The sequence below is a fragment of the Rutidosis leptorrhynchoides genome, chromosome 11 (assembly GCF_046630445.1).
Source record: "Rutidosis leptorrhynchoides isolate AG116_Rl617_1_P2 chromosome 11, CSIRO_AGI_Rlap_v1, whole genome shotgun sequence".
Classification (NCBI taxonomy): domain Eukaryota; kingdom Viridiplantae; phylum Streptophyta; class Magnoliopsida; order Asterales; family Asteraceae; genus Rutidosis; species Rutidosis leptorrhynchoides.
The window spans coordinates 323706216-324282931 of record NC_092343.1 but is presented as its reverse complement, the minus strand read 5'-3'; the positions used below and the strand labels follow the sequence as shown (position 1 = coordinate 324282931).

The 576716-nt window shown below is 33.5% G+C and overlaps 1 protein-coding gene across 1 annotated transcript; it reads right to left on the bottom strand.

The window, feature by feature from the left end:
- Positions 1-509099: 509099 nt before the first annotated feature.
- LOC139875718 (putative disease resistance RPP13-like protein 1) lies at positions 509100-511757 on the bottom strand. The gene has a single exon (XM_071863027.1). The coding sequence runs from the start codon at positions 511755-511757 to the stop codon at positions 509100-509102; it is 2658 nt and encodes an 885-aa protein (XP_071719128.1).
- Between the last annotated feature and the right edge of the window lie 64959 nt (positions 511758-576716).

Here is a 576716-nt window from a genome sequence, read left to right as displayed (position 1 = left end):
CGCTCTGATACCAACTGAAAGGACCCGTTCATATACATTATAAATGATTCACAATAGTTGATTACATTGCGAGATATTTGACCTCTATATGATACATTTTACAAACATTGCATTCGTTTATAAAAGACAAACTTTCTTTACATCGAAAATTGACAGGCATGCATACCATTTCATAATATCCACTATCCAACTATAAATTGTTTTAATAATAATCTTTGATGAACTCAATGACTCGAATGCAACGTTCTTCGAAATATGCTATGAAAGACTTCAAGTAATATCTTTAAAATGAGCAAATGCACAGCAGAAGATTTCTTTAACACCTGAGAATAAACATGCTTTAAAGTGTCAACCAAAAGGTTGGTGAGTTCATTAGTTTATCATAATCATTTATTTCCATCATTTTAATAGACCACAAGAATTTCATTTCCAGTTCTCATAAATATACGTCCCATGCATAGAGACAAAAATAATCATTCATATGGTGAACACCTGGTAACCGACATTAACTAGATACATATAAGAATATCCCCTATCATTCCGGGATCCTACTTCGGACATGATATAAATTTCGAAGTACTAAAGCATCCGGTACTTTGGATGGGGTTTGTTAGGCCCAATAGATCTATCTTTAGGATTCGCGTCAATTAGGGTGTCTGTTCCCTAATTCTTAGATTACCAGACTTTAATAAAAAGGGGCATATTCGATTTCGATAATTCAACCATAGAATGTAGTTTCAATTACTTGTGTCTATTTCGTCAAACATTTATAAAAGCGCATGTATTCTCAGTCCCAAAAATATAAAGGGTAAAAAGGCAAATGAAACTCACCATACTGTATTTCGTAGTAAAAATACTTATAACGTCATTGAACAAGTGCAAGGTTGGCCTCGGATTCACGAACCTAAATTAATTATATATATTTATGTGTTGGTCAATATTTGTCTAACAAATTAGGTCAAGTCATAGTGTACCACAATCCTAATGCTCGAGACTAATATGCAAAAGTCAACAAAAGTAAATTTGACTCAAAATAATTTCCAAAAATCTATACATGATTAATATATAGTTTAAATATCGTCATTTTATATTTTTAAATATTTTTTAAAAGATTTATTAGAGTAAATAATATAATTTATTTATTAATAAATAAAATTTTATATTAAATTTATATAATAAAATATACTTTTATATATATTAAGTAATAAAATTTATAGGGTTCATTTAATATCATAAAGATAATATGATAGGTATTATTAAAGTAAGTTATTACACGTAGTAAAATATGTTTGTATCACATATTTATTTGATAAAATAATATCTATAATGATAGTAAGTAAAAGTTGTATTATTTTGTAATAATAATTATTATTATAAAAATATCAATATTTATAATTACTAAGATGATATTATGATAAAACGATAATTCTAATTATGATAACTTTAATATTTACGATAATTTTTAATATTATCTTTAAAATAATAATTCTATTTAAAATAATAATAATAATGATATATTATAGTAACAATGACATTTCTATTAAAATGATAATTTTTGTTAAAATGATAGTTTTAATACTAATGATACTTTTAATAATAATAGTAATGATAAAAACAATAAGAACGATAATTTTATCTAAATCAATATCTTATAATATTTTAATTTCATCATGATACTCTTACTCATTATTTCCTAATCGTTTCGTTTAATAGCTTTTAATCGTCTTTTATATCGTGTTCATAATAATGATAATAATAGTAATCAAAATAATTAGGTGTTACAAATATTTGTTTTAATTACACTAATATTAATAATGATAGTTACTATAATATTATTAACGATAATACTAATAATTATCTTAATGATAATATAGTAATAATAATAATAACAATAACAATAACCATTTTTAAATAATGATATATATATTAATAATGATAATAATATTAATACTAATAATAATAATAATAATAATAATAATAATAATAATAATAATAATAATAATTGGATAATAATAATAATACTAATTATAACTTTAACGATAATAACGATAGTAATAATAAAAAAAATAACAATTTTTAATGATAAATCAATTTTATTGATAAAGATAATAATAATCATAATAATAAGATAAAACTAGAACGACGATAATAATAATCATTTTTAATAAAAATATCGAAAATTTAATTGATTATAACTTCTAATCCGTTCATCGAAACCATTCGATATCTAAAGGAAAAGTTCTTAATTTTTCGCTAGCTTACCAAGGACATGCATATCTTATACCTTATCTCAACTGCAAGTGTAACTAATTCAAGATTCAACCTAACCTGTCTAAGGGCAATATCAAAAGTACAAGCATGCATAATCCTAAATACTCGAGCACTAGTCAGGGATACACTATTAGTATGTAAAAGTTATATTATGAGTACTCACGTATCAATATTGAGATTCAATATTGCAGGAAAGGTACGTAGACGCAACGGAAATGATAAACACTATATTGACCTCACGAGCATACCCATGAAACATACTCAATCACCTCCATAGCTATAACCTATAATTTCCTTAATCCTATCCTACTCGAAAAACAATTTCGAAACCACTCGGACAGCACTCCGTCGTAATATTTTATGTATACTAATAATATCTTGAAATAATACGGAGTAAATATATATATGTAAATCGATTGAGAGAGTTTAGAGAAAAATATTTTCAAGTTTCTATGAAATAATGAAACCTATTGAATTCTATTTATAATAGATTTTTGAATTATTAAAGTGAATTATTAAAGTATGAATTATTAAAGTGAATTATTAAAATATAAATTATTGAAGTGAATTATTAAAGTATGAATTATTAAAGCGAATTATTAAAGTATGAATTATTAAAGTGAATTATTAAAGTATGAATTATTAAAGTGAATTATTAAAGTTAAAGTAAAGTAAAAATAAAGTAAAGGTAAAGTTTAAGTTTAGTAAAAGTATAAAACTATGTACGTATAATATGCGTATAAATATATATAATATTAATTTAAATCCTTATATATATTTAATAAAATAAAATATAAATATCGTTATCTTTATCATACTAGTTAAGTAATGAGTTGTCAAAAGTGGTTCTAGATATTTATAAAAGTTATATACGTTTTAATAATAAAGTTCTTTTTAAACTGAAAACGTTTTTGTACGTTTGAAACTAAATAGATCAATCGAGTCTTTATGAGATTCAATCTTCCATTATCCTTTGTCTAGTTCTCAATGATTGACAATTTGTTCTTATTTATAAATCACTTTACCATTTTCCGAATATTGTTAAAATGGAAAGATTTCTTAAATCAACGTGGGCCTTTCAACAGAGACTTGTAATCATAATTCAATATATCTGATAATTCAATCATTTGATCTTATCTTCTAATTCCAATGATAAACATTTTAAAGCAGATACAATCATATAAAGTATTTAATCTAATATTTTGTTTACGTTTCAAGTTATAATATATATACACATATACATATATAATCATATTCGTTTAATGGTTCGTGAATCGTTGGAACTTGGTCGAGGTTGAATGAATGTATGAACATAGTTTAAAATTCTTGAAATTTAACTTATAAATATTGCTTATCGTGTCGAAAACATATAAAGATTAAAGTTTAAATTTGGTTGGAAATTTCCGGGTTGTCACATTACGCACTACCGTGGTCGGCAGTCAAGCAATTGATGAACGAGCAGTACCGTCCTAGAAACGAAGTCAATTAGCTCAAGGCAGAACTTAGAGAGTTACGTACACAAGTGTTCGACATTACCACATATGAACGACGATTCACAGAGTTGTGCCTATTGTGTCCGGGAGCATTCGAAGATGAAGAAGAGAAGATCGACGCGTTTGTAAAAGGGTTACCAGTAAGGATTCAAGAAGATGTGAGTTCACACGAGACCGCTTCTATACAGAAGGCAAGTCGAATGGCTCATAAACTCATAAATTAGATTGAGGGAAGAATTAAAGAGCAGGCGGCCGAAGAAGCCAACACGAAACAACTCAAGAGGAAGTGGGAGGAAAACAGTGACAAGAGTCACCAGAACAACAACAACAACAATTACAACCACAATCGCAACAACTATCTCAACAACCGCAACAACAATCGCAACAATAACCGTAATCCTAATAATAACTACAACAAACATCCCAACAACAACAACAACTACAACAACCGTTCCAACAACAATAACAATCTCAATAACAACCTCAATAACAACAACGCAACAAAAACCAAAAATGCCAAAGGTGTGAAGAGTACCACCAGAATGGGTTCTGCACGACATTTTGTACCAAATGTAAAAGAACTGGCCATGGTGCGAAAAAGTGTGAGGTCTACGGACCAAAGTTTAACAGAACTAAAGGAACAAATAGTGGCGAAACAAGTAATGCCGCCTTTGTTTGTTATGGATGTGGAAAAACGGGCCACATTAGAAGTAATTTCCCGAATCAGGAGAATACTAATGGGCAGGGCTGCGGAAGAGTTTTCAATATTAATACGGCAGAAGCGCAAGAAGACCCAGAGCTTGTTACGGGTACGTTTCTTATTGATAATAAATCTGCTTATGTTTTATTTGATTCGGGTGCGAATAGAAGCTTTATGAGTAGAGATTTTTGTGCTAAGTTAAGTTGCCCATTGACGCCTTTGGATAGTAAATTTTTACTCGAATTAGCAAACGGTAAATTAATTTCAGCAGATAATATATGTCGGGATCGAGAAATTAAATCGGGGGATGAAACGTTTAAAATTGATTTAATTCCAGTCGAGTTAGGGAGTTTTGATGTAATAATTGGCATGGACTGGTTGAACAAGGTGAGAGCAGAGGTCGTTTGTCCAAAAATGCGATTTGCATTATGCGTGAAAAGGAAAAACCTTTAATGGTGTACGGAGAAAAGAACAACGCGAAATTAAACCTTATTAGTAGTTTGAAGGCACAAAAACTAATAAGAAAAGGTTGTTACATCATTCTAGCACACATCGAGGAAGTTAAACCTGAAGAAAAGAACATCAGTGATGTTCCCGTCGCAAAAGAATTTCCCGATGTATTTCCGAAAGAATTACCGGGATTACCTCCACATCAATCCGTTGAATTTCAAATAGACCTTGTACCAGGAGCTGCACCAATAGCTCGTGCTCCATACAGACTCGCACCCAGCGAAATGAAAGAATTACAAAGTCAATTACAGGAAATTTTAGAGCGTGGTTTCATTCGACCAAGTACATCACCATGGGGAGCTCCTGTTCTGTTTGTCAAGAAGAAAGATGGTACATTCAGGTTGTGTATTGACTACCGAGAGTTGAACAAACTTACCATCAAGAACCGCTACCCACTACCGAGAATAGACGACTTATTTGATCAACTACAAGGCTCGTCGGTTTATTCGAAGATTGATTTACGTTCTGGGTATCATCAAATGCGGGTGAAGGAGGATGATATTCCAAAGACTGCTTTTAGGACGCGTTACGGTCAATACGAGTTTATGGTTATGCCATTTGGGTTGACTAACGCACCAGCTGTGTTCATAGACCTCATGAACTGAGTATGTGGACCATATCTTGACAAGTTTGTCATTGTTTTCATTGATGACATACTTATTTACTCAAAGAATGACCAAGAGCACGAAGAACATTTAAGAAAAATGCTAGAGTTGTTAAGGAAAGAAAAACTGTACGCTAAATTTTCAAAGTGTGCATTTTGGTTGGGAGAAGTTCAATTCCTCGGTCATATAGTGAACAAAGAAGGTATTTAGGTGGATCCAGTAAAGATTGAAACCGTTGAAAAGTGGGAAACCCCGAAAACTCCGAAACACATACGCCAATTTTTAGGGCTAGCTGGTTATTACAGGAGATTCATTCAAGATTTTTCCAAAATAGCAAAACCCTTGTCTGCATTAACGCATAAAGGGAAAAAATTTGAATGGAAGGATGAACAAGAGAAAGCGTTTCAATTGTTGAAGAAAAAGTTAACTACGGCACCTATATTGTCATTACCTGAAGGGAATGATGATTTTGTGATATATTGTGATGCCTCAAAGCAAGGTCTCAGTTGTGTATTAATGCAACGAACGAAGGTAATTGCTTATGCGTCTAGACAGTTGAAGATTCACGAGCAGAATTATATGACGCATGATTTGGAATTAGGTACGGTTGTTTTTGCATTAAAGACTTAGAGGCACTACTTATATGGGGTCAAAAGTATTATATATACCGACCACAAAAGTCTTCAACACATATTTAATCAGAAACAACTGAACATGAGGCAACGCAGATGGATTGAATGGTTGAATGATTACGACTTTGAGATTCGTTACCACCCGGGGAAGGCAAATGTGGTAGCCGACACTTTGAGTAGAAAGGACAGGGAACCTATTCGAGTAAAAGCTATGAATATAATGATTCACACTAACCTTACTACTCAAATAAAGGAGGCACAACAAGAAGTTTTAAAAGAGGGAAACTTAAGGGATGAAATACCCAAAGGATTGGAGAAGCATCTTAATATTCAGGAAAACGAAACCCGGTATAGGGCTGAAAGAATTTGGGTACCAAAATTTGGAGATATGAGAGAAATGGTACTTAGAGAAGCTCATAAAACCAGATACTCAATACATCCTGGAACGGGAAAGATGTACAAGGATCTTAAGAAACATTTTTGGTGGCCAGGTATGAAAGCCTATGTTGCTAAATATGTAGAGGAATGTTTGACGTGTTCTAAGGTCAAAGCAGAGCATCAGAAACCATCAGGTCTACTTCAACAACCCGAAATCCCGGAATGAAAATGGGAAAACATTACCATGGATTTCATTACTAAATTTTCAAGGACTGCAAGTGGTTTTGATACTATTTGGGTAATAGTTGATCCTCTCACCAAATCAGCACACTTCCTACCAATAAGAGAAGATGACAAGATGGAGAAGTTAGCACGACTGTATTTGAAGGAAGTCGTCTCCAGACATGGAATACCAATCTCTATTTTCTCTGATAGGGATGTCAGATTTATTTCAAGATTCTGGCAGACATTACAACAAGCATTAGGAACTCGTCTAGACATGAGTACTGCCTATCATCCACAAACTGATGGGTAGAGTGAAAGGATGATACAAATGCTTGAAGACATGCTACGAGCATGTGTTATTGATTTCGAAAACAGTTGGGATCGACATCTACCGTTAGCAGAATTTTCCTACAACAACAGCTACCATTCAAGCATTGAGATGGCGCCATTTGAAGCACTTTATGGTAGAAAGTGCAGGTTTCCGATTTGTTGGAGTGAAGTGGGGGATAGACAGATTACGAGTCCGGAGATAATACAAGAAACTACCGAGAAGATCATCCAAATTCAACAACGGTTGAAAACCGCCCAAAGTCGACAAAAGAGCTACGCCGACATTAAAAGAAAAGATGTAGAATTTGAAATTGAAATTGGAGAGATGGTCATGCTTAAGGTTACACCTTGGAAAGGCGTTGTTCGATTTGGTAACCGAGGGAAATTAAATCCAAGGTATATAGGACCATTCAAGATTATTGATCGTGTCGGACCAGTAGCTTACCGACTTGAATTACCACAACAACTCGCGGCTGTACATAACACTTTCCACGTCTCAAATTTGAAGAAATGTTTTGCTAAAGAAGATATCACTATTCCTTTAGACGAAATCCAAATCAACGAAAAACTTCAATTCGTCGAAGAACCCGTCGAAATAATGGATCGTGAGGTTAAAAGAGTTAAGCAAAACAAGATACCAATTGTTAAAGTTTGATGGAATGCTCGTAGAGGACCCGAGTTAACCTGGGAACAAGAAGATCAGATGAAGAAGAAATACCCGCACTTATATCCAGAAGATACGTCAACACCTCCAACTGCTTAAAATTTCGGGACGAAATTTATTTAACAGCTAGGTACTGTAGTGACCCGAACTTTTCCATGTTTATATATATTAAATCAAATTGTTATTTACATGATTAAGTGTTTCTAACATGTTAAGCAATCAAACTTGTTAAGACTTGATTAATTGAAATAGGTTTCATATAGACAATTGACCACTCAAGTTGACCGGTGATTCACGAACGTTAAAACTTGTAAAAACTATATGATGTCATATATATGGATATATATATAGTTAATATGATATTATGATAAGTAAAAATATTATTAAGTATATTACCAATGAACTACATATGTAAAAAAACAAGACTACTAACTTAATGATTTCGAAACGAGACATATATGTAACGATTATCGTTGTAACAACATTTAACTGTATATATATCATACTAAGATATATTAATATATCATAATATAATGATAATGTAATAATTTAACATCTCTTTAGATATAATAAACAATGGGTTAACAACATTTAACAAGATCGTTAACCTAAAGGTTTCAAAACAACACTTACATGTAACGACTAACGATGACTTAACGACTCAGTTAAAATGCATATACATGTAGTGTTTTAATATGTATTCATACACTTTTGAAAGACTTTAAGATAATTATCAAAATACTTCTACTTAACAAAAATGCTTACAATTATATCCTCGTTCAGTTTCATCAACAATTCTACTCGTATGCACCCGTATTCTTACTCGTACAATACACAGCTTTTAGATGTATGTACTATTGGTATATACACTCCAATTATTAGCTCTTAGCAGCCCATGTGAGTCACCTAACACATGTGGGAACCATCATTTGGCAACTAGCATGAAATATCTCATAAAATTACAAAAATATTAGTAATCATTCATGACTTATTTACATGTAAATAAAATTACACATCATTTATATCTAATCCATATACCAACGACCAAAAACACCTACAAACACTTTCATTCTTCAATTTTCTTCATCTAATTGATCTCTCTCAAGTTCTATCTTCAAGTTCTAAGTGTTCTTCATAAATTCTATAAGTTCTAGTTTCATAAAATCAAGAATACTTCCAAGTTTGCTACCTTACTTCCAATCTTGTAAAGTGATCATCCAACCTCAAGAAATATTTCTTATTTACAGTAAGATATCTTTCTAATATAAGGTAATACTCATATTCAAACTTTGTTTCAATTTCTATAACTTTAACAATCTTATTTCGAGTGGAAATCTTACTTGAACTAGTTTTCGTGTCATGATTTTGCTTCAAGAACTTTCAAGCCATCCAAGGATCCTTTGAAGCTAGATCTACTTTTCTTATTTCCAGTTGGTTTATTCACAAAACCTGAGGTAGTAATGATGTTCATAACATCATTCGATTCATATATATAAAACTACCTTATTCGAAGGTTTAAACTTGAAATCACTAGAACATAGTTTAGTTAATTCTAAACTTGATCGCAAACAAAAGTTAATCCTTCTAACTTGACTTTTAAAATCAACTAAACACATGTTCTATATCTATATGATATGCTAACTTAATGATTTAAAACCGGAAAACACAAAAACACCGTAAAACCGGATATACGCCGTCGTAGTAACACCGCGGGCTGTTTTGGGTTAGTTAATTAAAAACTATGATAAAATTTAATTTAAATGTTGTTCGTTTGTGAAATTATTTTTCTTATGAACATGAAACTATATCCAAAAATCATGGTTAAACTCAAAGTGGAAGTATGTTTTTCAAAATGGTCATCAAGACGTCGTTCTTTCGACTGAAATGACTACCTCTTACAAAAATGACTTTTAACTTATATTTCCAACTATAAACGTATACTTTTTCTGTTTAGATTCATAAAATAGAGTTCAATATGAAACCATAGCAATTTTATTCACTCAAAACGGATTTAAAACGAAGAAGTTATGGGTAAAACAAGATTGGATATTTTTTGATTGTTGTAGCGACGAGAAATATTGTAACAATTCTATACAAATCATATCCTAGCTAACTTGTATTGTATAATACATATATTCTAATATATTATGTAATCTTGGGATACAATAGACACGTATGCAAATGTTTTGACATATCATATCGACCCATATATATATATATATATATATATATATATATATATATATATATATATATATATATATATATATATATATATATATATATTATTTGGAACAACCATAGACACTCTATATGCAGTAATGTTGGAGTTAGCTATACAGGGTTGAGGTTGATTCCAAAAATATATATACTTTGAGTTGTGATCTAGCCTGAGACGTGTACAAACTGGGTCGAGGATTGGGTCAAGATAATATATATCAATTTATTTTCTGTACATCTAACTATGGACAACTAGTTGTAGGTTACTAACGAGGACAGCTGACTTAATAAACTTAAAACATTAAAACGTATTAAAAATATTGTAAATATATTTTGAACATACTTTGATATATATGTACATATTTGTTATAGGTTCGTGAATCGACCAGTGGCCAAGTCTTACTTCCTGACGATGTAAAAATCTGTGAAAGTGAGTTATAGTCCCACTTTTAAAATCTAATATTTTGGGATGAGAATACATGCAAATTTATAAATGTTTTACGAAATAGACACAAGTAAATGAAACTACTTTATATGGGTGAATGATCGAAGCCGAATATGCCCCTTTTTAGCTTGGTAGCCTAAGAATTTGGGAACAGACCCCCAAATTGACGCGAATCCTAAAGATAGATCTATCAGGCCCAACAAGCCCCCTTATGGAATTTGGAATGCTTTAGTACTTCGAAATTATCATGTCCGATGGGTGTCCCGGAATGATGGGGATATTCTATATGCATCTTGTTAATGTCGGTTACCAGGTGTTCACCGTATGAATGATTTTTATCTCTATGTATGGGATGTATTGAAATATGAAATCTTGTGGTCTATTATTTCGATTGATAAATATATAGGTTAAACCTATAACTCACCAACATTTTTGTTGACGTTTAAAGCATGTTTATTCTTAGGTGATTATTAAGAGCTTCCGCTATTGCATACTAAAATAAGGACAAGATTGGAGTCCATGCTTGTATGATATTATGTAAAAACTGCATTCAAGAAACTTATTTTTGATGTAATATATTCTTATTGTAAACCATTATGTAATGGTCGTGTGTAAACGGTATATTTTAGATTATCATTATTTGATAATCTACGTAATGCTTTTTAAACTTTTATAGATAAAATAAAGGTTATGGTTATTTTAAAAATGAATGCAGTCTTTGAAAAACGTCTCATATAGAGGTCAAAATCTCGCAACAAAATCAATTAATATGGAACGTTTATAATCAATATGAACGGGACATTTTAGTTTATGTGTATATAGATATGTGTATATAATATATACTTATTAAGTGAAAACCTTAACAAAGTATTAGATGCATAATACTTTACATAAACGTGTTTGTTTCGATATTTGTTCAATATAGTTATTGACGGAATTAAAAGATAATATCATATGATTGAATTATCAGATACATTGAATTATGATTACGAGTCTCTGTTATGAGGTCCACTTTGAATTAGGAAACCCTTACTTTTTAACGGTACTCGGAATAATTGGTAAAGTGATTTACAAGTGAGAACAAAGTGTCACTTATTGAAAGTTAGACAAAAGTTAGTGGAGAATTGAATTCCATAATATTTGATTGATCTATTTTCAAACGTGCAAAAACGTTTTCCGATATAATAAAACTTGTTTATTAAAATGTCTTTTTTTAGATAACGTAAGTTGGTATATTGATTATTAGATATATATAACTTGCAACGTGTATTTAAAATATGTTTATGTATATTAAATATATATGATTTCAAATTAGTTAAGTAAACGATAGTAACACTTGTTTATTTGATTCGATCGATATTAAAATAGATTATTTAGAAAGTTTAAGGAAATTAAAATAAACGTTAGTACATAGATGAATGGTATCTATTTAGGTTTTATAATGAAAACGTTATGTGTTATAATATTTTTTTTTTCCAAATGATTTTAAAACAAACTTTAAATTATAATTAGTTTTGAAAAACTAAATATTATATTATTAAATAAATATTTCAAATACATACAATACGTACAAAATTTATATTTTTAATGAAAATATAAATATATAAATATATATATATTTTTATATAAAGTGATTGATATAATAGTCATAAAACACTTGATTTAAAACATACATTTTGACAAACAACGAAACATTGATTTATAGAAGTAAATGACCACAACATTCAAATGTATAGATTATACTTCAAGTTATATAGTTTATCGATAGTTAAGTCTATATTCTTGTTAATGGTACGCATCACAAAATGTAAAACGATAGTTTTCTAAGTATACGAAAAGCCATTCAAGAAACCGAAACTGAGACATTAGTTGAGTGACAACGTACGAGTCATTGGAACAAAAATTACATTTTTACCATGCTCGTAAATATAATATATTATATAAATAATTCCCTAGATTAAATATATATATATATATATATATATATATATATATATATATATATATATATATATATATATATATATATATATATATATATATATATATATATATATATATATATATATATATATATATAGCCTTGATTTCTCGAATATGAGCTGGAAAAGATTGCCATGCGATCGCATGGCAATACAAGCTCAACTCCATGCTATTGCATGGAAGGGTAGGTGAGCTCAACATGCTTTAAAACGCGATTTTGGTTCGAGCTGAATTCATTTATCTATTTCCTTTCTCTCATTCCAATCTCTCTTTATATAAATATATATAATAATTATTATTATTAAGATTAATATTATTAATAATCTTATTATTATTAATCTTATGGTTAGGAGCATTATTATTATTTATACATAAAATACTACGACGAGGTTCTGCTCGCGTGTTTTCAAAACAGGTTTTATGAGCGGGATAGAGCGAAGGAAATTATGGGTTATAGCTATGAAGGTTATGGGTATGGTTCGGAGGTTTTGCTCGTGAGCCAACCTAGTGTTTATCGTCTCCGTTGCGTCTACGTTCTTTCCTGCAATATTGAATCTCAATATTGATACGTGAGCACTCATAACTTAACTTTTATATATTATTAGTGTATCCCTGACTAGTGCTCGAGTATTTAGGATTATACATGTTTGTATGCATATTATTTACGTTAAATACTTTATGATAGATCATGAATTAATTACATATGCGATTGAGATAAGGCATATGATATGCATGTCGTTGGAAAGCTGGCGAAAAACTATAAAATTTTCATTTAGATATCGTATGGTTTTGATGAACGGATTAAAAGATATCATCAATTGAATTATCTATAATTCTAAAGTATTATTGTTAAAATGATTATCGTTATCGTTATCGTTATCGTTATCGTTATCGTTAATCGTTATCGTTATCGTTATTATCGTTATCGTTATCATCGTTATTATCATTGTTATTATTATTATTTAATAATCAATATTATTATTATTATTATTATTATTATTATTATTATTATTATTATTATTATTATTATTATTATTATTATTATTATTATTATTAAAATAATTAACATTTTTATGAAAACTATCAAATTGTATTTTTATCAATATTATTATTATTATTAAAAGCATCATTTATATTAAAACTATCATTAAAATTATCATTTTGATAAAATATCATTACTGTTATAAAATATCATTATTATTATCATTTTAATATTATTATTATTAAAAATTATCATTTCGAATAGAATTATCAGTCTCATATAAAACATTGTTAATTATTGTTATTATCGTTAACATGAATATAATATTTTTTATTAGAAATTTTATTATCATTATAACATTTGTATTATTACAAAAGATTATTATTATTATTATCATTAGGAAATATAAATATTGTTATTATTGTTATTGTATAATTAATATTATTATTATAAATACAACTTTACTTATTATTATTATCAATATTATTTTATCAAATGAATGTGAGATACAAAGATATTTTTATCATACGTAATATAATTACATTAATAATACATGCCACTATATTTTATAATATTAAGTGAACTTTATAAATTTTATTACTTAAGATATATAAAAATATATTTCTATCATATTTGAAATTTTAATATGAACTCTCATTATTAATAAAGGACTTGTATTATTTACTCTAATAAAATCTGATAAATATATTTAAATATATAAAATGACTATATTTAAGTTATATATTATACATGTATAGATTCTAAAAATCATCTTTGGATTATATGACTTTTGCTAACGTTTGCATGATAATCTCAAGCATTAGGATTGTGATACACTATGACCTGACCTAAATTGTTAGACAGATAATAACCAACATATAAATATATATATACTTAATATAGGTTCGTGAATCCGAGGCCAACCTTACACTTGTTCAATGATGTTATATGTATTTTTACTACGAAATACAGTATGGTGAGTTTCATTACTCCCTTTTTAAATGCTTTTGCTATATATATTTTTGGGACTGAGAATACATGCGCTGTTTTATAAATGTTTTACGAAATAGACACAAGTAATTGAAACTACATTATATGGTTGAATGGATCGAAGCCAAATATGCCCCTTTAAACTTGGTAGCCTAAGAATTAGGGAACAGACACCCTAATTGACGCGAATCCTAAAGATAGATCTATTGGGCCTAACAAACCCCATCCATGGTTGCGGATGCTTTAGTACTTCGAAATTTTATCATGTCCGATGGATGTCCCGGAATGATGGGGATATTCTATATGCATCTTGTTAATGTCGGTTACCAGGTGTTCAATCCATATGAATGAATTTTTATAGCAGTGAATAGACCTGCAACTTGAAACAAAAATGAAATCTTGTGGTCTATTAAAATTATGGAAATAATCGATTATGATAAACTAATGAACTCACCAACCTTTTGGTTGACACTTGAAAGCATGTTTATTCTCAGGTTTGAAAGAAATCTTCCGCTGTGCATTTGCTCATTTTAAAGATATTACTTGGAGTCATTCATGACATATTTCAAAAGACGTTGCATTCGAGTCGTTGAAGTTCAATAGAGATTATTATTAAGTAAATGACAGATTAGGTCATTTATAGTTTGGATATTAGGAATTGGTATGCATACCTGTCAACTTTCGATGAAATGAAAGTTTGTCTTTTAAAAACGAATACAATGTTTGTAAAAATGTATCATATAGAGGTCAGTACCTCGCGATGTAATCGTATGTTATCGTATTCATCCTTATGGATTTAGACGGGTTGCTTCACCCTGTCCCTTTGCTCGCCGTCCAGCCAAAATCGATGGTGAGGTCACCGTCGCCGATACCGTGTCGCCAACACCGGGTCGAATCCTGATGTTGATTATCAGCTTCAGACCATGGACGTTGCAAGAATTGGACCATTTGACATTGGGAATCGATATATCCGGTTGAAATATGAACGTTTCATTTTTTTCCCTATAAAAACCTCACATTATTCTTTACTTTTTTCACACTATACCTTTAAACAATTCATTAATCTTCTCCAACTTCACATTCTCAAACTACAATAATCATGTCTTCCACTAAAGTTTCTCTCGATGTACATTATGGGTGCCGAGCAGAGTACGGCTGGAAGTCGTACGTTGACAGTGAAAAAAATCGTTTGAAGATGTCGAACTTTCCGAGGTTGAAGATTGCACAAAGTTGACCAAGTTTCTTCAAAAAGAAACACCGTATGTGTTTACGCAAATTGTGGTTTTTTTCCGAAGAAGCACAAGAGTTGAAGTTTATGTTTACGGATGAGCAATGGGATGCGCAAAAAGAGAGAGCCCGGACACGATCGTGTCAAATTGAGTTGTATCTTGTAAACATGGGCGTTTCTCCGGTTAATCCGGAGTACTCTGATTCGAGTAGCCTTGAATCAGGTTACATAAGTCAGGATTCGATTTATTAGGACTTTTTTATTTAATTGTAATCGTATCGTATCCGTTTTATCTATGTGTAATCGTACTATTTTAATAATAATCTTAGTGTGTTTTATTTTTTTAATTTTATTTTGTTTGATTTTAATTTTTTAATTTAAAAAAAATTGGACACTGAAAATGGACACTGTGGATACTCTCACCCAACATACAGTCAGTCAATCTCAGTGTTCAAAATGAACACTGAAAACGAACACTGAAGAGGACCACATGCACCTCGTGCTTTAATAAATTGACTATTACTTTTTTATTGTATTTTAATCATAATTAGTACTCTATATTAGCTTTTGTAAGAAGCAAATAAAAAAGTACTATTATAATTAATTAACCATTATTATTATTATTTTTATTATAGTATAATCATAATAAGTATTCCATATTAGCTGTTGTAAATTGTAATAAGCAAATAAAAAGAGTAGAATGGTCTTGAACCTCTACCAATTTAATTCAAAATGCCTTAAACTTTCTTTCGTATCCATCCAACCAAAATGATAACAATGTTACCTATAACTGATATTATTATTATAACCAAGATTTTTGGGGGACCAGGGCCCACCCCTACCCCCTCTTATAATCCGTCAATGGTAGCGAGTGGTACGGTGATTCGTATCGAGTATCCCTCATTCCATGTGACTTTACATGTCCAGTATGTCCCGTATGTCGCGTTTAATTTGCTAATTCGTAAAGAGCGCAAATATTATGTTACGTGACTCGTGACAAAAGTTAGACCAAATGGTTGGGTCGACATGTGAATTTAAAATAAAACGACATATTATTTTATATAACATTTTAAGTATTGTGTAAGCGTAAAATTTAAGTTCATTTTATTAATTCTTTAAAGTCCGTTAATCATTTGTAAAAATATTTTGAATTGTAATCCTATGTCGGTTAAAACGGTTTCTTAAAATATGATTAAGAGTAACCTATTTATGGAGGTCCCATAAGCGCATTATTGTGACACCGATAATGTGGCATCGACCGTAGCGGTGTATTTTATAATATATACGGCGTCTCCTTTTGAATACCCGGTGGTTGTACGAGCTCTTTGTTATTTGATTTTGATATGAGGCGTATGAATCGATCCTAGCATTTTGTTTGTTTTGACGGTGGACTTTTATCGTAGTGTCATACGAAACGTCACCGATATGAATGAGTAGCGGAGTAGCTACCCTATGATTTCATTTCGAGACTTTGTTACATATTTGTTTTGACTCTTAGTGCATTATTTTATGAAATTTGTGTTTGTACTATACTTTGATATATTGTCATCTTTGGTAATAGAGATTTATACTTATTCGTACTTTGCTTTGATAAATATTTTCTTTTTGTTCAAATTAATATAAATCAAACTTATTTTGAAACTTCATTTATTTATCATTACTAATTCGTGGTGTTTTCTAGAATAATTGGAGGGTTTATAGCTCTTGTTGATTGATTCTGGAAGAGTAGTAGCATCAAGTGTTTGGTTGATCTTTTGTTGATTCAAGATTGAGAGCTTAGAAGTCAATAATGCTGCTACATTGCTAACTTGTTTAATTTATGATCATAAATGGATTGCATTTATAATTTGTAAGGAGTATTGGGTTTATTAATCAGATAAAGAAGCCCAAATGATGAATAGCTTGTTTGTCTTAAAGCCTGGTGCAAGTTCTACTATAAAAGCCATTTAATTCCTTGTTAGGTGGTAGATGAGATATTTTGAGTGTGTATTTCTTCTCCTGGTGTAACGACCCAACTCTTTCGACTTATATTTATACTTTTTAGTTTCACGAAACTGCGTATTTGTGCGTACTGAGCTATATTATATTCTGGGATTATTATTCATGTTAATTACTTTCGTTAATACCTTACAACGGGTTATTAAGTGCTTAATCACTTAACTTGATCTTCGAATGCTTTTATGACCGTTAGCGTCACTTGTCGTTTAAAACGAGCTATGTACATTGTACACGTTAAACTTCTGTCATAATTGGAGCATTATGACTACTTAAAACTTGTTGTTATTTTCTAATGACAATTACTTGGCTTATTGGTTGCTTAATTACGCTTAGTGTTTTACTAATGTACACTAGTTAGTCTTAATGGACTTTTTACCTTAATGGACTTAGGCCCACCATACTCTAGCTAATGGACTATTAAGTTAGCCCATTTTAATGGACTTATGACCCATTAATATGTAGGACAAAACCCATTAAGATTTAAGCCAACATACTAGCATATTTTTGTACCAATTCCTACACCATGTTGCATGGGAGCCCAACATACGAGCACCACTTTTGTACCACCACCCATGCAAAAGCAAAATGGTCCCCCACCCACACCCACCATGATCGTCGGTTTTGGGGACACCCACCACCACCACTATAAATTCAAACCTCATCCTCATTTCACACTTCATTTCATTCTCAAAACACACACACACTTTCTCTCCAATTTTCTCTCTAGTCTTTCTCACACTAAAAGCTTAAGAACTTGTAAGTTTTTCATGAATTTCTTTCTTCCTTTTTCTTTTCTTAGTCACGAAATCATCATCATCAAGAGGTCAAGCTTTTTAGCTTTTTGATCTTGTTATATCTTGAAGATTCAAACCTTGTTGGAAAATCTTCAAGAACATAAAAGATTCAAGCTTTCTAGCTTTGAATCTTCATTTCTTTGTTGGATCTAAGTTTTGTAGCTTAAGATCTCTTTATTTTTGTTAGAAGATCAAAACTTGTGTTTATGATCTTCATGAAACTTGAAGATCGAACTTTTTGCTTTAAAGATCTTCAAGAACATTAGAGATCCAAGCTTTCTAGCTTGAGGTTTCTATAAAAGTTAGATAAAAGATCAAGTATTAACTTATGATCTTCTTTGATTTGTTTGTTCCAATTTTGTAACTTGTGCTTTTCATGAAACAAAGATACAAGCTTTCTAGCTTGAAGTCTCATAAGTATTGTTAAGGGATCCAAACTTTCTAGCTTAGGGTTTCATTATTTTGTTTGATCTAAGTTATGTAACTTAAGGTCTTGCTTTTTTGATTTGAATCAATGTTTGTAGCTTTAAATTTTTGAATAGAACTTGTATTTGTGTTGAAACTAAGAACATGATGTAACCTTGGTTCATCATCCTTCTAAAACTCTTAAGTGAGTTGTATTTCTTCTTAGTCTTGACATTGTGTGTTGATGGTTGAAACTTGGTCAAGGTGATGCTAAAACATCAAAGAGTTGTACACTTGAGGCTTATACGCATCAAGGATGAGAACCGTGATGAGCATCAAACACCAAGAGACCCACTGGAGTACTTGTTTCTGTTTTTCAGGGTCTGATCTGACTCCTGGAGCTTCTGACCTACTCGCGCTATGACCATCGCCACGGTCAAATGACATCGAGTTAGGATATGAATTTTGGACAGCGGTAAGAGGAGTCACAAATGGAGCCTTGGCCACTGACCGCGCGTCATTTCAGTTTGTATAGAGGTCGTAAGGGCTGTACGAATTTAGCTATTCGTTTCGATCTCTATTCTTTTTAAAACTTGCTTTACCTTTTACGTATGATGATAATGATGATACTTAAAACTTAACCTATTTACTTTTAAACTTTTTGGGACGAGTTACTGACTTAGTAACCTTTGACTTAGGTTGAGGACCTTTGGACCAACTTACTACTTGCTTACATTTTTCACATCGACTTTACCACATATTCACTGTGAGTTATAGCTCCCTTTTTACGTTAACTATTTTTGGGACTGAGAATACATGCGCTTTTTCTGTTTACATACTAGACACGAGTACTTTAACTTTATATATGTGTGGGTGATATAACGGCAAAAATTTTCCCCTTAGCTCGGTAACATTTAACTATTGATTTATGAATCGGTAGACACGAATCTTAGATATGGATCCATAGGGTTTGACATCCCCACTCAGGCTAGTCGCGCTAGCATTGAACAGGTGTTTAATACTTCGTCCATTTTTAACGCACTCGCCAAGTGTACTTTTAGGGGGTGATATATTGTTTACCGTTAAGTTAGTTACCAAGTGCCCACGGTTAAGCATATACTTTTCATACTGTTTTGAATACGAAATCTCGTGGTCTACCTTACGTTATTGATTACAATTAAACTATAGCTCACCAACATTCGTGTTGACTTTTTAGCATGTTTTATTCTTAGGTAACTAAGAGGCTTATTGCTTCCGCTGTTATAGACTTACTGTGTTAGACTTCCGCTGTATTAGACATGCTGTGTTAGACTTCCGCTGCATTGTTTATAGACGTCTCAATCATGGAACTTTTTACTTTGCATTCATTACTTATGTTACATTTGAACTATGGTTTTGTAATGACCTTAGTGTCACGTAGTATTTTTAAATGCTTTCTATTCGTAGAAGGATGTTACTCTTATTAAACATTTGTCATTGGGAAAACGCTATCTTTTTATGAATGTGAACTTTGTTTTAAAACAACATATAGTATTACCGTGTAATGGACCTGTTGTTGATGATCCGTACATAGATTTTTGGACGGGGCATCACATTTGGTATCAGAGCATTAGTTGTAGGGAATTAGGTTGCATTAGTGTGTCTTGACCGAGTCGAATATGATTCACTAATAGGACTAATCTACAACTTTCTTGTTTACTTGTTTCTGCGGAAATTGCTGCATGCTACTGCTTACTTTTACTGCTATATGATTTTACCATATGCTACTATTTATTCTCACTACTGCATGCTACTATCTGCTTTTGATTGCATGATACTTCTGTATGATACTGTTATTATTGCCATGCTATGTACTGCTGTAGATGATCTAGGCTGTTGTAGTTACTATGCCTGATTACGTGCTTGCTATATGTCTTACTGACATGGAAAAAGTTATTTTTCCTTGTTCAGATGTCGGACATACCGCCTTTGATCAGTGACTTGGAGAGTGATTCGGACTCGTCTGTACTTCGCTGACTGTTGTTGCTGACTCACCTATTCCATCACCACTACCCTCCGACGACCCTGACGACTCGTCTTCTGGGGATAGTAGTCACTAGCCTGACCTGATGGTCATCTCTGACAGTGACGAGGTTCCCGAGGAGATCCAAGCTCCACCCAGCCCTAGTCTCCCAGGGCCATAATATCATTCTGATGGTACCGTGAACCCTGGATAAACGGGGGCCGTCCATTTCTTAACGATCGTGGACATTGGGTCAGATGCACCGCCGATGGGAGGGTTGTGCCAGTTCCACCTGGCAGACATCGGATCATGACCACCGGCCAGACACATTCTCCCTCACATGATGCACCTGCACCACCCTCAAACGATTCAGACAGTTCATCACCGGACGAGACCAGCGAGGAGGATCCCGAGGAGGATCCCAAGGAGGATTCTGAGGAGGACTCCGAGGAGGAGCCTGTACCTCCACCTTCTACCCCGCCGAATAAGCGGTACCACTACGGTGGTACCGTTATTCTAGGGGTTAATGGCGGCAAGCCGTTCGTGAATGCACAGGGACAGTTGGTTAGAATTATCGCTCATAAGCGTGTCGTGCCGATACCTGCTGATCCATTTGTGCGTAAGGTCGTCCGTACTGTGCCATCTACTTCTAGTGCTACATCTGCACCACCTGGACCATCTACACCACTTGCACCATCTGCAGCACCTGTACCACCTCTCCCACCGGCACCTCCCACCATCGAGGAGCTGATGAGGGAAGTTCGTGCCCTACGTGCCCGGGTGACTGAGCTCGAGGACCAGGTGTCCCACATGATGGACGCCATCTATCCACCATCACCATAGGATTCATGTATTAGGTTCCATTATGTATTTTCATTAGTAGTTTCATGTTTCCATTCTCGTACTGTATGGAAACTTAAGAAGTTGTATGCAACTCTTTCTTATTATGAATGGAACTTATTGTTGTTTGATTATTGTGCGACATTTTCTTTATGTTATTGCATGTTGGTTTTATGATATCTGTACTAGTTTGTCATGCTTAGTTAACATGTATTGTGATGGTTGAATAATTGATTACTATATTACTATAGTATTATTAATTATTGGGTAACAGATTTTGACTTGAGTCAAAATTTATGGTTGGAAGATCAATGGCAAACGGAAGAGGTCGAAGAGAAATACCCAATGCAGCACAAATCGAGGAAATGGTGGTTGCTCGAGTAGCCGCAGCTTTGGCGAATGCCAACCCCGCGCAAGCTCCAATGGCTAACCGAATTGTTCAGAACGGGTGCACTTACAAAGAGTTCATGAGTTGCAAGCCGCAGACCTTCAGTGGAACGGAAGGTCCAGTTGGGCTAACAAGATGGTTTGAAAAGCTAGAATCAGTGTTTCGAGTTAGCAACTGTTCTGACATGAACAGGACTAAGTACGCCTCCTGCACTTTTACGGATAGTGCTTTGACATGGTGGAACATGTTTGCCCAGGCTCGGGGAATTGATGAAGCGTATGCAACACCCTGGGAGGATTTTAAGACCCCCGAACTGAAATTATGAAGATGGAAACGAAGTTTTGGGGATTGAAGGTCTCAGGAACTGACCTTGATGGCTATGATCAGAGATTCTTGGAGTTAGCTTTAATGTGCCCCACAATGGTTACTTCTGAGTATAAATGGTTAGAGCAGTATCTGTGGAGACTCCCCAAGGACATTCAGGGGAATGTCACTTCTTCCAAACCAGGGACTGTCCAGGAAGCTATGCGCTTGGCGCACACCTTGATGGATCAAGTTATCCGCCAAGAGCCAGAGAAGGTGAAATCAGAGTCTAGAGCAAGTGATGGGAAGCGCAAATGGGATGGAAACAAGGGTAAAGGTTTTGATCAGAATCCAGCCAAGAGGCATGAGCACTTTAGGGGAAACAGTGAGGGGAGAAGCCCTAATCCTAACTACAAAGGTAGCCAACCTCATTGCAAGAGATGCTATAAGCATCATACTGGGTACTGCAATGTGGTGTGTGAGAAGTGTAAGAGGATGGGACACATCGGCAAGGATTGTAAGATCAACACTTTAGCTGTGAAGGCGAACCCCAATGCGCCAAGGAAGTACTTTGAATGCGGCCAGTAGGGTCATTTAAAGTTTGAGTGTCCTAACAAGAAAAAGGATGGCGGGCCTGCACGTGGAAGAGTTTTCAACTTGAACTCCAGAGATGCCCGCGAGGATCCTGACTTGGTTACATGTACATTTACTGTTTTTGATACTGGTGCCGATAGGAGTTATATGTGTAGACATTTTTGCTCTAAGTTAGATTGGTCATTAGTTCCGTTGAACGAGAATTATCATGTTGAGGTAGCTAATGGAAAATTTGAGAAAGCTGATCAAATTTGTCGCGGAGGTATAATAAACTTAGCTGTGTGGATTTTAAGATTGATTTGAGAGAAACTTACCCATTAAGTTGGGAAGCTTTGACGTGATAGTCGGTATGGACTGGCTATCAAGAGTGAGAGAAGAAGTTGTATGTGGAGAGAAGATTATTCATATACCTTGCGAGAATGGTGAGCCATTAATAGTTTAGTGAGAGAGAAGTAGCCCAAAGCTGAACCTTATTAGTTGCATGAAGGCACAAAAGGTCATGAGAAAAGGGCGTTTTGCTATTTTGGCACATGTGAAGAAATTGGAAGCTGAGGAGAAAAGCGAAGAAGAACACGAACTTCACCTTCGACTCGTGCTTAAACTCTTGAGACAAGAGCAACTCTATGCCAAATTCTCTAAGTGTGAATTTTGGCTAAAGGAAGTTCAATTTCTTGGTCATGTTGTGAGCAATCAAGGTATCAAAGTCGATCCTGCAAAAATCGAAGCCATTAGCAAGTGGGAAACCCCCACTACTCCTACCCATATCCGTTAATTTTTATCCCTCGCCGGTTATTATCATAGGTTCATCGAAGGTTTCTCTTTGATTGTGCGTCCTTCGACTGCATTAACTCACAAAGGGAAGAAATTCGTTTGGGCGGCCGAACAAGAGTCAGCATTCCAAACTCTAAAGCAGAAGTTAACCACTGCACCTATCTTATCCCTTCCCAAAGGCAGTGATGACTTCGTTGTATATTGCGATGCCTTAAAACATGGTTTTGGGTGTGTATTGATACAACGGAAGAAAGTTATTGCTTACGCCTCCCGAAAATTGAAGATTCATGAAAGAAACTACACGACTCACGATCTCGAACTTGGAGCCGTTGTCTTTGCACTCAAACTGTGGAGACACTATCTTTACGGAACTAAAAGTACCATCTTCAACGACCACAAAATCCTCCAATACATTTTCGATCAAAAACAACTGAATATGAGACAACGACAGTGGATCGAAATATTGAACGATTACGATTGTGAACTTCGTTACCATCCTGGCAAGGCAAATGTAGTAGCTGATGCCTTGATCCGAAAGGAGAGAATGGTACCTCTTCGTATCCATGCCTTGAACATCACCATCCACACAAATCTCAATAGCCAAATCTGTGTAGCCCAAGATCAGGCTCTTAAAGAGGAGAATATCTCTCAATAACGCTTGATTATTCTCGTCTATCGATTCGAGGTTAAGGAAACTGGACTCCGATATTTCGCCGGAAGAATTTGGGTGCCTATTTATGGGGATTTACGAAGCCTTATTCTAGACGAAGCCCATAAGTCAAGGTATTTGATTCATTCAGGAGCCGGTAAGATGTACCACGATCTCAAGGAACAATACTGGTGGCCAAACCTTAAAAAGGATGTTGCTATTTACTTTGGAAAGTATTTAACTTGTTACAAGGTCAAAGCCGAACATCAGAAGCCATCTGGGTTACTTCAACAACCCGAGATCCCGCAATGGAAGTGGGAAAGGATAACGATGGACTTCATCACGAAACTACCGAAAACGATAGGCGGTTACGATACCATCTGGGTTATTATTGACCGTCTCACCAAATCTGCCCACTTTCTAGCTATGAAGAAACCAATACAATGGACAAACTTGCACAACTGTACATAAAGGAAATTGTATCTCGTCACGGTGTAACCTTATCGATTATTTCCGACCGAGATGCCCATATCGCTTCTAAATTTTGGCGTTCCTTGCAAGAAGCTTTGGGAACACGTTTAGACATGAGTACCGCATATCACCCACAAACCGACGGACAAAGCGAGCGGATGATCCAAACCTTGGAGGACATGTTACGTGCTTGTGTTATTGACTTCGAAAAAGCTTAGGAGAAGCATTTTCCTCTAGCCTAATTCTCTTACAACAATAGCTATCACGCGAGTATTAAAGCCGCACCTTTCGAAGCTTTATATGGCCGTAAATGTCGTTCTTCTATTTTTTGGGCCGAGGTAGGTGATAAGAAAATCACTGGACCCGAACTCATTCATGAAATAAACAAGAAGATCGTTCAAATCCAGGAAAGGCTCAAGATGGCCCGTAATTTCCAAAAGAGCTATTTTTGGGACTGAGAATACATGCGCTTTTTACGTTTTACATACTAGACACGAGTACTTTAACTTTATATATGTGTGGGTGATATAACGGCACAAATTTTCCCCTTAGCTCGGTAACATTTAACTATTGGTTTATGAACCGGTAGACGAGAATCTTAGATATGGATCCATAGGGTTTGACATCCCCACTTGGGCTAGTCGCGCTAGCATTTAACGGATGTTTAATACGTTGTATGTTTTTAACGCACTCGCCAAGTGTACTTTTAGGGGGTGATATATTGTTTTACGTTAAGTTAGTTACCAAGTGCCCACGGTTAAGCATATACCTTTCCTACTGTTTTGAATACGAAATCTCGTGGTCTACCTTACGTTATTGATTTCAATCAAACTATAGCTCACCAACATTCGTGTTGACTTTTTAGCATGTTTTATTCTCAGGTAACTAAGACGCTTATTACTTCCGCTGTTATAGACTTGCCGTGTTAGACTTCCGCTGTATTAGACATGCTGTGTTAGACTTCCGTTGCATTGTTTAGAGACGTCTCAATCTTGGAACTTTTTACTTTGCATTCATTACTTATGTTACATTTGAACTATGGTTTTGTAATGACCTTAGTGTCACGTACTATTTATAAATGCTTTCTATTCGTAGAAGCATGTTACTCTTGTTAAACATTTATCGTTGCGAAAATGCTATCTTTTTATGAATGAAAACTTTGTTTTAAAACATCATATAGTATTACCGTGTAATGGACCTATTGTTGATGATCCGTACATAGATTTTTGGACGGGGCATCACACCTGGTTTTTTCATTTTCTCTCTAGGGTTTCACAATCCAGATCTGGTGTTCTTCCTCTTCATTAAGTGATTTTAGTGTCAATCCACATCTTGTGGTTTTGATTGTGAGGTTTTGTTCCTGTTTTCAATCTTTGTGAATACAGTTGATTATTTGTGTTGTATTTTGGATTGTGAATCATTTCTGGATTGATATTTGTTGTTGTAATTATGAGATATTGGTTAATTAGCGAATGAGTATGATCTATTTTACATTAGTTTACATGGTATCAGAGCGGGTACGCTCTTGTTTGTAGATCGATTGAAGTTTTAGGGTTTCTTCATTTTTGGTGTTCGTAGCAGTTATTTGGGGCTTCTTGAAGGTTAAGAGTGGTTTGCTTAGGTTCAATTGACGGCCTGTGTGTTGTGGGTGGTGATAGTGATTGAAACCCCAATTTTCTCAAAATTAGGGTTAGGGTTTTCTGCTTGACAATTGAAGTCTTCCGCTGATTGATTCTTCTTATCTCTGATATCTCTTGATCTTCAAAGGGGAGTCTCGCATTTATTCAGAATATTTGGCTTTCTTAACTGCTTAATTGTCTTTTATCTATGTGTAGTTGATTATCCAGGTTTACAATTGATTGATTGATTAATCATTGTGCCCAACTCTTGATCCAAGTTCCTTGAAACTTGTGAAAACCGGATCAAGCACAGATCATATTAATTAGTCAATTGGTTATATTTGTTGCTTTTCTTGTTGTTAATTTTTATTTGTCTGATTTTTTGTGTTAAAAATGGGTGATAGTACTTCTGCTACACAGATTAACAAGTTGGATTTAAATGATCCACTTTATCTTCATTCTAATGATACAACTGGAACACCAATAATGTGACGCCCCGTATAAAATTAACGTGTACGGATCATCAACAACAGGATCATTACAAGGTCAAACACTATATGCTGTTTTAAAATAAGTTTGCATTCATAAGAAAAGGTGACGTCATAACCAACATCAAATGTTTAACATACGATAATGTGCCTATACGAACAGAAGGCGATAATAATAGTACGTGACCCATAGGTCGTTACAAATTCATTGTTCAAAAGTAATAAAGTTTGAATGCAAATTAAATGTTTCATGCGAAGACATCTCTAATGAGCGCAGCGGGAGTCTACAAAGCAAGGCAACTACAGCGGAAGCAATCAAACCTTAAGCACCTGAGAAAAACATGCTTAAAAACGTCAACACAAAGGTTGGTGAGCTATAGTTTAAGTATAACAGTAATGTAAGGTAGGCCACGAGATTTCAGTATTTCAAAACCGTATGAAAAGTATATGTATAACCGTGGGCACATGGTAACTAAGTTAACATAAATAACACCCCCTAAAAGTACACTTGGCGAGTGCGTAAGTTTACGAAGTATTAAACACCCATTAAATGCTAGCACTACTAGCCCGAGTGGGGATGTCAAACCCTATGGATCCATATCTAAGATTCGCGTTCACCGGTTCAAAGACCAATGACTAAACGTTACCGAGCTAAGGGGAAAGTTTATGCCGTTGTATAACCCACACATATATAAAGTTTAAGTACTCATGCCTAGTATGTAAAACGTAAAATGCGCATGTATTCTCAGTTTCCAAAATAGTTAAAGTAAAAAGTGATGCTATAACTCACAGTGGAAAGTAGTAAAAGTCGATACGCGGGAATAGTAAGCAAGTGGTTGGTCCGAAAGGTCCTCAACCTAAGTCAAAAGTTACTAAGTCAGTAAATCGTTCCCAAAGGTTTAAAAGTATAAAAATTAGGTCTTAAGTATCATCATCATTCATCATTAATCAAAAAGTGTAAAGTAAGTTTCAATCAAGAATAGAGTTTGAAATAAAGGCTGAATTCATTCAGTCGCCACGACCTCTATACAAACTGAAATGAGGTGAGACCAGTGGCCATGGATCCGTATATGAGTACCCTAGAGGCTGACCAATTTCCAGAACCAAACTCGTCTTTGTTTGACCGTGGCGATAGTTTAAGTGCGAGTAGGTCAGAAATTTCAGCACAACGTTAAAAGGGTGTAGTGACTTTCGGAGGGCCATAGATCCTAAAACATAACTCGGATTAAGACGAGGTCTAAATGGAAAATCATATACTCGAACCGAAATAGCTGGAAATAAACTTTTCCAGTAGCCCAGGTTATTGATCAGTTCCAGAAATGGTAAGTAAAGGTGTTCCGGTGGGTTCTTGGTGCTTGATGCTCATCACGGTTCTCATCCTTGATGCGTATAGCTTCAAGTGTACAACTCGTTGATGTGTTTGCATCATCTTAACCAAGTTTTGACCATAATAACACTAGTGTAAGTCAAAGATATGTAGCAAAACTCAATTAAGGGTTGTAAGTAGTTTGATGAACCAAAGTTACATCAAGATCTTAGATCCGACACATACATGAGTTCTAATAGTAATATTAAGCTAAAAACTTGAAAGTAAACTAAATAATCAAGATCTTAAGTTGTAGAACTTAGATCTTAGCTAGATCTTAAAGATCCTAGACTAGAAAGTCTAGATCTAGTGTTCTTAAGTTAGATCCTAAGTTATAGAACTTGGATCTTCACTTTAATGAAACCATAAGTTATGAAACTTAGATTTTCAACTTGTAAAATGTATGTAAGCTTTTAAGCTCTTATTTACAACAAAATTAGAAGACCATAAGCTATAAAAACTTCGATCCAACATAAGTGTGTGAAGTTATAACTAGAAAGTTATACTTCCATGTTCTTGAACTTATAAAGTTAACTTTAGTTTCAAGAAATATGAGATCAAGCATAACTAGTAATACTTGACCAAATTTAACAACATCACAACTTTAAAGTAATTACAAAAGAAAGAAATAAACTTAAGTTACAAGTGTTATGTTCATGTTTGTTTTATACTTAAGAAGATTCAAGTCAAGCTTGGATCTTAAGAATTTAAGTCTACAAAACATGAACACAAGTATGATTATAAATTTTATGAACTTTAAATCTTATAACATTTAAGTGTAGAACCATAAACTAATAAGTTTAAATTCTTGTTCTTGGTTCTTCATCAAACAAAGATGGAAGTAACCAAGATTACATGAAGATACAAGCTAGATAACTTGATCTTTAATAACAACAAACAACAAGTAAGTAAATAACAAACAAAGAACAAGTAAATGATGATGATGTATAATCGGTTTTATGGAAGAAAAGAAAAGAGAAATAAAGTTGCTACTTACAAAGTTTGAGAGGAAAAAATATGAGAGAAAAGATTAGTATAAGTGTGTGTGTAAAATGAGATGAATGCTAGTGTATATGTAACAAAAATTGAAAAAAAAAGAACTCCCTCCAAGTTCATCAAAACCTACGGTTTTTAAGGCAAAAGGGGAAAGGTCAAAAGCAATATTTCAAGTGTTGAAGAATGGTGTAAGCTCAAAATGGTATTAAAGTTAAATGGCATGGGAAAGAGGTGTAAGTATACAAGTAACAAGTCTCCTAAATTAACTTAATTAATCTAAGTTTATCATTAATGAAATACTTACATAAAAATGGGCAAATTAGTCCATTAAGAAAGTAGGGTGGGCTTCCAAGTCCATGTACATTAATAAAAGCCCAAGTCCAAGTAAGTATGCAACAATTAAATAAATAAAGCCCAAGTAATTAACTAGTAACATTTGTTAATTAAAAATGATTAATAATAATTAATCATGAGTGTAAATAATATTCGAAAATATTATTCGTGAAAAGCGGGTGTTACAAAGACAAGTCGGGACATGTAAAGTCAATTACGATAACAAGTAAATGTATAAAAATACATTCATTAAAGCGCAAGTATTAATAATAAATATTAATAAATAAAGTCAGAAAATCCAGATTCGTTACTGATGTGTTCTAGAGAGTGTGTATGAAACGGCCATCGGTCATAAATATAAAGTACGAGTGTCCTCATCAAATTACCCTTGTACCCGAAGTCAAATATTCCCCCTAATTAAGGATTTAAACTGTGACGCAGTTATCACTTCTGTCAACAATTACATCAGTTATCACTGTATGTAATCCACCCCTGTTTTAATTAGATATGAATATTAATTTACCCACTTGATCAGTTTGAATAATCAATTACCCAACCCGAATAATTAATTAAATGATTATAATAGATTCCATATGAACGTCACTAAATAGGACAACCATAATCATTATTAATTTTTAGGTTAATTAATTTAAAGATAGGTTCGGCAGACTCCAATGAGTTGTCACTCAATTAGACAATACCCCCCATCTATTAATAGTCAATAGTCCAATTTCCACAAGTGTCGGTCTTTTGCCCAAACCTTAATTATGGTCCAAAGTTCAATAACCCCGTCTTAATATTTAGTCAAACATCATGATTACTTCGACTTAAATAAGCATAATAATAACTTAGTTACGAGACATTAATTTAAAAAGGAAGAACATAGCTTACAGTGGTGAATAATCGCGTAGCGTTACACGGACAGAGTTCCGACTTTAAAACCCATAAAACATTTCTTACAATAACTCAATTATTATTAAAGTTAAATTATAATTAAAATTATATATATAAATTACATATATAGAGAAAGAAGATTGGAAAAAGGTGTATCTTTCTTCATTCTCCGTAGTCTCGTTTTATAGGCAAATGTTGATTTGAAATTTTCACTTATGACCCCTTAACTATGCTCAATTAACAACTTTTTATTATTTAGTATTATTCTTATTATGAATTATTTAAATATTATATTATATTCTTGTGCATAGTTTACTTGTACTTTCAGCTCCGTTGCGTCGAGTGTTGAAAGTTGGTTCATGTCTCGGTTCCGGATTTTTGAACGCCTTTTCGTATAATTTAATATCTTGTACTTTGCGTTTTGCGGCTTGTACGTTTGTAATTTTGAGACATTTCTCATCAATAAATTGAACCACTTGAATTGTACTTTGTACTTTTTAGCTTTTTGGTCGTTTACGTCTTCAAATCATCGAATCTGTCTTTTGTCTTCACCTTTTATTATTTAAACGAATATCACTTGTAAATAGAACAATTGCAACTAAAATCTTGTCTTTTTTGAGGGATAATGCTATGAAATATGTGTTCGTTTTTAGCATTATCAATATTTCCACACTTGAGCGTTGCTTGTCCTCAAGCAATATAGTCTTGAAATAAAAACATACTTGAATCACTTCTTTATTCTTCACACTTTGTACATCAGTGATTTTAATACGGCGGTTATGAACCATGATAGTAACGATGTGGTTTACAGTCTCACATGACTATAAAAATTTAGATCTGTTAGGAAATTGGATCTTTATGAAAATATTTGATCTTTTGAAAATTCAATCTAGTTTTTATCCTAGATAAGTTTTCCGGAATAACCCTTCACCGGTGTTGCAAAATGTAATTGTGGGTTTTGTGGGTTTTGAATTTTAAAATTTTAGCTCAAAACTTTACGGTTTTGTGTAACCCACTTGCTAACCTTGTATTAGGAAAGCAACACGTCCAGTTTACTTGTCCCATATATTACCTTTCGGTAAACTACCGTCCGGTTGTAAAGGAAAGCGATGAACAAGAAACTGTTAAGGTAATGTCTAATGACATGCATTTGTTCATGGTCTAAAACGTGTCAGATGCTATTACTATCCTTTGTAGGAGCAATAGTAAAGATCATCCTATAATTTTTCTGGTCTGGTACAAGGTCCTGTCTCCGACCATGCTATGCAACCACCGTTCTTACGGTTGACACCCGATTTGATTCAGGTGACCTAATGAATTCCAGGTGAATTCCTAGGATTTTACGTTCAATGGTAATGAACGCATTAAAAATGGGTTTTTAGAAAACAAATCAATTTTAATTTTGATCAAAATATTTTCTCGTTCAAGCTCGAGTTTAGATATCATCGAATTCCATGAGTTTGAATTCTCAATCTTTAAGGTCAATCTCAAGGATTGAGTAATATCAGGCTTAAAAGCTGATTTTTAATCTTTAAGGAGATTATCCTTTCTGGGGGTCTGATTCATTAGTCTTATCAAGCTAATCTGCACGGCACCCTCCCCATTTTACGAGACAGATCCTCTCATGGTTAGGATAAGTCTGACCACATGGCGACCCTTTTTGATGCTGAGGTCCGTGGATTTCCTGCTGATTTTAGATATGACTTTTCTAGATTTTTCTTCAACCTACAGCTGGTCTGGACGACAACTTCCTGACCTAAATCAAGAAGAGCGTGTCTTTTTCGGAAGACTTTACTTCCTTTTAATGATGGAATTGATTCATCGTGTGAATCCATCTTTTTTTCGAATATATTACAGTAAATCGGGTAAAACTGATTAGTTTAGTCCAAAACAAAAGTATCTGCAATAAGCTTGTACAGATATGTTATATATGTTTTAAAGAACTTGGTGAATTCTTTTCACACTCAACTTTTATTTATTTCTTTCTTTGCCTTTTTATTCCCCTCTATTCCATTTTAAATGAATTCAAGCGTTTTGGGCTGTTTCACAATTTATGTCCTTTCCAAGATAACAATAATTTCGGTAGTATCACCTAGTTTTATCGTTCATAAATATGTATAAACATGATTTTGAATTTATTTAGTTGAAAATTTTTCAAATTTTCACAAAATTTGGCAATTAAACCAAGTGTAAACCCGAGAGAATTTATAACCCTTCCCCACACTTGAGATCTTGCAATGCCCTCATTTGCAAGAAATCAGTAAAAATTTAAATTCATGAGGGTGTTGGTGTAGAAAAATGATTAAAATTACCGAGTTTGCAAACATATTATTGTTATTTCACATTTGATATTTTGCGTCTTGTCGTCAAAATTAGTAGCTTTTGCGGAACTTAATGACAGTCTTTGAAAGTGCGTTGTTTTACCCTGTTTTGTACATAAGATAAACTACAAACATATATACATATTTTTGAAGTTTGGTATATTACCCCACTTTCAAAAATTTATAAAATCTAATATTTTTTTTTAGCATACTTTAAATCAATAAAATTAAAAATAATGATAACAAAATTTGTCGTCCCGCCCTCGGGTAAAGCAATTTCGGTTCAATGACCTAGTGTTTAACTCACGACGAATTTTAGAAATCATTTTTTTAAACTTAATTAAATAAAGTAAATTTTTGTTTTTAAAATTGATGTTTAAAGCTAAGGGGTATATAATACTATTAAATTTTAGCAGGAAATACTATTAAATACGATACAATTTTACACAAGATATTTATTTATTTATTGAATGGATATACTTAAACCTTGCTACAATACTTATAGGCAGTGTACCTAATCGTACAGTAGTGTAGTTTTTAGTAAGTCCGGTTCGTTCCACAGGGAAAATCTTTAAACAAAGCTTAACGCTATATTAGTTTACTTTTATAAAAATACAAATATATATATAAGTAATATTATTATTATAAAGGGGGATTTTTACCGTTTAATGACCGGTTTGTCGATTTTAAAACTTTAGTCGCAGTTAAAACCAATAATAAATAAATACAAGACTTAATTTAAAGCGTAAAGTAAATAACGATAATGAAATTGGGATAAATGAAAGTGTGATAAAATAAACTTGCGATAATTAAAAAGTACGATAATTAAAAGTGCAATTAAATACAATAACAATAAAAATGCGATAATTAGAAGTGCAATTAAATATAAAATAAAGGAAATTAAATATGAAATAAAAGAATTATACTTATTTAAACTTCCGTAACCATGATGTTTGACGTGTTGATTTTATTTTTATGCCCATGGGTTAATTATTCTTTGTCCTGGATTATTTAATATGTCCATACGGATTTGTCCATAATAGTTCATCAGTCATAAATATAAAGAGCGAAAGCCTTCGTCAAATTATTCTTATTCCCGAAGTCAAATATTCCAACTAATTGGGGATTCGAATTGTAACAAGGTTTTAATACTTTGTTTAATGAATACACTAGGTTATCGACTGCGTGTAAACCAAGGTTTTACTACTTTGTTAACAATTACACCAATTACCCTTGAATGTAATTCACCCCTGTTTCAACAAGTCTATTAACTATTAATCCAGTTCAGTGTCCGGTAAAATGAATAATTATTGGTATTTATAGATATCCCGCCCACTGTACCCAGTCAAGCGTATGTGGTTATATATAAATACGTCGAATTATAAGTTTGTATATTAAATTAACAAGGTATTGTTTAGTTAATTTAAAACCCATTAATAGCCCATAGTCTAATTTCCACAAGTGTCGTTCTTTTATCCAAACTCCAATTATGGTACAAAGCCCAATTACCCAATTTTAGTAATTAGCCCAACATCATGATTACTTCGGATTAAATAAGCATAATAATAACTTAGCTACGAGACATTAAATTAAAAAGGTTGAACATCACTTACAATGATTAAAAATAGCGTAGCATTACACGGACAGAATTTCGACTTACACCCTTACAACATTCGCTAACATACCCTTATTATTAGGATTAAAATTAAAATTAAAATTAAAATATTAATATAAATATAGTTACGTATACATATATAGAGAGAGATTGAATTATGGATGATAAAAATGATCAGAATTCGTTTGGCTTTATAGGGAATTGAGTTCAGGGGTACTCCGCGACTCGCGGCAATTTTTTCCTTCAAACTCGGAGTTTGAAAATACAGCTCACCCTCCTTTGGCTTCTTTCTTGCCGAAGATTTATAAATATATTATAATATATATATTAATTTTAAGAATTAATTATATATTATATTATATTTATGTGCATAGTTGACTCGTAATTTTTAGTCCATTGCGTCGAGCGTTGAGAGTTGACTCATGTCCCGGTTCCGGATTTTCGAACGTCCTTGCGTACAATTTTATATTTTGTACTTTGCGTTTTTGAATCTTGTACTCTTGTAATTTCGAGACGTTTCTCATCAATATTTGGAACCTCTTTGATTGTACTTTGTACTTTTGAGCTTTTTGGACCTTTGCGTCTTCAATTCATCGAATCTGTCTTTTGTCTTCACCTTTTATTATTTAAACGAATATCACTTGTAAATAGAACAATTGCAACTAAAAGCTTATCTTTCTTGAGGAATAATGCTATGAAATATATGTTCGTTTTTAGCATTATCAAATATTCCCACACTTGAGCGTTGCTTGTCCTCAAGCAATATAGTCTTGAAATACTAGAATCACTTCTTTATTCTTCACACTTTGTACATCAGTAATTTCTTTACGGCGGTATAAACAATGGTAGTAACGTTGTGGTTTACAGTCCCACATGACTATATAAAAATTTAGATCCATTAAGGAAATTGGATATTTATGAAAACATTTGATCTTTGAAAATTCAATCTAGCTTTTACCCTAGATAAGTTTTCCGGAATAACCCTTCACCGGTGTTTGCAAAATATTTTTGTGGGTTTGGTGGGTTTCAGATTTGAAAATTTTAGCTCAAAACTTGCGGTTTTGTGTCACCCACTTGCTAACCTTGTATTCGGAAAGCAACACGTCCAGTGTACTTCCTCCGTATATTACCTTTCGATAAACTACCGTCCGGTTGTAAAGGAAAGCGTTGAACAAGCAACTGTTAAGGAAATGTCCCCTGACATGCTTTTAATTTTGGTCTATAACGTGTCGGACGCAATTACTATCCTTGGTAGGAGCAATAGTAAAGCTCACCCTTATAATTTGTTGGTTTGGCACAAGGTCCTGTCTTTGACCACTATGCAACCACTGTTCTTACGGTTGACACCCGATTTAGTTCAGGTGACCTAATGAATTCCAGGTGATTTCCTAGGATTTTACGTTCAATGGTAATGAACGCATTGAAAATGGGTTTTTAGAAAACAAATCGGTTTATAATTTTGATCAAAATATTTTCTCGTTCAAGCTCGAGTTTAGATATCATTGAATTCCATGAGTTAGTAATTCTCAATCTTTAAGGTCAATCTCAAGGATTGAGTAATATCAGTCTTAAAAGCTGATTTTTAATCTTTAAGGAGATTATCCTTTCTGGGGATCTGATTCATTAGTCTTATCAATCTAATTTGCACAGTGCCTTCCCATTGTACGAGATAAATCCTTCTCATGGTTAGGATAAATCTGACCACTTGGCGACCCTGTTTAATGCTGAGGTCCGTGGATTTCCTGCTGATTTTAGTGATGACTTTTCTAGATTTTTCGTCAACCTACAGCTGGTCTGGACGACAACTTCATGACCTAAATCAAGAAGCGCGTGTCTTTTTCGGAAGACTTTACTTCCTTTTAGTGATGTAATTGATTCATCGTGTAGATCCATCTTTCTTACAGTAAATCAGGTAAAACTTTTTAGTTTAGTCCAAAGCAAAAGTATTTTCAATTATTTGTACAAAAATATGTGACATATGTTTTGAATAAATTGGAGAATTTTCCCACACTTGGCTTTTATTTTTCCTTTTTTTGTTCTCCTCCATTCCATTCTTAAATGAATTTTAACATTTTGGTTTGTTTCTCAATTTATGTCCTTTCCGAGGTAACAATAATTTCGGTGTTAAAACCTAGTTTTATCATTCATAAATATGTATAAACATGATTTTGAGTTCATTTAATTGAAAATTTTGAAAAATTTTACTAGAATTGGGTAGTCAGTATATAAGACTAGGGCTGTTCTTTATTATCAGAGAGCACTAGATTCTAATACAACTACTACTTTACTAGTATTTCTAATGGTAACCAAGTGTTTAAGATCAAAAAATTTTAAAATCCGAAAGAATTTAACCCCTTCCCACACTTAAGATCTTGCAATGCCCTCATTTGCAAGAAATCAGTAACAATTTAAATTATTGAGGGTGATTTGTGTGAAAATGATTAAATTTTACCAAAGTTTCCAAACATATTTGTGTTTGCTTGCTGAATGATAAATGGTGCATATCATTTGTTCATTCCGTCTTGTTGTTATTTCACATATATTTTGCATCTTGTCGTCAAAATTAGTTGCTTTTGCTGAACTTAATGCCAGTCTTTGAAAATACGTTGTTTTACCCTGTTGTGTACATAAGATAAAATGCAAACATATATACATATTTTTGAAGTTTGGTATATTACCCCACATTCAAACATTATTAAAATCTGAAAATAAAAATTAGTAAAAAAAAAAAAAAACTATTACAATATTAACATAAGTATTAAACGTATCAACATTACAAATTACAAAATAAATAAATCTATGTAGACTAGGGATGATATTGATACCAGTAGGGGTTCCATGCATAACCATAGGTGCTATAGAATGCTTCGGCTGGATTATACGTAGGATACGGTGGTTGAATCTCTATAGACCAGGGAGGGAATATGGGTGATGGAGTAGGAATATAGTTTCTACCTATATGTTGGCAATAAGCTATAATTTGATTTTGATGAACTTGCCAATCTTCAAATGCTCTATGTCTAGCATTTTCATACTCTTGTGAAGCTATAAACCTTTGCATTTCTGCCATTTCATTTCCCCCTCCTACATTACCTTGCTGTTGGTGTAGAAATTTACCGTTTTTCTTGAGTAATTCCTTGATAGCATCCTTCTCAACATGATTTTAGTAAAAGATTTGATGATTAACGGTGAAAAAATTCGATTTTTGTGTGATATTTTTGGGTTTTTCGCAGTATGTTTTGTGGGTGTTGTGTGGACTGAGCTGTTCCAGCTCCTTTATTTTTTTTTCTGTAATTCGGTCCCTTCGCTAGTCGCGGGGTTTTTACCCTTCAAACTCCACGAGTCACGGGGTTTGTATTTTTTATTTTTTTTTATATAATCTTAACTTATGAAACAATTAAGTAATTAATTTTAAAATTTTGTTTCCCTTTGTTTTAGGACGAGGTCGTTTCGGATCGATGTCCTAGTCCGTCCTTCGACAAAATTTTAAAATTTGTCTTTTTCAAGCGATTGTTTTAAAAGCTTAGATTTTTGGGGTTTTTTTTTTAATGTTTTTGGCATACTTTAATTCAATAAGATTAAAAATAATGATAATAAAAGTTCTCGTCCCTCCCTCGGGTAAAGCAGTTTCGGTTCAAAGACCTAGTCTTCAACTTACGACGAATTTTAAAAATCATATTTTTAACTTAGCGAAATAAAGTAAATTTTTGTTTTTAAATTCACACCAAACTTAAATTAAAAATTCATAAAAATAAAGTTCATATTTTAAAAATTAAAAATTCACACCAAACTTAATTTAAAAATTCAAATATTTACAATTTTTAATATATTGATTTTACAAAGTTTACAATATTAATTTAAAATTTATATATTAATTTTAAAAACATGGTAAAAATAAAATAAAAAATCTTTTTGGCTTTTATCCCACTTTAATCAATCAAATATTATCAAAAATATACGCCCCTCTTTTCGGTAAAGTAATTTCGGTTCCATGACCTAATTTAACTCATGACGAATTTTTGAAATATTTTGGGTTGATTTGATTAAAGATATTTATACCTTAAGAATAAACGTTAAATTTCGCAGTGATGTAATAAATTTTTGAATGATATCAATAATTTCGGTCGCCAAACCTAATTTTATTCAATACCAATTTAATACTTTTTAGCGAACAAATTAGCGTTTATTATCAAAAGGTTAAAAATAAAAATAAAAATAAAAATAAAAATAAAAACTGTACAGACATACCTGTGAAATAGATTTCTTAGTTATATGATCTATCCCATTCATAAGATAGTCGGTTTAATTGGTTTTCCATAGCTACAAAGGCGTAACCTCGAGCATTCAATGATTTTTCTTCTAAACATATGTACGGTCCGTCTCTGGATAAAGTAACAAATTCGGTGTTTGAATAGGTTTGATTATTTGAACATTTACCTCCAAGTGACCATTTTCCGCATTTGTGACATTTTTCACGGTGTCGTGCTCTCCTATTCGCTGCGAATTTTGATTTTCCTTTACCAAATTGTAACTTATTATCTTCGCATCTGGATTCTTTTCTTACTCCGTCCAATCTTTCTCTGATTACTGATACTAGATCACTCGGAAGTGTGTCATTATTACGTTTAGTGTTCAAAGCGTGTAGCATTAGACCATGGTTTAGTTCACAGGCAGTCTTCATTTTGTAAAAACCTAAAAAAAATAAAAATTCAGAATGGGGGGAGAAGACTAGTTCTTTAGGGTCTGCTAGGGAAAGACCATTCGGGTTCCATTTTCGAGAACTACACGAAAACAGACAATCTAACTCTAACAGAAATACATATTATCCTTAAAAGACTTGATTCTCCCCACACTTAGTTAGCTGTGGTATCGAAATTGTGATTAACTTCGTTATCGACTTCCATCGGACTGTCTATGTAGTGTTTAACTCTGTGACCATTAACTTTAAATTCAATTCCATTTGAATTTATCAATTCTACTGTTCCGTATGGAAAAACTCTTTTAACTATGAATGGTCCAGACCATCTTGATTTCAATTTTCCAGGAAATAGCTTGAATCGTGAATTGAAAAGAAGAACTCTGTCTCCTTCCTTAAATTCTTTTGAAGTTCTGATTCTTTTATCATGCCATTTCTTCGTTCTTTCCTTATAGATCAACGAATTTTCGTATGCTTCATGTCTTAATTCTTCTAATTCATTTAGTTGACTTAATCGTAGACGTCCAGCTTCATGTAAATCAAGATTACATGTCTTCAAAGCCCAAAAAGCTTTGTGTTCAATTTCTACTGGAAGATGACATGCTTTTCCGTAAACGAGTCTAAAAGGTGTGGTTCCAATTGGAGTTTTGTAGGCTGTTCTAAAAGCCCAGAGTGCATCCTCCAATTTAATGGACCATTCCTTCGGATTTGATCCTACGGTTTTCTCTAGAATACGTTTTAAAGCTCGGTTGGTATTTTCAACTTGTCCACTTGTTTGTGGATGATATGCGGTGGAGATTTTATGAGTTACTCCATATCTTTTAAGAACTTTCTCAAGTTGATTATTACAGAAATGAGTACCCCGATCACTTATTAAAGCTTTCGGTGTTTCAAACCTTGTAAAAAGACGTTTTAAAAAGTTGACTACAACTCGTGCATCGTTAGTTGGGAGAGCTTGTGCTTCCGCCCATTTAGATACATAATCAATGGCAACGAGAATGTAGAGATTATTATGAGATTTTGGAAATGGACCCATAAAGTCAATACCCCAAATGTCAAATACTTCACATACTTGTATGACATTTTGTGGCATTTCAACACGTTGACTTATTTTTCCGGCCCTTTGACATGCATCACAGGATTTGCAAAGAAGGTATGCGTCTTTGTAAATTGTAGGCCAATAGAATCTAGCATCATAAACTTTTCTTGCTGTTAGTTGAGGCCCATAATGCCCTCCTGTTGGTCATGTGTGACAATGGTTTAAAATTTTACTAGCTTCATCTCCGAATACACATCGGCGTATTATTCCATCTGGACAACTTTTAAACAGATGTGGATCTTCCCAAAAATAGTGTTTTATATCACTGAAGAATTTCTTTCGTTTTTGGTACGATAATCCTTTTTCAAGGAATCCACATACTAAGTAGTTTGCATAGTCTGCAAACCATGGAATTTCTTTATAATCTATCTTCAATAGATATTCATCAGGAAAGTTGTCTTGTATGGCCGATTCATTTAGAACTTCTAATTCGGGATTTTCAAGTCGAGAAAGATGATCAGCGGCGAGATTTTCTGCTCCTCTTTTATCTCGGATTTCAATATCAAACTCTTGTAAGAGTAAGATCCAACGGATTAATCGTGGTTTAGCATCTTGTATCGAAAATAGGTATCTAAGAGCAGAATGGTCGGTATAGACCACCGTTTTTGCTAGAACGAGATATGATCGAAATTTGTCAAAAGCAAAGACAATAGCAAGGAGTTCTTTTTCAGTAGTTGTATAATTTGTTTGTGCTCCTTGTAACGTTTTAATAGCATAATATATAGGTTGAAATCGTTTTTCAATCCTTTGTCCTAAAACGGATCCCATTGCAAAATCACTTGCATCGCACATTAGTTCAAATGGTAGATTCCAATTCGGTGTTATCATGATCGGCGCATTAGTGAGTTTCTCTTTAAGAATATTAAAAGATTTGATACATTCATCTGAAAAGATGAATGGAGCATCCTTTTCTAGGAGTTTATTCATAGGAGTGGCAATTTTAGAAAAATCTTTTATGAAATGTCGGTAAAAACCGGCATGCCCTAGAAAACTCCTAACTCCTCTAACATTGGTGGGATGTGAAAGTTTAGCAATTACATCTACTTTAGCTCTATCCACTTCAATTCCTTCTTTTGAAATTTTATGTCCAAGAACGATGCCTTCTTTAACCATGAAATGACATTTCTCCCAATTAAGTACTAGATTTGATTGTTCGCATCTAATAAGCATTCGTTCCAGATTAACTAGACATGATTCAAATGTATCACTGAAGACTGAAAAGTCATCCATGAAAACTTCCATGCATTCTTCTATCATGTCGTGAAAAATCGCCATCATGCACCTTTAAAAGGTTGCAGGGGCGTTGCAAAGTCCAAATGGCATGCGTTTGTAAGCAAAAGTACGATAAGGGCACGTGAATGTGGTTTTCTCTTGATCTTCGGGTGCTATTGGAATTTGAAAATATCCGGAAAATCCATCAAGAAAACAATAGTAACTATTTCCGGCTAATCTTTCCAACATTTGATCAATGAAAGGTAAGGGAAAGTGATCTTTTCTGGTGGCGTCATTTAATTTTCTATAATCAATACATACACGCCATCCTGTTACAGTCCTAGTAGGAATAAGCTCATTTTTCTCATTTGTAATGACAGTCATGCCACCCTTCTTAGGTACGCATTGAACTGGGCTTACCCATGGACTATCAGAAATTGGATAAATTAGACCTGCGTCTAGCAGTTTAATAATTTCTTTCTTAACAACATCTTGCATATTAGGATTTAGTCTTCGTTGGCGTTGCACATACGTTTTATGACCTTCTTCCATAAGGATTTTATGTGTGCAATACGAAGGACTTATTCCTTTAATATCATGAATCTTCCATGCAATAGCTGGTTTATGAGCTTTCAACACAGAAATGAGTTGTGATTTCTCATTTTCAGTAAGAGAAGACGATATTATTACAGGTAATTCAGATTCACCATGTAAATAAGCGTATTCCAAATGGTTTGGAAGTGGCTTTAGATCTAATTTCGGATGTTCTTCTATCGATGATTTATATCGATATCTGTCTTCTTCTTTTAGCATTTGAATTTCTTCTGTTTTTGGTTCATATCCATTAGCTATTAGTGTAGCTAACATTTCAGCTTCATCAATTTGTTCTGTTCCTTCTCCTAAAGAACATTCTCCTGTTCCTTGTAATTCTGGAAATTCTTCTAACAATTCTGCATGTGCATCTATAGTTTGAATATAATAACATGTATCATCTGTAGATTGCAGTTGTTGCATTGCTCTATCAACTGAAAAGGTAACACTCTCGTCCTCTATACTTAGGGTCAGTTTCTTACCGAACACGTCTATCATTGCTTTAGCCGTGTTTAAGAATGGTCTTCCTAATATGAGAGGAACTTGAGAATCTTCTTCCATGTCCAGAACAAAAAAATCTACTGGAAATACTAAAGTACCAACTTTAACTAGCATGTTCTCCATTTTTCCTCTAGGATATTTTATTGATCTATCGGCTAGTTGTATGCTTATTCTTGTTGGTTTCAATTCTCCAAGGTCTAGTTTAGCGTATAGTGAATACGGCATTAAATTTATACTAGCACCTAAGTCTGCCAATGCTTCTATTGAACTAAGACTACCCAGAAAACATGGAATTGTGAAACTTCCTGGATCAGATAATTTTTCTGGTATCTTATTCAACAGCACTGCTGAACAATTAGCATTCATAGTAACAGCCGAAAGTTCTTCCATTTTCTTTCTATTTGAGATTAGATCTTTCAATAATTTAGCATATCTAGGCATTCCTGAAATCACATCAATGAAAGGAAGATTTACATTTATCTGTTTAAACATATCCAAGAATTTGGATTGCTCGGCTTCAAGTTTCTCTTTCTTCATTTTACTCGGGTAAGGAAGTGGTGGTTGGTATGGTTTAACATAAGGTTTAGCCTTAACTGTGTTATCTTCATTAACCTTTTCAACTACCGGTTCTGTTTCCTTCTCTTGTTCAGGTTGTGGTTCTTGTGGAGTAGGAATAGTTTCATCAGAAGTTACAGGTATTTCAGGTGGTTTAAGTGTTGTACCACTTCTTGTGGTAATGGCTTTAGCTGTTTCATTCCGGGGGTTAGCATTTGTATCACTAGGTAAACTTCCCGGTTTTCTTTCACCTATTAACCTTGATAGGTTACTTACTTCTTGTTCCAGATTTTGAATAGAAGCTTGTTGATTTCTAAATGCTTGAGCATTTTGTTCATTAGTTTGTTTTTGAGATGTGAAAAACTGCGTTTGAGTTTCAACTAGCTTCATCATCATATCTTCTAAATTCGGCTTTTTATCATCGGGTTGTGGTGGTTTGTTTTGAAAATTAGGTCTTTGCTGGTTGTAAGTATTGTTAGATACTTATTGATTGCTAGGACCTTGTTGGTTGTTGTATGGAATATTTCGGTTATAATTCTGGTTTTGATTGTAAATCGGTCTTGGCGGTTGATAATTATTCTGATAATTATTTCCAGGCCTTTGGTTTATGTATGAAATATTCTCTCTTTGTTCCATTGTTAATTCAATACTGAGACAATCTTTTGTCAAATGTGGTCCTCCACACTGCTCACAACTAATTCGTATTGAGTGAATATCCTTAGTCATCTTTTCCATTCGTCTCTCGACAGCATCTATCTTTGCGGAAATGGAATCTAAGTCATGGCTAGAATCGGCTCTAGCTGCTTTAGATGATCTAACGATATCTTTTTCTTGGTGCCACTCATGTGAGTGGGCAGCAGTGTTATCAATAATTTTGTAAGCATCAGTTTCGGTTTTCTTCATAATGGAACCACTAGCTGCTATATCTATGTCTTTTCTTGTAGTGATGTCGCATCCTTGGTAGAATATTTGTACTATTTGACAGGTGTCTAAACCATGTTGCGGACATCCTCTTAATAACTTTCCAAATCTTGTCCAAGCCTCATATAGAGTTTCATTTGGCTTCTGTGTGAATGTAACAATTTCTCCTTGAAGTCTTACGGCTTTAGATGCCGGAAAGAATTGTTTAAGAAATTTTTCAACTAAAACGTCCCATGTATCAATCGCCCCTTCAGGTAACGATTCAAACCAATCTTTGGCTTCTCCCTTTAAAGTCTAGGGAAATAACATGAGATATATCTGTTCATCCTCCACTTCTCTTATTTTAAATAGTGTGCATATCCTATTAAAGGTACGAAGATGTTCATTTGGATCTTCCTTCGGCGCACCACTAAATTGGCATTGATTAGTCACCATGTGTAGAATTTGTACTTTGATTTCATAATCTGGCGCATTAATGTCTGGATGAGTAATTGCGTGACCTTGGCCAGTGCGTTTAGCTCTCATTCGGTCTTCCATACTTAATGGTTCTGTTACTTCCATAATTGAATTTGTTGAATCGGAATCACTAGAGGATTCTGATTTAATGGTTCATTCCTCAACAATCTCTGTTTGAATGATTGGTGGTTCCGGAGGAAAGTTTAGTGGTTCAGGATCTACGAATCGTCCCTGAATATTCTCCGGATTCTCAATTGTGAGGTCGGGTTCAAAAAATGGATTATCAACGGTGACAATATTAGTTAGATGTCTTGATCTAGTTACAGGTGGTGAACGTACAAAAGGTGATGAACGTCTTGCTCGGTGCATTCACTGAATATTCTATTAGTTTTTAAAAGGAAAGAAAAATTATAATAAGTTATCCAATTAATAGACTTTTCTGATTTTGCCCACGTTTCGAATAGCCAAAAGATGCAGCAGAGGGGCAGGATTCGTTTGGTCTCAATATAATTGAGGACTGTTTGGCTCCAATAACCCGGTCCACATACAAATCCAACTATTACTACGAACCAGAAAATTTTGATGTCTATCAATTTAACCACTTAAAATAAATTTTCGTAATTTTAAGAAATTTAGATAAGAAGTAGAATAAAAACTCTATATCCTAAAAACTAGAATGACGAGAAATAAGAAAGAAAAAGAGTTCGTCGAAAAAGGTCGAAAAAGAAAAATGGTTGAAAAATAAAAGGTGACGGAAAAATAAAAGAAACTTATAAAACTTAAAAACATTTGACTAACCTAACCTTATTACTACAACTAACTTAAAATTATAATCGCAAATTGAGATTACTAATTGGAATGATAATTGATACATAGGTAAAAGTCGTCTAAAAATATTAAAGCTTACAGGAAAAACTAAATCCCAAATGGAAATAACTTAAAAAGAAACTAAAACTTAAAAATGCGTCGCAAAATTCTAAAGCACTTAAATCTTAGTCTAAAGAAAAAGCACTTAAGGAATTCTACGGCAAAGCCTAAAAATCTAGAAGTAAAAATAACTATGGCAAAAACTAAGTTTAAAACTAAATATGAGCTAAAAATACAAATATTACGCTAAAACGATTAAAAAGGGATAAAATATAAAAATATACAAAAAGTTGTAAAAAGTACAAATTTTATAAAAATATTATTTTTATACTAATTATTTATTAAAACTATTAATTTTACAATTTAATTAAACTAATTTAACTAAAATATAAATTAAATAAAAAGTAAAACTAATTATAATAATAATAAGTAATTAGGGTTAATAATAATAATAATTAATAATTACTCCGTATTTAATGCGAATTAGGGTTTCAGTCACGGGTGTCAGGGCTGCTCCGCGAGTCGCGGTATTCGAGGCTGCAAACTCCGCGAGTCGCGGGGTTCCAATTTTCAACTCAGGTACAGTTTAAAATTAGACGCGTTTTTTTATTTTTTATTTTATTTTATATTTTTTTCTGTTTTCTGTTTTAAAATCTAAAATATTTATATAATAAAAACTTATATTTTAAAACTAAAATAAAAATAGAAAAAATATCTTAAAAATAGATTTATATATGTTTTTTTTTCGGTTTTTGTTTTTATGTTTTAAATAAAAACAAAATACTTAAATAAAACTTATATTTTTATAAAATAAAAATAAAGAAACTTTATAAAACTTAAATATTTAACAAAATCTTAAAAATATATAAATTTTTGTTTTTCTTTTTATATTTTCGAATATTTAAAACGTATTTTTACAAAAGTGAATTTTAATAAAAGTAAACTAAAAATAAAAATCTGTTTTTTTATGTAGCGTTGCGCTTCCGGCTTTTAAGCTAGATTGTCCCCGGCAGCGGCGCCAAAAATAACTTGATGTTTAAAGCTAAGGGGTATATAATACTATTAAATTTTAGCAGGAAATACTATTAAATATGATACAATTTTACACAAGATATTTATTTATTTATTGAATGGATATACTTAAACCTTGCTACAACACTTATAGGCAGTGTACCTAATCGTACAGTAGTGTAGTTTTTAGTAAGTCCGGTTCGTTCCACAGGGAAAATCTTTAAACAAAGCTTAACGCTATATTAGTTTACTTTTATAAAAATACAAATATATATATAAGTAATATTATTATTATAAAGGGGGATTTTTACCGTTTAATGACCGGTTTGTCGATTTTAAAACTTTAGTCGCAGTTAAAACCAATAATAAATAAATACAAGACTTAATTTAAAGCGTAAAGTAAATAACGATAATGAAATTGCGATAAATGAAAGTGCGATAAAATAAACTTGCGATAATTAATAAGTACGATAATTAAAAGTGCAATTAAATACAATAACAATAAAAATGCGATAATTAGAAGTGCAATTAAATATAAAATAAAGGAAATTAAATATGAAATAAAAGAATTATGCTTATTTAAACTTCCATAACCATGATGTTTGACGTGTTGATTTTATTTTTATGCCCATGGGTTAATTGTTCTTTGTCCTGGATTATTTAATATGTCCATACGGATTTGTCCATAATAGTCCATCAGTCATAAATATAAAGAGCGAAAGCCTTCGTCAAATTATTCTTATTCCCGAAGTCAAATATTCCAACTAATTGGGGATTCGAATTGTAACAAGGTTTTAATACTTTGTTTAATGAATACACCAGGTTATCGACTGCGTGTAAACCAAGGTTTTACTACTTTGTTAACAATTACACCAATTACCCTTGAATGTAATTCACCCCTGTTTCAACAAGTCTATTAACTATTAATCCAGTTCCGTGTCCGGTAAAATGAATAATTATTGGTATTTATAGATATCCCACCTACCGTACCCAGTCAAGCGTATGTGGTTATATATAAATACGTCGAATTATAAGTTTGTATATTAAATTAACAAGGTATTGTTTAGTTAATATAAAACCCATTAATATCCTATAGTCTAATTTCCACAAGTGTCGTTCTTTTATCCAAACCCCAATTATGGTACAAAGCCCAATTACCCAATTTTAGTAATTAGCCCAACATCATGATTACTTCGGATTAAATAAGCATAATAATAACTTATCTACGAGACATTAAATTAAAAGGGTTGAACATCACTTACAATGATTAAAAATAGCGTAGCGTTACACGGACAGAATTTCGACTTACACCCTTACAACATTCGCTAACATACCCTTATTATTAGGATTAAAATTAAAATTAAAATTAAAATATTAATATAAATATAGTTACGTATACATATATAGAGAGAGATTGAATTATGGATGATAAAAATGATCAGAATTCGTTTGGCTTTATAGGGAATTGAGTTCAGGGGTACTCCGCGACTCGCGGCAATTTTTGCCTTCAAACTCCGCGAGTCGCGGAGTTTGAAAATACAGCTCACCCTCCTTTGGCTTCTTTCTTGCCGACGATTTATAAATATATTATAATATATATATTAATTTTAAGAATTAATTATATATTATATTATATTTATGTGCATAGTTGACTCGTAATTTTTAGTCCATTGCGTCGAGCGTTGAGAGTTGACTCATGTCCCGGTTCCGGATTTTCGAACGTCCTTGCGTACAATTTTATATTTTGTACTTTGCGTTTTTGAATCTTGTACTCTTGTAATTTCGAGACATTTCTCATCAATATTTGGAACCTCTTTGATTGTACTTTGTACTTTTGAGCTTTTTGGACCTTTGCGTCTTCAATTCATCGAATCTGTCTTTTGTCTTCACCTTTTATTATTTAAACGAATATCACTTGTAAATAGAACAATTGCAACTAAAAGCTTGTCTTTCTTGAGGAATAATGCTATGAAATATATGTTCGTTTTTAGCATTATCAAAAATCACACAAAACTTAAATTTAAAAAGCATATTAATTTCATATAAAACCTACAAAACAAAAAAAAAATTCAGAATGGGGGGAGAAAACTAGTTCTTTAGTGTCTGCTAGTGGAAAAGACCAATCGGATTCCATTCTTGGAACTACACGAGAACAGAACAACTAACTCTAGACAACGTTTTCTTTTTAGAACATTTGAATCTCCCCATACTTAGGTAGCTATGGTGTCAAAATTGTAATTAACTTCATCGTCAATTTTTCTTGGACCATAATCAACTTGCATATCTGTGACTTTTGCTTTAAGCCATTGGTCGGATTCTTGTGTAATATCGACAAATTCAACTAGTTTGCCTTTTCTTTAGGCGATAGATTGGATACTAACCGGTTACATAACTTAAAGTTGCCCTTGGTTCTAGCATCGCGAATCCGTTTAATAAGTTTCTTCATTGAACTATTAATAACGGAGTCATTTAATTTCTTATCAACAACGGGGTTCTTTGTTATCAAGTCATCATTAGGTGTTACTTCATCTTCCCCACACTTAGGCGTTTTATTATTGTTAAGCACTACCGTTGGAGTTGGTAAAACAATATGGTTCTTACTAATCATTTTTGTTGGTTCAACGGTTTTGGATGGTGGAGATTTAGACTTTCGACTCACAAAGGTGATCGATTTTTCATCATTACTAAGTGTCATTCTACCCTCTCTTACATCAAATAACGCCCCGGTGGATGCTAAGAATGGTCGACCTAAAATTAGAGGAATGTGTGAGTCCTCTTCTATGTCAATGACAACAAATTCGACTAGAAAGGTTAAATTACCCACTTGAACGGGTAGGTTGTCAGCAATTCTAACTGGGTGCCTAATGGTTTGATCAAAGAGTCGAACACTCATCTCTGTTGGACTTAATTCACCTACTCCTAATCTTTTATATAATGAAAGAGGCATAACACTCACACTCGCACCTAAATCTGCTAGTGCATCATACATGACACAATCACTAAGTAGACAAGGAACAATAAATTCACCCGAATCACCCCACCTGGGTGGAACTTTTGGTGGAACTGTCTTCACCGGGTTTATCTTTACGGTTTTTGTTTATTGTACTTTCTTATTCTTCTTCTTTCCAGAGGTATCACAAACTTTATTACCTATTACTTGCTCATACTCAACTCCTTTTCTTAGAAACGTGATGGGTGGTCTGTATGGTGCCACCACTGGCTTTACATACCCGGGTGGTGGTGGTGGTGTTGTAACTTCTTCATTGTTACTCACATCGATAACCTTCCCATCTTCTGATGATGGTTTTTCAGAATTCGTTGAAACCATATTAACATTCTCATTCCGAGGATTTATTTCAGTATTACTCGGTAGCTTTCCTTGTTCCCTCTCACTCATCATGCTAGCAAGAGTTCCTACGTGTTTTTCTAGATTCAAAATGGAAGCTTGTTGAGTTCTTAATGACTGATCAAACCTCTCATTTGTTTGGGTTTGAGATGTAATAAATTGTGTTTGAGATTCCATTAGCTTTGCCATCATTTCTTCTAGATTTGGCTTTTTCTCTTCGGTTTGTTGTGGTGGTTTATATAAGCTAGGTTTTTGTTGATTGAAAGTGTTGTTTTGGGTTGGTTGATTATTCGGACCTTGTTGATTGTACGAGTTATTGTTAGGTCCATTTGGATTGTAAAGAATGTTTTGATTTCGATTGAAGTTTGGCCTTGGCGGTTGATAATTATTCTGATAATTATTTCCCGGCCTTTGGTTAATGTAGGAAATATTTTCACTTGTTCCATCGTTTGCTCAATGTGACAATCTTTCATTAAGTGTAGTCCATTGCATTGCTCACAACTGATTCGTATTGTGTGAATATCTTTATTCATCTTTTCCATTCGTCTCTCGAAAGCATCTGTTTTTGCGGAAACGGAATCAAAGTCATGGCTAGAATCGGCTCTAGCCGCTTTAGATGAACGAAAGATATCTTTTTCCTGGTGGCACTCATGCGAGTGGGATGCTGTATTATAAATTATCTTTTGAGCTTCAGTTGCAGTTTTCTTCATAATGGAACCACCAGCTGCTATGTCGATGTCTTTTCGTGTAGTAATATCGACACCTTGGTCGAATATATGTACTATTTGATAAGTATCTAAACCGTGTTGAGGACATTCTCTCAACAACTTTCCAAATCTTGTCCACGCCTCATATAATGTTTCATTTGGCTTTTGCGTGAATGTAACAATTTCTCCTGAAGTCTCACGGCTTTAGATGCCGGAAAGAATTGTTTAAGAAATTTTTCAACTAAAACGTCCCATGTATCAATCACCCCTTCAGGTAACGATTCTAACCAATCTTTGGCTTCTCCCTTTAAAGTCCAGGGAAATAACATGAGATAGATTTGTTCATCCTCCACTTCTCTGATTTTAAATAGAGTACAAATCCTATTAAAGGTTCGAAGATGTTCGTTTAGATCTTCTTTTGGCGTACCACTATATTGGCATTGATTAGTTACCATATGTAGGATTTGTCCTTTGATTTCATAATCTAGGGCATTAATGTCTGGCTTAATAATGGCGTGACCTTGGCCAGTGCGTGTGGCTCTCATTCGATCTTCCATACTTAGAGGTTTCGTTACTTCCATAATTGAAATAGTTGAATACGAATCACTAGAGGATTCTTATTTAACGGTTTGTGGTTCAGGAGGAATGATTAGTGGTTCAGGATCTTGGAATTGTCCTTGAATATCCTCCGGGTTCTCGATAGTGAAGTCGGGTTCAAAAAATGGATTGTCGGAAATTTGAATTGGAGTATTTGTTCGACTGGATGATGATTCTAAAGAAAAATCAACAGCGGCAATATTGGCTAGATGTCTTGATCGAGTTACATGTGGTGAACGTATGAAAGGTGGTGAACGTTTTGCTCGGTGCATTCACTGAATATCCTATTAGTTATAAAAATAAAAAAGTATATAAGTTATCAAATTAATAGACTTTTCTGATTTTGCCCACGTTTCGAATAGCCAATAGATGCAGCAGGTAGCCAGGACCCTTTAAATCGGAAGCCTACAACTCGCCACTAACGAATCCAACTATTACTACGAACCAGAAAATTTGGGTGTCTATCAATTTAATCGCTTAAAATAATTTTTCGTTTGAAATTTTAGAGAAGAAATAGAAAATTCTATATCCTAAAAACTAGAGCGTCGAGAAATAAGAAAGAAAAAGATTGCGTCGAAAAACGTCGAAAAAATAAAAGGTCCAAAAATAAAAATAAGAAAGTAGCGCGTCGAAACTTAAAAGAGATTCTAAACGAAAAATGGCAATTACTTAAAATGATACTAAAATTTTAACACGGCGTCGCAAAATTTTAAGCCACCTAAATCTTAGTCTAAAGAAAAAGCACTTAAGGGATTTTACGGCAAAGCTTAAAAATCTAAAAGTATAAAAATAATTATGGCAAAACTAAACTTAATACTAAATGTTGTAACTAGAGTCTAAAAATCTAAAGGTAATAAAACTTAAAATAAATATATATATATATATTTTTAATTTTATAGACAAAATCTTAAATATATATATATATATATATATATATATATATATATATATATATATATATATATATATATATATATATATATATATAATTTTTTTTTTAAAAATTTTTTTTTTATATTTTTTTTAGTTTTTTTAAAAAATTTTATTTTTAACGATTTTAATATTTTTTTTAATTTCTTATTTTTTTAAAATTTTTTTTCTTCACGAAATTAATAATTTTTTTATTATTTTTTTTAAAAAACTTTTTTTTAACTCATTTACTATTCATGAATAATAAATGAAACCAAATTAATTAATTTACTATTCACATAAAAGCGACATGATAGAAATTATTAATTATAAGTTACATAATATACCCCTGAAGTATTTAATAAATACGACTTTTTAAAACTTTACTATTCAAAATTATTATTATAATATTATATTTTATTTCAATATTATTATATTATTATATTTTTTTCAATATTATTATATTTAAATTAATATATCTTTAATCAGTCAAAAACTAAAAAAATTTAAATACCCCGTGAAGACACAAAAAGTGTCCCCGGCAGCGGCGCCAAAAACTTGATGTGTTCTAGAGAGAGTGTATGAAACGGCTATCAGTTTTATATTTATTTACTATAGGAAATTACCTAAATTAAACTAAAACACAAAAGACAAGTATACCTATCGTGTAATAATATAGCTAAGGTAAAGTCCGGGAGGTCGATCCGTGGACACTATTATTGGGTGTCTTACTAGGTCAAATTAGTTAATTAAGTAGTTAAACTAGATATAGTAATTATAGGTAACTTTGGGGGGATTTACCGTTTAATGACCGGTTTATCGATTTTATATTTTTAAGCGTAAAGATAAATGACAATAATTAAAGTGCGTAAAATAAATAAATGACGATAAATAAAATAACAATAAATAAAATTGCCATAGAATATGAAATAAAAGGATAATGCTTATTTAAACTTCCGTAATCATGATGTTTTACGTTTGATTTTAATTAATTGTTACCCGGGTTAATTGTCCTTTGTCCTGGTTTATTTGATACCTATCTGGTTTTTGTCCATAATAGTCCATCGGTCATAAATATAAAGTGTGAGTGTCCTCATCAAATTACCCTTGTACCCGAAGTCAAATATTCCCACTAATTAAGGATTTAAACTGTGACGCAGTTATCACTTCTGTCAACAATTACACCAATTATCACTGTATGTAATCCACCCTGTTTTGATTAGATATGAATATTAATTTACCCACTTGATCAGTTTGAATAATCAATTACCCAACCCGAATAATTAATTAAATGATTATAATAGATTCCATATGAACGTCACTAAATAGGACAACCATAATCATTATTAATTATTAGGTTAATTAATTTGAAGATAGGTTCGACAGACTCCAATGAGTTGTCACTCAATTAGACAATACCCCCCATCTATTAATAGTCAATAGTCCAATTTCCACAAAGTGTCGGTCTTTTGCCCAAACCTTAATTATGGTCCAAAGTTCAATAACCCCGTCTTAATATTTTGTCAAATATCACGATTACTTCGACTTAAATAAGCATAATAATAACTTAGTTACGAGAAATTAATTTAAAAAGGAAGAACATAGCTTACAGTGGTGAATAATCGCGTAGCGTTACACGGACAAAGTTTCGACTTTAAAACCCGTAAAACATTTCTTACAATAACTCAATTATTATTAAACTTAAATTAAAATTAAAATTATATATATAAATTACATATATAGAGAAAGAAGATTGGAAAAAGGTGTGTCTTTCTTCATTCTCCTTAGTCTCGTTTTATAGGCAAATGTTGATTTGAAATTTTCACTTATGACCCCTTAACTATGCTCAATTAACAACTTTTTATTATTTATTATTATTCTTATTATGAATTATTTAAATATTATATTATATTCTTGTGCATAGTTGACTTGTACTTTCAGCTCCGTTGCATCGAGTGTTGAAAGTTGGTTCATGTCTCGGTTCCGGATTTTCGAACGCATTTTCGTATAATTTAATATCTTGTACTTTGCATTTTGCGGCTTGTACATTTGTAATTTTGAGACGTTTCTCATCAATAAATTGAACCACTTGAATTGTACTTTGTACTTTTTAACTTTTTGGTCGTTTGCGTCTTCAAATCATCGAATCTGTCTTTTGTCTTCACCTTTTATTATTTAAACGAATATCACTTGTAAATAGAACAATTGCAACTAAAATCTTGTCTTTCTTGAGGGATAATGCTATGAAATATGTGTTCATTTTTAGCATTATCAGTTACATTACCCATCTGTTAAAGAAAATTTCGTCCCGAAATTTTAAGCTGAGGTAGATGGAGGAGTTGGGAAAATGTGAGGATACTTCTGCATCATTTGATCCTCTCATTCCCAGGTAAACTCAGGTCCTCATTTGGTATTCCATAGTACTCGGACGATTGGAATCTTGTTGCGTTTCAAAGTTTTGACCTCACGGTCCATAATTTCAACAGGTTCTTCCACGAAGTGGAGTTTGTCATCAATCGTAAGTTTTTCCAGTGGTATGACAAGTTCCGGTTCAGCAAGACACTTCTTCAAGTTCGATACGTGAAAAGCAGGATGAACTAAGCTCAATTGAGTCGAAAGATCCAGACGGTAAGCAACGGGTCCAACACACTCCAAGATTTCAGAAGGACCAATGTAGCGTGGGTTGAGCTTCCCACGCTTTCCAAAACGGATCACACCTTTTCAAGGCGCGACCTTCAACATTACACGGTCACCCATGTTGAATTCAAAGTCTTTACGTTTAAGTTCGGCATAACTCTTTTGGCGATCACGGGCCGTCTTAAGTCTCGCTTGAATTTGGACAATCTTCTCAGTTGTTTCATGGACTATCTCGGGTCCGGTGATTTGCTTTTCGCCTACTTCGGCCCAACAAATAGGAGATCGGCATTTGCGGCCATACAACGCTTCAAAAGGTGCGGCATTAATACTCGAATGAAAACTGTTGTTGTAAGAGAACTCGGCTAGCAGCAAATTCCTTTCCCAATCCTTTCCGAAATCAATGACACATGCACACAACTTGTCCTCCAATGTAACATCCCAGGTAACATGTTCTCCGTAGCATGATATTGTTCGCTTTTCCCGTAGGCGCACGGATTTTTTTGGCGACCAAAGACGACAAGCACTTTCTCAGGAGGTCACCCATCCTGGTAGTGCTCTCGCCTGAGCACGCTTAACTGCAGAGTTCTCATGGCATCTGCTGCGCTTGTGGTCCCAAAACGCGTCATGCTAGGAAAGGTATCCACACCCTTATAAGGCATGCTTCGTTCTCCTCTCCAACCGATGTGGGACGGATGTAACACGGATGTTACAATCCTCCCCCTAATAGGACACAGCGTCCCCGCTCTGCGCGTTTGGTCCGGGACCTGACTCTGATACCATCTGTAACATCCCAGGTAACATGTTCCCCCTAATGGGACACAGCGTCCCCGCTGTGCACGTTTGGTCCGGGACCTGGCTCTGATACCATCTGTAACATCCCAGGTAACATGTTCCCCGTTGCATGATATTGTCCGCTTTGCCCGTAGGCGCACGGATTTTTCTTGCGACCAAAGACGACAAGCACTTTCCCAGGAGGTCACCCATCCTGGTAGTGCTCTCGCCTGAGCACGCTTAACTGCAGAGTTCTCATGGCATCTTCTGCGCTTGTGGTCCCAAAACGCGTCATGCTAGGAAAGGTCTCCACACCCTTATAAGGCATGCTTCGTTCTCCTCTCCAACCGATGTGGGACGGATGTAACACGGATGTTACATCCAAAGTCTGAATCGTGCGTTCGCTTTGTCCGTCGGTCTGTGGGTGATACGCAGTACTCATGTCGAGACAATTCCCCAAGGCTTCTTGCAAAGAACACTAAAATCTAGAAGCAAAATGGGGATCGCGATCTGAGATGATCGATAAGGGCACACCATGACGAGATACAATCTCTTTTATGTATAGTTGAGCGAGTCTCTCCATCGTATCAGTTTCCTTCATGGCTAAAAAGTGTGAAGATTTAGTAAGACGGTCAACGATAACCCAGATGGTATCGTATCCGCCCACCGTCTTTGGAAACTTCGTAATGAAATCCATTGTTATCCTTTCCCACTTCCATTGCGGGATTTCCGGCTATTGAAGTAACCCAGAAGGCTTCTGATGTTCGGCCTTAACTTTCGAGCAAGCCAAACACTTCCCAACATAAGTTGCAACGTCCTTCTTAAGATTAGGCCACCAGTACTGTTCCTTAAGATCGTGGTACATTTTACCGGCTCCTGGATGAATCGAATATCTCGACTTGTGGGCTTCATCTAATATAAGGCTCTAGAGGTCTCCATAACGGGGTACCCAAATCCTTCCGGCATAGCATTGGCGTCCAGTTTCCTTAACTTCAAATCGAGAAACGAGAATGTTCAAGTATTCATGAGATATATTCTCCTCCTTGAGAGCCTCATCTTGGGCTGCTCGGATCTGACTATTGAGGTTCGAATGAATGGTGATGTTCAAGGCTCGGACACGAAGAGGTGCCATCCTCTCCTTTCGGCTCAAAGCGTCAGCTACAACATTGGCCTTGCCAGGGTGATAACGAAGTTCACAATCATAGTCGTTCAGCATCTCGATCCATCGACACTATCTCATATTCAGTTGCTTCTGATCGAAGATGTGTTGGAGGCTTTTATGATCGTTGAAAATAGTGCTCTTAGTTCCATAAAGATAGTGTCTCCACAGCTTTAATGCAAAGACAACGGCTCTAAGTTCAAGATCGTGAGTTATGTAATTTCGCTCGTGAATCTTCAGTTGACGAGAGGCATAAGTCATAACCTTTGTTCATTGCATCAGTACACAACCAAAACCACTTTTCGAAGCATCGCAATAAATGACGAAATCGTCACTGCCTTCAGGAAGTAATAAGATATGTGCGGTGGTTAACTTCTTTTTTAAGGTTTGAAATGCTGATTCATGTTCGGGTTCCCAAATGAACTTCTTCCCTTTGTGAGTCAGCGTGGTCAAAGGACGCGCAATCAGAGAGAAACCTTCAATAAATCTTCGGTAGTAACCTGCGAGGCCTAAAAATTGGCGAATGTGAGTCAGAGTAGTAGGGGTTTCCCACTTGCTGATAGCTTCGATCTTTGCGGGATCAACATTGATACCTTGATCACTCACAACGTGACCCAGAAATTAGACTTCCTTCAACCAAAACTCACACTTGGAGAATTTGGCATAAATTTGGTCTTGTCTCAAGAGTTCCAACACTAGACGAAGATGTTGTACATGTTCTTCTTCGCTTTTTGAGTAGATGAGGATATCATCTATGAAGATGATAACGAACTTATCTAGGTATGCCTTGCATACACGATTCATGAGATCCATAAATACGGCAGGTGCGTTGGTTAAACCGAATGGCATCACGAGAAACTTATAATGATCATAACGAGTTCTGAATGCAGTCTTCATCACATCGCTCTCTTTCACCCTCAACTGGTGATAACCGGATCGTAAATCGATCTTAGAGTAAATGCTCGATCCTTGTAGTTGATCAAAAAGATCGTCAATTCAGGGAAGAGGATACCGATTCTTGATTGTCAATTTATTGAGTTCACGGTAGTCGATACACATGCGGAATGATCCGTCCTTCTTCTTCACAAACAAAACAGGTGCACCCCAAGGCGAGAAACTTGGTTGGATAAATCCACGGTCTAGCAGTTCTTGTAGTTGACTCTGCAACTCTTACATTTCGGAGGGTGTGACTCGATAAGGTGCGCGAGCTACAGGTGCAGCTCCTGACACTAAATCGATCTGAAACTCCACTGCTCTCGGTGGCGGTAATCCAGGCAATTCTTCCGGAAAGACATCGGAAAATTCGTTCACAATTCGTACAGCATCCACGCTCTTCACCTCGGTTTCTAATGTTTTCACATGTGCTAAAACAGCAAGACGTCCTTTCTTCATGATCTTTTGCACTTTCATGCAACTAATGACATTCAGTTTCGAGCTACATCTCTCTCTGTAAATAATCATTGGCTCATCGTCTCCGTGTGGTATACGAAGAGCTTTATCTCCACAGATAATGTTAGCCCTTATCTTGGTCAACCAGTCCATACCGACAATAACATCAAAGCTTCCCAACTTAATGGGTATCAATTCAATCTCAAAATCCACACCAGCTATATTGATAATAGCTCCTCGGCTAATTTGGTCTACTTTCTCAAGTTTTCCATTGGCTACCTCAATAAGCATACTCTCCTTTAAAGGAAGTAATAATCAATTTATCTTAGAGCAAAAGTGTCTACATTCATAACTTCTATCTGCACCAGTATCAAATAGGACAGAAGCTAATAGATTGTTGATAGTGAATATACCTGTGACCAAGTCGGGGTTCTCACGGGCATCCCTTGCATTTACGTTGAAAGCTCTGCCACGCGGTGGTCCGCCGTCTTTTCGCTTGTTGGGACACTCATTTTTGAAGTGGCCCGGTTGTCCACACTCATAACACTTTCTCGGTCCAGTAGGGTTTGTCTTCACATTCAGGGTGGTGATCTTGCAGTTTTTGCCAATATGCCCAGTCCTTTTACATTTTTTGCAGACCACGTTGTAGTACCCGGTGCGATGCTTGTAGCATCTCTTGCACTGCAGCAGACTACCCTTGTAGTTAGAGTTCGAGCTAGTGTTCGGGTTGGGGTTGTTTCCCTTGAAACCTTCATGTCTCTTTGTCGAGTTTTGATCATAGACTCTCCCCTTGTTGTTGTCCTACTTGCGCTTCTCACTACTACCCGATTCGGATTTAGCCTTTTCTGTTTCTTGGCTGGTGATTTGGTTCATCAGGGTATGCGCCATGCGCATAGCTTTCGGGATATCAGCTGGTTTTGAAGAGGTGACATTTCCCTGAATGGACTTGGGGAGTCCCCAAAAATACCGTTCCGTTCGCTTAAATTCGAGGGTGACCATCGTAGGACACATCAGAGCTAATTCCAGATACCTTCGGTTATAACTATCAAGATCGTTTCATACCACTTTCAGTTCCCAAAACTCAGTTTCCATCTTCTGTATCTCTGTTCTGGGGCAGTACTCTTCGATCATAGCCCTCTTAAATTCCTCCCACGGGGTAGCATACGCCTCATCAATACCCTTAGCTTGAGCAAGTGTGTTCCACCAGGATAGGGTGCCGTCCAACAACGTACATGAGGCATACTTGGTTTTGTTCATCTCTGAGCAGTTGCTTACATGGAACACATCTTCTAATTTCTCAAACCACCTAGTAAGTCCAACCGGCCCCTCAGTACCACTAAAATTGTGGGGCGTACAGCTTTGGAATTCATTGTATGTGCACCCGTTATGATTGTGCTGGATAACCGGTGGAGCTTGGGGGTTCATTTCTGCTATAGCTGCAGCTACCCGTTCGGCTATCATTTCTTCGATCTGTGCTGCCGTGGGCATTGATCTTCCGTTGGCCATTGATCTTCTAAACAAAATTTTTGACTCAAGTCAAAATCCAGTATTCAAATAATAATAATACAGTATATGGTAACCAACATGGAATTAACACGACACATGTTACTTAAGTAACGCAAATAGATTCAGATACCATAAAATCATCATACAGTAACGTAAAAAGAACACCGTACAAAGATTAAACAACACTAAGTTCCATTCATTAATAAAAAGTTGCATACATTCGCATAAGATTCGCACAATACATGAGTGAAACATAAAACTACAAACGAGATTACATAAAGAAACCTAATACAAAAGCCCTATGGTGACGGTGGGTAAAGGATGTCCATTATGTGGGACATCTGGTCCTCGAGCTCAGTTACCCGAGCACGGAGGGTATCCACCTTCCTCGTCAGTTCCTCGACAGAGGGAGAGGCTGGTGGAGCAGGCGGTACCGGTGGTGCAGACGATGCTGGTGGAGCTGGTGGTGCAGACGGTCCAGCACCAGAAGTAGATGCTGCGTAATGGGGAGCCTTATGTATGAATGGATCAGCAGGATACGGCACAAGCCGCTTACGGGCGGTAACTCTAACCTTCAGTCCATGTGCATTAACGAATGACCTACCTCCATTAATCCCTGGAATAACAGTACCGTCGAAACGATACCGCTTCTTCGGCGGGGTAGAGGGTGGCTGTACGGGTGCCTCCTCAGGGTCCTCGTCGGAATCCTCATCGCTGGAATCGTCAGATGATGAGTCATCGGAATCATCGGAAGGTGGATGAGCTCGGCCGGTAGTCATCAGTCGGTATCGGCCGGGTGGAATTGGCACAACACGTCCATCAACAAGGCGTCTAGCCCAATGATTATGCTCATTACGGAACGGAACGTCCCTATTTTTCCCAGGAATCACAGCACCACCGGAATGGTGCTGTGGCTCCGAGGGTCCTGGGATGAGTGGAACTTTAATCTCCGGTGGATCCTCGTGTCCGTCTGAGATGATCACTGGGTCGGGTGTGTGGCTACTGGCTCCAGGGGATGAAGCGTCAGAGTCACTGGAGGGTAAAGAGGACGGGATCTGTGTATCGGCAACAATGGCAGGCGAGGTGGCGGATGAGTCTGAGTCGCTCTCCAAAATGATAACGGGTGGGATATCCGACATCTGAACAAGGAAAAATAACTTTTTCCATGTCAGTAAGTCATAAAGCAAGCACGTATTAGGCAAAGTAACTACGATAGTCTAGATCATCTATAGCAGTAAGTAGCATGGCAATAATGACAAGTATCATGCAATCGAAAGCAGATAATAGCATGCAGTAGTGAAAACAAGTAGCAGTATACGACATATAGCAGTAAAAGTAAACAACAGTATGCAGCAAGTTCCGCAGAAACAAGTAAATTAGCAAGTTGTAGATTAGTCCTATTAGTGAATCCTACTCGGTCCGGTCTAGACTCACTAATGCAACCTAATTCCCTACAACCAATGCTCTGATACCAAATGTGACGCCCCATACAAAATTAACGTGTACGGATCATCAATAACAAGATCAGTACAATGTCAAACACTATATGATGTTTTAAAATAAGTTTGCATTCATAAAAAAAGATGACATCATAACCAACATCAAATGTTTAACATACGATAATGTGCCTCTACGAATAGAAGGCGATAATAATAGTACGTGACCCATAGGTCATTACAAATTCATTGTTCAAAAGTAATAAAGTTTGAATGCAAATTAAATGTTTCATGCGAAGACATCTCTAATGAGCGCAGCGGGAGTCTACAAAGCATGGCAACTACAGCGGAAGCAATCAAACCTTAAGCACCTAAGAAAAACATGCTTAAAAATGTCAACACAAAGTTTGGTGAGCTATAGTTTAAGTATAACAGTAATGTAAGGTAGGCCACGAGATTTCAGTATTTCAAAACCGTATGAAAAGTATATGTATAACCGTGGGCACTTGGTAACGAACTTAACGTAAATAACACCCCCTAAAAGTACACTTGGCGAGTGCGTAAGTTTACAAAGTATTAAACACCCGTTAAATGCTAGTGCTACTAGCCCGAGTGGGGATGTCAAACCCTATGGATCCATATCTAAGATTCGCGTTCACCGGTTCAAAGACCAATGACTAAACGTTACCGAGCTAAGGGGAAAGTTTATGCCGTTGTATAACCCACAAATATATAAAGTTTAAGTACTCGTGCCTAGTATGTAAAATGTAAAATGCGCATGTATTCTCAGTTCCCAAAATAGTTAAAGTAAAAAGGGATGCTATAACTCACAGTGGAAACTAGTAAAAGTCGATACGCGGGAATAGTAAGCAAGTGGTTGGTCCGAAAGGTCCTCAACCTAAGTCAAAAGTGACTAAGTTAGTAAATCGTTCCCAAAGGTTTAAAAGTATAAAAATTTGGTCTTAAGTATCATCAACATTCATCATTAATCAAAAAGTGTAAAGTAAGTTTCAATCAAGAATAGAGTTTGAAATAAAGGCTGATTTAGTTCAGTCGCCACGACCTCTATACAAACTGAAATGAGGTGAGACCAGTGGCCATGGCTCCGTACATGAGTCCCATAGAGGCTGAATAATTTCCAGAACCAAACTCGTCTTTGTTTGACCGTGGCGACGGTTTAAGTGCGAGTAGGTCAGAAATTTCAGCACAACGTTAAAAGAGTGTAGTGACTTTCGGAGGGCCATAGATCCTAAACCGTAACTCGGATTAAGACGAGGTCTAAACAGAAAATCATCTATTCGAACCAAACTAGCTGGAAATAAACTTTTCCAATAGCCCAGGTTACTGATCAGTTCCATAAACAGTAAGTAAAGGTGTCCCGGTGGGTTCTTGGTGCTTGATGCTCATCACGGTTCTCATCCTTGATGCGTATAGCTTCAAGTGTACAACTCGTTGATGTGTTTGTATCATCTTAACCAAGTTTTAACCATCATAACACTAGTGTAAGTCTAAGATATGCAGCACAACTCAATTAAGGGTTGTAAGTAGTTTGATGAACCTAAGTTACATCAAGATCTTAGATCCGACACATACATGAGTTCTAATAGTAATATTAAGCTACAAACTTGAAAGTAAACTAAATAATCAAGATCTTAAGTTGTAGAACTTAGATTTTAGCTAGATCTTAAAGATCCCAGACTAGAAAGTCTAGATCTAGTGTTCTTAAGTTAGATCCTAAGTTATAGATCTTGGATTTCCACTTTAATGAAACCATAAGTTATGAAACTTAGATTTTCAACTTGTAAAATGTATGTAAGCTTTTAAGCTCTTATTTACAACAAAATTAGAAGACCATAAGCTATAAAAACTTAGATCCAACATAAGTGTGTGAAGTTATAACTAGAAAGTTATACTTCCATGTTCTTGAACTTATAAAGTTAACTTTAGTTTCATGAAATATGAGATCATGCAAAACTAGTAATACTTGACCAAATTTAACAACATCACAACTTTAAAGTACTTACAAAAGAAAGAAATAAACTAAAGTTACAAGTATTATGTTCATGTTTGTTTCATACTTAAGAAGATTCAAGTCAAGCTTGGATCTTAAGAATTTAAGTCTACAAAACATGAACACAAGTATGATTATAAAGTTTATGAACTTTAAATCTTATAACATTTAAGTGTAGAACCATAAACTAACAAGTTTAGATTCTTGTTCTTGGTTCTTCATCAAACAAAGATGGAAGTAACCAAGATTACATGAAGATACAAGCTAGATAACTTGATCTTTAACAACAACAAACAACATGTAAGTAAACAACAAACAAAGAACAAGTAAATGATGATGATGTATAATCGGTTTTATGAAAGAAAAGAAAGGAGAAATAAAGTTGCTACTTACAAAGTTTGAGAGGAAAAAAGATGAGAGAAAAGAGTAGTATAAGTATATGTGTAAAATGAGATGAATGCTAGTGTATATGTAACAAAAATTGAAAAAAAAGAACTCCCTCCAAGCTCATCAAAACCTACGGTTTTTAAGGCAAAAGGGGAAAGGTCAAAAGCAATCTTTCAAGTGTTGGAGAATGGTGTAAGCTCAAAATGGTATTAAAGTTAAATGGCATGGGAAAGAGGTGTAAATATACAAGTAACAAGTCTCCTAAATTAACTTAATTAATCTAAGTTTATCATTAATGAAATACTTGCATAAAAATGGGCTAATTAGTCCATTAAGAAAGTAGGGTGGGCTTCCAAGTCCATGTACATTAATAAAAGCCCAAGTCCAAGTAAGTATGAAACAATTAAATAAATAAAGCCCAAGTAATTAACTAGTAACATTTGTTAATTAAAAATGATTAATAATAATTAATCATGAATGTAAATAATATTCGAAAATATTATTCGTGAAAAGCTTGTGTCACAAAGACAAGTCGGGACATGTAAAGTCAATTACGATAACAAGTAAATGTATAAAAATACATTCATTAAAGCGCAAGTATTAATAATAAATATTAATAAATAAAGTTGGAAAATCCAGGGTCGTTACAAATAACTTCAATCAAATTAAAAGGAACAGAAAACAATAATATTTGGAGTAGATCAATGAATTGGCTCTTTCCACAAAGAATAAAATAGGATTTATTAATGGCACTGTAATAAGAAGTAAAACTGATGAGGTTCTTGCTTCTCAATGGGATATATGCAACTCTGTTGTACTATCCTGGATTCTTGGATCTGTTACTGAAGATTCGTATTGTGGTCAAATATTTTCTACTAATGCTACTGGTTTGGAATGAACTTAAAGAAACCTATGATAAAATTGATACTTCTATAAGTTTTAACTTGCATCAACAAATTAATACACTTAAACAAACGATAATACTCTTTCCGAGTATTATCATAAACTTAATACATTGTGGAAACAGTATGATGCAATGGTATCCTCACCAGATTGTACTTGTGGTGAAAATGCTTGCACTTGTGAAGCAGCTACATCACGTAAAGAACATAAAAAGATGATGAAATTGATGCAGTTTTTAATGGGTTTAAGTGATGAACATACTACTGTTACAAGTAACATTTTGTTAAGAGATTCTGTTCTAGATGTAAAAGAAGCTTATGCTATAATTTCAAGAGAAGAATCACATAATGGAATCTCTAATGATAAAATTGGTAAAACTCAGGCTAGTTCATTTGTTACTAAAGCTAATAACACTTTTAACAAGAATGGTAACAATTCTGAAAACTTCTATGGAAACAATAATAACAATTACAATAATAGAAGTTCTAATCAGACATTAAAATGCAAAAAGTGCAATAAACTTGGTCACGCAATTGATAGATGTTTTGAAATTATTGGATATCCACTATATTTTAGAAGAAGAAATAATGGGAATCAATCTAATAATAATAATAACTATGTGAACAAGTCTTATGCTAATAACAGTGTTACTAATAAAGACAAGTCCACTAGTTCTGCTCCTGCAAGTCTTACTAATGAACAGTTAATGAAGCTTCTTAGCTTAATCAATGATAATACTGCACATGTGGAGGTAAATTCAAACATGGCAGGTAATTTTGTAAATCATAATGTGTTCTTTAATTCAAACTTCAAGAAATTCTTCAATAGTCATATAAATGACAAATTTAAGAATAAAAGTCAAGGATGGATAATAGATTCAGGTGCTAATCAACACATGACTGTTTCTGATATTGGTTTAAACAATGTTGTTAATATATCTCAATTGAACTTAACTATTGGTCATCCTAATGGAACTCAAGCTAAAGGTGTAAAAGTTGGAAATTTAAAACTTTCAAATAATGTAGTTTTATTTGATGTGTTGGTTGTACCTGAAAATTGTGTTAGTCTCTTGTATGTTCACAATTTGTCTAAAGATAGTAAGTTAACTATCAGTTTTGATGAAAATTAATGTTTTATTCAGGACTTGAAAGCAATGACAACTCTAGGGACTGCTAATTAATCTGGAGGTTTATATTTGTTTGATGAATATGATGTGAATGTTTTAGGTATGACTTGTAATGTGTGTGTTCATTTTGTTTCTGCTCAGTTGTGGCATGCAAGACTTGGTCATCCATATGATCAAGTTTTGAAAGTTTTAAAAAACAAACTTGATATAAAAGACTTTAAGGAAAACTGTCCCTGTGATATTTGCCATAAGGCAAAACAAACCAGGGAACCCTTTCCTCTTAGTGATCATAAGTCACAAGGGTTAGGTGATTTAATTCATTTGGATCTTTGGGGTCCATTTAAAATTCAAAGTAGAGAACGATATAAATATTTTCTAACCATTGTAGATGATTTCTCAAGAGCCTTTTGGATTTTTTTTTTTTTAAAAACAAAAGAAGAGACTTTTGATAATATACAGGCATTTGTTAATTTAATTAAGAATCAATTTAATAAGACTGTTAAAAGTAATCAGAAATGACAATGAAGCTGAATTTGTAAACGATAAAATGAATAATTTCATAAAAACTAATGGAATTGTGCATCAAACATCTTATGCATATACTCCACAACAAAATGGCATAGCTGAGAGGAAACATAGGCACTTGCTCAATGTAGCAAGGGCTCTTATGTTTCAAGGGGGGTTACCTTTGAATATGTGGAGTGATTGTATCTTAACTGCTTGCTACTTGATTAACAGGACTCCTTCAAGTGTGCTCTCTGGAAAAACTCCTAATGAATATGTTTTTAAAAAGGACCCTAGTCTCTCTCACTTAAGATGTTTTGGTTGTTTATGTTATGCAATTGTTTTAAATCCAGAAAATAAGTTTTCAAGCAGGTCTTTTAAATGTGTTTTTATTGGTTTTGGTAATGTTCAAAAGGGTTATAAACTTTTAAATTTAGAAAACAGACGTGTTCTTTTTTCAAGGGATGTGAAGTTTTATGAAAATATTTTTCCTCTGAAGTCAAAACTTGTGGACAAAAGTTTGAGTGATTCTTCTTCTGATAAAGAAAACTGTATGTTTTTTGACAAAAACTTTTCAAATGATCAAGACATCAAAAGACCCAATGATGAAGGGAGAGCTGTATATGATGGTGAAGGTAGTAGTACAAGTGTCTACATTAATGAGCATAGCCCTACTAGAAAAAATCCTTCTAGTAGTGATAATGTGATTAATGAAGGTCAGAGTATTTCTGCAACTCCCATGGATAACATATCATCTCCTGATGGCAACACATTACAGAATACACAATTTAGAAGTCCTAGTCACATTTAGTCTGTAAGAAGATCTTCCAGAGATTCTGTTTTACCTAAAAGATTTGATGATTTTGTTATTGAAGGCAAAGTCAAATATGGAATTGAAAAAGTGGTTAATTATTCATTTTTAAATCAGGAAAATAAATGCTTTACTTTTAATCTCAACAAATCTTATGAACCAAAAACTTATTTTGGAGCATCAAAAGATAGCAATTGGGTTGAGGCAATGAATCAAGAAATTGAAGCACTTAACATGAACAATACATGGATTATAACAGATTTACCTTCTAATAGAAAACCTATAGGATGTAAATGCGTTTATAGGATTAAATACAAGTCAAATAGAGAAGTGGATATGTATAAAGCTAGGCTTGTAGCCAAAGGTTACATTCAAAAAGAAGGTATAGATTATGAAGACACATTTTCTCCTGTTGTGAAACATGTTACTGTTAGATGCATAATTACTTAGGTTGTGCAAAATGATTGGCCACTTTATCAATTGGATATAAATAATGCATTCCTTTATGGAGATTTACATGAGGAAATTTATATGAAGTTACCTGAAAGATATTTTTCTAAAAATGAAACTAAAGTTTGTAAGTTGATTAAATCACTCTATGGTTTAAAACAAGCCCCAAGACAGTGGAATTCTAGGTTGAATTCTACTTTGATTGAGCATGGTTTTAAACAGAGTGTCTGTGTTTATTCTTTGTATGTTAAAGCAGATAATGATGTCTTTATAGCTTTACTTTTTTATGTGGATGATATTGTTGTTACTGGAAATAACTTAAAGGAAATTGAAAACTTTAAAAGTTTTCTGAAAACAAAGTTTATGATTAAAGATCTTGGATCTTTAAAATACTTACTTGGTATTGACATTTTATCAAATGACAAGGGTATTTGAATGAATCAAATAAAATATTATTTTGAATTGTTAAATGATTATGGTCGATTGGGTGCAAACCTATTGGCACTCTTATTGAACCTAATATGAATGTTGAAAGTGAACCAAGTATCAAAGATCCTTTGCTAAAAAATGTTACTGGATACTAAAAACTTGTTGGAAGATTAATCTATCTAACTCTTACAAGGCCTAATATAGCTTTTTCTGTGCAAGTTTTAAGTCAGTACATGCATGCTCCATTGAAATCTCATTTTAATCTTGCTTTTAGAGTTTTGAGATATTTGAAGGGTGCTCCTGAAAAAGGGGTACAGTTTGTTAAAAGTGATTCTTTTAAGTTGTATGCATATAGTGATTCTGACTATGCTAAGTGCAAGTTAAATATAAAATCTATGACTGGTTATTTGGTATATTTATGTAATTCTTTGATTTCTTAGAAAAGTAAAAAACAAGCAACAGTTTCTAGGTCCTTAGCAGAGGCTGAATATAGGGCCATGGCATCAACAGCTTGTAAAATTGTTTGGATTATTAATCTGTCAGCTGAATTGAGTGTTACGATTGAGCTTCATGTGAATTTATTTTGTGATAACAATTTAGCTTTACAACTTGCAGCCAATCTTGTTTTTCATGAAAGAAAAAAACATTTTGAAGTGGATGTACATTATATAAGACATAAAGTAGCTGTAGGCGTTATTAATACTTTAAAGATTGGTTCAGATTGTCAGCTTGCTAACATCTTAACTATAGGGTTAACTGTAACTCAGCATGAACAATTGGTTAAACAATTGGGATTGCTTGACTTGTTTCAAAATTAGTTTGAGGGGGAGTGTTCAAATTAATATAAATCAAACTTATTTTGAAACTTCATTTATTTATCATTACTAATTTGTGGTGTTTTCTAGAATAATTTCAGGGTTTATATCTCTTGTTGATTGATTATGGAAGAGTAGTAGCAGCAGGTGTTTGGTTGATCTTTTGTTGATTCAAGATTGAGAGCTTAGAAGTCAAGAAAGCTGCTACAATGCTAACTTATTTAATTTATGATCATAAATGGGCTGCAGTTTTAATTTGTAAGGAGTATTGGGCTTATTAATTAGATAAAGAAGCCCAAGTGATGAATAGCCTGTTTGTCTTGAAGCCTGGTGCAAGTTCTACTATAAAACCAATTTAATTCCTAGTTAGGTAGTAGATGAGATATTTTGAGTATGTATTTCTTCTCCTGGTTTATTCGTTTTCTCTCTAGGGTTTCACAATCCAGATCTGGTGTTCTTCCTCTTCATTGAGTGATTTTAGTGTCAATCCACATCTTGTGATTTTGATTGTGAGGTTTTGTTCCTGTATTCAATCTTTGTGATACAGTTGATTGTTTGTGTTGTATTTTGGATCATGATTCATTTCTAGATTGATTTCTTGTTGTAATTCTGAGATATTTGGTTAATTAGTGAATGATTGTGATCTGTTTTACATTAGTTTACAGTTTTGAAAATAAATTATGATGAAAGAAGTGTACTTTGAATATAAACTTGTGTTAAAATAAAATTTTGCATGTTATACTATATTTTGGCGTATATTATATCCGTTCACTGGGTTTTGGCTCAGTCGTATTCCATTTTTTCTTTCTTATACGGCAAGTGATCAGAGGGCTTTGTGATCGAGGGAAGAGTGTAGAGTTGAAGAGGACTTAGAACCTTTACCTTAGAGATCTTTTTTCCAAGATTTAGTAATTTATATATAGGTTATTAACACTTTATGAAAATATTGGTTAATTTAGACCTTAACTATGGTTTAACTTTGATGTGCAAAAGTGTGCAGGGCTTAATTTGTCTTTTCAAACTTTTAAATTTATATAACCTTTTAATTCACTTTTAACACCCTAACGAGCAACAAGACCTGATCAGATGTAGATTTTGGGTTATCGTCCTAAGAGAGCGTAGATGCAGTTTTAAGTTGGTTTATTATGCATTCTAGTTCTTATTAAAGAACCAGAAATAGAGTTTTATGTTTTCGGTTTTTGTTTAAATTTGAAATATTATCTCTTAGGAAAGAGATAATTGAACGTGAGTTCTTGGTAAATTAAATAACAAAATATGTAGAAATAAATAATAAAGATTTAAGATAAACAATATAAAATAAAAGCAGTTACATGAACGAACAACTTATGCGGGAAACATATTAGATAAATTTCATAACTTATATTAACACAAAGAAAGATAATAATCATAGACCACTTATTATCCCTAAAAGGCTAAGCTAAATGTTGCATATCATTCATAAAATAGTACTTAAAGCATATATTAGCTAAGTGATTTTCAAAACTAACATCTTAATTCTTATTGTTCAATTTAATCACATGACACGTATCAAATTAATCTTATGATAAGGATTAATTAACATGCAAATAGATTGACAAATAAATATACTATTAAACTCAATTAGATCAACTCAAGTTACTAGCTGAAAGCCAATCTTTACCAAGTTCTCATGCAATCATTAACTAAACACATCCAAACAAAGGATACTTGATTAAGCCTAACAATATTAAATTCTATTATATAAACGTGTTTCATATTCAACAAGTTCATTACTACTAATGTTGTTTAACCTAGTTGCATGCAATCAAATTACAAAGTTTGATTGACCAGATCTAAACAAGTAAGTGAATTGAATAATAGATCATTGGATTAAGTGTTAATTAATCCGAGAATCATGTTATTTAATCATTAAGCATGACAAACAAGTTTATTAAAACGTAGAAGATTCAAAACAGTTTAAATAATCATCACAGAAAGCCAATTATACAGATCTAGATAAACCACCCCAAGGGGTGGCTTGGCGGTAAGATACTTGGAAAGTTCTAAAGGGATCCAGGTTCAATCCCCACCTGCTACACTTTGGGGGACTTGCCTTTCAAAAAAAAAAAAAAAAAAAAAAAAAAAAAACAAGATCTGGATAAACCAAAAACTGCACAATTCGAAGCATAACATGTTGGATATTATTTCGAGTCAGTCAAAAACATGTTGGATATTTGAATGCATGACTAATAGCTAAGCTCAAATTGATGTGACTCACCAATTGTCCAATACACGATTTTAAAATAATATCTTTTATGTATTATTTTGAATATGGTGGTATTGAACATTTGTTAGTTTAAAGCACGAGCTCATACACTAGATACATAATTGAAGAAGCATATAGGATGCATATTCAATTTCGAATTATGGGTATGACATTTCGAACATTTTTGGAAATAACATATCCATAATTTGAAATGAAGTATATCTTTGGGTCACATATAAATTTATCTCTTTTATTTTTAAAAACTCATATTTGTTCTTATAATGATTATTTACTTATTTTTTACGTTTCCGTCCAACGGACGGGCTCATAAAGCTAGTAATCTAATAGAGCAATAACTGCCCTGAATAAATTTTATTCTCTACTTACCCTTGCAAAGCACGGGCATCACATAAATAAAGCCTTTCATTTTCAAAATGATCTGTTGGTTGAGAATCCAATTATAATATTTAAAAGTTCATAAGCCTACACTATCTCAAGCAAAAGACCAATACATAAATAATTAACTTGGTAAGATTGCTATGCGGCTGCACCACGGTCGACCGTGAGTCTGACCGTGGATGCCTTGTACCAACGATTGCACCTTTTTCTAAAACTGTCAATCTACGGCTAACCACACGGCCGATCGCAGTTCGACCGTAGTTTTCTCTGTTACCAAATTCATCCACTTTGAGTAAGACCACTTTGAGGCATCTATAATTTACAAAACCTTTTTAAACATACTTATAATAGTTGCCTTCTTTGATTTTAAAAGAGTTTTGTGTAGTGACCCGAACTTTTTCATGATTATATATTATATGAGATCTTTATTTACATGATAAAATGTTTCCAACATGTTAAGCAATCAAACTTGTTAAGACTTGATTAATTGAAATGGAATTTATGTAAACGTTTGACAACCCAGTTTGACCGATGATTCACGAACGTTATAACTGGTATATGACATGATTAAATATATATGGATATATACATATATATATATATATATATATATATATATATATATATATATATATATATATATATATATATATATATATATATATATATATATATATATATATATATATATATATATATATATATGTTTAATATGATATAATGATAATCAAGTATCTCATTATGTATATTAATAATAAACTATATACATAAAATGAGACTACTAACTTAAGGATTTCGAAACGATATATATATGTAACGATTATCGTTGTAATAACTTCTTAATATTTATATATCGTATTAAGATATATTCATACACTATATTATCATGTTAATACAACAATTTAACATCTCATTAGATATAATATAATAATGGGTTAATTATATTAAACGAGATCGTTAACTTATAGGTTTTAAAACAACTCGTACATTTAACGACTAATGATGAGTTAACGACTTAATTAAAATGTATATATATGTAGTGTATTAAGATGTATTAATACACATTTGAAAGGCTTAAGTACATATATCAAAATACTTGTACTTAACAAAGATAATCACAATTACAATTCCCATTTATTTTCATCAACAATTCTACTCGTATCCATTCAGTATTCGTACTCGTATTATACCCAGCTTCTAGATGTATATACTATTGGTATATACATTTCAATGATCAGATATTAGCAGCCTTAATGAGTCACCTAAACATATGGGAACTATCATTTGGCAACTAGCATGAAATATCTAGGAAAAATACAAACTAATGGAGCTTATATAAATGCACCATAATAACATTTTTGTAACTCATCACCAACACTTTCATTTTCAATTATTTTTGCATCAAACTACTCTCTCTCAAGTTCTCTCTCATTGTTCTAAGTGTTCTTCATCATCTTCATCATAATCTACATCAATCTAGCTCATAAATTCAACCTTTAATCATCATACAAAACAATCACTCAAGAACACTTCAAAAACACTTCCAAGTTTACAAGATTACTTCCAAGATTTCAAAACCATTCCAAGTAATCATCTACAAGAAACCTCTGTTATTTACAGTAGGTTATCATTCTAATTCAAGGTAATATTCATATTCAAACTTTGATTCAATTTCTATAACTATAACTATCTTAATTCAAGTAGTAATCTTACTTGAACTTGTTTTCATGTCATGATTCTACTTCAAGAACTTTCAAGCCATCCAAGATCCTTTGAAGCTCTAGATCATATCTTGTCATTTCCAGTAGGTTTACCTACTATACTTGAGGTAGTGATGATGTTCATAACATCGTTCGATTCATACTTAAATAATCATCTTATTCGACACAAACAAATTGTAATCATTAGAACACAGTTTAGTTAATTCTAAACTTGTTCGCAAACAAAGTTAATCCTTCTAACTTGACTTTTAAAAACAACTTAACACATGTTTTATATCTTTATGATATGCTAACTTAATGATTTAAAACTTGGAAACACGAAGAACATTGTAAAACCGGACATACACCGTCGTAGTAAAACCGGGGGCTGTTTTGGGTTAGAAAAATAAAAAATATCTTAATCTTTGAATTGAAAGTTTGTTTTCTGGAAAAATGATATTTCATATGAACATGATATTATATCCAAAAATCATGATTAAACACAAGGTAGAAGTATGTTTTTCAAAATTGTCATGAAGATGTCCTTCTTTCAAAGGAAATGACTACCTCTTTCAAAAACGATGTGTAATCTGTAACTACGACTATAAACCTATACTTTTGCTGTTTAGATTATTAAATTTTGGTTCATTACAAAACCATAGCCATTTGATTCACTCAAAACGGATTTGTAATGAAGAAATTATGGGTAAAACTAAATTGGATAGATTTGCTTGTTTTAGCTACGTGAATTTTTCTAACAAATCTATACTAACCTTATCCTTGCTAACATTACCTATATCCTACATGTATTTATCCCTTCCTAGTATAAATACAATTTATAGTAGTTGTGGTTAATTCTACAACAATATATTTTAGTCTTAATAAAAATCGTAAGACACCATGTATATATATGACTTGATATCCATAGACACGTATACAATGTTTTGACATATCATATTGACATCATCTATATATATTATTTTGAATAACCCATAAAACACTATATGTGGTAATGCTCGAGTTAGCATATAACATGGGTTGTGATCGAGTCTGAGACATGTATACAATGGGTCGTGGGTGATTCAGATAATATACATACTATGTGTCTTATTTATATTAAGACAATATATAATAGTGTTAGTTAATTCTAACACGATATATATATATATATATATATATATATATATATATATATATATATATATATATATATATATATATATATATATATATATATATATATATATATATATATATATATATATATATATATATTGGAGCACGATCTATGGATAAGCTTAAAAGGAGTACAAACGGGATAAGCAAAATAAAATTTTTTTTTTGAATTTTTTTTTTACATTCATAAATCTGCATTAAAATGCACCTCTAATCAATTTTTTTAATAAAAAAAGTTCAAAATCTTTCAAAAATCGATGATGAATGGTAAAATTAACCATTCATCGGGTTAATTTATCATTCATCTTGTTTACGATGAATGATAAAATTAATCAATGCTAAAAAAACCAGATGAATGGTTAAATTAACCATTCATCTGTTTTTTTATCATTCATCATAAACAGATGAATGGTTAAAATTAAACATTCATCTGCAATTCAATCATCAACACGTAATAAAATTATGATGTGAATATATTTCTATCATACTTTGATATATATGTATATATTTTTTATAGGTTCATGAATCGACCCGTGGCCAAGTCTTATTTCCGACAAATTGAAAATCTGTGAAAGTGAGTTATAGTCCCACTTTTATTATCTAATATCTTTTTGGGATGAGAATACATGTAGTTTTATAATTGTTTTACAAAATAGGCACAAGTAATTGAAACTACATTCTATGTTGAATTGCTATACCAGATATCGCCCTTGTTGAACTTGGTAACCTAAGAATTAGTGTTTATTATAATTGCCACTAATTGACGTGAATCCTAAAGGTAGATCTACGGGCTTTGACATGGCCCAGTCAGAGAATTTGAACTGCTTTAGTACTTTGATTTTTCTCTACTGACGAGTGGTTCTGTTTTGGGGATATTCTAGATGCATTTTGTTATGTCGGTTACCAGGTGTTCAAATATATGAATGATTTTTATACAGATGGCTATTTATGAAAAATGAAATCTTGTGGCCTATTATTACAAACTGATAAATATATAGGTTAAACCTATAACTCACCAACATTTTTGTTGACGTTTAAGCATGTTTATTCTCAGGTGATTATTAAGAGCTTCTGCTGTTGCATACTAAATTAAGGACAAGATTTGGAGTCCATGTTGAATGATATTGTTTAAAAACTACATTCGGAAACTTATATTGTTATACCATATTATTGTAACCATTATGTAATGGTCATGTATAATCGTTGTATTTAGATTATCATTACTTGATAATCTACGTTATATTTTTGAAAACTTTGTCGATAAAATAAAGGTTATGGATTGTTTTTAAAAACGAATACAGTCTTTGAAAAACGTCTCATATAGAGGTCAAAACCTCGCAATGAATCCAATTAATATGAAACGTTTATAATCGATATGAACGGGGCAATTTAGTTGGCATCAGAGCGTTGGTGTTAGAGAACCAAAAAATTGCATTAATGTGTCTAACCGAGTTCGTTAGGATGCATAAGTGAGTCTGGACTTTGACCATGTCTGTTTTAAAAACGATTGCTTACCAATTTTTGTTGGAAACTATATATTTTTAGCATGTAAATATTATGGGATATATTAATCTTTTAACATTCTTGCTATTGTGTGATAGATGTCTATTTCTAGTATCAATCCCACTAACTCACCTAATAACAATAATGAGTTGATTGTATATTGGGAAGATTCACAAATTCCGGAAGAAGAAGAAGAACCGGAAGAAGAAGAAGAACCGGAAGAAGAGGAAGCGGAAGAAGAAGATCCGGAGGAGGAAATGTTAAAAACCACAAAAAATCGTTAAATAAAAAGAAATCCTCAACCAATAGACCAAAGTTAAAAATGGTTGATGGTGTCTTCGTTGAGGAGGAAAAATATTGGGAAGATTACCAATTTTCTGATGAATCGGATCCTGATGAGGATTCCGATAAAGTGATAGAAATTACTTAGGCCCAATTTAATAAAGAAAAAGAAAATAATAAGGGAAAATCTATTGAAATACAGAAACCCAATCCCAAACCCGATGAACTATATGTTAACATAAAATACCCTGATGGAATATACTGTAAACACCTGTATTTCTTAAACTTTAACTATAGCCCGGGAACATCTAAGCCACCAGGTTTTTCTAGATCATTTGTAGAAAGAACTCCTCGTATGAGCACTGGCCCGTTTATCCCTAGGAAATTAGCAAAACGAACCGAGTCCGAGAAAGAAGAAACAAGCGAGTCTGAATAAAGAATTGTAATTATTTACTTCTACCATGCCATGTAAAATATGTATTGTAGCGTGCTTGTACTTGTATGCTATATGTAAGAATTGCTTGTAATGTTTTGTTATTCTAGTATCTTTTACGGATCTAATCTTCGTCTTTTTTACAGTATAAAAATACAAAATGGACGTTAAGGCTAGACAATCGAATATTTTAGAAGATCTACCACGGGATATGATTGATGAAATCTTGTCTAGAGTCAGTCAGGATTCATCGGCTCAATTTTTTATGGCAAAATTAGTTTGTAGGACATTTGAAAGACGTTCTAGGCATCCCTTGATTTATAGAATGCTTTCCTTCAATAGGTGGTGTATCTCGCATTGGGGACACCCTAAGTTGGCTCGTGTTTTCTTTGAAGCTATGTGCGCGGGAAACCCTAATGCACTTTTCAGCTTTGGGTTGAGGGCCTATTTTGACTCACTATATCCCAATATAGGACTTCGTTCTTTAGAAAAGACTTCAAACATGCAACTCAAAGAAGCATGTTACGTTTACGGGTTAGTGATGTTCGCCTCTCATCAAATTGAGAAAAGAACATCGGGTTGCAACTACTTAATAAAACATTCCCACGGGTGATGGATTCAGTAGTTAAGGTAAGAAATAAGGTTTTAAAGTTGTTACGGGGTTGTTGACTATTTCGTAACCCCCGTCCTTTTGACGATGTTACAACGTGCTGCCTTGCCAACGGCTACAACAGTTTTTCCCCACTTGACCAAGTATGGGAAATAGTATTAGTGAAACCTGAATGCATGACTTGTTTTTAGTCTTATGAATTATGTGTCTTTATTTCCTTCACTGAACAATTTGAGCTTTACTAGAATTGTTTTAACAGCTACCTTGTATCATAGTTATCGTGTACTATTTTTCATGCTATATGTAGAATAACGGTATTGTATAATTGTAAAATATTGTATCAAAGTTCGAACATGTAATATTATCGAAATTAGTTTTTCATATTAGAATTGTAGTAGTTGAATTGTATGTTAGCTATTAAGTATGAACTTTAACGGGTAGGTACTACCCGAATTAAAATTATAAAACGCTAATATGAAGAAAAGGTTTTTATAAATAAGTTCAAATTATGCTACGAAATACTATTGACTACTCCTAATATTCTATATGATTGACTAAATTCTTTTGGCTATTTTTGAAGGAAATGGCACCGACTACTCGTCAGAACTTGAATTTGAGCGAGGAAGAATTTCGTGTTTTCCTTGTTGTGAACATAGCCGCAGTACAAGCTGCGATGCAAAACAACAACAATAATTCAGAGTCCAGCATTGGAACAAATTCCGCAAGAAATCATGTAGGATGCTCCTACAAAGAATTTACTGCCTGTAAATCCCTTGAGTTCGATGGAAACGAAGGACCAATCGGATTAAAATGGTGGACCGAGAAGGTCGAATCGGTGTTTGCCATAAGTAAATGTACTGAAGAAGACAGAGTAAAGTACGCTACGCATACCTTCACGGGTACTGCATTAACATTGTCATACCCCATCCTAATCCATCTCGATGAAGTCACCAACATCTGGTCCCATTGCGATGATCGACTCCAAATAATGTCTTTAAAATGAGCAAATGCACAGCGGAAGGTTTCTTTAATACCTGAGAATAAACATGCTTTCAAGTGTCAACCAAAAGGTTGGTGGGTTCATAGGTTCATCTTAAAACAATAAAATTCATCATTTTGATAGACCACAAGATTCAAATACAGTACACATATCTCGTGTACGAAACCATTTTCATAAATCTTAGTAACCGTACACATATCTCGTGTACAAAAATACCATACACATAACCTGTGTATAAAACCATTCTCTCGATACATAACATTCACTTTTCATTCATTGCTTGATTTTGTAACTGACCTTAACATATAATGCGCATAAATAATATCCCCAAAAACAGAACATCTCGTCTGTATAATATATAAACTTCGAAGTACTAAACACCACGCCCACTAGCTCTTCCGTCTAGTGAAAATTCTGGGTGGAGGTGTTAAACACGGTAGCTACCTTTAGGATTCGCGTGAATTAGGGCCATACCCGATTCTAATTCTTAGGTTACCAAGCAATAATAATCAGGAAAAAATATTCACATCAATTGGTGGCAATTATCATGTCCACATAATTCAATAATAATTCACAGAAATTCTGTCTGTATAATAATTCATCCGAGGAATGTTTTTCTTGTTTCTATCTCGTCAAATATTTATAAAAGCATTTCATGTATTCGCAGTTCAAAATATATTTCAAAAGCATTTAATAAAGCAGTTGTAAAAATAGCGCATGTATTCTCAGTCCTAAAAATGTAAAGAGTAAAAGGGAGCAAATGAACTCACGCAAAAATCAGTTTTAGTATTTGTATCCATTTAGTAAAACAATTATAAAAGCATTGCATGTATTCTCAGCCCAAAAATGTAAAGAGTAAAAGGGATCAAATGAAACTCACAATACGATATTTTGTAGTAAAAATATGCATATGACGATACTGAACAATGCAAGGTTGGTCTCGGATTCACGAACCTATATCAGGTATATATAGATTAATATATATATTTGTAATCGAACAAATTTATATATTGTTAGTGCTATAATTTGTTATTTTAATTATGTGTTTCATTAATAACCTAATTAATCACATTTATTTTGTATACATTAAATAAATAATTATAATATAGTTTTATTAAGTATGTTTTTACATGATTAATTTTTATTGTAAATACGATAATGATAATAATAATATATTAAAAATAATGATACTTATAATAATGATAATAAAAATAATAATATTAAATATATAATAATAAAATCATGTTTAATGATAATAATAATATTAATGATAAAAATAATAATAATAATAATAATAATAATAATAATAATAATAATAATAATAATAATAATAATAATAATAATAATAATAATAATAATAATAATAATAATAATAATGATAATAATAATAATAATAATAATAATAATAATAATAATAATAATAATAATAATAATAATAATAATAATAATAATAATAATAATAATAATAATAATAATAATAATAATAATAATGAGGTTTATGTTAATACCATCATGTTATCATCAACATCATGCATCACTCTACGTCCGTATCCATCATCATCATCATACGGTTACATGTCATCATCATCATCATCATGATATCCTTTACATGAAATCACGATATCTTTATCTTCCTCATAATCATCATTCGCTATCATCTTAACTCACTTATATCATTAACAAAATTTCAACATTAATATACCAAAGGTTTGTTGTTGGGTCTCGATAGCCAAACGAAAACAGCAGCCTCACAACCCAAAGTAGAGAATTTTGGCCCAACAAAAGAACAAAAGGATTCGGCCTAAATAACCATCTCAGTCTAACTACTAGTCTGTTATAGGACCCAATTCCAGAAGTCCGTTCCATAATCTATGTCTAATACGCGTTTTATTTCTAGAGGTCTTCTATAATAATTCAAGTGGGTAATTAGCTTTAATAATTTTGTCAGCCAATCTAAATGATAGATAAATAAAAAAGGCCACAGCCCTTTCGATTCATCATCATTCCAATCTCCTCCTTTTCCTTACGTTTAATTACCCAGAGAAAGAAAAAAAAAGTTTCAGTATTAAAGAGCATACTTGTAGCAGAAAGAAAGAAAACGAGTAGATGATTATGGCTTGGCATTTAATTGGTGGTGATATGCGATAGTGGTGGTGATAATGAGAAGGTGAAATTCTTGTTGATGATTCTTGGATCGAAAAGAAACAAGTGGTGGAGTGTGGTGATCGTTTTTATAGTTTTGTTTGATAGCGTCAAGCAGATGGTTTTGCAGGTGGGTGTTGGAGTGATTGTGATGGAAGGTGATGTGTATCGACGGTGGTGGTTTGTTTGCTACTTCAATAGGGTGGTGTTGGTTATGATTGAAAACATAAAAAGATCACGTACAAGCATCCTCCTTTTTCTCTCCATCATTATCCTCTTACTTGTACCCCTATAGCCTCATCACTTTCCTGTATGTATACTTTGAACTTTAAGCGGTTAATAACATAATCAATATCATTGTTCATAGGCGAGAATTCAACAGGAATTAGGAGTTGTAGCAGGTTCGATTGGTTTATGTTTGGGCACGACAGAAATAAAAAGAAAAACAGCCACGGTTGCTGTAGCAAACAAGAAGCAAGCAATTAAGTTATATGTTCACTGTAGCAGTGGTTATGGGTGTCGGTTATGATGTTGGTTCGAATAGAAATAAGAAACAGAAGTAATTGTAGCTGCAATTGTAGTAGTATTCATAAAAAATATAAAAGATTCATTAACAGCAGGAACCATAGTAGCAGTTGCAAGTGATTTCAAATGGTGTTCGGGTTATGTGAGTTCTTGTAAGAGAAGATAAAGATAGATAGATTAAGGTTATGAGTAAGATAATGAAGGTATTGGAGTTTAGATCGAGCAGAAAATAAGAACTGGTGATGATCATTGTTTGAGGTTCGTGGGTTTTGATGTCTGTTAAAACAATTTGAGTCACACTCTTTATAAGCATGTAAGGACCCCTAGTTCATAAATATAATAAATGATTCAATCATTAAAGTCTTAAACAGTCTTGTTGAAATCTTAATCCATATGCATTGTATGTGGCTTTAGTTTTTCACAAAAAGAGAAAAAGAATAGTAGCAAACAACGATATTTCAATGGTATGGTAGCAATAAAACAAGGGACTAGTAATTGAAAGAAACTAGCAGTAATATCTATAAGTTTTTGTGGGGTGAAGGTCAATAGAAGCAAGGGTGGTTTGATTGGTTGAACTAGAAACAAAATAACCGAATGATGGTGATAATAATGATAGGTTACAGTGACTTTAAATAAATAAAGTAGCAAGGAAAGTGGAAAACATTATGAGTGGAGTTTTATGGTGTAAAGTGTTAAGATATTGTCATTTACGTTGCATGTTTAACATGCATTCACTGGTTATCACTTTTTTTTTACTATACGACATTATCTGTATATATTTAAGTTTAGATGTTAATATCAAATAAGGTACAGAGGAAGATTCGTATAAAAACTAATATCTTTGACAATAATAGGTACATTGATTTAAAGTAAGCACTATGGTGTATTAATTAATTAAGGATGATACCTTGTTATATAAAAAAAAACTAAATGACAAACTAGAGCTACTATCGTTTAATAATTAAATTCGAAATACCTTATATATATATATATATATATATATATATATATATATATATATATATATATATATATATATATATATATGGTTAACGTTTTAATAACAAGTTTCATTATAGTGTAAATTATTTTACATATTTAGTTCTAACAATTAAATCGTATTTCAAATTATTATATATATATATATATATATATATATATATATATATATATATATATATATATATATATATATATATATATATATATATATATATATTACTGTTGTTCGTGAATCGTTGAGAACAGTCGTAGGGTAATTGAGTAAATGAAACAGTTCAAAGTTTTTGAGATTCAACCTAATAGACTTTGCTTATCATGTCGGAAACATTAAATCATTTGAAGATTAAGTTTAAATTTGATTGAAAATTTCCAGGTCGTCACAGTACCTACCCGTTAAAGAAATTTTGTCCCGAAATTTGATTGGAATGGTCATGGCTGACAATAAGTATGTTTTTATGACGCATACGAGCTGAAAATTAGAGTTTTATCATCATCGATTAATATAGACAAAACAGTTTGACTTTGTCAAGAGTACGAGTGAAGCTATCACAAAAGAGTGAAGTAGGTAAATGTAGGTTCGTCTTAACCGGTGACGTAGTCACGGTTGATTTCCGGTATTCAAGGAATTTAGAGAAAATCTTCGTAATAAGATTTGGTTCTCCAGTAATTAAGGAAATTAGAATCTTCTTTGATTAAATGCAATAATCTGTTTCAATTGCTCCGTCGGATATTTCCCTATAAATGAACTTCTTTCGTCCCATTATTTCCACAACTCTTATCTTTTATACTTCAATTCATATTTTTGAAACATTTACCAAATTATCAGAAGTCACCGGAAAAGATAGAATTGTCAAGAAAATATGTTCTTGACTTTCGTTTAGAGATTTAGTAGAATGTAAGAGTCGTGTAACATGTCACATGATGACGTTATGGTCTGTAAATCATCGCGTTCCATTAGAAACTCAGCATGACTTACTGTAATATAATCACGTTGATCAAGTGTCATTATATTATACTAACTCATGCTTCAGTTCCCAACACTACTTCAATACATTCATATTTTAAATTCAAAATTTCAGAATTTAGAAACTAAATAGTTTCCTTTCTGATGTATCACTGACACCGCGAAGAGATAAATTATTTCGGATAAGAATAGTTATGAAAATATCTTCAAAAATATCGAGGATATTTACAATGAAAGATACGATAATATCTTAGAATTTTAGAATCAAATTGTGATGAAGAAATTCATTCATGATGATTTAGAGCGATTAAGGAGCAAGATATTCGCTAAAGATTTCATCAGAATCAGAATCATCAGGATTCTTTATGTACAAGTTTAGTCCTTGAGATTTGTCCACAGCCTCCTTCATAATTTCACATAATCCGCTTTTTAGAATTTCGGAGTGAAAGATCATATTTCTGATAAGTAAATGTTATATGTTTACATATAACTGTTGATGAAGAAACGTTACGAAATTCAAAATATTGATTGCTGATTTCTGATAAGTGGTATGGCAATTCTCGTTACAAGTTGCGGATGAGTTCATGAATAGACTTCAATAGATAAATATAGTAATTTGTCGGAGAGATTTAAGACAAGGAACAACGAGGTTGCTGATGTGTCTGCTGGTAATCTGATGGAATATAAAAAGTTCCTTGGTAACAATAAAATAGCACACATATATATCAAGGTTATAATAAGGTTGTTTCGAACGAAAAAATCGAAGTTGACTTATTGGAGCAGTGACAAAATCGGCTAATTTGGAAAGAGATTGCAAAGTTATTTTCGGTAATAATAACGCTAAAGGAATTAGCACAGCTACACGGTAAACGTTTACTCAGTTTTCAAGAGTTTTCAGGTGCATAACTATATGCATCGATCTTTTCTTCTGTAGATGAAGTGCGGTTGGTTCATCCTCTCGATTGAGGTGTTTTCAAGAATTATGAAAGGTTTGAATGTAGATTGTAACCGTCAAAATACCAATGAGGTTTAAGATGAAATCAAGTGGCAAACTTGAAGAATTGTTTAGTTTCATATGTTATAATCAATATTTTAATTCATTTTAATTGTCCAATGTTATTAGTCCACAGTCGATAGTCTACAGTTAACAGTCCAATAATCCATATATAGTTTAATTTATAATATTCGAATTAATTAATACGTATCGTGACCCGTGTACATGTCTCAGACTCGATCACAACTCAAAGTATATATATTATTATAGAATCAACCTCAACCCTGTATAACTAATTATCGCATTACTGCATATAGAGTGTCTATGGTTATTCCAAATAATATATATAGATGCGTCGATATGATATGTCAAAACCTTGTATACGTGTCCCATTATTTAAAGTGCGTAAAATAAATAACAGAAATTAAATGACGATAAATAAAATTACGAGAATATAAATTGCGAAAATTAAATTGTGATAAATAAAATGTGATAAGGAATTAACAGTTAGCTAGGAACAGTTAGCTAGGATTTTATTAGCGTGGATTCTTAAAAAAATTTCCCATAGTTAATTTGGTCTGTTTCTAACAAATTTTAATTAGTCCAATGTTTTCTTCATTATGCTACTTGTTGGATTCTGATTGGTAAAAATCCGAATATGAAATTGAATGAAAATGGTTATCCTGAGGTGAATGGATTCGTATATCTGTGGATGTAAATAGGATAGTAAATAACTGTTGAATCAGATTCGAAGAATGTACAATGTAACTTATTAATGTGAAATCTAAATATTCCTCGGGTATTACCTACCCGTTAAAATATTTTCGCCATTAACAGTTTGTACAAAAGAATTTTTAATTACAATCTTTATGAAAACATATATACATATATATTTTCTTCAGATGTAATCATGGATTTAATGAGTTAATATGATATTAAACTCATTTGATTTACCGTTAAAACAAGAATATATTATCTCTAAAACATTAGGGATTACACAATCGCCATGTCGAACGAAGATAATTGATGTCGAACGATACGTAGAACGATGATTATACTTGAGGTACAAAATGAGATGTTGAGGCATGGATTGTTGATGGTACTGGTGCTGTTTATTGATGGTACTGTTGGTGCCGATGATGTTGCTGAAGCTGGTAAATTTTGCTCCATACTCTACAAATTGATTACTCGAGCATGAAGTTCGTTGACTTCTTCTATTATTCCGGGATGATTGTCGGTCGGATCAAGTGGATGAATAACGTTTAGAATTTTAGATAGAATATAATCGTGGTGAGATATTCGGGAAAATGAAGGTGAAAATGGTGTTTCGAATTAGTTCGTCGGTGAGTGCTTCAGGTTCTTCACCAAGAGGTGAATTCGGTTGGTGGAAGGGATCGCCTTCTTCTCGTCTCCAATGATTGAGGAGGCTACGAACCCATCAAATGAATTGGGGATGGATGATTGGTTGATTCATTCTGGTGACACTGCTTTTGGAGCTTAGGTGAAACTCCATATCGGAATAGCTATCGGAATCCGAGGAATTCAAACTGGTTGAGGGATTCATCTCGTACGATCAGCTGAAGGATTTTCGATAAGAAATAGATTATAGGATGTAGATTAGTACCCTGCAATACATAATTTACATATGCATATATAATACTAAAATCCCATAAGTTACGGAGGAATCTACGGAAGCTGTCAGGCAAAGGTATCAATAACAGATACGCTAAGATATGAATTTATCTATACACTGTCTATGCAATAGAGGCAGTAAGACGTGTCTAGACTTTAAGGATGATAAGAAAATAATTTTCGACACTAAATGATAAGCAAAACTTTTGACATGCAGACACGGTCGAAGTCCAGACTCACTAATGCATCTAAACAACTACTAGTCAGACACACTAATGCAAGACCTGGTTCGCTAAGACCACCGCTCTGATACCACATGTCATACCCCGTCCTAATCCATCTGGACGAAGTCACCAACATCTGGTCCCATTGCGATGATCGACTCCAAATCATGTCTTTAAAATGAGCAAATGCACAACGGAAGGTTTCTTTCATACTTGAGAATAAACATGCTTTCAAGTGTCAACCAAAAGGTTGGTGAGTTCATAGGTTTATCTTAAAACAATAAAATTCATCATTTTGATAGACCACAAGATTCAAATACAGTACACCTAACTCATGTACGAAACCATTTTCATAAATCTTAGTAACCGTACACATATCTCGTGTACAAAAATATCATACACATAACCTGTGTATAAAATCATTCTCTCGATATATAACATTCATTTTTCATTCATTGCTTGGCTTGGTAACCGACCTTAATATATAATGCGCATAAATAATATCCCCAAAAACAGAACATCTCATCTGTATAATATATAAACTTCGAAGTACTAAACACCACGCCCACTAGCTCTTCCGTCTAGTGAACATTCTGGGTGGGGGTGTTAAACCCGGTAGCTACCTTTAGGATTCGTGTGAATTAGGGCCATACCCGATTCTAATTCTTAGGTTACCAAGCAATAATAATCAGGGGAAAATATTCACATCAATTGGTGGCAATTATCATGTCCACATAATTCAATAATAATCCACAGAACTTCTGTCTGTATAATAATTCATTCGAGGAATGTTTTGCTTGTGTCTATCTCGTCAAACATTTATAAAAGCATTTCATGTATTCGCAGTTCAAAATATATTTCAAAAGCATTTAATAAAGCAGTTGTAAAAACATCGCATGTATTCTCAGTCCCAAAAATGTAAAGAGTAAAAGGGAGCAAATGAACTCACGCAAAAATCAGTTTTAGTATTTGTATCCATTTAGTAAAATAGTTATAAAAGCATTGCATGTATTCTCAGCCCAAAAATGTAAAGAGTAAAAGGGATCAAATGAAACTCACAATACGATATTTTTTAGTAAAACTATGCATACGACGATACTGAACAATGCAAGGTTGGTCTCGAATTTACGAACCTATATCAGGTATATATAGATTAATACATATATTTGTAATCGAACAAATTTATATATTGTTAGTGCTATAATTTGTTATTTTAATTATGTGTTTCATTAATAACCTAATTAATCACATTTATTTTGTATACATTAAATAAATAATTATAATATAGTTTTATTAAGTATGTTTTTACATGATTAATTTTTATTGTAAATACGATAATGATAATAATAATATTTTAAAAATAATGACACTTATAATAATGATAATAAAAATAATAATATTAAATATAATAATAAAATCATGTTTAATGATAATAATAATATTAATGATAAAAATAATAATAATAATAATAATAATAATAATAATAATAATAATAATAATAATAATAATAATATTAATAATAATAATAATAATAATAATAATAATAATAATAATAATAATAATAATAATAATAATAATAATAATAATAATAATAATAATAATAATAATAATAATAATAATAATAATAATGATGATGATAATAATAATAATAATAATGAGGTTTATGTTTATACCATCATGTTATCATCAACATCATGCATCACTCTGCGTCCGTATCCATCATCATCATTATAAGGTTACATGTCATCATCATCATCATCATGATATCCTTTACATGAAATCACAATATCTTTATCTTCCTCATAATCATCATTCGCTATCATCTTAACTCACTTGTATCATTAACAAAATTTCAGCATTAATATACCAAAGGTTTGTTGTTGGGTCTCGATAGCCAAACGAAAACAGCAGCCTCACAACCCAAAGTAGAGAATTTTGGCCCAACAAAAGAACAAAAGGATTCGGCCTAAATAACCATCTCAGTCCAACTACTAGTCTGTTGTAGGACCCAATTCCAACAGTTCGTTCCATATCTATGTCTAATACGCGTTTTATTTCTAGAGGTCTTCTATAATAATTCAAGTGGGTAATTAGCTTTAATAATTTTGTTGGCCAATCTAAAGGATAGATAAATAAAAACGGCCACAGCCTTTTCGATTCATCATCATTCCAATCTCTTCCTTTTCCTTACATTTAATTACCCAGAAAAAGAAAAAAAAAAGTTTCAGTATTAAAGAACATACTTGTAGCAGAAAGAAAGAAAACGAGTAGATGATTATGGCTTGGCGTTTAATTGGTGGTGATATGCGATAGTGGTGGTGATAATGAGAAGGTGAAATTCTTGTTGGTGATTCTTGGATCGAAAAGAAACAAATGGTGGAGTGTGGTGATCGTTTTTATAGTTTTGTTTGATAGTGTCGAGTAGATGGTTTTGCAGGTGGGTGTTGGAGTGATTGTGATGGAAGGTGATGTGTATCGACGGTGGTGGTTTGTTTGCTACTTCAATAGGGTGGTGTTGGTTATGATTGAAAACATAAAAAGATCACGTACAAGCATCCTCCTTTTTCTCTCCATCATTATCCTCTTACTTGTACCCCTATAGCCTCATCACTTTCCTGTATGTATACTTTGAACTTTAAGCGGTTAATAACATAATCAATATCATTGTTCATAGGCGAGAATTCAACAGGAATTAGGAGTTGTAGCAGGTTCGATTGGTTTATGTTTGGGCACGACAGAAATAAAAAGAAAAACAGCCACGGTTGCTGTAGCAAACAAGAAGCAAGCAATTAAGTTATATGTTCACTGTAGCAGTGGTTATGGGTGTTAGTTATGATGTTGGTTCGAATAGAAATAAGAAACAGAAGTAATTGTAGCTGCAATTGCAGTAGTATTCATAAAAAATATAAAAGATTCATTAACAGCAGGAACCATAGTAGCAGTTGCAAGTGATTTCAAATGGTGTTCGGGTTATGTGAGTTCTTGTAAGAGAAGATAAAGATAGATAGATTAAGGTTATGAGTAAGATAATGAAGGTATTGGAGTTTAGATCGAGCAGAAAATAAGAACTGGTGATGATCATTGTTTGAGGTTCGTGGGTTTTGATGTCTGTTAAGACAATTTGAGTCACACTCTTTATAAGCATGTAAGGACCCCTAGTTCATAAATATAATAAATGATTCAATCATTAAAGTCTTAAACAGTCTTGTTGAAATCTTAATCCATATGCATTGTATGTGGCTTTAGTTTTTCACAAAAAGAGAAAAAGAATAGTAGCAAATAACGATATTTCAATGGTATGGTAGCAATAAAACAAGGGACTAATAATTGAAAGAAACTAGCAGTAATATCTACAAGTTTTTGTGGGGTGAAGGTCAATAGAAGCAAGGGTGGTTTCATTAGTTGAACTAGAAATAAAATAACCGAATGATGGTGATAATAATGATAAGTTACAGTGACTTTAAATAAATAAAGTGCAAGGAAAGTGGAAAACATTATGAGTGGAGTTTTGTGGTGTAAAGTTGTAACGACCCAACTTTTTCGACTTGTTTCTGTGCCTTGTGATTTTAGCAAAACTGCGTATTTATGCGTACTGTGCTACTTTATACTCTGGAACCTTTATATACATGGTTTACTTTCATTTATATGTTAAAACGTGCCTTAGAGTACATAGGATACTTAACTTGATCGCCGGAAGCCTTATTGATCGTTAGTGTCACTTGACGTTACGAACAAACTGCGAACTGCGCACACGTTTAACTTTTGTCGTAATCGGAATATTATGACTACGAAATATTAATTATTATTTTATAATAATAATTACTTGGGTTTTTGGATGCTTAATTACGCGTAGTAATTTAATTATGCTTACCAGTAGTCTTGTTGGACTTTTTACCTTGTTGGACTTAAGCCCACCCTACTCTAGCTAGTAGCCCATTTATTTAGCCCACTTATTAATTACTAGTGACCTATTAATAAGTAAGACAAATGCCCATTTATTAGAGGGAACATGCTAGCATTTATGTCAAGTATTATCCTTAATGTTGCATGGGATCCCAACATAAGCACAAACTTTAGACAACCATTAACCAAAAAGAAAACTTTTGTCGCCCTTGTCCCCCCCCTTCCAAATTTTAGCCAACTCACCCCACCCTCACCCTCATTTCCTATAAATACCACCCTTATTCCATCCATTTAACACTTGCTCTCATTTGTATTTCACACACACTTACTCTCTTATTTCCTTTCTAGTCTTTCTCACTCTAAAACTTTTAAGTTTTTGATTTTTCTTCTTCTTCTTCTTCTTCTTCTTCTTCTTCTTCTTCTTCTTCTCCTTTCCTTTTCGTGATCATCATCATTCTTTAAAGGATCAAGCTTTTTAGCTTTGATCTTGATTACATCTTGTAGATTCAAGCATGAATCCTTCAAGAACATGGAAGATTCGAGCTTTCTAGCTTTGAATCTTCACCTACTTTATAGATCTACATCTTTTTAGCTTTAATCTTGTTATTTTGTTGTAAAGATTCAAACTTTTGTTTGTAATCTTCATGTAACTTAAAGATCCAAGCTTTATGCTTCAAGACCTTCAAGAACAACCAAGATGCAAGCTTTCTAGCTTGGATCTTCATATCTTTTATTGGATCTAAGTTTTCTAACTTATGATCTCATTATTTTGTTATAAATATTAAAACTTGTGTTTATGGTCTTCATATAACTTAAAGATCTAAGCTTTATGCTTCAAGTTCTTCAAGAACACTAAAGGCTTAAGCTTTCTAGCTTTGTGACCTTATAACTTGTGTGAAAGGGATCCAAGCTCTCTAGCTTAGAGTTCCATCACTCCATTTGATTTAGATTGTGTTAATACTTGTTTGATTGAAGTAAAGTTTGTAACTTTGTTTGTAAATAGGACTTGTATTTGTGTTAAGACTAAGGATATGATGTAACCTTGGTTCATCATCCATCTAAGACTCTTAAATGAGTTGTGTTCTTACTTGGTCTTAACATATTGTGTGTTGATGTTAGAATCTTGGTCAAGGTGATGCTAACCCATCAATGAGTTGTACACTTGAAGCTACAAGCATCAAGGATGAGAACCGTGATGAGCTTCAAGCACCAAGAACCCCACTGGAGCACTTGTTTACTGATTTTAGGGATCTGATCAGTAACCTGGACTACTGTAAAGTTGATTTTCAGTTATTTCGATTCGAGTATATGAATTTCCATTTAGGCCTCGTCTTAATCCGAGTTACGGTTTAGGATTTATGGCCCTCCGAAAGTCACTACGCCCTTGTAACGTTGTGCTGAAATTTCTGACCTACTCACACTTAAACCGTCGTCACGGTCAAATGAAGACGAGTTTGGTTCTGAAAATTGGTCAGCGGTTAGAGGATTCACATACGGAGCCATATCCACTGACTACATGTCTTTTCGATTTACGTAGAGGTCGTAGCAACTGATCCAAGTCATCCTATTGTTTTGATCTCTATACTTGTTAAACTTACTTAGCTCTTACAATGATGAATGATGATGATGATGACACTTAAACTTATTTTATGCACTATTAGAACTTATAAGGACAACATACTAACCTAGTAACCTTTGATTTAGGTTGACGAACTTTCGGACCAACTTACTACATGCAAACTTTCATTACCGACTTTTAACGCTTTTATCACTGTGAGTTATAGCTTCCCTTTTTACTTTACTATTTTTGGGACTGAGAATACATGCGCTTTTTATGTTTTACTTATTTAACATGAATACTTAAACTTTACATATGTGTGGGTTATATAACGGCATAAACTTTCCCCTTAGCACGGTAACGTTTAACTATTGGTTTTTGAACTGGTAGACGCGAATCTTAGATATGGATCCATAGGGTTTGACATCCCCACTCAGGCTAGTCGCGCTAGCATTTAACGGGTGTTTAATACTTCGAGGACATACGCACTCGCCAGGTGTACTTTTAGGGGGTGATATTTATATTTACGTTAAGTCTAGTTACCATGTGCCCATGGTTATACATATACTTTTCATACTATTTTGAAACATTGAAATCTCGTGGTCAATCTTATATTACTGTTACAATTTAAACTATAGCTCACCAACATTATTGTTGACGTTTTTAAGCATGTTTTCTCAGGTGCTTAGAGGTTTGTTGCTTCTGCTGTTAGACTTGCTGTCATGTTGTTTAGACTTGCTATTAAGGACCTGATGTGTTAGATATCCGCTGCATTACTTAGAGATGTCTCAATCATGAAACTTTTATTTTGCATTCGCAACTTATGTTATTTGAATAATGGCTTTGTAATGACCTCTGTGTCACGTTATCTTTTATAAAATGCTATCTTTTTATGAATGCAAACTGGTTTTCAAACAGCATATAGTATTTGATCGTGTAAAGATCTTGTTATTGACGAATCGTACACGATGGTTTTTGTACGGGGCGTTACATTTGGTATCAGAGCATTGGTTGTAGGGAATTAGGTTGCATTAGTGAGTCTAGACCAGACCAAGTAGGATTCACTAATAGTACTAATCTACAACTTGCTAGTTTACTTGTTTCTGCGAAACTTACTGCACGCTACTGATTACTTTTACTGCTATGTGATATTACTGCATGCTATTGCTTATCTTTACTATCATGCGAACTTGCTGTATGCTTATTTCCACTATTGCATGATTACTATCTGCTTTCACATGTTATTTCTATTTAGCGTTGTTATTATTGCTATGCTGTATACTATTTTAAACAACGTAGATTGTTGTAGTGCCTAATACGTGCTTGCTTTATGACTTACTGACACGGAAAAAGTTATTTTTCCATGTTCAGATGTCGGATATCCCGCCCATTGTCATTTTAGAGAGCGACTCAGACACAGCCACTACCTCGCCTGCCATTGTTGCTGATTCTCAGATCCCGTCGTTGACACCCTCCAGTGACCCTGGCACTTTGACCTCCGGAGCCAGCAACCATGTACCTGACCCAGTGGTTATCTCAGACGGACATAAGGATCCACCGGAGATTCCAGCTCCACTCATCCCAGTACCTCCGGAGCCACAGCCCCATCCCGGTGGTGCTGTGATTCCCTGGGAATACGGGGACGTTCCGTTCTGTAATGAGCATAACCATTGGTGCTGACGCCTTCCTGATGGACGTGTCATACTGATCTCACCTTTTAGATATCAGATTATGACTACCGGCCGAGCAGAGCCACCTCCAGCTGTTTTCGATGACTCATCACCCGATGACTCATCCTCTGATGACTCCAGTGACGAGGATTCCAACGAGGACCCTGAGGAGATGCCCGTGCAGCCACCCTCCACCCCGCCGAAGAAGCGGTATCGTTTCGATGGTACCGTTATTCCAGGGATTAATGGAGGTCGACCATTCATTAATGCACGTGGACTGAGGACTAGGGTCACTGCCCGTAAGCGGGTTGTGCCTTACCCTGCGGATCCATTTGTGTGTAAGCCTTACCGCTATGCAGCATCTACTTATGGTGCTGGACCATCTGCACCACTGGCACCACCTGTACCATCTGCACCGCTTGCCCTATCATCTCCCTCCATCGAGGAACTGGTGAGGGAAGTGGAGATCCTTCGTGCTCGGGTAACTGAGATAGAGGACCAGATGTCCCACGTAATGGACATCCTTCACCCACCATCATCATAGGGCATTATAGTAGATTTCATTATGTAATCTCATTGTAGTTTCATGTTTTACTCATGTACTGTACGAACTTATGCGGATGTATGCAACTTATTATTAATGAATGAAACTTAGTGTTGTTTACTTTTTGTACGGTGTTCTACTTACGTTACTGTATGATGTTACTGTGGTATCTGTATCTGGTTACATTACTTAGTTAACATGTGTTGCGCTGATTCCATGTTGGTTTCCATATACTATATTACTATTTATTAAATGCTGGATTTTGACTTAAGTCAAAAATTTTTGTTTAGAAGAGCAATGGCAAATGGACGAGCAACACCCACAGCAGCCCAAATCAAGGAAACGATTACTGAAAGAGTAGCCGCAGCTATTGCGAAAATCAACCCCCCCTCCCCCCAGCTCCACCAGTTAACCAGCCCATTCGTAACGGGTGTACATACAAAGAGTTTCAAAGCTGCAAGCCCCACAACTTTAGCGGTACTGAGGGGCCAGTTGGTCTGACTAGATGGTTTGAGAAATTAGAAGTTGTGTTCCGTGTAAGCAACTGCTCAGAGGCGAACAAAACCAAGTATGCTTCATGTACGCTATCAGACGGCGCCCTAACCTGGTGGAACACACTGGCTCAAGCTAAGGGTATTGACGAGGCTTATTTTAACGACCCGTCAAAGTACACTTGATGACCATCGTTATCTTGGTCCCACAGCTTGATCATAACTCTATTTGAATTTGATAAATAACCTTGCATTCTTTATTTAAAAATGATTTCCTATAAAAGGAAACCTACCAAAACATGTAAGTTTGGAAAAACCATACATTATTACTTAACCAAAAGTTGACCAAAACCAAGTCAACAACATCCACTATTAAATGTATCAAAATAGAATGCAAGTTAATGTTTAACAAAAGCTGCCATCATAAATATGCAGACTCTCTAAGCACAGCGGAAGCAATCAATCATGAACCTGAGAATAAAACATGCGAGTAACTGTCAACAAAAATGTTGAGTGAATTATAGGTTTACTATTGCAAACAATATTTAATTTAAACCATAAAAATTTATGTTTGAAAACATAAAATCTCCTTTTTGGACCACAAAATTATATGCTAAAAAACATATAAAAACATTATTCCATTTTCCGTGAGGCACCTGGTAACCACTTAACCATTTATTTACCCTTTCCAAACACAATAAATAATATACACCGAACAAGTGTATCTACAACAAAATACGAAGTACTAAACATTCCGATTATAAATTGCTAGCGCGACTAGCTCGAAATGGGGTTGTCAAACCCGATAGATCTATCCGTAGGATTTGCGTTCACCGGTAGAAACCAATGATTACAGTTACCAGACTAGGGAATATTTTTTTCCAACTCACAATGAATAATTTAAATTTAATTGTCACTTGTGTCTAAACGTGAAATAAAATGCATGTAATCACATCCCAAAAATATACTTTGAAAAGTATGTAAAAACGGGACTATAACTCACCTTAATAGCAACGAAGTAACCACACAAATATGCGAACAGCAAATGAAGTAAAGTGATCAGGAATGATCACAACGCCGACCTATAAATAAAGCAGGTCGATATAAATAACTAACTTAGGTTAAGTCTTAGTATGATAGCTATTGTACATGTTGCAAGTAGTCATAGAACAATACTCAATATGCATCGGTTTGATCGGAACAGCTTACGGACACACACTTTCTATTTTTAGAAAGTTTCTATTTTTAGCAGGTTTCCATTTTTGAAAAGTTTCTATTTTTGGAAAGTTTCTATTTTTGGAAAGTTTCTATTTTTGGAAAGTTTCTATTTTTAGAAAGTTTCCAAATTTAGAAAGTTGCTATTTTAGGAAGGTTTATAAGTTAGGAAAGTTTCCTTAATTAGAAAGTCAACAAAAGTCAACTGAAAGTCAAAGTCAACTGAAAGTCAACTCAAAAGTCCACCTTGGTCAAACCTAGTCAACGTAAATTTTAAAAGTGTAAGTTATAAAAATAATATAAGTTATAACGTATATTAAAGTTAAATATGTCATAACATAAGTTTAATTAAATTAAAATCATTTATTAAAGTTAATATAAGTTTAAATGATATAATTAATATAACATAAATATTTAATTAATTAATTAAATATTAGTCATAATATAAGTATCATTAATTAATAATAAATTATTAATCATATCATAAGTTTCTAATTATAATTATTAAATCATAAGTATTTAATAATTAAATTATAATTAAATAATAACTAAGCCTTATAATAATTAAATAATTAATTAATCCTTATTATAAGTCTTTTTATAATAATCTCATAATATAAGTTTAATACTTATCATAAGTATTTTCCATTAATAATGAAGTATTATTAATCATGTGTTTAATTAAAATATTAATTAAATCATAAGTATAAATTAAATGATATAATAAATATATCATAAGTTGTAAATAATAATAATTACTTTTTTTACCATAAGTAATTAACTGATAATGAAATCCATTATTTATATCATAAGTTTAATAATTAGCCACAAGTTTTAAATCAAAAGTTCATCGGGTCGTATTCTGAGCCCCGAGTGTCGGTTTTCGGCGAGCCTTACATATATCTCCGCCTAATCAAACCACCCGACACTTTGGTACACTCAAGAACACACCAAGAACAGTCCACAAGTCATGATGTACAGCCATTACACTACTTGGAACTTCAATTCAATCAAAAACGTGTTTTAGACGTAACGGGTGATTCGTGGCTCGGATTTAGATGACCCGAACATGAAAGTTCGCCCCACCATCAGTCCTAACACACTAACACACCCTAAATTCACCAAATATGGTCACAAAGTCGGACCAAACCTGGTTCATACCAAAATCACAATTCAATCTTAATAAAATACCATTTTGATCATATCTAGGGTTTCGGGAATCGAAACGACATGAATCCGGAGTCTAAAATTAATGTCTTGATGAGAGGAACTCATCTAGATACTTTATTTTAACTTTTATATCAGTCACAAAGTCAGAAACACACGAAAAAGCTGCTGTCCCAATAATATCAAACCGAAAACAAGTGATTATGAGTAATTCTATGCATACAAACATCATTAGAACAATCAACAATCATCATACTACTAATAAATCATCAAAATACAGAAAAGTAATGAAAAATTAAAAGTTCTAGGGATAGGGTTTATAGCCTAATCAAGAAACAATTGGTATGATCGCGTAGAGGACGGAACGAGGAATGCGTTGGTGTTAAACAATTGATGATCCAAGCTATAAAATTGTTGAAGATTGATGGTGTTGGGGAGGTGGATGGCGACAGCCAAATGGGGAGGGAGAGAGGATAGCACCACAAAAATAGAATTAGGTTTTGATGACTTAATCTTGAAAATGAGAAAAATGAAAATAAAATGCAAAGTGTAAAGGGGTATCCCCTCCCCCTTGGCTTCGGCCGAAATTGGGATGGGGTGGACCCCATGGTGGGCCATCTCACTTATATGTAAATTCCTTGTGGCCCGAAAGCCCGAACGAGTCCTGAAAATCAAAAACGCACTTACGCGATTAAAAATCCTGAGAGATAACAAATACGCGACGAAAAATATATATAAATACTATATATAATCATATGACATAAAAATATCATATTTAAAATAATTAGGATTTAAAAATCCCAAAAGCTTGACCGTTGGTTTGAAAACCGAAAAGATTCGCCGGATAGAAATCCGCGACACGTAGAAACGTACAATTTAAAATATGAATACAAATATTCATTTAACACATAATAATTGATATATTATTACTAAAATAATAATATAGATCATAGAAATGACGTGGCACGAATAACAATTAACGGACGTTAAATAATTAACGGTAAAAGATAACGAAAAACGTAGGGTCGTTACAGTACTTTCCCGTTACGGAAATTTCGTCCCGAAATTTAAGCAGGTGCAGGGGTTGACTCAGCATCTGGGAACAAATGCGGGTACTTCTGCTTCATCTGATCTTCACACTCCCAAGTGATTTCGGGACCGCGTCTGGCGTTCCATCTAACCCGAACAATAGGAATTCGGTTCTGCTTAAGAGTCTTAATCTCTCGGCCCATAATTTCAACAGGCTCCTTAATAAAATGTAGTTGCTTATCAACATGAAGTTCTTACAGAGGAATAGTCTTATTGGCTTCGGCCAAACACTTCTTTAAATTCGATATATGAAAAACATCGTGAACAGCACTGAGTTCTTGTGGCAACTTCAAACGATAAGCCGCCGGTCCAACTCTCTCAATGATCTCAAATGGTCCAACAAAACGAGGACTCAACTTTCTCCTCTTACCAAAATGGATCACACCCTTCCAAGGTGAAACCTTTAACACAACATGATCACCAACTTGAAATTCCACATCTTTCCTTCCCCTATCGGCATAACTCTTTTACCGACTTCTAGTGGTCCTCAACCTTTCCTTAATCTGTACAATCTTCTCGGTAGTCTCGTGAATAATTTCTGGGCCTGTGAGTTGAGCATCCCCAACCTCATTCCAACAGACAGGAGACCTACACTTCCTACCGTACAGAGCTTCATACGGTGCGGCTTGAATACTTGCGTGATAACTGTTGTTATAAGAAAACTCAGCTAGCGGCAAATATTTATCCCACCCATTACCAAAATCAATAACACACGCTCGTAACATATCTTCTAACGTCTGAATGGTCCTTTCACTCTGACCATCCATTTGAAGATGATAAGCGGTGCTCATATCTAACTTAGTTCCCAAAGCTTCCTGTAAGGATCGCCAAAACCTCGATACAAATCGACTGTCTCGGTCCTAAATAATGGATACAGGAACACCATGCCTAGAAACAATCTCCTTCAAATACAAACGTGTAAGCTTCTCCATTGACTCTGTTTCCCTAATAGGCAAAAAGTGAGCCGACTTAGTGAGTCGATCTACAATCACCCAAATGGTATCATAGCCACCCGCAAATCTTGGTAACTTTGTAATAAAATCCATCGTAATCCCTTCCCACTTCCACTCGGGAATCTCAGGTTACACCAAAAGTCCAGACAGTTTCTGATATTCAGCTTTAACCTTAGCGCAGATCAAACACTTAGCCACATACGTAGCCACATCAGCTTTCAAATTAGGCCACCAATATAGCTCCTTAAGATCATGATACATCTTTCCTGAACCAGGATGAATAGAGTACCTAGACTTATGAGCCTCATCTAAAACAAGTTGTCGTAGATCACCAAACTCCAGAACCCAAAGATGTCCCGCAAAATATCGAGTACCATTGGTTCGTACATCTAACTGTTTACTCAAGCCTCGGACCTTCCCGTTACAAAATTTTCCTCCTTCAAGGCTTCTTGTTGTGCCTCAAGAATCTTCCTAGCGAGGTTAGTTCGAATTGTCATATTCAAGGCTCTAAACCTACGAGGTTCAACTCTCTCTTTTCGACTCAAAGCATCAGCCATGACATTGGCTATTTCTCGGAATGGCTAAAGAAGTTCACAATCATAATCGTTCAACGTCTCAATCCATCTCCGTTGCCTCATATTCAACTGTTTATGATCGAGGATATGTTGAAGACTTTTGTGATTTGTGTACACAGTACTTTTGACCCCATAAAGATAATGTCTCCAAATCTTAAGTGCAAACACAACAGCCCCCAACTCTAAATCATGGGTTGTATAATTCTGCTCGTGAATCTTCAACTGTCGTGACGCGTACGCAATAACTTTCTTTCGTTGCATCAAAACACAACCAAAGCCCTGACGCGAAGCATCACAATAAACAATAAAATCATCATTACCCTCAGGTAGTGACAATATCAGAGCGGTAGTCAACTTCTTCTTCAAAATTTGAAAAGCAGTCTCTTGTTCATCCTTCCACTCATACTTTTTCCCCTTGTGCGTTAAAGCAGTCAGAGGTTTCGCGATACGAGAGAAATCTTGAATGAACCTTCTATAGTAACCTGCCAACCCTAGAAACTGACGAATCTAAGTAGGAGTTTTCGGAATTTCCCACTTTTCAATTGCCTCAATCTTAACAGGATCAACTTGTATTCCCTGTTTACTAACAATATGACCAAGGAATTGAACTTCTCTTAAATAGAAAGCACACTTAGAGAACTTAGCGTACAACTCTTCTTTCCTAAACAGATCAAGCACTAACTTCAAATGTTCTTCGTGCTCTTCATCATTTTTAGAATAAATAAGGACGTCGTCGATGAAAACAATAACGAATTTGTCCAGATAGGGTCTACACACACGGTTCATGAGGTCCATGAACACAGCAGGTGCATTTGTCAATCCGAACGGCATAACAAGAAATTCAAAGTGACCGTAACGGGTGCGAAAAGCAGTTTTCGGAACATCAGTATCTTTAACCTGCAGTTGAAGATATCCGGAACGAAGGTCGATCTTAGAATAAACGGACGAACCTTGAAGCTGATCGAACAGATCATCAAATCTCGAAAAGGGTAACGGTTTTTAACTGTAAGCTTGTTCAAATCACGATAATCATTGCACAATCGGAGCCAACCATCTTTCTTCTTAATAAACAAAACATGAGCTCCCCAAGAGGACGAACTGGGACGAATGAAATATAGTTGCAACCAATGAAAGAAGAAATATATGGAGTAGTCACATCGTTGGCATAGATATTTAAGGCAATTCTCTCGAAGGAGATAATGAGGATCATGGACTTCAAAGAAAATTTTCATTACATTTCCGATCAGAAGATGTACGAAAGGTATGAATTTTCAACGAGAGTGAACTTCCTTGTACAATGAGCGATGAAATCTAGGATTCATCCATAATCTTAAATTTATGTGCGGATGAAAAGAACGCGAATCATGGGTTATACAGAATGGTCGACTCCAGGTGAGATGAATCTCCAAACTAATTTCGTACACCTCAAAGTATTGAATCCTAGGATTGGTGTTTACGAGGGTGTTGCGGTCGACAGCGAATATTGAGAGTAGAAACTTCTCAAGCGGTCTAGTGTAATATATATCCATGATACCTACTATAACAACAGTTGGGGTAGAAACCCACCTAGCGCGTTTCTACAATAGGGTGACCACCGAGTGTACCCCAGAAAATTGATTTATCGGTCCGCATTTCGGTCATGTCCAACTATAAGAGGGAAAATTCTATGAGCGCAAAGACTTTCCAACAAATTTAATAAAACCGGCATCCAAAGTGGTGTAAGAGTTTCTATCAATGAACTTAATGGTAGGTTTCATCCTTAAACGGAGGATGAGAAGAACTGTGATCCAAACACTCTGTAGAGTAATGCGAAAATTTGATAAAATCAATCAAAGGAGTTTTGAAAAAGCTTTAAACGTTTGATGTGACAACATAAACAGAACGAAGTTCTTAGTAAATTTAGAAGTAGGTACAACGTGTACCATTTTATATAAAACAAATTGACTTAGTCAAACAGCTCAATAAATGTGTGGTTTTAAAATAATTTTGAAGGTATGATTTAGTATATACTAGCCAAAATAGGTAAGGGTAAATTTATTCATTTAAATCTATACGTACATATATGATTTTATAAATTGTATACATGACAAAATATTTCATTACTTCTATTCACCCATAAATCTCGTGAGAACCGCCCAATTAAACAAATGTGTAAAACTCCCGATGATAAATAGAGTATCTGTATTAAAGAGGTTACAAGTTGAAGTAAGATTGTGGAAGATCGAGTAAAGGACTTGAATCGTCGTGCGACATTTGACCAACAAATGTTACGAGGTCATGAAAACCAATGAGTTAAATGTTGTTTTGACTATTATCAGGACATAAGTCCTTGGGCCAAAACTGTTCCCGAGCGAAGCTGTTGCTAACAAGCGAGTTATGAAGGGTAGAGCATGAGATAGATAATCTGGTTAAAACAAGCTTCTCGTATATCAACAAATAAGATAATGAATATTTTCCCTACCCATGTAATACATCAGAATTTCTGAATGAGTAGTGTAAAAATTTTCTTTGACTCGCTTTCTATTCCTCATGTCACAATATTGGGACTTCTTTATGAATTAACGTAATATAATCACGTTGGCCTGACACCATTATATTTCACTAATTCATAGTTCCATTCCAATAGCACTACATGAGGTCAGTACACGCGATCAACCTCGAATTTCCACACAATTTCTCTAAAATGATTTCTTAAACAATGTGCTAATTATAGCACAAGAGACAAAATATCAAAAGTAATGAATAAGAATAACGATGACATAAAAATGTCTTCGAAGTACCAAGAATCTCTAAAAGTCAAGAATGACATTTTTCGGTTCAAAAACCAAAGCACAACGGCACAAGGCACGTAATATAACAAATACTTAAACATAATAGCTGACATTGAAATGTCGAGCATTTAGAAGTCAAGAATGACATTTCGTGTAATATAACTCAAACGTTATATACATAACCATAATAGATGACATAGAAATGCCGAGAATTCCAGAACACGTAATATAACTTAAACGTTATATCAATAAGCACAATTGATGACATAGAAATGTCGAGAATTTCAGAAGTCATGAATGACACCCCCTCGGTTTCACTAACCGAGGTGTTCTTATAAAAGATGAACTCGCATGAGTCAGAGAATACGTTTAAATCGGAATGGGAGTTCCTCCCGGATTCAGAACATAATAGAGATGTATGTATGATAACAATATACATAACAATACGATACAAATAATCACATATAATAATATATTATAGGTCGAGCTGTAGACTAGACTCACTAATGCACCCTATTGACTCGGGTAACGACATCAATGCAGCCTAATTCCCTACAACCAACGCTCTGATACCAACTTTAATGACCCGTCAAAGTACACTTGACGACCATCGTTATCTTGGTCCCACAACTTGATCATAACTCTATATGAATTTGATAAATAACCTTGCATTCCTTATTTAAAAATGATTTCCTATAAAAAGAAACCTACCAAAACATGTAAGTTTAGAAAAACCATACATTATTACTTAACCAAAAGTTGACCAAAACCAAGTCAACAACATCCACTATTAAATGTATCAAAATAGAATGCAAGTTAATGTTTAACAAAAGCTACCATCATAAATATGCAGACTCTCTAAGCACAGCGGAAGCAATCAATCATGAACCTGAGAATAAAACATGCGAGTAACTGTCAACAAAAATGTTGTGTGAATTATAGGTTTACTATTGCAAACAATATTTAATTTAAACCATAAAAATTTATGTTTGAAAACATAAAATCTCCTTTTTGGACCACAAAATCATATGCTAGAAAACATATAAAAACATTATTCCATTTTCCGTGAGTCACCTGATAAGCACTTAACCATTTATTTACCCTTGCCAAACACAATAAATAATATACACCAAACAAGTGTATCTACAACAAAATACGAAGTACTAAACATTCCGATTATAAATTGCTAGCGCGACTAGCTCGAAATGGGGTTGTCAAACCCGATAGATCTATCCGTAGGATTCGCGTGTGATGACCCAGAAATTTCCGATCAAATTTAAACTTTAATCTTTATATATTTCCGATACGATAAGCAAAAGTTTTTAAGTTAAATCTCAAGAATTTTAAACTGTGTTCATACATTATCTTAGCCTTGACTAAATTCCAACGATTCACGAACCTTTAATCGCAAACAGAAATGTAAATATAAATAATTACATATGTAGATAATTATATTAAATAGATCAATGAACCATTATGTAAATTTGTTATTATGAAAGATAATAATTTTAAATAATTAAAACTTGTTATTTTAAATAGATAGAACATATTAGATATAAAGGGTCTCAAACATAATTCGTCAACGTTATCAAAGTATTAAAGGTGTAATGTTATATTTTGAGTTAAATTGTTTAATGTATATAATTAGTTAGCTAAATAATAGTTAAAACATAAATTGTATACATAGTAATATATATATATATATATATATATATATATATATATATATATATATATATATATATATATATATATATATATATATATATATATATATATATATATATATGAATTCTATTCATAATTATTATTAAATTGTAATATATACATTTTAAATGTTCAACAAATGTTGACAGAAAATATATGATATGATAATATTACATAAGTAATAAAATGAATTATATTAAATGTAAATACAAATTAAACAGATGATTGTTATACTAATATTATATTTACTTCCATTACTATTAATAATATCAATATGAATACTAAAACCAGTATTAATCATATTATTATTTTCAATAAAGGATATCATATTATATAAGATTATTATATATTAAATGTTACATAATTAATAATATAAATACAAGTTAAGAATAGTATTTGTCATAATAACTTTCATTATTGATTATTAATATAAAAATAATATCAATATCAATATTAGTTTTATGTATATATTATAATTGTAATATAATGATTATCAGTTAATATAATTATTATTATTATGTAGTAGTATTATAATTATCATTAGTATAAATATTGTTAAGAATTATAAATATTATGAATATTATTATAGCTATCATTGTTAATATCATTATTATTATAACCTTATAATTTCAGTTTTAATGATTAATATTAGTATTACTATTAGATATTATTATTACTATTATCATTAATAATCATAATAATTATTATATAAATTATTATTATCATTTTTAGTATTATTTGATAATAATAATAATATTAATCTTATTATTAATTCTATTACTAATATTAATAGAATTTTATTTATTATTACTAATTAATTTTATATCCTAGCATACGTACCAATTTTGGAATTCAGAATCTGTTTCATGTATCCATCGTGCTACAGTTAATTTGTTTCTTGTCTGCTAGATTGATTGAACAATTCCACATACAAACAAATTCAGTTAGGGATCAAATCAAACTTTTTATTTCTTTTTATTTTATTTCCTTTCTTGCCTGTACGATTAAATAACTCTGTGATTTCCTTTCTACTACAAGACAACCATTAATCGAATCTTGATACATAATCAAATTCTTTACTTACATTCTATAGAGACTATGATGCAATTCAACAAGAAAGGAAAAATAAAAACATACACCATCGGTAGCTACACGCCACCTCACTCTCTTCAACTGAAACACCACTTCACCTTCACCGGAGAACCACCATGTCACCTTTGAACAACCATTTATAATCGCCATTTCTTTTTCCATCCAACATCCACTTGTTGATCCCACAAACCATCAATAACTCGATACATATGCTACTACGATTCTAGAACTTCTATTTCGGTTTCCATTATGAACGTCCCAAACAACCACTAATAAATTGTCTTTAAGACATCCAAACTGCTACTCGATTCTTGTTCTATTCTGTCCAAAACAACCCAACACCATTATATATTTTTTTGATGTTGTTTCGGTCACTATGCAACACCACCAAGAACACCACAAAATCACCACCATTTCAAACCGATGATGTTTCCTCCTGTCTTCTATTCGGTTTCACAGCTCAATTAAACAACAACCAAACACCTTCATTAATCACGACAACCTTCTGTTTCATCATGCAACCAACCATAAAACCAAAACACCACCTTGATAACCATTTAAACACCCACTCTTTTAACAACCCTCCATGTATATGAAAGTGGGAAAAACAATTGGTATTATTTTATCTATCTGTTTCGTTCTCACATATAACCTTGTTCATTTCAGCGTATTTTCCTTTTGCCTCTGTTAGAAGTTTAATGCGAAACAGATAGGAAATGCTTGGTTATTGTAGTCGGTATTAAAAAGAAAAAGGGAAACAAATACTTGATAAATGATATGATCTTTCATAAAGCTTAGGACCCACTCATTGAGTTAGTGGATTTTGCTACAGGTATTAAGATAATTGCATTTACATTGAACATAAATTAGGGAGTTTTGCCCAACAAAGTTGGGGTAGATATCAAGTGGAGGATGAGCTGTGATTTAAGGAGAATGAATTTTTTTTAAAAACTAGTCCCACGAGCTTAGGAATGGATCGTAATATATATATATTTTTTTCTTTAATTACTATTTGGCCGTGAATTTGGGTTTTAGTAATTAGGATTGGGAGGGTTATATTAAATAGATGAAGATATATATTTTTCCCAGCATATTTCGTTCCTAACCGATGGTTTATACGGGTTCTTTTATTTACTCAGTGGGTTGTTACGTGAATTGGGCTCATGGCTCTCTTTTTCTTCCTTGGGCCGAAGATCATCAAAACAGGCCGAAGCCTTTTAGTTTGGTTGGGCCGTGAAACAAATGTTTTGGTTGGGCTATCTTCGTTGGGCCAAGAAATGGGTTATATGGATTTACGTGGGAAATAGAACAGAAAAATGTAATAGAGTAGCTGGTAGAGATTGTTGTTGAGGAGCGGGAGGTTGTGGGTTCGAGCTCGGGCTTGTGCATTTATTTATTTTTGGCTTGGTACTTGAGGTAGCCTTTCTTATTTTCATTATTATTATTATTATTATTATTATTATTATTATTATTATTATTATTATTATTATTATTATTATTATTATTATTATTATTATTATTATTATTATTATTATTATTATTATTATTATTATTATTATTATTAACGATATTGTTATTATAAATTATTTTTATTATAATTAATGTTAGTATTACAAGTATTATAAATGTTATTATCATTATTATCAAAACTACCATTTTTTTTACAAATAAATATTTTGTACATAAAATACACTTATTATATACACACTAATTATAATAATATTTCATATAACCATACATCGAATATATTATATTTTTATATAAATACTTTCATACAATAAACTATTGAATTTAACATTTAATACTAATCATAAATATATATAGATATAGTAATATAACTAAGTGTATAAATATTGGTTATTTTAAATACATACAAAATAAACAAATACAACATAAGATATAATATATAAGTAAAGTATATATATTTTTAATGGAATTTAGTATAAATTCTATATAATTACATACATATAAAATTTATATAAATAATAAATGAAATTATGAGATTCTAGTATATGTTTTAATAAATATACAAATGATATAGGTTCGTGAATCCAAGGCAAACCCTGTATTGTTCAGTTGTTCAATATCGTTATATGTATTTTTACAACAAAATACAGTATGGTGAGTTTCATTTGCTCCCCTTTTACTCTTTACATTTTTGGGCTGAGAATACATGCGCATCTTTTATAACTGTTTTACGAAATAGACACAAGTAATCGAACTGCATTCTATGATAGAATTATCTGGGGTTGGGATTGTGATGACCCGGAAATTTCCGATCAAATTTAAACTTTAATCTTTATATGTTTCCGAGACGATAAGCAAAATCTGTAATATTGAGTCTCGAAAGTTTTGAAATATATATTCATGTGATCAATTACCCTTTGACTATGCTCAACGATTCACGAACATATATGTGTATACTGATATGTATATATAATATATACTTATTAATTGAAAACATTAACAAAGTATTAGATATAAAATACTTTACATAAAAGTATTTGTTTCAATATGTTTATCGATGGAATTAAAAGATAATATCATATGATTAAATTATCAGATACATTGAATTATGATTACGAGTCTCTGTTATGAGGTCCACGTTGATTTGAGAAATCATTTCTTTTTAGCGGTATTCGGAATATTTGGTAATGTGATTTACAAGTAAGAACAAAAGTTTCATTAACGAGAATTAGACAAAAGTTAGTAGAGATTCCTGCTTAACTTTCAATGCATGCTTTACAATGATTGTCTCGTGTCTTTTGGTAAGATAATGATTAGTTTTCATAATATTGAAAATATTTTACGATATAGATAAAACCTTTTTAAAGGATGATTTGGAATATAATTAATTTTGGAAAACCAAATTTATAAGTACTCGATTTAGTTTCAAGCATACAAAAACGTTTTCAGTTTAAAAAGAACTTTATTATTAAAATGTATATAACTTTGATAAATATCTAGAACCACTTTTGACAACTCATTACTTAACCAGTATGATAAAGATAACGATATTTATATTTTATTTTATTAAATATATATATAACGATTTAAATTAATACGCGTATTATACGTACATAGTTTTATACTTTTACTATACTATAACTTTACCTTTACTTTACTTTTACTTTACTTTAACTTTAATAATTCACTTTAATAATTCACTTTAATAATTCATACTTTAATAATTCATACTTTAATAATTCAATTTAATAATTCATACTTTAATAATTCACTTTAATAATTCATACTTTAATAATTCACTTTAATAATTCAAAAATCTATTATAAATAGAATTCAATAGGTTTTATTATTTCATAGAAACTTGAAAATATATTATTCTAAACTCTCTCAATCGAATTACATATATATATTTACTTAGTATTATTTCAAGATATTATTAGTATACATAAAATACTACGACGGAGTTATATTCAGACGATTTCAAAATAAGTTTTCAAACGGGATAGAGCTAAGGAAATTATGGGTTATAGCTATGGAGGTTATGGGTATTGTTCGAGGGTATTGCTCGTCAGGTTAACCTAACGTTTATCATTTTCGTTGCGTCTACGTACTTTCCTGCAATATTGAATCACAATATTGATACGTTCGTGAATCCGAGACAAACCCTGCACTTGTTCAGTGTCGTCATATACATAATTGCTACAAAATACAGTATTGTGAGTTTCATTTGCTCCCTTTTTAATTGCTTTTGCAATATATATTTTTGGGCTGAAAATACATGCGCTGTTTTATAAATGTTTTACGAAGTAGGCACAAGTACTAAAACTAATTCTATGTGGGTTTAAACCAGAAATATACCCTTAGCTTGGTAACATTAAACTACTTGTCTATGTACGGTAGGAACGAATCCTAAAGATAGATCTATTGGGCCTGACAAACCCCATCCTGACTATGGGATGCTTTAGTACTTCGAGGTTATTTTAAACACACCTGATCTGGTGTACTTCAGAGGGTAAAACATGAATGTTAAGGCTTGTTACCGGGTGCCTACAACTTATAGAATACTTTTATACACTTGCGAGTGTACGAATATTTATGGAAACTGAAATCTTGTGGTCTATTACTATTACAGAAATGATTGATTATGATAAACTAATGAACTCACCAACCTTTTGGTTGACACTTTAAAGCATGTTTATTCTCAGGTATTAAAGAAATCTTCCGCTGTGCATTAGCTCATTTTAAGGATATTACTTGGAGTCATTCATGGCATATTTTGAAAGACGTTGCATTCGAGTCATTGAGTTCATCAAGATTATTATTATGTCAATTATAGTTGGATGTATTATCAAATGGTGTGCATGCCGTCAACTTTCGTTGTAAAGAAAGTTTGTCTTTTAAAAACGAATGCAATATTTGTAAAATGTATCATATAGAGGTCAAATACCTCGCGATGTAATCAACTATTGTGAATCGTTTATAATATATATGAACGGGTCCTTTCAGTTGGTATCAGAGCGGTGGTCTTAGCGAACCAGGTCTTACATTAGTGTGTCTAACAGATAGTCGTTAAGATGCATTAGTGAGTCTGGACTTCGACCGTGTCTGCATGTCAAAAGTTTTGCTTATCATTTTTAGTCGAAAATCATCTACTTATCATCCTTAGGAAATTACCTGCTAATCATTCTTAAGTCTAGACGCATTTTCCTGCATTTATTGCAAAATAGTGTATAGACAAATTCACACATTAGCATATCTGCTAATTAATATCTTATCGTATCTGTTAATGTGAACTTTAACTGACATCTTTCAAAGATTCCTCCGTAATTTATGGGATTTTGGTATTATATACACATATGTAAATTATGTATTGAAGAATACCAAATCTAAATTCTACAATCTATTTCATACCAAAAATTCTTTCCCTGATCATACGAGATGGATCTCTCAACCAGTTCGAACTCCTCAGATTCCGACTGCTATTCCTATATGAATATCTACCTGAGCTCCGAAAGCAGCGTCACCGGAATGGATCAACCAATCTCCCATCATCTATTCTGGATGAATTGGGGATGGGTTCGTAGTCTACTCAATCATTAGAGACAAGAAGAGGGCGATCCTTTCCATCCACCACATTGCCCTCTTGGCGATGAACCTGAAGCACTTACCGGCGAACCTATTCGAGACACCATTTTCTCACTCATTGCTAGAGTATCTCATCACGATTATATACTATCTCATATTATGAATCTTATTATTCCGCTCGCTCCAACCGCCAATCATCCCGGTGTACTAGCAGAAGTTAACGAACTTCGCGCTCGAGTAGTGGCTCTGGAACATATGGTGCAAAGATTACAAACACCATCAGCAGCACCAGCAGCATAACCAGTACCGCCAGTAACATCAACATCGCAAGCCTCAATACCCTAAGCACCAGCAGCATCACCGGTATCAACGGTATCACCATCATCAACACCAACAGTATCATTACCACCATCAACAATCAAGTCCGCATCACACACCTCAACATCACAACCTGTACCTCAGATATCAATATCACATGCACCATAAATACCAAGGAGTACCAACAACAACAAACGATGAAGTATTGATCGGAGAAACATTCTGTGGTGATTATGTAATCTCTAAAGTATTAGAGATTATCTATTTCAGCCTTAACCATAAATCAGATAAGTGGACAGATATGATAGAGAGAAGAATCGAAACCCTGACAAGAATGGTGTGCGATTTACAAACTAGACTTGTTATACCAGCATCATCAGCACTAGCAGCACTTATAACATATAAGCTCCGCCAGTTCAAGAAATTACTGTGGATATCATCACAAATCAACAACACGTATATTGTATCAACGAGTTATGAGGTATTAACTCATTCTTTCTGAAGAATTTATAGATATTTATGTTGGGATTTAACAAGTTTCATAATACTTATAATCATTCAAGAAATAAGATTTGCAGTTAAATCCCAAATAGGATCAAGTTGTGAAACATACTTACAAACTAAGAGTCGGTTTAGAGATTATACCTCCTCAAGCTAGTTGAGGGTTGTTTTCAAAGTTGCAAGATGATGATGAAGATGATGATGAATGCAAGCCTCAAAGTGATGAAACCTCAAGAGATTATACCCCAAACTTGACACCAACACCTTGTGCAATGGTTAGGATTTATTGACACTTGAAAATAAGCTTCCAAATAAGCTCAAGAACTCCCTCTTGGACAGCAGAAAAATTAGCCAGAATTCACCAAAAGGAGCTGAATTTTACTTGCTATTTTTTGTGTATTTTATGTATCACTTGAGTCAAGCCTTGGTAAACTAGTTAGGCATGTTCCTTAGGAGTTGTGTCAACTTTAAAGTAACCAAAATAAGCATGGGGTGTCTCCTTGGAGTCCCAAAATCTGCACACTTATAATGTTTAATAATAACACTTGTAAGTTTATAACAGTTTATAAACTTGTTATAAACTTATGTATTATTTTGTTACTTATATATTTTATAAAACCTTTTATAAAATATAACACAATATAATCATTTAAACCCATAAACAATTATATATAAATTATCCAAATAATTTATCTCAAGTGATAATATTTTAGAAACCCGATTTTCTAAAATCCAAGTGTCGCGTATTTGTTTAATGATCCAATCGTTAAGATCAAATACGTATAAGGTGTCGGTAAGCTTGTTATTGGGTATGACCCGACTTGGATCAAAACATATTAGCCACGTTAATTTGATATGTCTCTCGGGCATACGAAAAACCTTTAATCTCCCACTTGCACGAGAAACATAAGAAATTAATGCAAGTGACGGATACCACCTAACGACCGTCCATCACCCCCAATATGTTATGACTTAGTGCCATTCAATAACATCATCCCTTTCGAGTTCCCATCTCGAATATGAATAGGTGAATCTTTTCATTATATCCTTTCATTCTAGATGTCATGTTAAATCCAAGAGACATAGAGTGATCACTCTCTTCTAGATTTAACTTTATCAGGCCTTAGACATCTGACTCTCAACGAATAAGAGGGACAAATTCCATCTTGACTACATATGTCCTAGATATACACTATGCATTATACCTGAGCTCTTCCTTATGAACTACCATATTTCAGAATAGCGAAGGAAAGAATCAAGGCACAATACTTAGTGAATATCCGAACGCAATATGTATCTCAGGTCAGAGGATACGATGATATTCGCCTTTACTCAAGATTACATGTGATCAACCATAAAGGCTCCTTTTAGTGAATCTTGAGGGCGGGTCTTCCAATATTTGTATCCCACAAATATCTATGAACCTTGGTTTGCAACCTTGCCCCACATTCATCCCGTGAATGTATACCAATCCAAGTTCACAATAGTCTAAACCTCACACTTATTCCCACAAATGTGATCGACTACGGAATTTAGAATAATTACTTATTCATGGATAAAATATGCAAAATAGGAACATAACTCAAAATAAATTAATACCATAATTATATTAATGAGTTTGAACAATTTCGTTCCGTTACAATACTTAAAACAGATCATGACCAATCACTAGAATATCGAAGCCCTAATACACTAACATGCCCTTGATGTTTTGCACCATGTAAGAGTTTCGTAAGTGGATCCGCTATATTAAGATCTGTGTGAGCTTTGCGAATACATATCTTTCCCTTTTCAACTTCATCCCTTATGTAGTTGAATCTCCGCTCAATGTGACGGGTCTTTTGGTGAGCACGAGGTTCCTTGATTTGAGCAATCGCACCCTCGTTGTCACAAAAGATCTCAAGAGGGTCCTGAATGGAAGGGACTACTCCTAAGTCGTCGATGAATTTCTTCATCCATGCAGCTTCCTGCGCTGCCAATGAGGCGGCAATGTACTCCGACTCTGTAGTGGATAATGCAACAACATCCTGTTTTGAACTCTTCCAAGAGACCGCACCTCCATTTAACGTGAAGACATAACCGGATTGTGATCGAGAATCATCTCGATCAGTTTAGAAACTCGCGTCCACGTAACCTTTTACAGCGAGTTCCTCCTCACCAGACCCATCTATTAGAAACATATCCTTAGTCCTCCTAAGGTATTTCAATATACTTTTAACAGCAATCCAATGACTGTTTCCTGGGTTATTCTGGTATCTACTTGTCAAGCTTAGAGCGCATGACACATCCAGTCTAGTGCATATCATTGCATACATGATTGACCCAATAGCAGAAGCATATGGGACATTCTTCATTCTTTCCTGTTCATCTTTCGTGGTGGGGCACTGAGATGAACTAAGGAGCGTTCCTCTTTGAATAGGTACCAAACCTTTCTTAGAGTTCTCCATCTTGAACCTTTTCAAGACCTTTTCAATGTATGCACTTTGATTCAAACCTATCAGTTTCTTGGATCTATCCCTGTAGATCCCAATCCCCAAAATGTATTGTGCTTCTCCAAGATCCTTAATGGAGAAGCATTTACTTAGCCAAGTTTTAACACCTTGCATTGCCGGAATATCACTTCCAAATAACAATATATCATCCACATATAGTACAAGGAACATGATAGTGCTCCCACTAGCTTTCTTGTATACACAAGCTTCATCACCATTTTTAATGAAGCCAAATTTCTTGGCCTCCTCATTAAATCGATGATTCCACATTCTAGATGCTTGTTTCAATCCATAGATTGACTTCTTTAACTTGCATACCTTTTTAGGATATTTCGGATCAACAAAACCTTCAGGCTGAACCATATAGACATCTTCCTCAAGATGTCCATTTAGGAAAGCGGTCTTGACATCCATTTGCCATATTTCATAATCATAATGAGCAGCAATGGCAAGTAATATCCTAATAGACTTTAGCATTGTCACGGGCGAAAAAGTTTCATCATAGTCAACCCCTTGAGTTTGAGTGAAACCTTTTGCTACAAGTCTAGCTTTATATGTATCCAAGTTTCCATGTATGTTGGTTTTCATTTTGAAAAGCCATTTACAATCAACTAGCCTTGAGCCAGCAGGTTGTGTAACAAGTTCCTAAACTTGGTTGTCATACATGGATTGCATCTCAGCGTTCATGGCTTCCTGCCATTTATCTTTATCAATCCTTGATAAAGCATCTTGGTAGTTTATTGGTTCATCCAAATAAACCACATAGCAACCATCCATGAGAAACCCATATCTCTCAGGAGGATTACTAATCCTACCAGATCTGCGAACGTCTTGTGTATTTTAATCATCCATTTGATCACTCTCAACATTTTCATGTTGAGTGCTAGTGTCAACCAATTGTGTATCATCTACTTGATCTTGAACCTCTTCAAGATCTATCTTCCTTTCACTATTTCCTTCCATTAGGAACTTAGTTTCAAGGAATTCAGCCTTTCGAGCAACAAATACATTCTGCTCGGATGGATCATAGAAATAATATCCCATATCATCCTTGGGATATCCTATGAAGATACACTTCATGGATCGAGCATTCAACTTATTAGGGACGTAACGCTTAGGGTAAGCTTCACATCCCCATACCTTTAAGTATGATAGAGATGGAGGTTTTCCAAACCACATCTCATGAGGAGTTCGTTCCACTTTCTTGGTTGGGGCCATATTTAAAATACGAGCCGCGGAGCATAGACAATAACCCCAAAATGATAGAGGCAACGAGCTTCTAGCCATCATAGATCGAACCATATCCATTAGGGTTCGGTTCCTCCTTTCGAAAACTCCATTAAGTTGGGGTGTTCCAGGAGGAGTGAGTTGTGATATAATCCCACAACTTTTAAGATGATCTTGGAAAGCATCGCTTAGGTATTCACCTCCTCTATCGATACTAAGTACCTTGATTGTCTTATTGAGTTGATTTTGTACTTCGTTTTGATATTCCTTGAATGCTTCAAAAGTTTCGTCCTTGTGTCTTAATAAGTAGACATATCCGAAATGACTAAAGTCATCAATGAAAGTAACGAAGTATCTTTCACCATTCCTAGTTATGGGCTTAAAGGGTCCACATACATCCGAGGGTATTAATCCCAATAAGTCCTTAACCCTTTCATAGGTCCCTTTGAAAGGTGCTTTAGTCATTTTGCCTTGTAAACAAGATTCATATACATCAAACGAGTCTAGTTCATTTGATTTCAAAAGGCCATTCTTTTGAAGTGTATGCATTCGATTCTTGTTTATGTGACCAAGGCGACAATGCCATAAGTAGGAATCACTCAAATCCCTTTTGAGTTTCTTGGTGTTTGCATGGTATATTGAGCTATTGTATGATGTGTCATCATGAACCAATTCATAAATACCATTCGAAGGTGAAGCCTTAAAATAGAACACATTATCTAAAGAAACATGGATATCATCATTAATAAAATTAAGATTAAAACCATATTGTTTCAAACGGGATACAGAAATAATGTTTCGAGATAAATCGGGTGCATACAAAACATTTTTCAAAATAAGCTCCAAACCACTTGGAAGCTTTAAAACAAAGTCTCCATGAGCTTTCACTTGCACCCTTGCTCCATTTCCCATGAAGAGACTTGTTGTTCCCGCATCTTGATTACTTCTTTTGAACCCCCTGCAAAGAATTGCAAATATGAGTTCCACATCCTGTGTCTAATACCCATGTATTAGAAGAAGTAATACTAAGCTCAATGTATATCATATATACATTACCTGAGGTTTGCCCTGCATCCCTCTTTTCCTTCAACTCCTTTAGGTAGACCGGGCAGTTGCATTTCCAGTAACCCATCTCACCGCAACCAAAGCACGGATCATCCTTGGGGTTAGCTTTACCAGCAACCTTTTGCTTCTTGTTGTTGTTGGTTGAGGTAACCATCTTCCCTTTTCCCTTGCCTTTGCCTTGGTAGGCGGGTCCCTTCCTCTTAGCTACCTTTGGCTTAGAAGTGTTATTGTTTTTGGACCCGAATTCATTGATCGTAAACACGGGTGAAGCCCTTTTACCCATGCTTTCTTCTGCCGTCTAAAGCATGGCATGTAATTCGCCAATGCATTTATCCCAACCATTCATTTTGTAATTCATTACAAATGTGTCAAACCTTTTTGACAATAAGTTGAGAATGAGGTCCGTGGCTAATTCATTAGACACGTTGCAATTTAGACGGTTTGCTCGATCAATAAGGCTTTTCATCTTAAGGACATAAGATGAAACGGATTGGGAGTCGTCCATCCGACATGCATGAAGCGATCGAACCATTTCGAAGCCATCGACACGAGCTTGTTGAAGGAACATCTCCTTCAACTGTGTGATCATGTCATATGCACTATGATGCTCAAAATACTTTTGGAGTTCGGGTATCATAGTCCCAAGCATGAGGCAAGAAACTTGCAACGAATCGGTGCAATATTTCTCCCAATAAGCCATGCCTTCCGTATCATCCTCGTCCGGTTGATCGGGAATGGGGTCTTCCAACACATACGCCCTGTCCTCTAGTTTGAGGACAATTCTTAGATTGCGGAACCAATCCATGAAGTTCGTATGGTTGAGTTTTTCCTTTTTGAGGATTGACCTCAACGATAGGTTGTTAAAGTTTATTGGTGCGTTCGGAATGTTGTTGTTATTGGCGGCCATCTACAAAATTTAACAAAGTTGTTTAAGTATCAATTTTAATTTAACGATCAATACCCTTTAAATCCAATTGATATTTATTAAATTTTAGAATCCAACGGTAAACCAAATTTCGGTTAGGTGACCTTTTTTGCTTCATTTGATTTAGCTAGGTAGTCATTATATGACAATTGCAATCCTTTTGCAACTTCTAAGTTATGGGATCATGCAATCCTTTTGCATGGCATATTTATCTCATCAACGCCTATTTGTTCCTCATGCTTCGGTGACCATAAGTTCATGATTTCCAAATCAAGTCGTCCTACTTGTGTAAATGTGTAAACTTAACATACAAGTGGTTAGGTGACCTTTATCCCACAAGCATGCGAAATTCACCTTAATCATATTAGTTTGCTCATAACGGTTAGGTGACCTTTATCCCATTGTGAGTTCCCTAATATTTTTAAGTGTTGCACAAAAGGATGGCGTTTAACTTGTTTGCCTTGTTAATAAGGGATTTTAAGTTTTCATTAATTCTGGTTTGAGAAAACTTTTATGCCATACACCAACATGCATTTAGTGTATGGTTCATTTGAAATCCATTTTCATGTCTATAAACCATTTTATATATATGATCCTAATCATGTTCTTAATAACCATTTATTAATGTCCTTTTAGCCATTTTTAATTTAACCAATTAAATTGTCGTTTTGCATGTCGTTAATTAATGTATAATTTAACCAATAAATTGCCATTTTGCTTGTTGTTAACTTGTGTGATTAACTTGTAGCATACAAACATACAATCCACAATCATACAATAAACAACCATGCATGCAAAACAAATATGTTCACAATCAAGCCATTTTGGTAGACATTTGTTTAGCCGAAAACAAATGCCACCGGATAAGGGGTTATAACACAAAGTAGGAGATTTTAAATCTCCCACTTAATCTTGCATCCAAATGCTTCTTCTTGTGTTCTTCAAGTCTTCATCATCTTCATCTTTTTACAAAATATATCCTAATACATTTTGTCTAAAAAAGTGAAATTACAACCTAATCTATTTTACATACCAAATATAAAATAAATTACATAACCAAAATAATATTATTACATACCAAATGAATATATATTAAATCAACCAAACATGCAACCAAACACAAGGTCAAGGCTTAGATTGTGAACATCATCAACATAAGTGATAGGCAATACAGAATCATAAGTGATTGGAAACACAGAATCACAAGTGATCTGCAACACAGAATCACAAGTGATTGGCAATACAGAATCACAAGTGATCGGCAACATAGAATCACAAGTGATTTGCAACACAGAATCACAAGTGATTTGCAACACAGAATCACAAGTGATCGGCAACACAGAATGCAGAATCACAAGTGATTTTGGCCAAAATGACAAACCACTCAAAACCGAAAATTTTACATTCTACTTCATGCATGTTCATAGAATGCAAAATTATAGTGGGTTTAATAACCATCTCGAAGCATATTTCAACAACTTTGGCTCTAGATACCATTGTTGGGATTTAACAAGTTTCATAATACTTATAATCATTCAAGAAATAAGATTTGCGGAAGCGTATAAATTACCATTTTAAAACTTATAAATCTTTAACCATTTAAAGTTAAATCCCAAATAGGATCAAGTTGTGAAACATACTTACAAACTAAGAGTGGGTTTAGAGATTATACCTCCTCAAGCTAGTTGAGGGTTGTTTTCAAAGTTGCAAGATGATGATGAAGATGATGATGAATGCAAGCCTCAAAGTGATGAAACCTCAAGAGATTATACCCCAAACTTGACACCAACACCTTGTGCAATGGTTAGGATTTATTGACACTTGAAAATAAGCTTCCAAATAAGCTCAAGAACTCCCTCTTGGACAGCAGAAAAGTCAGCCAAAATTCACCAAAAGGAGCTGAATTTTACTTGCTATTTTTTTTGTATTTTATGTATCACTTGAGTCAAGCCTTGGTAAACTAGTTAGGCATGTTCCTTAGGAGTTGTGTCAACTTTAAAGTAACCAAAATAAGCATGGGGTGTCTCCTTGGAGTCCCAAAATCTGCACACTTATAATGTTTAATAATAACACTTGTAAGTTTATAACAGTTTAAAAACTTGTTATAAACTTATGTATTATTTTGTTACTTATATATTTTATAAAACCTTTTATAAAATATAACACAATATAATCATTTAAACCCATAAACAATTATATATAAATTATCCAAATAATTTATCTCAAGTGATAATATTTTAGAAACCCGATTTTCTAAAATCCAAGTGTCGCGTATTTGTTTAATGATCCAATCGTTAAGATCAAATACGTATAAGGTGTCGGTAAGCTTGTTATTGGGTATGACCCGACTTGGATCAAAACATATTAGCCACGTTAATTTGATATGTCTCTCGGGCATACGAAAAACCTTCAATTTATATATATGAATTCTGAAACTATAATAAATCTTTCGTACTAAGCTATTGAGTATGAATTGAAAAAGGGTAGATACTACTCGGTTAAATTCATATTACTAATATGCTATGATGTACATCCTTCGTTTACAACCTAACCATCGTTAACTACAATATCTGCTTCAATTAAATGAATTCGGTTTCATAATAAACCAAGTGTATCATTCAACAACATGTTTGATTTTACACTTTCATCTTCGATGCACTCGAAACTTTCTAGAAAACAACATTCGTATCTTGCGAAGTTAGTAAGAGTTCTATGAGCATCAGCATAGTTCACTAAGGAAATATCTATAAGAATAAATAATGAAGTATTAATCACAGTAGTGAAATACTTTGTGAAGATTATGTAATCTCTAATGTTTTAGAGATTATTCATTTCTAATTCAAGCCAAAAATCAAATGAGCTTAATATGATATTAACTCATTAAATCTGTATTACATCGAAAGAAAATATACATATATTTTCATAAAGATTGTAATAAAATTCTCTGGTACAAAACATTACTCGTGAATTTTTTTTTTAACGGGTAGGTAATACCCGAGAGATATTTAAATTCACAATTAATATGTTACATTCTTCGATTCTGATTCAACAATCATCAACTATACTCCCTACTTTTACAACAATACACATTCTTTTATAGAAATCAAAACAACCATACTCATTCGAATCTAATTACATATTCTGATTTTGAAATTTCAGAATTTAATTCGAGAAATAACCAAAATCATCACTCTTAGATTCATGCACCTATCAAAACTATAATTTCACTTCAAAACTGTACTAGAACATCATTTCTATTCATGGAACCCAGAAGAATAATTGTAAAATTCAAAATCCTAGAACATCATATGTGTTCAAACCCTTCGAAATTCCTGAAGACACGCGAGATGATGATCCAACCACACATTACCCACCGTCATGCACCTGAAAAGCTCTCGAAACCAAAGTTATAGTTTAACACATATCCGTGTCAGACCCTTTGACATTTATTACCAAATATAAATTTTCCACATCTTTCCAAAGTAGACAGTTTTGTCACGGCTCCAGCAAATCACCTTCAATTGTTTATACAATTACCCCTTCATCATTGTTACCGGGGAACCTTTTATATCTCGCCACATTAGCAGTAAACTTATCAACAACTTTAATAAACTTCAACTTAAACCTCTCTGAAAAGTCATTATACTTATTCATTGAAACCCCATCATGTACTCACCTACATCCTGTAACAATAATTGTCATACCAACTACTGGGAATCAGTAATCAGTATTTTGAAATTCGCAGCGATTCTACGCTAACAGTTATATGTATACATATAACGCCTAACGCCAATACTTACATACTTTGAATGTGAAGTTTCTGAAAAATACCCTGAATTACGAATTAGTTCTCAAAATGCTGATGTAGCAGCAAAAACTGTAAACGACTTTAACAGTCAAAAGTTTGATGATAAAGAATGGTATGGTGGTAAAGCTGAGAAAAAGAGAAGGTTTGGAACTGAAAAACGGATTGAGTAGACCATGAAGGAGACCAAGGACAAATACAAGGACCAAACACTGTATTTAAAGAATCATGATGATTCTGTTTCTGAAGAAGTCATTAACGAATACCTTGCTCCTTACTCTAAAACCTTTGTGGACAATATTCTTCATCATCATCTTATCTTAAATATTCTAAGATATCATCATATCTTCCATTATAAATATCCTCCATATTTCTGAAGATATTTCCATAACTATTCTTACCTGAAACCATTACCTCTTCATGCTATCTGTGTTATATCATAAAAGAAACTATTTTAGTTCTAAATGCCGAAATCTTCGAGTTTAAAATATGAATGTTTTGAAGTAGTGTTGGGAACTGAAGCATGAGTTAGTATAATATAATGATACTTGATCAACGTAATTATATTACAGTAAGTCATGTTGAGTTTTTAATGGAACGTGATGATTCACAGAACATACCGTCATCATGTGCTATTTACACGACTCTTACATTCTACCCAATTTCCAAAAATATTAAGAACATATCATCTTGATAGTTCTATCTTTTCGGATATTCTGGTAATTTACCAAATCAAGATCGTGCAATTACAATTTCCTTCTTAAGAACATTAACTATGTTCATTTCAAAATCCATACCTACGAATTCTGGACCATTATTCGCTTGACTTGAAGTCGGGAAGAGGAGACAAAAGTATGGAACTCTTGAATATAAAATAAAATATAAAGCTCGACAACAACACATAAATTACAAACCGTACATATCAATACGTATTGCCACGTAAAGGCACGGGAAAATTAAAAACACTATAACCCCAAGGTAATAGTAGAAGTGAATAAAATCCTCCGATAGTAGATGAAAGAGAAGAATGACAGATATGAAAGTTAGGAGTATATCAAGAATCAGTACTGGATAGAGCATATTAACGAATGTTTAAAGAATGAATTTAGGAGAAAGAATAGAAGATGTTAGATATGGAAAATAAGGAAAAGAAGGGGCTGGATTTATAGTAAAATATCCGACAGGTCAATCAAAACAGATTATTGCATTTAATCAAAGAAGATCCTGATTTCCTAAATCGCCGAAGAACCAAATCTTATTATGAAGATTTTCTTTAAATCGCATGAATTCCGGAAATCAATCATAACTACGTCATCAGTTAAAACGATTCTACATTTACTCATTTCACTCTCTTGCGATAGCTTCACTTATACTCTTTGTATAATCAAATTGCTTTATCTATATTACTCAATGATGATGAAACTCTATTTTCAACTCATATTCGCCATGAAAACATTTTTATAGTTAGCCATGACGACCTCGATCAAATTTCGGGACGAAATTTCTTTAACGGGTAGGTACTGTGATGACCCAGAAATTTCCGATCAAATTTAAACTTTAATCTTTATATGTTTCCGACACGATAAGCAAAATCTGTAATATTGAGTCTCGAAAGTTTTGAAATATATATTCATGTAATCAATTACCCTTTGACTATGCTCAACGATTCACGAACATTTATGTGTATACTGATATGTATATATAATATATACTTATTAATTGAAAATATTAACAAAGTATTAGATATAAAATACTTTACATAAAAGTATTTGTTTCAATATGTTTATCGATGGAATTAAAAGATAATATCATATGATTAAATTATCAGATACATTGAATTATGATTACGAGTCTCTGTTATGAGGTCCACGTTGATTTGAGAAATCATTTCTTTTTAGCGGTATTCAGAATATTTGGTAATGTGATTTACAAGTAAGAACAAAAGTTTCATTAACGAGAATTAGACAAAAGTTAGTGGAGATTCATGCTTAACTTTCAATGCATGCTTTACAATGATTGTCTCGTGTCTTTTGGTAAGATAATGATTAGTTTTCATAATATTGAAAGTGTTTTACGATATAGATAAAACCTTTTTAAAGGATGATTTGGAATATAATTAATTTTGGAAAACCAAATTTATAAGTACTCGATTTAGTTTCAAGCGTACAAAAACGTTTTCAGTTTAAAAAGAACTTTATTATTAAAATGTATATAACTTTGATAAATATCTAGAACCACTTTTGACAACTCATTACTTAACCAGTATGATAAAGATAACGATATTTATATTTTATTTTATTAAATATATATATAACGATTTAAATTAATACGCGTATTATACGTACATAGTTTTATACTTTTACTATACTATAACTTTACCTTTACTTTACTTTTACTTTACTTTAACTTTAATAATTCACTTTAATAATTCACTTTAATAATTCATACTTTAATAATTCGTACTTTAATAATTCAATTTAATAATTCATATTTTAATAATTCACTTTAATAATTCATACTTTAATAATTCACTTTGATAATTCAAAAATCTATTATAAATAGAATTCAATAGGTTTCATTATTTCATAGAAACTTGAAAATATATTTCTCTAAACTCTCTCAATCGAATTACATATATATATTTACTTAGTATTATTTCAAGATATTATTAGTATACATAAAATACTACGACGGAGTTATATTCAGACGATTTCAAAATAAGTTTTCAAATGGGATAGAGCTAAGGAAATTATGGGTTATAGCTATGGAGGTTATGGGTATTGTTCGAGGGTATTGCTCGTCAGGTCAACCTAACGTTTATCATTTTCGTTGCGTCTACGTACTTTCCTGCAATATTGAATCACAATATTGATACGTTCATGAATCCGAGACAAACCCTGCACTTGTTCAGTGCCGTCATATACATAATTGCTACGAAATACAGTATTGTGAGTTTCATTTGCTCCCTTTTTAATTGCTTTTGCAATATATATTTTTGGGCTGAGAATACATGCGCTGTTTTATAAATGTTTTACGAAGTAGGCACAAGTACTAAAACTAATTCTATGTGGGTTAAAACCAGAAATATACCCTTAGCTTGGTAACATTAAACTACTTGTCTATGTACGATAGGCGCGAATCCTAAAGATAGATCTATTGGTCCTGACAAACCCCATCCTGACTATGGGATGCTTTAGTACTTCGAGGTTATTTTAAACACACATGATCTGGTGTACTTCAGAGGGTAAAACATGAATGTTAAGGCTTGTTACCGGGTGCCTACAACTTATAGAATACTTTTATACACTTGCGAGTGTACGAATATTTATGGAAACTGAAATCTTGTGGTCTATTACTATTACGGAAATGATTGATTATGATAAACTAATGAACTCACCAACCTTTTGGTTGACACTTTAAAGCATGTTTATTCTTAGGTATTAAAGAAATCTTCCGCTGTGCATTAGCTTATTTTAAGGATATTACTTGGAGTCATTCATGGCATATTTTGAAAGACGTTGCATTCGAGTCATTGAGTTCATCAAGATTATTATTATGTCAATTATAGTTGGATGTATTATCAAATGGTGTGCATGCCGTCAACTTTCGTTGTAAAGAAAGTTTGTCTTTTAAAAACGAATGCAATGTTTGTAAAATGTATCATATAGAGGTCAAATGCCTCGCGATGTAATCAACTATTATGAATCGTTTATAATATATATGAACGGGTCCTTTCAGGGATTGATTATTATGGCACGTATTATCAATGGTTTATTTTAGTTAGAGTGAATGAGCTCCCGAGTTGAATGAATGGTTTTGTATTTTGGCACCGGTTGTCCTATATTTTATAAACATGTGTTCAGCCGTAGGGTGTAAAGACCAGCACAGAGGTTCTATATTTTGAAGGCATATGTATTCAGCCGTGGGGTGAAAGACCGGCACAGATGGTTACTATTATATTTTGAATCCTCACCAGGTGTTCTTCATATGAAAGATATTTTTTTTTGTGCAGTTGGAATGGGACTTCTGCACGATTTATAATATTAAAAATATTGTGGTCTATTAAAATGATGGAAATGAAATGATTACTATAAACTAATGAACTCACCAACCTTTTGGTTGACATTTGAAAGCATGTTTATTCTCAGGTTTGAAAGAAATCTTCTGCTGTGCATTACCTCATTTTAAGGACATTACTTGAAGTCATTCATGACATATTTCAAAAGACGTTGCATTCGAGTCATTGAAGTTCATTAGAGATTATTATTATGTAAATGACGGATAGGGTCATTTATAGTTGGATATTATGAAATGGTATGCATACCTGTCAACTTTCGATGAAATGAAAGGTTGTCTTTTAAAAACGAATGCAATGTTGGTAAAATGTATCATATAGAGGTCAAATACCTCGCGATGTAATCATATGTAATGTTCTCGTTCATATGGATTTGGTCGGGGCACTACAGGTGGTATCAGAGCGGTGGTCTTAGCGAACCAGGACTGCATTAGTGTGTATAACTGATAAGTCGTTAGGATACATTAGTGAGTCTGGACTTCGACCGTGTCTGCATGTCAAAAGTTTTACTTATCATTAGTGTCGAAAATTATTTGTTTATCATCCTTAAAGTCTAGACATGTCTTACTGCCTCTATTGAGTAGACAGTGTATAGATAAATTCATATCTTAGCATATCTGTTATTGTTACCTTTGCCTGACAGCTTTCGTAGATTCCTCCATAACTTATGGGATTTTAGTATTATATATGCATATGTAAATTATGTATTGCAGAGTACTAATCTACATCCTATACTATTGCTTATTGAAAATCTTTTATCTGATCGTACGAGATGAGTCCCTCAACCAGCTCGAGTCCCTTAGATTCCGATAACTATTCCGATAGTTATTCCGACAGCTATTCCGACATAGAGTTTTACTCGAGCTCCGAAAGCAGTGTCACCGGAATGAATTAACCAATCAGCCATCCCCAATTCATCTGATGGTTTCGTAGTTGACTAAATCATTGGAGACGAGAAGAAGGCGATCCTTTCCACTCACCAACCTGCACTCTTGGTGATGAACCTGAAGCACTTACCGGTGAACCTGTTCGTAACACCATTTTCTCTCTCATTTCCAAAGTATCTCGCCACGACTATATCACAAGTCAGATTCAAAACCTTATTCATTCGCTCGTTCCGACCGACAATCATCCCGGAGTAATAAGTCAACGAGTTTCGCACCCGAGTTGTAGCCTTGAAAAATATGGTGCAAAACGTACCAGCTTCAGCAACATTAACAGTACCACCATCACCAACAGCAACATCCGCATCCCACACCTCAACATCACAATCTGTTCCACTAACATCAATATCATACGCACCATAGATACCAAGGAGTACCAACAGCAATTAACAATGAAGTATTGGACCATAACTTCATTAATATTCTGCGAAGAATATGTGGATCCTAATAGTTTTAGAGATTACTTATTCTAGCTCAAACCGAAAAGCAAATGAGTTTAATATCATATTAACTCATTAAATAAATGATTGCATCCGAAGAAAATATATATGTATATATGTTTTCATAAAGATTGTGATTAAAAATTCTTTCGTACAAACTGTTAATGGTGAAAATATTTTAACGGGTAGGTAACACCCGAGGAATATTTAAGATTTCACATTAATAAGTTACTTTGTACATTCTTCAAATCTGATTCAACAGTCATTTCCTATCCTATTTACATCCACAGATATATGAATCCGTTCACCACAGAATAACCATTTCCATTCAAATTTCATATTTGGATTTTGATCTATCAGAATCCAACAAGTGGCATAATGAAGAAAAACATTTGACGGAATAAAATTTGTTAGAAACAAATAAATTAACTATGAGAAATTTTATTAAGAATTCACGCTAACTGTTCCCAGCTAAATGTGGACTAATCAACTGAGGACTACCAACAGTGGACAATTAAAATGAATTAAAATATTGATTATAACATATGAAACTAAACAATTCTTCAAGTTTGCCACTTGATTTCATCTTAAACTTCATTTGTATCTTGACGATTACAAATCTGCGTTCAAAATCTTTCATGATTCTTGAAAATACCTCAATCGAAAGGATGAACCAACTGCACATTACCTATGGAAGAAAAGATCGATGCATATAGTTATGCACCTGAAAACTCTCAAAAATTGAGTAAACGTTTTACGCGTAGCGGTGCTAATTCCTTTAGTGTTATTATTACCCAAAATAACTTGGTAATTCCTTTCAAAGTAGCAAATTTTGTCACAGCTCCAGCAAATCAATTTCGACTTTCCGTTCGAAACAACTTATTATCACCTTGATTTATATGTATGCTCTTTTATTGTTACCGGGGAACCTTTTATATTCCACCATATTACTGTCAGCATTTAATCATCTAAAAACACAATTCTCTTAAGATCACCTCAGATCGATAACCAATGATTCAGATATGGTAGCAGTAAATGTAGAGGAATCGGCAATCAGTACTTTGAAAACTCACAGCATATCTACATCAACAGTTATATGTATAACATTTATCTCTTAGAATAATGATCTTCCATTCTGAAATTCTGACAAGCACCCAGTCTGCAAACAAATACTCTGAATTTTGAAAAGTTGAATGAAGCAACAAAAACTGTAAACGACCTTAATCATCGGAAGTTTGATGATAAAGAATAGAATGTTGAAAAGCTCAGAAAAGTTGGAACTGGAAAACGAATTGAGCTAACCACGAAGGAGACCAAGGACAAATACAAGGACCATACCATATATTCAAAGAACCCAGGTAATTCTGGATCCGATGAAACATTCAACGAATATCTTGCTCCATACTCATGTTAAAATCTTGCAGAAAACCTTTCTTCATCAACCATCGAACTTAGAAATTCCAAAATATCATCATCAATATCTTCGATATTTCTGAGGATATTTTCATAAATATTCTCGTCCGAAATTGTATACCTCTTCGTGCTTCCTGTGTATCATTATATTGGAAACATTCAAGAGAAAAATTAGTAACGAAAAGCAGATTATGCGAAACTATGAAGAAATCCGTGGACAAATCACAAAGAATAAGTTTGACTTCAAAGAATCCAAATGATTCAATGTCTGCTAAAGTCTTTAGTGAATATCTTACTCCTTACTTTAAACCCTTGCAGATAATAATTCCTATCATCCTCTGATCTTAGATATCCCGAGATATTATGGAATCTTTCATTATAAATATCCTCCATATTTCTGGAGATATTTTTATAACTATTCTTATCTGAAATCATTAATCTCTTCGTGCTATCAGTATTACATCATATAGAAACTGTTAGTTTCTATATTCTGTAAACTTTTGAGCTTAAAATATGAATGTTATTGAAGTAATGTTGAGAACTGAAGCATGAGTTAGTATAATATAATGACACTTGATCAACGTGATTATATTATCATAATTCATGCTGAGTTTCTAATGAAGCATGATGATTCACAGTACTGTTATCATGTGCCATGTTACATGACTCTTACATTCTATCTAATCACTAAACATATCAAGAACATATCTTCTTGATACTTATATCTTTCCTATTGAATTCTGGTAATTTGACAAATCAAGATCGTGCCATTACGATTCCCTTCTTGCAATATTAACTATGTTCATATCAAAATCCATACTTACAAATTCTGGACCATTATTCGCTTGACTTAAAGTCGGGGAGAGAAAATCAAGGAATGGAACTCCAAAATATTAAGGAAACGAAGGGGGTGGATTTATAGTAAAATATCCTACAGAGCAATCAAAACAGATGATCGCATCTAAAGCGGATCCTAATTTCCTTAATTACCGAAGAATCAAATCTTATTACGAAGATTTTCTCCAATCCCCTGAACTCCAGAAATCAACCATATCTACGTTAAAGGATATGATGAAATAATATTTTCTCATCTTACTCTTTTGTGATAGCTTCACTTATACTCTTCGTGTAATCGAATTGTTTCATCCATATTACTCAATGATGATAGAACTCTAATTTCTAGCTCGTATGAGTCATGAAAACATACTTATTGTCAGCCATGACCATCTCAATCAAATTTCGGGACAAAATTTCTTTTAACGGGTAGGTACTGTGATGACCCAGAAATTTTCGATCAAATTTAAACTTTAATCTTTATATGTTTCCGATACGATAAGCAAAAGTTGTTAAGTTAAATCTCAAGAATTTTAAACTGTGTTCATACATTCTCTTAGCCTTGAATAAATTCCAACGATTCACGAACCTTTAATCGCAAACAGAAATGTAAATATAAATAATTACATATGTAGATAATTATATTAAATAGATCAATGAACCATTATGTAAATTAGTTATTATGAAAGATAATAATTTTAAATAATTAAAACTTGTTATTTTAAATAGATAGAACATATTAGATATAAAGGGTCTCAAACATAATTCGTCAACGTTATCAAAGTATTAAAGGTGTAATGTTATATTTTGAGTTAAATTGTTTAATGTATATAATTAGTTAGCTAAATAATAGTTAAAACATAAATTGTATACATAGTAATATATATATATATATATATATATATATATATATATATATATATAAGTCTGTATATGAATTCTATTCATAATTATTATTAAATTGTAATATATACATTTTAAATGTTCAACAAATATTGACGGAAAATATATGATATGATAATATTACATAAGTAATAAAATGAATTATATTAAATGTAAATACAAATTAAACAGATGATTGTTATACTAATATTATATTTACTTCCATTACTATTAATAATATCAATATGAATACTAAAACCAGTATTAATCATATTATTATTTTCAATAAAGGATATCATATTATATAAGATTATTATACATTAAATGTTACATAATTAATAATATAAATACAAGTTAAGAATAGTATTTGTCATAATAACTTTCATTATTGATTATTAATATAAAAATAATATCAATATCAATATTAGTTTTATGTATATATTATAATTGTAATATAATGATTATCAGTTAATATAATTGTTATTATTATGTAGTAGTATTATAATTATCATTAGTATAAATATTGTTTAGAATTATAAATATTATGAATATTGTTATAGCTATCATTGTTAATATCATTATTATTATTACCTTATAATTTCAGTTATAATGATTAATATTAGTATTACTATTAGATATTATTATTACTATTATCATTAATAATAATAATTATTATTATATAAATTATTATTATTATCATTTTTAGTATTATTTGATAATATTAATCGAATTTTATTTATTATTACTAATTAATTTTATATCCTAGCGTACGTACCAATTTTGGAATTCAGAATCTGTTTCATGTATCCATCGTGCTACAGTTAATTTGGTTCTTGTCTGCTAGATTGATTGAACAATTCCACATACAAACAAATTCAGTTAGGGATCAAATCAAACTTTTTATTTCTTTTTATTTTATTTCCTTTCTTGCCTGTACGATTAAATAACTCTGTGATTTCCTTTCTACTACAAGACAACCATTAATCGAATCTTGATACATAATCAAATTATTTACTTACATTCTATAGAGACTATGATGCAATTCAACAAGAAAGGAAACATAAAAACACACACCATCGGTAGCTACACGCCACCTCACTCTCTTCAACTTGAACACCACTTCACCTTCACCGGAGAACCACCATGTCACCTTTGAACAACCATTTATAATCGCCATTTCTTTTTCCATCCAACATCCACTTGTTGATCCCACAAACCATCAATAACTCGATACATATGCTACTACGATTCTAGAACTTCTATTTCGGTTTCCATTATGAACGTTGTAGAGACCCGTCCTAATCCACCTGGACGAAGTCATCAACATTTGGTCCCATTGCGAGGTGTTGACTTAAATATGCCATGTACGACTCCATATAATATCTTTAACATGAGCAAATGCACAGCGGAAGATTTCTTTCACACCTGAGAATAAACATGCTTAAAAGTGTCAACCAAAAGGTTTGTGAGTTCATAGGTTTATCATAACAATCATTTCAATATGCTAATAGACAACAAGATTTCATATACACAAACGTTTTAATAAAAATATTCTAAGTGGTTGAGCACTTGGTAACCATACTTAATATTTAATCAACGTCGCATATTCCCTTTATTATGAAATCTCACTACACTGTACCAAGCGTAGTCATCGAAACGAAGTACTGTGCAACCGTTAAATACTGGTCGTCCAGTCCGGTTGGGGTTGTCAGGCCCGATAGATCTATCAACAGGATTCGCGTTTACAATACCCATGTAAATAGTAGTTACCAAGCTACAGGGAAGTATGCCAGTGGTACAACTCAACGTAGAATATATTTTTAAGTACTTGTGTCTATTTTGTAAACATTTATAAAAGCACCGCATGTATTCTCAGCCCAAAAATATATATCGCAAAAGCAATTAAAAAGGGAGCAAATAAAACTCACCATACTGTATTTTGTAGTAAAAATACATATAACGCCATTTTTAACAAGTATATGGTTGGCCTTGGATTCACGAACCTAAATCAGTTATTTATATTAAAACATGTACTAATGTTTAAAACAATTAATTCATATGTTTAATTATATTTATTTTATATATTTTAAATAAATACATAATGTTTATAAATTAGATTTATATTAAAGTGTTTAATATAATGTATGTCATTTACGATAGTTATTATATATAAATGTTCAAAACTCTTCATATAATGTATTAAGATTTATATTTATATACATATAATTACATGAAAACATATATTATATATAACTTAATCAATATTATATAATAGTAACCTTTTATTTTAAAAAAAAATAGTATTTAATATTATTATAAATATGATATAAATATAAATATAATTGAAATATATATATATATATATATTTTTGTTATTATAATGATATTATAGTAATGATGATAATAATATTAGTAATTCATTCAATTATAATTTTAATCATTAATCATAATAATAATAATAATAATAATAATAATAATAATAATAATAATAATAATAATAATAATAATAATAATAATAATAATAATAATAATAATAATAATAATAATAATAATAATAATATTAATAATAATATTAATAAAAATAAATTTAAAATAAAAGATTATACCCTTATAAAAAGCTTTTGTAAAAAGAATGTTCCAAACGAGACTCGAACACATGACCTCCCGCTCAATCGCTTAACACCTTGAACCGTTGGGCTGTTTGCCCGTTTTCTGTTTTAAATCCCCCATAAATATTTGTAACCCGTATTTATTTATGTGTTTATACTCCTCCTTCTTCTTCAAAATTCACAAATTCGACCAAGGGTTCTCAGGATTAATTACGGATTTGGATTAGGATTTAAAAGCATGACTATAAACGATCTATAGTGAAATAGATTTTGTTCAGTTGAATAAATAAAATAAAAAAATAGATACCTGCTGTATCACGAAGAACTTTTAAAATCCCAAATTGTGTTTTCGAATTCTAGCAAGTTTTGAATTATACTTCCAACATAATATACCTTTTAAATTGTACAAAGAAACTTTATGAACCAATAATTTCAACAGAGATGCCCCCTAAATCTCTAATTTGTTTGAAGAACACGAGTTTGACTTTTAGAATTTTTACTTTGACCCGTAAATTAGGAATGATGCAGAAAAATTGGAACCTAATATTTTACATGTAGTTTAAACAAAGGATTTTTAACAAAACTACACTTATAGATTTTGAATAACAATAAGAAATCGAAATTTTGATTAATTGAACCCATAACAGAGGTTATTCGAACTGTTGGAGTTTTCTGTTTAATTTGATAGACATGAGTCGATATCTGTTGTTGATAACTGTTATTTGATAATAATGCTAGATTAATTGAATTATGCATCGGTGGATTTATAACAAGAAAAATGTCGACAGATTCCTAAATGGAACAATAAAACAGAAAGAAATAAACAAAAAAAAAAATACTGTGTGATATTGATTGGAAATTAAATTGTCGCGTGGTTGATCAATCAGAGAGACAAATTAAATAGCACTGATAAGGATATCAAACAGAATTTGTATTTATCTAAGTTTAATTTTATAGCTAATAGTTATTAATACCAAATCTATTAATATTAATAATACTACTAATAATATTTATATTTGTAATATTTATAAGATTAATAAATAATAATAGTGATGTTAACTATAAAAATGATAACAATAATACTAATTTGTGTTATTTATAATAATAGTGGTATTTATATTAACTATTTTTAGTGATAATGGTAATAATACTCATAATATTAATTATAATTTTACTTTTAATTATAATGATATTAATAATGATAATAATAATATTAATTACCATACAATAGATTAAATGCATCAAATTTTTATAATATTAATAATACTGAAATTAATACTGATGTTAATATTTGAAAGTAATAAAAATATTAATCTAATAACTATTTTGTAACTTGTAGTTACATATATTAATGTTACAACTGATTAGTTATGTATTATCATATAATATAAAATATTATACATTTAATATTTAATATATATATATATATATATATATATATATATATATATATATATATATATATATATATATATTAAATATTAAATGTATAATATATATATATATATATATATATATATATATATATATATATATATATATATATATATATATATATATATATATATATATATATATATATATATATATATATATATATATATATATATATATATATATATATATATATATAGCCAATAATTATGTACTCCATATATATCCAGATACTTCAACTACTTCAGGTTTAATTATGTTAAAAAAAATAATCTCAGAGTATAACATTATACATTAAATACTTTGTTAATGTTTTCAATTAACAAATAAATATTATATATGCATATCTATGTATACGTAAATGTTCGTGAATCGTCTGGCATGGTCAAAGGGTAATTGATATAGTTCAAAGTTTTAGAGACTCAATATTACCAACTTTGTTTATCGTGTCAGAAGCATATAAGGATTAAAGTTTAAATTTGGTCGGAATTTTCCGGGTCATTACAGTACCTACCCGTTAAAGAAATTTCGTCCCCGAAATTTGATAGAGGTCATCATGGATAACAATAAGAATGTTTTCATGACAAACATGAGGTGATAATGGAGTTTTATCATTATTGAGTAATATAGATAAAACGATTCAATAATGTGAAGTATACGAGTGAAGCTATCACAAAAGAGTGAAAAGTTTCGTCTTAACTTTTGACGTAGTCATGGTGGATTTCCGGAATTTAAGGAATTTAGGGAAAATCTTCGAAATCTAGAAGATTTGATTTTTCGGCGAATAAGGAAATTGAGATCTCTGTAATTAAATGCGGAAATCTGTCTTGATTTCTTTGTCTAGTATTTTCACTATAAATGGACTTCTTTCGTTACATTATTTTCACCACTTCAATTCTTTCTTCTCGATCCATACTTTCAAACGATTGTGAAAATGCTTAATCCAGTTCTGATCGTTGTCCTCATCCTTACTATCGCAACATTCATTCTCCTTTTTCAACTTCCACCAGAGGAGTCTGGTTTCTTCTACTTCGCCCTTGGGGTTATAGTGTTTTTAATTCTCCCGCGTCTTTATGTTGCGATAAACATTGACATACACGGTTTGTAATTTATGCGCTGTTATCGTGCTTTATATTCTCCCTTATAATTCGAGACTCTATACTTTTGTTTTCTCTTCCCGACTTCAAGTCAAGCAAATAATGGTCCAGAATTCGTAGATATAGAATTTCGAAAGATTATAATGTTCTAAGTAGGAAGGAATGTATTAGTACGATTTGATTTGTCAATTTACCAGAATTCCTGAGGATGGAACTATCAAGAATATATTTTCTTGATATTTTCAGAGGTTATGAAGAATGAAAGAGTTATGTAACATGGTTCATGATAAAGGTATGGTATGTGATCCTTTATCATGTTTCATTAGAAACTCAGCATGACTTACTGTAATATAATCACGTTGGCCGGGCGTCATTATATTATACTAACTCATGCTTCAATTCCCAACACTTCTCCACAATTCATTCATAATTTATACTTAGATTTTACAGAGTTTCCCATATAATGAAATACAGAAAACACGAAGAGGTAGATAATTTCGGAGAAGAATATTTATGAAAATATCCTCTGAAATATCGAAGATATTTTTGATGATAATTTAGAGTTTCTAAGTTCGAAGCTTGATGAAGAAAAATTTTCCGCAAGATTTTAACGTGGGCACAGAGCAAAATATTCTCTAAAGATTTCATCGGATCCAGATTTTCCTGGATTTTATAGAGTTTGGTCCTTGTATTTGTTCTTTGTTTCCTTCATGGTTAGCTAAATCCATTTTTCAGTAGCAAATTTTCTATCGAGCGTTCCCAACACTCCATTCTTTATCATCAAACTCTTGACCGTTAAGGCCATCTATAATTTTACTGTTTCCTCTGCATTTAATGCAGCCGTATCTGAATCATCGGTTATCAATCCGAGGTGATTTCAAGAGAATTGTGTTTTTAGATGATTAAACGCTGATGGTAATATGGTGGAATATGAAAGGTTCCCCGGTAACAATAAAAGAGCACGCATATATATCAAAGGTATAATAAGGTTGTTTCGAATGAAAAGTCGAAATTGTCTTGCTGAAGCTGTTACAAAATTTGCTACTTTGAAAGGAATTATTATGTTATTTTGGGTAATAATAACACTAAGGAATTAGTACGGCTACGTGTTAAACGTTTACTCAGGTTCTGAGTGTTTTCAGGTGCATAACTATATGCATAAATCTTTTCTTCCGTAGATGAAGTGCGGTTGGTTCATCTTCTCGATCGAGGTGTTTTCAAGAATCATGAAAGGTTTGAACGCAAGTTGTAATTGTTGAGATACAAATGAGGTTTAAGATGAATTCAAGTGGCAAACTTGAAGAATTGTTTAGTTTCATATGTTATAATCAATATTTTAATTCATTTTAATTGTCCAGTGTTATTAGTCCACAGTCGATAGTCCACAGTTAACAGTCCAGTAATTCATATATAGTTTATTATATTATATTCGAATTAATTAATACGTGTCATGACCCGTATACGTCTCAGACTCGATCACAACTCAAAGTATTAATATTATTATAGAATCAACCTCAACCCTGTATAGAGAACTCGATCATTACTGCATATAGAGTGTCTATGGTGATTCCAAATAATATATATAGATGCGTCGATATGATATGTCAAAACCTTGTATACGTGTCCCGATATTTAAAGTGCGTAAAATAAATACAGAAATTAAATGACGATAAATAAAATGCGTAAAGTAAATAACAGAAATTAAATGACAATAAATAAAATTGCGAGAATGTAAATTGCGATAATTAAATTGCGATAAATAATGTGTAATCAGTTAGCTGGGAACAATTATCTAGGAACAGTTAGCGTGGATTCTTAACAAAATTTCTCATAGTTAATTTGTTTGTTTCTAACAAATTTTATTTTGTCAAATGTTTCCTTCATTAAGCCACTTGATTTTTGATAAATCAAAATCTAAATATGAAATTGGATGAATATGATTATTCTGCGGTGAATGGATACGTATATCTGTAGATGTAAACATGATAGTAAATGACTGTTGAATCAGATTTGAAAGAATGTACAGTGTAACTTATTAATGTGAAATCTAAATATTCCTCGGGTATTACCTACCCGTTAAAATATTTTCACCATTAACAATTTGTACAAAAGAATTATTAATTACATTCTTTATGAAAACATATATACATATATATTTTCTTCAGATGTAATCATGGATTTAATGAGTCAATAAGATATTAAACTCATTTGATTTATCGTTAATACTAGATTACATAATCTCTAAAACTTTAGAAATTACGTAATCACCATGTCGAGCGAAGATAATCGATGTAGAATGATATGTAGAACGATGATTATACTCGAGGTACAGAATGAGATGTCGAAGCTGGTGATGCGGATGTTGTTGTTGGTGGTACTGTTAGTGCCGGTGATGCTGCTGGTGCTTGTAAGTTTTGAACCATATTCTCCAAGGTTAGCACTCGAGCTCGAAGTTCTTTAACTTCTTCTACTAACCCTGGTTGGTTATCAGTGTGAGGTAGAGATCGGATATCTTCTCTAGTTTCGTTAATGGTAGTCTCAAGACGAAAAATTCTCGCAAAAAGGGTATAAACGGTGTTGCGAACAGGTTCGCCGGTGAGCGGGTCGAGTACTCCAAGGTTAGGTGGTAGATTCGGTTCATGATATGGAGTACCTTCTTCCCTTCTCCATAGGGTGAGTATGTCGTGAACCCACCCCCATCTTCTCCAGTAATCATGGTAGTTGATTGGTTGGTGTGCTCCCGTCACACTGTCTTCGGAGTCAGAGGAACTTGGACGATTCGTAGAGGCCATCTTTCGCGATCACAGAAAAATATTTTTGGTATGAAACGTTTAGTGACAACAACTGATAGTTGGATGCTATTCTCAATGCATAATATGCATAGATATATATAGTACCCGGATTCCTTAAATTACGGAGAAATTTACGGGAGATATCAGGCAAAGTTTATCGTAATAGATACGCTAAGATATGAATTAGCAGATACGCTAAGATATGAATTTTTCGGTACACTATCTATGCAATAAAGGCAGTAGGACGTGTCTAGACTTAGAATGATAAACAGGTAATTTTCGACACGAAATGATAAGCAAAACTTTTGACATGCAGACACGGTCGAAGTCCAGACCCGCTAATGCATCTAAACAACTATCAGCTAGACACACTAATGCAAGACCTGGTTCTCTAAGACCACCGCTCTGATACCACCTGTAGAGACCCGTCCTAATCCACCTGGACGAAGTCATCAACATTCGGTCCCATTGCGAGGCGTTGACTTAAATATGCCATGTACGACTCCATATAATATCTTTAACATGAGCAAATGCACAGCGGAAGATTTCTTTCACACCTGAGAATAAACATGCTTAAAAGTGTCAACCAAAAGGTTGGTGAGTTCATAGGTTTATCATAACAATCATTTCAATATGCTAATAGACAACAAGATTTCATATACACAAACGTTTTAATAAAAATATTCTAAGTGGTTGAGCACTTGGTAACCATACTTAACATTTAATCAACGTCGCATATTCCCTTTATTATGAAATCTCACTACACTGTACCAAGTGTAGTCATCGAAACGAAGTACTGTGCAACCGTTAAATACTGGTCGTCCAGTCCGGTTGGGGTTGTCTGGCCCGATAGATCTATCAACAGGATTCGCGTTTACAATACCCATGTAAATAGTAGTTACCAAGCTACAGGGTAGTATGCCAGTGGTACAACTCAACGTAGAATATATTTTTAAGTACTTGTGTCTATTTTGTAAACATTTATAAAAGCACCGCATGTATTCTCAGCCCAAAAATATATATCGCAAAAGCAATTAAAAAGGGAGCAAAAAAAACTCACCATACTGTATTTTGTAGTAAAAATACATATAACGCCATTTTTAACAAGTATATGGTTGGCCTTGGATTCACGAACCTATATCAATTATTTATATTAAAACATGTACTAATGTTTAAAACAATTAATTCATATGTTTAATTATATTTATTTTATATATTTTAAATAAATACATAATGTTTATAAATTAGATTTATATTAAAGTGTTTAATATAATGTATGTCATTTACGATAGTTATTATATATAAATGTTCAAAACTCTTCATATAATGTATTAAGATTTATATTTATATACATATAATTATATGAAAACATATATTATATATAACTTAATCAATATTATATAATAGTAACCTTTTATTTAAAAAAAATAGTATTTAATATTATTATAGATATGATATAAATATAAATATAATTGAAATATATATATATATATATATATATATATATATATATATATATATATATATATATATATATATATATATATATATGTTATTATAATGATATTATAGTAATGATGATAATAATATTAGTAATTCATTCAATTATAATTTTAATCATTAATCATAATAATAATAATAATAATAATAATAATAATAATAATAATAATAATAATAATAATAATAATAATAATAATAATAATAATAATATTAATAATAATATTAATAAAAATAAATTTAAAATAAAAGAGTATACCCTTATAAAAAGCTTTTGTAAAAAGAATGTTCCAAACGAGACTCGAACACATGACCTCCCGCTCAATCACTTAACACCTTGAACCGTTGGGCTGTTTGCCCGTTTTCTGTTTTAAATCCCCCATAAATATTTGTAACCCGTATTTATTTATGTGTTTATACTCCTCCTTCTTCTTCAAAATTCACAAATTCGACCAAGGGTTCTCAGGATTAATTACGGATTTGGATTAGGATTTAAAAGCATGACTATAAACGATCTGTAGTGAAATAGATTTTGTTCAGTTGAATAAATAAAATAAATAAATAGATACCTGCTGTATCACGAAGAACTTTTAAAATCCCAAATCGTGTTTTCGAATTCTAGCAAGTTTTGAATTATACTTCCAACATAATATACCTTTTAAATTGTATAAAGAAACTTTAGGAACCAATAATTTCAACAGAGATGCCCCCTAAATCTCTAATTTGTTTGAAGAACACGAGTTTGACTTTTAGAATTTTTACTTTGACCCGTAAATTAGGAATGATGCAGAAAAATTGGAACTTAATATTTTACATGTAGTTTAAACAAAGGATTTTTAACAAAACTACACTTATAGATTTTGAATAACAATAAGAAATCGAAATTTTGATTAATTGAACCCATAACAGAGGTTATTCGAACTGTTGGAGTTTTCTGTTTAATTTGATAGACATGAGTCGATATCTGTTGTTGATAACTGTTATTTGATAATAATGCTAGATTAATTGAATTATGCATCTGTGGATTTATAACAAGAAAAATGTCGACAGATTCCTAAATGGAACAATAAAACAGAAAGAAATAAACAAAAAAAAAATACTGTGTGATATTGATTGGAAATTAAATTGTCGCGTGGTTGATCAATCAGAGAGACAAATTAAATAGCACTGATAAGGATATCAAACAGAATTTGTATTTATCTAAGTTTAATTTTATAGCTAATAGTTATTAATACCAAATCTATTAATATTAATAATACTACTAATAATATTTATATTTGTAATATTTATAAGATTAATAAATAATAATAGTGATGTTAACTATAAAAATGATAACAACAATACTAATTTGTGTTATTTATAATAATAATGGTATTTATATTAACTATTTTTAGTGATAATGGTAATAATACTCATAATATTAATTATAATTTTACTTTTAATTATAATGATATTAATAATGATAATAATAATATTAATTACCATACAATAGATTAAATGCATCAAATTTTTATAATATTAATAATACTGAAATTAATACTGATGTTAATATTTGAAAGTAATAAAAATATTAATCTAATAACTATTTTGTAACTTGTAGTTACATATATTAATGTTACAACTGATTAGTTATGTATTATCATATAATATAAAATATTATACATTTAATATTTAATATTTATATATATATATATATATATATATATATATATATATATATATATATATATATATAGCGAATAATTATGTACTCCATATATATCCAGATACTTCAACTACTTCAGGTTTAATTATGTTAAAAAAATAATAATCTCAGAGTATAACATTATACATTAAATACTTTGTTAATGTTTTCAATTAACAAATAAATATTATATATGCATATCTATGTATACGTAAATGTTCGTGAATCGTCTGGCATGGTCAAAGGGTAATTGATATAGTTCAAAGTTTTAGAGACTCAACATTACCAACTTTGTTTATCGTGTCGGAAGCATATAAGGATTAAAGTTTAAATTTGGTCGGAATTTTCCGGGTCATTACAAACGTCCCAAACAACCACTAATAAATTGTCTTTAAGACATCCAAACTGCTACTCGATTCTTGTTCTATTCTGTCCAAAACAACCCAACACCATTATATATATATTTTTTGTTGTTTCGGTCACTATGAAACACCACCAAGAACACCACAAAATCACCACCATTTCAAACCGATGATGTTTCCTCCTGTCTTCTGTTCGGTTTCACAGCTCAATTAAACAACAACCAAACATCTTCATTAATCACGACAACCTTCTGTTTCATCATGCAACCAACCATCAAACCAAAACACCACCTTGATAACCATTTAAACACCCACTCTTTTAACAACCCTCCATGTATATGAAAGTGGGAAAAACAATTGGTATTATTTTATCTATATGTTTCGTTCTCACATATAACCTTGTTCATTTCAGCGTATTTTCCTTTTGCCTCTGTTAGAAGTTTAATGCGAAACAGATAGGAAATGCTTGGTTATTGTAGTCGGTATTAAAAAGAAAAAGGGAAACAAATACTTGATAAATGATATGATCTTTCATAAAGCTTAGGACCCACTCATTGAGTTAGTGGATTTTGCTATAGGTATTAAGATAATTGCATTTACATTGAACGTAAATTAGGGAGTTTTGGCCAACAAAAGTGGGGTAGATATCAAGTGGAGGATGAGCTATGATTTAAGGAGAATGATTTTTTTTTTTAAAACTAATCCCACGAGCTTAGGAATGGATCGTAATATATATATATTTTTTCTTTAATTACTATTTGGCCGTGAATTTGGGTTTTAGTAATTAGGATTGGGAGGGTTATATTAAATAGATGAAGATATATATTTTTCCCAGCATATTTCGTTCCTAACCGATGGTTTATACGGGTTCTTTTATTTACTCAGTGAGTTGTTACGTGAATTGGGCTCATGGCTCTCTTTTTCTTCCTTGGGCCGAAGATCATCAAAACAGGCCGAAGCCTTTTAGTTTGGTTGGGCCGTGAAACAAATGTTTTGGTTGGGCTATTTTCGTTGGGCCAAGAAACGGGTTATATGGATTTACGTGGGAAATAGAACAGAAAAATGTAATAGAGTAGCTGGTAGAGATTGTTGTTGAGGAGCAGGAGGTTGTGGGTTCGAGCCCGGGCTTGTGCATTTATTTTTTTTTTGGCTTGGTACTTGAGGTAGCCTTTCTTATTTTCATTATTATTATTATTATTATTATATTATTATTATTATTATTATTATTATTATTATTATTATTATTATTATTATTATTATTATTATTATCATTATTATTATTATTATTATTATTATTATTATTATTATTATTATTATTATTATTATTATTATTAACGATATTGTTATTATAAATTATTGTTATTATAATTAATGTTAGTATTACAAGTATTATAAATGTTATTATCATTATTATCAAAACTACCATTTTTTTTTACAAATAAATATTTTGTACATAAAATACACTTATTAAATACACACTAATTATAATAATATTTCATATAACCATACATCGAATATATTATATTTTTATATAAATACTTTCATACAATAAACTATTGAATTTAACATTTAATACTAATCATAAATATATATAGATATAGTAATATAACTAAGTGTATAAATATTGGTTATCTTAAATACATACAAAATAAACAAATACAACATAAGATATAATATATAAGTAAAGTATATATATTTTTAATAGAATTTAGTATAAATTCTATATAACTACATACATACAAAATTTATATAAATAATAAATGAAATTATGAGATTCTAGTATATGTTTTAATAAATATACAAATGATATAGGTTTGTGTATCCAAGGCGAACCCTGCATTGTTCAGTTGTTCAATATCATTATATGTATTTTTACTACAAAATACAGTATGGTGAGTTTCATTTGCTCCCCTTTTACTCTTTACATTTTTGGGCTGAGAATACATGCGCATCTTTTATAACTGTTTTATGAAATTGACACAAATAATCGAACTGCATTCTATGATAGAATTATCTGGGGTTGGGATTGATTATTATGGCACGTACTATCAATGGTTTATTTCGGTTAGAGCGAATGAGCTCCCGAGTTGAATGAATGGTTTTGTATTTTGGCACCGGTTGTCCTATATTTTATAAACATGTGTTTAGCCGTGGGGTGTAAAGACCGGCACAGAGGTTCTATATTTTGAACGCACATGTATTCAGCCATGGGGTGAAAGACCGGCACAGATGGTTACTATTATATTTTGAATCCTCACCAGGTGTTCTTCATATGAAAGATATTTTTTTTGTGCAGTTGGAATGGGACTTCTGCACGATTTATAATATTAAAAAACTTGTGTTCTATTAAAATGATGGAAATGAAATGATTACTATAAACTAATGAACTCACCAACCTTTTGGTTGACACTTGAAAGCATGTTTATTCTCAGGTTTGAAAGAAATCTTCTGCTGTGCATTAGCTCATTTTAAGGACATTACTTGAAGTCATTCATGACATATTTTAAAAGACGTTGCATTCGAGTCGTTGAAGTTCATTAGAGATTATTATTAAGTAAATGATGGATAGGGTCATTTATAGTTGGATATTATGAAATGGTATGCATACCTGTCAACTTTCGATGAAATGAAAGGTTGTCTTTTAAAAACGAATGCAATGTTGGTAAAATGTATCATATAGAGGTCAAATACCTCGCGATGTAATCATATGTAATGTTCTCGTTCATATGGATTTGGTCGGGGCACTACATCGCGTTCACCGGTAGAAACCAATGATTACAGTTACCAGACTAGGGAATATTTTTGTCCAACTCACAATGAATAATTTAAATTTAATTATCACTTGTGTCTAAACGTGAAATAAAATGCATGTAATCACATCCCAAAAATATACTTTGAAAAGTATGTAAAAACGGGACTATAACTCACCTTAATAGCAACGAAGTAACCACACAAATATGCGAATAGCAAATGAAGTAAAGTGATCAGGAATGATCACAACGCCGACCTATAAATAAAGCATGTCGATATAAATAACTAACGTAGTTCAAGTCTTAGTATGATAGCTATTGTACATGTTGCAAGTAGTCATAGAACAATACTCAATATGCATCGGTTTGATCGGAACAGCTTACGGACACACACTTTCTATTTTTAGAAAGTTTCTATTTTTAGCAGGTTTCCATTTTTGGAAAGTTTCTATTTTTGGAAAGTTTCTATTTTTGGAAAGTTTCTATTTTTGGAAAGTTTCCAAATTTAAAAAGTTGCTATTTTAGGAAGGTTTATAAGTTAGGAAAGTTTCCTTAATTAGAAAGTCAACAAAAGTCAACTAAAAGTCAAAGTCAACCAAAAGTCAACCTTGGTCAAACCTAGTCAACGTAAACTTTAAAAGTGTAAGTTATAATAATAATATAAGTTATAACGTATATTAAAGTTAAATATGTCTAATTGTGTCATAACATAAGTTTAATTAAATTAAAATGATTTATTAAAGTTAATATAAGTTTAAATGACATAATTAATATAACATAAGTATTTAATTAATTAATTAAATATTAGTCATAATATAAGTATTATTAATTAATAATGAATTATTAATCATATCATAAATTTCTAATTATAATTATTAAATCATAAGTATTTAATAATTAAATTATAATTAAATAATAACTAAGCCTTATAATAATTAAATAATTAACTAATCCTTATTATAAGTCTTGTTATAATAATCTCATAATATAAGTTTAATACTTATCATAAGTATTTTCCATTAATAATGAAGTATTATTAATCATGTGTTTAATTAAAATGTTAATTAAATCATAAGTATAAATTAAATGATATAATAAATATATCATAAGTTGTAAATAATAATAATTACTTTTTTTTACCATAAGTAATTAAATGATAATGAAATCCATTATTTATATCATAAGTTTAATAATTAGCCACAAGTTTTAAATCAAAAGTTCATCGGGTCGTATTCTGAGCCCCGGGTGTCGGTTTTCGGCGAGCCTTACATATATCTCCGCCTAATCAAACCACCCGACACTTTGGTACACTTAAGAACACCCCTAGAACAGTCCACAAGTCGTGATGTACAGCCATTACACTACTTGGAACTTCAATTCAATCAAAAATGTGTTTTAGACGTAACGGGTGATTCGTGGCTCGGATTGAGATGACCCGAACATGAAAGTTGCCCCACCATCAGTCCTAACACACTAACACACCCTAAAGTCACCAAATATGGTCACAAAGTCGAACCAAACCTGGTTCATACCAAAATCACAATTCAATCTTAATAAAATACCATTTTGATCATATCTAGGGTTCCGGGAATCTAAACGACATGAATCCGGAGTCTAAAATTAATGCCTTGATGAGAGGAACTCATATAGATACTTTATTTTAACTTTTATATCAGTCACAAAGTCAGAAACACACGAAAAAGCTGCTGTCCCAATAATATCAAACCGAAAACAAGTGATTATGAGTAATTCTATGCATACAAACATCATTACAACAATCAACAATCATCATACTACTAATAAAACATCAAAATACAGAAAAGTAATGAAAAATTAAAAGTTCTAGGGTTAGGGTTTATACCCTAATCAAGAAACAATTGGTATGATCGCGTAGAGAACGGAACGAGGAATGCGTTGGTGTTAAACAATTGATGATCCAAGCTATAAAATTGTTGAAGATTGATGGTGTGGGGAGGTGGATGGCGACGGCCAAATCGGGAGGGAGAGAGGAGAGCACCACAAAAATAGAATTAGGTTTTGATGACTTAATCTTGAAAATGAGAAAAATGAAAATAAAATGCAAAGTGTAAAGGGGTATCCCCTCCCCCTTGGCTTCGGCTGAAATTGGGATGGGGTGGGCCCCATGGTGGGCCATCTCACTTAAATGTAAATTCCTTGTGGCCCGAAAGCCCGAACGAGTCCCGAAACGCGAAAACGCACTTACGCGATTGAAAATCCGGAGAGATAACAAATACGCGACGAAAAATATATATAAATACTATATATAATCATATGACATAGAAATATCATATTTAAAATAATTAGGATTTAAAAATCCCAAAAGCTTGACCGTTGGTTTGAAAACCGAAAAGATTCGCCGGATAGAAATCCGCGACACGTAGAAACGTACAATTTAAAATATGAATACAAATATTCATTTAACACATAATAATTAATATATTATTACTAAAATAATAATATAGATCATAGAAATGACGTGGCACGAATAACAATTAACGGACGTTAAATAATTAACGGTAAAAGATAACGGAAAACGTAGGGTCGTTACACTTATGCCACTTCGTGGGAAGAATTTAAGGGAGCCCTGATCGAAGAGTACTGCCCCAAAGCAGAGATACAGAAAATGAAGGCTGAGTTCTGGGAGTTGAAGGTTGTGGGAAACGATCTTGATGGTTACAACCGTAGGTATATGGAATTAGCGCTGATGTGTCCCACGATTGTTACCCCGGAATTTAAGAGAATGGAGCGATACTTGTGGGGACTTCCCAAGTCCATTCAAGGAAATGTCACCTCTTCTAATCCACCCAACATCCCGGCAGCTATGCGCATGGCGCAAACCCTTATGAACCAAATTATCAGCAAGGAATCGGAAAAGGAAAAATCCGAATCGGGAGCCAGTGGTGAGAAGCGTATGTGGGACAACAACAAGGGGAGAGTCTATGATCAAAACCCCGCTAAGAGGCATAACGATGGAAGGAAACCCAACCTGAACACCAGCTCGAACCCCAACTACAAGGGTAGTTGATGTGCGCAGAGGTGTATTCGAAATAGTTATATTTTTATTGCGAAATACTATTAAATACGATACAATTTTATACAAGTTATTTATTTATTTATAGAGTGGAAATACCTAAACCTTGCTATAACACTTATAGGCAGTGCACCTAATCATACAGTAGTGTAGTTTTTAGTAAGTCCGGTTCGTCCACAGGGAACTAGCCAAGTTTAACGCTATATTTTTAAAAACTATATTTGTATAAATATATATATATATATATAAATATAAGTAGTATTATTATTATTATAAAAGGGGGTTTTTACCGTTTAATGACCGGTTTGTCGATTTTATGTCTTAAGTCGCAGTTAAAACCTAATGTAAAATATTAAAAATAAAAATAACTTAATTTAAAGCGTAAAGTAAATGACAATAATTAAAGTGCGATAAATTAAAATGCGATAAATAAAATGACTATAAATAAAATTGTGATAATTAAAAAGTATGATAATTAAATGTGCAATTAAATAAAATAACAGTAAATAAAAGTGCGATGAAATATGAAATAAAGGAATTATGCTTATTTAAATTTCGTAATTATGATGTTTGACATGTTGATTTTAATTTATTACCATGGGTTAATTGTCCTTTGTCCTGGATTATTCGATATGTCCATACAGTTTTGTCCATAATAGTCCATCAGTCATAAATATAAAGTGCAAGAGTCTTCGTCAAATTATCCTTATACTCGAAGTTAAATATTCCAACTAATTGGGGATTCGAACTGTAACAAGGTCTTAATACTTTGTTTAATGAATACACCAGGTTATCGACTGCGTGTAGTCCAAGATTTTACTACTTTGTTAACAATTACACCAATTACACTTAAATGTAATCCACCCCTGTTTCAACAAGTCTATTGATTATTAATCCATCCCCGTGTCCGGTCAAATGAATAATTATTGGTATTTATTGATATCCCGCCCACCGTACCCAGTCAAGCGTATGTGGTTATATATAAATACGTCAAATTATAAGTCTATATATTAAATTAATGAGGTATCATTTAGTTAATATAAAGCCCATTAATAGCCCATAGTCTAATTTCCACAAGTGTCGTTCTTTTATCCAAACCCCAATTATGGTCCAAACCCCAATTACCCCGTTTTTAATATTTAGCCCAACATCACGATTACTTTGGCTTAAATAAGCATAATAATAACTTAGCTACGAGACATTAATTTAAAAAGGTTGAACATAACTTACAATGATTAATAATAGCGTAGCGTTACACGGACAGAATTTCGACTTACACACTTACAACATTCGCTAACATACCCTTATTATTATTAATCTTAAATTAAAATTAAAATTAAAATTTATATATATATATATATATATATATATATATATATATATATATATATATATATATATATATATATATATATATATATATATATCGTAAGAGATAGAGAGGATAGAAAAAGATGTGTTATTTTCGGCCAAAACACACGAACTTTATAGGACCTGAGCTGATAATGTGCACCATGTGATCGCATGGTTTTTGGTCTTCCTGGCCATGCGATCGCATGGCCTTCTTTTACATCTCACATACTTTTGTTTTTTATTTGCCGACGGTTTTAATAAATAAATATAATATATATATAATTTTAAGAAGTATTTATATATTATATTATATTTATGTGCATAGTTGACTTGTAATTTTTAGTCCGTTGCGTCGCGCGTTGAGAGTTGACTCTGGTCCCTGTTCTGGATTTTCGAACGTCCTTTCGTACTATTTAATATCTTGTACTTTGCGTTTTGCGGCTCGTACTCTTGTAACTTTTGGACGTTTCTCATCAATAATTTGAACCACTTTGATTGTACTTTGTACTTTTGAGCTTTTTGGTCGTTTGCGTCTTCAATTCGTCGAATCTGTCTTTTGTCTTCATCTTTTCTTATTTAAACGAATATCACTTGTAAATAGAACAATTGCAACTAAAAGCTTGTCTTTCTTGAAGGATAATGCTATGAAATATATGTTCGTTTTTAGCATTATCAAATATTCCCACACTTGAGCATTGCTTGTCATCAAGCAATATAGTCTTGAAATAAAAATACTAGAATCACTTCTTTATTCTTCACACTTTGTACATCAGTGATTTCTATACGGCGGTATGAACAATGGTAGTAACATTGTGGTTTACAGTCCCACATGACTATGAAAATTTAGATCCTTTAAGAAATTAGATCTTTATGAAAACATTTGATCTTTTAAAATTTCAATCTAGCTTTTACCCTAGATAAGTTTTCTGGAATAACCCTTTACCGGTGTTTGCGAAATTGTTTTTGTGGGTTTTGTGGGTTTCAGATTTGAAAATTTTAACTCAAAAACTTGCGGTTTTGTGTCACCCACTTGCTAACCTAGTATTAGGAAAGCAACACATCGAGTATACTTGCTCCGTATATTACCTTTCGGTAAACTACCGTCCGGTTGTAAAGGAAAGCGTTGAACAAGCAACTGTTAAGGCAATGTCCCGTGACATGCTTTTGATTATGGTCTATAACGTGTCGGATGCATTTACTATCCTTTGTAGGAGCAATAGTAAAGATCACCCTATAGTTTTTCGGTCTGGCACAAGGTCCTGTCTTTGACCATGCTATACAACCACCGTTCTTACGGTTGACACCCGATTTGGTTCAGGTGACCTAATGAATTCCAGGTAAATTTTTAGGATTTTACGTTCAATGGTAATGAATGCATTGAAAATAGGGTTTCAGAAAACAAATCGGTTTGTAATTTGTATCAAAATATTTTCTCGTTCAAGCTTGAGTTTAGATATCATTGAATTCCATGAGTTTGAATTCTCAATCTTTAAGGTCAATCTCAAGGATTGAGTAATATCAGTCTTAAAAACTGATTTTTGATCTTTAAGGAGATTATCTTTTCTAGGGATCTGATTCATTAGTCTTATAAGCTAATTTGCACGGTGACCCCCATTGTAAAAGACTGATCCTCTTATGGTTAGGATAAGTCTGACCACTTAGCGACCCTGTTTGATGCTGAGGTCCGTGGATTTCCAGCTAATTTTCGAGAAAACTTTTCAAGGTTTTTCGTAGACTCTACAACTGGTCTGGACGACAATTTCCTGACCTAAATCAAGAAGCGCGTTTCTTTTTCTCTCGGAAGACTTTACTTCCTTTTATATTACAATAAACTGGGTAAAACTGATAAATATTGTCCAAAACAAAATTATCTTCAATTAGTTGTACAAAAATATGTGTCATATGTTCTAAATAACTTGGTAAATTTTTCCCACACTTGGCTTTTATTTTCCTTTCTTTACCTTTTTATTTTCCTCTATTCCATTTTAAATGAATTCTAACATTTTGGGTTGTTTCTCAATTTATGTCTTTTCCGAGGTAACAATAATTTCGGTGTTAACACCTAGTTTTATCGTTCATAAATATGTATAAACATGATTTTGAGTTCATTTATTTGAAAATTTTGAAAAATTTTACTAGAATTGGGTAGTCAGTATATAAGACTAGGGCTGTTCTTTATTATCAGAGAGCACTAGATTCTAATACAACTACTGCGTTACTAGTATTTTTAATGGTAACCAAGTGTTTAAATTTAAATTTTTAAAAATCCGAAAGAATTTAATCCCTTTCCCACACTTAAGATCTTGCAATGCCCTCATTTGCAAGAAATCAGTAACAATTTAAATTATTGAGGGTGATTAGCGTTGAAAAATGATTAAATTTTACCAAAGTTTCCAAACATATTGGAATTTTTTTTTTGTATACTTTAAATCAATAAGATTAAAAATAATGATAACAAAACTTCTCGTCCCGTCCTTGGGTAAAGCAATTTCGGTTCAACGACCTAGTCTTCAACTCACGACGAATTTTAAATATCAAATTTTTAACTTAATGAAATAAAGTAAATTTTTGTTTTTAAATTCACACCAAACTTAAATTTAAAATGCATTAAATTTCATATTAATATTATTAATATTTTTGTACATTAATTTTACAAACTTATATTAAAATATTAATTTTTAAAATATTTAAAAACTTAAATATAATGATTTAAAAAGTTTACAATATTAATTTAATATTTATATATTAATTTAAAAAAACAAGATAAAAATTAAAATTAAAAATCTTTTTGGTCTTTTATCCCACTTTAATCAATCAAATATTAACAAAAATATAAGCCCCTCTTTTCGGTAAAGTAATTTCGGCTATATTACCTAGTTTTACTCCTGACGAATTTTTGAAATATTTTGGATTGATTGATTAAAGATATTTATACCTTAAGAATAAACGATAAATTTCGCAGTGATGTAATAAATTTTTGTATGATATCAATAATTTCGGTTACGAACACCTAATTTTATTGAATACCAATTTAATACTTTATAGCGAACGATTCAGCGTTTATTATCAAAAGGTTAAAAGCAATAAAAAACAAAAATAAAAACTGTACATACTTACCTGTGAGATAGAATTCTCAGAGACCTGCTTTAGCCGACTCATAGGAGAGTCGTGTGATTTGGTTTTCCATAGCTACATAAGCGTAACCTCGATTCTTCAATATCTTTTCTTCTAAACATATGAACGGTCCTTCTCTGCATAGAGTAACAAATTCGGTATTTGAATATGTTTGATTATTTGAACATTTACCTTCGTGTGACCATTTTTCGCATTTATGACATCTTTCAAGGTGTCGTGCTCTTCTTTTTGTTGCGGATTTTGATTTTCCTTTTCCAAAATGTATCTTATGATGATTTTTCCTGAGTTCTTTCCTTACTTCATCACATCTGCCTCTTATTACTGACACCAGGTCACTCGGGAGTGTGTCATTATTACGTTTAGTAATCAAAGCATGTAGCATTAGACCATGGTTCAGATCAAAGGAATTCTTCATCTCGTAAAACCTAAAAAAATAAAAATTCAGAATGGAGGGAGAAGACTAGTTCTTTAGGATCTGCTAGGGAAAGACCATTCGGATTCCATTCTCGGAAACTATACGAAAACAGAATATCTATCTCTAACAGATATATATATTTTCCTTAAAAAGACTTGATTCTCCCCACACTTAGTTAGCTGTAGTGTTAAAATTGTGATTAACTTCGTTGTCAACTTCCATTGGATCATGTATGTAATGTTTAACTCTGTGACCATTAACTTTAAATTCAATCTCATTTGAATTTATTAACTCTATTGTCCCATATGGGAAAACACTTTTAACTATGAATGGTCCAGACCATCTAGATTTCAATTTTCCAGGAAGTAGCTTGAATCGTGAATTGAAAAGAACTCTATCTCCTTCTTTAAATTCTTTTGAACTTCTGATTCTTTTATCATGCCATTTCTTCATTCTTTCCTTATAGATTAACGAATTTTAATATGCTTCATGTCTTAATTCTTCTAATTCATTTAATTGACTTAACCGTAGACGCTTCATGTAAATCAAGATTACATGTCTTCAAAGCCCAAAATGCTTTGTGCTCAATTTCTACTGGAAGGTGACATGCTTTTCCGTAAACGAGTCTAAAAGTTGTGGTTCCAATTGGAGTTTTGTAGGCTGTTCTAAAAGCCCAGAGTGCATCCTCCATTTTCATGGACCATTACTTCGGATTTGATCCTACGGTTTTCTCTAGAATACGTTTTAATGCTCGGTTGGTATTTCCAACTTGTCCACTTTTTTGTGGATGATAAGCGGTTGAGATTTTATGAGTTACTCCATATCTTTTGAGAACTTTTTCAAGTTGATTATTGCAAAAATGAGTACCCCGATCACTTATTAAAGATTTATGTGTTCCAAACCTTGCAAAAAGACGTTTTAAGAAGTTAACTACAACTCGTGCATCATTAGTTGGGAGAGTTTGTGCTTCCACCCATTTAGATACATAATCAATGGCAACGAGAATGTAGAGATTATTATGAGATTTTGGAAATGGACCCATAAAGTCAATACCTCAAACGTCAAATACTTCACATACTTGAATGACATTTTGTGGCATTTTATCACGCTGACTTATTTTTCCGGCCCTTTAACAAGCATCACAGGATTTACAAAGAAGGTGTGCGTTTTTGAAAATTGTAGGCCAATAGAATCCAGCGTCGTAAACTTTTCTTGCTGTAAGTTGAGGCCCATAATGCCCTCCTGTTGGTCCTGTGTGACAATGGTTTAAAATTTGACTAGCTTCATCCCCGAATACACATCGGCGTATTATTCCATCGGGATAACTTTTAAACAAATGTGGATCTTCCCAGAAATAATGTTTTGTATCACTAAAGAATTTCTTTCGTTTTTGGTACGATAACCCTTTTTCAAGGAATTCACATACTAAGTAGTTTGCAAAGTCTGCAAATCATGGAATTTCATTATAATTGATTCTCAATAGATATTCATCAGGAAAGTTATCTTGTATGGCTGATTCATTTAGAACTTCTAATTCAGGATTTTCAAGACGAGAAAGATGATCAGCTGCGAGATTTTCTGCTCCCTTTTTATCTCGAATTTCAATATCGAACTCTTGTAAGAGTAAGATCCAACGGATTAATCGTGGTTTGACATCTTGTTTTGAAAATAGGTATAGACCACCGTTTTAGCTAGAACGAGATATGAACGAAATTTGTCAAAAGCAAAGACAATAGCAAGGAGTTCTTTTTCAGTAGTTGTGTAATTCGTTTGTGCTCCTTGTAACGTCTTAATAGCGTAATAAATAGGTTGAAATCGTTTTTCAATCCTTTGTCCTAAAACAGCTCTCATTGCAAAATCACTTGCATCGCACATGAGTTCAAATGGTAGATTTCAATTTGGAGTTATCATGATCGGTGCATTCGTGAGTTTCTCTTTAAGAATATTAAAAGATTTGATGCATTCATCCGAAAAGATGAATGGAGCATCCTTTTCAAGGAGTTTATTCATAGGAGTGGAAATTTTAGAAAAATCTTTTATGAAACGTCGGTAAAAACCGGCATGCCCTAGAAAAATCTTAATTCCTCTAACATTGGTGGGATGTGAAAGTTTAGCAATTACATCTACTTTAGCTCTATCCACTTCAATTCCTTCCTTTGAAATTTTATGTCCAAGAATGATGCCTTCTTTAACCATGAAATGGCATTTCTCCCAATTAAGAAATAGATTTGATTGCTCACATATAATAAGCATTCGTTCAAGATTAACTAGACATGTTTCAAAAGTATCACTGAAGACTGAAAAGTTATCCATGAAAACTTTCATGCATTCTTCTATCATGTCGTGAAAAATTGCCATCATGCACCTTTGAAAGGTTGAAGGGGCATTGCAAAGTCCAAATGGCATGCGTTTGTAAGCAAAGGTACCATAAGGGCACGTGAATGTAGTTTTCTCTTGGTCCTCGGGTGCTATTGGAATTTGAAAATATCCGAAGAAACCATCAAGAAAACAATAGTAACTATTTCTGGCTAATCTTTCCAATATTTGATTAATGAAAGATAAGGGAAAGTGATCTTTTTTGGTGGCGTCATTTAATTTTCTATAATCTATACAAACACGCCATCCTGTTACAGTCCTAGTAGGAATAAGCTCATTTTTTTCATTTGTGATGACAGTCATGCCACCCTTCTTAGGTACACATTGAACTGGGCTTATCCATGGACTATCAGAGATTGGATAAATTAAACCTGCATCGAGCAGTTTAATAATTTCTTTCTTAACAACATCTTGCATATTAGGATTTAGTCTTCGTTGGCGTTGCACATACGTTTTATGACCTTCTTCCGTAAAGATTTTATGTGTGCAATACGAAGGACTTATGCCTTTAATGTCATGAATTTTCCCTGCAATAGCTGGTTTATGAGCTTTTAGCACACAAATGAGGCGCGATTTTTCATTTTGCGTAAGAGAAGATGATATTATTACAGGTAATTCAGATTCACCATGTAAATAAGCGTATTCCAAATGGTTTGGAAGTGGCTTTAACTCTAATGTCGGTGGTTCTTCTATCGATGATTTGTATCGATATCTGTCTTCTTCTTTTAACATTTGAAGTTCTTCTGTTATTGGTTCATATCCATTAGCCATGAGTGTAGCTAACATTTCAGCTTCATCAATTGGTTCAGTTCCTTCACCTAAAGAACATTCTCCTATTCCTTGTAATTCTGGAAATTCTTCTAACAATTCTGCATGTGAATCTATAGTTTGAATATAATAACATGTATCATCTGCAGATTGCGTTTGTTCCATGGCTCTATCAACAGAAAAGGTAACACTCTCGTCCTCTATACTTAGGGTCAGTTTCTTACCAAACACGTCTATTATTGCTTTAGCCGTGTTTAAGAATGGTCTTCCTAATATGAGAGGAACTTGAGAATCTTCTTCCATGTCCAAAATAACAAAATCTACTGGAAATACTAAAGTACCAACTTTAACTAGCATGTTTTCCATTATCCCTCTAGGATATTTTACTGATCGATAGGCTAGTTGTATGCTTATTCGTGTTGGTTTCAATTCTCCAAGGTCTAGTTTAGCGTATAGTGAATACGGCATTAGATTTATACTAGCACCTAAATCTGCCAATGCTTCTATTGAACTAAGACTACCCAGAAAACATGGAATTGTAAAACTTCCTGGATCTGATAATTTTTCTGGTATCTTATTCAACAGCACTGCAGAATAATTTGCATTCATAGTAACAGCCGAGAGTTCTTCCACTTTCTTTCTATTTGTGATTAGATCTTTCAGAAATTTAGCATATCTAGGCATTCCTGAAATTACATCAATGAAAGGAAGATTTACATTTATTTGTTTAAACATATCCAAGAATTTGGATTGCTCGGCTTCAAGTCTTTCTTTTCTCATTTTACTTGGGTAAGGAAGTGGTGGTTGGTATGGTTTAACATAAGGTTTAGCCTTAACTGTGTTATCTTCATTAACCTTTTTAACTACCGGTTCTTTTTCCTTATCTTGATCAGATTGTGGTTCTTGTGGAGTAGGAATAGATTCATCAGAAATTACAGGTATTTCAGGTGGTTTAAGTGTAATACCACTTCTTGTGGTAATGGCTTTAGCTGTTTCATTTCGGGGGTTAGCATTTGTATCGCTATGTAGACTTCCCGGTTTTCTTTCACCTATTAACCTTGCTAGGTTGCTTACTTCTTGTTCTAAATTTTAAATAGAAGCTTGTTGATTTCTAAATGCTTGAGCATTTTGTTCATAGGTTTGTTTCTGAGATGTGAAAAACTGCATTTGAGATTCAACTAGCTTTGACATCATGTCTTCTAGATTTGGCTTTTTATCATCAGTTTGTGGTGGTTTGTTTTGAAAAATAGGTCTTTGCTGATTGTAAGTATTGTTGGATACTTGTTGATTGCTAGGACCTTGTTGGTTGTTGTATGGAACATTTCGGTTATAATTCTGATTTTGATTGTAGATTGGTCTTGGCGATTGATAATTATTCTGATAATTATTTCCAGGCCTTTGGTTCATATATGAAACATTCTCTCTTTGTTCCATTGTTTGTTCAATACTGAGACAATCTTTTGTCAAATGTGGTCCTCCACACTGCTCACAACTAATTCGTATTGAGTGAATATCTTTAGTCATCTTTTCCATTCGTCTCTCGACAGCATCTATCTTTGCGGAAATGGAATCAAAGTCATGGCTAGAATCGGCTCTAGCCGCTTTAGATGATCTAACGATATCTTTTTCTTGATGCCACTCATATGAGTGGGAACCAGTGTTATCAATAATTTTGTAAGCTTCAGTTGCGGTTTTCTTCATAATGGAACCACCAGCTGCTATATCGATGTCTTTTCTTGTAGTGATGTCGCATCCTTGGTAGAATATTTGTACTATTTGATAAGTGTCTAAACCATTTTGCGGACATCCTCTCAATAACTTTCCAAATCCTGTCCACGCCTCATATAAAGTTTCATTTGGCTTCTGTGTGAACGTAACAATTTCTCCTTGAAGTCTCACGGCTTTAGATGTCGGAAAGAATTGTTTAAGAAATTTTTCAACTAATACATCCCATGTATCAATCGCCCCTTCAGGTAACGATTCTAACCAATCTTTGGCTTCTCCCTTTAAAGTCCAGGGAAATAACATGAGATAGATCTATTCATCCTCCACTTTTCGGATTTTAAATAGAGTACAGATCCTATTAAAGGTACGAAGATGTTCGTTTGGATCTTCTTTCGGCGCACCACTAAATTGGCATTGATTAGTTACCATGTGTAGGATTTGTCCTTTGATTTCATAATCTGGCGCATTAATGTCTGGTTGAGTAATTGCATGACCTTGGCCAGTGCGTTTAGCTCTCATTCGGTCTTCCATACTTAGAGGTTCCAGATTCTCCATGATTGAATTTGTTGAATCTGAATCACTAGAGGATTCTGATTTAATGGTTCCTTCCTCGACAATCTTTGGATGAGTGATTTGTGGTTCAGGAGGAATGATTAGTGGTTCAAGATCTCTGAATTGTCCCTGAATATCCTCCGAATTCTCAATTGTGAGGTCGGGTTCAAAAAATGGATTATCGGAAATTTGAATTGGAGTACTTGGTCGACTGGAAGACGATTCTAAAGAAAAATCAACGGCGACAATATTGGCTAGATGTCTTGATCGAGTTACAGGTGGTGAACGTATGAAAGGTGGTGAACGTCTTGCTCGGTGCATTCACTGAATATCCTATTAGTTATAAAAGATAAAAATTATATAAGTTATCAAATTAATAGACTTTTCTGATTTTGCCCACTTTTCGAATAGCCAATAGATGCAGCAGGTAGCCAGGACCCTTTAAATCGGAAGCCCACAACTCGCCACTAACAAATCTAACTATTACTACGAACCAGAAAATTTTGATGTCTATCAATTTAACCGTTTAAAATAATTTTTTGTTAAATTTTAAAGGAAAATAAAGAAAATTCTATGTCCTAAAAACTAGAGCGGCGAGAAATAAGAAAGAAAAAGATTGCGTCGGAAAACGTCGAAAAATAAAAGGTCGAAAAATAAGCGTCGAAAAATAATAAAATGCAGCGTCGAAACTTAAAAGTCTAAAAACTAAATATAAAAACTTACGTCTAAAGGTATTAAAGCTTAAAAGGAATTCTATATCCAAAACGGCAATAACTTAAAAAGTACTAAAATCTTAAAACGGCGTCGCAAAATTCTAAAGCACCTAAATCTTAGTCTAAAGAAAAAGCATTTAAGGGTTTTTACGGCAAAGCCTAAAAATCTTGAAATAAAAATAACTATGGCAAAATACTAGATTAAAAACTAATTACGAACGAAAAATATACAATTATTTACTAAATAATAAAAAATAAAAAAATGCTAAAATTACCTATTTTTATAAAAATATTATTTTTATATTATTATTTTATAATAGTATTAAGTTTATATATTTAATAAAACTAATTAACACTTAAATTACAAATTAATTAAAATCTAAAACTAACTAATATTAAATTAAACCCTAATCTTAATTAATTATTAATAATAATAATTAAATCTTAACCCTAATTCGTTCAGCTAAGGTACCAGGCCTGTCAAATCAGCTCATGCGATTGCATGAGCTGAGTGTTATAATACCATGCGATCGCATGGTCCTTGGATCCAGTTCAGAAGTTGGGCTGCTACAGTGTAGTGGCCCGATTATTTTTTTTCTGTTTTTAATTAATTTAAATAAAATAAATAAAAACTTAATTTAAAAAAAAAAAACTAAAATAGAAATAGAAAAACTTTATAATTTTATATATTTTAAACAAACTCTTAAAAATATATATATTTTGTTTTTCTTTTTATATTTTTGTATTTTTAAAACGTATTTTTACAATAACTTAATTAAAACTTTAATAAAAATCTTTATATATATATATATATATATATATATATATATATATATATATATATATATATATATATATATATATATATATATATAGCATTTCACTTCCGGTGTTTAAGCAGGTTCCCCGGCAGCGGTGCCAAAAATACTTGATGTGCGCAGAGGTGTATACGAAATAGTTATATTTTTATTGCAAAATACTATTAAATATGATACAATTTTACACAAGTTATTTATTTATTTATAGAGTGGAAATACCTAAACCTTGCTACAACACTTATAGGCAGTGTACCTAATCGTACAATAGTGTAGTTTTTAGTAAGTCCGGTTCGTCCACAGGTAACTAGCCAAGTTTAACACTATATTTTTAAAAACTATATTTGTATAAATATATATATATATATATAAATATAAGTAGTATTATTATTATTATTATTATAAAAGGGGGTTTTTACCGTTTAATGACCGGTTTGTCAATTTTATGTCTTAAGTCGCAGTTAAAACCTAATGTAAAATATTAAAAATAAAAATAACTTAATTTAAAGCGTAAAGTAATTGACAATAATTAAAGTGCGATAAATTATAATGCGATAAATAAAATGACAATAAATAAAATTGCGATAATTAAAAAGTAAAATAATTAAAAATGCAATTAAATAAAATGACAGTAAATAAAAGTGCGATGAAATATGAAATAAAGGAATTATTCTTATTTAAACTTCCGTAATTATGATATTTGACCTGTTGATTTTAATTTATTACCATGGGTTAATTGTCCTTTGTCCTGGATTATTCGATATGTCCATACGGTTTTGTCCATAATAGTCCATCAGTCATAAATATAAAGTGCGAGAGTCTTCGTCAAATTATCCTTATACCCGAAGTCAAATATTACAACTAATTGGGGATTCGAACTGTAACAAGGTCTTAATACTTTGATTAATGAATACACCAGGTTATCGACTGCGTGTAGTCCAAGGTTTTACTACTTTGTTAACAATTACACCAATTACCCTTGAATGTAATCCACCCCTGTTTCAACGAGTCTATTGATTATTAATCCATCCCCGTGTCCGGTCAAATGAATAATTATTGGTATTTATAGATATCCCGCCCACCGTACCCAGTCAAACGTATGTGGTTATATATAAATACGTCAAATTATAAGTCTATATATTAAATTAATGAGGTATCATTTAGTTAATATAAAGCCCATTAATATCCCATAGTCTAATTTCCACAAGTGTCGTTCTTTTATCCAAACCCCAATTATGGTCCAAAGCCCAATTACCCCGTCTTTAATATTTAGCCCAACATCACGATTACTTTGGCTTAAATAAGCATAATAATAATTTAGCTACGAGACATTAATTTAAAAAGCTTGAACATAACTTACAATGATTAATAATAGCGTAGCATTACACGGACAGAATTTCGACTTACACACTTACAACATTCGCTAACATACCCTTATTATTATTAATCTTGAATTAAAATTAAAATTTATATATATATATATATATATATATATATATATATATATATATATATATATATATATCGTAAGAGATTGAGAGGATAGAAAAAGATGTGTTATTTTCGGCCAAAACACGCAAACTTTATAGGATCTGAGCTGATACTGTGCACCATGCGATAGCATGGTTTTTGGTCTTCCTGGCCATGCGATCGCATGGCCTTCTTTTACAGCTCACATACTTTTGTTTTTTATTTGCCGACGGTTTTAATAAATAAATATAATATATATATAATTTTAAGAATTATTTAGATATTATATTATATTGATGTGCATAGTTGACTTGTAATTTTTAGTCCGTTGCGTCGCGCGTTGAGAGTTGACTCTGGTCTCGGTTCTGGATTTTTGAACGTCCTTTCGTACTATTTAATATCTTGTACTTTGTGTTTTGCGGCTCGTACTCTTGTAACTTTTAGACGTTTCTCATCAATAATTTGAACCACTTTGATTGTACTTTGTACTTTTGAGCTTTTTGGTCGTTTGCATCTTTAATTCGTCGAATCTGTCTTTTGTCTTCACCTTTTATTATTTAAACGAATATCACTTGTAAATAGAACAATTGCAACTAAAAGCTTGTCTTTCTTGAAGGATAATGCTATGAAATATATGTTCATTTTTAGCATTATCAGTAGTCTACCGCAGTGCAAGAGGTGCTACAAGCACCATACCGGGTACTGTAATGTGATCTGTAAAAAGTGCAAAAGGACCGGGCATATTGGCAAGGACTGCAAGATTCCCATCCCAGCTGTGAGGACCAACCCAACGGACCAAGAAAGTGTTATGAGTGTGGACAACAGGGCCACTTCAGGAATGAGTGTCCCAACAAGCGAAAGGACGGAGGACCCCCGCGTGGAAGAGCTTTCAATGTAAACGCAAGGGATGCCCGTGAGAACCCGGACTAGGTTACAGGTATATTCACTATCAACAATCTATTAGCTTCTGTCCTATTTGATACTGGTGCCGATAGGAGCTATGTTTGTAGACACTTTTGCTCTAAGATAGATTGGTCGTTAGTGCTTTAGAGGAGAGTATGCTAGTTGAGGTAGCCAATGGAAAACTTGAGAAAGTCAACCAAATTGGCCGAGGAGCTATTATCAACATAGCTGGTGTGGATTTCGCAATTGACTTGATACCCATCAAATTGGGAAGCTTTGACGTGATTGTCGGCATGGACTGGTTGACCAAAGTGAGGGCCGACATTATCTATGGAGATAAAGCTCTTCGTATACCACAAAGAGATGGTGAGCCACTGGTTATATACGGAGAGAGATGTAACTCGGAGCTGAACCTCATTAGTTGTATGAAAGCACAGAAGATCATAAAGAAAGGACGTCTTGCTGTTTTAGCACACGTGAAGGCTTTAGAAACATAAGAGAATAGCTTGAATGATATGCGAATCATGAATGAATTCCCCAATGTCTTTCCGGAAGAACTTCCTGGATTACTACCGCCGAGAGCCGTGGAGTTCCAGATCGATCTAGTGCCGGGAGCTGCACCCGTAGCTCACGTACCTTATCGACTAGCACCTTCCGAACTGCAAGATTTGTAGAGTCAACTGCAGGAATTGCTCGACCGAGGGTTTATCCAACCGAGCTCGTCGCCTTGGGGCGCACCTGTTTTATTCGTGAAGAAGAAGGACGGATCCTTCCGCATGTGTATCGACTACCACGAACTCAACAAATTGATGATCAAGAACCGATATCCTCTTCCCCGAATTGACGATCTTTTTGATCAGCTGCAAGGATCAAGCGTTTACTCTAAGATCGATTTGCGATCCGGTTATCACCAGTTGAGGGTGAAGGAGAGTGATGTGATAAAGACTGCATTCAGAACCCGCTATGGTCATTATGAGTTTCTCGTGATGCCGTTCAGTTTAACCAACACACCCGCTGTATTCATGGACCTCATGAATCGTGTATGCAAGCCATACTTGGATAATTTCGTTATTGTTTTCATAGATGATATCCTCATCTACTCTAAGAGCGAAGAAGAACATGAGCAACATCTCTGACTAGCGCTTGAACTCTTGAGACAAGATCAACTTTATGCCAAATTCTCCAAGTGTGAATTTTGGTTGAAGGAAGTCCAATTTCTTGGTCATATTGTGAGTGATCAAGGTATCAAAGTTGATCCCGCAAAGATCGAGGCTATCAGTAAGTGGGAGACACCCACTACTCCAACTTACATCCGCCAATTTCTAGGCCTTGCCGATTATTACCGGAGATATATTGAAGGTTTTTCGTTGATTGCGTGTCCTTTGACCGCACTGACTCACAAAGGGAAGAAGTTCGTTTGGGAGAACGAACAAGAATCAGCATTTCAAACCCTGAAGTAGAACTTAACCACCGCACCTATCTTGTCGCTTCCTGAAGGCAGTGACGACTTTGTTGTGTACTGTAATGATTCGAAAAATGGTTTTGGTTGCATATTGATGCAAAGAACGAAGGTCATTACTTATACTTCTCGTCAACTGAAGATACACGAGCAAAACTACACTACCCATGATCTCGAACTTGGAGCCGTTGTCTTCGCTTTGAAGTTGTGGAGACACTATCTTTATGGGACAAAGAGTACCATATTCACCGATCAAAAAAGCCTCCAGCACATCTTTGATCAGAAGCAGCTGAATATGAGACAATGTCGATGGATCGAGGTGCTGAACGACTATGATTGTGAACTCCGTTACCATCCTGGCAAGGCAAATGTTGTAGCCAATGCCTTGAGCTGAAAGGAGAGAATGGTACTGCTTCGTGTCCGTGCCTTGAATATCACCATTCAGACGAATCTCAATAACCAGATACTCATAGCTTAAAAGGAAGCTCTTAAGGAAGAGAATATTTCTTAAGAGCAGTTGAACATTCTCGTTTCTCGATTTGAGGTCAAGGAGACTGGACTTCAATACTTTGGTGGGAGAATTTGGGTACCTAAATATGGAGATCTACGGAGCCTTATACTGGATGAAGCCCATAAATCGAGATATTCGATTCATCCAGGAGCTGGTAAGATGTACCACGATCTCAAGGTTCAGTATTGGTGGCCAAACCTGAAGAGGGATGTTGCAACTTATGTTGGTAAGTGTTTGACTTGTTCGAAGGTTAAGACCGAACATCAAAGGCCATCTGGATTACTTCAACAATCGAAAATCCCGCAATGGAAGTGGGAAAGAATAACGATGGACTTCATTACGAAGCTACCGAAGACGGTAGGCGGTTATGATACCATCTGGGTTATCGTTAACCGACTTACTAAATCTGCACACTTCTTAGCCATGAAGGAAACTGATACGATGGAGAGGCTTGCTCAACTGTACATAAAAGAGGTTGTATCTCGTCATGGTGTACCTCTATCAATTATTTCAGATCACGATCCCCGTTTTGCTTCCAGATTCTGGCGTTCTTTGCAAGAAGCCTTGGGAACCTGTCTCGACATGAGCACCGCGTACCACCCACAGACCGACGGTCAGAGCGAACGAACGATTCAAACTTTGGAGGACATGTTGCGTGCCTGTGTTATTAACTTCGGAAAGGCTTGGGAGAGGCATTTTCCACTAGCCGAATTCTCTTACAACAACTGTTATCATTCGAGTATTAAAGCCGCACCTTTCGAAGCCTTGTATGGCCGTAGATGCCGTTCTCCTATTTGTTGGGCCGAAGTAGGCGAAAATCAAATCGCCGGACCCGAGGTAGTCCATGAAACAACCGAGAAGATTGTCTAAATTCAAGCGAGACTTAAGACGGCCCGTAATCACCAAAAGAGTTATGCCGACCTTAAATGTAAAGACTTCGAATTCAACGTGGGTGACCGTGTAATGTTGAAGGTCACACCTTGGAAAGGTGTGATCCGTTTTGGAAAGCGCGGAAAGTTAAACCCGCGATATATTGGTCCTTTTGAAATCTTGGAGTGTGTTGGACCCGTTGCTTACCGTTTGGATCTTCCGACTCAGTTGAGCGCAGTTCACCCTACTTTTCACGTGTCAAATCTAAAGAAATGTCTTGGCGAACCCGAACTTGTCATCCCTCTCGATGAGCTTACGATTGATGACAAACTTCACTTTGTGGAAGAACCTATCGAAATCATGGACCGAGAGGTTAAGACTTTGAAACACAATAAGATTCCAATTGTTCGAGTCCGATGGAATGCCAAACGTGGACCCGAGTTTACCTGGGAACGAGAGGATCAAATGATTCATAAGTATCCTCACCTTTTCCCAACTTCAACACCTGCCTCAGCTTAAATTTCGGGACGAAATTTCCATAAACAGGTGGGTAATGTAACGACCTGACTTTTTCGACTTGTTTTTGTGCCTTGTGATTTTAGCGAAACTGCGTATTTGTGCGTACTGTGCTACTTTATACTCTAGAACCTTTATATACATGGTTTACTTTCATTTATATGTTAAAATGTGCCTTAGAGTATGTAGGATACTTAACTTGATCACCGGAAGCCATATTGACCGTTAGTGTCACTTGACGTTACGAACAAACTGCGAACTGCGCACACGTTTAACTTTTGTCGTAATCGGAATATTATGACTACGAAATATTAATTATTATTTTATAATAATAATTACTTGGGTTTTTGGATGCTTAATTACGCGTAGTAATTTAATTATGCTTACTAGTAGTCTTGTTGGACTTTTTACCTTGTTCGACTTAAGCCCACCCTACTCTAGCTAGTAGCCCATTTATTTAGCCCACTTATTAATTACTAGTGACCTATTAATAAGTAAGACAAATGCCCATTTATTAGAGGGAACATGCTAGCATTTATGTCAAGTATTATCCTTAATGTTGCATGGGATCCCAACATAAGCACAAACTTTAGACAACCATTAACCAAAAAGAAAACTTTTGTCGCCCTTGTCCCCCCCCCCCTTCCGAATTTTGGCCAACTCACCCCACCCTCACCCTCATTTCCTATAAATACCACCCTTATTCCATCCATTTAACACTTGCTCTCATTTGTATTTCACACACACTTACTCTCTTATTTCCGTTCTAGTCTTTCTCACTCTAAAACTTGTAAGTTTTTGATTTTTCTTCTTCTTCTTCCCCTTTCCTTTTCGTGATCATCATCATTCTTTAAAAGATCAAGCTTTTTAGCTTTGATCTTGATTACATCTTGTAGATTCAAACATGAATCCTTCAAGAACATGGAAGATTCAAGCTTTCTAGCTTTGAATCTTCACCTATTTTATAGATCTACATCTTTTTAGCTTTAATCTTGTTATTTTGTTATAAAGATTCAAACTTTTGTTTGTTATCTTCATGTAACTTAAAGATCCAAGCTTTATGCTTCAAGACCTTCAAGAACAACCAAGATGCAAGCTTTCTAGCTTGGATCTTCATATTTTGTTGGATCTAAGTTTTCTAACTTATGATCTCATTATTTTGTTATTATAACAACCCTCACTTTTTGTCTTCCGATTTTACTAAAATACCTAGAGTTGTTATATACGAATAAATTTAACGTTGACCGAATAAACGTCGCTTAAAATAAATAATATAATTATAAATATTATAAATAAGGTTATGTTATATAATATAACATAATTACATCAATGAATATATATAATATTTATATTACTTTTGTTATTTAGTTAATAGAATATATAATTAACTAAATAATAAATAATATTATAACATTTATAAAACTAATAAAAACTATAAAGTAATAATCATAAATTTTAATTTTAATTATAAAAACTAAATATAATAATAATTTTTATATAAAATTCGTATTTAATAATTAAACAAATATAGAAATAAAATGTTAAATGTTCTAAGAAATGTATTAAACGATTTTTTTAGAATTTTATAAAAAAAAATCAAAACTATATCTACTTTTAATAAATAAATACAAAAATACAAACTACTTTTTTTTATTTTAACTTTTAAGATTTACTTTTAATAAAAATACAAACTACTTTTTCTTATTTTAACTTTTAAGATTTACTTTTAATAAAAATACAAACTACTTTTTCTTATTTTAACTTTTAAGATTTACTTTTAATAAAAATACAAACTACTTTTTCTTATTTTAACTTTTAAGATTTACTTTTAATAAAAATACAAACTACTCTTTCTTATTTTAACTTTTAAGATTTACTTTTAATAAAAATACAAACTACTTTTTCTTATTTTAACTTTTAAGATTTAATTTTAATAAAAAAATACAAACTACTTTTTCTTATTTTAACTTTTAAGATTTACTTTTAATAAAAATAAAAACTACTTTTTCTTATTTTAACTTTTAAGATTTACTTTTAATAAAAATACAAACTACTTTTTCTTATTTTAACTTTTAAGATTTACTTTTAATAAAAATACAAACTACTTTTTCTTATTTTAACTTTTAAGATTTACTTTTAATAAAAATACAAACTACTTTTTCTTATTTTAAATTTTAAGATTTTCTTTTAATAAAAATACAAACTACTTTTTATTTTAACTTTTAAGATTTACTTTTAATAAAAATACAAACTACTTTTTCTTATTTTAACTTTTAAGATTTACTTTTAATAAAAATACAAACTACTTTTTATTTTAACTTTCAAGATTTACTTTTAATAAAAATACAAACTACTTTTTCTTATTTTAACTTTTAAGATTTACTTTTAATAAAATTACAAACTACTTTTTCTTATTTTAACTTTTAAGATTTACTTTTAATAAAATTACAAACTACTTTTTCTTATTTTAACTTTTAAGATATACTTTTAATAAAAATACAAACTACTTTTTCTTATTTTAACTTTTAAGATTTACTTTTAATAAAAATACAAACTACTTTTTATTTTAACTTTTAAGATTTACTTCTAATAAAAATACAAACTACTTTTTCTTATTTTAACTTTTAAGATTTACTTTTAATAAAAATACAAACTACTTTTTCTTATTTTAACTTTTAAGATTTACTTTTAATAAAAATACAAACTACTTTTATTATTTTATTTTTTTACCTAACATTTTCAACTATAAATACCACATACACTTCTCATTTCAAACTTGCACCTTAATCTCTCATTTCTCTCTTGAAGAACTACTTCTAGTTGATATCCCGGTCACTTACTTGCTTTACCTTCCTTTTTTGCGTGGAATACTTCAACTGCTATTTAAGGTGAATTCATAGCCCCTCTTTATTGCTAGCAAAACTTACTTACTTTTGGGGAGAGACACATGCTGTTTTTTTTTTTTTTTACTTTTTACACTTTAGACACAAGTACCAAACTGCTTAAACTATGCTATACCCAGCTTTGTTCGGCTAAAGTCCCTACAGTGATATTTTTAAGTGCTCGGCATGCTAGGTTATTGGGGGTAGGTGTAACAACCCAAACCAACCCTCGACCAAACCACGCGAAAATACAATATAAAAAAAAATTTCCTATGCAGCATACCCGCGCGGCGCGCCAGATAGGGGCGCGGCGCGCCAAAGTGGACTGTCCGGAAAGTCTCTAAATGCGAAAAAGATTGACTAGTTCCCGACACTTTTAGACGAAACACTTTTTACCATACATCCATATATGTAAAACTAACTTGTTTCAAATATAAAATCAATGTTTTACAGGCGGGGCCCACATCGGCCATTTTACGAGTTTAATACAATTTACGAGTTTCGACCACCAAAAAGTTTAAGTTCCAAACTACACAATGAGCATGGCGTTTGGGATTAAACTACCCAACTATCGGTCAAACTCCAAGAGCTACTAAAGCCAAAAGCGTCCCCTAGCATCAAGCGGGATCTCTAGTCCAAAACGATGCCCTTACCCTTGTCCAAAACCGAGCCTATAAAATGGTAAACAACGAGAGGGTAAGCAAAGCTTAGTGAATGCAATAATTATACGAATACATATATAATTATACCTACTTGCATACACTTACACAACCACAAACGTGCTAGCAAACAACATTAGCTTATCGTCGCAATAACAAGCTATAATTCACCAATACCCCCAAGCTAGCATAACATCCGCATATAAATATAACTCGAATAATATAATATGCTTACAACACAAATAACCATGGTTAACCAATAGTACAAGGGAACGGCACTCGCGAAAATGCCATCGGTGTTCGTAACATCCGTTCGGGCACTTAACACCTCGCACCACTAACCCCTAGGGTGGCACCTTAACACCTCGGCACATCACCCTGAGTGGCATCTTAACACCTCGATGCATCACTCATTATTTTTACGGAGTGGTGTCTTAACACCTCGACACTACACTCCTAGGTGGCATCTTAACACCTCGATGCTACACCCGAGTGGCATCTTAACACCTCGATGCTACACTCTTCACGTGAAACGTGGTGTCTTAACACCTCGACACTACACCTTTCACACTACAACAAATAGATACATTATATACATACGCCTATAATTATTCCACTCACCTCAAAGTCTTGTGAAAAGATACCCGAGCTTGCGAAACCTCAAAGTAACATACCTATCACATTATACATATTATCAAACGCAAACTCAAGTCGGTCAACCAATTCTTTCACCATTCCTAAGTCATTTTGACCCAAAGTGCAATCCCGACCCATTTTGCACCATTAACCCTAATAATGGGTCAACTTCACCAAAAACCCTAACTCTAGTCAAATATGGTCTTATTAAATTTTTAAATCACCAATTTAACTCATTTTCACACATGCAAGACCACTTAGGTCATTAAAGACCCATTTGACCCATTTCGAGGTCAACACACCCATTTGGGTCATCCATGCCCAATTAACACCCATTTACATATCATTGAAGTGTTCTAGTACTTTAACTAACTAATTAGGTTCATAAACATAAATTAACACTTTGAAAACCCTAATTAGTTACCTTTGAGTCTACATGACCCAAATTCACCCAAAACCCCCAAATTACTAGCAAGTGGGTTTTGTGTGCATCACTAACCCAAACCCTAACCCTTAATGCAATTAAAGTAAGAATCTAGGTTTTAGAACTTACCAACACAATCACTACGTAGCTAGCGACTAGATGAACGACTTTAGAACTCGCACTAAGACCCGATTCAACCTCCTTTACCCTTTAATGAAGCTTTCTCACTCAAGAAATGCACTCTCTTACTAGAATTGAATTGGAGAGGATAAGGTGGTTGTGAATGGAGTTAATGAGCTCCCAAAACTGATCTAAGGCATTAAATTCAGACCCCAAGGTGATTTTACCAAAATGCCCTCAAAATATCTAATTAAAAAGAAAAGGGGAATCTGTCGCAGACAGATGGCGCGGCGCGCCACCTAGCCGCGCGGCGCGCGACCTCCCAGTTCAGCATCTTTTGTCTTTTTAATTATGTGCAACAAAAACCCCAAACTTGAGTAACTCATATACACATATGTACACTACGAATATTCGGGTCTTACAACTCTCCCCCACTTATTCGGATTGCGTCCTCGCAATCCAAGCCGCGTGACACGAGGGAAGATAAACTAACACGAACTCTTCGGGCTCCCAAGTGAACTCGGAACCTTTACTTCGTCGCCATTGAACCTTGAAAGTTCTCACCTCTTTATTTCTCAACATTTTCACCTTCTCGTAAAGGATAGCAATCGGTTCCTTGACATATTCTAACTTGTTGTTTAGCTCGATCTCGTCTAAAGGCATCCATGAGGAATCATCCGCAAGACACTTATGGAGGTGGGAAACATGAAATGTATTATGGATCCCCGCAAGCTCTTCGGGTAATTCCAATCGATATGCAACTTCACCAACACGAGCTAAAACCTTGAATGGCCCAATAAACCGAGGAGCTAACTTTCCCCGTTTTAGAAATCGAATAATACCCTTCCATGGCGAAACCTTAAGCATCACCATATCGCCTTCTTGGAACTCAATCAATCGCCTACGTCTATCGGCATACGACTTTTGCCTATCTTGAGCCTTCTTCAAATGTTCCCGAATCAAATCGATCTTGCTATTGGTCTCTAAAACCAAATCGGTACTCCCGATCTCTCTTTGACCCACTTCTCCCCAATAAACGGGAGTTCGACACCTACGCCTATAAAGCATTTCGTAAGGTGGCATCCCGATACTAGTATGATAACTATTATTGTACGAGAATTCCACCAAAGGCAAATGCTCATCCCAACTACCACCGAAGTCAATGGTGCACGCTCGTAGCATATCTTCCAAAGTTTGATTCGTATGCGTCAAAGTAAACACATCGTAACTTATGGATTTCCCAATGTGATATCCCCCATCTTTCGAACGAAAGCCTTTTATAAACTAAGGCATTCTTGGAACGTTCTTCGAATGTCTTACAAACTGATCTCGCCTTAAATAGTTGTGCCGAAGAATTCTGACCGACTCTAGACAAGATTTCATCAATCATGTCTCCGGGTAGGTCTCTTAAAATATTGGGTTGTCTATCCATTTTGTGTTTTTATACTGTAAAATAGACAAGAGTTAGATTCATAAAAAAAAATACTTATTAATACAAGCAATTTTTACATATATCATAAAGCATAAGCACACTATATTACTTATATTACACCACACGAATACAACTATCTTATTCCGACTCGCTTGTTTCTTCTTCTTCGGTTTTGGTTCGTTTTGCCAAGTTTCTAGGGATATATGATGTTCCCCTAATACGAGCCGTCGTTATCCACATTGGTTTAGAAAAACCTGGTGGTTTAGAGGTTCCCGGGTCATTGTTACAACTTAAGGACTTCGGGGGTTGACGATACATATAAAGTTCATCGGGGTTGGAATTAGATTTCTCTATTTTTATGCCCTTTCCCTTATTATTTTCTTTTGCCTTTTTAAATTCAGTTGGGGTAATTTCTATAACATCATCGGAATTCTCGTCGGAATCCGATTCATCGGAGAATTGGTAATCCTCCCAATATTTTGCTTCCTTGGTGGAAACACCATTGACCATAATTAACCTTGGTCGGTTGGTTGAGGATATTCTTTTACTTAACCGTTTTATTATTTCCCCCACCGGTTCTATTTCTTCATCCGGTTCCGATTCTTCTTCCGGTTCCGATTCTTCTTCCGGTTCCTCTTCGGGAACTTGTGAATCAGTCCACGAATCATTCCAATTTACATTTGACTCTTCATTATTATTAGGTGAGTCAATGGGACTTGTTCTAGAGGTAGACATCTATCACATAATATCAAACGCGTTAAGAGATTAATATATCACATAATATTCACATGTTAAAAATATATAGTTTCCAACAAAATTTGTTAAGCAATCATTTTTCAAGTAAACACGGTCGAAGTCCAGACTCACTAATGCATCCTAACAAACTAGATAAGACACACTAATGCAAAATTCTGGTTCTCTAAGACCAACGCTCTGATACCAAATGAAATGTCCCGTTCTTATTGATTAAAAACGTTCCATATTAATTGATTTCGTTGCGAGGTTTTGACCTCTATATGAGACGTTTTTCAAAGACTGCATTCATTTTAAAACAAACCATAACCTTTATTTCATCAATAAAGGTTTAAAAAGCTTTACGTAGATTATCAAATAATGATAATCTAAAATATCCTGTTTACACACGACCATTACATAATGGTTTACAATACAAATATGTTACAACAAAATAAGTTTCTTGAATGCAGTTTTTACACAATATCATACAAGCATGGACTCCAAATCTCGTCCTTATTTAAGTATGCGACAGCGGAAGCTCTTAATAATCACCTGAGAATAAACATGCTTAAAACGTCAACAAAAATGTTGGTGAGTTATAGGTTTAACCTATATATATCAAATCATAATAATAGACCACAAGATTTCATATTTCAATACACATCCCATACATAGAGATAAAAATCATTCATATGGTGAACACCTGGTAACCGAAATTAACAAGATGCATATATAAGAATATCCCCATCATTCCGGGACACCCTTCGGATATGATATAAATTTCGAAGTACTAAAGCATCCGGTACTTTGGATGGGGCTTGTTGGGCCCGATAGATCTATCTTTAGGATTCGCGTCAATTAGGGTGTCTGTTCCCTAATTCTTAGATTACCAGACTTAATAAAAAGGGGCATATTCGATTTCGATAATTCAACCATAGAATGTAGTTTCACGTACTTGTGTCTATTTTGTAAATCATTTATAAAACCTGCATGTATTCTCATCCCAAAAATATTAGATTTTAAAAGTGGGACTATAACTCACTTTCAAAGATTTTTACTTCGTCGGGAAGTAAGACTTGGCCACTGGTTGATTCACGAACCTATAACAATATATACAAATATATCAAAGTATGTTCAAAATATATTTACAACACTTTTAATATATTTTGATGTTTTAAGTTTATTAAGTCAGCTGTCCTCGTTAGTAACCTACAACTAGTTGTCCACAGTTAGATGCACAGAAATAAATTGATAAATATTATCTTGAATCAATCCACGACCCAGTGTATACGTATCTCAGTATTGATCACAACTCAAACTATATATATTTTGGAATCAACCTCAACCCTGTATAGCTAACTCCAACATTCACATATAGAGTGTCTATGGTTGTTCCGAAATATATATAGATGTGTCGACATGATAGGTCGAAACATTGTATACGTGTCTATGGTATCTCAAGATTACATAATATACAATACAAGTTGATTAAGTTATGGTTGGAATAGATTTGTTACCAATTTTTACGTAGCTAAAATGAGAAAAATTATCCAATCTTGTTTTACCCATAACTTCTTCATTTTAAATCCGTTTTGAGTGAATCAAATTGCTATGGTTTCATATTGAACTCTATTTTATGAATATAAACAGAAAAAGTATAGGTTTATAGTCGGAAAAATAAGTTACAAGTCGTTTTTGTAAAGGTAGTCATTTCAGTCGAAAGAATGACGTCTAGATGACCATTTTAGAAAACATACTTCCACTTTGAGTTTAACTATAATTTTTGGATATAGTTTCATGTTCATAATAAAAATCATTTTCTCAGAATAACAACTTTTAAATCAAAGTTTATCATAGTTTTTAATTAACTAACCCAAAACAGCCAGCGGTGTTACTACGACGGCGTAAATCCGGTTTTACGATGTTTTTCGTGTTTCCAGGTTTTAAATCATTAAGTTAGCATATAATATAGATATAGAACATGTGTTTAGTTGATTTTAAAAGTCAAGTTAGAAGGATTAACTTTTGTTTGCGAACAAGTTTAGAATTAACTAAACTATGTTCTAGTGATTACAAGTTTAAACCTTCGAATAAGATAGCTTTATATGTATGAATCGAATGATGTTATGAACATCATTACTACCTTAAGTTCCTTGGATAAACCTACTGGAAAAGAGAAAAATGGATCTAGCTTCAAAGGATCCTTGGATGGCTCGAAGTTCTTGAAGCAGAATCATGACACGAAAAAAAGTTCAAGTAAGATCATCACTTGAAATAAGATTGTTATAGTTATAGAAATTGAACCAAAGTTTGAATATGATTATTACCTTGTATTAGAATGATAACCTACTGTAAGAAACAAAGATTTCTTGAGGTTGGATGATCACCTTACAAGATTGGAAGTGAGCTAGCAAACTTGAAAGTATTCTTGATTTTATGTAACTAGAACTTGTAGAATTTATGAAGAACACTTAGAACTTGAAGATAGAACTTGAGAGAGATCAATTAGATGAAGAAAATTAAAGAATGAAAGTGTTTGTAGGTGTTTTTGGTCGTTGGTGTATGGATTAGATATAAAGGATATGTAATTTTGTTTTCATGTAAATAAGTCATGAATGATTACTCATATTTTTGTAATTTTATGAGATATTTCATGCTAGTTGCCAAATTATGGTTCCCACATGTGTTAGGTGACTCACATAGGCTGCTAAGAGCTGATCATTGTAGTGTATATACCAATAGTACATACATCTAAAAGCTGTGTATTGTACGAGTACGAATACGGGTGCATACGAGTAGAATTGTTGATGAAACTGAACGAGGATGTAATTGTAAGCATTTTTGTTAAGTAGAAGTATTTTGATAAGTGTATTGAAGTCTTTCAAAAGTGTATAAATACATATTAAAACACTACATGTATATACATTTTAACTGAGTCGTTAAGTCATCGTTAGTCGTTACAAGTAAGTGTTGTTTTGAAACCTTTAGGTTAACGATCTTGTTAAATGTTGTTAACCCAATGTTTATAATATCAAATGAGATTTTAAATTATTATATTATCATGATATTATCATGTATGAATATCTCTTAATATGATATATATATACATTAAATGTCTTTACAACGATAATCGTTACATATATGTCTCGTTTAAAAATCATTAAGTTAGTAGTCTTGTTTTTACATACGTAGTTCATTGTTAATATACTTAATGATATGTTTACTTATCATAGTATCATGTTAACTATATATATATCCATATATATGTCATCATATAGTTTTTACAAGTTTTAACGTTCGTGAATCACCGGTCAACTTGGGTGGTCAATTGTCTATATGAAACATATTTCAATTAATCAAGTCTTAACAAGTTTGATTGCTTAACATGTTGGAAACATTTAATCATGTAAATATCAATCTCAATTAATATATATAAACATGGAAAAGTTCGGGTCACTACAGTACCTACCCGTTAAATAAATTTCGTCCCGAAATTTTAAGCTGTTGAAGGTGTTGACGAATCTTCTGGAAATAGATGTGGGTATTTCTTCTTCATCTGATCTTCACGCTCCCAGGTGAACTCGGGTCCTCTACGAGCATTCCATCGAACCTTAACAATTGGTATCTTGTTTTGTTTAAGTCTTTTAACCTCACGATCCATTATTTCGACGGGTTCTTCGATGAATTGAAGTTTTTCGTTAATTTGGATTTCATCTAACGGAATAGTGAGATCTTCTTTAGCAAAACATTTCTTCAAATTCGAGACGTGAAAAGTATTATGTACAGCCGCGAATTGTTGAGGTAACTCAAGTCGGTAAGCTACTGGTCCGACACGATCAATAATCTTGAATGGTCCAATATACCTTGGATTTAATTTCCCTCGTTTACCAAATCGAACAACGCCTTTCCAAGGTGCAACTTTAAGCATGACCATCTCTCCAATTTCAAATTCTATATCTTTTCTTTTAATGTCAGCGTAGCTCTTTTGTCGACTTTGGGCGGTTTTCAACCGTTGTTGAATTTGGATGATCTTCTCGGTAGTTTCTTGTATAATCTCTGGACCCGTAATCTGTCTATACCCCAATTCACTCCAACAAATCGGAGACCTGCACTTTCTACCATAAAGTGCTTCAAACGGCGCCATCTCAATGCTTGAATGGTAGCTGTTGTTGTAGGAGAATTCTGCTAATGGTAGATGTCGATCCCAACTGTTTCCGAAATCGATAACACATGCTCGTAGCATGTCTTCAAGCGTTTGTATCGTCCTTTCGCTCTACCATCAGTTTGTGGATGATAGGCAGTACTCATGTCTAGACGAGTTCCTAATGCTTGCTGTAATGTCTGCCAGAATCTTGAAATAAATCTGCCATCCCTATCAGAGATAATAGAGATTGGTATTCCATGTCTGGAGACGACTTCCTTCAAATACAGTCGTGCTAACTTCTCCATCTTGTCATCTTCTCTTATTGGCAGGAAGTGTGCTGATTTGGTGAGACGATCAACTATTACCCAAATAGTATCAAAACCACTTGCAGTCCTTGGCAATTTAGTGATGAAATCCATGGTAATGTTTTCCCATTTCCATTCCGGGATTTCAGGTTGTTGTAGTAGACCTGATGGTTTCTGATGTTCAGCTTTGACCTTAGAACACGTCAAACATTCTCCTACATATTTAGCAATATCGGCTTTCATACCTGGCCACCAAAAATGTTTCTTAAGATCCTTGTACATCTTCCCCGTTCTAGGATGTATTGAGTATCTGGTTTTATGAGCTTCTCTAAGTACCATTTCTCTCATATCTCCAAATTTTGGTACCCAAATTCTTTCAGCCCTATACCGGGTTCCGTCTTCTCGAATATTAAGATGCTTCTCCGATCCTTTGGGTATTTCATCCTTTAAATTTCCCTCTTTTAAAACTCCTTGTTGCGCCTCCTTTATTTGAGTAGTAAGGTTAGTGTGAATCATTATATTCATAGATTTTACTCGAATGGGTTCTCTGTCCTTTCTGCTCAAGGCGTCGGCTACCACATTTGCCTTTCCCGGGTGGTAACGAATCTCAAAGTCGTAATCATTCAACAATTCAATCCACCTACGCTGCCTCATATTCAGTTGTTTCTGATTAAATATGTGTTGAAGACTTTTATGGTCGGTATATATAATACTTTTGACCCCATATAAGTAGTGCCTCTAAGTCTTTAATGCAAAAACAACCGCGCCTAATTCCAAATCAGGCGTCGTATAATTTTGCTCGTGAATCTTCAATTGTCTAGACGCATAAGCAATCACCTTCGTTCGTTGCATTAATACACAACAGAGACCTTGCTTTGATGCGTCACAATAAATCACAAAATCATCATTCCCTTCAGGCAATGACAATATAGGTGCCGTAGTTAGCTTTTTCTTCAATAATTGAAACGCCTTCTCTTGTTCATCCTTCCATTCAAATTTCTTCCCTTTATGCGTTAATGCAGTCAAGGGTTTTGCTATTTTGGAGAAATCTTGGATGAATCTTCTGTAGTAACCAGCCAATCCTAAAAATTGACGTATATGCTTCGGAGTTTTTGGGGTTTCCCACTTTTCAACGGTTTCGATCTTTGCCGGGTCCACCTGGATACCTTCTTTGTTCACTATGTGACCGAGGAATTGAACTTCTTCCAACCAAAATGCACACTTTGAAAACTTAGCGTACAGTTTTTCTTTCCTCAATACTTCTAGCACTTTTCTCAAATGTTCTTCGTGCTCTTGATCATTCTTTGAGTAAATAAGTATGTCATCGATGAAAACAATGACAAACTTGTCAAGATATGGCCCACACACTCGGTTCATAAGGTCCATGAACACAGTTGGTGCATTAGTTAAACCGAATGACATGACCATAAACTCGTAATGACCGTAACGTGTTTTGAAAGCAGTCTTTGGAATATCATCTTCTTTCACCCGCATTTGATGATACCCGGAACGTAAGTCAATCTTTGAATAAACAGACGAGCCTTGTAGTTGATCAAATAAGTCGTCGATTCTCGGTAGTGGGTAGCGGTTCTTGATGGTAAGTTTGTTCAACTCTCGGTAGTCGATACACAACCTGAATGTACCATCTTTCTTCTTGACAAACAAAACAGGAGCTCCCCACGGTGATGTGCTTGGTCGAATGAAACCACGTTCTAATAGTTCTTGCAGTTGGCTTTGCAGTTCTTTCATTTCGCTGGGTGCGAGTCTATAAGGAGCACGAGCTATTGGTGCAGCTCCTGGTACAAGATCTATTTGAAATTCAACGGATCGATGTGGGGGTAATCCCGGTAATTCTTTCGGAAATACATCGGGAAATTCTTTTGCAATGGGAACATCATTGATGCTCTTTTCTTCAGTTTGTACTTTCTCGACGTGTGCTAGAACAGCATAGCAACCTTTTCTTATTAGTTTTTGTGCCTTCAAATTACTAATAAGATGTAGCTTCATGTTGCCCTTTTCTCCGTACACCATTAAGGGTTTTCCTTTTTCTCGTATAATGCGAATTGCATTTTTGTAACAAACGATCTCTGCTTTCACTTCTTTCAACCAGTCCATACCGATTATCACATCAAAACTCCCTAACTCTACTGGTATCAAGTCAATCTTAAATGTTTCGCTAACCAGTTTAATTTCTCGATTCCGACATATATTATCTGCTGAAATTAATTTACCATTTGCTAATTCGAGTAAAAATTTACTATCCAAAGGCGTCAATGGACAACTTAATTTAGCACAAAAATCTCTACTCATATAGCTTCTATCCGCACCCGAATCAAATAAAACGTAAGCAGATTTATTGTCAATAAGAAACGTACCCGTAACAAGCTCCGGGTCTTCCTGTGCCTCTGCCGCATTAATATTGAAAACTCTTCCACGGCCTTGTCCATTCGTATTCTCCGGGTTCGGGCAATTTCTAATAATGTGGTCCGATTTTCCACATTTATAACAAACTACATTGGCATAACTTGCTCCGACACTACTTGCTCCGCCATTACTCGTTCCGACACCATTTGTTCCTTTCGTTCTATTAACCCCTGGTCCGTAGACCTCACACTTCGCCGCGCTATAACCATTTCTTTTACACTTGTTGCAAAATTTGGTGCAGAACCCCGAGTGATACTTTTCACACCTTTGGCATAGCTGCTTCTGATTGTTGTTGTTGTTGCGGTTGTTATTGTTATTGGGATGATTGTTGTAGTTGCTGTTGTTGTTGTTGTTGTTGTTGTTGGGCCGTTTGTTGTAGTTGCGATTGATGTTGCGATTGTTGGGATAATTATTGCGATTATTATTGTAATTGCTGTTGTTGTTGTATTGGTGATTCTTATCACCGTTTTCCTCCCACTTTCTTTTGACTTGCTTCACATTGGCCTCTTCAGCAGTCTGTTCTTTAATTCTTTCTTCAATCTGGTTCACTAGTTTGTGAGCCATTCTACATGCCTGTTGTATGGAGGCGGGCTCGTGTGAACTTATATCTTCTTGGATTCTTTCCGGTAATCCTTTCACAAACGCGTCGATCTTCTCTTCCTCATCTTCGAATGCTCCCGGACACAATAGGCACAATTCTGTGAATCGTCTTTCGTATGTGGTAATATCAAATCCTTGGGTTCGTAACCCTCTAAGTTCTGTCTTGAGCTTATTGACCTCGGTTCTGGGACGGTACTTCTCGTTCATCAAGTGCTTGAATGCTGACCACGGTAGTGCGTACGCATCGTCTTGTCCCACTTGCTCTAGATAGGTATTCCACCATGTTAACGCAGAACCTGTGAAGGCATGCGTAGCGTACTTCACTTTGTCCTCTTCAGTACACTTACTTATGGCAAACACCGATTCGACCTTCTCGGTCCACCGTTTCAATCCGATCGGTCCTTCGGTTCCATCAAATTCCAAAGGTTTGCAGGCAGTGAATTCTTTGTAGGTGCATCCTACACGATTTCCTGTACTGCTAGATCCAAGGTTATTGTTGGTATGTAGCGCAGCCTGTACTGCGGCTATGTTTGAAGCTAGAAAAGTACGAAATTTCTCTTCATTCATATTCACGGTGTGTCGAGTAGTTGGTGCCATTTCCTTCAAAATAGTCAAATGGAACAAGTTAATCATACAGAATATTAAGAGTAGTTAATAGTATTTCGTAGCATAATATGAACTCATTTATAAAAGCTTTTTCTTCATATTAGCGTTTTATAAGTTTAAATTTGGGTAGTACCTACCCGTTAAGTTCATACTTAGTAGCTAATATACAATTCAACTACTACAATTCTATATGAAAAACTTATTATAATAATATTTCGCGTTCAAACTTTTACACAATATTTTACAAACTTATAATACCGCTTATTTTACATATAGCATGAAATATAGCACACAATAAATTTGATACAAGATGGTTGTGAAGATAATTCTAGCTAGTACACAAGTCGTTCAGCAAAGGCAATAAAGACACGTAATTCATACGTCCAGAAACAAGTCATGCATTCTAGTTTTACTAGGATTACTTCCCATCCTTGGTCTTGTGGAACATAACCGTTATGGCCGTTGATAAGACAGCGTGTTGTAACGTCGTCAAAGGGACGAGGGTTACGTAATGTCCAACAGTCCCGTAACAATCTAAAAACCTCATTTCTTACCCCAATTACCGACTCCGTCACTTGTGGGAACGTTTTGTTTAATAGTTGTAGCCCGAAGTTCTTGTTCTCACTTTGGTGATAAGCGAACATTACTAATCCGTAAGCATAACATGCTTCTTTATGTTGCATGTTAGCCGCTTTTTCTAAATCACGAAGTCCAATATTCGGATATATTGAGTCAAAATAATTTCTTAACCCATTGCGTAAAATAGCATTTGGGTTCCCCGCAATATATGCGTCAAAGTAAACACATCGTAACTTATGGATTTCCCAATGTGATATCCCCCATCTTTCGAACGAAAGCCTTTTATAAACTAAGGCATTCTTGGAACGTTCTTCGAATGTCTTACAAACTGATCTCGCCTTAAATAGTTGTGCCGAAGAATTCTGACCGACTCTAGACAAGATTTCATCAATCATGTCTCCGGGTAGGTCTCTTAAAATATTGGGTTGTCTATCCATTTTGTGTTTTTATACTGTAAAATAGACGAGAGTTAGATTAATAAAAAAAAAATACTTATTAATACAAGCAATTTTTACATATATCATAAAGCATAAGCACACTATATTACTTATATTACACCACACGAATACAACTATCTTATTCCGACTCGCTTGTTTCTTCTTCTTCGGTTTTGGTTCATTTTGCCAAGTTTCTAGGGATATATGATGTTCCCCTAATACGAGCCGTCGTTATCCACATTGGTTTAGAAAAACCTGGTGGTTTAGAGGTTCCCGGGTCATTGTTACAACTTAAGGACTTCGGGGGTTGACGATACATATAAAGTTCATCGGGGTTGGAATTAGATTTCTCTATTTTTATGCCCTTTCCCTTATTATTTTCTTTTGCCTTTTTAAATTCAGTTGGGGTAATTTCTATAACATCATCGGAATTCTCGTCGGAATCCGATTCATCGGAGAATTGGTAATCCTCCCAATATTTTGCTTCCTTGGTGGAAACACCATTGACCATAATTAACCTTGGTCGGTTGGTTGAGGATATTCTTTTACTTAACCGTTTTATTATTTCCCCCACCGGTTCTATTTCTTCATCCGGTTCCGATTCTTCTTCCGGTTCCGATTCTTCTTCCGGTTCCTCTTCGGGAACTTGTGAATCAGTCCACGAATCATTCCAATTTACATTTGACTCTTCATTATTATTAGGTGAGTCAATGGGACTTGTTCTAGAGGTAGACATCTATCACATAATATCAAACGCGTTAAGAGATTAATATATCACATAATATTCACATGTTAAAAATATATAGTTTCCAACAAAATTTGTTAAGCAATCATTTTTCAAGTAAACACGGTCGAAGTCCAGACTCACTAATGCATCCTAACAAACTAGATAAGACACACTAATGCAAAATTCTGGTTCTCTAAGACCAACGCTCTGATACCAAATGAAATGTCCCGTTCTTATTGATTAAAAACGTTCCATATTAATTGATTTCGTTGCGAGGTTTTGACCTCTATATGAGACGTTTTTCAAAGACTGCATTCATTTTAAAACAAACCATAACCTTTATTTCATCAATAAAGGTTTAAAAAGCTTTACGTAGATTATCAAATAATGATAATCTAAAATATCCTGTTTACACACGACCATTACATAATGGTTTACAATACAAATATGTTACAACAAAATAAGTTTCTTGAATGCAGTTTTTACACAATATCATACAAGCATGGACTCCAAATCTCGTCCTTATTTAAGTATGCGACAGCGGAAGCTCTTAATAATCACCTGAGAATAAACATGCTTAAAACGTCAACAAAAATGTTGGTGAGTTATAGGTTTAACCTATATATATCAAATCATAATAATAGACCACAAGATTTCATATTTCAATACACATCCCATACATAGAGATAAAAATCATTCATATGGTGAACACCTGGTAACCGAAATTAACAAGATGCATATATAAGAATATCCCCATCATTCCGGGACACCCTTCGGATATGATATAAATTTCGAAGTACTAAAGCATCCGGTACTTTGGATGGGGCTTGTTGGGCCCGATAGATCTATCTTTAGGATTCGCGTCAATTAGGGTGTCTGTTCCCTAATTCTTAGATTACCAGACTTAATAAAAAGGGGCATATTCGATTTCGATAATTCAACCATAGAATGTAGTTTCACGTACTTGTGTCTATTTTGTAAATCATTTATAAAACCTGCATGTATTCTCATCCCAAAAATATTAGATTTTAAAAGTGGGACTATAACTCACTTTCACAGATTTTTACTTCGTCGGGAAGTAAGACTTGGCCACTGGTTGATTCACGAACCTATAACAATATATACATATATATCAAAGTATGTTCAAAATATATTTACAACACTTTTAATATATTTTGATGTTTTAAGTTTATTAAGTCAGCTGTCCTCGTAAGTAACCTACAACTAGTTGTCCACAGTTAGATGCACAGAAATAAATCGATAAATATTATCTTGAATCAATCCACGACCAAGTGTATACGTATCTCAGTATTGATCACAACTCAAACTATATATATTTTGGAATCAACCTCAACCCTGTATAGCTAACTCCAACATTCACATATAGAGTGTCTATGGTTGTTCCGAAATATATATAGATGTGTCGACATGATAGGTCAAAACATTGTATACGTGTCTATGGTATCTCAAGATTACATAATATACAATACAAGTTGATTAAGTTATGGTTGGAATAGATTTGTTACCAATTTTCACATAGCTAAAATGAGAAAAATTATCCAATCTTGTTTTACCCATAACTTCTTCATTTTAAATCCGTTTTGAGTGAATCAAATTGCTATGGTTTCATATTGAACTCTATTTTATGAATATAAACAGAAAAAGTATAGGTTTATAGTCGGAAAAATAAGTTACAAGTCATTTTTGTAAAGGTAGTCATTTCAGTCGAAAGAACGACGTCTAGATGACCATTTTAGAAAACATACTTCCACTTTGAGTTTAACTATAATTTTTGGATATAGTTTAATGTTCATAATAAAAATCATTTTCTCAGAATAACAACTTTTAAATCAAAGTTTATCATAGTTTTTAATTAACTAACCCAAAACAGCCCGCAGTGTTACTACGACGGCGTAAATCCGGTTTTACGATGTTTTTCGTGTTTCCAGGTTTTAAATCATTAAGTTAGCATATCATATAGATATATAACATGTGTTTAGTTTATTTTAAAAGTCAAGTTAGAAGGATTAACTTTTGTTTGCGAACAAGTTTAGAATTAACTAAAATATGTTCTAGTGATTACAAGTTTAAACCTTCGAATAAGATAGCTTTATATGTATGAATCGAATGATGTTATGAACATCATTACTACCTTAAGTTCCTTGGATAAACCTACTGGAAAAGAGAAAAATGGATCTAGCTTCAACGGATCCTTGGATGGCTCGAAGTTCTTGAAGCAGAATCATGACACGAAAAAAAGTTCAAGTAAGATCATCACTTGAAATAAGATTGTTATAGTTATAGAAATTGAACCAAAGTTTGAATATGATTATTACCTTGTATTAGAATGATAACATACTGTAAGAAACAAAGATTTCTTGAGGTTAGATGATCACCTTACAAGATTGGAAGTGAGCTAGCAAACTTGAAAGTATTCTTGATTTTATGTAACTAGAACTTGTAGAATTTATGAAGAACACTTAGAACTTGAAGATAGAACTTGAGAGAGATCAATTAGATGAAGAAAATTAAAGAATGAAAGTGTTTGTAGGTGTTTTTGGTCGTTGGTGTATGGATTAGATATAAAGGATATGTAATTTTGTTTTCATGTAAATAAGTCATGAATGATTACTCATATTTTTGTAATTTTATGAGGTATTTCATGCTAGTTGCCAAATTATGGTTCCCACATGTGTTAGGTGTAGTGACCCGAACTTTTCCATGTTTATATATATTAATTGAGATTGATGTTTACATGATTAAATGTTTCCAACATGTTAAGCAATCAAACTTGTTAAGACTTGATTAATTGAAATAGGTTTCATATAGACAATTGACCACCCAAGTTGACCGGTGATTCACGAACGTTAAAACTTGTAAAAAAAACTATATGATGACATATATATGGTTATATATATAGTTAACATGATATTATGATAAGTAAACATATCATTAATTATATTAACAATGAACTACATATGTAAAAACAAGACTACTAACTTAATGATTTTGAAACGAGGCATGTATGTAACGTTTATCGTTGTAACGACATTTAATGTATATATATCATATTAAGAGATATTCGTACATCATAATATCATGATAATATAATAATTTAAAATCTCTTTTGATATTATAAACATTGGGTTAACAACATTTAACAAGATCGTTAACCTAAAGGTTTCAAAACAACACTTACATGTAACGACTAACGATGACTTAACGACTCAGTTAAAATGTATATACATGTAGTGTTTTAATATGTATTTATACACTTTTGAAAGACTTCAATACACTTATCAAAATACTTCTACTTAACAAAAATGCTTACAATTACATTCTCGTTCAGTTTCATCAACAATTCTACTCGTATGCACCCGTATTCGTACTCGTACAATACACAGCTTTTAGATGTATGTACTATTGGTATATACACTCCAATGATCAGCTCTTAGCAGCCCATGTGAGTCACCTAACACATGTGGGAACCATCATTTGGCAACTAGCATGAAATATCTCATAAGATTACAAAAATATGAGTAATCATTCATGACTTATTTACATGAAAACAAAATTACATATCCTTTATATCTAATCCATACACCAACGACCAAAAACACCTACAAACACTTTCATTCTTCAATTTTCTTCATCTAATTGAACTCTCTCAAGTTCTATCTTCAAGTTCTAAGTGTTCTTCATAAATTCCAAAAGTTCTAGTTTCATAAAATCAAGAATACTTTCAAGTTTGCTAGCTCACTTCCAATCTTGTAAGGTGATCATCCAACCTCAAGAAATCTTTGTTTCTTACAGTAGGTTATCATTCTAATACAAGGTAATAATCATATTCAAACTTTGGTTCAATTTCTATAACTATAACAATCTTATTTCAAGTGATGATCTTACTTGAACTTGTTTTCGTGTCATGATTTTGCTTCAAGAACTTTGAGCCATCCAAGGATCCATTGAAGCTAGATCCATTTTTCTCTTTTCCAGTAGGTTCATCCAAGGAACTTAAGGTAGTAATGATGTTCATAACATCATTCGATTCATACATATAAAGCTATCTTATTCGAAGGTTTAAACTTGTAATCACTAGAACATAGTTTAGTTAATTCTAAACTTGTTCGCAAACAAAAGTTAATCCTTCTAACTTGACTTTTAAAATCAACTAAACACATGTTCTATATCTATATGATATGCTAACTTAATGATTTAAAACCTGGAAACACGAAAAACACCGTAAAACCGGATTTACGCCGTCGTAGTAACACCGCGGGCTGTTTTGGGTTAGTTAATTAAAAACTATGATAAACTTTGATTTAAAAGTTGTTATTCTGAGAAAATGATTTTTATTATGAACATGAAACTATATCCAAAAATTATGGTTAAACTCAAAGTGGAAGTATGTTTTCTAAAATGGTCATCTAGACGTCGTTCTTTCGACTGAAATGACTACCTTTACAAAAACGACTTGTAACTTATTTTTCCGACTAGAAACCTATACTTTTTTTGTTTAGATTCATAAAATAGAGTTCAATATGAAACCATAGCAATTTGATTCACTCAAAACGGATTTAAAATGAAGAAGTTATGGGTAAAACAAGATTGGATAATTTTTCTCATTTTAGCTACGTGAAAATTGGTAACAAATCTATTCCAACCATAACTTAATCAACTTGTATTATATATTATGTAATCTTGAGATACCATAGACACGTATACAATGTTTCGACCTATCATTTCGACACATCTATATATATTTCGGAACAACCATAGACACTCTATATGTGAATGTTGGAGTTAGCTATACAGGGTTGAGGTTGATTCCAAAATATATATAGTTTGAGTTGTGATCAATACTGAGATACGTATACACTGGGTCGTGGATTGATTCAAGATAATATTTATCGATTTATTTCTGTACATCTAACTGTGGACAACTAGTTGTAGGTTACTAACGAGGACAGCTGACTTAATAAACTTAAAACATCAAAATATATTAAAAGTGTTGTAAATATATTTTGAACATACTTTGATATATATGTATATATTGTTATAGGTTCGTGAATCAACCAGTGGCCAAGTCTTACTTCCCGACGAAGTAAAAATCTGTGAATGTGAGTTATAGTCCCACTTTTAAAATCTAATATTTTTGGGATGAGAATACATGCAGGTTTTATAAATGATTTACAAAATAGACACAAGTACGTGAAACTACATTCTATGGTTGAATTATCGAAATCGAATATGCCCCTTTTTATTAAGTCTGGTAATCTAAGAATTAGGGAACAGACACCCTAATTGACGCGAATCCTAAAGATAGATCTATCGGGCCCAACAAGCCCCATCCAAAGTACCGGATGCTTTAGTACTTCGAAACTTATATCATGTCCGAAGGAGGATCCCGGAATGATGGGGATATTCTTATATATGCATCTTGTTATTGTCGGTTACCAGGTGTTCACCATATGAATGATTTTTATCTCTATGTATGGGATGTGTATTGAAATATGAAATCTTGTGGTCTATTGTTACGATTTGATATATATAGGTTAAACCTATAACTCACCAACATTTTTGTTGACGTTTTAAGCATGTTTATTCTCAGGTGATTATTAAGAGCTTCCGCTGTCGCATACTTAAATAAGGACAAGATTTGGAGTCCATGCTTGTATGATATTGTGTAAAAACTGCATTCAAGAAACTTATTTTGTTGTAACATATTTGTATTGTAAACCATTATGTAATGGTCGTGTGTAAACAGGATATTTTAGATTATCATTATTTGATAATCAACGTAAAGCTTTTTAAACCTTTATTGATGAAATAAAGGTTATGGTTTGTTTAAAAAATGAATGCAGTCTTTGAAAAACGTCTCATATAGAGGTCAAAACCTCGCAACGAAATCAATTAATATGGAACGTTTTTAATCAATAAGAACGGGACATTTCAGTTGGTATCCGAGCGTTGGTCTTAGAGAACCAGAAAATTTGCATTAGTGTGTCTTATCGAGTTTGTTAGGATGCATTAGTGAGTCTGGACTTCGACCGTGTTTTCTTTAAAAATGATTGCTTAACATTTTTGTTGGAAACTATATATTTTTAACATATGAATATTATGTGATATATTAATCTCTTAACGTGTTTGATATTATGTGATAGATGTCTACCTCTAGAACAAGTCCCATTGACTCACCTAATAATAATGAAGAGTCAAATGTAAATTGGAATGATTTGTGGACTAATTCACAAGTTCCCGAAGAGGAACCGGAAGAAGAGTCGGAACCGGAAGAAGAATCGGAACCGGAAGAAGAATCGGAACCGGATGAAGAAATAGAACCGGTGGGGGAAATAATAAAACGGTTAAGTAAAAGAAAATCCTCAACCAACCGACCAAAGTTAATTATGGTCAATGGTGTTTCCGCCAAGGAAGCAAAATATTGGGAGGATTACCAATTCTCCGATGAATCGGATTTCGACGAGAATTCCGATGATGTTATAGAAATTACCCCAACTGAATTTAAAAAGGCAAAAGAAAATAATAAGGGAAAGGGCATAAAAATAGAGAAATCTAATTCCAACCCCGATGAACTTTATATGTATCGTCAACCCCCGAAGTCCTTAAGTTGTAACAATGACCCGGGAACCTCTAAACCACCAGGTTTTTCTAAACCAATGTGGACAACGACGGCTCGTATTAGGGGAACATCATATATCCCTAGAAACTTGGCAAAACGAACCAAAACCGAAGAAGAAGAAACGAGCGAGTCGGAATAAGATAGTTGTATTCGTGTGGTGTAATATATGGAATATAGTGTTCTTATGCTTTATGATATATGTAAAAATTGCTTGTATTAATAAGTATTTTTTTTATGAATCTAACTCTTGTCTATTTTACAGTTTAAAAACACAAAATGGATAGACAACCCAATATTTTAAGAGACCTACCCGGAGACATGATTGATGAAATCTTGTCTAGAGTCGGCCAGAATTCTTCGGCACAACTATTTAAGGCGAGATCAGTTTGTAAGACATTCGAAGAACGTTCCAAGAATGTCTTGGTTTATAAGAGACTTTCGTTTGAAAGATGGGGGATATCACATTGGGAAACCCATAAGTTACGATGTGTTTACTTTGACGCATATATTGCGGGGAACCCAAATGCTATTTTACGCAACGGGTTAAGAAATTATTTTGACTCAATATATCCGAATATTGGACTTCGTGATTTAGAAAAAGCGGCTAACATGCAACATAAAGAAGCATGTTATGCTTACGGATTAGTAATGTTCGCTTCTCACCAAAGTGAGAACAAGAACATCGGGCTACAATTATTAAACAAAACGTTTCCACAAGTGACGGAGTCGGTAATTGGGGTAAGAAATGAGGTTTTTAGATTATTACGGGACTGTTGGACATTACGTAACCCTCGTCCCTTTGATGACGTTACAACACGCTGTCTTATCAACGGCCATAACGGTTATGTTGCACAAGACCAAGGATGGAAAGTAGTCCTAGTAAAACCAGAATGCATGACTTGTTTCTGGACGTATGAATTACGTGTCTTTATTGCCTTTGCCGAACGACTTGTGTACTAGCTAGAATTGTCTTCACAACTATCTTGTATCAAAGTTATTGTGTGCTATATTTCATGCTTTATGTAAAATAAGCGGTATTGTAAGTTTGTAAAATATTGTATAAAAGTTTGAACGCGAAATATTATTATAATCAGTTTTTCATATAGAATTGTAGTAGTTGAATTGTATATTAGCTACTAAGTATGAACTTAACGGGTAGGTACTACCCGAATTTAAACTTATAAAATGCTAATATGAAGAAAAAGCTTTTATAAATGAGTTCATATTATGCTACGAAATACTATTAACTACTCTTAATATTCTGTATGATTAACTTGTTCCATTTAACTATTTTGAAGGAAATGGCACCGACTACTCGACACACCGTGAATATGAATGAAGAGGAATTCCGTACTTTTCTAGCTTCAAACATAGCCGCAGTACAGGCTGCGCTACATACCAACAATAACCTTGGATCTAGCAGTACAGGAAATCGTGTAGGATGCACCTACAAAGAATTCACTGCCTGCAAACCTTTGGAATTTGTTGGAACCGAAGGACCGATCGGATTGAAACGGTGGACCGAGAAGGTTGAATCGGTGTTTGCCATAAGTAAGTGTACTGAAGAGGACAAAGTGAAGTACGCTACGCATACCTTCACAGGTTCTGCGTTAACATGGTGGAATACCTATCTAGAGCAAGTGGGACAAGATGATGCGTATGCACTACCGTGGTCAGCATTCAAGCACTTGATGAACGAGAAGTACCGTCCCAGAACCGAGGTCAATAAGCTCAAGACAGAACTAAGAGGGTTACGAACCCAAGGATTTGATATTACCACGTACGAAAGACGATTCACAGAATTGTGCCTATTGTGTCCGGGAGCATTCGAAGATGAGGAAGAGAAGATCGACGCGTTTGTGAAAGGATTACCGGAAAGAATCCAAGAAGATATAAGTTCACACGAGCCCGCCTCCATACAACAGGCATGTAGAATGGCTCACAAACTAGTGAACCAGATTGAAGAAAGAATTAAAGAACAGACTGCTGAAGAGGCCAATGTGAAGCAAGTCAAAAGAAAGTGGGAGGAAAACGGTGATAAGAATCACCAATACAACAACAACAGCAATTACAACAATAATCGCAACAATTATCCCAACAATCGCAACATCAATCACAACTACAACAAACGGCCCAACAACAACAACAACAACAACAACAGCAACTACAACAATCATCCCAACAACAATAATAACCGCAACAACAACAACAATCAGAAGCAACTATGCCAAAGGTGTGAAAAGAATCACTCGGGGTTCTGCACCAAATTTTGCAACAAGTGTAAAAGAAATGGTCATAGCGCGGCGAAGTGTGAGGTCTACGGACCAGGGGTTAATAGGACGAAAGGAACAAATGGTGTCGGAACGAGTAATGGCGGAGCAAGTAGTGTCGGAGCAAGTTATGCCAATGTAGTTTGTTATAAATGTGGAAAACCAGGCCACATTATTAGAAATTGCCCGAACCAGGAGAACACGAATGGACAAGGCCGTGGAAGAGTTTTCAATATTAATGCGGTAGAGGCACAGGAAGACCCGGAGCTTGTTACGGGTACGTTTCTTATTGACAATAAATCTGCTTACGTTTTATTTGATTCGGGTGCGGATAGAAGCTATATGAGTAGAGATTTTTGTGCTAAATTAAGTTGTCCATTGACGCCTTTGGATAGTAAATTTTTACTCGAATTAGCAAATGGTAAATTAATTTCAGCAGATAATATATGTCGGAATCGAGAAATTAAACTGGTTAGCGAAACATTTAAGATTGATTTGATACCAGTAGAGTTAGGGAGTTTTGATGTGATAATCGGTATGGACTGGTTGAAAGAAGTGAAAGCGGAGATCGTTTGTTACAAAAATGCAATTCGCATTATACGAGAAAAAGGAAAACCCTTAATGGTGTACGGAGAAAAGGGCAACACGAAGCTACATCTTATTAGTAATTTGAAGGCACAAAAACTAATAAGAAAAGGTTGCTATGCTGTTCTAGCACACGTCGAGAAAGTACAAACTGAAGAAAAGAGCATCAATGATGTTCCCATTGCAAAAGAATTTCCCGATGTATTTCCGAAAGAATTACCGGGATTACCCCCACATCGATCCGTTGAATTTCAAATAGATCTTGTACCAGGAGCTGCACCAATAGCTCGTGCTCCTTACAGACTCGCACCCAGCGAGATGAAAGAACTGCAAAGCCAATTACAAGAACTTTTAGAGCGTGGTTTCATTCGACCAAGCACATCACCGTGGGGAGCTCCTGTTTTGTTTGTCAAGAAGAAAGATGGTACATTCAGGTTGTGTATCGACTACCGAGAGTTGAACAAACTTACCATCAAGAACCGCTACCCACTACCGAGAATCGACGACTTATTTGATCAACTACAAGGCTCGTCTGTTTATTCAAAGATTGACTTACGTTCCGGGTATCATCAAATGCGGGTGAAAGAAGATGATATTCCAAAGACTGCTTTCAGAACACGTTACGGTCATTACGAGTTTATGGTCATGCCGTTTGGTTTAACTAATGCACCAGCTGTGTTCATGGACCTTATGAACCGAGTGTGTGGACCATACCTTGACAAGTTTGTCATTGTTTTCATTGATGACATACTTATTTACTCAAAGAATGACCAAGAACATGGTGAACATTTGAGAAAGGTGTTAGAAGTATTGAGGAAGGAAGAATTGTACGCTAAGTTTTCAAAGTGTGCATTTTGGTTGGAAGAAGTTCAATTCCTCGGTCACATAGTGAACAAAGAAGGTATTAAGGTGGATCCGGCAAAGATAGAAACTGTTGAAAAGTGGGAAACCCCGAAAACTCCGAAACACATACGCCAGTTTTTAGGACTAGCTGGTTACTACAGAAGGTTCATCCAAGACTTTTCCAGAATAGCAAAACCCTTGACTGCATTAACGCATAAAGGGAAGAAATTTGAATGGAATGATGAACAAGAGAAAGCATTTCAGTTATTGAAGAAAAAGCTAACTACGGCACCTATATTGTCATTGCCTGAAGGGAATGATGATTTTGTGATTTATTGTGACGCATCAAAGCAAGGTCTCGGTTGTGTATTAATGCAACGAACGAAGGTGATTGCTTATGCGTCTAGACAATTGAAGATTCACGAACAAAATTATACGACGCATGATTTGGAATTAGGCGCGGTTGTTTTTGCATTAAAGACTTGGAGGCACTACTTATATGGGGTCAAAAGTATTATATATACCGACCACAAAAGTCTTCAACACATATTTAATCAGAAACAACTGAATATGAGGCAGCGTAGGTGGATTGAATTATTGAATGATTACGATTTTGAGATTCGTTACCACCCGGGGAAGGCAAATGTGGTAGCCAATGCCTTGAGCAGGAAGGATAGAGAACCCATTCGAGTAAAATCTATGAATATAATGATTCATAATAACATTACTACTCAAATAAAGGAGGCGCAACAAGGAGTTTTAAAAGAGGGAAATTTAAAGGATGAAATACCCAAAGGATCGGAGAAGCATCTTAATATTCGGGAAGACGGAACCCGGTATAGGGCTGAAAGGATTTGGGTACCAAAATTTGGAGATATGAGAGAAATGGTACTTAGAGAAGCTCATAAAACCAGATACTCAATACATCCTGGAACGGGGAAGATGTACAAGGATCTCAAGAAACATTTTTGGTGGCCGGGTATGAAAGCCGATGTTGCTAAATACGTAGGAGAATGTTTGACGTGTTCTAAGGTCAAAGCTGAGCATCAGAAACCATCAGGTCTACTTCAACAACCCGAAATCCCGGAATGGAAATGGGAAAACATTACCATGGATTTCATCACTAAATTGCCAAGGACTGCAAGTGGTTTTGATACTATTTGGGTAATAGTTGATCGTCTCACCAAATCAGCACACTTCCTACCAATAAGAGAAGATGACAAGATGGAGAAGTTAGCACGACTGTATTTGAAGGAAGTCATCTCCAGACATGGAATACCAATCTCTATTATCTCTGATAGGGATGGCAGATTTATTTCAAGATTCTGGCAGACATTACAGCAAGCATTAGGAACTCGTCTAGACATGAGTACTGCCTATCATCCACAAACTGATGGGCAGAGCGAAAGGACGATACAAACGCTTGAAGACATGCTACGAGCATGTGTTATTGATTTCGGAAACAGTTGGGATCGACATCTACCGTTAGCAGAATTTTCCTACAACAACAGCTACCATTCAAGCATTGAGATGGCGCTGTTTGAAGCACTTTATGGTAGAAAGTGCAGGTCTCCGATTTGTTGGAGTGAGGTGGGGGATAGACAGATTACGGGTCCGGAGATTATACAAGAAACTACCGAGAAGATCATCCAAATTCAATAACGGTTGAAAACCGCCCAAAGTCGACAAAAGAGCTACGCTGACATTAAAAGAAAAGATATAGAATTTGAAATTGGAGAGATGGTCATGCTTAAAGTTTCACCTTGGAAAGGCGTTGTTCGATTTGGTAAACGAGGGAAATTAAATCCAAGGTATATTGGACCATTCAAGATTATTGATCGTGTCGGACCAGTAGCTTACCGACTTGAGTTACCTCAACAACTCGCGGCTGTACATAACACTTTCCACGTCTCGAATTTGAAGAAATGTTTTGCTAAAGAAGATCTCACTATTCCGTTAGATGAAATCCAAATCAACGAAAAACTCCAATTCATCGAAGAACCCGTCGAAATAATGGATCGTGAGGTTAAAAGACTTAAGCAAAACAAGATACCAATTGTTAAGGTTCGATGGAATGCTCGTAGAGGACCCGAGTTCACCTGGGAGCGTGAAGATCAGATGAAGAAGAAATACCCGCATCTATTTCCAGAAGATTCGTCAACACCTTCAACAGCTTAAAATTTCGGGACGAAATTTATTTAACGGGTAGGTACTGTAGTGACCCGAACTTTTCCATGTTTATATATATTAATTGAGATTGATGTTTACATGATTAAATGTTTCCAACATGTTAAGCAATCAAACTTGTTAAGACTTGATTAATTGAAATAGGTTTCATATAGACAATTGACCACCCAAGTTGACCGGTGATTCACGAACGTTAAAACTTGTAAAAAAAACTATATGATGACATATATATGGTTATATATATAGTTAACATGATATTATGATAAGTAAACATATCATTAATTATATTAACAATGAACTACATATGTAAAAACAAGACTACTAACTTAATGATTTTGAAACGAGGCATGTATGTAACGTTTATCGTTGTAACGACATTTAATGTATATATATCATATTAAGAGATATTCGTACATCATAATATCATGATAATATAATAATTTAAAATCTCTTTTGATATTATAAACATTGGGTTAACAACATTTAACAAGATCGTTAACCTAAAGGTTTCAAAACAACACTTACATGTAACGACTAACGATGACTTAACGACTCAGTTAAAATGTATATACATGTAGTGTTTTAATATGTATTTATACACTTTTGAAAGACTTCAATACACTTATCAAAATACTTCTACTTAACAAAAATGCTTACAATTACATTCTCGTTCAGTTTCATCAACAATTCTACTCGTATGCACCCGTATTCGTACTCGTACAATACACAGCTTTTAGATGTATGTACTATTGGTATATACACTCCAATGATCAGCTCTTAGCAGCCCATGTGAGTCACCTAACACATGTGGGAACCATCATTTGGCAACTAGCATGAAATATCTCATAAGATTACAAAAATATGAGTAATCATTCATGACTTATTTACATGAAAACAAAATTACATATCCTTTATATCTAATCCATACACCAACGACCAAAAACACCTACAAACACTTTCATTCTTCAATTTTCTTCATCTAATTGAACTCTCTCAAGTTCTATCTTCAAGTTCTAAGTGTTCTTCATAAATTCCAAAAGTTCTAGTTTCATAAAATCAAGAATACTTTCAAGTTTGCTAGCTCACTTCCAATCTTGTAAGGTGATCATCCAACCTCAAGAAATCTTTGTTTCTTACAGTAGGTTATCATTCTAATACAAGGTAATAATCATATTCAAACTTTGGTTCAATTTCTATAACTATAACAATCTTATTTCAAGTGATGATCTTACTTGAACTTGTTTTCGTGTCATGATTTTGCTTCAAGAACTTTGAGCCATCCAAGGATCCATTGAAGCTAGATCCATTTTTCTCTTTTCCAGTAGGTTCATCCAAGGAACTTAAGGTAGTAATGATGTTCATAACATCATTCGATTCATACATATAAAGCTATCTTATTCGAAGGTTTAAACTTGTAATCACTAGAACATAGTTTAGTTAATTCTAAACTTGTTCGCAAACAAAAGTTAATCCTTCTAACTTGACTTTTAAAATCAACTAAACACATGTTCTATATCTATATGATATGCTAACTTAATGATTTAAAACCTGGAAACACGAAAAACACCGTAAAACCGGATTTACGCCGTCGTAGTAACACCGCGGGCTGTTTTGGGTTAGTTAATTAAAAACTATGATAAACTTTGATTTAAAAGTTGTTATTCTGAGAAAATGATTTTTATTATGAACATGAAACTATATCCAAAAATTATGGTTAAACTCAAAGTGGAAGTATGTTTTCTAAAATGGTCATCTAGACGTCGTTCTTTCGACTGAAATGACTACCTTTACAAAAACGACTTGTAACTTATTTTTCCGACTAGAAACCTATACTTTTTTTGTTTAGATTCATAAAATAGAGTTCAATATGAAACCATAGCAATTTGATTCACTCAAAACGGATTTAAAATGAAGAAGTTATGGGTAAAACAAGATTGGATAATTTTTCTCATTTTAGCTACGTGAAAATTGGTAACAAATCTATTCCAACCATAACTTAATCAACTTGTATTATATATTATGTAATCTTGAGATACCATAGACACGTATACAATGTTTCGACCTATCATTTCGACACATCTATATATATTTCGGAACAACCATAGACACTCTATATGTGAATGTTGGAGTTAGCTATACAGGGTTGAGGTTGATTCCAAAATATATATAGTTTGAGTTGTGATCAATACTGAGATACGTATACACTGGGTCGTGGATTGATTCAAGATAATATTTATCGATTTATTTCTGTACATCTAACTGTGGACAACTAGTTGTAGGTTACTAACGAGGACAGCTGACTTAATAAACTTAAAACATCAAAATATATTAAAAGTGTTGTAAATATATTTTGAACATACTTTGATATATATGTATATATTGTTATAGGTTCGTGAATCAACCAGTGGCCAAGTCTTACTTCCCGACGAAGTAAAAATCTGTGAATGTGAGTTATAGTCCCACTTTTAAAATCTAATATTTTTGGGATGAGAATACATGCAGGTTTTATAAATGATTTACAAAATAGACACAAGTACGTGAAACTACATTCTATGGTTGAATTATCGAAATCGAATATGCCCCTTTTTATTAAGTCTGGTAATCTAAGAATTAGGGAACAGACACCCTAATTGACGCGAATCCTAAAGATAGATCTATCGGGCCCAACAAGCCCCATCCAAAGTACCGGATGCTTTAGTACTTCGAAACTTATATCATGTCCGAAGGAGGATCCCGGAATGATGGGGATATTCTTATATATGCATCTTGTTATTGTCGGTTACCAGGTGTTCACCATATGAATGATTTTTATCTCTATGTATGGGATGTGTATTGAAATATGAAATCTTGTGGTCTATTGTTACGATTTGATATATATAGGTTAAACCTATAACTCACCAACATTTTTGTTGACGTTTTAAGCATGTTTATTCTCAGGTGATTATTAAGAGCTTCCGCTGTCGCATACTTAAATAAGGACAAGATTTGGAGTCCATGCTTGTATGATATTGTGTAAAAACTGCATTCAAGAAACTTATTTTGTTGTAACATATTTGTATTGTAAACCATTATGTAATGGTCGTGTGTAAACAGGATATTTTAGATTATCATTATTTGATAATCAACGTAAAGCTTTTTAAACCTTTATTGATGAAATAAAGGTTATGGTTTGTTTAAAAAATGAATGCAGTCTTTGAAAAACGTCTCATATAGAGGTCAAAACCTCGCAACGAAATCAATTAATATGGAACGTTTTTAATCAATAAGAACGGGACATTTCATTAGGTGACTCACATGGGCTGCTAAGAGCTGATCATTGGAGTGTATATACCAATAGTACATACATCTAAAAGCTGTGTATTGTACGAGTACGAATACGGGTGCATACGAGTAGAATTGTTGATGAAACTGAACGAGGATGTAATTGTAAGCATTTTTGTTAAGTAGAAGTATTTTGATAAGTGTATTGAAGTCTTTCAAAAGTGTATAAATACATATTAAAACACTACATGTATATACATTTTAACTGAGTCGTTAAGTCATCGTTATTCGTTACAAGTAAGTGTTGTTTTGAAACCTTTAGGTTAACGATCTTGTTAAATGTTGTTAACCCAATGTTTATAATATCAAATGAGATTTTAAATTATTATATTATCATGATATTATCATGTATGAACATCTCTTAATATGATATATATATATATACATTAAATGTCTTTACAACGATAATCGTTACATATATGTCTCGTTTAAAAATCATTAAGTTAGTAGTCTTGTTTTTACATATGTAGTTCATTGTTAATATACTTAATGATATGTTTACTTATCATAGTATCATGTTAACTATATATATATCCATATATATGTCATCATATAGTTTTTACAAGTTTTAACGTTCGTGAATCACCGGTCAACTTGGGTGGTCAATTGTCTATATGAAACATATTTCAATTAATCAAGTCTTAACAAGTTTGATTGCTTAACATGTTGGAAACATCTAATCATGTAAATATCAATCTAAATTAATAAATATAAACATGGAAAAGTTCGGGTCACTACACGTTTGAGGATGATACGCCGTGCTCAACTTCAATTGCGTACCCATATCTTCATGAAACTTTTCCCAAAACCGAGATGTAAAACGGGTATCTCGATCCGAAATAATAGATATAGGAACCCCATGTCGCGAGACCACTTCCTTGATAAACAACTTAGCCAAGGTCTCCGACGATATCGCTTCTTTAATGGGAAGAAACAAAGCGCTTTTTGTCAATCGGTCAACTATAACCCAAATAGAATCAAATTGGGTTCTCGCTGTTTTAGGTAACTTTGTAATGAAATCCATGATAATGTGCTCCCATTTCCATTTCGGGATTTCTAATGGTTGCAACTTACCATACGGCTTTTGGTGTTCGGCTTTTACTTGTAAACACGTGACACATTGCTCAACATACTTCAAAACATCACGTTTCAAGCCCGGCCACCAATAATCTTTCTTCAAGTCAAGGTACATTTTCGTCGCGCCCGGATGAATGGAGTATTTTGACTTATGTGCTTCATCAAGTAGCACTCGTCGGTAATCACCCATCTTCGGCACCCATACCCTTCCTTGAAAGGACAACAACCCACGCGCACCCATAGTAATAAACTCCGATTGGCCCACGATTCGCTCCGTATGCTTGTTGTGAACATAAGCCTCTATTTGAATCTCACCAAGCTTTTCAAGAAAATCGTTGGTAATAATCAAACGTAACGACCCCACTTTTATCGCCGGATGTTGACTCTTTCGACTCAACGCATCCGCGACCACATTCGCCTTACCCGGATGATAAAGTATTTCACAATCGTAGTCTTTCACCACATCCATCCACCTACGTTGGCGATAATTCAAATCTCGTTGATTAAAGAGATGTTTCAAACTCTTATGATCCGAATAAATCGTACACTTGACACCATACAAGTAATGGCGCCAAATTTTCAACGCATGCACTACCGCCGCTAACTCAAGATCATGAGTCGGATACCTCGTTTCATGTTCCTTTAATTGTCGAGAGGCATAAGCGATAACCTTACCTCTTTGCATTAGAACACACCCGAGACCATTTAAGGAAGCATCACAATAAACCACCATGTCTTCAACACCTTCCGGTAACACTAACACCGGAGCTTGACACAACTTCTCTTTTAACAATTGAAAAGCAATTTCTTGCTCGTTCTCCCAACCAAACCTCGCATTCTTCTTTTTCAATTTCGTCAATGGAGAAACAATCTTAGAAAAGTCTTGGATAAACCGACGATAATAACCGGCCAATCCGAGAAAACTTCGGATTTCCGTAGGCGTAGTCGGTCGTCCCCAACTCTTCACTGTTTCGATCTTCCCCGGATCTACTTGAATACCGTTTTCGTTCACGATATAACCAAGGAATTGAACTTCCCTTCGCCAGAATTCACATTTAGAGAACTTTGCATACAACTTCTCCTTTCGTAGCGTCTTCAATACTTCACGCAAATGACGTTCATGCTCGTTCATACTTTTCGAGTAGACTAGTATGTCGTCAATGAACACTATTACCGACTTGTCCAACATAGGTTGGCACACTCGGTTCATAAGATCCATGAATGCCGCCGGTGCATTCGTAAGACCAAAGGGCATAACTACAAACTCATAATGCCCGTAACGCGTTCGAAAAGCCGTTTTCTCTATGTCTTCCTTACGGACCCGCATTTGGTGATAGCCGGACCGTAGGTCGATCTTAGAGAAATACGTTGCACCTTGAAGTTGATCAAATAAATCTTCAATCCTAGGTAATGGATAACGATTCTTGATCGTCACTTTATTCAACTCACGGTAATCAATGCACATACGCATACTACCATCTTTCTTCTTCACAAATAACACCGGAGCGCCCCATGGCGAAGCACTCGGTCGAATAAAACCCTTCTCGAGCAACTCTTGGGTTTGATTTAACAACTCTTGCATTTCTGTTGGTGCTAAACGATAAGGAGTTTTAGCAATGGGAGTAGCTCCCGGAACCAACTCAATACGAGACTCAACTTGTCTTTCCGCCGGAACACCCGGTAATTCGTCCAGAAAAACGTCTTCGAATTCACTAACAACCGGAATTTCACGAATAGGTGGTGGCTCATTGCGAGTATCAACAACATGAGCAAGGAAAGCCATGCCACCGGTAACAACAAAACGACGTGCCCGTGCAAAAGTGCATATCGGCACCGGTCTCCTTCGCTTATCACCATGAATAATTAACTCTCCCCCACTTAGGGTCTTCACACGAATAAACTTATCATGGCATACAATATCGGCTCTATAACGATCGAGCCAATCCATACCAATGACAATATAAAATTCGCCCAAGGTCATTGGAATAAGATCAATTTTAAAGGTTTCGGCACCAAAAACAACATCACAATTTTCACACACATCAACCACTAGCACCGTCTTGCCGTCCGCTATTTCGACTTCTATCGGACGACTTAACTTAGCTAACGGTCTATTAAGTTTAGGCACAAATTTAGGAGACACAAACGACAAATTTGCATCGCTATCGAAAAGAATCCTTGTCGGATTAGAATTAACCATGTAAGTACCTGAGACAACTTCGTGCGATTGTTTGGCTTCATCATTGGTCATCAAATAGTTGCGACCCCTAGCTGTACCCGCCGCCTTCTCTAACCATTTCACATTGTCGTTTAGCAAGTCGAGACACTCCGGCTTCTTATGCCCTTCTTTGCCGCAATTAAAACAAGTGACTTTGTTCCCGGAACGTGGTTTCGGACACTCACGAGCCATATGACCCGGTTGCCCACAATTGTAGCACGTATAAGAAAACCCGCCGGTAGTGCCCTTCTTTGCACTATTGACACTTTCGGCCCCCCTCTTGCTCTTACTCTTCTTGCTTGAGGCGTTAGAGTAACTAAAACCTTCAAATTTTCTTTTGGAAAACATGAAATCACTCTTTCTTGGAACCTCCGGCTCAAAACCCCGAGCCAACTCGAACAATTCATCAAAAGACTTAGCCATATCCCGACTAATCTTCCCCTTGTACTCATCATTCAAAGTACGGTAGAAATCCTTCATGAGCTTATGATCATCACTAACATATTCCGGGCAAAAACGAGTCTTTGCCAAGAATGTAGACTTAAGAGTAACTAAGTCCATTGAGCCTTGTTGCAAATGGTGCAACTCGTCCCGGATTCTATCGAGATCGGAAGAAGTTCGGTATTCCTTGAAAAACTCCTTCTTAAACTCTTCCCACGTCAAGCCCATACATTGTTCCTCACCATACAAGTTGATTTTATCATCCCACCATAACTTAGCCTCTTCTCGTAGCATGCTAGAGCCATACCTCGCCTTCTTCTCGGGAGGACATTCCGAGGTACGGAAAGCTCCCTCGATGTCGGAGATCCAACATGTACTTTTTAAAGGATCTCGTACCCCATTAAACATCGGGGGTTGAGCGTCCTTGAAATTCTTGTAGTGGAAGTCCCGCCTTCCTTCACCTCCTTCACCACGAGGATAAATGTTTCTAGCATCAAGGGCCTCTTTGATAGTGGCCTTCATTCGTTCATTTATCAAATCGGTCACTTGCCCATCGACCGAATCTTGGAAGACTTTTCGGACGTCCGTAAGAAAATCCGCTTTTAACTTTTTAAAGACGGCCTCAACCTTGGCCGAAAACTCGGCGTCCTCACTTGTACTTCCGTTATCATGATCGGGTCCGTTTCTCGTCTTCATTCTATAAAACGAAGTAGGTTACGCGGCGAAACAAAAAGACATAACACGTATGTATATACATATACACCACACTACCCCATCTTGCTCAACAATCGTCGTACATTGCTTGTTCGACACGATTTGCGCCCGTAACAATGGTAGCTAATCATTGTTACGCGAGCACGTCGCATTAACTTGCTAGTACAACGTCCATCTCGCTCGATGCTCGCTAAACATACATAACAAATAACGCATGATTAGTTTACATAAACCTATGCACAAACCAATCCCGATCCGACTCAAAGTCCTACAAGTCCCGCATAGCGCACACACAAAAAGTCTAAGTCTAGGCGCCTATCTCAAGTCACCTAAATCCCTTAGACCATGATCTGATACCACTTGTAACAACCCAAACCAACCCTCGACCAAATCACGCGAAAATACAAAATAAAAAAAAAATTCCTGTGCAGCATACCCGCGCGGCGCGCCAAAGTGGACTGTCCGGAAAGTCTCTAAATGCGAAAAAGATTGACTAGTTCCCGACACTTTTAGACGAAACGCTTTTTACCATACATCCAAATATGTAAAACTAACTTGTTTCAAATATAAAATAAATGTTTTACAGGCAGGGCCCACATCGGCCGTTTTACGAGTTTAATACAATTTACGAGTTTCGACCACCAAAAAAGTTTAAGTTCCAAACTACACAATGAGCATGGCGTTTGGGATTAAACTACCCAACTATCGGTCAAACTCCAAGAGCTACTAAATCCAAAAGCGTCCCCTAGCATCAAGCGGGATCTCTAGTCCAAAACGATGCCCTTACCCTTGTCCAAAACCGAGCCTATAAAATGGTAAACAACGATAGGGTAAGCAAAGCTTAGTGAATGCAATAATTATATGAATACATATATATTTATACCTACTTGCATACACTTACACAACCGCAAACGTGCTAGCAAACAACATTAGCTTATCGTCGCAATAACAAGCTATAATTCACCAATACCCCCAAGCTAGCATAACATCCGCATATAAATATAACTCGAATAATATAATATGCTTACAACACAAATAACCATGGTTAACCAATAGTACAAGGGAACGGCGCTCGCGAAAACGCCATCGGTGTTCGTAACATCCGTTAGGGCACTTAACACCTCACACCACTAACCCCTAGGGTGGCACCTTAACACCTCGGCACATCACCCTGAGTGGCATCTTAACACCTCGATGCATCACTCATTATTTTTACGGAGTGGTGTCTTAACACTTCGACACTACACTCCTAGGTGGCATCTTAACACCTCGATGCTACACCCGAGTGGCATCTTAACACCTCGATACTACACTCTTCACGTGAAACGTGGTGTCTTAACACCTCGACACTACACCTTTCACGCTACAACAAATAGATACATTATATACATACGCCTATAATTATTCCACTCACCTCAAAGTCTTGTGAAAAGATACCCGAGCTTGCGAAACCTCAAAGTAACGTACCTATCACATTATACATATTATCAAACGCAAACTCAAGTCGGTCAACCAATTCTTTCACCATTCCTAAGTCATTTTGACCCAAAGTGCAATCCCGACCCATTTTGCACCATTAACCCTAATAATGGGTCAACTTCACCAAAAACCCTAACTCTAGTCAAATATGGTCTTATTACATTTTTAAATCACCAATTTAACTCATTTTCACACATGCAAGACCACTTAGGTCATTAAAGACCCATTTGACCCATTTCGAGGTCAACACACCCATTTAGGTCATCCATGCCCAATTAACACCCATTTACATATCATTGAAGTGTTCTAGTACTTTAACTAACTAATTAGGTTCATAAACATAAATTAACACTTTGAAAACCGTAATTAGTTACCTTTGAGTCTACATGACCCAAATTCACCCAAAACCCCCAAATTACTAGCAAGTGGGTTTTGTGTGCATCACTAACCCAAACCCTAACCCTTAATGCAATTAAAGTAAGAATCTAGGTTTTAGAACTTACCAACACAATCACTACGTAGCTAGCGACTAGATGAACGACTTTAGAACTCGCACTAAGACCCGATTCAACCTCCTTTACCCTTTAATGAAGCTTTCTCACTCAAGAAATGCACTCTCTCACTAGAATTGAATTGGAGAGGATAAGGTGGTTGTGAATGAAGTTAATGAGCTCCCAAAACTGATCTAAGGCATTAAATTCGGACCCCAAGGTGATTTTACCAAAATGCCCTCAAAATATCTAATTAAAAAGAACAGGGGAATCTGTCGCAGACAGATGGCGCGGCGCGCCACCTAGCCGCGCGGCGCGCGACCTCCCAGTTCAGCATCTTTTGTCTTTTTAATTATGTGCAACAAAAACCCCAAACTTGAGTAACTCATATACACATATGTACACTACGAATATTCGGGTCTTACAGTAGGCCTATCGGGAGTAACGCCCCTGATACATTTGACTATGTCTTTGTATTACTTGATAATGAAATTAAACCGACAAGTAGAACTAACTTGTCATGGGGCATACTATCGTTTAGTTTAAATATCACGAATTGGCATACTATTTCTTTCGATCTTTCGAGATCAACTTTACAAACTAAATCTTGTGATCTAAAACAACGGTCAAACTTTTTATTAAACCTATGAACTTCACTCAACCTTTTTGGTTGACACTTTAAGCATGTTTTGTCTCAGGTGACGAATAAGATGATTGCCATGACTGCTACTTGATGAATTGAATGCTGCTACATGAAGTCTTCATTTCATTACATTTACTTTACATTAAGACTACTATTATTATTTCAGTTTGAATTTGATATAAAACTTTTAATGCTTCCACTGTTTTATTAATAAATGTTTATTCAAAACGTCTCATATAGAGTCGTTCTCGTTTATACAACTGTGATTTGATATAATTAGTCACAAATACCCTAGGCCCTATTTGGTGGTGTGACAGATTGGTATCAGAGTAGAGTTGTTGTAGAGAACCAGGATTGCATTTTATGTGTGCCTTATACAATTAGGTACCTTAGCAATGTAGGACTACAACTTTCCTTGACCATAGTATCTTTAATTGTTGCCTTTAACTGTTAAATGCTACACTATACTTTAGAAACTTTACTTATCTTAGAATGCCAAGCCAATCTAAGAATTTTCCTAAGTACTATCCAATTACGCCACCGCATTTAAATGCGACACCATGATTTCTGAAATTCTTGACATTCCTATGTCATCTATCATGGTTTTGTGTATTACATATGTATTACATGAAATATTATCCAAGATTTTTGAAACTCCTATATTTGTTACTACTCCCACTCAAACGTATGTAACTCCATGTTATATCACGTACCTATATGCTTTATGCTTTATGCATCGGTTTGCGAACCGGAAAATGTCATTGGGTTATCACAGTATACAAATTGAAAGTCTTTAATCAAAAGATTATTAGATTACATACTTATCACTTTATGATCTCGATACGTCATACTGCCATTATTAGAGTATAGACACATCATATCTTATTATATCTTATCGTATATATCCCAATAGACTTTGTCTAACACTTTTCCTAAATTCCCTCCGTAAATTACGGAAATCTTTTTGCTATATACACGTATTCAAGGAAACGGATATATCATCCAGTATTCAACACTAATCTTATATCGAAACCCTTATCCGATCACATAATATGGATTTCTCATCTGATTCCTCAAGCTCCAATGGCAGCGTAACCGGAATGAACCAACCAATCAGCCATCATCTATTTTGGATGAATTGGGGATGGGTTCGTAGTAAACTTAATCAATGGAGACAAGAAGAAGGTGATCCCTTCCACCAACGGAATTCACCTCTTGGTGAAGAACCTGAAGCACTTACCAGCGAACCCGTTCGAAACACTATTTTCACCCTCATTTCCAGGATATCCAGTCACGAATATATAATATCTAAAATTCTAGATCATATTCATCCCCTTGTCCGAACTGCCAATCATCCCGGAATAGTAGAAGAAGTCAATGAACTTCGCGCTCGAGTGGTGGCTCTGGAGAATATGGTGCGAATTCTACAAGCATCAGCAGCACCAGCGGCATAACCAGCACTACCAGTACCATCATCATCACCACCAACAACATCAGCTTCACCAACAACAACATCCGCATCTCACGCCTCAACATCACACTCAGTATCTCGGATATCAACATCATACGCCCCATAGATACCAAGGAATATTAGTAATAATGAGTTAAGATGTATTGACTCATTCTTCCTGAAGAATTATATATGTATACTTTATATATATATATAGTTTGAAACAATAATAAACCTTTTCATGCTAAGCTATTACGTGTGAATCTTAACTAGTATGTACTACTTGGTTAATTCATATCACTAATATGCTATGATGTACCTCCTTCGTTAATGACTTAACAATCATTAATCACTGCTTCAGCACAATAAACTCCATTTCATAATAAACTAAGTGTATTATTCAAATACATGTTTGATTGTATACTTTCATTTTCGATGTACTCGAAACTTTTTAGAAAACATCATTCGTGTCTTGCGAATTTCACAAGAATTCCACGAGCACCAACTTCATATACCGAAGTATATCAACAATAATGAACGATGAAGTATTGATTCATAACTTCATTAGTGAAATATTCCGCGACAAATATGAAATCTCTAAGGTTTTGGAGATTATTTATTCTCGTTTCAATCGTAAATCAAACGAGTTTAATCTTATATTAACTCACTAAACCCATGATTACATCTAAAGAATATATATATGAACGTATATCTTCATAAAGATTGTAATTCTTTTGTACAAACTGTTAATTGTGAAAATATTTTAACGGGTAGGTAAAACCCGAGAAAATATTTATATCTCACTTTAATATGTTACATTGTACATTCTCCAATTCTGATTCAATAATCAGTAACTATACTACTTACATCCACATATGTATCCATTCAACTTTTGCATACAAATTCAATTACATATTCTGACATATCAGAATCCAAGAAAAGCTTTAGCAGATGTTATCTTCCTAAAGATCACTACATTCATGAATTATATTCATTCGTATTCTATGATGAATTATCACATCAACCCACCGAAATTATCATTCATTACTTTTGAAATCAACAACGCCTATTCATCAACCATTAGATCCGTTGACGATCACAATCAGCGTTTAATCATCTAAAAATGAAATTTCTTAAAACCATCTCTGATTGATAACCGATGATATTAAATGCAGAGGAAACAGCAAAATTGTAGAAGGTCTTAATGGCCAAAAGTTTGATAATAAAGAATGGTACGTTGGAAAAGCTCAAAAGAAAATTTGGAACTGAAAAACGGATTGAGCTAACCTTGGAGGAGACCAAGGACAAATACAAGGACCAACCCCTATATTCAAAGAATCCAGGTAATTCTGTATCCGATGAAATCTTTAGAGAATATCTTGCTCCAAAATCATGTTAAAAGCTTGCGGAAAATTTTTCTTCATCAACTTTCGAACTTAGGAATTCCAAAATATCATCATAAATATCCTCTATATTTCTGAAGATATCTTCATAACGATTTGTTGTCCGTAATTAAGTATCTCTTTGCGATATATTTATAAAGGAAAACTGTTTTAGTTTCTATATTCTGTAAAATCCAAGTTTAACTTATAAATATTTTGAAGAAGTGTTGAGAATTGAAGCATGGGTTTGTATAATGTAATGACGTCAGGCCAACGTGATTATAATTAGAGTAAGTCATGCTAAATTTTAATGGAAGATGATGATTCATAGACTTTATAATCATCATTTGCCATGTTACACGACTCTTACATTCTACTTAATCTCTGAACATATCAAGAAAATATATTCTTGATAGTTCTATCCTCAGTAATTCTGGTAACTTACCAAATCAAATCGTGATATTATGCTTAGAACATTAGGTTCATTCGAAACTTCATACCTACAAATTCTGGACCATTATTCGCTTGACTTGAGGTCGAGAAGGGAATAAAAAGGCAAAGAGCTCCGACATATAAGGGAAAATATAAAGCCCAATAACGATACCGAGATTACAAACCGTGGATATCAATGCGTATAGCAACATAAAGACACGGGAGAATTAAAAACACTATAACCCCAAGTGCATAGTAGAAGTAAACAGATTCCTCTGGTGGTAAAAGAAAAAGAAGAATGACTGCATATATGGTCAATATAATAACAAGTATCAATACGGGATTGAGCATATTAACAAATCTTTTGGAAGTATGAATTTAGGAAGAAAGTATAGAAGTTGTGAAGATAATAAAACGGAAGAATCTTATTTATAGCAGAATTTCAAACACAACAATTGAAGCAATTCACCGCATTTAATCAAATAAAATTTCAAATTCCTTAATTACCGAAGAATCAAATCTGATGGATTACGAAGATTTCCTTCAATCCCTTGAATTCCGGAAATCATTCGTGACTACGTCAAAAGTTAAGGCGAACATTTAATTTTCTCATTCACTCTTTTACAATAGCTTCATTTATACGCTTCCTATAATCAAATCGTTTTATCCATATTATTCAGTAGTGATAAAACTTTATTTTTTCAACTTATATTCATCATTACAATATTCTTGTTGTAAACAATGATGATCTCTATCAAACTTCATGACTATAATTTTCATGAACTACTCTCTGTGTTGTCTATCCTAATATTGTGGCATAAACACTCAAAGTTTTAAATAAGCTCAATACTATTCATAACACATTTCAGGTGTTCAGTTTACTAAAATGCTTGTATATCACCATCATCCCTTTTGAGGATAACCTAGTCAAATGACACTCTTATTAATCCTTTAGATAACCTCCGCATTAATGATAAAATGTACTTTATAGAAGAACCTGTGAGAAATTAGGGTTCGTATGATTTAAATGCATGAAATAGAATAATATTCTATCTGTTGGAATTCACAAAAGGCCCCGAACATACCTGGGAACGTGAAGACCAAATAAAACGTAAATATCCTCGTGTATGTACGAACAACGCCGATTGATGGCAAAAACTAAATTTCGAGACGAAATTTCTTTTAACGGGTAGGTGCTATAACAACCCTCACTTTTCGATTTCCGATTTTAATAAAATACCTAGAGTTGTAATATACGAATAAATTTAACGTTGACCGAATAAAAGTCGCTTAAAATAAATAATATAATTATAAATATTATAAATAAGGTTATGTTATATAATATAACATAATTACATCAATGAATATATATAATATTTATATTACTTTTGTTATTTAGTTAATAGAATATATAATTAACTAAATAATAAATAATATTATAACATTTATAAAACTAATAAAAACTATAAAGTAATAATCATAAATTTTAATTTTAATTATAAAAACTGAATATAATAATAATTTTTATATAAAATTCGTATTTAATAATTAAACAAATATAGAAATAAAATGTTAAATGTTCTTAGAAATGTATTAAACGATTTTTTTAGAATTTTATAAAAAAATCAAAACTATATCTACTTTTAATAAATAAATACAAAAATACAAACTACTTTTTCTTATTTTAACTTTTAAGATTTACTTTTAATAAAAATACAAACTACTTTTTCTTATTTTAACATTTAAGATTTACTTTTAACAAAAATACAAACTAATTTTTCTTATTTTAACTTTTAAGATTTACTTTTAATAAAAATACAAACTACTTTTTCTTATTTTAACTTTTAAGATTTACTTTTAATAAAAATACAAACTACTTTTTCTTATTTTAACTTTTAAGATTTACTTTTAATAAAAATACAAACTACTTTTTCTTATTTTAACTTTTAAGATTTACATTTAATAAAAAAAATACAAACTACTTTTTCTTATTTTAACTTTTAAGATTTACTTTTAATAAAAATACAAACTACTTTTTCTTATTTTAACTTTTAAGATTTACTTTTAATAAAAATACAAACTACTTTTTCTTTTTTAACTTTTAAGATTTACTTTTAATAAAAATACAAACTACTTTTTCTTATTTTAACTTTTAAGATTTACTTTTATTAAAAATATAAACTACTTTTTATTTTTACTTTTAAGATTTATTTTTAATAAAAATACAAACTACTTTTTCTTATTTTAACTTTTAAGATTTACTTTTAATAAAAATACAAACTACTTTTATTATTTTATTTTTTTTACCTAACATTTTCAACTATAAATACCACATACCCTTCTCATTTCAAACTTGCACCTTAATCTCTTATTTCTCTCTTGAAGAACTACTTCTAGTTGATATCCCGGTCACTTACTTGCTTTACTTTCCTTTCTTGCGTGGAATACTTCAACTGCTATTTAAGGTGAATTCATAGCCCCTCTTTATTGCTAGCAAAACTTACTTACTTTTGGGGTGAGACACATGCTGTTTTTTTTTTTTACTTTTTACACTTTAGACACAAGTACCAAACTGCTTAAACTATGCTATACCCGGCTTTGTTCGGCTAAAGTCCCTACAGTGATATTTTTAAGTGCTCGGCATGCTAGGTTATTGGGGGAAGGCCTATCGGGAGTAACGTCCCTGATACATTTGACTATGTCTTTGTATTACTTGATAATGAAATTAAGCCGACAAGTAGAACTAACTTGTCATGGGGCATACTATCGTTTAGTTTAAATATCACGAATTGGCATAACTATTTCTTTCGATCTTTCGAGATCAACTTTACAAACTAAATCTTGTGGTCTAAAACAACGGTCAAACTTTTTGTTAAACCTATGAACTTCACTCAACTTTTTTGGTTGACACTTTAAGCATGTTTTGTCTCAGGTGACGAATAAGATGATTGCCATGACTGCTACTTGATGAATTGAATGCTGCTACATGGAGTCTTCATTTCATTACATTTACTTTACATTAAGACTACTATTATTATTTCAGTTTGAATTTGATGTAAAACTTTTAATGCTTCCGCTGTTTTATTAATAAATGTTTTATTCAAAACATCTCATATAGAGTCGTTCTCGTTTATACAACTGTGATTTGATATAATTAGTCACAAATACCCTAGGCCCTATTTGGGGGTGTGAAAGTTATAAAGATCAAAACTTGTGTTTATGGTCTTCATATAACTTAAAGATCTAAGCTTTATGCTTCAAGTTCTTCAAGAACACTAAAGGTTCAAGATTTTTAGCTTTGTGACCTTATAACTTGTGTGAAAGGGATCCAAGCTCTCTAGCTTAGGGTTCCATCACTTCATTTAATTTAGATTGTGTTAATACTTGTTTGATTGAAGTAAAGTTTGTAACTTTGTTTGTAACTTTGTTTGTAAATAGGACTTGTATTTGTGTTAAGACTAAGGATATGATGTAATCTTGGTTCATCATCCATCTAAGACTCTTAAATGAGTTGTGTTCTTACTTGGTCTTAACATATTGTGTGTTGATGGTAGAATCTTGGTCAAGGTTGTGACGACCCGGAAATTTCTGACCAAATTTAAAATTAATCTTTATAGGTTTACTACACGATAAGCAAAGTCTGTAATGTTGAGTCTCGAAAATTTTGGAACAGTTACATGAATGCATTTGCCTTTTTGACCATTCCCGACGATTCACGGACAATTGTTTGTAAATAAATATGTATATGTAAATGTAAATAAATGTATATTAATTTAAAATTATAAAATATAATTTAAGTATTAGAATCAAATATTTAAAATAGAATACAAAATAATTAAGTGTAAATTTAAAGTGAATATATATATAAATATATATGATTTCTATGATTAATTATTATTATATGTATATTATAATATATATATAATTCATAAATAATAAATATTTAATAAAGGTTATCATATTATATATAATTATATTATGTAATTGATAATATATAATACAATTTAAAATATAGTTGATGTATTAAAATTAATACTTTCATTATCATTATAAATATTAATAATAATATTAATATTAAAATCAGTGTCATTAGTAATATTAATTGAAATATGATACATTTGATTTGTTACGTTATTATTAATATTATTATTTTTAACAATATAATATAAAGATATGAAATTTGTTATATTATTATTACTAATATCATTATATTTTTACTTTTATTATTATTATAAGTATTTCTATATTTAATATTATTATTAGTAATTCTATAATTAATAATAAGTATTATAATTACAATTTTTATTAATTATATAAATATTGATTATATACTTTATGAACACAGATATAAATATATACAGATATATAAATACATATGTATAAAATACAATTATATATTATATATAATTACATATACAGATAACTATATAAAAATATGATTAAATACAATGGTATACGTATTCTGTTTCAGGTCATTATCAATCTGTAGATGATCTTTGATTCTGTCTCTAAAATCTGTTCTAGAACAAATTTGATTTCATATATAACCAAATTCTGTTTTCAATCCCATCTTCTTTTTAAATGCTTGTCTTCTTCTTGGATTGATTCTACCTGTCGACACATTCTGTACTACGAATCAAATTGATCGTACATTGGATTTCTATTATAATCCTTCAAAAGCACAATATATATATATATACCACCGGCTGCAATCTGTAAAAGAAAAAAAAAAGAAATTAATGAAACTTAGAAAGAGAGAGTTATAGATTTACACTCACCATTTTTGTGTTCAATTTATCAAACCCAATTGTTATATTGCCTTTCTTCTCAATCAGCATCATCTTATTGATGAAACCTTTCACCGCCACACAAACCTACGATCACCAATCTCTTATTCCTCTCTCTCTCTCTAATTCTTCTTCGTGAACAAACATTAAGCACCACCATCTTCATCATCAACAACCACAGACTCGCCACCATCATCTTCATTCGAAGATCAAACCTGCTGCTACTATCCTTATTTCTGCTACTCATTAAAGGTCAACAATAATCACCTCAACCATCATAAACCACCACTTGACACTCTCACGGCTGCAGCGTATATTTTTGTTTCAACCATCGCCAACCACCATGGACCATCACTGCAGCTGTAACTGCAGCTTTTGTGTTTCTATTTTCCAATGAACAACCTACTTGCTACTCATCTTTTATGTTGAGATTGAACACTCGAGTATAAAAAAATGCAGAATGAGATTGGTGATTAAAAAGGAATAAAATGATGTGATATTGCACAATGTTAATTGATGATGATTGATTATAAACCAAAGACCCTACACACTTTTAGTTGTCGACATGTATTATGCAAATATTCCACTTCACCCACTTGTTCTATTTTATATTCTTTCATTCCTTCGCCTACTGTTACGAATCCAAGAATTCCTCTCGAAAAACCCTATTCCGTTCCATTTCTTTTTATAAACCGATTTTTTTCTGTTGTATGGATCATATTTGATGGGGCTTGTTTATTTGACTCTTGGACCGAAGCAGAGCGTGGGCCGAGGTTTACAAGTTGGGCCATATATATATATAATTGTTTGTTGGACCGAGAGCCTAGTGGGCTAGGTGTATAACCCATTCATATCACTGATAAATCACCGAAGCCTAAAACCAAACCCCAATGTTTATTTTCTTCCTTTTATCGTTGCTACGTTTTTTTTTTCTTCCTGTTCGTCGATCCCTGCTGCTGCTACAGCCTTATTTTTTTGTTGTTGCTGTGATTGATTCAAATGAGAGATGGATGTTGGTGACCAACGGTTAAGACAATTATGACAATGATTATGTTAATAGTCCGTAATCCATCTCCTATTTCTCTGTTGGGTGGGACGATGACCACAATTATATTAATGATGAGGTTATATTCATGATATTATGATCAGCATGATGAGAATGATGATATGTTACAACTTCTATAACAATAATGATGATGAATTGTTGGTAACATTATGATGATAGTAATAAATAAAGAAGAATATGATGATAAGTGGGAAAAGGAATCAAGTGTTATTTCTGCTTTTGGGTATTATATTCGATTAAAGTGATGATAAAAGATTATCATGTGGATTTATTTAATCCACAATTTCCAACCTGGTTCTGCTTTAAAAACGTGTTATATGACTAGCTAGAAGGACTTAAGTAAATTTGTGTGCCGTAAACCTTTTGGGATTGGGCCGTTCTTCTTGGACTTCTAATGGGACCATGGCATTTTAATTTGTCTTACAATGATTGGACTCCTGTGGTGTTGAGTTCCTACCCGCAACCAAGCACCAAGAAACCGAAGATTTCAGTGCTCTTCTTCTTGCTTTTTCGATCACCATCATCCATCTCTGTTCTTACTTTTGTTCTAGGTATAAACTTAAAACCCGTACTCTTTAATCTTCGTCTTTCCATATTTTGTTATTAAGTATGGATATCTATATAAGAATATGAACATGGAATTGGTTTTAAGATTGGAAGACATATATACATGCCTGTGCTTGTGCATGTACATGCATGTAGAAACCCGTCCTAATCCATCTGCACGAAGTCCATATCGATTATAAACGATTCACAATAGTTGGTTACATCGCGAGGTACTTGACCTCTATATGATACATTTTACAAACATTGCATTCGATTTTAGAAGACAATCTTTCTTTACAACGAAAGTTGATGACATGCATACCATTTAATAATATATCCAACTATAATTGACTTAATAATAATCTTGATGAATTCGACGACTCAAATGCAACGTCTTTTGAAATATGCCATGAATGACTCCAAGTAATATTTCAAAAATGAGCAAATGCACAGCGAAAGATTTCTTTCGTACCTGAGAATAAACATGCTTCAAGTGTCAACCAAAAGGTTGGTGAGTTTATTAGTTTAACATAAATAAACATTTCCATCATTTTAATAGACCACAAGATTTTCATTTCTCATAAATATACGTCCCATGCATAGAGACAAAAATAATCATTCATATGGATTGAACACCTGGTAACCGAGATTAACAAGATGCATATAAGAATATCCCCGATCATTCCGGGACACCCTTCGGATATGATATAAATTTTGAAGTACTAAAGCATCCGGTACTTTAGATGGGGTTTGTTAGGCCCAATAGATCTATCTTTAGGATTCGCGTCAATTAGGGTGTCTGTTCCCTAATTCTTAGATTACCAGACTAAAAAGGGGCATATTCGGTTTAATAATTCAACCATAGAATGTAGTTTCACGTACTTGTGTTTATTTCGTAAAACATTTATAAAAGCAGCGCATGTATTCTCAGTCCCAAAAATATATATTGCAAAAGCATTTAAAAAGGGAGCAAATGAAACTCACACTACTGTATTTTGTAGTAAAAATACATATGACGATATTGAACAGCTGAACAATGCAGGGTTGGCCTCGGATTCACGAACCTATATCATTTGTATATATATTAATATATATACTTGAAATTGAACAAAATTATATATTATAACTTATGTTATTTATTATATATATATATATATATATATATATATATATATATATATATATATATATATATATATATATATATATATATATATATATATATATATATATATATATATATATATATATATTTAATTTTTGTGTATGCATAATTAAAATGATTAGTGTTTAGTTAGTTATATTAATATAGTTAATTAGTATTATATTAAAAATACCAAATTTGTTGTATATGAATATTCATATACAATTAGTATGATTTATACATACTTGTATGTAATATTACTTATAAATATATTTTTATATACGAAATATTTATTTAATAAAATAATATTAATAATAATAATTATAATGATCTAATAATATTGTTAATTATGATAATAATAACAATACATAATAATATTACTAATAATTATAGAATGTTACTAATACTAATGTTTATAAGAAAATAATAATAAAAATTTTGTATTATTTTCATAATAATAATAATCATAATAATGATAATAACACTAAAATGACAAAATTTATAATAATTTTAATAATACTTATAAGAATATTAATGATAACTAAAGTTTCTAATGTTTATAAATATAAATATGATATTGGTAATAATAATAATTATAATATTAATAATAGCAATAATAATAATAATAATAATAATCCTAATTGTAATTATAATACTTAAACTAATGCTAACGATTATGATAATACTCCTAATTTGATTAATAATAATGATATTTCTAAACATTTTAAATAATGATAATTGTCATAATTATAATAACAATGATGGTAATAATAATATTTGTCATGTTAAAAAATACTCTTAATATTAATTTTAGTGATACTAATAGCTAACACAATAATAATAACATAAATGATAATAATAATAATAATAATAATAATAATAATAATAATAATAATAATAATAATAATAATAATAATAATAATAACAATAATAATAATAATAATAATAAAAATAATAATAATAATAATAATAATAATAATAATAATAATAATAATAATAATAATAACAATAATAAAAAAATAAAATAAAATGTTAGAGACTACCTTAATGTACCAGCTTCTAAAAAGATTAATAAACTGTCAGGGCCGGGACTCGAACCCGCGACCTCTCATAAACCCGAACCAACACCCAACCATTTCTCTGACTCGATTATTCTGATTTTAACCCACATCCAACTTATTTAATCCCTTGATTCTGTTACCCTAGTTCTTCACCTTCATCAACACATATTCGACCGAATCAAAATCAAATCATCACAACAATAAATTTTGATACTTCAAACTAATAATAATTAATAAAAATCAAATGTTTATATGAATTGAAAGAGAACAAAATAATTAAATTAAAAAAAACGAACTCAAATTAGCTGCTACTGCAGCTCGCTGTATAGCGAAATAAAAAAAAAAATTTGATTTAGAGTTTAAAAGCTTTTTAGCCAAAACTTGCAACATCAAAAAGATTTCAAATCACATTTATAATCTTTATCAATCAAAAAATTAATGGGAGGTATCCAAACAGTTTCGAATTTTAATTAAGAACAATGGTCAACTTTTTTTAAAATAACTTTGACTTAGAAATTAAAACTCATTAAATGAATTTGGATTCTGAAAATTTACAGAAAGACTACCTAAATGATTCTTAACAAGACTGCAATCTTAGTTTTTGAAATTTCATTCACAATCGGGCTTTTGATAATAAAAAATATTCGATCAGGGTGTCATTTGGTTGTTTCCATCTTCTGTGTAATTTTTAACAGATAATTGATACTTGATAGTGATGTTGGAATAATTGAATGATACTTCTCTAATAGTTTGGAGGTAATCGGTTGTTTTATAGCATAAGAGAATTAGAATGAATCAAAATAAGAAGTAAATAAATAAATAAATAAAAAATTGAAAAGCTGATAATGAGTTGCAACTGAATCGTACGATTAATACAACTCATGAGTTGAATTTAGAGATATAAACAAAGTTAAATACAGTGTTATTGCTATTTAAATCAGATCTTGTCTCTAAATCTAAATATCCGATTTCATTAAAATAATATTAATATTTAATAATTATAATTATATTAACAATAATATAACTACTAATAATAAAATTATTATTAATAATATCGAAATACTAGTTATGATAATATCAATAATTATAATATTAAAATAATGAAAAGAAATAATTATACTGTTATGGTAATATTAATAAAAAGATAAGTTTGATAATAATTATTAATAATGTTGCTAATAATAATAATAATATTATTAATGATAATAATAATTTGTCTTACTTTATAATAATAAGGATAACTATAATAATTATTATTATTAATGATAATGTAACAATAATATCTATTAATAATACAATTTATAATTAAGGTATAACATGTTACATATTTCCAATTTTATATAATAATATTAATACTACAGATAATGATAAGAAAATAATGATAATAATATTATAGTAAATATATCATTAAATTACAATTATATATTACATGATAACATGTGTTGAATATTTAATGTTTATTCCTTTTAACATTACTTTATTATTCTGTATAATATATTATGTTTTATTATTTCAATTTATTATATAAACTTTTGTTTATATTTATTTATATACATATATACATATATATCTATATTTACATTTTTGTTTACACACTAATGTTCGTGAATCGTCGAGAATAGTCAAAAGGTAAATGAATCCTTATAAATAGTCAAAAATTTTGAAATTCAATTAAATAGACTTTGCTTATCGTGTCGAAATAAATATAAAGATTAAGTTTAAATTTGGTCAGAATTTCCCGGATCATCACAGTACCTACCCGTTAAAGAAATTTCGTCCCGAAATTTGAGTGAGGTCGTCATTGCTAACAATAAGAATGTTTTCCTGACGAATATGAGCTGATAATTAAATTTTTATCACCATTGAATAATTAGGATAAAACGATTCGATTACTCGAAGCGTACGAGTGAAGCTATCACAAAAGAGTGAAATGAAGAAATAAAGATTTGTCTTAACTTTTGATGTAGTCATGGTTGAATTTAGAAAATAAGGTGCGTCTTAACTTTTGACGTAGAGGGTTGAATTCCGAAATCCAAGGAATTAAAGAAAATCTTCGAAATCTAAAAGATTTGATTCTTCGGCGAACAAGGAAATTAAGATCTCCATAGTTAAATACGGTGATCTGTCTCGGATCCTCTGTCTGATATTTTCCATTATAAATTAAACTCTTTTGTTCCATTATTCTCACCATTTCTATATCTTCTTTCTCAATTCATATATCAAAAGCTTATAATAACGCTTAATCCGATTTTAATCCTTGTTCTCATTCTGACTATCGCAATAATCGTCCTTCTTTTCCAACTCCCACCTGAAGAATCTGTTTATTTCTATTATGCTCTAAAGATTATTGTATTTATAATCCACCCGTGTCTTTATATTGCTATACGTACCGATATCCATGGTTTGTAATTTTGGTGTTGTCATTGGGCTTTATATTTTCTCTTATATTTTGGAGCTCTTTACCTTTTTATTATCCTCCCGACCTCTAGTAAAGCGAGTAACGGTCCAGAATTCGTAAGTATGGAATTTCGGATAAACATCATGTTCTAAATAAGAAAGAATGTATTAGCACGATTTGATTTGTCAAATTACCAGAATCACTGAGAATAGAACTATCAAGAATATATTTTCTTGATATGTTCAGAAGTTAAGCAAAATGAAAGAGTTTGTAACATGACACATGATGACATTATAATCTGTGAATCATCATGTTCTATTTTAGAAACTCATCATGACTTACTGTAATATAATCACGTTGATCAAGTGTCACTATATTATACTAACTCATGCACCAGTTCCCAACATTACTTCAATAACATTCATATTTTAAGCTCGAAAGTTTACAGAATATAGAAACTAACAGTTTCTATATGATGTAACACTGATAGCACGAAGAGATTAATGATTTCAGATAAGAATAGTTATAAAAATATCTTCAGAAATATGGAGGATATTTATAATGAAAGATACGATAATATCTCGAAATATCTAAGATCGGAGGATGATAGAAACTATTGTCTGCAAGGGTTTAGACTAAAGAGCAAGATATTCGCTAAAGACTTTAGCAGGCATTGAATCATTTGGATTCTTTGAAGTCAAACTTATTCTTTGTGATTTATCCACAGCTTCCTTTATAGTTTCGCATAATCTGCTTTTCGGTACTAACTTTTATGAGCTTTTCCAACATACTATTCTTTATCATCAAACTTCCAGCAATTAAGGTCGTTTACGGTTGCCTACAGTTTCTGCTGCTTCATTCAGCTTTTTCAAAGTTTAATGTATTAATACGTAGGCTGGGTGCTTTTCAAAATTTCAGAATTGGAATTCGTAAATCCAGGAGATAGAAGTTATATATATATATATATATATATATATATATATATATATATATATATATATATTGTTATCGTGGAATCGCTGAGAATTTCGAGATTATCGATTGATGCCTTCCGGTACTTGGTATGGTAATTATTGTCACAAGATACCGATGTGTTCATGATAAGACTTCAATAGATAAATATATGGAGTTCATGATAAGACTTCAATAGATAAATATATTGATTTGTCGTAGAGATTTGATTTGAGCCAAGGAGCAACGAGGTTGCTGGTACGTCTGCTGGTAATATAGTGGAATATAAAAGAATCCTCCGGTATCAAAAGGGTAATCATATATATCAGGATTATAGTAAAGCTACTTCGAATGAAAAGTCGAAGTTGACTTGCTGGAGCTGTGACAAAAATTGGTTACTTTGAAAAGGGATCGCAAAGTTATTTTTGCTAATAAATGCCAAAGGATCTGACGCGGCTACGTGTTAAACTTTTACTCAGTTGCCGAGAGTTTCTCAGGTGCAATACTATATACATAAATCTTTTCTTCCGTAGATGAAGTGCAGTTGATTCATCCTCTCGATGGAGGTGTTTTCAAGAATCATGAAAGGTTTGAACGCAGATTGTAATCGACAAGATACAATGAGGTTTAAGATGAAATCAAGTGGCAAAGTTGAAGAATTGTTTAGTTTCATATGTTATAATCAATATTTTAATTCATTTTAATTGTCCAATGTCGGCAGTCCACAATTGATAGTCCACAATTAACAGTCCAATAATTCATATATAGCTTAATATATAATATCCGAATTAATTAATACGTATCGTGACCCGTATATGTCTCAGACTCGATCACAACTCAAAGTATATATATTATTATAGAATCAACCTCAACTCTGTATAGATAACTCGATCATTACTGCATATAGAGTGTCTATGGTTATTCTAAATAATATATATATATATATATATATATATATATATATATATATATATATATATATATATATATATATATATATATATATATATATGCGTCGATATGATATGTCAAAACCTTGTATACGTGTCCCGATATTTAAAGTGCGTAAAAATAAATAACAGAAATTAAATGACGATAAATAAAGTGCGTAAAGTAAATAACTGAAATTAAATGACGATAAATAAAATTGCGAGAATGTAAATTGCGATAATTAAATTGCGATAAATAAAATGTAACCAGTTAGCTAGGAACAATTAGCTAGGAACAGTTAGCGTGGATTCTTAACAAAATTTCTCATAATTAAATTGTTTGTTTCTAACAAATTTTATTTTGTCCAATATTTTCTTCATTATGCCACTTGTTGGATTCTGATAGGTCAAAATCCAAATTTAAAATTGAATGAAAATGGTTATTCTGTGGTGAACGGATTTGTATATCTGTAGATGTAAGTAGGATAGTAAATGACTATTGAATCAGATTCGAAGAATGTTCAGTGTAACTTATTAATGTGAAATCTAAATATTCCTCGGGTATTACCTACCCGTTAAAATATTTTCACCATTAACAGTTTGTACAAAAGAATTTATAATTACAATCTTTATGAAAAATATACTTAGGTATATATTTTCTTCAGATGTAACCATGGATTTAATGAGTCAATATGATATTAAACTCATTTTATTTACCGTTAGAACAAGAATATATAATCTCTAAAACATTAGAGATTACATAATCGGCATGTCGAACGAAGATAAAATAGATAGAACGATACGCAGAACGATGATTATGCTCGTGGTACAGAATGTGATATTGAGGCATATGATGTTGAAACTTGGGTTGTTGGTGGTACTGGTATTGATGTTGGTGATACTGTTGGTGCCGGTGACGTTGCTGAAGCTGATAAGTTTTGCACAATGTTCTCCAAATCGATTACTCGAGCGCGAAGCTCGTTGACTTCTTCTATTATACCTGGATGATTGTCGGTTCGGACGAGAGGATGAATGAGGTTTAGAATCTGAGATAGTATATGATCGTGAGGAGATACTCTGGAAATGAGAGAGATAATGGTGCCTCGAACAGATTCGCCGGTAAACGCTTCAGGTTCATTGTCAAGAGGTGAATTTGGTTGGTGAAAGGGATCGCCTTCTTCGCGTCTCCATTGATTAAGTCGACTACGAATGCCTCAGATGAATTGGGGATTACTGATTGATTGATTCATTCTGGTGACATCGCTTTCGGAGCTTAGGTGAATATCCATGTCGGAATAGCTGTCGGAATAACTATCGAAATAGCTATCGAAATCTGAGGGACTCGAACTGGTTGAGGAATTCATCTCGTACAATCAGTTGAAGGATTTTTGATAAGAAATAGATTATAGGATATAGATTATTACCCTGCAATACATAATTTACATATGCATATATAATACTAAAATCCCATAAGTTACGGAGGAATCTACGGAAAATGTCAGGCAAAGTTTACAATAACAGATACGCTATGAATTAGCAGATATGCTAAGATATGAATTTTGTCTATACACAATCATGCAGTCAATGCAGTAAAACGTGTCTAGACTAAGAATGATAAACAGTTAATTTCTGACAAGAAATGATAAGCAAAACTTTTGACATGCAGACACGGTCGAAGTCCAGACTCACTAACGCATCCTAACAACCATCAGTTAGACACACTAATGCAAGACCTGGTTTGCTAAGACCTCTGCTCTGATACCAACTGTAGAAACCCATCCTAATCCATCCGGATGAAGTCCATATCGATTATAAATGATTCACAACAGTTGGTTACATCGTGAGGTACTTGACCTCTATATGATACATTTTACAAACATTGCATTCGATTTTAGAAGACAATCTTTCTTTACAACGAAAGTTGATGACATGCATACCATTTAATAATATATCCAACTATAATTGACTTAATAATAATTTTGATGAATTCGACGACTCAAATGCAACGTCTTTTGAAATATGCCATGAATGACTCCAAGTAATATTTCGAAAATGAGCAAATGAACAGCGGAAGATTTCTTTCGTACCTGAGAATAAACATGCTTCAAGTGTCAAGCAAAAGGTTGGTGAGTTCATTAGTTTACCATAAATAAACATTTCCATCATTTTAATAGACCACAAGATTTTCATTTCTCATAAATATACGTCCCATGCATAGAGACAAAAATAATCATTCATATGGATTGAACACCTGGTAACCGACATTAACAAGATGCATATAAGAATATCACCTATCATTCCGGGACACCCTTCGGATATAATATAAATTTCGAAGTACTAAAGCATCCGGTACTTTGGATGGGGTTTGTTAGGCCCAATAGATCTATCTTTAGGATTCGCTTCAATTAGGGTGTCTGTTCCCTAATTCTTATATTACCAGACTAAAAAGGGGCATATTCGGTTTAATAATTCAACCATAGAATGTAGTTTCACGTACTTGTGTCTATTTTGTAAAACATTTATAAAAGTAGCGCATGTATTCTCAGTCCCAAAAATATATATTGCAAAAGCATTTAAAAAGGGAGCAAATGAAACTCACACTACTGTATTTTGTAGTAAAAATACATATGACGATATTGAACAACTGAACAATGCAGGGTTGGCCTCGGATTCACGAACCTATATCATTTGTATATATATTAATATATATACTTGAAATTGAACAAAATTATATATTATAACTTATGTTATTTATTTAATATATATATATATATATATATATATATATATATATATATATATATATATATTTAATTTTTGTGTATGCATAATTAAAATGATTAGTGTTTAGTTAGTTATATTAATATATTTAATTAGTATTATATTAAAAATACCAAATTTGTTGTATATGAATAGTCATATACAATTAGTATGATTTATACATACTTGTATGTAATATTACTTATAAATATATTTTTATATACGAAATATTTATTTAGTAAAATAATATTAATAATAATAAATATAATGATCTAATAATATTGTTAATTATGATAATAATAACAATACATAATAATATTACTAATAATTATAGAATGTTACTAATACTAATGTTTATAAGAAAATAATAATAAAAATTTTGTATTATTTTCATAATAATAATAATCATAATAATGATAATAACACTAAAATGACAAAATTTATAATAATTTTAATAATACTTATAAGAATATTAATGATAACTAAAGTTTCTAATGTTTATAAATATAAATATGATATTGGTAATAATAATAATAATAATTATAATATTAATAATAGCAATAATAATAATAATAATAATAATAATAATAATAATAATAATAATAATAATAATAATAATAATAATAATAATAATAATAAGAATAATAATAATAATAATCCTAATTATAATTATAATACTTATACTAATGCTAACGATAATGATAATACTCCTAATTTGATTAATAATAATGATATTTCTAAACATTTTAAATAATGACAATTGTCATAATTATAATAACAATGATGGTAATAATAATATTTGTTATGTTAAAAAATACTCTTAATATTAATTTTAGTGATACTAATAGCTAACACAATAATAATAACATAACATAAATGATAATAATAACAATAATAATAATAATAATAATAATAATAATAACAATAATAAAAAAATAAAAAAAAATGTTAGACACTACCTTAATGTACCAGCTTCTAAAAAGATTAATAAACTGTCAGGGCCGGGACTCGAACCCGCGACCTCTCGTAAACCTAAACCAACACCCAACCATTTCTCTGACTCGATTATTCTAATTATAACCCACATCTAACTTATTTATGTGACGACCCGGGAATTTCCGTCTAAATTTAAACTTAATCTTTATACGTTTTCCGACATGATAAGCAAAGTCTATAATGTTGAGTCTCGAAAACTTTGAAATTATGTTCAATTACCCTTTGACTATTACCGACGATTCACGAACAATTTTTATGATTAAATGTGTGTATATATATATAGGAATGTTGAACATAGGTAATATTATATATATTGTAACGTATATATATATATATATATATATATATATATATATATATATATATATATAATTAAATATTAAAGATTTAATAAATTATATGATTGATGGATATGATATAATAAAGAGTAATATATTATATGTAACTACAAATTAAAGTATAATTGCAATATTAATATGATTACCATTATTTTCAATATTATTAATATTAATATTAATATCTGTATCATTATTATTATATAAAGTATATATAGATATACATATGAAATTTGATAAGTATAAATTGATATACTGTTATTATTATTACCATTATTATTATCAATGAGATTAATATTATTATAACTAAAAATATTATTAGTATCACTAATAAATTTACTATTACCATTTATATTATTATTATCATTATTAGTAAATAAAACCATTATTATTGTTAGTATTAATAAACATCATATTATTATTTTTCATTCATCATTATTAGTCTTTATTAATAATATTATTAGTAATATTATTATTAGTATTATTAATATTAGTAGTATTAATATTAATATATTAGTTAATTATCAAAATTAAGAATTTTATATATATATATATATATATATATATATATATATATATATATATATATATATATATAATTATATAATTTGTAAATATAAATACAGTTATAACTAAATACATAAACATGTACTGAATATAGAAAATCTATATAAATAAATAAATATACAGATACAAAGATATATAAATACAGATATAAAGATAAAGACATAGTGATATAAGGTTATATACAGATATATATATGTACAGATTTATACATAAACATAAATACAAAAATTTGGTATTCTGTTTTCCATCGTTTTCCAAAAACTGTAGGTGATTGATTCTTGTTTATTTGGTTGTACAAATCAAGTTTGATCTCTGCAGCAAAAGCCAAAATCAGTTGCAGGTCTAAATCAGATTTTAACGTTTTCTTTTTGTTCATTCTTAAGGGAATAAATCCTGTCGACATACTCTTGCTTTAAAACAATCGATGTAATCAGTGTTTTGGAGAACAGCATTCAATTTATTATTACCATTATCATTTACAATCACCATCTCCTTCACCTTTTCTCTATGACTCTCTCTTCTTCATCTTTTTCACCTCTCTCTATTCTCTCAAACTTTCATCTTCTTGAACGGGAACCCAAAGCCAACACCACCATAAAACCTTCGAACCACCCATATTGTCACCACCAATTGAACCACCATTGTCAACCATCAATGAACACCACCATCTCACCATACCCTACAATCTGTTTCCATTTCAAATTTCTGTGTAACGATTGAATAGCAATTACCATTAACACATCACGAAATAGCCACCATCTTTATCTTTTTAAATTACGATATTTCTATTTTCTTTTCTTTTGAATTTATGCTGCAACTGAGACTCCCATCACTACCATGGCAACACCACTTTCATTCGATACTTCAGCTGCTGTACCATTTGTTGTCAACAAGAACTGCCACCCAAATAACCACCTTCTCTCTTTCCTTCTCTTCTTCACAAAATACCATCCACTACCATCAATTACCTGCTGCAGTTTGTTTTCTATTCTTGTAAAACAACACACACGGGCACCTTTGAGGTCGATGATTATGGTGTTATACATGGATTTATAATCATGTTACACAAATGATGATAATGTTAGATTATATAGGCGAGTACAATGATGGAGTTTGCACGTTTGTTTTCTTTATTTTTGGTCGACACCCATGAACAAAATAACCCTACCTCAACACTTACTAGTTCTTTTTATGTAACTATTATCATTATATTCGAGTATGACAAGAACACCGAAGCCCCACTTCACTCACATGTCAATTAACCAAATGATACTTATGCTTTTGATTATAGTAATTATATCCGACACCCACTAAATCAAGTAATCCACTTGATTTTTATAAAGTATTTGCATAATGATGGTGAGTTGTAAAAGGGGAAAATGATGGGTATATAAATATTAAACGCATGCACTTATTGAGATCATTTGATTCATGGCCCACTACCCCACTTGACACTATCAAAGCTCACATAACACTGGTTTGGGAAATTCATGCAAACCGTAAATTTTTTAACAAAATTATAATTTGGGCCGAATAGTTGTGTTGTGATGCCGTGACCCAACACAAGTTTACTGTTGGGCCGAATTGTACATGGGCCAGATCCTTTTTACTGTTGGGCCGCTGGGTTACTGTGTCCCTTTCCTTCTGCTCGTTACTATTTCAGTTTTAGGTCGATGGTGATGAATAACGAATTCAATGATGAGTGATGATGATGTACGAATGAATGATTTAGATGGTGATTCGTGATTTTATGTGTTTATGATAAATAGATAAGAATGATGATGAAGATTACGGTAGAGAATGATGGTAAGATGATGGTGATGTGATGAATCGGTTATGATAATCGATGATGATGATGATGATGCTTGCGGATGTTAGATGATGTTAAGGTTATGATGAGAAATATGATAATCGTAAAATGGGTTTAGAGAAAGGAGATGAAAACAGATACATGATAAAATTTATTAAAGTCCTTATTAAATCAGAAAAACAAGAATGGATGGATGGTTAGAGGCGTTTAGTGTTAAGCGAGAGGTCTCGAGTTCGAGCCCGGGCTGAGGCAGTTAATTTTCTTTTTTGGAGCTTTTCTTGTGAGGTAGTATTTATTATTACTCTTATTATTATTAATTATTATCACTATTATTGTTATTATTACAAATAAAAATTATTTTACAAAAATACATTACAAATATATTGATATTACATATTACTATTTTTTTTTTAATTAAAAATGATATTAAGTAAGTTATATATAAAATATATTAATAAATTAAATATATATATTCTTATCATATATAAATCTTGAAATAAATTTCTATTTTTAATATATTAGGATAAATGATAAATATTATATTATTAAACTACTTTAATAAGTATTTACTATATTAATATTAATAAATGTATTATAGAAATTACTACTTAAAGAATATAGGATAAATATAAATTATTTAGTAATATGACATGTAAATTATATATATATATATGTATATATATATATATATATATGTATATATATATATATATATATATATATATATATATATATATATATATATATATATATATATATATATATATATATATAACTTGTTAGTTGTTATTATATGTGTTAATATACATAATTGATATAGGTTCGTGAATTCGAGGCCATCCCTGCATTGTTCAGTTCGTTCGTATGCATATTTTTACTACAAAATATCATATCGTGAGTTTCATTTGCTCCCTTTTACTCTTTACATTTTTGGGACTGAGAATACATGCGCTGTTTTTACAACTGCTTTATTAAATACTTTTGAAATATATTTTGAACTGCGAATACATGAAATGTTTTTATAAATGTTTGACGAGATAGACACAAGCAAAACATTCCTCGAATGAATTATTATGCAGACAGAAGTTCTACGGATTATTATTGAATTTTGTGGACATGATAATTGCCACCATTGAATTATAGTGACACAATAATTGCCACCATTGAATTATGTGGACATGATAATTGCCACCAATTGATGTGAATGTTATGTATCGAGAGAATGATTTTTATACACAGGTTATGTGTATTATATTTTGTACACGAGATATGTGTACGGTTACTAAGATTTATGAAAAATGGTTGCGTACACGAGAAAGGTGTACTATATTTAAAAGATATCGCATGTACATTACAGGTGGGTATAGGATTCGGGCCCATTTGTACCATGCAGGATTTAAATCTTGTGGTCTATCAAAATGATGAATTTTATTGTTTTATGATAAATCTATGAACTCACCAACCTTTTGGTTGACACTTTAAAGCATGTTTATTCTCAGGTATGAAAGAAATCTTTCGCTGTGCATTTGCTCATATTACATGGAGTCGTTCGTGGCATATAGAGGTCAGAACCTCGCAATGGGACCAACTGTTGAAGACTTCGTCCAGATGGATTAGGACGGGTCACTACATGTGGTATCAGAGCGATGGTCTTAGCGAACCAGGTCTTGCATTAGTGTGTCTAACTGATAGTTGTTTAGATGCATTAGTGGGTCTGGACTTCGACCGTGTCTGCATGTCAAAAGTTTTGCTTATCATTTTGTGTCAAAAATTACCTGCTTACCATTCTTAGTCTAGACACATCTTACTGTATTGATTGGATGAATAGTGTATAGACAAAAATTCATATCTTAGCATATCTGTTACTGTTACCTTTGCCTGACAGCTTTCGAAATTTTCTCCGTAATCTGCGAAATCTTTATGCTATATATATATATATATATATATATATATATATATATATAGATATTCTATGTAATTAGAATACCATCCGATATTCAAAAATCATTTCATACCGAAAAATTCTTTATTCAATCGTACGAAATGGAACTCGTCACTAGTTTAAGTTCCTTGGATTCCGACAGCTATTCCGATATGGAAACACACTTGAACTCTGAAAATAGTATAACCGGAATGGATCAACAAATCAGTCATCACCAATTCTGGATGAATTGGGGATGGGTTTGTAGTCGACTTAATCAATAGAGACGAGAAGAAGGCGATCCTTTCCACTAACCAAATTCATCTCTTGGTGAAGATCCTGAAGCACTTACCGGCAAACCTGCCCGAAACCCCATATTAACCCTCATTTCCAGCATATCTCGTAACGATTACGTAATATCTACAGTTTTAAACCTTATCCATCCACTCGTTCCAACCGCCAATCATTCCAGAGTAATAGAAGAAGTCAACGAGCTTCGCGCTCAAGTAGTGGCTTTGGAAATTATGGTGCAAAAATTACCAGCTTCAGCAACATCACCGACATCAACAGCACCACCAGCATCAGCACCAACAACACAAGCCTCAGCATCCGCATCAAAAGCTTCAAACTCACAATCTGTATCTCAAGCATAATCTTATTCTACATGACGTTCTACACCATTTATCTTCATTCTACATATTCGTTCTACATCGAATATCTTCGTTCTATATATCGTTCTACATCATTTATCTCCGTTCAAGATATATGTAATCTCTAATGTTTTAGAGATTATGTACTCTAAGTTCTAACCATAAATCAAATGAGATTAATATCATAATAACTCATTAAATCCATGATTACATCTGAAGAAAATATATATATATATATATATATATATATATATATATTTTCATAAAGATTGTAATTAAAAATTCTTTTGTACAAACTGTTAATGGTGAAAATATTTTAACGGGTAAGTAATATCCGAGGAATATTTAGATTTCACATTAACATGTTACACTGTACATCCTTCAAATACGATTCAACAGCCATTTACTATCCTACACACAACCACACATATACATATCCGTTTACCAAAAGAACATCTATTATCATTCAAATTCAATTTTATATTCGGATTTTGACCGATCAGAATCCAAGTCAAGATTTGACAAGTGGCATAATGAAGAAAATAATGGACAAAATAAAATTTATTAGTAACCAATTAATTAATTACGTAAAATTCCTTCATCATCTTCTAATCTTAAATATTTAAAATTTTAAGATTTTATATCGGACTGTTGGACTACAAACATTGGATTAATAACATTGGACAATTACAACGTATTAAAATATTGATTATAACATATGAAACTAAATATTTCTTCAAGTTTGCCACTTGATTTCATCTTAAACATCCTTTGTAACTTGACGATTACAATCAGCGTTTAATCATCTAAAAACACAATCCTCTTGAAACCACCTCGGATTGATAACCAATGATTCAGATATGGCAGCATTAAATGCAGAGGAAACAGAAAAATTATAGATGGTCTAAATGGCCAAAAGTTTGATAATAAAGAATGGAATGTTGGGAACGCTCGATAGAAAATTTGGTACTGAAAAACGGATTGAGCTAACCATGAAGGAGACCAAGGATAAATACAAGGACCAAACCCTATATTCAAAGAATCCATATAATTCTAGATCCGATGAAATCTTTAGAGAATATCTTGCTCTGTACCCATGTTAAAATATGTGTAAAATCTTTCTCCATCAACCTTCGATCTTAGAAATTCTGAAAATATCATCATAAATATCTTCGATATTTCTGAGGATATTTTCATAACTCTTCTTATCCGAATTAGTTATCTCTTCGTGCTATCCGTATTACATCATAAAGAAAACTATTTTAGTTTCTCTATTCAAGTTTTAAATTATGAATGAATTCTGGAGAAATGTTGGAAATTGAAGCATGAGTTAGTATAATATAATGCGCTTGGCCAACGTGATTATATTACAGTAAGTCATGCTGAGTTTCTAATGGAACGTGATGATGGTTCACAGATCATACCCTCATCATGTGCCATGTTACATAACTCTTTCATTCTGCTTAACTTCTAAACATATCAAGAAAATATATTCTTGATAGCTCTATTCTCAGTGATTCTGGTAATATAACCAAATCAAGATCGTGCTATTACAATCTCTCTCTTAAAACATTAATCATGTTCATTCGAAACTCCATGCCTACGAATTCTGGACCATTATTCGCTTGACATAAAGTCAGGAAGAGAAAACCAAAGAATGGAACTCCAAAATATAAAGGAAACAGAGAGGGTGGATTTATAGTAAAATATCCGACAGAGAAATCGAAACAGATTAGTGCATTTAATCAAAGAGGATCTTAACTTCCTAAATTTCCAAGAATCAAATCTTATAGATTTCAAAGATTTTCTTTATCCCTAGAATTCCGGAATTCAACCCTGACTACATCAAAAGCTAAATCTTTACTTCTTTATTTCACTCTTTTGTGATAGCTTCATTTATACTCTTCGAATAATTGAATTGTTTTATCTAAATTACTCAATGATGATAAAACTCCAATTATCAGCTCGTATGTGTCATGAAAACATTTTTATTGTTAGCCATGACCACCTCACTCAAAATTTCGGGACGAAATTTCTTTAACAGGTAGGTACTGTGACTACCCGGGAATTTCCGACTAAATTTAAACTTGATCTTTATACGTTTTCTGACACGATAAGCAAAGTCTATAATGTTGAGTCTCGAAAACTTTGAAATTATGTTCAATTACCCTTTGACTATTACCGACGATTCACGAACAATTGTTTATGATTAAATGTGTGTGTATATATATATATAGGAATGTTGAACATAGGTAATATTATATATATTGTAATGTATATATATATATATATATATATATATATATATATATATATATATATATATATATATATATATATATATATATATATATATATATATATATATATATATATATATATATATATATATATATATATATATATAATTAAATATTAAAGATTCAATAAATTATATGATTGATGGATATGATATAATAAAGAGTAATATATTATATGTAACTACAAATTAAAGTATAATTGCAATATTAATATGATTACCATTATTTTCAGTATTATTATTAATATTAATATTAATATTTGTATCATTATTATTATATAAAGTATATATAGATATACATATGAAATTTGATAAGTATAAATTGATATACTGTTATTATTATTAACATTATTATTATCAATGAAATTAATATTATTATAACTAAAAATATTATTAGTATCACGAATAAATTTACTATTACCATTTATATTATTATTATCATTATTAGTAAATAAAACCATTATTATTGTTAGTATTAATAAACATCATATTATTATTTTTCATTCATCATTATTAGTCTTTATTAATAATATTATTAGTAATATTATTATTAGTATTATTAATATTAGTAGTATTAATATTAATATATTAGTTAATTATCAAACGTAAGAATTATATATATATATATATATATATATATATATATATATATATATATATATATATATAAAATTATATAATTGGTAAATATAAATACAGTTATAACTAAATACATAAACATGTACTGAATATAGATAATCTATATAAATAAATAAATATACAGATACAAAGATATATAAATACAGATATAAAGATAAAGACATAATGATATAAGGTTATATACAGATATATATATGTACAGATTTATACATAAACATAAATACAAAAATTTGGTATTCTATTTTCCATCGTTTTCCAAAAATTGTAGGTGATTGATTCTTGTTTATTTGGTTGTACAAATCAAGTTTGATCTCTGCAGCAAAAGCCAAAATCAGTTGCAGGTCTAAATCAGATTTTAACGTTTTCTTTTTGTTCATTCTTAAGGGAATAAATCCTGTCGACATACTCTTGCTTTAAAACAATCGATGTAATCTGTGTTTTGGAGAACAGCATTCAATTTATTATTACCATTATCATTTACAATCACCATCTCCTTCACCTTTTCTCTATGACTCTCTCTTTTTCATCTTTTTCGCCTCTCTCTATTCTCTTTAACTTTCATCTTCTTGAACAGGAACCCAAAGCCAACACCACCATAAAACCTTCGAACCACCCATATTGTCACCACCAATTGAACCACCATTGTCAACCATCAATGAACACCACCATCTCACCATACCCTAAAATCTGTTTCCATTTCAATTTTTTGTGTAACGACTGAACAACAATTACCATTAACACATCACGAAATAGCCACCATCTTTATCTTTTTAAATTACGATATTTCTAATTTCTTTTCTTTTGAATTTCTGCTGCAACCGAGATTCCCATCACTACCATGGCAACACCATTTTCATTCGATACTTCAGCTGCTGTACCATTTGTTGTCAACAAGAACCGCCACCCAAATAACCACCTTCTCTCTTTCCTTCTATTCTTCACAAAATACCATCCACTACTATCAATTACCTACTGCAGTTTGTGTTCTATTCTTGTAAAACAACACACACGAGAACCTTTGAGGTCGATGATTATGGTGTTATACATGGATTTATAATCATGTTACACAAATGATGATAATGTTAGATTATATAGGCGAGTACAATGATGGAGTTTGCACGTTTGTTTTCTTTATTTTAGGTCGACACCCATGAACAAAATAACCTCACCTCAACACTTACTAGTTCTTTTTATGTAACTATTATCATTATATTCGAGTATGACAAGAACACAGAAGCCCCACTTCACTCACATGTCAATTAACCAAATGATACTTTTGCTTTTGATTATAGTAATTATATCCGACACCCACTAAATCAAGTAATCCACTTGATTTTTATAAAGTATTTGCATAATGATAGTGAGTTGTAAAGGAGGAAAATGATGGGTATATAAATTTTAAACGCATGCACTTATTGAGATCATTTGATTCATGGCCCACTACCCCACTTGACACTATCAAAGCTCACATAATACTGGTTCGGGAAATTCATGCAAACCGTAAATTTTTTAACAAAATTATAATTTGGGCCGAATAGTTGTGTTGTGATGCCGTGACCCAACACAAGTTTACTGTTGGGCCGAAGTGTACATGGGCCGGATCCTTTTTACTGTTGGGCCGCTGGGTTGCTGTGTCCCTTTCCTTCTGCTTGTTACTATTTCAGTTTTAGGTCGATGGTGATGAATAATGAATTCAATGATGAGTGATGATGATATACGAATGAATGATTTAGATGGTGATTCGTGATTTTATGTGTTTATGATAAATAGATAAGAATGATGATGAAGATTACGGTAGAGAATGATGGTGATGTGATAAATCGGTTATGATAATCGATGATGATGATGATGATGATGATGCTTGCTGATGTTAGATGATGTTAAAGTTATGATGAGAAAGATGATAATCGTAAAATGGGTTTAGAGAAAGGAGATGAAAACAGATACATGATAAAATTTATTAAAGTCCTTATTAAATCAGAAAAATAAGAATGGATGGATGGTTAGAGGCGTTTAGTGTTAAGCGAGAGGTCTCGGGTTCGAGCCCGGGCTGAGGCAGTTTATTTTTTTTTTGGAGCTTTTCTTGTGAGGTAGTATTTATTATTACTCTTATTATTATTAATTATTATCACTATTATTGTTATTATTACAAATAAAAATTATTTTACAAAAATACATTACAAATATATTGATATTACATATTAATAATTTTTTTTAATTAAAAATGATATTAAGTAAGTTATATATAAAATATATTAATAAAATAAATATATATATATTCTTATCATATATAAATCTTGAAATAAATTTCTATTTTTAATATATTAGGATAAATGATAAATATAATATTATTAAACTACTTTAATAAGTATTTACTATATTAATATTAATAAATGTATTATAGAAATTACTACTTAAATAATATAGGATAAATATAACTTATTTAGTAATATGACATGTAAATTATATATATATATATATATATATATATATATATATATATATATATATATATATATATATATATATATATATATATATATATAAACTTGTTAGTTGTTATTATATGTGTTAATATATACATAATTGATATAGGTTCGTGAATTCGAGGCCAACCTTGCATTGTTCAGTTCGGTCGTATGCATATTTTTACTACAAAATATCGTATCGTGAGTTTCATTTGCTCCCTTTTACTCTTTACATTTTTGAGACTGAGAATACATGCGCTGTTTTTACAACTGCTTTATTAAATGCTTTTGAAATATATTTTGAACTGCGAATACATGAAATATTTTTATAAATGTTTGACGAGATAGACACAAGCAAAACATTTCTCGAATGAATTATTATGCAGACAGAAGTTCTGCGGATTATTATTGAATTATGTGGACATGATAATTGCCACCAATTGATGTGAATGTTATGTATCGAGAGAATGATTTTTATACACAGGTTATGTGTAATATATTTTGTACACGAGATATGTGTACGGTTACTAAGATTTATGAAAAATGGTTGCGTACACGAGAAAGGTGTACTGTATTTAAAAGATATCGCATGTACATTACAGGTGGGTATAAGATTCGGGCCCATTTGTACCATGCATGATTTAAATCTTGTGGTCTATCAAAATGATGAATTTTATTGTTTTATGATAAATCTATGAACTCACCAACCTTTTGGTTGACACTTTAAAACATGTTTATTCTCAGGTATGAAAGAAATCTTTCGCTGTGCATTTGCTCATATTACATGGAGTCGTTCGTGGCATATAGAGGCCAGAACCTCGCAATGGGACCAACTGTTGAAGACTTCGTCCAGATAGATTAGGACAGGTCACTACAATTTAATCCCTTGATTATGTTACCCTAGTTCTTCACCTTCATCAAAACATATTCGACATAATCAAAATCAAATCATCACAACAATAAATTCTGATACTTCAAACTAATAATAATTAATAAAAATCAAATGTTTATATGAATTGAAAGAGAACATAATAATTAAATTAAAAAAAATGAACTCAAATTAGCTGCTACTGCAGCTCGCTGTTAAGCGAAATAAAAAAAATTTGATTTTGAGTTTAAAAGCGTTTTAGCCAAAACTTGCAACACCAAAAAGATTTCAAATCACATTTATAATATTTATCAATCGACAAATTAATGGGAGGTATCCAAACAGTTTCGAATTTTAATTAAGAACAATGGTTGACTTTTTTTTTAATAACTTTGACTTAGAAATTAAAACTCATTAAATGAAATTGGATTCTGAAAATTTATAGAAAGATTACCTAAACGATTCCTAACAAGACTGCAATCTTAGTTTTGGAAATTTCATTCGCAATCTGGCTTTTGATAAAAAAAAAATATTCGATCAGGGTGTCGTTTGGTTGTTTCCATCTTCTGTGTAATTTTTAACAGATAATTGATACTAGTGATGTTGGAATATTGAATGATACTTCTCTAATAGTTTGGAGGTAATCGGTTGTTTTATAACATAAGAGAATCAGAATGAATCAAAATAAGAAGTAAATAAATAAATAAAATGAAAAGCTGATAATGAGTTGCAACTGAATCGTACGATTAATACAGCTCATGAGCTGAATTTAAAGATATAAACAAAGTTAAATACAGTGTTATTGCTATTTAAATCAGATCTTGTCTCTAAATCTAAATATCCGATTTCATTAAAATAATATTAATATTTAATAATTATAATTATATTAACAATAATATAACTACTAATAATAAAATTATTATTAATAATATCGAAATACTAGTTATGATAATATCAATAATTATAATATTAAAATAATGAAAAGAAATAATTATACAGTTATGGTAATATTAATAAAAAGATAAGTTCGATAATAATTATTAATAATGATGCTAATAATAATAATATTATTAATGATAATAATAATTTTTTTTACTTTATAATAATAAGGATAACTATAATAATAATAATTATTAATGATAATGTAACAATAATATCTATTAATAATACAATTTATAATTAAGGTATAACATGTTACATATTTCCAATTTTATAAAATAATATTAATACTACAAGTAATGATAAGAAAATAATGATAATAATATTATAGTAAATATATCGTTAAATTACAATTATATATTACATGATAACATGTGTTGAATATTTAATGTTTATTCCTTTTAACATTACTTCATTATTCTGTATAATATATTATGTTTTATTATTTCAATTTATTATATAAACTTTTGTTTATATTTATTTATATACATATATACATATATATCTATATTTACATTTTTGTTTACACACTAATGTTCGTGAATCGTCAGGAATAGTCAAAAGGTAAATGAATCCTTATAAATAGTTCAAAATTTTGAAATTCAATTAAATAGACTTTGCTTATTGTGTCGAAATCATATAAAGATTAAGTTTAAATTTGGTCGGAATTTCCCGGGTCATCACAATGCGTGCATGTGTATGTATGCAGTTAGAGGTGTAAAAAGATTAAAGATGATAATACATGAATATGGATATTATTGCTAAAAGTATTATATTAGAATAACGAAGATGATGATGAAGTTAGGAATGCTGATAATAATGATGGTAATACAACTATTATGATATATGATGATCGATGATACATGAAACACGAATGATGATAAAGATTTATAATATAACATACTATTAAAATTATTATTATTAATTAAATTATTATTATTATTATTATTAAAATTATTAATATTATTAATATTATTATTAGTATTATTATCAAAACTACTAATATCAGTATCATTACTAAATCTAATTAGTTTTAAAAAGATACAAATTGTTATGTATTATTAGTGATATTATTTTATCAAATAAATAGTTATATAAGAATATAATTGATACATATCACATAACAACATTAATATTTTTATAATAAATACTAATTATATATCTTAATTATATAAAATAAATACAGTTAATATAGTTATTAATTAAACATACAAGTTACTAAAATAACAATTACTAATAATACATAAACTTGTTCGATTACGATTATATGGTTTAATATATATACAAATGATATAGGTTCGTGAATCCGAGGCCAACCCTACATTTGTTCAATGTCGTCATATGTATTTTTACTACAAAATACAGTATGGTGAGTTTCATTTGCCTTTTTTTACCCTTTATATTTTTGGGCTGAGAATACATGCGCAATTTTTATAAATGTTTTACAAAATAGACACAAGTAATTGAAACTACATTATATGGGTGAATGATCGAAGCCGAATATTCCTCTTTTGCTTGGTAACCTAAGAATTAGTAAACCGATCTACTAATTGACGCGAATCCTAAAGATAGATCTATTGGGCCTAACGAACCCCATCCAAAGTACCGGATGCTTTAGTACTTCGAATTCGTTTTATATCATGTTCGAAGGATTTCCCAGAATGATAGGGGATATTCTTATATGCATCTTGTTAATATCGGTTACTAGGTGTTCACCATATGAATGATTTTTGTCTCTATGCATGGGACGTATATTTATGAGAACTGGAAATGAAATTCTTGTGGTCTATTAAAATTATGAAAATGATCGATTATGATAAACTAATGAACTCACCAACCTTTTGGTTGACACTTTAAAGCATGTTTATTCTCAGGTATGAAAGAAATCTTCCGCTGTGCATTTGATCATTTTAGAGATATTACTTGGACTCATTCATGACATAATTCAAAAGACATTGCATTCGAGTCATTGAGTTCGTCAAGATTATTATTAAGTCAATTATAGTTGGATATATTATGAAATGGTATGCATGCGGTCACTTTCGATGTAATGAAAGTTTGTATTTTAAAAAACGAATGCAATGTTTATAAAATGTATCATATAGAGGTCAAGTACCTCTCGATGTAAACAAATGTAATGTATTCGTCCAGATGGATTTGGACGGGTCCTTTTAGTTGGTATCAGAGCGGTGGTCTTAGCGAACCAGGTCATGCATTAGTGTGTCTAACTGATAGTTGTTTAGATGCATTAGTGGGTCTGGACTTCGACCGTGTCTGCATGTCAAAAGTTTTGCTTATCATTTCGTGTCAAAAATTATCTGCTTATCATTCCTAGTCTAGACACATCTTACTGCATTGATTGCATGAATAGTGTATAGACAAATCCATATCTTAGCTTATCTGTTACTGTAGACTTTATCTGACACGTTTCCTTAATTTCCTCCGTAATCTACGGGATCTTCTGTACTATATTAGATATTCTATATAATTAGAATATTATCCGATAAACGAAAATCATTTCATATCGAAAATCCTCTAACTAATCATAAGAGATGGATCCTACACCTAGCTTGGATTCCATTAGTTCCGAAAGCAATTTTGAGATGCGTATTGAAGTAGACTCCGAAGTCAATGAACTCGAAGTGTCTCCAACGTTTAGCTATTTTTATTTCTGGAGGAGATGGGGGTGGGTCCGAGACTTACTCACTCGATGGAGAAATAAAGAAGGCGAGCTCTACCGCGAATCAAACTTACCTCCTAACATCGGAGAAAATGATGTACTCACCGGTGAACCTATGCGCAACACTGTATTCACCCTTCTTGCTAAAGTTTTCCACCTCGAAGGTCGCATTACTGCAATCTCAGAAAATATTCAACCTCTACTTCTGAATACCAATCGAAGGGGAATATTAGAAGAAGTTAGGGAACTTTTAATTGATAATCAAGATCTATCGAATCAGATGAGTGGATGGATAGAAATGATAGAGGGTAGGATAGAAACCCTGACAAGAATGGTGCGTGATCTACAAGCTATACTTACTACACCAACATCATCACCAACCTCAGCACCAACAACACTTGTAGCACTGACAGCAACAGTACCACCATCAGCAGCATAACCAGTACCAGCAACAACAACATCATCACACGTCTCAACCTTGCAATCTATACCTCAAGCATAATCATCGTTCTACGAATCGTTCTACGAATCGTTCTACATAAACTATCTTCATCCTTCATGGAGATTATGTAATCTCTAATGTTTTAGAGATTATGTACTCTAGTTCTAGCCATAAATCTGATGAGTTTAATATCACATTGACTCATTAAATCCATGATTACGTCTGAAGAAAATATATATGTATATATGTTTTCATAAAGATTGTAATTAAAAGTTTTATTGTACAAACTGTTAATGGTGAAAATATTTTAACGGGTAGGTAATACCCGAGGAATATTTAGATTCCACATTAATAAGTTACACTGTACATTCTTCGAATCTGATTCAACGATCATTTACTATCCTACTTACATCCACAGACATACGTATTAGTTCACCATAGAATAATCATTTTCATTCAAATTTCATATTTGGATTTTGACCTATCAGAATCCAACAAGTGGCATAATGAAGAAAACATTGGTCAAAATAAAATTTGTTAGAAACAGACAATTTAACTATGAAGAATTTTGGTAAGAATCCACGCTAACAAAATCCAAGCTAACTGTTCCTAGCTAACTGTTAATTCCGTATTACATTTTATTTATCGCAATTTATTTATCGCAATTTAATTATGGCAATTTATTTATCGCAATTTAAATTCTCGCAATTTTATTTATCGTCATTTAATTTCTGTTATTTATTTTACGCACTTTAAATATCGGGATACGTATACAAGGTTTTGACCTATCATATCGACGCATCTATATATATTATTTGGAATCACCATAGACACTCTATATGCTGTAATGCTAGAGTTTGCTATACAAGGTTGAGGTTGATTCTATAATAATATATATACTTTGAGTTGTGATCGAGTCTGAGACATGTACACGGGTCACGACACGTATTAATTAATTCAAATATTATATATTAAACTATATATGAATTATTGAATTGCTAACTGTGGACTATCAACTGAGGACTACCAACATTGGACAATTAAAATGAATTAAAATATTGATTATAACATATGAAACTAAACAATTCTTCAAGTTTGCCATTTGATTTCATCTTAAACTTCATTTGTATCTTGACAATTACAATCTGCGTTTCAATCTTTCATGATTCTTGAAAACACCTCAATCGAGAGGATGAACCAACCGCACTTCATCTACAGGAGAAAAGATTGATGCATATAATTATGCACATGAAAACACTCGGAATCTGAGTAAACGTTTAACACGTATCTGTACTAGCTCCTTTGGCGTTGTTATTACCGAAAATAACTTTGTAATCCCTTTCCAAAGTAGCCAGTTTTGTCACAGCTACAGCAAGTCAACTTCGACTTTTCATTCGGATTAGCCTTATTATAACTTTGATATATATGCGTGCTCTTTTATTGTTATCAGGGAACCTTTTATATTCTACCATATTACCATCAGCGTTTAATCATCTAAAAACATAAATCTCTTGAAACCACCTCGGACTGATAACCGATGATTCAGATATGGTAGAATTAAATGCAGAGGAAACAGTAAAATCGTAGATGGTCTAACGGCCAAAAGTTTGATAATAAAGAATGGAATGTTGGGAACGCTCGATAGAAAATTTGGTACTGAAAAACAGATTGAGCTAGCCATAAAGGAGACCAAGGACAAATACAAGGACCAAACCCTATATTCAAGAATCCAGGTAATTCTGGATCAGATGAAATCTTTAGAGAATGTCCTGCTCCGAAGTCATGTTAAAATCTTTGCGGAAAATCTTTCTTCATCAACCATCGAACTTAGAAATTCCAAAATATCATCATAAATATCTTCGATATTTCTGAAGATATTTTCATAAATATTCTAGTCCGAAATTATTTGTCTCCTCATGCTATCTATATTACATCATAAAGGAAACTACTTTAGTTTCAAAATTTCTTTAAAATTTGAGTTTGAATTATGAATGATTTTGAAGTAGTGTTGGAAATTGATGCATGAGTTAGTATAATATAATGACACTTGATCAACGTGATTATATAACTCTTTCATTCTGATTAACTTCTGAACATATTCAGAAAATATATTCTTGATAGTTCTATTCTCAGTGATTCTGGTAATTTGATGAATCAAATCATGCTATTACGTTCTTTCTTGTTTAGAACATTAAGTTCATTCGAAACTCCATACTTACAAATTTTGGACCATTACTCGTTTTACTAGAGGTCGAGAGGAGAATAAAAAGGCAAAGAGCTCCAAAATATAAGAAAAAAATATAAAGCTCAATAGCAATATGGAGGTTACAAACCGTGGGTATTAATACGAATAGCAATATAAAGACACGGTAGAATTAAGAATGGTATCACTCCAAGGTAATAGTGAAAGTAAACAGATTTTTCTGATGGAACATTTAAAAGAAGAATGACAGAAATGATAATTAGAAAAATATCAAGGATTAGAACGGGATTAAGCATTTTCACAATCTTTTGGATGTATGAACTAAGAAAGAAAGTATAGGAATGGTGAAAATAATGGAACGGAAAAAGTTTAATTTATAATGGGAATCTCAGACAAAGCAATTGAGACAGATGATAGCATTAAATTAAAGAGATTTTAATTTCCTTAATCCCGAGGAAATCAGATCTTATTCAGATTTCAAAGATTTTCTTTAAATCCCTTAAATTTCAGAAATCAACTATGACTACGTCACCGGTTAAGTCAAACCTGCATTTACTCATTCCACGCTTTTGTGATAGCTTCACTCGTACTCTTCAGATAATTGAATTGTTCTATCCATATTACTCAATAACGATAAAACTCTATTTATCAACTCATATTCGTCATAAAAACATTTTTATTGTTAGCCATAACCACCTCACTCAAATTTCGGGACGAAATTTCTTTAACGGGTAGGTACTGTAACGACCCAGAAATTTCCGACCAAATTTAAACTTAATCTTTATAGGTTTACTACACGATAAGCAAAGTCTGTAATGTTGAGTCTCGAAAATTTTGGATCAGTTACATGAATGCATTTGCCTTTTTGACCATTCCCGACGATTTACGGACAATTGTTTGTAAATAAATATGTATATGTAAATGTAAATAAATGTATATTAATTTAAAATTATAAAATATAATTTAAGTATTAGAATCAAATATGTAAAATAGAATACAAAATAATTAAGTGTAAATTTAAAGTGAATATATATATAAATATATATGATTTCTATAATTAATTATTACTATATGTATATTATAATATATATATATAATTCATAAATAATAAATATTTAATAAAGGTTATCATATTATATATAATTATATTATGTAATTGATAATATATAATACAATTTAAAATATAGTTGATGTATTAAAATTAATACTTTCATTATCATTATAAATATTAATAATAATATTAATATCAGTGTCATTAGTAATATTAAATGAAATATGATACATTTGATTTGTTACGTTATTATTAATATTATTATTTTTAATAATATAATATAAAGATATGAAATTTGTTATATTATTATTACTAATATCATTATATTTTTACTTTTATTATTATTATAAGTATTTCTATATTTAATATTATTATTAGTAATTCTATAATTAATAATAAGTATTATAATTACAATTTTTATTAATTATATAAATATTGATTATATACTTTATGAACACAGATATAAATATATACAGATATATAAATACATATGTATAAAATACAATTATATATTATATATAATTACATATACAGATAACTATATAAAAATATGATTAAATACAATGGTATACGTATTCTGTTTCAGGTCATTATCAATCTGTAGATGAACTTTGATTCTGTCTCTAAAATCTGTACTAGAACAAATTTGATTTCATATATAACCAAATTCTGTTTTCAATCCCATCTTCTTTTTAAATGCTTGTCTTCTTCTTCCTGGATTGATTCTACCTGTCGACACATTCTGTACTACAAATCAAATTGATCGTACATTGGATTTCTATTATAATCCTTCAAAAGCACAATATATATACCACCGGCTGCAATCTGTAAAAGAAAAAAAAGAAATTAACGAAACTTAGAAAGAGAGAGTTATAGATTTACACTCACCATTTTTGTTTTCAATTTATCAAACCCAATTGTTATATTGCCTTTCTTATCAATCACCATCATCTTATTGATGAAACCTTTCACTGCCACACAAACCTACGATCATCAATCTCTTATTCCTCTCTCCCTCTAATTCTTCTTCGTGAACAAACATTAAGCACTACCATCTTCATCATCAACAACCACAGACTCGCCACCATCATCTTCATTCGAAGATCAAACCTGCTGCTACTATCCTTGTTTCTGCTACTCATTAAAGGTCAACAATAATCACCTCAACCATCATAAACCACCACTTGACACTCCCACGGCTGCAGCGTATATTTTTGTTTCAACCATCGCCAACCACCATGGACCATCACTGCAGCTGTAACTGCATCTTTTGTGTTTCTATTTTCCAATGAATAACCTACTTGCTACTCATCGTTTATGTTGAGATTGAACACTCGAGTATAAAAAAATGCAGAATGAGATTGGTGATTAAAAAGGAATAAGATGATGTGATATTGCACAATGTTAATTGATGATGATTGATTATAAACCAAAGACCCTACACACTTTTAGTTGTCGACATGTATTATGCAAATAATCCACTTCACCCACTTGTTCTATTTTATATTCTTTCATTCCTTCGCCTACTGTTACGAATCCAAGAATTCCTCTAGAAAAACCCTACTCTGTTCCATTTCTTTTTATAAACCGAATTTTTTTTTCTGTTGTATGGATCATATTTGATGGGGCTTGTTTATATGACTCTTGGACCGAAGTAAAGCGTGGGCCGAGGTTTACAAGTTGGGCCATATATATATATATAATTGTTTGTTGGGCCGAGAACCTAGTGGGCTAGGTGTATAACCCATTCATATCACTGATAAATCACCGAAGCCTAAAACCAAACCCCAATGTTTCTTTTCTTCCTTTTATCGTTGCTACATTTTTTTTTTGTTCCTGTTCGTCGATCCCTGCTGCTGCTACAACCTTATTTTTTTGTTGTTGCTGTGATTGATTCAAATGAGAGATGGATGTTGGTGACCAACGGTTAAGACAATTATGACAATGATTATGTTAATAGTCCGTAATCCATCTCCTATTTCTCTGTTGGGTGGGACGATGACCACAATTATATTAATGATGAGGTTATATTCATGATATTATGATCAGCATGATGAGAATGATGATATGTTACAACTTCTATAACAATAATGATGATGAATTGTTGGTAACATTATGATGATAGTAATAAATAAAGAAGAATATGATGATAAATGGGAAAAGGAATAAAGTGTTATTTCTGCTTTTGGGTATTATATTCAATTAAAGTGATGATAAAAGATTATCATGTGGATTTATTTAATCCACAATTTCCAACCTGGTTCTGCTTTAAAAACGTGTTATATGACTAGCTAGAAGGACTTAGGTAAATTTGTGTGTCGTAAACCTTTTGGGATTGGGCCGTTTTTCTTGGACTTCTAATGAGACCATGGCATTTTAATTTGTCTTACAATGATTGGACTCCTATGGTGTTGAGTTCCTGCCCGCAACCAAGCACCAAGAAACCGAAGATTTCAGTGCTCTTCTTCTTGCTTTTTCGATCACCATCATCCATCTCTGTTCTTACTTTTGTTCTATGTATAAACTTAAAACCAGTACTCTTTAATCTTCATCTTTCCATATTTTGTTATTAAGTATGGATATCTATATAAGAATATGAACATGGAATTGGTTTTAAGATTGGAAGACATATATACATGCCTGTGCGTGTGCATGTACATGCGTGCATGTGTATGTATGCATTTAGAGGTGTAAAAAGATTAAAGATGATAATACATGAATATGGATATTATTGCTAAAAGTATTATATTAGAATAACGAAGATGATGATGAAGTTAGGAATGCTGATAACAATGATGGTAGTACAACTATTATGATATATGATGATCGATGATACATGAAACACGAATGATGATAAAGATTTATAATATAACATACTATTAAAATTAATATTATTATTTAAATTATTATTATTATTATTATTATTATTATTATTATTATTATTATTATTATTATTATTAATATTATTATTAGTATTATTATCAAAACTACTAATATCAGTATCATTACTAAATCTAATTAGTTTTAAAAAGATACAAATTGTTATGTATTATTAGTGATATTATTTTATCAAATAAATAGTTATATAAGAATATAATTGATACATATCACATAACAATATTAATATTTTTATAATAAATACTAATTATATATCTTAATTATATAAAATAAATACAGTTAATATAGTTATTAATTAAACATACAAGTTACTAAAATAACAATTACTAATAATACATAAACTTGTTCGATTACGATTATATGTTTTAATATATATACAAATGATATAGGTTCGTGAATCCGAGGCCAACCCTGCATTTGTTCAATGTCGTCATATGTATTTTTACTACAAAATACAGTATGGTGAGTTTCATTTGCCTTTTTTTACCCTTTATATTTTTGGGCTGAGAATACACGCGCAATTTTTATAAATGTTTTACGAAATAGACACAAGTAATTGAAACTACATTATATGGGTGAATGATCGAAGCCGAATATGCCCCTTTTACTTGGTAACCTAAGAATTAGTAAACCGATCTACTAATTGACGCGAATCCTAAAGATAGATCTATTGGGCCTAACGAACCCCATCCAAAGTACCGGATGCTTTAGTACTTCGAATTCGTTTTATATCATGTCTGAAGGATTTCCCGGAATGATAGGGGATATTCTTATATGCATCTTGTTAATGTCGGTTACCAGGTGTTCACCATATGAATGATTTTTGTCTCTATGCATGGGACGTATATTTATGAGAACTGGAAATGAAATTCTTGTGGTCTATTAAAATTATGAAAATGATCGATTATGATAAACTAATGAACTCACCAACCTTTTGGTTGACACTTTAAAGCATGTTTATTCTCAGGTATGAAAGAAATCTTCCGCTGTTCATTTGCTCATTTTAGAGATATTACTAGGAGTCATTCATGAAATAATTCAAAAGACGTTGCATTCGAGTCATTGAGTTCATCAAGATTATTATTAAATCAATTATAGTTGGATATATTATGAAATGGTATGCATGTCGTCACTTTCGATGTAATGAAAGTTTGTCTTTTAAAAAACGAATGCAATGTTTATAAAATGTATCATATAGAGGTCAAGTACCTCGGGATGTAACCAAATGTAATGTATTCATCCAGATGGATTAGGACGGGTCCTTTCAAAGGTGATGCTAACCCATTAATGTGTTGTACACTTGAAGCTACAAGCATCAAGGATGAGAACCGTGATGAGCATCAAGCACCAAGAACTCCACTGGAGCACTTGTTTACTATTTTTCAGGATCTTATCAGTAACCTGGGCTACTGTAAAGTTTATTTTCAGTTAGTTCGGTTCGATTAGATGATTTTCTGTTTAGGCCTCGTCTTAATCCGAGTTACGGTTTAGGATTTATGGCCCTCCGAAAGTCACTACGCCCTTCTAACGTTGTGCTGAAATTTCTGACCTACTCGAACTTAAACCGTCGTCACGGTCAAACGAAGACTAGTTAGGTTCTGAAAATTGGTCAGAGATTAGAGGACTCACATACGGAGCCATAGCCACTGACTACACATCTTTTTGATTTACGTAGGTGTCGTAGCAGCTGATCCAATTTAGCCTATTGTTTCGATCTCTATACTTGTTAAACTTACTTAGCTCTTACAATGATGAATGATGATGATGATGACACTTAAACTTATTTTATGCACTATTAGAACTTGCATACTTTCATTACCTACTTTACCGCTTTTATCACTGTGAGTTATAGCTTCCCTTTTTACTTTACTATTTTTGGGACTGAGAATACGTACGCTTTTTATGTTTTACTTATTTGACACGAGTACTTAAACTTTACATATGTGTGGGTTATATAACGGCATAAACTTTCACTTAGCACGGTAACGTTTAACTATTGGTTTTTGAACCGGTAGACGTGAATCTTAGATATGGATCCATAGGGTTTGACATCCCTACTCGGGCTAGTCGCGCTAGTATTTAACGGGTGTTTAATACTTCGAGGACATACGCACTCGCAAGGTGTACTTTTAGGGGGTGATATTTATATTTACGTTAAGTCTAGTTACCATTGTAGTGACCCGAACTTTTCCATGTTTATATATATTAATTGAGATTGATATTTACATGATTAAATGTTTCCAACATGTTAAGCAATCAAACTTGTTAAGACTTGATTAATTGAAATATGTTTCATATAGACAATTGACCACCCAAGTTGACCGGTGATTCACGAACGTTAAAACTTGTAAAAACTATATGATGACATATATATGGATATATATATAGTTAACATGATACTATTATAAGTAAACATATCATTAAGTATATTAACAATGAACTACATATGTAAAAACAAGACTACTAACTTAATGATTTTTAAACGAGACATATATGTAACGATTATCGTTGTAAAGACATTTAATGTATATATATCATATTAAGAGATATTCATACATGATAATATCATGATAATATAATAATTTAAAATCTCATTTGATATTATAAACATTGGGTTAACAACATTTAACAAGATCGTTAACCTAAAGATTTCAAAACAACACTTACATGTAACGACTAACGATGACTTAACGACTCAGTTAAAATGTATATACATGTAGTGTTTTAATATGTATTTATACACTTTTGAAAGACTTCAATACACTTATCAAAATACTTCTACTTAACAAAAATGCTTACAATTACATCCTCGTTCAGTTTCATCAACAATTCTACTCGTATGCACCCGTATTCGTACTCATACAATACACAGCTTTTAGATGTATTTACTATTGGTATATACACTCCAATGATCAGCTCTTAGCAGCCCATGTGAGTCACCTAACACATGTGGGAACCATCATTTGGCAACTAGCATGAAATATCTCATAAAATTACAAAAATATGAGTAATCATTCATGACTTATTTACATGAAAACAAAATTACATATCCTTTATATCTAATCCATACACCAACGACCAAAAACACCTACAAACACTTTCATTCTTCAATTTTCTTCATCTAATTGATCTCTCTCAAGTTCTATCTTCAAGTTCTAAGTGTTCTTCATATATTCTACAAGTTCTAGTTACATAAAATCAAGAATACTTTCAAGTTTGCTAGCTCACTTCCAATCTTGTAATGTGATCATCCAACCTCAATAAATCTTTGTTTCTTACAGTAGGTTATCATTCTAATACAAGGTAATAATCATATTCAAACTTTGGTTCAATTTCTATAACTATAACAATCTTATTTCAAGTGATGATCTTACTTGAACTTGTTTTCGTGTCATGATTCTGCTTCAAGAACTTCGAGCCATCCAAGGATCCATTGAAGCTAGATCCATTTTTCTCTTTTCCAGTAGGTTTATCCAAGGAACTTAACGTAGTAATGATGTTCATAACATCATTCGATTCATACATATAAAGCTATCTTATTCGAAGGTTTAAACTTGTAATCACTAGAACATAGTTTAGTTAATTCTAAACTTGTTCGCAAACAAAAGTTAATCCTTCTAACTTGACTTTTAAAATCAACTAAGCACATGTTCTATATCTGTATGATATGCTAACTTAATGATTTAAAACCTGGAAACACGAAAAACACCGTAAAACCGGATTTAAGCCGTCGTAGTAACACCGCGGGCTGTTTTGGGTTAGTTAATTAAAAACTATGATAAACTTTGATTTAAAAGTTGTTATTCTGAGAAAATAATTTTTATTATGAACATGAAACTATATCCAAAAATTATGGTTAAACTCAAAGTGGAAGTATGTTTTCTAAAATGGTCATCTAGACGTCGTTCTTTCGACTGAAATGACTACCTTTACAAAAACGACTTGTAAATTATTTTTCCGACTATAAACCTATACTTTTTCTATTTATATTCATAAAATAGAGTTCAATATGAAACCATAGCAATTTGATTCACTCAAAACGGATTTAAAATGAAGAAGTTATGGGTAAAACAAGATTGGATAATTTTTCTCATTTTAGCTAAATTGGTAACAAATCTATTCCAACCATAACTTAATCAACTTGTATTGTATATTATGTAATCTTGAGATACCATAGACACGTATACAATGTTTCGACCTATCATGTCGACACATCTATATATATTTCAGAACAACCATAGACACTCTATATGTGAATGTTGGAGTTAGCTATACAGGGTTGAGGTTGATTCCAAAATATATATAGTTTGAGTTGTGATCAATACTGAGATACGTATACACTGGGTCGTGGATTGATTCAAGATAATATTTATCGATTTATTTCTGTACATCTAACTGTGGACAACTAGTTGTAGGTTACTAACGAGGACAGCTGACTTAATAAACTTAAAACATCAAAATATATTAAAAGTGTTGTAAATATATTTTGAACATACTTTGATATATGTATATATTGTTATAGGTTCGTGAATCAACCAGTGGCCAAGTCTTACTTCCCGACTAAGTAAAAATCTGTGAAAGTGAGTTATAGTCCCACTTTTAAAATCTAATATTTTTGGGATGAGAATACATGCAGGTTTTATAAATGATTTACAAAATAGACACAAGTACGTGAAACTACATTCTATGGTTGAATTATCGAAATCGAATATTGCCCTTTTTATTAAGTCTGGTAATCTAAGAATTAGGGAACAGACACCCTAATTGACGCGAATCCTAAAGATAGATCTATTGGGCCTAACAAACCCCATCCAAAGTACCGGATGCTTTAGTACTTCGAAATTTATATCATATCCGAAGGGTGTCCCGGAATGATGGGGATATTCTTATATATGCATCTTGTTAATGTCGGTTACCAGGTGTTCACCATATGAATGATTTTTATCTCTATGTATGGGATGTGTATTGAAATATGAAATCTTGTGGTCTATTATTATGATTTGATATATATAGGTTAAACCTATAACTCACCAACATTTTTGTTGACGTTTTAAGCATGTTTATTCTCAGGTGATTATTAAGAGCTTCCGCTGTCGCATACTTAAATAAGGACGAGATTTGGAGTCCATGCTTGTATGATATTGTGTAAAAACTGCATTCAAGAAACTTATTTTGTTGTAACATATTTGTATTGTAAACCATTATGTAATGGTCGTGTGTAAACAGGATATTTTTGATTATCATTATTTGATAATCTACGTAAAGCTTTTTAAACATTTATTGATGAAATAAAGGTTATGGTTTGTTTTAAAATGAATGCAGTCTTTGAAAAACGTCTCATATAGAGGTCAAAACCTCGCAACAAAATCAATTAATATGGAACGTTTTTAATCAATAAGAACGGGACATTTCAGTTGGTATCCGAGCATTGGTCTTAGAGAACCAGAATTTTGCATTAGTGTGTCTTATCGAGTTTGTTAGGATGCATTAGTGAGTCTGGACTTCGACCATGTTTACTTGAAAAATGATTGCTTAACAAATTTTGTTGGAAACTATATATTTTTAACATGTGAATATTATGTGATATATTAATCTCTTAACGCGTTTGATATTATGTGATAGATGTCTACCTCTAGAGCAAGTCTCATTGACTCACCTAATAATAATGAAGAGTCAAATGTAAATTGGAATGATTCGTGGACTGATTCACAAGTTCCCGAAGAGGAACCGGAAGAAGAGTCGGAACCGGAAGAAGAATCGGAACCGGAAGAAGAATCGGAACCGGATGAAGAAATAGAACCGGTGGGGGAAATAATAAAACGGTTAAGTAAAAGAAAATCCTCAACCAACCGACCAAGGTTAATTATGGTCAATGGTGTTTCCGACAAGGAAGCAAAATATTGGGAGGATTACCAATTCTCCGATGAATCGGATTCCGACGAGAATTCCGATGATGTTATAGAAATTACCCCAACTGAATTTAAAAAGGCAAAAGAAAATAATAAGGGAAAGGGCATAAAAATAGAGAAATCTAATTTCAACCCCGATGAACTTTATATGTATCGTCAACCCCCGAAGTCCTTAAGTTGTAACAATGACCCGGGAACCTCTAAACCACCAGGTTTTTCTAAACCAATGTGGACAACGACGGCTCGTATTAGGGGAACATCATATATCCCTAGAAACTTGGCAAAACGAACCAAAACCGAACAAGAAGAAACGAGCGAGTCAGAATAAGATAGTTGTATTCGTGTGGTGTAATATATGTAATATAGTGTGCTTATGCTTTATGATATATGTAAAAAAAAAAAATTGCTTGTATTAATAAGTATTTTTTTTATGAATCTAACTCTTGTCTATTTTACAGTATAAAAATACAAAATGGATAGACAACCCAATATTTTAAGAGACCTACCCGGAGACCTGATTGATGAAATCTTGTCTAGAGTCGGTCAGAATTCCTCGGCACAACTATTTAAGGCGAGATCAGTTTGTAAGACATTCGAAGAACGTTCCAAGAATGCCTTGGTTTATAAAAGGCTTTCGTTCGAAAGATGGGGGATATCACATTGGGAAATCCATAAGTTACGATGTGTTTACTTTGACACATATATTGCGGGGAACCCAAATGCTATTTTACGCAATGGGTTAAGAAATTATTTTGAATCAATATATCCGAATATTGGACTTCGTGATTTAGAAAAAGTGGCTAACATGCAACATAAAGAAGCATGTTATGCTTACGGATTAGTAATGTTCGCTTCTCACCAAAGTGAGAACAAGAACATCGGGCTACAACTATTAAACAAAACGTTCCCACAAGTGACGGAGTCGGTAATTGGGGTAAGAAATGAGGTTTTTAGATTGTTACGGGACTGTTGGACATTACGTAACCCTCGTCCCTTTGACAACATTACAACACGCTGTCTTATCAACGGCCATAACGGTTATGTTCCACAAGACCAAGGATGGGAAGTAATCCTAGTAAAACCAGAATGCATGCTTGTTTCTGGACGTATGAATTACGTGTCTTTATTGCCTTTGCTGAACGACTTGTGTACTAGCTAGAATTATCTTCACAACCATCTTGTATCAAATTTATTGTGTGCTATATTTCATGCTTTATGTAAAATAAGCGGTATTGTAAGTTTGTAAAATATTGTATAAAAGCTTGAACGCGAAATATTATTATAATCAGTTTTTCATATAGAATTGTAGTAGTTGAATTGTATATTAGCTACTAAGTATGAACTTAACGGGTAGGTACTACCCGAATTTAAACTTATAAAACGCTAATATGAAGAAAAAGCTTTTATAAATGAGTTCATATTATGCTACGAAATACTATTAACTACTCTTAATATTCTGTATGATTAACTTGTTCCATTTGACTATTTTGAAGGAAATGGCACCGACTACTCGACACACCGTGAATATGAATGAAGAGGAATTCCGTACTTTTCTAGCTTCAAACATAGCCGCAGTACAGGCTGCGCTACATACCAACAATAACCTTGGATCTAGCAGTAGAGGAAATCGTGTAGGATGCACCTACAAAGAATTCACTGCCTGCAAACCTTTGGAATTTGATGGAACCGAAGGACCAATCGGATTGAAATGGTGGACCGAGAAGGTCGAATCGGTGTTTGCCATAAGTAAGTGTACTGAAGAGGACAAAGTAAAGTACGCTACGCATACCTTCACAGGTTCTGCGTTAACATGGTGGAATACATATCTAGAGCAAGTGGGACAAGACGATGCGTACGCACTACCGTGGTCAGCATTCAAGCACTTGATGAACGAGAAGTACCGTCCCAGAACTGAGGTCAATAAGCTCAAGACAGAACTTTGAGGGTTACGAACCCAAGGATTTGATATTACCACGTATGAAAGACAATTCACAGAATTGTGCCTATTGTGTCCGGGAGCATTCGAAGATGAGGAAGAGAAGATCGACGCGTTTGTGAAAGGATTACCGGAAAGAATCCAAGAAGATATAAGTTCACACGAGCCCGCCTCCATACAACAGGCATGTAGAATGGCTCACAAACTAGTGAACCAGATTGAAGAAAGAATTAAAGAACAGACTGCTGAAGAGGCCAATGTGAAACAAGTCAAAACAAAGTGGGAGGAAAACGGTGATAAGAATCACCAATACAACAACAACAGCAATTACAACAACAATCGCAACATCAATCGCAACTACAACAAACGGCCCAACAACAACAACAACAACAACAACAACAACAACAACAGCAACTACAACAATCATCCTAATAACAATAATAACCGCAACAACAACAACAATCAGAAGCAGCTATGCCAAAGGTGTGAAAAAAATCACTCGGGGTTCTGCACCAAATTTTGCAACAAGTGTAAAAGAAATGGTCATAGCGCGGCGAAGTGTGAGGTCTACTGACCAGGGGTTAATAGAACGAAAGGAACAAATGGTGTCGGAACGAGTAATGGCGGAGCAAGTAGTGTCGGAGCAAGTTATGCCAATGTAGTTTGTTATAAATGTGGAAAATCGGGCCACATTATTAGAAATTGCCCGAACCAGGAGAACACGAATGGACAAGGCCGCGGAAGAGTTTTCAATATTAATGCGGCAGAGGTACAGGAAGACCTGGAGCTTGTTACGGGTACGTTTCTTATTGACAAAAAAATCTGCTTACGTTTTATTTGATTCGGGTGCGGATAGAAGCTATATGAGTAGAGATTTTTGTGCTAAATTAAGTTGTCAATTGACGCCTTTGGATAGTAAATTTTTACTCGAATTAGCAAATGGTAAATTAATTTCAGCAAATAATATATGTCGGAATCGAGAAATTAAACTGGTTAGCGAAACATTTAAGATTGATTTGATACCAGTAGAGTTAGGGAGTTTTGATGTGATAATCGGTATGGACTGGTTGAAAGAAGTGAAAGCAGAGATCGTCTGTTACAAAAATGCAATTCGCATTATACGAGAAAAAGGAAAACCCTTAATGGTGTACGGAGAAAAGGGCAACACGAAGCTACATCTTATTAGTAATTTGAAGGCACAAAAACTAATAAGAAAAGGTTGCTATGCTGTTCTAGCACAAGTCGAGAAAGTACAAACTGAAGAAAAGAGCATCAATGATGTTCCCATTGCAAAAGAATTTCCCGATGTATTTCCGAAAGAATTAACGGGATTACCCCCACATCGATCCGTTGAATTTCAAATAGATCTTGTAACAGGAGCTGCACCAATAGCTCGTGCTCCTTACAGACTCGCACCCAGCGAGATGAAAGAACTGCAAAGCCAATTACAAGAAATTTTAGAGCGTGGTTTCATTCGACCAAGCACATCACCGTGGGGAGCTCCTGTTTTGTTTGTCAAGAAGAAAGATGGTACATTCAGGTTGTGTATCGACTACCGAGAGTTGAACAAACTTACCATCAAGAACCGCTACCCACTACCGAGAATCGACGACTTATTTGATCAACTACAAGGCTCGTCTGTTTATTCAAAGATTGACTTACGTTCCGGGTATTATCAAATGCGGGTGAAAGAAGATGATATTCCAAAGACTGCTTTCAGAACACGTTACGGTCATTACGAGTTTATGGTCATGCCGTTTGGTTTAACTAATGCACCAGCTGTGTTCATGGACCTTATGAACCGAGTGTGTGGACCATACCTTGACAATTTTGTCATTGTTTTCATTGATGACATACTTATTTACTCAAAGAATGACCAAGAACACAGTGAACATTTGAGAAAGGTGTTAGAAGTATTGAGGAAGGAAGAATTGTACGCTAAGTTTTCAAAGTGTGCATTTTGGTTGGAAGAAGTTCAATTCCTCGGTCACATAGTGAACAAAGAAGGTATTAAGGTGGATCCGGCAAAGATAGAAACTGTTGAAAAGTGGGAAACCCCGAAAACTTCGAAACACATACGCCAGTTTTTAGGACTAGCTGGTTACTACAGAAGGTTCATCCAAGACTTTTCCAGAATAGCAAAACCCTTGACTGCATTAACGCATAAAGGGAAGAAATTTGAATGGAATGATGAACAAGAGAAAGCGTTTCAGTTATTGAAGAAAAAGCTAACTACGGCACCTATATTGTCATTGACTGAAGGGAATGATGATTTTTTGATTTATTGTGACGCATCAAAGCAAGGTCTCGGTTGTGTATTAATGCAATGAACGAAGGTGATTGCTTATGCGTCTAGACAATTGAAGATTCACGAACAAAATTATACGACGCATGATTTGGAATTAGGCGCGGTTGTTTTTGCATTAAAGACTTGGAGGCACTACTTATATGGGGTCAAAAGTATTATATATACCGACCACAAAAGTCTTCAACACATATTTAATCAGAAACAACTGAATATGAGGCAGCGTAGGTGGATTGAATTGTTGAATGATTACGACTTTGAGATTCGTTACCACCCGGGGAAGGCAAATGTGGTAGCCGATGCCCTGAGCAGGAAGGACAGAGAACCCATTCGAGTAAAATCTATGAATATAATGATTCATAATAACCTTACTACTCAAATAAAGGAGGCGCAACAAGGAGTTTTAAAAGAGGGAAATTTAAAGGATGAAATACCCAAAGGATCGGAGAAGCATCTTAATATTCGGGAAGACGGAACCCGGTATAGGGCTGAAAGGATTTGGGTACCAAAATTTGGAGATATGAGAGAAATGGTACTTAGAGAAGCTCATAAAACCAGATACTCAATACATCCTGGAATGGGGAAGATGTACAAGGATCTCAAGAAACATTTTTGGTGGCCGGGTATGAAAGCCGATGTTGCTAAATACGTAGGAGAATGTTTGACGTGTTCTAAGGTCAAAGCTGAGCATCAGAAACCATCAGGTCTACTTCAACAACCCAAAATCCCAGAATGGAAATGGGAAAACATTACCATGGATTTCATCACTAAATTGCCAAGGACTGCAAGTGGTTTTGATACTATTTGGGTAATAGTTGATCGTCTCACCAAATCAGCACACTTCCTGCCAATAAGAGAAGATGACAAGATGGAGAAGTTAGCACGACTGTATTTGAAGGAAGTCGTCTCCAGACATGGAATACCAATCTCTATTATCTCTGATAGGGATGGCAGATTTATTTCAAGATTCTGGCAGACATTACAGCAAGCATTAGGAACTCGTCTAGACATGAGTACTGCCTATCATCCACAAACTGATGGGCAGAGCGAAAGGACGATACAAACGCTTGAAGACATGCTACGAGCATGTGTTATTGATTTCGGAAATAGTTGGGATCGACATCTACCATTAGCAGAATTTTCCTACAACAACAGCTACCATTCAAGCATTGAGATGGCGCCGTTTGAAGCACTTTATGGTAGAAAGTGCAGGTCTACGATTTGTTGGAGTGAAATGGGGGATAGACAGATTACGGGTCCGGAGATTATACAAGAAACTACCGAGAAGATCATCCAAATTCAACAACGGTTGAAAACCGCCCAAAGTCGACAAAAGAGCTACGCTGACATTAAAAGAAAAGATATAGAATTTGAAATTGGAGAGATGGTCATGCTTAAAGTTGCACCTTGGAAAGGCGTTGTTCGATTTGGTAAACGAGGGAAATTAAATCCAAGGTATATTGGACCATTCAATATTATTGATCGTGTCGGACCAGTAGCTTACCGACTTGAGTTACCTCAACAACTCGCAGCTGTACATAACACTTTCCACGTCTCGAATTTGAAGAAATGTTTTGCTAAAGAAGATCTCACTATTCCGTTAGATGAAATCCAAATCAACGAAAAACTTCAATTCATCGAAGAACCCGTCGAAATAATGGATCTTGAGGTTAAAAGACTTAAGCAAAACAAGATACCAATTGTTAAGGTTCGATGGAATGCTCGTAGAGGACCCGAGTTCACCTGGGAGCGTGAAGATCAGATGAAGAAGAAATACCCGCATCTATTTCCAGATGATTCGTTAACACCTTCAACAGCTTAAAATTTCGGGACGAAATTTATTTAACGGGTAGGTACTGTAGTGACCCGAACTTTTCCATGTTTATATATATTAATTGAGATTGATATTTACATGATTAAATGTTTCCAACATGTTAAGCAATCAAACTGGTTAAGACTTGATTAATTGAAATATGTTTCATATAGACAATTGACCACCCAAGTTGACCGGTGATTCACGAACGTTAAAACTTATAAAAACTATATGATGACATATATATGGATATATATATATATAGTTAAAATGATACTATGATAAGTAAACATATCATTAAGTATATTAACAATGAACTACATATGTAAAAACAAGACTACTAACTTAATGATTTTTAAACGAGACATATATGTAACGATTATCGTTGTAAAGACATTTAATGTATATATATCATATTAAGAGATATTCATACATGATAATATCATGATAATATAATAATTTAAAATCTCATTTGATATTATAAACATTGGGTTAACAACATTTAACAAGATCGTTAACCTAAAGGTTTCAAAACAACACTTACATGTAACAACTAACGATGACTTAACGACTCAGTTAAAATGTATATACATGTAGTGTTTTAATATGTATTTATACACTTTTGAAAGACTTCAATACACTTATCAAAATACTTCTACTTAACAAAAATGCTTAAAATTACATCCTCGTTCAGTTTCATCAACAATTCTACTCGTATGCACCCGTATTCGTACTCGTACAATACACAGCTTTTAGATGTATGTACTATTGGTATATACACTCCAATGATCAGCTCTTAGCAGCCCATGTGAGTCACCTAACACATGTGGGAACCATCATTTGGCAACTAGCATGAAATATCTCATAAAATTACAAAAATATGAGTAATCATTCATGACTTATTTACATGAAAACAAAATTACATATCCTTTATATCTAATCCATACACCAACGACCAAAAACACCTACAAACACTTTCATTCTTCAATTTTCTTCATCTAATTGATCTCTCTCAAGTTCTATCTTGAAGTTCTAAGTGTTCTTCATATATTCTACAAGTTGTAGTTACATAAAATCAAGAATACTTTCAAGTTTGCTAGCTCACTTCCAATCTTGTAAAGTGATCATCCAACCTCAAGAAATCTTTTTTTATTACAGTAGGTTATCATTCTAATACAAGGTAATAATCATATTCAAACTTTGGTTCAATTTCTATAACTATAACAATCTTATTTCAAGTGATGATCTTACTTGAACTTGTTTTCGTGTCATGATTCTGCTTCAAGAACTTCGAGCCATCCAAGGATCCATTGAAGCTAGATCCATTTTTCTCTTTTCCAGTAGGTTTATCCAAGGAACTTAAGGTAGTAATGATGTTCATAACATCATTCGATTCATACATATAAAGCTATCTTATTCGAAGGTTTAAACTTGTAATCACTAGAACATAGTTTAGTTAATTCTAAACTTGTTCGCAAACAAAAGTTAATCCTTCTAACTTGACTTTTAAAATCAACTAAACACATGTTCTATATCTGTATGATATGCTAACACTAAACACATGTTCTATATCTGTATGATATGCTAACTTAATGATTTAAAACCTGGAAACACGAAAAACACCGTAAAACCGGATTTACGCCGTCGTAGTAACACCGCGGGCTATTTTGGGTTAGTTAATTAAAAACTATGATAAACTTTGATTTAAAAGTTGTTATTCTGAGAAAATGATTTTTATTATGAACATGAAACTATATCCAAAAATTATGGTTAAACTCAAAGTGGAAGTATGTTTTCTAAAATGGTCATCTAGACGTCGTTCTTTCGACTGAAATGACTACCTTTACAAAAACGACTTGTAACTTATTTTTCCGACAATAAACCTATACTTTTTTTGTTTAGATTCATAAAATAGAGTTCAATATGAAACCATAGCAATTTGATTCACTCAAAACGGATTTAAAATGAAGAAGTTATGGGTAAAACAAGATTGGATAATTTTTCTCATTTTAGCTACGTGAAAATTGGTAACAAATCTATTCCAACCATAACTTAATCAACTTGTATTGTATATTATGTAATCTTGAGATACCATAGACACGTATACAATGTTTCGACCTATCATGTCGAAACATCTATATATATTTCGGAACAACCATAGACACTCTATATGTGAATGTTGGAGTTAGCTATACAGGGTTGAGGTTGATTCCAAAATATATATAGTTTGAGTTGTGATCAATACTGAGATACGTATACACTGGGTCGTGGATTGATTCAAGATAATATTTATCGATTTATTTCTGTACATCTAACTGTGGACAACTAGTTGTAGGTTACTAACGAGGACAGCTGACTTAATAAACTTAAAACATCAAAATATATTAAAAGTGTTGTAAATATATTTTGAACATACTTTGATATATATGTATATATTGTTATAGGTTCGTGAATCAACCAGTGGCCAAGTCTTACTTCCCGACGAAGTAAAAATCTGTGAAAGTGAGTTATAGTCCCACTTTTAAAATCTAATATTTTTGGGATGAGAATACATGCAGGTTTTATAAATGATTTACAAAATAGACACAAGTACGTGAAACTACATTCTATGGTTGAATTATCGAAATCGAATATGCCCCTTTTTATTAAGTCTGGTAATCTAAGAATTAGGGAACAGACACCCTAATTAACGCGAATCCTAAAGATAGATCTATTGGGCGTAACAAACCCCATCCAAAGTACCGGATGCTTTAGTACTTCGAAATTTATATCATATCCGAAGGGTGTCTCGGAATGATGGGGATATTCTTATATATGCATCTTGTTAATGTCGGTTACCAGGTGTTCACCATATGAATAATTTTTATCTCTATGTATGGGATGTGTATTGAAATATGAAATCTTGTGGTCTATTATTATGATTTGATATATATAGGTTAAACCTATAACTCACCAACATTTTTGTTGACGTTTTAAGCATGTTTATTCTCAGGTGATTATTAAGAGCTTCCGCTGTCGCATACTTAAATAAGGACGAGATTTGAAGTCCATGCTTGTATGATATTGTGTAAAAACTGCATTCAAGAAACTTATTTTGTTGTAACATATTTGTATTGTAAACCATTATGTAATGGTCGTGTGTAAACAGGATATTTTAGATTATCATTATTTGATAATCTACGTAAAGCTTTTTAAACCTTTATTGATGAAATAAAGGTTATGGTTTGTTTTAAAATGAATGCAGTCTTTGAAAAACGTCTCATATAGAGGTCAAAACCTCGCAACGAAATCAATTAATATGGAACGTTTTTAATCAATAAGAACGGGACATTTCAACCATGTTCCCACGGTTATACATATACTTTTCATACTGTTTTGAAACATTGAAATCTCGTGGTCAATCTTATATTACTGTTACAATTTAAACTATAGCTCACCAACATTATTGTTGACGTTTTTAAGCATGTTTTGTCATGTGCTTAGAGGTTTGTTGCTTCCGCAGTTAGACTTGCTGTCATGCTGTTTAGACTTGTTGTTAAGGACCTGCTGTGTTAGATATCTGCTGCATTACTTAGAGATGTCTCAATCATGAAACTTTTATTTTGCATTCGCAACTTATGTTATTTGAATAATGGCTTTGTAATGACCTCTGTGTCACGTTATCTTTTGTAAAACGCTATGTTTTTATGAATACAAACTGGTTTTCAAACAGCATATAGTATTTGACCGTGTAAAGATCATGTTATTGACGAATCGTACACGATGGTTTTTGTACGGGGCGTCACAAAAGTGTTAAGATATTTTCATTTACGTTGCATGTTTAACATGCATTCACGGGTTATCACTTTTTTTTACTATACGACATTATCTGTATATATTTAAGTTTAGATGTTAATATCAAATAAGGTACAGAGGATGATTCGTATAAAAACTAATATCTTTGACAATAATAGGTACATTGATTTAAAGTAAGCACTAAGGTGTATTAATTAATTAAGGATGATACCTTGTTATATAAAAAAAAACTAAATGACAAACTAGAGTTACTATCGTTTAATAATTAAATTCGAAATACCTTATATATATATATATATATATATATATATATATATATATATATATATATATATATATATATATATATATATATATATATGGTTAACGTTTTAATAACAAGTTTCATTATAGTGTAAATTATTTTACATATTTAGTTCTAACAATTAAATCGTATTTCAAATTATTATTATTATTATTATTATTATATATATATATATATATATATATATATATATATATATATATATATATATATATATATATATATATATATATATATATATATATATATATATATATATATATATATATATATATATTACTGTTTTTCGTGAATCGTCGAGAACAGTCGTATGGTAATTGAGTAAATGAAACAGTTCAAAGTTTTTGAGACTCAACCTAACAGACTTTGCTTATCGTGTCGGAAACATTAAATCATTTGAAGATTAAGTTTAAATTTGATCGGAAATTTTCGGGTCGTCACAAACATGGTGGAACATCTATCTCGAGCAGGTGGGACAAGATGCTGCTTACGCACTACCGTGGTCAGTATTCAAACACATGATGAATGAGCAGTACCGTCCCAGAAATGAGATCAATAAGCTCAAGGTAGAGCTTAGAGGATTACGAACGCAAGGATTCGATATTATCACATACGAACGACGATTCACAGAGTTGTGCCTATTATGTCCAAGAGTGTTCGAAGATGAAGAAAAGCATATCGATGCATTTGTGAAAGGGTTACCAGAGAGGATTCAGGAGGATGTGAGTTCAAATGAGCCTACCTCCATACAAAAGGCAAGTTGAATGGCTCACAAACTAATAAACCAGATTGAAGGAAGAATTAAAGAGCAGGCGACCGAGGAGGCCAAAATGAAACAAGTCAACAGAAAGTGGGAAGAAAACAGTGATAAGGGTCACCAATACAACAACAACAACAATCACAATCATAATCGCAACCACTATCACAACAACTGCATCATCAAATGCAACAACACCAATCGCAATCCCAACAACAATAACTACAACAACCATCCCAACAACAATAACAACCGCAACCACAACCATCTCGATAACAACGATGGCAACAAAAATCAGAAAATTCAATGCAGAAGGTGTGACGGATACCATCCGGAGAAGTTCTATGCTGTAGTGTGTACCAAGTGTAACAGAAGCGGTCATGGTGCAACGAAATGTGACACATATGGACCGACGGCCTATAAAAATAATATAACAAATAATCCTATTATTTGTTACGGATGCGGAAAGCCGGGCCATTTCAGCAGAGCATGCCCAAACCAAGGGAATAATAATCGGCAAATCTGTGGAAGAGTCTTCAACATCAACGCGGCAGAAGCGCAGGAAGACCCGGAGCTTGTTACGGGTACGTTTCTTATTGATGAAAAACCTGCTTATGTTTTATTTAATTCGGGTGCGGATAGAAGCTATATGAGTAGAGATTTTTGTGTCAAATTAAGTTGCCCTTTAACGCCTTTGGATAATAAGTTTTTACTCGAATTAGCAGACGGCAAATTAATTAAAGCCGATAAAATATGCCGGAACCGAAAAATTAAACTGGTTGGCGAAACGTTTAAGATTAACTTGATACCAGTAGAATTAGGGAGTTTTGATGTGATAATTGGTATTGACTGGTTGAAAAAGGAGAAAGCAGAAGTCGTTTGTTACAAAAATGTGATTCGCATTGTACGCGAAAAGGGAAAACCCTTAATGGTGTACGGAGAAAAGAGCAACGCGAAGCTAAATATTATTAGTAGCTTGAAGGCGCAGAAGCTAATAAAAAAAGGTTGCTATGCCATTCTAGCACACGTCGAGAAAGTACAAACTGAAGAAAAGAACATCAATGATGTTCCCGTCGCAAAAGAATTTCCCGATGTATTTTCGAAAGAATTACCGGGACTACCTCCACACCGACCCGTCGAATTTCAAATAGACCTTGTACTAGGAGCTGCACCAATAGCTCGTACTCCTTACAAACTCGCACCCAGCGAATTGAAAGAATTACAAAGCCAATTAAAAGAACTTTTGGAGCGTGATTTCATTCAACCAAGCACATCACCATGGGGAGCACCAGTGTTGTTTGTCCAGAAGAAGGATTGTACGTTCAGATTGTGTATCGATTACCGAGATTGAACAAGTTTACCATCAAGAACCATTATCCACTATCAAGAATCGATGATTTATTTGATCAACTGCAAGGTTCGTCGGTTTATTTGAAGATTGATTTACGTTCCGGGTATCATCAAATGCGGGTGAAGGAAGATGATATTCCAAAGACGGCTTTTAGAATGCGTTACGGTCATTATGTGTTAATGGTTATGCCGTTTGGATTGACTAACGCACCAGCTATGTTCATGGACCTCATGAACCGAGTGTGTGGACCATATCTTGACAAGTTTGTCATTGTTTTCATCGATGACATACTTATTTACTCAAAGAATGATCAAGAGCACAGAGAACATTTGAAAAAAGTGTTAGAATTGTTGAGGAAGGAAAAACTGTACGCTAAGTTTTCAAAGTGTGCATTTTGATTGAAAGAAGTTCAATTCCTCAGTCACGTGGTAAACAAAGAAGGTATTCAGGTTGATCCGGCAAAGATTGAAACCGTTGAAAAGTTTTCCAAAATAGCAAAACCCTTGACTGCATTAACGCATAGAGGGAAGAAATTTGAATGGAAGGATGAACAAGAGAAAGCGTTTCAATTATTGAAGAAAAATTTAACTACGGCACCTATATTATCATTTCCTGAAGGGAATGATGATTTTGTGATATATTGTGACGCCTCAAAGCAAGGTCTCGGTTGTGTATTAATGCAACGAAAGAAGGTAATTGCTTATGCATCTAGACAATTGAAGATTCACGAGAAGAATTATACGACCCACGTTTTGGAATTGGGCGCTGTTATTTTTGAAGGTATTTCATGTGCCCGAGAGACATAATTAATTAATGTGGCCAATATGTTATGATCCAAGTCGGGTCATACCCAATAACAAGCCGTCAACACTTTTATGTATTTGTTTTAATGAGTGGATCTTTAAAATAAATACTTGACACTTAGACTTTAGAATTTGGTTTTCTAAAGATAAAATGCAAGAAATAATTATTTGGATAATTATAAGTGCAAGTTTAATTATTTGTATGATTAACTCATGTGGGTGTTATAATTTTATAAAGTGGTTTATAAAATTATATTTGATGTGCAAGTAACATATATATAACTTTATAAGTGGTTTATAAAGATATACATATGTGCATGTAATTATATATATAAAGAGTGCATTCATCAAGAAGTAAATAATAAAAGCAAAAAAAAAAAAAAAAAGGGGGTAATAATGGGACGGTTTTTGGGGACTTCCACATAGCCTCCCCATGCTTGCTTTTATTAAATATTACACTCTACCTTTTGCATGCCTTCTTGCACATTCCAATACACACATCTCACTTGCAATTTCAAAATCTAAAACTCTCTTCCAACTCTCATCTTGGCCGATTTTTAGGGAGGAAGAACAAGGTGTTCTTCAATTGATTTTCTTGCATTTGTGTCTAAATCCTAACCAAGTTTGAAGGGTGTTGATATACAAAGGTTTGTGGGTATCAAAGGCTTGAGGTTTCAAGTGAGAAACTAGCTTGTTCATCATCTTCATCTTGCTTCTTCAACCTCCATCTTAGGAGAAGGAATAAAACCCTAACTAGCTTCTATTTACATTTTAGTATATTTTCAAGACTAGATCTATACATGGAATTCAAGTTTAAAAGGTTAAACTACACATGCAACTTTAAAATGCTTCCGCTTTATATACATATTACATATACTACCAAATGGGTCTTGTAAACTTGTTTAGTTGATGAATTCCATCAATGGTATCTAGAGCCAAAGTCTTGTTAATATGCTTCTTGTTTTTGGCTAGTAAACTCATTTATTTTACAATCTACCAACATGCATGAAAGTAGAATGTGAAAATCATGAGTTTTGGTGGGTTTGGTGTCTTGGCCGAATTATTGGGTCCTAAAAGTGGGTTTGGGACTTCAAGTTTGGCCAAGATTTGTTGTTATGTTATTGTTCACAATCGAGCCTAGACCGTGTGGTTGAATGTTTGGATGATTTGGTTATTTTTCATGGTTGTTATATTCATTCATATGGTTTGTATAAATTTGTAATAATTTTGTAATTTTGGTTTGTAATAAGTTGTAAGTAATCTTGTAATTTTTCATGTAATTTATTCTATTTGTTTGTAAAAATAGAATAGGTTGTTATTTCATTTTCTAGAAAATTGTATTAGGATATAATTTTGTAAAATGAAGATGAAGATTACAAGATGGAGCTTTTGAAGATTACAAGATTAAGTGGGAGATTTGTTTAAAAATCTCTTACTTTGGTTAACCCTCTTAGGTGACTTTTGTTTTGGCTAAACAAATGTCCACCAAAATGGCTCTTGATTGTGAACACTTTGTTATGCATGTTTGTGTATGTTTGTATGTTTGGTTGCTACAAGATTATCACATGTTTACAACTTGCATAATACATTATAAATGGTTATAATAAAACATAACAAAATGACACTAATAATTGGTTATTAGACTTAAATAAAATGGTTTATTTAAAAGGTAATGAAATGGTTTATAACTAGTAATTGGTTTACTAAAAAGGACATGAAAATGGGTTTTTCATAAATATACTACACACCAGATGCATGTTGGTGTATAGCACTTTGTTTTCTAAACTAGAATGTAGAATACCTAAAATCCCTTTACTATAACAAGGTAAACAAGTTAAACGTCATCCTTTTGTGGAAACACTTAGACATATTAGGAATCTCTTGATGGGATAAAGGTCACCTAACCGTCATGAGTGAACTAATATCAATAAGGTACACTTCGCATACATGTGGGATAAAGGTCACCTAACCACTTGTATGTTAAGTCTACATGTTTACACAAGTAGGACGACTTGATTTGGGAATCATGAACTTAGGGTCACCGAAGCATGAGGAACAAATAGGCGTTGATGGGATTAATATGCCATGCAAAAGGATTGCATGATCCCATAACTTAGAAGTTGCAAAAGGATTGCAATTGTCATTATGACTACCTAGCTAAATCAAATGACGGGATAAAGGTCACCTAACCGGAATTTGATTTACCGTTGGATTCTAATATTTAATAAAACAAATTAAAAGGGTATTGTTTATTAAATTTAAAATCGATACTTAAAAGGACTTTGTTGAAATTTTGTAGATGGCCGCTAATAACAACAACAACATGCAAAACGCACCACTTAATATGAACAACCTATCGTTACGGTCTCTCCTCGAGAAAGACAAACTCAATCATACCAACTTTATGGATTGGTTCCGCAATCTTCGGATTGTCCTCAAACAAGAGGATAAAGCATATGTACTTGAGGACCCCATTCCCGATCAACCGGATGAGAATGATGTGGAGGCAATGGCCTCTTACGATAAGTATTGCCATGACTCCCTTCAAGTCTCATGCTTAATTCTTGGGACTATGATACCCGAACTCCAAAAGGATTTCGAGCACCATAGTGCATACGACATGATAACGCAATTGAAGGAGATGTTCCTCCAACAAGCACGTGTCGAGCGCTTCGAAACGGTTCGGGTGCTACATGCTTGTCGTATGGACGATACCCAATCGGTTTCATCTTATGTACTTAAGATGAAAAGCCTTATCGATCGTGCTAACCGTCTTAACCTAAACATATCTAATGAGTTAGCCACCGATCTTATCCTTAACTCCCTATCAAAAAGGTTTGATCAATTTGTAATTAATTACAATATGAATGGGATGGATAAGAGTATAGGTGAGCTTCACGGTATGCTTAGAACGGCGGAAACTAGCATGGGTAAAAGGGCTTTACCCGTGTTAGCAATCGATCAAGGTGGATCCAAAGGTAACACCTCTAAGCCAAAGGTGGCTAAGAGAAAAGGACCCGCCTATCAAGGCAACGGGAAGGGGAAGATGGTTAACCCAACCATCAACAAGGCTAAGAAGCAAAAGGTAGCCGAGAAGACAAACCCCAAGGAAGACCCATGTTTCGATTGCGGTGAGATGGGTCATTGGAAACGAAACTGTCCGGTCTACCTTAAGGAGTTGAAGGACAAGAGGGATGCAGGGCAAACCTCAGGTAATATATATATGGTATATATATAGCTTAATATTACTTCTTCTAATACATGGGTATTAGACACGGGATGTGGAACTCATATTTGCAATTCTTTGCAGGGGTTCAAAAGAAGTGATCATATGGCGGGAACATCAAGTCTCTATATGGGCAATGGTGCAAAGGTGCATGTTAAAGCTCAAGGAGATTTTGTTTTGAAGCTTCCAAGCGGATTGGAACTTATTTTAGAAAATGTTTTGTATGCTCCGGATTTGTGTAGAAACATTATTTCTATTTCTTGCTTAAAACAATGTGGTTACGTTGTTAATTTTATTGATGATGATATTCATGTTTCTAAAGATAATGTATTCTATTTCAAGGCTTCGCCTTCAAATGGAATTTATGAATTGGTTCATGATGACGCATCATCGAGCTCTATATACCATACTAGCACCAAGAAACTCAAAAGAGATTTGAGTGATTCCTATTTATGGCATTGTCGCCTTGGTCACATAAACAAGAACCGAATGCATACACTTCAAAAGAATGGACTTTTGAAATCAAATAAAATGGATTCATTTGATGTATGTGAATCTTGTTTACAAGGCAAGATGACTAAAGCACCTTTCAAAGGGACTTATGAAAGGGCTAAAGATTTATTGGGATTAATACATTCGGATGTATGTGGACCCTTTAAACCCATGACTTGGAATGGTGAAAGATACTTTGTTACTTTCATTGATGACTTTAGTCGTTTCGGATATGTCTACTTATTAAGACACAAGGACGAAACGTTTGAAGCATTCAAAGAATATCAAAACGAAGTACAAAATCAACTCAATAGGACAATTAAGGTACTTCGTACCGATAGAGGAGGTGAATACCTAAGCGATACCTTCCAAGATCATCTTAGGAGTTGTGGGATTATCTCACAACTTACTCCACCCGGAACACCCCAACTTAATGGAGTTTCCGAAAGGAGGAACCGAACCCTAATGGATATGGTTCGATCTATGATGGCAAGAAGCTCGTTACCTCTATCATTTTGGGGTTATTGTCTAAGCTCCGCGGCTCGTATTTTAAATATGGCCCCAACCAAGAAAGTGGAACGAACTCCTCATGAGATGTGGTTTGGAAAACCTCCTTCTCTTTCATACTTGAAAGTATGGGGATGTGAAGCTTATCCTAAGCGTTATGTAGCTAATAAGCTACATGCTCGATCCACAAAGTGTATCTTCATAGGATATCCCAAAGATGACATGTGATATTACTTCTATGATCCATCCGAGCAAACAGTATTTGTTGCTCGAAAAGCGGAATTCCTAGAAACCAAGTTCCTTATGGAAGGTGATGGTGAAAGGAAGATAGATCTTGTAGAGGTACAAGATCAAGCCGATGATACACAATTGGTTGGCACTAGTACTCAACATGAGGATGTTGAAAATGATCAAGTGGATGATCAAGGTACACAAGACGTTCGAAGATCTAGTAGGATTAGTAATCCTCCCGAGAGATATGGGTTTCTCGTGGATGGTTGCTATACGGTTGATTTGGATGAACCGACAAACTACAAAGATGCTTTATCAAGGATTGATAAAGATAAATGGCAGGAAGCCATGAACGCCGAGATGCAATCCATGTATGAAAACCAAGTTTGGGAACTTGTTGTGCAACCTCCTAGCTCCAAGCTAGTTGATTGCAAATGGCTTTTCAAGAAGAAAACCGACATACATGGAAACTTGGATACATACAAAGCTAGACTTGTAGCAAAAGGTTTCACTCAAACTCAAGGGGTTGATTATGATGAAACTTTCTCGCCAGTGGCAATGCTAAAGTCTATTAGGATATTATTTGCCATTGCTGCTCACTATGACTATGAAATATGGCAAATGGATGTCAAAACCGCTTTCCTAAATGGATATCTTGAGGAAGATGTCTATATGGTACAGCCCGAAGGTTTTGTTGATCCGAAAAATCCTAAGAAGGTATGCAAGTTAAAGAAGTCAATCTACGGATTGAAACAAGCATCTAGAATGTGGAATCATCGCTTTAATGAAGAGGCAAAGAAATTTGGCTTCATTAAAAATGGTGATGAAGCTTGTGTGTAGAAGAAGGCTAGTGGGAGCTCTATAATGTTCCTTGTGCTATATGTGGATGATATATTATTATTTGGGAATGATATTACCACAATGCAAGAAGTCAAAACTTGGCTAAAGAGTTGCTTCTCCATTAAGGATCTTGGAGAAGCACAATACATATTGGGGATTGGGATCTATAGGAATAGATCCAAGAGATTGATAGGTTTAAGTCAAAGTACATACATTGATAAAATCTTGAAAAGGTTCAAGATGGAAAACTCTAAGAAAGGTTTGGTACCTATTCAAAAGGGAACCGTTCTCAGTTCATCTCAGTGTCCTACCACGAAAGATGAACAAGAGAGAATGAAGAAAGTCCCATACGCATCTGCTATTGGGTCTATCATGTATGCAATGATATGTACTAGACCGGATGTATCATGCGCTCTAAGCTTGACAAGTAGATACCAGAATAACCCGGGAAATAGTCATTGGACTGCGGTTAAATGTATATTGAAATACCTTAGAAGGACTAAGGATATGTTTCTAATATATGGGTCTGGTGAGGAGGAACTCGCTGTAAAAGGTTACATGGACGCGAGTTTCCAAACTGATCGAGATGACTCTCGATCACAATCCGGTTATGTCTTCATGTTGAATGGTGGTGCGGTCTCTTGGAAGAGCTCAAAACAGGAAGTTGTTGCGTTATCCACTACAGAGTCGGAGTACATTGCCGCCTCATTGGCAGCTCACGAAGCTGCATGGATGAAGAAATTCATCGACGACTTAGGAGTGGTCCCTTCCATTCAGGACCCTCTTGAGATCTTTTGTGACAACGAGGGTGCGATTGCTCAAATCAAGGAACCTCGTGCTCATCAAAAGACTCGTCACATTGAGCGGAGATTCAACTACATTAGGGATGAGGTTGAAAAGGGAAAGATATGTATTCACAAGGTTCACACAGATCAAAATGTTGCGGATCCACTCACGAAGCTTTTACATGGGCCAAAACATGAGGGACATGTTTGTGCATTAGGGCTTCGATATTCTAGTGATTGGAATTGATCTATTTTATGTATTGTAACGGAACGAATTAGTTCAAACTCATTAATATAATTATGGTATTAATTTATTTATGAGTCATGTTCCAATTTTGCATATTTTATCCATGAATAAACTATTATTCTGAATTCCGTAGTTGATCACATTTGTGGGAACAAGTGTGAGGTCTAGACTATTATGAACTTGGATTGGTTAGCATTCAAATGGTGAATGTGGGACAAGGTTGCAACCAAGGTTGATAGATATTTGTGGGACACAAATATTGGAAGACCCGCTCTCAAGATTTACTATATGGAGCCTTTGTGGTTGATCACATGTAATCTTGAGTAAAGGAGAATATCATTATATCCTCTGACCTGAGACACATATTGGGTTCAGACATTCACCGAATATTGTGCCTTGATTCTTTCCTTCGCTATTCTGAAACATGGTAGTACATAAGGGAGGCTTCAGGTATGGTACGAAGTGTAGTATCTAGGACGTATGTAGTCAAGATGGAATTTGTCCCTCTTATTCGTTGAGAGTTGGATGTCTAAGGCCTGATAAAGTTAGATCTATAAGAGAGTGATCACTCTATGTCTCTTGGATTTGACATGACATCTAGGGCGAAAGGATATATTGAAAGATTCACCTAAATCATACTCGAGATGGGAACTCGAAAGGGATGATGTTAAAGAATGGCACCAAGTCATAACACATTGGGGGTGATAGATGGTCGTTAGGTGGTATCCGTCACTTGCATTAATTCCTTATGTTTCTCGTGCAAGTGGGAGATTGAAGGTATTTCATGTGCCCGAGAGACATAATTAATTAATGTGGCCAATATGTTATGATCCAAGTCGGGTCATACCCAATAACAAGCCGTCAACACTTTTATGTATTTGTTTTAATGAGTGGATCTTTAAAATAAATACTTGACACTTAGACTTTAGAATTTGGTTTTCTAAAGATAAAATGCAAGAAATAATTATTTGGATAATTATAAGTGCAAGTTTAATTATTTGTATGATTAACTCATGTGGGTGTTATAATTTTATAAAGTGGTTTATAAAATTATATTTGATGTGCAAGTAACATATATATAACTTTATAAGTGGTTTATAAAGATATACATATGTGCATGTAATTATATATATAAAGAGTGCATTCATCAAGAAGTAAATAATAAAAGCAAAAAAAAAAAAAAAAGGGGGTAATAATGGGACGGTTTTTGGGGACTCCCACATAGCCTCCCCATGCTTGCTTTTATTAAATATTACACTCTACCTTTTGCATGCCTTCTTGCACATTCCAATACACACATCTCACTTACAATTTCAAAATCTAAAACTCTCTTCCAACTCTCATCTTGGCCGATTTTTAGGGAGGAAGAACAAGGTGTTCTTCAATTGATTTTCTTGCATTTGTGTCTAAATCCTAACCAAGTTTGAAGGGTGTTGATATACAAAGGTTTGTGGGTATCAAAGGCTTGAGGTTTCAAGTGAGAAACTAGCTTGTTCATCATCTTCATCTTGCTTCTTCAACCTCCATCTTAGGAGAAGGTATAAAACCCTAACTAGCTTCTATTTACATTTTAGTATATTTTCAAGACTAGATCTATACATGGAATTCAAGTTTAAAAGGTTAAACTACACATGCAATTTTAAAATGCTTCCGCTTTATATACATATTACATATACTACCAAATGGGTCTTGTAAACTTGTTTAGTTGATGAATTCCATCAATTTTTGCATTAAAAACATGGAGGCATTATTTATATGGGGTAAAAAGTAACATATATACCGACCACAAAAGTCTCCAACATATATTTGATCAAAAACAACTGAATATGAGGCAACGTAGGTGGATTGAGCTGTTAAATGATTACGACTTTGAGATTCATTACCACCCGCGGAAGGTAAATGTGGTAGCCGACGCCTTGAGTAGAAAGGATAGGGAACCTATTCGAGTAAAATCTATGAATATAATTATTCATACTAACCTTACTACTCGAATAAAGGAGGTGCAACAAGGAGTTTTGAAAAAAGGAAATTTAAAGAATGAAATACCCAAAGGATCAGAGAAACAACTTAATATTTGGAAAGAAGGAACCCGATATATGGCTGAAAGAATTTGGGTACTGAAGTTTGGGGATGTGAGGGAAATAGTACTTAGGGAGGCACATAAAACCAGATATTTAATACATCCTGGATCTGGAAAGATGTACCAAGATCTCAAGAAACACTTTTGGTGGCCGGGTATGAAAGCTGATATCGCTACATACGTAGGGGAATGTTTGACTTTTTCTAAAGTCAAAGATGAACATCGGAAATCATTAGGCCTACTTCAACAACCAGAAATCCCGTAATGGAAATGGGAAAACATTACCATGAATTTCATTACTAAATTGCCAAGGACTGCAAGTGGTTTTGATACAATTTGGGTAATAGTCGATCGTCTTACCAAGTTAGCACACTTTCTACCAATGAGGGAAGATGATAAAATGGAGAAGTTGGCACAACTATACTTGAAATAAGTAGTCTCCAGACATGGAATACCAGTCTCTATTATCTCTGATAGGGATGGCAGATTTGTTTCAAGATTTTGGCAGACGTTACAACAAGCATTGGGGACTCGTCTAGACATGAGTACTGCCTATCATCCACAAACTGATGAGCAGAGTGAAAGAACGATACAAACACTAGAAGACATGCTACGAGCACGTGTTATTGATTTTGGAAATGGTTGGGATCGACATCTGCGGTTAGCAGAATTTTCCTACAACAACAGTTACCACTCGAGTATTGAGGAGGCACCATTCGAGGCACTTTATGGCAGAAAGTTCTTCGATTTGTTGGAGCGAGGTGGGGGATAAAAAAATTACGGGTCCGGAGATTATCCAAGAAACTACCGATAAAATCATTCAAATTCAACAACGGTTGAAAACCTCCCAGAATTGGCAAAAGAGCTACGCGGATATTAGAAGAAAAGATTTAGAGTTTGAAATTGGTGATATGGTCATGCTTAAGATATCACCTTAGAAAGGCATTGTTCAATTTGGTAAACGGGGAAAACTAAACCCAAGATACATTGGGCCATTCAAGGTTATTGATCGTGTTGGACCAGTAGCTTATCGACTTGAATTACCTCAACAATTAGCCGGCGTACATAATACCTTTCACGTCTCGAATCTGAAGAAATACTTAGCTAAAGAAGATCTCACAATTCCTTTAGATGAAATTAAGATCAACGAAAAACTACAATTCGTTGAAGAACCCGTCGAGGTAATGGATCGTGAGGTTAAAGGACTTAAACAAAATAAGATACCAATCGTTAAAGTTCAATGGAATGCTCATAGAGGACCCGAGTTCACCTGGGAGCGTGAAGATCAGATGAAGCAGAAATACCCGCACTTATTTCCAGAAGATGCGTCAACACCTAGAACTGCTTAAAATTTCGGGAAGAAATTTATTTAACGGGTAGGTGCTGTAGTGACCCGAACTTTTCCATGATTATATATTATATGAGATCTATATTTACATGATCAAATATTTCCAACATGTTAAGCAATCAAACTTGTTAAAACTTGATTAATTGAAACAGAAATTTATGTAAACGTTTGACCCACCCATTTTGACCGATGATTCACGAACATTATAACTTGTATATGACATGATTAAATATATATATATATATATATATATATATATATATATATATATATATATATATATATATATATATATATATATATATATATATATATATATATATATATATATATATATATATATGTTTAACATGATATAATGATAATCAAGTATCTCATTATGTATATTAATAATAAACTATATACATAAAATGAGACTACTAACTTAAGGATTTCGAAACGATATATATATGTAACGATTATCGTTGTAATAATGTCTTAATATTTATATATCGTATTAAGATATACTCATACACTATATTATCATGTTAATACAACAATTTAACATCTCATTAGATATAATATAACAATGGGTTAATTATATTAAACGAGATCGTTATCTTATAGGTTTTAAAACAACTCATACATTTAACGACTAACGAGGAGTTAACGACTTAATTAAAATGTATATATATGTAGTGTATTAAGATGTATTAATACACATTTGAAAGGCTTAAGTACATATATCAAAATACTTGTACTTAACAAAAATAATCACAATTACAATTCCCATTTATTTTCATCAACAATTCTACTCGTATCCATTCAGTATTCGTACTCGTATTATACCCAGCTTCTAGATGTATATACTATTGGTATATACACTTCAATGATCAGCTCTTAGCAGCCTTAATGAGTCACCTAAACATGTGGGAACCATCATTTGATAACTAACATGAAATATCTAGCAAAAATACAAACTAATGGAGCTTATATACATGCACCATAATCACGTTTTTGGAACTCATTACCAACACTTTCATTTTCAATTATTTTTGCATCAAACTACTCTCTCTCAAGTTTTCTCTCATTGTTCTAAGTGTTCTTCATCATCTTCATCATAATCTACATCAATCTAGCTCATAAATCTAACCTTTAATCATCATACAAAACAATCACTCAAGAACACTTCAAAAACACTTCCAAGTTTACAAGATTACTTCCAAGCTTTCAAAACCATTCCAAGTAATCATCTAAGATCAAGAAACCTTTGTTATTTATAGTAGGTTATCATTCTAATTCAAGGTAATATTCATATTCAAACTTTGATTCAATTTCTATAACTATAACTATCTTAATTCAAGTAGTAATCTTACTTGAACTTGTTTTCATGTCATGATTCTACTTCAAGAACTTTCAAGCCATCCAAGATTCTTTGAAGCTCTAGATTATTTCTTGTCATTTCTAGTAGGTTTACCTATTATACTTGAGGTAGTGATCATGTTCATAACATCGTTCGATTCATACTTAAATAATCATCTTATTCGACACAAACAAATTGTAATCACTAGAACACAGTTTAGTTAATTCTAAACTTGTTCGCAAACAAAGTTAATCCTTATAAATTGACTTTTAAGAATAACTTAACACATGTTTTATATCTTTATGATATGCTAACTTAATGATTTAAAACTTGAAAACACGAAGAACACCGTAAAACCTGACATACGCCGTCGTAGTAAAACGGGGGCTGTTTTGGGTTGGAAAAATAAAAACTATCTTAATCTTTGAATTTAAAGTTTGTTTTCTGGAAAAACGATATTTCATATGAACATGATATTATATCCAAAAATCATGATTAAACACAAGGTAGAAGTATGTTTTTCAAAATGGTCATCAAGATCTCGTTCTTTCAACGAAAATGACTACCTCTTTCAAAAATGACTTGTAATCTATAACTCTGACTATAAACCTATACTTTTTCTGTTTAGATTATTAAATTTTGGTTCGTTACGAAACCATAGCCATTTGATTCACTCAAAATGGATTTGTAATGAAAAAATTATGGGTAAAACAAAATTGGATAGATTTGCTTGTTTTAGCTACGTGAATTTTTCTAACAAATATATACTAACCTTATCCTAGCTAACTTTACCTATATCCTACATGTATTTATCCCTTCCTAGTAGAAATACAATTTATAGTAGTTATGGTTAATTCTACGACAATATATTTTAGTCTTAATAAAAATCGTAAGACACCATATATATATATATATATATATATATATATATATATATATATATATATATATATATATATATATATATATGACTTGATATCCATATACACGTATACAATGTTTTGACATATCATATTGACATCATCTATATATATCATTTTGAATAACCCATAAGACACTATATGCGGTAATGCTCGAGTTAGCATTTAATGGGTTGAGGTTGATTCTAAAGTAATATATATACCATGGGTTGTGATCGAGTCTGAGACATGTATACAATGGGTCGTGGGTGATTCAGATAATATACATACTATGTGTCTTAATTATATTAAGACAATATATAATAGTGTTAGTTAATTCTAACACGATATATTTATTTATATATATATATATAATACGTTATTGGACTATCGATCTATATATATGGACTACTAACTGTGGATTATTAACGTTGGACTGCAAACTTGACAACTTAAATCATCAACACGTAATAAAATTATGATGTGAATATATTTCTATCATACTTTGATATATATGTATATATTTGTTATAGGTTCGTGAATAGACCTGTGGCCAAGTCTTATTTCCGACAAATTGAAAATCTGTGAAAGTGAGTTATAGTCCCACTTTTTTTTATCTAATATCTTTTTGGGATGAGAATACATGCAGTTTTAAAATTGTTTTACAAAATAGGCACAAGTAATTGAAACTACATTCTATGTTGAATTGCTATACCGGATATCGCCCTTGTTGAACTTGGTAACCTAAGAATTAGTGTTTATTAATTGCCACTAATTGACGCGAATCCTAAAGGTAGATCTACGGGCTTTGACACGCCCCAGTCAGAGAATTTGAACTGCTTTAGTACTTCGATTTTTCTCTACAGACGAATGATTCTGTTTTGGGGATATTCTAGATGCATTTTGTTAATGTCGGTTACCAGGTGTTCAAACATATGAATGATTTTTATACAGATGGATATTTATGAAAAATGAAATCTTGTGGCCTATTATTACAAATTGATAAATATATAGGTTAAACCTATAACTCACCAACATTTTTGTTGATGTTTAAGCATGTTTATTCTCAGGTGATTATTAAGAGCTTTCGCTGTTGCATACTAAATTAAGGACAAGATTTGGAGTCCATGTTGAATGATATTGTTTAAAAACTGAATCCGGAAACTTATATTGTTGTACCATATTATTGTAACCATTATGTAATGGTCATGTGTAATCGTTGTATTTAGATTATCATTACTTGATAATCTACGTTATGTCTTTGAAACCTTTGTCGATAAAATAAAGGTTATGGTTTGTTTTTAAAAATGAATGCAGTCTTTGAAAAACGTCTCATATAGAGGTCAAAACCTCGCAATGAATCCAATTAATATGAAACATTTATAATCGATATGAACGGAGAATTTCATTTTGAACCAAAAGACGTTAATTTTTACTAATCACACCTAATGACATCTTAATGATATTTTAAGCTCAAATAAGATTAAACAAAAAAATGTTTTGCTTTTATCTTATTAAAAAATATCATTTAATACATATTAATGATGGTCATTAAAATTCCCAACTAAAGTGATGCTCTCCCATGACTCTTATGTATCATTTTTATGTATGTGTTATAAATTATGAACTAGTAAATTGTTGTAATTTCCAAGTAAGTTTCAACTAGATTCAAACTAGTTCATTTGAGATGTAACAATGTTGCAAAGAGCAAGATATATACTTCCATTTAACAAAAAGACAAGTTGGTGAAGACATGGGTATGAGGATTGGAATGTAGTGGTGTATCTCTTTATGATTAATGCAACTAGATTCAAACAAATTCAATTAACTTGTAACAAGCACTAATGAAGCAAGATACTTCCATCAAAGATGAAGACAAGGGTTTAAAGACTTGGGTAATGAAGTTTGGATGCTAGTGGTTTGTCAAGGGACAAAAATCTGCATTTACCTTTTTAGAAAATCAATGACAATGGTCAAGGACATTGGACTTTTCTCTTTAGCTAGCACATGTCAACCTCCATGCATATGTCCATGATTAAAGGGGTAATGGAGTTAGCTTCTAGTTGTATTAAGCATCTTTTGAAAGCTTTATATTAGGTAAAGAAGCTAAAAATTCAAAGAAAAAAGTGCTCCAACGGATATATTGAAAAGTTGTCCAGTAGGAGCAAGGTCGAAGCACGGCTGGCCGTGGAGGCAGCCGTACACCATCTGAGAGAATTTTTTATTTCCTATAAATTCCAACCATTGCCAAACTTGAAGACTACCTCTTTCCAACATTCTTTCAAATACATACCTACTGATCTCCCAAGCCTCAAGCACATATTATGGAGAGATCATAAGAGAGAAAGAGAGATTCTACTTACAATAAGTAGAATTGAAATGTAAACTTTGTACTTATCAATTTTATCTTTAAGTTTACTTTGTAAGAGAATTCCTTAAGGAGTCAAGGAAGTTAAGTAGTTCATGTGATAGGAAACACCATCTTGCTTAATGATTCAACTTCCTTAAAGGGATCTAGGAAGTTGATCAATTCTATTGGAAAATAAGTTGGTGTGACCTATTGAAGAACTATGAGTGATTGTAAGCTTAGCTATAAGTTACTTGTGAGCTATCTTCTTAAAGGGATCTAGAAGGTAGTTGTGATTTCACTAGGCTAGAGCATTAGGATCTTGTGGTAAGGGCATTTGGTGTTTGTGAATTCTTCAAAGGGACGTAAGGGTTCATAAGTAGCGGCTTATCGATGAGCTAGTGTTGTATCCGGCACTCCACCGGGTTTGGGGTATCATAGTTAAGAAAGGTCTTAATTCTTAAAATTGGGGAGTGGATTAAGGAGGGTTAGTTAACATCCTCCCGAACCACTATAAATACTCGTGTTTGTGCACTTACATTCTTTACATACTTGTATTAACAAACACGAACACTTCCGCACTTAAAACTTATCTTTTAATTGCTAAAGACTTCAAAAAAGTTTTAAGAAACCATTATGTAACTATTCAACCCCCCCCCAGTTACTTACAATTGGTATCAGTGCGGTTGCTCTAATCTTTGCTCAAAAAATGTTTTTGTCATGTCGAAAAACTATTTTGTGAAAAAACCCGAGTCAAAGATCTTGGAACTAAGCTCTACTTGTTTGGAGAACGCAAAAGAGATTTTGGATGAGTTAGTCTTGAATCACGACGAAAATTTGTATATGAGAAGCAACTTTAAGACACTCGTGTGATGTGGATTCAAGGATCAAACCTGAATGCTCAAACTTACATCCATCACTTTGAGGAAAAATACCACCATTCACATGGTGAGGTAAGCTTACTTGTTTTTATTCTATTTAATGTTTGTGTACTCTAAATGTTGTGATAATTAAGAAAACTATGATTGAAAAACAAAAGTTTGAACAAAGAAACATTTTTTTTTAATAAACAAAGTTAATTTTTGAAAATTAAAATATGCAAAGAAAAATGTGGGGTTGGGTTAAAATCATAACTATAGTGTACACAATAGAAGTACCTTGAAACTTGCCATGAAACTTAGGTCTATGCAATGTATGTGATAATTGAAATTACTAGTGACTTGAACCCTTGCATGAAAAATGACATGAGTTATTGCTTAATGTGTGCTTGATAAATTGATCTTACATGATAGAATACGTAGGTTGTCACACATCTTAGAGCCTTAAGTGATAGATATAATATATCTAAGATTAGACTCTAAGCATCTAAATAAGTGTTCTCGAACAAAAAGTTACTTAAGGGTAATTACAACTTGAAACCTAAAATTACTAGCATATGACTATCTTGAACAAGAAAAAGAATTATCTTTCTTCAAAGATGACAAAAAGTGATGATGTAATGAAAGTGATTTTTAAAGTCAAAACAAACCAAATGATAAACCAACACTTGGATATAAAGGACACATTGAGTGAACCTATCACAAGCTTTTTGAAAACACACTTTTTAAAAAAATAACCATGGTCAAACACGTTTAGATGTTGAATCGTTTTAAATTAGGTGTAATATTAATTTAACATTATTTAATGGAAATATCTAAACATTTGCTAATGTAAAACTAATTAGGAGCCGTTAACTACATGTGTTTAAATGTCAAGTTTTCAACCGAAAGTGTTTAGTGATTGTTAAACAAATGCAAGTTTTTAAAAAATCAATTATCCTCATTTAAGACATGAACTTGATTTGCTTGCATTAATAAAACATCTCTAAAGAGAATAAAAGTTTATCATTTTGAGAAAGGTACAAATATGAGTTAAGGTGAGAATACTCGATAAAATCACAAAATTAAATCATGTCAAACAACTCCTAGGAGACAATTAGATCCTAAGTTTATAGTCTAAGTTCTTATCTTTTAGATGTAGTATAGATGTGCTAAGTTCAAACTTGTGATGATAGAACTCATTCTAAGCTTATTATTAAATTACAACACCAACAAAAAGGGAAAAGATATTACTCATGTCCAAATTTGTAGTAGTCATAAGAAGTTTACTTAATTAGTCATAAAAATCAAAATGAAAAACGTAAATTTCTTAAAGAAAATACCTACGAATCTCAAACAACCTTACGTTCAAAACTAACTTTTAAAGTTTGATGTTCGACTAGGATTTTGCAAGCTCAATGACTTATATTAAAATCTATGGATATATTATGTAGCCATTGATAAAAAGTGTTAGTTAAACACATAAGCATTTGTTGGGTTGTTAAAATGTCGAAAACACACTTAGACATATTAGGACGGATGAGTCATACCTTTTGATGGAATTTAACAAGTTTCATAAACAACATGTTCATAAAGTTAACTTGATCATTAAACCAATTTAATGTAGTTAAAACAAGCGGAAGCAATATGTAAAGTTTATGTCAACATGTTAAGTAATTAAGTTAAATTCCATGATAATATCAAGTCTTGGATAAATGCTTACAAATATAATAAGTAGAGAAGATATATTTACCTCCTCAAGCTAGTTGAGGGTTGTTTGATACAAGAAGATGATGGACAAGTGTGTAAAACCCCAAGCTTTTGATGCACCAACACCACCCTAGAACTTGATTATGTTTTAGATACTTAATCACCTTAAAATCAAGCTAGAAACCCACTTCTTTGAACCCAAAATTCTGGACAGCAGCTTATTGAAAGAATGATTATGAATGAAGCTTCAAAACTATGAAACCTCAAGAGATAATACCCCAAACTTATAACCAACACCTAGTACTTTGGTTAGGATTTGTTTAACACCTAAAATGAGCTTCCAATAAACTCAAGAATACCCTCTTTGTGATGCCAAAATTCGGACAGAATAGTGCAGTAGCAGAATGAGAGAGTTTTAACTTTAAAAAAATGTGTTTTTGCATGAGTATTTAGTCTCCCATAAGTCATGGTTCTTATGCCCATGCACATGAGGACTTGTGCACTCAAAAGCAACAAGATTCTTGCATGTTTTGTCCTCCTTGGTGACCAAAATGCTGTCCACCATGAGGTGGTTTTTAATTTTTATAAAACTTGGTAGTTTTATAAAACCTTATTAAAAAAAACATGCATTCGTTACTTATATATTTTATAAACCAACTTATAAAATATAACACAACATAATTATTTAAACCTATAAATAATTAAATATAAATTATTCAAACAATTTATCTCAAGTGATATTATTTTAGAAAACCGATTTTCTAAAGTCCAAGTGTCGCGTATTTATTTAACGACCCAATTGTCAAGACTAAATAAGTTTTAAGGTATCGGTAAGTTTGTTATTGGGTATGACCCGACTTGGATCACAACATACTAGCCACATTAATTTAATATGTCGCTCGGGCATACGAAATACCTTCAATCTCCTACTTGCACGAGAAACATAAGAAATTAATGCAAGTGATGGATACCACCTAACAACCGTCCATCACCCCCAATATGTTATGACTTTGTGCCATTCAATAACATCATCCCTTTCAAGTTCCCATCTCGAATATGAATAGGTGAATCTTTCATTATATCCTTTCATCCTAGATGTCATGTTAAATCCAAGAGATACAGAGTGATCACTCTCTTTTAGATTTAACTTTATCAGGCCTTAGACATCTGACTCTCAACGAATAAGAGGGACAAATTCCATCTTGACTACATACGTCCTAGATATATACTTTGTATTACACCTGAGCTCTTCCTTATGGGCTACCATATTTCAGAATAGCGAAGAAAATAATCAAGGCTCAATATTTGGTAAATATCTGAACCCAATATGTATCTCAGGTCAGAGGATACAATGACATTTGCCTTTATTCAAGATTACATGTGATCAACCACAAAGGTTCCGTTCAGTGAATCTTGAGAGCGGGTCTTCCAATATTTGTGTCCCCCAAATATCTATGAACCTTGGCAGCAACCTTGCCCCACATTCATCCTGAATGTATACCAATCCAAGTTCATAATAGTCTAAAACTCACACTTGTTCCCACAAATGTGATCGACTACGGAATTTAGAATAATAGCTTATTCATGGATAAAATATGCAAAATAGGAACATAACTCAAAATAAATTAATACCATAATTATATTAATGAGTTTGAACAATTTCGTTCCGTTACAATACTTAAAACTGATCATGACCAATCACTAGAATATCGAAGCCCTAATGCACAAACATGTCCTGCATGTTTTGATCCATGTAAGAGCTTCGTGAGAGGATCCACTATATTAAGATCTGTGTGAACTTTGCGAATACATATCTTTCCCTTTTTAACTTCATCCCTTATGTAGTTGAATCTCCGCTCAATGTGACGGGTCTTTTGGTGAGCACGAGGTTCCTTGATTTGAGCAATCGCACCCTCGTTGTCACAAAAGATCTCAAGAGGGTCCTGAATGGAAGGGACTACTCCTAAGTCGTCGATGAATTTCTTCATCCATGCAGCTTCCTGAGCTGCCAATGAGGCAGCAATGTACTCCGACTCTGTAGTGGATAAAGCAACAACATCCTGTTTTGAACTCTTCCAAGAGACCGCACCTCCATTTAACGTGAAGACATAACCGGATTGTGATCAAGAATCATCTCGATCAGTTTGGAAACTCGCATCCACGTAACCTTTTACAGTGAGTTCCTCCTCACCAGACCCATATATCCGAAACATATCCTTAGTCCTCCTAAGGTATTTCAATATACTTTTGACAGCAATCCAATGACTGTTCCCTGAGTTATTCTGGTATCTACTTGTCAGGCTAAGAGCGCATGACACATCCAGTCTAGTGCATATCATTGCATACATGATTGACCCAATGGCAGACGCATATGGGACTTTCTTCATTCTCTCCTGTTCATCTTTCGTGGTGGGGCACTGAGATGAACTGAGAAGTGTTCCCTTTTGAATAGGTACCAAACCTTTCTTAGAGTTCTCCATCTTGAACCTTTTCAAGATCTTTTCAATGTATGCACTTTGATTCAAACCTATCCGTATCTTGGATCTATCCCTGTAGATCCCAATCCCCAAAACTTATTGTGCTTCTCCAAGATCCTTGATGGAGAAGCATTTACTTAGCCAAGTTTTAACACCTTTCGTTGCCGGAATATCATTTCCAAATAACAATATATCATCCACATATAGTACAAGGAACATGATAGTGCTCCCAATAGCTTTCTTGTATACACAAGCTTCATCACCATTTTTAATGAAACCAAATTTCTTGGCCTCCTCATTAAAATGATGATTTCACATTCTAGATGCTTGTTTCAATCCGTAGATTGACTTCTTTAGCTTGCATACCTTTTTAGGATATTTCAGATCAACAAAACCTTCAAGCTGAACCATATAGACATCTTCCTCAAGATGTCCATTTAGGAGAGCGGTCTTGACATCCATTTGCCATATTTCATAATCATAATGAGCAGCAATGGCAAGTAATATCCTAATAGACTTTAGCATTGCCACAGGCGAAAAAGTTTCATCATAGTCAACCCCTTGAGTTTGAGTGAAACCTTTTGCTACAAGTCTGGCTTTATATGTATCCAAGTTTCCATGTATGTCGGTTTTCATTTTGAAAAGCCATTTACAATCAACTAGCCTTGAGGCAGTAGGTTGTTCAACAAGTTCCCAAACTTGGTTGTTATACATGGATTGCATCTCAGCGTTCATGGCTTCCTGCCATTTATCCTTATCAATCCTTGATAAGGCATCTTGGTAGTTTGTTGGTTCATCCAAATCAACCACATAGCAACCATCCATGAGAAATCCATATCTCTCAGGAGGATTACTAATCCTACCAGATCTACGAACGTCTTGTGTATTTTGATCATCCATTTGATCACTCTCAATATTTTCATGTTGAGTGCTAGCGTCAACCAATTGTGTATCATCTACTTGATCTTGAACCTCTTCAAGATCTATCTTCCTTTCACTATTTCCTTCCAATAGGAACTTAGTTTCAAGGAATTCAGCCTTTCGAGCAACAAATACATTTTGCTCGGTTGAATCATAGAAATAGTATCCCATATCATCCTTGGGATATCCTATGAAGATACACTTCGTGGATCGAGCATTCAACTTGTTAGGGATGTAACACTTAGGATAAGCTTCACATCCCCATACCTTTAAGTATGATAGAGATGGAGGTTTTCCAAACCACATCTCATGAGGAGTTCGTTCCACTTTCTTAGATGGGGCCATATTTAGAATACGAGCCACGGAGCATAGACAATAACCCCAAAATGATAGAGGTAACGAGCTTCTAGCCATCATAGATTGAACCATATCCATTATGGTTCGGTTCCTCCTTTTGGAAACTCCATTAAGTTGTAGCGTCCCGGGTGGAGTAAGTTGCGAGATAATCCCACAACTTCTAAGATGATCTTGGAAAGCATCGCTTAGGTATTTACCTCCTCTATCGGTACGAAGTACCTTGATTGTCTTATTGAGCTGATTTTGTACTTCGTTTTGATATTCTTTGAATGCTCCAAAAGTTTCGTCCTTGTGTCTTAACAAGTAGACATATCCGAAACGACTAAACTCATCAATGAAAGTAACGAAGTATCTTTCACCATTCCTAGTTATGGGCTTAAAGGGTCTACATACATCCGAATGTATTAATCCCAATAAGTCTTTAGCCCTTTCATAGGTCCCTTTGAAAGGTGCTTTAGTCATTTTGCCTTGTAAACAAGATTCACATACATCAAACGAGTCTAGTTCATTTGATTTCAAAAGTCCATTCTTTTGAAGTGTATGCATTCGGTTCTTATTTATGTGACCAATGCGACAATGCCATAAGTAGGAATCACTCAAATCCCTTTTGAGTTTCTTGGTGTTTGCATGGAACATTGAGCTATTGTATGATGTGTCATCATGAACCAATTCATAAATACCATTTGAAGGTGAAGCCTTAAAATAGAACACATTATCTAAAAAAACATGGATATCATCATTAATGAAATTAAGATTAAAACCATATTGTTTCAAATGGGATACAGAAATAATGTTTCGCGATAAATCGGGTGCATACAAAACATTTTTCAAAATAAGTTCCAAACCACTTGGAAGCTTTAGAATAAAGTCTCCTTGAGCTACTACGTGCACCTTAGCTCCATTACCCATGTAGAGACTTGATGTTCCCGCTTCTTGTTTACTTCTTTTGAACCCCTGCATAGAATTGCAAATGTGAGTTCCACATCCTGTGTCTAATACCCATGTATTAGAAGAAGTAATACTAAGCTCAATGTATACCATATATACATTACCTGAGGTTTGCCCTGCATCCCTCTTTTCCTTCAACTCCTTTAGGTAGACCGGGCAGTTACGTTTCCAGTGACCCATTTCACCGCAACCAAAGCACGGATCTTCCTTGGGGTTAGCTTTTCCGGCAACCTTTTGCTTCTTGTTGTTGTTGGTTGGGGTAACCATCTTCCCCTTTCCTTTGCCCTTGCCTTGGTAGGTGGGTCCTTTCCTCTTAGCCGCCTTTGGCTTAGAAGTGTTATTGTTTTTGGACCCACCTTCATTGATCATAAACACGGGTGAAGCCCTTTTACCCATGCTTGCTTCTGCCGTCTTAAGCATGGAATGTAATTCTCCAATGCTTTTATCCCAACCATTCATATTGTAATTCATTACAAATGTGTCAAACCTTTTTGACAATGAGTTGAGAATGAGCTTCGTGGCTAATTCATTAGACATGTTGCAGTTTAGACAGTTCGCTCGATCAATTAGGCTTTTCATCTTATGTGATTGGGAGTTGTCCATCCAACATGCATGAAGCGCTCGGACCTTTTCAAAGCGCTCGACACGAGCTTGTTGAAGGAACATCTCCTTCAACTGTGTGATCATGTCATATGCACTATGATGCTCAAAATCCTTTTGGAGTTCGGGTATCATAGTCCCAAGAATGAGGCAAGAAACTTGCAACGAATCGGTGCAGTATTTCTCCCAATAAGCCATGCCTTCCGTATCATCCTCGTCCGGTTGATCGGGAATGGGTTCTTCTAACACATACGCCCTGTCCTCTAGTTTGAGGACAATTCTTAGATTGCAGAACCAATCCATGAAGTTCGTATGGTTGAGTTTTTCCTTTTCGAGGATTGACCTCAACGATAGGTTGTTAAAGTTTATTGGTGCGTTCGGAATGTTGTTGTTATTGGCGGCCATCTACAAAATTTAACAAAGTTATTTAAGTATCAATTTTAATTTAACAATCAATACCCTTTAAATCCAATTGATATTTATTAAATTTTAGAATCCAACGGTAAACCAAATTTCGGTTAGGTGACCTTTATCCCGTCATTTGATTTAGCTAGGTAGTCACTATATGACAATTTCAATCCTTTTGAAACTTCTAAGTTATGGGATCATGCAATCCTTTTGCATGGCATATTATCCCATCAACGCCTATTTGTTCATTATGCTTCGGTGACCCTAAGTTCATGATTTCCAAATCAAGTTGTCCTACTTGTGTAAACGTGTAAATTTAACATACAAGTGGTTAGGTGACCTTTATCCCACAAGCGTGCGAAATTTACCTCAATCATATTAGTTTGCTCATATCGGTTAGGTGACCTTTATCCCATTATGAGTTCCCTAATATTTTTAAGTGTCACACAAAAGGATGGCGTTTAACTTGTTTGCCTTGTTAATAAGGGATTTTAAGTTTTCATTAATTCTAGTTTGAGAAAACTTTCATGCCATACACCAACATGCATTTAGTGTATGGTTCATTTGAAATCCATTTTCAGGTCTTGTAATTTTAGCCAATTACTTGATATAAACCATTTTATATATATGATCCTTATCATGTTGTTAATAACCGTTTATTAATGTCCTTTTAGTCGTTTTTAATTTAACCATTTAAATTGACGTTTTGCATGTCGTTAATAATGTTTAATATAACCAATTAAATTGTCATTTTTCTTATTGTTAACTTGTGTGATTAACTTGTAGCATACAAACATACAATCCACAATCATACAATAAACAACCAAGCATGCAAAATTAATGTGTTCACAATCAAGCCATTTTGGTAGACATTTGTTTAGCCGAAAACAAATGTCACTAGTTAAGGGGTTATAACACAAAGTAGGAGATTTCAAATCTCCCACTTAATCTTGCATCCAAATGCATCTTCTTGTGTTCTTCATTTGCCTCTTCTTGTATCTTCATCTTGTTACAAAATATATCCTAATACATTTATCTAGAAAATGAAAATACAACCTAATTTATTTTACATACCAAATATAAAATAAATTACATAACCAAATGAATAGTTATTACAAACCAAATTGAATAAATTATTACAAACCAAATGAATGAATAAATCAACCAAACAAACATGCATTCAAACATAAGGTGAAGGCATTCATTGTGAACAACAACATGGAATAAAATTGACCAAATGGCAAGTTCCAAACCCTTTTGGGACCTCCAAGAATTCGGCCAACATATCAAACCCACCCAAACCCGACAATTTTTGTATTCCATTTTCATGCATGTACTTGGAATGCAAATATAGTGGGTTTAAAGACAATATAAGAAGCATAATCCATAGACCTCGGCTCTAGATACAATTGATGGAATTTAACAAGTTTCATAAACAACATGTTCATAAAGTTAACTTGATCATTAAACCAATTTAATGTAGTTAAAACAAGCGGAAGCAATATGTAAAGTTTATGTCAACATGTTAAGTAATTAAGTTAAATTCCATGATAATATCAAGTCTTAGATAAATGCTTACAAATATAACAAGTAGAGAAGATATATTTACCTCTTCAAGCTAGTTGAGGGTTGTTTGATACAAGAAGATGATGGACAAGTGTGTAAAACCACAAGCTTTTGTTGCACCAACACCACCCTAAAACTTGATTATGTTTTAGATACTTAATCACCTTAAAACCAAGCTAGAAACCCACTTCTTTGAACCCAAAATTCTGGACAGCAGCTTGTTGAAAGAATGATGATGAATGAAGCTTCAAAACTATGAAACCTCAAGAGATAATACCCCAAACTTATAACCAACACCTAGTATTTGGGTTAGGATTTGTTTGACACCTAAAATGAGCTTCCAATAAACTCAAGAATACCCTCTTTGTGATGCCAAAATTCGGACAGAATAGTGCAGTAGCAGAATGAGAGAGTTTTAACTTAAAAAAATGTGTTTTTGCATGAGTATTTAGTCTCCCATAAGTCATGGTTCTTATGCCCATGCACATGAGGACTTGTGTGCTCAAAAGCAACAAGATTCTTGCATGTTTTGTCCTCCTTGGAGACCAAAATGCTGTCCACCATGAGGTGGTTTTTAATTTTTATAAAACTTGGTAGTTTTATAAAACCTTGTTAAAAAAAACATGCATTTGTTACTTATATATTTTATAAACCAACTTATAAAATATAACACAACATTATTATTTAAACCTATAAATAATTAAATATAAATTATCCAAACAATTTATCTCAAGTGATAATATTTTAGAAAACCAATTTTCTAAAGTCCAAGTGTCGCGAATTTATTTAACGACCCAATTGTCAAGACTAAATACGTTTTAAGGTGTCGGTAAGTTTGTTATTGGGTATGACCCGACTTAGATCACAACATACTAGCTACATTAATTTAATATGTCGCTCAGGCATACGAAATACCATCACCTTTGAGGTTAGAAAACTTTAAGAATAATTCATGGTCTTAATTTCTAAACTAGGATTAGGTTTGTGTCAAACGAACACCTAGAACAAACGAGTTAAATGAAAAGTTTCACTAACCTTTTACACGTCAAAGAGTTAGATAATCTTATCCCACAAAAATGTTTATTCAAACTCCTTGTCTTGAGTCTTAAACTTACAAGCGATGAGATTGATGTAAGTATGATGAGTGTTCTCAAAGTCATACTTAACTTATGAATCAAAGTGACTCTAATATATCACTCTTAAATCAACCTAAAGAACACACTTAAGATTTTGGTATGATAAGTGTTAGACACACCTATGGAAATTTATGCTAGATCATCACTCAAAGGTGTAGGTGTGACTCTAAAGGTAGGTACGTCTCTAGGATACTCTTTAGAAATCAAAACCTTACAAGGACTAAATAAACATCCTAGAAGGCTAAAGGAATGATTAAACAAAACACATGAAAAGTCCAACACTATGTGATTAATAATTAAGAATGTCCTTGAACTAGAAACTAGAACTAAACCAATTCAAATTATCTTGTTTAATAAAAGTTAATTATAAGAAAAGAAAAGACAAGATGTTGATACTAATAAAAGAATCTCAAGAATGTAAGATATCATCTTATTTGTGATCTTAACTAAATCTCAAAGCTCTTAATGAAAATTCACGATATGCACTTGAGCCCAACATGGTTAAACACGTTTCACTTAATGAAAATCGGGGAATAACCAAACAATAAGAATTAGGTTAATTCTTGAGAAATACTGAACATGATCTAGTGAACACACAAAATGAGAATCAAATGATTTCATATAAAAGATGATAATCTAGGATTTAGTCTACATAGAGAAAAGAAATTAGGAAATAATATTTGCTCTAGTTGTTAGATTAGAACTCACAAGGATTTTTTGATTATGTGAATGAATGCATATATACATGGAAATTCCTATTCTCTACTACTACTATATCTTGATAGTTTTGATAGACTTAGGGCATTTGTACTTAGACATGCATGAGAAATGGTAAAAAGTTTAAAATACATTATTTGCAAAAAAGTATTAGAATAAAATCTTAATGATGCAAATAGATGTTCATGACTTGGTTATTGATCCAATTAACCACTTTTCTTGTGAAAAGTTCTTTGAACTCACGGATGATAAGTTTGAAATATACTTGATAGAGAAACTTAAATCCTTTATTGTATGTTTTACAATATAGGCTTAATTCTAGGCTTCCGCTCATTATACACTAGGTGTAAACTGCATACTCTTTGTTTTCTCTTTCATATGTGCCATATATATGCTTTCATTGCTTGTATCGACTTGTCATAATTGCATGATTATATGTTTGTATGTGTAAATCTACATGTCATAATTGTATGCTTATATGATTTTCATGCATGACAACTTGAGTTCTCTCATTGTAACTCATGTTGGTTGAAATCAACTTATTAAATATTACCCTACACACTTAAGGATCATTAACTTTATAATTAAATTTTATTTGTGAGGGCATTGTGCTTAATATTTGCTACATCCAACATGCTATATATTTTTCATCATGTTTATGTGCTTACATGCTTATGATTTATTAACATGTTGAAAAATTATGTTTGGATATTTTTGTGCTCATGATCTAATAGAACACTTCTAATTGTTAACTAAGATAAATGGAAAATGTTAACTAGTTAGCATTATTCATAGTAAAGTTAACATATGTTGACATGATGATAACTGTCTTAGATCATAATTGTTGAATGCCTGATAAGTAATTTGATATTAGCTTGCTTGCCATGAATTCTGTGATTGCTTGTTACACTATATCACTTAAGTGCACTCTGGGGCTATATTTGAAAAGATAACTAAATAAGTAGTGATTTAACGTCTATCGTATTTTGATATGAATTGCGAGTTAAATGCCTTCCCGATCTAGTTATTTATGTTATGAATATGCTCATCAAAATTCATGGAACATGCCTCTATTTGATTATCATGATTACTTGCTTGCTATGCATGACTGTTACTTATAGTGTGAATTCTAATTGGGTTTGTTGGTTAATAAACTAAACGACAAACTTAAGTATGATAATTAACCAAAGAATATGTTTTGATGATGACACACATATGCATAAGTGATGACTGACATCTTAACATAAAACACGCAAAGTCACTAATCCATACTTTATCTTGCAAACGACCAAGTCAAACATAGGTTAAAGAATGAAATTAAAAGTTCAGCTAAACACACAGTCGAGGTACGGTCAACCGCATAGTCAACCGTGAAACCCCAAACTAAATTGCAACGCAGTTTTATGAAAATAAGTTGCACGGTCGCCACCACGGTCAACCGCAGTACAACTGTAGCGACCCGACAAAATCGTCATTGATGGCGCCGTCTACTTAGGTCCCGTTACGTGGTCATAAGTCTTTAAAAGAATGTTTGACCAAAAGATATGTCGCATTCATTTCAAATGTAAAGATTGTTCAAAGTTTACATGAATAGTTCCACCACAAGTTACGTTACAAAGTTATAAGTACAAATGAAACTTATGCGACACAATTTAAAAGTAGCCAAAAGACGCTCCATGTATGCATATATACTCGACATCCAATGCAAGTATCAAAATAATGAGCGGAAACATGTATCATGTATCGTTCAAGGACCTGAGAAAAACATAGAAATCTGTCAACGAAAACGTTGGTGAAATCATAGGTTTAAGTAAGTAAGTACAAATGAACCACAAGATTTGTAACATTGATATAATAGTAATACATTCTAAAAGTTTGTTTCACGAGCACCCAATTATCAATGCTTAACTTTCCTTCCATAGAACCCCATCACAATAGTGTTAGAACATACACTGTTTCACGAAAATATATTTCATTCGTAAACGGTAGCGAACCGTTTGAATGAGGGTTTGTCAAACCCATATGGATCCATACAACATAAGTTCTCGCTTACACCCAGCAAGTGTAACTAATGATAATCGAATTGAGGATTTTGTTCTAAACTCGTATGTAGAATGTTTGTTTTCCTGTACTTGTGTTCACTTAGTAAAAGAAATGTTTATGTTTTCTCATCCCAAATGTAAGTTCAAAAAGAGTAAAAGTGGGACTATGATCTCACCTTGAGTGCACGAGTAATAAAGTACTTCAACAAGTAAACGTGTGCAAAGAACAATGCTAGTCTTGACCTAAACAAGTAAGTTGTATCAATAATGGTAAACGCGATTGGTCAAGGATGTTCAATTAGTCCTATGGCTCGTTACGACTCGATTAAGTAGCATGTGAATCAAATTGTCAAGTTTCATGCAAGATACAAGTATAGAAGCAAGTTAGAGAGATTGCATAAGTATTCGGTTAAGTTTGGCTATAAGTCAAACTTGGTCGGGTCAAAGTCAACGAAAAAGTCAACACGTTCGGGTCGGGTCCCGAACTATTTTTCTGAGGTTTTTAATCATATATAAGCATGTTAGTCAAGTTTCATGTTAATCGGAGGTGCGTAGCATAGTTAGAATTAATCGAAAAATGACCAAATTGGACAGCACCTGATAGGCCATCTGGACGGCGTCCAAAATGGCTGGACGGCGTCCAGTATTGAAGTACTGGACGGCGTCTAAAATACTGGACGGCGTCCAAGTCTGAAGGGCTGGACGGCGTCCAAGAATCTGGACGGCGTCCAGATCTGTATCCAGGCCCTGTTTTGCTGCAACAAAGAAATGCACGAACCAAAACTCAAACAAACACAATTTATGATCCGCAAACAATCAAAACAAGTATCTTATACCGTTGGGAAGGTAATTTGACGAGGAGAACAACTAAACACATTTCATCAATCAATCTACCTATTACAACAACCAAAACCGCATCTAATGCTTAACATTAACCGCATACAAGTTCATAAATGCAATTCAATGATTCGGGCAACCAATTTACATTAATGATATGCCGTTTCGAAGGTAATCAAGCATAAAATCCAACTAAACACTTACTAATAACATTTCATAGCATTTGATGCATCAAAAGTTCATATTAAGCCTATCAAACCCTAACCAAAATCTCAAAACCAATAATCATGTTAATGTAAGGTTTTCATGTCAATCAACACACCAAAACGAAGCTAATGAAGTAATTAACACTTTGAACATACAAACATTAACATCTAAACACATTTCATCATCTAAAATCAAAGATTTAACAAACACTTTTTCAAGTTCATGCTAGTTATGTCAAATCACAAGATCGAGCATACAAATTACATATACGACATCACAATGAGCCATAGACACTAATTAACACACTTTTAAGTCAAGAACACTAAGATTATGAAATTTGGAGTTTTTAGAAAGTTACCCAATCGAGATGAAATTAGTATCAAAACGTAGAGAATGAAGAGAGGATTCCAAATATGTAATTTGTTTTGATGTTAGCCTCCAAAATCGGATTTAGATGATGAATTAAGGATTAAATTGTGATGACCCGAGAAATTCCGACCAAATTTAAACTTAATCTTACTATGATCTCGAAACGATAAGCAAAGTCGGTAATGTTGAGTCTCAAATTTTTGAACTGTTTAATATATTCAATTGACCTTAGACCGTTCCCGACGATTCACGAATAATTGTTTGTAAGTGAATATATATATATATATATATATATATATATATATATATATATATATATATATATATATATATATATATATATATATATATATGAAAATTTGATAAGTACAAATATTATTATTAATATTATTGATAATATTATTAGTATTATTTTTAACTAGTAATATTATTATTTTATGATTATTAGTATTTTTATTATATTATTATTATTAATATATTTATTAGTAACATCATGATAATTTATAAATCAACAATATATAGAATCAGATGCATATTTCAATCACGATCGAACTGTTTTAAATTTTGTTTCCTGTTTTCAATCAGTTACGTATCTTTATCAATGGTACCACTTTATTCAATCACATTCTACCTTTACTTGTATTATTATTATATTTTTGTCCTGATCAAAATTTGTGATTGTTGACCTGGATTAAAATAAACGAATTATTGTTATTTGTTGAGAGAAAACATTCAATTCTTCCATATCATTCTCATAACCAATCTCACCACCAAGAACCCAGAACTCATGAAGAAAATCACAACCGTTCACCACCTTCACTCTCAAACTATCACCCTCATCTTCAAACTGACGCCACCATGATTGGAATACCACCTTCATCTCCCTCTCTCTTAATTTTTCTCTCTCTTCTGTTTACAATCGTAACCACAATACTATCAACACAATTATACTTTCTTCAATTGTTTCCTTCCAATCTGTTTCGTTTTCTGTCTCAGCTGCAAATAGACTACGACTGCTATGGTCTTCTGTCTAGCTGTTGATATTGCCGTGAACAACTGTAAACCACTACCTTCCCATCTCTTTCTCTCTCTCTCCTAATCTTCAACGTAAACCACCATGCTTTCTATATATTTTTTTATTCGATAGCTGCAGCTATAATCTTGCTGCTACTAATCATTGGTCGACAACCAAACAATAAACCACGACCATAATACATGTTGCTGCTATGTTCTTGTTTAAATTGAGTGACCTGTTTCTCTTTGCCATTCGGTTTCTGTTTCACTACCGGGACCAAAAACCAAAACAAAAACAATCATCGAATTTAACTAATACTATCGAATTACTCCAACAAGGTAGCTGTTACTATTTCTGTTGTAATTCTCGTTCCACTAGCAGCAAAAGCTGCTTTTCTACTGTCAAAAACCACCATCATGCCATCTCCACTTCAGAACCCATTTAACCACGATCAACTAAACTTTCGGCCTTCTGTTCTTGCAACCCACGAGCCATCCCAAACGCCATTGTTATAATACTGTTTGCAGTTATTTTTTTTCCTGTTGTTCAGTCTCACACGACACCATAAACCAACCCAAAACCCTCATCAATCCAACTAGTAGCAACTTGAATTACTTTTGAATTGTTATATGAAAACAAGTGGCGACTATAAAGTACTTCCTTTTTCTTTTTGACCGCAATTTAAAACTTGCCAATAATCTTTCGTTAGTGGGAATTTTACAATAATGGAATGTGCTAATAAAGTAATCATATGATAAGACAACCGGGTCCAAATGCTGACATAACCCATTTCTATATTACGCGTTTCATTTTTTTTTATTTTATCACGGTATTATGAGTGGTGATAGATGTAAAGATATGATGATGATAATGATAAAGTGTCGCGAATGATTGTGACGATGTACGAGAAAATCATGAAGTGGTTCGAAGATTAAGATGTTAGAGTGAAGATGATGAATATATATGTTAATACATAAAATCATAATGGATTTTGAAAATGATTGTGGTGATCATTGAAGATGATGATATGTATGATAGATGATTAGTTGATGATGATGATGATACTCGTTTAGATGATGTTAAGAATGAATGATGATGATTACGGAGGGTGATGATATAGAAGATGATGTGATATCGCGAAGAAGGTGATGATGTCACGATAATGGAAATGATGATGACTTCATGATGATAAGATGATGATGGATGCCGATGGACAATGAGGAAGATGTAAATGAAGATGACATGATACTGTAATTTGGTGATGTTGTAAATGATGTAAATGATGTCGATGATGATTAAGAAAAAGAGATAACAGATAGATGAATTGGATATATAGATATAGACTATGTTATAATTCAGAAAAATATTAACAGAGGGACGGTTAGGGGTTGATGGCATTAAGCAAGAGGTCGGGGGTTCGAGTCTAGGCGGAGGCAGTTCTTTTTACAACTCGTTTTTAAGGTAGTTTTTCCTTTTATTTATAATGATTATTATTATAAGTATTTTTTTTATTGTTATTATTTTCATTATTATGAATATTGTTATTGATATTATTATGATTTTTATTATGTTTGTTATTATTAGTGATATAGTATTTATTACTAATATCATAGTTGCAAGAATTAAAAGTATTACTAGTACTATTTGTATTATCATTATAATTATTAGAATTGCCATTATAATTAGTATTATAAGTATTATGATTAAAATTATAGAATTATCAATGTTATTATTAGAAATTGTTATTTAGACTAACATGATAGTTATTATTATTAATATTACTAATAAAAGTATTAGTTATCTTTATTATTAGTATTACGAATTACGATTATAGTCACCAATATGAATAATATTATTATTATTAGAATTACTGACTAATCATTTTTGTAATTATTAGTATTGTTGTTATTATTAACCTAAGTATCATTTTAAACAATAACATTACTATTATTAGTATTATTATTATCAATAAGATTATTAATATTAGTATGAGTAAATCATTGTTATCAAAACTATCATTTTAACATATAAATATTTTGTACATAAAATATACTCTTTATATATACTAAAAATACATTAATATTTTATATACAATATATCAAACATATTAATAGAATTTATATAAATACTTACATATAATCAACTAATGATTTTAAATATAATACTAACCATATATATATATATATATATATATATATATATATATATATATATATATATATATATATATATATATATATATATATATATATTAATATAACTAAATATATAAATATTAAACATTTTAAAGATATACACAAACTAAACAAGTATAAGATATAATTTAAGATATATATAAACTTGTTCGATTACGATTATACATTTTAATTTATATACAAATGATATAGGTTCGTGAATCCGAGGCCAACCCTGCGTTGTTCAGTTGTTTAATATCGTCATATGTATTTTTACTACAAAATACATTAGGTGAGTTTCATTTGCCTTTTTACCCTTTATATTTTTGGGCTGAGAATACAGGCGCAATTTTTATAAATGTTTTACGAAATAGACACAAGTAATCGAAACTACATTATATGGTTGAATTATCGAAATCGAATATGCCCCTTTTTATATAGTCTGGTAATCTAAGAATTAGGGAACAGACACCCTAATTGACGCGAACTCTAAAGATAGATCTATCGGGCCCAACAAGCCCCATCCAAAGTACCGAATGCTTTAGTACTTCGAAATTTATATCATGTCCGAAGGAGGATCCCGGAATGATGGGGATATTCTTATATGCATATTGTTAATGTCGGTTACTAGGTGTTCAATCCATATGAATGATATTTTTGTCTCTATACATGGGACATATGTTTATGAGAAATGGAAATATGAAATCTTGTGGTCTATTAAATTTATGAAATGATTATTTATGTTAAACTAATGAACTCACCAACCTTTTGGTTGACACTTGAAAGCATGTTTATTCTCAGGTATGAAAGAAATCTTCCGCTGTACATTAGCTCATATTAGAGACATTACTTGGATTCATTCATGGCATATTTCAAAAGACGTTAGATTCGAGTCATTGAGTTCATCAAGATTATTATTAAGTTAATTATAGTTAAATGTATTATGAAATGGTATGCATGCCATCAACTTTCGATGTAATGAAAGATTGTCTTTTCAAAAACGAATGCAATGTTTGTAAAATGTATCATATAGAGGTCAAGTACCTCGCGATGTAATCAACTGTTGTGAATCGTTTATAATCGATATGGACTTCGTCCGGATGGATTAGGACGTGTCTTCACAGTTGGTATCAGAGCGGTGGTCTTAGCGAACCAGGTCTGCAATAGTGTGTCTAACTGATAAGACGTTAAGATGCATTAGTGAGTCTGGACTTCGACCTTGTCTGCATGTCAAAAGTTTTGCTTATCATTTCGTGTCGAAAATTACCTGCTTATCATTCTTAGAGAATCACTTGCTTCTCATTCTTAGTCTAGACACATTCTACTGCATTGACTGCATGAATAGTGTAAAGACAAAATTCATATCTTAGCGTATCTACTACTTCATATCTTAGCGTACCTGTTACTGTAACTTTGTCTGACATATTCCGTAAATTCCTCCGTAACTTATGGGATTTTAGTATTATATATGCATATGTAAATTATGTATTGCAGGGTACTAATCTACATCCTGTAATCTATTTCTTATCGAAAATCCTTCATCTGATTGTACAAGATGAATCACTCAACCAGTTCGAGTCCCTTAGATTTCGATAACTATTCCGATAGTTATTCCGACAGCTATTCCGACATGGATATTCACCTAAGCTCCGAAAGCGATGTCACCAGAATGAATCAATCAATCAGCCATCCCCAAATTCATCTTATGCATTCGTAGTCGACTTAATAAATGGAGACGCGAAGAAGGCGATCCCTTCCACCAACCGAATTCACCTCTTGACAATGAACCTGAAGCGTTTACCAGCGAACCTATCCGAAACACCATTTTCAACCTCATTTTCAGGATAGCTCATCACTATTATATTCTATCTAAAATTCTAAACCTTATTCATCTGCTTGTTCCGACCGACAATCATCTTGGAATAATAGGAGAAGTCAACGAACTTCTCGCTCGAGTAATCAATCTGGAGAATATGGTACAAAATGTACCAGCTTCAGCAACATCATCGGCACCAACAGTACCATCAGTAACAGCACCAGTACCATCAACAATCCATGCCTTAACATCTCATTATGTACCTCGAGTATAATCATCGTTCTACGTATCATTCTACATCGATTATCTTCGTTCTTCATGACGATTAAGTAATCTCTAAATGTTTTAGAGATTATGTATTCTAGTTCTAATGGTAAACCAAATGAGTTTAATATCACATTGACTCATTAAATCCATAATTACGTCTGAAGAAAATATATATGTATATATGTTTTCATAAAGATTGTAATTAAAATTTTTATTGTACAAACTGTTAATGGTGAGAATATTTTAACGGGTAGGTAATACCCGAGGAATATTTAGATTTCACATTAATAAGATACACTGTACATTCTTCGAATCTGATTCAATAATCATTTACTATCCTACTTACATCTACCAATATACGAATCCGTTCACCACAGAATAACCATTTTCATTCAAATTCAATTTCATATTTAGATTTTGACTTACCAGAATCTAACAAGTGGCATAATGAAGAAATAATGAACACAATAAAAATTGATTAGAAACAGACTAATTAACAATATGAAATTTTGTTAAGAAACCACGCTAACAAGATCCTAGCTAACTGTTCCTAGCTATCTGTTACTATATGACTATTTCCTTAAAATATACTAGTTTAGGTGGAGCTATTGAACTATTGGACTATTGGACTACTATTATGGACAATTAAAAATTATTAAAAGAGTAGAAAATATTAAATACAACACATTTCGACTTAAAAGATTGTAAATAAATTTCATCTTCTACAATTAAATAATTCCTCAAGTTGCCACTTGATTTCATCTTAAACCTCATTTGTATCTTGACGATTACAATCTGCGTTCAAACCTTTCATGATTCTTGAAAACGCCTCAATCTATGGGATGAACCAACCGCACTTCATCTACGGAAGAAAAGATTGATGCATATAGTTATGCACCTGAAAATACTCGGAACATGTGTAAACATTTAATACGTGTCTGTTCCAGCTCCTTTGGCATTGTTATTACCGAAAATAATATTTCAACTCTTTTTCCAAATTAGCCAATTTTATCACAGCTCCAGCAAATCAATTCCGACTTCTCATTCAAATAAACTTTATTATAACTTTAATATATAAGTTCGCCCTTCATCATCATTACCGGAGAACCATTTATATTCCACCACATTAGCAGTAAACTTACCAGCAACTTCAATGAATTTGGACTTTTCGAAAAATTATTATACTCATTGAAAACCCATCATGTATTCATCTATACCCTGTAACAATAATTGCCATACCAATTATCGAGAATCAGCAATCAGTGTTCCGAATCTCGTAGCATTTCCACATCAATAGTTATAAGTATACATATAACAATTATCTCGAAAAATTACGATCCTCAATTCTGAAATTTTGAAAAGCACCCAGCCTATGAATCAATACTTTGAACTTTGAAAAAGCTGAATGAAGCAGAAGAAACTGTAGGCAACCGTAAACGACCTTAATTGTCAGAAGTGTGATGATAAAGAATAATATGTTGGAAAAGCTCAGAAAAATTGGAACTGGAAAACTGATAGAGTTAACCATGAAGGAGACCAAGGAGAAATACAAGAACCATACCCTATATCCAAAGAATCCAGATAATTCTGGATCCGTTGAAATCTTTAGAGAATATCTTACTCCGAAGTCATGTTAAAATCTTGCGGAAAATCTTTCTCCATCAACCATCGACCTTAGAAATTCCAAAATATCATCATCAATATCTTCGATATTTCTGAGGATATTTTCATAAATATTCTCGTTCGAAATTATATACCTCTTCGTGCTTCCTGTGTATCATATATTGGAAACATTCAATAGAAAAATTTAGTACCGAAAAGCAGATTATGCGAAACTATGAAGAAAGTCGTGGACAAATCACAAAGAATAAGTTTGACTTCAAAGAATCCAAATGATTCAATGTCTGCTAAAGTCTTTAATGAATATCTTGCTCCTTACTTTAAACCCTTGCAGACAATAGTTTCTATCATCCTCTGATCTTAGATATTCCGAGATATTATCATATCTTTCATTATAAATATCCTCCATATTTCTGAAGATATTTTAATAACTATTCTTATCTGAAATCATTAATCTTTTCGTGCTATCAACATTACATCATATAGAAACTGTTAGTTTCTATATTCTGTAAACTTTCGTGCTTAAAATATGAATGTTATTGAAGTAATGTTGGGAACTGATGCATGAGTTAGTATAATATGATGACACTTGATCAACGTGATTATATTACAGTAATTCATGTTGAGTTTCTAATGGAACGTGATGATTCACAGAACATACCGTCATCATGTACTATTTACATGACTCTTACATTCTACTCAATCTCCAAACATATTAAGAACATATATTCTTAATAGTTCTATCTTTCCGTATATTCTGGTAATTTGACAAATCAAATCGTGCCATTACGATTTCCTTCTTAGAACATTAACAATGTTCATTCCGAAGTTTATATCTGCGAATTCTGAACCATTACAAGCGGTGTTTGATCGCAAGAAGAAGAAACGAAGGGACAAAGCTCCAAAATATAAGAGAAAATATAAATCCCAATAACAACACGGAGGTTACAAACCGTGGATATTAATACGAATAACAATATAAAGACATGGTATAATTAAGAATAGTATTACCCCAAGGTAATAATAGGAGTAAACAGATTCTTCTGGTAGAAGATTGAAAAGAAGGATGACAGAAATGATAATTAAGAAAACATTAAGGATTAGAACTGGATTAAGCATTTTCACAATCCTTTAGATGTACGAACTAAGAAAGAAAGTATTGGAATGGTGAAAATAATGGAACGGATGAAGTTCATTTATAGTGGAAATATCAGACAGAGTAATCGAGGCAGATCACCGTATTTAATTATGAAGATCTTAATTTCCATAAATCCCGAAGAACCAGATCTTATAGATTTCAAAGATTTTCTTCAAATCCCTTGAATTCCAGAATTTAACCAAGACAACGTCAAAAGCTAAGATGCACCTTATTTTCTAAATTCCACAGTGACTACGTCAAAAGTTAAATCTCTATCTAAATCTATTGTGACAGCTTCATTCGTACGCTTCGATTAATCAAATCATTTTATCCATATTACTCAATGATGATAAAACTCTATTTATCAACTTATATTCGTCATGAAAACATTTTTATTGTTAACCATGACCACCTCACTCAAATTTCGGGACGAAATTTCTTTAACGGGTAGGTACTGTGATGACCCGGGAAATTCAGACCAAATTTAAACTTAATCTTACTATGATCTCGAAACGATAAGCAAAGTCGATAAAGTTGAGTCTCAAATTTTTGAACTGTTTAATATATTCAATTGACCTTAGACCGTTCCCGACGATTCACGAATAATTGTTTGTAAATGAATATATATATATATATATATATATATATATATATATATATATATATATATATATATATATATATATATATATATATATGAAAATTTGATAAGTACAAGTATTATTATTAATATTATTGATAATATTATTAGTATTATTTTTAACTAGTAATATTATTATTTTATGATTATCAGTATTTTTATTATATTATTATTATTAATATATTTATTAGTAACATCATGATAATTTATAAATCAACAATATATAGAATCAGATGCAGATTTCAATCACGATCGAACTGTTTTAAATTTTGTTTCCTGTCTTCAATCAGTTACGTATCTTTATCAATGGTACCACTTTATTCAATCACATTCTACCTTTACTTGTATTATTATTATATTTTTGTCCTGATCAAAATTTGTGATTGTCGACCTGGATTAAAACAAACGAATTATTGTTATTTGTTGAGAGAAAACATTCAATTCTTCCATATCATTCTCATTACCAATCTCACCACCAAGAACCCAGAACTCATGAAGAAAATCACAACCGTTCACCACCTTCACTCTCAAACTATCACCCTCATCTTCAAACCGACGCCACCATGATTGGAATACCGCCTTCATCTCCCTCTCTCTTAATTTTTCTCTCTCTTCTGTTTACAATCGTAACCACAATACTAACAACACAATTATACTTTCTTCAATTGTTTCCTTCCAATCTGTTTCGTTTTCTGTCTCAGCTGCAAATAGGCTACGACTGCTATGGTCTTCTGTCTAGCTGTTGATATTGCCGTGAACAACTGTAAACCACTACCTTCCCATCTCTTTCTCGCTCTCTCCTAATCTTCAACGTAAACCACCATGCTTTCTATATTTTTTTTTATTCGATAGCTGCAGCTATAATCTTGCTGCTACTAATCATTGGTCGACAACCCATCAATAAACCACGACCATAATACATGTTGCTGCTATGTTCTTGTTTAAATCGAGTGACCTGTTTCTCTTTGCCATTCGGTTTCTGTTTCACTACCGGGACCAAAAACCAAAACAAAAATAATCATCGAATTTAACTAATACTATCGAATTACTCCAACAAGGTAGCTGTTACTATTTCTGTTGTAATTCTCGTTCAACTAGCAGCAAAAGCTGCTTTTCTACTGTCAAAAACCACCATCATGCCATCTCCACTTCAGCACCCATTTAACCACGATCAACTAAACTTTCGGCCTTCTGTTCTTGCAACCCACGAGCCATCCCAAACGCCATTGTTATAATACTGTTTGCAGTTATTTTTTTTCTGTTGTTCAGTCTCACATGACACCATAAACCAACCCAAAACCCTCATCAATCCAACTAGTAGCAACTTGAATTACTTTTGAATTGTTATATGAAAACAAGTGGCTACTATAAAGTACTTCCTTTTTCTTTTTGACCGCAATTTAAACCACTTGCCAATAATCTTTCGTTAGTGGGAATTTTACAATAATGGAATGTGCTAATAAAGTAATCATATGATAAGACAACCGGGTCCAAATACTGACATAACCCATTTCTATATTACGCGTTTCATTTTATTTTATTTTATCACGGTATTATGAGTGGTGATAGATGTAAAGATATGATGATGATAATGATAAAGTGTCGCGAATGATTGTGATGATGTACGAGAAAATCATGAAGTGGTTCGAAGATTAAGATGTTAGAGTGAAGATGATGAATATATATGTTAATACATAAAATCATAATGGATTTTGTAAATGATTGTGGTGATCATTGAAGATGATGATATGTATGATAGATGATTAGTTGATGATGATGATACTCGTTTAGATGATGTTAAGAATGAATGATGATGATTACGGAGGGTGATGATATAGAAGATGATGTGATATCGCGAAGAAGGTGATGATGTCACAATAATGGAAATGATGATGACTTCATGATGATAAGATGATGATGGATGCCGATGGACAATGAGGAATATGTAAATGAAGATGACATGATACTGTAATTTGGTGATGTTGTAAATGATGTAAATGATGTCGATGATGATTAAGAAAAAGATATAACAGATAGATGAATTGGATATATAGATATAGACTATGTTATAATTCAGAAAAATATTAACAGAGGGACGGTTAGGGGTTGATGGCATTAAGCAAGAGGTCGGGGGTTCGAGTCTAGACGGAGGCAGTTCTTTTTACAACTCGTTTTTAAGGTAGTTTTTCCTTTTATTTATAATGATTATTATTATAAGTATTTTTTTTATTGTTATTATTTTCATTATTCTGAATATTGTTATTGATATTATTATGATTTTTATTATGTTTGTTATTATTAGTGATATAGTATTTATTACTAATATCATAGTTGCAAGAATTAAAAGTATTACTAGTACTATTTGTATTATCATTATAATTATTAGAATTGCCATTATAATTAGTATTATAAGTATTATGATTAAAATTATAGAATTATCAATGTTATTATTAGAAATTGTTATTTAGACTAACATGATAGTTATTATTATTAATATTACTAATAAAAGTATTAGTTATCTTTATTATTAGTATTACGAATTACGATTATAGTCACCAATATGAATAATATTATTATTATTAGAATTACTGACTAATCATTTTTGTAATTATTAGTATTGTTGTTATTATTAACCTAAGTATCATTTTAAACAATAACATTACTATTATTAGTATTATTATTATCAATAAGATTATTAATATTAGTATGAGTAAATCATTGTTATCAAAACTATCATTTTAACATATAAATATTTTGTACATAAAATATACTCTTTATATATACTAAAAATATATTAATATTTTAAATACAATATATCAAACATATTAATAGAATTTATATAAATACTTACATATAATCAACTAATGATTTTAAATATAATACTAACCATATATATATATATATATATATATATATATATATATATATATATATATATATATATATATATATATATATATATATATATATATATATATATATATATTAATATAACTAAATATATAAATATTAAACATTTTAAAGATATACACAAACTAAACAAGTATAAGATATAATTTAAGATATATATAAACTTGTTCGATTACGATTATACATTTTAATTTATATACAAATGATATAGGTTCGTGAATCCGAGGCCAACCCTGCGTTGTTCAGTTGTTTAATATCGTCATATGTATTTTTACTACAAAATACATTAGGTGAGTTTCATTTGCCTTTTTACCCTTTATATTTTTGGGCTGAGAATACATGCGCAATTTTTATAAATGTTTTACGAAATAGACACAAGTAATCGAAACTACATTATATGGTTGAATTATCGAAATCGAATATGCCCCTTTTTATATAGTCTGGTAATCTAAGAATTAGGGAACAGACACCCTAATTGACGCGAACTCTAAAGATAGATCTATCGGGCCCAACAAGCCCCATCCAAAGTACCAGATGCTTTAGTACTTCGAAATTTATATGATGTCCGAAGGAGGATCCCGGAATGATGGGGATATTCTTATATGCATATTGTTAATGTCGGTTACCAGGTGTTCAATCCATATGAATGATATTTTTGTCTCTATACATGGGACGTATGTTTATGAGAAATGGAAATATGAAATCTTGTGGTCTATTAAATTTATGAAATGATTATTTATGTTAAACTAATGAACTCACCAACCTTTTGGTTGACACTTGAAAGCATGTTTATTCTCAGGTAAGAAAGAAATCTTTCGCTATACATTAGCTCATATTAGAGACATTACTTGGATTCATTCATGGCATATTTCAAAAGACGTTAGATTCGAGTCATTGAGTTCATCAAGATTATTATTAAGTTAATTATAGTTAAATGTATTATGAAATGGTATGCATGTCGTCAACTTTCGATGTAATGAAAGATTGTCTTTTCAAAAACGAATGCAATGTTTGTAAAATGTATCATATAGAGGTCAAGTACCTCACGATGTAATCAACTGTTGTGAATCGTTTATAATCGATATGGACTTCGTCCGGATGGATTAGGACGGGTCTTCACATAAATGTTGAGAGGATTTGGAAGTAGTAAAAGATGAGGATGAAAGTGAATGGATGAAAGGGGTTTGACCCTTTGACCTAGTCAAGGGTTTGATCCCTTGTCAAGTCTAGTCCCTCAACTTTCGTTCGGGTGCGTGAATTACCTAAACGAGATAATTTAAAACGCGTATTAACGGGAGATGTTATAAACATATAACGAAGTTTAAAATAGTATAACGGAAAAGTAAATGGAAAAAGGCGGGATGTTACATTACCTACTCCTTAAAAGAAATTTCGTCCCGAAATTTATGTAGGCGTAGTAGTCGTTGTTTCTTCCTAGAGATCTTGCGTTTCCGAATTCACGAATAGATGAGGATACTTCCTTTGCATTTGATCTTGTCTTTCCCAAGTAAACTCGGGTCCCCTTTTGGCATTCCAACGGACCTTGACAATTGGAATTCGGCTTTGTTTTAACGTTTTGACGGAGGTGTCCACAATTTCTACCGGTTCCTCCACAAAATGAAGTTTGTCATCGATAGTAAGCTCCTCGAGAGGGATGACGAGTTCGGGTTTGGCTAAACACTTTTTCAAGTTAGATACATGGAAAGTAGGATGAACGGAACTCAGTTGAGGCGGAAGATCTAAACGATAAGCAACGGTTCCAACACGCTCCAAGATTTCGAAAGGACCAATATACCGCGGATTTAGCTTCCCGCGTTTCCCAAAGCAGATTACACCTTTCCAAGGTGCGACTTTTAACATTACTCGGTCACCGACTTGAAATTCGAGGTCGTTGCGTCGTTTGTCGGTATAACTCTTTTGACGACTCCGGGCCGTCCGAAGCCTATCTCGGATTTGTACGATCTTCTCGGTGGTTTCGTGAATGAGTTCGGGACCGGTGATTTGTTTGTAGCCTACTTCGGCCCAACAAAGAGGAGAACGACATTTTCGGCCATATAATGCTTCGAATGGTGCGGCGTTAATACTCGTGTTATAACTATTGTTGTAGGAGAATTCGGCGAGAGACAAGTGCTTATCCCAAGCTTTTCCAAAGTCGACAACGCAAGCTCGTAGCATGTCTTCCAAGGTTTGAATTGTGCGTTCGCTTTGTCCGTCAGTTTGTGGATGATATGCGGTGCTCATGTCTTAACGCGTTCCCAATGCTTCTTGCAAAGTACGCCAAAATCTAGAAACAAAACGGCCATCTCGGTCGGAGATAATCGATAAGGGTACACCGTGTGGGGCTACGATTTCTTTGATGTAGAGTTGTGCGAGCTTCTCCATGTTGTCGGTTTCCTTCATGGCTAGGAAGTGCGCGGATTTGGTGAGTCGGTCAACAATGACCCAAATAGTATCATAACCGCCAACCGTCTTTGGTAGTTTGGTGATAAAATCCATCGTTATCCTTTCCCATTTCCATTGCGGGATTTCGGGTTGTTGAAGTAGTCCGGACGGTCTTTGATGTTCGGCATTGACTTTGGAGCAAGTTAGGCACTTTCCAACATAAGTAGCGACGTCCCTTTTAATGTTCGGCCACCAATATTGTTCTTTGAGGTCGTGGTACATCTTATTGGCACCGGGGTGAATCGAATATCTTGACTTATGGGCTTCGTCTAAAATAAGGCTTCGCAAGTCCCCATAACTAGGTACCCAAATCCTTCCGGCGAAATATCGGAGTCCGGTTTCTTTAACTAGTAATCGAGAGGTGAGGACGTTCAAGTGTTCGAGAGGGATGTTTTCATCCTTGAGAGCCTCATCTTGGGCTACCCGAATTTGGCTATTAAGGTTGGTGTGGATGGTGATGTTTAAGGCTCGGACACGAAGAGGCACCGCTCTTTCTTTTTGACTTAAGGCATCGGCTACTACGTTTGCCTTCCCGGGATGGTAACGAAGCTCGCAATTGTAATCGTTCAAAGTTTCAATCCACCGTCGTTGTCTCATGTTTAGTTGCTTTTGATCGAAGATGTGTTGAAGGCTTTTGTGATCGGTGAAGATAGTACTCTTGGTTCCATAAAGATAGTGTCTCCACATTTTAAGTGCAAAGACAACGGCACCGAGTTCGAGATCATGAGTCATGTAATTCCGTTCATGAATTTTTAGTTGTCGAGAGGCATAAGCAATGACTTTATTCCGTTGCATCAATACACACCCAAAACCATGTTTCGAGGCATCGCAATATACAACAAAATCATCATTGCCTTCGGGAAGTGACAAGATAGGAGCGGTGGTTAGCTTTGTCTTCAAGATTTGAAACGCGGATTCTTGCTCGGTCGCCCAAATGAATTTCTTTCCCTTGTGAGTTAATGCGGTTAGAGGACGTGCAACCAAAGAGAAGTTTTCGATGAATCTACGATAGTACCCGGCGAGACCCAAGAATTGACGAATGTGAGTAGGAGTAGTAGGAGTCTCCCATTTACTAATGGCTTCGATTTTCGTAGGATCGACTTTAATACCTTGATCACTTACAACATGACCAAGAAATTGAACTTCCTTCAACCAAAATTCACACTTGGAGAATTTGGCATAAAGTCGTTCTTGTCTCAAGAGTTCAAGCACAAGTCGGAGATGTTGTTCGTGCTCTTCTTCATTTTTAGAATAGATCAATATGTCATCGATGAACACAATAACGAATTTATCGAGATACGGTTTGCACACGCGGTTCATAAGATCCATGAACACCGCCGGTGCGTTAGTGAGACCAAATGGCATGACAAGGAATTCATAACTACCATAACGAGTTCGTAAAGCAGTTTTGGAGACATCTTCCCCCTTAACCCTCAATTGATGATAACCCGAGCGGAGATCGATTTTCGAATATACACAAGACCCTTGTAGTTGATCAAAGAGGTCATCGATGCGAGGAAGAGGATATCGGTTCTTTACCGTCAATTTGTTTAGTTCACGATAGTCAATGCACATTCGTAGGGATCCGTCTTTCTTTTTAACAAACAAAATCGGAGCGCCCCAAGGTGAATGGCTAGGTTGGATAAAACCACGATCAAGTAGTTCTTGGATTTGACTTTACAATTCTTGCATTTCGGATGGAGCGAGTCTATATGGTGCACGTGCTACGGGTGTGGCTCCCGGAATAAGATCGATTTGGAATTCAACCGGTCGATGAGGTGGAAGACCCGGCAATTCATCGGGAAATACATCGAAATAGTCACTAACAATTGGCACATCATCGATGTGCTTCTCATCGGACTCGACTTTCTTAACGTGAGCAAGGATCGCAAAACAACCCTTACAGAGTAGTTTTCTAACTTTAATACACGAAACGAGGTTGAGTCCGGTGCAACTCTTATCGCCATAGACGATCAAAGGTTCACCATTCTCGATAGGGATTCGGATTGCGTTAAGATCACAAAGGATGTGAGATTTCGTTTTGGCTAGCCAATTCATACCGATTATTACATCGAAGCTCCCTAGTTCCATGGGTATCAAGTCAATTTCAAACTCATTACCCAAAATGTTTAACGTACACCCCCGGTAATATGTGTCGGCACTCAATAGTTTTCGTTGGCCACTTCAATGGTATAAGTGGTATCTAGTGGACGTGGTGGAGTATTAAAAGAATGAGTCAAAGTCTTGGATACAAAACTCTTATCGGCACCCGAATCGAATAAACAAGTAACATAAGTGTTGTTGAGAAGAAACGTACCCGTGACCAATTCATTATCATCTCGGGCTTCCTCGGTGTTGATGTTGAAAGCTCGGCCGCGCGTATTGGGGTTATCTTTCCTCTTCGGGCATGCATTTCTATAATGGCCCGTTTGGCCACATTCGTAACAAGTGACCGTTTTGGAGGATTGGGCCCCTTTCGAGCGATGGGGGAGGCGCTTGTGCAATTGTTGGCCTTATGACCAACTCCTTGGCACCGGTGGCAAATTAGCTTGCCGCATTCACCCGAGTGGTGCTTGTGACATTTGTTGCAAAAAGGTTGAGTTCCGGCATAACCTTTCTTGCCGTCGTTGTTGAAAGGATTTTTGGTGAAGGTATTGTTGTTGTAGTTGCTTGATGGAGTGGCTTCCCATTTTCTTTTGTTGTTACCTGACTTGTCCTCGGCTTTAGGTGCCGGTACTACGATTTCGTCCACCGTCTCTATCAATTTGCGGGCCATGTTCAAAGCTTCTTGATGATTAGGGGGTTTGGATGACATTACTCCGTGTTTGATGCTCTTTGGAAGACCATCCATGTAAAGTTCAACCCTTAAAGACTCGGGGTTCACAAGGTTTGGGCACATCAAGGCTAGTTCAGAAAATCATTGATTATAGGCCTTGAGATCGTTTCCGACCGCTTTTAGAGTTCTTAGCTCTTGTTCGAGCTTTCGGGTTTCCTCGCGCGGAAAGTATTCGGTGATCATCTTTCCTTTCAAATCGGACCAAGAGAGAGCGTGGGCTTCATCGGTACCCACCGATTGTACATAGGTGTTCCACCAAGTGAGAGTGACGCCGGAGAAAGTGTGAGTGGAGTACTTGACCTTGTCTTGGTCCCGACAACCGCTTATGCTAAAAACGGCTTCCGTTTGCTCAAACCATCGAGTGAGAGCAACTGGTCCTCCAGTTCCATCGAAAGTGTGAGGTTTGCACCCCATGAAAGCTTTATAGGAGCATCCCTCGTTTGAGTTACCGGCTCCATTGTTGTTGTTGTTGTTGTTGTGGTTGTTATTATTATTGTTGTTGGATGAGTGACCGGCCATGGCCGCATCTACGGCGGTGGCTATCATGCGTTGTAGAGCTTGTTCGGGAGTTTCACGGCGTGGCGCACGGCGAAGAGGCATTGTTCCTTCAAAACAAAAGAATACCGTTGGTTAGTATTCTAAATAATACTAACTGTGATATGGAATAAAGATAGAGAGAAAATTTTCCTTGACTCGCCTTAAGTTCTTTATGCCACAATGTCGGAACGTTCATATGAGTCACCGTAATATAATCCCGGAAATTATATTACCCTGATTCATATGTGCATTCGACATCATTTCATATAGTCAAGGTGGTGATAATGCTAAAAACGAACATATATTTCATATCATTATTCCTCAAGAAAGACAAGCTTTCAGTTGCAATTGTTCTATTTACAAGTGATATTCGTTTAAATAATAAAAGGTGAAGACAAAAGACAGATTCGACGAATTTTAGACGTAAACGACCAAAAAGCTCAAAAGTACAAAAGACAATCAAAAAGGTTCCAATTATTGATAAGAAACGTCTCGAAATTACAAAAGTACAAGATTCAAAACGCAAAGTACAAGATATTAAATTGTACGCGAGGACGTTCGAAAATCCGGAACCGGGACCAGAGTCAACTCTTAACGCTCGACGCAACGGACTAAAAATTACAAGTTAACTATGCATATAAATATAATATAATATATAATTAATTATATTAATTATATATATATTATATATATATATTATAAAACCGTCGGCAGAGAAACTCCAAGGGTGTGAGCTGTAAATACATTCTCCGCGACTCGCGGAGTTTGAAGAGGATTTTGCCGCGAGTCGCGGAGCCCCAAAAATCAACTCTGGCTATAAAGCAAACCGAATTCTGATCATTTTTCATATTCTATTTCTCTCATCTCTCTATCTATACGATATATATATATATATATAATTTATATTTTAATTTTAATTTTAATTATAATTCTAATAATAAGGGTATGTTAGCGAATGTTGTAAGGGTGTAAGTCGAAATTCTGTCCGTGTAACGCTACGCTATTTTTAATCATTGTAAGTTATGTTCAACCTTTTTACATTAATGTCTCGTAGCTAAGTTATTATTATGCTTATTTAAAACGAAGTAATCATGATGTTGGGCTAATTACTAAAATTGGGTAATTGGGCTTTGTACCATAATTGGGGTTTGGACAAAAGAACGACACTTGTGGAAATTAAACTATGGGCTATTAATGGGCTTTATATTTGTTTAACTAAATGATAGTTTGTTAATGTTAATATAAAGATTTACAATTGGGCGTCCCTATAAATTACCATATACACTCGATCGGACACGATGGGCGGGGTATTTATATGTACGAATAATCGTTCATTTAACCGGACACGGGAATGGATTAATAGCCACTAGAATAATTAAAACAGGGGTGAAATTACATTCAAGGGTAATTGGTGTAATTGTTAACAAAGTAGTAAAACCTTGGTTTACACGCAGTCGATAACCTGGTGTATTCATTAAACAAAGTATTAAAACCTTGTTACAATTCGAATCCCCAATTAGTTGGAATATTTAACTTCGGGTATAAGAATAATTTGATGAGGACACTCGCACTTTATATTTATGACTGATGGACTGTTATGGACAAAAACCAGACGGACATATTAAATAATCCAGGACAAAGGACAATTAACCCATGGGCATAAAACTAAAATCAACATGTCAAACATCATGATTACGGAAGTTTAAATAAGCATAATTCTTTTATTTCATATTTAATTTCCTTTATTTTATATTTAAATGCACTTCTAATTATCGCACTTTTATTTATTGTTGTTTAATCGCACTTTTAATTATCGTACTTTTTAATTATCGCAAGTTTATCGCACTTTTATTATTCGCAATTTCATTATCGTTATTTACTTTAAGTTTTAATTTAAGTCTTTTATTTATTTAATATTTTACATTAGGTTTTAACTGCGACTAAAGTTTTAAAATCGACAAACCGGTCATTAAACGGTAAAAACCCCCCTTTATAATAATAATATTACTTATATATATGTTTGTATTTTTATAAAAGTAAACTAATATAGCGTTGAGCTTTGTTTAAAGATTTCCCTGTGGAACGAACCGGACTTACTAAAAACTACACTACTGTACGATTAGGTACACTGCCTATAAGTGTTGTAGCAAGGTTTAAGTATATCCATTCTATAAATAAATAAATATCTTGTGTAAAATTGTATCGTATTTAATAGTGTTTTCTGCTAAAATTAATAACTATTTTATATACACCTCGCATAACATCAAGTATTTTTGGCGCCGCTGCCGGGGACGCTATCTTAAAAGCCGGAAGCGCAACGCTAATATAAAAAAAAAAAAAAAAAAGATTTTTTGTTTACTTTTATTAAAATTCGTTTTGTAAAAATACGTTTTAAATATTCGAAAAATATAAAAAGAAAAACAAAAATATAAGTATTTTTAAGATTTTGTTAAATATTTAAGTTTTATAAGTTTCTTTATTTTTATTTTAGTTTATAAAAATATAAGCTTTATTAACTATCTTTTATTTATAGAAAAGAATTAAAAACAGAAAATAAAAAAAAATAAATAAATAAAGAAAAAACGCGTCGATTCAAACTGTGCCAGAATTGAAATTCTGAACCCCGCGACTCGCGGGGTTTTCTTCATTAATTACCGCAACTCGCGGAGGGTATCTGACAGGCGACAGGAAGCCCTAGTTCAGCATTAATTACGGTTTATTATTAATTATAATTATTATTTAAACCTAATTATTATTATTATTATTATTATTAGTTTTATTTTTATTTTTATTTTTATTTTTACTTTTTATTTAATTTATGTATTTAGTATTAATTAGTTTTATTGAATTGTAAAATTAGTAGTTTTATTAAAAATAATATAAAAAATAATATTTTTATAAAAATTGTACTTTTTACAACTTTTTGTATATTTTTATATTTTGTCCCTTTTTAATCGTTGTAGCGTAATATTTGTATTTTTCGCTCATATTTAATTTTAAACTTAGTTTTTGCTATAGTTATTTTTACTCCTAGATTTTTAGGCTTTGACGTAGAATTCCTTAAGTGCTTTTTCTTTAGACTAAGATTTAGGTGCTTTAGAATTTTGCGACGCCTTTTTAAGTTTTAGTTTCTTTTTAAGTTATTTCCATTTGGGATTTAGTTTTTCCTGTAAGCTTTAATATTTTTAGACCTTTTACTATGTATCAATTATCATTCCAATTAGTAATCTCAATTTGCGATTATAATTTTAAGTTAGTTGTAGTAATAAGGTTAGGTTAGTCAAGTATTTTTAAGTTTTTATAAGTTTCTTTTATTTTTCCGTCACCTTTTATTTTTCAACCATTTTTTTTCTTTTTATACCTTTTACGACGAACTCTTTTTCTCTCTTATTTCTCGCCATTCTAGTTTTTAGGACTTAGAATTTTTTCTACTTCTTATCTAAATTTCTTAAAATTACGAAAATTTATTTTAAGTGGTTAAATTAATAGACATCAAAATTTTCTGGTTCGTAGTAATAGTTGGATTTGTACGTGGACCGGGTTATTGGAGCCAAACAGTCCTCAATTATATTGAGACCAAACGAATCCTGCCCCTCTGCTGCATCTTTTGGCTATTCAAAACGTGGGCAAAATCAGAAAAGTCTATTAATTGGATAACTTATTATAATTTTTCTTTCCTTTTAAAAACTAATAGGATATTCAGTGGATGCACCGAGCAAGACGTTCACCACCTTTTGTACGTTCACCACCTGTAACTAGATCAAGACATTTAGCAAATATAACCGCCGTTGATTTTTCTTTAGAATCGTCATCCAGTCAACCAAGTACTTCAGTTCAAATTTCCGATAATCCATTTTTTGAACCCAACCTCACAATTGAGAATCCAGAGAATATTCAGGAACGGTTCATAGATCCTGAACCATTAAACTTTCCTCCGGAACCACCAATCATTCAAACAGAGATTGTTGAGGAACGAACCATTAAATCAGAATCATCTAGTGATACCGATTCAACAAATTCGATTATGGAGAATCTGGAACCTTTAAGTATGGAAGACCGAATGAGAGCTAAACGCACTGGCCAAGGTCACGCAATTACTCATCCAGACATTAATGCGCCAGATTATGAAATCAAAGCACAAATTCTACACATGGTGACTAATCAATGCCAATTTAGTGGTGCGCCGAAGGAAGATCCAAATGAACATCTACGTACCTTTAATAGGATCTGCACACTATTTAAAATCCGAGAAGTGGAGGATGAACAGATATATCTCATGTTATTTCCCTGGACTTTAAAGGGAGAAGCCAAAGATTGGTTGGAATCGTTACCTGAAGGGGCGATTGATACATGGGACGTTTTAGTTGACAAATTTCTTAAACAATTCTTTCCTGCATCTAAAGCCGTAAGACTTCAAGCAGAAATTGTTACGTTCACACAGAAACCAAATGAAACTCTATATGAGGCGTGGACAAGATATGGAAAGTTATTAAGAGGATGTCCGCAACATGGTTTAGACACCTGTCAAATAGTACAAATATTCTACCAAGGATGCGACATCACTACAAGGAAAGACATAGATATAGCAGCTGGTGGTTCTATTATGAAGAAAACCGAAACTGATGCTTACAAAATTATTGATAACACTGCTTCCCACTCACATGAGTGGCACCAAGAAAAAGATATCATTAGATCATCTAAAGCAGCTAGAGCCGATTCTAGCCATGACTTAGATTCTATTTCCGCAAAGATAGATGCTGTGGAGAGACGAATGGAAAAGATGACTAAAGATATTCACTCAATACGAATTAGTTGTGAGCAGTGTGGAGGACCACATTTGACAAAAGATTGTCTCAGTATTGAATTAACAATGGAACAAAGAGAGAATATTTCATACATAAACCAAAGGCCTGGAAATAATTATCAGAATAATTATCAACCGCCAAGACCGATTTACAATCAAAACCAGAATTATAACCGAAATATTCCATACAACAACCAACAAGGTCCTAGCAATCAACAAGTATCCAATAATACTTACAACCAGCAAAGACCGAATTTTCAAAACAAACCACCACAACAAACCAATGATAAAAAGCCGAATTTAGAAGATATGATGACGAAGCTAGTTGAAACTCAAACGCAGTTTTTCACATCTCAAAAACAAACCAATGAACAAAATGCTCAAGCATTTAGAAATCAACAAGCTTCTATTCAAAATCTGGAACAAGAAGTAAGTAACCTAGCAAGGTTAATAGGTGAAAGAAAACCGGGAAGTCTACCTAGTGATACAAACGCTAACCCCCGGAATGAAACAGCTAAAGCTATTACCACAAGAAGTGGTACAACACTTAAACCACCTGAAATACCTGTAACTTCTGATGAAACTATTCCTACTCCACAAGAACCACAACCTGATCAAGATAAGGAAAAAGAACCGGTAGTTGAAAAGGTTAATGAAAATAACACAGTTAAGGATAAACCTTATGTTAAACCATACCAACCACCACTTCCTTATCCGAGTAAAATGAAGAAAGAAAAACTTGAAGCCGAGCAATCCAAATTCTTGGATATGTTTAAACAGATAAATGTAAATCTTCCTTTCATTGATGTGATTTCAGGAATGCCAAGATATGCTAAATTCTTGAAAGATCTAATCTCAAATAGAAAGAAAATGGAAGAACTCTCGGCTGTTACTATGAATGCTAATTGTTCAGCAGTGCTGTTGAATAAGATACCAGAAAAATTATCTGATCCAGGAAGTTTCACAATTCCATGTTTTCTGGGTAGTCTTAGTTCAATAGAAGCATTGGCAGACTTAGGTGCTAGTATAAATCTAATGCCGTATTCACTATACGCTAAACTAGACCTTGGAGAATTAAAACCAACCAGAATAAGCATACAACTAGCCGATAGATCAATAAAATATCCTAGAGGGATAATGGAGAACATGCTAGTTAAAGTTGGTACTTTAGTATTTCCAGTAGATTTTGTTGTTTTGGACATGGAAGAAGATTCTCAAGTTCCTCTCATATTAGGAAGACCATTCTTAAACACGGCTAAAGCAATGATAGACGTGTTCGGTAAGAAACTGACCCTAAGTATAGAGGATGAGAGTGTTACCTTTTCAGTTGATAGAGCAATGCAACAACCACAATCTGCAGATGATGCATGTTATTATATTCAAACTATAGATGCACATGCAGAATTATTAGAAGAATTTCCAGAATTACAAGGAACAGGAGAATGTTCTTTAGGAGAAGGTAATGAACCAATTGATGAAGCTGAAATGTTAGCTACACTTATAGCTAATGGATATGAACCAACAACAGAAGAAATTCAAATGCTAAAAGAAGAAGACAGATATCGATATAAATCATCGATAGAAGAACCTCCGAAATTAGAGTTAAAGCCACTTCCAAACCATTTGGAATACGCTTATTTACATGGTGAATCTGAATTACCTGTAATAATATCGTCTTCTCTTACTAAAAATGAAAAATCACAACTCATTTCTGTGTTAAAAGCTCATAAACCAGCCATTGCATGGAAGATTCATGATATTAAAGGAATAAGTCCTTCGTATTGCACACATAAAATCCTTATGGAAGAAGGTCATAAAACGTATGTGCAACGCCAACGAAGACTAAATCCTAATATGCAAGATGTAGTTAAGAAAGAGATTATTAAACTGCTAGATGCAGGTTTGATATATCCAATCTCTGATAGTCCATGGGTAAGCCCAGTTCAATGCGTACCTAAGAAGGGTGGCATGACTGTCATTACAAATGAGAAAAATGAGCTTATTCCTACTAGGACTGTAACAGGATGGCGTGTATGTATTGATTATAGAAAATTAAATGACGCCACCAGAAAAGATCACTTTCCCTTACCTTTCATAGATCAAATGTTGGAAAGATTAGCCGGAAATAGTTACTATTGTTTTCTAGATGGATTTTCCGAATATTTTCAAATTCCAATAGCACCCGAAGATCAAGAGAAAACCACATTCACGTGCCCTTATGGTACTTTTGCTTACAAACGCATGCCATTTGGACTTTGTAACGCCCCTGCAACCTTTCAAAGGTGTATGATGGCGATTTTTCACGACATGATAGAAGAATGCATGGAAGTATTCATGGATGACTTTTCAGTCTTCGGTGATACATTTAAATCATGTCTAGTTAATCTGGAACGAATGCTAATTAGATGCGAAAAATCAAATCTAGTACTTAATTGGGAGAAATGCCATTTCATGGTTAAAGAAGGCATCGTTCTTGGACATAAAACTTCAAAAGAAGGAATTGAAGTGGATAGAGCTAAAGTAGATGTAATTGCTAAACTTCCACATCCAACCAATGTTAGAGGAGTTGGGAGTTTTCTAGGGCATGCCGGTTTTTACCGACGTTTCATAAAAGATTTTTCTAAAATTGCCACTCCTATGAATAAACTCCTAGAAAAGGATGCTCCATTCATCTTTTCAGATGAGTGTATCAAATCTTTTAATATTCTTAAAGAAAAACTCACTAATGCACCGATCATGATAACACCAAATTGGAATCTACCATTTGAACTAATGTGCGATGCAAGTGATTTTGCAATGGGAGCCGTTTTAGGACAAAGGATTGAAAAAAGATTTCAACCTATATATTATGCTAGTAAGACGTTACAAGGAGCACAAACGAACTATACAACTACTGAAAAAGAACTCCTTGCTATTGTCTTTGCTTTTGACAAATTTCGATCATATCTCGTTCTAGCAAAAACGGTGGTCTATACCGACCATTCTGCTCTTAGATACCTATTTTCAAAACAAGATGCTAAACCAAGATTAATCCGTTGGATCTTACTCTTACAAGAGTTTGATATTGAAATCCGAGATAAAAGAGGAGCAGAAAATCTCGCCGCTGATCATCTTTCTCGTCTTGAAAATCCCGAATTAGAAGTTCTAAATGAATCGGCCATACAAGACAACTTTCCTGATGAATATCTATTGAAGATAGATTATAAAGAAATCCCATGGTTTGCAGACTATGCAAACTACTTAGTTTGTGGATTCCTTGAAAAAGGATTATCGTACCAAAGACGAAAGAAATTCTTCAGTGATATAAAACACTATTTCTGGGAAGATCCACATCTGTTTAAAAGTTGTCCCGATGGAATAATACGCCAATGTGTATTTGGAGATGAAGCTAGTAAAATTTTAAACCATTGTCACACAGGACCAACAGGAGGGCATTATGGGCCTCAACTAACAGCAAGAAAAGTTTATGAAGCTGGATTCTATTGGCCTACAATTTACAAAGACGCACATCTTCTTTGCAAATCCTGTGATGCATGTCAAAGGGCCGGAAAAATAAGTCAACGTGATGAAATGCCACAAAATGTCATCCAAGTATGTGAAGTATTTGACATTTGGGGTATTGACTTTATGGGTCCATTTCCAAAATCTAATAATAATCTATATATACTCGTAGCCATTGATTATGTATCTAAATGGGCGGAAGCACAAGCTCTCCCAACTAACGATGCACGAGTTGTAGTCAACTTTTTAAAACGTCTTTTTGCAAGGTTTGGAACACCGAAAGCTTTAATAAGTGATCGGGGTACTCATTTCTGTAATAATCAACTTGAGAAAGTTCTTAAAAGATATGGAGTAACTCATAAAATCTCCACCGCATATCATCCACAAACAAGTGGACAAGTTGAAAATACCAACCGAGCTTTAAAACGTATTTTAGAGAAAACCGTAGGATCAAATCCGAAGGAATGGTCCATTAAATTGGAGGATGCACTCTGGGCTTTTAGAACAGCCTACAAAACTCCAATTGGAACCACACCTTTTAGACTTGTTTATGGAAAAGCATGTCATCTTCCAGTAGAAATTGAACACAAAGCATTTTGGGCTTTGAAGACATGTAATCTTGATTTACATGAAGCCGGACGTCTACGATTAAGTCAACTAAACGAATTAGAAGAATTAAGACATGAAGCATACTAAAATTCGTTAATCTATAAAGAAAGAACGAAGAAATGGCATGATAAAAGAATCAGAAGTTCAAAAGAATTTAAAGAAGGAGACAGAGTTCTTCTTTTCAATTCACGATTCAAGCTATTTCCTGGAAAAATTGAAATCAAGATGGTCTGGACCATTCATAGTCAAAAGAGTTTTCCCATACGGAACGATAGAATTGATAAATTCAAATGGGATTGAATTTAAAGTTAATGGTCACAGAGTTAAACATTACATACATGGTCCGATGGAAGTCGACAACGAAGTTAATCACAATTTCGATACCACAACTAACTAAGTGTGGGGAGAATCAAGTCTTTAAAGGATAATATGTATTTCTGTTAGAGTTAGATTGTCTGTTTTCGTGTAGTTCTCGAAAATGGAACCCGAATGGTCTTTCCCTAGCAGACCCTAAAGAACTAGTCTTCTCCCCCCATTCTGAATTTTTATTTTTTTTAGGTTTTTACAAAATGAAGACTGCCTGTGAACTAAACCATGGTCTAATGCTACACGCTTTGATCACTAAAAGAAATAATGACATACTACCGAGTGAAATAGTATCAGTAATCAGAGAAAGGATGGACGGAGTTAGAAAAGAATCCAGATGCGAAGATAATAAGTTACAATTTGGTAAAGGAAAATCAAAATCCGCAGCGAAAAGAAGAGCACGACACCTAGAAAGATGTCACAAATGCGGAAAATGGTCACATGGAGGTAAATGTTCAAATAATCAAACCTATTCAAATACCGAATTTGTTACTTTATGCAGAGACGGACCGTTCATATGTTTAGAAGAAAAGACACTGAATGCTCGAGGTTACGCCTATGTAGCCATGGAAAATCAATTAAACCGACTATCTTATGAATGGAATAGATCATATAACTAAGAAATCTATTTCACAGGTATGTCTGTACAGTTTTTATTTTTATTTTTATTTTTAACCTTTTGATAATAAACGCTAATTTGTTCGCTAAAAAGTATTAAATTGGTATTAAATAAAATTAGGTTTGGCGACCGAAATTATTGATATCATTCAAAAATTTATTACATCACTGCGAAATTTAACGTTTATTCTTAAGGTATAAATATCTTTAATCAATCAACCCAAAATATTTCAAAAATTCGTCATGAGTTAAATTAGGTCTTGGAACCGAAATTACTTTACCGAAAAGAGGGGCGCATATTTTTGATAATATTTGATTGATTAAAGTGGGATAAAAAGACAAAAAGTTTTTTTTTTTTTTTACCATGTTTTTATAATTAATATTTAAATCTTAAATTAATATTGTAAACTTTGTAAAAACAATATATTTAAAATTGTAAATATTTGAAAAATTAATTTTAAGTTTGGTGTGAATTTTTAATTTTTAAAATATAAAATTACAATTTTATGCATTTTAAATTTTGAGTTTGGTGTGAATTTTTAATATTAATTTTGAATTTTATATTTAAGTTGTGTGAATTTAAAAACAAAAATTTACTTTATCTCATTAAGTTAAAAATATGATTTTTAAAATTCGTCGTAAGTTGAAGACTAGGTCTTTGAACCGAAATTGCTTTACCCAAGGGAGGGACGAGAACTTTTATTATCATTATTTTTAATCTTATTAATTTAAAGTATGCCAAAAACATTAAAAAAACCCAAAAATCTTAGCTTTTAAAACAATCGCTACAAAAAGACAAATTTTAAAATTTTGTCGAGAGACGGACTAGGACATCGATCCGAAACGACCTCGTCCTAAATAACAAGGGAAACAAAATTTTAAAATTAATTTCTTAATTGTTTTCAAAAGTTAATGATTATAAAAAAAAAAAAAAAAAAAAAAAAAAAAAACTCCGCGACTCGCGGAGTTTAAAGGGTGTTTCACCGCGACTCGCGGAGGGATGAAAAATCAGAAAAAAATAAAGAGCTGGAACAGATCAGTCCCAACCCCAAAACAATAAAAACCTGCGAAAAACACTCCGCAAAAACACGAAAAAAACCCCCCAAAATCACAATTTTTAACCGTTAATCACCAAATCTTTTGCTAAAATCATGTTGAGAAGGATGCTATCTAAGAATTACTCAAGAAAAACGGTAAATTTCTACACCTAAACACCATTTAATCCGAAATTTGGTGTTCTTGAGCTATTTTTTCCCCAATTTGATTTTGATGCTTTTTAGTGTAATTAAGCTTAAATTGTTTATGTATTATGCTTGTATAACCTAGATTGATGCTGTTTAACATGATTAGAAGCCTTAAACTTCAAATTTTGAGTAATCTAGGGTTTGTGTTCTTGAGCAAATTTGGGGCTTTTTGATATAAACAGGTTATGGCCAATTTTTGTCATGAATTGTTGCTAAATTAAGTAGTGTAACATGTTTAGGTACTTAAATGATCCAAACTTTGAGCCTAAACATGATTTTGAGAATTAAAGTGGACTTTTTCAAGTCTAAAATTCATGAACTTGATTTTTGAAAGATAATGCCATTTAAGACTTGTTTAATTGCTAGTAATGATTATTTTGACATGTTATTTGAGTTGAATGCTTATGAACTTGGCGAACATTTTCGTATATGCTTATTTGAAAAAGTGTAGATTTGATAAAAATGTGAAAATAAGCTTAAGTTTGATATAAATTGATAATGTCATTGTAATTATTTTGATTGATGATTTTGCTGACACTAATGCATATTTGGATGCACAAAAATTGTGTTTGATGTGTTTTGCAGAATGAAAGGGGTGAATCTTCATCCCAAGCCCGCAATGCTCCTGCTGAGAATTTGGAACAACAGGAGGTGGATAACTACTACAAGCAGGATGTACCTCATCCAGTCATGACCTTTTCCGATATGCACTTGGAAGAGTTGCACCCGAACCTGAGATTTGACAGACTTTGGATAGATTATCCAAAATATCAACGGGGTTTGCATACTCTTCACTCTAAGGTTGTTGAGGTACCGAGGGTCATAGAATGGGGACCCTTAGAAGCTGTAGAATTGGCCGGGCCAATTAGGGAATTACTTGTACAGAGGTATGGTAATTCTTCTTTTAATGACTGGATATGTTTATTCACCATACGTAGACCTGTATATAAAGTATGGTGTGAAGAATTGTTATGTAGTATAGAGTTGAATGATCGGGTAGCTAGTTTAACCGATCGTTCTTTTATTAGATTTTTGTTAGGCGGTTCGATGCGCCACATGTCTTTACTGGACATGGCTCAGGCTTTACGTATATATACGCCTGAGGAGTTAGCGTCTGCCGATTGTAGAGGATTGATACTAAACGGTAGAAAGATAGATGAGAATTTTGATACACACGGTGAGTGGAGTCAAATGACAAGCCATCACCGTTTCAAAGGGGGAAATTACTCTTATTTGGATATAGATAGATCCGAATTAAGAGTGATACATAGGTTTTTAGCTAATTCGATTACACAAAGGGGTAAAAACAAAGAAAAGGTAAATGAACAAGATTTGTTTTACCATATGTGTATTCGAGACCCACAGAGCGCTGTAAGTATACCATATTGTGTGGGTTATTATTTATCAGCTATGGTTCGGGGGATGCGACCACATAGCATAATAGGAGGTGGTATTTTTATTACTTTGATTGGTGAATATCTCGGTGTGGATATAAGTCGGGGGGGATTATTACTAGAAGAGCCGGAACCCCGCGATACTATAGGTTTAAATGTATACCATGGTGCGAAAGTTTTGAAGAGGCGAAATAACGCCGCAGTACGATACCATGGTAGACATCCACAGGTGGAGAGAAACCAGCAGCAAGGTAATGTAGGAGGGGGGAATGAGATGCAAGAAATGCATAGGTTTATAGCTTCTCAGGAATACGAAAATGCTAGACAGAGAGCATTTGAAGATTGGCAAGTTCATCAGAACCAGATCATAGCTCATTGCCAACATATAGGTAGAAACTATATTCCTACACCGAAACCCATCTTCCCTCCTTGGTCGATAGAGATGCAGCCACCATATCCTACGTATGACCCTGCCGAAGCATTCTATAGCACTTATGGTTATGCCTGGAACCCCTATTGGTACCAATATCATCCTTAGTTTACTTATTATTTTTTATTATTTTGTAATTTGTAATTATTGATACGTTTAATACTTTTGTTAATATTGTAATCATTTTTATAATTATCTAACTTTTATTCTTAGACTTTAATAATTTTTGAATGTGGGGTAATATACCAAACTTCAAAAATATGTATATATGTTTGCAGTTTATCTTATGTACACAACAGGGTAAAACAACGCATTTTCAAAGACTGGCATTAAGTTCAGCAAAAGCAACTAATTTTGACGACAAGATGCAAAATATATGTGAAATAACAACAAGACGGAATGAACAAATAATGTGCACCATTTATCATTCAGCAAACAAACGCCAATATATTTGGAAACTTTGGTAAAAATTTAATCATTTTCACACAAATCACCCTCAATAATTTAAATTGTTACTGATTTCTTGCAAATGAGGGCATTGCAAGATCTTAAGTGTGGGAAGGGGTTAAATTCTTTCGGATTTTAAAAATTTTTTACTTTATACACTTGGTTACCATTAAAAATACTAGTAAAGCAGTAGTTGTATTAGAATCTAGTGCTCTCTGATAAAAAAGAACAGCCCTAGTCTTATATACTGACTACCCAATTCTAGTAAAAATTTTCAATTAAATGAATTCAAATCATGTTTATACATATTTATGAACGATAAAACTAGGTTTTAACACCGAAATTATTGTTATCTCAGAAAGAACATAAATTAAGAAACAAACTAAAATGTCAAAATTCATTTAAAATGGAATAGAGGACGATAAAAAGAAAAATAAAAAGCCAAGTGTGGGAAAATTTACCAAGTTATTTTAAACATATGTCACATATATCTGTAACAAATAACTGAAAATACTTTTGCTTTGGACTAAACTAAACTGTTTTACCCGATGAAAGAAAAGAAGAGATGGATCTACACGATGAATCAATTCCATCATTAAAAGGAAGTAAAGTCTTCCGAAAAAGAAACGCGCTTCTTGATTTAGGTCATGAAGTTGTCGTCCAGACCAGCTGTAGGTTGACGAAAAATCTAGAAAAGTCATCACTAAAATCAGCAGGAAATCCACGGACCTCAGCATTAAACAGGGTCACCAAGTGGTCAGATTTATCCTAACCATGAGAAGGATTTATCTCGTACAATGGGGGGGGCACCATGCAAATTAGCTGGATAAGACTAATGAATCAGATCCCCAGAAAGGATAATCTCCTTAAAGATTAAAAATCAGCTTTTAAGACTGATATTACTCAATCCTAGAGATTGACCTTAAAGATTGAGAATTCAAACTCATGGAATTCAATGATATCTAAACTCGAGCTTGAACGAGAAAATATTTTGATCAAAATTATAAACCGATTTGTTTTCTGAAAACCCTATTTTCAATGCGTTCATTACCATTGAACGTAAAATCCTAGGAATTCACCTGGAATTCATTAGGTCACCTGAACCAAATCGGGTGTCAACCGTAAGAACGGTGGTTGCATAGTGGTCAAAGACAGGACCTTGTGCCATACCGAAAAATTATAAGGGTGAGCTTTACTATTGCTCCTACCAAGGATAGTAATTGCGTCCGACACGTTATAGACCATAATCAAAAGCATGTCACGGGACATTGCCTTAACAGTTGCTTGTTCAACGCTTTCCTTTCAACCGAACGGTAGTTTACCGAAAGGTAATATACGGGACAAGTAAACTGGACGTGTTGCTTTCCAAATACAAGGTTAGCAAGTGGGTGACACAAAACCACAAGTTTTGAGCTAAAATTTTCAAATTTAAAACCCACCAAACCCACAAAAATATTTTGCAAACACCGGTAAAGGGTTATTCCGGAAAACTTATCTAGGGTAAAAACTAGATTTAATTTTCAAAAGATCAAATGTTTTCATAAAGATCCAATTTCCTTAATGGATCTAAATTTTTATATTCATGTGGGATTGTAAACCATATCGTTACTACCATTGTTTATACCGCCGTATAGAAATCACTGATGTACAAAGTGTGAAGAATAAAGAAGTGATTCTAGTATTTCAAGACGATATTGCTTGAGGACAAGCAACGCTCAAGTGTGGGAATATTTGATAATGCTAAAAACGAACATATATTTCATAGCATTATTCCTCAAGAAAGACAAGCTTTCAGTTGCAATTGTTCTATTTACAAGTGATATTCGTTTAAATAATAAAAGGTGAAGACAAAAGACAGATTCGACGAATTTTAGACGCAAACGACCAAAAAGCTCAAAAGTACAAAAGACAATCAAAAAGGTTCCAATTATTGATAAGAAACGTCTCGAAATTACAAAAGTACAAGATTCAAAACGCAAAGTACAAGATATTAAATTGTACGCGAGGACGTTCGAAAATCCGGAACCGGGACCAGAGTCAACTCTTAACGCTCGACGCAACGGACTAAAAATTACAAGTTAACTATGCATATAAATATAATATAATATATAATTAATTATATTAATTATATATATATTATATATATATATTATAAAACCGTCGGCAGAGAAACTCCAAGGGTGTGAGCTGTAAATACATTCTCCGCGACTCGCGGAGTTTGAAGAGGATTTTACCGCGAGTCGCGGAGCCCCAAAAATCAACTCTGGCTATAAAGCAAACCGAATTCTGATCATTTTTCATATTCTATTTCTCTCATCTCTCTATCTATACGATATATATATATATATATATATATAATTTATATTTTAATTTTAATTATAATTCTAATAATAAGGGTATGTTAGCGAATGTTGTAAGGGTGTAAGTCGAAATTCTGTCCGTGTAACGCTACGCTATTTTTAATCATTGTAAGTTATGTTCAACCTTTTTACATTAATGTCTCGTAGCTAAGTTATTATTATGCTTATTTAAAACGAAGTAATCATGATGTTGGGCTAATTACTAAAATTGGGTAATTGGGCTTTGTACCATAATTGGGGTTTGGACAAAAGAACGACACTTGTGGAAATTAAACTATGGGCTATTAATGGGCTTTATATTTGTTTAACTAAATGATAGTTTGTTAATGTTAATATAAAGATTTACAATTGGGCGTCCCTATAAATTACCATATACACTCGATCGGACATGATGGGCGGGGTATTTATATGTACGAATAATCGTTCATTTAACCGGACACGGGAATGGATTAATAGCCACTAGAATAATTAAAACAGGGGTGAAATTACATTCAAGGGTAATTGGTGTAATTGTTAACAAATTAGTAAAACCTTGGTTTACACGCAGTCGATAACCTGGTGTATTCATTAAACAAAGTATTAAAACCTTGTTACAATTCGAATCCCCAATTAGTTGGAATATTTAACTTCGGGTATAAGAATAATTTGATGAGGACACTCGCACTTTATATTTATGACTGATGGACTGTTATGGACAAAAACCAGACGGACATATTAAATAATCCAGGACAAAGGACAATTAACCCATGGGCATAAAACTAAAATCAACACGTCAAACATCATGATTACGGAAGTTTAAATAAGCATAATTCTTTTATTTCATATTTAATTTCCTTTATTTTATATTTAAATGCACTTCTAATTATCGCACTTTTATTTATTGTTGTTTAATCGCACTTTTAATTATCGTACTTTTTAATTATCGCAAGTTTATCGCACTTTTATTATTCGCAATTTCATTATCGTTATTTACTTTAAGTTTTAATTTAAGTCTTTTATTTATTTAATATTTTACATTAGGTTTTAACTGCGACTAAAGTTTTAAAATCGACAAACCGGTCATTAAACGGTAAAAACCCCCCTTTATAATAATAATATTACTTATATATATGTTTGTATTTTTATAAAAGTAAACTAATATAGCGTTGAGCTTTGTTTAAAGATTTCCCTGTGGAACGAACCGGACTTACTAAAAACTACACTACTGTACGATTAGGTACACTGCCTATAAGTGTTGTAGCAAGGTTTAAGTATATGTGACGATCGCTCCAAATCCATATGGACGAACACGTCATTCATTGATTTCATTGCGAGGTATTTGACCTCTATGTGATACATTTTGTAACATTGTATTCGTTTGAAAAGGTATTTCATAAATGAATATATAAATTCCAGGTTTTTAACATCTGATGATTTCTACGTATAGACAATCACCATTTAATGGTTTACAATAATACATCTGTTGACAATACAGTCAAAATAAGATACATGGTAATGGTTTGGTGAATGCAAGTTTCTTGTATATAGCATGTATGACTCCAAGCACATATCTTGTATCACGTATAAGCAAACAGCGGAAGACTTCTAGAATCTTGAGAATAAACATGCTTCAAGTGTCAACACAAAGGTTGGTGAGTTCATAGTTTTAATATTACACATAATCCGTATATCAATGTGGATTACAAAAGTTCAGTTGTTTTATTCAAAACGTTTATCAATAGGTTTTACATAAAAGGTGGATTACAAGATTTCAGTTGTTTCATCCGAAACGTTTATCAATCGGTTCTACAAAATTGAGCACCCTGGTAACTAAACTTTAATGCTTATATTATTTGTACCCTTTGTATAATCATCTTAATAATACACGCAAACCAACGTGTACGCTTCTCAAATAGCATACGTCCGTTAAAAGGCTAGCGCTCTAGCTCGGACGGGGATATCAAGCCCTATGGATCCATATACAACTACTCGCGCCCACCAGTTCTTATAACTGGCAGTTACTAGTTACCAAAGCTAAGGGATTTTCGGTTCAAACTCGGTGTAGAATTTAGTATGTACTTGTATCCATTGCGTTTAAATTAAAGTTCATGTATTCTCAGCCCAAAAATATATATTGCAAAAGCAATTAAAAAGGGAGCAAATGAAACTCACGCATATAAATATTGTAAAACGGTTAATAAAGCATTTGCATGTATTCTCAGCCCAAAAATGTAATGAGTAAAAAAAGATCATATGAAACTCACGCATATAAATATTGTATATTGGTTAATAAAGCATTTGCATGTATTCTCAGCCCAAAAATGTAAAGAGTAAAAGGGATCTTATGAAACTCACTCAAATCAGTTTTAGTTTTTGTATTCATTTTATAAAACAGCGCATGTATTCTCAGTCCCAAAAATATATATAAAAGGGAGTAATGAAACTCACTCAAATCAGTTTTAGTTTTTGTATTCATTTTATAAAACAGCGCATGTATTCTCAGTCCCAAAAATATATATAAAAAGGGAGTAATGAAACTCACGCATATAAATATTGTATATCGGTTAATAAAGCATTTGCATGTATTCTCAGCCCAAAAATGTAGAGAGTAAAAGGGATCTTATGAAACTCACACAAAATCAGTTTTAGTATTTGTATCCATTTAGTAAAACAGTTTATAAAACTGCGCATGTATTCTCAGTCCCAAAAATATGTATAAAAAGGGATCAATGAAACTCACTGTTTAATATTGATATACAATATTGTAGGAAAGCATGTAGACGCATCGGAGATAATAAACACGAGGTTTGATTCACAAAAATACCCCCGAACATTACCCATAACCTCCTTGGCAATAACCCATATTTTCCTTAGCTCTAGCTCGCTCGGAAACTCGTTTTGAAAATTACTTGGACAGTACTCCGTCGTAATATTTTATGTACATTATTATTTTTGTATCGCAAAAATAATAATACTAATAATAAGATTAATAAGATTAATAATAATCTTAATAATAATAATAATAATAATAATAATAATAATAATAATAATAATAATAATAATAATAATAATAATAATAATAATTATACGGAGTAATATATATTTGTGTATGTGTGTTTGATTTAAATCGAGCGAAAACACTGAAATTTATAGATGTGGCCTGAAATCTGGAGTCATGCGACTCGCATGGAAATGGCCTTCTGGCCATGCGACTCGCATGAGGACCAGGGACAGCTCACAATGTTTTGGCTCCTAGCTTGTCGACATAATATAAAATAAATATAAATATAATATATATAATTTAAATTAATTAATTATATATTATATTAAATTCACGTGCATAGTTGACTTGTAATTTTTGTTCCGATAAGTCGTACGTTGTCACTTGACTTATGTCCCGGTTCCGGTTTTTCGAACGCCCATAAAATATACCACTGTAGCAAAGTTACTGTAGCAAAGTCATTGTAGCAAAGTTACTGTAGCAAAGTCAATTTTTACTGTAGCAATTCACTGTAGCAAAGTCAATTTCACTGTAGCAAATAGTGATTTTCAAAAACACTGTAGCATTTTGAGTAATGTGGCAATTTGAAAACACTGTAACAAATTAGTGTTTAACTGGTTCATCTTAAATGCTTTAGTTAACTTATCTAAATATCAATTGAATCAATAAACGAATGTTACTATCGTTTATTATATATATGTATATATCTTTTTAATATACATAAATCAGTTTTTAAATACACATTGGAAGTTATTTATAAATAAATTTTAATAATAAATATTTCAACTTATCATATACATTCAAATAGATATTTAAACCAATAAGTTTAATGTACGGTATCAAACAATTAATACATTGTTACCTTTTCAAGTTATAGTATATATGTATCTATTTACATATAATTGTTCGCGAATCGTCGAAAACAACCGAAGGGTATTTAAATATATAAAAGTAATTCAAAAATTTTGAGATTCAGTTTTACAGACTTTGCTTATCGTGTCGGAAATGTTAATCATACAAAGATTAAGTTTAAATTTAGTCGAAATTTCTGGGTCATCACAGTACCTACCCGTTAAAGAAATTTCGTCCCGAAATTTGAGTGAGGTCGTCATGGCTAACAATAAAAATGTTTTAATGACGAATATGAGTTGATAATAGAGTTTTATCTATGTTTGAATAATATGGATAAAATAATCCAATTACTCGAAGCGTATGAGAGAAGTTATCGTAATCAAGTGAAATGGAGAATAGAGATGCGTCTTATCTCTTGATGTAGTAACAATTGATTTCCGGATTTTAAGGAATAGAAAATCTTCATAATCTAAATAAGATTTGATTCTTCAGAATTTGCGGAAATTAGGATTTTCTTTGATTAAATGCGTAATCTGCCTCTATTGCTGCGTCCGATATTTTGCTATAAATTGACCACTTCCGTTGCATTTATTTTCACCACTTCTATAATCTTCTTCCTTATTTCATACTTCTAACAAATTGTGAAATGCTTCATCCAGTTCTGATTCTTGATATACTCCTAACTTTCATATCTGTCATTCTTCTTTTTCATCTACCACCAGAGGAAATTACTTACTTCTACCATTACCTTGGGGTTATAGTGTTTTTCATTCTCCCGTGTCTTTATCTTGTTATTCGCATAGACATACATGGTTTATGATCTTTCTTGTTTGCTGTGATGTATACTCCTGTTCATATTCCGAAGTTCCAGGTTTTTGTTTTCTCTTCCCGACCTCAAGTCAAGCGAATAATGGTCCAGAATTCGTAGGTATGAAGTTTCAGATGAACATAAATAATGTTCTACGAAAGAAACGGTAATGGCACAATCTGACTTGTCAAATTACCAAAATATCCGGAAAAGACCGAATCATCAAGAAATATATTTTCTTGATATATTTAGAGATTATATAGAATGAAAGAGTTATGTAACATGGTTTATGATGAGGGTGTGATCTGTGAACCTTTGTCACGTTCCATTAGAAACTCAACATGACTTATTGTAATATAATCACGTTGATCAAGTGTCATTATATTATACTAACTCATGCTTCAGTTCCCAACATTACTTCAAAACATCCTTTTTTTTCGAATTTTTTTAGATTTTAGAAATTAAAATAGTTTCTTTTATGATGTAACACAGATAGCGCGAAGAGGTAATGATTTCAGATAAGAATGGTTTCAAAAAATATCTTCAGAAATATGGAGGATATTTATAATGGGAGATACGATGATATCTTAGAATATTTAAGATAAGATGATGATGAAGAATATTGTCCGCAAAGGTTTTAGTGTAAGGAGCAAGGTATTCTTTAATGATTTCAGCAGACTCTGAATCATTTGGATTCTTTGAAGGTAGATTTAGTCTTTGTGATTTGTCCACAGCCTCCTTCATGGTCTGCTCAATCCGTTTTTCAATTCCAAACCTTCTCTTTTTCTCTGCTTTACCACCATACTATTCTTTATCATCAAACTTTTGACTGTTAAGGTCGTTTACAGTTTTTGCTGCTTCATCAGCATTGTTCCAATTTCAGAGAACTAGTTTCATAGTTTGGGGTGTTTTTCAAAAACTTCACATTCGAAGTATGTAATTCGAGGAGGTAGACGTTATATGTACACATATAACTGTTGGCGTAGACGTGCTGCAAGATTTCAAAATACTGATTGCAAATTCCCGATAGTTGGAATGGCAACTATTGTTACAAGATGTGGATGAGTACATGATAGGGTTTCAATGTATATATAATGATTTCCGGAGAGTTTCAAATAGCAGAGTGACGGAGTCGCTGGTACATTTACTGCTAATATGGTGGAACATAAAAGGTTCCCCAGTAACAAAAACGTACATGCCAAAGTTATAAGTCTGAAAGGTCGTCGTTGACTACCTGAATGGGTGATAATACTGGATACTTTTAAAAAGGAATTGCAAGGTTACTTTCAGTAATAATAATGCCGAAGGATTTATCACAGATACGTGTTAAAGTTTTACTTAGGTTTCAAGAGCTTTCCAGATATATGATTATAAGTACAAATCTTTCTTCTCGTAGATATCGTGTAGTTGGTTTGTCTTCTCGTTTGTTCATTAGTTGAAGTGTTTCCAAGAATTTCGATGGGTTTGAATGCAAAATGTAATCATATGATGTTCTAGTACTGTTTTGAATTCAAAGCATGGTTTTCGAAGCATGGTTTTGAAAGATGTAGGAATCTAAGAGTGATGTTTTTCGTTTAATCTTGACTTGGATTCTGATCTATCGAAATCAGAATATGAAATTGAATGAAAATGGTTATTCTGCGATGAACAGATACGTATATCTATAGGTTTGAGCAGTATAGTTAATGATTGTTGAATCAAAATTGAAGAATGTATAGTGTAACATATTAATGTGGAATTTATATATTTCTAGGGTATTACCTACCCGTTAAAATATTCTCATCATTAACAGTTTGTACAAAAGGATTTTCAATTACAATCTTTATGAAAATATATGTATGTATATTTCCTTCAGATGTAATATAAATTTAATGAGTTATTAAACTCATTTGATTTTCGGTTGGAACTAGAAACGAATAATCTCTTCTATATTAAAGATTACATAATCGTCGCAGGATATTTCTCCAATGAAGTTATGAATTAATACTTCATCGTTTATGGTTATTAGTATTCTTCGGTGCCTACGGTGCGTATGAGGTTGATACTCGTGGGACAGATTATGAGGTTAAGGTTTACGGTGCAGATGTTGTTGTTGGTGGTACTGGTACTGTTGTTGGTTGTGCTGCTGGTACTGGTGGTGCTACCGGTGCTGCCTGTGATACCTGCAAATTGTGCATCATATTCTCCAAAGCCACAACTCGAGCGCGAAGCTCGTTAACTTCTTCTATTATTCCGGGATGATTGGCGGTTGGTACGAGAGGATGAATAAAGTTTAAAATTCTGGTTATCATATAATCGTTGCGAGATATCCTGGAAATGAGGGTGAAGATACTGTTTCGAACGGGTTCGCCGGTAAGTGCCTCAGGTTCCTCACCAAGAGGTGAATTCGGTTGGTGAAAAGGATCGCCTTCCTCTTGTCTCCATTGATTAAGTTGATTACGAACCCATCCCCAATTCATCCAGAATTGGTGATGACTGATTGGTTGATTCTTTCCGGTTACACTACTTTCGGAACTCAGGTGGAAATTCATATCGGAATCCGAAGAACTCGAATTACTTGTAGAATTCATCTTATACGGTTAGATAAAGAATTTTCGATGTGAAATGATTTTCGAATATCGGATGATATTTTAATTACATAGAATACCTTTATATAGTACAAAGGATCCGTAAATTATGGAGAAACTTTCGGAAACTGTCAAGTAAAGGTAACAGTAACAGATACGCTAAGATATTCATTTTGTCTATACACTAGTCATGCAATCCATGCAATAAGGTGTGTCTAGACTACAAATGATAAGCAGGTAATTTTCCACACAAGGAATGATAAGCAGGTAATTTCTAACAAAAAAATTATAAGCAACAACTTTTATCATGCAGACATGGTCGAAGTCCAGACTCACTAATGTATCCTAACAATAACCGGTTAGACACACTAATGCTAATTCTGGTTCGCTAAGACCAACGCTCTGATACCAACTGTGACGATCGCTCCAAATCCATATGGACGAACACGTCATTCATTGATTTCATTGCGAGGTATTTGACCTCTATGTGATACATTTTGTAACATTGTATTCGTTTGAAAAGGTATTTCATAAATGAATATATAAATTCCAGGTTTTTAACATCTGATGATTTCTACGTATAGACAATCACCATTTAATGGTTTACAATAATACATCTGTTGACAATACAGTCAAAATAAGATACATGGTAATGGTTTGGTGAATGCAAGTTTCTTGTATATAGCATGTATGACTCCAAGCACATATCTTGTATCACGTATAAGCAAACAGCGGAAGACTTCTAGAATCCTGAGAATAAACATGCTTCAAGTGTCAACACAAAGGTTGGTGAGTTCATAGTTTTAATATTACACATAATCCGTATATCAATGTGGATTACAAAAGTTCAGTTGTTTTATTCAAAACGTTTATCAATAGGTTTTACATAAAAGGTGGATTACAAGATTTCAGTTGTTTCATCCGAAACGTTTATCAATCGGTTCTACAAAATTGAGCACCCTGGTAACTAAACTTTAATGCTTATATTATTTGTACCCTTTGTATAATCATCTTAATAATACACGCAAACCAACGTGTACGCTTCTCAAATAGCATACGTCCGTTAAAAGGCTAGCGCTCTAGCTCGGACGGGGATATCAAGCCCTATGGATCCATATACAACTACTCGCGCCAACCAGTTCTTATAACTGGCAGTTACTAGTTACCAAAGCTAAGGGATTTTCGGTTCAAACTCGGTGTAGAATTTAGTATGTACTTGTATCCATTGCGTTTAAATTAAAGTTCATGTATTCTCAGCCCAAAAATATATATTGCAAAAGCAATTAAAAAGGGAGCAAATGAAACTCACGCATATAAATATTGTAAAACGGTTAATAAAGCATTTGCATGTATTCTCAGCCCAAAAATGTAATGAGTAAAAAAAGATCATATGAAACTTACGCATATAAATATTGTATATTGGTTAATAAAGCATTTGCATGTATTCTCAGCCCAAAAATGTAAAGAGTAAAAGGGATCTTATGAAACTCACTCAAATCAGTTTTAGTTTTTGTATTCATTTTATAAAACAGCGCATGTATTCTCAGTCCCAAAAATATATATAAAAAGGGAGTAATGAAACTCACTCAAATCAGTTTTAGTTTTTGTATTCATTTTATAAAACAGCGCATGTATTCTCAGTCCCAAAAATATATATAAAAAGGGAGTAATGAAACTCACGCATATAAATATTGTATATCGGTTAATAAAGCATTTGCATGTATTCTCAGCCCAAAAATGTAGAGAGTAAAAGGGATCTTATGAAACTCACACAAAATCAGTTTTAGTATTTGTATCCATTTAGTAAAACAGTTTATAAAACTGCGCATGTATTCTCAGTCCCAAAAATATGTATAAAAAGGGATCAATGAAACTCACTGTTTAATATTGATATACAATATTGTAGGAAAGCATGTAGACGCATCGGAGATAATAAACACGAGGTTTGATTCACAAAAATACCCCCGAACATTACCCATAACCTCCTTGGCAATAACCCATATTTTCCTTAGCTCTAGCTCGCTCGGAAACTCGTTTTGAAAATTACTTGGACAGTACTCCGTCGTAATATTTTATGTACATTATTATTTTTGTATCGCAAAAATAATAATACTAATAATAAGATTAATAAGATTAATAATAATCTTAATAATAATAATAATAATAATAATAATAATAATAATAATAATAATAATAATAATAATAATAATAATAATAAATATTATACAGAGTAATATATATTTGTGTATGTGTGTTTGATTTAAATCGAGCGAAAACACTGAAATTTATAGATGTGGCCTGAAATCTGGAGTCATGCGACTCGCATGGAAATGGCCTTCTGGCCATGCGACTCGCATGAGGACCAGGGACAGCTCACAATGTTTTGGCTCCTAGCTTGTCGACATAATATAAAATAAATATAAATATAATATATATAATTTAAATTAATTAATTATATATTATATTAAATTCACGTGCATAGTTGACTTGTAATTTTTGTTCCGATAAGTCGTACGTTGTCACTTGACTTATGTCCCGGTTCCGGTTTTTCGAACGCCCATAAAATATACCACTGTAGCAAAGTTACTGTAGCAAAGTCATTGTAGCAAAGTTACTGTAGCAAAGTCAATTTTTACTGTAGCAATTCACTGTAGCAAAGTCAATTTCACTGTAGCAAATAGTGATTTTCAAAAACACTGTAGCATTTTGAGTAATGTGGCAATTTGAAAACACTGTAACAAATTAGTGTTTAACTGGTTCATCTTAAATGCTTTAGTTAACTTATCTAAATATCAATTGAATCAATAAACGAATGTTACTATCGTTTATTATATATATGTATATATCTTTTTAATATACATAAATCAGTTTTTAAATACACATTGGAAGTTATTTATAAATAAATTTTAATAATAAATATTTCAACTTATCATATACATTCAAATAGATATTTAAACCAATAAGTTTAATGTACGGTATCAAACAATTAATACATTGTTACCTTTTCATGTTATAGTATATATGTATCTATTTACATATAATTGTTCGCGAATCGTCGAAAACAACCGAAGGGTATTTAAATATATAAAAGTAATTCAAAAATTTTGAGATTCAGTTTTACAGACTTTGCTTATCGTGTCGGAAATGTTAATCATACAAAGATTAAGTTTAAATTTAGTCGAAATTTCTGGGTCATCACAGTATATCCATTCTATAAATAAATAAATATCTTGTGTAAAATTGTATCGTATTTAATAGTGTTTTCTGCTAAAATTAATAACTATTTTATATACACCTCGCATAACATCAGGTGGCGTGTCAATCAAATTAAACAACGTGAGATTAAGATGAACTAAGAGTAGATATGAGCCGAAGCGTTCGAGTATAAATGCACAAGTAGTCAAGTAATTCCTACTTCAAGTCTATATGCCGGTTGTAGTCTAGACTCACCAATGTACCCTATGACTCGGGGTCGGCACCAATGAACTCTAAATCCCTACAACCAACGCTCTGATACCATCTGTAGCGACCCGACAAAATCGTCATTGACGGCGCCGTCTACTTAGGTCCCGTTACATGGTCATAAGTCTTTAAAAGAACGTTTGACCAAAAGATATGTCGCATTCATTTCAAATGTAAAGATTTTTCAAAGTTTACAAGAATAGTTCCACCACAAGTTACGTTACAAAGTTATAAGTACAAATGAAACTTATGCGACACAATTTAAAAGTAGCCAAAAGACGCTCCATGTATGCATATATACTCGACATCCAATGCAAGTATCAAAATAATGAGCGAAAACATGTATCATGTATCGTTCAAGGACCTGAGAAAAACATAGAAATTTGTCAACGAAAACGTTGGTGAAATCATAGGTTTAAGTAAGTAACTACAAATGAACCACAAGATTTGTAACATTGATATAATAGTAATACATTCCAAAAGTTTGTTTCACGAGCACCCAATTATCAATGCTTAACTTTCCTTCCATAGAACCCCATCACAATAGTGTTAGAACATACACTGTTTCACGAAAATATATTTCATTCGTAAACGGTAGCGAACCGTTTGAATGAGGGTTTGTCAAACCCATATGGATCCATACAACATAAGTTCTCGCTTACACCCAGCAAGTGTAACTAATGATAATCGAATTGAGGATTTTGTTCTAAACTCGTATGTAGAATGTTTGTTTTCCTGTACTTGTGTTCACTTAGTAAAAGAAATGTTTATGTTTTCTCATCCCAAATGTAAGTTCAAAAAGAGTAAAAGTGGGACTATGATCTCACCTTGAGTGCACGATGTCATAACCCGATCTTAACCATAAGGACGAATACAATAACATATGATTTCTTCGAGAGGTATTGACCTCTATATGCGACATTTTTCAAAAACTGCATTCGTTTTTACAATACAAATCATAGCTTTTATTACAAATACAAGGTTTAAACAACTTAATAATGATTATCGTTTAGCGATAATCTTAGACTTACAAACTTTACATGTGATAATAACAATACGACCTCCAACATATTTTACATTACAGATCCTCCGATATGCAGTTTTATTTTTGACACAAATATGCATACTCAAGATCTTGCTTAAATTCAACATGTTCCAGCGGAAGCTCTTAGTTATCACCTGAGAATAAACATGCTTAAAACGTTAACATAAAGTTGGTGAGATATAGGTTTAAAGCCGGCAGCGTTATGAATATAGACCACAAGAATTCATATATAAACGTTTTAATAAAAATATTCTAAGTTGTTGAGCACTTGATTACCATACTTAACATTTAATCAACGTCGCATATTCCCTTTATTATGAAATCTTACTACACCGTACCAAGTGTAGTCACCGAAACGAAGTACTGTGCAACCGTTGAATACTGGTCGTCCAGTCCGGTTGGGGTTGTCAGGCCCGATAGATCTATCAACAGGATTCGCGTTTACAATACCTCATGTAAATAGTAGTTACCAAGTTACAGGGAAGTATGCCAGTGGTACAACTCAACGTAGAATATATATTTTTAATCACTTGTGTCCATAACGTAAATCATAAAATGCATGTATATCTTCCCGAAATATTTAGAGTTTAAAAGTGGGACTATATACTCACTTTTGTCTTGAAGGTATTTAACTCGACTTGGTCTCCGATAGATATCACGAACCTAACCATATATATAATATATCAACATATTTTCTTTTCAAGTAATCGTTATATATATATATATATATATATATATATATATATATATATATATATATATATACTTTTAATACTTTTAATATTTTCTTAGTCCGTAGTTAGCAGTCCGATGTTAGTGGTCCACAATTAGTTGCTTAAATAAAATAAATAAAGACCCCATCGTATTCGTGTTGATCAGAATTAATCTTGACCCATGGTACCATGTTGTCAAATGACGTGTTGCGTACATAAAGTACCGTGTTGTCAAATGACGTGTTGCGTACAATCATGAGGTCTTATGATTAATCTTCTCGTGTTGTTTACGGGTGGTCCTGAAATATATAAAATAAAATCATAAGTAAATATATATTAAATATTATGTTAATTAGCCAAGATATGATTAATCCGATTTTGTCATAATATGATATATTACAGGTCTTGAAGTGTTTTTTTTTAAATCAAATTAGAAGGATCTATTTAATTTGCGAACAAGTTTGAAATCACTCAAACTATGTTCTTGTTGTTAAAATTTTATAACACAAAATAAGATAGCTATATAAATATGAATCGAATAAGGTTATGAATAAGGTTACTACCTCAAGTTACTTGGACAAAGCTACTGGAAAAGGTAAGAAAAATCTTGGAATCAAAAGAGTGGTGGAGTGGGATTGAAAGATTGGAAGTAATCTCCTTGAAATCGGATGACTATATTGATACGTTTTTGAGTAGGTAGATGAAGAGAGATTAGGGAGTGAATTAACTTGAAAGAAAATTGGAAATGAAATTGTATGTGTGTGTGTGCAAAATAGCATGATTATGGGATGGATATATAGGAGATTTAGTTTGTTTTCTTGCACAAAAGTCACACATGAGGTTAAATGGCTGGTTCCCACATGTAACATCATGTCTAGTGGCTGATCATTGAAGTTTATTGTTGGTATATACCAATAGTAAATACGTATAGAAGCTGGGTATCATACGGTTACATATACCCTAGATATACTTGTAGAAATTTTGAGGAATCGGAACGAGAATTCAAATATGGATGGGTTTATAACTGTAAAAGAGGCTCGACCCCAGCCAGGGGCTCTGCCCCTTGGACCCCGCCAGGGGTTGCCACCCCTTGGACCCCGCTCATCGGGGGCGCTGCCCCCGAACCCCCGTCATAATCAAGATAAGTTCAAACAAGTGTGCACTCCACACTTCCCCAAACTTGTTCGATATTTATCAAGATTATTTTGGTTACAAATTAATCCCATGACACTTAAATCATATTGGTGACATAGATCACCAACACATTATAGATTGTAAGTATATATGTCAAAGAACGTTACATATAGTTATCGTTTTGAAAACTTAAGTTTGTGGTCTCAAAGTATACTTATAACTCATTGTTGTTAGTTCACAATGAAATGTTAAACCATCCTTAAATCATGTTAAATATGTATAGATATGTACATATACATAATCGTATAATTATCGTGTGTTATATAGTTCGTGATACCATCGGTCAAATTAAACGGTCAAACGTTGTGTGAAACTCTTTTCAAAAACATAAGTCTCAACAGTTTGGATTGCTTATCATGTTGGTAAGGTTTATTTTATGTAAATATTAATCTCATAAGTATAAAACGATCGGAAAATCCGGGTCGTTACAGTACCTACCCGTTAAATAAATTTCGTCCAGAAATTTTAAAGTTGTACCTATTTTGCGTTGTCGGGAACAAATGTGGATACTTTTGTTTCATCTGATCCTCTCGTTCCCAAGTAAACTCGGGACCCCTTCGAGCATTCCAACGAACCTTGACGATTGGTATGTTGCTCTGCTTGAGTTGTTTAACTTCACGGTCCATGATTTCGACTGGTTCTTCTATGAATTGTAGTTTCTCGTCGACTTGGATTTCTTCAAGAGGAATGGTGAGATCTTCCTTTGCAAGACATTTCTTGAGGTTTGAGACGTGAAATGAATTATGTACCCCAGTGAGTTGTTGTGGTAACTCGAGTCGATAAGCTACCGGTCCGATGCGTTCGATGATCTTGAACGGGCCTACATACCTTGGGTTCAGTTTACCCCTTTTTCCAAAACGTATTACACCTTTCCAAGGTGACACCTTTAGCATAACCATGTCACTGATTTGAAACTCTAATGGTTTCCTTCGGACATCGGCGTAGCTCTTTTGGCGACTACGGGCTGTTTTCAATCTCTCCTTGATTTGCACTATCTTCTCAGTAGTTTCAAGGATGATCTCGGGACCAGTTAATTGTCGATCTCCTACTTCATTCCAACAGATAGGGTATCTACACTTCCTTCCATACAGTGCTTCGAATGGTGCAGCTTTAATGCTCGCATGATAACTATTATTATACGAGAATTCTGCTAATGGTAGATATTTATCCCATCCATTTCCAAAATCGATCACACATGCCCTGAGCATGTCTTCAAGAGTCTGAATTGTTCTTTCACTCTGCCCGTCAGTTTGCGGATGGTATGCGGTGCTCATATCCAAACGGGTTCCCAGGGCCTCCTGTAGTGATTGCCAAAACTTTGATGTAAATCTACTATCACGATCGGATATAATGGAAATAGGTATTCCATGCATTGAAACAATTTCCTTTATGTATAATCGTAATAGTTTCTCCATTCTATCCGTTTCCTTTATAGGCAAGAAATGTGCAGATTTGGTGAGACGATCAACTATTACCCAAATGGTGTCATAACCCTAGGCAGTCTTAGGTAACTTTGTGATGAAATCCATGGTAATACCATCCCATTTCCATTCTGGGATTTCTGGTTGTTGAAGTAACCCTGACGGCTTCTGATGTTCTGCTTTGACTTTGGAACAAGTTAAACATTCCCCAACATATGTTGCAACATCTGTCTTTAAATTAGGCCACCAATAATGCGTCTTAAGATCTTGATACATCTTTCCAACTCCAGGATGTATCGAGTATCTTGTCTTATGTGCCTCATTCAATATCAACTTCCTTAATCCACCCAACTTCGGTACCCAAATACGGTTTACAAAATATCGAATTCCGTCTTCTCGCATAACGAGTTTCTTCTCATACTTCTTCATTATTTCATTTCCTATGTTTTCTTTAGTAAGAGCTTCTCGTTGAGCCTCTTTGATTTGTGAGTTGAGATTCATGCGAATTTTTATGTTCATTGCTCGTACTCGAATTGGTTCCCGTTCCTTTCTGCTTAGAGCGTCGGCTACTACATTCGCTTTCCCGGGATGATAGCGAATCTCACAATCATAGTCGTTTATCAGCTCGACCCACCTACGTTGCCTCATGTTCAGCTATTTCTGATCGAAAATATGTTGAAGGCTTTTATGATCAGTAAACACAGTGCATTTAACTCCATATAAATAGTGTCTCCATATCTTCAATGCAAACACTACTGCCCCCAATTCTAGATCATGCATCGTATAATTCCGCTCGTGAATCTTCAATTGTCGAGATGCGTATGCAATAACTTTCTTTCGTTGCATAAGGACGCAACTAAAACCTTGTCGCGAAGCGTCATAATATATCTCAAAATCATCGTTCCCTTCAGGTAACGATAAAATAGGTGTCGTGGTCAACTTCTTCTTGAGTATTTGAAATGCACTCTCCTGCTCAACGGTCCATTCGTACTTCTTCCCTTTTTGTGTTAACGCTGTCAATGGTTTAGCTATTCGAGAAAAATCTTGAATAAACCTTCTATAATAACCTGCTAAACCCAAAAATTGGCGTATCTGTGTTGGTGTCTTAGGAGTCTCCCATTTTTCAATGGCCTCAATTTTAGCTGGATCAATCTGAATTCCTTTGCTACTAACAACGTGGCCAAGAAATTGCACTTCTTTCAACCAAAATGCACACTTAGAAAATTTGGCGTATAACTGTTCTTTTCTTAACAATTCTAATACCAACCTTAAATGCTGCTCATGCTCTTGCTCACTCTTGGAATAGATAAGAATATCGTCAATGAAAACGATAACAAACTTATCTAAATACGGACTACAAACTCGATTCATGAGGTCCATGAATACAGCTGGCGCATTAGTCAACCCAAATGGCATGACCAAAAATTCATAATGACCGTAGCGTGTCCGAAAAGCAGTTTTCGGAATATCTTCTTCTTTGACACGTAATTGATGATAGCCCGATCTTAAGTCGATTTTCGAGTACACACATGATCCTTGTAATTGATCAAATAAGTCATCAATTCTCGGTAGTGGATACCGATTCTTGATAGTTAACTTATTTAATTCACGATAATCTATACACATTCGGAAAGATCCATCTTTCTTCTTGACGAATAAAATCGGAGCTCCCCACAGTGAAGTGCTCGGTCGAATGAAACCGCGGTCCAGTAATTCTTGTAACTGGCTTTGTAACTCTTTCATCTTAGATGGTGCAAGTCTATATGGAGCACGAGCCACTGGTGCAGCTCCTGGTACTAGATCTATTTGAAATTCTACAGATCTAAATGGAGGTAATCCTGGCAACTCTTCCGGAAATACTTCAGGAAAATCTCTTGCCACAGGCACGTCGTTGATGCTCTTTACTTTTTCCTTCGTTTCGACTTTATTAACATGTGCTAGGATAGCATAGCACCCTTTCTTCAAGCACTTTTGAGCTTTCAAACAACTAATGAGTTTTAGCTTTGAGTTACCCTTCTCTCCATAAATCATTAATGGCGTTCTATCCTTACGAGGAATGTGAATTGCCTTCTTGACGCACACAACTTCAGCTCCTATTTTGGACATCCAGTCCAAGCCGACTATTACATCAAAACTTCCTAATTCTACGGGTATCAAATCAATCTTAAATGTTTCTCCGGCTAAATTTATTTTACAATCACGGCAAATTTTATTGGCTTTAATTAGTTTACCATTAGCTAACTCAATCATATACTTAGCATCTAGAGGTAATGATGAACAATTCAATTTAGCGTGAAAGTCTCTACACACGTAACTTCTATCGGCACCAGTATCAAATATAATAGATGCGGATAAGTTATTAATGGTAAACGTACCCGTAACAAGCTCCGGGTCTTCATACGCCTCCCTGGCATTAATAACAAATGCTCTTCCATGTGCAGATCCGTTATTCTTCTCTGGATTCGGGCACTGACTCTTATAATGACCCTGTTTCCCACACCCATAACAAGTAACAGTGGCCAAGGCAGTTCTATTTGCATTGGTGGCTGGAGTCTTGGTACCGTTTGTATTTGTAGCGGAAACCCTACAATCTTCAGCAAGATGACCTTTTCGATTACAATTGTTGCACACCACATTACAATAACCAGAGTGATGTTTGTAGCATCTGTTACATAAAGGATTTCGTCCATTGTAACCTGAGTTCGAACCGCTACCCGCACCTTGCGTGGTTTCTTGTTTCTTGTTGGATTGTTGATGATTACCTTCCCACTTTCTTTTGTTTCCCGATGTCTTGACATCGGTGTTCTTATCCAGAATAATCTGGTCCATCAACTCGTTCGCCATGGTGATAGCTTCATGAATAGTCTTGGGTTTGGATGCTGTAACATTTGCCTTGACCTTTTTAGGCAAACCGTCTTTGTACAGTTCAATCTTCCGTTCTTCAGTTGGTACCAATTCGGGACATAGCAAAGCTAATTCCATGAATCGTTGATTGTAGGTGGTGAGTTTAGTACCAACAGCTTTCAGGCTTCGTAATTCAGCTTCCAACTTCCTAACCTCGTTCCTTGGACAATATTCGTTGATTAGCATTGTTTTGAATTCTTCCCAAGGAGTATCATAAGCTACATCTCCTCCTACGGCCTTCACATAGTTTTTCCACCACGTGAGTGCACTATCTTGTAGGGTACACGATGCATACTTGGTCATATCCTTCTCAATACAACCACTGATTTTAAACACAGACTCAATCTTTTCGATCCACCGGGTTAAACCAACAGGTCCTTCTGTTCCACTGAATGATGAGGGCTTGCAACCTTGAAAAGTTTTGTAAGTGCACCCCACACGAGGATTTGGGTTAACTGCAGCACCTCTTGCAGCCTTGACCCATAACATTCTGTCGTTCACTCGCTGATTGATGAGTTCCTGGATTTCTTGTTCCGTCATTCGGTTCAATCGCGCCATAATCTTCAACAAGAATGAAAAAAAAATAATTATTCACATGGAATATTATAGATGTAGTATGTATTTACAGTACATCGTAGCTTATTAATAATATGAACCAGTTATTATTATAAAAGCCTTTTCTTCTTATTAGCGTTTTATAATTATATCTAGGGTAGTACCTACCCGTTAAAGTTCATACTTAATAGCTTAGTACGAAAATCAATTACTACCACCCAAATAATACTTAACCATGGAAAATTATTGCATTTCACACTTCACTATTTTACATATGCTTATCTTACATCAAACATTAAGCAAACCACACTAGTAATATTATACAAAACATTATATGATCCCATGGTTTAAAACAACAGCGCATCATTTAACCCAAAGCGTTTATGTTCAAAGAAATCGCTTAAAGGTTATCCTGGTTGTCTCCCTGCATTTTGGCTGAGGAACCGAAGAACTGGATGTCGAGATAGAACTAATAGGAATAGCGGGAATAGGTGTGGAAGTATCTGGTGGAGTTGGTGCCACAACATCCTCTCTAGACTCGGGATTTAGATTTTCCATTTCAGTAGCCTTTCGTTTCTTTCCTCGTTCGAACTTGTCTTTCGTAATTTCCTGTATTTCTTCCTCCTCAGGATCACTTTCCGGTTCCTCTTCAATTGATTCATCCGGAACTTGTGAGTCTTCCCCAAAGGTATCGTTTTCATCATCAGATAGATTAATGACTGGAACACCATCTGAAGAGTCTGGTTCGGAGTCGCTGAATGTGATAATAAGTTCTAAGCCAGACATCTATCACATAACAACTAGCACGTTAATACCACATAATATTTACATATTAATTTTTAACCAACAAGGATAAGCAATAGTTTTCGAAATCAAACACGGTCAAAGTCCAGACTCACTAATGCATCCTAACAAACTCGATAAGACACACTAATGCAAATTCTCTGATTCTCTAAGACCAACGCTCTGATACCACATGTCATAACCCGACCTTAACCATAAGGACGAATACAATAACATATGATTTCTTCGCGAGGTATTGACCTCTATATGCGACATTTTTCAAAAACTGCATTCGTTTTTACAATACAAATCATAGCTTTTATTACAAATACAAGGTTTAAACAACTTAATAATGATTATCGTTTAGCAATAATCTTAGACTTACAAACTTTACATGTGATAATAACAATACGACCTCCAACATATTTTACATTACAGATCCTCCGATATGCAGTTTTATTTTTGACACAAATATGCATACTCAAGATCTTGCTTAAATTCAACATGTTGCTGCGGAAGCTCTTAGTTATCACCTGAGAATAAACATGCTTAAAACGTCAACATAAAGTTGGTGAGATATAGGTTTAAAGCCGGCAGCGTTATGAATATAGACCACAAGAATTCATATATAAACGTTTTAATAAAAATATTCTAAGTTGTTGAGCACTTGATAACCATACTTAACATTTAATCAACGTCGCATATTACCTTTATTATGAAATCTTACTACACCGTACCAAGTGTAGTCACCGAAACGAAGTACTGTGCAACCGTTGAATACTGGTCGTCCAGTCCGGTTGGGGTTGTCAGGCCCGATAGATCTATCAACAGGATTCGCGTTTACAATACCTCATGTAAATAGTAGTTACCAAGTTACAGGGAAGTATGCCAGTGGTACAACTCAACGTAGAATATATATTTTTAATCACTTGTGTCCATAACGTAAATCATAAAATGCATGTATATCTTCCCGAAATATTTAGAGTTTAAAAGTGGGACTATATACTCACTTTTGTCTTGAAGGTATTTAACTCGACTTGGTCTCCGATAGATATCACGAACCTAACCATATATATAATATATCAACATATTTTCTTTTCAAGTAATCGTTATATATATATATATATATATATATATATATATATATATATATATATATATATATATATATATATATATATATATATATATATATATATATACTTTTAATACTTTTAATATTTTCTTAGTCCGTAGTTAGCAGTCCGATGTTAGTGGTCCACAATTAGTTGCTTAAATAAAATAAATAAAGACCCCATCGTATTCGTGTTGATCAGAATTAATCTTGACCCATGGTACCATGTTGTCAAATGACGTGTTGCGTACATAAAGTACCGTGTTGTCAAATGACGTGTTGCGTACAATCATGAGGTCTTATGATTAATCTTCTCGTGTTGTTTACGGGTGGTCCTGAAATATATAAAATAAAATCATAAGTAAATATATATTAAATATTATGTTAATTAGCCAAGATATGATTAATCCGATTTTGTCATAATATGATATATTACAGGTCTTGAAGTGTTTTTTTTTTTAAATCAAATTAGAAGGATCTATTTAGTTTGCGAACAAGTTTGAAATCACTCAAACTATGTTCTTGTTGTTAAAATTTTATAACACAAAATAAGATAGCTATATAAATATGAATCGAATAAGGTTATGAATAAGGTTACTACCTCAAGTTACTTGGACAAAGCTACTGGAAAAGGTAAGAAAAATCTTGGAATCAAAAGAGTGGTGGAGTGGGATTGAAAGATTGGAAGTAATCTCCTTGAAATCGGATGACTATATTGATACGTTTTTGAGTAGGTAGATGAAGAGAGATTAGGGAGTGAATTAACTTGAAAGAAAATTGGAAATGAAATTGTATGTGTGTGTGTGTGCAAAATAGCATGATTATGGGATGGATATATAGGAGATTTAGTTTGTTTTCTTGCACAAAAGTCACACATGAGGTTAAATGGCTGGTTCCCACATGTAACATCATGTCTAGTGGCTGATCATTGAAGTTTATTGTTGGTATATACCAATAGTAAATACGTATAGAAGCTGGGTATGATACGGTTACATATACCCTAGATATACTTGTAGAAATTTTGAGGAATCGGAACGAGAATTCAAATATGGACGGGTTTATAACTGTAAAAGAGGCTCGACCCCAGCCAGGGGCTCTGACCCTTGGACCCCGCCAGGGGTTGCCACCCCTTGGTCCCCGCTCATCGGGGGCGCTGCCCCTGAACCCCCGTCATAATCAAGATAAGTTCAAACAAGTGTGCACTCCACACTTCCCCAAACTTGTTCGATATTTATCAAGATTATTTTGGTTACAAATTAATCCCATGACACTTAAATCATATTGGTGACATAGATCACCAACACATTATAGATTGTAAGTATATATGTCAAAGAACGGTACATATAGTTATCGTTTTGAAAACTTAAGTTTGTGGTCTCAAAGTATACTTATAACTCATTGTTGTTAGTTCACAATGAAATGTTAAACCATCCTTAAATCATGTTAAATATGTATAGATATGTACATATACATAATCGTATAATTATCGTGTGTTATATAGTTCGTGATACCATCGGTCAAATTAGACGGTCAAACGTTGTGTGAAACTCTTTTCAAAAACATAAGTCTCAACAGTTTGGATTGCTTATCATGTTGGTAAGGTTTATTTTATGTAAATATTAATCTCATAAGTATAAAACGATCGGAAAATCCGGGTCGTTACACACGAGTAATAAAGTACTTCAACAAGTAAACGTGTGCAAAGAACAATGCTAGTCTTAACCTAAACAAGTAAGTTGCATCAATAATGGTAAACGCGATTGGTCAAGGATGTTCAATTAGTCCTATGGCTCGTTACGACTCGATTAAGTAGCATGTGAATCAAATTGTCAAGTTTCATGCAAGATACAAGTATAGAAGCAAGTTAGAGAGATTGTATAAGTATTCGGTTAAGTTTGGCTATAAGTCAAACTTGGTCGGGTCAAAGTCAACGAAAAAGTCAACACGTTCGGGTCGGGTCCCGAACTATTTTTCTGAGGTTTTTAATCATATATAAGCATGTTAGTCAAGTTTCATGTTAATCGGAGGTGCGTAGCATAGTTAGAATTAATCGAAAAACGACCAAATTGGACAGCACCTGATAGGCCATCTGGACGGCGTCCAAAATGGCTGGACGGCGTCCAGTATTGAAGTACTGGACGGCGTCTAAAATACTGGACAGCGTCCAAGTCTAAAGGGCTGGACGGCATCCAAGAATCTGGACGGCGTCCAGATCTGTATCCAGGCCCTGTTTTGCTGCAACAAAGAAATGCACGAACCAAAACTCAAACAAACACAATTTATGATCCGCAAACAATCAAAACAAGTATCTTATACCATTGGGAAGGTAATTTGACGAGGAGAACAACTAAACACATTTCATCAATCAATCTACCTATTACAACAACCAAAACCGCATCTAATGCTTAACATTAACCGCATACAAGTTCATAAATGCAATTCAATGATTCGGGCAACCAATTTACATTAATGATATGCCGTTTCGAAGGTAATCAAGCATACAATCCAACTAAACACTTACCAATAACATTTCATAGCATTTGATGCATCAAAAGTTCATATTAAGCCTATCAAACCCTAACCAAAATCTCAAAACCAATAATCATGTTAATGTAAGGTTTTCATGTCAATCAACACACCAAAACGAAGCTAATGAAGTAATTAACACTTTGAACATACAAACATTAACATCTAAACACATTTCATCATCCAAAATCAAAGATTTAACAAACACTTTTTCAAGTTCATGCTAGTTATGTCAAATCACAAGATCGAGCATACAAATTACATATACGACATCACAATGAGCCATAGACACTAATTAACACACTTTTAAGTCAAGGACACTAAGATTATGAAATTTAGAGTTTTTAGAAAGTTACCCAATCGAGATGAAATTAGTATCAAAACGTAGAGAATGAAGAGAGGATTCCAAATATGTAATTTGTTTTGATGTTAGCCTCCAAAATCGGATTTAGATGATGAATTAAGGATTAAATGTTGAGAGGATTTGGAAGTAGTAAAAGATGAGGATGAAAGTGAATGGATGAAAGGGGTTTGACCCTTTGACCTAGTCAAGGGTTTGATCCCTTGTCAAGTCTAGTCCCTCAACTTTCGTTTGGGTGCGTGAATTACCTAAACGAGAGAATTTAAAATGCGTATTAACGGGAGATGTTATAAACATATAACGAAGTTTAAAATAGTATAATGGAAAAGTAAATGGAAAAAGGCGGGATGTTACAACAACCACAGTTTTCTCTGTTACCGTTTTTAACCAAATAAAATTTGACTAGTTCCTGACATCTATAATTCATGAAACCTTTCTCAACATGCTTAGAATAGATGCCTTCTCCATACTCAATTGAGTTTTGGTCATAAAAACATTAATTGTGGTTAATTACGCCTAATGACATCTTAATGACAAATTACCAAGATTAGGCATAACACATAAGTGTTAATCCACAACTTGTGATCTTAATTCTTATCTAGATATCCTTAGTATGATCATCAAGTACCAACACACATTTAAGCCAATGTCACTAGAACAATAATTGTTATTAGAAATGACTTGGTGATTAATTAAGGCTAAATGAGGAACAATGCTCTCAAGGTTAAACTAGAAATGACTTGTAATCCTAAAGCACACTTAGATACATTTAGGATAGTTACCAAGTTCTAACTAGAGATTTCTCTTCCTTTGTGCATGTGTTAGACATTAATGTGTGCTTACACATTAGTCAAGCAATGTGTTATATTGCAATTAAACTTGTTAAGAGCTTGAATTATAAGTTGTGCAAGTATCTATATGTTTGATCCTAGAATAACTATCTCTTGCTATGTAAGTATTACTTGCTACTTGTCAATTTGCTTAATATTCATAAACTTGTCAACTTGATTAATATGTTTGTCATGTGCTCACTAGTTAGGATTCAAGTAACTAACCTACTCCAATAGATTAAGTGCAAAATGGTTCATAATGAAATCATAGTCAATTGTCTATTTGGTCTAGTCTAAGTAACTAAGTGTGATTGCTTATTCAAGAATGAATTAACTTTAATGTCTCTACATACTTCATGATTATCTTATAGAGACATTGTTCAATTAATCTCTAACTAAACTTAAAAAGAACATGACTTGTGATTAATTGAAACTAGGAAGTTAATGACATAGTGACTAATCTTTAGAATTGAACCAAAGGCATTAAAGTGACTAACTATGTCTTGATCAAACTGAGATTTCCCCAAATATCAATCAAGACACTTCTTCAAGAATGTTGGGTTTGCCACTTTTGGAATGATTAGTCACTTTCATGCAATAAGACCAAATCTCACACACTTAATGCATATAGTACTTGTATAGGATGTTTGGTTTCTTTTGCAGGTACTAGAAGGAGTAAAGGTGTCAAAATGTGGTGTTCAAATTTGAGTCAAACGGTTATACAACGGATACCAAATTTGGACTGGAGCACGCACGGTCGCACTACGGTCGACCGTACAGGCAACCGTGTGTCAACGGCTACTTTTTGAATCCCACTATAAAAGGAAAACATTTAAGTGCATTTGAAGCTGACCCTCTTGCATATTTCAAAGGCTTATTTCCAGATATCACAAGGGCTCTAATTACTACTCAAATGTGATCAAGCAAGAGAAGATTATATGATCTTAGAGATATAGAATTTGGTTGTTGTAAACTTACTAATCAAAATCATTAATCTTGTGGGTTCACTTATTGTGATGTATGTCCTAGTATTGTTTTAGGATCATCATTGCAAAGTGTTTAGGTCTTGTAACTTCAATTAGTAGAAGCATAGGCTAGCTTAGTGATCTACTTCCTTAAAGGGACTTAGGAAGTTGATTAATCTTATTTGGAGATTAATACTTGTCCAAGGTGAAGACAAGTTGATCTAAGTTAAAGTTGATCTTTCAAAGGGATAGAAAGATTAGGTTTGTTGTCTACCAAAGAAGTTGAAGACTTGTAAATTAGATCTCCACCTTTTTTGGAGAAAAGTGCTTAGTGAAGCAACAAATCCTGATTAGTGTAATCGGGGAGTGGATTAAGGTGGATTAGTTAACATCCACCCGAACCACTATAAATCCTTGTATCTATGTTCTTTACATTACTTCATCATATACACTACACACATCAAGTTTGAGTTGAATTGGTTGATCAAAGTTAATCGAATTTGGTGATCAATCGAAAAAAAAAATTAAAAATGTATCAAGTAACTATTTACCCCCTCTAGTTACTTACAATTGGTATCAGAGCAGTTGCTCAAATCATTGTGCTATAAACGATTGCGAAATCATTAAAATTCGTTTTGTGCAAAAACTTGAGTCAACGATTCTCGGATCAACTCAAACTATGGGATACTTGGAAGAATTGGTGAAAGAAGCACCAATCTTTGATAAGATGAATATTGATGTGTGAAAATTAAGATTTGAGTCTTATCTCAAATCTAAGGATTACTACTTGTGGAGAATAATCAAAGTAGGAGGCTTTGTACCACAAGCAAGTTCAAGACTAGTGAAGTCAACATTTCAAAACAATGATGTTTTGAAACAATTTGATGCAATTTCACTACTTCATGAAATTCTTCCTAGTGAAGAAAAATTAAAGATAATCTCATGTGAAAGTGCAAAAGAATGTTGGGACTCACTATGTTCACAAAAAGATTTAAACTCTAAGAGTTTAAAGGGTAAAAGAATGGGGAAGGATTTGTAAAAGGTTGGTGATTTTCAAGTAAAAGGGTTGAATGGAAATGAAGACTTTTGCCTCATGAGTTCTTGGAATGATTAGGATCAAGATAGCCAAACTAAAGAAGAGGTTGAATCTACATTCAAAGAAGATGATGTCTCAAGCATTGATTGCAATGAGGTACATGTATTCTATCCTTCTAATTATGAAGAATTGTTAGATGATTACAAGACTATTAAATTTGTGTATGATAGTAGTCGTGACAAAGTAAAACTTTTGGAGAAAGAATTGCACAAAGTTAGACAACTTTACAAAGTTTTAATTGATGAAAATAACTCCTTGAAAAGAAAACTCGAAAGGATAACTATTTGTGATTCATCAAGAGGTAAACATGAAATGAATATATGTCACAACTCTAGCAAACACAAATCTTGTAATCAAAGGCCATTGTTTATTATTAGGAAAATTGAAAATATGGGAAAAATGGACCAAGCTAGCAATTTCATGGTAGGGATAAGTCAAGGATTGGGTAATCTTAAAATCAATCAAAATCAATGATCAAAATGCTAATGAGAATAACCTTCTCAAAAAGACTTTGTATTAATGAAATGTTTTTCTTACAAATGCAAAATTGTTTTTGAAAAGTGATTTTAAAAGGTTAGTGTAGGAAGCTTACTTGCCTTAGGATTGTGTGTTTATGTGAAAATGTGTATTGCATGCTAAATACTATATTAATGCGTTTTGTGTATACTATGTGAATGATTGAATATGAATATATATATATATATATATATATATATATATATATATATATATATATATATATATATATATATATATATATATATATATAGTATATTACGTGTCATTGATGATTAAACATCGGGAGAATGTAATCATTCAATGTTAGGAAAAGAAAACTTATCCTCAAGTATTCTATAGAACCTAAGAATCGTCAAAAAGCGTTTGAAGAAAGAAGAAGTGAAGAAATAAGTGATTAGAAGGATCCACGGCAGCACCACGGCTGACCGTATACTCGACCGCAGATTCCTGTCCTGTACGTGTAAAAATATCTGCACGGCTAACACCACGGTCGACCGTGCTTCGACCGTGCGTGGTCTGATTCTATTTTAAATTAAATTAAACCCTCACTTTTATTTCTTTTCAACCCACTTGAAAACACACACACTTACACACGGCTGAGGAGATCGACCACACGAAGAAGAACGCTCATTCCTTCAAATTTCAATTCCTACATTTGGTATGATTAATCCTTGATTTCCTTGCATTCAATTGTGTTTGTATGATGAATTAGGGTTATGAAGAAACCCTAACTATAATGAATCAAAACCTAAATTGATACAAACAATCAAAATTATTCTTGAAGAACAACTTGGAAACGATTGTAGTAGTACCTATCTATGCGTTAATTTAACAATGAATAATTCTAGGTTTCATTATACCTCTAGGTTAGATTTTCATAGAAGCATTGTTCATATGATATGAATGACATTGTTGCTAATTGAGTGTAATAATGTTGAATGTCAAAACATGTGTTGATGATGATTTCAAAAGTCTAGAACATATATGAACTTTGTGAAAATCTTAATCTAGTTGTAAACTCATTAACACTAATGAAGAGTGAAAATGTGAAGAATATTAACATCAAAACTTCTAAGTATTGATGATAATTAAAGTTTGCAAAACTTGTTGCCTACAAGTGAATTATACACTTTGAATTAATTTGAAGTATCATTGTGTAGAAAAATGGCAAGGACCCGAGATGCTCAATCTAGAGGAGGAGAGAATAGATATAATCCTCCAACTGATGCGAGACAACGTACAACATATAAAAAGAAATGGCTTAAAACAAGAGCAATAGTAGAAGGAAGAATCATAAGCCTTGAAGCATTCCCTGAAGTAATTGACAAGTTGTTTCAAAGGAATCTAGCTTCCTTCGTACTAATCAATGGACCTATATATCCCGAGTTGATAAGAGAGTTCTATGCCAACTATAGCTTCAACACAGAAACTAAGATGGTAAGATTTCATCTTAACAAAAAGTGGTGGGAATTTCCTCTCAGTACTTTTGGTGAAATTCTGGGTGTTCCTACTGAAGGAATGGAGTTCTACAGTAGACGACACAAACTAGAACATCTTCGTGAGTTTATTCAAGCTACTGATGTATTAACCTTGCTTTGCAAACCTAATGTCAATCACTCAGAAATCCTATCCAAGGGACTAACCGGAAAGGATCTCCGATTAGATCTGGATATCTTGAACAAAATCATTGACCACAACATCTACTGTAGGCTGGAAAACCACTCTCACATTCATGTCACGCAAATTTTTGTCATGTGGGCAATTGAATTAAATATGGAGATTAATGTGGCGTTTTTGATGGCATCCCGAATGAGCAACCTAATGACTGAATCAACTAGATCTCTTCCGTACGGAATGCATCTAAACAGCTTGTTCAGCTACCTCAAAGTAACACACGCTATTGTTCAACAACCTTCATTCGAGCCACTGGATAAGTCAACCATCATCCGAAGTGGTCATCTAGGAGAATCCTCTTGTGGAATAAGATCGAGTCTTCAAGAGGATCTCGAAGAGATTGAGAACTATCAACTAGAGGAAGAATCGGATGAAGAGGAGATAAAAGATGAGGAGGCAAACTTACAGGAACATCAAGAGTTCGTGAATTCGAATTTCGAAACCAAGATTGATAGGATTCTGAAGCGAGAGGAAGAGATTAGTGAAAATCACTCTAGGTTCAAGAAGGCGTTGAATGGATTTGTGAAAATAATTTCTTGCAGTAGGTCATAACTTGTATGTCTGGGATAATGATCTTTATTTATGTATTATGTGGAGTGCTTAAATGTTGGCACTAAACAATTATGTGTAAGATAATAAATAATGTTGTGTTTATTGTGTACTTAAGTTGATTTTGCTTGTATACCCATGCAAAAATATTAATCTGTCATTGTACGGCTGCTTCCATGGCCGACCGTGATTCGACCGCAGAACACCTAACAGAATTAATTTGTCCTAGCACTCTTACACAAATTCAATGATCAATAGATTGCAAAAGGACAAATTGATATCTCTGTCAAAGTACTCTCAATTCAGCTACCTACCCCATTAAAGTTTGCTAGATACCATTCATCATTTGTCTATTAAAGCAAATACATTCAAAAAATTCACGCCCCCATCAACTATTCCAAACATATCCTTGCAAAGCAAAGGTTCTTCACAATGAGGTCCATTGTTGAAGGGAGAGAAGTTCTTACACATCATCTTAGTACCTACTCTCTTGAAAGCTTCTCAAACATCAAGTGGGATGTCATTCTTAATCTAAGAGGTTCACTCTATCCCCTTCACATCAATGAATCCTATGAGAATTTTCAATTGTCACACAATAATGAGAAAATATCATTTTCTCTTTATGGAAGAAGTTATTCATTAATGCTTAAAGAATTTGGAAATATTATGGATGTTCCGAATGAAGGTCGAACATTCTTTTTAGAACCAAATTCGTTCAATGAATTTACTAAATGGGTAAAGAAAGACAATGCACTAGATATTATGTGCAAAGGAACTCTTAGACCTGAATACATCAAAAAGGATGGATTCCTTTGCTAACATCTTGCACCAACACATGATCTTTGGAAACAGATCATCACTGCAAATGTTTACGAAAAAGGGGAACTACTGGATAGACTAGATGCAAATGAAGTCACCTTCATATGGTGTCTTCTGAACTCTACGAAAGTAAATGTTGCATACTTCATGGCATCAAGAATGCAACATGCAACTCAACATTCCCATATGTCACTTCCGTATGGTCTCTATCTGACCAAGCTATTCGCATATGTTGGAATGGCTTCTCCGTTTCACCATTCCATTCAAGTCTCTTCATATCCAGTATGCAAAGCTTCAACCAAGTAGATTCAAGAACCTCCTCTTGAAAATTCACCCAACTTTTGTTCTCTTTCGACATAAGGACAAAACAGTGTAATTCATGGAAACATTCTAAAACTTGGTCGAAGATTATCACGACTTGAGGACAAAGACAAGGGTCAATCCTCTCATCATGATAATTGAACTCCTCTTGACTGTCATGTATTATCTATGTATGAATTATCTATGCTTAGTATGTGATTTGAATAAAATGTGTGCTTGTTATGTTTTCATAAATGTTTTTCCAACGTGCACAATTTAAGGGGGAGTTTTGCTCTAAGGGCGAGCTTAGTTCTAGGGAGCTAACCTTTTTGCTTCGACAAAAGGGGGAGAAAGATGTATACAAGTGATTGTTAACACTTGCGTATTTACAGCAAAATGTCCCTCATCACTTGTTTGTTTGTCATCATCAAAAAGGGGGAGAATGTTGGTTGAATGTTGGTTAATAAACTAAATGACAAACTTAAGTATGATAATTAACCAAAGAATATGTTTTGATGATGACACACATATATGCATAAGTGATGACTGACATCTTAACATAAAACACGCAAGTCACTAATCCATAAATTATCTTGCAAACGACCAAGTCAAACATAGGTTAAAGAATGAAATTAAAAGTTCAGCTAAACACACGGTCGAGGTACGGTCAACCGCATAGTCAACCGTGAAACCCCAAACTGAATTGTAACACAGTTTTATGAAAACAAGTTGCATAGTCGCCACCACGGTCAACTGCAGTGTGATCGCAGTTTTCTCTATTACCGTTTTTGACCAAATAAAGTGTGACTAGTTCCCGACATCTATAATTAATGAAACCTTTCTTAACATGCTTAGAATAGATGCCTTGTCCATACTCAATTGAGTTTTGGTCATAAAAACACTAATTGTAGTTAATTACGCCTAATGACATCTTAATGACAAATTAACCAAGATTAGGCATAACACATAAGTGTTAATCCACAACTTGTGATCTTAATTCTTATCAAGATATCCTTAGTATGATCATCAAGTACCAACACATTTAAGCCAATGTCACTAGAACAATAATTGTTATTAGAAATGACTTGGTGATTAATTAAGGCTAAATGAGGAACAATGCTCTCAAGGTTAAACTAGAAATGACTTGTAATCCTAAAGCACACTTAGATACATTTAGGATAGTTACCAAGTTCTAACTAGAGATTTCTCTTCCTTTGTGCATGTGTTAGACATTAATGTGTGCTTACACATTAGTCAAGCAATGTGTTATATTGCAATTAAACTTGTTAAGAGCTTGAATTATAAGTTGTGCAAGTATCTATATGTTTGATCCTAGAATAACTATCTCTTGCTATGTAAGTATTACTTGCTACTTGTCAATTTACTTAATATTCATAAACTTGTCAACTTGATTAATATGTTTGTCATGTGCTCACTAGTTAGGATTCAAGTAACTAACCTACTCCAATAGATTAAGTGCAAAATGGTTCATAATGAAATCATAGTCAATTGTCTATTTGGTCTAGTCTAAGTAACTAAGTGTGATTGCTTATTTAAGAATGAATTAACTTTAATGTCTCTACATACTTCATGATTATCTTATAGAGACATTGTTCAATTAATCTCTAACTAAACTTAAAAAGAACATGACTTGTGATTAATTGAAACTAGGAAGTTAATGACATAGTGGCTAGTCTTTATAATTGAACCAAAGGCATTAAAGTGACTAACTAAGTCTTGACCAAACTGAGATTTCTCTAAATATCAATCAAGACACTTCTCCAAGAATGTTGGGTTTGCCACTTTTCGAATGATTAGTCACTTTCATGCAATAAGACCAAATCTCACACACTTAATGCATATAGTACTTGTATAGGATGTTTGGTTTCTTTTGCAGGTGCTAGAAGGAGTAAAGGTGCCAAAATGTGGTGTTCAAATTTGAGTCAAACGGCTATACAATGGATACCAAATTTAGATTGGAGCACGCACGGTCACACCACGGTAAAACGTGCAGGCAACCGTGTGTCAACGGCTACTTTTTGAATCCCACTATAAAAGGCAAACATTTAAGTGCATTTAAGCTGACCCTCTTGCATATTTCAAAAGCTTATTTTCAGAGATCACAAGGGCTCCAATTACTACTCAAATGTGATCAAGCAAGAGAAGATTCTATGATCTTAGAGATATAGAATTTGGTTGTTGTAAACTTACTAATCAAAATCATTAATCTTGTAAGTTTACTTATTGTGATGTATGTCCTAGTATTGTCTTAGGATCATCATTGCAAAGTGTATAAGTCTTGTAACTTCAATTAGTAGAAGCATAGGCTAGGTTAATGATCTACTTCCTTAAAGGGACTTAGGAAGTTGATTAATCTTATTTGGAGATTAATACTTGTTCAAGGTGAAGACAAGTTGATATAAGTTAGAGTTGATCTTTCAAAGGGATAGAAAGATTAGGTTTTTTGTCTACCAAAGAAGTTGAAGACTTGTAAATCGGATCTCCACCGGGTTTGGAGAAAAGTGCTTAGTGAAGCAACAAATCCCGATTAGTGTAATCGGAGAGTGGATTAAGGTGGATTAGTTAACATCCACCCGAACCACTATAAATCTTTGTGTCTATGTTCTTTACATTACTTCATTTTACATTTTGAACATATACACTACACACATCAAGTTTGAGTTGAATTGGTTGATCAAAGTTAATCAAATTTGGTGATCAATCGAAAAAAAAATTAAAAACGTATCAAGTAACTATTCACCCCCCCTCTAGTTACTTACAGAGTTTATTATGTATGATTGCTTGTTTTGATGTGATATATGCTTACTATAATTATTCTTGAGTTCTATATATGCATATATTTCTAAAAATGCTTGTGAGACTTCAAACGCACTGTTATGCTCATCACCCAAGCAAAGGAAAGCCCAAATATGTCACACTTTCGAGCCATTAAAAGGATCTTTAGAGAAATCTAAAGGGTTTTATGCATCATGAATATCATGTGCCTTGGAGATTCGGATAATGATGGATAGCTACTATTTAGAAGAGTGGTGTATATGCACTAGTTGGTTTATGCATAACCTCTTGGCTCTTAAAGGAACAAACACTTGTAGCTCTCTCTCTATACTACCAAAGTCGAGTATATAACAATTGAAATATCACGTGCTCAAGGCTTGTGGATGAAACGAACTTTTCTCGATTAAGCTACCACTTCTTCCGAAACTCATATATGTGTGCATCCTCTTACTAAAATTGGACTAGTCAACCTAATAAGTGATTATTTGAACATCAATTTAGCTTTGATCATTAAATAATAAGTGAAATATTAATATGCTCTATATGTTTAGGTTATACATATGTTCATCACTAAGTATACAAAGAGATTTTCTCTTAGTTGAATAGCTTGAAACTTAGTGTATGATTTTTTTCAGTGATAACTTATCATGTGGATAACGTTTCGACTTATCATATATGCCTTATTGATCACTATTACTTTACATGTTATGCTTATGATATTTGCCATATGTATGCCATGCATGTGTCCTTACATGCTTATTGAAAGTACTATGTTAGTATCTATAGTGTTGCATGATATGATTATGTGTGATGCTCTTACTTTTTTGCCTTGCTATGATATGCTTGTGTTTTAACATGCTTGTTTGAACTTAGTCTCATACTCTAGCATCTAAGCTTATAAATATGATTGTTATGCATGATTGCTTATGTGACAATTGATCTCATTAGCTTTTGCATGCTACTCTCACTTATGTCTCCATATTGTGATATGTGCAATATGTATACGATGCTATGCTATAAGGTTCTACATGTTTGCTTAAACTTACTTGTTTCTATACATGCCTGAAATTGGTAGAACTAGTGGAGTAATGTTGGTACTTAATGATAATGTTGCATGATATACTAAGGCTTCTGCTCACTACATGTTATATCACACACTCATGCTATACTGTTCATTAACTCTAATATGTGGTGGTTCATACGCACTTTTGATCTTACATGATCTCTAACGATCACATATATTGGTCAAAGTACTAACTCCACTATCTTTGTTATCTATGACATACAATGATTCTTATGCTTGCTATATATTATTATGTGTGTGCACTAACCCTTGATTGAAGGTTTATCCAGCTCGTTGAGTTCATATTACTCCTTACTTGATATTATGACTTATGTGTGGACTAATCCTCTTTTCTATGAGTCTTATATTGCACATTTCAAGGGGGAGCTATATCATCTACCGCTATGTAAGATTTAAGGAGGAGCATTACTCTAGAGCGCGCTTAGTTCTAGGGGAGCTAACCTTTTTGCTTAGACAAAAGGGGGAGAAAGTGTATAATGTTAACACTTATGCCGGCTTAAATAACTAAACACTTACCCATATGTTTGTCATCATCAAAAAGGGGGAGAATGTTAGTTGAGAATCCAATTATAATATTCAAAAGTTAATCACTTTGTTTTGATGATGACACAAAAGAGATAAGTGCTTAATCATATGTAAGACGACATGAGTTCATAAGCCTACACTATCTCTAGCAAAAGACTAATACATAAATAATTAACTTGGTAAAATTGCTATGCGGCTGCACCACAGTCGACTGTGAGTCTGACCGTGGATACCATGTACCAACGATTTTACCTTTTTCTAAAACTGTCAATCTACGGGTAACCTCACGGCCGACCGTAGTTCGACCGCAGTTTTTCTCTGTTACCAAATTCATCCACTTTGAGTTAGACCACTTTGAGGCATCTATAATTTACAAAACCTTTTTAAACATACTTATAATAGTTGCCTTCTTTGATTTCAAAAGAGTATTGAACCAAAAGATGATAATTTTTACTAATCACACCTAATGACATCTTAATGATATTTTAAGCTCAAATAAGATTAAACACAAAAATGTTTTACTTTTATCTTATTACAAAATATCATTTAATACATACTAATGATGGTCATTAAAAGTCTCTCAACTAAAGAGGTGCTCTCCCATGACTCTTATGTATCATTTTTATGTATGTGTTATTAATTATGAACTAGTAAATTGTTGTAATTTCCAAGTAAGTTTCAACTAGATTCAAACTAGTTTATTTGAGATGTAACAATGTTCCGAAGAGCAAGATACTTCCATTTAACAAAAAGACAAGTTAGTGAAGACATGGGCATGAGGTTTGGAATGTGGTGGTTTATCTCTTTATGATTAATGCAACTAGTCAAAGCATTCCCAACTAGATTCAAACAAATCCAATTAACTTGTAACAAGCACTAATGAAGCAAGATACTTCCATCAAAAATGAAGACAAGGGTTTAAAGACTTGGGTAATGAAGTTTGGATGCTAGTGGTTTGTCAAGGGACAAAAATATGCATTTACCTTTTTAGGAAATCAATGACAATGGTCAAGGACATTGGACTTTCCTCTTTAGCTAGCACATGTCAACCTCCATGCATATGTCCAAGATCAAAGGGGTAATGGAGTTAACTTCTAGGTGTATAAGCATCTTTTGAAAGCTTTATATTGGGTAAATAAGCCAAAAATTCAAAGAAAAAAAAGCTCCAACAGATATATTGAAAACCTGTCCAGTAGGAACAAGGTCGAAGCATGGCTGACCGTGGAGGCAGCCGTACACCAACTGAGATAATTTTTTCTTTCCTATAAATGCCAACCTTTGCCAAACTTGAAGACTACCTCTTTACAACATTCTTTCAAATACATACCTACTGATCTCCCAAGCCTCAAGCACATATTATGGAGAGATCATAAGAGAGAAAGAGAGATTCTACTTACACTAAGTAGAATTGAAATGTAAACTTTGTACTTATCATTTGTATCTTTAAGTTTACTTTGTAAGAGACTTCCTTAGGGGGTCAAGGAAGTTAAGTAGTTCATGTGATAGGAAACACCATCTTGCTTAATGATTCAACTTCCTTAAAGGGATCTAGGAAGTTGATCAATTCTATTGAGAATTAAGTTGGTGTGACCTATTGAAGAACTATGAGTGATTGTAAGCTTATCTATAAGTTTACTTGTGAGCGATCTTCTTAAAGGGATCTAGAAGGTAGTTGTGATTTCACTATGCTAAAGCATTAGGATCTTGTGGTAAGAGCATTTGGTGTTTGTGAATTCTTCAAAGGGACGTAATGGTTCATAAGTAGCGGCTTATCGAGGAGCTAGTGTTGTATCCGGACACTCCACCGGGTTTGGGGTATCATAGTGAAGAAAAGTCTCAATTCTTAGAATTGGGGAGTGCACTTACATTCTTTACATACTTGTATTAACAAACACGAACACTTCCGCACTTAAAACTTATCTTTTAATAGCTAAAGATTTTGAAAAAGTTTTAAGAAACCATTAAGCAACTATTCACCCTCCCCTCCTCTAGTTACTTACATGCTCCTTTCCTCCGGCGGTTATCTTTCCAATCAGGGCCGGTCCTGATATTTTTAGTGCCCTGAGCGAGTCGGTAAAAAAGGCCCTTAGTAGGTCGATTCGAGACTCTCAAGCACCGTAGGTTAAGAAAGAGACTTTTTTGGACAAACTTTTTCATTCATATCACTAGTGGACATAGGATTACATATTTATAGCAATTGGAAAGAAACAACTAACTACTGACATATTACGACTTCTACTATCAAACATGAAACTAATATTATAAGAAAGTGGTAGACTTGTCACTTGTGTGTTGATATGCTCTCACAAACATACATTATATCTTTTATATTTATACTCAAATGTGGACTCAACTATCTTGATCTTTCTTCGGAGTTTGTTTGGTACCATGGAAACAAAGGACGGAAAAAAGGCGTAAACATCAACAACCCTTCAGTTCTTTATGTGTGAATTTGGTTAGGTGTTTGTATGTTTTCGTTGGTTGGTTGTTTGGTTTCGGATAGGCTCGGTTCAAGTTAGTTTCATTTTGTCAAGCTTACTTTTTCTCGATCATTTGCACGTTTTGACTCCATTGTATAGGTTAAGTGTTTCTTCATCTTTCAATGAAGGTATCCCTTTTTAAAAGTACCCGTTAGTTTAGCCAAAAAAAAATCAAAAAACCTTCAATGGGAAGGCTTCATATGTAGTGACCCGAACTTTTCCATGTTTATATATATTAATTGAGATTGATATTTAAATGATTAAATGTTTCCAACATGTTAAGCAATCAAACTTGTTAAGACTTGATTAATTGAAATATGTTTCATATAGACAATTGACCACCCAAGTTGATCGGTGATTCACGAACGTTAAAACTTGTAAAAACTATATGATGACATATATATGGATATATATATATATAGTTAACATGATACTATGATAAGAAAACATATCATAAAGTATATTAACAATGAACTACATATGTAAAAACAAGACTACTAACTTAATGATTTTTAAACGAGACATATATGTAACGATTATCGTTGTAAAGACATTTAATGTATATATATCATATTAAGAGATATTCATACATGATAATATCATGATAATATAATAATTTAAAATCTCATTTGATATTATAAACATTGGGTTAACAACATTTAACAAGATCGTTAACCTAAAGGTTTCAAAACAACACTTACATGTAACGACTAACGATGACTTAACGACTCAGTTAAAATGTATATACATGTAGTGTTTTAATATGTATTTATACACTTTTGAAAGACTTCAATACACTTATCAAAATACTTCTACTTAACAAAAATGCTTACAATTACATCCTCGTTCAGTTTCATCAACAATTCTACTCGTATGCACCCGTATTCGTACTCGTACAATACACAGCTTTTAGATGTATGTACTATTGGTATATACACTCCAATGATCAGCTCTTAGCAGCCCATGTGAGTCACCTAACACATGTGGGAACCATCATTTGGCAACTAGCATGAAATATCTCATAAAATTACAAAAATATGAGTAATCATTCATGACTTATTTACATGAAAACAAAATTACATATCCTTTATATCTAATCCATACACCAACGACCAAAAACACCTACAAACACTTTCATTCTTCAATTTTCTTCATCTAATTGATCTCTCTCAAGTTCTATCTTCAAGTTCTAAGTGTTCTTCATAAATTCCAAAAGTTCTAGTTTCATAAAATCAAGAATACTTTCAAGTTTGCTAACTCACTTCCAATCTTGTAAGGTGATCATCCAACCTCAAGAAATCTTTGTTTCTTACAGTAGGTTATCATTCTAATACAAGGTAATAATCATATTCAAACTTTGGTTCAATTTCTATAACTATAACAATCTTATTTCAAGTGATGATCTTACTTGAACTTGTTTTCGTGTCATGATTCTTCTTCAAGAACTTTGAGCCATCCAAGGATCCATTGAAGCTAGATCCATTTTTCTCTTTTCCAGTAGGTTTATCCAAGGAACTTAAGGTAGTAATGATGTTCATAACATCATTCGATTCATACATATAAAGCTATCTTATTCGAAGGTTTAAACTTGTAATCACTAGAACATAGTTTAGTTAATTCTAAACTTGTTCGCAAACAAAAGTTAATCCTTCTAACTTGACTTTTAAAATCAACTAAACACATGTTCTATATCTATATGATATTCTAACTTAATGATTTAAAACCTGGAAACACGAAAAACACCGTAAAACCGGATTTACGCCGCCGTAGTAACACCGCGGGCTGTTTTGGGTTAGTTAATTAAAAACTATGATAAACTTTGATTTAAAAGTTGTTATTCTGAGAAAATGATTTTTATTATGAACATGAAACTATATCCAAAAATTATGGTTAAACTCAAAGTGGAAGTATGTTTTCTAAAATGGTCATCTAGACGTCGTTCTTTCGACTGAAATGACTACCTTTACAAAAACGACTTGTAACTTATTTTTCCGACTAGAAACCTATACTTTTTTTGTTTAGATTCATAAAATAGAGTTCAATATGAAACCATAGCAATTTGATTCACTCAAAACGGATTTAAAATGAAGAAGTTATGGGTAAAACAAGATTGGATAATTTTTCTCATTTTAGCTACGTGAAAATTGGTAACAAATCTATTCCAACCATAACTTAATCAACTTGTATTATATATTATGTAATCTTGAGATACCATAGACACGTATACAATGTTTCGACCTATCATGTCGACACATCTATATATATTTCGGAACAACCATAGACACTCTATATGTGAATGTTGGAGTTAGCTATACAGGGTTGAGGTTGATTCCAAAATATATATAGTTTGAGTTATGATCAATACTGAGATACGTATACACTGGGTCGTGGATTGATTCAAGATAATATTAATCGATTTATTTCTGTACATCTAACTGTGGACAACTAGTTGTAGGTTACTAACGAGGACAGCTGACTTAATAAACTTAAAACATCAAAATATATTAAAAGTGTTGTAAATATATTTTGAACATACTTTGATATATATGTATATATTGTTATAGGTTCGTGAATCAACCAGTGGCCAAGTCTTACTTCCCGACGAAGTAAAAATCTGTGAAAGTGAGTTATAGTACCACTTTTAAAATCTAATATTTTTGGGATGAGAATACATGCAGGTTTTATAAATGATTTACAAAATAGACACAAGTACGTGAAACTACATTCTATGGTTGAATTATCGAAATCGAATATGCCCCTTTTTATTAAGTCTGGTAATCTAAGAATTAGGGAACAGACACCCTAATTGACGCGAATCCTAAAGATAGATCTATTGGGCCTAACAAACCCCATCCAAAGTACCGGATGCTTTAGTACTTCGAAATTTATATCATATCCGAAGGGTGTCCCGGAATGATGGGGATATTCTTATATATGCATCTTGTTAATGTCGGTTACCAGGTGTTCACCATATGAATGATTTTTATCTCTGTGTATGGGATGTGTATTGAAATATGAAATCTTGTGGTCTATTATTATGATTTGATATATATAGGTTAAACCTATAACTCACCAACATTTTTGTTGACGTTTTAAGCATGTTTATTCTCAGGTGATTATTAAGAGCTTCCGCTGTCGCATACTTAAATAAGGACGAGATTTGGAGTCCATGTTTGTATGATATTGTGTAAAAACTGCATTCAAGAAACTTATTTTGTTGTAACATATTTGTATTGTAAACCATTATGTAATGGTCATGTGTAAACAGGATATTTTAGATTATCATTATTTGATAATCTACGTAAAGCTTTTTAAACCTTTATTGATGAAATAAAGGTTATGGTTTGTTTTAAAATGAATGCAGTCTTTGAAAAACGTCTCATATAGAGGTCAAAACCTCGCAACGAAATCAATTAATATGGAACGTTTTTAATCAATAAGAACGGGACATTTCAGTTGGTATCCGAGCGTTGGTCTTAGAGAACCAGAAAATTTGCATTAGTGTGTCTTATCGAGTTTGTTAGGATGCATTAGTGAGTCTGGACTTCGACCGTGTTTTCTTTAAAAATGATTGCTTAACATTTTTGTTGGAAACTATATATTTTTAACATATGAATATTATGTGATATATTAATCTCTTAACGTGTTTGATATTATGTGATAGATGTCTACCTCTAGAACAAGTCCCATTGACTCACCTAATAATAATGAAGAGTCAAATGTAAATTGGAATGATTTGTGGACTGATTCACAAGTTCCCGAAGAGGAACCGGAAGAAGAGTCGGAACCGGAAGAAGAATCGGAACCGGAAGAAGAATCGGAACCGGATGAAGAAATAGAACCGGTGGGGGAAATAATAAAACGGTTAAGTAAAAGAAAATCCTCAACCAACCGACCAAAGTTAATTATGGTCAATGGTGTTTCCGCCAAGGAAGCAAAATATTGGGAGGATTACCAATTCTCCGATGAATCGGATTCCGACGAGAATTCCGATGATGTTATAGAAATTACCTCAACTGAATTTAAAAAGGCAAAAGAAAATAATAAGGGAAAGGGCATAAAAATAGAGAAATCTAATTCCAACCCCGATGAACTTTATATGTATCGTCAACCCCCGAAGTCCTTAAGTTGTAACAATGACCCGGGAACCTCTAAACCACCAGGTTTTTCTAAACCAATGTGGACAACGACGGCTCGTATTAGGGGAACATCATATATCCCTAGAAACTTGGCAAAACGAACCAAAACCGAAGAAGAAGAAACGAGCGAGTCGGAATAAGATAGTTGTATTCGTGTGGTGTAATATATGGAATATAGTGTTCTTATGCTTTATGATATATGTAAAAATTGCTTGTATTAATAAGTATTTTTTTTATGAATCTAACTCTTGTCTATTTTACAGTTTAAAAACACAAAATGGATAGACAACCCAATATTTTAAGAGACTTACCCGGAGACATGATTGATGAAATCTTGTCTAGAGTCGGCCAGAATTCTTCGGCACAACTATTTAAGGCGAGATCAGTTTGTAAGACATTCGAAGAACGTTCCAAGAATGTCTTGGTTTATAAGAGACTTTCGTTTGAAAGATGGGGGATATCACATTGGGAAACCCATAAGTTACGATGTGTTTACTTTGACGCATATATTGCGGGGAACCCAAATGCTATTTTACGCAACGGGTTAAGAAATTATTTTGACTCAATATATCCGAATATTGGACTTCGTAATTTAGAAAAAGCGGCTAACATGCAACATAAAGAAGCATGTTATGCTTACGGATTATGTAACGACCCGCACTTTTTCGATCATTCTATACTTATAAGATTAATATTTACATAAATTAAACCTTGCCAACATGATAAGCAATTCAAATTGTCGAGACTTATATTTCCGAAAAGAGTTTTACACAACGTTTGACCGTCTAGTTTGACCGATGATATCACGAACTATACAATATATGATAATTATACGTTTGTGTATATAAATGTATATATACATATTTAACATGATTAATAAATGTTTTAATATCTCATTTTGTATTAATAACAACAAGTTATATGTGTATTTTGAAACTACTAACTTAAGTTTTCAAAACGATAACTATACGTAACGTTATTTGACATAAATACTTAAGACATATAATGTTTATACATATATTGTATAAGTAATGTATTTAATCACTTTTAAAGACTTAAATACATAAAACCATATAAGTGTATTCACAAAAGATAGCTATATTTGAATCCTCATTCCATTTTTCACAAAATTTCTATACGTATATTTAGAGTATTTGTACTCGTATCATACCTAGCTTCTATACGTATTTACTAATAGTAAATACACATCAAAATCACCACCTAACCAGCCATGTTCATGCCCTTAGGGCTAGGTAATTGTATTTGGAAACAATTAGGACTAGATACATAAAATGATTACTTGAAAATTTTGTCCATATACTCCTTATGCCACGTTTTTTTTGTAGTATTTATACATGATCATTTTGGTTCATTTTTACTTCAACTTTTTAGCCAAAACACACACAAACTTTGAAGCCTTAAACACCTTCAACAATCCAGCAAAGTTCCATGAAGATCTAGCTTCAAAAACCATACTAAAACACCATAAGAAAATCATACAAAAACACTTCAAGAAAACCCTCCAAGAACACCAACTTACTTCCAATCTTTCATCCACTTCAATCACCCTTTTTGTTCTAGCTTTTTACTTCTCTTTTACAGCAAACTCATCCAAGGAACTTGAGGTAGAATCTATGTTCATAACCTTATTCGATTCATATATATATAGCTATCTTATTTTGTGGTACAAAAGTTTAACAACAAGAACATAGTTTGAATGTTTTCAAACTTGTTTGCAAACTAAATAGGTCCTTCTAACTTAACTTTTAAAATACTTCAAGACATGTAATATAACTTAATTATATGTTAATTTAACAAGGTAAAACTTGGTTTTTCAAAGTATAAGTATTTTTGGAAAAATGGTCATTAAATGATTTTGTTGTAACAAAAATGTTTAACTTCATATGTTTCACTAAACTTTCACCTATGCCGTATGATTTTGAATACAAACCAAGGTATTTACAGTTCATAGTCTTAAAGAAGAACTCGATCCAAGAAGATGGCAATTTGAATCAACGAAAACGGACTTGTAACGAAGAAACTATGACCGAAACAAAATTGGTTATCCAAGACTTAATTGACTTCGGGATTCATTGGAAAAATTTACATAAAATCACATCTTTATAAGATAACATGATATTTTATATATATGTACTCATAATTCAATTTCATATGGTTCAGGATCACCCGTAAGCAACACGAGAAGATTAATCATAAGATCCCATGATTGTACGCAACACGTCATTTGACAACACCGGTACTTTATGTACGCAACACGTCATTTGACAACACCGGTACCATGGGTCAAGATTAATCTCGACCAATACATATACGATGGGGTTTTATTTATTTCGTTGGGGGTTTTATTTATTTTATTGCGGGTATATTAAACATCTAAAAATGAACCATTAAAATTGAATTACTAACATCGAAATGCTAACTACGGACTAAGGAAATATTCAAAATATTAAAAGTATAACAAGTATATATATATATATAACGTTTGTTTAAAAATGAAAACATATTGATATATTATATATGGATAGGTTCGTGATATCAACCGGAAGACCGAGTCGAAATTATATATCTTCGAGACAACAGTGAGTATATAGTCCCACTTTTAAACTCTAAATATTTCGGGATGAGAATACATGTATTTTATGTTTTACGATATGGACACAAGTAACTGAAAAATATGTTCTACGTTGAGTTGTACCACTGGCATACTTCCCTGTAGCTTGGTAACTAATATTTACAGCGGTATTGTAAACGCGAATCCTGTTGATAGATCTATCGGGCCTGACAACCCCAACCGGACTGGACGACCAGTATTCAACGGTTGCACAGTACTTCGTTTGGTGACTACACTTGGTACGGTGTAGTAAGATTTCATATTAAAGGGAATATGCGACGTGAAAATGTTAAGTATGGTTACCAAGTGCTCAACCACTTAGAATACTTTTATTAAACTGTTTATATACGAAATCTTGTGGTCTATATATATATTGCTGCCGGCATTAAACCTATATCTCACCAACTTTATGTTGACCTTTTAAAACATGTCTATTCTCAGGTGATTTCTAAAGCTTCCGCTGCATCATGTTGGATCTAACCAGGATCTTGCGTACGCATGTTTGTGTCGAAAATAAAACTGCATATCCGAGATGTTGTATTGTAAAATATGCTAGAAACCGTGTTGTTGTCATCATTTGTAAAGTTTGTAAGTCGAAGATTATCGCTAAACGTTAATCTTCTTTTTATTGTCTTAAGCTTGTAACAAAAATAATGGTTATGGTTTGTAATGTATAATATATGCAGTTTTCTTTCAAAAATGTCTCATATAGAGGTCAATACCTCGCAATGAAATCATACGTTATCTAACGCGTTCTTATGGTTAAGGACGGGTTATGACATGTGGTATCAGAGCGTTGGTCTTAGCGAACCAGGTTTGCATTAGTGTGTCTAACCAAGAAGTCGTTAGGATACATTAGTAAAGTCTGGACTTTGACTGGGTCTGATTTTAAAAAACCATTGCTTATCACTGTTGGTTAAAATTTATGTGTAAATATTATGTAAGTACTAATGGGTTAGTTGTTGTGTGATAGATGTCGGGCTCGAAACTTATTATCACATTCAGCGACTCCGAATCAGAACCTTCAGATTGTGTTCCAGTCATTAACATATCCGATGACGAAAGTGGTATTTTTGGGGAAGACTCACAATTTCCGGATGAACCAACTATAGAAATATCGGAAAGTGAACCCGAGGAGGAAAGTGAACCCGAGGAGGAAAGTGAACCCGAGGAGGAAAGTGAACCCGAGGAAGAAATACAGGAAATTACAAAAGACGAGTTCGAACTAGGAAAGAAACGAAAGGCTAATGAATTAGAAAATTCAAATCCCGAGTTTAATGTGGCACCAATTCCACTCAACACTACCACCCCTATCCCCGCTATTCCTATTAGTGCTATCCCCGCATCTAGTTCTTCGGCACCTCAGCCAAAACGTAGGGAGACAGCTAGGATTCGCGTTGGGGGATTCCCTGGACATAAATGTTTTGGGAAATAGACCAAATGATGCGCTACCGTATTAAACCATGGAATCACATAATGTTTTGTATAATATTATTAGTGTGGTTTGTTTAAAGTTTGATGTAAGCATATGTAAAATAGCGAAGTATGAAATGCAATAATTTTCCATGGTTAAGTATTATTTAGATTGTAGTAATTGATTCTGTACTAAGCTATTAAGTATGAACATTAACGGGTAGGTACTACCCAAGATATAATTATAAAACGCTAATAAGAAGAAAAGGCTTTTATAATAATACCTGGTTCATATTATTAACAAGCTATAAATGTACTATAAATACACACTACATCTATAATATTCCATGTGAATAATTATTTTCTTTCATTAGGAAATGGCGCGATTGAATCGAATGACGGAACAAGAACTCGAGGAACGCATCAACCAGCGAGTGAACGACAGAATGTTATGGGTTGAGGCTGCAAGAGCTGCTGCAGTTAATCCAAATCCTCGTGTAGGATGCTCCTACAAGACGTTCCAAGCTTGCAAGCCATCATCATTCAGTGGAACGGAAGGACCGATCGGTTTAACCCGATGGATAGAAAAGATGGAGACGGTGTTTAAAATCAGTGGTTGTGATGAAAAAGACATGACCAAGTTTGCATCGTGCACTTTACAAGATAGTGCACTCACATGGTGGAAGAATTATGTGAAGGCGGTAGGAGGAGATGTAGCTTATGATACTCCATGGGAAGAATTCAAAGCAATGATAATCACCGAGTATTGTCCAAGGAATGAGGTTATTAAGTTAGAAGATGAGTTACGAAGTTTGAAGGTGGTTGGTACTGAAATCACCAACTACAATCAGCGATTCATGGAATTGGTTTTACTATGTCCTGAATTGGTTCCAACCGAAGCACGGAAGATTGAAATGTACAAAGGTGGTTTGCCCAAAAAGGTCAAGGCAAACGTTACGGCATCGAAACCTAAGACAATACATGAAGCTATAACCATGGCAAACGAGCTAATGGATCAGGTCATCATGGATAAGAAAGCATTCACTACTGAGGTGAAGGTATCGAGTAACAAAAGGAAGTGGAACGGAAATTATGATCAAGGTTACCAACAGCAATCTTTTAAGAAACCAGAAACCCCGAAAGGTGCGGGTAGCGGTTCAGGCTTTGGTTACAAAGGACAAAGTCCTTTATGCAACCGTTGTCACAAACATCACTTTGGTTACTGTAGTGTGTTGTGCACCAAATGCAATCGACAGGGACATCTTGCTGAAGATTGTAAGGCTCTCGTTACAAATGCAAATGATAACAAGACTCCTGCCACCAACGCAAATAGAACTGCTTTGGCTAACATTACTTGTTTTGGGTGTGGAAAACAAGGTCATTATAAGAGCCAGTACCCGAATCAGAATGGCGGACCTGCACGTGGAAGAGCGTTTGTTATTAATGCTAGAGAGGCACGAGAAGACCCGGAGCTTGTTACGGGTACGTTTACCATTAATAACTTATCAGCATCTATTTTATTTGATACTGGCGCCGATAGAAGTTATGTGTGTAGAAATTTTTACACTAAATTGAATCGTTCATCATTACCTCTAGATGCTAAGTACTTGATTGAGTTAGCTAATGGTAAACTAATTAAAGCCGATAAAATTTGTCGTGGTTGTGAAATAAATCTAGCCGGAGAAACGTTTAAAATCGACTTAATACCCGTAGAATTAGGAGGTTTTGATGTAATAGTCGGCATGGACTGGATGTCCAAAATAGGAGCGGAAGTTGTTTGTGCTAAGAAGGCAATTCGTATTCCTGGTAAGGATAAAATACCGGTGATGATTTATGGAGAGAAGGGTAATTCAAAGTTAAAACTCATTAGCTGTTTGAAAGCCAAGAAGTGTTTAGAAAAGGGATGTTATGCTATTCTAGCACATGTTAATAAAGTTGAAAAGAAAGAAAAGTGTATCAACGACGTACCTGTGGCAAGAGATTTTCCTGAAGTTTTTCCGGAAGAATTGCCGGGATTACCTCCATTTAGATCGGTAGAATTTCAAATAGAATTAGTACCAGGAGCTGCACCAGTGGCTCGTGCTCCATATAGACTTGCGCCGTCCGAGTTAAAAGAACTTCAAAGTCAGTTAAAAGAATTACTGGACCGTGGATTCATACGACCAAGTACTTCACCGTGGGGAGCTCCAATTTTGTTTGTTAAGAAGAAAGATGGATCTTTTAGGATGTGTATAGACTATCGTGAATTAAATAAGTTAACTATCAAGAATCGGTATCCACTACCGAGAATTGATGACTTATTTGATCAATTGCAAGGATCATGTGTTTATTCAAAAATCGACTTAAGATCGGGCTATCATCAACTACGCGTCAAAGAAGAGGACATTCCGAAAACTGCTTTTCGGACACGTTATGGTCATTACGAATTTTTGGTTATGCCGTTTGGATTGACGAATGCGCCAGCTGTATTCATGGACCTCATGAATCGAGTTTGTAGTCCGTATTTAGATAAGTTTGTTATCGTTTTCATTGATGATATTCTTATCTATTCCAAGAGTGAGCAAGAGCATGAAGAGCATTTAAGGTTGATATTGGAGTTGCTAAGAAAAGAACAGCTATATGCTAAATTTTCTAAGTGTGCTTTTTGGTTGAAAGAAGTGCAATTTCTTGGCCATGTTGTTAATAGCGAAGGAATTCAGGTTGATCCAGCAAAAACTGAAGCTATTGAAAAATGGGAGACTCCTAATACACCAACACAGATACGCCAATTTTTGGGTTTAGCCGGTTATTATAGAAGGTTTATTCAAGATTTTTCCCGAATAGCTAAGCCGTTGACAGCGTTAACGCAAAAAGGGAAGAAATATGAATGGACCTCGGAGCAGGAGAACGCATTTCAAATACTGAAGAAGAAGTTAACTACGGCGCCTATATTATCGTTACCAGAAGGGAATGATGATTTTGAAATATATTGTGACGCTTCGCGACAAGGTTTTGGTTGTGTTCTTATGCAACGGAAGAAAGTTATTGCATTTGCATCCCGACAATTGAAGATTCACGAGCGAAATTATACGACGCATGATCTAGAATTGGGAGCAGTCGTGTTTGCATTGAAGATGTGGAGACACTACTTGTATGGGGTTAAATTCACTGTGTTTACTGATCATAAAAGCCTTCAACATATTTTTGATCAGAAACAATTGAACATGAGGCAACGTAGGTGGGTCGAGTTAATAAACGACTATGATTGTGAAATTCGTTATCATCCCGGAAAGGCGAACGTGGTGGCCGATGCTTTAAGCAGAAAGGAACGAGAACCAATTCGAGTTCGAGCAATGAATATAAAAATTCGCATGAATCTCAACTCACAAATCAAAGAAGTTCAACGAGAAGCACTTACTAAAGAAAATAAAGGAAATGAAATAATGAAGAAGTATGAGAAGCAACTCGTTATGCGGGAAGATGGAATTCGATATTTTGCAAATCGTATTTGGGTACCGAAGTTGGGTGGATTAAGGAAGTTGATATTGAACGAGGCACATAAGACAAGATATTCGATACATCCTGGAGTTGGAAAGATGTACCAAGATCTTAAGACGCATTATTGGTGGCCTAATTTGAAGACAGACGTTGCAACATATGTTGGGGAATGTTTAACTTGTTCCAAAGTCAAAGCAGAACACCAGAAGCCGTCAGGGTTACTTCAACAACCAGAAATTCCAGAATGGAAATGGGACGGTATTACCATGGATTTCATCACGAAGTTACCAAAGACTGCCTGGGGATACGACACCATTTGGGTAATTGTTGATCGTCTTACCAAATCTGCACATTTCTTGCCTATAAAGGAAACAGATAGAATGGAGAAACTATTACGATTGTATATAAAGGAAGTTGTTTCAAGGCATGGAATACCTATTTCCATTATATCCGATCGTGATAGTAGATTTACTTCAAAGTTTTGGCAATCACTACAAGAGGCACTAGGAACTCGTTTGGATATGAGCACCGCATATCATCCGCAAACCGACGGGCAGAGTGAAAGAACGATTCAGACTCTCGAAGACATGCTCAGGGCATGTGTGATCGATTTTGGAAACGGATGGGATAAATATTTACCGTTAGCAGAATTCTCGTATAATAATAGTTATCATGCGAGCATTGGAGCTGCGCCATTCGAAGCATTGTACGGAAGGAAGTGTAGATCTCCTATCTGTTGGAATGAAGTAGGAGATCGACATTTAACTGGTCCCGAGATCATACATGAAACGACCGAGAAGATAGTACAAATCAAGGAGAGATTGAAAACAGCCCGTAGTCGCCAAAAGAGCTACGCCGATGTCCGAAGGAAACCATTAGAGTTTCAGGTTGGGGACATGGTTATGCTAAAGGTGTCACCTTGGAAAGGTGTAATACGTTTCGGCAAAAGGGGTAAACTAAACCCAAGGTATGTAGGCCCGTTCAAGATCATCGAACGCATTGGACCGGTAGCTTATCGACTCGAGTTACCGCAACAACTCGCCGGAGTACATAATACCTTTCACATCTCGAACCTTAAGAAGTGTCTTGCAAAGGAAGACCTTACCATTCCTCTTGAAGAAATCCATGTCGATGAGAAACTACAATTCGTCGAAGAACCAATTGAAATCATGGACCGTGAAGTTAAACAGCTCAAACAGAGCAATATACCGATTGTTAAGGTTCGTTGGAATGCTAGAAGAGGTCCTGAGTTTACTTGGGAACGAGAGGATCAGATGAAACGAAAGTATCCGCATTTGTTTCTCGATGACGCAAAATAGGTACAATTTTAAAATTTCGGGACGAAATTTATTTAACGGGGAGGTAATGTAACGACCCGCACTTTTTCGATCATTCTATACTTATAAGATTAATATTTACATAAATTAAACCTTGCCAACATGATAAGCAATTCAAATTGTCAAGACTTATATTTCCGAAAAGAGTTTTACACAACGTTTGACCGTCTAGTTTGACCGATGATATCACGAACTATACAATATATGATAATTATACGTTTGTGTATATAAATGTATATATACATATTTAACATGATTAATAAATGTTTTAATATCTCATTTTGTATTAATAACAACAAGTTATATGTGTATTTTGAAACTACTAACTTAAGTTTTCAAAACGATAACTATACGTAACGTTATTTGACATAAATACTTAAGACATATAATGTTTATACATATATTGTATAAGTAATGTATTTAATCACTTTTAAAGACTTAAATACATAAAACCATATAAGTGTATTCACAAAAGATAGCTATATTTGAATCCTCATTCCATTTTTCACAAAATTTCTATACGTATATTTAGAGTATTTGTACTCGTATCATACCTAGCTTCTATACGTATTTACTAATAGTAAATACACATCAAAATCACCACCTAACCAGCCATGTTCATGCCCTTAGGGCTAGGTAATTGTATTTGGAAACAATTAGGACTAGATACATAAAATGATTACTTGAAAATTTTGTCCATATACTCCTTATGCCACGTTTTTTTTGTAGTATTTATACATGATCATTTTGGTTCATTTTTACTTCAACTTTTTAGCCAAAACACACACAAACTTTGAAGCCTTAAACACCTTCAACAATCCAGCAAAGTTCCATGAAGATCTAGCTTCAAAAACCATACTAAAACACCATAAGAAAATCATACAAAAACACTTCAAGAAAACCCTCCAAGAACACCAACTTACTTCCAATCTTTCATCCACTTCAATCACCCTTTTTGTTCTAGCTTTTTACTTCTCTTTTACAGCAAACTCATCCAAGGAACTTGAGGTAGAATCTATGTTCATAACCTTATTCGATTCATATATATATAGCTATCTTATTTTGTGGTACAAAAGTTTAACAACAAGAACATAGTTTGAATGTTTTCAAACTTGTTTGCAAACTAAATAGATCCTTCTAACTTAACTTTTAAAATACTTCAAGACATGTAATATAACTTAATTATATGTTAATTTAACAAGGTAAAACTTGGTTTTTCAAAGTATAAGTATTTTTGGAAAAATGGTCATTAAATGATTTTGTTGTAACAAAAATGTTTAACTTCATATGTTTCACTAAACTTTCACCTATGCCGTATGATTTTGAATACAAACCAAGGTATTTACAGTTCATAGTCTTAAAGAAGAACTCGATCCAAGAAGATGGCAATTTGAATCAACGAAAACGGACTTGTAACGAAGAAACTATGACCGAAACAAAATTGGTTATCCAAGACTTAATTGACTTCGGGATTCATTGGAAAAATTTACATAAAATCACATCTTTATAAGATAACATGATATTTTATATATATGTACTCATAATTCAATTTCATATGGTTCAGGATCACCCGTAAGCAACACGAGAAGATTAATCATAAGATCCCATGATTGTACGCAACACGTCATTTGACAACACCGGTACTTTATGTACGCAACACGTCATTTGACAACACCGGTACCATGGGTCAAGATTAATCTCGACCAATACATATACGATGGGGTTTTATTTATTTCGTTGGGGGTTTTATTTATTTTATTGCGGGTATATTAAACATCTAAAAATGAACCATTAAAATTGAATTACTAACATCGAAATGCTAACTACGGACTAAGGAAATATTCAAAATATTAAAAGTATAACAAGTATATATATATATAACGTTTGTTTAAAAATGAAAACATATTGATATATTATATATGGATAGGTTCGTGATATCAACCGGAAGACCGAGTCGAAATTATATATCTTCGAGACAACAGTGAGTATATAGTCCCACTTTTAAACTCTAAATATTTCGGGATGAGAATACATGTATTTTATGTTTTACGATATGGACACAAGTAACTGAAAAATATGTTCTACGTTGAGTTGTACCACTGGCATACTTCCCTGTAGCTTGGTAACTAATATTTACAGCGGTATTGTAAACGCGAATCCTGTTGATAGATCTATCGGGCCTGACAACCCCAACCGGACTGGACGACCAGTATTCAACGGTTGCACAGTACTTCGTTTGGTGACTACACTTGGTACGGTGTAGTAAGATTTCATATTAAAGGGAATATGCGACGTGAAAATGTTAAGTATGGTTACCAAGTGCTCAACCACTTAGAATACTTTTATTAAACTGTTTATATACGAAATCTTGTGGTCTATATATATATTGCTGCCGGCATTAAACCTATATCTCACCAACTTTATGTTGACCTTTTAAAACATGTCTATTCTCAGGTGATTTCTAAAGCTTCCGCTGCATCATGTTGGATCTAACCAGGATCTTGCGTACGCATGTTTGTGTCAAAAATAAAACTGCATATCCGAGATGTTGTATTGTAAAATATGCTAGAAACCGTGTTGTTGTCATCATTTGTAAAGTTTGTAAGTCGAAGATTATCGCTAAACGTTAATCTTCTTTTTATTGTCTTAAGCTTGTAACAAAAATAATGGTTATGGTTTGTAATGTATAATATATGCAGTTTTCTTTCAAAAATGTCTCATATAGAGGTCAATACCTCGCAATGAAATCATACGTTATCTAACGCGTTCTTATGGTTAAGGACGGGTTATGACAGATTAGTAATGTTCGCTTCTCACTAAAGTGAGAACAAGAACATCGGGCTACAACTATTAAACAAAACGTTTCCACAAGTGACGGAGTCGGTAATTGGGGTAAGAAATGAGGTTTTTAGATTATTACGGGACTGTTGGACATTACGTAACCCTCGTCCCTTTGATGACGTTACAACACGCTGTCTTATCAACGGCCATAACGGTTATGTTGCACAAGACCAAGGATGGGAAGTAGTCCTAGTAAAACCAGAATGCATGACTTGTTTCTGGACGTATGAATTACGTGTCTTTATTGCCTTTGCCGAACGACTTGTGTACTAGCTAGAATTGTCTTCACAACTATCTTGTATCAAAGTTATTGTGTGCTATATTTCATGCTTTATGTAAAATAAGCGGTATTGTAAGTTTGTAAAATATTGTATAAAAGTTTGAACGCGAAATATTATTACAATCAGTTTTTCATATAGAATTGTAGTAGTTGAATTGTATATTAGCTACTAAGTATGAACTTAACGGGTAGGTACTACCCGAATTTAAACTTATAAAACGCTAATATGAAGAAAAAGCTTTTATAAATGAGTTCATATTATGCTACGAAATACTATTAACTACTCTTAATATTCTGTATGATTAACTTGTTCCATTTAACTATTTTGAAGGAAATGGCACCAACTACTCGACACACCGTGAATATGAATGAAGAGGAATTCCGTACTTTTCTAGCTTCAAACATAGCCGCAGTACAGGCTGCGCTACATACCAACAATAACCTTGGATCTAGCAGTACAGGAAATCGTGTAGGATGCACCTACAAAGAATTCACTGCCTGCAAACCTTTGGAATTTGATGGAACCGAAGGACCGATCGGATTGAAACGGTGGACCGAGAAGGTTGAATCGGTGTTTGCCATAAGTAAGTGTACTGAAGAGGACAAAGTGAAGTACGCTACGCATACCTTCACAGGTTCTGCGTTAACATGGTGGAATACCTATCTAGAGCAAGTGGGACAAGATGATGCGTACGCACTACCGTGGTCAGCATTCAAGCACTTGATGAACGAGAAGTACCGTCCCAGAACCGAGGTCAATAAGCTCAAGACAGAACTTAGAGGGTTACGAACCCAAGGATTTGATATTACCACGTACGAAAGACGATTCACAGAATTGTGCCTATTGTGTCCGGGAGCATTCGAAGATGAGGAAGAGAAGATCGACGCGTTTGTGAAAGGATTACCGGAAAGAATCCAAGAAGATATAAGTTCACACGAGCCCGCCTCCATACAACAGGCATGTAGAATGGCTCACAAACTAGTGAACCAGATTGAAGAAAGAATTAAAGAACAGACTGCTGAAGAGGCCAGTGTGAAGCAAGTCAAAAGAAAGTGGGAGGAAAACGGTGATAAGAATCACCAATACAACAACAACAGCAATTACAACAATAATCGCAACAATTATCCCAACAATCGCAACATCAATCGCAACTACAACAAACGGCCCAACAACAACAACAACAACAACAACAACAACAACAACAACAACAACAGCAACTACAACAATCATCCCAACAACAATAATAACCGCAACAACAACAACAATCAGAAGCAACTATGCCAAAGGTGTGAAAAGAATCACTCGGGGTTCTGCACCAAATTTTGCAACAAGTGTAAAAGAAATGGTCATAGCGCGGCGAAGTGTGAGGTCTACGGACCAGGGGTTAATAGAACGAAAGGAACAAATGGTGTCGGAACGAGTAATGGTGGAGCAAGTAGTGTCGGAGCAAGTTATGCCAATGTAGTTTGTTATAAATGTGGAAAACCAGGCCACATTATTAGAAATTGCCCGAACCAGGAGAACACGAATGGACAAGGCCGTGGAAGAGTTTTCAATATTAATGCGGCAGAGGCACAGGAAGACCCGGAGCTTGTTACGGGTACGTTTCTTATTGACAATAAATCTGCTTACGTTTTATTTGATTCGGGTGCGGATAGAAGCTATATGAGTAGAGATTTTTGTGCTAAATTAAGTTGTCCATTGACGCCTTTGGATAGTAAATTTTTACTCGAATTAGCAAATGGTAAATTAATTTCAGCAGATAATATATGTCGGAATCGAGAAATTAAACTGGTTAGCGAAACATTTAAGATTGATTTGATACCAGTAGAGTTAGGGAGTTTTGATGTGATAATCGGTATGGACTGGTTGAAAGAAGTGAAAGCGGAGATCGTTTGTTACAAAAATGCAATTCGCATTATACGAGAAAAAGGAAAACCCTTAATGGTGTACGGAGAAAAGGGCAACACGAAGCTACATCTTATTAGTAATTTGAAGGCACAAAAACTAATAAGAAAAGGTTGCTATGCTGTTCTAGCACACGTCGAGAAAGTACAAACTGAAGAAAAGAGCATCAATGATGTTCCCATTGCAAAAGAATTTCCCGATGTATTTCCGAAAGAATTACCGGGATTACCCCCACATCGATCCGTTGAATTTCAAATAGATCTTGTACCAGGAGCTGCACCAATAGCTCGTGCTCCTTACAGACTCGCACCCAGCGAGATGAAAGAACTGCAAAGCCAATTACAAGAACTTTTAGAGCGTGGTTTCATTCGACCAAGCACATCACCGTGGGGAGCTCCTGTTTTGTTTGTCAAGAAGAAAGATGGTACATTCAGGTTGTGTATCGACTACCGAGAGTTGAACAAACTTACCATCAAGAACCGCTACCCACTACCGAGAATCGACGACTTATTTGATCAACTACAAGGCTCATCTGTTTATTCAAAGATTGACTTACGTTCCGGGTATCATCAAATGCGGGTGAAAGAAGATGATATTCCAAAGACTGCTTTCAGAACACGTTACGGTCATTACGAGTTTATGGTCATGCCGTTTGGTTTAACTAATGCACCAGCTGTGTTCATGGACCTTATGAACCGAGTGTGTGGACCATACCTTGAAAAGTTTGTCATTGTTTTCATTGATGACATACTTATTTACTCAAAGAATGACCAAGAACACGGTGAACATTTGAGAAAGGTGTTAGAAGTATTGAGGAAGGAAGAATTGTACGCTAAGTTTTCAAAGTGTGCATTTTGGTTGGAAGAAGTTCAATTCCTCGGTCACATAGTGAACAAAGAAGGTATTAAGGTGGATCCGGCAAAGATAGAAACTGTTGAAAAGTGGGAAACCCCGAAAACTCCGAAACACATACGCCAGTTTTTAGGACTAGCTGGTTACTACAGAAGGTTCATCCAAGACTTTTCCAGAATAGCAAAACCCTTGACTGCATTAACGCATAAAGGGAAGAAATTTGAATGGAATGATGAACAAGAGAAAGCGTTTCAGTTATTGAAGAAAAAGCTAACTACGGCACCTATATTGTCATTGCCTGAAGGGAATGATGATTTTGTGATTTATTGTGATGCATCAAAGCAAGGTCTCGGTTGTGTATTAATGCAACGAACGAAGGTGATTGCTTATGCGTCTAGACAATTGAAGATTCACGAACAAAATTATACGACGCATGATTTGGAATTAGGCGCGGTTGTTTTTGCATTAAAGACTTGGAGGCACTACTTATATGGGGTCAAAAGTATTATATATACCGACCACAAAAGTCTTCAACACATATTTAATCAGAAACAACTGAATATGAGGCAGCGTAGGTGGATTGAATTATTGAATGATTACGACTTTGAGATTCGTTACCACCCGGGGAAGGCAAATGTGGTAGCCGATGCCTTGAGCAGGAAGGACAGAGAACCCATTCGAGTAAAATCTATGAATATAATGATTCATAATAACATTACTACTCAAATAAAGGAGGCGCAACAAGGAGTTTTAAAAGAGGGAAATTTAAAGGATGAAATACCCAAAGGATCGGAGAAGCATCTTAATATTCGGGAAGACGGAACCCGGTATAGTGCTGAAAGGATTTGGGTACCAAAATTTGGAGATATGAGAGAAATGGTACTTAGAGAAGCTCATAAAACCAGATACTCAATACATCCTGGAACGGGGAAGATGTACAAGGATCTCAAGAAACATTTTTGGTGGCCGGGTATGAAAGCCGATGTTGCTAAATACGTAGGAGAATGTTTGACGTGTTCTAAGGTCAAAGCTGAGCATCAGAAACCATCAGGTCTACTTCAACAACCCGAAATCCCGGAATGGAAATGGGAAAACATTACCATGGATTTCATCACTAAATTGCCAAGGACTGCAAGTGGTTTTGATACTATTTGGGTAATAGTTGATCGTCTCACCAAATCAGCACACTTCCTACCAATAAGAGAAGATGACAAGATGGAGAAGTTAGCACGACTGTATTTGAAGGAAGTCGTCTCCAGACATGGAATACCAATCTCTATTATCTCTGATAGGGATGGCAGATTTATTTCAAGATTCTGGCAGACATTACAGCAAGCATTAGGAACTCGTCTAGACATGAGTACTGCCTATCATCCACAAACTGATGGGCAGAGCGAAAGGACGATACAAACGCTTGAAGACATGCTACGAGCATGTGTTATTGATTTCGGAAACAGTTGGGATCGACATCTACCGTTAGCAGAATTTTCCTACAACAACAGCTACCATTCAAGCATTGAGATGGCGCCGTTTGAAGCACTTTATGGTAGAAAGTGCAGGTCTCCGATTTGTTGGAGTGAAGTGGGGGATAGACAGATTACGGGTCCGGAGATTATACAAGAAACTACCGAGAAGATCATCCAAATTTAACAACGGTTGAAAACCGCCCAAAGTCGACAAAAGAGCTACGCTGACATTAAAAGAAAAGATATAGAATTTGAAATTGGAGAGATGGTCATGCTTAAAGTTGCACCTTGGAAAGGCGTTGTTCGATTTGGTAAACGAGGGAAATTAAATCCAAGGTATATTGGACCATTCAAGATTATTGATCGTGTCGGACCAGTAGCTTACCGACTAGAGTTACCTCAACAACTCGCGGCTGTACATAACACTTTCCACGTCTCGAATTTAAAGAAATGTTCTGCTAAAGAAGATCTCACTATTCCATTAGATGAAATCCAAATCAACGAAAAACTTCAATTCATCGAAGAACCCGTTGAAATAATGGATCATGAGGTTAAAAGACTTAAGCAAAACAAGATACCAATTGTTAAGGTTCGATGGAATGCTCGTAGAGGACCCGAGTTCACCTGGGAGCGTGAAGATCAGATGAAGAAGAAATACCCGCATCTATTTCCAGAAGATTCGTCAACACCTTCAACAGCTTAAAATTTCGGGACGAAATTTATTTAACGGGTAGGTACTGTAGTGACCCGAACTTTTCCATGTTTATATATATTAATTGAGATTGATATTTAAATGATTAAATGTTTCCAACATGTTAAGCAATCAAACTTGTTAAGACTTGATTAATTGAAATATGTTTCATATAGACAATTGACCACCCAAGTTGATCGGTGATTCACGAACGTTAAAACTTGTAAAAACTATATGATGACATATATATGGATATATATATATATATAGTTAACATGATACTATGATAAGAAAACATATCATAAAGTATATTAACAATGAACTACATATGTAAAAACAAGACTACTAACTTAATGATTTTTAAACGAGACATATATGTAACGATTATCGTTGTAAAGACATTTAATGTATATATATAATATTAAGAGATATTCATACATGATAATATCATGATAATATAATAATTTAAAATCTCATTTGATATTATAAACATTGGGTTAACAACATTTAACAAGATCGTTAACCTAAAGGTTTCAAAACAACACTTACATGTAACGACTAACGATGACTTAACGACTCAGTTAAAATGTATATACATGTAGTGTTTTAATATGTATTTATACACTTTTGAAAGACTTCAATACACTTATCAAAATACTTCTACTTAACAAAAATGCTTACAATTACATCCTCGTTCAGTTTCATCAACAATTCTACTCGTATGCACCCGTATTCGTACTCGTACAATACACAGCTTTTAGATGTATGTACTATTGGTATATACACTCCAATGATCAGCTCTTAGCAGCCCATGTGAGTCACCTAACACATGTGGGAACCATCATTTGGCAACTAGCATGAAATATCTCATAAAATTACAAAAATATGAGTAATCATTCATGACTTATTTACATGAAAACAAAATTACATATCCTTTATATCTAATCCATACACCAACGACAAAAAACACCTACAAACACTTTCATTCTTCAATTTTCTTCATCTAATTGATCTCTCTCAAGTTCTATCTTCAAGTTCTAAGTGTTCTTCATAAATTCCAAAAGTTCTAGTTTCATAAAATCAAGAATACTTTCAAGTTTGCTAGCTCACTTCCAATCTTGTAAGGTGATCATCCAACCTCAAGAAATCTTTGTTTCTTACAGTAGGTTATCATTCTAATACAAGGTAATAATCATATTCAAACTTTGGTTCAATTTCTATAACTATAACAATCTTATTTCAAGTGATGATCTTACTTGAACTTGTTTTCGTGTCATGATTCTGCTTCAAGAACTTTGAGCCATCCAAGGATCCATTGAAGCTAGATCCATTTTTCTCTTTTCCAGTAGGTTTATCCAAGGAACTTAAGGTAGTAATGATGTTCATAACATCATTCGATTCATACATATAAAGCTATCTTATTCGAAGGTTTAAACTTGTAATCACTAGAACATAGTTTAGTTAATTCTAAACTTGTTCGCAAACAAAAGTTAATCCTTCTAACTTGACTTTTAAAATCAACTAAACACATGTTCTATATCTATATGATATGCTAACTTAATGATTTAAAACCTGGAAACACGAAAAACACCGTAAAACCGGATTTACGCCGCCGTAGTAACACCGCGGGCTGTTTTGGGTTAGTTAATTAAAAACTATGATAAACTTTGATTTAAAAGTTGTTATTCTGAGAAAATGATTTTTATTATGAACATGAAACTATATCCAAAAATTATGGTTAAACTCAAAGTGGAAGTATGTTTTCTAAAATGGTCATCTAGACGTCGTTCTTTCGACTGAAATGACTACCTTTACAAAAACGACTTGTAACTTATTGTTCCGACTAGAAACCTATACTTTTTTTGTTTAGATTCATAAAATAGAGTTCAATATGAAACCATAGCAATTTGATTCACTCAAAACGGATTTAAAATGAAGAAGTTATGGGTAAAACAAGATTGGATAATTTTTCTCATTTTAGCTACGTGAAAATTGGTAACAAATCTATTCCAACCATAACTTAATCAACTTGTATTATATATTATGTAATCTTGAGATACCATAGACACGTATACAATGTTTCGACCTATCATGTCGACACATCTATATATATTTCGGAACAACCATAGACACTCTATATGTGAATGTTGGAGTTAGCTATACAGGGTTGAGGTTGATTCCAAAATATATATAGTTTGAGTTGTGATCAATACTGAGATACGTATACACTGGGTCGTGGATTGATTCAAGATAATATTAATCGATTTATTTCTGTACATATAACTGTGGACAACTAGTTGTTGGTTACTAACGAGGACAGCTGACTTAATAAACTTAAAACATCAAAATATATTAAAAGTGTTGTAAATATATTTTGAACATACTTTGATATATATGTATATATTGTTATAGGTTCGTGAATCAACCAGTGGCCAAGTCTTACTTCCCGACGAAGTAAAAATCTGTGAAAGTGAGTTATAGTCCCACTTTTAAAATCTAATATTTTTGGGATGAGAATACATGCAGGTTTTATAAATGATTTACAAAATAGACACAAGTACGTGAAACTACATTCTATGGTTGAATTATCGAAATCGAATATGCCCCTTTTTATTAAGTCTGGTAATCTAAGAATTAGGGAACAGACACCCTAATTGACGCGAATCCTAAAGATAGATCTATTGGGCCTAACAAACCCCATCCAAAGTACCGGATGCTTTAGTACTTCGAAATTTATATCATATCCGAAGGGTGTCCCGGAATGATGGGGATATTCTTATATATGCATCTTGTTAATGTCGGTTACCAGGTGTTCACCATATGAATGATTTTTATCTCTGTGTATGGGATGTGTATTGAAATATGAAATCTTGTGGTCTATTATTATGATTTGATATATATAGGTTAAACCTATAACTCACCAACATTTTTGTTGACGTTTTAAGCATGTTTATTCTCAGGTGATTATTAAGAGCTTCCGCTGTCGCATACTTAAATAAGGACGAGATTTGGAGTCCATGCTTGTATGATATTGTGTAAAAACTGCATTCAAGAAACTTATTTTGTTGTAACATATTTGTATTGTAAACCATTATGTAATGGTCGTGTGTAAACAGGATATTTTAGATTATCATTATTTGATAATCTACGTAAAGCTTTTTAAACCTTTATTGATGAAATAAAGGTTATGGTTTGTTTTAAAATGAATGCAGTCTTTGAAAAACGTCTCATATAGAGGTCAAAACCTCGCAACGAAATCAATTAATATGGAACGTTTTTAATCAATAAGAACGGGACATTTCATCATACATGCATCCTGCATTTGGTGATGTGTTTTATATCAGAATGTTGTTCTGTCATCAAAAGGGCCAGAGATAGGAACAATCAACGGTAGAGTGCACAGTTCATACCGATCTGCGTGTGCGCCTCTCAGGTTACTTACCGGGTGACGACAAATAATGGGTAACTACATCTGAGTTATGATCACTTTTTGCTCACATTCTTCACTTCAAGTTAATAGTGCAGACCTGGAAAGTTTTGTTTTTGTAGGAACTGGAAATCCTATTGAACCACTGTTCAAAATCAACTACTGATTTTGGTTTGCCTACATTGCCAACGGATCTTATTCTGATAGATGATCTATGCAGAATCGCTTAATATTGGAAGAAAGGAACTATGATGCACAATCGCATTGCTGACACCGGAAAATGGGCCAGGTCACTCATTAGTAAAAGTTCAATAAAGAATGTTTCTACATGATACACTTGATTGTATGCAAAGCACACTGATCTAAATTTTATAATACATTAATTAGGAGGTTTCCAGGTGTACCCATCATTGTATGGTTTTAAGTATTACCTGAAATAGAATATGATAGAGTGAGAGATAAGATAAAAAACGACTGTGACAACCACCTTAAAACTAAGTAGGTAGGTCCTTGCAGGTGTCATCAATCAGTTAACAGCTTGAGGGCTATTTTTGATGTATTAACAGAGATGATATACTTAACATGCAATATATATCTATCTATAAGTAGAACAAGAATATATATATATATATATATATATATATATATATATATATATATATATATATATATATATATATATATATATATATATATATATATATATATATATATATATATATATATATATAGGGGCAGGATCAATAGGGAAGTAACACTTTGGGGGAAAGTGGGGGGAAGCGATCTCAACCATTCATCTTAAAAATCAAGTGCTAGTCCATCATATTCTCATGTTCTGCGATTTATATTGTTGGAAATTAATAAGGGTATTATTGTCCTTTAACATTTAATAAAGATTACACATAATAATTTACATTTACATATTTAATATCTTAACACCACCATCTACCACTACTCACCACCCACCACCACCACCACAACCACCCACCACCTACCACCACCACTTACAACCACCACCACCACTACCACCCACCACCTACCACCTACCACCACCACCACCACCCACCACCTACCACCACCTACCACCACCCACCACCATCACCACCCACCACCCACCACCACCTACCACATCCATTAAGCACCATCAACCACCACCATCAACCACCACCAACAACCAGCGCTGCCATCAACCACCATCAACCACCATCAATCACCATCAACCACCACCACCAACCAGCGCCGCCACCCACCACCATCAACCACCATCAATCACCATCAACCACCACCACCAACTAGCGCCGCCACCCACCACCATCAACCACCACATCCCACCACCAACCACTAACCACCACCACCACCAAGCACCACCACCACAACACCAACCACCACCACTCACCCACCACCACCAACCACCACCCACCCACCACCACCATTATCCACCACCACCACCACTCACCACCAACCTTCACAACCACCACCCACCCACCCACCACCACCACCACCACCACCACTACCACCACCAATCAACACTACCACCCACCACCACCACCACAACCACCCACCATCACCAACCACCACCACCACCCACCACCTACCACCACCAACCACAACCACCACCATCAACACCCACCACCCACCACTAACCACCATCACTGAAATGTCCCGTTCTTATTGATTAAAAACGTTCCATATTAATTGATTTCGTTGCGAGGTTTTGACCTCTATATGAGACGTTTTTCAAAGACTGCATTCATTTTTAAAATAAACCATAACCTTTATTTCATAAATAAAGGTTTAAAAAGCTTTACGTAGATTATCAAATAATGATAATCTAAAATATCCTGTTTACATACGACCATTACATAATGGTTTACAATACAAATATGTTACATCGAAATCAGTTTCTTGAATGCAGTTTTTACACAATATCATACAAACATGGACTCCAAATCTTGTCCTTATTTTAGTATGCAACAGCGGAAGCTCTTAGTATTCACCTGAGAATAAACATGCTTTAAACGTCAACAAAAATGTTGGTGAGTTATAGGTTTAACCTATATATATCAAATCATAATAATAGACCACAAGATTTCATATTTCAATACACATCCCATACATAGAGATAAAAATCATTCATATGGTGAACACCTGGTAACCGACATTAACAAGATGCATATATAAGAATATTCCCATCATTCCGGGACACCCTTCGGATATGATATAAATTTCGAAGTACTAAAGCATCCGGTACTTTGGATGGAGTTTGTTAGGCCCAATAGATCTATCTTTAGGATTCGCGTCAATTAGGGTGTCTGTTCCCTAATTCTTAGATTACCAGACTTAATAAAAAAGGGCATATTCGATTTCGATAATTCAACCATAGAATGTAGTTTCACGTACTTGTGTCTATTTTGTAAATCATTTATAAAACCTGCATGTATTCTCATCCCAAAAATATTAGATCTTAAAAGTGGGACTATAACTCACTTTCACAGATTTTTACTTCGTCGGGAAGTAAGACTTGGCCACTGGTTGATTCACGAACCTATAACAATATATATATATATATATATATATATATATATATATATATATATATATATATATCAAAGTATGTTCAAAATATATTTACAACACTTTTAATATATTTTGATGTTTTAAGTTTATTAAGTCAGCTGTCCTCGTTAGTAACCTACAACTAGTTGTCCACAGTTAGATGTACAGAAATAAATCGATAAATATTATCTTGAATCAATCCACGACCCAGTGTATACGTATCTCAGTATTGATCACAACTCAAACTATATATATTTTGGAATCAACCTCAACCCTGTATAGCTAACTCCAACATTCACATATAGAGTGTCTATGGTTGTTCCGAAATATATATAGATGTGTCGACATGATAGGTCGAAACATTGTATACGTGTCTATGGTATCTCAAGATTACATAATATACAATACAAGTTGATTAAGTTATGGTTGGAATATATTTGTTACCAATTTTCACGTAGCTAAAATGAGAAAAATTATCCAATCTTGTTTTACCCATAACTTCTTCATTTTAAATCCGTTTTGAGTGAATCAAATTGCTATGGTTTCATATTGAACTCTATTTTATGAATCTAAACAGAAAAATTATAGGTTTATAGTCGGAAAAATAAGTTACAAGTCATTTTTGTAAAGGTAGTCATTTCAGTCGAAAGAACGACGTCTAGATGACCATTTTAGAAAACATACTTCCACTTTGAGTTTAACCATAATTTTTGGATATAGTTTCATGTTCATAATAAAAATCATTTTCTCAGAATAACAACTTTTAAATCAAAGTTTATCATAGTTTTTAATTAACTAACCCAAAACAGCCTGCGGAGTTACTACGACGGCGTAAATCCGGTTTTACGGTGTTTTTCGTGTTTCCAGGTTTTAAATCATTAAGTTAGCATATTATATAGATATAGAACATGTGTTTAGTTGATTTTAAAAGTCAAGTTAGAAGGATTAACTTTTGTTTGCGAACAAGTTTAGAATTAACTAAACTATGTTCTAGTGATTACAAGTTTAAACCTTCGAATAAGATAGCTTTATATGTATGAATCGAATGATGTTATGAACATCATTACTACCTTAAGTTCCTTGGATAAACCTACTGGAAAAGAGAAAAATGGATCTAGCTTCAACGGATCCTTGGATGGCTCGAAGTTCTTGAACCAGAATCATGACACGAAAACAAGTTCAAGTAAGATCATCACTTGAAATAAGATTGTTATAGTTATAGAAATTGAATCAAAGTTTGAATATGATTATTACCTTGTATTAGAATGATAACCTACTGTAAGAAACAAAGATTTCTTGAGGTTGGATGATCACTTTACAAGATTGGAAGTGAGCTAGCAAACTTGAAAGTATTCTTGATTTTATGTAACTAGAACTTGTAGAATTTATGAAGAACACTTAGAACTTGAAGATAGAACTTGAGAGAGATCAATTAGATGAAGAAAATTGAAGAATGAAAGTGTTTGTAGGTGTTTTTGGTCGTTGGTGTATGGATTAGATATAAAGGATATGTAATTTTGTTTTCATGTAAATAAGTCATGAATGATTACTCATATTTTTGTAATTTTATGAGATATTTCATGCTAGTTGCCAAATGATGGTTCCCACATGTGTTAGGTGACTCACATGGGCTGCTAAGAGCTGATCATTGGAGTGTATATACCAATAGTACATACATCTAAAAGTTGTGTATTGTACGAGTACGAATACGGGTGCATATGAGTAGAATTGTTGATGAAACTGAACGAGGATGTAATTGTAAGCATTTTTGTTAAGTAGAAGTATTTTGATAAGTTTATTGAAGTCTTTCAAAAGTGTATAAATACATATTAAAACACTACATGTATATACATTTTAACTGAGTCGTTAAGTCATCGTTAGTCGTTACATGTAAGTGTTGTTTTGAAACCTTTAGGTTAACGATCTTGTTAAATGTTGTTAACCCAGTGTTTATAATATCAAATGAGATTTTAAATTATTATATTATCATGATATTATCATGTATGAATATCTCTTAATATGATATATATACATTAAATGTCTTTACAACGATAATCGTTACATATATGTCTCGTTTAAAAATCATTAAGTTAGTAGTCTTGTTTTTACATATGTAGTTCATTGTTAATATACTTAATGATATGTTTACTTATCATAGTATCATGTTAACTATATATATATATATCCATATATATGTCATCATATAGTTTTTACAAGTTTTAACGTTCGTGAATCACCGGTCAACTTGGGTGGTCAATTGTCTATATGAAACATATTTCAATTAATCAAGTCTTAACAAGTTTGATTGCTTAACATGTTGGAAACATTTAATCATGTAAATATTAATCTCAATTAATATATATAAACATGGAAAAGTTCGGGTCACTACAGTACCTACCCGTTAAATAAATTTCGTCCCGAAATTTTAAGCTGTTGAAAGTGTTGACGAATCTTCTAGAAATAGATGCGGGTATTTCTTCTTCATCTGATCTTCACGCTCCCAGGTGAACTCGGGTCCTCTACGAGCATTTCATCGAACCTTAACAATTGGTATCTTGTTTTCCTTAAGTCTTTTAACCTCACGATCCATTATTTCGACGGGTTCTTCGATGAATTGAAGTTTTTCGTTGATTTGGATTTCATCTAACGGAATAGTGAGATCTTCTTTAGCAAAACATTTCTTCAAATTCGAGACGTGGAAAGTGTTTTGTACAGCCGCGAGTTGTTGAGGTAACTCAAGTCGGTAAGCTACTGGTCCGACACGATCAATAATCTTGAATGGTCCAATAAACCTTGGATTTAATTTCTCTCGTTTACCAAATCGAACAACGCCTTTCCAAGGTGCAACTTTAAGCATGACCATCTCTCCAATTTCAAATTCTATATCTTTTCTTTTAATGTCAGCGTAGCTCTTTTGTCGACTTTGGGCGGTTTTCAACCGTTGTTGAATTTGGATGATCTTCTCGGTAGTTTCTTGTATAATCTCCGGACCCGTAATCTGTCTATCCCCCACTTCACTCCAACAAATCGGAGACCTGCACTTTCTACCATAAAGTGCTTCAAACGGCGCCATCTCAATGCTTGAATGGTAGCTGTTGTTGTAGGAAAATTCTGCTAACGGTAGATGTCGATCCCAACTGTTTCCGAAATCAATAACACATGCTCGTAGCATGTCTTCAAGCGTTTGTATCGTCCTTTCGCTCTGCCCATCAGTTTGTGGATGATAGGCAGTACTCATGTCTAGATGAGTTCCTAATGCTTGCTGCAATGTCTGCCAGAATCTTGAAATAAATCTGCCATCCCTATCAGAGATAATAGAGATTGGTATTCCATGTCTGGAGACGACTTCCTTCAAATACAGTCGTGCTAACTTCTCCATCTTGTCATCTTCTCTTATTGGCAGGAAGTGTGCTGATTTGGTGAGACGATCAACTATTACCCAAATAGTATCAAAACCACTTGCAGTCCTTGGCAATTTAGTGATGAAATCCATGGTAATGTTTTCCCATTTCCATTCCGGGATTTCAGGTTGTTGAAGTAGACCTGATGGTTTCTGATGCTCAGCTTTGACCTTAGAACACGTCAAATATTCTCCTACGTATTTAGCAACATCGGCTTTCATACCCGGCCACCAAAAATGTTTCTTGAGATCCTTGTACATCTTCCCCGTTCCAGGATGTATTGAGTATCTGGTTTTATGAGCTTCTCTAAGTACCATTTCTCTCATATCTCCAAATTTTGGTACCCAAATCCTTTCAGCCCTATACCGGGTTCTGTCTTCCTGAATATGAAGATGCTTCTCCGATCCTTTGGGTATTTCATCCTTTAAATTCCCCTCTTTTAAAACTCCGTGTTGCGCCTCCTTTATTTGAGTAGTAAGGTTATTATGAATCATTATATTCATAGATTTTACTCGAATGGGTTCTCTGTCCTTCCTGCTCAAGGCATCGGCTACCACATTTGCCTTCCCCGGGTGGTAACGAATCTCAAAGTCGTAATCATTCAATAATTCAATCCACCTACGCTGCCTCATATTCAGTTGTTTCTGATTAAATATGTGTTGAAGACTTTTGTGGTCGGTATATATAATACTTTTGACCCCATATAAGTAGTGCCTCCAAGTCTTTAATGCAAAAACAACCGCTCCTAATTCCAAATCATGTGTCGTATAATGTTGTTCGTGAATCTTCAATTGTCTAGACGCATAAGCAATCACCTTTTCGTTGCATTAATACACAACCGAGACCTTGCTTTGATGCGTCACAATAAATCACAAAATCATCATTCCCTTCAGGCAATGACAATATAGGTGCCGTAGTTAGCTTTTTCTTCAATAACTGAAACGCTTTCTCTTGTTCATCATTCCATTCAAATTTCTTCCCTTTATGCGTTAATGCAGTCAAGGGTTTTGCTATTCTGGAAAAGTCTTGGATGAACCTTCTATAGTAACCAGCTAGTCCTAAAACCTGGCGTATGTGTTTTGGAGTTTTCGGGGTTTCCCACTTTTCAACAGTTTCTATCTTTGCCGGATCCACCTTAATACCTTCTTTGTTCACTATGTGACCGAGGAATTGAACTTCTTCCAACCAAAATGCACACTTTGAAAACTTAGCGTACAATTCTTCCTTCCTCAATACTTCTAACACCTTTCTCAAATGTTCACCGTGTTCTTGGTCATTCTTTGAGTAAATAAGTATGTCATCAATGAAAACAATGACAAACTTGTCAAGGTATGGTCCACACACTCGGTTCATAAGGTCCATGAACACAGCTGGTGCATTTGTTAAACCAAACGGCATGACCATAAACTCGTAATGACCGTAACGTGTTCTGAAAGCAGTCTTTGGAATATCATCTTCTTTCACCCGCATTTGATGATACCCGAAACGTAAGTCAATCTTTGAATAAACAGACGAGCCTTGTAGTTGATCAAATAAGTCGTCGATTCTCGGTAGTGGGTAGCGGTTCTTGATGGTAAGTTTGTTCAACTCTCGGTAGTCGATACACAACCTGAATGTACCATCTTTCTTCTTGACAAACAAAATAGGAGCTCCCCACGGTGATGTGCTTGGTCGAATGAAACCACGCTCTAAAAGTTCTTGTAATTGGCTTTGCAGTTCTTTCATCTCGCTGGGTGCGAGTCTGTAAGGAGCACGAGCTATTGGTGTAGCTCCTGGTACAAGATCTATTTGAAATTCAACGGATCGATGTGGGGGTAATCCCGGTAATTCTTTCGGAAATACATCGGGAAATTCTTTTGCAATGGGAACATCATTGATGCTCTTTTCTTCAGTTTGTACTTTCTCGACGTGTGCTAGAACAGCATAGCAACCTTTTCTTATTAGTTTTTCTGCCTTCAAATTACTAATAAGATGTAGCTTCGTGTTGCCCTTTTCTCCGTACACCATTAAGGGTTTTCCTTTTTCTCGTATAATGCGAATTGCATTTTTGTAACAAACGATCTCTGCTTTCACTTCTTTCAACCAGTCCATACCGATTATCACATCAAAACTCCCTAACTCTACTGGTATCAAATCAATCTTAAATGTTTCGCTAACCAGTTTAATTTCTCGATTCCGACATATATTATCTGCTGAAATTAATTTACCATTTGCTAATTCGAGTAAAAATTTACTATCTAAAGGCGTCAATGGACAACTTAATTTAGCACAAAAATCTCTACTCATATAGCTTCTATCCGCACCCGAATCAAATAAAACGTAAGCAGATTTATTGTCAATAAGAAACGTACCCGTAACAAGCTCCGGGTCTTCCTGTGCCTCTGCCGCATTAATATTGAAAACTCTTCCGCGGCCTTGTCCATTCGTGTTCTCCTGGTTCGGGCAATTTCTAATAATGTGGCCTGGTTTTCCACATTTATAACAAACTACATTGGCATAACTTGCTCCGACACTACTTGCTCTGCCATTACTCGTTCCGACACCATTTGTTCCTTTCGTTCTATTAACCCCTGGTACGTAGACCTCACACTTCGCCGCGCTATGACCATTTCTTTTACACTTGTTGCAAAATTTGGTGCAGAACCCCGAGTGATACTTTTCACACCTTTGGCATAGCTGCTTCTGATTGTTGTTGTTGTTGTGGTTATTATTGTTGTTGGGATGATTGTTGTAGTTGTTGTTGTTGTTATTGTTGTTGTTGTTGTTGTTGTTGGGCCGTTTGTTGTAGTTGCGATTGATGTTGCGATTGTTGGGATAATTGTTACGATTATTGTTGTAATTTCTGTTGTTGTTGTATTGGTGATTCTTATCACCATTTTCCTCCCACTTTCTTTTGACTTGCTTCACATTGGCCTCTTCAGCAGTCTGTTCTTTAATTCTTTCTTCAATCTGGTTCACTAGTTTATGAGCCATTCTACATGCCTGTTGTATGGAGGCGGGCTCGTGTGAACTTATATCTTCTTGGATTCTTTCCGGTAATCCTTTCACAAACGCGTCGATCTTCTCTTCCTCATCTTCGAATGCTCCCGGACACAATAGGCACAATTCTGTGAATCGTCTTTCGTACGTGGTAATATCAAATCCTTGGGTTCGTAACCCTCTAAGTTCTTTCTTGAGCTTATTGACCTCGGTTCTGGGACGGTACTTCTCGTTCATCAAGTGCTTGAATGCTGACCACGGTAGTGCGTATGCATCTTCTTGTCCCACTTGCTCTAGATAGGTATTCCACCATGTTAACGCAGAACCTGTGAAGGTATGCGTAGCGTACTTCACTTTGTCCTCTTCAGTACACTTACTTATGGCAAACACCGATTCGACCTTCTCGGTCCACCGTTTCAATCCGATCGGTCCTTCGGTTCCATCAAATTCCAAAGGTTTGCAGGCAGTGAATTCTTTGTAGGTACATCCTGCACGATTTCCTGTACTGCTAGATCCAAGGTTATTGTTGGTATGTAGCGCAGCCTGTACTGCGGCTATGTTTGAAGCTAGAAAAGTACGGAATTCCTCTTCATTCATATTCACGGTGTGTCGAGTAGTCGGTGCCATTTCCTTCAAAATAGTCATATGGAACAAGTTAATCATACAGAATATTAAGAGTAGTTAATAGTATTTCGTAGCATAATATGAACTCATTTATAAAAGCTTTTTCTTCATAGTAGCGTTTTATAAGTTTAAATTCGGGTAGTACCTACCCGTTAAGTTCATACTTAGTAGCTAATATACAATTCAACTACTACAATTCTATATGAAAAACTGATTGTAATAATATTTCGCGTTCAAACTTTTATACAATATTTTACAAACTTACAATACCGCTTATTTTACATAAAGCATGAAATATAGCACACAATAACTTTGATACAAGATAGTTGTGAAGATAATTCTAGCTAGTACACAAGTTGTTCAGCAAAGGCAATAAAGACACGTAATTCATACGTCCAGAAACAAGTCATGCATTCTGGTTTTACTAGGACTACTTCCCATCCTTGGTCTTGTGGAACATAACCGTTATGGCCGTTGATAAGACAGCGTGTTGTAACGTCATCAAAGGGATGAGGGTTACGTAATGACCAACAGTCTCGTAATAACCTAAAAACCTCATTTCTTACCCCAATTACCGACTCCATCACTTGTGGGAACGTTTTGGTTAATAGTTGTAGCCCGATGTTCTTGTTCTCACTTTGGTGAGAAGCGAACATTACTAACCCGTAAGCATAACATGCTTCTTTATGTTGCATGTTAGCCGCTTTTTCTAAATCACGAAGTCCTATATTCGGATATACTGAGTCAAAATAATTTCTTAACCCGTTACGTAAAATAGCATTTGGGTTCCCCGCAATATATGCGTCAAAGTAAACACATCGTAACTTATGGATTTCCCAATGTGATATCCCCCATCTTTCGAACGAAAGCCTTTTATAAACCAAGGCATTCTTGGAACGTTCTTCGAATGTCTTACAAACTGATCTCGCCTTAAATAGTTGTGCCGCGGAATTCTGACCGACTCTAGACAAGATTTCATCAATCATGTCTCCGGGTAGATCTCTTAAAATATTGGGTTGTCTATCCATTTTGTGTTTTTATACTGTAAAATAGACAAGAGTTAGATTCATAAAAAAAATACTTATTAATACAAGCAATTTTTACATATATCATAAAGCATAAGCACACTATATTACATATATTACACCACACGAATATAACTATCTTATTCCGACTCGCTCGTTTCTTCTTGTTCGGTTTTGGTTCGTTTTGCCAAGTTTCTAGGGATATATGATGTTCCCCTAATACGATCCGTCGTTATCCACATTGGTTTAGAAAAACCTGGTGGTTTAGAGGTTCCCGGGTCATTGTTACAACTTAAGGACTTCGGGGGTTGACGATACATATAAAGTTCATCGGGGTTGGAATTAGATTTCTCTATTTTTATGCCCTTTCCCTTATTATTTTCTTTTGCCTTTTTAAATTCAGTTGGGGTAATTTCTATAACATCATCGGAATTCTCGTCGGAATCCGATTCATCGGAGAATTGGTAATCCTCCCAATATTTTGCTTCCTAGGCGGAAACACCATTGACCATAATTAACCTTGGTCGGTTGGTTGAGGATTTTCTTTTACTTAACCGTTTTATTATTTCCCCCACCGATTCTATTTCTTCATCCGGTTCCGATTCTTCTTCCGGTTCCGATTCTTCTTCCGGTTCCGACTCTTCTTCCGGTTCCTCTTCGGGAACTTGTGAATCAGTCCACGAATCATTCCAATTTACATTTGACTCTTCATTATTATTAGGTGAGTCAATGGGACTTGTTCTAGAGGTAGACATCTATCACATAATATCAAACGCGTTAAGGGATTAATATATCACATAATATTCACATGTTAAAAATATATAGTTTCCAACAAAATTTGTTAAGCAATCATTTTTCAAGTAAACACGGTCGAAGTCTAGACTCACTAATGCATCCTAACAAACTCGATAAGACACACTAATGCAAAATTCTGGTTCTCTAAGACCAACGCTCTGATACCAACTGAAATGTCCCGTTCTTATTGATTAAAAACGTTCCATATTAATTGATTTCGTTGCGAGGTTTTGACCTCTATATGAGACGTTTTTCAAAGACTGCATTCATTTTTAAAATAAACCATAACCTTTATTTCATAAATAAAGGTTTAAAAAGCTTTACGTAGATTATCAAATAATGATAATCTAAAATATCCTGTTTACACACGACCATTACATAATGGTTTACAATACAAATATGTTACATCGAAATCAGTTTCTTGAATGCAGTTTTTACACAATATCATACAAACATGGACTCCAAATCTTGTCCTTATTTTAGTATGCAACAGCGGAAGCTCTTAGTATTCACCTGAGAATAAACATGCTTTAAACGTCAACAAAAATGTTGGTGAGTTATAGGTTTAACCTATATATATCAAATCATAATAATAGACCACAAGATTTCATATTTCAATACACATCCCATACATAGAGATAAAAATCATTCATATGGTGAACACCTGGTAACCGACATTAACAAGATGCATATATAAGAATATCCCCATCATTCCGGGACACCCTTCGGATATGATATAAATTTTGAAGTACTAAAGCATCCGGTACTTTGGATGGAGTTTGTTAGGCCCAATAGATCTATCTTTAGGATTCGCGTCAATTAGGGTGTCTGTTCCCTAATTCTTAGATTACCAGACTTAATAAAAAGGGGCATATTCGATTTCGATAATTCAACCATAGAATGTAGTTTCACGTACTTGTGTCTATTTTGTAAATCATTTATAAAACCTGCATGTATTCTCATCTCAAAAATATTAGATCTTAAAAGTGGGACTATAACTCACTTTCACAGATTTTTACTTCGTCGGGAAGTAAGACTTGGCCACTGGTTGATTCACGAACCTATAACAATATATATATATATATATCAAAGTATGTTCAAAATATATTTACAACACTTTTAATATATTTTGATGTTTTAAGTTTATTAAGTCAGCTGTCCTCGTTAGTAACCTACAACTAGTTGTCCACAGTTAGATGTACAGAAATAAATCGATAAATATTATCTTGAATCAATCCACGACCCAGTGTATACGTATCTCAGTATTGATCACAACTCAAACTATATATATTTTGGAATCAACCTCAACCCTGTATAGCTAACTCCAACATTCACATATAGAGTGTCTATGGTTGTTCCGAAATATATATAGATGTGTCGACATGATAGGTCGAAACATTGTATACGTGTCTATGGTATCTCAAGATTACATAATATACAATACAAGTTGATTAAGTTATGGTTGGAATATATTTGTTACCAATTTTCACGTAGCTAAAATGAGAAAAATTATCCAATCTTGTTTTACCCATAACTTCTTCATTTTAAATCCGTTTTGAGTGAATCAAATTGCTATGGTTTCATATTGAACTCTATTTTATAAATCTAAACAGAAAAAGTATAGGTTTATAGTCGGAAAAATAAGTTACAAGTCGTTTTTGTAAAGGTAGTCATTTCAATCGAAAGAACGACGTCTAGATGACCATTTTAGAAAACATACTTCCACTTTGAGTTTAACCATAATTTTTGGATATAGTTTCATGTTCATAATAAAAATCATTTTCTCAGAATAACAACTTTTAAATCAAAGTTTATCATAGTTTTTAATTAACTAACCCAAAACAGCCCGCGGTGTTACTACGACGGCGTAAATCCGGTTTTACGGTGTTTTTCGTGTTTCCAGGTTTTAAATCATTAAGTTAGCATATCATATAGATATTGAACATGTGTTTAGTTGATTTTAAAAGTCAAGTTAGAAGGATTAACTTTTGTTTGCGAACAAGTTTAGAATTAACTAAACTATGTTCTAGTGATTACAAGTTTAAACCTTCGAATAAGATAGCTTTATATGTATGAATCGAATGATGTTATGAACATCATTACTACCTTAAGTTCCTTGGATAAACCTACTGGAAAAGAGAAAAATGGATCTAGCTTCAACGGATCCTTGGATGGCTCGAAGTTCTTGAAGCAGAATCATGACACGAAAACAAGTTCAAGTAAGATCATCACTGGAAATAAGATTGTTATAGTTATAGAAATTGAATCAAAGTTTGAATATGATTATTACCTTGTATTAGAATGATAACCTACTGTAAGAAACAAAGATTTCTTGAGGTTGGATGATCACCTTACAAGATTGGAAGTGAGCTAGCAAACTTGAAAGTATTCTTGATTTTATGTAACTAGAACTTGTAGAATTTATGAAGAACACTTAGAACTTGAAGATAGAACTTGAGAGAGATCAATTAGATGAAGAAAATTGAAGAATGAAAGTTTTTGTAGGTGTTTTTGGTCGTTGGTGTATGGATTAGATATAAAGGATATGTAATTTTGTTTTCATGTAAATAAGTCATGAATGATTACTCATATTTTTGTAATTTTATGAGATATTTCATGCTAGTTGCCAAATGATGGTTCCCACATGTGTTAGGTGACTCACATGGGCTGCTAAGAGCTGATCATTGGAGTGTATATACCAATAGTACATACATCTAAAAGCTGTGTATTGTACGAGTACGAATACGGGTGCATATGAGAAGAATTGTTGATGAAACTGAACGAGGATGTAATTGTAAGCATTTTTGTTAAGTAGAAGTATTTTGATAAGTGTATTGAAGTCTTTCAAAAGTGTATAAATACATATTAAAACACTACATGTATATACATTTTAACTGAGTCGTTAAGTCATCGTTAGTCGTTACATGTAAGTGTTGTTTTGAAACCTTTAGGTTAACGATCTTGTTAAATGTTGTTAACCCAATGTTTATAATATCAAATGAGATTTTAAATTATTATATTATCATGATATTATCATGTATGAATATCTCTTAATATGATATATATACATTAAATGTCTTTACAACGATAATCGTTACATATATGTCTCGTTTAAAAATCATTAAGTTAGTAGTCTTGTTTTTACATATGTAGTTCATTGTTAATATACTTAATGATATGTTTACTTATCATAGTATCATGTTAACTATATATATATATATATCCATATATATGTCATCATATAGTTTTTACAAGTTTTAACGTTCGTGAATCACCGGTCAACTTGGGTGGTCAATTGTCTATATGAAACATATTTCAATTAATCAAGTCTTAACAAGTTTGATTGCTTAACATGTTGGAAACATTTAATCATGTAAATATCAATCTCAATTAATATATATAAACATGGAAAAGTTCGGGTCACTACAATCACCAACCAACCACCTACCACCAACCATCACCTACCACAACCACTAACCACCACCAACCAGCGCCACCACCAACCACCATCAACCACCACCTCCCACCACCAACCACTAACCACCTCCCACCACCACCACAACACCAACCACCACCCCCCTTCACCACCAACCACCACCACCAACCACCACCACCCACCCACTACCACCAACCACCACCACCCACCCACCACCTTCAACCACCACCATTATCCACCACAACCACCACCACCGATTAACGCCACCACCCACCACCATCAACCACCACCATCACCTCCCACCACCAACCACTAACCACCACCACACCAACCACCACCACCCTTCACCACAACACCAACCACCACCACCATTATTTACCATCACCACCACCAACCACCACCACCACTTACCACAATCAACTACAACCACCACCACCAACCTTCACCACCACCAACCACCACCACCCACCCACTACCCACTACCACCACCACAAACACCAACCACCACCACCACCACCAACCACCACCACCACCACCACCCACCCACACACCTACCACCACCAACCACTACCACCACCACCTACCCACCTACCACCACCACCACCACTCACCACCACCTCTACCAACCACCACTACCACCACCAACCACCACTACTAACCACCACCATCACCCACTACCACCATCAACAACCACCACCACCCACCCACCCACCACCACCTACCACCACCCACCACTACCTACCACCACCACCCACAACCACCACCAATGAGCTACCACTACCAACCACCCACAACCAGCACCACCAACCACCTACAACCACCACCACCTACCAGAACCTCCACCACCACCACCTACCACCACCTACCACCACCACCATCAACCACCACCACCAACCACCATCACTACCCACTACCACCAACTACCACCACCAACTACCACCACCCTTCACCACCACCAACCACCACCACCAACCACCACCACCACCAACCACCCACCCACCACCACCACCACCACTAACCACCCCACCACCAACCACCACCACCCACCCACCACCACCACCACTCACCATGTAACACTCCAGGTAAAACGTTCCCCGTAGCATGATATTGTCCGCTTTGCAGAGATAGGGACGTACCCTTGTCTCCCCCGTAGGTTGCTCACGGATTTTTTTTGGCGACCACACACAATGAACACTTTCCCAGGAGGTCACCCATCCTAGTAGTGCTCTCGCCTGAGCACGCTTAACTGCAGAGTTCTCATGAGGTCTGCTGCGCTTGTGGTCCCAAAACGCGTCATGCTAGGAAAGGTTCCCACACCCTTATAAGCTATGCTTCGTTCCCCTCCCCAACCGATGTGGGACAGATGTAACACGGATGTTACAATCCTCCCCCCTAATGGGACACAGCGTCCTCGCTGTGCACGTCTGGTCCGGGGCCTGGCTCTGATACCATCTGTAACACCCCAGGTAAAACGTTCCCCGTAGCATGATATTGTCCGCTTTGCAGAGATAGGGACGTACCCTTGTCTCCCCCGTAGGTTGCTCACGGATTTTTTTTGGCGACCACACACAATGAACACTTTCCCATGAGGTCACCCATCCTAGTAGTGCTCTCGCCTGAGCACGCTTAACTGCAGAGTTCTCATGAGATCTGCTGCGCTTGTGGTCCCAAAACGCGTCATGCTAGAAAAGGTTCCCACACCCTTATAAGGTATGCTTCGTTCCCCTCTCCAACCGATGTGGGACAGATGTAACACGGATGTTACACACCACCACCACTAACTACCACCACCACCAATAACCACCATTATCTACCACCACCACTCACCACCACCTCAACCAACCACCTTTACCACCACCTACCACTACCAACCACCATCACCCACTACCACCATCAACCACCACCATTCACCACCATCAACCACCACCCCCACCACCAACCAACATCACCCACCACCATCAACCACCAACCACCAACCACTACCTACCACCACCCACCACCACCACTGAAATGTCCCGTTCTTATTGATTAAAAACGTTCCATATTAATTGATTTCGTTGCGAGGTTTTGACCTCTTTATGAGACGTTTTTCAAAGACTGCATTCATTTTAAAACAAACCATAACCTTTATTTCATCAATAAAGGTTTAAAAAGCTTTACGTAGATTATCAAATAATGATAATCTAAAATATCCTGTTTACACACGACCATTACATAATGGTTTACAATACAAATATGTTACAACAGAATAAGTTTCTTGAATGCAGTTTTTACACAATATCATACAAGCATGGACTCCAAATCTCGTCCTTATTTAAGTATGCGATAGCGGAAGCTCTTAATAATCACCTGAGAATAAACATGCTTAAAACGTCAACAAAAAATGTTGGTGAGTTATAGGTTTAACCTATATATATCAAATCGTAACAATAGACCACAAGATTTCATATTTCAATACACATCCCATACATAGAGATAAAAATCATTCATATGGTGAACACCTGGTAACCGACAATAACAAGATGCATATATAAGAATATCCCCATCATTCCGGGACACCCTTCGGATATGATATAAATTTCGAAGTACTAAAGCATCCGGTACTTTGGATGGGGTTTGTTAGGCCCAATAGATCTATCTTTAGGATTCGCGTCAATTAGGGTGTCTGTTCCCTAATTCTTAGATTACCAGACTTAATAAAAAGGGGCATATTCGATTTCGATAATTCAACCATAGAATGTAGTTTCACGTACTTGTGTCTATTTTGTAAATCATTTATAAAACCTGCATGTATTCTCATCCCAAAAATATTAGATTTTAAAAGTGGGACTATAACTCACTTTCACAGATTTTTACTTCGTCGGGAAGTAAGACTTGACCACTGGTTGATTCACGAACCTATAACAATATATACATATATATCAAAGTATGTTCAAAATATATTTACAACACTTTTAATATATTTTGATGTTTTAAGTTTATTAAGTCAGCTGTCCTCGTTAGTAACCTACAACTAGTTGTCCACAGTTAGATGTACAGAAATAAATCGATAAATATTATCTTGAATCAATCCACGACCCAGTGTATACGTATCTCAGTATTGATCACAACTCAAACTATATATATTTTGGAATCAACCTCAACCCTGTATAGCTAACTCCAACATTCACATATAGAGTGTCTATGGTTGTTCCGAAATATATATAGATGTGTCGACATGATAGGTCGAAACATTGTATACGTGTCTATGGTATCTCAAGATTACATAATATATAATACAAGTTGATTAAGTTATGGTTGGAATAGATTTGTTACCAATTTTCACGTAGCTAAAATGAGAAAAATTATCCAATCTTGTTTTACCCATAACTTCTTCATTTTAAATCCGTTTTGAGTGAATCAAATTGCTATGGTTTCATATTGAACTCTATTTTATGAATCTAAACAAAAAAAGTATAGGTTTCTAGTCGGAAAAATAAGTTACAAGTCGTTTTTGCAAAGGTAGTCATTTCAGTCGAAAGAACGACGTCTAGATGACCATTTTAGAAAACATACTTCCACTTTGAGTTTAACCATAATTTTTGGATATAGTTTCATGTTCATAATAAAAATCATTTTCTCAGAATAAAAACTTTTAAATCAAAGTTTATCATAGTTTTTAATTAACTAACCCAAAACAGCCCGCGGTGTTACTACGACGGCGTAAATCCGGTTTTACGGTGTTTTTCGTGTTTCCAGGTTTTAAATCATTAAGTTAGCATATCATATAGATATAGAACATGTGTTTAGTTGATTTTAAAAGTCAAGTTAGAAGGATTAACTTTTGTTTGCGAACAAGTTTAGAATTAACTAAACTATGTTCTAGTGATTACAAGTTTAAACCTTCGAATAAGATAGCTTTATATGTATGAATCGAATGATGTTATGAACATCATTACTACCTTAAGTTCCTTGGATGAACCTACTGGAAAAGAGAAAAATGGATCTAGCTTCAATGGATCCTTGGATGGCTCGAAGTTCTTGAAGCAGAATCATGACACGAAAACAAGTTCAAGTAAGATCATCACTTGAAATAATATTGTTATAGTTATAGAAATTGAACCAAAGTTTGAATATGATTATTACCTTGTATTAGAATGATAACCTACTGTAAGAAACAAAGATTTCTTGAGGTTGGATGATCACCTTACAAGATTGGAAGTGAGCTAGCAAACTTGAAAGTATTCTTGATTTTATGAAACTAGAACTTTTGGAATTTATGAAGAACACTTAGAACTTGAAGATAGAACTTGAGAGAGATCAATTAGATGAAGAAAATTGAAGAATGAAAGTGTTTGTAGGTGTTTTTGGTCGTTGGTGTATGGATTAGATATAAAGGATATGTTATTTTGTTTTCATGTAAATAAGTCATGAATGATTACTCATATTTTTGTAATTTTATGAGATATTTCATGCTAGTTGCCAAATGATGGTTCCCACATGTGTTAGGTGACTCACATGGGCTGCTAAGAGCTGATCATTGGAGTGTATATACCAATAGTACATACATCTAAAAGCTGTGTATTGTACGAGTACGAATACGGGTGCATACGAGTAGAATTGTTGATGAAACTGAACGAGGATGTAATTGTAAGCATTTTTGTTAAGTAGAAGTATTTTGATAAGTGTATTGAAGTCTTTCAAAAGTGTATAAATACATATTAAAACACTACATGTATATACATTTTAACTGAGTCGTTAAGTCATCGTTAGTCGTTACATGTAAGTGTTGTTTTGAAACTTTTAGGTTAACGATCTTGTTAAATGTTGTTAACCCAATGTTTATAATATCAAATGAGATTTTAAATTATTATATTATCATGATATTATCATGTATGAATATCTCTTAATATGATATATATACATTAAATGTCTTTACAACGATAATCGTTACATATATGTCTCGTTTAAAAATCATTAAGTTAGTAGTCTTGTTTTTACATATGTAGTTCATTGTTAATATACTTAATGATATGTTTACTTATCATAGTATCATGTTAACTATATATATATATCCATATATATGTCATCATATAGTTTTTACAAGTTTTAACGTTCGTGAATCACCGGTCAACTTGGGTGGTCAATTGTCTATATGAAACATATCTCAATTAATCAAGTCTTAACAAGTTTGATTGCTTAACATGTCGGAAACATTTAATCATGTAAATATCAATCTCAATTAATATATATAAACATGGAAAAGTTCGGGTCACTACAGTACCTACCCGTTAAATAAATTTCGTCCCGAAATTTTAAGCTGTTGAAGGTGTTGATGAATCTTCTGGAAATAGATGCGGGTATTTCTTCTTCATCTGATCTTCACGCTCCCAGGTGAACTCGGGTCCTCTACGAGCATTCCATCGAACCTTAACAATTGGTATCTTGTTTTGCTTAAGTCTTTTAACCTCACGATCCATTATTTCGACGGGTTCTTCGATGAATTGAAGTTTTTCGTTGATTTGGATTTCATCTAACGGAATAGTGAGATCTTCTTTAGCAAAACATTTCTTCAAATTCGAGATGTGGAAAGTGTTATGTACAGCCGCGAGTTGTTGAGGTAACTCAAGTCGGTAAGCTACTGGTCCGACACGATCAATAATCTTGAATGGTCCAATATACCTTGGATTTAATTTCCCTCGTTTACCAAATCGAACAACGCCTTTCCAAGGTGCAACTTTAAGCATGACCATCTCTCCAATTTCAAATTCTATATCTTTTCTTTTAATGTCAGCGTAGCTCTTTTGTCGACTTTGGGCAGTTTTCAACCGTTGTTGAATTTGGATGATCTTCTCGGTAGTTTCTTGTATAATCTCTGGACCCGTAATCTGTCTATCCCCCACCTCACTCCAACAAATCGGAGACCTGCACTTTCTACCATAAAGTGCTTCAAACGGCGCCATCTCAATGCTTGAATGGTAGCTGTTGTTGTAGGAAAATTCTGCTAACGGTAGATGTCGATCCCAACTGTTTCCGAAATCAATAACACATGCTCGTAGCATGTCTTCAAGCGTTTGTATCGTCCTTTCGCTCTGCCCATCAGTTTGTGGATGATAGGCAGTACTCATGTCTAGACGAGTTCCTAATGCTTGCTGTAATGTCTGCCAGAATCTTGAAATAAATCTGCCATCCCTATCAGAGATAATAGAGATTGGTATTCCATGTCTGGAGACGACTTCCTTCAAATACAGTCGTGCTAACTTCTCCATCTTGTCATCTTCTCTTATTGGTAGGAAGTGTGCTGATTTGGTGAGACGATCAACTATTACCCAAATAGTATCAAAACCACTTGCAGTCCTTGGCAATTTAGTGATGAAATCCATGGTAATGTTTTCCCATTTCCATTCCGGGATTTCGGGTTGTTGAAGTAGACCTGATGGTTTCTGATGCTCAGCTTTGACCTTAGAACACGTCAAACATTCTCCTACGTATTTAGCAACATCGGCTTTCATACCCGGCCACCAAAAATGTTTCTTGAGATCCTTGTACATCTTCCCTGTTCCAGGATGTATTGAGTATCTGGTTTTATGAGCTTCTCTAAGTACCATTTCTCTCATATCTCCAAATTTTGGTACCCAAATCCTTTCAGCCCTATACCGGGTTCCGTCTTCCCGAATATTAAGATGCTTCTCCGATCCTTTGGGTATTTCATCCTTTAAATTTCCCTCTTTTAAAACTCCTTGTTGCGCCTCCTTTATTTGAGTAGTAATGTTATTATGAATCATTATATTCATAGATTTTACTCGAATGGGTTCTCTGTCCTTCCTGCTCAAGGCATCGGCTACCACATTTGCCTTCCCCGGGTGGTAACGAATCTCAAAGTCGTAATCATTTAACAATTCAATCCACCTACGCTGCCTCATATTCAGTTGTTTCTGATTAAATATGTGTTGAAGACTTTTGTGGTCGGTATATATAATACTTTTGACCCCATATAAGTAGTGCCTCCAAGTCTTTAATGCAAAAACAACCGCGCCTAATTCCAAATCATGCGTCGTATAATTTTGTTCGTGAATCTTCAATTGTCTAGACGCATAAGCAATCACCTTCGTTCGTTGCATTAATACACAACCGAGACCTTGCTTTGATGCATCACAATAAATCACAAAATCATCATTCCCTTCAGGCAATGACAATATAGGTGCCGTAGTTAGCTTTTTCTTCAATAACTGAAACGCTTTCTCTTGTTCATCATTCCATTCAAATTTCTTCCCTTTATGCGTTAATGCAGTCAAGGGTTTTGCTATTCTGGAGAAGTCTTGGATGAACCTTCTGTAGTAACCAGCTAGTCCTAAAAACTGGCGTATGTGTTTCGGAGTTTTCGGGGTTTCCCACTTTTCAACAGTTTCTATCTTTGCCGGATCCACCTTAATACCTTCTTTGTTCACTATGTGACCGAGGAATTGAACTTCTTCCAACCAAAATGCACACTTTGAAAACTTAGCGTACAATTCTTCCTTCCTCAATACTTCTAACACCTTTCTCAAATGTTCACCGTGTTCTTGGTCATTCTTTGAGTAAATAAGTATGTCATCAATGAAAACAATGACAAACTTGTCAAGGTATGGTCCACACACTCGGTTCATAAGGTCCATGAACACAGCTGGTGCATTAGTTAAACCAAACGGCATGACCATAAACTCGTAATGACCGTAACATGTTCTGAAAGCAGTCTTTGGAATATCATCTTCTTTCACCCGCATTTGATGATACCCGGAACGTAAGTCAATCTTTGAATAAACAGACGAGCCTTGTAGTTGATCAAATAAGTCGTCGATTCTCGGTAGTGGGTAGCGATTCTTGATGGTAAGTTTGTTCAACTCTCGGTAGTCGATACACAACCTGAATGTACCATCTTTCTTCTTGACAAACAAAACAGGAGCTCCCCAAGGTGATGTGCTTGGTCGAATGAAACCACGCTCTAAAAGTTCTTGTAATTGGCTTTGCAGTTCTTTCATCTCACTGGGTGCGAGTCTGTAAGGAGCACGAGCTATTGGTGCAGCTCCTGGTACAAGATCTATTTGAAATTCAACGGATCGATGTGGGGGTAATCCCGGTAATTCTTTCGGAAATACATCGGGAAATTCTTTTGCGACGGGAACATCATTGATGCTCTTTTCTTCAGTTTGTACTTTCTCAACGTGTGCTAGAACAGCATAGCAACCTTTTCTTATTAGTTTTTGTGCCTTCAAATTACTAATAAGATGTAGCTTCGTGTTGCCCTTTTCTCCGTACACCATTAAGGGTTTTCCTTTTTCTCGTATAATGCGAATTGCATTTTTGTAACAAACGATCTCCGCTTTCACTTCTTTCAACCAGTCCATACCGATTATCACATCAAAACTCCCTAACTCTACTGGTATCAAATCAATCTTAAATGTTTCGCTAACCAGTTTAATTTCTCGATTCCGACATATATTATCTGCTGAAATTAATTTACCATTTGCTAATTCGAGTAAAAATTTACTATCCAAAGGCGTCAATGGACAACTTAATTTAGCACAAAAATCTCTACTCATATAGCTTCTATCCGCACCCGAATCAAATAAAACGTAAGCAGATTTATTGTCAATAAGAAACGTACCCGTAACAAGCTCCGGGTCTTCCTGTGCCTCTACCGCATTAATATTGAAAACTCTTCCGCGGCCTTGTCCATTCGTGTTCTCCTGGTTCGGGCAATTTCTAATAATGTGGCCCGGTTTTCCACATTTATAACAAACTACATTGGCATAACTTGCTCCGACACTACTTGCTCCGCCATTACTCATTCCGACACCATTTGTTCCTTTCGTTCTATTAACCCCTGGTCCGTAGACCTCACACTTCGCCGCGCTATGACCATTTCTTTTACACTTGTTGCAAAATTTGGTGCAGAACCCTGAGTGATTCTTTTCACACCTTTGGCATAGCTGCTTCTGATTGTTGTTGTTGTTGTTGCGGTTATTATTGTTGTTGGGATGATTGTTGTAGTTGTTGTTGTTGTTGTTGTTGTTGGGCCGTTTGTTGTAGTTGCGATTGATGTTGCGATTGTTGGGATAATTGTTGCGATTATTGTTGTAATTGCTGTTGTTGTTGTATTGGTGATTCTTATCACCGTTTTCCTCCCACTTTCTTTTGACTTGCTTCACATTGGCCTCTTCAGCAGTCTGTTCTTTAATTCTTTCTTCAATTTGGTTCACGAGTTTGTGAGCCATTCTACATGCCTGTTGTATGGAGGCGGGCTCGTGTGAACTTATATCTTCTTGGATTCTTTCCGGTAATCCTTTCACAAACGCGTCGATCTTCTCTTCCTCATCTTCGAATGCTCCCGGACATAATAGGCACAATTCTGTGAATCGTCTTTCGTACGTGCTAATATCAAATCCTTGGGTTCGTAACCCTCTAAGTTCTGTCTTGAGCTTATTGACCTCGGTTCTGGGACGGTACTTCTCGTTCATCAAGGGCTTGAATGCTGACCACGGTAGTGCGTACGCATCGTCTTGTCCCACTTGCTCTAGATAGGTATTCCACCATGTTAACGCAGAACCTGTGAAGGTATGCGTAGCGTACTTCACTTTGTCTTCTTCAGTACACTTACTTATGGCAAACACCGATTCGACCTTCTCGGTCCACCGTTTCAATCCGATCGGTCCTTCGGTTCCATCAAATTCCAAAGGTTTGCAGGCAGTGAATTCTTTGTAGGTGCATCCTACACGATTTCCTGTACTGCTAGATCCAAGGTTATTGTTGGTATGTAGCGCAGCCTGTACTGCGGCTATGTTTGAAGCTAGAAAAGTACGGAATTCCTCTTCATTCATATTCACGGTGTGTCGAGTAGTCGGTGCCATTTCCTTCAAAATAGTTAAATGGAACAAGTTAATCATACAGAATATTAAGAGTAGTTAATAGTATTTCGTAGCATAATATGAACTCATTTATAAAAGCTTTTTCTTCATATTAGCATTTTATAAGTTTAAATTCGGGTAGTACCTACCCGTTAAGTTCATACTTAGTAGCTAATATACAATTCAACTACTACAATTCTATATGAAAACTGATTATAATAATATTTCGCGTTCAAACTTTTATACAATATTTTACAAACTTACAATACCGCTTATTTTACATAAAGCATGAAATATAGCACACAATAACTTTGATACAAGATAGTTGTGAAGATAATTCTAGCTAGTACACAAGTCGTTCAGCAAAGGCAATAAAGACACGTAATTCATACGTCCAGAAACAAGTCATGCATTCTGGTTTTACTAGGACTACTTCCCATCCTTGGTCTTGTGCAACATAACCGTTATGGCCGTTGATAAGACAGCGTGTTGTAACGTCGTCAAAGGGACGAGGGTTACGTAATGTCCAACAGTCCCTTAATAATCTAAAAACCTCATTTCTTACCCCAATTACCGACTCCGTCACTTGTGGAAACGTTTTGTTTAATAGTTGTAGCCCGATGTTCTTGTTCTCACTTTGGTGAGAAGCGAACATTACTAATCCGTAAGCATAACATGCTTCTTTATGTTGCATGTTAGCCGCTTTTTCTAAATCACGAAGTCCAATATTCGGATATATTGAGTCAAAATAATTTCTTAACCCGTTGCGTAAAATAGCATTTGGGTTCCCCGCAATATATGCGTCAAAGTAAACACATCGTAACTTATGGGTTTCCCAATGTGATATCCCCCATCTTTCAAACGAAAGTCTTTTATAAACCAAGACATTCTTGGAACGTTCTTCGAATGTCTTACAAACTGATCTCGCCTTAAATAGTTGTGCCGAAGAATTCTGGCCGACTCTAGACAAGATTTCATCAATCATGTCTCCGGGTAGGTCTCTTAAAATATTGGGCTGTCTATCCATTTTGTGTTTTTAAACTGTAAAATAGACAAGAGTTAGATTCATAAAAAAAATACTTATTAATACAAGCAATTTTTACATATATCATAAAGCATAAGAACACTATATTACATATATTACACCACACGAATACAACTATCTTATTCCGACTCGTTCGTTTCTTCTTCTTCGATTTTTGTTCGTTTTGCCAAGTTTCTAGGGATATATGATGTTCCCCTAATACGAGCCGTCGTTGTCCACATTGGTTTAGAAAAACCTGGTGGTTTAGAGGTTCCCGGGTCATTGTTACAACTTAAGGACTTCAGGCGTTGACGATACATATAAAGTTCATCGGGGTTGGAATTAGATTTCTCTATTTTTATGCCCTTTCCCTTATTATTTTCTTTTGCCTTTTTAAATTCAGTTGGGGTAATTTCTATAATATCATCGGAATTCTCGTCGGAATCCGATTCATCGGAGAATTGGTAATCCTCCCAATATTTTGCTTCCTTGGCGGAAACACCATTGACCATAATTAACCTTGGTCGGTTGGTTGAGGATTTTCTTTTACTTAACCGTTTTATTATTTCCCCCACCGGTTCTATTTCTTCATCCGGTTCCGATTCTTCTTCCGGTTCCGATTCTTCTTCCGGTTCCGACTCTTCTTCCGGTTCCTCTTCGGGAACTTGTGAATCAGTCCACGAATCATTCCAATTTACATTTGACTCTTCATTATTATTAGGTGAGTCAATGGGACTTGTTCTAGAGGTAGACATCTATCACATAATATCAAACGCGTTAAGAGATTAATATATCACATAATATTCACATGTTAAAAATATATAGTTTCCAACAAAATTTGTTAAGCAATCATTTTTCAAGTAAACACGGTCGAAGTCCAGACTCACTAATGCATCCTAACAAACTAGATAAGACACACTAATGCAAAATTCTGGTTCTCTAAGACCATCGCTCTGATACCAACTGAAATGTCCCGTTCTTATTGATTAAAAACGTTCCATATTAATTGATTTCGTTGCGAGGTTTTGACCTCTATATGAGACGTTTTTCAAAGACTGCATTCATTTTAAAACAAACCATAACCTTTATTTCATCAATAAAGGTTTAAAAAGCTTTACGTAGATTATCAAATAATGATAATCTAAAATATCCTGTTTACACACGACCATTACATAATGGTTTACAATACAAATATGTTACAACAGAATAAGTTTCTTGAATGCAGTTTTTACAAAATATCATACAAGCATGGACTCCAAATCTCGTCCTTATTTAAGTATGCGATAGCGGAAGCTCTTAATAATCACCTGAGAATAAACATGCTTAAAACGTCAACAAAAAATGTTGGTGAGTTATAGGTTTAACCTATATATATCAAATCGTAACAATAGACCACAAGATTTCATATTTCAATACACATCCCATACATAGAGATAAAAATCATTCATATGGTGAACACCTGGTAACCGACAATAACAAGATGCATATATAAGAATATCCCCATCATTCCGGGACACCCTTCGGATATGATATAAATTTCGAAGTACTAAAGCATCCGGTACTTTGGATGGGGTTTGTTAGGCCCAATAGATCTATCTTTAGGATTCGCGTCAATTAGGGTGTCTGTTCCCTAATTCTTAGATTACCAGACTTAATAAAAAGGGGCATATTCGATTTCGATAATTCAACCATAGAATGTAGTTTCACGTACTTGTGTCTATTTTGTAAATCATTTATAAAACCTGCATGTATTCTCATCCCAAAAATATTAGATTTTAAAAGTGGGACTATAACTCACTTTCACAGATTTTTACTTCGTCGGGAAGTAAGACTTGACCACTGGTTGATTCACGAACCTATAACAATATATACATATATATCAAAGTATGTTCAAAATATATTTACAACACTTTTAATATATTTTGATGTTTTAAGTTTATTAAGTCAGCTGTCCTCGTTAGTAACCTACAACTAGTTGTCCACAGTTAGATGTACAGAAATAAATCGATAAATATTATCTTGAATCAATCCACGACCCAGTGTATACGTATCTCAGTATTGATCACAACTCAAACTATATATATTTTGGAATCAACCTCAACCCTGTATAGCTAACTCCAACATTCACATATAGAGTGTCTATGGTTGTTCCGAAATATATATAGATGTGTCGACATGATAGGTCGAAACATTGTATACGTGTCTATGGTATCTCAAGATTACATAATATATAATACAAGTTGATTAAGTTATGGTTGGAATAGATTTGTTACCAATTTTCACGTAGCTAAAATGAGAAAAATTATCCAATCTTGTTTTACCCATAACTTCTTCATTTTAAATCCGTTTTGAGTGAATCAAATTGCTATGGTTTCATATTGAACTCTATTTTATGAATCTAAACAAAAAAAGTATAGGTTTCTAGTCGGAAAAATAAGTTACAAGTCGTTTTTGCAAAGGTAGTCATTTCAGTCGAAAGAACGACGTCTAGATGACCATTTTAGAAAACATACTTCCACTTTGAGTTTAACCATAATTTTTGGATATAGTTTCATGTTCATAATAAAAATCATTTTCTCAGAATAAAAACTTTTAAATCAAAGTTTATCATAGTTTTTAATTAACTAACCCACAACAGCCCGCGGTGTTACTACGACGGCGTAAATCCGGTTTTACGGTGTTTTTCGTGTTTCCAGGTTTTAAATCATTAAGTTAGCATATCATATAGATATAGAACATGTGTTTAGTTGATTTTAAAAGTCAAGTTAGAAGGATTAACTTTTGTTTGCGAACAAGTTTAGAATTAACTAAACTATGTTCTAGTGATTACAAGTTTAAACCTTCGAATAAGATAGCTTTATATGTATGAATCGAATGATGTTATGAACATCATTACTACCTTAAGTTCCTTGGATGAACCTACTGGAAAAGAGAAAAATGGATCTAGCTTCAATGGATCCTTGGATGGCTCGAAGTTCTTGAAGCAGAATCATGACACGAAAACAAGTTCAAGTAAGATCATCACTTGAAATAATATTGTTATAGTTATAGAAATTGAACCAAAGTTTGAATATGATTATTACCTTGTATTAGAATGATAACCTACTGTAAGAAACAAAGATTTCTTGAGGTTGGATGATCACCTTACAAGATTGGAAGTGAGCTAGCAAACTTGAAAGTATTCTTGATTTTATGAAACTAGAACTTTTGGAATTTATGAAGAACACTTAGAACTTGAAGATAGAACTTGAGAGAGATCAATTAGATGAAGAAAATTGAAGAATGAAAGTGTTTGTAGGTGTTTTTGGTCGTTGGTGTATGGATTAGATATAAAGGATATGTTATTTTGTTTTCATGTAAATAAGTCATGAATGATTACTCATATTTTTGTAATTTTATGAGATATTTCATGCTAGTTGCCAAATGATGGTTCCCACATGTGTTAGGTGACTCACATGGGCTGCTAAGAGCTGATCATTGGAGTGTATATACCAATAGTACATACATCTAAAAGCTGTGTATTGTACGAGTACGAATACGGGTGCATACGAGTAGAATTGTTGATGAAACTGAACGAGGATGTAATTGTAAGCATTTTTGTTAAGTAGAAGTATTTTGATAAGTGTATTGAAGTCTTTCAAAAGTGTATAAATACATATTAAAACACTACATGTATATACATTTTAACTGAGTCGTTAAGTCATCGTTAGTTGTTACATGTAAGTGTTGTTTTGAAACTTTTAGGTTAACGATCTTGTTAAATGTTGTTAACCCAATGTTTATAATATCAAATGAGATTTTAAATTATTATATTATCATGATATTATCATGTATGAATATCTCTTAATATGATATATATACATTAAATGTCTTTACAACGATAATCGTTACATATATGTCTCGTTTAAAAATCATTAAGTTAGTAGTCTTGTTTTTACATATGTAGTTCATTGTTAATATACTTAATGATATGTTTACTTATCATAGTATCATGTTAACTATATATATATATCCATATATATGTCATCATATAGTTTTTACAAGTTTTAACGTTCGTGAATCACCGGTCAACTTGGGTGGTCAATTGTCTATATGAAACATATCTCAATTAATCAAGTCTTAACAAGTTTGATTGCTTAACATGTCGGAAACATTTAATCATGTAAATATCAATCTCAATTAATATATATAAACATGGAAAAGTTCGGGTCACTACAACCACCAACCAACTACCACCACCAACGACCCATAACCACCACCACCTACCACCACCACCAATAACCACCCACAACCACCACCACCTACCACCAACCACCTACAACCACCACCACCTATCACACCACAACCTCCACCACCCACCACCTACCACCACCAACAATCACCCACCACCACCACCATTTACCCACCACCAATACCAACCATCACCACCAACCACCACCACCACATAAATCCAAAGTATATGTTAAATATTATTTTAAAAGAATACTATTCTTTTGAAAGAATACTATTTTTTCGAAAGAATACTCATTATTTATGATTAATGTGCACTATTTTTTGTTCCAAAAAATTAACATTTTTTGATGAAAATAATATTACCTAAGGATACCAACTTTATTTACATTGGTACCAAATTTAGTTAATATATGAACAACAACAACAACAACAACAAAAAATACATACACCTAATACACATATAACACTACATTCATTTGTTATATCTATTACTTATTATAGTGTTTATGTTAAATATTGTTTCGAAAGAATACTATTCTTTTGAAAGAATACTATTCTTTCAAAAGAATAATTAACATATTCAATTAAATTAGTTAACTTATTAATACTAAAACAACATATATCTAATATACATATAGAGATACATTCATTTGTTGTATTTGTTACTTAATTTGTTGTTAAAAATAGTATACAATTACTATTGTCTTAAAAGAATAATATTATTTCAAACAATATTGTATTTTTTATATTTCACATATTGAGATTGCCACTTAATTAACAACAATAACATGGATATAGATAATATTCTCTTAGCCAAATTTGCCCAGATTGTTATTACTTTATAAAGAATAAAATTTATTTCTAAAAATATTAGTGTTGTTTACCTATAAAGTTAATATTCTTTTCAAACAATAGTTATCTTATCAAAGAATATTACTGATTTTTGCTTAGAAAGCTGATATTATTTTTAAAGACTAATATTTTTACTGATAATTATTACTAATTGTTGCCTAAAAGGTAGATATTCTTTTAAAATGATAATCTTATTAAAGAAAATTTTGCTAAGTTTTGTCTAGAAAATAATATTGTTAGTTAAGAATATTAACTTTATTCACAATGATACACACTAATTAAAACATAAGATGCAAAATATTTACACCTTTATTGCAATTGGTAAAAAAACGTAAGTGTGAAATATATTGTTTCTAAGGAATACTATTCTTTGACAAGGATATTAATTTCCTATTATATTGTTTGTTATAAATTATCAATCTTTTCCCTGAAAGTGAATATCTCTTTAAAGAATAGATTCTTACCAAAGAAATGTATAAATTTTTGCACAAACTTTTTATTTGCGTACTTTTTTTTTATTTGAACCAACTACAAATTTTTTTGAACTAAACACATCTACACTTTCTTGAAGACTCAAATTTCACCAGCATTCAACCTTCTTTCTATTCTTCTTTTTCAGCCCTAAAAATATTAAAATAAAATAAATTAATTATTACTCCATATCCATCACTTTCTGTTAACTTTATAGCACACAATTTTATGTAACAATACTATTCTCTCAAAATAATAATTAATATATTCGATTAAATTAGTTAATCTACGAATACAAAAACAATACATACATCTAATATACATATAACAATACGTTCATTTGCTATATTTATTACTTAATTTGTTGTTAAAAATAGTATATGATTAGTATTGTTTTAAAATAATAATATTATTTCAAACAAATATTGTAATTTTATGAATCACATATTGAGACTATCACTTAATTAACATCAAGAACATGACCATTGATAACATTCTCTTAGCCAATTCACCAAATTGTTATCACTTTTTAAAGAATAAAATTTATTTCTAAAAATATTACTATTGTTTATCTAGAAAGTTAATATTCTTTTCAAACAATAGTATTCTTATCAATGAATATTACTAATTTATGCCTAGAAATTTGATATTATTATTACTGAACATTATTACTTGTACACAAACTATACAAACAACAAAATATAGTCGCATATTCCCAAATCAAACTTTATCAAATAAAAACAACCATTCAGTTGCAATAAATTATGAACACTTGTCATCACATAATTCCCAAATCAAAGCCCTATAACAAAAACCAAATTAAAACTATAAAACACAACTTCATATTTCAACAATCGTACATACAAATATGTGGAAGACAGATTAAAAAATGAATGGAAGTATTGTTTCAAAGCCTATTATTTCAATCCTTCAAATATGTAATACTAAGCTCTACGTCATTAATGAAGAATATTACACTAAACATCTAGGAATGTATCTAGCATTTAAAAAATATCATGTTAATACACTGAGGCCAAATTGATAAACTACATACCACGACTTTCGTCTCCAATAATCAAAGCACCAAATTGAAGAAGAAACAACAAATTGAAGCCAAATTGAGTCCAAATCATGCGTTAATTTATCAATTTCCGTCACGAACGATGAAGATCTCAATCACATGACGAACGAACACGATCGATTAAACAAAGCGTCACTTAAACCGGAGAGATTGAGATTATGTATGTCGATTAGCAAATGTTTAATCAATGCCGATTAGCATCGATTAGTACCGGCAATTGATTCAGGTTTTATACGGCGGTGGATGTGATTTGGTGGAGATGATTCGAACGGCCGAGCTGAATTGAAAGGTTGTGTAGAGGTTTGAGTCGTATCAGCGAGTGATTAGGTTGTGTTTTGAAAAAAATAGATGAAGCTGAAGATCAATTGGGATTGTTGATAAAAGTTACAGATGACGGAAAAATTAATGTATAAAAGAGACGAGACAACTACTCCGTAGCTTTAACCTAAATTTGTGAACTGACAAATATACCCCTCCACCCTAAAATATGGTCAGATCTGATCTTGTGGCTCAGATTGCTTCCCCCCACTTCCCCCCAATTTGTTACTTCCCTCTTGATCCTGCCATTATATATATATATATATATATATATATATATATATATATATATAAGATGAACTGGAGTTGACATCTAAAATGAACTCAAAGCAGAAAAAGCAGGTGTATGTTTCGAGAATGAATCTTATTCATAAAGAAAATGTGTTGCCTTTCATCCTTAACAGAAAACAATTTCCTATAAAAATATCCTACGCCATGACTATAAACAAAAGGCATGTCCAATCCCCTTAATAACATCGGAATCTATTTTACCCCATGGCCTAAAGGTGCTGATCAAACAAGAAGAAACCGTGAACCAAATACCACAAAAAATGAAAAAAAGGGTAAAACCGACCCTCTGGCGGTCCCACACCGATCCCACCACTTTATGCTGCATGTCCTCCAACCACTAAGCTACCATCGTGGGGAGAGTACCACAAAGAATATGAAATGTCCCGTTCTTATTGATTAAAAACGTTCCATATTAATTGATTTCGTTGCGAGGTTTTGACCTCTATATGAGACGATTTTCAAAGACTGCATTCATTTTTAAAACAAACCATAACCTTTATTTCATAAATAAAGGTTTAAAAAGCTTTACGTAGATTATCAAATAATGATAATCTAAAATATCCTGTTTACACACGAACATTACATAATGGTTTACAATACAAATATGTTACATCGAAATCAGTTTCTTGAATGCAGTTTTTACACAATATCATACAAACATGGACTCCAAATCTTGTCCTTATTTTAGTATGCAACAGCGGAAGCTCTTAGTATTCACCTGAGAATAAACATGCTTTAAACGTCAACAAAAATGTTGGTGAGTTATAGGTTTAACCTATATATATCAAATCGTAACAATAGACCACAAGATTTCATATTTCAATACACATCCCATGCATAGAGATAAAAATCATTCATATGGTGAACACCTGGTAACCGACATTAACAAGATGCATATATAAGAATATCCCTATCATTCCGGGATTCTCCTTCGGACATGATATAAATTTCGAAGTACTAAAGCATCCGGTACTTTGGATGGGGTTTGTTAGGCCCAATAGATCTATCTTTAGGATTCGCGTCAATTAGGGTGTCTGTTCCCTAATTCTTAGATTACCAGACTTAATAAAAAGGGGAATATTCGATTTCGATAATTCAACCATTGAATGTAGTTTCACGTACTTGTGTCTATTTTGTAAATCATTTATAAAACCTGCATGTATTCTCATCCCAAAAATATTAGATTTTAAAAGTGGGACTATAACTCACTTTCACAGATTTTTACTTCGTCGGGAAGTAAGACTTGACCACTGGTCGATTCACGAACCTATAACAAATATGTACATATATATCAAAGTATGTTCAAAATATATTTACAACACTTTTAATACATTTTGATGTTTTAAGTTTATTAAGTCAGCTGTCCTCGTTAGTAACCTACAACTAGTTGTCCACAGTTAGATGTACAAAAATAAATCGATAAATATTATCTTGAATCAATCCACGACCCAGTGTATACGTATCTCAGTATTGATCACAACTCAAACTATATATATTTTGGAATCAACCTCAACCCTGTATAGCTAACTCCAACATTCACATATAGAGTGTCTATGGTTGTTCCGAAATATATATAGATGTGTCGACATTGTGACAACCCGAAAATTTCCAACCAAATTTAAACTTTATTCTTTATATGTTTCCGACACGATAAGCAATATTTGTTAAGTTAAATTTCAAGAATTTTAAACTATGTTCATACATCCATTCAACCTCGACCAAGTTCCAACGATTCACGAACCATTAAACGAATATGATTATATATGTATATGTGTATATATATTATAACTTGAAACGTAAACAAAATATTAGATTAAATACTTTATATGATTGTATCTATTTCAAAATGTTTATCAATGGAATTAGAAGATAAAATCAAATGATTGAATTATCAGATATATTGAATTATGATTACAAGTCTCTGTTGAAAGGCCCACGTTGATTTGAGAAATCTTTCCATTTTAACAATATTCGGAAAATGGTAAAGTGATTTATAAATAAGAACAAATTGTCAATCATTGAGAACTAGACAAAGGATAGTGGAAGATTGAATCTCATAAAGACTCGATTGATCTATTTAGTTTCAAACGTACAAAAACGTTTTCAGTTTAAAAAAGAACTTTATTATTAAAACGTATATAACTTTTATAAATATCTAGAACCACTTTTGACAACTCATTACTTAAATAGTATGATAAATATAACACTATTTATATTTTATTTTATTAAATATATATATAACGATTTAAATTAATATTATATATATTTATACGTGTATTATACGTACATAGTTTTATACTTTTACTATACTTAAACTTTACCTTTACTTTATTTCTACTTTACTTTAACTTTAATAATTCACTTTAATAATTCATACTTTAATAATTCACTTTAATAATTCATACTTTAATAATTCACTTTAATAATTCATACTTTAATAATTCACTTTAATAATTCATACTTTAATAATTCACTTTAATAATTCATACTTTAATAATTTACTTTAATAATTCAAAAATCTATTATAAATAGAATTCAATAGGTTTCATTATTTCATAGAAACTTGAAAATATTTTTCTCTAAACTCTCTCAATCGATTTACATATACATATTTACTCCATATTATTTCAAGATATTATTAGTATACATAAAATATTACGACGGAGTGCTGTCCGAGTGATTTCGAAATTGTTTTTCAAGTGGGATAGGATTAAGAAAATTATGGGTTATAGCTATGGAGGTGATTGAGTATGGTTCATGGGTATGCTCGTGAGGTCAATATAGTGTTTATCATTTCCGTTGCATCTACGTACCTTTCCTGCAATATTGAATCTCAATATTGATACGTGAGTACTCATAATTTAACTTTTACATACTAATAGTGTATCCCTGACTAGTGCTCGAGTATTTAGGATTATGAATGGTTGTACTTTTGATATTGCCCTTAGACAGGTTAGGTTGAATCTTGAATTAGTTACACTTGCGGTTGAGATAAGGTATAAGATATGCATGTCCTTGGAAAGCTAGCGAAAAATTAAGAACTTTTCCTTTAGATATCGAATGGTTTCGATGAACGGATTAGAAGTTATAATCAATTGAATTTTCGATATTTTTATTAAAAATGATTATTATTGTCGTCATTTTTATCGTCGTTCTAGTTTTATCTTATTATTATCATTATTATTATCTTTATCAATAAAAGGGATTTATCATTAAAAATGTTATTTTTTTTATTATTACTATCATTATTATCGTTAAAGTTATAATTATTATTATTATTATTATTATCCAATTATTATTATTATTATTATTATTATTATTATTATTATTATTATTATTATTATTGGTATTATTATTATTATTATCATTATTAATATATATATCATTATTTAAAAATGGTTATTGTTATTGTTATTATTATTATTACTATATTATCATTAGGATAATTATTAGTATTATCGTTAATAATGTTATAGTAACTATCATTATTAATATTAGTGTAATTAAAACAAATATTTGTAACACCTAATTATTTTGATTACTATTATTATCATTATTACGAACACGATATAAAAGACGATTAAAAGCTATTAAACGAAACGATTAGGAAATAATGGGTAAGAGTATCATGATGAAATTAAAATATTATAAGATATTGATTTAGATAAAATTATCGTTCTTATTATTTTTATCATTACTATTATTATTAAAAGTATCGTTAGTATTAAAACTATCATTTTAACAAAAATTATCATTTTAATAGAAATGTCATTGTTACTATAAAATATCATTATTATTATTATTTTAAATAGAATTATTATTTTAAAGATAATATTAAAAATTATCGTAAATTTTAAAGTTATCATAATTAGAATTATCGTTTTATCATAATGTCATCTTAGTAATTATAAATATTGATATTTTTATAATAATAATTATTATTACAAAATAATACAACTTTTACTTACTATCATTATAGATATTATTTTATCAAATAAATATGTGATACAAACATATTTTACTACGTGTAATAACTTACTTTAATAATACCTATCATATTATCTTTATGATATTAAATGAACCCTATAAATTTTATTACTTAATATATATATAAGTATATTTTATTATATAAATTTAATATAAAATTTTATTTATTAATAAATAAATTATATTATTTACTCTAATAAATCTTTTAAAAATATTTAAAAATATAAAACGACGATATTTAAACTATATATTAATCATGTATAGATTTTTGGAAATTATTTTGAGTCAAATTTACTTTTGTTGACTTTTGCATATTAGTCTCGAGCATTAGGATTGTGGTACACTATGACTTGACCTAATTTGTTAGACAAATATTGACCAACACATAAATATATATAATTAATTTAGGTTCGTGAATCCGAGGACAACCTTGCACTTGTTCAATGACGTTATATGTATTTTTACTACGAAATACAGTATGGTGAGTTTCATTTGCCTTTTTACCCTTTACATTTTTGGGCTGAGAATACATGCGCAACTTTTATGAATATTTTACGAAATAGACACAAGTAATTAAACTAATGAACATTCTATGGTTGAATTATCGAAATCGAATATGCCCCTTTTTATTAAGTCTGGTAATCTAAGAATTAGGGAACAGACACCCTAATTGACGCGAATCCTAAAGATAGATCTATCGGGCCCAACGAGCCCCATCCAAAGTACCGGATGCTTTAGTACTTCGAAATGTATATCATGTCCGAAGGAGGATCCCGGAATGATGGGGATATTCTATATACATCTTGTTAAGGTCGGTTACCAGGTGTTCACCATATGAATGATTATTTTTGTCTCTATGCATGGGACGTATATTTATGAGAACTGGAAATGAAATTCTTGTGGTCTATTAAAATGATGGAAATAAATGATTATGATAAACTAATGAACTCACCAACCTTTTGGTTGACACTTTAAAGTATGTTTATTCTCAGGTGTTAAAGAAATATTCCGCTGTGCATTTGCTCATTTTAAAGATATTACTTGGAGTCTTTCATAGCATATTTCGAAGAACGTTGCATTCGAGTCATTGAGTTCATCAAAGATTATTATTAAATTAATTTATAGTTGGATAGTGGATATTATGAAATGGTATGCATACCTGTCAATTTTCGATGTAAAGAAAGATTGTCTTTTAAAAACGAATGCAATGTTTGTAAAATGTATCATATAGAGGTCAAATACCTCGCAATGTAATCAACTATTGTGAATCGTTTATAATGAATATGAACGGGTCCTTTCAGTTGGTATCAGAGCGGTGGTCTTAGCGAACCAGGTCTGCATTAGTGTGTCTAACTGATAAGTCGATAGGATGCATTAGTGAGTCTGGACTTCGACCGTGTCTGCATGTCAAAAGTTTTGCTTATCATTTTGTGTCGAAAATTAACTACTTATCATCTGTAGTGACCCGAACTTTTCCATGTTTATATATATTAATTGAGATTGATATTTACATGATTAAATGTTTCCAACATGTTAAGCAATCAAACTTGTTAAGACTTGATTAATTGAAATAGGTTTCATATAGACAATTGACCACCCAAGTTGACCGGTGATTCACGAACGTTAAAACTTGTAAAAACTATATGATGACATATATATGGTTATATATATAGTTAACATGATATTATGATATGTAAACATATCATTAAGTATATTAACAATGAACTACATATGTAAAAACAAGACTACTAACTTAATGATTTTGAAACAAGCCATATATGTAACGATTATCGTTGTAACGACATTTAATGTATATATATATCATATTAAGAGATATTCGTACATCATAATATCATGATAATATAATAATTTAAAATCTCTTTTGATATTATAAACATTGTGTTAACAACATTTAACAAGATCGTTAACCTAAAGGTTTCAAAACAACATTTACATGTAACGACTAACGATGACTTAACGACTCAGTTAAAATGTATATACATGTAGTGTTTTAATATGTATTCATACACTTTTGAAAGACTTCAAGACACTTATCAAAATACTTCTACTTAACAAAAATGCTTACAATTACATCCTCGTTCAGTTTCATCAACAATTCTACTCGTATGCACCCGTATTCGTACTCGTACAATACACAGCTTTTAGATGTATGTACTATTGGTATATACACTCCAATGATCAGCTCTTAGCAGCCCATGTGAGTCACCTAACACATGTGGGAACCATTATTTGGCAACTAGCATGAAATATCTCATAAAATTACAAAAATATGAGTAATCATTCATGACTTATTTACATGAAAACAAAATTACATATCCTTTATATCTAATCCATACACCAACGACCAAAAACACCTACAAACACTTTCATTCTTCAATTTTCTTCATCTAATTGATCTCTCTCAAGTTCTATCTTCAAGTTCTAAGTGTTCTTCATAAATTCCAAAAGTTCTAGTTACATAAAATCAAGAATACTTTCAAGTTTGCTAGCTCACTTCCAATCTTGTAAGGTGATCATCCAACCTCAAGAAATCTTTATTTCTTACAGTAGGTTATCATTCTAATACAAGGTAATAATCATATTCAAACTTTGGTTCAATTTCTATAACTATAACAATCTTATTTCAAGTGATGATCTTACTTGAACTTGTTTTCGTGTCATGATTCTGCTTCAAGAACTTCGAGCCATCCAAGGATCCGTTGAAGCTAGATCCACTTTTCTCTTTTCCAGTAGGTTTATCCAAGGAACTTAAGGTAGTAATGATGTTCATAACATCATTCGATTCATACATATAAAGCTATCTTATTCGAAGGTTTAAACTTGTAATCACTAGAACATAGTTTAGTTAATTCTAAACTTGTTCGCAAATAAAAGTTAATCCTTCTAACTTGACTTTTAAAATCAACTAAACACATGTTCTATATCTATATGATATGCTAACTTAATGATTTAAAACCTGGAAACACGAGAAACACCGTAAAACCGGATTTACGCCGTCGTAGTAACACCACGGGCTGTTTTGGGTTAGTTAATTAAAAACTATGATAAACTTTGATTTAAAAGTTGTTATTCTGAGAAAATGATTTTTATTATGAACATGAAACTATATCCAAAAATTATGGTTAAACTCAAAGTGGAAGTATGTTTTCTAAAATGGTCATCTAGACGTCGTTCTTTCGACTGAAATGACTACCTTTACAAAAATGACTTGTAACTTATTTTTCCGACTATAAACCTATACTTTTTCTGTTTAGATTCATAAAATAGAGTTCAATATGAAACCATAGCAATTTGATTCACTCAAAACGGATTTAAAATGAAGAAGTTATGGGTAAAACAAGATTGGATAATTTTTCTCATTTTAGCTACGTGAAAATTGGTAACAAATCTATTCCAACCATAACTTAATCAACTTGTATTGTATATTATGTAATCTTGAGATACCATAGACACGTATACAATGTTTCGACCTATCATGTCGACACATCTATATATATTTCGGAACAACCATAGACACTCTATATGTGAATGTTGGAGTTAGCTATACAGGGTTGAGGTTGATTCCAAAATATATATAGTTTGAGTTGTGATCAATACTGAGATACGTATACACTGGGTCGTGGATTGATTCAAGATAATATTTATCGATTTATTTCTTTACATCTAACTGTGGACAACTAGTTGTAGGTTACTAACGAGGACAGCTGACTTAATAAACTTAAAACATCAAAATATATTAAAAGTGTTATAAATATATTTTGAACATACTTTGATATATATGTATATATTGTTATAGGTTCGTGAATCAACCAGTGGCCAAGTCTTACTTCCCGACGAAGTAAAAATCTGTGAAAGTGAGTTATAGTCCAACTTTTAAAATCTAATATTTTTGGGATGAGAATACATGCAGGTTTTATAATTGATTTACAAAATAGACACAAGTACGTGAAACTACATTCTATGGTTGAATTATCAAAATCGAATATGCCCCTTTTTATTAAGTCTGGTAATCTAAGAATTAGGGAACAGACACCCTAATTGACGCGAATCCTAAAGATAGATCTATTGGGCCTAACAAACCCCATCCAAAGTACCGGATGCTTTAGTACTTCGAAATTTATATCATATCCGAAGGGTGTCCCGGAATGATGGGGATATTCTTATATATGCATCTTGTTAATGTCGGTTACCAGGTGTTCACCATATGAATGATTTTTATCTCTATGTATGGGATGTATATTGAAATATGAAATCTTGTGGTCTATTGTTACGATTTGATATATATAGGTTAAACCTATAACTCACCAACATTTTTGTTGACGTTTAAAGCATGTTTATTCTCAGGTGAATACTAAGAGCTTCCGCTGTTGCATACTAAAATAAGGACAAGATTTGGAGTCCATGTTTGTATGATACTGTGTAAAAACTGCATTCAAGAAAATGATTTCGATGTAACATATTTGTATTGTAAACCATTATGTAATAGTCGTGTGTAAACAGGATATTTTAGATTATCATTATTTGATAATCTACGTAAAGCTTTTTAAACCTTTATTTATGAAATAAAGGTTATGGTTTGTTTTAAAAATGAATGCAGTCTTTGAAAAACGTCTCATATAGAGGTCAAAACCTCGCAACGAAATCAATTAATATGGAACGTTTTTAATCAATAAGAACGGGACATTTCAGTTGGTATCCGAGCGTTGGTCTTAGAGAACCAGAATTTTGCATTAGTGTGTCTTATCGAGTTTGTTAGGATGCATTAGTGAGTCTGGACTTCGACCGTGTTTACTTGAAAAATGATTGCTTAACAAATTTTGTTGGAAACTATATATTTTTAACATGTGAATATTATGTGATATATTAATCTCTTAACGCGTTTGATATTATGTGATAGATGTCTACCACTAGAACAAGTTCCATTGACTCACCTAATAATAATGAAGAGTCAAATGTAAATTGGAATGATTCATGGACTGATTCACAAGTTCCCGAAGAGGAACCGGAAGAAGAGTCGGAACCGGAAGAAGAATCGGAACCGGATGAAGAAATAGAACCGGTGGGGGAAATAATAAAACGGTTAAGTAAAAGAAAATCCTCAACCAACCGACCAAGGTTAATTATGGTCAATGGTGTTTCCGCCAAGGAAGCAAAATATTGGGAGGATTACCAATTCTCCGATGAATCGGATTCCGACGAGAATTCCGGTGATGTTATAGAAATTACCCCAACTGAATTTAAAAAGGCAAAAGAAAATAATAAGGGAAAGGGCATAAAAATAGAGAAATCTAATTCCAACCCCGATGAACTTTATATGTATCGTCAACCCCCGAAGTTCTTAAGTTGTAACAATGACCCGGGAACCTCTAAACCACCAGGTTTTTCTAAACCAATGTGGACAACGACGGCTCGTATTAGGGGAACATCATATATCCCTAGAAACTTGGCAAAACGAACCAAAACCGAAGAAGAAGAAACGAGCGAGTCGGAATAAGATAGTTGTATTCGTGTGGTGTAATATATGTAATATAGTGTTCTTATGCTTTATGATATATGTAAAAATTGCTTGTATTAATAAGTATTTTTTTTATGAATATAACTCTTGTCTATTTTACAGTTTAAAAACACAAAATTGATAGACAACCCAATATTTTAAGAGACCTACCCGGAGACATGATTGATGAAATCTTGTCTAGAGTCGGCCAGAATTCCTCGGCACAACTATTTAAGGCGAGATCAGTTTGTAAGACATTCGAAGAACGTTCCAAGAATGTCTTGGTTTATAAGAGACTTTCGTTTGAAAGATGGGGGATATCACATTGGGAAACCCATAAGTTACGATGTGTTTACTTTGATGCATATATTGCGGGGAACCCAAATGCTATTTTACGCAACGGGTTAAGAAATTATTTTGACTCAATATATCCGAATATTGGACTTCGTGATTTAGAAAAAGCGGCTAACATGCAACATAAAGAAGCATGTTATGCTTACGGATTAGTAATGTTCACTTCTCACCAAAGTGAGAACAAGAACATCGGGCTACAACTATTAAACAAAACGTTTCCACAAGTGACGGAGTCGGTAATTGGGGTAAGAAATGAGGTTTTTAGATTATTACGGGACTGTTGGACATTACGTAACCCTCGTCCCTTTGACGACGTTACAACACGCTGTCTTATCAACGTCCATAACGGTTATGTTCCACAAGACCAAGGATGGGAAGTAGTCCTAGTAAAACCAGAATGCATGACTTGTTTCTAGACGTATGAATTACGTGTCTTTATTGCCTTTGCTGAACGACTTGTGTACTAGCTAGAATTATCTTCACAACTATCTTGTATCAAAATTATTGTGTGCTATATTTCATGCTTTATGTAAAATAAGCGGTATTGTAAGTTTGTAAAATATTGTATAAAAGTTTGAACGCGAAATATTATTATAATCAGTTTTTCATATAGAATTGTAGTAGTTGAATTGTATATTAGCTACTAAGTATGAACTTAATGGGTAGGTACTACCCGAATTTAAACTTATAAAACGCTAATATGAAGAAAAAGCTTTTATAAATGAGTTCATATTATGCTACGAAATACTATTAACTACTCTTAATATTCTGTATGATTAACTTGTTCCATTTGACTATTTTGAAGGAAATGGCACCGACTACTCGACACACCGTGAATATGAATGAAGAGGAATTCCGTACTTTTCTAGCTTCAAACATAGCCGCAGTACAGGCTGCGCTACATACCAACAATAACCTTGGATCTAGCAGTACAGGAAATCGTGTAGGATGCACCTACAAAGAATTCACTGCCTGCAAACCTTTGGAATTCGATGGAACCGAAGGACCGATCGGATTGAAACGGTGGACCGAGAAGGTCGAATCGGCGTTTGCCATAAGTAAGTGTACTGAAGAGGACAAAGTGAAGTACGCTACGCATACCTTCACAGGTTCTGCGTTAACATGGTGGAATACCTATCTAGAGCAAGTGGGACAAGATGATGCGTACGCACTACCGTGGTCAGCATTCAAGCACTTGATGAATGAGAAGTACCGTCCCAGAACCGAGGTCAATAACCTCAAGACAGAACTTAGAGGGTTACGAACCCAAGGATTTGATATTACCACGTGAAATGTCCCGTTCTTATTGATTAAAAACGTTCCATATTAATTGATTTCGTTGCGAGGTTTTGACCTCTATATGAGACGTTTTTCAAAGACTGCATTCATTTTTAAACAAACCATAACCTTTATTTCATCAATAAAGGTTTAAAAAAGCTTTACGTAGATTATCAAATAATGATAATCTAAAATATCCTGTTTACACACGACCATTACATAATGGTTTACAATACAAATATGTGACAACAAAATAAGTTTCTTGAATGCAGTTTTTACACAATATCATACAAGCATGGACTCCAAATCTTGTCCTTATTTAAGTATGCGACAGCGGAAGCTCTTAATAATCACCTGAGAATAAACATGCTTAAAACGTCAACAAAAATGTTGGTGAGTTATAGGTTTAACCTATATATATCAAATCGTAACAATAGACCACAAGATTTCATATTTCAATACACATCCCATACATAGAGATAAAAATCATTCATATGGTGAACACCTGGTAACCGACAATAACAAGATGCATATATAAGAATATCCCCATCATTCCGGGACACCCTTCGGATATGATATAAATTTCGAAGTACTAAAGCATCCGGTACTTTGGATGGGGTTTGTTAGGCCCAATAGATCTATCTTTAGGATTCGCGTCAATTAGGGTGTCTGTTCCCTAATTCTTAGATTACCAGACTTAATAAAAAGGGGCATATTCGATTTCGATAATTCAACCATAGAATGTAGTTTCACGTACTTGTGTCTATTTTGTAAATCATTTATAAAACCTGCATGTATTCTCATCCCAAAAATATTAGATTTTAAAAGTGGGACTATAACTCACTTTCACAGATTTTTATTTCGTCGGGAAGTAAGACTTGGCCACTGGTTGATTCACGAACCTATAACAATATATACATATATATCAAAGTATGTTCAAAATATATTTACAACACTTTTAATATATTTTGATGTTTTAAGTTTATTAAGTCAGCTGTCCTCGTTAGTAACCTACAACTAGTTGTCCACAGTTAGATGTACAGAAATAAATCGATAAATATTATCTTGAATCAATCCACGACCCAGTGTATACGTATCTCAGTATTGATCACAACTCAAACTATATATATTTTGGAATCAACCTCAACCCTGTATAGCTAACTCCAACATTCACATATAGAGTGTCTATGGTTGTTCCGAAATATATATAGATGTGTCGACATGATAGGTCGAAACATTGTATACGTGTCTATGGTATCTCAAGATTACATAATATATAATACAAGTTGATTAAGTTATGGTTGGAATAGATTTGTTACCAATTTTCACGTAGCTAAAATGAGAAAAATTATCCAATCTTGTTTTACCCATAACTTCTTCATTTTAAATCCGTTTTGAGTGAATCAAATTGCTATGGTTTCATATTGAACTCTATTTTATGAATCTTAACAAAAAAATTATAGGTTTCTAGTCGGAAAAATAAGTTACAAGTCGTTTTTGTAAAGGTAGTCATTTCAGTCGAAAGAACGACGTCTAGATGACCATTTTAGAAAACATACTTCCACTTTGAGTTTAACCATAATTTTTGGATATAGTTTCATGTTCATAATAAAAATCATTTTCTCAGAATAACAACTTTTAAATCAAAGTTTATCATAGTTTTTAATTAACTAACCCAAAACAGCCCGCGGTGTTACTACGACGGCGTAAATCCGGTTTTACGGTGTTTTTCGTGTTTCCAGGTTTTAAATCATTAAGTTAGCATATCATATAGATATAGAACATGTGTTTAGTTGATTTTAAAAGTCAAGTTAGAAGGATTAACTTTTGTTTGCGAACAAGTTTAGAATTAACTAAACTATGTTCTAGTGATTACAAGTTTAAACCTTCGAATAAGATAGCTTTATATGTATGAATCGAATGATGTTATGAACATCATTACTACCTTAAGTTCCTTGGATGAACCTACTGGAAAAGAGAAAAATGGATCTAGCTTCAATGGATCCTTGGATGGCTCAAAGTTCTTGAAGCAAAATCATGACACGAAAACAAGTTCAAGTAAGATCATCACTTGAAATAAGATTGTTATAGTTATAGAAATTGAACCAAAGTTTGAATATGATTATTACCTTGTATTAGAATGATAACCTACTGTAAGAAACAAAGATTTCTTGAGGTTGGATGATCACCTTACAAGATTGGAAGTGAGCTAGCAAACTTGAAAGTATTCTTGATTTTATGAAACTATAACTTTTGGAATTTATGAAGAACACTTAGAACTTGAAGATAGAACTTGAGAGAGTTCAATTAGATGAAGAAAATTGAAGAATGAAAGTGTTTGTAGGTGTTTTTGGTCGTTGGTGTATGGATTAGATATAAAGGATATGTAATTTTATTTTCATGTAAATAAGTCATGAATGATTACTCATATTTTTGTAATCTTATGAGATATTTCATGCTAGTTGCCAAATGATGGTTCCCACATGTGTTAGGTGACTCACATGGGCTGCTAAGAGCTGATCATTGGAGTGTATATACCAATAGTACATACATCTAAAAGCTGTGTATTGTACGAGTACGAATACGGGTGCATACGAGTAGAATTGTTGATGAAACTGAACGAGAATGTAATTGTAAGCATTTTTGTTAAGTAGAAGTATTTTGATAAGTGTATTGAAGTCTTTCAAAAGTGTATAAATACATATTAAAACACTACATGTATATACATTTTAACTGAGTCGTTAAGTCATCGTTAGTCGTTACATGTAAGTGTTGTTTTGAAACCTTTAGGTTAACGATCTTGTTAAATGTTGTTAACCCAATGTTTATAATATCAAAAGAGATTTTAAATTATTATATTATCATGATATTATGATGTACGAATATCTCTTAATATGATATATATACATTAAATGTCGTTACAACGATAAACGTTACATATATGTCTCGTTTCAAAATCATTAAGTTAGTAGTCTTGTTTTTACATATGTAGTTCATTGTTAATATAATTAATGATATGTTTACTTATCATAATATCATGTTAACTATATATATAACCATATATATGTCATCATATAGTTTTTTTTACAAGTTTTAACGTTCGTGAATCACCGGTCAACTTGGGTGGTCAATTGTCTATATGAAACCTATTTCAATTAATCAAGTCTTAACAAGTTTGATTGCATAACATGTTGGAAACATTTAATCATGTAAACATCAATCTCAATTAATGTATATAAACATGGAAAAGTTCGGGTCACTACAGTACCTACCCGTTAAATAAATTTCGTCCCGAAATTTTAAGCTGTTGAAGGTGTTGACGAATCTTCTGGAAATAGATGCGGGTATTTCTTCTTCATCTGATCTTCACGCTCCCAGGTGAACTCGGGTCCTCTACGAGCATTCCATCGAACCTTAACAATTGGTATCTTGTTTTGCTTAAGTCTTTTAACCTCACGATCCATTATTTCGACGGGTTCTTCGATGAATTGGAGTTTTTCGTTGATTTTGATTTCATCTAACGGAATAGTGAGATCTTCTTTAGCAAAACATTTCTTCAAATTCGAGACGTGGAAAGTGTTATGTACAGCCACGAGTTGTTGAGGTAACTCAAGTCGGTAAGCTACTGGTCCGACACGATCAATAATCTTGAATGGTCCAATATACCTTGGATTTAATTTCCCTCGTTTACCAAATCGAACAACGCCTTTCCAAGGTGAAACTTTAAGCATGACCATCTCTCCAATTTCAAATTCTATATCTTTTCTTTTGATGTCAGCGTAGCTCTTTTGTCGACTTTGGGCGGTTTTCAACCGTTGTTGAATTTGGATGATCTTCTCGGTAGTTTCTTGTATAATCTCCGGACCCGTAATCTGTCTATCCCCCACCTCACTCCAACAAATCGGAGACCTGCACTTTCTACCATAAAGTGCTTCAAACGGCGCCATCTCAATGCTTGAATGGTAGTTGTTGTTGTAGGAAAATTCTGCTAACGGTAGATGTCGATCCCAACTGTTTCTGAAATCAATAACACATGCTCGTAGCATGTCTTCAAGCATTTGTATCGTCCTTTCGCTCTGCCCATCGGTTTGTGGATGATAGGCAGTACTCATGTCTAGACGAGTTCCTAATGCTTGCTGTAATGTCTGCCAGAATCTTGAAATAAATCTGCCATCCCTATCAGAGATAATAGAGATTGGTATTCCATGTCTAGAGATGACTTCCTTCAAATACAGTCGTGCTAACTTCTCCATCTTGTCATCTTCTCTTATTGGTAGGAAGTGTGCTGATTTGGTGAGACGATCAACTATTACCCAAATAGTATCAAAACCACTTGCAGTCCTTGGCAATTTAGTGATGAAATCCATGGTAATGTTTTCCCATTTCCATTCCGGGATTTCGGGTTGTTGAAGTAGACCTGATGGTTTCTGATGCTCAGCTTTGACCTTAGAACACGTTAAACATTCTCCTACGTATTTAGCAACATCGGCTTTCATACCCGGCCACCAAAAATGTTTCTTGAGATCCTTGTACATCTTCCCCGTTCCAGGATGTATTGAGTTTCTGGTTTTATGAGCTTCTCTAAGTACCATTTCTCTCATATCTCCAAATTTTGGTACCCAAATCCTTTCAGCCCTATACCGGGTTCCGTCTTCCCGAATATTAAGATGCTTCTCCGATCCTTTGGGTATTTCATCCTTTAAATTTCCCTCTTTTAAAACTCCTTGTTGCGCCTCCTTTATTTGAGTAGTAATGTTATTATGAATCATTATATTCATAGATTTTACTCGAATGGGTTCTCTATCCTTCCTGCTCAAGGCATCGGCTACCACATTTGCCTTCCCCGGGTGGTAACGAATCTCAAAATCGTAATCATTCAATAATTCAATCCACCTACGCTGCCTCATATTCAGTTGTTTCTGATTAAATATGTGTTGAAGACTTTTGTGGTCGGTATATATAATACTTTTGACCCCATATAAGTAGTGCCTCCAAGTCTTTAATGCAAAAACAACCGCGCCTAATTCCAAATCATGCGTCGTATAATTTTGTTCGTGAATCTTCAATTGTCTAGACACATAAGCAATCACCTTCGTTCGTTGCATTAATACACAACCGAGACCTTGCTTTGATGCATCACAATAAATCACAAAATCATCATTCCCTTCAGGCAATGACAATATAGGTGCCGTAGTTAGCTTTTTCTTCAATAACTGAAACGCTTTCTCTTGTTCATCCTTCCATTCAAATTTCTTCCCTTTATGCGTTAATGCAGTCAAGGGTTTTGCTATTCTGGAAAAGTCTTGGATGAACCTTCTGTAGTAACCAGCTAGTCCTAAAAACTGGCGTATGTGTTTCGGAGTTTTCGGGGTTTCCCACTTTTCAACAGTTTCTATCTTTGCCGGATCCACCTTAATACCTTCTTTGTTCACTATGTGACCGAGGAATTGAACTTCTTCCAACCAAAATGCACACTTTGAAAACTTAGCGTACAATTCTTCCTTCCTCAATACTTCTAACACCTTTCTCAAATGTTCACCGTGTTCTTGGTCATTCTTTGAGTAAATAAGTATGTCATCAATGAAAACAATGACAAACTTGTCAAGGTATGGTCCACACACTCGGTTCATAAGGTCCATGAACACAGCTGGTGCATTAGTTAAACCAAACGGCATGACCATAAACTCGTAATGACCGTAACGTGTTCTGAAAGCAGTCTTTGGAATATCATCTTCTTTCACCCGCATTTGATGATACCCGGAACGTAAGTCAATCTTTGAATAAACAGACGAGCCTTGTAGTTAATCAAATAAGTCGTCGATTCTCGGTAGTGGGTAGCGGTTCTTGATGGTAAGTTTGTTCAACTCTCGGTAGTCGATACACAACCTGAATGTACCATCTTTCTTCTTGACAAACAAAACAGGAGCTCCCCACGGTAATGTGCTTGGTCGAATGAAACCACGCTCTAAAAGTTCTTGTAATTGGCTTTGCAGTTCTTTCATCTCGTTGGGTGCGAGTCTGTAAGGAGCACGAGCTATTGGTGCAGCTCCTGGTACAAGATCTATTTGAAATTCAACGGATCGATGTGGGGGTAATCCCGGTAATTCTTTCGGAAATACATCGGGAAATTCTTTTGCAATGGGAACATCATTGATGCTCTTTTCTTCAGTTTGTACTTTCTCGACGTGTGCTAGAACAGCATAGCAACCTTTTCTTATTAGTTTTTGTGCCTTCAAATTACTAATAAGATGTAGCTTCGTGTTGCCCTTTTCTCCGTACACCATTAAGGGTTTTCCTTTTTCTCGTATAATGCGAATTGCATTTTTGTAACAAACGATCTCCGCTTTCACTTCTTTCAACCAGTCCATACCGATTATCACATCAAAACTCCCTAACTCTACTGGTATCAAATCAATCTTAAATGTTTCGCTAACCAGTTTAATTTCTCGATTCCGACATATATTATCTGCTGAAATTAATTTACCATTTGCTAATTCGAGTAAAAATTTACTATCCAAAGGCGTCAATGGACAACTTAATTTAGCACAAAAATCTCTACTCATATAGCTTCTATCTGCACCCGAATCAAATAAAACGTAAGCAGATTTATTGTCAATAAGAAACGTACCCGTAACAAGCTCCGGGTCTTCCTGTGCCTCTACCGCATTAATATTGAAAACTCTTCCACGGCCTTGTCCATTCGTGTTCTCCTGGTTCGGGCAATTTCTAATAATGTGGCCTGGTTTTCCACATTTATAACAAACTACATTGGCATAACTTGCTCCGACACTACTTGCTCCGCCATTACTCGTTCCGACACCATTTGTTCCTTTCGTTCTATTAACCCCTGGTCCGTAGACCTCACACTTCGCCGCGCTATGACCATTTCTTTTACACTTGTTGCAAAATTTGGTGCAGAACCCCGAGTGATTCTTTTCACACCTTTGGCATAGTTGCTTCTGATTGTTGTTGTTGTTGCGGTTATTATTGTTGTTGGGATGATTGTTGTAGTTGTTGTTGTTGTTGTTGTTGTTGTTGTTGTTGTTGGGCCGTTTGTTGTAGTTGCGATTGATGTTGCGATTGTTGGGATAATTGTTGCGATTATTGTTGTAATTGCTGTTGTTGTTGTATTGGTGATTCTTATCACCGTTTTCCTCCCACTTTCTTTTGACTTGCTTCACATTGGCCTCTTCAGCAGTCTGTTCTTTAATTCTTTCTTCAATCTGGTTCACTAGTTTGTGAGCCATTCTACATGCCTGTTGTATGGAGGCGGGCTCGTGTGAACTTATATCTTCTTGGATTCTTTCCGGTAATCCTTTCACAAACGCGTCGATCTTCTCTTCCTCATCTTCGAATGCTCCCGGACACAATAGGCACAATTCTGTGAATCGTCTTTCGTACGTGGTAATATCAAATCCTTGGGTTCGTAACCCTCTAAGTTCTGTCTTGAGCTTATTGACCTCGGTTCTGGGACGGTACTTCTCGTTCATCAAGTGCTTGAATGCTGACCACGGTAGTGCGTACGCATCATCTTGTCCCACTTGCTCTAGATAGGTATTCCACCATGTTAACGCATAACCTGTGAAGGTATGCGTAGCGTACTTCACTTTGTCCTCTTCAGTACACTTACTTATGGCAAACACCGATTCAACCTTCTCGGTCCACCGTTTCAATCCGATCGGTCCTTCGGTTCCATCAAATTCCAAAGGTTTGCAGGCAGTGAATTCTTTGTAGGTGCATCCTACACGATTTCCTGTACTGCTAGATCCAAGGTTATTGTTGGTATGTAGCGCAGCCTGTACTGCGGCTATGTTTGAAGCTAGAAAAGTACGGAATTCCTCTTCATTCATATTCACGGTGTGTCGAGTAGTCGGTGCCATTTCCTTCAAAATAGTTAAATGGAACAAGTTAATCATACAGAATATTAAGAGTAGTTAATAGTATTTCGTAGCATAATATGAACTCATTTATAAAAGCTTTTTCTTCATATTAGCGTTTTATAAGTTTAAATTCGGGTAGTACCTACCCGTTAAGTTCATACTTAGTAGCTAATATACAATTCAACTACTACAATTCTATATGAAAAACTGATTGTAATAATATTTCGCGTTCAAACTTTTATACAATATTTTACAAACTTACAATACCGCTTATTTTACATAAAGCATGAAATGTAGCACACAATAACTTTGATACAAGATAGTTGTGAAGACAATTCTAGCTAGTACACAAGTCGTTCGGCAAAGGCAATAAAGACACGTAATTCATACGTCCAGAAACAAGTCATGCATTCTGGTTTTACTAGGACTACTTCCCATCCTTGGTCTTGTGCAACATAACCGTTATGGCCGTTGATAAGACAGCGTGTTGTAACGTCATCAAAGGGACGAGGGTTACGTAATGTCCAACAGTCCCGTAATAATCTAAAAACCTCATTTCTTACCCCAATTACCGACTCCGTCACTTGTGGAAACGTTTTGTTTAATAGTTGTAGCCCGATGTTCTTGTTCTCACTTTGGTGAGAAGCGAACATTACTAATCCGTAAGCATAACATGCTTCTTTATGTTGCATGTTAGCCGCTTTTTCTAAATCACGAAGTCCAATATTCGGATATATTGAGTCAAAATAATTTCTTAACCCGTTGCGTAAAATAGCATTTGGGTTCCCCGCAATATATGCGTCAAAGTAAACACATCGTAATTTATGGGTTTCCCAATGTGATATCCCCCATCTTTCAAACGAAAGTCTCTTATAAACCAAGACATTCTTGGAACGTTCTTCGAATGTCTTACAAACTGATCTCGCCTTAAATAGTTGTGCCGAAGAATTCTGGCCGACTCTAGACAAGATTTCATCAATCATGTCTCCGGGTAGGTCTCTTAAAATATTGGGTTGTCTATCCATTTTGTGTTTTTAAACTGTAAAATAGACAAGAGTTAGATTCATAAAAAAAATACTTATTAATACAAGCAATTTTTACATATATCATAAAGCATAAGAACACTATATTCCATATATTACACCACACGAATACAACTATCTTATTCCGACTCGCTCGTTTCTTCTTCTTCGGTTTTGGTTCGTTTTGCCAAGTTTCTAGGGATATATGATGTTCCCCTAATACGAGCCGTCGTTGTCCACATTGGTTTAGAAAAACCTGGTGGTTTAGAGGTTCCCGGGTCATTGTTACAACTTAAGGACTTCGGGGGTTGACGATACATATAAAGTTCATCGGGGTTGGAATTAGATTTCTCTATTTTTATGCCCTTTCCCTTATTATTTTCTTTTGCCTTTTTAAATTCAGTTGGGGTAATTTCTATAACATCATCGGAATTCTCGTCGAAATCCGATTCATCGGAGAATTGGTAATCCTCCCAATATTTTGCTTCCTTGGCGGAAACACCATTGACCATAATTAACTTTGGTCGGTTGGTTGAGGATTTTCTTTTACTTAACCGTTTTATTATTTCCCCCACCGGTTCTATTTCTTCATCCGGTTCCGATTCTTCTTCCGGTTCCGATTCTTCTTCCGGTTCCGACTCTTCTTCCGGTTCCTCTTCGGGAACTTGTGAATCAGTCCACAAATCATTCCAATTTACATTTGACTCTTCATTATTATTAGGTGAGTCAATGGGACTTGTTCTAGAGGTAGACATCTATCTCATAATATCAAACACGTTAAGAGATTAATATATCACATAATATTCATATGTTAAAAATATATAGTTTCCAACAAAAATGTTAAGCAATCATTTTTAAAGAAAACACGGTCGAAGTCCAGACTCACTAATGCATCCTAACAAACTCGATAAGACACACTAATGCAAATTTTCTGGTTCTCTAAGACCAACGCTCGGATACCAACTGAAATGTCCCGTTCTTATTGATTAAAAACGTTCCATATTAATTGATTTCGTTGCGAGGTTTTGACCTCTATATGAGACGTTTTTCAAAGACTGCATTCATTTTTAAACAAACCATAACCTTTATTTCATCAATAAAGGTTTAAAAAAGCTTTACGTAGATTATCAAATAATGATAATCTAAAATATCCTGTTTACACACGACCATTACATAATGGTTTACAATACAAATATGTTACAACAAAATAAGTTTCTTGAATGCAGTTTTTACACAATATCATACAAGCATGGACTCCAAATCTTGTCCTTATTTAAGTATGCGACAGCGGAAGCTCTTAATAATCACCTGAGAATAAACATGCTTAAAACGTCAACAAAAATGTTGGTGAGTTATAGGTTTAACCTATATATATCAAATCGTAACAATAGACCACAAGATTTCATATTTCAATACACATCCCATACATAGAGATAAAAATCATTCATATGGTGAACACCTGGTAACCGACAATAACAAGATGCATATATAAGAATATCCCCATCATTCCGGGACACCCTTCGGATATGATATAAATTTCGAAGTACTAAAGCATCCGGTACTTTGGATGGGGTTTGTTAGGCCCAATAGATCTATCTTTAGGATTCGCGTCAATTAGGGTGTCTGTTCCCTAATTCTTAGATTACCAGACTTAATAAAAAGGGGCATATTCGATTTCGATAATTCAACCATAGAATGTAGTTTCACGTACTTGTGTCTATTTTGTAAATCATTTATAAAACCTGCATGTATTCTCATCCCAAAAATATTAGATTTTAAAAGTGGGACTATAACTCACTTTCACAGATTTTTACTTCGTCGGGAAGTAAGACTTGGCCACTGGTTGATTCACGAACCTATAACAATATATACATATATATCAAAGTATGTTCAAAATATATTTACAACACTTTTAATATATTTTGATGTTTTAAGTTTATTAAGTCAGTTGTCCTCGTTAGTAACCTACAACTAGTTGTCCACAGTTAGATGTACAGAAATAAATCGATAAATATTATCTTGAATCAATCCACGACCCAGTGTATACGTATCTCAGTATTGATCACAACTCAAACTATATATATTTTGGAATCAACCTCAACCCTGTATAGCTAACTCCAACATTCACATATAGAGTGTCTATGGTTGTTCCGAAATATATATAGATGTGTCGACATGATAGGTCGAAACATTGTATACGTGTCTATGGTATCTCAAGATTACATAATATATAATACAAGTTGATTAAGTTATGGTTGGAATAGATTTGTTACCAATTTTCACGTAGCTAAAATGAGAAAAATTATCCAATCTTGTTTTACCCATAACTTCTTCATTTTAAATCCGTTTTGAGTGAATCAAATTGCTATGGTTTCATATTGAACTCTATTTTATGAATCTTAACAAAAAAATTATAGGTTTCTAGTCGGAAAAATAAGTTACAAGTCGTTTTTGTAAAGGTAGTCATTTCAGTCGAAAGAACGACGTCTAGATGACCATTTTAGAAAACATACTTCCACTTTGAGTTTAACCATAATTTTTGGATATAGTTTCATGTTCATAATAAAAATCATTTTCTCAGAATAACAACTTTTAAATCAAAGTTTATCATAGTTTTTAATTAACTAACCCAAAACAGCCCGCGGTGTTACTACGACGGCGTAAATCCGGTTTTACGGTGTTTTTCGTGTTTCCAGGTTTTAAATCATTAAGTTAGCATATCATATAGATATAGAACATGTGTTTAGTTGATTTTAAAAGTCAAGTTAGAAGGATTAACTTTTGTTTGCGAACAAGTTTAGAATTAACTAAACTATGTTCTAGTGATTACAAGTTTAAACCTTCGAATAAGATAGCTTTATATGTATGAATCGAATGATGTTATGAAAATCATTACTACCTTAAGTTCCTTGGATGAACCTACTGGAAAAGAGAAAAATGGATCTAGCTTCAATGGATCCTTGGATGGCTCAAAGTTCTTGAAGCAAAATCATGACACGAAAACAAGTTCAAGTAAGATCATCACTTGAAATAAGATTGTTATAGTTATAGAAATTGAACCAAAGTTTGAATATGATTATTACCTTGTATTAGAATGATAACCTACTGTAAGAAACAAAGATTTCTTGAGGTTGGATGATCACCTTACAAGATTGGAAGTGAGCTAGCAAACTTGAAAGTATTCTTGATTTTATGAAACTAGAACTTTTGGAATTTATGAAGAACACTTAGAACTTGAAGATAGAACTTGAGAGAGTTCAATTAGATGAAGAAAATTGAAGAATGAAAGTGTTTGTAGGTGTTTTTGGTCGTTGGTGTATGGATTAGATATAAAGGATATGTAATTTTATTTTCATGTAAATAAGTCATGAATGATTACTCATATTTTTGTAATCTTATGAGATATTTCATGCTAGTTGCCAAATGATGGTTCCCACATGTGTTAGGTGACTCACATGGGCTGCTAAGAGCTGATCATTGGAGTGTATATACCAATAGTACATACATCTAAAAGCTGTGTATTGTACGAGTACGAATACGGGTGCATACGAGTAGAATTGTTGATGAAACTGAACGAGAATGTAATTGTAAGCATTTTTGTTAAGTAGAAGTATTTTGATAAGTGTATTGAAGTCTTTCAAAAGTGTATAAATACATATTAAAACACTACATGTATATACATTTTAACTGAGTCGTTAAGTCATCGTTAGTCGTTACATGTAAGTGTTGTTTTGAAACCTTTAGGTTAACGATCTTGTTAAATGTTGTTAACCCAATGTTTATAATATCAAAAGAGATTTTAAATTATTATATTATCATGATATTATGATGTACGAATATCTCTTAATATGATATATATACATTAAATGTCGTTACAACGATAAACGTTACATATATGTCTCGTTTCAAAATCATTAAGTTAGTAGTCTTGTTTTTACATATGTAGTTCATTGTTAATATAATTAATGATATGTTTACTTATCATAATATCATGTTAACTATATATATAACCATATATATGTCATCATATAGTTTTTTTTACAAGTTTTAACGTTCGTGAATCACCGGTCAACTTGGGTGGTCAATTGTCTATATGAAACCTATTTCAATTAATCAAGTCTTAACAAGTTTGATTGCTTAACATGTTGGAAACATTTAATCATGTAAACATCAATCTCAATTAATGTATATAAACATGGAAAAGTTCGGGTCACTACACCACGTACGAAAGACGATTCACAGAATTGTGCCTATTGTGTCCGGGAGCATTCGAAGATGAGGAAGAGAAGATCGACGCATTTGTGAAAGGATTACCGGAAAGAATCCAAGAAGATATAAGTTCACACGAGCCCGCCTCTATACAACAGGCATGTAGAATGGCTCATAAACTAGTGAACCAGATTGAAGAAAGAATTAAATAACAGACTGCTGAAGAGGCCAATGTGAAGCAAGTCAAAAGAAAGTGGGAGGAAAACGGTGATAAGAATCACCAATACAACAACAACAACAGCAATTACAACAATAATCGCAACAATTATCCCAACAATCGCAACATCAATCGCAACTACAACAAACGCCCCAACAATAACAACAACAACAACAGCAACAGCAACTACAACAATCATCCCAACAACAATAATAACCGCAACAACAACAACAATCAGAAGCAGCTATGCCAAAGGTGTGAAAAGTATCACTCGGGGTTCTGCACCAAATTTTGCAACAAGTGTAAAAGAAATGGTCATAGCGCGGCGAAGTGTGAGGTCTACGGACCAGGGGTTAATAGAACGAAAGGAACAAATGGTGTCAGAACGAGTAATGGCAGAGCAAGTAGTGTCGGAGTAAGTTATGCCAATGTAGTTTGTTATAAATGTGGAAAAACGGGCCACATTATTAGAAATTGCCCGAACCAGGAGAACACGAATGGACAAGGCCGCGGAAGAGTTTTCAATATTAATGCAGCAGAGGCACAGGAAGACCCGGAGCTTGTTACGGGTACGTTTCTTATTGACAATAAATCTGCTTACATTTTATTTGATTCGGGTGCGGATAGAAGCTATATGAGTAGAGATTTTTGTGCTAAATTAAGTTGTCCATTGACGCCTTTGGATAGTAAATTTTTACTCGAATTAGCAAATGGTAAATTAATTTCAGCAGATAATATATGTCGGAATCGAGAAATTAAACTGGTTAGCGAAACATTTAAGATTGATTTGATACCAGTAGAATTAGGGAGTTTTGATGTGATAATCGGTATGGACTGGTTGAAAGAAGTGAAAGCAGAGATCGTTTATTACAAAAATGCAATTCGCATTATACGAGAAAAAGGAAAACCCTTAATGGTGTACGGAGAAAAGGGCAACACGAAGCTACATCTTATTAGTAATTTGAAGGCACAAAAACTAATAAGAAAAGGTTGCTATGCTGTTTTAGCACACGTCGAGAAAGTACAAACTGAAGAAAAGAGCATCAATGATGTTCCCGTTGCAAAAGAATTTCCCGATGTATTTCCGAAAGAATTACCGGGATTACCCCCACATCGATCCGTTGAATTTCAAATAGATCTTGTACCAGGAGCTGCACCAATAGCTCGTGCTCCTTACAGACTCGCACCCAGCAAGATGAAAGAACTGCAAAGCCAATTACAAGAACTTTTAGAGCGTGGTTTCATTCGACCAAGCACATCACCGTGGGGAGCTCCTGTTTTGTTTGTCAAGAAGAAAGATGGTACATTCAGGTTGTGTATCGACTACCGAGAGTTGAACAAACTTACCATCAAGAACCGCTACCCACTACCGAGAATCAACGACTTATTTGATCAACTACAAGGCTCGTCTGTTTATTCAAAGATTGACTTACGTTCCGGGTATCATCAAATGCGGGTGAAAGAAGATGATATTCCAAAGACTGCTTTCAGAACACGTTACGGTCATTACGATTTTATGGTCATGCCGTTTGGTTTAACTAATGCACCAGCTGTGTTCATGGACCTTATGAACCGAGTGTGTGGACCATACCTTGACAAGTTTGTCATTGTTTTCATTGATGACATACTTATTTACTCAAAGAATGACCAAGAACACGGTGAACATTTGAGAAAGGTGTTAGAAGTATTGAGGAAGGAAGAATTGTACGCTAAGTTTTCAAAGTGTGCATTTTGGTTGGAAGAAGTTCAATTCCTCGGTCACATAGTGAACAAAGAAGGTATTAAGGTGGATCCGGCAAAGATAGAAACTGTTGAAAAGTGGGAAACCCCGAAAACTCCGAAACACATACGCCAGTTTTTAGGACTAGCTGGTTACTACAGAAGGTTCATCCAAGACTTTTCCAGAATAGCAATACCCTTGACTGCATTAACGCATAAAGGGAAGAAATTTGAATGGAAGGATGAACAAGAGAAAGCGTTTCAGTTATTGAAGAAAAAGCTAACTACGGCACCTATATTGTCATTGCCTGAAGGGAATGATGATTTTGTGATTTATTGTGACGCATCAAAGCAAGGTCTCGGTTGTGTACTAATGCAACGAACGAAGGTGATTGCTTATGCCTCTAGACAATTGAAGATTCACGAGCAAAATTATACGACGCATGATTTGGAATTAGGCGCGGTTGTTTTTGCATTAAAGACTTGGAGGCACTATTTATATGGGGTCAAAAGTATTATATATACCGACCATAAAAGTCTTCAACACATATTTAATCATAAACAACTGAATATGAGGCAGCGTAGGTGGATTGAATTGTTGAATGATTACGACTTTGAGATTCGTTACCACCCGGGGAAGGCAAATGTGGTAGCCGATGCCTTGAGCAGGAAGGACAGAGAACCCATTCGAGTAAAATCTATGAATATAATGATTCATAATAACCTTACTACTCAAATAAAGGAGGCGCAACAAGGAGTTTTAAAAGAGGGAAATTTAAAGGATGAAATACCCAAAGGATCGGAGAAGCATCTTAATATTCGGGAAGACGGAACCCGGTATAGGGATGAAAGGATTTGGGTACCAAAATTTGGAGATATGAGAGAAATGGTACTTAGAGAAGCTCATAAAACCAGATACTCAATACATCCTAGAACGGGGAAGATGTACAAGGATCTCAAGAAACATTTTTGGTGGCCGGGTATGAAAGCCGATGTTGCTAAATACGTAGGAGAATGTTTGACGTGTTCTAAGGTTAAAGCTGAGCATCAGAAACCATCAGGTCTACTTCAACAACCCGAAATCCCAGAATGGAAATGGGAAAACATTACCATGAATTTTATCACTAAATTGCCAAGGACTGCAAGTGGTTTTGATACTATTTGGGTAATAGTTGATCGTCTCACCAAATCAGCACACTTCCTGCCAATAAGAGAAGATGACAAGATGGAGAAGTTAGCACGACTGTATTTGAAGGAAGTCGTCTCCAGACATGGAATACCAATCTCTATTATCTCTGATAGGGATGGCAGATTTATTTCAAGATTCTGGCAGACATTACAGCAAGCATTAGGAACTCGTCTAGACATGAGTACTGCCTATCATCCACAAACTGATGGGCAGAGCGAAAGGACGATACAAACGCTTGAAGACATGCTACGAGCAAGTGTTATTGATTTCGGAAACAGTTGGGATCGACATCTACCGTTAGCAGAATTTTTCTACAACAACAGCTACCATTCAAGCATTGAGATGGCGCCGTTTGAAGCACTTTATGGTAGAAAGTGCAGGTCTCCGATTTGTTGGAGTGAAGTGGGGGATAGACAGATTACGGGTCCGGAGATTATACAAGAAACTACCGAGAAGATCATCCAAATTCAACAACGGTTGAAAACCGCCCAAAATCGACAAAAGAGCTACGCTGACATTAAAAGAAAAGATATAGAATTTGAAATTGGAGAGATGGTCATGCTTAAAGTTGGACCTTGGAAAGGCGTTGTTCGATTTGGTAAACGAGGGAAATTAAATCCAAGGTATATTGGACCATTCAAGATTATTGATCGTGTCGGACCAGTAGCTTACCGACTTGAGTTACCTCAACAACTCGTGGCTGTACATAACACTTTCCACGTTTCGAATTTGAAGAAATGTTTTGCTAAAGAAGATCTCACTATTCCGTTAGATGAAATCCAAATCAACGAAAAACTTCAATTCATCGAAGAACCCGTTGAAATAATGGATCGTGAGGTTAAAAGACTTAAGCAAAACAAGATACCAATTGTTAAGGTTCGATGGAATGCTCTTAGAGGACCCGAGTTCACCTGGGAGTGTGAAGATTAGATAAAGAAGAAATACCCGCATCTATTTCCAGAAGATTCGTCAACACCTTCAACAGCTTAAAATTTCGGGACGAAATTTATTTAACGGGTAGGTACTGTAGTGACCCGAACTTTTTCATGTTTATATATATTAATTGAGATTGATATTTACATGATTAAATGTTTCCAACATGTTAAGAAATCAAACTTATTAAGACTTGATTAATTGAAATAGGTTTCATATAGACAATTGACCACCCAAGTTGACCGGTGATTCACGAACGTTAAAACTTGTAAAAACTATATGATGACATATATATGGTTATATATATAGTTAACATGATATTATGATATGTAAACATATCATTAAGTATATTAACAATGAACTACATATGTAAAAACAAGACTACTAACTTAATGATTTTGAAACAAGACATATATGTAACGATTATCGTTGTAACGACATTTAATGTATATATATCATATTAAGAGATATTCGTACATCATAATATCATGATAATATAATAATTTAAAATCTCTTTTGATATTATAAACATTGGGTTAACAACATTTAACAAGATCGTTAACCTAAAGGTTTCAAAACAACATTTACATGTAACGACTAACGATGACTTAACGACTCAGTTAAAATGTATATACATGTAGTGTTTTAATATGTATTCATACACTTTTGAAAGACTTCAAGACACTTATCAAAATACTTCTACTTAACAAAAATGCTTACAATTACATCCTCGTTCAGTTTCATCAACAATTCTACTCGTATGCACCCGTATTCGTACTCGTAAAATACACAGCTTTTAGATGTATGTACTATTGGTATATACACTCCAATGATCATCTCTTAGCAGCCCATGTGAGTCACCTAACACATGTGGGAACCATCATTTGGCAACTAGCATGAAATATCTCATAAAATTACAAAAATATGAGTAATCATTCATGACTTATTTACATGAAAACAAAATTACATATCCTTTATATCTAATCCATACACCAACGACCAAAAACACCTACAAACACTTTCATTCTTCAATTTTCTTCATCTAATTGATCTCTCTCAATTTCTATCTTCAAGTTCTAAGTGTTCTTCATAAATTCCAAAAGTTCTAGTTACATAAAATCAAGAATACTTTCAAGTTTGCTAGCTCACTTCCAATCTTGTAAGGTGATCATCCAACCTCAAGAAATCTTTGTTTCTTACAGTAGGTTATCATTCTAATACAAGGTAATAATCATATTCAAACTTTGGTTCAATTTCTATAACTATAACAATCTTATTTCAAGTGATGATCTTACTTGAACTTGTTTTCGTGTCATGATTCTGCTTCAAGAACTTCGAGCCATCCAAGGATCCGTTGAAGCTAGATCCACTTTTCTCTTTTCCAGTAGGTTTATCCAAGGAACTTAAGGTAGTAATGATGTTCATAACATCATTCGATTCATACATATAAAGCTATCTTATTCGAAGGTTTAAACTTGTAATCACTAGAACATAGTTTAGTTAATTCTAAACTTGTTCGCAAATAAAAGTTAATCCTTCTAACTTGACTTTTAAAATCAACTAAACACATGTTCTATATCTATATGATATGCTAACTTAATGATTTAAAACCTGGAAACACGAAAAACACCGTAAAACCGGATTTACGCCGTCGTAGTAACACCACGGGCTGTTTTGGGTTAGTTAATTAAAAACTATGATAAACTTTGATTTAAAAGTTGTTATTCTGAGAAAATGATTTTTATTATGAACATGAAACTATATCCAAAAATTATGGTTAAACTCAAAGTGGAAGTATGTTTTCTAAAATGGTCATCTAGACGTCGTTCTTTCGACTGAAATGACTACCTTTACAAAAACGACTTGTAACTTATTTTTCCGACTATAAACCTATACTTTTTCTGTTTAGATTCATAAAATAGAGTTCAATATGAAACCATAGCAATTTGATTCACTCAAAACGGATTTAAAATGAAGAAGTTATGGGTAAAACAAGATTGGATAATTTTTCTCATTTTAGCTACGTGAAAATTGGTAACAAATCTATTCCAACCATAACTTAATCAACTTGTATTGTATATTATGTAATCTTGAGATACCATAGACACATATACAATGTTTCGACCTATCATGTCGACACATCTATATATATTTCGGAACAACCATAGACACTCTATATGTGAATGTTGGAGTTAGCTATACAGGGTTGAGGTTGATTCCAAAATATATATAGTTTGAGTTGTGATCAATACTGAGATACGTATACACTGGGTCGTGGATTGATTCAAGATAATATTTATCGATTTATTTCTGTACATCTAACTGTGGACAACTAGTTGTAGGTTACTAACGAGGACAGCTGACTTAATAAACTTAAAACATCAAAATATATTAAAAGTGTTATAAATATATTTTGAACATACTTTGATATATATGTATATATTGTTATAGGTTCGTGAATCAACCAGTGGCCAAGTCTTACTTCCCGAACAAGTAAAAATCTGTGAAAGTGAGTTATAGTCCCACTTTTAAAATCTAATATTTTTGGGATGAGAATACATGCAGGTTTTATAATTGATTTACAAAATAGACACAAGTACGTGAAACTACATTCTATGGTTGAATTATCAAAATCGAATATTGTCATAACCCGTCCTTAACCATAAGAACGTGTTAGATAACGTATGATTTCATTGCGAGGTATTGACCTCTATATGCGACATTTTTAAAAGAAAAACTGCATATATTATACATTACAAACCATGATCCTTATTTTTGATACAAGCTTTGGACAAAATAAAGATGATTATCGTTTAGCGATAATCTTCGACTTACAAACTTTACAAATGATAATAACAACCCGATTTCTAGCATATTTTACAACACAAGTTCTTGGATATGCAGTTTTGTTTTTGACACATATATGCGTACGCAAGATCTTGCTCAAATTCAACATAATGCAGCGGAAACTTCTAATTATCACCTGAGAATAAACATGTTTAAAACGTCAACATAAAGTTGGTGAGATATAGGTTTAGTGCCGGCAGCAATATATATATAGACCACAAGATTTCGTATATAAACAGTTTAATAAAAATATTCTAAGTGGTTGAGCACTTGGTAACCATACTTAACAATTAATCACGTCGCATATTCCCTTTAATATGAAATCTTACTACACTGTACCAAGTGTAGTCACGAAACGAAGTACTGTGCAACCGTTGAATACTGGTCGTCCAGTCCGGCTGGGGTTGTCAAGCCCGATAGATCTATCAACAGGATTCGCGTTTACAATACCGCTGTAAATATTAGTTACCAAGCTACAGGGAAGTATGCCAGTGGTACAACTCAACGTAGAATATATTTTTCAGTTACTTGTGTCCATAACGTAAAACATAAAATACATGTATTCTCATCCCGAAATATTTAGAGTTTAAAAGTGGGACTATATACTCACTTTCGTCTTGAAGATATATATATTTTGACTTGGTCTCCCGGTTGATATCACGAACCTATCCATATATAATATATCAATACCTTTTCTTTTTAAACAACGTCACATATATATTCTTGTTATACTTTTAATACTTTTTATAATTCCTTAGTCCGTAGTTAGCAGTTCGTTGTTAGTAATTCAATTTTAATGGTTCATATTTAGATGTTTAATAAACCCCCAACGAAATAAATAAAACCCCCAACGAAATAAATAAAACCCCCAACGTATATGTATTGGTCGAGATTAATCTTGACCCACGGTACCGGTGTTGTCAAATGACGTGTTGCGTACATAAAGTACCGGTGTTGTCAAATGACGTGTTGCGTACAAACATGGGATCTTATGATTAATCTTCTCGTGTTGTTTACGGGTGATCCTGAACCATATAAAATTGAATTATGAGTACATATATATAAAATATCATGTTATCTTAAAAAGATGTGATTTATTTTAATTTTCTCCAATTAATCCCGAAGTTAAACTAGTCTTGGATAGCCAATTTTGTTTCGGTCATAGTTTCTTCGTTACAACTCCGTTTTCGTTGATTCAACTTGCCATCTCCTTGGATCGAGTTCCTCTTTAAGACTATGAACTGTAAATATCTTAGTTTGTATTCAAAATCACACGGCATAGGTGAAACTTTAGTGAAACTTATGAAGTTAAACCTTTTCCTTTATGTAGGCAACCTTAAATGATTATTTTTCTAAAAATACTTATACTTTGAATTAAATCATGAAATTTTTATGTGTTACCATATTCATAGTAAAAATCATTTTTCCAGAACATAAACCTTCAATTCAAAGTTTAAGATGGTTTTTAATTATCCAACCCAAAACAGCCCCCGGTTACACTCTGACGTCGTAAAAACAGTTTTTAAGGTGTTCTTTGAAAAACCAAGTTATACCTTGTTAAATTAGCATATATTTAAGTTATATTACAGGTCTTGAAGTATTTTAAAAGTTAAGTTAGAAGGATCTATTTAGTTTGCAAACAAGTTTGAAAACATTCAAACTATGTTCTTGTTGTTAAAATTGTATACCACAAAATATGATAGCTATATATATATGAATCGAATAAGGTTATGAACATAGATACTACCTCAAGTTCCTTGGACAAGGTTTCTGTAAAAGAGGAGTAAGAACCTAGAACCAAAAGGGTGATGGAATTGGATGAAAGATTGGAAGTAAGTTTGTGTTCTTGGAAGGATTTCTTGAAGTGTTTTTGTAAGGTTTTCTTATGAGATTTAAGTGTTGTTTTTGAAGCTAAATGATGGAGAAAATGCTTGGAGATGATCAAGTATGAAGTTAAGAGTATTTTGAGAGATAAATGGAAGTGTAAGTATGAGAAAATGGGGTGAAGAAATGGTGTGCATGCATAAAAACGTTTTTAGGTTATAAAGGAAAAAAAAGATACCTAACTTGGTTTTCTTGCTAAATAATTCATGCTACTTGACAAATGGTTGGTTCCACATGTTTCTTAATCATTTAAGGCTGCTAAGGAGCAGATTTTTATTGGTATATACCAATAGTAAATACATCTAGAAGCTGCGTATGATACGAGTACATATACTCTAGATATACGTATAGAAATTTTGTGAAAAATGGAATGAGGATTCAAATATAGCTATCTTTTGTGAATATACTTATATGGTTTTATGTATTTAAGTTCTTAAAAGTGATTAAATTCATTACTTATACGATATATGTATAAACATTATAGGTCATAAGTATTTAAGTCAAATAACGTTGCGTATGGTTATCGTTTTGAAAACTTAAGTTAGTAGTTTCAAAATATACATATAACTTATTGTTATTAATACAAAATGAGATATTAAAACATTCTTAGATCATGTTAAATATGTATATATACATATATATACACAAACGTATAATTATCATATGTTATATAGTTCGTGATATCATCGGTCAAACTAGACGGTCAAACGTTGTGTAAAACTCTTTTCAAAAACATAAATCTCAACAATTTGGATTGCTTATCATGTTGGTAAGGTTTAATTTATGTAAATATTAATCTTACAAGTATAGAATGATCGAAAAAGTGCGGGTCATTACAGTACCTACCCGTTAAATAAATTTCGTCCCGAAATTTTAAAATTGTACCTATTTTGCGTCATCGGGAAACAAGGGTGGATACTTTTGTTTCATTTGATCCTCTCATTCCCAAGTAAACTCGGGACCCCTTCGAGCATTCCAACGAACCTTAACGATCGGTATGTTGCTCTGCTTGAGCCGTTTAACTTCACGATCCATGATTTCGATTGGTTCTTCGATGAATTGTAGTTTCTCGTCGACATGGATTTCTTCAAGAGGAATGGTGAGGTCTTCCTTTGCAAGACACTTCTTAAGGTTTGAGACGTGAAAGGTATTATGTACTCCGGCGAGTTGTTGCGGTAACTCGAGTCGATAAGCTACCGGTCCAATGCGTTCGATGATCTTGAACGGGCCTACATACCTTGGGTTTAGTTTACCCCTTTTTCCAAAACGTATTACACCTTTCCAAGGTGACACCTTTAACATAACCATGTCACCGATCTGAAACTCTAATGGTTTCCTTCGAACATCGGCGTAGCTCTTTTGGCGACTACGGGCTGTTTTCAATCTCTCCTTGATTTGTACTATCTTCTCAGTCGTTTCGTGTATGATCTCGGGACCAGTTAATTGTCGATCTCCTACTTCATTCCAACAAATAGGAGATCTACACTTCCTTCCGTACAATGCTTCGAATGGCGCAGCTTTAATGCTCGCATGATAACTATTATTATACGAGAATTCTGCTAATGGTAGATATTTATCCCATCGGTTTCCAAAATCGATCACACATGCCCTGAGCATGTCTTCAAGAGTCTGAATCGTTCTTTCACTCTGCCCGTCGGTTTGCGGATGATACGCGGTACTCATATCCAAACGAGTTCCTAGGGCCTCCTGTAGTGATTGCCAGAACTTTGATGTAAATCTACTATCACGATCGGATATAATGGAAATAGGTATTCCATGCCTTGAAACAACTTCCTTTATATACAATCGTAATAGTTTCTCCATTCTATCCGTTTCCTTTATAGGCAAGAAGTGTGCAGACTTGGTGAGACGATCAACAATCACCCAAATGGTGTCGTATCCCCAGGCAGTCTTTGGTAACTTCGTGATGAAATCCATGGTAATACCATCCCATTTCCATTCTGGGATTTCTGGTTGTTGAAGTAACCCTGACGGCTTCTGGTGTTCAGCTTTGACTTTGGAACAAGTTAAACATTCCCCAACATATGTTGCAACGTCTGTCTTTAAATTAGGCCACCAATAATGTGTCTTAAGATCTTGGTACATCTTTCCAACTCCAGGATGTATCGAGTATCTTGTCTTATGTGCCTCATTTAATATCAACTTCCTTAATCCACCCAACTTCGGTACCCAAATACGATTTGCAAAATATCGAATTCCATCTTCCCGCATAACGAGTTGCTTCTCATACTTCTTCATTATTTCATTTCCTATATTTTCTTTAGTAAGTGCTTCTCGTTGAACTTCTTTGATTTGTGAGTTGAGATTCATGCGAATTTTTATGTTCATCGCTCGTACTCGAATTGGTTCTCGTTCCTTTCTGCTTAAAGCATCGGCCACCACGTTCGCCTTCCCGGGATGATAACGAATTTCACAATCATAGTCGTTTATTAACTCGACCCACCTACGTTGTCTCATGTTCAGCTGTTTCTGATCAAAAATATGTTGAAGGCTTTTATGATCAGTAAACACAGTGCATTTAACCCCATACAAGTAGTGTCTCCATATCTTCAATGCAAACACGACTGCTCCCAGTTCTAGATCATGCGTCGTATAATTCCGCTCGTGAATCTTCAATTGTCGGGATGCGTATGCAATAACTTTCTTTCGTTGCATAAGAACGCAACCAAAACCTTGTCGCGAAGCGTCACAATATATTTCAAAATCATCGTTCCCTTCTGGTAACGATAAAATAGGCGCCGTAGTTAACTTCTTCTTTAGTAATTGAAATGCACTCTCCTGCTCAGAAGTCCATTCATATTTCTTCCCTTTTTGCGTTAACGCTGTCAACGGCTTAGCTATTCGGGAAAAATCTTGAATAAACCTTCTATAATAACCGGCTAAACCCAAAAATTGGCGTATCTGCGTTGGTGTCTTAGGAGTCTCCCATTTTTCAATGGCTTCAATTTTTGCTGGATCAACCTGAATTCCTTTGCTACTAACAACGTGGCCAAGAAATTGCACTTCTTTCAACCAGAAAGCACATTTAGAAAATTTAGCATATAGCTGTTCTTTTCTTAACAACTCTAATATCAACCTTACATGCTGCTCATGCTCTTGCTCACTCTTGGAATAGATAAGAATATCATCAATGAAAACGATAACAAACTTATCTAAATACGGACTACAAACTCGATTCATGAGGTCCATGAATACAGCTGGCACATTCGTCAATCCAAACGGCATAACCAAAAATTCGTAATGACCATAACGTGTCCGAAAAGCAGTTTTCGGTATATCTTCTTCTTTGACACGTAATTGATGATAGCCCGACCTTAAGTCAATTTTTGAGTACACACATGATCCTTGGAGTTGATCAAATAAGTCGTCAATTCTCGGTAGTGGATACCGATTCTTGATAGTTAACTTATTTAATTCACGATAATCTATACACATCCTAAAAGATCCATCTTTCTTTTTAACAAATAGAATCGGAGCTCCCCACGGTGAAGTACTTGGTCGTATGAATCCATGATCCAGTAATTCTTTTAACTGACTCTGAAGTTCTTTTAACTCGGACGGTGCAAGTCTATATGGAGCACGAGCCACTGGTGCAGCTCCTGGTACTAAATCTATTTGAAATTCTACAGATCTAAATGGAGGTAATCCCGGCAACTTTTCCGGAAAGACTTCAGGAAAATCTCTTGCCACAGGCACGTCATTGATGCTCTTCACTTTTTCCTTTGTTTCGACTTTATTAACATGTGCTAAGATAGCATAGAACCCTTTCTTCAAGCACTTTTGAGCTTTCAAATAACTAATGAGTTTTAGCTTTGAGTTACCCTTCTCTCCATAAATCATTACTGGCGTTTTATCCTTACGAGGAATGCGAATTGCCTTCTTGGAGCACAAAACTTCAGCTCCTATTTTGGACATCCAGTCCATGCCGACTATTACATCAAAACTTCCTAATTCTACGGGTATCAAGTCAATTTTAAACGTTTCTCCAGCTAAATTTATTTTACAATCACGGCAAATTTTATCGGCTTTAATTAGTTTACCATTAGCTAACTCAATCATGTACTTAGCATCGAGAGGTAATGATGAACAATTCAATTTAGCGTGAAAGTCTCTACACACGTAACTTCTATCAGCACCAGTATCAAATATAATAGATGCGGATAAGTTATTAATGGTAAACGTACCCGTAACAAGCTCCGGGTCTTCACATGCCTCTTTAGCATTAATAACAAATGCTCTTCCACGTGCAGGTCCGATATTCTTCTCTGGATTCGGGCACTGGCTCTTATAGTGACCTTGTTTTCCACACCCAAAACAAGTAATGGTAGCCAAAGCAGTTCTATTTGCATTGGTGGCAGGAGTCTTGGTACCATTTGTAACGAGAGCCCTACAATCTTCAGCAAGATGACCCTTTCGATTACATTTGTTGCATACCACATTACAGTAACCAGAGTGATGTTTGTGGCATCGGTTGCATAAAGGATTTTGTCCTTTATAACCAAAGCTTAAACCACTACCCGCACCTTGCGTATTTTCTTGTTTCTTAAAAGATTGTTGTTGGTTACCTCGATCATAATTTCCATTCCACTTTCTTTTGTTACCTGATACCTTCACATCAGTATTGGATACTTTCTTAGCCATGATGACCTGATCCATTAGCTCGTTTGCCATGATTATAGCTTCATGAATTGTCTTAGGTTTCGATGCTGTAACATTTGCCTTGACCTTTTTGGGCAACCCATCTTTGTACATTTCAATTTTCCGTTCTTCGGTTGGAACCAATTCAGGACATAGCAAAACTAATTCCATGAATCGCTGATTGTAGTTGGTGATTTCAGTACCAATAACCTTCAGACTTCGTAATTCATCTTCCAACTTCCTAACCTCGTTCCTTGGACAATATTCGTTGATTAACATTGTTTTGAATTCTTCCCATGGAGTATCATAAGCTACATCTCCTCCTACAGCCTTCACATAATTTTTCCACCACGTGAGTGCACTATCTTGTAAAGTGCACGATGCATACTTGGTCATGTCCTTTTCAACACAACCACTTATTTTAAACACAGTCTCCATCTTTTCTATCCACCGGGTTAAACCGATCGGTCCTTCTGTTCCACTGAATGATGAGGGCTTGCAAGCTTGAAAAGTTTTGTAAGTGCACCCCACACGAGGATTTGGGTTAACTGCAGCACCTCTTGCAGCCTCGACCCATAACATTCTGTCGTTCACTCGCTGATTGATGAGTTCCTGGATTTCTTATTCCGTCATTCGGTTCAATCGCGCCATATTCTTCTATAAGAATGAAAAGAAAATAATTATTCACATGGAATATTATAGATGTAGTGTATATTTATGATGGAATACATAATACAACATTTAAACAAAACCACAAAACCCATTTATGTGTATGTATAATTCGGCATTTTCAAAGAGAGCAAGCGGAAGCAATTTTTAATTTGTTAAATGTGTTTTAACCTTTTTAAATGTATTCCATGAAAGAATCTAGTCTTGTAAACAATATGCTATAATGTAAATAGAGCTAGTTCATGGAATTATACCTTCTCCAAGTTAGGAGGTAACTTTGTTCCAAAAGTTGATGAATATGAGAATGAAAACACCAAGCTTTGTTCTACAACACCACCCTAAAGTTTTGCTAAACTTTAGAACCCTAATGACCTTGCAAATCAAGCTTGAAACCACTTCTTTTGGACCCAATAAAACCGATCAGCAGCTACTTAGAAATGATGGTGAATGCAAGCTTCAAAACTATGAAACCTCAAGAGGATAATACCCCAAACTTGAACCCAACACCTCTTATGTTTAGTTAGGATTTTATGACACTTGAGTGAGCTTGCAAATGAAATTATTGGACCCTTGTTTCAGCTCAACCAGTTCGTGAATGGCAGCAGGAAAACAAGGAGAGTTTTTCAACTTCAAGTCATATTCTTGAGTCAATCACTTGGTATAAGATGCTAGCATGCTTCATGTGGAAGTGTGTTCTTGAAAACAACAAGAATAAGCATGGAATGGTCATTCTTGGGGCTACAAAATCTGCCCACACTTCCTTTATTTTATACAAGATATAAGTTTTTATAAAACTTGTATATAAGTTTATAAAACTTGTATAAAAGAAACATGCATTTGTAACTTACATATTTTATAAACCTTTTATAAAATATAACACAACTTAATTATTTAAACCTATAAATAATTAAATATAAATTATCCAAATAATTTATCTCAAGTGATAATATTTCAGAAAACCGATTTTCTAAAATCCAAGTGTCGCGTACTTAATTAACGATCCATTCGTAAAGATTAAATACGAATAAGGTGTTAGAAGTTTGTTATTGGGTATGACCCGACTTGGATCATAACACATTAGCCACATTGATTAAATACGTCTCTCGGGCATACGAAATGCTATCAATCTCCCACTTGCACGAGAAACGTATGAAACTAATGCAAATGATGGATACAGCCTAACACACCGTCCATCACCCCTAATATGTTATGACTTTGTGCCATTCAATAACATCATCCCTTTCGAGTTCCCATCTCGAACATGATTAGGTGAATCTATCAATATATCCTTTTGTCCTGGATGTCATGTTAAATCCAAGAGACATAGAATGATCACTCTCTTATAGATTTAACTTTATCAGGCCTTAGACATCTGACTCTCAACGAATAAGAGGGACAAATTCCATCTTGACAACATACGTCCTAGATATACGCTTTGCAATATACCTGAGTTCTTCCTTATGAGCTACCATATTTCAGAATAGTGAAGGAAAGAATCAAGGCATAATACAAAGTGAATATCTGAACCCAATATGTATCTCAGGTCAGAGGATACAATGATATTCGCCTTTACTCAAGATTACATGTGATCAACCACAAAGGCTCCATACAGTAAGTCTTGAGAGCGGGTCTTCCAATATTTGTATCCCACAAATATCTATGAACCTTGGTTGCAACCTTGCCCCACATTCAGTTCGCGAATGTAAACCAATCCAAGTTCATAATAGTTTAAACCTCACATTTGTTCCCACAGATGTGATCAACTACGGAATTTAGAATAATTATTTATTCATGGATAAATATGCTAAATAGGAACTTAACTCAAAATAAATTAAACCACAATTATATTAATGAGTTTGAACAATTCGTTCCGGTACAATACATAAAACAGATCATAACCAATCACTAGAATATCGAAGTCCCATTGCACTAACATGTCTTTCGTGCTTTGGATTATGTAGGAGCTTCGTGAGTGGATCCGCAATATTTTGATCTGTGTGAACTTTGCGAATACATATCATTCCATTTTCAACTTCATCCCTTATGTAGTTGAATCGCCGTTTAATGTGACGTGTCTTTTGGTGATCGCGAGGTTCTTTGATTTGAGCTATTGCTCCCTCGTTGTCACAAAAGATCTCAAGAGGGTCTTGAATGGTAGGGACCACTCCTAAGTCGTCAACAAATTTCTTTATCCATGCAGCTTCCTGAGCTGCCAATGAGGCGGCAATGTATTCCGATTCTGTAGTGGATAATGCAACAACTCCCTGTTTCGAACTCTTCCAAGAGACTGCACCTCCATTTAACATGAAGACATAACCGGACTGTGATCGAGAATCATCTTGATCAGTTTGGAAACTCGCATCCACGTAACCTTTTACTACGAGTTCATCCTCACCAGATCCGTATATTAGAAACATGTCCTTAGTCCTTCTAAGGTATTTCAATATACTTTTAACCGCAATCCAATGATCGTTTCCTGGGTTATTCTGGTATCTACTTGTCAAGCTCAAAGCGCATGACACATCCGGTCTAGTACATATCATTGCATACATGATTGACCCAATAGCAGACGCATATGGGACTTTCTTCATTCTCTCTTGTTCATCTTTCGTGGTAGGACACTGAGATGTACTGAGAATGGTTCCTCTTTGAATAGGTACCAAACCTCTCTTAGAGTACTCCATCTTGAACCTTTTCAAGACTTTGTCAATGTATGTACTTTGACTTAAACCTATCAATTTCTTGGATCTATCTCTATAGATCCCAATCCCCAATATGTGTTGTGCTTCTCCAAGATCTTTAATGGAGAAGCAGCTTCTTAGCCATGTTTTGACTCCTTCCATTGTGGGAATATCATTACCAAATAATAATATATCATCCACATATAGTACAAGGAACATGACAGTACTCCCACTAGCTTTCTTGTATACACAAGCTTCATCACCATTTTTAATGAAGCCAAACTTCTTGGCCTCCTCATTAAAACGATGATTCCACATTCTAGATGCTTGTTTTAGTCCGTAGATTGACTTCTTTAATTTACATACTTTGTCAGGATGTTTAGGATCAACAAAACCTTCAGGCTGAACCATGTAGATATCTTCCTCAAGATATCCATTTAGGAAAGCGGTTTTGACATCCATTTGCCATATTTCATAATCATAATGAGCAGCAATGGCAAATAATATCCTGATAGACTTTAGCATTGCTACAGGTGAAAAAGTTTCATCATAATCAATCCCTTGAGTTTGAGTGAAACCTCTTGCTACAAGTCTAGCTTTGTATGTATCCAAGTTTCCATATTTGTCGGTTTTCATCTTGAAAAGGCATTTGCAATCAACTAGCTTAGAGCCAGGAGGTTGCACAACAAGTTCCCAAACTTGGTTGTCATACATGGATTTCATCTCGGAGTTCATGGCTTCCTGCCATTTGTCTTTATCAGTCCTTGATAAAGCATCTTGGTAGTTGATTGGTTCATCCAAATCAATCGTATAGCAACCATCTATGAGAAACCCATATCTCTCAGGAGGGTTACTAATCCTACCAGATCTACGAACATTTTGTATACTTTGATCATCCATTTGATCATCCTCAACATTTTCATGTTGAGTGCTAGCGTCAACCAATTGTGTATCATCTATTTGATCTTGAACCTCATCAAAATCTATCTTCCTTTCACTATTTCCTTCCAATAGGAACTTAGTTTCAAGGAATTCCGCCTTTCGAGCAACAAATACATTTTGCTCGGTCGGATCATAGAAATAGTATCCCATATCATCCTTGGGATATCCTATGAAGATACACTTCGTGGATCGAGCATTTAGCTTGTTAGCGACGAAGCGCTTAGGATAAGCTTCACATCCCCATACTTTCAAGTATGAAAGAGAAGGAGGTTTTCCAAACCACATCTCATGAGGAGTTCGCTCCACTTTCTTGGTTGGGGCCATATTTAAAATACGGGCCGCAGAGCATAGACAATAACCCCAAAATGATAGAGGTAACGAGCTTCTTGCCATCATAGATCGAACCATATCCATTAGGGTTCTGTTCCTCCTTTCGGAAACTCCATTAAGTTGGGGTGTTCCTGGTGGAGTAAGTTGTGAGATAATCCCACAACTCCTAAGATGATCTTGGAAAGCATCGCTTAGGTATTCACCTCCTCTATCGGTACGAAGTACCTTGATTGTCTTGTTGAGTTGATTTTGTACTTCGTTTTGATATTCTTTGAATGCTTCAAATGTTTCATCCTTATGTCTTAATAAGTAGACATATCCGAAACGACTGAAGTCATCAATGAATGTAACAAAGTATCTTTCACCATTCCTAGTCATGGGCTTAAAGGGTCCACATACATCCGAATGTATTAATCCCAATAAGTCTTTAGCCCTTTCATATGTCCCTTTGAAAGGTGCTTTAGTCATCTTGCCTTGTAAACAAGATTCGCATACATCGAATGAGTCTATCTCATTTGCCTTCAAGAGTCCATTCTTTTGAAGTGTATGCATTCGATTCTTGTTTATGTGACCAAGGCGACAATGCCATAAGTAGGAATCACTCAAATCCTTTTTGAGTTTCTTGGTGCTAGTATGGTATATTGAGCTAGACGATGCATCATCATGGACTAATTCATAAATCCCATTTGAAGGCGAAGCCTTGAAATAGAACACATCATCTTTAGAAACATGAATATCATCATCAATAAAATTAACATTGTAACCACATTGTTTTAAGCGAGAAATAGAAATAATGTTTCTACACAAATCCGGAGCATACAAAACATCATTTAAAATAAGCTCCAATCCGCTTGGAAGCTTCAAAACAAAATCTCCTTGAGCTTTAACATGCACCTTTGCACCATTGCCCATATAGAGACTTGATGTTCCCGCCATATGATCACTTCTTTTGAACCCCTGCAAAGAATTGCAAATATGAGTTCCACATCCCGTGTCTAATACCCATGTATTAGAAGAAGTAATGTTAAGCTCAATATATACCATATATATATTACCTGAGGTTTGCCCCGCATCCCTCTTGTCCTTCAACTCTTTAAGGTAGACCGGGAAATTTCGCTTCCAGTGACCCATTTCACCGCAACCGAAACACGGGTCTTCCTTGGGGTTTGCCTTTTCGGCTACCTTTTGCTTCTTAGCCTTGTTGATGGTTGGGGTAACCATCTTCCCCTTCCCTTTGCCTTGATAGGTGGGTCCTTTTCTCTTAGCCACCTTTGGCTTAGAGGTGTTACCTTTGGACCCACCTTGTTCAATCGCCAACACGGGTAAAGCCCTTTTACCCATGCTAGTTTCCGCTGTCCTAAGCATACCATGAAGTTCACCAATGCTTTTCTCCATCCCATCATATTGTAGTTAACTACAAATTGATCAAACCTTTTTGATAAGGAGTTTAGGATAAGATCGGTGGCAAGCTCATTGGAAATGTTTAGGTTGAGGCGGTTAGCGCGATCGATAAGGCTTTTCATCCTAAGGACATAAGATGACACAGATTGGGAGTCGTCCATACGACATGCATGTAACGCCCGAACGGTCTCAAAGCGCTCGACACGCGCTTGTTGAAGGAACATCTCCTTCAATTGCGTAATCATGTCATATGCACTATGATGCTCGAAATCTTTTTGAAGTTCGGGAATCATAGTCCCAAGCATTAGGCAACCGACTTGCACCGAATCGATGCAATACTTGTCCCAAATTGCCATTGCTTCCGTATCATTCTCGTCCGGTTGATCGGGAATGGGGTCCTCCAACACATACGCTTTGTCCTCAAGTTTGAGGACAATTCTTAAATTACGGAACCAATCCATAAAGTTCGTATGATTGAGTTTATCTTTCTCAAGGAGGGACCTTAGTGATAGGTTATGTAGATTAATTGGTGCATTTGGTATGTTGTTGTTGTTGTTTGCGGCCATCTACAAAATTTAACAAAGTTCATTTAAGTATCGATTTTATATTTAATAAACAATACCCTTTTAATATTAATTGTCTTATTAAATTTTAGAATCCAACGGTAAATCAAATTCCGGTTAGGTGACCTTTATCCCGGCATTTGATTTAGCTAGGTAGTCATAATGACAATTGCAATCCTTTTGCAACTTCTAAGTTATGGGATCATGCAATCCTTTTGCATGGCATATTAATCCCATCAACGCCTATTTGTTCATCATGCTTCGGTGACCCTAAGTTCATGATTCCCAAATCAAGTCGTCCTACTTGTGTAAACATGTAGACTTAACATACAAGTGGTTAGGTGACCTTTATCCCACATGTATGCGAAGTGTACCTTATTCATATTAGTCCGCTCATGACGGTTAGGTGACCTTTATCCCATCAAGAGTTTTCTAATATGTCTAAGTGTTCATACAAAAGGATGGCGTTTAACTTGTTTTCCTTGTTTTGGTTAAAGGGATTTTAAGTTTTCTACATTCTAGTTTTAGAAAACAAATAGCTATACACCAACATGCATTTGGTGTGTAGCACTTTATGAAAATCCATTTTCATGTTCTTTTAGTAAACCAATTACTAGATATAAACCAATTTGTTATCCTTTTATATATGTCCTTAATAACCATTTATTAGTGTCATTTTGTTGTTATGATTGTAACCAATTATAATGTCATTTTTGCAAGTGTATTCATGTGAACTTGTATCAACCAAACACATACACAACAAACATACAAGCATGCAAATAAGAAGGTCCACAATCAAGCCATGGTGGTGAACACTTGTTTAGCCAAAACAAGTGTTACCTAAAGGGTTAAAGTACAAAGTAAGAGATTAACAAATCTCCCACTAGCTCTTGTATCCTTATGCTCCATCTTGTAATCTTCTTGAATCTTCACTTTTCTTTTTACAAAATATATAACCTAATACATTTTTCTAGAAAAGGAAATTACAACCTAATCTATTTTACATACCAAATATAAAATAAATTACAAATGAATGAATATTACAAATTATTACAACCAAATGAATGATTAATATTACAAACCATAAAATGAATAAATCAATCACAACATACAACCATACAAACACATGGTCAAGGCTTGATTGTGAACAATAACATAACAACAAATCTTGGCCAAACTTGAAGTCCCAAACCCACTTTTGGAACCCAAAATTTTCGGCCAAGTCACCACACCCACCAAAACTCATGATTTTTACATTCTACTTTCATGCATGTTAGTAGATTGTAAGGTAAATGAGTTTACTAGCCAAAACCAAGAAGCATATTAACAAGACTTTGGCTCTAGATACCATTGATGGAATACATAATACAACATTTAAACAAAACCACAAAACCCATTTATGTGTATGTATAATTCGGCATTTTCAAAGAGAGCAAGCGGAAGCAATTTTTAATTTGTTAAATGTGTTTTAACCTTTTTAAATGTATTCCATGAAAGAATCTAGTCTTGTAAACAATATGCTATAATGTAAATAGAGCTAGTTCATGGAATTATACCTTCTCCAAGTTAGGAGGTAACTTTGTTCCAAAAGTTAATGAATATGAGAATGAAAACACCAAGCTTTGTTCTACAACACCACCCTAAAGTTTTGCTAAACTTTAGAACCCTAATGACCTTGCAAATCAAGCTTGAAACCACTTCTTTTGGACCCAATAAAACCGATCAGCAGCTACTTAGAAATGATGGTGAATGCAAGCTTCAAAACTATGAAACCTCAAGAGGATAATACCCCAAACTTGAACCCAACACCTCTTATGTTTAGTTAGGATTTTATGACACTTGAGTGAGCTTGCAAATGAAATTATTGGACCCTTGTTTCAGCTCAACCAGTTCGTGAATGGCAGCAGGAAAACAAGGAGAGTTTTTCAACTTCAAGTCATATTCTTGAGTCAATCACTTGGTATAAGATGCTAGCATACTTCATGTGGAAGTGTGTTCTTGAAAACAACAAGAATAAGCATGGAATGGTCATTCTTGGGGCTACAAAATCTGCCCACACTTCCTTTATTTTATACAAGATATAAGTTTTTATAAAACTTGTATATAAGTTTATAAAACTTGTATAAAAGAAACATGCATTTGTAACTTACATATTTTATAAACCTTTTATAAAATATAACACAACTTAATTATTTAAACCTATAAATAATTAAATATAAATTATCCAAATAATTTATCTCAAGTGATAATATTTCAGAAAACCGATTTTCTAAAATCCAAGTGTCGCGTACTTAATTAACGATCCATTCGTAAAGATTAAATACGAATAAGGTGTTAGAAGTTTGTTATTGGGTATGACCCGACTTGGATCATAACACATTAGCCACATTGATTAAATACGTCTCTCGGGCATACGAAATGCTATCAATTTACAGTACATTATAGCTTATTAATAATATGAACCAGGTATTATTATAAAAGCCTTTTCTTCTTATTAGCGTTTTATAATTATATCTAGGGTAGTACCTACCCGTTAATGTTCATACTTAATAGCTTAGTACCGAACCAATTACTACAATCTAAATAATACTTAACCATGGAAAATTATTGCATTTCACACTTCACTATTTTACATATGCTTATCTTACATCGAACATTAAGCAAACCACACTAATAATATTATACAAAACATTATATGATCCCATGGTTTAATACGGCAGCGCATCGTTTGGTCTATTTTCTAGGACGTTTAGTTCCAATGAATGGCCTAACGCTTATCCTAATTGTCTGCCTATATTTTGGCGGTGGGGCTGAAGAACTAGATGCCGGGATAGAACGAATAGGAATAGCGGGAATAGGGGTGGTAGTGTCTAGTGGAGTTGGTGCCACATCATCCTTATTAAACTCAGGATTTGAATTTTCTAATTCATTAGCCTTTCGTTTCTTTCCTAGTTCGAACTCTTCTTTTGTAATTTCCTGTATTTCTTCCTCGGGTTCACTTTCCTCCTCGGGTTCACTTTCCTCCTCGGGTTCACTTTCCTCCTCGGGTTCACTTTCCTCCTCGGGTTCACTTTCCGGGTTCTCTATAGTCGGTTCATCCGGAATTTGTGAGTCTTCCCCAAAGATATTATTTTCGTCATCGGATAGGTTAATGACTGGAACACCATCTGAAGATTCTGGTTCGGAGTCGCTGAATGTGATAACAAGTTTTGAGCCCGACATCTATGACACAACAACTAACCCATTAGTACTACATAATATTTACATATAAATTTTAACCAACGATGATAAGCAATGGTTTTTAAATAAGACCCGGTCAAAGTCCAGACTTACTAATGTATCCTAACGACTTATCAGTTAGACACACTAATGCAAACCTGGTTCGCTAAGACCACCGCTCTGATACCACATGTCATAACCCGTCCTTAACCATAAGAACGTGTTAGATAACGTATGATTTCATTGCGAGGTATTGACCTCTATATGCGACATTTTTAAAAGAAAAACTGCATATATTATACATTACAAACCATGATCCTTATTTTTGATACAAGCTTTGGACAAAATAAAGATGATTATCGTTTAGCGATAATCTTCGACTTACAAACTTTACAAATGATAATAACAACCCGATTTCTAGCATATTTTACAACACAAGTTCTTGGATATGCAGTTTTGTTTTTGACACATATATGCGTACGCAAGATCTTGCTCAAATTCAACATAATGCAGCGGAAACTTCTAATTATCACCTGAGAATAAACATGTTTAAAACGTCAACATAAAGTTGGTGAGATATAGGTTTAGTGCCGGCAGCAATATATATATAGACCACAAGATTTCGTATATAAACAGTTTAATAAAAATATTCTAAGTGGTTGAGCACTTGGTAACCATACTTAACAATTAATCACGTCGCATATTCCCTTTAATATGAAATCTTACTACACTGTACCAAGTGTAGTCACGAAACGAAGTACTGTGCAACCGTTGAATACTGGTCGTCCAGTCCGGCTGGGGTTGTCAAGCCCGATAGATCTATCAACAGGATTCGCGTTTACAATACCGCTGTAAATATTAGTTACCAAGCTACAGGGAAGTATGCCAGTGGTACAACTCAACGTAGAATATATTTTTCAGTTACTTGTGTCCATAACGTAAAACATAAAATACATGTATTCTCATCCCGAAATATTTAGAATTTAAAAGTGGGACTATATACTCACTTTCGTCTTGAAGATATATATATTTTGACTTGGTCTCCCGGTTGATATCACGAACCTATCCATATATAATATATCAATACCTTTTCTTTTTAAACAACGTCACATATATATTCTTGTTATACTTTTAATACTTTTTATAATTCCTTAGTCCGTAGTTAGCAGTTCGTTGTTAGTAATTCAATTTTAATGGTTCATATTTAGATGTTTAATAAACCCCCAACGAAATAAATAAAACCCCCAACGAAATAAATAAAATCCCCAACGTATATGTATTGGTCGAGATTAATCTTGACCCACGGTACCGGTGTTGTCAAATGACGTGTTGCGTACATAAAGTACCGGTGTTGTCAAATGACGTGTTGCGTACAAACATGGGATCTTATGATTAATCTTCTCGTGTTGTTTACGGGTGATCCTGAACCATATAAATTGAATTATGAGTACATATATATAAAATATCATGTTATCTTAAAAAAATGTGATTTATTTTAATTTTCTCCAATTAATCCCGAAGTTAAACTAGTCTTGGATAGCCAATTTTGTTTCGGTCATAGTTTCTTCGTTACAACTCCGTTTTCGTTGATTCAACTTGCCATCTCCTTGGATCGAGTTCCTCTTTAAGACTATGAACTGTAAATATCTTAGTTTGTATTCAAAATCACACGGCATAGGTGAAACTTTAGTGAAACTTATGAAGTTAAACCTTTTCCTTTATGTAGGCAACCTTAAATGATTATTTTTCTAAAAATACTTATACTTTGAATTAAATCATGAAATTTTTATGTGTTACCATATTCATAGTAAAAATCATTTTTCCAGAACATAAACCTTCAATTCAAAGTTTAAGATGGTTTTTAATTATCCAACCCAAAACAGCCCCCGGTTACACTCTGACGTCGTAAAAACAGTTTTTAAGGTGTTCTTTGAAAAACCAAGTTATACCTTGTTAAATTAGCATATATTTAAGTTATATTACAGGTCTTGAAGTATTTTAAAAGTTAAGTTAGAAGGATCTATTTAGTTTGCAAACAAGTTTGAAAACATTCAAACTATGTTCTTGTTGTTAAAATTGTATACCACAAAATATGATAGCTATATATATATGAATCGAATAAGGTTATGAACATAGATACTACCTCAAGTTCCTTGGACAAGGTTTCTGTAAAAGAGGAGTAAGAACCTAGAACCAAAAGGGTGATGGAATTGGATGAAAGATTGGAAGTAAGTTTGTGTTCTTGGAAGGATTTCTTGAAGTGTTTTTGTAAGGTTTTCTTATGAGATTTAAGTGTTGTTTTTGAAGCTAAATGATGGAGAAAATGCTTGGAGATGATCAAGTATGAAGTTAAGAGTATTTTGAGAGAGAAATGGAAGTGTAAGTATGAGAAAATGGGGTGAAGAAATGGTGTGCATGCATAAAAACGTTTTTAGGTTATAAAGGAAAAAAAAGATACCTAACTTTGTTTTCTTGCTAAATAATTCATGCTACTTGACAAATGGTTGGTTCCACATGTTTCTTAATCATTTAAGGCTGCTAAGGAGCAGATTTTTATTGGTATATACCAATAGTAAATACATCTAGAAGCTGCGTATGATACGAGTACATATACTCTAGATATACGTATAGAAATTTTGTGAAAAATGGAATGAGGATTCAAATATAGCTATCTTTTGTGAATATACTTATATGGTTTTATGTATTTAAGTTCTTAAAAGTGATTAAATTCATTACTTATACGATATATGTATAAACATTATAGGTCATAAGTATTTAAGTCAAATAACGTTGCGTATGGTTATCGTTTTGAAAACTTAAGTTAGTAGTTTCAAAATATACATATAACTTATTGTTATTAATACAAAATGAGATATTAAAACATTCTTAGATCATGTTAAATATGTATATATACATATATATACACAAACGTATAATTATCATATGTTATATAGTTCGTGATATCATCGGTCAAACTAGACGGTCAAACGTTGTGTAAAACTCTTTTCAAAAACATAAATCTCAACAATTTGGATTGCTTATCATGTTGGTAAGGTTTAATTTATGTAAATATTAATCTTACAAGTATAGAATGATCGAAAAAGTGCGGGTCATTACAAATATGCCCCTTTTTATTAAGTCTGGTAATCTAAGAATCAGGGAACAGACACCCTAATTGACGCGAATCCTAAAGATAGATCTATTGGGCCTAACAAACCCCATCCAAAGTACCGGATGCTTTAGTACTTCGAAATTTATATCATATCCGAAGGGTGTCCCGGAATGATGGGGATATTCTTATATATGCATCTTGTTAATGTCGGTTACCAGGTGTTCACCATATGAATGATTTTTATCTCTATGTATGGGATGTATATTGAAATATGAAATCTTGTGGTCTATTGTTACGATTTGATATATATAGGTTAAACCTATAACTCACCAACATTTTTGTTGACGTTTAAAGCATGTTTATTCTCAGGTGAATACTAAGAGCTTCCGCTGTTGCATACTAAAATAAGGACAAGATTTGGAGTCCATGTTTGTATGATACTGTGTAAAAACTGCATTCAAGAAAATGATTTCGATGTAACATATTTGTATTGTAAACCATTATGTAATGGTCGTGTGTAAACAGGATATTTTAGATTATCATTATTTGATAATCTACGTAAAGCTTTTTAAACCTTTATTTATGAAATAAAGGTTATGGTTTGTTTTAAAAATGAATGCAGTCTTTGAAAAACGTCTCATATAGAGGTCAAAACCTCGCAACGAAATCAATTAATATGGAACGTTTTTAATCAATAAGAACGGGACATTTCATCATCCTCAGGAAATTACCTGCTTATCATTTTTAGTCTAAGACACGTCTTGCTGCATTGATTGCATGAATAGTGTATAGACAAAAATTCATATCTTAGCATATTTGCTAAATCATATCTTATCGTATCTGTTACTTTAAATTTTGCCTAACATATCCCGCAAAGTCCTCCGTAATCTACGAAATTTTTTGATCTATATATATATATATATATATATATATATATATATATATATATATATATATATATATATATATATATATATATATATATATATATATATATATATATTCTATGTAATTAGAATACCATCCGTTAGCCAAAATCATTTCATATCGAAAAAAAAAATCCTTTATCCAATCGTACGAAATGGAATTCGTCATCAGTTCAAGTCACTCAGATTCTGAAATGGAATCCCATTCAAGCTCCGAAATCAGTGTGACCGGAATAGATCAACCAATCAGTCATCACCTATTCTGGATGAATTGGGGATGGGTTCGTAGCCTCCTCAATCATTGGAGACAAGAAGAAGGTGATCCCTTCCATCCACCACATTGCCCTCTTGACGAAGAACCTGAAACACTTACCGGTGAACCTGTACGAAACACCATGTTCTCGCTCATTTCCAGAGTATCTCGTCATGATTATATATTACATCAAATTTTAGATTTTATTTATCCGCTCGTCCGAACCGACAATCACCCCAGTGTAATAGAAGAAGTCAACGAGCTTCGCGCTCGGGTAGTGGCTTTAGGGAATATGGTGCAGAGATTACAAACACCAGCAGTAGCATCAGTAGCATAACCAGTACCACCATCATCAACGCCAACAGTACCATTACCACCTCCAACCACAACCGAGTCGTAAACCTCAACTTCACAATCTGTCCCACGAGCATCAACGTCATACGCACCATAGATACCAAGGAGTACCAACAACAATAACTGACAAAGTATTAATTCATAACTTCATTGGAGAAACATTCCGCGGCGATTATGTAATCTCTAAAGTCTTAGAGATTATCTAATCTAGCCCTAACCATAAATCAGTTAAGCAAACCAAAATGATAGAAGGAAGAGTAGAAACCCTGACAAAAATGGTGTGTGATTAACAAGCTAAACTTGCTTTACCAACAGCATCAGCAGTACCGTTAGCGTTACCAGCATCATTAGTACAGTCAACATCCGAATCAACAACACCGATAACATCACAAACTCCGTCAGTTCAAGAATCACTGTGGACATCATTACGAATCAATAACGTGTATATTGTATCAACGAGTTATGAAGAATTAACTCAATCCCTCTGAAGAAATTATATGTATATTATATTTATATATATATATATATATATATATATATATATATATATATATATATATATATATATATATATATATTGAAATAAATCTTTCCGTGCTAAGCTATTGTGTGTGAATCTTAACTACTCGGTTAATTCATATTACAAATATGCAATAATGTACGTCCTTCGGCCGCAACTTAACCAGCATTAACTACAATCTCTGTCGCAATTCAACAAATTCCAATTCATAATAAATCAAGTATATATTTGATTTTACACTTTCATCATCGATGTACCCGAAACTTTCAGATAACATCATTCGTACTTTGCGAAATCCACAAGAATTTCACGAACCGAACATCATACATCAACAAATAACGAAGTATTGATTCATAATTTCAATGTCATTGAAGAAATACTGCGTAAAAGTTATGTACTTTTTAAAGCCTTTAGGGATTATTCAATTCTAGTTTCAACCGTAAATCAAATGAGTTTAATTTAACATTAACTCATTAAATCTATGTTACATCTGAAGAAAATATACATATATATATATTTTCATAAAGACTGTAATAAAATTCTTTTGTACAAAATATTAATTGTGAAATTTTTTTTAACGGGTAGGTAATACCCGAGAGATATATAAATTCACAAATAATATGTTACATTCTTCGAATCTGATTCAGCAAATTATCCATTATACTCCCTACTTTCACAACAATATACATTCTTTTATAGAAATCAAAACAACCATACTCATTCAAAATTTAATTACATATTCTGATTTTGAAATCTCAAAATTCAACTTGAGATATGACCAAAATCATCACTCTTAGATCCTTACATCTTTCACAAGCTATATTTTGACTTCAAAACTGTGTTAGAACATCAAATGTATGTTAACGATTACAATCTGTGTTCAAACCCTTCGAAAATTTCTGAAGACACTTCGAATGATGAGCAATCGAGATAATGATCCAACCACATGTTACCCACAGTTATGTACCCGAAAAACTCTTGAAACCAAAGTAAAAGTTTAAACAGCGTATCCGCGTCAGATTCTTTGGCATTTATTAGCAAAAATAACTTTGCGACTCCTATTCAAAGTAGCCAGTTTTGTCACAGCTCCAGTAAGTCAACTTCGAATTTTCAGTTAGACTAACCTTATTATAACCTTGAGATATACACCATCGTTACCAGGTAACCTTTTACATTCCACCACATTATTAGCAGATGTACCAACAACTTCATTACCCTTTGACTTTAGCCTCTCCAAAAAAAGTCATTATAATTATTTATTGAAACCCCATCATTTACTCATTCGCATCTTGTAATGAGAATTGCCATACGAATCATTGGGAATTAGCAATCAGTATTTTGAAATCTCGCAGCATGTCTACACCAACAGTTATATGTGTATATATAACGTCTATCTTCTGGACTTAATTTGAATGTGAAGTTTCTGAAAAACACTCCAAACTACGAATTGGTTCTCCGAAAATGGAAAAAATGCTGATGAAGCAGCAAAAACTATAAACAACTTTAAACGGTAAAAGCTGAATGATAATGATGAAGTGTGCTGGCAAAGCGCAGAAAAAGAGAAGTTTTGGAACTAGAAAACGGATTGAGCAAAGTAGGAAGGAGGCTGTGGACAAATTACAAAGACTGAACCTGACTTTAAAGGATCCAAATGATTCAGTACCTGCTGAAGTCATTAACGAATACCTTGCTCCTGACTCTAAACCCCTGCGGATAATATTCTTCATCATTCTCTGATATTAGAAATTCTAAAATATCATCATATCTTTCATTATAATTATCCTCCATATTTCTGAAGATATTTTCTTAATTTTTCTTATTTGAAATCATTTACCTCTTCGCGCTATCTGTATTACATCATAAAAGAAACTATTTTAGTTTCTAAATTCTGAAACATTCAAGTTTCAAATAGGAATATTTTGAAGTAGTGTTGGGAACTGAAGCATGAATTAGTATAATATAATGACACTTGATCAACGTGATTATATTACAGTAAGTCATGCTGAGTTTCTAAATGGAACGTGATGATTCACAGATCATAACATCATCATGTGCCATGTTATACGACTCTTGTATTCTATTTAACCTCTAAAATATCAAGAAAATATTTCTTGACGATTCGGCCTTTTCCAAGGTATTCTAGTAATTTGACAAGTCAAGATCGTGCCATCACAATTTCCTTCCTAGAACATTAACAATGTTTATTCCGAAATTCATATCTGTGAATTCTGGACCATTACAAGCGGTGCTTAATCGCAAGAAGAAGAAACAAAAGGACAAAACTCCGAAATAGAAATTGGGGTATAAATTGCAGCAAATAAAAGAGAGCATTAACTGTGAAGGATAATGATTATAGAAGACAGAAGCAGAGACTTTGAAATATAAGGGAACATATAAAGCCCAACGATAAACCAGAAATTATAAACCATATATATCGATGCATATAGCAATATAAAGACACGGGAGAACTAGAAACACTATAAACCCAAGAGTATAGTAGAAGTAAATAGATTCTTCCGGCGGTAGATGAAAAAGAAGAATGACCGATATGAAAGTTAGAAGTATATCGAGAATCAGAACTGGATGGAGCATATTGATGAATACTTTAAAATATGAGTTGAGGGGGGAAAAATAGAAGGTGATGAAACATGACTAGGAACTTAGAAATCAACAGATTTAACTCACCCAATGGCGGAATAAGTGAATCAAACCCTCTAGTGAATATGTTAAGTTTTTATTTATTTATTAATTTAGTCAAACCACAATTAAATCAAGTGTGATTAGATCAATACCTAGAGCTATTATTCACCACCTGGGTGATTTGGACTGAGAGAGAATCGAAGGAGCTCACTAGATCTGAGTGTGTGTAACAAATGAGAGGCTTAACCTAAAATGAAGAACATAAGACTTTATATACCCCTGCTATTGACTCACCCATACGATTCATTCATCACACGTATGAGTTGGCTTCATCAGCCGTACGGGTGATCACTCACTCGTGTCTTCTCATTTAGGTTGTAATTGTGACTTAGCTCAGCAACAACCGTGCGTATAAGTCTGTCAGCCGTACTAGTGAGGATTCACTCATACGTCTGACTAAGTCTAACATAGTTAAACATCTAAATCTCATTCCTGCAGTTCCTGTAACCACATACAAACACGAATAGGATAATAACGAGCAATCATGGTGGCCTGTAAACTGTTGTACCTGCAATGGATGTGGGTAGATGTCTAGGGACTTGCATAAAATGCATCAACAGAAGGTGTGAGTTGTAAGGAAACGAAGGAGGTGAATTTATAAGAAAATCTCCGATAGAACACTTAAAATGGACGATCGCATTTAAAGCGGATCCTAATTCCCTTGATTACTGGAGAGTCAAATCTTATTAAGAAGATTTTCTTCAAATCCCTTAAAATATGGGAATCAATCATATCTGCGTCAAATGATAAGATGAATCTACACTTACTCATTTCACTCTTCTATGTTAGCTTCATTCGTACTCTTCATATAAATTGATTGTTTATCCAAATTATTCGCTGATGATAAAACTCTAATTTTCAGCCCGTATGCATCATGAAAACATACTTACTATCATTCATGACCTTTCCACTCAAATTTCGGGACGAAATTTCTTTAACGGGTAGGTACTGTGACAACCCGGAAATTTCCAACCAAATTTAAACTTTATTCTTTATATGTTTCCGACACGATAAGCAATATTTGTTAAGTTAAATTTCAAGAATTTTAAACTATGTTCATACATCCATTCAACCTCGACCAAGTTCCAACGATTCACGAACCATTAAACGAATATGATTATATATGTATATGTGTATATATATTATAACTTGAAACGTAAACAAAATATTAGATTAAATACTTTATATGATTGTATCTATTTCAAAATGTTTATCAATGGAATTAGAAGATAAAATCAAATGATTGAATTATCAGATATATTGAATTATGATTACAAGTCTCTGTTGAAAGGCCCACGTTGATTTGAGAAATCTTTCCATTTTAACAATATTCGGAAAATGGTAAAGTGATTTATAAATAAGAACAAATTGTCAATCATTGAGAACTAGACAAAGGATAGTTGAAGATTGAATCTCATAAAGACTCGATTGATCTATTTAGTTTCAAACGTACAAAAACGTTTTCAGTTTAAAAAAGAACTTTATTATTAAAACGTATATAACTTTTATAAATATCTAGAACCACTTTTGACAACTCATTACTTAACTAGTATGATAAAGATAACGCTATTTATATTTTATTTTATTAAATATATATAACGATTTAAATTAATATTATATATATTTATACGTGTATTATACGTACATAGTTTTATACTTTTACTATACTTAAACTTTACCTTTACTTTATTTCTACTTTACTTTAACTTTAATAATTCATACTTTAATAATTTACTTTAATAATTCATACTTTAATAATTCACTTTAATAATTCATACTTTAATAATTCACTTTAATAATTCATACTTTAATAATTCACTTTAATAATTCATACTTTAATAATTTACTTTAATAATTCAAAAATCTATTATAAATAGAATTCAATAGGTTTCATTATTTCATAGAAACTTGAAAATATTTTTCTCTAAACTCTCTCAATCGATTTACATATACATATTTACTCCATATTATTTCAAGATATTATTAGTATACATAAAATATTACGATGGAGTGCTGTCCGAGTGATTTCGAAATTGTTTTTCAAGTGGGATAGGATTAAGAAAATTATGGGTTATAGCTATGGAGGTGATTGAGTATGGTTCATGGGTATGCTCGTGAGGTCAATATAGTGTTTATTATTTCCGTTGCATCTACGTACCTTTCCTGCAATATTGAATCTCAATATTGATACGTGAGTACTCATAATTTAACTTTTACATACTAATAGTGTATCCCTGACTAGTGCTCGAGTATTTAGGATTATGAATGGTTGTACTTTTGATATTGCCCTTAGACAGGTTAGGTTGAATCTTGAATTAGTTACACTTGCGGTTGAGATAAGGTATAAGATATGCATGTCCTTGGAAAGCTAGCGAAAAATTAAGAACTTTTCCTTTAGATATCGAATGGTTTCGATGAACGGATTAGAAGTTATAATCAATTGAATTTTCGATATTTTTATTAAAAATGATTATTATTGTCGTCATTTTTATCGTCGTTCTAGTTTTATCTTATTATTATCATTATTATTATCTTTATCAATAAAAGGGATTTATCATTAAAAATGTTATTTTTTTTATTATTACTATCATTATTATCGTTAAAGTTATAATTATTATTATTATTATTATTATCCAATTATTATTATTATTATTATTATTATTATTATTATTATTATTATTGGTATTATTATTATTATTATCATTATTAATATATATATCATTATTTAAAAATGGTTATTGTTATTGTTATTATTATTATTACTATATTATCATTAGGATAATTATTAGTATTATCGTTAATAATGTTATAGTAACTATCATTATTAATATTAGTGTAATTAAAACAAATATTTGTAACACCTAATTATTTTGATTACTAATATTATCATTATTACGAACACGATATAAAAGACGATTAAAAGCTATTAAACGAAACGATTAGGAAATAATGGGTAAGAGTATCATGATGAAATTAAAATATTATAAGATATTGATTTAGATAAAATTATCGTTCTTATTATTTTTATCATTACTATTATTATTAAAAGTATCGTTAGTATTAAAACTATCATTTTAACAAAAATTATCATTTTAATAGAAATGTCATTGTTACTATAAAATATCATTATTATTATTATTTTAAATAGAATTATTATTTTAAAGATAATATTAAAAATTATCGTAAATTTTAAAGTTATCATAATTAGAATTATCGTTTTATCATAATGTCATCTTAGTAATTATAAATATTGATATTTTTATAATAATAATTATTATTACAAAATAATACAACTTTTACTTACTATCATTATAGATATTATTTTATCAAATAAATATGTGATACAAACATATTTTACTACGTGTAATAACTTACTTTAATAATACCTATCATATTATCTTTATTGTAGTGACCCGAACTTTTCCATGTTTATATATATTAATTGAGATTGATATTTACATGATTAAATGTTTCCAACATGTTAAGCAATCAAACTTGTTAAGACTTGATTAATTGAAATATGTTTCATATAGACAATTGACCACCCAACTTGATCGGTGATTCACGAACGTTAAAACTTGTAAAAACTATATGATGACATATATATGGATATATATATATAGTCAACATGATACTATGATAAGAAAACATATCATAAAGTATATTAACAATGAACTACATATGTAAAAACAAGACTACTAACTTAATGATTTTTAAACGAGACATATATGTAACGATTATCGTTGTAAAGACATTTAATGTATATATATCATATTAAGAGATATTCATACATGATAATATCATGATAATATAATAATTTAAAATCTCATTTGATATTATAAACATTGGGTTAACAATATTTAACAAGATCGTTAACCTAAAGGTTTCAAAACAACACTTACATGTAACGACTAACGATGACTTAACGACTCAGTTAAAATGTATATACATGTAGTGTTTTAATATGTATTTATACACTTTTGAAAGACTTCAATACACTTATCAAAATACTTCTACTTAACAAAAATGCTTACAATTACATCCTCGTTCAGTTTCATCAACAATTCTACTCGTATGCACCCGTATTCGTACTCGTACAATACACAGCTTTTAGATGTATGTACTATTGGTATATACACTCCAATGATCAGCTATTAGCAGCCCATGTGAGTCACCTAACACATGTGGGAACCATCATTTGGCAACTAGCATGAAATATCTCATAAAATTACAAAAATATGAGTAATCATTCATGACTTATTTACATGAAAACAAAATAACATATCCTTTATATCTAATCCATACACCAACGACTAAAAACACCTACAAACACTTTCATTCTTCAATTTTCTTCATCTAATTGATCTCTCTCAAGTTGTATCTTCAAGTTCTAAGTGTTCTTCATAAATTCCAAAAGTTCTAGTTTCATAAAATCAAGAATACTTTCAAGTTTGCTAGCTCACTTCCAATCTTGTAAGGTGATCATCCAACCTCAAGAAATCTTTGTTTCTTACAGTAGGTTATCATTCTAATACAAGGTAATAATCATATTCAAACTTTGGTTCAATTTCTATAACTATAACAATCTTATTTCAAGTGATGATCTTACTTGAACTTGTTTTCGTGTCATGATTCTGCTTCAAGAACTTCGAGCCATCCAAGGATCCATTGAAGCTAGATCCATTTTTCTCTTTTCCAGTAGGTTTATCCAAGGAAATTAAGGTAGTAATGATGTTCATAACATCATTCGATTCATACATATAAAGCTATCTTATTCGAAGGTTTAAACTTGTAATCACTAGAACATAGTTTAGTTAATTCTAAACTTGTTCGCAAACAAAAGTTAATCCTTCTAACTTGACTTTTAAAATCAACTAAACACATGTTCTATATCTATATGATATGCTAACTTAATGATTTAAAACCTGGAAACACGAAAAACACCGTAAAACCGGATTTACGCCGTCGTAGTAACACCGCGGGCTGTTTTGGGTTAGTTAATTAAAAACTATGATAAACTTTGATTTAAAAGTTGTTATTCTGAGAAAATGATTTTTATTATGAACATGAAACTATATCCAAAAATTATGGTTAAACTCAAAGTGGAAGTATGTTTTCTAAAATGGTCATCTAGACGTCGTTCTTTCGACTGAAATGACTACCTTTACAAAAACGACTTGTAACTTATTTTTCCGACTATAAACCTATACTTTTTCTGTTTAGATTCATAAAATAGAGTTCAATATGAAATCATAGCAATTTGATTCACTCAAAACGGATTTAAAATGAAGAAGTTATGGGTAAAACAAGATTGGATAATTTTTCTCATTTTAGTTACGTGAAAATTGGTAACAAATCTATTCCAACCATAACTTAATCAACTTGTATTGTATATTATGTAATCTTGAGATACCATAGACACATATACAATGTTTCGACCTATCATGTTGACACATCTATATATATTTCGAAACAACCATAGACACTCTATATGTGAATGTTGGAGTTAGCTATACAGGGTTGAGGTTGATTCCAAAATATATATAGTTTGAGTTGTGATCAATACTGAGATACGTATACACTGGGTCGTGGATTGATTCAAGATAATATTTATCGATTTATTTCTGTACATCTAACTGTGGACAACTAGTTATAGGTTACTAACGAGGACAGCTGACTTAATAAACTTAAAACATCAAAATATATTAAAAGTGTTGTAAATATATTTTGAACATACTTTAATATATATGTATATGTATATATTGTTATAGGTTCGTGAATCAACAGTGGCCAAGTCTTACTTCCCGACGAAGTAAAAATCTGTGAAAGTGAGTTATAGTCCCACTTTTAAAATCTAATATTTTTGGGATGAGAATACATGCAGGTTTTATAAATGATTTACAAAATAGACACAAGTACGTGAAACTACATTCTATGGTTGAATTATCGAAATCGAATATGCCCCTTTTTATTAAGTCTGGTAATATAAGAATTAGGGAACAGACACCCTAATTGACGCGAATCCTAAAGATAGATCTATTGGGCCTAACAAACCCCATCCAAAGTACCGGATGCTTTAGTACTTCAAAATTTATATCATATCCGAAGGGTGTCCCGGAATGATGGGGATATTCTTATATATGCATCTTGTTATTGTCGGTTACCAGGTGTTCACCATATGAATGATTTTTATCTCTATGTATGGGATGTGTATTGAAATATGAAATCTTGTGGTCTATTGTTACGATTTGATATATATAGGTTAAACCTATAACTCACCAACATTTTTGTTGACGTTTAAAGCATGTTTATTCTCAGGTGAATATTAAGAGCTTCCGCTGTTGCATACTAAAATAAGGACAAGATTTGGAGTCCATGTTTGTATGATATTGTGTAAAAACTGCATTCAAGAAACTGATTTCGATGTAACATATTTGTATTGTAAACCATTATGTAATGGTCGTGTGTAAACAGGATATTTTAGATTATCATTATTTGATAATCTACGTAAAGCTTTTTAAACCTTTATTTATGAAATAAAGGTTATGGTTTGTTTTAAAAATGAATGCAGTCTTTGAAAAACGTCTCATATAGAGGTCAAAACCTCGCAACGAAATCAATTAATATGGAACGTTTTTAATCAATAAGAACGGGACATTTCAGTTGGTATCCGAGCGTTGGTCTTAGAGAACCAGAAAATTTTCATTAGTGTGTCTTATTGAGTTTGTTAGGATGCATTAGTGAGTCTGGACTTCGACCGTGTTTTCTTTAAAAATGATTGCTTAACATTTTTGTTGGAAACTATATATTTTTAACATATGAATATTATGTGATATATTAATCTCTTAACGTGTTTGATATTATGTGATAGATGTCTACCTCTAGAACAAGTCCCATTGACTCATCTAATAATAATGAAGAGTCAAATGTAAATTGGAATGATTTGTGGACTGATTCACAAGTTCCCGAAGAGGAACCGGAAGAAGAGTCGGAACCGGAAGAAGAGTCGGAACCGGAAGAAGAATCGGAACCGGAAGAAGAATCGGAACCGGTGGGGGAAATAATAAAACGTTTAAGTAAAAGAAAATCCTCAACCAACCGACCAAAGTTAATTATGGTCAATGGTGTTTCCGCCAAGGAAGCAAAATATTGGGAGGATTACCAATTCTCCGATGAATCGGATTCCGACGAGAATTCCGATGATGTTATAGAAATTACCCCAACTGAATTTAAAAAGGCAAAAGAAAATAATAAGGGAAAAGGCATAAAAATAGAGAAATCTAATTCCAACCCCGATGAACTTTATATGTATCGTCAACCCCCGAAGTCCTTAAGTTGTAACAATGACCCGGGAACCTTTAAACCACCAGGTTTTTCTAAACCAATGTGGACAGCGACGGCTCGTATTAGGGGAACATCATATATCCCTAGAAACTTGGCAAAACGAACCAAAACCGAAGAAGAAGAAACGAGCGAGTCGGAATAAGATAGTTGTATTCGTGTGGTGTAATATATGTAATATAGTGTTCTTATGCTTTATGATATATGTAAAAATTGCTTGTATTAATAAGTATTTTTTTATGAAACTAACTCTTGTCTATTTTACAGTTTAAAAACACAAAATGGATAGACAACCCAATATTTTAAGAGACCTACCCGGAGACATGATTGATGAAATCTTGTCTAGAGTCGGCCAGAATTCTTCAGCACAACTATTTAAGGCGAGATCAGTTTGTAAGACATTCGAAGAACGTTCCAAGAATGTCTTGGTTTATAAGAGACTTTCGTTTGAAAGATGGGGGATATCACATTGGGAAACCCATAAGTTACGATGTGTTTACTTTGACGCATATATTGCGGGGAACCCAAATGCTATTTTACGCAACGGGTTAAGAAATTATTTTGACTCAATATATCCGAATATTGGACTTCGTGATTTAGAAAAAGCGGCTAACATGCAACATAAAGAAGCATGTTATGCTTACGGATTAGTAATGTTCGCTTCTCACCAAAGTGAGAACAAGAACATCGGGCTACAACTATTAAACAAAACGTTTCCACAAGTGACGGAGTTGGTAATTGGGGTAAGAAATGAGGTTTTTAGATTGTTACGGGACTGTTGGACATTACGTAACCCTCGTCCCTTTGACGACGTTACAACACGCTGTCTTATCAACGGCCATAACGGTTATGTTGCACAAGACCAAGGATGGGAAGTAGTCCTAGTAAAACCAGAATGCATGACTTGTTTCTGGACGTATGAATTACATGTCTTTATTGCCTTTGCTGAACGACTTGTGTACTAGCTAGAATTATCTTCACAACTATCTTGTATCAAAGTTATTGTGTACTATATTTCATGCTTTATGTAAAATAAGCGGTATTGTAAGTTTGTAAAATATTGTATAAAAGTTTGAACGCGAAATATTATTATAATAAGTTTTTCATATAGAATTGTAGTAGTTGAATTGTATATTAGCTACTAAGTATGAACTTAACGGGTAGGTACTACCCGAATTTAAACTTATAAAACGCTAATATGAAGAAAAAGCTTTTATAAATGAGTTCATATTATGCTACGAAATACTATTAACTACTCTTAATATTCTGTATGATTAACTTGTTCCATTTGACTATTTTGAAGGAAATGGCACCGACTACTCGACACACAGTGAATATGAATGAAGAGGAATTCCGTACTTTTCTAGCTTCAAACATAGCCGCAGTACAGGCTGCGCTACATACCAACAATAACCTTGGATCTAGCAGTACAGGAAATCGTGTAGGATGCACCTACAAAGAATTCACTGCCTGCAAACCTTTGGAATTTGATGGAACCGAAGGACCGATCGGATTGAAACGGTGGACCGAGAAGGTTGAATCGGTGTTTGCCATAAGTAAGTGTACTGAAGAGGACAAAGTGAAGTACGCTACGCATACCTTCACAGGTTCTACGTTAACATGGTGGAATACCTATCTAGAGCAAGTGGGACAAGATGATGCGTACGCACTACCGTGGTCAGCATTCAAGCACTTGATGAACGAGAAGTACCGTCCCAGAACCGAGTTCAATAAGCTCATGACAGAACTTAGAGGGTTACGAACCCAAGGATTTGATATTACCACGTACGAAAGACGATTCACAGAATTGTGCCTATTGTGTCCGGGAGCATTCGAAGATGAGGAAGAGAAGATCGACGCGTTTGTGAAAGGATTACCGGAAAGAATCCAAGAAGATATAAGTTCACACGAGCCCGCCTCCATACAACAGGCATGTAGAATGGCTCACAAACTAGTGAACCAGATTGAAGAAAGAATTAAAGAACAGACTGCTGAAGAGGCCAATGTGAAGCAAGTCAAAAGAAAGTGGGAGGAAAACGGTGATAAGAATCACCAATACAACATCAACAGCAATTACAACAATAATCGCAACAATTATCCCAACAATCGCAACATCAATCGCAACTACAACAAACGGCCCAACAACAACAACAACAACAACAGCAACTACAACAATCATCCCAACAACAATAATAACCGCAACAACAACAACAATCAGAAGCAGCTATGCCAAAGGTGTGAAAAGAATCACTCGGGGTTCTGCACCAAATTTTGCAACAAGTGTAAAAGAAATGGTCATAGCGCGGCGAAGTGTGAGGTCTACGGACCAGGGGTTAATAGAACGAAAGGAACAAATGGTGTCGGAACGAGTAATGGCGGAGCAAGTAGTGTCGGAGCAAGTTATGCCAATGTAGTTTGTTATAAATGTGGAAAACCAGGCCACATTATTAGAAATTGCCCGAACCAGGAGAACACGAATGGACAAGGCCGTGGAAGAGTTTTCAATATTAATGCGGTAGAGGCACAGGAAGACCCGGAGCTTGTTACGGGTACGTTTCTTATTGACAATAAATCTGCTTACGTTTTATTTGATTCGGGTGCGGATGGAAGCTATATGAGTAGAGATTTTTGTGCTAAATTAAGTTGTCCATTGACGCCTTTGGATAGTAAATTTTTACTCGAATTAGCAAATGGTAAATTAATTTCAGCAGATAATATATGTCGGAATCGAGAAATTAAACTGATTAGCGAAACATTTAAGATTGATTTGATACCAGTAGAGTTAGGGAGTTTTGATGTGATAATCGGTATGGACTGGTTGAAAGAAGTGAAAGCGGAGATCGTTTGTTACAAAAATGCAATTCGCATTATACGAGAAAAAGGAAAACCCTTAATGGTGTACGGAGAAAAGGGCAACACGAAGCTACATCTTATTAGTAATTTGAAGGCACAAAAACTAATAAGAAAAGGTTGCTATGCTGTTCTAGCACACGTCGAGAAAGTACAAACTGAAGAAAAGAGCATCAATGATGTTCCCATTGCAAAAGAATTTCCCGATGTATTTCCGAAAGAATTACCGGGATTACCCCCACATCGATCCGTTGAATTTCAAATAGATCTTGTACCAGGAGCTGCACCAATAGCTCGTGCTCCTTACAGACTCGCACCCAGCGAGATGAAAGAACTGCAAAGCCAATTACAAGAACTTTTAGAGCGTGGTTTCATTCGACCAAGCACATCACCGTGGGGAGCTCCTGTTTTGTTTGTCAAGAAGAAAGATGGTACATTCAGGTTGTGTATCGACTACCGAGAGTTGAACAAACTTACCATCAAGAACCGCTACCCACTACCGAGAATCGACGACTTATTTGATCAACTACAAGGCTCGTCTGTTTATTCAAAGATTGACTTACGTTCCGGGTATCATCAAATGCGGGTGAAAGAAGATGATATTCCAAAGACTGCTTTCAGAACACGTTACGGTCATTACGAGTTTTTGGTCATGCCGTTTGGTTTAACTAATGCACCAGCTGTGTTCATGGACCTTATGAACCGAGTGTGTGGACCATACCTTGACAAGTTTGTCATTGTTTTCATTGATGACATACTTATTTACTCAAAGAATGACCAAGAACACGGTGAACATTTGAGAAAGGTGTTAGAAGTATTGAGGAAGGAAGAATTGTACGCTAAGTTTTCAAAGTGTGCATTTTGGTTGGAAGAAGTTCAATTCCTCGGTCACATAGTGAACAAAGAAGGTATTAAGGTGGATCCGGCAAAGATAGAAACTGTTGAAAAGTGGGAAACCCCGAAAACTCTGAAACACATACGCCAGTTTTTAGGACTAGCTGGTTACTATAGAAGGTTCATCCAAGACTTTTCCAGAATAGCAAAACCCTTGACTGCATTAACGCATAAAGGGAAGAAATTTGAATGGAATGATGAACAAGAGAAAGCGTTTCAGTTATTGAAGAAAAAGCTAACTACGGCACCTATATTGTCATTGCCTGAAGGGAATGATGATTTTGTGATTTATTGTGATGCATCAAAGCAAGGTCTCGGTTGTGCATTAATGCAACGAACGAAGGTGATTGCTTATGCGTCTAGACAATTGAAGATTCACGAACAAAATTATACGACGCATGATTTGGAATTAGGCGCGGTTGTTTTTGCATTAAAGACTTGGAGGCACTACTTATATGGGGTCAAAAGTATTATATATACCGACCACAAAAGTCTTCAACACATATTTAATCAGAAACAACTGAATATGAGGCAGCGTAGGTGGATTGAATTATTGAATGATTACGACTTTGAGATTCGTTACCACCCGGGGAAGGCAAATGTGGTAGCCGATGCCTTGAGCAGGAAGGACAGAGAACCCATTCGAGTAAAATCTATGAATATAATGATTCATAATAACATTACTACTCAAATAAAGGAGGCGCAACAAGGAGTTTTAAAAGAGGGAAATTTAAAGGATGAAATACCCAAAGGATCGGAGAAGCATCTTAATATTCGGGAAGACGGAACCCGGTATAGGGCTGAAAGGATTTGGGTACCAAAATTTGGAGATATGAGAGAAATGGTACTTAGAGAAGCTCATAAAACCAGATACTCAATACATCCTGGAACGGGGAAGATGTACAAGGATCTCAAGAAACATTTTTGGTGGCCGGGTATGAAAGGCGATGTTGCTAAATACGTAGGAGAATGTTTGACGTGTTCTAAGGTCAAAGCTGAGCATCAGAAACCATCAGGTCTACTTCAACAACCCGAAATCCCGGAATGGAAATGGGAAAACATTATCATGGATTTCATCACTAAATTGCCAAGGACTGCAAGTGGTTTTGATACTATTTGGGTAATAGTTGATCGTCTCACCAAATCAGCACACTTCCTACCAATAAGAGAAGATGACAAGATGGAGAAGTTAGCACGACTGTATTTGAAGGAAGTCGTCTCCAGACATGGAATACCAATCTCTATTATCTCTGATAGGGATGGCAGATTTATTTCAAGATTCTGGCAGACATTACAGCAAGCATTAGGAACTCGTCTAGACATGAGTACTGCCTATCATCCACAAACTGATGGGCAGAGCGAAAGGACGATACAAACGCTTGAAGACATGCTACGAGCATGTGTTATTGATTTCGGAAACAGTTGGGATCGACATCTACCGTTAGCAGAATTTTCCTACAACAACAGCTACCATTCAAGCATTGAGATGGCGCCGTTTGAAGCACTTTATGGTAGAAAGTGCAGGTCTCCGATTTGTTGGAGTGAAGTGGGGGATAGACAGATTACGAGTCCGGAGATTATACAAGAAACTACCGAGAAGATCATCCAAATTCAACAACGGTTGAAAACTGCCCAAAGTCGACAAAAGAGCTACGCTGACATTAAAAGAAAAGATATAGAATTTGAAATTTGGAGAGATGGCCATGCTTAAAGTTGCACCTTGGAAAGGCGTTGTTCGATTTGGTAAACGAGGGAAATTAAATCCAAGGTATATTGGACCATTCAAGATTATTGATCGTGTCGGACCAGTAGCTTACCGACTTGAGTTACCTCAACAACTCGCGGCTGTACATAACACTTTCCACGTCTCGAATTTGAAGAAATGTTTTGCTAAAGAAGACCTCACTATTCCGTTAGATGAAATCCAAATCAACGAAAAACTTCAATTCATCGAAGAACCCGTCGAAATAATGGATCGTGAGGTTAAAAGACTTAAGCAAAACAAGATACCAATTGTTAAGGTTCGATGGAATGCTCGTAGAGGACCCGAGTTCACCTGGGAGCGTGAAGATCAGATGAAGAAGAAATACCCGCATCTATTTCCAGAAGATTCGTCGTCACCTTCAACAGCTTAAAATTTCGGGACAAAATTTATTTAACGGGTTGGTACTGTAGTGACCCGAACTTTTCCATGTTTATATATATTAATTGAGATTGATATTTACATGATTAAATGTTTCCAACATGTTAAGCAATCAAACTTGTTAAGACTTGATTAATTGAAATATGTTTCATATAGACAATTGACCACCCAACTTGATCGGTGATTCACGAACGTTAAAACTTGTAAAAACTATATGATGACATATATATGGATATATATATATCGTTAACATGATACTATGATAATAAAACATATCATAAAGTATATTAACAATGAACTACATATGTAAAAACAAGACTACTAACTTAATGATTTTTAAACGAGACATATATGTAACGATTATCGTTGTAAAGACATTTAATGTATATATATCATATTAAGAGATATTCATACATGATAATATCATGATAATATAATAATTTAAAATCTCATTTGATATTATAAACATTGGGTTAACAACATTTAACAAGATCGTTAACCTAAAGGTTTCAAAACAACACTTACATGTAACGACTAACGATGACTTAACGACTCAGTTAAAATGTATATACATGTAGTGTTTTAATATGTATTTATACACTTTTGAAAGACTTCAATACACTTATCAAAATACTTCTACTTAACAAAAATGCTTACAATTACATCCTCGTTCAGTTTCATCAACAATTCTACTCGTATGCACCCGTATTCGTACTCGTACAATACACAGCTTTTAGATGTATGTACTATTGGTATATACACTCCAATTATCAGCTATTAGCAGCCCATGTGAGTCACCTAACACATGTGGGAACCATCATTTGGCAACTAGGATGAAATATCTCATAAAATTACAAAAATATGAGTAATCATTCATGACTTATTTACATGAAAACAAAATAACATATCCTTTATATCTAATCCATACACCAACGACCAAAAACACCTACAAACACTTTCATTCTTCAATTTTCTTCATCTAATTGATCTCTCTCAAGTTCTATCTTCAAGTTCTAAGTGTTCTTCATAAATTCCAAAAGTTCTAGTTTCATAAAATCAAGAATACTTTCAAGTTTGCTAGCTCACTTCCAATCTTGTAAGGTGATCATCCAACCTCAAGAAATCTTTGTTTCTTACAGTAGGTTATCATTCTAATACAAGGTAATAGTCATATTCAAACTTTGGTTCAATTTCTATAACTATAACAATCTTATTTCAAGTGATGATCTTACTTGAACTTGTTTTCGTGTCATGATTCTGCTTCAAGAACTTCGAGCCATCCAAGGATCCATTGAAGCTAGATCCATTTTTCTCTTTTCCAGTAGGTTTATCCAAGGAAATTAAGGTAGTAATGATGTTCATAACATCATTCGATTCATACATATAAAGCTATCTTATTCGAAGGTTTAAACTTGTAATCACTAGAACATAGTTTAGTTAATTCTAAACTTGTTCGCAAACAAAAGTTAATCCTTCTAACTTGACTTTTAAAATCAACTAAACACATGTTCTATATCTATATGATATGCTAACTTAATGATTTAAAACCTGGAAACACGAAAAACACCGTAAAACCGGATTTACGCCGTCGTAGTAACACCGCGGGCTGTTTTGGGTTAGTTAATTAAAAACTATGATAAACTTTGATTTAAAAGTTGTTATTCTGAGAAAATGATTTTTATTATGAACATGAAACTATATCCAAAAATTATGGTTAAACTCAAAGTGGAAGTATGTTTTCTAAAATGGTCATCTAGACGTCGTTCTTTCGACTGAAATGACTACCTTTACAAAAACGACTTGTAACTTATTTTTCCGACTATAAACCTATACTTTTTCTGTTTAGATTCATAAAATAGAGTTCAATATGAAATCATAGCAATTTGATTCACTCAAAACGGATTTAAAATGAAGAAGTTATGGGTAAAACAAGATTGAATAATTTTTCTCATTTTAGCTACGTGAAAATTGGTAACAAATCTATTCCAACCATAACTTAATCAACTTGTATTGTATATTATGTAATCTTGAGATACCATAGACACGTATACAATGTTTCGACCTATCATGTCGACACATCTATATATATTTCGGAACAACCATAGACACTCTATATGTGAATGTTGGAGTTAGCTATACAGGGTTGAGGTTGATTCCAAAATATATATAGTTTGAGTTGTGATCAATACTGAGATACGTATACACTGGGTCGTGGATTGATTCAAGATAATATTTATCGATTTATTTCTGTACATCTAACTGTGGACAACTAGTTATAGGTTACTAACGAGGACAGCTGACTTAATAAACTTAAAACATCAAAATATATTAAAAGTGTTGTAAATATATTTTGAACATACTTTAATATATATGTATATGTATATATTGTTATAGGTTCGTGAATCAACAGTGGCCAAGTCTTACTTCCCGACGAAGTAAAAATCTGTGAAAGTGAGTTATAGTCCCACTTTTAAAATCTAATATTTTTGGGATGAGAATACATGCAGGTTTTATAAATGATTTACAAAATAGACACAAGTACGTGAAACTACATTCTATGGTTGAATTATCGAAATCGAATATGCCCCTTTTTATTAAGTCTGGTAATCTAAGAATTAGGGAACAGACACCCTAATTGACGCGAATCCTAAAGATAGATCTATTGGGCCTAACAAACCCCATCCAAAGTACCGGATGCTTTAGTACTTCGAAATTTATATCATATCCGAAGGGTGTCCCGGAATGATGGGGATATTCTTATATATGCATCTTGTTATTGTCGGTTACCAGGTGTTCACCATATGAATGATTTTTATCTCTATGTATGGGATGTGTATTGAAATATGAAATCTTGTGGTCTATTGTTACGATTTGATATATATAGGTTAAACCTATAACTCACCAACATTTTTGTTGACGTTTAAAGCATGTTTATTCTCAGGTGAATATTAAGAGCTTCCGCTGTTGCATACTAAAATAAGGACAAGATTTGGAGTCCATGTTTGTATGATATTGTGTAAAAACTGCATTCAAGAAACTGATTTCGATGTAACATATTTGTATTGTAAACCATTATGTAATGGTCGTGTGTAAACAGGATATTTTAGATTATCATTATTTGATAATCTACGTAAAGCTTTTTAAACCTTTATTTATGAAATAAAGGTTATGGTTTGTTTTAAAAATGAATGCAGTCTTTGAAAAACGTCTCATATAGAGGTCAAAACCTCGCAACGAAATCAATTAATATGGAACGTTTTTAATCAATAAGAACGGGACATTTCATTTATGATATTAAATGAACCCTATAAATTTTATTACTTAATATATATATATAAGTATATTTTATTATATAAATTTAATATAAAATTTTATTTATTAATAAATAAATTATATTATTTACTCTAATAAATCTTTTAAAAATATTTAAAAATATAAAACGACGATATTTAAACTATATATTAATCATGTATAGATTTTTGGAAATTATTTTGAGTCAAATTTACTTTTGTTGACTTTTGCATATTAGTCTCGAGCATTAGGATTGTGGTACACTATGACTTGACCTAATTTGTTAGACAAATATTGACCAACACATAAATATATATAATTAATTTAGGTTCGTGAATCCGAGGACAACCTTGCACTTGTTCAATGACGTTATATGTATTTTTACTATTAAATACAGTATGATGAGTTTCATTTGCCTTTTTACCCTTTACATTTTTGGGCTGAGAATACATGCGCAACTTTTATGAATATTTTACGAAATAGACACAAGTAATTAAACTAATGAACATTCTATGGTTGAATTATCGAAATCGAATATGCCCCTTTTTATTAAGTCTGGTAATCTAAGAATTAGGGAACAGACACCCTAATTGACGCGAATCCTAAAGATAGATCTATCGGGCCCAACGAGCCCCATCCAAAGTACCGGATGCTTTAGTACTTCGAAATTTATATCATGTCCGAAGGAGGATCCCGGAATGATGGGGATATTCTATATACATCTTGTTAAGGTCGGTTACCAGGTGTTCACCATATGAATGATTATTTTTGTCTCTATGCATGGGACGTATATTTATGAGAACTGGAAATGAAATTCTTGTGGTCTATTAAAATGATGGAAATAAATGATTATGATAAACTAATGAACTCACCAACCTTTTGGTTGACACTTTAAAGTATGTTTATTCTCAGGTGTTAAAGAAATATTCCGCTGTGCATTTGCTCATTTTAAAGATATTACTTGGAGTCTTTCATAGCATATTTCGAAGAACGTTGCATTCGAGTCATTGAGTTCATCAAAGATTATTATTAAATTAATTTATAGTTGGATAGTGGATATTATGAAATGGTATGCATTCCTGTCAATTTTCGATGTAAAGAAAGATTGTCTTTTAAAAACGAATGCAATGTTTGTAAAATGTATCATATAGAGGTCAAATACCTCGCAATGTAATCAACTATTGTGAATCGTTTATAATGAATATGAACGGGTCCTTTCAGACATGATAGGTTGAAACATTGTATACGTGTCTATGGTATCTCAAGATTACATAATATACAATACAAGTTGATTAAGTTATGGTTGGAATAGATTTGTTACCAATTTTCACGTAGCTAAAATGAGAAAAATTATCCAATCTTGTTTTACCCATAACTTCTTCATTTTAAATCCGTTTTGAGTGAATCAAATTGCTATGGTTTCATATTGAACTCTATTTTATGAATCTAAACAGAAAAAGTATAGGTTTATAGTCAGAAGAATAAGTTACAAGTCGTTTTTGTAAAGGTAGTCATTTCAGTCGAAAGAACGACGTCTAGATGACCATTTTAGAAAACATACTTCCACTTTGAGTTTAACCATAATTTTTGGATATAGTTTCATGTTCATAATAAAAATAATTTTCTCAGAATAACAACTTTTAAATCAAAGTTTATCATAGTTTTTAATTAACTAACCCAAAACAGCCCGCGGTGTTACTACGACGGCGTAAATCCAGTTTTACGGTGTTTTCCGTGTTTCCAGGTTTTAAATCATTAAGTTAGCATATCATATAGATATAGAACATGTGTTTAGTTGATTTTAAAAGTCAAGTTAGAAGGATTAACTTTTATTTGCGAACAAGTTTAGAATTAACTAAACTATGTTCTAGTGATTACAAGTTTAAACCTTCGAATAAGATAGCTTTATATGTATGAATCAAATGATGTTATGAACATCATTACTACCTCAAGTTCCTTGGATAAACCTATTGGAAATGAGAAAAATAGATCTAGCTTCAAAGGATCTTTGGATGGCTTGAAAGTTCTTGAAGCAGAATCATGACACGAAAACAATTTCAAGTAAGATTTCCACTCGAAATAAGATTGTTATAGTTATAGAAATTGAATTAAAGTTTGAATATGATTATTACCTTTTATTAAAAAGATAACCTACTGTAAGTAACAAAGGTTTCTTGATCTTGGATGATTACTTGGAATGGATTTAGAAAACTTGGAAGTAAACTTGCAATCTTGGAAATATTCTTGATTTTATGAAACTAGAACTTTTAGAATTTATGAAGAACACTTAGAACTTGAAGATAGAACTTGAGAGAGATCAATTAGATGAAGAAAATTGAAGAATGAAAGTGTTTGTAGGTGTTTTTGGTAGTTGGTGTATGGATTAGATATAAAGGATATGTAATTTTGTTTTCATGTAAATAAGTCATGAATGATTACTCATATTTTTGTAATTTTATGAGTTATTTCATGCTAGTTGCCAAATGATAGTTCTCACATGTGTTAGGTGACTCACATGGGCTACTAAGAGCTGATCATTGGAGTGTATATACCAATAGTACATACATCTAAAAGCTGTGTATTGTACGAGTACGAATACGGGTGCATACGAGTAGAATTGTTGATGAAACTGAACGAGGATGTAATTGTAAGCATTTTTGTTAAGTAGAAGTATTTTGATAAGTGTCTTGAAGTCTTTCAAAATTGTATGAAAACATATTAAAACACTACATGTATATACATTTTAACTGAGTCGTTAAGTCATCGTTAGTCGTTACATGTAAATGTTGTTTTGAAACCTTTAGGTTAACGATCTTGTTAAATGTTGTTAACCCAATGTTTATAATATCAAATGAGATTTTAAATTATTATATTATCATGATATTATGATGTACGAATATCTCTTAATATGATCTATATACATTAAATGTTGTTACAACGATAATCGTTACATATATGTCTCGTTTCAAAATCATTAAGTTAGTAGTCTTATTTTTACATATGTAGTTCATTGTTAATACACTTAATGATATATTTACTTATCATTTAACATAATTAATCAAGTGTATCAATATCTTAATATGATTCATATGTACCTAGTAAGACGTTATAACGATAATCATTATATATATCGTTTCGAGTTTCTTAAATTAATAGTCTCATTTTTATGTATATAACTCATTGTTAAAATACCCAAGGAGATACATACTTATAATAAAATCATGTTAACTATATATATAACCATATATATGTCATCATATAGTTTTTACAAGTTTTAACGTTCGTGAATCACCGGTCAACTTGGGTGGTCAATTGTCTATATGAAACCTATTTCAATTAATCAAGTCTTAACAAGTTTGATTGCTTAACATGTTGGAAACACTTAATCATGTAAATAACAATTTCATTTAATATATATATAAACATGGAAAAGTTCGGGTCACTACAGTACCTACCCGTTAAATAAATTTCGTCCCGAAATTTTAAGCAGTTGGAGGTGTTGACGTATCTTCTGGAAATAAATGCGGGTATTTCTTCTTCATCTGATCTTCATGCTCCCAGGTGAACTTGGGTCCTCTACAAGCATTCCATTGAACCTTAACAATCGGTATCTTGTTTTGTTTAAGTCTCTTAACCTCACGATCCATTATTTCGACGGGTTCTTCAATGAATTGAAGTTTTTCATTGATTTGGATTTCGTCCAACGGAATAGTGAGATCTTCTTTAGCAAAACATTTATTCAAATTTGAGACGTGAAAAGTGTTATGTGCAGCCGCGAGTTGTTGAGGTAGCTCCAGTTGGTAAGCTACTGGTCCGACACGATCTATAATCTTGAATGGTCCAATGTACCTTGGATTTAGTTTCCCCCGTTTACCAAAACGAACAATGCCTTTCCAAGGTGAAACCTTAAGCATGACCATTTCTCCAATTTCAAACTCTATATCTTTTCTTTTACTGTCCGCGTAGCTCTTTTGTCGACTCTGGGCGGTTTTCAATCTTTGTTGAATTTGGATGATTTTCTCGGTAGTTTCTTGTATTATCTCCGGACCCGTAATCTGTCTATCCCCCACTTCACTCCAATAAATTGGAGACCTTCACTTTCGACCATAAAGTGCTTCAAACGGCACCATCTCAATGCTTGAATGATAGCTGTTGTGGTAGGAAAATTCTGCTAACGGTAGATGTCGATCCCAACTGTTTCCGAAATCAATAACACATGCTCGTAGCATGTCTTCAAGCATTTGTATCGTCCTTTCACTCTGCCCATCAGTTTGTGGATGATAGGCAGTACTCATGTCTAGACGAGTTCCCAATGCTTGCTGTAATGTCTGCTAGAATCTTGAAATAAATCTGCCATCCCTATCAGAGATAATAGAGATTGGTATTCCTTGTCTGGAGACGACTTTCTTCAAATACAGTCGTGCTAACTTCTCCATCTTGTCATCTTCTCTTATTGGCAGGAAGTGTGCTGACTTGGTGAGACGATCAACTATTACCCAAATAGTATCATAACCACTTGCAGTCCTTGGCAATTTAATAATGAAATCCATGGTAATGTTTTCCCATTTCCATTCCGGGATTTCAGGTTGTTGTAGTAGACCTGATGGTTTCTGATGTTCAGCTTTGACCTTAGAACACGTCAAACATTCTCCTACATATTTAGCAATATCGGCTTTCATACCTGGCCACCAAAAATGTTTCTTAAGATCCTTGTACATCTTCCCCGTTCCAGGATGTATTGAGTATCTGATTTTATGAGCTTCTCTAAGTACCATTTCTCTCATATCTCCAAATTTTGGTACCCAAATTCTTTCAGCCCTATACCGGGTTCCGTCTTCCCGAATATTAAGATGCTTCTCCGATCCTTTGGGTATTTCATCCTTTAAATTTCCCTCTTTTAAAACTCCTTGTTGCGCCTCCTTTATTTGAGTAGTAAGGTTAGTGTGAATCATTATATTCATAGATTTTACTCAAATGGGTTCTCTGTCCTTTCTGCTAAAGGCGTCAGCTACCACATTTGCCTTCCCCGGGTGGTAACGAATAACAATTCAATCCACCTACGCTGCCTCATATTCAGTTGTTTCTGATTAAATATGTGTTGAAGACTTTTGTGGTCGGTATATATAATACTTTTGACCCCATATAAGTAGTGCCTCCAAGTCTTTAATGCAAAAACAACTGCGCCTAATTCCAAATCATGCGTCGTATAATTTTGCTCGTGAATCTTCAATTGTCTAGACGCATAAGCAATCACCTTCGTCCGTTGCATTAATACACAACCGAGACCTTGCTTTGATGCGTCACAATAAATCACAAAATCATCATTCCCTTCAGGCAATGACAATATAGGTGCCATAGTTAGCTTTTTCTTCAATAATTGAAATGCCTTCTCTTGTTCATCCTTCCATTCAAATTTCTTCCCTTTATGCGTTAATGCAGTCAAGGGTTTTGCTATTTTGGAGAAATCTTAGATAAATCTTCTGTAGTAACCAGCCAATCCTAAAAATTGACGTAGATGCTTCGGAGTTTTTGGGATTTCCCACTTTTCAACGGTTTCGATCTTTGCCGAGTCCACCTGGATACCTTCTTTGTTCACTATGTGACCAAGGAATTGAACTTCTTCCAACCAAAATGCACACTTTGAAAACTTAGCGTACAGTTTTTCTTTCCTCAATACTTCTAGCACTTTTCTCAAATGTTCTTCATGCTCTTGATCATTCTTTGAGTAAATAAGTATGTCATCGATAAAAACAATGACAAACTTGTCAAGATATGGCCCACACACTCGGTTCATAAGGTCCATGAACACAGCTGGTGCGTTAGTTAAACCAAACGGCATGACCATAAACTCGTAATGACCGTAACGTGTTCTGAAAGTAGTCTTTGGAATATCATCTTCTTTCACCCGCATTTGATGATACCCAGAATGTAAGTCAATCTTTGAATAAACAGATGAGCCTTGTAGTTGATCAAATAAGTCGTCGATTCTCGGTAGTGGGTAGCGATTCTTGATGGTAAGTTTGTTCAACTCTCGGTAGTCGATACACAACCTGAATGTACCATCTTTCTTCTTGACAAACAAAACAGGAGCTCCCCACGGTGATGTGCTTGGTCGATTGAAACCACGCTCTAAAAGTTCTTGTAATTGGCTTTGCAGTTCCTTCATCTCGCTGGGTGCGAGTCTGTAAGGAGCACAAGCTATTGGTGCAGCTCCCGGTACAAGGTCTATTTGAAATTCAACGGATCGGTGTGGAGGTAGTCCCGGTAATTCTTTCGAAAATACATCGGGAAATTCTTTTGCGACAGAAACATCATTGATGCTCTTTTCTTCAGTTTGTACTTTCTCGACGTGTGCTAGAACAGCATAGCAACGTTTTCTTATTAGTTTTTGTGCCTTCAAATTACTAATAAGATGTAGCTTCGTGTTGCCCTTTTCTCCGTACACCATTAAGGGTTTTCCTTTTTCTCGTATAATACGAATTGCATTTTTGTAACAAACGATCTCTGCTTTCACTTCTTTCAACTAGTCCATACCGATTATCACATCAAAACTCCCTAACTCTACTGGTATCAAGTCAATCTTAAATGTTTCGCTAGCCAGTTTAATTTCTCGATTCCGACATATATTATCTGCTGAAATTAATTTACCATTTGCTAATTCGAGTAAAAATTTACTATCCAACGGTGTCAATGGACAACTTAATTTAGCACAAAAATCTCTACTCATATAGCTTCTATCCGCACCCGAATCAAATAAAACGTAAGCAGATTTATTGTCAATAAGAAATGTACCCGTAACAAGCTCCGGGTCTTCCTGTGCCTCTGCCGCATTAATATTGAAAACTCTTCCGCGGCCTTGTCCATTCGTGTTCTCCTGGTTCGGGCAATTTCTAATAATGTGGCCCGGTTTTCCACATTTATAACAAACTACATTGGCATAACTTGCTCCGACACTACTTGCTCCGCCATTACTCGTTCCGACACCATTTGTTCCTTTCGTTCTGTTAACCCCTGGTCCGTAGACCTTACACTTCGCCGCGCTATGACCATTTCTTTTACACTTGTTACAAAATTTGGTGCAGAATCCCGAGTGATACTTTTCACACCTTTGGCATAGCTGCTTCTGATTGTTGTTGTTGTTGCGGTTATTATTATTTTTGGGATGATTGTTGTAGTTGATGCTGCTGTTGTTGTTGTTGTTGTTTTTGGGCCGTTTGTTGTAGTTGCGATTGATGTTGCGATTGTTGGGATAATTGTTGCAATTATTATTGTAATTGCTATTGTTGTTGTATTGGTGATTCTTATCACCGTTTTCCTCCCACTTTCTTTTGACTTGCTTCACATTGGCCTCTTCAGCCGTCTGTTCTTTAATTCTTTCCTTAATCTGGTTCACTAGTTTGTGAGCCATTCTACATGCCTGTTGTATGGAGGCGGGCTCGTGTGAACTTATATCTTCTTGGATTCTTTCCGGTAATCCTTTCACAAACGCGTCGATCTTCTCTTCCTCATCTTCGAACGCTCTCGGACACAATAGGCACAATTCTGTGAATCGTCTTTCGTACGTGGTAATATCAAATCCTTGGGTTCGTAACCCTCTAAGTTCTGTCTTGAGCTTATTGACCTCGGTTCTGGGACGGTACTTCTCGTTCATCAAGTGCTTGAATTCTGAACACGGTAGTGCGTACGCATCATCTTGTCCCACTTGCTCTAGATAGGTATTCCACCATGTTAACGCAGAACCTGTGAAGGTATGCGTAGCGTACTTCACTTTGTCCTCTTCAGTACACTTACTTATGGAAAACACAGATTCGACCTTCTCGGTCCACTGTTTCAATCCGATCGGTCCTTCGGTTCCATCAAATTCCAAAGGTTTGCAGGCAGTGAATTCTTTGTAGGTGCATCCTACACGATTTCCTGTACTACTAGATCCAAGGTTATTGTTGGTATGTAGCGCAGCCTGTACTGCGGCTATGTTTGAAGCTAGAAAAGTACGGAATTTCTCTTCATTCATATTCACGGTGTGTCGAGTAGTCGGTGCCATTTCCTTCAAAATAGTCAAATGGAACAAGTTAATCATACAGAATATTAAGAGTAGTTAATAGTATTTCGTAGCATAATATGAACTCATTTATAAAAGCTTTTTCTTCATATTAGCGTTTTATAAGTTTAAATTCGGGTAGCTACTACAATTCTATATGAAAAACTGATTATAATAATATTTCGCGTTCAAAATTTTATACAATATTTTACAAACTTACAATACCGTTTATTTTACATAAAGCATGAAATATAGCACACAATAACTTTGATACAAGATAGTTGTGAAGATAATTCTAGCTAGTACACAAGTCGTTCAGCAAAGGCAATAAAGACACGTAATTCATACGTCCAGAAACAAGTCATGCATTCTAGTTTTACTAGGACTACTCCCCATCCTTGGTCTTGTGGAACATAACCGTTATGGCGGTTGATAAGACAGCGTGTTGTAACATCGTCAAAGGGACGAGGGTTACGTAATGACCAACAGTCTCGTAATAACCTAAAAACCTCATTTCTTACCCCAATTACCGACTCCGTCACTTGTGGGAACGTTTTGTTTAATAGCTGTAGCCCGATGTTCTTTTTCTCACTTTGGTGAGAAGCGAACATTACTAACCCGTAAGCATAGCATGCTTCTTTATGTTGTATGTTAGCCGCTTTTTCTAAATCATGAAGTCCTATATTCGGATACATTGAGTCAAAATAATTTCTTAACCCGTTGCGTAAAATAGCATTTGGGTTCCCCACAATATATGCGTCAAAGTAAACACATCGTAACTTATGGATTTCCCAATGTGATATCCCCCATCTTTCAAACGAAAGTCTCTTATAAACCAAGACATTCTTGGAACGTTCTTCGAATGTCTTACAAACTGATTTCGCCTTAAATAGTTGTGACGAGGAATTCTGACCGACTCTAGACAAGATTTCATCAATCATGTCTCCGGGTAGATCTCTTAAAATATTGGGTTATCTATCCATTTTGTGTTTTTAAACTGTAAAATAGACAAGAGTTAGATTCATAAAAAAATACTTATTAATACAAGCAATTTTTACATATATCATAAAGCATAAGCACACTATATTACATATATTACACCACACGAATACAACTATCTTATTCCGACTCGCTCGTTTCTTCTTCTTCGGTTTTGGTTCGTTTTGCCAAGTTTCTAGGGATATATGATGTTCCCCTAATACGAGCCGTCGTTTTCCACATTGGTTTAGAAAAACTTGGTGGTTTAGAGGTTCCCGGGTCATTGTTACAACTTAAGGGCTTCGGGGGTTGACGATACATGTAAAGTTCATCGGGGTTGGAATTAGATTTTTCTATTTTTATGCCCTTTCCCTTATTATTTTCTTTTGCCTTTTTAAATTCAGTTGGGGTAATTTCTATAACATCATCGGAATTCTCGTCGGAATCCGATTTATCGGAGAATTGGTAATCCTCCCAATATTTTGCTTCCTTGGCGGAAACACCATTGACCATAATTAACCTTGGTCGGTTGGTTGAGGATTTTCTTTTACTTAACCGTTTTATTATTTCCCCCACCGGTTCTATTTCCTCCTCCGGTTCCTCCTCTTCCGGTTCTGATTCTTCTTCCGGTTCTGATTCTTCTTCCGGTTCCTCTTCGGGAACTTGTGAATCAGTCCAATATATATTCGACTCTTCGTTATTATTAGGTGAGTCAATGGGATTTGTGCTAGAGGTAGACATCTATCACACAATATCAAACATGTTAAGAGATTAATATATCACATAATATATACATGTTAATAATATATAGTTTCCAACAAAAATGTTAAGCAATCATTTTTAAAGAAAACACGGTCGAAGTCCAGACTCACTAATGCATCCTAACAAACTCGATAAGACACACTAATGCAAATTTTCTAGTTCTCTAAGACCAACGCTCGGATACCAACTGAAATGTCCTGTTCTTATTGATTAAAAATGTTCCATATTAATTGATTTCGTTGCGAGGTTTTGACCTCTATATGAGACATTTTTCTAAGACTGCATTCATTTTTAAAACAAACCATAACCTTTATTTCATAAATAAAGGTTTAAAAAGCTTTACGTAGATTATCAAATAATGATAATCTAAAATATCCTGTTTACACACGACCATTACATAATGGTTTACAATACAAATATGTTACATCGAAATCAGTTTCTTGAATGCAGTTTTTACACAATATCATACAAACATGGACTCCAAATCTTGTCCTTATTTTAGTATGCAACAGCGAAAGCTCTTAGTATTCACCTGAGAATAAACATGTTTTAAACGTCAAAAAAAATGTTGGTGAGTTATAGGTTTAACCTATATATATCAAATCGTAACAATAGACCACAAGATTTCATATTTCAATACACATCCCATACATAGAGATAAAAATCATTCATATGGTGAACACCTGGTAACCGACATTAACAAGATGCATATATAAGAATATCCCCATCATTCCTGGATCCTCCTTCGGACATGATATAAATTTCGAAGTACTAAAGCATCCGGTACTTTGGATGGGGTTTGTTAGGCCCAATAGATCTATCTTTAGGATTCGCGTCAATTAGGGTGTCTGTTCCCTAATTCTTAGATTACCAGACTTAATAAAAAGGGGCATATTCGATTTCGATAATTCAACCATTGAATGTAGTTTCACGTACTTGTGTCTATTTTGTAAATCATTTATAAAACCTGCATGTATTCTCATCCCAAAAATATTAGATTTTAAAAGTGGGACTATAACTCACTTTCACAGATTTTTACTTCGTCGGGAAGTAAGACTTGGCCACTGGTCGATTCACGAACCTATAACAAATATGTACATATATATCAAAGTATGTTCAAAATATATTTACAACACTTTTAATACATTTTGATGTTTTAAGTTTATTAAGTCAGATGTCCTCGTTAGTAACCTACAACTAGTTGTCCACAGTTAGATGTACAAAAATAAATCGATAAATACTATCTTGAATCAATCCACGACCCAGTGTATATGTATCTCAGTATTGATCACAACTCAAACTATATATATTTTGGAATCAACCTCAACCCTGTATAGCTAACTCGAACATTCACATATAGAGTGTCTATGGTTGTTCCGAAATATATATAGATGTGTCGACATGATAGGTCAAAACATTGTATACGTGTCTATGGTATCTCAAGATTACATAATATACAATACAAGTTGATTAAGTTATGGTTGGAATATATTTGTTACCAATTTTCACGTAGCTAAAATGAGAAAAATTATCCAATCTTGTTTTACCCATAACTTCTTCATTTTAAATCCGTTTTGAGTGAATCAAATTGCTATGGTTTCATATTGAACTCTATTTTATGAATCTAAACAGAAAAATTATAGGTTTATAGTCGGAAAAATAAGTTACAAGTCGTTTTTGTAAAGGTAGTCATTTCAGTCGAAAGAACGACGTCTAGATGACCATTTTAGAAAACATACTTCCACTTTGAGTTTAACCATAATTTTTGGATATAGTTTCATGTTCATAATAAAAATCATTTTCTCAGAATAACAACTTTTAAATCAAAGTTTATCATAGTTTTTAATTAACTAACCCAAAACAGCCCGCGGTGTTACTACGGCGGCGTAAATCCGGTTTTACGGTGTTTTTCGTGTTTCCAGGTTTTAAATCATTAAGTTAGCATATCATATAGATATAGAAAATGTGTTTAGTTGATTTTAAAAGTCAAGTTAGAAGGATTAACTTTTATTTGCGAACAAGTTTAGAATTAACTAAACTATGTTCTAGTGATTACAAGTTTAAACCTTCGAATAAGATAGCTTTATATGTATGAATCGAATGATGTTATGAACATCATTACTACCTCAAGTTTCTTGGATAAACCTACTGGAAATGAGAAAAATAGATCTAGCTTCAAAGAATCCTTGGATGACTTGAAAGTTCTTGAAGCAGAATCATGACACGAAAACAATTTCAAGTAAGATTTCCACTCGAAATAAGATTGTTATAGTTATAGAAATTGAATTAAAGTTTGAATATGATTATTACCTTGTATTAGAAAGATAACCTACTGTAAGTAACAAAGGTTTCTTGATCTTGGATGATTACTTGGAATGGATTTAGAAAACTTGGAAGTAAACTTGCAATCTTGGAAATATTCTTGATTTTATGAAACTAGAACTTTTGGAATTTATGAAGAACACTTAGAACTTGAAGATAGAACTTGAGAGAGATCAATTAGATGAAGAAAATTGAATAATGAAAGTGTTTGTAGGTGTTTTTAGTCGTTGGTGTATGGATTAGATATAAAGGATATGTAATTTTATTTTCATATAAATAAGTCATGAATGATTACTCATATTTTTGTAATTTTATGAGATATTTCATGCTAGTTGCCAAATGATGGTTCCCACATGTGTTAGGTGACTCACATGGGCTGCTAAGAGCTGATCATTGGAGTGTATATACCAATAGTACATACATCTAAAAGCTGTGTATTGTACGAGTACGAATATGGGTGCATACGAGTAGAATTGTTGATGAAACTGAACGAGGATGTAATTGTAAGCATTTTTGTTAAGTAGAAGTATTTTGATAAGTGTCTTGAAGTCTTTCAAAAGTGTATGAATACATATTAAAACACTACATGTATATACATTTTAACTGAGTCGTTAAGTCATCGTTAGTCGTTACATGTAAATGTTGTTTTGAAACCTTTAGGTTAACGATCTTGTTAAATGTTGTTAACCCAATGTTTATAATATCAAATGAGATTTTAAATTATTATATTATCATGATATTATGATGTACGAATATCTCTTAATATGATCTATATACATTAAATGTCGTTACAACGATAATCGTTACATATATGTCTCGTTTCAAAATCATTAAGTTAGTAGTCTTATTTTTACATATGTAGTTCATTGTTAATACACTTAATGATATATTTACTTATCATTTAACATAATTAATCAAGTGTATCAATATCTTAATATGATTCATATGTACCTAGTAAGACGTTATAACGATAATCGTTATATATATCGTTTTCGAGTTTCTTAAATTAATAGTCTCATTTTTATGTATATAACTCATTGTTAAAATACCCAATGAGATACATACTTATAATAAAATCATGTTAACTATATATATAACCATATATATGTCATCATATAGTTTTTACAAGTTTTAACGTTCGTGAATCACCGGTCAACTTGGGTGGTCAATTGTCTATATGAAACCTATTTCAATTAATCAAGTCTTAACAAGTTTGATTGCTTAACATGTTGGAAACACTTAATCATGTAAATAACAATTTCATTTAATATATATATAAAAATGGAAAAGTTCGGGTCACTACAGAATATATATAGTTTACAAAGATTTTTTGTCTGCTATTACAGATTCTGAGGTCATTTTTTGCTTATTTACACTAGACAATGCAGCTACCTGAACGTGCAGTTGCATCAGTATTAAATATAATAGGATTGCTTCTCTAAAATGTCAGTGCTGACTATTTTTGTATCTGCCTACACCATGAATCAATGATACAGGTGACAGAAATACTTCGTCGCAGGTTGCTGTATTATTCTAGATGAAATGGTACGTCCGCATTCAATTAAAAACACTACTATATAGGTCTGTATTTTACTACAGCTAGCATACGTTATAAAAGCAATAATTATCTACCCACAAAACTGCCATGTTACACTATGCCGGTAAACATGGCCTTCAATGATAAAGAATATTTTGACGGCCTTATGCAACTGAGTTAAACATATAGAATCAGAGATTTCTACTGCGAGCCAAAAAATAGGTGGCAGAAAGTATTGCTATGTCATACAACGCTGAGTTTGATCAGAACACTGATTGATTAACCAATAAATAATGGCCGGTAAATGAAGACAGATTACATTGGTCGCATTGATCGCGTGGAAGAACCAGTCACAAACGGTGATCCAAACCACAATCAGCTGATAAGGAGGTGAATACACGTCACGATCTTGAAGTATATATAATCTGTTCCTTTATCCATTTTCAAGTTTAACAGATTTTATTTATAGCCATTTAACTACATTTGCTAACTTCTTACATTTTTAGGCATGAATAACACTTTTTTGGGGCAGTCAGTAGATTTCACTTGTGACAGTCAATAGAATATAGAATACCTGGCAAACGGGTCAGGTTGGGTCAGTTTGGGTAATGGGTCAAAATGGTTTTTGGTTGAAATGGGTCATGGGTCAATTTCTTTAAGACCCAATTGACCCGAAAGCTTGACTCATTTGACCCAAATTTGAGAGTATTGGTCTCAATTGAGAGGTATAGAATATAGATTATCACACCTTCCCAACCCATATAACAATTAATACCCATATACACAAACAGGATTATCATGCAGAATATACCATTAATTTGAGCACATATATATAATCAGCTTGACACAGGCTCACTACAAAATGAGTAACACAGGCTGAATCTGAAGGAAAAAAGAAATGGATTTTTAAGTGGCGACCAAGATAAATAATGACACACCTTATTTCTACTTTTTAATCAATCATATTTGACTCTCTCTCTCTATAAAAAACACAGATTTCGACACAACACACATGCTTAATAACATTTTGAGTCCTGTGACCTAAGAGTGCTTTAAAACAGGAGGTTAAACAACCTTGGGCACGGTCGATCATAAATACAGTGCCACTATACAAATAATTAAGATGGGCTAAAAATGGTTTGAAATAGGGGTGTGTTACAGTGATGCATTATTCACATGACAGAGTTGGTAATTGAGTTTACCTGCTTTTTATGTTACTTTTCTGTATAATTTAAACAAGTTCAGGAAATCGGTATAGTTACATATGGCCTGCTGAAAAGTGAAAAACTGACCTGTGATTTTTTAAGGTACTGTCAAAGATTTGTATATCAATGTATGTTATAATATATGGTGTTGAAGTATGAAATAAGAAAATCATTAGCACACTGCTTTTCGTATTTAAAAAATTAGTGACTTATATATTAACACACTTGTATAACAATTTTCCAAAAGTTAGTACATTATCGAGATGTAGCTTATGTCAGACTGGACAATATCGTTCGCGTTTTTCAGTAATATGATTAATCCAGCCCAAAACAAAGCCCAATTATCCCCTGCAGTAATATGATTTTTTTTTCTCATGCACAAAAGTAGGGCAATTCACGAGCCGAGTATTTAAAGGAGCTACCCGAGTTTGAGCTCATTTAAAAAAGAGTTCAAGTTTGATAATTATTTTACACGAGTCGAGCTTGAACCAAATTTTATTGTTCGATAGATTTCACGAGTCAAACTATAAAAACTAATATTCAGCTCAACTCACTGAATAAACTCAAGTCGAAAGAGCTTGTCGAATGAGAAACTCACATTCGAATCGACTCACTCCAAAACACGTTTAGTCATTTCGAGTTGAACAAGCTTATATAACTTAACGAGTCGAATGAGCTTATCGAGTCAAACGAGCTACGGACTTGCTTTATATACAAAATTTTGTTATTAGTTTAAACTCATTATTTGAGTCAAAAGTATCAGAAAGACGATCTACAAAAAGAATGCCCAAACCCATCTAGCCCATTTTGATTCCAGTCGCATCCTCCTTATTTAAATCAACACGCTTTGATATATAACTCTCAAACTCAAATGTGTCCATAAGAATAAGATGATGCTTATTATTGGATCTGAACATATCAGTGTACTCTATACAGTCACTAATGCAGTTAATTATTATCATTCCTATGCGAGTCAACAGATTAACCAATTCATCATTTGACTTTTTGAGGTCAAATAACAGCAAACTAGCTCTAAATAAGTAAATATTTTGACATCTTGACCTTTAATAGTCAAAATACAAACCAAATTTCTGTAAAGCGAGGAACGACTCATAGGCTTAAAAAAGGTAAAAACGAAAATAACTGAGAATACAGGTATCCTGAAAGCCCTACAAACTGTATGCTACAAGAACCCAACAGGCAACTATAAAGTGAAAAACTAACTTGTGGTTTTTAAGCAAGAACTTAGAAGTCTTGCTTTATTATGATTAAGGTACTGTCAAGGATTTGTATATGAATATCTGTTTCGAAATATGATGTTGAAGTATGAAATATGAAAATCATCAGCAAACTGCTTTTTGTATTTAAACAATCTGATTAGCTGCAAAAATGCTGATTCTATTTAAACACCCATAATCATTTTATTGTTTTCCATCTATGTCTTAGCGACATCAGACCGTAAATCAAAATCACCTCGTATATTATAGAGAAAAGAATGTCAAATTTTGTTAAGATAACAATCAATTATTACATAAACACAGTAACAAGTAAATTAAGAATAAAATTATACTAGCTTCTAACAAGTTTAAGTACTACCTCATTAACTGTATACACACAATAGACATGGGGCACAAATTGGGATGCATTCCTAAATAGATGTTGCAAAAAGTGTATATTTGAGGAATTCATTAAATAGCAGCCGGGCTGTTGTACCTCCAGAGTAACTAGAAAACAGCAAAGTTAATTCAAATAAATGGTCAAGCTTCTTTACCACTTAATCTGTAGTACAATGAAACATATATACATACACACTGTTTTTTCATAGATCAAGCCAAATTCATCAATTCACCATATTTAGCTTCTCAATCAGCAAAGTTACAATGACACTAATAACAATTTAAGCCATGGAAATTAGGAAATGTGTTGAAAGATTTGAGACATATATCAACCGCAGAAAAGTGACAAACAAAAATCGGGGATTTTTAAAGAAGTGTATTAGTGTATAGGTGACGAATTTCATCAAGCAACGGGTGAGTGAGGTGTTCTAAGACCTCTGAAACTGATTCCACATCCATAAGTCAGTTATTGATAGAAAAGTTAGAGATAGTTTTATCATTATTTGACCTAAGAGCACACAACGGAACACTAAATAATATTTATAGTTCTCCCTAGTAAAGATAAAGATTACATATTATCAGGAAGTGTTTGAGGAATTTAATCAAACAGTTTTGTACCAACACAATTATGAGCGACCATTAGATTCAAAGGAATTGAGTATCATTGAATAAATGTAGTGAAGCCTATCAAAAATAAATGTCAACATATATACATGCTAATTAAATAAGAATGATTTTAGTATTACAACTAATAGACATCTACTGTCAAAGATGAAGTTGATCGTGGCACATCCTTAAAATTTGGGCACTTCAAAATATAAAGGCGTTGAAGGCGAGTGAAAAGATGTTGATGCAGCATTCATCTCATCTCCTTCCATTGCAAATGAAGTTACTCCTGAATTATGACCATCTAATCTTAAGTAAACAAGTGAGGTCGGGTAATTCTGTAGGCCCCACTTTGACATTGGCTTTTTTAACTCTCCTATTGTTAGACTCCTTAAATTAAAAGGCCACAACCCACTTGGAAATGAATCATCCATGTTTTCACACCTAGTCATCGTCATCTCTTCCAAAGATGTGAGACTTTGCAATTGCTCATGAAATAATGACTTTAGATTCTTACAATTAAAGACTCTAAGAAACCTGAGAGACGATGGCAGCTCCTGCAATGTTGTTGACATACTCACTGATGTCACTGAATAACAATTGATTATCCTCAATTCCTCAACGGTATTAGCACAATTGTAACTCTCCAATGAATCACAACCCGAAAGATGAACTTTTCTGAGGACGGATTTGCTGTTGCCACTTCCAACATTAACCTCATTTTCTCCTATTGATACCAAATTTTTACAATTATATATATACAAATTCTCAAGTGTCCATATTAATCCAATTGACAACTCAACCAAATTTGGACAATTTTCAATTCTAAGCTGTGTTAACTTACCAAATGAGGGACCTACAAACCAATTAGGAAATTTCATTCCCCCATAGTTCCAAATAGTCAGTTGGTTCAACTTAGTGGGAGGCCTTAGCATATCAAATACTTCATATTCTACCTCTAGATTCCGAGAATCATCAAACACATCACTCCATTCCATATCCAAACTCACAAGACCCTTCTTACCCTCTAAGTTGGCATCCATAGCTTGTTGTGGATCTGTCGCTTTTTCCAGCCCTCTAATGGAAAGTTCACCCTGAAGATTCGGCATGTCTTTAAGGTCAGATACTTTGAAACCATTAGCTCTTTCGATAATAACCTTGGACAAAGTTTGTAGACTCGTTAACCCACCAATCCCTAAGGGTATTTTGTTCAACAATGGAGTGTTAAACATGTCAAGATGTCTGAGGTTTATTAACTTATGAAAACTGACTGGCAAGCTAGTTAACATGTCACAGTTCCTGACCAACAAGCTTTGTAGATTATAAAGCTCACTAACCTCTTCTGGTACTTGTTTGATGTTTGTTCCTGAAAAATTGAGGTATCGTAAATGTCTCAGAACACCAACAGATGGTGGTACATATGTGATTGAATATCGAGTTAAGCGTAGCACCCTCATGAACTGTAACTGGGGAAGTAAGTCCACAAGAACATTGTCCAAGACGTCAGGTGAATAATTTGACACTGCTAAGAATGTTCCCAAGCGTTCAGATCTGTGTAGTTTATTGAGCTTTGCATTTTCTACACTTTGTTGACCTAAGTATGAAAAGTGACGGAACTTATCGATAGCTTCGTTCCTACCATTTACATCCATCTTATCATCCAGAAAATAGAAAAAGTCTCCGGCAACACTTATTGCCAAGTCATTCATCAAGTCGTGCATGGTGTATTCAGGTAACTTGTATTTGTTACCGGCTGAATGCAGCTGAAAAAATGACCTTCCTTGGAGTTCTTCAAAGTACTCGAAACCCAAACTCTCCATTGACATGTTGCCATTTGGGTGGTTTAGAAACCCCTCTGCCACCCACAATAACACTAGCTCTTTTTTGTTGAATTTGTAATCCTTGGGGAATAAACAACAATAGGCAAAAAGTTGCTTTAGTTGAGAAGGAAGATCATAATAGCTTAGCTTGAGAGCCGGAAGAATACCACTTTTATCATCTGAACTCCATATCTTATTATCCAACACCTTTTCCCATTCATCTTCACCATTTCCCTTAGTCTTCAAGACCCTCCCAATTGCTATCAATGCCAAAGGCAATCCCTTACATCTCTTAATGATCAATCGAGCAGCTGATATAAGTGATTGATGCTTGTCAAAATTAGGCTCATCTAGTGCAGAATTAGCCAACAAGGACAGAGCATATTCATCAGACAAATCCTTCAGCTCGTGATATTGAGCGCAATTCATCGCCCTTGCAACAGCGGCATTCCGGGTTGTAACGATAACTTTACTACCTGGTGCCCCTACAAGTGCTTGTTCAAGAGTTTCCCACAACTTGGGGTCTTCGCTCCAAACGTCATCTAGAACAATGAGGAACCTTTTATTTGACAGTTTCTCTTTAAGGGCTTCATGAAGCAGATTTAGATTAGCAAATGTTTTGTTCTCTCCAGTGACAGATTGATAGATCTCCTTGCTAATAGCGAGTACATCAAAGTCATCTGAAACACATACCCATGCCCTGAATTCAAAGTGATCCTTAACGATTTCGTTGTTGTACAAAACTTTCGCAAGAGTTATTTTCCCGACCCCACCCATCCTAACTATGGACAAGACGCTCACGTCTTGATTACGTGACTCATCCCCCAACAACTTCACGAGCAATGCCTCTTTATCATTTTCCCGACCTAAAACTTTGGACTCATTTACTAGTGAAGTGGTTATGTATGATGATCTACTTTCAACTTTCGCATTCACATCCAGACCTAGAAGGTTTTTCTTATTGACAAGATCATTCAATTTGACATTAATCACATCTAGCATAGGACGAATCTTACGACCATACATTAATTTACGAGGAGTGATTCATCTTTCAACTTTCTTCGAATTGATTCGGTAGCCATATCATCGAGCACATCTTCTATGTCATAAGCCAGATGACGAAGTTCTTATAGCCACTTTTTAATAGCTTCCTGTGTTATATGCTTCTCATTTGCATCAGCAAGCACAGCTTCGATAAGTTCCCAGTTTGTCTTCAGATTTTGCAGCTGAGATTCGATTTCTTCAGATCGGGTCAACTTCTTTAAGTCAACGGAGAGTAGCTTTTCAATCAGCACAGTGACTGCAGCAGTTATAACGACTTCAGCCATTAATAATTGGAATTTCAGTCAGAGATTGATCAAAAGATTGTTTGGTTGGTTGTAAAGTAGAAGATGAAGTAAAAAGTAGAAGATCAAGAAGAAGAAGAAGACGTGTAGAGTTTGTTAAAATTGATAGGTGCCTTAATTTATTTTTATTTTTGCAACATAATAGAGGTAAATTTCGGGTAATGGGCCTATTAGTGAACAGCCCACTTCAAACTGTTGAAATATAGTAATGTATTTCTAGACTCATTTACGTGTAATTAGGAATAAAAATATTAATCTATAATTACGTAGTAGTATTAGATATTAACTAGTAGATATTTAATTAGAATAATCTAGATTAGCAATTGCTAGATGATTCTAGCCAACTTAGGAGGCCTATAAATAAGCTAAGATGTTTGCAAAGTTGATGTACACAAAAACACAACACTATTCAATAGCAATAAAGAATCACTTCTTTCAAAACAACAAGTCTTCAACATTTATAGAAATCCCCTCATAACATAAACATCCATCACTATAAACATCTAAATTAAAACTAATCAATTAATCTAAATACACTACAATTCTAACAAGTGGTATCAAGAGCCGTGTTTGGGCGTTCATTCAAGTACACCATGACTACCGTTGGTGCATACAATATTCCCGTCCCCATCTTTGATGGCGACAACTATGATTTTTGGAGTATCCGAATGAAGACATATTTCCAAGCACAAAGCTTGTGGGATATTGTCGAAGTCGGGTTTACAACTCTAAAAGACGACGAAACTCTGTCCGCGGAAGAACAAGAAAAATACAACAAAAATGTTGTAAGAAATGCTGCTGCTCTAGGCTATATTCAACAAGCTTTGACACCGTCAATCTTTCCACGAATCATGGGAGCTACGACAGTCAAAGAGGCGTGGAAGATCCTTCAAGAAGAATTTCAAGGAAATGTCAAGGTGAGATCTGTTAAACTACTAACTCTAAGACGAGATTTTGAAAATTTAAATATGAAAGACACCGAGACCGTAAAAGATTACTATTCTAGAATTAAAGAAATAGTAAATCAAATGAGAGCCTATGGAGACAATATAACTGATAAAAGGATCGTAGAAAAAATAACTTATCAGCATGACTGAAAAATACGATCATGTCATTACTGCTATCGAAGAGTCAAAAGACATCGAGACTCTGTCGGTACCAGAATTAATTGGCTCTGTTGAAGCATATGAGGCTAGACTGAGTCGGCGTAGTGAAAACTCACTCGAAAGTGCCTTTCAGTCTAAACTCAAATTAAGGTCTCAAAAATCTAATAATGGGGGGAAAAGAAATCTTGAAGAAAATTTGAGAGGAGGAGCAAAACCCAAAACCGGGTTCGATCAAAAAAGAAAAAGCTACCCTCCATGTGGTATTTGCAAAAGGACAAACCACTTGGAGAAAGATTGTTTCCACAAAGGGAAGCCACAATGCAATAACTGCAAAAGATTTGGGCATCTAGGAAAAGATTGCTGTTTAAAACAAAATCATCGAGCTAACTTCACAGAAGAAAGTGAAGATATACCGGAGAACAAAAATCAGCTATTCTATGCCTGCCATGTCGCAAATAAACAGAGGGACGATACTTGGTTGATCGACAGTGGGTGCAGCAACCACATGACAGGAGATGAAAAGTTATTTGATAGTATCAACACCTCCGTAAAGTCCCGCGTCAAACTAGGGAATGGAGCGCTTGTTGACACTAAAGGCAAAGGTACGATAACTGTTCAAACTAATAACGTCACTCGATCTGTTAATGACATTCTTTTAGTACCAAGCCTTGCAAGTAACTTGCTAAGTGTTGGACAAATGATGGAGCACAGATACTCTTTACTCTTCGAAGACAAATCATGCGTTATTCGTGACAAGAAAAATAACTATAAATTAATAGCCGAAGTGCCAATGGAGAACCGCAACTTTCCGCTTCGTTGGTAGTATATCCAAGACACAGCCATGAAAGTTCAAGTTGAAGAATCATGGCTATGGCATCGAAGATTTGGCCACTTTAACTTTCACGCACTAAAAATCCTCCAACAGAAGAATATGATGAGAGACTTGCCAAACATAGAAGAGATCACCGACACGTGTGAAAGCTGTGTGATGGGCAAGCAACATCGAAAACCTTTCCCTCGTGACAAAGCTTGGAGAGCGAAAGGTATACTGGAGCTGGTGCACACCGACGTTTGTGGACCAATGAGGACTCCCTCACTTAACCAAAACAGGTACTTTATTCTGTTTATCGATGACTATTCTAGAATGACGTGGGTGTACTTCATGTGTGAAAAATCTCAAGTATTTACTATATTCAAGAAGTTCAAGAATTTCGTAGAAAAGAGTAGTGGCCATCATATAAAAACACTAAGGAGTGATAGAGGAAAGGAATATACCTCTACACAATTCAATAAATTTTGCGAAGATGAAGGAGTTAAACGCCAACTCACTGTTGGTTATGCCCCTGAGCAAAATGGTGTCTCTGAATGCAAAAATAGAACTGTAATGGAAATGGCCAAAACAATGATACATGAAAAAGGCCTTCCAAACAGTTTCTGGGCTGAAGCTGTATACATAGCTGTATATATATACTAAATCGATGTCCCACGAAAGCCGTCGAAAACAAGACACCTATTGAGGCATGGAGTGGAAGGAAACCGTCGGCAAAACACTTACGAGTATTTGGATCTATCTGCTACATCCATATTCCTAAGGAGAAACGTCACAAGCTCCATGAAAAATCAGAAAAAGGAATATTCTTGGGCTATAGCACACAATCAAAAGGCTACCGAGTCTATAACCTGAAGACCAATAACATCGTGATTAGCCGAGACATGGAGTTTGACGAAGACGCTTCTTGGAACTGGGAGGAAGAAAAAGTTGAAAAGCAAACATATCTACCGCGGATATCTATAGAAACTCCAGCTCAACAACCACTACAAATGGAGCAGTCTAAACAAGATGAAAGTACCGGAGAAATGAGCCATGCTACGCCAACTTCTCTGTCGGTAACAATACCATTAGCGCAAGACGATTCAAGTCCAGAGTCAACACCTGGAAGAGTCAAAAAGTTAACAGAGGTATATGAGACTTGCAACTTCACAACTATAGAACCTGAAAGCTATGAAGTTGTAGCAAAAGATGAAAAGTGGGTGGCTGCTATGAATGAAGAATTCAGAATGATCGAGAAAAACAACACATGGGAGTTAGTTGATCCTCCAGAAAATAAAGAAATCATTGGAGTTAAATGGGTTTACAAAACAAAGCTCAACCCTGATGTTTCTATACAAAAACACAAAGCAAGGCTAGTAGTTAAAGGCTACTCACAACAACAAGGAGTCGACTACAACGAAACTTTTGCACCAATAGCTCGACTAGACACTATAAGAGCACTTGTGGCATTAGCAGCTCAACGAAGGTGGAAGATTCACCAACTAGATGCAAAATCAGCCTTTCTAAATGGATTTCTCAAAGAAGAAATATACGTCGAGCAACCACAAGGGTTCATTCAGAAAGGAAAAGAAGACCAAGTCCTGAAGCTAAAGAAAGCTCTATATGGACTTAAACAAGCACCACGTGCTTGGTATAGCCACAATGACAGCTACTTCACAAGTTCAGGATTCAGGAGGAGTCAAAGTAAGCCCACACTCTATATCAAAACCCAAGGTAACTCTGACACTCTCATTATTTCTTTGTATGTTGATGATCTTATATATACGGGAAACAATGAGAGAATGATACAAGAGTTTAAGGAAGACATGATGAAAACACTCGAGATGAGCGACCTTGGTTTGATGCGCTATTTTCTTGGCATCGAAATCAGTCAAGAAAAGGAAGGCATCTTCATATGCCAAAGGAAATACACAGAAAATCTCCTGAAAAAGTTTAAATTATACGGTTGTAAAACCGTCGCGATGCCACTAGTTGCCAATGAGAAGATGAGACAAAAAGATGGATCGGAGAAAGCAGACGCTTCAAGATTCAGAAGTCTCATCGAAAGTCTACTTTATCTGACAGCAACAAGGCCAGATATTATGTACGCAACGAGTCTACTATCCAGGTACATGAAAAACCCTACTCAAATACATTACGGAGCTTCTAAAAGAATATTAAGATACTTGAAAGGTACCATGGACTATGGAATATGGTACAAGCCCACTATAGACTCGAAGCTTCATGGATACACTGATAGTGATTGGGCCGGATCGGTGGATGACATGAGAAGTACTTCTGGATACACATTCTCACTTGGATCTGGTGTCTTCTCATGGGCATCAAAGAAACAAGAAACGGTGGCACAATCATCAGCTGAAGCCGAGTACATCGCAGCCGCAAACTTAGCTAATCAAGCTAAATGGCTAAGAAGAATACTTGAAGACATGGGCGAAAAACAAGACGAAGCTACTCAAATATTCTGCGACAACAAGTCTGCAATTGCAATGGCAAAGAATCCTGTGTTTCATGGTAGAACAAAACACATTGATATCAAATATCACTTCTTACGAGAAGTCACCGCTAAGAAAGAGATTGAATTAAAATACTGCAAAACTGAAGAGAAAATTGCAGACATATTCACCAAAGCACTTCTAAGACCAAAGTTCGAGTTCCTACGCAACATGCTCGGAGTAACATCGAAATACATTAAGGAGGAGTGTTGAAATATAGTAATGTATTTCTAGACTCATCTACATGTAATTAGGAATAAAAAGATTAATCTAGAATTATGTAGTAGTATTAGATATTAACTAGTAGATATTTAATTAGAATAATCTAGATTAGCAATTGCTAGATGATTCTAGCCAACTTAGGAGACCTATAAATAGGCTAAGATGTTTGCAAAGTTGATGTACACAAAAACACAACACAATTCAATAGCAATAAAGAATCACTTCTTTCAAAACAACAAGTCTTCAACATTTATAAAAATCCCCTCATAACATAAACATCCATCACTATAAACATCTAAATTAAAACTAATCAATTAATCAAAATACACTACAATTCTAACACAAACAAACAAGCCCAAAAGGATAATGTTTTTGATGTTGAACGACCTGACGATCCAACTTTCTTTCACTCTGCTCAATTTTCTCATGAAAAATTAGACGAACACCGATGCCCTACCGTCGATCGTAGATCATTGTGTGCTTTTAAAAAGAAAATTGTACAGAAAGCGAAGAATTCAGTGCATAAGCAGGCCTGTTCGAATTTGCAAAGAAGTCCTAATAAAAGTGGCAGGAAGAAGAAGGAGAGTTACAAGGCTTTATCCGAAGATATAGAGGTTGGTGAGGTTGATTTAACTGATGATGCAGATAACGACCTTCATCATGAGGATGAGTCTGATGATTATACTCCTAAACCGGTCAAGGTTTACGGTAAGATTCTAAATTCTAAAACCCCACTCAACAGTAAACAAGAAAATGTGACTTTGGGAAACTTTTTGGAGGGCATGTTTGATAGTAGTGAACGCCCTTCCAAAGTCAAACGATGAAGGTTGCCACGTGGAATTCTAGGGGGCTTGGGAACAAATTTAAAGGGCAGATGGTTTTTAATTTGTCTTTAAATTTCAATTACAATTTGTTGCCATCCAAGTAACAATGGTAGAGTATGTATCCCCTAGTATTCTTAAAGAAATTGGGAAGATGTTATGTATGGTGGTGTCAAGTTTCTTCGCATGGTCGTTCGGGAGGGTTAGTGTCATGTTGGAAGGATGATCTTTTTACTCTTAAAGATTACTTTCCATGCCAAAATTGTGAAAAGAATATAATTTGGATGCAAATCACCAAGATGGGTTTGACGTGATTCAAGTGGAGTTTTTATTTCATTTGTTAAGAGATACGGTTCTAGTTCAAGTTAAAGATGATTCTATTTTGTGGGTACATTCGTTGATAAATTGTACTCGGTGGCGGAAGGAATTAAGGTAATGTTGTCTTCCAATTTTGAGGTTGAATTTGATTGGGTAAAGGTGATTTGGAACAAACAAGTTCCTTCAAAATTGGCTATCTTTCATTGGTTAGTTTTTTAAGGTGGCGTTACGATTAATGAAGTGTTGAGCTATAGGAATTGCCTTCAAAATGGTGTTAATGCTAAGTGTAGTTGGTGTTCGAGTCTCCTTGAGTCTATTGTTCATTTGCTACTACATTGTGTTTGGTCCCGTAAGGTGTGGTCTTCTTTATTTAGTTGGTGGAGTGTAGTATGGGTTATGCCATCGTCTTTTTGAATTCTCTATCGATTGTTACAATGGGTGAGGTATTGGTGTTTACAGACCGTGGAGGTTGATTGGGCCGGCTTCATTTTAGTTTATTTGGCTTGCTATAAATGAGTTGGTTTTTATAGCGTTTTCAAGGATGCATCTGGAGTTGTTGAAGGTTTCAAGCTTAAAGTTTTTCAATGAATGGTGAATTCATATAAAGTTCAAAGTTATCAATTTTATGTTTGGAGTGTGCAGCCTTGGACTCTGGGCTGAGTTGATTTCGGTCTCTTCCTAAAGTATGCTGCTGCTGTTTTGTTTAGTCTATATGTAATGGCTACTGTATATGTTCTTGAGGTTGTTCCATTTATGTTTAAGGGTGCAATGGGCTTGTCCATGTATCCCTAGTTGTTGCTGTTCTTGAGGGGCTAGTAAGCCTTTTTCTTGCTGTATTCTTCTTTCACTTTTTGTGAAATTAATCAATAAAATACAGCCTTTTGCTATAAAAAAAAAGAGAGGTAATATTATTACCTACCCTTTGTGGCTTTGTCTCATAAGCTTCTAGTTTTTTCTTTTTTTCTTTTTAAAAACTACAAATTTTATTAATAAACTCCAAGAAAATACAATCCAGTAAGTCCACAAATTCACTAAATAGAACTGCAAGAGACAGACTCAATAAAATACAAACAGAACACCACATAAGAAAACAGTCAAACACCATAGAATTAACACTCCATCATCAGTATAGCACTCAAGGGGCCACCTTTAAACACCTTTAGAACACCACAAAGCTATCCCATTGGTTTGTGTATCCAATCTTCAAATGACTGTGTGTGAAACTCATAAGCTTCTACTAACTAACTAGTTGAGTGACCCGTACATTTACGGGTTTGGTAAAACATTATTGTGATAGATTACTATTTGGGTTATAACCATTCTTAGAATCTACTATGAAATATGAAATATGTAACCTTTATGTATTAATAATTCCTCACACATTGACATAACGTATATCACAATCATCATTTGAATAAGTGTTCATTACATTCTCTATCCATAACTTTATCTAACTTTAAAAGTGTTCATTTACACTTTATGTAACATCATATAACAAACATAACCAACTTTATGTTCATTACATTCTCCATCTACATCACAAACATTATTTGAATAAGAAATTAGAAGATCAAAATAAAAGTAACAAATTATTCAATATAACATCACCATTTAGACTTCCATTCATTGAGGTTGACCCACATTGAGAGCGTACTACACATACACAGCAAAACAGAATGCTAGTTGTAAAATTAGAGTATCATACCCATATTTTTTTTCTCCATTTTTCCTCCAAGAAAATGAGAAGCTGCATAATAATTTTAAAGATTTAATTTGTTTATTATATTATTTAAGTTAACAAAAAATTTATATATTCATCATGCAAGTGTGTATGAGGAACATGTAAATGAATGACATTATTATATAATAATGCATTCCAGGTTACCATTGTTTGGATTTATATCTCCAAATGGATGATCAATAATTCATTAGTTGAAAGAGACACCATAGTAAGCACATACATTTGGCGAAATAAGGTTAAGGGTAATATAGGCAGTCATGATCCTGCATAAAAAGAACGGCACAAATAATAACCCATAATTTAGATCATACTTACCATATATTTCCAAGAATTCTGCATAACATAGTCCACCAAGACGACTCCATATATGCTTCTTCCTTGCCTGAATGCAATTAGCTAGCCTTCCCATTGCATTGTAATTTTGTTAAACATTAGACTAAACTACATGACCATTAACCTTCTTTAAAAGAATCAAATAAGACAGCAGAAAGTTACTATTAATGATTAAAGATGAATTATAAGAGATGAATATTATCCCCATTAAACACCATCAGTCATGCATGGTGTATTCGTTACCTACTAAAAGCTGAAAAAATGACCTTGCTTGGAGTTCTTCAAAGTACTCCCGACTTAAACTCTCCATTGACATGTTGCCTTTTATTTGCTTTAGCAAACCCTCTGCCATCCACAATAACACTAGCTCTTTCTTGTTGAACACGTAGTCCTTGGGGAATAAACAACAATAAGCAAAAAGTTGCTTTAGTTGAGAAGGAAGATCATAATAGCTTAGCTTGAGAGCCGCAAGAATACCACTTTTATCATCCGAACTCCATATCTTATTATCCGAACTCCATATCTTATATACACTTTGAATATATGTTTCAACCAAGACATGGAGAGTTCTTTCTATCGTTCTTGCATCGCTCTTTAAAGGTATATCTAAACTCTACTTTGTGAATTATTTACTTGACAATTATTAGTGGTGTAATTGGATCTTGTTGGGATCGTTAATCGTGTGAATGTTTTACTTGAAAGTTTATATTAAAATAAATGATATTTATTTTAAAGTTAATAAAATATGTTTATTTTCATGTTCCGCCGCGTTTATAAAATTTAAAAGTACGCACGGTTTTCCATCAGTGGTATCCGAGCCGCTTTTACACCATTTTAATTGTCGTGTGACTATTCTTTAGATTTAGCTTTGTGGTGTATTGGTGAAAGTCGAAACCTTTTTGGTTTTTAAAGTCAACACGGTTGATTTTGACTTAACCTAATGACGCACAAATATGATTGAAAGAATATCACTAATTTAAATTGTAGATTTAATTATTATGGCTTGAATATTTATTATAATTGTTGATTGCTGTATTTCATGGTTGTACACATGCATTATAACCATGGACAAGCCATATGTAGGTTTTAATAATGTAGTTATTAAAATTATGATTGCACACATAGCCCATAATGCCCCGACCTATGTATGATTGTTGTGATTGTTGATTATGGTAATATTATGTCATGTTGATTATTTATTTTATTAGAAAGGCCATTTTGAAGCCAAAGTTGTATTTTATTTATTTTTCAATTTCATAGTATTTATTTATGTTTATTCTAAATTGTAAAAGTATTAGATTAGTTGTATTTTTCAATTTTAAATAAATGTAATAAGATGAAGATTGAAGATAAAGATGCAACGTGGATTTTGACTTAGAAGATGGCGAACATGTCAAGTTAACTACGATGACATTTTTACAAGTTTTCACTTGGTTCTTAAATCAAGTGGGAGCTACGATATTACCCTTAGTTTGAGCTCTTGATCCCATGTCGGCTCATGGGATCAATCATAGGATTTTTGGGCTAGGCTATGTGTGTGTGATGCATGATTGTGTTTAAAATCTCTAGAGATTTGCTAAAGACTTTGTTAGTGTTTAAAAAGGTAACAAGATATATACATACTAAATATAGATACACCATACATATATGTAAAAAGAAAATAAATAAATAAATAAATAAATATATATATATATATATATATACATCGACACATATATATAAAAAAATATATAAAAACTATATATATATATATATATATATATATATATATATATATATATATATATATATATATATATATATATATATATATATATATATATATATATATATATATATATTAAGTACATAAAACCCTAATATTACTTAAACCTGATAATGCTAAAAACGAACATATATTTCATAGCATTATTCCTCAAGAAAGACAAGATTTTAGTTGTAATTGCTCTATTTACAAGTGATATTCGTTTAAATAATAAAAGGTGAAGACAAAAGATAGATTTGACGAATTGAAGACGCAAAGGTCCAAAAAGCTCAAAAGTACAAAATACAATCAAAGTGGTTCCAATTATTAATAAGAAACGTCTCGAAATTACAAGAATACAAGATTCAAAACGCAAAGTACAAGATATTAAATTGTATGCAAGGATGTTCGAAAATCCGGAACCGGGACATGAGTAAACTCTCAACGCTCGACGCAATGGACTAAAAATTACAAGTTAACTATGTATATAAATATAATATAATATAATATATAATTAATTATATAAATTATATATATATATTATATTTATATAAAAATCCGTCGGCAAGAAAGGAGCCAAAATGGAGTGAGCTGGAATTTCAAACCCCGCGACTCGCGGAGTTTGAAGAGCAAAAATGCCGCGAGTTGCGGAGCAGCCAAATTCGAAAATCCCTATAAAACCCAACGAATTCTGATCATTTTTATCATCCTAAAATCTCTCTTTCTCTATATATATACGTAGTATATATTTATATTTATATTTTAATTTTAATTTTAATTTTAATTCTAATAATAAGGGTATGTTAGCGAATGTTGTAAGGGTGTAAGTCGAAATTCTGTCCGTGTAACGCTACGCTATTTTTAATCATTGTAAGTTATGTTCAACCTTTTTACATTAATGTCTCGTAGCTAAGTTATTATTATGCTTATTTAATCCGAAGTAATCATGATGTTGGGCTAATTATTAAAATTGGGTAATTGGGCTTTGTACCATAATTGGGGTTTGGACAAAAGAGCGACACTTGTGGAAATTAGACTATGGGCTATTAATGGGCTTTATATTTGTTTAACTAAATGATAGTTTGTTAATTTTAATATAAAGATTTACAATTGGGCGTCCCTATAAATAACCATATACACTCGATCGGACACGATGTGCGGGGTATTTATATGTACGAATAATCGTTCATTTAACCGGACACGGGAATGGATTAATAGCCACTAGAATTATTAAAACAGGGGTGAAATTATGTACAAGGACACTTGGCATAATTGTTAACAAAGTATTAAAACCTTGGGTTACACTCAGTCGACATCCTGGTGTAATTATTAAACAAAGTATTAAAATCTTGTTACAGTTTAAGTCCCCAATTAGTTAGAATATTTGACTTCAGGTATAAGGATAATTTGACGAGGACACTCGCACTTTATATTTATGACTGATGGACTGTTATGGACAAAACCAGACAGACATATTAAATAATTCAGGACAAAGGACAATTAACCCATGGGCATAAAACTAAAATCAACACGTCAAACATCATGATTACGGATGTTTAAATAAGCATAATTCTTTTATTTCATATTTAATTTCCTTTATTTTATATTTAATTGCACTTCTAATTATCGCATTTTTATTTATTATTATTGTATTTAATTGCACTTTTAATTATCGTACTTTTTAATTATCGCAAGTTTATTTTATCGCACTTTTATTAATTATCGCAACTTTTATTTATTTAATATTTTACATTTGGTTTTAACTGCGACTAAAGTTTTAAAATCGACAAACCGGTCATTAAACGGTAAAAACCCCCTTTATAATAATAATATTACTTATATATATATTTGTATTTTTATAAATTTAAACTAATATAGCGTTAAGCTTTGTGAAAAAGATTCCCTGTAGAACGAACCGGACTTACTAAAAACTACACTACTGTACGATTAGGTACACTGCCTATAAGTGTTGTAGCAAGGTTTAAGTATATCCATTCAATAAATAAATAAATATCATGTGTAAAATTGTAACGTATTTAATAGTATTTCCTTATAAAATTTAATATTATTTTATACCCCTTAGCTTTAAACATCAAGTATTTTTGGCGCCGCTGCCGGGGAACATCTAGCTTAAAAGCCGGAAGCGCAACGCTAAATATATATAAAAAAAAGATTTTTATTTTTAGTTTACTTTTATAAAAATACGTTTTTGTAAAAATACGTTTTAAATATTCAAAAACATAAAAAGAAAAAAAATATAAATATTTTTAAGAGTTTGTTAAATATTTAAGTTTTATAAAGTTTCTTTATTTTTATTTTATAAAAATATAAGTTTTATTTAAATATTTTGTTTAAAACATAAAATTAAGAAAACCGAATATATATATATATATATATATATATATATATATATATATATATATATATATATATATATATATATATATATATATATATATATAAATCTATTTTTAAGATTTTTATAAAATTATAAAGTATTTCTATTTTTATAAGTTTTTATTTAGTTTTTATAAATATTTTATTTAATTATTAAAAAAAAAAAACGCGTCGAATTTAAATCAGCCTGTCATCTGAAATTTGGAACCCCGCGATTCGCGGAGTTTTCCAGCTTCGGGAACCACAACTCGCGGAGCAGCCCTGACACAGGTGACCAGAAACCCTAACTGCATCATTACGGTGTAATTATTATTATTATTATTTTAATTAAAACCCTAATTAGTTTTTTAGTTTTTAATTACTTAATTTAAGTTATTATTATTTTGTATATTTAGTTTAATTAATTTAAATAAATTATAAAATTTACACTTTTATAAAATAAATAATATAAGAATAATATTTTTATAAAAATTGTAATTTTTGCAACTTTTAGTATATTTTTATATTTTGTCTCTTTTTAATTGTTTTAGCGTAATATTTGTATTTTTCGCTCGTATTTAGTTTTAAACTTAGTTTTTGCCATAGTTATTTTTATTTATAGATTTTTAGGCTTTGCCGTAAAATCTCTTAAGTGCTTTTTCTTTAGACTAAGATTTAGGTGCTTTAGAATTTTGCGACGCCTTTTTAAGTTTTAGTTTCTTTTTAAGTTATTACCATTTGAGATATAGTTTTACTTGTAAGCTTTAATATTTTTAGAAGCAACTTTTAATTTTTAGTTTTTAGTGCCTTTTTAAGTTTCAACGCGCTACTTTCTTATTTTTATTTCTCGATGCCTTTTACCTATGTATCAATTATCATTCCAATTAGTAATCTCAATTTGCAATTATAATTTTAAGTTAGTGATAGTAATAAGGTTGGGTTAGGCAAGTGTTTTAAAGTTTTATAAGTCACTCTTTTTATTTCTTATTTTTCGACGCCTTTTATTTTTTCGATCTTTTCTTTTTCGACCTTTTTCGACGCACTCTTTTTCTTTCTTATTTCTCGCTATTCTAGTTTTAGGACATAGATTTTTTTTCTACTTCTTATCTAAATTTCTTAAAATTACGAAAATTTATTTTAAGTGGTTAAATTGATAGACATCAAAATTTTCTGGTTCGTAGTAATAGTTGGATTTGTACGTGGACCGGGTTATTGGAGCCAAACAGTCCTCAATTATATTGAGACCAAATGAATCCTGCCCCTCTGCTGCATCTTTTAGCTATTCGAAACGTGGGCAAAATCAGAAAAGTCTATTAATTGGATAACTTATATAATTTTTCTTTCCTTTTTAAAAACTAATAGGATATTCAGTGAATGCACCGAGCAAGACGTTCACCACCTTTTGTACGCTCACCACCTGTAACTAGATCAAGACATCTAGCAAATATTACCGCCGTTGATTTTTCTTTAGAATCGTCATCCAGTCGACCAAGTACTCCAGTTCAAATTTCCGATAATCCATTTTTTGAACCCGACCTCACAATTGAGAATCCGGAGAATATTCAGGGACGATTCGTAGATCCTGAACCATTAATTTTTCCTCCGGAACCACCAATCATTCAAACAGAGATTGTTGAGGAACGAACCATTAAATCAGAATCCTCTAATGATTCCGATTCAACAAATTCAATTATGGAGAATCTAGAACCTTTAAGTATGGAAGACCGAATGAGAGCTAAACGTACTGGTCAAGGTCACGCAATTACTCATCCAGACATTAATGCGCCAGATTATGAAATCAAAGGACAAATTCTACATATGGTGACTAATCAATGCCAATTTAGTGGTGCGCCGAAGGAAGATCCAAATGAACATCTTCGTACCTTTAATAGGATCTGCACACTATTTAAAATAAGAGAAGTGGAAGATGAACAGATATATCTCATGTTATTTCCATGGACTTTAAAGGGAGAAGCCAAAGATTGGTTGGAATCGTTACCTGAAGGGGCGATTGATACATGGGACGTTTTAGTTGAAAAATTTCTTAAACAATTCTTTCCTGCATCTAAAGCCGTAAGACTTCAAGGAGAAATTGTTACGTTCACACAGAAACCAAACGAAACTCTATATGAGGCGTGGACAAGATTTGGAAAATTATTGAGAGGATGTCCGCAACATGGTTTAGACACCTGTCAAATAGTGCAAATATTCTACCAAGGATGCGACATCACTACAAGGAAAGACATAGATATAGCAGTTGGTGGTTCCATTATGAAGAAAACCGAAACTGATGCTTAAAAAATTATTGATAACACTGCTTCCCACTCACATGAGTGGCACCAAGAAAAAGATATCGTTAGATCATCTAAAGCAGCTAGAGCCGATTCTAGCCATGACTTAGATTCCATTTCTGCAAAGATAGATGCTGTCGAGAGACTAATGGAAAAGATGACTAAAGATATCCACTCAATACGAATTAGTTGTGAGCAGTGTGGAGGACCACATTTGACAAAAGATTGTCTTAGTATTGAATTAACAATGGAACAAAGAGAGAATATTTCATACATAAACCAAAGGCCTGGAAATAATTATCAGAATAATTATCAACCGCCAAGACCTATTTACAATCAAAATCAAAACTATAACCAAAATATTCCATACAACAACCAACAAGGTCCTAGCAATCAACAAGTATCTAACAATACTTACAACCAGCAAAGACCTAATTTTCATAACAAACCACCACAAACTGATGATAAAAAGCCGAATTTAGAAGATATGATGACGAAGCTAGTTGAAACTCAAACGCAGTTTTTCACATCTCAGAAACAAACTAATGAACAAAATGCTCAAGCATTTAGAAATTAACAAGCTTCTATTCAAAATCTGGAACAAGAAGTAAGTAACCTAGCAAGGTTAATAGGTGAAAGAAAACCGGGAAGTTTACCTAGTGATACAAATGCAAACCCCCGGAATGAAACAGCTAAAGCCATTACCACAAGAAATGGTACAACACTTAAACCACCTGAAATACCTGTAACTTCTGATGAAGCTATTCCTACTCCACAAGAACCACAACCTGAACAAGATAAGGAAAAAGAACCGGTAGTTGAAAAGGTTAATGAAGATAACACAGTTAAGGATAAACCTTATGTTAAACCATACCAACCACCACTTCCTTACCCGAGTAAAATGAAGAAAGAGAAACTTGAAGCCGAGCAATCCAAATTCTTGGATATGTTTAAACAGATAAATGTCAATCTTCCTTTCATTGATGTAATTTCAGGAATGCCTAGATATGCTAAATTTCTGAAAGATCTAATATCAAATAGAAAGAAAATGGAAGAGCTCTCAGCCGTTACTATGAATGCTAATTGTTTAGCAGTGCTATTGAATAAGATACCAGAAAAATTATCTGATCCAGGAAGTTTCACAATTCCATGTTTTCTGGGTAGTCTTAGTTCAATAGAAGCATTGACAGACTTAGGTGCTAGTATAAATTTAATGTCGTATTCATTATACGTTAAACTAGACCTTGGAGAATTGAAACCAACAAGAATAAGCATACAATTAGCCGATCGATCAATAAAATATCCTAGAGGGATAATGGAGAATATGCTAGTTAAAGTTGGTACTTTAGTATTTCCAGTAGATTTTGTTGTTCTGGACATGGAAGAAGATTCTCAAGTTCCTCTCATATTAGGAAGACCATTCTTAAACACGGCTAAAGCAATGATAGACGTGTTTGGTAAAAAATTGACCCTAAGTATAGAGGATGAGAGTGTTACCTTTTCAGTTGATAGAGCAATGCAACAACCGCAATCTGCAGATGATACATGTTATTATATTCAAACTATAGACTCACATGCAGAATTATTAGAAGAATTTCCAGAATTACAAGGAACAGGAGAATGTTCTTTAGGAGAAGGAACTGAACCAATTGATGAAGCTGAAATGTTAGCTACACTAATAGCTAATGGATATAAACCAACAACAGAAGAAATTCAAATGCTAAAAGAAGAAGACAGATATCGATATAAATCATCGATAGAAGAACCACCAACATTAGAATTAAAGCCACTTCCAAACCATTTGGAATACGCTTATTTACATGGTGAATCTGAATTACCTGTAATAATATCGTCTTCTCTTACTGAAAATGAGAAATCACAACTCATTTCTGTGTTGAAAGCTCATAAACCAGCCATTGCATGGAAGATTCATGATATTAAAGGAATAAGTCCTTCGTATTGCACACATAAAATCCTTATGGAAGAAGGTCATAAAACGTATGTGCAACGCCAACGAAGACTAAATCCTAATATGCAAGATGTAGTTAAAAAGAAATTATTAAACTGCTAGACGCAGGTCTAATTTATCCAATCTCTGATAGTCCATGGGTAAGCCCAGTTCAATGCGTGCCTAAGAAAGGTGGCATGACTGTCATTACAAATGAAAAAAATGAGCTTATTCCTACAAGGACTGTAACAGGATGGCGTGTATGTATTGATTATAGAAAATTAAATGACGCCACCAGAAAAGTTCACTTTCCCTTACCTTTCATTGATCAAATGTTGGAAAGATTAGCTGGAAATAGTTATTATTGTTTTCTTGATGGATTTTTCGGATACTTTCAAATTCCAATAGCACCCGAAGATCAAGAGAAAACCACGTTCACGTGCCCTTATGGTACTTTTGCTTACAAACACATGCCATTTGGACTTTGCAACGCCCCTGCAACCTTTCAAAGGTGTATGATGGCGATTTTTCACGACATGATAGAAGAATGCATGGAAGTTTTCATGGATGACTTTTCAATCTTCGGTGATGTAGTGACCCGAACTTTTCCATGTTTATATATATTAATTGAGATTGATATTTACATGATTAAACGTTTCCAACATGTTAAGCAATCAAACTTGTTAAGACTTGATTAATTGAAATAGGTTTCATATAGACAATTGACTACCCAAGTTGACCGGTGATTCACGAACGTTAAAACTTGTAAAAACTATATGATGACATATATATGGTTATATATATAGTTAACATGATATTATGATAAGTAAACATATCATTAAGTATATTAACAATGAACTACATATGTAAAAACAAGACTACTAACTTAATGATTTTTAAACGAGACATATATGTAACGATTATCGTTGTAACGACATTTAAATGTATATATATCATATTAAGATATATTAATATATCATAATATCATGATAATATAATAATTTAACATCTCATTAGATATAATAAACAATGGGTTAACAACATTAATTGAGATCGTTAACTTAAAGGTTTCAAAACAACACTTACATGTAACGACTAACGATGACTTAACGACTCAGTTAAAATGTATATACATGTAGTGTTTTATTATGTATTCATACACTTTTGAAAGACTTCAAGACACTTATCAAAATACTTCTACTTAACAAAAATGCTTACAATTACATCCTCGTTCAGTTTCATCAACAATTCTACTCGTATGCACCCGTATTCGTACTCGTACAATACACAGCTTTTAGATGTATGTACTATTGGTATATACACTCCAATGATCAGCTCTTAGCAGCCCATGTGAGTCACCTAAAACATGTGGGAACCATCATTTGGCAACTAGCAAGAAATATCTCATAAAATTACAAAAATATGAGTAATCATTCATGACTTATTTACATGAAAACAAAATTACATATCCTTTATATCTAATCCATACACCAACGACCAAAAACACCTACAAACACTTTCATTCTTCAATTTTCTTCATCTAATTGATCTCTCTCAAGTTCTATCTTCAAGTTCTAAGTGTTCTTCATATATTCTACAAGTTCTAGTTACATAAAATCAAGAATACTTTCAAGTTTGCTAGCTCACTTCCAATCTTGTAAGGTGATCATCCAACCTCAAGAAATCTTTGTTTCTTACAGTAGGTTATCATTCTAATACAAGGTAATAATCATATTCAAACTTTGGTTCAATTTCTATAACTATAACAATCTTATTTCAAGTGATGATCTTACTTGAACTTGTTTTCGTGTCATGATTCTGCTTCAAGAACTTCGAGCCATCCAAGGATCCATTGAAGCTAGATCCATTTTTCTCTTTTCCAGTAGGTTTATCCAAGGAACTTAAGGTAGTAATGATGTTCATAACATCATTCGATTCATACATATAAAGCTATCTTATTCGAAGGTTTAAACTTGTAATCACTAGAACATAGTTTAGTTAATTCTAAACTTGTTCGCAAACAAAAGTTAATCCTTCTAACTTGACTTTTAAAATCAACTAAACACATGTTCTATATCTATATGATATGCTAACTTAATGATTTAAAACCTGGAAACACGAAAAACACCGTAAAACCGGATTTACGCCGTCGTAGTAACACCGCGGGCTGTTTTGGGTTAGTTAATTAAAAACTATGATAAAATTTGATTTAAAAGTTGTTATTCTGAGAAAATGATTTTTATTATGAACATGAAACTATATCCAAAAATTATGGTTAAACTCAAAGTGGAAGTATGTTTTCTAAAATGGTCATCTAGACGTCGTTCTTTCGACTGAAATGACTACCTTTACAAAAACGACTTGTAACTTATTTTTCCGACTATAAACCTATACTTTTTCTGTGTAGATTCATAAAATAAAGTTCAATATGAAACCATAGCAATTTGATTCATTCAAAACGGATTTAAAATGAAGAAGTTATGGGTAAAACAAGATTGGATAATTTTTATCATTTTAGCTACGTGAAAATTGGTAACAAATCTATTCCAACCATAACTTAATCAACTTGTATTGTATATTATGTAATCTTGAGATACCATAGACACGTATACAATGTTTCGACCTATCATGTCGACACATCTATATATATTTCGGAACAACCATAGACACTCTATATGTGAATGTTGGAGTTAGCTATACAGGGTTGAGGTTGATTCCAAAATATATATAGTTTGAGTTGTGATCAATACTGAGATACGTATACACTGGGTCGTGGATTGATTCAAGATAATATTTATCGATTTATTTTTTTGTACATCTAACTGTGGACAACTAGTTATAGGTTACTAACGAGGACAGCTGACTTAATAAACTTAAAACATCAAAATATATTAAAAGTGTTGTAAATATATTTTGAACATACTTTAATATATATGTATATATTGTTATAGGTTCGTGAATCAACAGTGGCCAAGTCTTACTTCCCGACGAAGTAAAAATCTGTGAAAGTGAGTTATAGTCCCACTTTTAAAATCTAATATTTTTGGGATGAGAATACATGCAGGTTTTATAAATGATTTACAAAATAGACACAAGTACGTGAAACTACATTCTATGGTTGAATTATCGAAATCGAATATGCCCCTTTTTATTAAGTCTGGTAATCTAAGAATTAGGGAACAGACACCCTAATTGACGCGAATCCTAAAGATAGATCTATTGGGCCTAACAAACCCCATCCAAAGTACCGGATGCTTTAGTACTTCGAAATTATATCATATCCGAAGGGTGTCCCGGAATGATGGGGATATTCTTATATATGCATCTTGTTATTGTCGGTTACCAGGTGTTCACCATATGAATGATTTTTATCTCTATGTATGGGATGTGTATTGAAATATGAAATCTTGTGGTCTATTATTATGATTTGGTATATATAGGTTAAACCTATAACTCACCAACATTTTTGTTGACGTTTTAAGCATGTTTATTCTCAGGTGATTATTAAGAGCTTCCGCTATCGCATACTTAAATAAGGACGAGATTTGGAGTCCATGCTTGTATGATATTGTGTAAAAACTGCATTCAAGAAACTTATTTTGTTGTAACATATTTGTATTGTAAACCATTATGTAATGGTCGTGTGTAAACAGGATATTTTAGATTATCATTATTTGATAATCTACGTAAAGCTTTTTAAACCTTTATTGATGAAATAAAGGTTATGGTTTGTTTTAAAATGAATGCAGTCTTTGAAAAACGTCTCATATAGAGGTCAAAACCTCGCAACGAAATCAATTAATATGGAACGTTTTTAATCAATAAGAACGGGACATTTCAGTTGGTATCCGAGCGTTGGTCTTAGAGAACCAGAAAATTTTCATTAGTGTGTCTTATCGAGTTTGTTAGGATGCATTAGTGATTCTAGACTTCGACCGTGTTTTCTTTAAAAATGATTGCTTAACATTTTTGTTGGAAACTATATATTTTTAACATATGAATATTATGTGATATATTAATCTCTTAACGTGTTTGATATTATGTGATAGATGTCTACCTCTAGAACAAGTCCCATTGACTCACCTAATAATAATGAAGAGTCAAATGTAAATTGGAATGATTCGTGGACTGATTCACAAGTTCCCGAAGAGGAACCGGAAGAAGAGTCGGAACCGGAAGAAGAATCAGAACCGGAAGAAGAGTCGGAACCGGAAGAAGAATCGGAACCGGTGGGGGAAATAATAAAACGGTTAAGTAAAAGAGAATCCTCAACCAACCGACCAAGGTTAATTATGGTCAATGGTGTTTCCGCCAAGGAAGCAAAATATTGGGAGGATTACCAATTCTCCGATGAATCGGATTCCGACGAGAATTCCGATGATGTTATAGAAATTACCCCAACTGAATTTAAAAAGGCAAAAGAAAATAATAAGGGAAAGGGCATAAAAATAGAGAAATCTAATTCCAACCCCGATGAACTTTATATGTATCGTCAACCCCCGAAGTCCTTAAGTTGTAACAATGACCCGGGAACCTCTAAACCACCAGGTTTTTCTAAACCAATGTGGAAAATTACGGCTCGTATTAGGGGAACATCATATATCCCTAGAAACTTGGCAAAACGAACCAAAACCGAAGAAGAAGAAACAAGCGAGTCGGAATAAGATAGTTGTATTCGTGTGGTGTAATATATGTATTATAGTGTGCTTATGCTTTATGATATATGTAAAAATTGCTTGTATTAATAAGTATTTTTTTTTATGAATCTAACTCTTGTCTATTTTACAGTATAAAAACACAAAATGGATAGACAACCCAATATTTTAAGAGACCTACCCGGAGACATGATTGATGAAATCTTGTCTAGAGTCGGTCAGAATTCCTCGGCACAACTATTTAAGGCGAGATCAGTTTGTAAGACATTCGAAGAACGTTCCAAGAATGATTTGGTTTATAAAAGGCTTTCGTTCGGAAGATGGGGGATATCACATTGGGAAATCCATAAGTTACGATGTGTTTACTTTGACGCATATATTGCGGGGAACCCAAATGCTATTTTACGCAACGGGTTAAGAAATTATTTTGACTCAATATATCCGAATATTGGACTTCGTGATTTAGAAAAAGCGGCTAACATGCAACATAAAGAAGCATGTTATGCTTACGGATTAGTAATGTTCGCTTCTCACCAAAGTGAGAACAAGAACATCGGGCTACAACTATTAAACAAAACGTTTCCACAAGTGACGGAGTCGGTAATTGGGGTAAGAAATGAGGTTTTTAGATTATTACGGGACTGTTGGACATTACGTAACCCTCGTCCCTTTGATGACGTTACAACACGCTGTCTTATCAACGGCCATAACGGTTATGTTGCACAAGACCAAGGATGGGAAGTAGTCCTAGTAAAACCAGAATGCATGACTTGTTTCTGGACGTATGAATTACGTGTCTTTATTGCCTTTGCTGAACGACTTGTGTACTAGCTAGAATTGTCTTCACAACTATCTTGTATCAAAGTTATTGTGTGCTATATTTCCTGCTTTATGTAAAATAAGCGGTATTGTAAGTTTGTAAAATATTGTATAAAAGTTTGAACGCGAAATATTATTATAATCAGTTTTTCATATAGAATTGTAGTAGTTGAATTGTATATTAGCTACTAAGTATGAACTTAACGGGTAGGTACTACCCGAATTTAAACTTATAAAACGCTAATATGAAGAAAAAGCTTTTATAAATGAGTTCATATTATGCTACGAAATACTATTAACTACTCTTAATATTCTGTATGATTAACTTGTTCCATTTAACTATTTTGAAGGAAATGGCACCGACTACTCGACACACCGTGAATATGAATGAAGAGGAATTCCGTACTTTTCTAGCTTCAAACATAGCCGCAGTACAGGCTGCGCTACATACCAACAATAACCTTGGATCTGGCAGTACAGGAAATCGTGTAGGATGCACCTACAAAGAATTCACTGCCTGCAAACCTTTGGAATTTGATGGAACCGAAGGACCGATCGGATTGAAACGGTGGACCGAGAAGGTTGAATCGGTGTTTGCCATAAGTAAGTGTACTGAAGAGGACAAAGTGAAGTACGCTACGCATACCTTCACAGGTTCTGCGTTAACATGGTGGAATACCTATCTAGAGCAAGTGGGACAAGATGATGCGTACGCACTACCGTGGTCAGCATTCAAGCACTTGATGAATGAGAAGTACCGTCCCAGAACCGAGGTCAATAAGCTCAAGACAGAACTTAGAGGGTTACGAACCCAAGGCTTTGATATTACCACGTACGAAAGACGATTCACAGAATTGTGCCTATTGTGTCCGGGAGCGTTCGAAGATGAGGAAGAGAAGATCGACGCATTTGTGAAAGGATTACCGGAAAGAATCCAAGAAGATATAAGTTCACACGAGCCCGCCTCCATACAACAGGCATGTAGAATGGCTCACAAACTAGTGAACCAGATTGAAGAAAGAATTAAAGAACAGACTGCTGAAGAGGCCAATGTGAAGCAAGTCAAAAGAAAGTGGGAGGAAAACGGTGATAAGAATCGCCAATACAGCAACAACAGCAATTACAACAATAATCGCAACAATTATCCCAACAATCGCAACTACAACAAACGGCCCAACAACAACAACAACAACAACAGCAACTACAACAATCATCCTAACAACAATAATAACCGCAACAACAACAACAATCAGAAGCAGCTATGCCAAAGGTGTGAAAAGAATCACTCGGGGTTCTGCACCAAATTTTGCAACAAGTGTAAAAGAAATGGTCATAGCGCGGCGAAGTGTGAGGTCTACGGACCAGGGGTTAATAGAACGAAAGGAACAAATGGTGTCGGAACGAGTAATGGCGGAGCAAGTAGTGTCGGAGCAAGTTATGCCAATGTAGTTTGTTATAAATGTGGAAAACCGGGCCACATTATTAGAAATTGCCCGAACCAGGAGAACACGAATGGACAAGGTCGTGGAAGAGTTTTCAATATTAATGCGGCAGAGGCACAGGAAGACCCGGAGCTTGTTACGGGTACGTTTCTTATTGACAATAAATCTGCTTACGTTTTATTTGATTCGGGTGCGGATAGAAGCTATATGAGTAGAGATTTTTGTGCTAAATTAAGTTGTCCATTGACGCCTTTGGATAGTAAATTTTTACTCGAATTAGCAAATGGTAAATTAATTTCAGCAGATAATATATGTCGGAATCGAGAAATTAAACTGGTTAGCGAAACATTTAAGATTGATTTGATACCAGTAGAGTTAGGGAGTTTTGATGTGATAATCGGTATGGACTGGTTGAAAGAAGTGAAAGCAGAGATCGTCTGTTACAAAAATGCAATTCGCATTATACGAGAAAAAGGAAAACCCTTAATGGTGTACGGAGAAAAGGGCAACACGAAGCTACATCTTATTAGTAATTTGAAGGCACAAAAACTAATAAGAAAAGGTTGCTATGCTGTTCTAGCACACGTCGAGAAAGTACAAACTGAAGAAAAGAGCATCAATGATGTTCCCATCGCAAAAGAATTTCCCGATGTATTTCCGAAAGAATTACCGGGATTACCCCCACATCGATCCGTTGAATTTCAAATAGATCTTGTACCAGGAGCTGCACCAATAGCTCGTGCTCCTTACAGACTCGCACCCAGCGAGATGAAAGAACTGCAAAGCCAATTACAAGAACTTTTAGAGCGTGGTTTTATTCGACCAAGCACATCACCGTGGGGAGCTCCTGTTTTGTTTGTCAAGAAGAAAGATGGTACATTCAGGTTGTGTATCGACTACCGAGAGTTGAACAAACTTACCATCAAGAACCGCTACCCACTACCGAGAATCGACGACTTATTTGATCAACTACAAGGCTCGTCTGTTTATTCAAAGATTGACTTACGTTCCGGGTATCATCAAATGCGGGTGAAAGAAGATGATATTCCAAAGACTGCTTTCAGAACACGTTACGGTCATTACGAGTTTATGGTCATGCCATTTGGTTTAACTAATGCACCAGCTGTGTTCATGGACCTTATGAACCGAGTGTGTGGACCATACCTTGACAAGTTTGTCATTGTTTTCATTGATGACATACTTATTTACTCAAAGAATGACCAAGAACACGGTGAACATTTGAGAAAGGTGTTAGAAGTATTGAGGAAGGAAGAATTGTACGCTAAGTTTTCAAAGTGTGCATTTTGGTTGGAAGAAGTTCAATTCCTCGGTCACATAGTGAACAAAGAAGGTATTAAGGTGGATCCGGCAAAGATAGAAACTGTTGAAAACTGGGAAACCCCGAAAACTCCGAAACACATACGCCAGTTTTTAGGACTAGCTGGTTACTACAGAAGGTTCATCCAAGACTTTTCCAGAATAGCAAAACCCTTGACTGCATTAACGCATAAAGGGAAGAAATTTGAATGGAATGATGAACAAGAGAAAGCGTTTCAGTTATTGAAGAAAAAGCTAACTACGGCACCTATATTGTCATTGCCTGAAGGGAATGATGATTTTGTGATTTATTGTGATGCATCAAAGCAAGGTCTCGGTTGTGTATTAATGCAACGAACGAAGGTGATTGCTTATGCGTCTAGACAATTGAAGATTCACGAACAAAATTATACGACGCATGATTTGGAATTAGGCGCGGTTGTTTTTGCATTAAAGACTTGGAGACACTACTTATATGGGGTCAAAAGTATTATATATACCGACCACAAAAGTCTTCAACACATATTTAATCAGAAACAACTGAATATGAGGCAGCGTAGGTGGATTGAATTATTGAATGATTACGACTTTGAGATTCGTTACCACCCGGGGAAGGCAAATGTGGTAGCCGATGCCTTGAGCAGGAAGGACAGAGAACCCATTCGAGTAAAATCTATGAATATAATGATTCATAATAACCTTACTACTCAAATAAAGGAGGCGCAACAAGGAGTTTTAAAAGAGGGAAATTTAAAGGATGAAATACCCAAAGGATCGGAGAAACATCTTAATATTCGAGAAGACGGAACCCGGTATAGGGCTGAAAGGATTTGGGTACCAAAATTTGGAGATATGAGAGAAATGGTACTTAGAGAAGCTCATAAAACCAGATACTCAATACATCCTGGAACGGGGAAGATGTACAAGGATCTCAAGAAACATTTTTGGTGGCCGGGTATGAAAGCCGATGTTGCTAAATACGTAGGAGAATGTTTGACGTGTTCTAAGGTCAAAGCTGAGCATCAGAAACCATCAGGTCTACTTCAACAACCCGAAATCCCGGAATGGAAATGGGAAAACATTACCATGGATTTCATCACTAAATTGCCAAGGACTGCAAGTGGTTTTGATACTATTTGGGTAATAGTTGATCGTCTCACCAAATCAGCACATTTCCTGCCAATAAGAGAAGATGACAAGATGGAGAAGTTAGCACGACTGTATTTGAAGGAAGTCGTCTCCAGACATGGAATACCAATCTCTATTATCTCTGATAGGGATGGCAGATTTATTTCAAGATTCTGGCAGACATTACAGCAAGCATTAGGAACTCGTCTAGACATGAGTACTGCCTATCATCCACAAACTGATGGGCAGAGCGAAAGGACGATACAAACGCTTGAAGACATGCTACGAGCATGTGTTATTGATTTCGGAAACAGTTGGGATCGACATCTACCATTAGCAGAATTTTCCTACAACAACAGCTACCATTCAAGCATTGAGATGGCGCCGTTTGAAGCACTTTATGGTAGAAAGTGCAGGTCTCCGATTTGTTGGAGTGAAGTGGGGGATAGACAGATTACGGGTCCGGAGATTATACAAGAAACTACCGAGAAGATCATCCAAATTCAACAACGGTTGAAAACCGCCCAAAGTCGACAAAAGAGCTACGCTGACATTAAAAGAAAAGATATAGAATTTGAAATTGGAGAGATGGTCATGCTTAAAGTTGCACCTTGGAAAGGCGTTGTTCGATTTGGTAAACGAGGGAAATTAAATCCAAGGTATATTGGACCATTCAAGATTATTGATCGTGTCGGACCAGTAGCTTACCGACTTGAGTTACCTCAACAACTCGCGGCTGTACATAACACTTTCCACGTCTCGAATTTGAAGAAATGTTTTGCTAAAGAAGATCTCACTATTCCGTTAGATGAAATCCAAATCAACGAAAAACTTCAATTCATCGAAGAACCCGTCGAAATAATGGATCGTGAGGTTAAAAGACTTAAGCAAAACAAGATACCAATTGTTAAGGTTCGATGGAATGCTCGTAGAGGACCCGAGTTCACCTGGGAGCGTGAAGATCAGATGAAGAAGAAATACCCGCATCTATTTCCAGAAGATTCGTCAACACCTTCAACAGCTTAAAATTTCGGGACGAAATTTATTTAACGGGTAGGTACTGTAGTGACCCGAACTTTTCCATGTTTATATATATTAATTGAGATTGATATTTACATGATTAAACGTTTCCAACATGTTAAGCAATCAAACTTGTTAAGACTTGATTAATTGAAATAGGTTTCATATAGACAATTGACTACCCAAGTTGACCGGTGATTCACGAACGTTAAAACTTGTAAAAACTATATGATGACATATATATGGTTATATATATAGTTAACATGATATTATGATAAGTAAACATATCATTAAGTATATTAACAATGAACTACATATGTAAAAACAAGACTACTAACTTAATGATTTTTAAACGAGACATATATGTAACGATTATCGTTGTAACGACATTTAAATGTATATATATCATATTAAGATATATTAATATATCATAATATCATGATAATATAATAATTTAACATCTCATTAGATATAATAAACAATGGGTTAACAACATTAATTGAGATCGTTAACTTAAAGGTTTCAAAACAACACTTACATGTAACGACTAACGATGACTTAACGACTCAGTTAAAATGTATATACATGTAGTGTTTTATTATGTATTCATACACTTTTGAAAGACTTCAAGACACTTATCAAAATACTTCTACTTAACAAAAATGCTTACAATTACATCCTCGTTCAGTTTCATCAACAATTCTACTCGTATGCACCCGTATTCGTACTCGTACAATACACAGCTTTTAGATGTATGTACTATTGGTATATACACTCCAATGATCAGCTCTTAGCAGCCCATGTGAGTCACCTAAAACATGTGGGAACCATCATTTGGCAACTAGCAAGAAATATCTCATAAAATTACAAAAATATGAGTAATCATTCATGACTTATTTACATGAAAACAAAATTACATATCCTTTATATCTAATCCATACACCAACGACCAAAAACACCTACAAACACTTTCATTCTTCAATTTTCTTCATCTAATTGATCTCTCTCAAGTTCTATCTTCAAGTTCTAAGTGTTCTTCATATATTCTACAAGTTCTAGTTACATAAAATCAAGAATACTTTCAAGTTTGCTAGCTCACTTCCAATCTTGTAAGGTGATCATCCAACCTCAAGAAATCTTTGTTTCTTACAGTAGGTTATCATTCTAATACAAGGTAATAATCATATTCAAACTTTGGTTCAATTTCTATAACTATAACAATCTTATTTCAAGTGATGATCTTACTTGAACTTGTTTTCGTGTCATGATTCTGCTTCAAGAACTTCGAGCCATCCAAGGATCCATTGAAGCTAGATCCATTTTTCTCTTTTCCAGTAGGTTTATCCAAGGAACTTAAGGTAGTAATGATGTTCATAACATCATTCGATTCATACATATAAAGCTATCTTATTCGAAGGTTTAAACTTGTAATCACTAGAACATAGTTTAGTTAATTCTAAACTTGTTCGCAAACAAAAGTTAATCCTTCTAACTTGACTTTTAAAATCAACTAAACACATGTTCTATATCTATATGATATGCTAACTTAATGATTTAAAACCTGGAAACACGAAAAACACCGTAAAACCGGATTTACGCCGTCGTAGTAACACCGCGGGCTGTTTTGGGTTAGTTAATTAAAAACTATGATAAAATTTGATTTAAAAGTTGTTATTCTGAGAAAATGATTTTTATTATGAACATGAAACTATATCCAAAAATTATGGTTAAACTCAAAGTGGAAGTATGTTTTCTAAAATGGTCATCTAGACGTCGTTCTTTCGACTGAAATGACTACCTTTACAAAAACGACTTGTAACTTATTTTTCCGACTATAAACCTATACTTTTTCTGTGTAGATTCATAAAATAAAGTTCAATATGAAACCATAGCAATTTGATTCATTCAAAACGGATTTAAAATGAAGAAGTTATGGGTAAAACAAGATTGGATAATTTTTATCATTTTAGCTACGTGAAAATTGGTAACAAATCTATTCCAACCATAACTTAATCAACTTGTATTGTATATTATGTAATCTTGAGATACCATAGACACGTATACAATGTTTCGACCTATCATGTCGACACATCTATATATATTTCGGAACAACCATAGACACTCTATATGTGAATGTTGGAGTTAGCTATACAGGGTTGAGGTTGATTCCAAAATATATATAGTTTGAGTTGTGATCAATACTGAGATACGTATACACTGGGTCGTGGATTGATTCAAGATAATATTTATCGATTTATTTTTTTGTACATCTAACTGTGGACAACTAGTTATAGGTTACTAACGAGGACAGCTGACTTAATAAACTTAAAACATCAAAATATATTAAAAGTGTTGTAAATATATTTTGAACATACTTTAATATATATGTATATATTGTTATAGGTTCGTGAATCAACAGTGGCCAAGTCTTACTTCCCGACGAAGTAAAAATCTGTGAAAGTGAGTTATAGTCCCACTTTTAAAATCTAATATTTTTGGGATGAGAATACATGCAGGTTTTATAAATGATTTACAAAATAGACACAAGTACGTGAAACTACATTCTATGGTTGAATTATCGAAATCGAATATGCCCCTTTTTATTAAGTCTGGTAATCTAAGAATTAGGGAACAGACACCCTAATTGACGCGAATCCTAAAGATAGATCTATTGGGCCTAACAAACCCCATCCAAAGTACCGGATGCTTTAGTACTTCGAAATTATATCATATCCGAAGGGTGTCCCGGAATGATGGGGATATTCTTATATATGCATCTTGTTATTGTCGGTTACCAGGTGTTCACCATATGAATGATTTTTATCTCTATGTATGGGATGTGTATTGAAATATGAAATCTTGTGGTCTATTATTATGATTTGGTATATATAGGTTAAACCTATAACTCACCAACATTTTTGTTGACGTTTTAAGCATGTTTATTCTCAGGTGATTATTAAGAGCTTCCGCTATCGCATACTTAAATAAGGACGAGATTTGGAGTCCATGCTTGTATGATATTGTGTAAAAACTGCATTCAAGAAACTTATTTTGTTGTAACATATTTGTATTGTAAACCATTATGTAATGGTCGTGTGTAAACAGGATATTTTAGATTATCATTATTTGATAATCTACGTAAAGCTTTTTAAACCTTTATTGATGAAATAAAGGTTATGGTTTGTTTTAAAATGAATGCAGTCTTTGAAAAACGTCTCATATAGAGGTCAAAACCTCGCAACGAAATCAATTAATATGGAACGTTTTTAATCAATAAGAACGGGACATTTCAGGTGATACATTTGAATCATGTCTAGCTAATCTTGAACGAATGCTTATTTGATGCGAACAATCAAATCTAGTTCTTAATTGGGAGAAATGCCATTTCATGGTTAAAGAAGGCATCGTTCTTGGACATAAAATTTCAAAAGAAGGAATTGAAGTGGATAGAGCTAAAGTAGATGTAATTGCTAAACTTCCACATCCCACCAATGTTAGAGGAGTTAGGAGTTTTCTAGGGCATGCCGGTTTTTACCGACGTTTCATAAAAGACTTTTCTAAAATTGCCACTCCTATGAATAAACTCCTAGAAAAGGATGCTCCATTCATCTTTTTAGATGAATGTATCAAATCTTTTAATATTCTTAAAGAGAAACTCACTAATGCGCCAATTATGATAACACCAAATTGGAATCTGCCGTTTGAACTAATGTGCGATGCAAGTGATTTTGCAATGGGAGCCGTTTTAGGACAAAGGATTGAAAAACGATTTCAACCTATATATTATGCTAGTAAGACGTTACAAGGAGCACAAACGAACTATACAACTACTGAAAAAGAACTCCTTGCTATTGTCTTTGCTTTTGACAAATTTCGTTCATATCTCGTTCTAGCAAAAACGGTGGTCTATACCGACCATTCTGCTCTTAGATACCTATTTTCGAAACAAGATGCTAAACTAAGATTAATCCGTTGGATCTTACTCTTACAAGAGTTCGATATTGAAATCCGAGATAAAAGAGGAGCAGAAAATCTCGCCGCTGATCATCTTTCTCGTCTTGAAAATCCCGAATTAGAAGTTCTAAATGAATCGGCCATACAAGACAACTTTCCCGATGAATATCTATTAAAGATAGATTATAATGAAATTCCATGGTTTGCAGACTATGCAAACTATATAGTATGTGGATTCCTTGAAAAAGGATTATCGTACCAAAAACGAAAGAAATTCTTCAGTGATATAAAACACTATTTCTGGGAAGATCCACATCTATTTAAAATTTATCCAGATGGAATAATACGCCGATGTGTATTCGGAGATGAAGCTAGTAAAATTTTAAACCATTATCACACAGGACCAACAGGAGGGCATTATGGGCCTCAACTAACAGCAAGAAAAGTTTATGATACTGGATTCTATTGGCCTACAATTTACAAAGACGCACACCTTCTTTGCAAATCCTGTGATGCTTGTCAAAGGGCCGGAAAAATAAGTCAACGTGATGAAATGCCACAAAATGTCATTCAAGTATGTGAAGTATTTGACATTTGGGGTATTGACTTTATGGGTCCATTTCCAAAATCTCATAATAATCTCTATATTCTCGTAGCCATTGATTATGTATCTAAATGGGCGGAAGCACAAGCTCTCCCAACTAACGATGCACGAGTTGTAGTCAACTTTTTAAAACGTCTTTTTGCAAGGTTTGGAACATCGAAAGCTTTAATAAGTGATCGGGGAACTCATTTTTGTAATAATCAACTTGAGAAAGTTCTCAAAAGATATGGAGTAACTCATAAAATCTCCACCGCATATCATCTACAAACAAGTGGACAAGTTGAAAATACCAACCGAGCTTTAAAACGTATTCTAGAGAAAACTGTAGGATCAAATCCGAAGGAATGGTCCATTAAATTGGAGGATGCACTCTGGGCTTTTAGAACAGCATACAAAACTCCAATTGGAACCACACCTTTTAAACTCGTCTACGGAAAAGCATGTCATCTTCCAGTAGAAATTGAACACAAAGCATTTTGGGCTTTGAAGACATGTAATCTTGATTTACATGAAGCCGGACGTCTACGATTAATTCAACTAAACGAATTAGAAGAATTAAGACATGAAGCATACGAAAATTAGTTAATCTATAAGGAAAGAACGAAGAAATGGCATGATAAAAGAATCAGAAGTTTAAAAGAATTTAAAGAAGGAGACAGAGTTCTTCTTTTCAATTCACGATTCAAGCTATTTCCTGGAAAATTGAAATCAAGATGGTCTGGACCATTCATAGTCAAAAGAGTTTTCCCATACGGAACGATAGAATTAATAAATTCAAATGGGATTGAATTTAAGGTTAATGGTCACAGAGTTAAACATTACATAGATAGTCCAATGGAAGTTGACAATGAAGTTAATCACAATTTCGATACCACGGCTAACTAAGTGTGGGGAGAATCAAGTCTTTTAAGGATTTTATGTATTTCTGTTAGAGTTAGATTGTCTGTTTTCGTGTAGTTCTAGAAAATGGAACCCGAATGGTCTTTCCCTAGGAGACCCTAAAGAACTAGTCTTCTCCCCCCATTCTGAATTTTTATTTTTTTAGGTTTTTACGAAATGAAGACTTCCTGCGAACTAAACCATGGTCTAATGCTACACGCTTTGATCACTAAACGTAATAATGACACACTTCTGAGTGAAATAGTATCAGTAATCAGAGAAAGATTGGACGGAGTAAGAAAAGAATCCAGATGCGAAGATAATAAGTTACAATTTGGTAAAGGAAAATAAAAATCCGCAGCGAAAAGAAGAGCACGACACCTAGAAAGATGTCACAAATGCGGAAAATGGTCACATGGAGGTAAATGTTCAAATAATCAAACCTATTCAAACACCAAATTTGTTACTTTACGCAGAGACGGACCGTTCATATGTTTAGAAGAAAAAACACTGAATGCTCGAGGTTACGCCTATGTAGCCATGGAAAATCAATTAAACCGACTATCTTATGAATGAGATAGATCATATAACTAAGAATACTATCTCACAGGTAAGTCTGTACAGTTTTTATTTTTTTTTATTTTTATTTTAAACCTTTTGATAATAAACGCTAATTTGTTCGCTATAAAGTATTAAATTGGTATTGAATAAAATTAGGTTTGGCGACCAAAATTATTGATATCATACAAAAATTTATTACATTACTGCGAAATTTAACGTTTATTCTTAAGGTATAAATATCTTTAATCAATCAACCCAAAATATTTCAAAAATTCGTCATGAGTTAAATTAGGTCATGGAACCGAAATTACTTTACCGAAAAGAGGGGCGTATGTTTTTGATAATATTTGATTGATTAAAGTGGGATAAAAAGCCAAAAAGATTTTTAATTTTATTTTTACCATGCTTTAAAATTAATATATAAAAATTAAAATAATATTGTAAACTTTTTAAAATTAATATATTTAAAATTGTAAATATTTGAAAAATTAATCTTTTTAATATAAGTTTGTATATTTAAAAACAAAAATATAATATAAGTTTGGTGTGAATTTTTAATTTTTATTATATGAATTTTTAATATTATGCATTTTTAATTAAGTTTGGTGTAAATTTTTAATTTTATGCATTTTTAAATTTAAGTGGTGTGAATTTAAAAACAAAAATTTACTTTATTTCGCTAAGTTAAAAATATGATTTTTAAAAAAATTCGTCGTGAGTTGAAGACTAGGTCTTTGAACCGAAATTGCTTTACCAGAGGGAGGGACGAGAACTTTTATTATCATTATTTTTAATCTTATTGAATTAAAGTATGCCAAAAACATTAAAAAAACCCAAAAATCTTTGCTTTTAAAACCAGGCTTTAAATAGACAAATTTTAAAATTTTTTCGAAGGACGGACTAGGACATCGATCCGAAACGATCTCATCCTAAATAACAAGGGAAACAAAATTTTAAAATTAATTACTTAATTGTTTTAATTAGTATAAGATGTTTAAAAATATATATATATATATATATACAAACTCCGCGACTCGCGGAGCTTAAAGGGTAAATATGCCGCGACTCGCGGAGGGTCCAAAATACTGAAAAAAATAAAAACGCCAGAGCAGATCAGATTGCACACACTCCACAAAATATACTGCGAAAAACACCCGAAAATCACCTCTAAAAACCGAATTTTTTCACCATTAATCATCAAATCTTTCACAAAATCATGTTGAGAAGGATGTTATCAAGGAATTACTCAAGGAAAACGGTAAATTTCTACACCTAAACACCATTTAATCCGAAAATTAGTGTTCTTGAGTAATTTTATACCAATTCGATTTTGATGCTTTTTAGTGTAATTATGCTTAAATTGTTTATGTATTATGCTTGTATAACCTAGATTGATGCTATTTAACATGATTAGAAGCCTTAAACTTCAAATTTTGAGTAATCTAGGGTTTGTGTTCTTGAGCAAATTTGGGGCTTTTTGATATAAACAGGTTATGGCCGATTTTTATCATGAATTATTGCTAAATTAAGTAGTGTAACATGTTTAGGTAGTTAAATGATCCAAACTTTGAGCCTAAACATGATTTTGAGAATTAAAGTGGACTTTTTCAAGTCTAAAATTCATGAACTTGATTTTTGAGAAATAATGCCATTTGAAACTTGTTTAAATGCTAGTAATGATTATTTTGACATGTTATTTGAGTTGAATGCTTATGAACTTAGCGAAAATTTTCGTATATGCTTATTTGAAAAAGAGTAGATTTGATAAAAATATGAAAATGAGCTTAAGTTTGATATAAATTGAACATGTCATTGTAATTATTTTGATTGATGATTTTGCTGACACTAATGCATATTTGGATGCACAAAAATTGTGTTTGATGTGTTTTACAGACTGAAAGGGGTGAATCTTCATCCCAAGCTCGCAATGCTCCTCCTGAGAATGCGAAACAACAGGAGGTGGATAACTACTACAAACAAGATATACCTCATCCAGTTATGACATTTTCTGATATGCACTTGGAAGATTTGCACCCGAACTTGAGATTTGACAGACGTTGGATAGATTATCCAAAATACCAGAGGGGCTTGCATACTCTTCATTCTAAAGCTGTTGAAGTACCTAGGGTAATAGAATGGGCACCGCTAGAAGCTGTAGAATTAGCCGGGCCAATTAGGGAATTACTTACACAGAGGTATGGTAATTCTAATTTTAACGATTGGGTACGTTTATTCAACATGCGTAGACCTGTATATAAAGTATGGTGTGAAGAATTATTGTGTAGTATAGAAATAAATGATCGGGTAGTTAGTTTAACTGATCGATCTTTTATTAGATTTTTGTTTGGAGGTTCGATGCGCCACATGTCTTTACTAGACATGGCTCAGGCTTTACGTATATATATGCCTGAGGAGTTAGCATCTGCCGATTGTAGAGGGTTGATACTAAATGGTAGAAAGATAGACGAAAATTTTGATACGCATGGTGTATGGAGTCAAATGACTAGCCATCACCGATTTAAAGGGGGAAATTACTCTTATTTGGATATAGATAGAGCAGAGTTAAGAGTAATTCATAGGTTTTTAGCCAATTCGATTACACAATGAGGTAAGAATAAGGAAAAGGTAAATGAACAGGATTTTTTTTACCACATGTCTATTCGAGACCCACAAAGTGCTGTAAGTATACCTTATTGTGTGGGTTATTATTTATCAGCTATGGTTAGGGGGATGAGACCGCATAGCATAATAGGAGGTGGTATATTTATTACTTTGATTGCTGAATATCTCGGTGTGGATATAAGTCGGGGGGGATTATTAGTCGAAGAACCAGAACCCTGCGATACAATAGGTTTAAATGTATACCATGGTGCGAAGGTTTTGAAGAGGCGAAATAACGCCGCAGTACAATACCATGGTAGACATCCACAGGTTGAGAGAAACCAACAGCCAGGTAATGTGGGAGGAGGAAATGAAATGACAGAAATGCAAAGGTTTATAGCTTCACAAGAGTATGAAAATGCTAGACATAGAACATTTGAAGATTGGCAAGTTCATCAAAACCAAATCATAGATCATTGCCAACATGTAGGTAGAAACTATATTCCTACTCCATCGCCTGTATTTCCTCCCTGGTCTATAGAGATCCAACCACCGTATCCTACGTATAACCCAGCCGAAGCATTCTATAACACATATGGTTATGCATGGAACCCCTACTGGTATCAGTATCATCCCTAGTCTACTTAGTTTTATTTATTTTATAATTTGTAATGTTGATACATTTAATACTTATGTTGGAATTGTATTAGTTTTTATAATTTATAAATTTTTATTTTTAGATTTTAATAATGTTTGAATGTGGGGTAATATACCAAACTTCAAAAATATGTATATATGTTTGCAGTTTATCTTATGTACACAACATGGTAAAATAACGCATTTTCAAAGACTGGCATTAAGTTCAGCAAAAGCAACTAATTTTGACGACAAGATGCAAAATAAATGTGATATAACAACAAGACGGAATGAACAAATGATATGCACCATTTATCATTCAGCAAACAAACGCCAATATGTTTGGAAACTTTGGTAAAATTTAATCATTTTCACACAAATCACCCTCAATAATTTAAATTGTTACTGATTTCTTGCAAATGAGGGCATTGCAAGATCTTAAGTGTGGGAAGGGGTTAAATTCTTTCGGATTTTAAAATTTTTACTTTATACACTTGGTTACCATTAGAAATACTAGTAAAGTAGTAGTTGTATTAGAATCTAGTGCTCTCTGATAATAAAGAACAGCCCTAGTCTTATATACTGACTACCCAATTCTAGTAAAATTTTTCAAAATTTTCAATTAAATGAACTCAAAATCATGTTTATACATATTTATGAACGATAAAACTAGGTTTTAACACTGAAATTATTGTTACCTCGGAAAGGACATAAATTGAGAAACAAACCAAAATGTTAAAATTCATTTAAAATGGAATAGAGGACAATAAAAAGGAAAATAAAAGCCAAGTGTGGGAAAATTTAACAAGATATTTTAAACATATGTCACATATTTCTGTAACAAATAACTGAAAATACTTTTGCTTTGGACTAAACTAAACTGTTTTACCCGATGAAAGAAAAGAAGAGATGGATCTACACGATGAATCAATTCCATCATTAAAAGGAAGTAAAGTCTTCCGAAAAAGAAACGCGCTTCTTGATTTAGGTCAGGAAGTTGTCGTCCAGACCAGCTGTAGGTTGAAGAAAAATCTAGAAAAGTCATCACTAAAATCAGCAGGAAATCCATGGACCTCAGCATAAAACAGGGTCGCCAAGTGGTCAGATTTATCCTAACAATGAGAAGGATTTATCTCGTAAAATGGGGGGGCACCGTGCAAATTAGCTTGATAAGACTAATAAATCAGATCCCCAGAAAGGATAATCTCCTTAAAAGATCAAAAATCAGCTTTTAAGCCTGATATTACTCAATCCTAGAGATTGACCTTAAAGATTGAGAATTCAAACTCATGGAATTCAATGATATCTAAACTCGAGCTTGAACGAGAAAATATTTTGATCAAATTATAAACCGATTTGTTTTCTGAAAACCCATTTTCAATGTGTTCATTACCATTGAACGTAAAATCCTAGGAATTCATCTGGAATTCATTAGGTCACCTGAACCAAATCGGGTGTCAACCGTAAGAACGGTGGTTGCATAGCATGGTCAAAGACAGGACCTTGTGCCAGACCGAAAAATTATAAGGGTGAGCTTTACTATTGCTCCTACAAAGGATAGTAATTGCGTCCGACACGTTATAGACCATAATTAAAAGCATGTCAGGGGACATTGCCTTAACAGTTGCTTGTTCAACGCTTTCCTTTACAATTGGACGGTAGTTTACCGAAAGGTAATATACGGAGCAAGTATACTGGACGTGTTGCTTTCCTAATACAAGGTTAGCAAGTGGGTGACACAAAATCGCAAGTTTTGAGCTAAAATTTTCAAATCTGAAACCCACCAAACCCACAAAAAGAATTTGCAAACACCGGTGAAGGGTTATTCCGGAAAACTTATCTAGGATAAAAGCTAGATTGAATTTTCAAAAAGATCAAATGTTTTCATAAAGATCCAATTTCCTTAAAGGATCTAAATTTTATAGTCATGTGGGACTGTAAACCACATCGTTACTACCATTGTTTATACCGCCGTAAAGAAATCACTGATGTACAAAGTGTGAAGAATAAAGAAGTGATTCTAGTATTTCAAGACTATATTACTTGAGGACAAGCAACGCTCAAGTGTGGGAATATTTGATAATGCTAAAAACGAACATATATTTCATAGCATTATTCCTCAAGAATGACAAGCTTTTAGTTGCAATTGCTCTATTTACAAGTGATATTCGTTTAAATAATAAAAGGTGAAGACAAAAGATAGATTCGACGAATTGAAGACGCAAAGGTCCAAAAACCTCAAAAGTACAAAATACAATCAAAGTGGTTCCAATTATTAATAAGAAACGTCTCGAAATTACAAGAGTACAAGATTCAAAACGCAAAGTACAAGATATTAAATTGTACGCAAGGACGTTCGAAAATCCGGAATCGGGACATGAGTAAACTCTCAACGCTCGACGCAATGGACTAAAAATTACAAGTTAACTATGTATATAAATATAATATAATATATAATTAATTATATAAATTATATATATATTATATTTATATAAAAATCCGTCGGCAAGAAAGGAGCCAAAATGGAGTGAGCTGGAATTTCAAACTCCGCGACTCACGGAGTTTGAAGAGCAAAAATGCCGCGAGTTGCGAAGCAGCCAAATTCGAAAATCCCTATAAAACCCAACGAATTCTGATCATTTTTATCATCCTAAAATCTCTCTTTCTCTATATATATACGTAGTATATATTTATATTTATATTTTAATTTTAATTTTAATTTTAATTTTAATTCTAATAATTAGGGTATGTTAGCGAATGTTGTAAGGGTGTAAGTCGAAATTCTGTCCGTGTAACGCTACGCTATTTTTAATCATTGTAAGTTATGTTCAACCTTTTTACATTAATGTCTCGTAGCTAAGTTATTATTATGCTTATTTAATCCGAAGTAATCATGATGTTGGGCTAATTATTAAAATTGGGTAATTGAGCTTTGTACCATAATTGGGGTTTGGACAAAAGAACGACACTTGTGGAAATTAGACTATGGGCTATTAATGGGCTTTATATTTGTTTAACTAAATGATAGTTTGTTAATTTTAATATAAAGATTTACAATTGGGCGTCCCTATAAATAACCATATACACTCGATCGGACACGATGGGCGGGGTATTTATATGTACGAATAATCGTTCATTTAACCGGACACGGGAATGGATTAATAGCCACTAGAATTATTAAAACATGGGTGAAATTATGTACAAGGACACTTGGCATAATTGTTAACAAAGTATTAAAACCTTGGGTTACACTCAGTCGACATCCTGGTGTAATTATTAAACAAAGTATTAAAATCTTGTTACAGTTTAAGTCCTCAATTAGTTGGAATATTTGACTTCGGGTATAAGGATAATTTAACGAGGACACTCGCACTTTATATTTATGACTGATGGACTGTTATGGACAAAAACCAGACGGACATATTAAATAATCCACGACAAAGGACAATTAACCCATGGGCATAAAACTAAAATCAACCCGTCAAACATCATGATTACGGAAGTTTAAATAAGCATAATTCTTTTATTTCATATTTAATTTCCTTTATTTTATATTTAATTGCACTTCTAATTATCGCATTTTTATTTATTGTTATTGTATTTAATTGCAATTTTAATTATCGTACTTTTTAATTATCGCAAGTTTATTTTATCGCACTTTTATTATTCACAATTTCATTATCGTTATTTACTTTACGCTTTAAATTAAGTCTTTTATTTATTTAATATTTTATATTTGGTTTTAACTGCGACTAAAATTTTAAAATCGACAAACCGGTCATTAAACGGTAAAAATCCCCCTTTATAATAATAATATTACTTATATATATATTTGTATTTTTATAAATTTAAACTAATATAGCGTTAAGCTTTGTGAAAAAGATTCCATGTGGAACGAACCGGACTTACTAAAAACTACACTACTGTACGATTAGGTACACTGCCTATAAGTGTTGTAGCAAGGTTTAAGTATATTCATTCAATAAATAAATAAATATCTTGTGTAAAATTGTATCGTATTTAATAGTATTTCCTTGTAAAATTTAATAGTATTTTATACCCCTTAGCTTTAAACATCAAAACCCTAATTAACCTAACCCTAATTTACTAAACCCTAAACATTTATTATATATAACCCTAACCATTACCTAATCATTACTTTACTAAACCTTAAACCTAATACTACTTTCATACTATTAAACATTTATTACTTAAACCATAATCATTAATTAATTAATAAACCCTAACTATTAATACTAATTAACTAATAAACCCTAATACTACTTATACTATATTACTAATACTACTTAACACTTATACACTTATACTACTACTACCACTTATAATATATATACTACCTATAGTATAACATACGATTACAATAGTCATGCACGATAACGTGTGATGACTTGAACGTCAACGCTACTTAAGGCCTAGGATGATCCTTGGTACCACTATGGGACGCTTGTGGATTACAAATGCCAAACTTAGATTTTGGTCAAGAAATCCTGGGCCAACTGGTAACAATTGTTCATTCTGGTGACTCGGCGGTGGCGTAGATGTTTGGGTATGGTGCACAATATCAACCCGACTATAGTAATCAAACACTTAATTACTTTCACACTTAATAAGTGGTAGACTTATTAAGGACAACTCACTAGTATTCAACACTAACTTACTAAAAATGGAAACTTTCTAAATGTGGAAACTATCTAAACATGGAAACTTACTAAAAGAGGAAACTTACTAAAAGTGAAAAACTTTCTAGACATGGCAACTTTCTAAATATGGAAACTTTCTAAAAATGGAAATCTACTAAAAATGGAAACTTACTAAGAATAGAAACTTAGGAAAACGAACTATACTTAAGTACATACATACTTAAACTTATCTTTAACTCGGGCAAAAACATCTAAACTATTCTTAATGTCATTAGGTTGAAATTCGACTCATGATCATCCAACTCATTTATCTTTCTCTTCCAAGGAATAACAACTCTCTCCTACTTACTAAGGTGAACTCATAGCCCCACTCTTTATTGCTAGCAACTTATTTTAACTTTTGGGGTGAGACACATGCCACTTTTACTATTTACAATTTAGACACAAGTACCAACTGTTAAACTATGCTATACCCGGCTATGTCCGACTAAGTCCCTACAGTGATATTTTTAATTGCTCATTAAATGCATTCTTAATTATTGGGGGTACGCCTATCAGGAGTAACGTCCCCGATACATTTGACCAAGTCATTGTATTACTTAATAATGAAATTAAACCGACAAGTATAGACACAACTTGTCTTTGGGGCAAACTTCGTACGTTTAGTCTAAATATCACGAATTGGCATAACTTTTTGATCCCTGCGAGATCAACTTTTAAGATATTTGTGATGTTCTTTGACAACTAAAGATCTGTGTGATCTACTTTATAAATAAATCTTGTGTTCTAAAAACAACGATAACTACTTTTGTTAAACCTATGATTTCACTCAACCTTTTTGGTTGACACTTTAGCATGTTTGTCTCAGGTGCCGATTGATCAAGCTTACTTGCTTACTACTTATGTGATGCTACTTGGACTTAGGAACAAGAGATATCGCATTTATTATTCTTGCATTTGAAACATTTACATCATTGTACTTTCAATTCTTGTAACGACATTCTATTTTTCTCTGCGTACTCAATAAAGTTTATTTTTATCATATAGAATTGTTCTCGTACTATAATATGTTGGTTTATTTGATATTAGTGACGTTTTCTTCCAGAAACTATCTGGAGGACGTCACAGGATGAAAGGGTGAAAAAGAATAAGTCGAATACTTTGTGGAAGGGATATGGTAAATCATTTTCCAGGAAAATATTCCACCTTCCAAGAAGTAAATCCCAACAAAAGACGCCGAATATTTCCATTGTGGAAAGGTTGGCAATTGGAGAAGGAAGCTGTCCTATCTACCAATCTGAGCTGAGAAAAGGCAATGCTGGTAAGACTAGAAATCTCAATTATATTTCATATACAGTTATATACTTCTTCTAGTGATTTCTGGATCTTTGTTAACTGGGTGTGGCTTTCACACTTGTAACAATATGAAGGGAATGAGAGGAAGTAACAGACTGTAGAAAGGCAGACTAGATTTGCGAGTGAGCAATGGGAATCAAACTTCGGTTGAAACCATTGGTCACTATGAGCTTACTCTTCCAAGTGGGCTTATTGTTTTATTGGAACAATGTTATTATACTCCTTGTACTAGGAGCAATATGATTTGAAAGATGCTGGTTTTGAACTTGCATTTACGCACTTTGATATTTCAAATTCTAAGGATAATATTATTTTTATCTTAATGCCTATCCAAGTGATGGTATTTTTGAAATTGATATGCATTGTGTGGTTTACATGTGAATTCTATGTATACCTGTACCGTCAAGCAATTCAAACAACGCTTGAATAAGACCTATCTATGACATTGTCATCTTGGTCATATAAATAACGTATTTCAAAACTCCATTCTTATGGACTTTTGGAATCAAATGGCTTTGAGTCATTTGATATATGTGAGTAATGTTTATGTGAAAGGATGACAAAAGCTCATTTCTCCGACTTAGGTGAAAGAGCTACATATCTTTTAGGACTAGTACTGTAATGATCCGTCCTAATCCAACTGAACGAATACATTACATTTGGTTACATCGCGAGGTACTTGACGTCTATATGATACATTTTACAAACATTGCATTCGTTTTTAAAAGAAAAACTTTCTTTACATCAAAAATTGACAAGCATGCATACTATTTCATAATATCCAACTATAAATGACCTAATCTGTCATTTACTTAATAATAATCTCTATTGAACTCAACGACTTGAATGCAACATCTTTTGAAATATGCCATGAATGACTCCAAGTAATATCTTTAAAATGAGCAAATGCACAGCGGAAGATTTCTTTAACACCTGAGAATAAACATGCTTTAATATGTCAACCAAAAGGTTGGTGAGTTCATTAGTTTATCATAATCGATCATTTTCATCATTTTAATAGACCACAATAATTTCATTTCCATTTCTCATAAATATACGTCCCATGCATAGAGATAAAAATCATTCATATGGATTGAACACCTGGTAACCGACGTTAACAAGATGCATATAAGAATATCCCCTATCATTCCGGGACATCCATCGGACATGATAAAAATGAATTCGAAGTACTAAAGCATCCGGTACTTTGGATGGGGTTTGTTAGGCCCAATAGATCTATCTTTAGGATTCGCGTCAATTAGTAGACCGGTTTAAAATTCTTAGGCTACCAAGCAAAAGGGGCATATTCAGCTTCGATCATTCAACCATAGAATGTAGTTTTAATTACTTGTGTCTATTTCGTCAAATATTTATAAAAGTGCATGTATTCTCAGTCCCAAAAATATATATTGCAAAAACATTTAAAAAGGGAGTAATAAAACTCACTATACTGTATTTTGTAGTAAAAATACATATGAGGTCATTGAACAAGTGTAAGGTTGACCTCGGATTCACGAACCTATATCATTTGTATATTTATTAATACACATAATCGTAACTAAACAAATTTATTTATTATATCTTTATTTTGTATATTTAATTTGTGTATATATTTAAAATGGTTAATATTCATATAGTTATATTAATATATTCATAGTTATATACATGATTGTTTAAATGTTATATTTAAAAATCGATAGTTTTGTTATTTGTATGTATTTATGTAACTAATATTAATAAATTTGATATATATAGTTATATGAAATTTTAATATAATTTTAGTATATGTAATAAGTATATTTTAGGTACAAAATATTTGTCTGTTTAAAAACGATAGTTTTGATATTAATAATTTACTAATAATATTAATAATAACTTTATTAAAATGATAATATTAATAATAATAATAATGATACTGTTAATAACGATACTTTTGTTTAATAATGATAATAATTATACTAATAGTTACAAAAGTGATACTAATACTAAAATAATGATAACTTGTATTATTTTCATATTAATGATCCTAATCATAATGATAATAATAATAATGCAACTATTAGTGATAATAATAATAACAATAACCAATATATTTATAACACTTAATAATAATAATAATAATACTAATACTTATAAGATGATATTAATATTTAATATTACTATTAATGAAAATTATAATAACAATAACAATAATAATAATCCTAATCCTAATAATAATAATAATAATAATAATAATAATAATATTTACAATATTAGTAATAATAATAATAATAATAATAATAATAATAATAATAATAATAATAATAATAATAATAATAATAATAATAATAATAATAATAATAATGAAACAAATAAAGAGACTACCATAAAGAGCTTTGTAAAAAAAATATGTTCCAGCCTAGGATTGAACTCGAGACCCCTCGCTAACCCGCAAAGACCCTAAACCATCGACCCATCTGCTTTTTATCTGTTTTAATCCCAACTAAAAATCTTATAGCTCGTTTACTCGTATCATCTTCTTCTTCACTTTTCAATCGACAGAACCTTCATTAATTCCACCCAGTTTAATAAGGTTTTTGATTTATGAAATGAAATTGATAAACAAATGACCAGTTGTGATATCCCAATAGCCAGAACAGATGGAAAAATAAAAATAAAAAAAATTACAGCAATACAGACCTCGTTATTAAATACGATGATCTCAGGATTTGATTTTGAAATACAGTTAGGTTTAGACGATGATTATAAAATGAAACATGTTCTAAATTACCCCTAGAAACTTCTGAGACCATCAATTTCAACAGATAAATCGTATAAACATTCAATTCGATTTTAGAACCATGTTTGACTTTTTAATTCCAAAAACTTTGACTCTTAAATTAAAGCTCGATACTAAAAATTGAGATTTGAAATCTTCCAGAAAGTTTTAATGAAGGATTTAGAACAGGATTACATTAATAGAATTTGAAATTTATCTCTAATTCGATGTTTTGGAAAAAGTATGAAGAACATGGTCGACATGTTTTTCTTTCTGTTTAATTGGTGAATTATCGTGATGATTGAATTACTATGATTCTTTTAGTGAATTGTATTACTTATAAACGTTCCAAATTAGTCTGCATTGGAGTTGGATTAGGTTGAGTAGCTTTAACAGACAAGAAGTACTAACACTGTGTAAAAGATGAATTAAAAAAATAAAATGATAGGTACCCTCAACTGATTCTTGGATGTTTTTTTGATTTCAATCGTATTTGGTACAGGAATTAGAGACAAGAATCGAATCAGATAAAGTAGGAAAACAGGTAACAAATTCTGTGATTTATATAAATCTTTATAATTATTATTAGTAATTTAATAAATATATTAATAATAATAATACTAATTAATATTAATTATATTAATAATAATATTGATTAATAAAATAGAAACACCAATAATAATAATAATATTAATACTAATATTATATATGATAAAAACAATAGGTTGTATTATTTTCTAATAATCACAATTACAATAATGATAGTAGTATTAATAATAATTAATGGAAATGGAAATAATAATATTTAATAATATTACTAATATTAATCATATAACTAAAATTATAATTTCACTACTAATTATAATAATGATATTGGTAATGATAACAATAATATTAGTAATATTAATAGTAATATAATAAGTTAAATGTATTAAACTTTATATCTATGTGTTAGATGGTAATATTATTAGTACTGATTTAATATTAATATTTATTTTTTAATCATGATGAAAGTATTTATAATATTAATAACTATCATTAAACTTGTAATTACATTTAATATTACAATTTATTAATTTTGTAATATCTAATAATTATATTATATATTATATGAATATATCTATTGGATATTTAACATTGTTTTATATATGTTTCAACATTATGTAATGAATATATATTATATATATTGAATTTTTAATATTTATACATTTTATATATATTACAATATACACCTAATAACAATTATGTATAGAACCCATGTATATATATTGCATATATCAATCCACCATTGTTAGTATATATATATATATATATATATATATATATATATATATATATATATATATATATATATATATATATATATATATATATATTCGTTATTAAGTTTGTTAAGAAAATAAAACTTAGTATTTCTAATTACTGTGTACAAAAGTTTTAATACAATTTAAAATTTTATGTATATATTTAATTTTTAACAAATTTTTATTTTTAAATCATAAACTATTTTCATTTATAATTTCAACAAATAAACCGCATAACATTTTATTAATATATTTCAGATTATAATATATATACAGATATATATATATAATTACATATCTATTTACAGTCAGTTGTTCGTGAATCGTCGGAATTGATCAAAGGTCAAATGAATATATGACAACAGTTCAAAATTTTTGAGACTTCAACATTACAGACTTTGCTTATTGTGTCGATATCATATAAAGATTAAGTTTAGATTTGGTCGGAAATTTCTGGGTCGTCACAGTACCTACCCGTTAAAGAAATTTCGTCCCGAAATTTGAGTGAGGTCATCATGGCTAACAATAAAAATGTTTTCATGACAAATATGAGTTGATAAATAGAGTTTTATCATTATTGAGTAATGCAGATAAAACAATTCGATTATTCGAAGCGTATAAATGAAGTTATCACAAAAGAGTGAATTGAAGAAATAAAGTTTCGTCTTAACTTTTGACGTTGTCTTGGTTGAATTCCGGAATTCAAGGAATTTAAAAGAAAATCTTCGAAATCTACAAGATATGATTCTTCGGTAAATAAGGAAATCAAGACCTCTTTAATTAAATGCGGCTATCAGCCCCGATTGCCCTGTCGGATATTTTTACTATAAATTAACCTCTTCCTTTCCATTACTTTCGTCATTTCAATACTATCTTTCTTAATTCCTATTTCCAAGAATTGTGAAAATGTTTAATCTAGTCCTAATCCTTGATATTTTTCTAATTATCATTTCTGTCATCCTTCTTTTCAATCTTCCACCAGAAAAATCTGTTTACTTCTACTATTACCTTGTGGTGATACTATTCTTAATTCTACCGTGTCTTTATATTGCTATTCATATTAATATCCACAGTTTGTAATCTTCATGTTGTTATTGGGCTTTATATTTTCTCTTATATTTTGGAGCTCTTTGCCTTTTTATTCTCTTCTCGACCTCTAATAAAGCGAGTAATGATCCAGAATTCGTAAGTATGGAGTTTCGAATGAACTTAATGTTCTATACAAGAAATAACGTAAAAACATGATTTGATTTGTCAAATTACCAGAATCACTGAGGATAGAACTATCAAGAATATATTTTCTTGATATGTTCAGAAGTTAAGCAGGATGAAAGAGTTATGTAACATGGTACGTGATGATATTATGATCTGTGAATCATCACGTTCCATTAGAAACTCAGCATGACTTACTGTAATATAATCACGTTGATCAAGTGTCATTATATTATACTAACTCATGCTTCAGTTCCCAACACTACTTCAAAGTCATTCATATTTTAAACTCGAAGGTTTCAAAATTTAGAAACTAAAATAGTTTCTTTTATGATGTAACACAGATAACGCGAAGAGGTAAATGATTTCAGATAAGAATAGCTATGAAAATATCTTTAGAAATTTCGAGGATATTTATAATGAAAGATACGATGATATCTTAGAATTTCTAATATCAATGGATGATAAAGAGATTTTCTCGTACATGTTTAGAGTCAGGAGCAAGGTATTCGTTAATGATTTCAGTAGATACTGAAATATTTGGATTCTTTGAAGGCAGGTTTAGTATTTATGATTTGTCCATAGCCTCCTTCATGGTTTGCTCAATCCGTTTTCCAGTTCCAACTTTTATGAGCTTTGCCAACATACTATTCTTTATCATCAAATTTCTGACGGTTAAGGTCGTTTACGGTTTTTGCTGCTTCATTCAGATTTTTCAACATTACGAGTATTGATTCGCAGACTGGGTGTTTTTCAGAGTTTCAGAATGGAAGATCATAATTCTAAGAGATAAATGTTATATATATATACATATAACTGTTGATGTAGTAACGTTACGAGATTTCAAAATACTGATTGCTAGTCCTCGGTAATTGGTATGGCAATTCTCGTTATAAGATGCGGATAGAGTTTCGATAAATATAATGATTTTTCGGAAAGTCAAGATCAATGAAGTTGCTGGTAAGTTTACTGCTAACGTGATGGAGTATAAACGGTTCCCCGGTAACGATGACGAAAGGCAAACTTATATATCAAAGTTATAATAGAGTTTATTTGAATGAAAAGTCGAAATTGATTTGCTGAAGCTGTGACAAAATTGGCTACTTTGAAATGGGATTGCAAAGTGATTTTCGATAATAACAATGCCAAAGGAGCTAGCACAGATACGTGTTAAACGTTTACTCAGGTTTCAAGTGTTTTCAGGTGCATAACTATATGCATATGTCTTTTCTCCCGTAGATGAAGTGTGGTTGGTTCATCCTCTCGATTGAGGTGTTTTTAAGAATAATGAAAGGTTTGAACGTAGATTGTAGTCGTCAAGATACAAATGAGGTTAAAGATGAAATCAAGTGGCAAACTTGAAGAAATGTTTAGTTTCATATGTTATAATCAATATTTTAATTCATTTTAATTGTCCAATGCTGGTAGTCCACAGTTGGTAGTCCACAGTTAGTAATTCAATGATTCATATATAGTTTAATATATAATATTTGAATTAATTAATACGTATTCGTGACCCATTGTATACATGTCTCAGACTCGATCACAACTCAATGTATATATATTATTGTATAATCAACCTCAACCCTATATAGCTAACTCGAACATTACTGCATATAGAGTGTCTATGGTTATTCCAAATAATATATATAGATACGTCGATATGATATGTCAAAACCTTGTATACGTGTCCCGATATTTAAAGTGCGTAAAATAAATAACAGAAATTAAATGATAATAAATAAAATTGCGAGAATTTAAATTGCGATAATTAAATTGCGATAAATAAATGTAATAAGGAATTAACAGTTAGCTAGTAACAGTTAGCTAGGACTTTGTTAGCGTGGATTCTTAACAGAATTTCTCATAGTTAATTTGTTTGTTTCTAACAAATTTTATTTTGTCCAATGTTTTCTTCATTATGCCACTTGTTGGATTCTGATAGGTCAAAATCCAAATATGAAATTGAAAGAAAATGGTTATTCTGCGGTGAACGGATTCGTATATCTGTGGATGTAAGTAGGATAGTAAATGACTGTTGAATCAGATTCGAAGAATGTACAATGTATCTTATTAATGTGAAATCTAAATATTCCTCGGGTATTACCTACCCGTTAAAATATTTTCACTATTAACAGTTTGTACAAAAGAATTTTCAATTACAATCTTTATAAAAATATATATACATATATTTTTTCTTCAGATGTAATCATGGATTTAATGAGTAGATTGTCGGTTACCAGGTGTTCAAACCATATGAATGATTTTTTTATCTCTATGTATGGGATGTATATTGAAATATGAAATCTTGTGGTCTACTTTTATGATTTGATAATATATAGGTTAAACCTATAACTCACCAACATTTTTGTTGTCGTTTTAAGCATGTTTATTCTCAGGTGATTATTAAGAGCTTCCGCTGTTGTATACTAAAATAAGGACAAGATTTGGAGTCCATGCTTGTATGATATTATGTAAAAACTGCATTCAAGAAACTTATTTTTGATGTAATATATTCTTATTGTAAACCATTATGTAATGGTCGTGTGTAAACGGTATATTTTAGATTATCATTATTTGATAATCTACGTAATGCTTTTTAAACCTTTATAGATAAAATAAAGGTTATGGTTGTTTTAAAAATGAATGCAGTCTTTGAAAAATGTCTCATATAGAGGTCAAAACCTCGCGACAAAATCAATTAATATGGAACGTTTATAATCAATATGAACGGGACATTTCATAGATATAATATTAACTCATTTGATTTACCGTTAGAACTAGAGTACATAATATCTAAAACATAAGAGATTACATAATCATCATGAAGAACGAAGATAACCGATGTAGAGCAAGATGTAGAACGAAGATTATGCTCGAGGTATAGATTGCGATGTTGACGCGTGTGATGTTGAGGCTTATGTTATTGGTGGTACTGGTGTTGCCGGTGCTGTTGCTGAAGCTGGTAGGTTTTGCACCATGTTTTCCAAATTGATTACTCGAGCGCGAAACTCGTTGACTTCTTCGATTACTCCGAGATGATTGTCGGTAGGAACGAGCGGATGAATAAGGTTTAGAATTTTAGATAGAATATAATCATGACGAGATATCCTGGAAATAAGGGTGAAAATGGTGTTTCGGACTGATTCGCTGGTAAGTGTTTCAGGTTCTTCACCAAGAGGTGAATTTGGTTGGTGGAAGGGATCGCCTTCTTCGCGTCTCCATTGATTCAGTCGACTACAAACCTATCAGATAAATTGGGGAAGGTTTATTGGTTGATTCATTCTGGTGACGCTGCTTCCGGAGCTTAGGTGAACATCCACATCGGAATAGCTGTCGGAATCAGAGGAATTCGAACTGGTTGAGAGATCCATCTCGTACGATCAGATGGAGGATTTTCGATATGAATTAGATTAAAGGATGTAGATTAGTATCCTGCAATACATAATTTACATGTGCATATATAATACTAAAATCTCATAAGTTACGGAGGAATCTACGGAAGCTGTCGGGCAAAATCTATATTAACAGATACGCTAAGATATGAATTTTGTCTGTACACTATCGATGCACTAACTGCAGTAAGATGTGTCTAGACTAAGAATGATAAGCAGGTAATTTCCTAAGGATGATAAGTAGGTAATTTTTGACACGAAATGATAAGCAAAACTTTTGACATGCAGACACGGTCGAAGTCCAGACTCACTAATGCATCTAAACAACTATCAGTTAGACACACTAATGCAAGACCTGGTTCGCTAAGACCACCGCTCTGATACCACATGTAATTCGTGGGGACGCATCTGAAATGTCCCGTTCATATTGATTAAAAACGTTCCATATTAATTGATTTCGTTGCGAGGTTTTGACCTCTATATGAGACGTTTTTCAAAGACTGCATTCATTTTTAAAACAAACCATAACCTTTATTTCATAAATAAAGGTTTAAAATGCTTTACATAGATTATCAAATAATGATAATCTAAAATATCCTGTTTACACACGACCATTACATAATGGTTTACAATACAAATATGTTACATCGAAATCAGTTTCTTGAATGCAGTTTTTACACAATATCATACAAACATGGACTCCAAATCTTGTCCTTATTTTAGTATGCAATAGCGGAATGTAACGACCCGTCAAAATCGCTATTGACGCGGCACGTTAATCATTGATTCCACAGTGAGGTTTTGACCTCTATATGATACGTTTTGATAAAATATTGCATTCATTAAAATAAGTGACTTTCTAAACATAGAAAGTTATAAACATGTGGGCGAGTGCTTAGGTATAAGCAAAACCCCGAAATACATAAGTCTTTAATTTACAGGTTGACATCACAGTCCAATTATTTATTACACAACGCAGTTTTATTTTGAATGCAATAAACTTTGTACAAAGCATGAGAGACTCCATGCAGGCAACAAGCACATCACAGCGGAAGCATTCTAAGGACCTGAGAATAAAACATGCTAAAAAGTCAACACGAATGTTGGTGAGTTATTTGTTTAATTGCTCGAGTCATAAACATATATAAAGATAGACCACAAGATTTCATCAAAAGTTTATCAATAGATTCTACGTAACAGAGCACCCTGGTAACTAAACTTAACGCTATAGTGATAATTACCCCATTCGTTTTAATACACGCAAACCAACGTGTCTTAAACTCAAATAACATACGTCCGTTAAAAGGCTAGCGCTCTAGCTCGGACGGGGATGTCAAGCCCTATGGATCCATATACAATTATTCGCGCCCACCAGTCCATATCCTATGTACTGGCAGCTACTAGTTACCAAAGCTAAGGGATTTTCGGTTTAACTCAGTGTAGAATTTTGTATGTACTTGTGTCTTATTGCGTTTAAAATAAATTGCATGTATTCTCAGCCCAAAAATATTTAAAGCATTTAAAAAGGGAGACTATAACTCACAGTTCAATATTGAGACTCAATATTGTAGGCAAATTGCGTAGACGTAATGACGGTAGATGACTGTCTGGTTGGCCTTGGATTCAAGAACAATACCCCAAACAATACCCAATATTTCCTTAGCTTAAAGCGGTTTGAAACCCGAATTAAAACACCCTCGAATATACTTTATTATTATTAACTTAAATTAAAATTATAATTATAATTATAAATTAAAATTTACGTACATAAATAATTATGAAGAATTTCGTCGAGCAAAACTGACATTTTATAGTACTTTTCGATTTACTGTAGCTCATGCGATCGCATGAGTTTTCAGTGTTTTTGCCATGCGATCGCATGGCCGCCTTTTCTGTTTTTGTTTGCTAGTTCGGCGACATAAAATTGTGTTCACTGTAGCAAATAGTGTTACTGTAGCAAATAGTGTTTACTGTAGTAAATAGTGTTACTGTAGCAAATAGTGTTACTGTAGCAAATAGTGTTACTGTAGCACTGTAGCAAATAGTGTTACTGTAGCACTGTAGCAAATAGTGTTCAAATAGTGTTAGTAAATAGTGTTCACTGTAGCAAATAGTGTTACTGTAGCACTGTAGCAAAATACGGTTTCACTGTAGCAAATAGTGTTTTACTGTAGCAAATAGTGTTTTACTGTAGCAAAGTAATTTTTACTGTAGCAACTAGGGTTTTACTGTAGAAAAGTCGTTTTTACTTGTACATATATATATATATATATATATATACATACATATAATTGTTCATGAATCGTTGAGAGTAGTCAAAGGTAATTGTATATATGAAACAGTTCTAAAATTTTGAGACTCAATCTAACAGACTTTGTTTAACGTGTTAAAATAATAAATCGTATAGAGAATTGGTTTAAATAAGTCAAAAAATTTCGGGTCATCACAGTACCTCCCCCTTAAAGAAAATTTCGTCCCGAAATTTTGAGTAGTACCTGTTTCATGAGCGATATCAGTGAACAAATGTGGATACTTTTGCTTCATTTGATTCTCACGTTCCCAAGTAAACTCGGGTCCTCGTCTAGCGTTCCAACGAACTCTAACTATCGGTATTTTGCTTTGTTTTAATTGTTTGACCTCACGGTCCATGATTTCAACAGGTTCTTCGACAAAATGGAGTTTATCATTGATTCGTATTTCGTCAAGAGGAATTATGACATCCTCTTCAGCTAAACATTTCTTCAAATTTGACACGTGAAATGTGTCATGAACACTACTAAGTTCTTGTGGTAGCCTTAATCGATAAGCAACTGCTCCAATTCTTTCGGTGATTTCAAAGGGTCCTACGTACCTAGGACTTAGCTTTCCTCGTTTACCGAATCGTACAACGCCTTTCCAGGGTGACACTTTCAACATGACTTTGTCGCCCACTTGAAATTCTAGCGGTTTTCTTCTTACATCAGCATAACTCTTTTGGCGACTCATGGCCGTTTTCAATCACTGCTGTATTTGAATGATCTTTTCGGTGGTTTCGTGAATAATTTCTGGTCCAGTAAGTTGTCTTTCTCCTACTTCACTCTAACAGATAGGAGATCTGCACTTTCTACCGTAAAGTGCTTCAAATGGTGCTGCGTTGATGCTCGTATGATAGCTGTTATTGTATGAAAATTCTGCCAACGGTAAGTGTCGATCCCAACTGGTTCCAAAGTCAATCACGCATGCCCGTAACATGTCTTCCAATGTTTGTATTGTTCTTTCACTTTGACCATCTGTCTGTGGGTGATAAGCGGTGCTCATATCTAATCGAGTTCCCAATGCTTTTTGTAATGATTGCCAAAAACGTGATGTGAATCGGGTGTCACGATCAGATATGATGGAGATAGGTACACCATGCCTGGAAACTACTTCCTTCAAATATAGGCGTGCTAATTTCTCCATACTGTCTGTCTCCTTTATTGGTAGGAAGTGAGCTGATTTAGTTAGACGATCAACTATCACCCAAATAGTATCATGACTACTTGCAGTCCTTGGCAATTTCGTAATGAAATCCATGGTTATTCTTTCCCATTTCCACTGCGGAATTTCTGGTTGTTGTAGTAATCCTGACGGCTTTTGGTGCTCAGCTTTGACCTTTGCACACGTCAAACATTTGCTTACATAAGTAGCAATTTCTGTCTTCATATTAGGCCACCAATAAAACTTCTTGAGATCGTGGTACATTTTCCCATTTCCTGGGTGAATTGAGTACCTCGTTTTGTGTGCTTCATCCAGTACTAGTTGCCTTAGGTTACCATGTTTTGGTACCCATATCCTACCAGCAAAATACAGGGTTCCATCGGCTTTTACTTCAAGTTGTTTTTCTAACCCTTTGCTCATTTCGCCTTTTTCGTTTTCTTCTTTTAAAGCCTCTAACTGTGCTGCTTGAATTTGCTTTGTGAGATCAGTATGAATTGTAATATTCAAAGCTCGGACCCTAAGAGGTTTTACTCTTTCTTTTCGACTTAGGGCATCAGCTACAACATTAGCTTTTCCGGGGTGGTAACGAATTTCACAATCGTAATCGTTTAACAACTCTACCCAGCGACGTTGCCTCATATTGAGTTGTTTTTGATCAAAAATATGCTGAAGACTCTTATGGTCGGTGTACACTGTACACTTGGTGCCATATAGATAGTGTCTCCATATTTTGAGTGCAAAAACTACTGCTCCAAGTTCCAAATCGTGCGTCGTATAGTTCTTTTCATGAATTTTTAGTTGTCGTGAGGCATATGCGATGACTTTTGTGCGTTGCATTAATACACATCCTAAACCTTGGCGCGAAGCGTCACAATAGATCACGAAATCATCGTTTCCTTCCGGTAATGACAAAATGGGTGCAGACGTTAACTTCTTCTTTAATAACTGGAATGAGGATTCCTGTTCCGTGGACCAATCATACTTCTTTCCCTTTTGAGTCAATGCAGTTAAGGGTTTGGCGATTCTAGAGAAATCTTGAATGAATCTTCGGTAGTAACCAGCAAGACCTAAGAATTGGCGAATTTGTGTTGGAGTCTTCGGGGTTTCCCATTTACTAATGGCTTCGATCTTGGCGGGGTCAACTTTAATTCCATGTTTACTGACAACATGGCCCAAAAATTGTACTTCTTGTAACCAGAAATCACACTTCGAAAATTTTGCGTACAATTCTTCTTTCTTGAGTATCTCTAGTACCAGTCTTAAGTGTTGCTCATGTTCTTCCTTGTTCTTCGAGTAAATCAATATGTCGTCGATAAAAACAATGACAAATTTGTCTAAATACGGTCTACAGATGCGATTCATTAGATCCATGAATACTGCTGGAGCATTAGTTAATCCAAAAGGCATGACTAGAAACTCATAGTGACCGTAACGGGTTCTGAACGCGGTTTTAGGAACATCTTCTTCCTTCACTCTCAGCTGATGATATCCGGAGCGTAGATCAATCTTAGAATAAACACTTGATCCTTGCAATTGATCAAACAAATCATCAATCCTCGGTAATGGGTACCGATTCTTGATCGTTAATTTGTTTAATTCTCGGTAATCTATGCACATTCTCATAGATCCATCCTTCTTCTTGACGAACAGAATAGGAGCACCCCAAGGTGAAAAACTAGGACGAATAAATCCACGGTCCGATAATTCTTGCAACTGGTCTTGTAATTCTTGCATTTCTGAAGGTGCAAGTCTATATGGAGATCGGGCTACAGGTGCAGCTCCTGGTATGAGATCAATCTGGAATTCTACACATCTGTGTGGAGGTAGCCCCGGTAATTCTTCTGGAAATACTCCGGGATATTCTCTTACAACCGGCATGTCATCAATGCTTCTTTCTTCAGTATCGATCTTCTTTACGTGTGCCAGAATAGCATAACAACCTTTTCTTATAAGTTTCTGGGCCTTCATACAGCTGATAAAGTTCAGTTTTGAGTTGTTCTTCTCCCCATAAATCATTAATGACGTTTCATCCTTACGAGGGATGCGGATTGCTTTCTCAGCGCAAACAACTTCCGCTCTTGTTTTGGACATCCAGTCCATGCCAACGATTACGTCAAAACTTCCTAGTTCTACGGGTATCAAATCGATTTTGAAGGTTTCACCAGCGAGATTCATTTCGCAACCATGGCAAATTTTATCGGCTTTTATCAGTTTACCATTAGCTAATTCAATAGTATATTTATCGTCTAGAGGTACTGATGCACATTTTAGTTTAAAACTAAAGTCTTTACACATATAACTTCTATCAGCACCCGTATCAAACATAATAGAAGCTAGTTGATTATTAACGGTAAACGTACCCGTGACAAGATTAGGATCCTCACGTGCTTTACTGGCACTAACATTAAATGCCCTCCCACGTGCGGGTTCTTTGTTCTTCTCCTTATCAGGGCATTGATTTATAAAGTGGCCAGACTTCCCGCATCCAAAACATTTCTTGACATCGGTCAGTTTTGTCTTTACTTCAGAAACGGTGGCATAACAATCTTTCGCCACATGTCCTTTCTTGTTGCACTTATCACAGACCACTTGACAATAACCTGCATGATGTGTATAACATCTTTTGCAGAACGGATGGGGTCCCTTATAGTTTGGACTTGCAGTTGCCCCATCTTGTTTACCTTTAAAAGTTTCTTGTTTCTTCAGGTGAGTACTTTTGCCCTTATAGTCTTCCCATTTCCTCTTTCCTTCAGTTGTCTTGACTTCGGTAATTGGTGCCTTAATCGAACTCTCTGTGATCTGGTCCATGAGTTGGTGTGCCATTGTCATGGCTTCCTGCATCGTATTCGGTTTGGACGATGTAACATTTCCTTTGATATTGATCGATAAACCGTCAATATACATTTCTATCTTTCGTTTCTCATTTGGCACCAATTCGGGACACAACAAGGCTAGTTCCATGAAACGCTTTTCATAGTTATTGAGATTCGCGCCGATAACCTTCAGATTACGTAACTCAGATTCCATTTTTCTGATCTCGTTTCGAGGACAGTACTCCTCGATTAGCATCTTTTTCAGTTCTTCCCAAGAGATATCATATGCCGTATCTATTCCTTCCGCTTTAGCATAATTGTTCCACCAAGTAAGTGCACCGTCTTGCAACGTGCACGAAGCATACTTTGACTTGTCTCCGTTCGCACAATTACTGATTTTGAAAACGGACTCCATCTTTTCAAACCATCGGGTTAGACCGACTGGTCCCTCGGTTCCACTAAACGTCTGTGGTTTGCATCCTTGAAAAGTTTTGTATGAGCATCCGTTTCGTGAGTTTGTGTTTACGGCTGCTGCTTTGGCTGCTGCTTCGGCTGTTGCTTTTGCTGCTTCGGTTGCAGCAATTCTTTCATTCACACGTTTCTCGACTAGTTGCTCAAACTCAGCATCCGACATTTGAGACATGTTTCTTCAATAAACACAACAGATATAATTTAATCATATAGAATATTATAGGTAAAATGAGTTGTCAATAGTTAATCGTAGCATATTAATAATATGAACCGATTATTATAAAAGCCTTTTCTTCTTATTAGCATTTTATAATTATTTCTAGGGTATTACCTACCCGTTAAGTTCATACATAATAGCTAGTACCAGGAATTAACTACTAAAATCCTAATAATATTCCACTATAAAATTTTTATAGCGAGTTACTACATTATTATGTAATAATAATAATAAGAAGTAGTAATAATACAAATAATCATTCCATGCATTTATTATTAATAAACCAAAATAATACAATACCATACAATACTGATATTTTACATATGCTTATTTTACATAACAAGATAGAGTAGCACACATAAGCAATAAAATAGCGCATGAAAGATTTATGATTGCGAGGTCGTTCATTCAGAACTATCAGAAACTTCTTCCCATTTGGTTCTCTCTGCCAATTGTTTGTGTGCACATGGTCCGACAGACATTCTGGCAGTGTATTTTATTTTTAGTTGGGGTTTTGAGGTACCCGTTGCCTCAGTGGGTTTAATACAATAAGGGTGGTTACGGATCGAATGATCCTGTTCTTTTTTAATAACTAAGGACATTTTATTATTGTGGTTGTTTTTATTATCTATAGCAAGTTGGAATTTCTCCTTAGTGATCTCTTTTATTTCATTAGCGAAATCCTCCTCCTTACTGATCTCGTCTGATGACGAACTGTCTGAGTCATGTGTAGGAGAATATGATGACGAACTGCAAGAATATGTACCGGTGGTCATGAACCGAAATCTGCCAGGCGTAATCGGCACAACCCTCCCGTCGGCGGTATATCTGGACCAATGTCCATATTTGTTTAGAAATGGACGATCCTCGTTTACTCCAGGGATCATGGGTCCATGCCAACGATACTGTGGCTCCGGAAAACTAAAGCTGGGTGGAGCTGGAACCTCCTCTGGGTTTACCGGGAGTTGAGATTCCCCGGCTAACACAATTTCTTCTTTAATAGGTATTGGAACGCCCTTTTCAGTTGTGGATAGAATAGATTCAGTGTCCGATTCCGAGTCGTACAAAATGATAGGATTAGAGGAAGTCATCTATCACATAATTGAAACAACAATTACGTTAGCATATAAATATATCACATATAATGTTTTTGACCAAATAATAAGCAAAATCAGGAAAAACAGATATGGTCATAGTCCAGACTCACTAGTGCATCCTAACAATTACCAGTTAAACACAATAATGTAATTTCTGGTTCCCTATGACCTCAAGCTCGGATACCAACTGTAACGACCCGTCAAAATCGCTATTGACGCGCCACGTTAATCATTGATTCCACAGTGAGGTTTTGACCTCTATATGATACGTTTTGATAAAATATTGCATTCATTAAAATAAGTGACTTTCTAAACATAGAAAGTTATAAACATGTGGGCGAGTGCTTAGGTATAAGCAAAACCCCGAAATACATAAGTCTTTAATTTACAGGTTGACATCACAGTCCAATTATTTATTACACAACGCAGTTTTATTTTGAATGCAATAAACTTTGTACAAAGCATGAGAGACTCCATGCAGGCAACAAGCACATCACAGCGGAAGCATTCTAAGGACCTGAGAATAAAACATGCTAAAAAGTCAACACGAATGTTGGTGAGTTATTTGTTTAATTGCTCGAGTCATAAACATATATAAAGATAGACCACAAGATTTCATCAAAAGTTTATCAATAGATTCTACGTAACAGAGCACCCTGGTAACTAAACTTAACGCTATAGTGATAATTACCCCATTCGTTTTAATACACGCAAACCAACGTGTCTTAAACTCAAATAACATACGTCCGTTAAAAGGCTAGCGCTCTAGCTCGGACGGGGATGTCAAGCCCTATGGATCCATATACAATTATTCGCGCCCACCAGTCCATATCCTATGTACTGGCAGCTACTAGTTACCAAAGCTAAGGGATTTTCGGTTTAACTCAGTGTAGAATTTTGTATGTACTTGTGTCTTATTGCGTTTAAAATAAATTGCATGTATTCTCAGCCCAAAAATATTTAAAGCATTTAAAAAGGGAGACTATAACTCACAGTTCAATATTGAGACTCAATATTGTAGGCAAATTGCGTAGACGTAATGACGCTAGATGACTGTCTGGTTGGCCTTGGATTCAAGAACAATACCCCAAACAATACCCAATATTTCCTTAGCTTAAAGCGGTTTGAAACCCGAATTAAAACACCCTCGAATATACTTTATTATTATTAACTTAAATTAAAATTATAATTATAATTATAAATTAAAATTTACGTACATAAATAATTATGAAGAATTTCGTCGAGCAAAACTGACATTTTATAGTACTTTTCGATTTACTGTAGCTCATGCGATCGCATGAGTTTTCAGTGTTTTTGCCATGCGATCGCATGGCCGCCTTTTCTGTTTTTGTTTGCTAGTTCGGCGACATCAAATTGTGTTCACTGTAGCAAATAGTGTTACTGTAGCAAATAGTGTTTACTGTAGTAAATAGTGTTACTGTAGCAAATAGTGTTACTGTAGCAAATCACTGTAGCAAAGTCGTTTTTACTGTAGCACTGTAGCAAAATACGGTTTCACTGTAGCAAATAGTGTTTTACTGTAGCAAATAGTGTTTTACTGTAGCAAAGTAATTTTTACTGTAGCAACTAGGGTTTTACTGTAGAAAAGTCGTTTTTACTTGTACATATATATATATATATATACATACATATAATTGTTCATGAATCGTTGAGAGTAGTCAAAGGTAATTGTATATATGAAACAGTTCTAAAATTTTGAGACTCAATCTAACAGACTTTGTTTAACGTGTTAAAATAATAAATCGTATAGAGAATTGGTTTAAATAAGTCAAAAAATTTCGGGTCATCACAGTACCTCCCCCTTAAAGAAAATTTCGTCCCGAAATTTTGAGTAGTACCTGTTTCATGAGCGATATCAGTGAACAAATGTGGATACTTTTGCTTCATTTGATTCTCACGTTCCCAAGTAAACTCGGGTCCTCGTCTAGCGTTCCAACGAACTCTAACTATCGGTATTTTGCTTTGTTTTAATTGTTTGACCTCACGGTCCATGATTTCAACAGGTTCTTCGACAAAATGGAGTTTATCATTGATTCGTATTTCGTCAAGAGGAATTATGACATCCTCTTCAGCTAAACATTTCTTCAAATTTGACACGTGAAATGTGTCATGAACACTACTAAGTTCTTGTGGTAGCCTTAATCGATAAGCAACTGCTCCAATTCTTTCGGTGATTTCAAAGGGTCCTACGTACCTAGGACTTAGCTTTCCTCGTTTACCGAATCGTACAACGCCTTTCCAGGGTGACACTTTCAACATGACTTTGTCGCCCACTTGAAATTCTAGCGGTTTTCTTCTTACATCAGCATAACTCTTTTGGCGACTCATGGCCGTTTTCAATCACTGCTGTATTTGAATGATCTTTTCGGTGGTTTCGTGAATAATTTCTGGTCCAGTAAGTTGTCTTTCTCCTACTTCACTCCAACAGATAGGAGATCTGCACTTTCTACCGTAAAGTGCTTCAAATGGTGCTGCGTTGATGCTCGTATGATAGCTGTTATTGTATGAAAATTCTGCCAACGGTAAGTGTCGATCCCAACTGGTTCCAAAGTCAATCACGCATGCCCGTAACATGTCTTCCAATGTTTGTATTGTTCTTTCACTTTGACCATCTGTCTGTGGGTGATAAGCGGTGCTCATATCTAATCGAGTTCCCAATGCTTTTTGTAATGATTGCCAAAAACGTGATGTGAATCGGGTGTCACGATCAGATATGATGGAGATAGGTACACCATGCCTGGAAACTACTTCCTTCAAATATAGGCGTGCTAATTTCTCCATACTGTCTGTCTCCTTTATTGGTAGGAAGTGAGCTGATTTAGTTAGACGATCAACTATCACCCAAATAGTATCATGACTACTTGCAGTCCTTGGCAATTTCGTAATGAAATCCATGGTTATTCTTTCCCATTTCCACTGCGGAATTTCTGGTTGTTGTAGTAATCCTGACGGCTTTTGGTGCTCAGCTTTGACCTTTGCACACGTCAAACATTTGCTTACATAAGTAGCAATGTCTGTCTTCATATTAGGCCACCAATAAAACTTCTTGAGATCGTGGTACATTTTCCCATTTCCTGGGTGAATTGAGTACCTCGTTTTGTGTGCTTCATCCAGTACTAGTTGCCTTAGGTTACCATGTTTTGGTACCCATATCCTACCAGCAAAATACAGGGTTCCATCGGCTTTTACTTCAAGTTGTTTTTCTAACCCTTTGCTCATTTCGCCTTTTTCGTTTTCTTCTTTTAAAGCCTCTAACTGTGCTGCTTGAATTTGCTTTGTGAGATCAGTATGAATTGTAATATTCAAAGCTCGGACCCTAAGAGGTTTTACTCTTTCTTTTCGACTTAGGGCATCAGCTACAACATTAGCTTTTCCGGGGTGGTAACGAATTTCACAATCGTAATCGTTTAACAACTCTACCCAGCGACGTTGCCTCATATTGAGTTGTTTTTGATCAAAAATATGCTGAAGACTCTTATGGTCGGTGTACACTGTACACTTGGTGCCATATAGATAGTGTCTCCATATTTTGAGTGCAAAAACTACTGCTCCAAGTTCCAAATCGTGCGTCGTATAGTTCTTTTCATGAATTTTTAGTTGTCGTGAGGCATATGCGATGACTTTTGTGCGTTGCATTAATACACATCCTAAACCTTGGCGCGAAGCGTCACAATAGATCACGAAATCATCGTTTCCTTCCGGTAATGACAAAATGGGTGCAGACGTTAACTTCTTCTTTAATAACTGGAATGAGGATTCCTGTTCCGTGGACCAATCATACTTCTTTCCCTTTTGAGTCAATGCAGTTAAGGGTTTGGCGATTCTAGAGAAATCTTGAATGAATCTTCGGTAGTAACCAGCAAGACCTAAGAATTGGCGAATTTGTGTTGGAGTCTTCGGGGTTTCCCATTTACTAATGGCTTCGATCTTGGCGGGGTCAACTTTAATTCCATGTTTACTGACAACATGGCCCAAAAATTGTACTTCTTGTAACCAGAAATCACACTTCGAAAATTTTGCGTACAATTCTTCTTTCTTGAGTATCTCTAGTACCAGTCTTAAGTGTTGCTCATGTTCTTCCTTGTTCTTCGAGTAAATCAATATGTCGTCGATAAAAACAATGACAAATTTGTCTAAATACGGTCTACAGATGCGATTCATTAGATCCATGAATACTGCTGGAGCATTAGTTAATCCAAAAGGCATGACTAGAAACTCATAGTGACCGTAACGGGTTCTGAACGCGGTTTTAGGAACATCTTCTTCCTTCACTCTCAGCTGATGATATCCGGAGCGTAGATCAATCTTAGAATAAACACTTGATCCTTGCAATTGATCAAACAAATCATCAATCCTCGGTAATGGGTACCGATTCTTGATCGTTAATTTGTTTAATTCTCGGTAATCTATGCACATTCTCATAGATCCATCCTTCTTCTTGACGAACAGAATAGGAGCACCCCAAGGTGAAAAACTAGGACGAATAAATCCACGGTCCGATAATTCACGGTCCGATAGCACTGTAGCAAAATACGGTCCGAAAAACTAGGACGAATAAATCCACGGTCCGATAGCACTGTAGCAAAATACGGTTTCACTGTAGCAAATAGTGTTTTACTGTAGCAAATAGTGTTTTACTGTAGCAAAGTAATTTTTACTGTAGCAACTAGGGTTTTACTGTAGGAAAGTCGTTTTTACTTGTACATATATATATATATATATACATACATATAATTGTTCATGAATCGTTGAGAGTAGTCAAAGGTAATTGTATATATGAAACAGTTCTAAAATTTTGAGACTCAATCTAACAGACTTTGTTTAACGTGTTAAAATAATAAATCGTATAGAGAATTGGTTTAAATAAGTCAAAAAATTTCGGGTCATCACACGGAAGCTCTTAATATTCACCTGAGAATAAACATGCTTTAAACGTCAACAAAAATGTTGGTGAGTTATAGGTTTAACCTATATATATCAAATCGTAACAATAGACCACAAGATTTCATATTTCAATACACATCCCATACATAGAGATAAAAATCATTCATATGGTGAACACCTAGTAACCGACATTAACAAGATGCATATATAAGAATATCCCCATCATTCCGGGACACCCTTCGGATATGATATAAATTTTGAAGTACTAAAGCATCCGGTACTTTGGATGGGGTTTGTTAGGCCCAATAGATCTATCTTTAGGATTCGCGTCAATTAGGGTGTCTGTTCCCTAATTCTTAGATTACCAGACTTAATAAAAAGGGGCATATTCGATTTCGATAATTCAACCATAGAATGTAGTTTCACGTACTTGTGTCTGTTTTGTAAATCATTTATAAAACCTGCATGTATTCTCATCCCAAAATATTAGATTTTAAAAGTGGGACTATAACTCACTTTCACAGATTTTTACTTCGTCGGGAAGTAAGACTTGGCCACTGGTTGATTCACGAACCTATAACAATATATACATATATATCAAAGTATGTTCAAAATATATTTACAACACTTTTAATATATTTTGATGTTTTAAGTTTATTAAGTCAGTTGTCCTCGTTAGTAACCTACAACTAGTTGTCCACAGTTAGATGTACAGAAATAAATCGATAAATATTATCTTGAATCAATCCACGACCCAGTGTATACGTATCTCAGTATTGATCACAACTCAAACTATATATATTTTGGAATCAACCTCAACCCTGTATAGCTAACTCCAACATTCACATATAGAGTGTCTATGGTTGTTCCGAAATATATATAGATGTGTCGACCTGATAGGTCGAAACATTGTATACGTGTCTATGGTATCTCAATATTACATAATATACAATACAAGTTGATTAAGTTATGGTTGGAATAGATTTGTTACCAATTTTCACGTAGCTAAAATGAGAAAAATTATCCAATCTTGTTTTACCCATAACTTCTTCATTTTAAATCCGTTTTGAGTGAATCAAATTGCTATGGTTTCATATTGAACTCTATTTTATGAATCTAAACAGAAAAAGTATAGGTTTATAGTCGGAAAAATA

Excerpts from the sequence above, each read along its gene's own strand:
- LOC139875718 (XM_071863027.1), bottom strand. The coding sequence starts at position 511,757 with ATGTATGGTCGTAAGATTCGTCCTATGCTAGATGTGATTAATGTCAAA.